Raw genomic sequence first — 477,521 nt, 5'->3', positions numbered from 1 at the left:
ACTACAAGCTCAGAATAATCGATGGTTCCCGTTGTTGTTTGAAATATGGAATTTTACTCCTGATCGTCTCGAAGGAACGTCTTTTACTAATAATCGAATGTGACCAACAAGAGGAGAAGAAGTTCGAAATCGATAAAGATTGTTTGTAAAAATTACAATTCACAAGTAACGAGAAAAATATCTAAACGATCGCAAAAGAAATATACTCGATTTTTCCATCGAAAAAATAGTTTTCTTCAAAATAAATGAATTGATTGTCAGTGCAATACAATATTATTCTCTCGAAAATCACGCATAGGATTATGTCCAATTAATTCAGGATTATCCGCAAGCATAAAAGGACTTGGCAATTTTTCACAACGACGAAGTGCAAAAGACGAATAGACATGCTTGAGGATATTCTTAAGGAGCTGCACAAGACTTACTATCAAAGTAATTGTAGACAAATATAGATGGAACTCGGTGAGACATATTCAGAAATTTTCGACATTAAATTAGATTGTTTATAGGCGAGTGACGAACGACTTACACCAAATATTCTGAAAATAATTAATAATCTCACTACCCAGGTGCGAAAAGTTGGTCGGGCCATGGTCGCGCCGACCAAGTGGATAGTCGTGCCGACCTTGGCAACCAAAGGTCGGCCGAACTAGCGAATTGTAACACCCGCCGTCCAGTGGCTGACATGGTCGGGCCGACTATGGCTGCCAAAGTCGGACCGACCAGGGGTGCCAAAGTTTTGCCAACCATGTGAAAGAATGTCGGCTTGACTTTGGCAACCATGGTCGTGCCGACCTTGGCAGCCAAAGGTCGGCCGAACTAGCGAATTGTAACACCCGCCGTCCAGTGGCTGACATGGTCGTGCCGACTATGGTTGCCAAAGTCGGGCCGACCAGGGGTGCCAAAGCTTTGCCGACCATGAGAAAGAAGGTCGGATTCACTTTGGCAACCTTGGTCGTGCCGACCTTGGCAGCCTAAAGTCGGCCGACCGATTGCAAAAAATTATTAATTATTTATTATTATTATTAATTATTATTATTCATTATTTATTTGTTTATTGTATACATCTTAACACTAAACGCAATCTTACACATAAATACAAATTAAAATTTCTAACGCTCGCAGGAATCGAACTCGCAACCTAACGCACCGAAGTCTAACACGCTAACCATTACGCTACGCTTACATGAAAGCCTAAGAACAAAAATGATTTTATAAGCTGCAACTTCAAACTGACCATCGGCCCGACTCTGGCCAAAGTCGGCCCGACCAAGTGAAATTAGGTTTTTTAAACTCTGGCTGCCATAGTTTAACCCACCATCGGCCCGACTCAGGCCAGAGTCGGCCCGACCAACAGAAATTAACCTTTTTAAACTCTGGCTGCCATAGTTTTACCGACCATCGGCCCGACTCAGGCCAGAGTCGGCCCGACCAACTAAAATTAGGTTCTCTAAACTCTGGCTGCCATAGTTTTACCGACCATCGGCCCGACTCAGGCCAAAGTCGGCCCGACCAACAGAAATTAACCTTTTTAAACTCTGGCTGCCATACTTTAGCCGACCATCGGCCCGACTCAGGCCAGAGTCGGCCCGACCAAGTGAAATTAGGATTTTTGCACTCTGGCTGCCATAGTTTTACCGACCGTCGGCCCGACTCAGGCCAGAGTCGGCCCGACCAATTGAAATTAGGTTTTTTAAACTCTGGCTGCCATAGTTTAACCCACCATCGGCCCGACTCAGGCCAGAGTCGGCCCGACCAACTAAAATTAGGTTCTCTAAACTCTGGCTGCCATAGTTTTACCGACCGTCGGCCCGACTCAGGCCAGAGTCGGCCCGACCAACTAAAATTAGGTTCTCTAAACTCTGGTTGCCATAGTTTTACCGACCATCGGCCCGACTCAGGCCAAAGTCGGCCCGACCAACAGAAATTAACCTTTTTAAACTCTGGCTGCCATACTTTAGCCGACCATCGGCCCGACTCAGGCCAGAGTCGGCCCGACCAACAGAAATTAACCTTTTTAAACTCTGGCTGCCATAGTTTTACCGACCATCGGCCCGACTCAGGCCAGAGTCGGCCCGACCAACTAAAATTAGGTTCTCTAAACTCTGGCTGCCATAGTTTAACCCACCATCGGCCCGACTCAGGCCAAAGTCGGCCCGACCAACAGAAATTAACCTTTTTAAACTCTGGCTGCCATACTTTAGCCGACCATCGGCCCGACTCAGGCCAGAGTCGGCCCGACCAACTAAAATTAGGTTCTCTAAACTCTGGTTGCCATAGTTTTACCGACCATCGGCCCGACTCAGGCCAAAGTCGGCCCGACCAACAGAAATTAACCTTTTTAAACTCTGGCTGCCATACTTTAGCCGACCATCGGCCCGACTCAGGCCAGAGTCGGCCCGACCAACTAAAATTAGGTTCTCTAAACTCTGGCTGCCATAGTTTTACCGACCGTCGGCCCGACTCAGGCCAGAGTCGGCCCGACCAACTAAAATTAGGTTCTCTAAACTCTGGCTGCCATAGTTTTACCGACCATCGGCCCGACTGAGGCCAGAGTCGGCCCGACCAACTAAAATTAGGTTCTCTAAACTTTGGCACCCATAGTCGGCCCAAACTTGGGTGGAAACAGTAACCAAAGTCGGCCCGACTTTGGCTGCCGACCTATTGGCAGCCATAGATGGGCCGACCTGCGCCCGACCTTCCAACTCTGGCGGCCGACCAAAATTCGCACCTGGGTAGATCATTGATAGAAAAATCTCAAAAAATTCATCGCATCGTTAAAAAGTTCAAAATTATTAATTGACAGCAATTAATTTTCCGATTACATTGTACGACCTGTATTGAGAGCATATTTTCACGTTGGTAAAACTGTATAATAAATTTACAACACCTGATAAACAGCAACAACTCGAGAATGTGGAAAAAAGTTACAATGTCTATTTTTTCTTGGTGAATTACTGCGAACGAAATTCAAACGCCAAGGAAATGATGCACGTCGAACTGAGTGTCTGTAATAATTTTGTCAAATTACTTTCATTAAAAATCAGCAAATTAGAAATAAATAATTAATAATAATTTGTAAATAAATCTTTAATTTAAACACATTTATTTTAAATTACAAAGAATAATACAATTTTATTTCATAAAGTTCTATTGTAATAATTCTAATTATAATTCTCGGAATTGGAATATTTTTTCAAATAAAAACATTTTATCTAAAAATTACTTTCTAATCTAATAAATCATAATTATTACTGTGTAAGGAAAATTTAATAAAATATAATTTTTAATTTTACATTTACATTTAATCATTATAATATGAAATACGTACTTTTTTTTTATATATTTGTCTTTTAAATCCTCTAACATAAATTTTAATTAAAATTTTTCGAAATTTGAAAAACAATAATTGATAGAGTAACGAAAATATATTAAATGACAAAATCACATGAAGTGAATTAATTTAATTCTTAATTGAATTTTATTAAAAAAAGTCTATCATATTCATTGAAGAGAAATACATCGCAATCTTGTAGAATATTTTTGTCGTCATTGGAGTGTCCTGCCAATTTTCGAATACAATCGGCTTGTGGTTCCATGAATTCTTCTTCCAAATAATGTGCAACTGCTACGTTTTGTTTGGGATGATTTTTCGTTTGTGCGTAAAGTCTCAATGCTTCTTCGGCCATTTCTTGAAATGTGGCAATTGATTTAAATTCATTGTTCCACTTCACTTGGTGATAAATTGAATCATAACGATAATAGCCAAAAACCAATTCGATTTGCCTCGTTATTTTCAAAATTCAATGACATTAATAATAAATACTCGAAATTTGATTCAATATGTGCGTTCACATATGCCTGAAGATCAGAGTCTGCGTATTTTCAAATGATCCATATTTTGCATTACAATTTTCCAGTAATACTCAATAGTACAAAGGCAAACATTTTTCTGTTAAAAAAAGAAGGAATATTATATTTTTGCAAATTAGTCACATAAACACTAATATTTATTATTAAATTATTATTTAGAAACACTAAATTTTTAACAACTCTATAATTATTAAAAAAAAAAAAACATAATTATAAATAAAGAAAACAATTTGCCATTTTTGCCAATTGACAATTTTACATAATTTGCATAAACTATTTTGTTGATTCTAACCTCAAAAATAATTAAATAAATTATAGAAATAAATATTTCATTGCAGTTTAATATAGTAATATAGTTGGTTTCTGATCGTCAATTATAAATAGCAACTGAAATGAAAAAAGTTAAGCTCTGGCTACAAGAGAATTATTTCTGCTCGATCCGTAAAGTAGAACCAATCAAGTTTAATCTTTACGATTATCAACCACATGCTTCATTCATTCATTCACTTTGATTGCCTTGTGCTCCATCCACAAGGTTTACATTGAAGGGGCTTCACAAAACGTACCCTAGATTCAAGATGTGAACTCATTTTTTCGTCTTTTGCATTTTTCCGCAAAACTCTTTTCAATTTATTAACAAAAATTATTATTTACAGTGGACAAAATTGAAATTTTCATAAATCACTGAAAAATTTGTAATTCTATAAATTTTTAGTTTGGATTTTTTTATTTAATATTTTTCAAAATAATAATTTAAGATAATTTTGTACTATTAAAATTAGAGAGAAAATTATTAAGGTTTAATTAGAGAGAAGAAAAAACTAATTTTAGAAAAGAGATAAATGTAAAAAATATAATAAAATAAAAATATCTAAAATTATTAAACAAAATAAATAAATAAATAAAAAATTATTATAATTATTAATTACTAATAATAACAAATTTTGTACCTGAAATTGTCTTTTAAAAAATATATTAATTAATTTAAATATTTGTTTTGGAGATTAAATTTTTTCCAATCATTTCTATATCATTAGGAAATTATTCTGAATTCTAAAAATCATACTCTAACGATATTGGGTAAATCCCCTGATTTAGCAGATTAATAATACACTCTCATCTATTAAGCTCAATTAAACATTGAAAAGTAGTTACAATTCGAGTGTAATATTGCGCAAACAATTTCAATACAATGTAATTCAGATATTGACACATTTTTCCTCTATAAAATTTCTCTCTTTAACCAAGAATCTTTATAGTTAAATTTGCAAATAAGTTAATGTTAATTTGATTTTGAATCCAAATTTTTTATTAGATTCTAATTAATAATAAAATAAATTCCACCATTTTTAAATGGAGTTGATTAAAATTACACATTTTTTGAGTAATTTCAAATTTTCTGAAAATATAGAACAGATTTTAAAGTTTTGTCAGCAAAAGAAAAAATAGCAGGACTTTTGGAAAAATTCCCAAGAATGATTAAAATTTTTTAGATTTTCGAAAAATAAAAAATGACTTGCTCTAAATGAGAAAAAGGAGTGAAAAACGTGTAAATTTGAATGGAAAATTTCTATTCAACTTGCCTGGAAAAATCTATATTTTACATATTTTCAAAAATAAATTAATGAAGTTTCTAAACTAACTACAATTTACAAACCGAAGAAATACTTTTATATGCGGTGGGTTCACGTCCGATGAAGTTAGCTTTTGAATAGCGTGTTATGATTGCACTACGTTGTCCTCAATCAACAAATCACGCCAGGTAATCGTACGTATCGTTTTTATGACCTCTGCGTACCAGATACTCTTTTTCTATCAAAATAGTAATGCATTCCTAAAACAAAAAGAAAATAATAATAATTTCCCATTGAAGGATATTCGAATTAAATTAATACTAATAAATAAGAAATAAAATACCAAAGTGAGTAAATAATAGTTAAATTAAATTAATTAAATAACAGTTTTTCAATTTTTTCTTTTAGAAAATTAAATTTTTTTATTATTTTTCTCTAATTTTTAACAATTTGGAAAAATTTTATTTATTTTCCAATAAATATTACATTTCTCAAAAGAGAACGAAATACAAAAATTCTCCAATTGTTGGGATAATGTCATGTGACTGTATAGATTACACTGATTTCAGATAATTCTCCAGTGTCCCATAAATTTGTGCCAAATAATACAAGTTCAGCGTGTGTTAATTTTTCCAAAATTGTCTTTGCCTTTTGTTCGTTGATAATTTCTACACTAGATAATTTTGACATATGTTAATTGTGTATTTTTTCAGCAAAATAAATTCTTTGTAAACATCTTTGACGCTTTATAAAAATATCATTGAGACTGAAACTTCATTTGTCTATGACAAAAGAATTCCCAGTTTATTTAATGCACACATATCATTGGTATTATTCTTTGCGGTAGGATTAATTAATTTGCCGAGTTTTAATTCCTGTTGCGACGTAAACAATACAGAGATTTAGGGATATTATTACAAGAAGTGTATTCACGTCGTTCTCAACTTTAATTAAATTGCTGGAGGTTTTTAAAACAGAACTTTTTAAAATTTCAATTGCTGGATATTTGTTTTTATATTGTGTTGTCTCATCTATTATTTTATCGTCGGAATAAAGTAGTTTTCTCACTTGGGCATATTTCAGCTCTAATAAGAAAACATGGAAATCCATTTTTTTCTCTTTAATCAAAAATTGTATAAGAAATTTACAAACAATAAATTGAATTATTATTGCAAAATATATTTTATATTTATATTGAAATAAATATTGGTTTACTTCGAAATCGGAATTATCGGAAAAAATATTGCGTTCAAGTCGCAATTTTATTACCTAACTTACCGAGGAATAAATTCGATATAATGTAAACAGATGTTAAACTCTCTTGCTCTAATAGTTATAATTATTATTTTCTATTACTTCTATTAATTATTTATTATTTCATTAAAACTGTCACATTTAAATAGCTGGTTTGTTTTGATAAACGTTATCACGGCTGAGAAACTAGTCTCTTAAGTTCAGGGTTGAGAACATAGTGCGTTGCACTTTTGTAGTTTCCAAAAAAAAGATGTGGAGGGGGTATTAAGGTGCATTCTTCAACGCAGCAATTTTTCACAATTCAGAGTTTTCTCTGTAAAAACCTTAAGCTGACACAACACTCTCATGCTTAGCAACACTTTGACGCGCCAAGAGATAGAGAGAGAGAGAAAGCTATTGCTAAGCATGAAAGTGGGGAGTAATTCCCCCCACGCAGTGGGGTCTTCCTTCAACGTCCGTGCGCTTGTATAAAAGTAGCACACGCACACTGGGAGCTTCACTTACCTCCAGTGTCTTACACGGGAAGGACCATCAGCGCAGCGCACTGACGAAACTACCACGGCGACGGTGCTGTTGTCGAGCTTGAGTTGGCGCTCGTCAAGAAAATTCGGTCGTCTCGCACAAGCCTTTCTTCAACATCCGTGCGCTAGTATAAAAGTAGCAGACGCACACTGGGAGATTCACTTGCCTCCAGTGTCTTACACGGGAAGGATCTTACCATCAGCGCAGCGCACTGACAAGACCTCGACGGCGACGGTGCTGCTGTCGAGCTTGAGTTGGCTCTCACCAAGGAAATTCGGTCGTCTAGCACAAGCCTTTCTTCAACGTCCGTGCGCTTGTATAAAAGAAGCACACGCACACTGGGAGCTTCACTTGCCTCCACTGTCTCACACGGGAAGGATCTCACCAACAGTGCCCGCGCACTCACAAGACCTCGACGGCGACGGTGCTCTTGTCGAGCTTGAGTTGGCTCTACAAGGAAATTCGGTCGTCTCGCACAAGCCGTTCTAAAACGTCCGTGCGCTTGTATAACAGTAGCACACGCACACTGGGAGCTTCACTTGCCTCTAGTGTCTTACACGAGAAGGACCTGACAAAACCTCCACGGCGAAGGTGCTCTTGTCGAGCTTGAGTTGGCTGTCAGCAAGGACATTCGGTCGTCTCGCACAAGCCGTTCTTCAACGTCCGTGCACTAGTATAAAAGTAGCAGACGCACACTGGGAGCTTCATTTGCCTCCAGTGTCTTACACGGGAAGGATCTCTCCAACAGTGCCCAACGCACTGACAATACCTCGAGAGCGAAGGTGCTCTTGTCGAGCTTGAGTTGGCTGTCAGCAAGGAAATTCGGTCGTCTCGCACAAGCCTTTCTTCAACGTCCGTGCTACTTGTATAAAAGTAGCGCACGCACACTGGGAGCTTCACTTGCTTCCAGTGTCTTACACGGGAAGGATCTCACCAACAGTGCCCGCGCACTCACAAGACCTCGACGGCGACGGTGCTCTTGTCGAGCTTGAGTTGGCTCTCAGCAAGGAAATTCGGTCGTCTCGCACAAGCCTTTCGTCAACGTCCGTGCTACTTGTATAAAACGAGCACACGCACACTGGGAGCTTCACTTGCCTCTAGTGTCTTACACGAGAAGGACCTGACAAAACCTCCACGGCGAAGATTCTCTTGTCGAGCTTGACTTGGCTCTCAGCAAGGAAATTCGGTCGTCTAGCACAAGCCGTTCTTCAACGTCCGTGCGCTAGTATAAAAGTAGCAGACGCACACTGGGAGCTTCACTTGCCTCCAGTGTCTTACACGGGAAGGATCTACTCATCAGCTCAGCGCACTGACGAAACCTCCACGGCGAAGGTGCTCTTGTCGAGCTTGAGTTAGCTGTCAGCAAGGAAATTCGGTCGTCTCGCACAAGCCTTTCTACAACGTCCGTGCACTAGTATAAAAGTAGCGCACGCACACTGGGAGCTTCACTTGCCTCCAGTGTCTTACACGGGAAGGATCTCACCAACAGTGCCCGCGCACTCACAAGACCTCGACGGCGACGGTGCTCTTGTCGAGCTTGAGTTGGCTCTCAGCAAGGAAATTCGGTCGTCTCGCACAAGCCTTTCGTCAACGTCCGTGCTACTTGTATAAAACGAGCACACGCACACTGGGAGCTTCACTTGCCTCTAGTGTCTTACACGGGAAGGATATCACCAACAGTGCAGCGCACTGACGAAACCTCCACGGCATACGGTGCTCTTGTCGAGCTTGATTTATAGCTCTACAAGGAAATTTAATCGTCTCGCACAAGCCTTTCGTCAACGTCCGTGCTACTTGTATAAAAAGAGCACACGCACACTGAGAGCTATCACTTTCCTCCAGTGTTTTACACAGGAAGGATCAATCTACGAAACCTCCACTGCAACGGTGCTCTAGTCGAGCTTGATTTTAAGCTCTACAAAGAAATTCATTCTTTTGCCTTCTTTGCAAAAGGTGAACATATTTTATATTACTATAAAGGCATTATAAATTTTTCTTGACATCTTGCTACATTTACAAATACAAAATTTGTTATCTAAGAATATCTTTTCTAATAAAATTTTTTTTAAAAATTTGTTACAGAGCCTTTCTAGTCGAAAATTGTCGAGTTGCTAATTCTACAATCGCTTTCCTCCAGTGTCTTACACGGGAAGGATCTGTCTACAAAACCTCCACTGCAACGGTGCTCTCGTCGAGCTTGATTAAATAGCTCTACAAGGAAATTCATTCGTGTCTTTCTTCAACGTCCGAGCCTTCTTTGCAAAAGGTGAACATATTTTTTATTACTATAAATGCATTTTAAATGTTTCTTGACATCTTGCTATATTTACAAATACAAAATTTGATATCTAAGAATATCTTTTCTAATAAAATTTTTTTTAAACATTTGTTACAGAGCCTTTCTAGTCGAAAATTGTCGAGTTGCTAATTCTACAATCGCTTTCATCCAGTGTCTTACACGGAAAGGATCTATCTACGAAACCTCCACTGCAACGGTGCTCTAGTCGAGCTTGATTAATAGCTCTACAAAGAAATTCATTCGTGTCTTTCTTCAACGTCCGAGCCTTCTTTGCAAAAGGTGAACATATTTTTCATTACTATAAATGCATTTTAAATGTTTCTTGACATCTTGCTATATTTACAAATACACAATTTGTTATCTAAGAATATCTTTTCTAATAAATTTTTTTTTAAAAATTTGTTACAGAGCCTTTCTAGTCGAAAATTGTCGAGTTGCCAATTCTACAATCACTTTCCTCCAGTGTCTTACACGGGAAGGATCGAACCATCACTGCAGCGCACTGTCGAAACCTCCACTGCAAACGATTCACCGAGGAAGAAGAGTATTTTAAGAAAATCATCTGGACACTACGTTCTACGGATTGCGAATATTTACGGATTTAAATTTAATATTCATTTTTAAAATGGAAAAGAAAAATGATAATGTAAGTAGTGATAGATCTCCCCCATCTCGACATGAAAATGAAATTCGTCGCGTAGGAGAATTGAATAATTTTCATCGACGTGCGGTATCACGTCCTTTTATACAAGTATTACCGTCTAGTAACCCGTTACCGCAGTTCAATTTATCGTCTAACCGACCAGTAGAATTGGAAAATCGTCCCCCTCAACAGACAAGTCCAAGAATTCAAAGAACAGTGTCTAGTCCTTTTATCCCTGTATTACCTTTTAAAAGTAATGAAGGTAGAGTGCATCGTCCATTATTTGACCCAACATCCATGGAAGAAGCTTCTTCGTCTACATGCGGAATTACTGAAGAAGAAGTGTCGCTCGATGAAATTCCATCCAACGTTCAAATAGAAAAGTTCCAATTTTTCGATGAGAACACACGAATGTCTGTAGGAAGTGGAGTAGATTATTGCAAGTCGAAGGAACATGATTTTGATGATGATACAACGTTATCATGGCAACGTAATTTGGGACTGATGAACATCGTGTCATCATCATCATTCAAGGACAGCAGTACACCGATGGATATTGATAATGAAGAGGAAGAAACAACATCTAGTCCTACGCCGAAAAAAAGATACAAGCTGAATTTAAAAGAAGAGAAACTAGTTGAAGATGTTTTCAGCCAACAGTCAACATCAAAGGAACAGAAATTAGGAAGAAAAACTCCTCTTAAGAAGAAAAAATCATTATCTCCGATACCCAGCACGAGTCGTCAAGCTGATGAAAACGACTATTTGCAAAGTCTCAATTTACAGGAAGAGAAAGATTCGACATTCAAAATCCCCGAGCCATTAGCGACACCATCAAATATGAAGAAAACAACAAAATCTACATCCAGGAAAGAAAAACAACAACAACAACAACAACAAACTAAATTTACCATAAAGACTGGATTCGAATCTTTCTGCCCAAATGAACAAATTCGTACAATTGTGAATGATCAAGTACAAATGTTATCACGTATGTTCATCTTGATATCTCTATTTGTCAATTTTGCCCTTAGACATCCTACAAATACTTTTCTTCTTGACGAATGGTCTAAGAATGGGCCCGATTACTTAACAATTACATATTTATTTAAAGAGAAGGAACGTATTAATACAACAAATAATGCATTTCTCAAAAAGTTGCGTGAGGAATTTGTTCCTGAATTTTCAGAATATATGGGGCGACCATTGGAAAAATTCAATTGCACTAACTTATCTTCTCAAATACAACAAATGGCTGCACAAATGAATACCAATTTCACTACAAATCTCACTACTCACTGTAGAAATCGACTCGCCAAATTTTTTAAAAATGAACTGCTTAAAAAATCACCCAACTACAAGGAGAGAAAATCCAGAGTCATTGACGAAAAGTCCATTGAAGAGAGGGACATGAAGCGAAAAGAAGAAAAAAGGAAACGTGCAAGGAAAAACAAGAAGAAACGAATTAAATGGGACAGGAAGAAGAGGATGAAAAGAAAATCTGGAAGACAGAAGAGAGTTGAAAAACACAATAAATGTAGAAATTTGTATCCAAATAATAAAAAAATGAGGGACAAATTAATAAACATTCAATCGAAAACGGAACAGAAATCACGTAATGTTGATCTGAGGAAAATTGTCTACGACGCAAGAAAAACTATTGGAAGGAATCGAGGCAAGAAGAAATCTTCCAAGAAGCCGAGCATCAAACCACCAAAGACAACACCCAAAAACAAACCGTGCAGGAAGCTGCCGAAGGAAAAAACACCTGAAAATAAAACAAGCGATACAACATCTGCAACAATTGAAAAAGACAAAGCGGAGGAGGAAGAGGAAGAAGAAAAAGAAGGTTACACAATTAAAACCTTAATTGACAATCTTCTTTTAAATAAATGCGAAAATGAAACATTAAATCAAATGAATGTGGAGAAATTGGATTTTGGAGACATGACAAGTAAGGATGAGTGTCACAAATTTCTCCCTTTTTATATTCGCTTACAAAAATACTTTGTCGATGAAAAAATAAGAGGCTTCATGCTTGTGCCTATTATGAAACCTGGTGTAAAGTACATCTGCTACACAAACACTGCACTGAGTGAATTGGAAAATGTTTTCAAGAAGAAACAAAATAAAACTGAAGAAAAAACACCAACAAAGAAAATGACGAAAGCTGAAATTTCGAAACAAGAGGCAGAACACAAAAAACTCATCTCACCGGTAAAAGAAAATCATAAGAAATTGTCGAGTGATAAGAAAATTTTGACGAGAGATATAAAGTTAATAAAAAGTGAAAAAAATCCCCACAATAAAAAAAGATTGACCGAATTGGAATTAAAATTAAAAGTTTTAAATGAAGATTTATCCATCATCAACAGTGAATTAAAAAGAATTACCGAATTTCACAAAAAAGTCGTGACTGAAAGGAATCAAGATAAATATCTGGAAAATGAACGAAGATGGGAAAAACTTTTCAATTTCTCGAAATTACGCGTTAATAAAACGAAGTATAAATTTTCAGGGACAATTATGACGGACGGAATTGCCGTTTCCGTAATTTATAATGTTATCAAGCCAAAGAAAATAATTGATTTCTTGCCTACCGAACAAGGAGATGTGCGCGATAAGACTAAATATAAAATTTTAAAAGGACTAGACCCAGGATTAAAGCTTGCTTTCGGTGGGGTTGAAAGGGAAATGCAACAAGACTTTGATATTAATTCTAAAGACAAACCGATTAAAATCCCCACGGCAACATTTCGTTTCGAAACTCAGGAATGTAAACGGCGATCGATTCTATATAAAGTAGGAAATGATCCGATAACGTATTACGAAAATTTATTAGATACTCCCGAATTTAAAGACAAAGTAAATCATCGCGATCCATCACTTATTATTCCGAGTACTAAATTTTTATTAAGAACCTTTTACGATCAACAACCGAACATGGAGAATAAGAAAATAGCTCGCCTCAAGTGGGATAAGTACATGCTTGTTCAACGAGAAACGGATTATCTTGCCGATTATCTGGTAGGAAATAGAGAAAAAAAACAACTCATAGCAATAGGCAGTCCAAAAATTTCACCGTGGATGCGTGGTCATGTACGCATGCCATTAAGAAAAGTGGTACGAAGATTAGCCGAAAAGCAAGATAAATATAAAAATTTACGTCTTGTTTTTATCGACGAATTTAATACCACTAAAATGTGCAGTACATGTAATCAGAAGATGAAAATAATGAAAAATAGAACTGCCTATTGCTCTAGTTGCAGAATAGCATGGAATAGAGACGTGAACGCTGGAAGAAACATTTTAAATTTAGCTCTAGTTCGACTCGGTATAATTAAAAAAGAACAGCTTCCCGACTCGACCAAATTCCGCGCGATCGCGGAAATAGAGTAATAATCTTCCGCGTTAACTTGAAAAATGGGGTAGATCTATCTACTATACAATAATTGGTTTTCTCCACTTGATGGAAGACCATGCCTTTGCACAAAGGCGTACACCACCAGTATGCCAAATCTGTATATTTTTTTGAGAAACAAAAACAGTATAAACTATTGTATAAACTATTTTTTAAATATTAACACAACTAAAAATAAAATTACATAATAAAGTTACGGAACAGCATTTTTAGTAAAAATAGATTTTTTAAATTTAAGTTCGTGGAGTTAAAAAAAATGTGCCCTAAACAATTTTCTACGACGACTAAACCTTTTATGAGATCACAGATGAACAAAATTGTTCACGTAACTTATTTCCTGCGATGCGCAAATGGAAATTGAAAATTATTAAATAATACTTTTTGCCGAAGAAGAATTACGAATGACGAAAAGTTCAATTTTTTCTGCATTCTATATTATTAACAAAATCTTTTTCTTTCAATTTCGCTATTTTTTTCGTAAAATGAATTAAAATAAAATAAAAATAAAAAATAAAATGAAAAATAAAATAAAACATAATGAAAAATAAAATAAAAATTAGATAAAAATGAAAAATGTAGTAATAGGTTATTATCGTCAATAAAAGACAATCTACAATTAAGATTTTCTGCAATGATCCAAAACATTCTTTGTAATTCCCTTTATATAATAAAGTTTTCTTTTAAACTTAATAAAAATAGAAAAAAATAAAAGTTCTATTAAATGAAAAAAAATATTAATATAATATTGAAAAGAAAAGGTTGACATTTAAAAGAAAAGAAGTGGATAGATTTTGTTTCTCGAAATAAGACAGGTAGGATTGCCTTTATTGAAAATTCTTTTAAGAAACAGCTTTAAGATGAAGTCTAAATTAATACGAGTTGGACACTCTACATGCACGATTAATTTGAAGAAGGTCTTTATTCAATTGACCCAATTGAACAGAATTGACATAATTTAAATAAAATACTAACTAGAAATTTTTGTCTTTAATTTTTTCAGCAATACCGAATTTTAACAAAAAAGTAGCGATATAAATTTAATATTAACTCAATTAAACTGAATTGTTCTATAAAAATTTCTTTACTAATTATTATTACTAATTTTACGTTACTAATCATCATTATTATCCTAACTTATTTTCCCCTTTCAAAGACATAAAAAAATTAAATTATTCACAGCGTTTTAATTAAATATTTTTAGCGCTAAAAAATAATTTTGTAAATTTTTTTTGTTGCAAAATATTCGTTTTAATATAATTAAAAAAAATCGATACCATTAACGTTTGTTTCATTCCGTTTCAAATATTGATTAGTCCACATGTGGCCCTCAGGTGAAAGTTCACCTGCTTTCTGAGTGAAGCACCTTTTCCTGCAAAAGGAAAAGAAATAAATTAAAAATTTTGTATTTATGGGAAAATAAAACCATCTGAAAAATTATGATGAGAAGAAAAGAGAAATTGTAAAAGTGAAAAAGAATAAAAGAATTTTTAAAAAAATGGATAAATATTCCATCAGTGGTCGAATAGGAGAAGGAGCACATGGAGTTGTTTTGAAGGCGATCGATAACACAAATGGACGTGAAGTTGCTTTAAAAAAAGTACTATTAAAACGAATTGAAGATGGAATACCGACGTCGATAATTCGTGAAGTTAAAAGTTTACAGACTCTGAAACATCCTTATGTAATTAATAATTTTTTAAAATGAAAAATTTACACGTTTTACGTTCATATTAATTTTATTCGATTTTCTTCTTTTTATTTTTTTTATTATATTTGCTGTCAGAAAATAATTTTTTTACAATATTTATTATTTTGTTATTAATTTAAATTATTTCCTATCATCATATAATTTATTTAAATATAAATATTCTTTTCGAAATAATAAATATTTCAAAAAGCAGTTTTTTTATTTTTTGCAAAAAATCGAAATTAACAATTACCAACGAGACAATTTATTTTTCCATTAAAAATTATTGTCCCGTCGGTAGTAAAAATGAAAATAAATTACTAAATACAAGTTTCTTAGAAAAAAGACTAATTATTCTTATTTTAAAAAATGACTGCAAAATAGATAATCGAATTGATTGATGCATTTCCAATTGGACTCGACTTTGTGATGGTGTTTGAGTACATGCCCTCAGGATTATGGGAACTAATAAAAGATAACGAAAATCCATTATCAGCGTCGCAAACGAAAACTTATATGAAAATGTTACTGGAAGGCGTCGCTTATATGCACTCGAAAAATATAATGCATAGAGTAGGTGAAAATTAAAAATTGTTTATTATTTTTAAAATTACGTTTGTTATTTATTTATTTATAAATCAAGATTTCGCAGTCAGTTATGAAATAGACAAAATAAAAAAATTATAGAAAGCTCGATAATAAAACAATGTGTGGGAAAAATCTTGATTTCTTGATTGAGAATTGCAAATATAAAGCAAGGAAAAATAAATAAAACTTGATAATTAAAAAGGAAAAATGTAATATTTTTATTATTAAAGTTTCGTTCAAATTTTTAGGATTTAAAACCAGCTAATTTACTGATAAAGAAAAATGGTCATTTAACGATTGCCGATTTTGGATTATCGCGATTAATGTGGGAAAATGTCAGTCGACCTTATTCACATCAAGTCGCAACTCGATGGTACAGAGCACCGGAATTATTATATGGAGCGCGATTTTATTCAGCGTCCATTGATATGTGGTCCGTGGGTTGTATTTTTGGCGAAATGCTCAATAACGCTCCACTTTTTCCCGTGAGTATAAAATTTAAAAATCAAAATCTACTCTTTATTTATTTCATCAAAATTTTATTTAAACATTGTTTTTAACCGAATAAGTCTTAAATAAAATTCTCCGTATTTTTTAGTTAAATAAATAATTATTTAAAGAAAATTAAATTAATTAAAAATAAAAAAATTAAATTATTAAATACAAATTAAATTTTGCACTTTTATTCTTATTTTATGTTTAAAAAAAGGATTTTTCCAGGGCGATACGGATATTGAGCAATTGGCAATTGTTTTAAGACATTTGGGTTCTCCAACAGCGGAAACGTGGCCAGAATTAACGACACTACCGGATTATAATAAAATAACGTTTCCTTACCAAAAGGGAACGTTGTGGGAGCAAGTGATTCCTGACGCTCAATCGGAAGCTGTTGATCTCGTGAGGAATATTCTTTTGTACAATTCCTCGAAACGTTTGACAGCCAATGAGGTGAGAAAATTAAAAATTAAAAGAAATTTTTCCTAATAATTCTCAATCGGAACAGGTATTTCACTCTTTTTCTTCTCTTCCTCCAGGCTCTTCATCACGAATACTTTTATTGCGAACCTTTCCCTTGCCCGGACACGGAATTGATTAAACTACCACAAGGACATCGAAGTCGATTGAAACCTAAAGAAATTGATGTTAATGTTAAATTGACAATGCTTTTTAAAAATATTTTAAGCATCACGTGATGTTTAAATATTTCAATTATTACAATGAATTTATTATTACAATAATCAAATATGTTTAATCAAATATGCATTATTGCATTGATTTGAATACGAAATTAGTTTTTTTTTAAAACTTTTAATCCTAATTTACAAATAAAAGATTATTTTTAAAAACATAATATTGTATCTTTTAAATTATTAATTATCTAATTTGAAAATATATTTTAATTCAATTATTTTGTTTATTATTTTTATTATTATATTTCTAATTATATTATTTTTAAGAAGTCAAAAAAACAATTTTAGATTGTTGAAAATTAAATTTGTAAATATTTCACGAAATCGTAAAAAAATTTTGAAGAAGCGCTTTTAAAGACTTCTTATCCAATTTTTTTTATGATCTTTCACCTAATCTGTAAATTCAGGTTAATGATTATCAAAAAAAAAAATATATATATATATATATAAAAGTTTAGCTATTCAAAAATGTTTTTAAAAAAAGAAAAAAAATTTCTGGTTCCGAAAAAAGGTTATTTTAATTATTTTTCAAAAAAAATTACAATCGAAAAAATTTATTCGTTAAAAAAATTCCCCGAAGAATATTTAGAAAAATTTTCAAAGTACTTATTACATTCAAATATGTAAGAAAAAAAGACCACTGATTAATAGACACCAATTTATTCAATTGAATAAATTGATTCGTGATATTTTTTTCAACACTCAAGATACAAACAGAAACAGAGATCTCTTCATAAAACGTAGACATTGATTTCAAACAAAAAAATTAATTAATTAAATTCTATAATTTTTAAATTTAAAATAAATAAAAATGTTGTAGTTCTTCCTGTTTTCGACGATTTTGAAAATATTTATAATTAAATGACCTTCGGTTTGTCCAAAGTATTGTAATTATAATGGTGAGTGTAAAAGTTTCTTTATCACTAAAGACAAAAATGAATTTCCTTTGTTTTTCAACTCGACATTATTTTAAGTTCGTTTAAACGTTGAATTTTAAAAATAGTTTTTCTTTAAACTCTCGTTCAAAAACCCATTTATGTAATGATTTATTATAAAGTGATTATAGGGCATTATAACTTTTTACAATATCATACTTTTGGTGAGTTGTTATTGACAGAAACGATCTGTAGATAAAACTTGATTTCCAAAGAGAGCGCCAACTATGATCATATTGTCATACTCAGATAATAATGACACGGTCATAAAGGTGTTACTGACTGCTTTAAAAAGAATCATTAGTCTGTCAAACTTGATATTGTAAACTTCGTTTTTCAGTTTATTCCAAGGAATTCTGGACATGATAGATTTCATTTCGATTTATCAAAGGTAATCTTTTTTTCTTTTACTCTAAAAGTAACTTTCGAATTTTTTTACATTTTTTCGCAAATTTTCTCTATTTTTTCCATCAGTATTTATATATTTTTATTTTTATAATTTATATTTAATATTAGATTTCTATTTAAAATAAACAATTAATTATAATATTTATAATTTACTTTTTTCTATATTTTATTGCCTTTTAAAGAATCTCAGTTTAAACCTTGATTTATTTGATTCCGAACTAGTTTGTAAACAATAATACAATTAATATACGTTAACTAATTGCCCTTTGTTTAATTCTTTCCTCCCGTCAATTTGTATATTATTCTTAATTTTGAGTTCAAAAACGATTTTTTAAATTATTTCATTTTTTATACGATTAACATTTTTACTCACTAAATATATTCTATTTATTCGACTCGGGGGTTAATTGAAAACATTTCAATTTTGGATCAAACTATTCAAAATTGAAAAAATTCCAATTTTTGATAGAATTTTATTCAAAATTAAATTCAAATTTTCGTAGTCCCGTTAATTTTCAAATAAATAAATAAATTATGTAAAAGCGAATTTGAAATTGAAAATTAAAAGAAATACGAAAATTTCAATTTAATTTCGAATAAAATTGAAATTTTCGTATTCCCGTTAATTTTCAAATAAATAAATTATGTAAAAGTGAATTTGAAAGTTAAAAGAAATGTTTGTTTTTCTTAAAGTTTGACAAAATGAGGATATTAGGCTTGCAAGATATTTACCGAATATTCACGAGGAAAAAAGTGATTAACACGCCATCGGAAACGGAATTATCGAGATGCCTCTCAACATTGGACCTCACAGCTCTAGGAATAGGATCAACACTTGGAGTTGGTGTCTACGTTTTAGCTGGCTCTGTTTCTCGTGATATTGCTGGACCGGCTGTTATCATATCTTTTGCAATCGCAGCCTTAGCATCAATGATAGCAGGTACTGAAAAAAATGGAAAATATTTTTATTTTTTAAAAAATTATCATTACTCATGCAAAAAAAATTTGAATAAGATTTAGAAAAAATAAATTATTCTTTAAATATTTTGGACAATTAATTAGTTAATTGATTTTCTTTCTTACAGAAATTGACTTGTTAAATGAAAATTGAAACTTTAGTGAAATGAAAAAAATTAATTCTCTTTCTCTTGATAAAAGAAAAATTAATAATTTGTAAATTTTTAGGTTTCTGCTATGCAGAATTTGGCGCAAGAGTACCAAGAGCAGGTTCAGCTTATGTTTACAGTTACGTGACAATGGGCGAATTCGTCGCCTTCATAATTGGATGGACCTTAATTCTAGAATATGTAATCGGTTCGGCGAGCGTTGTTCGTGGATTAAGTACTTACGTCGATGCACTTTTTGATAATTCGATGAGAAAAGCATTTGAATCGGCCGCTCACATAAATGTCAATCACCTCTCTTCATATCCGGACTTTTTTGCCTTCGGCGTTACTCTCGCCTTTTCCGGTAAGTCGCCGATTTTATAATCCAAGTCAATTTCTAAAAAAGAACAAATTTTCATTAAATAATATACAATTTTCAATTCTCCTCAAATTTTTAGAATTCGCCTAAAGTATTTAAACTATTTTTCTCACTCTTGGTTTTTCAATTTTATTTTTACACTTTCTATTTAAGCAAAAGTCTGCTGGAATTACAAATTTATTATTTAAAGAAAAACATTCTTTCATAGTTCAGAAAAATAAATTTTACTAAAAAGTAAAAAATTTTGCATAGACGTGCAAAAATCTGATGGAATTAGAAATAGAAAAAAAATGTATTCTCCAAATTTTTATCTTCAAGAAAAATTAATGAATTTCTCTTGAAAAAAATAATGTGGATAAATTTGCAAACACTTGAAGATACTGATCCAGATTTTATGTCGTAATGTACTATTACGTTTTATCAGCGATAAAATTCGAGTTAAAAAACATATGTTCGAAATTTCCCACCTTCGAAAGATAATGAAATAAAAATCTTTTGATTAAAATTCCTTTTTAAATCCTATTTACATTAGGTAAAAATATTTTTCAACTTCTCCTTAATTAATATGAAAATAATTCTCGAGAGAAAAAAATAGAAACTAATTAAATAAAATGCAAAGGAAAATATTTGTTTTCTTACTAGAAAAAAATAGTTCTTCTTACTAGTTCTTTACAAGAATTTTTTTTTCAGCTGCTCTTGCTTTCGGGGCAAAGGAATCGTCAATGGCAAATAATATATTTACGATAACAAATTTGTCGGTGGTTCTTTTTGTTATTATTGCCGGAGCTTTTAAAGGTAAACTTATAGAAGAAAACAATTAAAATATAATCTTTTATGCCGAAATGTTTTTTGAAAACAAGTTTTTTTCCAGCGAATGTGGAAAATTGGAAAACTCAACCTCTATGTACGGAGGAAAGTTGTCAATTTGGAAAGGGAGGATTTGCACCGTACGGTATAGTTGGAATTATATCGGGTGCAGCGACATGTTTTTATGGATTTATTGGATTCGATTGTGTCGCGACAACCGGCGAAGAAGCGAAAAATCCACAAAAATCCATTCCAATAGCAATTGTCACATCGCTTTTTGTTGTATTTTTCGCTTACTTTGGAGTTTCCGTTGTTCTCACAATGGTTTTGCCATATTTTGAACAAAATCCAGACGCGCCATTTCCTTATCTTTTCGATAAAATTGGATGGTCTTGGGCCAAATGGCTGGTATCGATTGGCGCTATTAGTGGATTATGTGCCAGGTAAATTTAGATTTTATTTAAAAAAAGAAAAAAAAGTTATTTAAAAAATTAAATAAAATTTTTCATGGAAATTTTAAAACAGTCTTCTTGGTGCAATGTATCCCTTGCCACGTGTTATTTATGCGATGGCATCGGACGGACTGATATTCAAGTGGATGGGAAAAGTGAATTCTCGTTTTCATACTCCAATGATGGGTACATTTTCGGCAGGTTTACTCACAGGCAAGCATCATATAAAATCTCTTCTTTCTAATCCATTTTCAAATTTCTGGGGGTGAAGTAAATGTATGTTAAATATGACAAATATTTATCGCAGGAACCCTCGCCGCTATTTTTGAACTTCATCAATTAGTCAACATGATGAGTATTGGAACTCTCCTGGCTTATTCCATCGTAGCTGCCTGCGTTCTTATCCTTCGGTAAGTCGCCACCTTAATTTCAAAATAAAATAATTTAATTATTAGTTTTTATTACTATTATTATCATTCTTTATCCAATATTCTTTTATTATCTATTATTTTTCTTTCATTTTTAATTAAAATGTAATATTTTCCTAATTTATAACTAATCTAAATGAAAATTTTGTTTACTTTATAAATAGATATGAAGAGACTGAGACAATTGAAAAGAAAAATGATAACATTCAACTAAATTTTGTTTCCATTGTAAAACTGATAATGAACTCCAATAAAACGTCTCAAGCAACAAAAATGACATCTCGACTTGTATCAACACTCGTTTTTCTTTATAGTGAGTAATTATCATTATTTTCTAAAGAAAATTTTCTTTAAATACAAAGTGTGAGAAATTTACATTATTTACATTTTTTTTAAAATATTTTACTGAATTTTTATATTTAAAAAATAATCCACTAATTTCCATTTGTGTAAATTATTTTTAAGGATTTTTGAAATTCAAATAAAAATTTAGTAATTATAGAATATTTCAGAAAAAATTTAAAAAGTACCGACTAATTCTAGTTTTTATCTAATATTAATATAAATTAATATTTACCTATAATTTCTATTTTACTTTCTTCTTTAACAGTAATTCTTTGCGTCTGCTTGACATCCTTAATTTCGATGTTCTCGAGAAATATCTATCATTTTGAAATGACAATCCTTGTGCCGATAATTCTCATAGTCTTGGCAATGTTTGCAATATTAATGATAATACACATGCAACCAGTATCTGGAAGAAGCCTCAGTTTTTCTGTAAGTAATAATAATTAAAGTACATTTTTCCTCATCACGTAAACTATAATTTTTCCGTTTCTTTAAAGGTTCCTTTGGTACCATTTTTACCAGGCTTCAGCATATTAATTAATATTTATTTAATGATGATGTTAGATGGAATGACGTGGTTACGATTTGCAGTCTGGATGACAGTTGGTGAGTAAAATATTTTGAAATTAATTCATTTTAGCCATTTTAGTCAACTATGTATTAAATTAATTTCAAGTTGAAAAATGTTTAAATTTTAATTAAAACAAAAGTTTAATTTAAAAAAATATAATTTTAATTCAAAATTAAGAACCTTAATTTTATTTAATTTTGTATATTAATATTTGCAAATATTTACACAGGTCTTATTATATACTTTACCTATGGAATTCATCACAGTAAAGCTTCCGCGATTAAACGAAATTCAATCAGAACTGTTCATCTTGACGGAAGGAAAACCATAGACTCTCTAAAATTCACGTGATATAGAAAGAAAATAAAAATAAATAATCGTATACTGCAGTACCGTCCGAAATTGTCAGTCCACCCATTTTCAAAGGAATGACAAAAATTTTTTAACATAAAATTCATGAAAAGTAAAATTTTTTTTGGTTTATATTTTGAAAGACGATAAAATTTTGAAAAGAATAAGACCTTACAGAAGTCATTTGGCCAAAATTTGTAGAAGATATTCTTAAAAATCGTCATTTTCAATGTTTTACAAAAATATGAATAACTTCTAAAATAATGAACGCTTTTTAATAATCTTAGGCTTATTTTAAAGACCATTTTCTACAGAATAAGAATTACTTATAGGCATTAACCTGTAATTTTTAACTTGGAATAAGCATGACGTTAAAGTTGGACAAAAAAATTCAAAAAATTTGAAATAATATTATTAAAAGAAAAATAATTTTTGAAATTCAAACATATATTTTTATTAAATTTTCTTGAAAAATCTACACCATATCATGTTTTATATATGTTCTAGAATAGTTTTTAGTACAAAAAATTGATTTCAAATTTTTACAATTTTTTTGTCTAATTTTGACGTCATGCTTATTCCAAGTTAAAAATGACAGGTTAATGCCTATAAGTAATTCTTATTCCGTAGAAAAAGACCTTTAAAATAAGCCTAAGATTATTAAAAAGCGTTCATTATTTTAGAAGTTATTTAAATTTTTGTAAAACATTGAAAATGACGATTTTTAGGAATAACTTCTACAAATTTTGGCCAAATGACTTCTGTAAGGTCTTATTCTTTTCAAAATTTTATCGTCTTTCAAAATATAAACCAAAAAAAATTTTAGTTTTCATGAATTTTATGTTAAAAAATTTTTGTCATTCCTTTAAAAATGGGTGGACTGACAATTGCGGACGGTACTGTATTTTCTTTTAAACCAAAATACAAAGAACAGCAAGCTCAAATTTTTTACGCATTTAAGATATTACTTAATTTATAATTAATTGTCTTTTTATCCAATTTTAATTAGTGTTCTTCTTACTTAAGGACAATTTCTTTTTAACGAAAGTGTTCGAAAATTTCTCTATTTAATAGAAATAAAAAAAACTTTTTTTCTTATTACCTACTTAAGGAAAAAAGTTGTTTAAATGTGATTAAGTTAAACTGTCAGTTTGTAGATAATTTAAATGTACAAGTATATTATATTACAATAAAGAAATTTTTACAAAAATGAAAACTTATAAATGTATATAGAATCTATATTTAAAATATACTTTGTAGCTTCTAAATATTAAAAGGCATTAAAAAAAGTCGTTGTTATAAAAAATAAAAAAATACAAATTAAATAGAATTAGATTACTTTGTTTTTAAGTGGCCGGCCACGATTTCGAACTAAACATTTTTGCGTTTACATTTCAAAAATGTTTTTAAGATCGTCGAGACTCAATTTGTTTGATGTTCTTCTGTGGCCTGTAAAAATATCCTCAGCAAGATTTAATTTTTTATCCTGAAGCTCTTTAACTCTCTGTTCAATAGTATCCTTACACAGAAACCTAAAATCGTTTATAAATTTTAATAAAATTGAAAAAAGTTTCTAAAGAAATTTATTAAATTACTCATGGAAATTAAAAACAAAAAATCTTTTCTCTTTTATGATTTTCTGACTTAATTTTAATTAACTAGATTTATTTTTTGAATTTTGTATACTTTTTTCATTACTTAATTTTTTTTTCTTCTTTACGTTTATTAATTATAAGGTATTTTCTTATCCGAAAATTTTTAATTTCTTCCCTTTAATTTTATTTTATGTAAACAAATTGTTATATGGAAAAAAATTATTTTTAATAAATAATTATAATTAGAATGGAGTTTTTTTTACTCACTTGTAAATGTGAACATTTTTCTTCTGACCAAAACGATAAACTCGATCCTGAGCTTGCGATTCCAATTGCGGATTCCAGTGAATATCGATAAGTAGAATATGATTTGCACCAACGAGATTTAATCCAACTCCACCGGCAGTTAAGGAGAGAAGTAAAATTTGCAAACTATTATCCATATCATTGAATCTATCGATTATCCCTTGCCTTTTCTTAACTGGAACACTTCCAGAGAACATTTCCCATTGGGCGGAACCAATCGCTGTTAAATGTTGACCTATTATTTCCAGCATTCCCGTCCATTGCGAGACAATTATCATTTTTTCGCCCTTTTCTGTAATTTCTTCAACTTTCTCAATAATAGCTGCAATCTAAAATCAAGACAAATTTTTTAAAGAATTATTTAAATTTATTTATTTATTTTTTTAAATTTAGTTTCCCTTTTTGAAATGTTTCCTTTATGTTTTCCTAAAATACTAATTTTATTCTTTTGGAAAAAATTACCTTAGAGCTTTTTCGTTCAAAATCGAAAACTGGATTTGAAGAAGAAAATATTTGAGAATCGGAATTTTCATTTCCTTCATTTTCTTCATCCCCGAGAAGTGTCATGTTATTAACTTGCGCCGTTAAATTATCAAGATCAGCTTCACCATCATTTGACATTCCATTAGCTTCGGCTTCATCTTTAGTTAGCATTTCTTTTATTAAACCCGGATGACAACAAATTTGTCGCAATCGAAGAATAAGAACTAAAATATGATAAGCCTTTACATCGTCTCCTTTATGTCCAAGTAATTGTTTTTGAGCAGCGACAAACTGCGATTCAGGAACTGTAAACAATTATTTTCATTAATCACTTAAATAATTAATAATTTAAAATTTGTTATTGGAGGGCTCGAACCAGTGAAAGTATTAAAAAATCAGTATTTTTTTACGGACAAAAAATAAAAAATTACGAACCATTTACGGACCAATTACTGACAAAAAAATAACCAGTCAGAATTAAAGAACTTTTCGTTTTTTCTCAATCAAATTACGGACTTAACGGATCTTTTTTCAAAAAAACTTACTTTTACGGACCCTTACGGGATTTATGGACCTAGTTCGAGCCCTGTTATTGTTATAAGCAAGAATGACTTACTGTTGTTCAAAAATGCAAGTTTATCGAATTTTCCCGCATTCAATTCCATCATATGATTTTTCTCCGCCCGTTGCGTTAAGAATTGTGCAAAAAGAGTTTTCGAAAAAGCCAAAACCAATTGATAAATTTTCGTCTCCTCTTCGTCCAAATCAATTGAGATAGTTGTGATAAATTTCTCCGGTAATTCATCCAAAGTACCTTTAGCAATTAACTCCTGTTTTGTACGTCTTAGCATTAAACTTTTCGTGACGGTTGACAAACGTTTAAGTCCCTGGGCATTTTTATTATCCACCCAACGTTTCCAAACAGCAAGATCATTAAATGGTGTGACTCGTAAAAACTTCAATAAAGCATACAAATCCTGTTCCTTATTTTGAATCGGTGTACCCGTCAATGTCCAACGACAACATGCCGATAAATTGCAAACGGCTTCGGAAATTTTACCAGCATGATTACGAATAACGTGCGCTTCGTCGAGAATAATGCGCTTCCAACGAATTTTAAAGAGAATTGAATTCTTCTTAAATTCTGACGATACTAATTGATATGTCGTTATAACCATGTCATTGCGTGCTAAACGTTTGGCAACAATTTCACGTCTCTGACCGTGAAAGAGTTCAACTGTGAGAACACCGCGTTTGCAACGATTGGTGACTTCATTTTGCCATTGATCTAAAAGTGATGCTGGACAAATGACGAGTGTTCCGCCTTTGGGACGACCGTACTTTCTGTTACTGGACCATCTCTCGTCTTCTTCCTCTTCATTATTATCGCTGTAATCGGAATAAGTCTCATCTTTAGTGGCAACGACGAGGGAGATCATTGTCAGAGTCTTTCCCAAACCCATATCGTCAGCCAATAGACCGCCAGGTGGTCTTTCCTTTTCGCGCCAAAGCATCCAGGCCAATGCGTGCTTTTGATGGGGCATTAGTTGTGTCTTTAAACCTCGTGGATTTTCAGCCTCCTCATTTTCCTCGGGGCATCTATTCAATGATTGTTGCAAATGTTCAATTCTCTCGACAGTCAGTGCCTGTTGACGCTCAAATGTTGCCATTGCCATTTCACCCATTTTCTTCCCACCTAATGGTATTATTTCCGGCTCCTGTGACGAGGCTCGTATATCTTTAATTGACGTTGACGATTCATCTTTAATCGAAATTGCACTTAAAACAGAATCATCCAATTTTGGATAACTCTCTAATTCGAGTGAAACATTTTGTATTTTCTCCTGTAGAGTTTCAATACTAAGACGTAATTTCTCCCCACGATCCGGAAGTTGTGATCGATTCACGGTATGATAAATATTCTAAAAGAAGATAAAAATAGGAACTTTAGTCTTTATTAAATAAAATAAATAAATAATAAAAATATAAAAAGTTGGGCAAAATTTAACAAAGATGGCAAAAAAAATCACTAACCTTGGCTTTTGCTAAATCATTCTGTAATTGTTGCAATTTGGACGTTTTCAAAATTTTTTCTTGAATCATTAAAGGATCGATACTAGTGTTTGATGTTTCTCCTTTTGCGAGCGAAATGGCAATATCAGGAGCACTAGAGTTGCTGATAGAAACTAAAAATCATAAATTTATTGTCAAAAATAAAAATCGAAATCCAATTAGGTTTAAATAATATTAATTTTAAGAAAACACTCACGCGGTAAGTGTTCCTCATCACTAGAATCGTGAATTTCGACAATTGAGGAATGATTGGAATCCTTTACACTCACGTCAGTTGAATCATCCAGAATTTGAAATTTTTTCGCTGCACTTGACTTTTTTTTTAGTGGCGTATCAAAATCATCCGAATTGTCATCCAGAATTTGAAATTTTTTCGCTGCACTTGTCTTCTTTTTTATTGGCGTATCAAATTCATCCGAATTCTCCGAATCATCTTCTGTTAAATAAAGTATTGAATTAAAGAGAATAAATTAAAAAAATAATTTAAGAAGAAAATGCAAAATTAATATTACGAAATTTCTATTTCGATAGTTCGAATTCGAACAGTATTTAAAATTTTAAATACAGTCATTAATTAAATTAAAGATAATTCAAGTTACCTCTAGTGTTTACATATTGTCAGCATTAGTAAATAATATTTTTAAAAAAGGGAAAAAATTTAATTACCTATATCATAATTCGATTCACTTTTCTGCCATTCCTTATCAGTTCTGGAAGAATTATTTTCGATGTGACTTTCCTCCTCTTCTTCATCTTCTTCCTCCTCATCGTCTTCATCTTCTTCACTTTCATCTACAATATCTAATACACAATTATATAAAAATTTAATCAACGATTAATATGTTTACACTACAAAATTTTAACGCTGTGTCTATTTCGCCCGCAAACGGGCGAAATAAGAGTGATGAATTATTTCGCCCGTCACTAAAAATACGTAGGTGGGGGACAACGGGCGAAATAAGAGCAATGAATTATTTCGCCCGTTATATAGTTATTCCTATAATACCATTGAAAAATTTTTAATTTTTAAGGTGAATGACAGAAATGAAAAGAAGTGTGTTCAAGTCAGGTTAGTAACCTTCACACCAAATTCAAATAATTATGTGTAGCTCATTTTTAAAAAAAGTACAGTTTCTTTATTTAAGTTTTAAAATGAATTTCACACTTTCACACTTTCTTTAAAAAAAAATGTTTTTGTCAATCAAAATAAAAAAAAATAAAATTATTTCTAAATTTTTCTTTCAAAAATAGTATCATAAAACTTATTTTCCAAATCTGAGTTAATATACTTTTGAACTGATTTGAACAAAAATAATAAGAATTTTCTAAAAATTAATGTTTTTAGTCTACATAGATAGGTAGAAAAAATATTAAAATACATAATCTAGTTTATTTTATAAAATATTATGTAGAAAATTACTAATGAGCACCAAAAATATTGATAAATAAAGAAAGTTTGTGAATTATTATAAAAATTCACAACTTTTTAAGTTTTTAATTCAATCTTCACAAAAATATACAAGTGACAAGCTAACCTTTTTCCCATTAAAATTAATTAAAAAACCAAAAACGGGCGAAGCAATGTGTAATTGCTACTTCGCCCGTTTGACATATTTTTTTTACTTATTTTTCATGATGGGCGAAATAATTTACTATTTTTATTTCGCCCGTTTCCCCCTACTCACTAATTTTTCATGACGGGCGAAATAATTCATCTCTCTTATTTCGCCAGTTGTCCCCCACCTACGTATTTTTAGTGACGGGCGAAATAATTCATCACTCTTATTTCGCCCACAAACGGGCGAAATAGACACAGCGAAATTTTAAACTTCCTTCTGATTTCAATAAAAGAGAAAATTTGTCAAAAATTTATTACTTACCTGATTTACGGTGGGTTTTGTGTATTTTATCCTTGTTTGAGGATTTATAAATGTTTTCAAGGTCATTTTTATTGTCGTTCTCTTCTTCGCTATCGGGAGCATATATAAAATTTGGAGTTGCAACAGATAATTTGCTGACTTCTAGGGAACCTGGAACTTCTTCTTCTTCTTCTTCATATTCTGATGCACTTAATGAAACAGAATTACGTGAAAAATTACGCCACTTATCCATGTTTTCAATAAACTATAAATATTTTATGATCAACACAATAAAAGTATACAAATCAAAAGTTCATTGTTCGCTGACAAAAATGATTCACTGATTTAAAAAACGTTAATATCACATTTTCTAAATTAATCACAAATCAATGAAAGTTTTCTTCTTTAAATCTAAGTCTTCAAATGTATATTATTTATCCAAAATAAATTGGTTTCTTTTTAGAATTCACAAAAAGAACAATGCAGAATAAACAACACGTCGAGACTTGCAACACACAAAACACAAAACGTGCATATAAATATAACGGAAAATAATTTGCCGTCTGCTGTTTCTATGACAGCGCATGCGCGCGATTGTTTTAAAATTTGAAATTCTGTAAATAAATTAATAAAGGTAATAATCTTTTGTTTTAATTGTGAAAAGAGATTTTTTAATTTCTAATATTTTAAATTGTATTAAAGATCATAATATTAATCTTTATTTTATTATATTATATTTTCAGAGAATAGCATCAACAATAACTTTTGAATTTATATGATTTGATTGGTGGATTTCAAATTTTTAAGGCGCGCGCTATTAACGCTCGGCATTTAAATTTAAATAAATAATATTTAACAAATTAATTTCAATAGAGATAAATATTTAGTAAGTACACTTCTTAAATTATTTATTTAAGAATTCTTATATTATTTATCGAAAAGAAAAATACTTCCTCTGACAGTAAATATTTTTATTATTTTTTTTGTAATTTACATATTTCTCTTTAAAAAAAAATACCAAAAACAAACAATATATATTTATATCACTAAAATTTATTCTTTTCTTGAAAATTTGTACAACTTTTCATACAAAAAGAATTTTTTCATTTTAAAAATGCAATCGATGTTTATAAAAAAAATTTACTCAAATTATAAAAAAACGTTAAAATTAAAAAATTAAAAAAACCTCATAATCTCTTGCATAACATTGTGACCTCTTTTTCTATATTACATGTATTATAAATATTTATAATTCTATTATATTTGTATTATAATACAATATTTATATTATAATACAAATTGCTGTGTTATCGCAATTCAAGTTTGATTGTTATCACAGATAACAAAATGATTCTCCAACAATTACTAACAAAGTGGAATATTCCTACTATAAAAGCATACAATTTTTTTGTAACAATTATTTAACATTTGATACACAATTTTTAAACGTAAATGTTTCAGACTGATACCTAATATTTTTGATTTACCCAACAATAAATAATTTATCAATTTAAATATTATAATATGATACCTATTTTTCCATTACAACTAGAAAAATTAAACAAACATAATTGTTTACATAGATAAGTATGTAAACAATTGATTAAACAATAAATTAACTTGTAAAATATAATTTATAAATTATTAACAAAATAAGTCCATGAAAATAAATTTTAGAAATTTTTTTTTGTAAAAAATTGATTATAAATTGATGGAAGATTTTTAAATACCTTATTTTTTAATTTATAGTTATTCTGTATTTTTTCTTCGAAATAACTATTTTTGTTTTCTTATAAGAAACGTAGACTTCTAGCTTTTCTTTCGATAACAGTATCACAAAAAATTGAGCTTGCACGCACTTATGAAAGTGTTTTAATTGCAGGAACAGAATTTTGTAACTTTTCCATTGATGCTGCCAATTTTTCTTTTCTACGATCCAATATTAATTTTATTATGTACAATAAAATCAAAGGAAGCGGCGTCATTATTGCACATGAGACGGGGGCAACTGAAAATCAATAATAGATTTTATTAACTCTTGATTTAAAAATTTTTGTAAATGAATTAAATTATTAATTAATATTTATACAAACCTGTCGTAAGATCGGCTTCTGGCTGTTCAAGACCGAATCTTAACAAAAATATAGAAATTCCAGTATTTTGAATTCCTGTTTCAATTGAAATGGCACGAACATCTGGTCCTGGTTGTTTAAATATTAGTGCCATAGTAAGTCCAAGAATATATCCAAGCCATGGAAGCCCCAAGCCGGAAAGAATTATCTTCGAAGATAATATAATTTTATTAGACAAATTTTAATGTTTAATTATTAAAGTAGTACTTTAAGTATCTTATTTTAAGTAATAACTTTTTTACGATAAAAAAATATTTCACTTGAAAAACTCGTGTTTTTAGAATGAAATATTTTCCAAAAACTGTGAAAGGTAACAAATGTCTTTTAAAATTACCTTCCAGGAGAATAATTTAAAAAGATAGAGATTTGTGACGATGGCAAAAATGATGATAAAAATTATTAGAATAATAGAAAACGGTTTCATTATCCGAACCATCATTTTGCTAAATCTTGGCATTTTTCTCTGTAAAAGAAATCCAATTCCAAGCGGAACGACAAGAGCAATTGCATAAGTCGCAATATTCGAATAAGGAACCTTAAGTGTACCTCGATCGAAGATATGTTTACCCAATGTAAACAGCCAGAAGGGAATAAATGCTAAAAAAGTATTTATCAATTTAGAACATTTTGACAGAATATTCCACTTTCTACGTAAACTACAATTATTTAATCAGTATTTTTCTATTCCAAAAAAGAAATATTATTTAATTTAATCTTTAATAAAATAAATTAAACAAAATCTAAATTTTAGAAACAATTACCAAAAGCTCCTATGGTACACAAAGTGGTCATAGTAATCGAAAGATTTAAATTTCCGCCAAGCATTAGTGTCCAAATATTTGATGCTCCACCACTTGGACTAATGCCGGTGAAAAATATTCCCAATTGCATTTCAGGATAATCAGGAAACAGAACATAACCAATAACGTAACTGATCTAAAAGGCAAAGCAAACATTTCTTCATATTGTTAATTGTATTTAAAGTGCAAAAAAACAGTTTATTTAATTTTTTCATTATTTACCAAAGGCATAAAAAGAAATTGGCAAACGAAACCAATTACTGGTCCTACTGGTCTTCTCAAAGTCTTTTTACACAAGTCCCAATCCATGGCACAACCAAAATTAATGTATAAAATCGAAACAAGAATTGCGACACTTGCTGTGAATATTATATCAATAACTCTCTCTCTTCGTGTCACAATAACGTTCGATTCATTCGATCTCACTATTTCCTGAAAAAAATATAAACAAAAATCAAAACAAATTTTAAACACATTTTCAACATTAAAGAAATTCTATTTCGAAATTAAATAACAAATACAAATTAATATTATTTACTAAAATTAAAATATAGAGAATATTTTAATATTTTTACCCCATTGTGATTGATGGTCACTGATATTTTCGCCTTTCCCAAAAATACACCTGTTACGTTGATGAAATCTTTCCAAACTCCGTTTTCTATTTTATCATAACGAAAAACAGGAAGACTAATAGTTGCAATATTTGTGTCTGAACTTTCAGCTGTTATTTCTACTTTTGAAGAACTTGTTGCAGGTAAATCGGTAACATTAAATTGAACCGATACTGTACTATCCATATGTATTTTAATAGTACTTTCATTTAGATTTATTTTCCACGCTGAAATTCCTGTCGTTCCCAATAGAACAACCCCGACGAGAAGACAAAATTTAACAGACATTTTCTGCAAATTAAAAAGAAAACGAATGAAATATTAATAAAAATTATTCAAATTACAATACTACAATTAATTACAATTGAAATACAATTACCTTCTTTTATACAACTTAATAAAGAATCTAAAAACCATTGTCCATTTTTACAATTTTATAGATTTTATAAAGCAAAGAATAAAGAAATTAAATGAATCAATTAACATTGATAACAATGAAACAATGAATATTCAACAAATGTAAAAATAAATTCCATTTTCCTCGTGTAAAATGAGAGAAAATTAACTTCTGAACTTGTGACAATTGACAATCTTTTTTTTCAAGTGTTTGTTAACATAAAAATAAAAACGAGATAATAAAAATCTTATCTTTAAAAAACAAAAGACAAATCAGTTTTTTTAATTTAAATATATATACCTAAATTTTAATTTTTAAATAAATATATATTTTCTCAAAAAAATTGACCTGATTTAGAAAATCATGCTCTAAATCTGGTACGTAAAACTTGAAAAATTAACAGAGAGACAATTATGCAGGATCATCATTCATACTTACCGGAGATTGTTTTTCTGTGAATAATGATGAGGAAAAAAGATAATTCTTTTTGATTACATCACAAACTAGTTGCCTTACGTAAACATGAGTAAATTCTTGAAATAATCAAGCATGGTGAAAATTTAGTGGACACATTGTAAACGTAAAAAAAAGTAAATTTTCACAATATTCTGAATGCATCACAATCTTACAATGAATTGGAATTCTTCAAATGGATATTTATCATTTAATTAAACTTCTTTAAATATGCGATACAACGATAACGTGACTGAAATTGTTGATTATTACTTACACAGGTTTAATTAACCTCTTACAACAAATATATATACATATACCATATACTATTGTTATGATTTGTCATGCAAGTGTATTGACAAATATAAAAATTACCTAAAGGTTTTGTCATTTTTATCAATTGCAGTATTTGCAGTGTGAGTGACAAAGACAGAAAATTTGAAAATGAAAACTGGACAAATGAATATGAAATCATATTGTGATTGCACCTTAATGTATTTAATTTGCTTCCTTTTTTGAAAAAACATGTTCTGTTGACGTAAGTTTTTTATTTTCGTTTATTTAAATATTTTATGTTAATTGTCGTGAAATTGAAACTTGATTTATGCGAATTTGTTACTAGTTTATGATGCATTTATTTCATTTATTTTTAGAGTTCAATTAAGATGTGTTTTGACATGTCACTTTTTTTGGTTATGTTTAATTACATACTATTTTTGCTATATTTATATTTTTAATACTTTTTAATCAGTTTTTTATAGTAATAATTCGATAATTAATTATCGTTTTTGTTATTTATGTTCCTACTGAGAGATTTAAAACTTTCCAACATTTATTGCTTAATTGAAAATATTGAAAACAACTTTTAACAATTTTTAAAATTACAATTTCGTCTTATTACGAAACTGAATTCTATTTCATTCTATTTTATTCAATTCTCCCTTTATTATTTTTTCTTTTTTGTACTTTCTCTTTTCTTCAATTTGTTTACTTTTTTTTTAACAATAAAAATGCTTTCTTTTTTTTCTACTTTATGAATTGTTACATTTTTTTTTTACAGGAAAATCGAACAATCATGTTAAGTTTAGCGACCAGGCAATGCTTTCGAACAATTGAACGAAATAAAACAGCATTTTTAAATGTTGGTCGTTATAATTATCCGACAGTTTCTAATAAATGCACATTTTTGCAAAGTTTCCTTTACAGAAACACTTCTAGTCCCCAAAAGGTATTTCTTATCCGTTTTATTTCAAATTAAATCCAATATTTTTATTACGAAAATTTCAATTAAAAATTTTCTATTATTAAGAAATTTCTGAACGATTCTTTATTGTTAGAATTAATTCTTTATTCTTAGAATTAATTAAAATTTTTTTTGCAGATAACGAATTTATTTCGAAGAAATGGCACGATTGCTTTACAATTCGCCACAAAACCAAATATTAAATCGCAAAAACTCGTTGGCACGTGGTTATTTACATGTAGTGGAATGGTTTTTGTAGCCGTTGTATTAGGTACGCTTTATTATTTCCTGCTTTATGGTTACATTCGAAAAGTCATACAAATGATTGTTGACATAACTTACGGAAAATAGGTATAACATTATAAAGATTTACTAATCTTCAACATTAAAATGCGATTTTAATATTTCTTATATCAAGTAATTATTTATAATTAATAATACGATAAATTTATATTTTATTATCACGATATTTATTTCAAACAGAAAAGTTGTAAATAAAATGGCATGAAATAAATCGATTTTTTAAATTTATTATCGCCTTTTCCATTTCAGGAGGTGTCACAAGACTCACCGAATCGGGATTATCAATGGTCACATGGAAATTGCTTGGAGAAAAAATGCCAACAACAGAAACCGGTTGGGTCGAAGAATTCGAGAAATATAAAACATTTCCCGAGTATAAAATGTAATTAAAATCATATTTTCAACAAAAAAAAAAAAAAATAAATAAGGAGAAAAATGTAATTAATATTCTTTTTAGAAACAACGCCAACATGACTTTAGAGGAATTCAAAAGAATCTGGTGGATGGAATACGCACACAGAATGTGGGGTCGTCTAATTGGTTTTACATTTCTGATTCCTGCGGCTTATTTTTGGAGTAAAGGAATGTTAAAACCAGGAATGAAGAGTCGTGTCCTGGCACTTGGGTCACTTATCGGTGCTCAAGGACTATTGGGATGGTATATGGTGAAATCGGGACTTGAAGATCGTTTTCACGGACCATCGGATGTACCAAGAGTTTCACAATATCGTTTAGCGTCGCATTTAGGCTTGGCATTTATTTTATTTACCGGTTTACTTTACAATGCACTGGATCATATTTTACCGGCGAAGAGAATTGAACTCGATTATTTTGGTTCATCGAATATCAAGCAGAATATCATTAAAACACTAAAACGATTTCGAATCATGGTTCATGGAACGAAGGGCTTGGTTTTCGTCACTGCTCTCTCAGGTGCATTTGTCGCTGGAATGGATGCGGGTCTAATTTACAATACATTTCCAAAAATGGCTGATAAATGGATACCGGACGATATTTTTGCCCTTTATCCACCGCTGAGGAATTTTACCGAAAATCCCACGACTGTTCAGTTTGATCACAGAATACTGGTACGTTTTTAATTCATTTTTTTCAATTAATAATTATAGATTTTAATTAAGATTTTAATTTTCTTGGTATTGAAATTAGTGAAAAATTATTAACTTTTTCCAGTGAGAAAGGATAAAAATTTCTTATGTGAAATCTATTTTTCAGGGAATAACAACTTTAGGTTTAGTCACCGGCATTGCAATAATGTCGAGAAAATACAAATTACCGGGTAGAGCATCTTTGGCAATAAAAGTGGCTCTATGTGCGGGATATATGCAAGTAATTTTAGGTATTTCGACTTTAGTGCATCACGTACCGATAACACTCGCTGCATTACATCAGTCTGGCAGTCTTTTACTTTTAAGTTCCATGATTTGGCTCTGTCACGAACTCAAATATTTGAAAAAACTAATAAAGTAAGAAAGGGAGAATTCAAACTAAAACTTTTTACATACTTGAGAAAATTCCATTTTCACCTTTTTTAAATGCAAAAATTAAAAAGAAACAATGACAATAAAAAATTTAAAAATAAAAATAATTAGAATAAATATAAATAAAATACTAAAACAAAATTTTAAAAAATAGAAAAATAAGCAGAGTTGCCACTGCCACACTTTTGCTCTTTTCAAATTCCCTGACATTTCCAGGTTTCAAGGTTGCGTGTCAACCCTGATAAGTTTAAATTAAAAAAAAACAAAGTTAAATCTCTGATAGTTTGCAAAGGAAAAAGAAAATGGATTAAATTACTATTTATACATATAGTTTTTATTTGACAGTAAGTAGTTTTATAATTGTCACTTATAAAAATTATTCTTTTTTATTCAACTTTATAAATGATTAGTGTATTGTGACACTCTCGTGAATGTTTAATGCTTTTGTAATACAAATTGCAAACCTTTTTTTTTGTAATTATTATCAAAACGTAATTAGTGTGTGTTTTAATGTCTCCAAATTTTCCAAATTCTTTTGCTTGTTTATTTCCCTTGAAATCTTAAATTTTTTGTTTTGTCAAATTCAAAAACATTTTTTTCTTACTATTTACGAATAACGAATATTTGTCTACATTTTTGACACCAAATAAAATATATTATTTACACTAAAATAATATATTTACTATATTTGAAACAATATTTAAAAATTATTTCAATTTTTTATCGCTATCAAATTTTCTTTTGTTCTTCAATTCCATCTACATTTGCAAAATGTTTTCGGTTTCATTTAAGTGGCAGTTATATAAACGCTTTGTCAATCAGTCAAATTTTGATTTTTTTTTTCTTTCATAATAATGTAACGAGTAATAGTTTCTTTTCACTCATTTTTTTAAATTGCACTTTTATTATTTATTTATTTACAAGCATTCCTGGAGACATTGAGAACATGTCGCACTTTACAAAAGTGATAACCAGTATATTAAGAGTATTAAAAAAAAAATAAAATAAATAAATAAAGAAAAATGTAAATCACACGATACAGTCAAACGTGGATAAAAATAATATTTGTAACTTTATGGGTGTCTTATAAAAAATTCCAACACACGATTCAAGTCATATCATTATAATATGAAATAGCTTTTTTAAAATATTATCAAAGGCAAAAATATGTAATATTATGCATTATATTTTTTATTCAATTAAAATCTTGATTACTTGCATTTTTTAAAAATATTTTTTATAAATACTGTACAGAAAAGTTTTTTTTTATAAAATAATTTTTTTTTCTTGTCGCAAAAGCGTAATGTATAGAAATTGTTTAACGTGCAGTGTTGAGAAAAAGTACCTGCAAGTCTCTGCTAAAAATTAAATCCTTTTTCTATCTTTATTTAGAAGAAACATTTAACATGACGAATTTTTCTAATTTTGTTATCTCTAGAAAAAATAAATTTCAAAATGTTTTTCCCATTTTCAGCAAAGAAGTAGGTATTTTTTTATTTTGTCAAAAGAAAATTGCAATTAAATTAATTAGTTTTGTAGTGTTTATTATTATTAGTGACTGTAGGACGATTTAGAGAAATATCTCCAAGTAAACGTCAATAATAAAAATTATAATTACACTTAAGCACTTTTCTAATAAGACTTTTGTCAGTCAAGAAAAAAACAACTAATGGCTGCTTTTTAAAACACAACCATTTCATTATTATTATTAATATTTTGTGTTTCTTTTTCTCTCTGCTTTGAAATATATTTGAAATAATTAAGTAGATATGGTAAAAATTAATTAATATTTCTTGTAATTTCAATTGATAGATCAGTCTAAAAAAAATAACAGCTACAATTTGAGTTATCAATATTTTTCGAGCACAGCATCGAAAAAAAAATGAGAATAACACAAAATTGAATAGATTATAAATTACATAAATGCAACTCTATAATATGTCTAATGTCTCCGTTATTTCGTGAATTTTCTTTTTATTTTAATTTATTATAGAAAGTAAGAATTGATTGAGCTTTTATTTTATTTGTTTTTTTTTGCGAAGTTGATCCCAAATTCATCAAAATTCTTTGCGTGGCCGTGTTTTCTTTATCAAATTGCCACCAACTACTTATTGAATTCATATTTTATAAGTCGAAATATATTGCTATAACACACATCACGACTTTTCATGTTTTCGCGACGCTTCTCTCAAAACTTTTTCGTTTTTTTTGCATTTAAAAAAATTTCGATGAGACAATACAAAAATTATTTTTAAGAATAATGTTTATATACATACACGTAGAAGTGTTTTCCTCGTATTTTTTTCAAGATGGTCCAAAGAAATCGTTTCGAATTTTTTTCCAATAGTAATTTAATAATTAATTTTTTTTCTGTCAATTATTTAATTTTTTAATAGAATGATAAATTTTCCATTCGAATCGAAAATTACTGTAACGAATACAACAAAAATGCTTCTCTTGATTATTTGAAAATAAATAATTGGTAAATTATTTAGAATTTATATCATAGAAATAATTAATTTAATTTTCGAATATTTTAGAAATTCTAATTAAATTCTACATATAAATTTTAATTCGTAATTTAATTAACACAATTCTATTTTAATTTACTTACTACAGTAATTAATATTAATTGAATATTAAAATTGTTATTAATATACTATTAATATATTAATAATATTTTACTAATATTAAAAAAGTCTTTAATACTAATTCAATTTTAACAAAAATTGAAAAATAATTTTCGTTTACAGTAATTTTCTCCGACTGATTACAGACACTTTTTTCATTAATCCTAGAAATAATTTGAATAACTGAAAATATTAATTTAAACAATTTATTGTCATTAATGTTAAAGACGTTAATTTATAAAAGTTTATTTTACTACCCTTAATAACTAAAGGGTACAAAACAAAATATTTTCTTTTCAAATTTTAATAATAACAAAAATGAATAATAAACATTTTTGTTTTTAATTTACAATTGAATTTTCTGTAAATGAATAATCATTGAGAATAAGAATTTCATTGAGACAAAAAAATTACAGTTTTTGGACCACCCCTTAAATTCTGTGACATTTAAAGTCACTTATTTTAAATAACATCACATGTAGAATATAATACATTTGTAGTTCATGATATAGTGTTTCATAAATAAACTTAAGCTTTTAATTTTCAGTTGATAATAATAATAATAATAATAATAATAAAAATAATAAAAATAATTTTAATAATAATAATAATAAAAATAATAATTTTAATAATAATAATAATAATAATAATAAAAATAATAATAATAATTTTAATAATAATATTGACGCGCGTATTTGAATAAACGAGCCACTGCACTTTTGCTTTTTATGATTTTGGTGTAATTTTCATTTCGGAATTACAGAGAAAAATTCTTTTTTTGATCTTGCAATTCCGTGGACGACTTAGGAGACTGTTATTTTCTCTAGTCTATTTGACTCGTTAGAAGCAATTATAGCGTTTTAGGCTGTTTTATTTAGGCTCAGTCGTTTAATGCAATTACGATGTAAATGTTAGCACTAAATTTCCTTTTTACAGGACGAGTTTCATTAAAATCAAAACGAGTTAACAAAATAAAATGGTAGCAAGTATTATATATATATACATACAGTGTATATACCCCTGAACGCGTTGAGTGTTATAGCGTTTCTTGTGGTTTTCTTCTCCTTTTTATTTACTTTAGTTCAATAACCAGCACATTCCTCTTTTACTCACAACCCAATGAATTTCAATTTAATATTGTTTTTTTACATCCTATTTTTTTACCTTAATACAAAATTTCTATTTTCGTACAATATAACAAATTTTTATATTATATTTTGTTTATAATATAAAATTCTTCATATTATACTTTTAAGGATAATTAAAAAATATTTTTTTTTATAAATAGGTATCCTGAATAATAAAAGAAATTATTGATAGAAAAATATAAATTAGAAATAAAAAGGATTATTAGTACACTTTGTGACGATATGTTGAAATATTATGTGCATGACAAAATATTTTCTTTTCAAAATGTAGAAATAATAAATCAAATAGAGAAATGCTGTTTATTGTTTTTTTATCAGCAAAATGATAAATAAATAATAGACAAGAGTTTCTTTTTATTGATACTAAAATTTAAGGGAATGTGCTTGTCATAATGGATAAAAGTATAAAAAATCAGTTGAAATTGTATTCAACTGGTCTTTGTTGGACTGTCATCGATTTTTTCTGGATTTACGATCACCTGTATTACGTAACCAGGTTGAATTTTCGCCTCCTCGATGTGCATTTTATCGCCCATCAATTTACCACCAAAGAACCACCTTTGTCGTGATGGTTCTAAACCTTCTTGACTCTATTAAAAAAAAGATAATTTTGTTTTGATTTATTTTCTTTTAAGTAAAAATAAAAAAAAAGGAAAGACCCGATCTGGCGACATTTGGAAATATAAATAATATTAAGGGGTTACACCACCCTGAACGCCTGAAAACTTCAAAAATAAATTTTGACAAAACTACTAAAAATACAACTTTTCACTAATTACAGTATAAAAATACATATATTTAACTGTAAAAAAAATTTTGAAAAAATGAAAAAATATTCAAAAATGGCGAAGATATGGCGTTTTTTCGAAACAACATTTTTCGGAATGGTGTACATGATTTCTCAAAAACTACTCAACCGATTTTTTTTAAATTTTGTACACAACTGCTCAATAACATTCTGTATGGCATGACGTAGCCGTTTTTAAAGAAAAAATTTTTTGAGCAAATAGGAGTACTTAAAAAAAAAGTATAAAATTTTGGGTACAAAAATTTTTTTTTAAAAATGTATAACTTTTTTTTAAAAAATCATATCAAAAAAATCCTACGTCATGCCATAGAGAATGTTATTGAGCAGTTGTGTACAAAATTTAAAGAGAATCGGTTGAGTAGTTTTTGAGAAATCATGTACACCGTTCCGAAAAATGTAGTTTCGAAAAAACGCCATATCTTCGCCATTTTTGAATATTTTTTCATTTTTCAAAATTTTTTTTACAGTTAAATATATGTATTTTTATACTGTAATTAGTAAAAAGTTGTATTGTTTGTAGTTTTGTCATAATTTATTTTTGAAATTTTCAGGCGTTCAGGGTGGTGTAACCCCTTAATTAACTACTGATAAAACTGGGTATTTTGCTTCTAAAATCTTCTTTCAATATTCATATTCTGAATATTCTTTCAAAAATAAAAAATAAAAAAGATAAATTAATAATAAATTCAGAAAGTTGATGAATGATATCCGAAATTTGTAACTCACCTGTAATTTTTTCTTCGCGACACCAATCGTGTCTTTACTGTAAACAGGTAGTTTAACATCACCCATTGTAGTAGATAACCTAAGTTTCAGAGTCATTTCAGTTCCTCCATCGACAGGTTCTACAAATTAGAATAAAAATATTACATAAATCGATTTGTACGTAAAAATAATATAAGTAACAGTTATAGCAAAAATATAAGAAATCATATTCTTATAGGTATGAAATATAAATACAGGCCTGGGATCGACTTTAATGGGCAAAGAAAGTTGATTTAGTCGATTAAAAATAGAAAAAAAGTAGTTTATTTAATTTAGTGTTGTCACAAAAATTTTATTTTGTATTTCCCTGATTCTTCACTGATTTTTAAATTCAATTCATCAAAACTTGTATAATTTTGCTAAATAAATATTTAAATACTTCTTATTTCTTTTTTCACAGGAAATAAAATTTAAAAAATGTCAACTTCTGAAACTTAATAATTTCTAAAAACTAAAACTATAACCCTTCCAAAAATTAAATTATTTTCTACAATTTTTAACTAAACTTCATCTCTAAATCAATTATCTATATTAATTTTAAATAATTTTTCGAAAGTTCTTCGAGAATTCAATTATTTAAATACAAAAATTCAATTTTTTATAATAATTGAAACCGTTCATTTTTCTATTTAAAGATATTAAGGTAGAATATTTTCAAAAATTTTAATAAAGAAATTCGTAAAATTAACTTTCCAAAAAATTGGAATTTAGTAAAATCTTTTAAAAAATAATTCAAATTTAGTAAAATCTTTGGAAAATAATTGAAATATGTTAAATCTTTTTAAAATAATTGAGTTTTTAGAAAATATCAAATTTTTCGAAGAATTTTAATTATAAATAATTTCTCAAAAATTCTAAAATAGTCAATTTTTAAAAATTTTAATTTACTTTGTTCGAAGCTATTTGAATCTTTAAAAAAATATGAAGAAAATAAATTATTTTCAATTAAATTTTACAAAATTTCAATTATTCAAAATCTTTTTAATTGTAAATTTCCAAAATTTAATTAGAAAAATTATTCAAAAATAATTTTTGGAAGATTTATCTACAGCTATTTTTTATACTGTGTAAAAATTGAAAAAAGTTGCAGCATTTTATACTAAAAATATGGTAATTTGTCGCAAAATTTTGAATATAAGTCAATAAAAGTCGCATTATTTGAAAATAGTTGGAAAAAAGTCGAAAAAGTCATAATATCCAAGGCCTGTAAATAAATAAAAATAAAATATAAACACAAAGAAAGAAAAAAAGATAAAAAGCGAGTCCATCACTCTAAAAACTTGTGTAAACTTTTTTTCTAAAAATTAAAATTTCACCTGAGCAATCAGCAGGAGAATCTCTGCCGCAATCTTCTTTGACAATATTGATTGGATAAGATAAACAATAGATTGGAACCTGATACCGTGTTCCTAACTCATCGTAACATTCAGTCAAAAATCCATTAGGAACAGAAATATTAGCTCCATCGAGAATAGCTTGTGCTAATTGATAATCCTGTGCTTCGGCCGCTGTTGCCCCAGCTCTAAGTGCATCCCATATTTCTTTTCGTCCATCGAAAGCTGGTGCAGTGTCCCAAAATTCATCTCGTTTACTTCTCAATTGTCCCTCTGTTAAAGGAACATCCGATTTCCATCTTATAACTTCGTGACACAGGGGATGATTTTTTCGAGAGTTTCCTACAATTTTTTTTAATTACTTTTTACATTACATACATTTAATTATCATTAGTTTCTCCACTTAATAAAACATTAAACAGCAATTTTATTTATTCTTCGTTAAAATGTAAAAATAACCTTTTTTTAACATTATTGTATCATAAACAAAAACAATAAAAGAAAATTTAGAAATTAGCCATTGTGTGAAAAAAGCAATACGTTTTCAAACTTTTTCTACATATATTATTGTTTTTATAATTATATACGTGAACATTGCAGAAAACAGCTGTTTGTGAAACTTTATTCTCATTGTCATTCGATAATCAAAAACTTTGAAATGCAAGTTTTGCGTTCAAAGATCGAGTACAATAAAGATTTTGAAGGAAAATCCTACAAGTTTGTCGCATTAACTAAAAATAAATCATTGAAAAGTTGTATTCAAGGAGTTAAATAATACAACCAGGTTGTAAAATATAAGTGTAAAATTAAATTTTTAAAACTTGTTTCATAAAAGATTTTTAAAAGCAAATGTTTACTATTCAATTCTACTAAATATTAAAGTCAATGACTAAATTAACATAATACTGTGTTAATTTTAAATTTTAAACAGTGTAAATAAAACAAGAGTGAACTGGGAATGAGAGAGAGGGGGGATAGGATGGATATTTAAATAAATCTGAAATAAATAGGTGAGTTAAATATCCAAGGTTAACAACGCTGATTAAGTATCTTATGAATTTTTTACCTGAATTCGTCCTTGTGGAATTGGCAGAGTCAACAGAGGCATTTCTGCCTCTCGTTATACCTATGCAACCACCCATTCTAGTGATCTTAATGAAACAAACATTTCTTTAATGAAATGACTGAAATACACTATCTCACATGCCATTTTCTTCCATTTTAAGACACAATTTCAACGCGATTTTTGACGATAAACAGCGCCACAAAAACGTCAGTTGGCAAAAGCATTGCCTTATTTATCATTAATCAAGGCTGGGAAGTACGAAGTACGAAAGTAATTACCAGGGTTGGGTTGTTGTTACACTTCACTCGATGTAAATACTGGTATTTTACGTATTCCGCCCTCTTTTAATAAATAATAATTTACTAACCTTTCTCTGCTCATTAATTGATAACAACCTGAAATGTGACTTATTTCGTTGAGCTTACATAATTATTTGTTTTGTCTTATCTTAATTTTTATTTTACAAAATAGATTGGTTTGATGCATATGAAATAAAAATAAAATAAATATCTACATGCAATAAAATAATAATGTCAAAAAGTCACTAGCAAATTACGAGGCATGTGAGACTATAAATTATATTAATACTAACATCTTACCTGGAGGTTCCATTCTGGAAGAAATAGATATTCCAAAATACCAGAATAATAAAAACAATATAGTAATAAACTAATAGATTAATAAAAAGTAACTAAATAAGTGAAAAAGTTGGAACTGTTTATGCAGTTTTAACTCCTTTAGCACTATTGTACATAATATCGGGCTCAATTTCAATTATAAACTGAAATAATATTTTCGAAAGTCTGATAAATTAATAAATTAGATTTGTTAATTTTATTAAACAAAACTTTATGTGAGTTATAAATATGACTGACTCACAACCTGGACAAAAAAACAAAGAAGGGAACAATAAGGGTAAAGCGGGAAATAGAAAATTCAAACCCTGGGGTAGGGGAAGAAGCCGTCCAACCCCCTGGGAACAGGAAAGAAATCACCTAGACATGGGACCAAATTCACCCCGACCTGGTAGCCCCAATGATAATCAAATGGGGAAGAACCCTAATGATAGTCCTAATGAGGAAACAAATGCAGAAAGCTCGTTAGAAAGGGTAACCAGAATAACGAAGCAACTGTCCAATAGACTAGAAAAATCGACCCCATTTATTTTATTTAATAATAATTCGTCACCCTCAACATCTCGCGGCAAAAGAACGTTTAGGGAGAGAGCAGACCAGATATCAGAAAAAATCTCTGACAGACCCGATTCTGCCTCTCCACCATCAAGGCAAATACAAAAGAAATTTAGGGCAATTGTTACGGGTATAACAGAAACAGACCCTACCCAATTCCAACTCGAAACAGGTATAATAAGAACTAGTTCCCCGATGGTACCTGAACAAGGTACAAGTTCTGACTTAGATCAAAATCGCAAATCACAGGAGAGGGATACTGATGTTACAAGTAGAACAAATGCCCCTATTCCTTACACTCACATTCAGAATAGCCCAGAATTTCGATGGTTCTCAACGCCAGCAACTGCTGATGACTATAAACATTATTACGACGACTCATTTGATCCCCCATATCTGGTCATGATGGAGTCAACCAACCCCCAACGAAATTTGGGTAGGTATGACCCCATAGCGATAGGGAAAATGATAGCTAGACTAATACAGGGGGAAAGAAGGGTTTTTGTTAGCGGCAGAAACCAAATTAAAATATTTTGCGAAACGCTGGAAGATGCCAATTCTTTATTGTACTCTCCCAAACTACAAGAATTGGAACTTAAATCATATATCCCTGAATCTATGCTATTTAGAAAGGGCAATATTAATGTGCAATCCGAGCACTCGGTGACCGATATAGTGAACAATTTTGATGAAATAGCTTTATCAACCCTGTCCTCAGCAGTTAGGAGAACCCAGAGAGGTAGTAACCTCCCTCTGGATTCTATAGAATTAAGATTCAAAACTAAAAACATCCCTAAGACTGTATTCATCCACAGCGTGGCCCACCACGTTTACCCAGTGATACCGCAACCAAAGAGGTGCCATAGATGCCAGCTCTTTGGACATATCTCTACGCAATGTAGAGCATCTGGACCTGCATGCGAACACTGTGGGGGGAATCACGAATCGGATGGATGTGAGGACCAATCGCCTAACGATTTCTGCATTAACTGCTCAGGGGAACACAAATCGTCATCCAACACTTGTCCGGTTTACAAGTATGAGTACCTTGTCATGAAAGAGCGATACTTATACAGTCTCACAAAAGACGACGCTATCCTCAGACTGCAACAAAGAGGCATCTATAAACTCGGACCTGATGATGTCATAATGGAATCACCTACCTCCTCACCAAGAGTGAGCAGTCCTAACCACCTAATGTCTCCAAGAGGCAACCCACAGGCTACCTTCAAAAAGGACAGCAAATATGATGACGAAAATCAGCAAGCCCTTAATATAGACATGATAGGAAACACTATGAGAAATTCCTCAACAAATTCAGACCATCACATCTCACAGGAATCTGCACCTAGCAATTTACAAACCACAACGGAATCAGCCACAAACAATCAAAAAACTAATCAGGAACAAAAGGGACCCGATAGATCAGAACCTCCCAAAACAAATGTCACCCAGGAAATAATCAACCGTACGGTTAATCAATAATAAAAACTTTAACCTCAATAGTCACACATGCCTTGTTAATACTTACCTAACCCCAAATTTAGTGAAGAATTTAGTTAGTTGGTGGGTTAATCAGTTAGATATTTAGTTAAATAGTTAGTTAATTAGATGCATGATTAGACAATAGTTTAGATAATAAGTATGAATCCCCCATCGGAGGAAGCAAAGTTTAAATGTGCTACATGGAACGCACGAAGTTTGTTAAAGAAGAAAATTAATTGTGAAACGTTATTATTGCAACACAACCTTGATCTGCTCTCAGTGACTGAGACTTGGTTTTCAGGTAAAACAAATTATTTTAACATTAAGGGATACACGTGTTTTAGATGCGATCGAAACCTCCCTACACCGGGGGGAGGCACTGCAATCTTTATTAAAAACATTTATACGTTTGAAGGAATTGACTTGATAGGCCCATGGACGGAGATACTCCAGATTGTTGGTGTTAGGATTAATACAATACTGGGACGTGTATATATTTTTTCCGTTTACATCCCTCCCAATGCCAAGGTCACGGCTAATCTCCTTTCTGAGATGGCTGAGGCAATCCCAAAGGATGGGAAAATTGTCCTGATGGGTGACTTTAACGCTCATCTACCTGAATATCTACCCTTCCGCAGTAATAAAACAGGCAAACTGATACCCCTATTACAGGAGATGTTAAACATTAACATTATAAATGATGGTAAACCAACATTTGGATACTCGCGAGAATCTCAGGGTAGTGTGCTGGATCTGCAGATGGTTTCATCTGACCTATCGTTCCTGTGCTCATCGATAACAGCTATAGAGAGATTTGGCAGTGATCATTGCCCAGTCATCATGACTATCCCTATTAGACTGGAGATGAGCTGTCAGAGCTCCGCCAGACTAGTCCTCAGAAAGGTTGACTGGATGGAATTTAACAGCCAAATTACATCCAACCTGCCTGAACTTGAAAGAATGAATGAAGGACCAATGGAGAAATATGACCGACTTGTAGAGGTTATAGTGGAATCACTTGTAGCGTCGGGTGCCTATGTTCCGAGGAGCCTTGGCCCCTCCTCACCAATCAAGCCCTCTTGGTGGACGGAGGAGTGCGAGACGGCCCTTCGAGAAAAAAAGAGGGCAAGAAAAGCGTATCTCAGACACCCAAACAACGAGAATCTCGAATTGTACCTTCGGATTGAGGGAGAAACGGAGCGAATACTGTTTGAACAGAAGAAAAAATCTTTCAGATCACTATGCAGCTCCATCTCCCCCAGTATGGGATCAAAAAGAATCTGGGGCTTGATAAGAGCATTTTCCGGAAAATTCTCTAGAGCAAACACCAAAACTAACGACTTGGACTCGGAAACCATGAAGAACCTACAGAATGAAATGGTTAGAGAGGACATCCCCCCAATTCCAAATATCAAAATTACTCAGATTGACGAAAATAATGAATATAATAAACCTTTCTCAAAAGCGGAATTCTACTCGGCCTTAGCCAAATGTAAGAAAGACTCCGCACCAGGTCTAGACAAGGTCTCGTATTCAACCATCAAAAGGCTCCCATCTCCTTGCCTGGAGATGATCAGAAGTTTTTTTAATGAATGTTTTATTCAGTCCACTTTCCCGACGTCATGGAGGTCGACTTTGGTTCGATTTATTCCAAAACCAGAAGGTAAAGGATTTCGACCCATATCACTGACCTCGGCATTGGGAAAGTTGATGGAACGAATGGTTAACACGCGATTAGAGCATTATGTGGAACGTCAGGCCCTTATCCCTGACCATCAATATGGCTTCCGCAAAGAGAGATCTGCTCTTGATTGCGTGACCTTCCTAACTGCAGACATACTCCACAATTTCACACAAAAAAAGAACACGGTGACGGTGGCTCTAGACATCAAGGGGGCATTTAATGCCCTCCTGCCGTCAGCGGTCATGAGTCAGCTGAGAGATTCGGGGGTACCTGCCAGAATACGTAACTTTGTATCATTCATGATTACTGAGAGGGTACTCTATTTCGGGAGAGAATCCTCTGCCCCTCGAGTCTGTGGGGTTGGAGTGCCACAGGGAGGAGTTTTATCCCCTTTATTATTCAACCTGGCTTTGAGAGAGATAAAACAAATTATTGGAGAGGATGTGCAAATTCTGCAATTTGCAGATGACATCTTATTGTACGCCGCAAACGAAAATCACAATGAAGCACAATCTCAAATCGAGGATGCTATTGATAGGCTAATCCCTTGGCTATCAGATCTTGGCTTCAGCGTCGCCACAGGGAAAAGCCAAATGTGTATATTTTCGAGAGGTGCGAATGACCTCTCTTCAGAGAAAATAAGGGTTGGAAATAACCAAATAACGAACTCCAATAGTATAAAATATTTGGGAGTCATCATGGACCATAAACTGGACTGGCATGAGCACATCGATAATTTGGTGCTGAGAGCCAACAAGTCACTAAGTATTATGCGAACACTGGCAAAGGTGACCTACGGAGCCCACCCAGAGTCAATGCTGGTGGTATACAGGGGCCTTACAAGATCTCTGCTTGAATGGGCCTCCATACTCTTTGCTAGCGCCGGTCGATGCAGACTAATTAGATTAGATCGTATCCAGTTTAGTGCCCTCAGGATTGCTCTAGGATGTATGAGGACAACCCCAATCCCGATACTTTTGTCGGAAGCGGGGGAACCTACACTTGAGTGTAGAAGGTCTCTGCTCCTGAATAGAAACTCTATTAGAATCTCTAGTTGGATGAGCAACCCTCTGCTACGCAGACTAGAGGACTTGTCACTCGAAATCGCAGAAACAAAACAGACGCCCAAATATTTATATAATTTTCCTCCATTAAAATACCTGAAACCGGTGGAAGATCTGTCATCCACTACCATCAGACCTCTAAAACCGGCATACTATGATAGAGACTGGGCGGAGCTAATAATGGATGTCGACAACATCATGGATAAAGAAACGGGCTATGATGTAAGATCAGCTGAAAACCCCCGAGAAGCTTTCCATAATGTTGTTAAAAACAAATACGGACACAATACTCTAATCTACACAGATGGATCATATGCGGAAATTGGCGGAAGGGCGTCTTCGAGTCTCTATATTCCTCAGACACAATTCAGACAGGGTAACAGACTGAATGGGTGTTTGTCGCCTATAATGGCGGAGCTGAGTGGTATACACTCGGCTCTAAAACACTCCATTGAGGAGGACATTATACACCCTTTAATCATCACAGACTCTATGAAGTCGATGCATGTAATCAGAGATAGATTGAGAGACTCTGAGTCCAGAGTACTAGTCCACGAGATCGCTTCAATGATCTTACAGTTGATACATCTCCAAAAAGATATTAAAATGCTCTGGATCCCATCACACTCAAACATACCGGGAAATGAGGAAGCCGACAGGTTAGCAAAACTGGCCCTAAGCTTTCCGGCAGGAAGAAAAGCCTTCTTCTCAAAAGAAGACCTAAAAAACCTTATAAACAACGATCATATATCGACAATCAAACACGCGTGGCCATTTTATCCGGAAGCAAAAACCAGACAAAAATATTTTAACTATATCACTGCTAAATCTGAAAGACCCTGGTTCTCAAGCTATGATATACCAAGACGAAACATTAATCTGATCACGAGACTCAGAACGGGACATGTCTGTGTGGGGGAGTTTTTTTCCAGACTAGGCTGGAACATTGCACCTACATGCAGATGTGGATATGAGACGAGCTCGGTTCTGCATTATGTTAACGATTGTCCCTTGTTTTCTGAAGGAAGAGTCAAATTCATTGAATTTTTCTACAACAAATTCAAAACTAGAACGGTGAATCCCCCAGAATGGAACTTCCTAATATACAACCCAACTATGGAATCTGTCACGGAAATTGGTGACCTCCTGTTGAGGGATGATATAGTTATTTAAATTAAATCCGGAAACCGATCTGAAGGTAGTCTGCTATAAGCAAGACTAATTTAGAAGTCGCACAAATTTTTTCTAATTATCTTTATTTTTTGTTGTTTTTATTTTGTTTTTTGTTTTTTTATTTTTTTCTTTTCTTTTTACTAATTCTGATAAACGAATTAGTTGTATAATGTCAACAACCTCAGAGTTTCTTTAATATTTCAAACGGAACTTGAGTAGAAAACAGAGACATATATGCCTCTCAAAAAAAATTTAATTTTGATATTTTAATTTGGAGGAGAAGAGAAGGAATTTCACTTCTCAATTCTCTTTTTATGAATAGGATTAAGAGGAACAATGGAAGTATAATAATTATCAATTACAAAATCGAGTTTATCCAAAATGTACAAATTAAAAAAAAAAAAAAAAAAAAAAAAAATTATATTGGCCGAAAGCACAGATATATCCATGAAATGCAAAAGGATTAGCACATGTAAATATTTAGGCAATAGGAAAAGGAAAAGAGAAATATATAATAAATAAATAATAAATACGAATGATAGGAGGAAAAAAAAAAAAAAAAAAAAAAAAAAAAAAAAAAAAAAAAATTTCAAATCATGGTGACTGATTGTATAGGGAATGCTAGTAAAAGTCCCCCAAACCTATCCTACCACCACAATCCTAATAAAAGCACTCTCAAAAAGCATTACACAAATTGATGTATAACACACATACAGTTAAATCAATTGGAACAATATATACAAATCAAAATAATTAAAAAGTCAAGCTAAGAAAGATATTCTAAAAATATATAAAATAACAAGATATTAATTACCATTGTATGCCAACAGACATTTTTTAAATAATTTTTTTTCCCTACACAACGGAGAGGAAGGCAACGCCACCTAGTGTCAAACTCCTAAACCTCTCCACCACTGCAAACAGCTGTCATCTAATAAGACTCACAAGTGGAACCTCAAATAAGAATAATACATTACATGATATAATATACTACTGGAATTGGCCTGAGTAATCGAAGCCAGAAATTAAGAAGAAGAAGAAGAAGACTTATTTCGTTTATTTATTATTGTGCAATTGTAAAACTGGTGAAATTGAGAGTAGTTTTAAAAAAACGAGACTAAATGTCAAATTTTCAAGCACTTGTCTGTTCGGTTTCTTTGTTGATCTGTCTTTGTTTCAGGTAATTATTAATAAACAATCCAAACATATTTTGTTTTATTTAACAATTCCTTTTTTTCACATTCATTTGGTCTTTGTTGTTCGTAATTATAAGTATTTCGCAGGTATTTCGATTGTTTCCATTATCACTGTATATCTGTTGATTTATTCCAAAGTTATTTACTCTTTATCCCCTTTATTTACTCTTTTTTATCATTCTCTTTTTTCTCCTTCTTGCACTTGACCTTTAGTGTTTTAGATTCTATTTTCGTATGTACATATAATACAAAATATCACAAGTTTTTAATTCTATAAATTTCAGCTTTTCCGGATTGTAAAAATTTTATAAATCAAGAAGAAAATTAATAATCGGTGGAAAAAAATAAAGAATGGGCTGAAAATGAAACTTTTCAAATTAATCGTTCATCAGAAAAACTTCAGTGGAGAAGATTTAATTATAAATCCAAAGGATTATCCGGGTATTAAAACTGGAGATGTTGTGGAAATCTATCATCCGGAAGATGAGTTTAGTCGATTATTGTTGCAAGTCACTTCTTTTAAAGAGGACTTGCAAAGTCGAGAAACAATTAGCGTTGAAAATAATGTAGCAACTATGTTTCAATTGAGAACATTTGCCGATGTTTATATGAATATTGTTAATCCCGACGATGTTGCTCTCGATTCGGTTGAACTTACATTCAAGGATCAATATATGGGTCGCAGTGAAATGTGGAGGTTGAAAAATAGTTTGGTAAATATTCCATCGCTTAAAAAATACTTTTTAGTTGTTTCTACTAAAACCTACTATTTACTACTTTTTTACGATTTGATAAAGTAGGTAATTGGAAAAAATTCAAAAAATTTTAATAAAATTCTTTAAAACGATTCAATTATTTTCACAAATTTGTTGCAATTCAATGATTTTTAATATCTACTATTTTAATAAAAAAATTTCTAAAAGAAATTAATAATTAAAACAAAATTTCACAGGAATTCTATTATTTAAAACAGAATTTTCCTAATATTTTTCGAAAAAATAAATTATTTAAATAGATTTTTATAAAATTATTCGCAAGAATTCAGTTATTTTTATAAATAATAAAATTCTTCTTAGGAATTCAATTATTTTTTATATACTTTTTGTTACTTTCTTAAAATTAATTATCGACTACGAATCCTGCGTTTGAATAAAAAGAATTTTTGTTTGAATAAAAAGAAAATTTAATTGCAGGTAAATACGTGTGTATATACGAATAAAAAAATCGAATTTTGTGGAGGAACTATAAGATGTCAAGTTCATGAAATGTGGTCGCAAGGAGATCGAGTGGCATGTGGTGTCATCACCGACGATACAAAGGTAATTAATCAATTATTATTTATACCTGTGGAATTGATTATTTACTGCAACAAAAAAATAATTCCAGGTTGTTTTTCGCTCGTCGACAAGTATGGTCTATCTTTTTATACAAATGAGTTCGGAAATGTGGGATTTTGACATACACGGCGATCTTTATTTTGAGAAAGCCGTTAATGGTTTTCTCGCCGATTTATTTCAAAAATGGAAGAAAAATGGCAGCAATCATGAAGTGACCATTGTTTTATTTTCACGAACCTTTTACAATGCAAGTAATTTAGAGGAATTTCCAAATCATATGCGAGAATGTTTACAACACGATTATCGTGGTCGATTTTACGAGGATTTTTATCGTGTTGCCGTACAAAATGAGAGATACGAAGACTGGAGTAATGTTTTGGTACAATTACGTAAATTATTCACTGATTATCAGAAAATTGTTTTGGAATATCATCAAAAGTCAGGTGTGCCTGTACCGAAGGCGACAAATTCCACAGCTGCACAGGGGAACTTTTTAGAAGTTCTCAACATGTCTCTCAATGGTAAACAATTTTTTCTAGAATCAAGTATTTAATTTTGACTAAAAATGGTAATTTTACGAATCTTTTATTTTAGTGTTTGAGAAACATTATCTGGATCGCAGTTTCGATAGAACTGGACAATTGTCTGTGGTGATAACACCAGGAGTTGGAGTTTTCGAAGTTGATCGTGAATTAACGAATGTCACAAAGCAGAGAATCATTGACAATGGAGTTGGTAGTGATTTGGTCTGCGTTGGGGAGCAACCTCTACATGCCGTACCTCTTCTAAAAGTTGGTACTTTCCTAAACTCAATAATCAGATTGAAAATTTTCTTTTTATGAAAATTTATTTTATTTTATTATTAATTTATTTTTAGTTTCACAATAAGGATACTTCGATAAAAGTTCCTGACGACTACAGTATGCCACATTGGATAAATCTTAGTTTCTATTCAACGAACAAAAAAATTCCCCATTCGACTTTTATACCTCGGATCAAGCTTCCGCCAAAAGTTTCGAAACAACCGAACGAAAATGAAAAATTGATGACCAAAAAATTGTTACATCAAGATTCCAAAGAATGCCTCCATAATACTCTCTTTGATTACGATGCCTATGACGCTCAAGTTTTTCAATTGCCTCCAATTCATACATCTAGGTATTTTTATTTCCAAATTTTCTTTCTTTCTTTACATTTTTTCTGGTAATAATTTCTTTCATTTCATTTTATAATTTAGAAATGAAAATATTTTCTATTTCAACAGTCTGCAAAGGGTGTCGAATAGAACAAAGAAAACGAGTGTTGCTTGCCTGGAGACACCGAACAATTTACAAGCATTGAAATTAAAGCGAAAAATGTCGGATCCTGATATTCATCATCCACCACCGGAATTATCGTCTCCGACATTACTTTCGAGTAAAAGTGCTGCTATTTCAATTCCTCATCGTAATGAAGAAGTGAACAGTGTTGATTCAAATGAAGGACTACAAAAAGGTATTTTTTTTCCTCGTTTATAATTTAATTTCGAATTGTAAAAAAATAACAAAATTTACGCCTTCTTAATTTCGAATTGTAAATTTTATATAAATATTCAGCTCCTTCGAGAATATCGTTGAAAAGCGATGCTACAGACAGCGAAATATCACCGCCTTTTAGGCCAATTGTCGGCAGTGCTGGCAGTCCAACTAATTCAATTGCTCAACCGATAAATATTCTCCGACCCAGCAGAGCTCTCATAAATCCTTTCGATCCCTCTCACGTGACTATTAAACTCACGAGTAATCGAAGACGATGGACTCATATTTTTCCTAAAGGTTCGTTGACACTTTTTTTTATAAACAAATTTTCCTTTTCTTTTATCAAACTAGGGCTCGAACTAAGTCCGTAAATTTGCTTCAAGTCCGTAAAAGTCAATTTAAAAAAAAAAAAGTCGGTAAAATCCGTCATTTGATTGAAATTTAATTATTTTCAAAAATTTCATAAAATTCTTCACAGAAATTCAATTATTTCCAAAACTTTCAAATAAATTTCTTGGAAAGAATTAATTATCTTTTCACTGGTTCGAGCCCTGTCAAAGAAAAGAAATTAAAGTTATTTAAAAAATAAACATTTTAATTTTCACTCTGATTTTTTTAGGTCCAACTGGCGTTCTAATTCAACAGCATCATTATCAAGCAGTTCCGGCTCAAACACGTTCGGAAAAACCGGGTGACACAATTTCAGTGTTAAGTATTTCACCCGAACAGAATGGCACCAAAAATTATTCAATGTCCAGATCATCGTCTCAAACTGGATTTCAAGATCGTAAGTTAATTTGTAAAAGGAAAGATTTCATTCAAATTATAATTCAATTATTTTTCTTTTAGATTCGCAATCGAAATTGCAGAAGAATCTTGCTTCACAGAATAATATCGATAAGGCTGGACAAACAGGAGGACATTCTTCAAGCAAAAGTTTGACTCTTCTGTGGGGCGCTACGGGGGAACAAGAATGGACACCAGCTCTTACAACAGGTACTTTATTTTATCCACAAAATTAAATAAATTTTCTCTCCCCTCATCAGTTTTTAATTAAAAAATTACTCAATTATTTTAATTATTTTTCAAATCTCTATTTTGAGTTTCAATTTTTTCCAGTACCAAATATTTTTCAATTCCAAATATATAATTAAAAAAATTAAAAATTAATTAAAAATTAATTAAAAATCATTCAAAATATTTTCAAATTTTACATCGGTGAAGTTCAAAACGTTTATTAACGATTAGAAAAATCTATGCAATTACAATTTTTTGTCTAAGTTTTACATTTAACTCGTGGATGAAGAAAAGTGAAAAATAGTAAAAATTTGCTTCGAAAAATACTTCTTCTTCTAAATCGTTAATCATAAAAGTTATGAAATTCACTGAAGTTTAATTTACTTATTAATTTCAATAGAACAATTGGAATTTGATAATGACTGCCAAAAAATTAATATATATATATAGAATAAACAGTTGCTGATTAGAATTTCTTTCGTGGTAGTTTCTTTTATCAGTAAAATAAATTTTTCAGGTATAATAATTATTTAAATAGTGAAATATAAAATATTTCAAAATAGTTAGTATTTCAAATAGTTATTTTTTAATATAAAATTTACAGTACAGTAGCAGATAATAGTTAATAATTAAGAGAAAAAGCCATAATCATCTCATTTCATCACGTTACACAGATTTCAAATTTAACTAAAGTTGTTGATAAGAATAATCTTTTTCAATCCATAATTAAACGAGAATACGAAAATTGATATTATTTTAATTTTTGTTTTTAAAAAATTTAACTAAATAATGCTCTTAAATTTATTTCCATGCTGTGGTACGTCTAATTGGGATGCAACGCTGGACATTGTGATGCATACGATGTACAACATTAAACAGCAATCATAGGTTAGCGTCATACATTACTCCGGGCTGTTTCGGTTCTCTTATTCACTTCGTTCTTCAATATCTCCTAAGACACAATAATTCTCTTTCAATTTATTACTTTAGCACAAGCTAAATTGCATGCTATTCACGTGATGTTTTTTCTAATTCAAATCCTCTTTTTCATTTTTTTTATCTTTTTTTTTATACCTAAATTTATATTTTCCCATTTCACCATTTTTACATATTTTTAAATTGTTTTTTGAATTCCATTTTACTTATTTATAAATCGTTTTATATTTTTTTGGTCATAAATTCCATTTTACTAATTTATGAATTGTTTAAAAAAATTGTTTTTAAAGAATCGTATTAAAATATGGCACCTGTTTTTAACAATTATTTCATTTAAATTTTTATTCGTTTGTTCTTTCGCCGGAAAATATTTTTATTAAAACTTTTCATTCCTCTCACTTGTAGATAGTAAATTATTAACAGTTCTCAATTTTTTCTGCATGACACTTTTTCTGATTACCTTTAGTAATTATTCTTTCATATCCTTTAAATTCACTCTTGTATTTTGATTATACTTTTTTCACTACTTTATTAATTTATAAAATATTTTCTGAATTCAATTAATTAGTTTTAAAAAAATTGTGACCATAAATTTTAATTTGATTATCAATTATCAATTCGCATGTAAATTATATCATCCATTCACTTCTCATTTCGTAAATTCATGTATAGCACATTTTTTTCACATTTTCTGTGCAGCTTTAAATCTGAAATACTCATTTTAGAATTAAATGTATATATAAATGTTATTTATTAATAATATTGCAATAAAAGGAAAAATAATTGCACAATTTACTAAAAAATTTTAATGTCTGGTAAAAGATGTAGGAAATACGTTTTGTTTCTTCTTTGAAAGAAAAGGACAAAAAATGTTTTTTGACATCAGCAAAATATGACAGGGTGAATGTAATGGTAGCACAAAAGAAATGTATTAATATTTTGTAAATACTGTTCTTCTACTTTTTTCTATTTTTTTCATTATTATTAAATAATGGAAATTAATTAGTAGAAATTAAATTTAGGTGTTGATTGGAAGTCGCTGACAATTCCGGCTTGTTTACCAATTACAACTGACTATTTTCCGGATAAAAGAAGTCTACAAAATGACTATCTTGTTTCTGATTATAATTTATTGCCCGACGATGTTAATGCTGATTTTGCACAGCAGCGGGCGATTTATAAAAAACCCCTCACGACCGCCGAAGTCTTCAAGGAATTGGTTTCTCAACGATTAGCACAAGTATGAATTCGATTAATTTTATTAAACTTAAATAAACTTCAACTTTTTTGATAATTTTATTTATTGTAATTTTTAGTTTTATGTATTAATAAATATTGCTTCCTCATGGGAAGAATTGTATATTTTTTTCTTTTAATTTATTAATTTAAGAAGAAATTGTTATTTTTGTTAAAAAAAATTTTCTTTAAGGGATTTCAACACATTATCTTGCCACCGAATAATAAGAATCAAATTACAACACCTGGAAGTAATAATGCACCACCAATCAGTTCAGTTATGCGAGGTCGACCTTCTGAATCCGAGCCGAAGGAGGAATATCTTTTAAGTATCGGAAGAATATTTCACAAAATTTCCCTCTGTGGCAATTGTATAACCGTAACGAGATACAGACCAAGGCAATTTAATTTTTCAATAATTGTAACCATTTTTTTGCAATGGTATACGCCAAAATTTATGTTTAATTCTTCTTCTTATTAATTTTCTACTATTTTTTCTAATTTTAGACATCCATATCCACCGTTTAATATTCATTATCGTTACCGCTTTCACGCGCCTCATCATGATACTTATGAAGTGTCCTGGGTTTCTTTTACAACCGAGAAATTAGAAAATTACAATTGGAATTATTTGGATCATTATATTTGTACTCGTGGCGATACGGATTTTTCTCTAGCTGAGGTAATGTTTCAAAAAATTAAAATAAAAATTTTTTTTTCTCTCTTTCATAACAAGTAATTTACATTTTTCCAATTGAATACAATTGCAGGGTTGCCACAGGTTAGGGAAAAGTCAGGGATTTTTATTAAAGTAGTGGAAAAAATTTAATTTTGGAGAAGTTACAAATGATTGCAGAAATTCAATTGTTTTCAAAAGTAATAAAAATCTTCGCAAAAATTCAATTGTTGATAAAGTTCTTTATGAAAATTCAATTCTGAATTCAATTATCTATTCAATAAATTATTTATTTTTATATTTAAATTCTCAAGGAACTATTGCAATAATTATTAAAAATAATTGATAATTGATTTATTTAGAAGAAATTTAATAAAATTTTTTTAAATAATTACATTTCTCGAAGAATTTACTTAAAATTGTATTAAAAATAATTGAAATCCTGTGAAGAATTTTATTATATATGAATATAATTGAATTCTTTCAACAAATTTTATTTTATTTTATTTATTTATTATAATATTATATTATATATAATATATTATATATTATATTATATGGGTAGTTCTACAAACGAAGGACGAAAATGAAGAAAATTTTGGCACAATATTTTTTTTACGTTCAGGTTTTAAAAAGTAGGTTAAATTCAAGTTAAAAATATTATCAAAGTTACCTAAAAGTGGCCAGTCAAAAAAATAAAAATTGTAAATTTTACATCTTAAGCACATGTGAATTCTGTCAGAAAGTGCCAGGAAACTGAGAACCAGGAAACTGAGAATTTGGTCATTTTTCGTCTAAAAAATTTTAAATTAATGCTTAATAAAAAAATAAAGCATACTGGTCAACAGGGAATAAGGTTCTACGACACCTAGAACAACAAAAGTATAAAAACATAAAATATTTTTTTTAAAAATACGTGCCAGGAAACTGAGAATTTGTCTGACCAAATGGCCATTTCGGTCACAAAGTACACAATTTTAGTTAATTGAACTGCAAGTTAAGTAAAATGCAAGCGATATCATATTTAGTTAACCTTTACTAAGCACTGTGAAAAATGGTGAATTAATCGGAATGAAAATTCTTAATATTTTTAACGTTTTTTATGATGCCAGGAAACTGAGAATTAATTCGATGGACAAAATTCAAGATAATATCATGAAAATAAAATATCCAGTAATGTAACAATTATTTTAATCTTTGTAAAGTACAACTGTGGGGATTGGCCAATAGATCTCGCATCTACGCCAATTTCCCATATAGATCTCTCACAAGTGCAATACGGGCTAGTCTTGTAGCATATATACAAGTTCCGAATTTGCTTCCCCCGTCTAGGGCAGGTCTCCCACTACGTAGCCTTACTGATGAGTCCAAGTAGTGGGGACCGGGACGAAACGATATAAAGTGGTCTTCATACCACTCTATGGATGATATACTTTTAAATCTCCATATTGGTGACCGCCGACGGGCCGCTTCGTGTTGCAATTTTCTGCGACGGTGTTAACGAAGAGCTCGAGTTTTCGGGGTCGCTCACAACGCTCCTTTCGTACCTTTCCTCGCACTTGCCACGAAGCGGTGAGCACTAGAAAACAGATGCCTTCGCTGTCTCTCGCTCGCAACGCGCTCCGTCTATCTCTTTCCAAAAACCTTCTGATCTGCACATTGTGCACGCAAAGTCTTCTTTCCACTCGTACATAGTACTTGAGTTTCCTGAAGCTTTCCCTTCGTTCCTATTCCTTTAACCAATCGTATCATCTACTTCGATGATACTAGGGGGGGAGTATGTGGGGATTGGCCAATAGATCTCGCATCTACGCCAATTTCCCATATAGATCTCTCACAAGTGCAATACGGGCTAGTCTTGTAGCATATATACAAGTTCCGAATTTGCTTCCCCCGTCTAGGGCAGGTCTCCCACTACGTAGCCTTACTGATGAGTCCAAGTAGTGGGGACCGGGACGAAACGATATAAAGTGGTCTTCATACCACTCTATGGATGATATACTTTTAAATCTCCATACAACTATTTGAAATTATTATCCAAGTGTAAATTTTCATTTAATCGCTTAAAAATAATATTTATATAATTTATTAACTTTCATTTTCACATTGGAACATGCCAGGAAACTGAGAATTTAGCACTTGAATGCTTATTTTTTGCAAAGAATATTTTTTGAAACCGGGTAACGTTTTGTGGCATAATAGTAATCATTAAGCACTACAGTTTCCATTGAAAATAATTTTATTTTTTTCAAAATTAATGTAAAAAACAACCTTGGACATAATGTATTCCCTCGTTTGTAGAACTACCCATATATATTATTATATTATTATATTATTTATTTATTTTATTTTATTTATTTTTTTTTTTATTTTATTTCTTTTAAATAATTGAAATACTGTGAAGAAATTTATTATTTATGAATATAATTGAATTCTTTTCGAATAATTTCACAATTAAAAAAATTCGTCAATAGAACATTTTTTTATCTAATAATTTTTAGAGTGAATCAGAATATTCTTTGTAGAGTCAGGAAAAAAGGGAAAATTTTATCTGGAAATCAGGGAAAAACAATTTTTTGCGGCAACCCCATTGAAAATTTTTCAATAAAAGTAAATTAAAATTTGACAAAAGTAAATAATTATATTTAAAACTGGAAATAATTTCACAGGCTCTGAAATATTGGAGATTTCGAATATTTCTTCTACCGTTAAATAATCCAGCGACACGTAAACTTCTCGATGGCTCGTCACGTTGTGATATTTACACTCCTCTCTCTCCAAACGAACAAACCGCTTACATGGATGGTTTCCTTCGATTCATCGAGGGATGGTTAAATAAAATTCGACGACCAAATTCGAATAAAAACTGGGTAAGAAATTATCAGAATTATTCCTTTAAAAATAAATTCTAAACAATTTTTTTAGTATTAGATACATTTTATTAATAATAATCAAAGGAAAGTAAGATTTGAATATTCCGTGAAATATTTTTTTGGAAAATATTTCACTATGTATAAATTGTACATGGTAGAATTTGAACCTGCATGTTGAAAGCTAGCACCAAACTAATATTTTATGTAAAAGTAGTTTTTTTTATTTGCAGCTTTTATTTTTTTTACCTAATTTTACTAGATTCACAAATTATTAATCAATAATTTTTTATCCTTTATTATTTCAGCTCTGCTGTACTCAAATTTATTTTAACAAATAGAGTATTTTTTTAATTATTAATATTTGGATTCCAGACGTTCCAAGGTACCCAAGGTGCTCGCTCTCGTCTCAAAACAATTTATAGTTTAAAACAAAAAAGTAAAAAATTAAATTAAAATCGCAATTTTCGAAAAGAATCAAATGAAAAAATGATAATTTTACCAAAGGTATTTTCGAATTCAAAAAAGGAAACAAATTTATTTTACAAAAATTTGTAGTTTTGGACTTTTTTTAAAAGTGAAATGAAAAAACGTTTGGTGATAATTTGATAAATAATGAAAAAGAAAATTGACTTTTTATTTAAGAAGGATCGCATACAGCGAAATGTGTTTCAGAGTACAACGAGTTTAGGTGGTGCTTTTCCAAGAGATCCTGCCTCTCATTTGACAAGGCGAAGGCACAGCACGAGCCTGATTTTTCTCACTAACCATCAGGTATTTCCCCTCCTCTACCTGAATCCTCGAATAATTCTATTTAAAAAGAAACAAATTACTCTCCTTGTTAATTTTACGAAAAGAAATATTTAAAAAGATTTCCTCTCATTCCGCCTATTCGAAAAAATCAATATTGAGCATTTTGGGACGTAAAGTGACGCACGGTACTTTAGAATACTTTCGTTCTTTCAATTTTTATTTCCCCCTCTCCCTTTAACAAGCATGTTACTTATATTTGCGTAGAATTAACACTTTTATTAACATTAACTTCTATTTATAATTTTACACACAATTTCACTTTTTTTAGAGATATTCCCTTTTAGCGAAAAATATTTAATTAATTCAATAAACATTTTTTTTTTATTATTAATATTATTATTATTATTTTTATTATTTTATTTATTATTTTTTTTTCTTATTACAGGGCTGGAACCAGTGAAAGTATTTAAAAATACGGACTTTTACTAATTCGAGCCATGTTATTATTTTCTTATTATTATTTTTATAATCTGTTTATCAATTATTATTTTTTACTATTAGTTTCTTATTATTGTATTTATTATATTTTTATCAATTATGACCATTTTTATTATTTAATTATAATTATTTATATTAATGTCGCTACTATTATACATTAAACAGCTGTAAAAATTTAATTTGCTTCTATAATTTTGGACTTTTTTAAAAAAAAAGAACTAATTTTTCCTGCTTATGAATAATAATTAATAATTTCTATTAGAAAAATGTAAAAAAGATAATTTTTCAAAATCATAGCTTTTTTCATTTGTTTGCAAAATTAAAAAAAATTTGGGAAAATTAATGAAATTATTTTAATCTCGATACTTTACAGACAAGCCTTGTTGGCAATTCTCCATTCAGAGAGAGACTTGGGAGCAATCGACTTCCTGAAAAACCAAGACCAAGGTTCGATTTTTCACAATTTTAACTAATTTCGAAAAAAAAGGCTTTCTCGCTTGTTTTCAGTTTAGACAAGGTGTTCTTCTTTTCGAACCATATTTCAACATTCCATAATTATAATGGTTGATGGTTTTTTTATTAATTTCAAACATTTATTTAAATCTTTATCCTTTCAGTAAAACTTCCAAGCTTCAAGGAAATTTGAAATTTCTTTTCAAATTTAGCTTTAAGTAGTTACAGATTTTTAATATTATGCAGAGTGTGGAGAATTATTTGCAAAAAAAAATTGTCGCTTTGCGTGTGTTTTGGTAATTTTTAGTAAAGAAAAAAATGTAGTGATAAAGTTTTTGAGTAATTGTTGTTTTAATTTTTCAGATTTTCGAAAACTTTTGACACTACATGGTTTTAATTCTAATTTAGTCTTAATTCTGTATATTAATTATTCTGGGGACTTGGAATTTGCTTTTCAATTAATTATTGCATTTTTAGAAAGCTACAAATTAACTCAGGTGCTAGTTCCATTTTCCTCAATAATTTGAAATTTACTTTCCTTTTCATTTCAATTTCAATTTTTTTTGTTTTATTTACATATTTAATACATTTTTCCTAATAGATTTACTACAATTATTTAATACATTTTTTGATACATTTAATTATGTTTAATTATATTTAATTATATTTAATTGTAATTCCAATTAATGTTTCCTTACATTTTATAGTTAGTCTTACTCATCTTTATTTAGTGCTTTGATCGTAGTTGATATAATTTTTTTTTGTCCATTTTTTTCTGTAAAAAAAATTTGGTTTCTTTTGGTTGTGAGTGAGTGAGTGAGTGAGGGTTCTCTCTGTACAGGAGAAGCACTTAACGAGTTCAACTTTGATTGCCCGAACGACCCTCGACACTCCTCGCCACATACCAAACAGGTTGGTTTTGTTTTTCATTATTTTATGCATTTTGAGAAATTTTTAATATTAAAAAAATTATTCTCGAAATTTACATTCTTCTTTTCATGAATCAATTTTTCTTTTAATTTTTTTTTGAGATAAAATTTACAAATATATTCTCTGTTGTCACTATGTACTTATTTTGTCAGTAACGTTAGTCTTCATTAGTTCTCTAATAAAATTGTTCACATTAAATTAGTTTTCATTAAATTTCATAATTTCCATTAAATTAAATAAACTTTTAATTATAAATTATTTTATTATTGAAAATTATTTAATAAAGAAAATTAAAAAATTCTAATATATAAAATACATAAATATAATTAAATACTTGTTTTTTTCTTAATATTTCTTCTCTTTCACATAATTATGTATTCTCATTATCATGAGAAAGTATTTTGAATATTTTTCTTATTTTCTATACTCTTTCTTATGCTCTGCAAATTTTACTTTTTTCTACTTTATTTCAATTTGTTATGCATTGTAATTATTTTCTACAATTCATTTATTTTCTTTTTCACAAGAAAAAGAAGTATTTACGAAAATTAATAAAGAAAGGACTGAATTTTTAAATTTTATTTAAAAATCAATTTAAAAAAATTTTCTAAATACCTACGAATTTAAATTTTTTTAATTTTAGCTAAAATAGTTGAAAATTTCGTTTAAAATACAAAAAATATTTATTTTTTATTTTTTTCTATTAAAATGAAAGATTAGTAATTTATTTTAGGTATAATTTGTATTAAATTTTTGATTAATATGGAAATATTTTTTTTTATTTAACAGATCAGGATCAAAAGTGTTGGATCGAGGTAGAATTTCTCCAGCAAGTGAAGCAGTTTTGCCGCTTTCTTTGGAGCAACAACAGGATCACTTGGACACTAATGATGAAAGGTTTCACTAAACAATTAATTTTATTTGCTTTTTTTATTGTAATATTATTTTTGTTATCAACAAATATTTTATTTAATAGTTATTTATTTTATTTATTATTTTTTTAAAATTGTATTATTAATTTTCTATATTTCTTTTATTATTTTTGTTACAGACAATTTTTTATTTAAGTAATAATTATCACTGTGCAACAATTTTCGGTTTATTGTTTCTTTCCCAAATAAGTGTAGGGTTAAATTGAAGTAGATGTATGCAAAAAAAAACCCCCAAAAGGATTTTGCAAACTTAGTTCATTTCATATTTTTATGAAATTTGAAAGTTCATGTTACAATTTATGATATTTTTAAAAAATCTTGCACCTTTTGTGATATATAATTTTAAAAATAGATTGTTTAAAAAAATTGTTTTGAATATTTTTTCCTTGGAAAAATTGTTAAACAATTTAAATATGATTATTTGTTTACATTATGGTTATAACAAAATTGTTAAAAAAAATACAGAAAAATTCGATAAATTAGCTTTTATAATCACTTTTTCAATTAAGTAGGGGAGAGGTACGCACGTTGAGACGGTCCGCACGTTGAGACACTAAGATATTATAACCTGTGTAACTGATAATACCAAAAATTTTATTGGCATTTTGTCGTATCATTAATACCAAACTTTTTATTCAATGAAAGCGCAATAACTTCTGTTTTTTTCGGTAGAACTAGAGCGAACCAATTTTTTAGTTAAAAAAAGTGTTTTTCAGAATTTCTGTTTAGTGTATTTATACTGTATTTTTTAGTGGCAGAAAAAATTGCGGATAACATTTACATATCAATTTTGGTTCTACTTTAAAGTTCCGACAAAAATTTTGACATACGTTAACATCTACAAATAATTTCAAAGCTTTAAAAAAATAACGGCAAGGTCTGCACGTTGAGACACACTGTGGTACGCAGGTTAAAACTCTCACGGTGTGAAAATAGTACTGTCATTAAAATTGATTTTGAATCCACAATTTTTAAGCGTTTTACTTGTTCTTCACCTATAAAAATTGCGAATATAAAAATTTCGATTAATTATTTTTGTGCAAAATAAAATTTTATTTTTTGATTATTTTTTTTAAGTTAATTTTTAATGTTTTAATTTTTTTTCTTTGAGCTAAGACCATCAAAATAAGTAAATAAACAACAAACAATTAGAATCTGACGTAATTATTCATTTTGTTTCAATTTAAAATAAATTACTATGGGTGTCTCAACGTGCGCACCACTTTTTTTTTGGTAAAAAATAACATGTTTAAAAAATCAGCTATAACTTTTTCAATTTTGTCCAAAAAAAAATAACTTTCTTTGGCAATGTTGTAGCCCTGGACAATACTTTTAAGAAAGCATTTCGAATTTTTCGCTAAATTTTGTTTTTTAAAAATTATAACTGAAAAACAGAACCCGTCTCAACGTGCGTACCTCTCCCCTACTATAATTACACCTTTTTAATTAGAATTTATTTAATACTTATATTTTACTCATTACTTAATTCATATTTCTATTTAAATATAGCAAAAGATTAAAAATTTTTGAAAATTTCACAAAAATGAGCAGAAGTTTAAGGGGCACAACTAGTGTGAGTGACTGAAAAAAACGGTGATTTTTAGGAATTTTTTTCATGGAAATTATTGCTTCTAATTTTTTTTAAAGTTTTGTACATGTATATTTGTATAAATAGTGAACATTTTGTAGTTTTTTTAAAGAAAAATATCTTTTTTTAAAAAAGTTATTCGCTATCTCCTGAGTATCCGAAAAAAAAGTTCTCCCATGCAGTGATTGCGGCCTTCTCAGTGACCTAAATCAAAAAAACCAAAAAGATTATTAAACTAGATGATATTTGCCGTACAATGACCCTCGGATGTCAAAAAATATTGAATTGCAACAAAATGGCGGAGTTTTGAAAAAGCTTTTAAATTTCGCCAAAAAAATCCGATGGTTTTTGGCATCCCAAAATTTTATTTTTCATCCAATCAAAAAACTGGAGCCTCATTGTACGGCAAATATCTTCTAGTTTAATAATCTTTTTGGTTATTTTTATTTCAGTCACTCAGAAGGCCGTAATAACTGCAGCAGTGGGAAAACTGTTTTTTTTTTTTGGATATAGCGAATAACTCTTTAAAAAATAGATATTTTTCTTTGAAAAAATTACAAAATGTTCACTATTTATACAAATATACATGTACAAAACTTTAAAAAAAATTAGATGCAATAATTTCCCTGAAAAAAATTCCTAAAAATCGACGTTTTTTTCAATCACTCACACTAGTTGTGCCCCTTAAAGGTTTATAAAAAATAAATTTGAGCTACATTTCAAAAACCCTAGGAGGGTTAAATTACTGTTTATTTGTACTATCATTTAGCACTAGAGCCAACCGGGAAAGAAAAATGTGTCGCACAGTGTATTATTTTTATTGCTTCTTCACAAAAGAAGGATTCTATTTTATTTACTATTTTTTTAATTTGTAAAATAATTATTTTTTTAAATTTCTTTATTTTTTTTATTTAATAATTTTGTATTTTATTTACTGGTTACTATTTTTTTTATCGTAATATTATTTTTGTTATAAAAAATGTTGTATTTAATAATTATTGCTTCCTCATAGAGGAAGGATTGTATTTATTTTATTTAATATTTTTGTTATTCCCGTGTAGAAATCACCATGCTATGCCTAAAATGATTATTGGCCCTAGCTTGGACCTAACTTGGCAACCCCTTTTTATATATCCTAGGCTGGTCCTAACTTGGTACTAGCTAGGAGATCCAGTTATGACTTAGAAAAATTTTTAGGAAAATAAAGTGTCAAAATTGATACATGAAAAACATGTAAAAATTGATAAATATTCTCAATTAATATTTATAAAATTAATTGATAATCATATTTGTTTAAACAATTTATTGTTTGACATAAATCAGAAAATTATACAAATACTATGAAATAAAGTTAATTTATTAATTTATTAATTCAGCAATTGTTTAAACAAATAATTGTTATTTACTAACTTTTTACACAATCAACCTAGAAACTAGCAGTTTTTTCTAATTTTGCAACAAGTAAATACTCAGATTAGTTAATTGCAAAATTTTAAAAGACTACAAGTGTCTAGATGCTTTATTGTCTTAAGAATTAATAAATAACAACAATTTTTTGTTTAAACAAATGCTGAATTGTTAAAATTATAAATTATCTTCATATTTCACTACTCAAGTGTAATAATCGCGAAGTTAGATAAAAACTGCAAATTTTTAAGTAATTTGTTACAAAAGTTAATATAATAGCAAAATTTATTTATTTATTTAAACAGATACAGACTGCAATATAATTATCATTAGTAAAATATATTTCTAATTTCGTTCGCTGATTTTAAGTTTCGTTTAAGTTGGTGCTAAACACTAAGAGATATTGCAATTCGAATGTGGGCTGACCCACCCAGGTCCAACCCAGGACCTACCTGAGCTTCCTAGTTTCATTAGCAAAAATTTCTAAGTCCAAGTCTAAAAAAATTTTTGCAACAAAAAATTAATGCTTAAAATGATTTAGAATAATGAAAAACGTGTTTTTAACATAAATTTTTTTGACATTTTTTTAAAAATTGGATCACCCGCTTAATTAATTAGGAAAAATTTCCAAGTCCAAAAGACGAATATTTTTTTTAGACCAAGAAATTAATGTTAAAAATGATTGAGAACAATGAAAAACCTGTTTTTAACGAAAATGTATAGATATTTTTTTTCTTGATATAATATAAAAATATTAATTTTTGAATTTTTATATTTGGATATTATTTTATTATTATTGTTGTTGTTAAACTATTTTTTTTATTTATTATTGTGTATTAGTGTCAATAATTACTATATTGAATCATCAAAAGCAAGTCCACAAGTCACTGACAATAAAAATTTTCATCTCAACTAGTTTCATTAGCATAGTGGTTAGGGCGTTAGTCTCGTAGTCCGTAGGTCGTAGGTTCGATTCCCGCGTGCGTTAGATTTTATTTACTTCTTAGGTTTGCGTTTATTCCGATTTTTCTGCATTGTATTCGTATAAGTATGCAATTTAATGATTATATATACTGTAAAATAATTTAATTAACAAATTTCTAATTTTTTTATAATTTTTAATGTATATATTAGAGGAATATATATTAATCTCTACATATACTAACATTATTTATGAATTCGCTTTTGGTCATCACTTAATTGAAAAAAATTATAATTAATTAAAACTAATACTTATTATTAATAATTTAGGTTATTTCTTTAACAAATATTATTAACTAATTAAAATTATAATGAAATAGAAAATACTGTCTGAGATGGTCCTTTCTAGGTCCTAAAATGGACCCATAAACTGGTCCTAACTAGGCTCCCAAGTTAGGACCAGACTAGAATCGCATCACCACCCATTGTTGGTCCAACCTACACTGCCAACCTAGGACCAAGCTATTAACAGGGCAAAATAGGTAGGACCTGGCTAGGACCAATTTTCATTTTCCACACGGGTTGTAATATTTTTGTTTTTTCGTAGCAATAATGCTGAGGTGGCGAAATTGAAAAGCAATGCTTCGAATTCGGAGATTTTAGAAGCACTGAAACATCCCGTAACTGGTGTTGGCTTCCTCACTCAACACAAGGATCCCCTGCCGAGTCAAACTTTTGTGAGTGCAGACGCAGTACAATGGTTAAATAATCATATCGATGGAGGAGTAACAGTTGAATGTGCAATAAACATTATGCAGGTGTGTTAATTTACAAAAAAGAAAAGAAAATAACTTCTAAAAAGGAAAAAAACAATTTTAAATCCAATTTATTCAGTTGAAAAATTAATTGAATGTAAATTAATGTAAATTAATTAAATAAATTATTTTGCAGAATATGATAAATGAGAAGCTCATATGTCACGCCTCCGGAGATTTTACAAAGTCATTTATTTTGGGCTTTTATTTATATCGCGTTGTACAGGAGAAGGAGAATCAAAAAGGTAGGAAGAATTTATTTCCTTTAAAAATTAAGAAAAAAAATAATTAATAATCGAAGAGAAAAGAAAAAATTTCTTTTCGAAATTAATAATTTTAATAATCAAAGAGAAGAAAAATGTTCTAATTGTTTTTTGTTAAGTTACAGGAACAGACAATTCTTTGCCACTTGGGGATTTACAAAGTTTCGAAAACGAATGGGTGGAGATTGAAACTAGACCGCCGAAAGGATGGTGCGAACGTACAGTACCTATAATGCACTCAAATGTCTCATCACCGATAGCTATTCCAAGCTGTGATACTGTAGACGAATCTAATGTTCCAATTTTTCTGCGAGACGATATAGAAATTTCCGACACGACAAACGAACGAGACGGAAGAGGTATTTGGATTTTTTACTATTTTTTAAGTTTCCAAATTAAGTTGGGATGAAAAAAAAATAATTTTCTATTTTCTGTTGCAGTTCCTATGTATAAACATACTCATTTAGACACTGATATTCTAAATAATATCACTAAAAGTGATAGAATTGAATGGGGCCATTTAAGATATCAATCTGTTTTTAAAGCCGATCATTCCTATGAATTGGTTGTTCAGTGGGTCGCGTCTTCTGGAAGTATTGTCGCGGATTTGGTACACCGTTAAAAATAAGACTATAACTTTACACTAAAAAGATTGAATTTCGCACCAAAAGTTTGAATGATTGATTGTAAACTTTAAATCAATAGATAGCGATTCATTTTCGGAAACATTAAACAAAATGAATATTTAAAAATTAAAATAAAAAGAATGTCATTTGTAAAGTTATAGCTCATCTGGTGGTGTACGCCTTTGTGCAAAGGCATGGTTTTCCATCAAGTGGAGAAAACCAATTATTGTATAGTAGATAGATCTACCCCATTTTTTAAGCAAACGCGGAAGATTAATTACTCTATTTTCGCGATCGCGCGGAATTTGGTCGAGTCGGGAAGCTGTTCTTTTTTAATTATACCGAGTCGAACTAGAGCTAAATTTAAAATGATTCTTCCAGCGTTCACATCTCTATTCCATGCTGTCCTGCAACTGGAGCAATAGGCAGTTCTATTTCTTAGAATTTTCATCTTCTGATTACATGTACTGCACATTTTAGTGGTGTTGAATTCGTCGATAAAAACAAGACGTAAATTTTTATATTTATCTTGCTTTTCGGCTAATCTTCGTACCACTTTTCTTAATGGCATGCGTACATGACCACGCATCCACGGTGAAATTTTTGGACTGCCTATCGCTATGAGTTGTTTTTCTTTTCTATTCCCTACCAGATAATCGGCAAGATAATCAGTTTCTCGTTGGACAAGCATGTATTTGTCCCACTTGAGGCGAGCTATTTTCTTCTTCTCCATATTCGGTTGTTGATCGTAGAAGGTTCTTAATAAAAATTTAGTACACGGAATAATAAGTGATGGATCGCGATGATTTACTTTATCTTTAAATTCGGGAGTCTCTAATAAATTTTCGTAATACGTTTTCGGATCATTTCCTACTTTATATAAAATCGATCGCCGTTTATATTCCTGAGTTTGGAAACGAAATGTTGCCGTGGGAATTTTAATCGGTTTGTCTTTGGAATTAATATCAAAGTCTTGCTGCATTTCCCTTTCAACGCCACCGAAAGCAAGCTTTAATCCTGGGTCTAGTCCTTTTAAAATTTTATATTTAGTTTTATCGCGCACATCTCCTTGTTCGGTAGGCAAGAAATCAATTATTTTCTTTGGTTTTATAACATTATAAATTACTGAAACGGCAATCCCGTCGGTCATAATTGTCCCTGAAAATTTATACTTCTTTTTATTAACGCGTAATTTCGAGATATTGAAAAGTCTTTCCCACCTTCGTTCAATTTCAAGATATTTATCTTGATTCCTCTCAGTCACGACTTTTTTGTGAATTTCTGTAATGTTTTTTAATTCTTTGTTGATGATGGACAAATCTTCATTTAAAACTTTTAATTTTAATTCCAATTCGGCCAATCTTTTTTTATTCTGGGGATTTTTTTTCCTTTTTTTAACTTTATATCTCTCGTCAAAATTTTCTTATCACTAGACAATTTCTCCTTCTTTTCCTTTACCGGTGAGATGAGTTTCTTGTGATCTGCCTCTTGTTTCGAAATTTCGGATTTCGTCATTTTCTTGGTTGGTGTTGTTTTTACTTCAGTTTTATTTTGCTTCCTCTTGAATACATTTTCCAATTCACTCAGTGCAGTATTTGTGTAGCAGATGTACTTTACACCAGGTTTCATAATAGGCACAAGCATGAAGCCTCTTATTTTTTCATCGACAAAGTATTTTTGTAAGCGAAGATAAAAAGGGAGAAATTTGTGACACTCATCCTTACTTGTCATGTCTCCAAAATCAAATTTCTCCAAATTCATTTGATTTAATGTTTTATTTTCGCATTTATTTAAAAGAAGATTGTCAATTAAGGTTTTAATTGTGTAACCTTCTTTTTCTTCTTCCTCTTCCTCCTCCGCTTTGTCTTTTTCGATTGTTGCAGATGTTTCATCGCTTGTTTCATTTTCAGGTGTTATTTCCTTCTGCAGATTCCTGCACGGTTTGTTTTTGGGTGTTGTCTTTGGTGGTTTGATGCTCGGCTTCTTGGAAAATTTCTTCTTGCCTCGATTCCTTCCAATAGTTTTCCTTGCGTCGTAGACAATTTTTCTCTGTTCAACATTATGTGATTTTTGTTCCGTTTTCGATTTAATGTTTATTAATTTGTCCCTCATTTTTTTATTATTTGGATACAAATTTCTACATTTATTGTGTTTTTCAACTCTCTTCTGTCTTCCAGAATTTTTCTTTCTCCTCTTCTTTCTGTCCCATCTAATTTGTTTCTTCTTGCACGTTTCCTTTTTTCTTCTTTTCGCTTCATGTCCCTCTCTTCAATGGATTTTTCGTCAATGACTATCTGGATTTTCTCTCCTTGTAGCTCGGCGATTTTTTAAACAGTTCATTTTTAAAAAATTTGGCAAGTCGATTTCTACAGTGCGTAGTGAGATTTGTAGTGAAATTGGTATTCATTTGTGCAGCCATTTGTTGTATTTGAGAAGATAAGTTAGTGCAATTGAATTTTTCCAATGGTCGCCCCATATATTCTGAAAATTCAGGAACAAATTCTTCACGCAACTTTTTGAGAAATGCATTCTGTGTTGAAGTAATACGTTCCTTCTCTTTGAATAGATATGTAATTGTTAAGTAATCGGGCCCATTCTTAGACCATTCGTCAAGAAAAAAAGTATTTGTAGGATGTCTAAGGGCAAAATTAACAAATACAGATATCAAGATGAACATACGTGATAACATTTGTACTTGATCATTGATAATTGTACGAAGTTGTTCATTCAGGCAGAAATATTCAAATACAGTCTTTATTGTAAATTTCGATTGTTGTTGTTGTTGTTGTTGTTGTTCTTTCCTGGATGTAGATTTCTTTGTTTTCTTCAATTTTTCAGAATCATTTCTGCTACTTTTAGATGGTGTCGCTAATGGCTCGGGGATTTTGAATGTCGAATTTTTTTCTTCCTGTAAATGGAGACTTTGCAAAAAGTCGTTTTCATCAGCTTGACGACTCGTGCTGGGTATCGGAGATAATGATTTTTTCTTCTTAAGAGGAGCTTTTCTTCCTAATTTCTGCTCCTTTGATGTTGATTGTTGGCTGAAAACATCTTCAACTAGTTTCTCTTCTTTTAAATTCAGCTTGTACATTTTTTTCGGCGTAGGACTAGATTTTGTTTCCTTGACAGATGTTTTGTCTTCTTCCTCTTCTTCTTCATTATCAATATCCATCGGTGTACTGCTGTCATTGGTGCTGATCTTGAATGATGATGATGATGATATGATGTTCATCAGTCCCAAATTACGTTGCCAACGCAGAATAGATCTGTAACCGGAACCGCAATCGTAACCGTAAGCGTAAGAATGAGTTAGAGAAGGATAAACAATATACCTATCCTTCTTTAACTCATTCTTACGGTTACGCTTACGATTGCGGTTCCGGTTACAGATCTATTCTGCGTTGGCCTTTAGCAATAGCTTTCTCTCTCTCTCTCTATCTCTTGGCGCGTCAAAGTGTTGCTAAGCATGAGAGTGTTGTGTCAGCTTAAGGTTTTTACAGAGAAAACTCTGAATTGTGAAATATTGCTGCGTTGGAGAATGCACCTTAATACCCCCATCACATCTTTTTTTTGGAAACTACAAAAGTTCTACGCATTATGTTCTCAACCCTGAACTTAAGAGACTAGTTTCTCAGCCGTGATAACGTTAATCAAAACAAACCAGATATTTAAATGTGACATTTTTAATGAAATAATAAATAAATAATAGAAGTAATAGAAAATAATAATTATAACTATTAGAGCAAGAGAGTATAATATCTGTTTACATTATATCGAATTTATTTCTCGGTAAGTTAGGTAATAAAATTGCGACTTGAACGCAATATTTTTTACGATAATTCCTATTTCGAAGTAAACCAATATTTATTTCAATATAAATATAAAATATATTTTGCAATAATAATTCAATTTGTTTTATAGATTGTAAATTACTTATACAATTTTCGATTAAAGAGAAAAAAATGGATTTCCAAGTTTTATTATTAGAGCTAAAGGATAAATATGCCCAAGTGAGAAAACTACTATATTCTGACGATAAAATAATAAATGAGACAACACAATATAAAAACAAATATGCAGCAATTGAAATTTTAAAAGAAATGCAAAGTTCTCTTTTAAAAACCTCCATCAATTTATTTAAAGTCTGTAAAAGTCAGTTTTTTTGAAAAAACCGTAAATTGTACGATACCTATGATTTAGAGAATTTTTCAGAAGTTACTAATGATTGCAGAATTTTAATTATTTTTAAAAGTAATTAATTCTTTGGATAAATTAAATTATGTTTCAAAATTTTGGAAGATTCTCGTGAAACTTAAATTTTGTTTCAAATTAAAGATCTTGAGAATGTTTTGGGTTTTGGGGAAGAAAGCATGCACCCGCTTCATTTGTTCTTAAAAAATATATTATTTAGAATTTGATTATAAAAAATGTCAATAATTATTCAAAATCTTTTTCAATCCTATATTTCTAACATTCAACTCTGACAACTATAATATTAATTTTTTTCAATCATTTTCTCATTTAAATACAATTTTGAAAGGTAAAATTCAATTTAATGCAATTTCTATTCAATTCGGCAACTTTATTAAAAATTTTATTTTTTCAAAACTACAAATAAATTACAAAAATTAAATTCATTTTTGAATAAAAACTTTGAAACCATCAATGTAATGCCTAGCATTCACACTGTGCGAGATTGAAAAAACATCGTTTTAATCTCTTTGGTGTAAAGTTGTAATTTAATTTTTAAGTGTACAAAATTTCTGTTCTATTCCTCATTTATTGAATATAATTATTAATTATTTTTAATTAATTGATTATATTCATATAATGGTTATAATTTCTTTTTATGAATTTCAGATATTTCTGTGGCAACGCAAGGCACTAATGTGTGGTCTACACATGGTACCGATTCCTAGCGATTTACTGGCTTTACCTTTTACTCTAAAAAGCGATCCTTTAAGAGGGCCTATTTTCATACCTCTAAGTACAGAATGTTTAATGAATAAACGACGCTATCTTTTTGAAGGCAAGTTATTATTTTAATTACTTTATTTTACTTTTTAAAATCGTTATCATTTATTTGTAGTCAATATTTTTTCAATTTCTGATGAATATTCAATTCTCTTTGAATTCGATTGAAAAAGAAGTTATGAATTGAATTAAAAAAGAATTGAATATGCATCAAAAAATGAGAAAAAAATTGACTACAATTCTTTTTGAATTGAATATTGAAAAAAATATTGACTACATAAGAAAAAAATTATTTTATAATGAAATTGAACGTAATTGCAGAATTTCGAGAGGACACATACACGCAGAGATTGTTTCTATTTCAAGAGGCTATTTTACAAAGATTTGGATTCATTCCGTGCATTACAGAATGCAATGAAAATGATCGGCAATATGTTCATGTAACTGGCAATGCTTTTATTTTGATTCCATCGACAACTGGCGTGAGACCGCGAACACGAACTGGCACCAATGTTGTGAGACGAAACGTGGCTCAGAAACGTTATCCAGTGCATTCGGATCAGCCAAGTCCACACGAGGCTTATATCACGAGGCACGTCAGTGGAAAAAGTAATGACGATTACAGTCCTGATAGACGAGTAAGTTCTTTCTCTTTACTAAAACTTATCACATACGAAATACAAAATATTCCCTATTGTTTAATATTGAAAACAATACATTTTTTAAAAAAATAATTGAATCCTATCAAGAAATTTTATAAAAATTGTACTGAAAATAATTGGGGGCCGTTCAAAAAATACGTAACGCTTTAGGGGGAGGGGGGGTCAAGCTATTTGTTACGGTCAGCAGAAAAAATGGCGCTAATGTATACAACATTGCGTTACATGGGGGAGGGGGGGGTGGGTCCAAATTTCCGAAAAATAGCGTTACGTATTTTTTGAACGGCCCCTTGGATTCTTGCGAAGAAGTTGATTATTTATGAAATTTTATTATAATAATAATTAACGATAATTAATCAACAGTTAGGCTTTCTCTGGTCGTGGAATCACATGGTAAGTCGAAAATGGAAATCATTATCAACATCGTCTGGGGATGAATTATTCCAAAAGAGAATTATTCAGGATTTCAGGCAATTTTGCTCAAATAGTGATAATAGATTAGAAATATTTTGGGAAGCCTGTTGGGAATTAAAGGAAAAATCCTGCATCAAGATAAAAGAATAAATTTTTGTTCCTTTTTCTTCTCTTTAAGTTAAGTTCGAATTCATGAATTTTTGTAAATTTTATTTTTATATGTTTTGTGATTTTAGATTAAATTATTATATATTATTTCTTCAAACTAAAATAGCACTCTAGTCTTTCTAATACAAGTGATTTTCGAAATACCAAATAAAATTATAGATTTCAATTTTAAAGATTTGTTTTGCTAATTAATAATAATTCACGTTTAAAAATTATTCGATATCATTAAAATATAATTGAATAATTATATTTTCATAATAAATTATCATTATTGTTATGTAATTATAATCATTGCAGGAAAATTAGCAGGTTTCTTTCTTCTTTTATTAAAAATTACTTTAAAAAGTATTTTAAAAGAATATTAAATTTAAAATTGATTGTATATTGTTAGCAGGAATATAATTTCGAAATTATACTATGAATTTGTTTGTAAGAAATTGAAAAAAAAAAAATCTATTGTACATTTATACTTTTAGTGTAAAATGGATAAATATATACTTTTTAAACCAATTTTCTATTTAAAATTTTCCATAATTATTTCAAAATTTTTTTTATCAAAATTTTATTATAAAAACCCATAATTATTAGTACAATTACTGTCCTATAAATTATATTTTCATCATAATACATTTATGATGTTTAATAATTAAATTAATCCTAACTGTAAAAATTTACGTTATTTTAAAATTAATTTCCTATTTAATTTCAATTTATGTATTTTGTGCACTTGACACAATTATAATTAATTGCTAATTAAATTTCAATTCTATTTTGATTAAGTGTCGAAATTAAATAATTAATCGATTAAATTGTATTCTAAATTTTTAATCTTATTGATATTTTTACACACAAAAAATACTTTAGAAAAAAAAATACTTTTAGCAGTTAAAATTGTAAAAATAAAATTTAAAAAGTAGTGAATTTGTAGTAGTTTCCTATTTTGAAATTAAAAAAAAAATTAGGACATTATTTAAGTACGAGTGAAAAAATAAAGCTTTGCGTATTAAATGCGCTCGTGAGTATTACCTTATTAATATTTAGAGCTCGTTTTTGACGGCGGTGTGGCGAAGTATTTCTTATTTTTCCTTAAAAATGTTCGACTGAAAAAGAGAAAAATAAATACATTCAAATGAAATGAAATAAAATATTATTTTTTCTCGATTAAATAAACAAACCTGCTTCCTAATGGCGTGTGAAAAAATCCACGAGATGCTGTGCGTTTTAAAAGTGACTCCGTGGATGGTGTATGTCTCAATGTTGCCACTTTCGGTGTTCCGACTTTACTCAAACAGTCCGAATTGACGAAATTAGCCCAATAATCCGATGGTATTTTCAAAAGGCCTTCGACGATCTATAAAGAAATTTTTATTATTAAAGCTTCGAAATATTAACAAATATTATTTGACGACTGAGTGATAGAATCATCATTATTAAAAATAATTTTAATTATTATACACTTAATCTTTAAATATGAAATTCCTAATTATCATTTTCTATAATTTTATCAACTCACAGTAGCTTGTGTTTTTGTTTCATTAAGCATTGCAGTTGCAGTTTGTTCCTTGCAACTGTAGCCAATTAAAGTCGGTCCAAATATCTTTGCGAGATTGCTTATCGGCATTTTGCATTCGGTGCTACTTGATACCCTTTGCAAATGTAAAATTAAAAATGCAAGAGAATCACGATTTGGTTGCGGAAGTTCTGAAATCGCTTGATAAAGTGCCGCGTCAGCATCCTGTTTATCGGGAATTGTTGTCGCTCGTATAAAATCGTCCCTTAAACCCACCGTTATTAGAGGTTCTCGTAATGTTCTGCAAAAGAATAAATTAGAATTAGGGTTTTCAATTTTGTTTCTCCCTGATTTTCAGGGATAGTTTTTATAGTTTTTTTTTTCAAAAGTGGATTAAAATCAACCTGAGAAAATCTTTGAGAGTTGAACAAATAGTGGCTACGTCAACTTCAGAAAGATTCGGGGCTCCTTTTCCTTTGAGGAATTTTTCTTTTAATATTTTCACATCATTCGCTCCGCCATTAACTCTATATAAACCTTGTTCGTTCATTCCTCTCAATTCCACTTCATTGATGCAATGCACGAGGATAGAGGGTACCATTGGCGGAGTCATGGGAGTATAATCTGCGATTGTACCCTGAAATTTGGTGTAAATCATTTTTAGACAAAATTAGAATTAAATTTAATTTATTTTAAGAGAATTAAACATGAAAATTAATTGTTTTATTGTCTTACCGATGCACCACGTAATGTGGGTGTATTTCCGGCTGGAACACACGGGAGAGGTAGTAAATCCTTGCATTCGACGTGAGTCGTCGCACGACAATCTCTACACTTTAGTGCCACTTTTCCGAAGCGTATTCTAATCACAGATTTTATATGTTAATAAAATAGTAAAAATTAGACAAACTTTTGAATTCATAAAGAAGAAATTACCTTTTACCACATGACAAACAAGCTTCCGGTTTTATGACGGTTTTCGCGCTGAAATTGTGACCTCGCGCTGTCTTTGTATTCAGAGTATATCCACCAATATTAGGACTCGGTTTGAAAACAGTTTCTGATTCTGACTCTGAAGTTAAAGCATCCGCTCGTGGTGCCGTAGGCTATTCAAAAAAATGATTTAAATGTAAAACCATGGCATTGTTTTTTATAGTACAAAATTATTCATAATCAGGCCTCGGATCGACTTTAACAAACCAAAAAAGTCGCATTAGTCGATTAAAAATAGAAAAAAAAAGTCGTTTATTTGATTCAGTGTTGTCACGAAAAATTTTATTTTGTATTTCCCAGATTCTTCACAGATTTCTAAATTCAATTAATCAAAACTCGAATAATTTAATGCTAAATAAATATTTAAATACTTCCTATTTCTTTTTTTACGGGAAATAAAATTTAAAAAATTTCGACTTCTGAAATTTATTAATTTGTAAAAATTACAACTATATTTTTTTCCTGTCAGTTCCCTGACTTTACTGACTTTTACTGACATGTGGCCACCCTGATAATGGATAATTAATAATTATCTATAATTAATTTTTCTTAGAGTAAAATTTAACATTAAAATTAAAATTCTACACTAATTTTCAGAAAATTGAAATTAGATTAAAAAAATTTTTAATTTTTTAAGCAATCCAAAATAGATATATTCGCTTTTAAAATACAAAATTTTTTCAATGAGGGAGCAAAAAATCTAATTTTCATACCACAATTGGAGTATCAGTGGCGTCTGTTCGAGCATTCTTTGATCTTCTTGACTCTTCACTCTTGCGTCGTTTACGCGACGATTGTACAGGAGTTTGTGGATCGTTATTTTCATCGGCGGGAACTGTTTCAATAATCGATGATGCCGTGATATTACCATCTTTCGGCACTGTAACAGTAGTTGTAGCAATAATTCGATCCGAACTATTTAAATCCGTGGATTTAATGACACTTCTCCTTTTCTTTCCAGAATATTCACCACTCGGACGATGTTCCTTCCACTCGCGTTTCTTTTTACTTTGCTGTAGAATAATACTCGTATCCAAATCGTCTTCCGATTTTGAAAAACAACTCAAATCGCTCAACAATGTGCCAGTAGAGTCCAGCTCTGTTATCGTTTTTAATCTGTGGGAAAAAAGGGTTTTCTTTTCTTAACATCTTTCGAGAAGTAAATAATTCCAAAATATAGGAGAATTTAATTTCAAAATAAATTATTCAGCTTTAATGAAAATTACGAACTTACTTATCAGTTTGATAATGATCCTTTAGATTGACAGTACTGTGACGACCATTCAATGTGGTGTTATTTAAAAACTGGAGTTTTTCTCTAGTCTCATCATTCAAATTTCGTCCACCGTCGTTGAATAAAAAGTCACGTGCCATTGCCATTTGACGTTCCTGTAAAGAAATGAAGATTTTCGGTTCAATTATTAATGGAATAAAAATTAAAATATTATCCGCCAATAGAAAAAGAATATAAATTATTACCAGAGAATTTCGTTGCTCCTCTGCAGTTCTTCGTTTTCGCTTCTCTTCATCAAGTAATCTCCTCGCATGACTCAACTTCCTGTCGAGATCTGCAGTTTCATGATGAGCCTTATCCAGAACTGAATGAAGCCTCTGACATTCTTGAACTGACTGCAGCCATTTTTGCCTCAATTCTTCTTGATTTATCGCGAATTGTAAAAACTCTGCAAACGTAAATTTTAAACAATTTAATACACTTAAATTACACAATTACTGCAAATTTTATCTTTTCAACAAGTTTTATTTACTTTCAAAAGTATAATTTATAAAATTTATAAGATTCATACTTCTGGTGCCCCTGGTTTAATTTATTTATAAAAAAAAGTCAATTTGAAATTAAATTCAAAAAAATATATAGAAACTTTTCCGAAACTAACCTCCTTCACAGGATCCATTGACAAGAACGTTCGTACATCGAACAAGTTCATCGTAAGTAGCTAATACTGACAGATTAGATGTCATGTTTAAATATTAAATTAAATGTATAAATGCAATTAATAGAATTTTGTAATAAACAAAAGAATTTCTATAGGAGGAAATAAAGCTTATGTTTGTTTACACTCTTTACACTGGTTTACACTTTGCTACAACACTGTCAAAGAAGCACTCTTGTTTACACTTGTTCATAAACGTCCACAAAGCACACATTACTTTATTCACTTTTCTTCTTTTTTCAAAATACACTCATTATTTTCTTTCGAAAAATTTGATAATACACATAACTTGGAGAGAAAAATGAAATTTCTACATAACTGTCACAGCGTTCGCAGCCATTACTCGCAACAAAATCTCTAACCGCTTTTTTCGGCGGTTTTGAATTGAAACTTTAAATTGAGGTTCGCAAAATTACCGTTAGATGACCGGGATAAAGTAGAACTCTACTTTAACGATAATGTACGCAACTTTTGTGGTGTAAAATACGTCGTGTAAAAGAGTCTAACAGAGCTTCACAGCCCTGTTTGATAGTGACTTAATACCTCGTGAAGAGTTTTTAAAATTATTAAAATAAATTTGGCCTAAAATATCTTAAGAAAATTAAATTAAGCTTTATGTTTAATTAAAAAAAACATGGCTAGCGTACGAAAGATAATTGTAAATATATACGAAGATCCCTTTAAATGGTAAGCTATCAAAATAATGCTATTGCTTTTCAATCCTAACCTAAATGCAGAAAGTATTTTTCGTATTTTTTTTTAATTAAAAAAAATTAAATTTGTCAATTAAAATTCAAAATAAAGTATTCCGAATCTTTGTTAATGATTATTCAAGAATCAGTTTCCTTCTCAAAAAGAAGGAAAGTTCAATTTTTCATTCATAAAAGAATTTTTACAGTTATAGACTTATTTACCACAATAGTTTCGTTATTTAATATTTATTTACTATATATTGCTTCCTCAAAGCTTTATTTTCATTTTACTCTTCTTATATCATTAGTTTTATTTTGTTTTTCAGGTGTTTAGTAAAGAGTATTGGTCTATTTGCACTAGGGATTAAAATTGCCCTCGAGTGCAAAGGAATGGAACTTATGCCGCCTATGACTGCATAAATATGCTAATAATCTGTTGTAAATATTCTCATCCTATATACAAAAATCGTCTGATAAATTCACAAGTAATTCCTGTAATTATGATACAATCCATATAGTTAAGAAAATAGATTATGCTTAAATGCCTTTAACAATAAAGTAAATAAATGTCATAAGCATTTGATTTTTACAAATTTAGTTTAAATTTAATCATTTTTTCAAGTTGAATTTACATTTTCTCCTAGTATTAATTTTTTTCGTTATTAATTATCGATAGTAATGTTAATATCCAATTTTCTTTTAATACTCATTGGTATAGAAAATATAAACTTTAATTTAATAAATGACTATAATTAAATTATCTAAATTAGAATTGTAGAAATGTAGAATCAATTTATGCAAGAAATAATTGCAGTCGTTTTATTGAAAAGAGAATACAATTCGTGTGATCTTATCTTCTTTACAAATGCGAAAAGTATTATTAAAACAAAATTTAAAATATGTCAAATGTTTTAAACTAAATTAAACTTTCTTAAGTTTGTGTGTCAAAACTGTTAAAAAAATATACTGTCAATTCTAAACAAAACATTTTAAAAGTAACTAAAAAAGTGTATTTTTATACTATATTTTACAATGCTTTTCAGATCTATTCGAGTTTTATTCTGAAACTTAATTTTTTCGGTATTTACCGTGTTGGATATTTTTTTTACTCTTTATTTGAGTCGTCAATTCTTTCGAATGTTATTGAACTTTTTTTATATTGTACCATATGTGACAGTGTTCTTTCAACAATACTGGGAATTTTCCCCCTGAGAAAACTTGAAAAATCCTTATAAGCTTTACCACCGGTTTTACTGCTCAATATTAATTTAACGTTCAGTGGATTTTGACATTTTTCAAAGACGCACAATAAATTAACGTGTGCATTTTCATTGCTATTCTGTTTATTTTCTATCATTTTATTCGTAATTATCACTTCTTTTTCAAGTACACTGTAACTTGGATCGAGTACGAGAGACTTAATTTTCCTCAATTTCCAAAAGCATTGATCGCCTGTGCATTCGAGGACAATTCTCTCACTATCCTTTGTATGGACATCGGAATCAATTTCAATTTTTTGTTGTTTTTGCTCACGATCAATAGCTAAAAGTTCGACTTTCATTTTATAAACTTTAACAAAGATATTTCTTACAATATCCAAGACAATGTCGAATAAATTTTCTTTTGGGAATTTTCCATCTTTTATCGTTTTCGTTGAATTATCATTATCATTATCATTGTCATTGCCATTGTCATTATCTGATGTTTCGATATGGAGAAAATTCTGAATACTTATTGGAATGACAATTTTCTTTGTATTTGGTTTCGTGATTTCGGGTTTTGTTAGGAAGAGATTCAATAGCAATTGAGAAGAATCATTATTTTTTAATGACTTGTCACAGACTTCGGCGGATGTTGAGGCGTGCCTTTGAAAAACTTCGAGGAGGAAAGGTGTGACATTGCCGGTACAATTGTGATTAAGTTCATTTGGATCCTGAATGCACAATGGTTTTTGAATATTAAAGGTGTATGCATTCTCGGTATTTTTTACGTACTCCTTGTAACTGTAAATTTTAAATAGTTGTTTAAAAATTAAATTAAACAATTAGTTTAAATTAGTGTTTAAATTTAAAAATTTTTAATTACCTGTCCATGCATTTTGGTAGACTATCGATATTATCAAAAGACTCCTTCGCATGTGCGCAACCATCAATCGGACAAATGACAAATTCCTTAAAATCAAAATTGGCGTAAAATTCGAAAAATCCGTGAAGTAATTCAGGAATTGATTTTTTGTTATCCGCCTGATGCTGGATTTTTTTACTGAAATTCACTTGCCATCCGTCAATAATTTCTGCTTTGCACGAATCCTTTAATTTCATTATAGGAGGAACCAAATTAACATTCGGTTGTTCGAGATAAAAAATAAATAACAAAACTAGAGCATAATTAGTAATTCTTCCACTCAAAGTCTCCGTTGAAATTTCACAGTCTCTCGCCCAATATTTAATGAGCATCATCAACGGTTTGAGGCGGGGATCAAATTTTAAATAGTGTTTTATTAAAAGACTGTTGTGAACGCCCAAACTATTTCTAAATGATAAATCACACGATGTTTTTGTTGGTATGTTAAAAAATTTGATAATTGGCGTTTTCGCTCGGGGAATTGGTATTACTTTACTATAAAAGTGACTCTTTCGAAACAAAAGTTTCTTTGCGTCGGAAAATACTCTTCGGAAAGTCAAAATTCCGGGAGTCTTTTCGTTTTCGTCGTTGCTAATTTGTTCACCTAGTAATAAAATAAATATAATAAATAAAATTTAATTAACTATTAATAATCTAGTTTCAGGGTTGCCACGCAACGTGGATTAATTGAATTTCAAATTTTTGAATATTTTAATTTGTATAAAAAAAATGATTAAATATTTAAATTTAAAAATGAAGTTATTGATGTTTTCGAATAATTTTCGTTTTAAAAACCTGGAAAACATGGAAAAGTCAGGAAATTTGAAAAGGGCAAAAGCTTGGCAACCCTGCAGTTTAATTTTGTTTGTAAATAATTTTTTTGATACCTATGTTCATGTAAATGTCGAGATCGCAATTTTTAAAGCACAATCCGGTCACCGTTGAACCAAATCGATAAGTCCTGCACTTGGGAAATGCTTGTCGAAATAGTCGATTTAAATGAAAGCACACTTGATCGTACATTCCCTCAATTTCGGAGTCACTTAGGGCGACTTGCTTTAAAAACGAAGCCAATTGATCGTCAAAACTTGTCTTTCTCTCAAAAATAGGCTTCAAATTTGTAAAATCAATTTCGCTCTTTGTTTCTTCGTCGTTTTCATTTTTCTCCTCATTCCTCGTGATAGCTGGAAGAAATAAACACTCAAATCACCTCTAAACTTAAATATCAACATCATCTTTGTAGTTTACTTACTATTTTTTGTAATTGTCCTCGGTCTCACTTCTAACTTGGTTCCATTGTACAATAATCTTGTGTTTAATAATTTCTCCACCGTTTTGCTGTATATAAATAAATTATGATTTTTTATAGTATGTAGTTATTTTTTTAAAAGATATATTTTAATTCTTTCAAAACTTACGTTTCTTTAAATTGAAAGATACCATAGTCGAGATGAGGTCCAAATTTGTGATCCACAACTTTATCGAAACTCGAAAGGTAAGTTAAAAAATCCTCAACAACAAATTGATTATGTCCCCAATAAATATAAACTGATCGCGATGTGACATCAATTTGTTGAACATTTTTTAAATGTCTTTTTCCAGACAAGTGTCCTTTGTATGCGTATTCATCAAGTAAATCGATATTACAAATATCACAATGTTTCGTCATTTTTTGTTTATTGTATAAACATTTCAACTTTTTATTATTATTTTGTATTCTTTGGAATCTTTTTTCTTTTTACAATCTTAAATCAAAAATAAAATACTTTCTGTTTTGTCAATTTGTCACCCTAAAACTAAAAATAAAATTAATCACAATCAATAATAACAACAAATTCGTTGATTTTTATTGTTTTGTTTCACAATTTCAACAATATCACAACAAACGAAATATTGTTTATAACTAAAAAATCGAAAAACAGTTCTTAAAATTAGTAGTAATTACCGTAATTACTGATCAATCGGGTACAATAATTAATTTTTAAAAATTGAATTGTTAAAACGTTTGAATGAATTTAAAAATTACTTACTTTTATTGACATTTAAAATATACCCTTCAACTGCGACTCCGATTTCAAACTTAAATGTTAGTGTTGAAAATCACATCTGGATGAAAATTGTAAAATTATAAATAAATTTAAATAAAAATATCGTACAAAGGTAACCTTACAAATAATTTTTTTCCGTCAATCGAGCTTTGTAGAGTCGTAGAATTCGTCATTGGCAATGAAAAATCATAAAGGCAGGCTTCCGCCTAAACGGTCGCGCAGCGAATCAAATTCGAGCTTTCTAGTTTCAGTGTCTGCCGATTACACTTGGCGCACGTTTTTAAAATAAAATATAAAATATACTATAAAACATTGTTAAATAAACATGGGAAATGTAAAAATTAATTCACATAATTTAGCGAATAGAATAATTATTAAAATTCAATACCTAAATAACGTGTTAAAGTATAATTAAACTGATTGTCATAACAATTACAAGTAATACTTCTGTAAATATTCTCCTTTATTATTCTCTTTATTTAATATTCAACTATTCTGGACTTTTAAAATTGAAAAAGTATTTAAAAAGTAAAAAATTTAAATATTTTAAAAGTAATATTAACTTGTCAATATCAGATTCTATAGAAACATCACTTTTCATTAAAATACTAATTTAACATCAATATCAATTCTCACTAATATTTGCATTATATCTAACATTCTCTTGATATTATTGTTCTGAATAAATCTAATAAAAATCCAGATGAATCACTTTTTAGAGCTTCGGCACATAATTCAGCCGCTGTAATTGCTTGATATTGAAAGAAGTAAACCATTTCACTGGAAACATTTTTAGCACAATTTGCATTCAACTCAATAGGATCTTGAATGCACAATTTTTCCACCTTCAGTCCTCGATCTTCATTATTCATCATATAAATCTGGTATCTGTAAAATTTTTCTCTTTAATTTCACACCAAAAGAAAAAATTTTATCAACTATATAGTTTCATATTATATATCGTCAACAGATATGAGAAATATTTCAAAGAAAAAAAAATTACCTATGCATGCTTTCGGGCAACTTATTATCATCTATAAAAATATTCTTTGGATGTGCACAACCATCAACTGGACAAACAACAAATTCTTCGAAATTAAAAAAAGCATAAAAATCAAAAAATCCATAAAGCAATTCAGGAATTGAGCATTTGTTATCATTCTTCAAATGACACTGATAGTTGGGATTAAAATTAACTTGCCAGTCGTCAAAAATTTTCTGCTCACAATTCCTCGTCAATTCCATCACAGAAGGCACTATATTCACATTTGGTTGTTGCAAATAAAATATTACTAACATTACTAATGCGTAATTTGTCAAATTTCTATTATTCCTCACGGTATTCACTGTGATGCGACAACATTTTGCCCAATATTTCACCAGTATCATTAGGGGCCTGATTCTTGGGTCAAACGATAGATAATGTTTTATTAGAAGACTGTTGTAATATCCCAAACCGTTGAATGATAAATCGCAGCAAATTTGCGTTGGTTCGTGAACAAATTTAATTATTGGTACTCGAGCTTTCGAAACGGGAACAATATTGTAAAATAATTCATTTTTCAACAAGATGTTCGTCACTTCCAAGAATATTTCATCGAACATTTCCTTATTATCCTTGATGCTAATTGATTCACCTGAAATATTTTGTTAAGAGTTAAAATATTTCAAATCTTAAAAGAGAAAATAGTTATTTTTTCATACCTATGTTCAAATATATGTCCAAATCGCAGTTTTGAAAACTAATTTCAGTTACCGTTGAACCAAATCTATGCGCCGTGGACAACGGATAAGATTGACGAAACAATTGATTCAACTTCTGACAAATTGGTTCATACAAAGCTGCAATTTCAACTTCATTTAACGCAGTTACACTCAAGAATGATTTCAATTGCTCATCGAAAGTATTGTTTCCTTCGAAAATTGGTTTCAAAATTTTCAGATAATATTCATCTCTTATCTCCTCATTTTCATCGTCTGATGATGTATCATTCTCTTCACTGAAAAAAAAACCAATTATTGCAGTGACGAACAGTTTTGTTTTATCAAAATTAATAGGGATGCCACAAATATTTAATTATTATTTTTCCGTAGGAATTAAAATTTTTGAAAATATTCAAATTCAAATCTTTTTGAAATTCAATAATTTATAAGAATATTTTTATATTGTTTTAAATTTTTTGATAACATTTTTTATTAGAAAATTCTACGATAATTGAAATTAAAATTGTATATATAAAATAATTGAATCCATGTAAAAGAATTTGTTTATAAAAATAATTGAATTATTGAGAAGAAATTATTTATTTATAAATTTTTGAAAATAATTGAATTTCGGAGAAGAATATTGTAGTATTTATAAAAGTAAAAAATGAAATTTTGTCGAGAACTTTTTTAAAATTTTTGAACATATAATAGAATTTTTGCGAAGAACTTTATTACTTTTGAAAATAATTGAATTTCTGCAACCTTTTAAAGTTGATGTATTTATGAAAATTGTAAACGCAATTCTTGTAAAATTGGATTAATTCGGAAATTATTATTCATTAAATAATTTATACCTTAATAAATGTTCAATTTCGTATTCAGGCACATCTGGAACTAAATTTAACAGCAGACGAGAGGAATTATTATTCAGAGCTTCAGCGCAAATTTCAACAGCCTTCGAAATTTGTTTCTTCAACGATTTCAAAAGAAAGATGGAAACATGTTGCGAACAATTATAATTAAGTTCGATGGGATCTTGAATGCACAAAGGCCGTACCGAAACAAATGTGCGGGCCATTCGGGTCTTCTCCATATACTCCTTATACCTTTTTTGGGAAAATAAAAACTTTAAAATATTTTTTTTTGGTAAAAACAGACAAAAAGTACTTAAAAAATCGTATATATACCTGTTCATACTTTCTGGTAGTTTACTAATATCAAAAAATTTCTCATTTGGATAGACACATCCGTCAATCGGACAAATGATACAATTTTCAAAATTAAAATCATCGTAAAATTTGAAAAAACCATAAAGTAATTCTTGAAGGCTCCATTTATTATCCGTCAAATGACACCTATGGTTGGGATCAAAATTCACTTGCCAGCCGTCAATAATTTTTGGTTCACAATGTTTCGTCAGCTCCATCACAGAAGGCACAAGATCAACATAGAATTGTTGCAAATAAAATATAAGCAACATCGTTAAGGCATAATTTGTCAATTTTCCCTCTTGAGTTTCAATCGTAAATCTCCAATGTCGAGCCCAATATTTGACAATCATCAACAATGGTCTTATTCGTGGGTCAAGTGATAAATAATGTTTTATTAAAAAACTCTTGTGTAATTCAATACTGTTTCTAAAATATAATTTACAACTTGTCCTCGTTGTTTTCTCGATAAATTTAATAACTGGCATCGTTGGCACTCTTATATGTACAATATTGTCAAATAAATGACGATTTTTACTAAATACTTTTGTCATTTCATTATAAACCCTTTGAATATTCTCATTTTCATTCTCAGTGTCGGAAGATGTATCAGTTTTATCCTTGGAAATTGTTTCATTATCTGAAATGACAAAATATATTTTAATAATGAATAATTTTTATAGAAAAAAAATACGCGCTTACCTAAGTACATGTAGAGTTTTAAATCACTTGTCTTAAAACATATTCTAGTCAATGTGGAACCACATTTTTGTATTCTACACTTTTCTAAAGTTTGTGGAAATATTTCATAAAGATATGAACAAATTCTCTCGTACACAGTTTCCATATTATTAAATTCAATTGCATTTAAAAACAATGACAATTGATTGTCAAAATTTAAATATTGCTCGAGAATTGGTTTCAATGTTATTGCACTTATTTCCTTGTTCACTGCTTCAAATTGCACTTTATGTTTTTTCTTCGCCACGTGACGTTTTAATGATGAATAATGAGGAAAATATACATTACAAATATCACAATAAATCTTCACCATTTTTTCTTTCCTTTGCAATTCTTTAAATTATAGTTCTGAAATTATAGTTATATTTTGTCATTAACATATTTAAAATTAAATTCAACTTAGGAAATTTATAATTCAAAAAAGTTAAAATAAACTCAAAACAGTCGAATTTTGGTATGTATTTTAAAATACAAAATTTCCAAAGTCAAATAATTTTCAAGCAAATCTACTATTTTTTAAGTTTATCAATCTGCGTTTTTGTGAGTAATTTTTGTTCATATCTAATAGATAATAATAATAATAATAATAATTTTAAAAAGCGACAATTAAGTTTGTTTTACACGTTTTACACAATAAATACGTTGGAGATTTTTACTATTAGGGAAAAAATTTAAATAAACCTTTTTGTCTTGTATTAAAATTGTTAGAAAAATATTCTAATCGATGATAAATAAGATGAAAATTTAAATTGTAAATAAATACCGGAAAGTTGATTGTTTAAAGCAATGAAAAATAATACAATAAAATAACCTAAACTCAGTCCAGTGCGCCAAGTGCCAGTGATAGTCATTGAATATAAAAATTAATCTAGAAAGAATATACTAAAAAAAAGAAGTGGATAAGTAGAAATTGGCGCAATTTTTTTAAAAAATGATAAAAACGATAAGAATTAAAGATAGTATCGCAAAAACTAAATTAACAATCGTGTAAAATAATACAGTTAAATTTGTACGAAAAGATAAAGAAACATGATTCACAAGTTTTGAACGTTCAAATGAACTAAATTTTTTTTATTACAAACATTTTTATAAATTAATAATTGCAATAAAAGTTGAAACTTAAATTATACATTTAGAAACTTTACAATTAATTTTTCTTTATTGTTAAATAAAATTGTAATAAAAATTTATTTTGAAGAAGAAATAAATTAATTTCGTTCATTTGAACGTTCAGAACTTTAGGATCATAAAGAAACAAATCACTTTCTCAGAAAAATGTTTTATTTGAAAAATAAAGTTTTACATATTGATCTCTACAGATTTATAAACATGTACATGAATAGAATAATTTTTTTTTCAAATTTTCCAACTAAACGTATTTTTATATTCTTATTGATCATAAAGTAGAGTTAAAGAAGTATCAAAAATAAAATCTTATAAAAGTATTTCAAAGAAAATTAAGAATAATAATCAACTTTGGCATCAATTGCAAGAGAAAAATTTAAATAATAAAGTTGAATTGAAGTTATCGATTTAAGCTTTACATGAACTTATTTCATATCACTTGCGTTTGAAAAATTGGCCGCACATCGACTATTGGAAGACATTCTTGAATCATTATCGTTCGTTGAACATAAATTATTAACCATTTCTTTTAATATGGCTTTTTCAGAGTCTAAATGCTCCTGCAATTTAGTCACAACATCGAGACGCTTTTGAATTTCCATTATATCGCTTTTTGATGAGTTCAAATTCGAATGATTGCTTGTTACCGAATTATTATTATCCAAGGGACAAATATTACTGTCGATATTGTTTAATGTACTGGTGCTCGAGTATGCTGTAGAAATGTGTAAATTTCCGAAATTTATATCATTCACTTCATCGGCAGCGACTTCATTTGGAGCAGGATTAAACAGTTTTATCGAATTTATTGATGACTGAGAAATTGATGCGTAGGTTCTTTCCTCAGTATCTGCAACCATTGGCTTAAAGAATGCTTGTGAAGCATTCTGATGAATGGGAATTGCTGGCTCATTACATTCCGAATGGAATGTAGAATTCAATTGTCTGGTGTTGTTTAAAGACTCGGCCATATAATCAGTGTTTGAACAAATTGAGGCGGAATGAACTTTCGAACGCGGTGGACGCAATGGTGCTTCTGTAGTCTCTGTGACATCTTCTTCTTCTTCTTCTTCTTCATTCTGAAAATAACAAAATAATTTCTCTTTAAAATTTCTAATTCTTCCAGTCTTTACTTATTTAATTTAATAATTATTATTTCATCATTTATATTTATTTATTTATTTTATTCGTTCTATTAGTTATTTTTCATAGTATAAAAATAGAAACTGCATTTTTCAATAAAAATGTGGTATTTTATTACAGTTTTTTTTAAATAAATGGTAAAAAGTCGCACTTTTTGAAAAAAGACGAAAAAAGTCATATTTGTTTAAAATAAAATAAATTTTTTTTTTGAAAATTATCATTTTAATAAATAACTAGAGAATTTAAAACACTTTAAAACACTTTACCTGTCTCCTATTCCTGGGAGGAGGATTGAATTGATCAGCATCACTTGTTTCTAGATTTCGAATTCGCAATCTTTCTGCTTGAATATGAAGCTTCCTTTTCGCTTTTGATAAATAACCAACTTGAGGGATTGATACGCACTTGTTCTTTACTTCTTTCAAGGCATCGTATGTTTGCTCTGGTGGCTCCTATTACAAAAGAAAGATTTTATTATATACATAAAAATAGTGAATAATTATTAAATTGAACACATTAAATTTGACAAAACTTACATTGTCCCAGTTTTCATTCTGTGGAGGGACATAAACATTTATTATGGTGTCCATAGACACAGCCCCGACACTTCGGTTTGGTTCCTTTGAAGTAATGAAGTTGACTACTGTTCCCCTTTTGAAACAGTTTTCCAAGTGGTACTGAAAAGGGATTTAGTTCATTAAATATAAATGAAAAGAAAATTATGTACACAATTGCTTATTTGTGTTATTTGTTCTTCTTAACTTACTGGAAATTCTGCCTTTGAAATTATATGAGTAGCATCGTACGGACATGTTTCCATTTCCGATTTATCGCAAGGATGGTTCTTACGACATCGCACCAAGTGATATTGCATCCTGCTTTTAAGAATACGATGACTTTTATCGTATGGACATGTTAATAAAGGATCGTGTAGGTCCGTGGCGTCCATCTTCATAACGAAAAATCAAAATTAATTCCTTTTTTTCGTTAATTGAAACAATTTCAATATAATTTTATTAAATTCAAACAGTTAAAGAAATTAGTAGTGTTAGGATTTTCTTTTGCATAATTTCGAACTTCAATTCGTGAGTGAAATAAATTCTCTAAAATTTAACGAACAAAGGATTACAAAGCATTGCAGATTTGCAGGTTTGTACCTGCATTCTACACACATTCTATTGGTTTAATATACAAAAAAAAATGGTAAAAAATAAAAATATCTTGTTGTTAATATATAAGAATCAAAATTGTTTATAAATACCTGAATAAAATGGTTTTCTTTTCAGTCTTTGAAATTGTAGTTATTACACTTGTGATTACACAGGCACGTCTCCGCGTGGTAACGTCGCGTTGAATAATGAGACTGGAAAAACACGAATGAAAGCAGAGTACCAGAAATACATCCACCGGATCCGGATGTCGCTGCAAATTTGAATTGTCCAATGAAAACACAAATAGAAGCGCGCCATAACTTAAATTCGAAATTCTTTTCAATTTAATTTTTTTTTTATTTTTTAATTCGTGACGAAAATTTGTCAGGTATCTGAAATTGGGAGAAAGATAGAAATTTCATAAAAATAGGAGACAAGAAATTAAAATAAAAAAACTTATATATTTTAAAAACAGAATTTATTTAACATAATATATAAGGCTTCCTCCACTATGAAGTAAAATTAAATAAATTGTTTACAATTACAATTTATCTTACAATGTAAGATGAAATAGATAAAAAGTGTGGAAAATAATATTCTCTAGTGTAAATTGTAAAATCAAATAGTAAAAATGAATTTCCATAAAAATTAGAAATAGAATTATGCAGTTAATTATCAGGGTGTCTAGCGAATCGTCAATTTAAAATTCCCGGGTTTTTCCCGGTTTTTTCCCGGGTTCTTGAATAATTTTCCCGGATATTCACAAAGGATTTAAAAACATATTTAAATGTTTATCAATAACATTATTTACGTAATTAAATATTGTTTTTATTAAATTACAATGATTAAAGTTATACAATAATTTCTAAAAACTTGACATAGAATATCAAAATTTCACTTATAAAAATTTCTCAACTTTATAATATAATTGTCAATTCAGGGGAATTTAAGAAAAACTTTTTTTGAAAAAAAAAATTCCGCTCGGTACATACATTATACCCTTTGAAATACTTGTAAAATTTAATTAATTTCTCAAACCATGAATTGCACATTATAATGTTTACATAGAATTAAACTAGAATATTTAAGCTTTATTTTTACATAAGTTTCAAGAAAATCGGATGCGACGTGTTTTGAGATATTCAAAAAGGTTATCTTTCAAACTTAATTTTTTTCATAAATTCTATTATTTAAAAAAAAAAATTTCTACCATTATAAAGTTGAGAAATTTTTGTTTTAAAACCACTAATAGTAAATAAAGTTTGGCTTCAATAAATATGAGAAATAATGATTTAAAAATTGCCTTACAATGTCAATTGTTTATAAAGAGGATCATTTTGAAATGGAATGCCCCATATTTAGTTTTAAAAAGTAAAATCTTTGCCTTTCCTATATCACAGAAGATTCTTAATTTCTTCTTATAAAATTTGTTACGTATTGTATACCTATAAATTGTTATATAAAAATAATAATAGTACAAATCCTTTAACTTTTATAATATAACGTATACTAAAGTTAGTTTTAAATAAAATTTAAGTTATTATTTTTACTACTGCTTCATACTATCAATTTACCCTTCACGATTTTGAAAAAAATTATAATTTTTTATATACATAATTCAAAAAATACCCTATAAATAGAAAATTCCCGGGTTTTTCCCGGTTTTTTGAGGTCGAACCAAATTCCCGGGTTTTTCCCGGTTTTTCCCGATTTCCCGGTTCGCTAGACACAAAATATTGATACTTTATGAACTGCATAATTTATGCAGTTCATAAAGTATCAATATTTTGCACATCATTATTATAAATCTAAAGAATGATTAATTGAAATAATAATAATTAAAACTAAACAGAAATAATTAACCTTATTTCACACGTCATGTGTCTTTTATACATATTAAGCTCATTATGTATAATATTCAAATTTCAATGTTAGAAATTTTTCATCACTTCCCTTATTTTTGCTTTTTCGTTTTCTAAATTCTCTTCCAATTTTTTGACCACATTCAATCGCTTTTAAATTTCCTCAATGGAGGAAATATGCAAACTTCCCAGATCACGAATATTTACTTCCTTGGCATTGATTTCTTTCGGAGTAAAATTAATCGAATAATTCGATGCTTGAGAAATTGTTCTATCAGTTTTTTTCGCAGCTTCGGAAAGTATTGCTTCAAATAATGCTTGTGCATTATTTTCTTGAGTGAAATTTCCAGTTGAAGGTGAAATTGACGCTTTATTCTCAGATTTAGAATTTAATTGTTGGCGAGAATTCAAAGACTTTTCTGTATAATCTGAATTTGAAGAAATTGTCGCTGAAACCACTTTTGTACGTGGTAGTCGTAATGGAATTTGTTCCTCTTCATTAGTCTCTGATATTTCATTCTTATTAATCTGAAGAAATAAATTTTTTTTTAATATTATTGGGTCGATTAAAATTTTTATAGATTGAAATATTTATCAGAATTTCTATTTGTCAGACAAAATTTGAAAAATTACTAGGACTTTGAAAAATCTTACCCGTCTACTATTTTTCGGAGCAGGATTGAAAGTGACACCACTTTGCTCCAGATTTTGATGGCGCGTTCTTTCAGAATTTTTAAATTGCTTTTTCTTTGCTTTTGATAAGCAATTTTCTGGGATTAGAACACCTTTTTCCTTGGCATTTGACATGGCGTCATAGGTTTGCGCAGGTGGCTCCTGTTAAATAAAAAATGTATTTTATTCTAAATGATGAAATTAAATCGTTTTAAATAATTATAGTGGAAAATTCAGATTAAAATTGCTATCTTACATCATCCCAATTTTCTTCCGTTGATGGAACATAAACATTTGCTACTACATCTATGGGTACTGCACCAATACTTCGAGAAGGCTCCATTGACTGAATAAAATTCACCACTTTTCCACTTTCTCTGCAATTATTAATGTGATACTGGAAAGAATTTAGTTTATTATGATAAGTATAGGTAAATTTATCATTTATCAAATTATTTATGTTTTAATTTAGTTAGTTATAATTTCTCACCTGATATTCTGCCTGATGAAAGACGTGTGTTGCATCGTACGGACAAGTTAGCATTTCACTTTTATCGCATGGATGATTTCTTCGACATTTTACTAAGTGAGTTTGTATTTTACTTCTCTGAAGCCTATGAGATTTATCATAGGGACACGTCACATTGTCATCGTTCAAACCAGTTGCGTTCATTTCCGTTAGAGTTTTATCTAATTAGTCAACACAATTGAACCTTTAATAAAAGAATCTGTTTGATATACAAATTCGTATAATTCCACTTATCCCATTCCTATTCCTACTGAATAATAAAATTATTTTATAAATACCTTCAGAGTGTATTTTGCTCAATATTTCGATTAGTTTCCTGAATTTACTTGCTTTTATTTTTACTTTTCAGCCTTTTCAGTATGCTTTGCACTGACCTGGCACTGACACAACGTCTGCGTTGTTCAAGCTTGGAGAGAAAAATGACAAATGACAAATGATCACAAATGATGTAGAAGCGTCAATTCTGCTCTCTCGCCATCGTTTAAAAAACAGGAAGTAGCAGTAGCTGACCTGTGATCGGACCTTAAGGTTGTAACATTTCAAAGGTCATTCCTAGTTTGTGACTCAGCATTCCCATCCCTGCGTATGAAAAACACGGTGTGACGGTGTCAGAGTCAATTTCTTGTTTGCAAGCACGTATTTCATTAAAAGTTATTTAATAATTATTTAATAATATAGATAACACGTGTTATTTTTTTGTATATATATTATTCAGTGCCGTTTTCTTCTTAATCGGTACTTTATTTTGAACCTCATGATAATAAGAGGCGGAACCACGCATAATGGAACATGAATGTAAGCATAACCTTATTTATTCTAAAGAAAACACTATTCTTTTTTGTTTTTATGTTATTTTATATCATTTTATATAATTTTATATCATTTTCAATAATTCTTCGAATATACAGAACATTTCGTGAACATATTTTCCGATTATTTTACATAAATTAAGCATATTTCAAATTATATCTAAACTAAAAGAAATAAATATTTTGGAGCGCCCGCATTCGTCATTACAAACTCTGTGATTTGTCATTTTATTTGAGCATTATTGAAAATTATTATAGTTAATAAATTCCTAAAATTTAAATTTACTACTTACTAAATAAAAATTTATTAAAAAAACAGCACTTTTGAAAGTATATTTATTATTTAAACCAAATGAGAAATTGTTCTTCGCATTTCAAGGAATTTTTTATCTTTTATATCTATACACATTATACTGTATATTATATACAATTTACCCTTCGAACATTTTTAATATTTAAAAATAGTTTCTGAATAGATAGAATTTTGTTTATAGTGAAAAATAGTTCCGGTGGCGGTGACAAACAAGAGACGATGGATAGAGAATCAACGCCAGACCGAAGGTAACATTTTACGCATTTTACATTAATTTACTTATTTCTAAAAGAAAAAAAAATCGCAAGATTACAAGGAATAAAAAAAATTAATTTCAGGTCTGTTTCGCCTTCGAACGAAAAGAATTTATCGAAAACAACTGACGATGAGCTTTGCAATAAATCAGGGCCCGATTCACCGACAAATTCACGAGATAATTCAAAAGAACGATCACCTTCAGTTGAACGGAATAATTTAAATGGAGATAAACACTCAGACAGTGAATCTGAATCTAAACGAAAGTCTCGCTCGAGAAGTAGAGGAAGATCCAAATCAGGATCACCGGTGTCAGAGAGAAGTGATCATTCTAGAGCATCATCTAATGCTCGCAGTCCATCTAATGCAAGTTCCGCTTCAAAGCACTCACCAGCTCGATCTCCATCACATTCACCCAAACATTCACCATCCAAATCTCGATCACGATCCAGATCTAAATCCAAATCTCGATCACGGTCCAGGTCTAAATCTAAATCTCGATCACGATCCAGATCTAAATCTAAATCTCGTTCAAAATCCAGGTCACGATCCAAATCTAGATCAAAGTCCAGATCGAAATCACGATCTAAATCTAGATCTAAGTCAAGATCAAAATCTAGATCGAAATCACGATCTAAATCAAGATCTAAGTCTAGATCTCAGTCGAGATCAGTGTCAAGATCTAAATCAAGATCGAGATCTAAATCAAGATCCAAGTCAAGATCAAGATCGAAATCACGATCGGTGAGAGTATCAAGATCAAGATCAAAATCAGTGTCATCGCGAAAGAATTCTCGTTCACCCTCGTTAAAACGATCTCGCTCACGATCAGCCTCTAGAAAAAGATCAAATTCCCGATCTGTCTCGCGCAACAGATCACAGTCAAAATCACCTTTACGAAACAAACCACACTCCAGATCACCGTCACGAAATAAATCCAAATCACCATCAGGAAAACGTTCAGTATCAAAATCACCGACAAAACGATCCCGATCAAGATCAAATTCCCCTAAATCCAGATCAGTCTCCAGATCCCGTTCCCGTTCTGTATCACGATCACGATCAAGATCTGGTTCCAGGCGTTCTAGATCCGGCTCGAGAAAATCAAGATCAGAATCCAGAAAATCAAGATCTGAATCTAGAAAATCGAGATCTGGCTCCAGAAAATCAAGATCCGGTTCAAGAAAATCAAGATCCGGTTCAAGAAGATCGAGGTCCGGTTCAAGAAAATCAAGATCTGGATCTAGAAAATCAAGATCTGGCTCCAGAAAATCAAGATCCGGTTCAAGAAGATCGAGGTCCGGTTCAAGAAGATCAAGATCGGGTTCAAGAAGATCGAGATCAGGTTCGAGAAGATCGAGATCAGGTTCGAGAAGATCGAGGTCCGGTTCCAGACGGTCAAGATCCGGCTCTAGAAAATCGAGATCCGGATCAAGAAAGTCGGGCTCGAGATCAAGGTCCAGATCTGGATCGAGATCGAGGTCGAGATCAGGTTCCAGAAAATCAAGATCCAGATCACGATCAAGATCCGGATCGAGAAATTCCAGATCAAGATCCAGATCCGGTTCGAGGTCAAGATCACGATCTCGTTCAAGAAGTGGATCGAGAAAATCGAGGTCCAGGTCCAGATCGAAATCAAGATCAAGATCACCATCGCCATCGACGTCGAAAGTTAACCGGAAATCAAGATCACGTTCGACGTCTTCGACGAGAATATCAAGAAAACGAAATCGTGACTCAAGTGATAATAGAGAAGGTCGATTATTGTCTGATTCGGAGGATGAAAATACCTACAGCAAAGCAAAAAGAGTTCATCAATTATCGGACTCGGACTCTGAGCAACCGGAGAAAAAGAATGAAGCGACAAATGTCATTGACGAGGATAATGAGGGTGAGAAAAATGAATCACTGGAAACACCGGTTGAAAAGCTTGACGATTCTGACGATGATGAGCCACCAAGAACGGGTGAATCGTAAGTCATTTTTTTTGCATTTTTTTTGCATTTTTTTGCATTTTTATTTTACATGGTTGGTTGTTATTTTTTTCTTGCAGAGATGATTTCATATCAGACTTCGATCGTATGATGGCAAAGAAAAAGGAAGAGCAATCACGTCGCAAGAAGCGAAAGGATATTGATATTATTAACGACAATGATGACATAATTGCACAATTATTACAAGACATGAAGAATGCATCAGAGGAGGATAGAAAATTAAATCAACTTATTAAGCCGGCGACGAATAAAATAGCAATGCTACCAAAAGTTATGTCGCAATTAAAGAAACACGATCTACAATTAGCTTTTCTCGAACATAATGTTCTCACTGTTCTTACGGATTGGCTGGCTCCAATGCCGGATCGATCACTGCCATCACTTAGAATTAGGGAAAGTCTTCTTCGTCTACTTTGCGAGGTGAGAAAAATAATATTTTCGTTTTCTTTTCTATTCTTCTTTCACATGACATTTTTAAATAATTCAAATTGAAAATAACTCTTTTTCCAGTTTCCAAAAATCGATCAGTCTTCTTTAAAGCAATCTGGAATTGGAAAGGCAGTCATGTATTTATATAAGCATCCTAAGGAAACGAAGGAAAACAAGGAGCGCGCTGGTAAATTAATTAACGAATGGGCTAGACCGATATTTAATCTTTCCGCCGATTTCAAAGCACTGTCGAAAGAGGAGAGAATGCAACGCGATTTAGAGCAAACGCCGCAGAAAAAGAGAAAAGTCGACGCTGACGGTGCATCGCAAAAATCTCAGGACATTAATAAGGCATTCAAAGGAGATGCAAAGTGAGAAAAATTCTTTTCATAACAAACTTTTCATTAGGCAAAATTTTATCAAAATTTTTTTATTAATTAATTTTCAATTCTAATTCTACTGAATTCTATAAAATTCTAATAAAATTTAAAAACCATAATTGTAATTCCAATTATTATTTTCAGACCTCTTCGACCTGGAGATCCTGGATGGGTGAGCAGAGCTAGAGTTCCAACTCCTTCGAATAAGGATTATGTTGTTCGACCTGATTGGAAATCAGACGTCGATATTAGTAGAGTGAGTTATATTTTTTTTTTCTTCAAATTTTCGTATACACTTCAATCTAAGAAAAAGTAAACAAATAATTAACTCATTATCCGTAAACTTTCATATTCTTCTGTAAAAAGAATTTTGTCAGGGAAAATAATTTTAATGTCAGTAAATTGTCAGGGAAATTGATAAACTGAAAATTGTGACCACCCTGTCGTTATTATTATTAATAATTTATTATTTATGAATTATTATGAATTATGTATCTTATTACCAATTACAGAGTACGAAAAAACAAATGAATCGATTTGAGAAGCATATGAAGAATTATGTCGATAACAAGAGATTGAAGGCAAACAGACGAGCAGTGACCATCTCAATAGAAGGACGTAAAATGGCGCTTTAATTAAAAAAAATTTATTATTATTATTATTATTAGAAATATTTCGTTCCTTTCAAGTGCTCCTATAGAAAAAAGTGCAAAACAATTTAGTTGTGAATGTTGTATGGATTTTCTTCAATAAATATTCGTGAATTCTTTTTTAATCTATACCGTGTTTCTTTTTTATTTATGGAATGGAATATTTAGAATTTTATATTTATATGTAATTTTCGATAATCTGGAGAAATTTCACCACTTTGAAAAATTAAATTAATATTAATTTTAAACCTTTTTAAACTTCCCTCTTTCAAGGTGCGTTCACAAGTAAAATCCAAGACGACTCATCCCTGTTGCACCTGTGTACAGCAGTTAATAATCTTCAGGATCTGTAGATGTCGCTATTTTGACAGGTAGAACCGCCATTTTTTTTTCTAAATGTACTTTGCCAAGATGGGAGTGTGCGCAATTTATGGCGTTTTTTGACTCCGTGGTTAATGGTTTTTCAAAGTAAACGAAGAAAAAGAAGAAGAAAAAAAGAAAATTTTCATTTTCACGGCGTACAATGGACGCCTGTGGAAGTGATAACTTGACCCCTGGACCCACAGTGTCAGTGAAGGAGGAAATTAGTGAACAATTAACAACAGTGAATGAACAAAATGTATCAATAACTGAACAACAAACAAGTTGCAGCAGTGAGCTAATAGACAATGATCAACAAATTGAATGCACAACAGAAGGTCATGAAAGTGATATTCGTGCATTATTGGCAAAATGTGTTGTTTGCAATAAAACCTTCACCTCGACCGATAACCTTAAACTTTTAGAATGCCTTCATACAATTTGTTCCGCATGTGTCACTGAAAAATCTAATAATGAACATAACACATCAGTGGATACTGAAGTTCTCTGTAAGTTAATCACTTTGGAAAAACATTATTACCCATTACGATTTAGTTTTCAAATTATTTTTATAAAAATTTTCAATTTGCAAACCTTTTTTCTTACTAAAATATGTCTTGACAATTTTCATGAATTTCATGCATTTTATGAAAAAGGTGAAAAGTTAATTAAATTGATGCAAACAGCTGATTAGATCATTGATATTAAGTTAATCGTGTAAATTCTTTTTACGTAATTTGTGGTTTAAATAACGGAGTTCTAAAAGAATTTATCGAATATATTGATAATACTCGTTTTTTTCCGGAGAAAACTGTTAAATAGGCCATACATTTTATTCAGGGTCGAAAATGTGTAAAGGTCAATGTTAGGCACATCTATAAAGTTTAATTCTTTTTTCTATTAAAATTAATTTAAGAGATAAACGTCAAATATGACGAGTGGAATTTAAGGATAATATTCATGCGCCCCGATTTATACTTGCTGGTAAGATCGAATGAAAAAGGAAGGTTTGTGCCAACTTTCTCCAGGGAAAGCGCGGCAAGACCTTTTACGGAAGGTCACACCTTTATGTGCAAGAGAATATTCCAATTCTAAATGCCAAATTATTTTTAAAATCTTGACACATTTTTATTATGTATATTTTTTAAACTGTCAAACTTGAATCTCTTATTCAGAGTTGCCATGCAACCTGGAAACCTGCCCAGTAAACGAAAACTAATTGAAATGAATTAAAAAGAATTCACAAAGAGCTTTCGTGAATCCCGCTTTGTGACAAATACGAATTGGAGCCATGATGCAATTTTCCTAAATTCGTGAAACTGTATTGAACTTCCGAACCTTCTATCCGTACCAATTCACTGGACAAGTTTTGAGCCTTTAATTTTTTTCAATTCGTTAGCACGAAATCAATGCATTCCTTGGCCATTTCTTTCGAATGCGAATTCGTTTGGACAAATTGGTACATATTGAATTAAATTCAATTAAATATATAAAGAGCTTGAGTGAATCCCGCTTTGTGACAAATACGAATTGGAGCCTACCAAAAATGTTAATTCGTTTCAATTCATTTGAATTAGTTTTTTTTTTACTGGGTGGAAAAGTCAGGGAATTTTTATCGAAATCCTGGAAAATTTTTGTTTTCTAAAGTTTATTCTTGAAATCTAATTTCACTTAAATATTTCAATTTTAAATTAATAACGTTTACAATTTCAATAAGTAGATGAACTTCAAAAGATTTTGATTTAATACTTATTTTGTAAAATCTTAATTTTAAATGAATTTAATTTAATTAGAAATATAAAAGAAGATTTAAACACAATTTTAAAAACTAAAATTCTTCTGAAATTAGTTACATTTTTTAATATATATTTGACTAGTTTTATTAAAAAATAATGGATTTATAGAAGAATTTTAGTTAAAAACACTAAAAACAAATTGAATTTTGAAGCAATTACAATAAATGATTGCAGAAATTCAATTATTTTCCAAAATTTTAATAAAATTCTTGGCAAAATTTTAATTATTTTCAAAAACTTTCCTCAATTCAATGTTTTTTAATATCTACTACTTTAATAAAAATTCCTAAAAGAATTCAAGTAGTTAAAAAAATTTTAATAAAATTCTACGCAAACATTTCATTATTTTCATAAATAATAAAAATTTCACAGGAATTCAATTATATAGAAATTATTTTCATAAATTATTATTCAATTATTTTCATAAATAATAAATCCTAATGCTGAATTTCAATTATTTTTAATACCTACAATTTTAATGGAATTCCTCGAAAAATATGATTATTCTTAAACATTTTATTAAAATTTATCAAAGAAATTCAATTATTTTAAAAACCTTTGCAACAATTTATTTATTAGAATTTAAGTATTAATTTCAATAAATTTTTTATTAAATTTCTTTAAATATTAAATTATTTTCGAAAGTTTTAATGAAAATCTTTGCGTAACAATTCAATTTTTTTCAAAATAATTTTAATAAAATTCTTCGCAGAAATCCAATTATGTTTAAAAATTTACAAAAATTCTCGTCAAAATTTCAATTATCTTTATAAATAATAACATTTTTCTCCGAAGTTCAATTATTTTCAAAACTTTTAATAAAATTCTTGTCTGAATTAAAATTATTTTTAATACAATTTTCATCAAATTTTTCGAAAAATGAAATTATTCTTAAAAATTTTATTAAAATTTGTCAAGAGAATTCAATTATTTAATAAAATATTTATTTTTATAGTTAAATAATTGAATTCTCGTAGAATTTTTTAATAAATATTGATTTAAAAATGAATTTCAAATTAAAATCTTTGAAAATTTTATTGAAAAATTTTAATTGAGAATTCTACAGAATTAATTTTTCTCAATAAGTTTAATGGAATTTTTTTCAATTATTTGAAGTTTTTAATTTCTAATATATTTAATTCAAGATTATGAGAATAATCGAAATTTCGTAAAATTAAATTGTAAACAAAAGAATTTGAAAATTAACAAAGAATTTGTTCAAAAATTATTTTCAAAAAATTGACTTAAAGAATAATTTAAGTTGAAAATTCTACAAGTGAATAATCATACCTAATGATGAAAATAATTTTTGATCTTCATGTTTTATAATAATTAATATTCTTACATGTTATTGAATTTAAAATTTTTAAAAATCTTAATTTCTATTAAAAAAAATAATGATTGAATATTTATTTAAAAATAAAGTTATTGATATTTCGAATAATTTACGTTTTAAAAACCTGAAAAAATTCCGTTTTTTAACCTGGAAAACCTGGCAAAAAAAACCCTGCTTATTATTTTCAAAGATTAACAGAGAACTGAAGGGAAAGTATTCGATTCTTAAATATACTCTAATCCCTCTTTGTTTTTTTTTTCTCAAATAGTAATGTAAATATAGTTCTTAGAAATTTTGTCAAATCTTGAAAATCTTTTAGGCTCACTATCTTTATAATCCCAAAATTAAAGCTGTAAAATAAATAATTATATATATAGGAAAATAAAAAAATGGAAATATGTAGTAATTATTGGCGTATTTCAAATACGTGGAAAATTGAACAAAATTTGTGAATTGTAAATTGTAAATTGAAATATTTAGTAATAAAATATATTTATAAAAATAAAAATTTGTCTTTTTTTCAGTGGAGACGAATGTTATTGCCTGCACGTCTTGCAATGTGTCGAGCCAATTGGATAATTTGATTGAAAATCAATTCATCTCGAAGGTTATTCAAGAGGAATGTAATGCGGGTCCTGAAGAAGAAAATAAGGATGGCGAGGAGGAGAAACAGTGCACAAGTTGTAGCGAGGATGCACGAGCCACGAGCTATTGCATCGATTGCGAGGAGTTTATTTGTGAAAATTGTGTTATGGTAATTGTTTAACGCAAGACAAATATTATTTTCTCATCACAGTTGTTCCTAATTTAATCTAATTTTCACAGGCACATCAAAGGTTAAAAATTACTAAAGATCATACAATTCAACCAAGAGGATCAGTCGCCAATGATGACAGTGCAAAAAAGGTGGAGAAAAAAAATCAGGGTTATTTATATTGTGTTATTCATCCTCACGAACAATTGTCCTTGTTTTGTCAAACATGTGATCGACTTACGTGTCGTGATTGTCAACTCACTGATCATCGTGATCACAAATACAATTTTATCCACGAAATTGCTGCCACAACGCGTACTTCAGTTTCCACATTATTAAAAGAAGTTAGGTAAGTCATTTTTTCTATTAACAAATCAAAATTAAAAAAAGTTTTAATCTTGAACAATTGAACATTTAAAATTTACATTTTTATTTTTCTGTTTCAGTTATAAAAGAGTTTTGTTAAAAAGTGCGATGAAAGTAATAGAAGATAGACAAGTTTTAATATTGGAGAAGAAGAAAAATTTAGTTCAAGATATTACAAATATGGTTGTACAGTAAGTAGTGATTAAATTAAATTTCTTTTCGAAGTAAATTGAAAATTATTCTAAATACCTACTAAATTATTCATTTTAATTTTAGATTAACTAATGCAATCAATGTTAGAAGTAAGCAATTAGTAATGCGTCTAAACGAGGTTTGCGACCAAAAACAAAATACTTTAAATGAAAAGAAAACCGCCTTGGACCAATTATCAAAATTAACGGACCATTGTATTCAGTTTGTCAGCTATGCTTTAGATAAAGGATCCGATGTTGAGCTCCTCTACAGTAAAAAGTAAATTATAATAATTATATTAAACTAACAATTTGACGAATTTGTTTATTAATTTGTCATCTTATTTTCAAGATCAATCACGAGTCACTTGCAGCGGATAAAAAGTAAAAGGGCGGATATTCCAAATCCTGAAATTCCCGTGAGAATAAATCTCTCGTTAGAAAGGTTGCCTGATATCAAAAAAGGTAACGAATAATTTAATTATTTAATCAGGGTTGACATAGGTCAGGGAAATCAGGGAAAAGTCAGGGATTTTTATTAAAAGTACTGGAAAAAATTAAATTTTTAGAATTCATAAGAAAATTCTGAATTTTCAGTGTCTTTCTTGTTTGCCTCATAAACTATAAAATTATCACGAATTCTAATACAAAACCTTCAAAAATTTTTTCTATTTATGACAAGAATGAATTTTTTTTTAATATTATTTAATTATTTCAAAAGTTTTAAAGTAATTATCTTATTGAAACTTGGATTCGATAATTTTATTCATATATTATTTTTTTTCACTTATTCATCAATTTATTCATTATTAATTTTGTTTATTTATCGATTTATTCACATGCAATTAAAATTAAGAAAATTGAAATTAATGTGATTTAGAGGATAGAATAATTGAGAGATTGTTTTTTTTCGTAGTTCTATCGTCGATAGGAGGCATTGTGGTTGATGGGAGAGTTTATCCATCAACAACGACAACAACACCAAATTCAGCGCCAGAGAAAGTTTCGACGCCCGTTCCTGTGCCCGAGCAGCCAGCTAAGCAACCAACTCCTCATCCACCTGCTCACGTTGACGCTCAACCACCATTACCACCACCTCCTCCCCCGATGGCTGCTGGTCCCCATCAAATGAATTCGATGCCACCTCACGCGAACAATATGCAACAAAATTATCAGCGAATAATGTCCCATCATTTGCCACCCCAACAACAACAACAAATGGGTCCATCTCCTCATCAAGTACCACCTCAACATCAAGTTCCGCCCCAACATCAACAACAACCGCCTCAGCATCCACAACAACAACAACAACCACCCCAACATCCACAACAACTCCAACCCCACGTACAAAATCACATGCAACATTACCCCTCACACAACATGCCCCCACGCTCATCACCCCAAAATCGCATGCCCTACAATACAAATTTCACCAACAGTATGCAGAGCATGCTAATGCCCCAAAACACCGGCCTCACGGCTCATCAGCAGCAGGTCACATCATCCACCCACCCCCATCAACAAGTGCATTTCGATCAAATGAATTCAAACGCAAATCTCCGCAACCTTCTCGCCTATCGTCCCCAATCGCAACCCCAACCGAATCCCATGCACTACCGAATGCCCCCCACCGGTCGCTATCCAATGCCCGGACCCCAACAAAGGCCAATGATGGGCCACGGTTACTCACCCAACACTCCACCAATGGTTCGCCTACCACCCTACAACAATGCCAATGTCAATCAACATCTAAATTATCCCCATCAACAACAACAACAACAGCAACAACAACAGCAGCAACAACAACAGCAACAACAACAGCAACAAGCAGCACGATGGCATATTCCACAAAATATGAATCCCTGTCTTCCACATCCCGCGCGACAACAATCAATGCCTTCAATGCAAGTTCCTCACAATGATAGTTACAAAATTACACTAAAAAACCCACCGGCTTATAATAATAATGAGAGATTTCCAAATATAAATCAAGCTCTACATACTTCCAATCAATCGGCAAATTCACCATCGTCGGGGCAGACAATTAGTTCGTCGATGCCAAAAACGCCGAGTCCAACATTACTGGAAAAATGTGACGAGATGGAAAAGAATTTGGATAAATTTTGTCAAAAAAACATGAATGATTTAATGATGACAATCGCTAAATTGGACAGTAATGGAATTGTCGTCATTCCAGAGGAGCAGAAGAATCAAATGGACTCGAGTCAAGTTGATAGTTCCACTGATGAAGGTATTCATTCTATTGGTTCAGGAAGTGTTCAAAGTTCCTTGAGTGAGTTCAATATTTTATTACTATTACATTTTTCAAATTCTATTTCGATAATTTTCGAATAAATAAAATAATTAATTTTCAAAAGATTTTTCAATTAAAGTCTTTGAAAAGTTTAATTGTTTGTAAAACGAATAATATTTTAATATTTATTTTTAAAAAATTATTTTATTATTAATTTAAATATTTATCTATCGACTAAAATGAATTTTTTGGCGTCAAATTTAATTTTTCGACAGCAACTTTTTCCTACTTTTTTCAGTCTTAAAACTACTTTTCGATACTTTTTTACATTCTCATTTAAATTAATTATCGAGTGCAAAGCCTGTACTCGATTAAAGTAAATATTAGTTGACAAAAAATTTTACTAACGAAATTAGTAAATGCCTTGTGACTTTAATAATAATAAAAAATATTTTTTAGGTACTGCTAAAAGTACGCCAACATCGATATCAAAAGACGATCCAAATGAAGATTGGTGCGCTGTTTGTATGGATGGAGGTGAAGCAGTTCTTTGTTGTGATAAATGTCCAAAAGTCTTCCACTTATTTTGCCACATACCTGGATTAAAAACATTTCCCGAGTAAGTTGTTAGTCAATTAATTTCTCCAAGTACAACAATTAAACAAATTATGAAAGTAAATTATTAAATAAATTTAAATTAAATTAAAAAAGAAAAAGAAACTTTATTTTAAATGGTAATTTTTCAGCGAAAGTGAAACATGGCAGTGTATGTTGTGTACAAATGTGTTGGACTCCTCGGACGATCCTGTTGGTGAGAAGCGTCCAAATTGTATGACTGCACGTGAATTGAGAATAGCGCAAAGAATAGTACTCGAACTTTACTGTCAATACGAACAAAGTCTACCATTTAGAGAAGTTGTTTCACCTGAGGTAATTTCAAATTTCTTATTGAAAATTACAAATTTTCAAAAACATAGTTACATAAATGCCAAATTTTATTATACAATGTTTTTTTCTACAATAATTCTTTGGTAAAAGAAAAAATGTGTCCCTTGTTTTAGCAGATTCTCGAGTACCACAAAATTATCAAGAAGCCAATGGCTCTGGATATTATTAGAAATAAATTGAAAACTGACAATCCCGAGCATTACACAGATTTAAGACACGTTATGGCTGATATACGATTGATGTTCAAAAACGCTTTCACATACAATCCTGTAAGTTGGGAATTTTTATAGTAAAAAAAGTTTATTTATTTTAATTAAGAAAAGAAATTAGAAAATAATTTTCTATTTTATCCTTAGGTTGAATCGCAAATTTATCAGGAAGCCCGTAATTTAGAAGAATTTTTTGAGAAATTATTACTAAAATGGGCGCCAAGTTACGCTTATGACGATCCTTTCCTTGCGGCTGAAGGTGATGAGGACGAGGAACTTGCCCCACCAAACAGGAAATACCGTCGCATTATCAGTGATTAAAGTAAAAAAAAAAAGAAAAAGAAAACTTCTGCCTTATTTGTTTAATTAAATTATATATTATGCGTAATGATAGAAATTTTTAGATTAAAAAATAGAGAATTATTATCTGGATTGAAATTGTTTGAATCGTAATTCAATTACATTTTGCGAATTAAATCAAAATTAATCCATTTAATACATTGGTTAATAATTAATATTTTTCGACTTTTTACAAAAAAAAAACACACTTTTTCATAAATACTATTTGACACTGTATTTTTCATTAAATAATTTAATGGAATTACAAATTTTCGATTTGACTGTTGCAATTTGAAAGTCGAAAAATATGAAACAAAAAAAAAAAGAAATATCAAAATAATGACAAACAATCAATTGTTTCTTTTTAGATTATTTTGAAATTTTAAAATATTCACTTTAAAGTATTTTTCTTTTCTATGTTAGATTCTGCAGAATAGATAGTTTAAATATTTTGCAACTAATGCGAATTTATTAATTAGAGAACAAATTTTTGAAAGGGAATGCTTTTGGTAGTTTTTTTGGGTTTTATGTAGAAATAATTCTTGTAAAAATAACAATTACGATTGTTTCAAGTTGACAAAAAAAAAATCATTTTCTTGTTAAAGAACAAGAATATTAATTTGTATAATAGTTTATATATCGCATTATTTTTAAATGCTTTTGAAATGGGCGGTTCTTTTTTATTTCTAATGAAGCCAGCAACTGGTTTTTTCAAATGTTTAATTCTTTATATAGATTTTCAGAAAAAAAAGTTTTTGATTATAAATTGGAAATCGATTTTAATGTACTAGCATCATATTTAAAAAAAATACACACACATTACAATTTTACAATCAAGGAGAAATGGTAGATTAATTATATCTTAATAATAAGTAGATATACGTGTAATCGTATCTATCTCCGTGTAGGTTTGTAAAAGCAAATTTTATCAAAAAGCAAAAAGAAAAAAGAACATATTCAAAATCAATGTCACATTATTTATAATTATAAATTCTATTCTACTTTACTGATATAGTTAAAAATTTATCGTCAGTAAATATTTACTGTTCATTTTTCTGTAATTGTATGTTCACAAAAATGACGTTATTTAATTTCAACACTCAAAATAAAATCGATCTTTTAATATCAAATGCTTTTCTTGTTACTTTTAATCACTTTTATAAACGAAAAATGGAAGAATATATTATTTAAAATTGACTCAAAGAAACAAAAATGCGTGGGGATAAATAGTGAAATCTTTTTTAATTTTAATTTGTTTTTTATTTTTAAATAATATTACAATTATGGGAGTTAGTGTCCAATTAATTGAAGATAGTAATTAGGAACATTTTCAACATTTAAGCACACTTTCAACACAAACTTTCGTAATACAAAATTTTATATAAAAAGAAAAATTAATATTTTTTACTTAAAAAAATCGAAAAGATAAACTTTATTTTTCTAAGGCATTTAATGATTTTCTGTTATTAAAAATTCATATATAGGAAATTATTAATCTAATTTATTTTCATTTTTATAAAAATTTATATAAGAAACAAAAAAAATGAATTTTTTACAAAAACTATATCTTTTTTTATCTATAAATAATTTTTATTTTCACTTTTATAAAATTTTAATATATAAAATAAAAAATGAACAATTTCCGATATTTTTTCTATCTGTAATGAAATAAAGGACAAAATTGAAATGCGTAATATTTTCAATATCAAAATTTCTATTAAATACCCTCTAAAAATAATCATTACAAATTGAATTAATTTTATGTATCAATGAGTCCTTATAAAACTATGTAATATTAATTTGAATTTGTAATTCAGAACCTAAATTCTCTGTTTCAACATTTTATTTTATCTATTTTTATCACATACGCAAAAATCTTTTCTTTATAAGAAAAAGAATTTCTAGAGCCTAAGTACAATAAAATTTATTCAGTCTTTCAAAAAATTTGAATCAGTCTCGCTCGCATGCGCACTTATGTTCCTTTTCATGAAATCGAAAATTTTCGCTATTTTTTTGCACTAATAAAAAGCAGCGCGATAATATTTTCTCTTTTTTTTTTGTTTTTTCTTTTTGAATTTTTAAAATGGACGAAAGTATTAATTTTTTTTTCCTTTCGTCAATAGTCACTACAACCATAAAAATTACTTCAATTCTTTTAGATTACAATTTTTACACTATTTACAATATTTTGTTTTTGGATTTTTTTGTTCTCTGTAATTAAATTATCCTCTCCTGAGAAGAATTCGGTTTTTTTCTTTAATTATAGAGAATAAAATATTTACAAATGACGGAATAAACTAAAATCACAGGCTCATTCGTCTCGCATTTGTGTTAATTTATAATTTACATTTAATTATTCAATAGGAAAACTAAAATTAAGATTAATGCGATAGATTTTATCCACAACTGTGTGATGTATCTATTTCATAGATAAATAAATTTAATAAAAGTAATTTTTTATTATGCACTTCCTTAGGAATGGAGGCAATTCTCTATATTGTGTAATTTATAATTAATTTCTAATGTAAAATTGAAAAAAATCAGAAATTAGACATAATGACAAATTTTCCAAAAAAAATTGAAAATTTCCTTTCATTGAAAAATATTTTGTAGATAATATTTGTTTATAATTAACGCTAAAAATTGATGCAAGAAAAAAGTGTATTTCACATTTGCGAAACGATCCTCTAAAATGTAAAATAAGGAGTTTATAAGCATAATACTCTCTTAATTTGAATTTTTCACCAACTATTTACATCTCCTTATTTAGAAAAAAAAGGGCGACGAATCTACGTGTAGATTCTGGACTTTTTAATTATTTTCTTTTCTTGTTATTAATATTATTATTACTATTATTATTAATATTATATACACAATATCGACTTGGCGCTTTATAAACTAGAAAGATAACATAAACTAATGACTGTGAAATAATCTTTCGTAATTTTTAAATCAACTGATTTATGCGGAATAATTGAGTCAAATAATTTAAAATTGCGAGTAAAAAAATCCCTTAATATTTAGTTTTCAATTCGAAAAATTGAGTTACTATTTTTTAATGCTTTTCGTCTTCGACAAAGAAAACCGCATGAATTTTGAAAATAGTTCACAATTAACTGAAGTCAAGTTTAATGAATTTAATTAAAATTTAGTAAATATGGAAAAATTAGGAATTTCGCTTTTAAATTTTATCGGAAAAGCAATTTTGCTTATATTGAAAATAACCAACGTTCAATTAAAGAAACGGAAAAAAATATGGGGAATATGAAGAAATACAAGATGAGACTGAAAATTTTGCATTTAGAAAATTAAAAATTAAAATTAAAAAAAAATGTAGAAAAATATTTTTTGAAATATTCGATTCACTTTTTTGATGGTATAGAATATTTGAAAGCTTTAATCAGTTAATTTTTTTATTCACGGCTCTAATTACTCTCGAGCCGTGAGCAATTCCTAAGCAAGCTCCTGTTTGTTTTTGGTTTCGGTGTAGAATTGTGTTGTGCCTGGTACATTGGTAGTCGGTTGAAAATGTCGCGAAAGAACATAGACAACGGCCTCATACGTCGACATCATTATGGCTGTATTTGGTATTTGTCTTATCAATTGCGTCGATAATCCTCGATACAATCCCCGAACGCCCTCCTCTGCGCAAACTGTATTCAAAGTTTGCCAAAAGCCACGATATTTCGTTCCTTCCTCTCTTAATCTTGTCCTCGCCACTTCTGCAACATTATTTATTATTATTTTCAAACAATAAATATTAAATAAATTCCTTTCCCTTAATTAATAGAAATAAATTAATTTTCCAAAAAGGGAAAAATCTATAATATCTGTCTATTATTTTTCGATTTTATTGTTTATTGGGAAATTTGGATTTTTTCTCCCTAGGCTTCGCAGTCGATAATTAATTTCAAAAAGAAGAAAAAATAGCTTTTAGTGTCAAAAATGTAAAAAAAAAATATTCAAATACAGGGTTGCCACGCTTTTGCTCATTTCAAATTCCCTGACTTTTCCAGGTTTTCTCAAGGTTTATAAAATTCCCTGATATTTTCAGTTTTTCCAGGTTTCCTAGAGTATATATATTCCTATAGTAGCAAATCGTAAAAACAGGTGATAAATAAGTTTTAGTAGATGAGAACGAATCATTACTAAAATTGATTTACAAGAAATAAAATCAATTTTGCAAAACTAGATAACTTGTTGAAAATTCTGGCAAGAGGAGATGAATTTCTCGTGCTATATTTAGATTCAACTGATGAAGGACAAACGAGATAGAAGAAAATTTTACAAAAGAAAAAATCCATGTTGTGCAAAAAGTAAAAAAAAATAGAAAAAGAAGAAAAAATCGTTTGAGAATGGAAAAAAATAACAAGATCGTAAACCACGTGACCAGGATGATATTCCAGAACATCAGATAAAATTTAATTCAAACGCAATTTGCTTTTCGTACATAGTCACGAAGGCCTTTCAAGCGCAAATCTTACGTAATCTACAAATTATTTTGTTTTAACAAACAACAAAAAAGATGCTTAATATTCCAATCATCTTGTTTCGAATTATTTACTCTAAAGTTTATTTTTAAAACAAACGATTTATTATGCAGAAGAAAATTTATTTGAAATTAAAGACAAATTAAAAAATTGTATTTATTTATTATTAAAAATGTTTTTATTTATTTATTTTATTTATTCAAAATGGGAATTATTTTGTCAATTACTGAATTTATAAACGTTTCGAATAAAAAATAAAAAAGGAAATTAATTGAAATAAATTTCGTTCGTAAAAGAGGAAACAAATTTTTTTGGAATATTTACCATGAGGGTAAGCGATACAAGAAGCGACTGTTTTCGAAAAAGCTCCAGCTCCCATAAACTCCAAAAAGTCGCGCGACGATTTCGAGTCATCGTTTTCAGTCACTGTTGACCTGTGAGTCAGAAGCCAAGCTTTGACAGCCTCGTAGATGACGAAATGAACGACTGTCTCGCTGATTCCAAAGTAGGACGCGACGATGCCCTTGTAGAAGCCGAGGAAACCCTAGAAAATCAAAAGTCAACGACTTCATTTACTTGTCTCATTGAATAATCAATTTGAGAAAATATTTTATTGTCAACAAATTATTTTATTTTAGACTCTTTTTTTAAATTTAATAATTCAAAACTTTTTCTATCGATCACTAATAAAACCAAGTTTTATTTCTTTTTCATTTCATACAATTAAAAAAGAACATGCCAACATCCACCTATTTTCCTAAAGAACTTCTTTTTCTCTACTCTCAATCGAGAAACATCTGCGAGCAGAAAAAAAACTTGCAAATAATTCACAAACGTTTCACATTTGTTCTTTTCTCTGTTCCTCAAGGGACAAAAATCTTTCATATCAAGAAATCTGACAAAAAACAATTGTTGCAATATAAATAAATCAACAATTAATTAATCGACGAATTCTTTATTTTTCTCCCTTTATGAAAGAATTCGTCGATTGAATTTTGTATTTATAAACATCTTCTTGCATTTGGCAATGAAAGTGCTAAAGAAACATTTCACAGGAGCTATAAAATCACATGTTTACACTACAAATTATTTCCTCCTATTTTTAGAAGTAAATTCCTATTCATAGGTCATGAGGCCAATTTTAGAAAGAGAATTAGAAAAAAAGTTGCGAATAAGATAACGAAGAATTTTTTTCGTCTGGTGGAAAAACTTAAACTCTGTGATAAATTTCATGAAAATTTGCTGAATTTATAAAGAAGCTCTGCATCAAAACACAAAAGTTAATTAACACACAAATGGACATTTTAAAATAATAAATTAACATTTCATGCAATTAACACGTGTAACTATTTGATACAATGAATTAAAGTGATTTTAATTAAGACGGAGTTTGTTTCATTAATTCAAACTAATTCTAAAGAAAAATGCACTCATTGTTATCGATAAATTTAAATATTAAAGCCAATCAATTCAAAAAGAAAAATGAATCAAATAAATAAAAATATACAGTCGAACTTCGATAATTCGAATTTTACATTCTTATTCTTCTTTTCATGAATTTCTAATTTCTAATTTCTAATTCCAAAATTCATTTATTCCTTTCTTTGTAGAAAAAGAAATTTCCTTTCGCTATTTAATTTTTAGAACCTTTTTTTGTTCTTAAATCTCTTATTTTTTTGATAATTATCGAGATTTGACTGTATACGATTTTCTCTAGTGAAGCTTTGCTGGAATCTGAAACTAAAAGACGAATTTTTGAATTCCCTTCTGAAAAATCGAATTTTGCCAGTGCATCGAAAGTCTAATTAATTCCTTACCGATTTTCTATATATCCTCTGGATACATTCTAGGGCACTGGTTCGATTTGAATGATGATCTAGCTGCAGTCTCGTTTTAACGAACCAAATTGGGTTCGTCGTTGTACACGCCACAAAACCTGTAAACATCAATAAGAAAATAAAAAATCCACTCACTGTAGGACAATATTTCACTTCGGTCTTGTGCAGAGCTTGAGTTCAAAAAAAAGTTAATTACTCAAAAATATTTTAAATACATTTCTTTTAATTAAAATATTATAAATTTAATATCAAAAAAATTTTATTATTGCAAAACTAAATAATGATATGATTTTGTATCAAATTTTGGAAATTCGCTATCGATAGATAAGTACAGTACTTGAGATTATTATCTCTTTACGAGATTTATCATTAAATTTCTAAGTATTTGTAAGTCTGACAACATTTTTTTTACTAGTTCGATTCTATAATAATTTAATTATATAATTAATTATTAATTATTAAATTTAGTTATTACAGAATTAGTGTATAATAAGTAACTCTTCAATTAATTAGTGCATTAATTAATTTCTCAACCAAATTAAACTGAATATTTTTAAAGAAGAAGAATTCTGACTTCAATAGGATTATTTTCAAAATATTTTCTTCAAATGTACCAAAATAATTATAAGGAATTTTAATTAATGACCCCCCATCGATGATTTATCAAAGACAAATCGATTTACCGCCGAGAACGATTATTTTTTTTTATCTAAAATTTAATACACTTGATGAGATTGATGATTTATTTGAAATGATTGTAAAATGTCACTAAATTCGTTTATTATCTGTGAAAATTAATAATCTTTCTTGTGAATCAAAAAGATTTCTTATTCCTAATTTTATTTACTTATTTTATTTAATTCGATAAGTTATTTAAAATTAGCTATTTTTGATAAAAAAAGATAAGAACGCATTAACATTAAAATGAATAATAAATTAAGTGAAAAAAAATTTTTTCAAATCAGAATTTTCGTTCGCTTTTTGTTTCTTAATTTTTTTGGTAATTTTTCTTGTTACTGTTTTCAATATTTAAAACTAATGAAATTCTAATTTAATGCTTTGAAGATGAAAAAATAACAAAAATTAATTAAACAAAATTTTTTTGAATTAAAAATATTTCTTTTATAATTTGGAATCTGAAATGATTGAATCCTTTTCAAGAAATTTATCCAAATTTTTCAAAATAATTAAAAATTTAATTAAAATCTTTAAAAATAAGTTAATTCTGACGAGAAATTTAATAAGATAATATTAAAAATATTTACATTCTTATAAAGACTTTTATCAACATTTTTGTACAGTAGTTGAATGTCTCTGAAAAATGTTATAATTCACATTTTTTTAAGTAATTAAATTCTTTCCAGATATTTTATTACAAGTTTTTTAAATAATTGAATTCCTTCGAGAAATTTTATTAAAATTGTTTTATATAATAGAATTTTTTCTAGAAATGTTAATAATTATAAAAATAATTGAAATCTTAGTAATAATTTTCTTAAAATTATAAGTATTAAAAGTGAGTGGTAAAGAATTTTACAAAAATTTTTCAAAATAATTCAATTTTTGCTAACAATTTTATTATTTAATAAGAAAATTTAATTTGTTTTCAAAGTATTTAATTAAATTTTTTTCTTATAAAGAATTTTCTTGAAATTTTACTAAATAATGTAATTTTTGCGAAGAATTTTATCAAATTGTAAAAGAAATAATTCAATTATTTTCAATACAATTTTAATAAAATTTCTCAATAGAATTCCTGCAAAGAATTTGATTACAGTTTTTGAATACAATAAATAGGTACCTAATTATAATTAATTAGTAAATTAGTTATTAACCAAAATTATTAAAATTTTGAATCTGAAATTATTCCAAAATTGCAATTTTTTTTTAATTTGCATAAATAATAATAAATGAAAAACCGTATTCCGCGCGTATCATTTTCTAGTTAATTTATAATTTTTCAATGCAACAATAATGATTAATTTTTGTCTTATTGTCTTGAATTTTTATTTCAAAATTAAATTCAAAACTAAATTTAGTAATAAATGTAATTATAATAATGGATTTTAATAATAATAATAATATATTGCGATAATAAATGTAAATATTATTTAAAAAGTCTTAAGGTTTCAAAATTTGTTGGTTTCTGTTTATAGAGTAAAAAAAGAAAAAATTTTATCTTCTTGAGCAATAAAAAGCTCGTGAAGTGACATTTGTTGGACCCGCTGACCCACTTTTATAGAAGAACTTGCGGGGCAATGCCCCATCTGTTTCTACCTGCGGCAAATGTGTATATACGTACACTGTTAAAAATCGAATTACAACATTACACCAAAGAGATTGAAACGATGTTTTTTCAATCTCGCACAGTGTGATTGAAAAAGATTTTGAATAATTATTGACATTTTTTATAGTCAAATTCTAAATAATATATTTTTTAAGAACAAATGAAGCGGGTGTATGCTTTTTTTCCCCAAAACCCAAAACATTCTCAAGATCTTTAATTTGAAACAAAATTTAATTTTGACCAGAATCTTCCAAAATTTTGAAACATAATTTAATTTCTGCGAAGAATTAATTACTTTTAAAAATAATTAAAATTCTGCAATCATTTGTAACTTCTGAAAAATTCTCTAAATCATATCGTACAATTTACGGTTTTTTTTTTTAAAACTGACTTTTATAGACTTTAAATAAATTGATGGAGGTTTTCAAAAGAGAACTTTGCATTTCTTTTAAAATTTCAATTGCTGCATATTTGATTTTATATTGTGTTGTCTCATTTATTATTTTATCGTCAGAATATAGTAGTTTTCTCACTTGGGCATATTTATCCTTTAGCTCTAATAATAAAACTTGGAAATTCATTTTTTCATCTTTAATCAAAATTTTTTTGAGTAATTTACAATCTTTAAAATAAAATAAATTGAATTATTATTTCAAAATATATTTTATATTGAAATAAATATTGGTTCGGAAAATCGGAAAAAATATTGCGTTCAAGTCGCAATTTTATTACCTAACTTACCGAGGAATAAATTCGATATAATGTAAACAGATATTATACTCTCTTGCTCTAATTGTTACAATTATTATGTTCAATTTCTTCTATTAATTATTTATTATTTTATTAAAAATGTCACATTTAAATACCCGGTTTGTTTTGATTAACGTTATCACGGCTGAGAAACTAGTCTCTTAAGTTCAGGGTTGAGAACATAGTGCGTTGCCCTTTTGTAGTTTCCAAAAAAAAGATGTGGTGTGGGGTATTAAGGTGCATTCTTCGACGCAGCAATTTTTCACAATTCAGAGTTTTCTCTGTAAAAACCTTAAGCTGACACAACACTCTCATGTTTAGCCACACTTTGACGCGCCAAGAGATAGAGAGAGAGAGAAAGCTATTGCTAAGCATGAAAGTGTGGAGTAATTCCTACGGAAGCTTCTATGCGCCACCCTGCGGCACTCACTCGCTTTACGAGGCACAAGGCAAATGTCGTTTGAAGCACCCTGCTAGTGAATGCCTTGTACGATGCCTCGGTGTGTGCCTCGTAGGGTGCCTCGATGCGTGCTTTGTGCGACCAGTAGTAGACCAGTGTTTTGAAATTTTAAACGGCTTTAAATGTAAATCAGAATTCTCAAAAAAAAAATTTGACTAGTTCAGGTTAAATTAATAGCTAATTGCTGTTAATATTTTTAAATTAAAAAGTGTAAATTTTAGAATAATTGAAGGGTGGCATGACAAAAGGGAGTCAGCAACAATTTTTCGAAATTGAGATATTTTTAGAAAAAAATCAGGTAAATTCTTTTACACAGTTCTGTAAAAGGATTTTCTTGTAAATTGTTTTTTAAACTCGTTTTTAATAAAAATAAGAATAAGACAATAGCCTACATATTTTTACTTACAATGCAATTCAGTTAAAAAACAAAAGAAATGAATATTATTATGAATAGATTAATATCGTTAAAAATATTTATTTCTTTTTTATATCATTAAATATATATTAAATTTCTCTGAAAAACTGTATGTCTATTTAGAAATAATTTTTATTCTTTATCTAATTTTCAATAATTTAAATATTATTCTTCTGTTAATTTTTAAATATTCCTGTTTGTAGTTTACATTTGATAATTTCTATACTTTTTACTTTCAAAAGTTAACATTAAATTAACAATTTTCTTGAAAACAAACAACTTTTTCAAAGCAAACTTTTTTGCATTCAATTCGTCATTTCAATATTAAAAAACTAATTTTTCAGTTTTTCTTTAAACTGTATATTTTTTAACAATTATAATTTTATAACAAAATATGCGCATTTGACGTAACCACAAAATAGTACACTTTTACTTATTTTTCTCACTAATATGTAGGTTGTAGGTTTATCTTCATAAATTTTATTTCTACTGATTGAGCGAAATAGTATTTCCAAACGGTTTTTTTTAGATTTTTTTTTAATGATCAGAAAAAATTTTTAATGTGTTATTTTCGTTTCCTGTAAAATCGTTAAATTGTTGCTTGACCATTTTTGTCATGCCACCCTTCAATTACAAATTTTGTTGAATCTTGTTTTAGATTGTAGTGAGGGTGTTGAAATGTTTCTTTTACTTGAGTATAAAATGTCAAGGTTATGTTTTCACCATTTTCACCTACCAAAAAAGTTATTTATGACAAGCTGCAAGTACGATTCAATATATTTTTATATATGAGGATTGAATTCAATAATTATTCAAGATGTACATATTTGCTTAAAATTTTTAAGACAACTAGAGGTTATATAACCTATCTCTCAAGTAAAAATACATTTCAACACCCTCACTACAATCCAAAAAAAGATTCAACAAAATTTGTAATTATTCTAAAATTTACACTTTTTAATTTAAAAATATTAACAGCAATTAGTTATTAATTTAACCTGAACTAGTCAAATTTTTTTTTTGAGAATTCTGATTTACATTTAAAGCCGTTTAAAATTTCAAAACACTGGTCTACTACTGGTCGCACAAAGCACGCATCGAGGCACCCTACGAGGCACACACCGAGGCATCGTACAAGGCATTCACTAGCAGGGTGCTTCAAACGACATTTGCCTTGTGCCTCGTAAAGCGAGTGAGTGCCGCAGGGTGGCGCGTAGAAGCTTCCGTAAATTCCCCCCACGCAGTGGGGTCTTCCTTCAACGTCCGTGCGCTTGTATAAAAGTAGCACACGCACACTGGGAGCTTCACTTTCCTCCAGTGTCTTACACGGGAAGGACCATCAGCGCAGCGCACTGATGAAATTACCACGGCAACAGTGCTCTTGTCGAGCTTGAGTTGGCTCTGCAAGGAAATTCGGTCGTCCAGCACAAGCCTTTCTTCAACGTCCGTGCGCTAGTATAAAAGTAGCGCACGCACACTGGGAGCTTCACTTGCCTCCAGTGTCTTACACGGGAAGGATCTAACCAACAGTGCCCGCGCACTGACAAGACCTCCACGTCGAAGGTGCTCTTGTCGAGCCTGAGTTGGCTGTCTGCAAGGAAACTCAGTCGTCTCCACAAGCCTTTCTTCAACGTCCGTGCTACTTGCATAAAAGTAGCAGACGCACACTGGAAGCTTCACTTTCCTCCAGTGTCTTGCACGGGAAGGATCTACTCATCAGTTCAGCGCACTGACAAGACCTCGACGGCGACGGTGCTGTTGTCGAGCTTGAGTTGGCTCTCAGCAAGGAAATTCGGTCGTCTCGCACAAGCCGTTCTTCAACGTCCGTGCTGCTTGTATAAAAGTAGCGCTCGCACACTGGGAGCTTCACTTGCCTCCAGTGTCTTACACGGGAAGGATCTCACCAACAGTGCCCGCGCACTGACAAGACCTCGACGGTGACGGTGCTCTTGTCAAGCTTGAGTTGGCTCTCAGCAAGGAAATACAGTCGTCTCGCACAAGCCATTCTTTAACGTCCGTGCGCTTGTATAAAAGTAGCACACGCACACTGGGAGCTTCACTTGCCTCCAGTGTCTTACACGGGAAGGATCTACTCATCAGTTCAGCGCACTGACGAAACCTCCACGGCGAAGGTGCTCTTGTCGAGCTTGAGTTGGCTGTCAGCAAGGACATTCGGTCGTCTCGCACAAGCCGTTCTTCAACGTCCGTGCACTAGTATAAAAGTAGCAGACGCACACTGGGAGCTTCACTTGCCTCCAGTGTCTTACACAGGAAGGATCTCTCCAACAGTGCCCAACGCACTGACAATACCTCGAGAGCGAAGGTGCTCTTGTCGAGCTTGAGTTGGCTGTCAGCAAGGAAATTCGGTCGTCTCGCACAAGCCTTCCTTCAACGTCCTCGCGCTTGTATAAAAGCAACACACGCACACTGGGAGCTTCACTTGCCTCCAGTGTCTTACACGGGAAGGATCTCACCAACAGTGCCCGCGCACTGACGAAACCTCCACAGCGAAGGTGCTCTTGTCGAGCTAGAGTTGGCTCTCAGGAAGGAAATTCGGTCGTCTAGCACAAGCCTTTCTTCAACGTCCGTGCGCTTCTATAAAAGTAGCACACGCACACTCGGAGCTTCACTTGCCTCTAGTGTCTTACACTAGAAGGACGTTTACAACAGTGCCCGCGCACTGACAAAACTTCCACGGCGAAGGTGCTCTTGTCGAGCTTGATTTATAGCTCTACAAGGAAATTTAGTTGTCTCGCACAAGCCTTTCGTCAACGTCAGTGCTACTTGTATAAAACGAGCACACGCACACTGAGAGCTATCACTTTCCTCCAGTGTCTTACACGGGAAGGATCTGTCTACAAAACCTCCACTGCAACGGTGCTCTCGTCGAGCTTGATTAAATAGCTCTACAAGGAAATTCATTCGTGTCTTTCTTCAACGTCCGAGCCTTCTTTGCAAAAGGTGAACATATTTTATATTACTATAAATGCATTTTAAATGTTTCTTGACATCTTGCTACATTTACAAATACAAAATTTGTTATCTAAGAATATCTTTTCTAATAAAATTTTTTTTAAAAATATGTTACAGAGCCTTTCTAGTCGAAAATTGTCGAGTTGCTAATTCTACAATCGCTTTTCTCCATTTTCTTACACAGGAAGGATCTATCTACAAAACCTCCACTGCAACGGTGCTCTAGTCGAGCTTGATTTGAAGCTCTACAAGGAAATTCATTCGTGTCTTTCTTCAACGTCCGAGCCTTCTTTGCAAAAGGTGAACATATTTTATATTACTATAAATGCATTTTAAATGTTTCTTGACATCTTGCTACATTTACAAATACAAAATTTGTTATCTAAGAATATCTTTTCTAATAAAATTTTTTTTTTAAATTTGTTGCAGATCCTTTCTAGTCGAAAATTGTCGACTTGCTGATTCTACAATCACTTTCCTCCAGTGTCTTACACGGGAAGGATCGAACCATCAGTGCAGCGCACTGTCGAAACCTTCACTGCAAACAATTCACCGAGGAAGAAGAGTATTTTAAGAAAATCACCTTAAGACTACGTTCTACGGATTGTGAATATTTACGGATTTAAATTTAATATTCATTTTTAAAATGGAAAAGAAAAATGATAATGTAAATAGTGATAGATCTCCCCCATCTCGACAGGAAAATGAAATTCGTCGCGTAGAAGAATTAAATAATTTTCATCGACGTGCGGTATCACGTCCTTTTATACAAGTATTACCGTCTAGTAACCCGTTACCGCAGTTCAATTTAACGTCTAACCGCTCATTAGAATTAGAAAATCGTCCCCCTCAACAGACAAGTGCTAGAATTCAAAGAACAGTGTCTAGTCCTTTTATCCCTGTATTACCTTTTGAAAGTAATGAAGGTAGAGTGCGTCGGCCATTATTTGACCCAACATCCATGGAAGAAGCTTCTTCGTCTACTAGCGGAATTACTGAAGAAGAAGTGTCGCTCGATGAAATTCCATCCAACGTTCAAATAGAAAAGTTCCAATTTTTCGATGAGAACACACGAATGTCAGAAGGAAGTGGAGTAGATTATTGCAAGTCGAAGGAACATGATTTTGATGATGATACAACGTTATCATGGCAACGTAATTTGGGACTGATGAACATCGTGTCATCATCATCATTCAAGGACAGCAGTACACCGATGGATATTGATAATGAAGAGAAAGAGGAAGAAACAACATCTAGTCCTACGCCGAAAAAAAGATACAAGCTGAATTTAAAAGAAGAGAAACTAGTTGAAGATGTTTTCAGCCAACAGTCAACATCAAAGGAACAGAAATTAGGAAGAAAAACTCCTCTTAAGAAGAAAAAATCATTATCTCCGATACCCAGCACGAGTCGTCAAGCTGATGAAAACGACTATTTGCAAAGTCTCAATTTACAGGAAGAGAAAGATTCGACATTCAAAATCCCCGAGCCATTAGCGACACCATCAAATATGAAGAAAACAACAAAATCTACAGCCAGGAAAGAAAAACAACAACAACAGCAACAAACTAAATTTACCATAAAGACTGGATTCGAATCTTTCTGCCCAAATGAACAAATTCGTACAATTGTGAATGATCAAGTACAAATGTTATCACGTATGTTCATCTTGATATCTCTACTTGTCAATTTTGCCCTTAGACATCCTACAAATACTTTTCTTCTTGACGAATGGTCTAAGAATGGGCCTGATTACTTAACAATTACATATTTATTTAAGGAGAAGGAACCTGTTAAATCAACAAAGAATGCATTTCTTAAGAAGTTGCGAGAAGAATTTGTTCCTGAATTTTCAGAATATATGGGGCGACCATTCGAAAAATTTGATTGCACTAACTTAACTTCCCAAGTGCAACAAATGGCTGCACAAATGAATACTAATTTCACTACAAATCTCACTACTCACTGTAGAAATCGACTCGCCAAATTTTTTAAAAATGAACTGCTTAAAAAATCACCCAGCTACAAGGAGAGAAAATCCAGAGTCATTGACGAAAAATCCATTGAAGAGAGGGACATGAAGCGAAAAGAAGAAAAAAGGAAACGTGCAAGAAAAAATAAGAAGAAACGAATTAAATGGGACAAGAAGAAGAGGATGAAAAGAAAATCTGGAAGACAGAAGAGAATTGAAAAACACAATAAATGTAGAAATTTGTATCCAAATAATAAAAAAATGAGGGACAAATTAATAAACATTCAATCGAAAACGGAACAGAAATCACGTAATGTTGATCTGAGGAAAATTGTCTACGACGCAAGGAAAACTATTGGAAGGAATCGAGGCAAGAAGAAATCTTCCAAGAAGCCGAGAATTCAACCACCAAAGACAACACCCAAAAACAAAACGTGCAGAAATCTGCAGAAGGAAATAACACCTGAAAATGAAACAAGCGATGAAACATCTGCAACAATCGAAAAAGACAAAGCGGAGGAGGAAGAAGAAGAAGAAAAAGAAGGTTACACAATTAAAACCTTAATTGACAATCTTCTTTTAAATAAATGCGAAAGTGAAAAATTAAATCAAATGAATTTGGAGAAATTGAACTTTGGAGATATCGAGGATAAAAATACGTGTCACAAATTTCTCCCTTTTTATATTCGCTTACAAAAATACTTTGTCGATGAAAAAATTAAAGGCTTCATGCTTGTGCCTATTATGAAACCTGGTTTAAAGTACATCTGCTACACAAATACTGCACTGAGTGATTTAGAAATTGTTTTCAAGAAGAAGCAAAATAAAACTGAAGAAAAAACACCAACAAAGAAAATGACGAGAGCCGAAATTTCGAAACAAGAGGCAGAACACAAGAAACTCATCTCACCGGTAAAAGAAAAGCATAAGAAATTGTCGAGTGATAAGAAAATTTTGACGAGAGATATAAAGTTAATAAAAAGTGAAAAAAATCCCTACAATAAAAAAAGATTGGCCGAATTGCAATTAAAATTAAAAGTTTTAAATGAAGATTTATCCATCATCAACAGTGAATTAAAAAACATTTCCGAAAATCACAAAAAAGTCGTGACTGAGAGGAATCAAGATAAATATCTGGAAAATGAACGAAGATGGGAAAGACTTTTCAATTTCTCGAAATTACGCGTTAATAAAAAGAAGTATAAATTTTCAGGGACAATTATGACCGACGGGATTGCCGTTTCAGTAATTTATAATGTTATAAAACCAAAGAAAATAATTGATTTCTCACCAACCGAACAGGAAAATGTGCGCGATAAGACTAAATATAAAATTTTAAAAGGACTAGACCCAGGATTAAAGCTTGCTTTCGGTGGGGTTGAAAGGGAAATGCAGCAAGACTTTGATATTAATTCTAAAGACAAACCGATTAAAATCCCCACGGCAACATTTCGTTTCGAAACTCAGGAATGTAAACGGCGATCGATTCTATATAAAGTAGGAAATGATCCGAAAACGTACTACGAAAATTTATTAGAGACTCCCGAATTTAAAGACAACGTAAATCATCGCGATCCATCCCTTATTATTCCGTGTACTAAATTTTTATTAAGAACCTTTTACGATCAACAACCGAACATGGAGAATAAGAAAATTGCTCGTCTCAGGTGGGATAAGTACATGCTTGTTCAACGAGAAACGGATTATCTTGCCGATTATCTGGTAGGGAATAGAGAAAAAAAACAACTCATAGCAATAGGCAGTCCAAAAATCTCCCCGTGGATGCGTGGTCATGTGCGCATGCCATTAAAAAAAGTGGTACGAAGATTAGCCGAAGAGCAAGATAAATATAAAAATTTACGTCTTGTTTTTGTCGACGAATTTAATACCACTAAAATGTGCAGTACATGTGATCAGAAGATGAAAATTCTAAGAAATAGAACTGCCTATTGCTCCAGTTGCAGAATAGCATGGAATAGAGACGTGAACGCTGGAAGAAACATTTTGAATTTAGCTCTAGTTCGACTCGGTATAATTCAAAAAGAACAGCTTCCCGACTCGACCAAATTCCGCGCGATCGCGGAAATAGAGTAATAATCTTCCGCGTTTACTTAAAAAATGGGGTAGATCTATCTACTATACAATAATTGGTTTTCTTCACTTGATGGGAGACCATGCCTTTGCACAAAGGCGTACACCACCAAATGAGCTATAACTTTGCTGCATGTATTGTAAAAGTACCTTTAAAGTTTCCAGCCCTGCTTATAAACCTTAGGTTAAGTCCACAATAGGCACTTTTCTTAAAGCGATGCATACCCTCTACATCGTTTTAAGAAAAGTGCCTATTGTGGACTCAACCTAAAGTTTCGAATCAATCATTTAAACTTTAAGGGTGCGAAATTCAATCTTTATACATAGTGTAAAGTTATAGTCTTATTTTTAACGGTGTATTTGCAAATAAAGACATTTGTGTCAGTGCAACGATTATCTTATTTTCTACTCTTAATGAATGCATCACTTCATCCAGCTTTAAAGCTTTTCTCAAGATTAAATGTCAATATTTTTTGTCAACAATCACATTAATGACAAAGTCAATAATGACAACGTCAAGAAAAAATGCAAAACATTTTTTTTTCTTTTTTGACTATTGATTATCACAAGATTTCGCTCGCGACCTATTCCAATATTTCCTTGAAATTGAAATGCATATTATTATAGAGTCACGTGTGTCAATGTTATTCGCTATTTCATAATTCGTTGATTCCACATTAATAATCGTTTCCATAAATTTTCGTTCCCCTCTTTCTCTGACTATTGATATTTCTAAAAAATAAAAAAGATTCATTTTTATTAATGAAACATTTTTTGCAAATTTTTCGTTTCATTATTAACTGTTATTTCAAATTAAAGGAAATTCAATATTTATCGCTCTATATGGTTGTTATTTATAATTAAAGGGAAGAAAGTGAAGAAAATTAAAAAAAAGAAAAATATAGCGAAAGATGCAGCGTAAAAAAATAGATTATATTATTGTCACGTGCTCGATGTATAATTTTATTGTAGGAAAAAAAGGCGCTTACTTAAGCAGTGCGTTCTCTTTTTTTTGTATTTCCTTTATCAAAATTGCGATTAGTTTCTCAAATTATAAATACAAACTCAATTTTTAATTCATTTCTAGAAATTAATTTTCTTATTCATTCGAATTACAAAAGTTTTAATTTTCCTGTTTATTCGAATTTCAAAAAATATAATTTCTCTTCATTCGAATTATTTTTTTTCCTGCTTAAGAAAAACAATTTAAAATCCACCAATCCAATCAAATACATCGATCTCCTTATTGTTTTCCTTAAGAAATTTTCTATATGTCTTCTATAAACTGGGTCAAACCCTTGTGCAGTCAATAAATGCTGCTTGATATAATATTCATGAAAAGCGTTTTTTTTACTATTTTGAAACTTAATTTAACGCTCAATTTGCTTTTCCAATAATAATTAAAATTTCCAATTTACGATGTTTTATTACTTAAAACAGAATCAAAACAAATTTTACTTTTCTAAACAAAAATTACGATATCAAATTAAAATGTAATGATTAAAAAAAATTTTCCTTATTTAATTTTAAAGATGAAACAATTTTTACATTGAAATTAAAATCTAAATCGTGTACTTGAAAAAAAATTTGTTATATTTAAAAAAGTTCACGACGTGTATATTTTCATGCGACGATTCGAAAATTAACAAATATCTTGTCACGAGTCTTGACTCTCAATAAAATAATAAGCGAAGTCCAGAAATATAATGTTTTCAAATTTATAACTTTCGAACTGTTTTGTAATTAATTTTTCTCCCTGAACTGAGATTAACAAATCAATCTAAAAGATTGATGCGACCGAGAGATTTTTTTAGAATTTGAAATAAAAAAACAAAACGAAAGAAAGATGAAATATTTTCAAACTAAAATTAAAATAACAGAAAATCTAATTACTTTTCCTTGAATTCTAAAAGTAAATTCATAATTTTTTTCGCTAGGCATTGATGAATGAAATGAATTTAATTTTTGTAAAATATTTTTAGTATCGAAACAAAGGAAATTTAATTTAGGTAAATAAGTTGCCAAATTGAATAGAAATTGCATTAAATTGAATTTTACCTTTCAAAATTGTATTTAAATGAGAAAATGATTGAAAAAAAATTAATATTATAGTTGTCAGAGTTAAATGTTAGAAATATAGAATTGAAAAAGATTTTGAATAATTATTGACATTTTTTATAGTCAAATTCTAAATAATATATTTTTTAAGAACAAATCAAGCGGGTGCATGCTTTCTTCCCCAAAACCCAAAACATTCTCAAGATCTTTAATTTGAAACAAAATTTAATTTTGACGAGAATCTTCCAAAATTTTGAAACATAATTTAATTTATCCAAAGAATTAATTACTTTTAAAAATAATTAAAATTCTGCAACCATTTGTAACTTCTGAAAAATTCTCTAAATCATATCGTACAATTTACGGTTTTTTTTCAAAAAAACTGCCTTTTACAGACTTTAAATAAATTGATGGAGGTTTTTAAAAGAGAACTTTGCATTTCTATTAAAATTTCAATTGCTGCATATTTGTTTTTATATTGTGTTGTCTCATTTATTATTTTATCGTCAGAATATAGTAGTTTTCTCACTTGGGCATATTTTATCCTTTAGCTCTAATAATAAAACTTGGAAATTCATTTTTTCATCTTTAATCAAAATTTTTTTGAGTAATTTACAATCTTTAAAATAAAATAAATTGAATTATTATTTCAAAATATATTTTATATTGAAATAAATATTGGTTCCGAAAATCGGGAAATCGGAAAAAATATTGCGTTCAAGTCGCAATTTTATTACCTAACTTACCGAGGAATAAATTCGATATAATGTAAACAGATATTATACTCTCTTGCTCTAATACAGTCAGGTTCCCATACTGTTAGATTCCAAACTGTTATGTCCTCAGTAGTGTTATGTTTTTGCATAACCTCCAAATTCAGAAGTGTTAGGTGACGTCACGTTACGTCACCAATTTTCAGGGCCGTATTCTTAAGCCCAAAGAAAAGGGGGCATATACTTCTAGGCCAAACTTGAGGTGTATATATTTACGTTCCTGAAAGGTGCGCAGTAGACATACTTTGAGCACATAACAGAGCTGAGTCTGGAGGAGTGGGAAATTTCTGGAAATGTAACAGTATGGGGACCCGACTGTAGTTATAATTATTATTTTCTATTACTTCTATTCACGGCTGAGAAACTAGTCTCTTAAATTCAGGGTTGAGAACATAATGCGTAGAACTTTTGTAGTTTCCAAAAAAAATATGTGATGGGGGTATTATAAGGTGCATTCTCCAACGCAGCAATATTTCACAATTCATGGAGCGTTTACACCTTCTGTAAAAATTGTCCAGAAATGAAAATTTGCATTGGAGTAAGAGAGTCAGATACACAGTCTGTCTCTCTTACTCCAATGAAAAATTTTCCGTTCTGGAAATTTTTACTGAAGGTGTAAATGCTCCCTCAGAGTTTTCTCTGTAAAAACCTTAAGCTGACACAACACTCTCATGCTTAGCAACACTTTGACGTGCCAAGAGATAGAGAGAGAGAGAGAGAAAGCTATTACTAAGCATGAAAGTAGGGAGTAATTCCCCCCACGCAGTGGGGTCTTCCTTCAACGTCCGTGCGCTTGTATAAAGCAGGTTCTACATGGGATGCCCGACACGACGTGCCCCCTCTACTCTATCTACCAAATGCTTTTCCCTACTCACGGAGGAGAAGTTGGTATTGGAGAGGGGGCCCGTTTCACGTGTCGGGTATCCCATGTAGAACCTGCTTAAAAGTAGCAGACGCACACTGAAAGCTTCACTTTCCTCCAGTGTCTTACACAGGAAGGACCATACCATCAGCGCAGCGCACTGACGAAACCTCCACGGCGAAGGTGCTCTTGTCGAGCTTGATTTATAGCTCTACAAGGAAATTTAGTCGTCTCGCACAAGCCTTTCGTCAACGTCCGTGCTGCTTGTATAAAAGAAGCTCACGCACACTGAGAGCTTCACTTTCCTCCAGTGTATTACAATGGCCGCTAGGTGGCCAATTAGTGCACATGCTTGTGCGTTTGTCTGAGTTTAAAAGTTGATATTTTGTTTGTTTGAGACATTTATATTCACAATAGACGGTCGGTTTCAATTGTGTCTTTTCGGTTTGCTTAGCTGGTGACTTCTATTGCAAAATTAACGATCTTTGGACTGTAGATTCTTGGGATTATTCTGTCCTAACCTCACTTTGAACACTAAAGTTTTGGTGCGGTTATTAACGGATATTTTTGAATGTTCAGTTTGGGTTCTGTGTTCTTTGTATTAATTTTCTGGTGTGGCTGAAATGGCATCAAGTGGTGGTGTGGAAAGATGTGCAAAGTGTAGTAAAGATATTACACGTGCATTACCTATTTTTTGCACCGGATGCGATCTGCCTTATCATCGAAGTTGTGTGTCACAGATGTCTACATTACCCGATGGCTCATTCAAGATATGCTGTAAACCCAGGTCTTCATCTCCTTCAGTTATTTCCCAAGATTCCCTAGCAGCGGGCAACTTTGATACGGTCATGGCAGCTTTGGATAAACTGACACGTACAGTTTCCACTAATTTCATCAACATGAATGAAAATTTTGCAGACATAAATATCAAGCTTGACGACACATTGTCTAGACTTGATAAGATTGAAGGTAGGGTCTCCTCTCTGTCTGACCGTATAGTAACCGTGGAAGGGAGACTTGATAAATGCGAGACCACCCTTTCCGAAAAAGTTGATCCTAAACTAAATGCAAGTGTGTGTGTTAATGAAATACTTGACAGGAATGATAGGAAACAAAATCTCGTATTATTTGGTCTTCCCGAAAACGACACATTGAATACAGCAGACTTAAAAACACTGGTTATTAATAGACTTAGAAATTCAATAAATGTTGTTGACCTAGAAAGTGTTAAAATGTTAAGAATCGGTTCAAATGCGCAGGTCCTATGAAAACCCAGACCGGTGAAAATTGTGTGCGTGACGGAGGAAGGGGCACAGAAAGTACTAAGGGCCTTTATTGCTGCGAAGCGAGACCCAGTCCGTTCCACAGAGTTGAAAAATCTGTCCCTAACGCGAGACAAAACGTCTATGCAGAGAGAGGAGATTCGAGGAGTCCAAGATCAGCTGGCTGCGCGTCGGCGGGAGTGAGAGATGAACATCGCATTAGTGTATCGTCGAGGAGTCCCTATGATTGTCAAAGTTCCCCCACCGAAACGCACGACCACTGTTACGTTACAGGTGGGAGAGCCATCCCACTCTCAGTGACTTCCCCACCTAGGCAACTGTATTATCAAAATGTTAGGGGCTTACGTACGAAGGTGCACGATCTCCGTCAAAACATTCCCATTTATAATTATAGTGTTTATCTACTATCTGAAACTTGGCTAAACGATAATATAATATTCCACGAACTTGGTTTTCACAACTTTGATATTTTTCGGTTTGACAGGAGCAGTGCAACTAGTGATAAGACTAAAGGTGGAGGTGTTCTGATTGCGGTAAAAAAAAATTTGCATAGCTCAATTATTGATACTAGAATATCTTCCATTGAGCACGTATTTGTTAAATTTAGATACAAAAATAATTTATACATTCTTGGCTGTTTTTACATACCTCCCAATTCATCAATTAGTGTTTTTGTCGAGGTGTGTAATATTTTTGAAGAAGTGCATGACCAGTATTTTAATGCTCTTATACTTATTCTTGGAGATTTTAATTTGCCATATTTAACCAAATTTTTTCTTGGAAATATTTCACAATTGGATTTACTTAATGAACTCTCATTTCAACAGCAGCAAATAACATCTCTTTTTCTTGATACCATCGACTTCTTAGGCTTGTCACAAATAAACAAAAATACGAATATTTTCGGTTCGATTCTTGATTTGATCATCTGTAATGGGGATTTTTTAACCGTAAACACTATTTGTGACTCTATTCTACCTGTTGATAATTATCACCCCCCTCTATTAATTGATGTTATTTTTTTTAATTTAAATATTTTTGATAATGATCTTTCGCAAGGTTACAATGTTAGTTATGATTTCAAAAAAGCAAATGTGGCAGACATTATTACATACTTAAATTTCACAAACTGGAATTTACTTTTGAATGATGACAATGTTGACAAAGTGTTACTAGTATTTTATGATTATTTATATAATATTTTCGATATGTTTATTCCTTTGAAATATCACAGGTTTTCAACTTTTCCTCCATGGTTTACTGGGGAATTAAAATCATTAGTATTTGCTAAAAGAAAAGCTCATTTAAATTACATCAAAGACAAAAGTGATAAAAATTACTTATATTTTTCTAAGCTACGGGCTGAATGTAAGATTTGTTCTAGGACTTGTTACAATGACTTTATTTCTAATACCGAAAATGCTATATTGGAAAATCCAAATTTTTTTTGGAAGTATGTAAGTTCCACTCGTCGAGATCATAATATTCCTGCACAAAAACATATGTTTTTCAAGGATGAATCTGGAGATACACCGTATGAAATTTCTAATCTTTTTGCAAAACATTTTAAGTCAGTTTACACTTTACCAACAACACAGTATCCAGATTCATCTTTTAACTCGAACTTTGATGTCAGTCTTAATAAAATTAGTGTCAACAGAAATGATATTTTTAAGATAATTAAAGATTTGAATATTAACAAGGGGGCGGGTCCGGATGGAATACCTCCTTCCTTCATTAAGTCATGTGGCTATTCGATCATTGAGCCGTTATTTATAATTTTTAATAAATCTTTACAATCCTCAGTGTTTCCACTGGACTGGAGAAGGGGAGTAATAACACCCGTGTACAAGTCTGATAATAAGAACGACACACAGAATTATAGACCAATAACGTTATTAAGTTCTTTTGCGAAAATATTCGAGAGTATTATTTTTGATAATATATACGCGGCAGTCTCAGGGATCATTATAGAGGAACAACATGGATTTGTTAAGGGTAAATCCACATTGACAAATCTTGGTATTTTTTCAACTTACTTATCTGAGAATATTGAGAAGGGTTACCAGATTGAGACTATCTATGCAGATATCTCAAAGGCATTTGATAGGGTTGAACACAATATACTATTGCATAAACTTAGATCTATAGGAATTTCTGATAACATAGTCAATTTTTTCAAAAGTTATCTTTCTGATAGGTGTCAGGTAGTCAGGGTCAATAGTATTTATAGCGATCCTTTTTTAGCAACCTCGGGTGTTTCGCAGGGATCACGTCTTGGTCCCTTAAATGTTTGTGATATATATGAATGATATTAAACCCATCTTTAAGCATTCCTTGTTTCTGCTCTATGCGGATGATTTAAAATGTTTCATAAAAACTAAGCTTCCAACCTTTCAAGAGGACTCCTCGGATTTGCAGTCAGATCTGAGGAGTCTACAAGTTTGGTGTAACGATAATCACCTCAGTATAAATACTAACAAGAGTTATGTTATGTCTTTCACTAAGGGTAGGGTTAATTTATTTGACTATATTCTTGATGGGATTGTTTTGGTCAGAGTGACAAGGGTGCGAGATTTGGGTGTTTCATTTACTAACGATTTTTCTTTTAATGAGCGCATAACTGAAACTGTATCTAAGGCTACAAAATCTCTTGGGTTCATAATGAGGAATGCTTCAGTGTTTAATAAAATTATCACTGTTAAAACCTTGTTTCTGACGCTTGTTAGATCTATGATCGAGTATGCATGTGTGATTTGGTCTCCATTCTATGTTTTTAATATAATCAGACTTGAACGTGTTCAGAATAGATTCCTGAGATTTGCTGCTAGACTGCTTAATATTCCTTTTGATTTTTATACACATGACTATAAACACTTGAGGGTTAAAATGAATATTCCTACTTTAACTTCGAGATTCTATTTTTCTGATATGTCTTTTCTGTACAGGCTGTTGAATGGAGCTATTTACTGCCCTTCACTTCTTTCAATGGTTAACTTACGAGTTCCTAGAACAATAACGAGATTCAACACTCTATTCTCAGTTCCTTTTCACAGAACTAATTATGGAAATAATTCTTTAATACATCGACTATGTAGAGAAGCTAACTCAATTGAGAGTGATGTTGATTTTTTTGATACTAATGCTTTAAGATTTTCATTACGATTGCGAAGCCTACTTTTTAATTCAAACAGATATGTGACATAGGCTACCTAGCATTTAAGCTTATATTTGTTTCATATTGTATTTACTAGTTTTATGAGTACTTTGTACAAAAGGGCTTGTCCCGTGATTTTCCAAATAAATAAATAAATAAATTACACGGGAAGGATCTAACCAACAGTGACCGCGCACTGACAAAACCTCCACATCGAAGGTGCTCTTGTCGAGCTTGAGTTGGCTCTCAGCAAGGAAATTCGGTCGTCTCGCACAAGCCTTCCTTCAACGTCTGTGCGCTTGTATAAAAGTAGCACACGCACACTGGGAGTTTCACTCTCCTCCAGTGTCTTACACAGGAAGGATCTAACCAACAGTGCAGCGCACTGACGAAACCTCCACGGCATACGGTGCTCTTGTCGAGCTTGATTTATAGCTCTACAAGGAAATTTAGTCGTCTCGCACAAGCCTTTCGTCAACGTCCGTGCTGTTTGTATAAAAAGAGCACACGCACACTGAGAGCTATCACTTTCCTCCAGTGTCTTACACAGGAAGTATCTATCTACGAAACCTCCACTGCAACGGTGCTCTAGTCGAGCTTGATAAGGAAATTCATTCGTGTCTTTCTTTAACGTCCGAGCCTTCTTTGCAAAAGGTGAACATATTTTATATTACTATAAATGCATTTTAAATGTTTCTTGACATCTTGCTATATTTACAAATACAAAATTTGTTATCTAAGAACATCTTTTCTAATAAAATTTTTTTTTTTAATTTGTTACAGAGCCTTTCTAGTCGAAAATTGTCGAATTGCCAATTCTACAATCACTTTCCTCCAGTGTCTTACACGGGAAGGATCGAACCATCAGTGCAGCGCACTGTCAAAACCTCCACTGCAAACGATTCACCGAGGAAGAAGAGTATTTTAAGAAAACTAGCGCCTCAGACGGCCTTCGGCCGTCTTCGTTGCTTCTATTCCTTCTTCATTTTTGTTCAATTTTTAAAAGTTACAATGTTCAGTTTTTTAATTTAATAATTTTTTATATAAAACCAGAGCCCTCGTCGACCGCTTGGCGGTCGACTTTGTTGCTGCTTTATTCTTAATTCTATTTTAATTTTTAATTAAATTCTATTTTATATTTTTAATTATTATATTTTTATTATTTGATATCCTTCTTTTTTTATTTATGATTTTATTTTATTTATAAATAAAATCATTTTATTTATAAATTTTTCTTGAGATAAACCAGACAAACCCAAGACAGCTCCATCTATTTCGTTTACATTTAGAGTGTGAGGTGCGCTTTCTATGTTCTTTTTTATTCTCTATGCTTATTTCTTGCTTCGATACTTTTCGAGTTCGACTTTTTTCAATTCGAGCTTTTTCTGCTTTGCATTTTTTTAGAAAGGATCACCTGGACACTACGTTCTACGGATTGCGAATATTTACGGATTTAAATTTAATATACATTTTTAAAATGGAAAAGGAAAACGATAATGTAAGTAGTGTTAGATCTTCCCCATCTCGACATGAAAATGAAATTCGTCGCGTAGAAAAATTGAATAATTTTCATCGACGTGCGGTATCACGTCCTTTTATACAAGTATTACCGTCTAGTAACCCGTTACCGCAGTTCAATTTATCGTCTAACCGCCCATTAGAATTGGAAAATTGTCCCCCTCAACAGACAAGTACAAGAATTCAAAGAACAGTGTCTAGTCCTTTTATCCCCGTATTATCTTTTGAAAGTAATGAAAGTCGAGTGCGTTGTCCATTATTTGACCCAACATTCATGGAAGAAGCTTGTTCGTCTACATGCGGAATTACTGAAGAAGAAGTGTCGCTCGATGAAATTCCATCCAACGTTCAAATAGAAAAGGAACTATTTCAATTTTTCGACGAGAACACCCGAATGTCTGTAGGAAGTGGAGTAGATTATTGCAAGTCGAAGGAACATGATTTTGATGATGATACAACGTTATCATGGCAACGTAATTTGGGACTGATGAACATCGTGTCATCATCATCATTCAAGGACAGCAGTACACCGATGGATATTGATAATGAAGAGGAAGAGGAAGAAACAACATCTAGTCCTACGCCGAAAAAAAGATACAAGCTGAATTTAAAAGAAGAGAAACTAGTTGAAGATGTTTTCAGCCAACAATCAACATCAAAGGAGCAGAAATTAGGAAGAAAAGCTCCTCTTAAGAAGAAAAAATCATTATCTCCGATACCCAGCACGAGTCGTCAAGCTGATGAAAACGACTTTTTGCAAAGTCTCCATTTACAGGAAGAAAAAGATTCGACATTCAAAATCCCCGAGCCATTAGCGACACCATCTAAAAGTAGCAGAAATGATTCTGAAAAATTGAAGAAAACAAAGAAATCTACATCCAGGAAAGAACAACAACAACAATCGAAATTTACAATAAAGACTGTATTTGAATCTTTCTGCCCGAATGAACAACTTCGTACAATTATCAATGATCAAGTACAAATGTTATCACGTATGTTCATCTTGATATCTGTATTTGTTAATTTTGCCCTTAGACATCCTACAAATACTTTTTTTCTTGACGAATGGTCTAAGAATGGGCCCGATTACTTAACAATTACATATTTATTCAAAGAGAAGGAACGTATTACTTCAACACAGAATGCATTTCTCAAAAAGTTGCGTGAAGAATTTGTTCCTGAATTTTCAGAATATATGGGGCGACCATTGGAAAAATTCAATTGCACTAACTTATCTTCTCAAATACAACAAATGGCTGCACAAATGGATACAAATTTCACTACAAATCTCACTACGCACTGTAGAAATCGACTTGCCAAATTTTTTAAAAATGAACTGTTTAAAAAATCACCGAGCTACAAGGAGAGAAAATCCAGAGTCATTGACGAAAAATCCATTGAAGAGAGGGAGATGAAGCGAAAAGAAGAAAAAAGGAAACGTGCAAGAAAAAACGAATTAAATGGGACAGGAAGAAGAGGATGAAAAGAAAATCTGGAAGACAGAAGAGAGTTGGAAAACACAATAAATGTAGAAATTTGTATCCAAAAAATAAAAAAATGAGGGACAAATTAATAAACATTAAATCGAAAACGGAACAAAAATCACATAATGTTGAACAGAGAAAAATTGTCTACGACGCAAGGAAAACTATTGGAAGGAATCGAGGCAAGAAGAAATTTTCCAAGAAGCCGAGCATCAAACCACCAAAGACAACACCCAAAAACAAACCGTGCAGGAATCTGCAGAAGGAAATAACACCTGAAAATGAAACAAGCGTTGAAACATCTGCAACAATTGAAAAAGACAAAACGGAAGAGGAAGAGGAAGAAGAAAAAGAAGGTTACACAATTAAAACCTTAATTGACAATCTTCTTTTAAATAAATGCGAAAGTGAAACATTAAATCAAATGAATTTGGAGGAATTGGATTTTGGAGACATCGAGGATAAAAATACGTGTCACAAATTTCTCCCTTTTTATATTCGCTTACAAAAATACTTTGTCGATGAAAAAATAAGAGGCTTCATGCTTGTGCCTATAATGAAACCTGGTGTAAAGTACATCTGCTACACAAATACTGCACTGAGTGAATTGGAAAATGTATTCAAGAAGAAGCAAAATAAAACTGGAGAAAAAACACCAACCAAGAAAATGACGAAAGCCGAAATTTCGAAACAAGAGGCAGATCACAAGAAACTCATCTCACCGGTAAAGGAAAAGAAGGAAAAATTGTCTAGTGATAAGAAAATTTTGACGAGAGATATAAAGTTAATAAAAAGTGAAAAAAATCCCCAGAATAAAAAAAGATTGGCCGAATTGGAATTAAAATTAAAAGTTTTAAATGAAGATTTGTCCATCATCAACAAAGAATTAAAAAACATTACAGAAATTCACAAAAAAGTCGTGACTGAGAGGAATCAAGATAAATATCTTGAAAATGAACGAAGGTGGTAAAGACTTTTCAATATCTCGAAATTACGCGTTAATAAAAAGAAGTATAAATTTTCAGGGACAATTATGACCGACGGGATTGCCGTTTCAGTAATTTTTAATGTTATAAAACCAAAGAAAATAATTGATTTCTTGCCTACCGAACAAGGAGATGTGCGCGATAAAACTAAATATAAAATTTTAAAAGGACTAGACCCAGGATTAAAGCTTGCTTTCGGTGGCGTTGAAAGGGAAATGAAGCAAGACTTTGATATTAATTCTAAAAACAAACCGATTAAAATCCCCACGGCAACATTTCGTTTCCAAACTCAGGAATATAAACGGCGATCGATTTTATATAAAGTAGGAAATGATCAGAAAAAGTATTACGAAACTTTATTAGACACTCCCGAATTCAAAGACAAAGTAAATCATCGCGATCCATCACTTATTATTCCGTGTACTAAATTTTTATTAAGAACCTTTTACGATCAACAACCGAATATGGAGAAGAAGAAAATAGCTCGCCTCAAGTGGGACAAATACATGCTTGTCCAACGAGAAACTGATTATCTTGCTGATTATCTGGTAGGGAATAGAAAAGAAAAACAACTCATAGCAATAGGCAGTCCAAAAATCTCACCGTGGATGCGTGGTCATGTACGCATGCCATTAAGAAAAGTGGTACGAAGATTAGCCGAAAAGCAAGATAAATATAAAAATTTACGTCTTGTTTTTATCGACGAATTTAATACCACTAAAATGTGCAGTACATGTAATCAGAAGATGAAAATTCTAAGAAATAGAACTGCCTATTGCTCCAGTTGCAGGACAGCATGGAATAGAGATGTGAACGCTGGAAGAAACATTTTAAATTTAGCTGTAGTTCGACTCGGTATAATTCAAAAAGAACAGCTTCCCGACTCGACCAAATTCCGCGCGATCGCGGAAATAGAGTAATAATCTTCCGCGTTTACTTAAAAAATGGGGTAGATCTATCTACTATACAATAATTGGTTTCCTTCACTTGATGGGGAACCATGCCTTTGCACAAAGGCGTACACCACCAGATGGTGCACTGTAAATTCACGATGACACAAATTGTCAAGGACAATATCGGTGTATTTTCGCTTACATAAGTGAAACTATTATATGTACTATATAGAAAATGACCGAACACGCAGACTCTCATATTCTACTTGAAAAATGAAAAATGAAGGCCGGAAGTTAATGAGATGAAAACATTTTCAAATTACACGATAATGGTCAATAAGTGCCCATATGATTATAGAAAATAAGAGAAAAATATTCATTACAAAAAGTTGTTAAATTAAGATTTATTGTGCAAAAAAAAAAAAATAATAATCAGCACGTGCGATTCCTGACTCAAGGCACGTATCACCTGTTTTTCTGTTTCTCCTTTATGTGCATCTATAAAAGATTGTTTACGAAATGTTATAACTCAAAGTAGAACTCTGTTAAATGGCCAAATGTCCCGAATTAATTGCGCTTTAGACAATGATGATGATGCTGATGATTATTTCTATAATTGTACCACGATCCCAATGAGCTAATGATCTTATCATCTCAAATTAATCATCGAATTAATTCTGTTCGTCGTTGAGCAAAAACCTTCAATCTCTCTCTCTCTCTCTCTCTCTCTCTCTCTCTCTGCCTTTAATTTTTGTTAAATTACGAGTCAATCTGAAATCATCATCTCAAGATTAATATTTTGTTTTCAATTCTAAATTTGTATTTGAAAAAAATACTCAAACGAAAAATAAAAAAAACTCTGCCTCAGCAAAGTTAGTCTTCATTTTTCCATAGTTTTACATTATTTTCAAAAAAAAAGAATTAAATATGAAAAAGAATTGAAAAATTAAATATAAAAAAGAATTAAAAAATTAAATATGAAAAATAATTGAAAAATAAATAATTTTGAAAAAGCATTTTGAAATAGACTTAATTTGCAAATAATCGGAAAGTAGAATTATTATGTATTTTTAAATAAATTAAATTAAGAGAAAAAGAAACTGAGAAATAGCAAAAGTTCTTTTTTTTATTTCCGCTAATTCATCTTGATTGCTTCAATGAATAGCAACGAGTAGGTTACTATTAATAGTAAATGCCGCGTATATTTTCCGATATGATCGTTCACTCAAATAGGTGCAATGTACGTATTTACTATTTCCCGCAATTTAATTTCAAGGACAATGAAAATGAAACGTGTGTCAACAATGTTTATATAGACATTTATTTTTCAAATCAAAGTTGCATGCAAAATTTTTCAAAAACAACTTCATTTGCAATTCTCTCTCTCTCTCTCTCAAAAAAAAAGAATTACTCGTTTGTAATCATAAAATATTGTTTTTAAACATTCCTTCATTATTATTCCAATTTTCATCGTTTTTTTGAAAATTTATTCAATTCCGCAGAAAAAGAGTATTACTTTGCAGAAAATTTTTCGTACCATTTCGTATACTAAATTATAGCTATTTTGTTAAAACTTCAATTTTTTATGGAGTATCTTTTTAATTTTCCTTCAAGTTTAGATTTTAGAAACAAATTTTGGTAGTTAATTGAAAAAAATATTGTTCCTTTTCTATACAATGAAAATGAAAAATTCATTGAAAACAAAAATTAAAAACGTATTTCGTTGTTTTCGTTCAATTTCGTACTAAAATCTTTATTGTAAATAAAGAAAAGAGTAGAAATAAATAAATAAAGATTGTAACTCTTTTGGTTAAAATTGCAATTCTTTTGGGGAATTTTGATTAAATTTCCCTTCTTCAGAATTAGGTTTTAGAAACAAATTTTGGTAGTTAATCCTAAAAAAAATATTCCTTTTCTATATAATAAATATAACGTAAATGAAAAATTGATTTCCCGGTGCAATCCTCCCATCCACCCCCTTTTAGCTCGCTGCCTACGTGACTTTGAACACGTGGTTCTTCTCAGGTTTGCAATTTATTTGCGAGAGCAAGGACCTGAAATTGTGTTCAATGTTCCGGTACTTACTAAAGAATAAAACTTTCCCAAATCGGAATTGGAAACGTAAATAATTCTGACTCGTTAAAAAAAACAAAGTAATTATTTCCAAAAAGTATAGACCGCCTTCACTATAGATTTATATTTTCCTATTTGTGTTTTTGTTTTCAAACTAAAACGATTTAATCTTGAAAGCAAAATAGTTATGCAAAAAGGTCATAGTTGTCATGAATGCAATGTTGTTTTTGCGCTTGCCGCGTAATTGCATCAAAAATAAATTAAGTATCAGCAACATACGATCATTGAATAAAAAAAGAGGTTGTAAATTAATTTTAATTAATTGCGCTATTAATAGAAATTCATTTTCAGTTATGAATTGAATTTCCTATTAATTGCAAATAATTTCTCTCAGTAATTTAAATTAATTTCCCTCAAAATATTATAAATTAATTTTTCTCAATAATTGAAAATGATTTTTCTCAATACATAGTTTAAAATAATTTTTATCAATAATTGAAAATAAGTTTTGTCAATAATTGAAAATAATTTCTCTCAATAATTTAAATTAATTTCTCTCAATAATTTAAATTAATTTACACACTAAAAAAAAGTTTTACTTTCAGCCTCTTTTTGAGGCTGAATTTATGATGTAAACGGAGTCAGCCCCGTTAAACAAGGACAGACTTATGTGAAATACATGGGCTGAATTTAAGGTGTAAACGGAGTCAGACTTTTTTTTTCCTGTGTAATATACAATATGTAGAATATTAATTTTAATTAATCGCACGATTATTCTTCAATTAATGGTATTAATTAATTCTTTTATTAATAATCAAGATGAATTTAAAATTAATCTACAAACAAAATTATATATTGAATACTATTTTCAGTAATAATAATAATTTCTATATTGTTCCAGAAATAATAGTATACTAAATGGAAAAATTTTAATTTGAAGCAAAGTAAAATATAAATTATTTTTGTATGCATTTGATAAAATATTGTGACGTAAATTAATAATAAACAATAAAACAATAAAATTAAAATAATAAATAATAATATAATTCTTCTAAAATTTTATTAGTTGTAAAATAATATTAATTCATTCAATTTAGTTGAAATTAGAAAATTAATTAATTCTTGAAATGACTTTTGGAAATTTAATAAATGGAAAATTATATTAATTCATTAAATTTTAATTGAAATTAGAAATTCAATTAATTAAATTAATTTAAAATAAAAAAATAATTAAATGGAATCATTTAAAGTAAAAATTCTGAAATAATAACTAAAAAGAATAAAACGTAAATTCCGATGTAGGTATGCAAATTTTTTTCACGACACTTGATACTTTTGAATATGTTTTAAATGTTAAAAAAATATTGTCTCTCGTTGACTGTGCGTTTGACAAGTTAAACGATTAAAATTGTGTGAGTGCAATTTTCTTAATAAGTGAAACGCATACATTGATAAATTATGTAGGTAATATGTACATTAAACGAGTGATTGAGCTCGTGTTGCACAAGTTGTAAACAGATGAGCAGACAAATGTCTCCCCAGCAGAGAAATCTTTGTCGAGCCATTGTGTCTCTGAGTTCAAGTTTCAAGTTATGGACTTGTCAGACCATTGAATATCTTGCCTTTAATTGAATGATACACATACAATAATGAAAATATATCCATGTCTTTTATACGTGTACAAAAAAATGTCTCAACATATATATTCATTCATTATTTCTAATTCATTTCAATTCAACACTCTCGATAATATTCCATTATTTATTTAATATTTAAAGTTCAAAAAGGGTTTTTTTTGTCTCAGAAGTAAGCATAGTTTAATTCAAAAATCACATAATTTGTCCAAATAAATGCTAATAAACTCTAAAAGAATTAAGAAGTTGCGCAATAAACACTATTTTTTTCAATGATCATTGCGTAATTGGAGATGAATTTCTATATATCAACGAGAGATGGAAATTTACGAGAAAAAAAATTGTACTCTATGTTAACTCAAAATAGAATTAAAAGTATTTATATAATCGAATTATTCAAATTAGCGTTCAATTTCTTCAAAACTTCTTTTTTTCCTCTTTTTCTCAATTTCAATTATTGATAATGACGTATCAATAGATTTATAATTAAATTCTCAAGTGTGCCTAGTGAAAGAGTAGTGTTATCAATTTTTGTACATATGTATATATATAATAAAAGATCAGAGTGCATGAGAAATCGTAAGTGTATAGTATGAAGACGCCCTTTGATAAAAATAAATTCATGACGCGCATTCACAATCATTATCTCACCATGATTCGCGTAATTTTCGATTATAAAAAGAAAACTAATAATTACAATTAGTCTAGAAATTAGATAAGTCACAATAAAAAAATACTTTTCCATAGAAAATTTTCAATTTTTCCAAGAGAAAAATTTATTTTTAATGTCCTGACAGATTTTCTGCGGATTTTTGCGACACAACACTTTTGATTCGTTTTTTTTCTCAATTTGATATCCGCAGAAAAAATGTGCCTAAAAATTCGAATTCAAGATGTTGACAATGTTAATAAATACTAAAATCAATATTCTTTTTACTAACCGGCACAAGAAGCGGAGCAAACGTGAACAACTGGACTGTCAGGAGGTAAACATGAATTGAAGAAGCCCTTGCTTTGTGAATATGTGCAGAAATAAATCGCCCTTGAGGGCGCAACACCAATCAGGTTTGGTCCTAATCCTTTAAATAAGGCTCGATATCCTTCGTTGTCTATGATATATTTTATACAGTGAATAAAATTCGGAGCATGTGAATGTGGAGCACCGCCCGAGGTTCCATAATGCGACAATATCATCGAGTATCTAATGAAGAGAACAAATTTTTTAATTCCAAACATCAGATTTTATTTCTCTATTACTAATTTACAAAAAAAAAATAAACTAATAACTCAATTTAATAATTAAAATTTTAAATAATTTTAATTAAAAAAAATTAAACAAGAGAGAATTAAGATAATAATTAAGAGAGAAAATAAATGAAATGAAAGAAATACCTCGGATTGTCACCAGTACATAATCGCCTTTGAGGCGGATTTGGAAAGGTTTTGCAAGTGACATGACCGGAAAAAAATTCCTTGTTTCCAGGAGGATAGAAACCAGAGGTTGAAGATTGCAATCGTGTTTTGACAACTTCAAGAGGACAGGTTGCAATAGCACCCACTGTTCCAGCAACTCTGCGCAAATTAAAATACAAATTACACAAATATTTTGACGTTTAATTACAAATTTTAATTCGAAAAAGTTTCCTTTTCTTTCCTTCCCTATTCTTCAAATTAATTTCACTACTTTCTTAAAGTTTCGAACGTTCAGACGAACATTATTTTCTGGATTAAAAACCAAATTCTCAGCACAGCAATAAGTAATTAATTTTAATTATCTCTCTTTTTTCACAGTAATTAAAATATTCTTTACAGAAATAAAATAGAAGAAAAAACTCGAACGTTAGAAACATTAGGAAAATTTTTCTTACTTTTTTAGAATTAGAATTAAAATGACTTTAAAGTCTTAAAACAATTAATAAACATATAAATTAGAATTAAAATGAATGAAAGTGTTAAATTGTGAAAAGCAACAAAAAGTGAGTTAAAAAGATTGGCAAATGTTTTTTACTTCAATTAGAAGCTGATAATTTGTAAAATCGATCCACGTGAGATATTGAGGCGAGAAATTTGAAAGAGAAGGTAAGACCGGTTACATATACACAGGTGTATAAAATTCCGTCTATATACAATCATTGAACCAATACACACTTTTATACATTTGAACCGGCTAGAATTCATCGTTTACTTCTAAATATAGCTCAGGAAGTCTCTGACTGTATAGTATAATCTGTCGAGTCGGCATACTGCCACTTCAAAACACAAACAACATATAGTATGTTGCTGTTTACCGGCTCTTTAAAAAAATGCATCTAGCACTTGAAATTCTACAGCAAAACAATTTACCCAAACTGTCTTTAAATCTACTAGTCATTTATTTAACAATATTCGAAATTTAAAACTAAACTTCTAAAAAAAACAATCTAAGGAAGAAATCTTTTCTAAAAATATATTTTAGCAAATATTTCACCAATATTTTACTATTCTTTATTTTACAAGATTCACAAGATTCACAAGTAAAAGAAATCTGAACCTCTTTCAATATTTCAAAATAAAGTACATAAAAATAATAATCAGTGAATAAAAATAAACGTATATTTTTAGATAAAAGAAAACTTAGAAATGTCGCGTATTTTTCGTATCGATTAGAATTACTCATCAACAATATCGAATAATTATACACATTTAAAATTTTTATTTTCAAGTTCACTCTTTTTTAAATTTTCTTCAATTTGACAAATTAACAATATTGTCTCCCTTTAAAATAAAATACTTTACTTGTTTAAAATTTTTGATCAAAATAATTTTCTTTCTTTTTGCAAATAAAATAATTGTTTGTTTTTTTTTAAATCAAAATTAGGTCACTGCACTTTTATCATAATGTGATGTAACAAAATAATGATCAGATGATTACTTTTAAAGAAGCGACTAAGCGAGAGTGAAAATAATCTACAAAAAATTTATTTTTGGGTAAATTATATAAAGCTGGAAAATAAATATGAAAAATTTAATCTTTATTGAAAATCGATATTTAGAAATGACCACGTTATAAAACAACAAATTGTAATATTTTTCGACACTGCGCAATAGAATCTGTGTGGCACATTACGTTATTATATTGTCCTAGGTCTTGGTTTTTTTGCAATGTCTATTTGTTTCGTCTTTTTTTCCATGTAAATTTTCATACACAAATACGAGAAAAGAACAAATTAATAAGAAATCATTTCGATAATGGGTAGAGAAAAAAAATCACAGTTGTAAAACAGTATTAACAATGAGACGATCTGACTATATTTCTCACTTATCATTGTTTACCTCTTTTTTTTTTAATTCTCTTATCAATTTTCAGTAGATTGCTAAATATTAAATGTCGACAAAACGGAGAGAAAGTCCATGGAAAGATGGAGGTTTGAAAATAAACGGAATTTCATTATTGAAAAGGAAACCGGTTACTTTGAGGGGACTATTTTTCATGACGAAATTTCTATAGTTGAAAAACAGTGGTAACGTTATTAAACTATGAGATTATTTATAAAGTTTATAAATTTAAAGAGACCAACCCTCCGGCAACAAGGTGTATTACAGTGTCGCGCTGCGACATTATATGATGACAAAATATTTAATTCCGCTATCACTCCGGTCTTCTTTTTGCATTCACTGTTAAAGTTTAACTCCTCGAACTAAACACTATTTTTCACTGGGTAAACAAATTCACAAGAAAGCTCGTCAATCTCGTGATAAATCGTGTTGATTTTCAAAGATTTTTTTTCTCGTCTTGCGGTATTTTTTTATCGGCACACACCACACATAAATTCCTCACCGGGAAAACACAACCATCACGTATTGGCGCCTTTAAATAACTGAAAACATTAACGTTTTGCAGGCTTAACCACTAATGCGACGTGCCACGGAAAAATCAAGTTTAGTCATTGAACAAGAAATAAACAGAGAGGGAAATTGCGCCAAAAACGCAGTTCGATATTTCACCGCCAAGTAAACAAGAGCGCTGTTTGCTAATCTGAATTAAAATAACTAAAAAAAACTTTAAAAAAAACTAAAATAATGAAAATCGAAAGATTTTCTAATGAAAGGAATTTTCTTTATTAAAAATAAATACCATTTTTATACGCAAATTTTGCGAAATTTCTGACTTTCCGCCAGTGCTACCAAAACTGCGCACGCAAAAAATATACTTCCGTTCGAAATATAAAATATCCGTATCGCGCGACTTTTTTAAATATAGGTACAGAAAGTATTTTCAAAAAACTAATTTATGATTATGAATAATAATAAAACCAATAAATTTCAGTTTTAATTTTAATATATATTCTTAAATTGTGCAGTTTACACTCTCTCTTTTCTTCTTTTGAAAAATAAATAAAAACTTTATAAATACATTACGATAGTTACAACCACTAATTAAAGTTAATAAAAATTTCAGTATAAAAACGACTCGAAGCACTTATTCAAGGCACTACAGTTAAGTGTCAATTTTCTTAAAATGTTAATTTTTAAAATTTGTGCTTTTTACAGGAAAATACTGTAGTTTAGAAAAATACTGAATATTTCTTTGTTTTTAGCATTAAGGCAACTTCTTATTTAAATAATAAGTAAAATAAGAACGCAATTTTGAGAAGTGACTCAAATAAAAAAATTTTACGACGTGTTATATCAAAAGCATAAAAATTTAAAGCTTTAAATAAAGAACAAAAAAAATAAATAAGGGATTATTTAAATCTCTCTTTAAGCAATTTCCTCTTCTTTTTGCTTTTCGACAGCGAGATGCATTGCTCTAAAGAAACGAGGAACTGGACATTTTGCTGAATGTGTATAGAGTGCGTGCGCTAGGAAAGGAATTTTTCTTAAAACTCGTCCACTCATTCCCACGCTTTCTTTACTTAATTCCAGTAATTTTAAACTGTGTTTCGTCTCACTGTTTTCTTCGTAACCCAATTTTTTCAAATGTGCAATGTCGCATAAAGCTTCTGTCTCTAGAAAACCAGTCTAGAAATTTGAAGAATATTTAAATATTAATAACAATGATAATAATATTATCAATTAATATAATTAATTTCAAGTTATGTAATTAGATTCTTACCCTCATTAATTCCTTAATGCAAGAGTGATAAATTTTATAAATCGCCTGCTCGCTTGGAAGTCCAATCAATTGTTTAAGATCCGCACGATCAATAAATGCCAAATCAATTGCCTCGGTCACATTGCTTGTCGTGAGGATTATAACATTTGAGTATTTTTTTATTTGATCCAGCTGTGTCAATAATGCATTTACAACTCGAATAGCGTCACTGGGTTCGGTACCATTTGTACAAGATTTTCTCATGTGAGCAAGAGATTCAACTTCGTCGATTAAAACGCAAACAAGGGCTTTTGGATCTTCCAAAAGATTTTTCACCTCGTCGAATAGTTTCATTACAAGCTTTCCACTCTGTTAACAAACAAAAATAACATTCATTGCAAAAAATAATATTCCTTTTTGTACTACGATTATTATTTCTTTAGGAATAAATTAGGCAAACAATAAAAACCTCTGAAAACCATTTGGAGAACAAACTGTGACTGTTTATTTCAATGAGTTCGCCATGAGTGTAATGATTTCCCAAACGAATCGCTGCCTTTTGTGCAAGGGCTTTACACAAACTTGTCTTTCCTGTGCCAGGAGGTCCATGAAGGAGAATCACTTTATTCCAACTTATTATATTTGGATCAACTTTTCGATCTGAAAACAACATTGTCGTCTCCACAAAGTGTAAAAGCTGAAAAAAGGACAATGAATGAAAAACTCTAATTTATTGAAAAATAAGGCAAATAAAAATAATTAATCTAGATTAATTAATAGCAAGTAGGTAGAAATAAAGACTTACGTGCTCTTTAATATCGGATTCATAAATAAGATTTTCCCAAAGACCGTGAAATTCTGTGGATGGAAGAATCCAGTGGGAAGCAGCAGCCATCTCGTCAGATTCGCTGCGAATTGTCTCGGTCGCTGCACTTTCTTCAGTTAATCGATAAACATAAACTTTTAGATGGCTGCTATGAATTTTCATGTGTGTCCTCTGCAAAACAAATTTATTTACTCACGAATATTCACTTTGCAGAAATGAATTTTATTATAATTGACAAAAACAATACCTCAGGATTGCTACAAGAGCAAATAACAGATTGAACATGATTTTTGACAATGTCCTTGGAAAACTGTTCCCCGGGCATTGGTACATTTAAAGTTATTTCATCCAAGGAACTTAATTCCGCTCTTACTATTTCTTCTATATCACTTCGAGATAACATACTGCAATGAAAAAATTTCATTTTATTCATTAAACAACAATTATAACCTCAAACAATTTCAGGAATTTTCGTATTTTTAAAAGTTTTTGAGGTTTTTAGATATAATAAAAACAATTGGAAAGAGAACAAAAAAAATATCTATTAATCATGTTTAGTAAATGAAACAAAAACAAAAATAAGAATTAACAATCTTTTGCAAAGCACGCGGCGTGATAAGTGATAACAAAGACAAAGCCGACAAAGTGTTTATCAAAAATAAGTGAAATTACCTGTCATCCTTCTGACATATTTCCACGTGAATTATATCGTGCGAATCCATTATATTCTTTTCAAATTCAAGTAGAATTAAATATTATTAAAGATTATAAATAAATATTAAGCGGCAAAAAATAATCACACTTCGCAACAATGTGGTAAATAGACTTTTTAAATGGCTGATCTTACTGGTCAAATTTAAGGCACATTCACAATTGGATACATCAACCTAAAGAAGCGTTTTCAAAGCAGAAATAACAATTTCTAGTCAAATTATAAAAATGTTAACAATGTAAAGATAAATTAATCGTTTTAATTGTTTTAATTTAGTGCAATTAACAAAATCATACAATTTTATCTTAATAATTATCTTTTTTCTCTTTAGAAATATTTAAAAATTAAACAGTAACGGATGAATTCAAATCATTCAAATTTAAGATGGCAGTAGTGTAGCTTGATTTTTTTAACCTCTCTTTTTCTTCTCTTGTCAATTTTTATAGTTTTTGACATTTATGAGCTTTATGAGACGCTTGGCATTTTGTAAATTTTATTAACGGACAAAAAGAAGTGACTACAATAATAATAATAAAAATACGTTTGTTGTCAATTGAATTATATATGTTTAGAAAAAATAATTATTCAAAATGTAGTGAGTAGTAATAATGACAATGAACTACAATTTTTAATAATCTGGTCAAGTAGAATTTTTTTAGTTTAAATCGTTTAAATATTCCGTGATAATTTCGTAATATTTTTTATTAAAAAAAAACATACACATATAAAACGTTATGGATGAAGAAGAACGTAGAAGACGCGCCGTGGAGGCAGGAAAAGAAATGGTTAGCACATCAGTTATATATTTATGTAATTTTGATAATGCCACACATATTAATTAGATGTAAACTATTTATAAACACAATTTGGCCCTTTCATTTGCTCCGTATAATGCTGAAAATAGAAAATTCTCTAATCGAGTTCGTCGTACCTTGTATACACAGAAATAACTATTTCTTACTCTAATATTCAAATTTCTTGGAGAAAATTTTTTTTCTTTTAAACTTTTATCAATTTGTTTACTGTAGAACTTAGTTTTTGAACAGTATACTTATTGTTTGGAACTCAATGTCATTAGAGACAAATTGATTAATTCTGTGTCTATTGTTATGTGACACATGAATTCGCTTTGAAAAATTACCAGAAAAAAACAATTACATCGAATTTATTGATTAACTAAATATTCATTACAATTTTGTTTATTAATTTGCAAGTGAGAAGCAAAAAAAAACCTAAAATAATCTTTATTATTTATGGAAAACTTTGAAAGTCCCCAATAAAAAATTGAAATTGAATAAAAACTATTTTGAAGAACGATCAAAATTACGTAATAAATGCAAAATTTTCACGAATATTTGATTGTTTCTGAAATAATTTGATTTAGTAAATAAATAACGGAATTAGAATGAAAATGTAAAGTAAATGAATTGAAATCTAATAAATTGTTTTAGCTTGAAAGATTTAAAGCCGAACGATTGGCTCGAACATCTCAAGCTTCTGACGATGATTCCTTTCGAAATAGTTTACCGAGACAATATTTAGGACCCGATGGTGCCAGTGTAAGTACTTTTGTTATATTTTTTTTATAAACATACAATTTGAAAATTCATTTTTAGTTCCGTAGGGATTTTATTTAATTATTTCGTATACAATTTAAATAAAAATTAAATATAGAAAATAACTTTAAAAAACTGCTGCGATGGAGAAGCAATAAATTAAGAAAATGGATTTTTCTTTAAAAATAGGCAAACGAGAGTGTTTTTTCCCGCGATGTCACGTACAGCAGTGTAAGCATGAGTGAAGGCGAGGGTGAAGGAGAATTGGAAGTAATGGCCGGTAGAGTAGCAGAATTAGATGAATTGAGACAGGGAAAAGTGGCTGTACTTGAAGGACTAACAGCAGAAATAGAACATCTTCGAGGTGATAATTCTTCACCAAATTCCTCACACAACAGTAGCCATACTAGCAGTATTCAAAATAATTCAAATATCATAGCCATTTACCATTCTAAAGTAAGTATTTTCCTTTTTCTATAAACAAATTTAGATATTTAATATATATTTTTTTTAATTAATTTTAAAAATTAAAAATTAACAAAGTATTTTTTAGTTTCAAATAATATTATAGACTTTGCAGGATCCAATTTAAATCATTTAAAACGAATGTGGTTACAAATGAAAGATACAATCTTTTGTTTTTTTCAGCTTCAAGAATTTGAATCAGCTGTTCAGCAACGTGATAAAGTTATTGAAGATTTAACCACATCCTTAGTGCAAGCACTGGGTGTTCGTGATAGTTTAGTTGCACAGTTAAATTCTCTTAATTCTGTAAAGCTAGACAATGCCAATGTGGAAAAACTCACACAAGAAAAGGTACAAAATTTACACTTTCATAATAATTGAATTGTCAGTTTAAAAAAATAACCAATTAATTAAAAGATTTGAAACTAATTTAATGTCTCAATTATTTTAGATAAGTGCCTTAGAGTCGAATGTCGGCGAGCAAAAAAATGTGATTACTGATCTTAAGGAACGAATCAAAGAGTCTTATGAAAGGATACAAAAATTAGAAATGGAGAAAGAATTGCAAACTTCGGAAATTGGTGATTATAAAATGCAAGTTAATAATTTGAACAAAGAAATTCGCGCTGGTATTGAAACAATAGAGCAACAAAAATTGGCCGAAGCACGCGTTGATAAGATCAAAAAGGAAATGCAAGTCCTCATGGAAAAATTCACAGCCGAAATTAATGCGAATACTCTCGAACATCAAAAAGAACTGACGGTAATTAAATTTTTGTTCTATTTAATTTTAATTTAATTTAATTTTCTATTTCTTTTTATTTATCGATTTATTATAATTCAAAGGAACTGGAAAAGAAATACGAACATGAATTGGAGACAATCAAGGAAACCTATGAGAATAATATGCAAAAGATAAGAGATGAAAAAATACAACAGGAAAATGTTCATTCTAAAGAATTGGCAGTGTTTCAAGCACAGGTGGTGAATTATAAAAAGACCGTCGAGGCACTAAGACTTGAATTGATGAATCACAGTGAAATGCAATCGTCTCGAACAAATTCAAGTTTACAACGTTCGAAAATCGACGACCTCGGCGATGATTTACTGAACGAACAGATTCGTTTGCATAAACTTCAATTGGACGATATGACAGCAAAATATATGGCAGCTGCCAGTGTTCTAGAGTCAAAAGAAAGTATCGAACGTTCCTTAGAGCAAGCCCTGTCCGATGTTGCCTCACTGAAACAAGATAATGAAATGCTTAAATTTAAATTAGACGATCTCACAGCACGTTACGCGGCCTCTCAATCACTCCTTGAAAATAATCAAATGCACGAGCGTTCGCTCAATACGAAAATTTTCGATTTAGAAAAAACTCTATCAAGACTCAGTGGAATTAGTTCCAGTTCATCGCCATTCGATGCGACCGTCTATCAGAATCTTGACGATTTTGCAACTCACTATCAACATCATATTCACAAACTCGAGGAGAAAACACAATTGGAGAAGAAACTGCAGAGTCGTATCGACGATCTCGAGAAGAGTATTCGAATAGCCAATGACGAATTAGAACAAGCGAACAATATGAAACGCTCCTATGAAAAGCAACTCAAGGAAATGAAAAATACTTGCGACAAATTGCAACAAGATGCGTCGAGAAATAAAAACGAAGAAATTGAAAATCTAAAAACGTTGCTTCACGAAAAAGAAGTCGAGAATAACGAATACAAAACCAAATTACAAGAGATTAATGATCGTACAAAACGAGTCGAAACTGAGCGGGAGAAATTAAAAAACGGTCTTGTAGCCGCTTGGGCAGAATGTGCGGAGTATAAACGTCTCAATCAAACCCTAATGGGCGAGAGTAAAATCGACGATTCTGTTCTATCGGAAAAAAGTCATATTATCGAGGATAATAATAATTTTGATTTGTCAAATCTTTCCCTAGAACAATCGACAAACAAAAGTTCAACAAACGATAGTACAAAAACAATAGCCAATATTTCGACCAATGATCTAATTAAATTACAAACGGACATGGAATCACTCACCAAGGAGAATGAACGTCTAATGAACGAATTAAAAGATTCAACCGTCAAATTATTAAACTATCAAGAAATGGAGAAAATAATCGATAAATATCAGGAGCAATTTGAAAAGTTAAAAAATGAAAATGAAAAATTATTGCAACAAATCGTTGATTTTAAAGACGAGGCCGAATGCATTGATTCATTAAAGCAATGTGTCGATCGACTAAATAAGGAAAATGAAAAATTCATCCAACGCATTGATGAAATTTGCACAAAACACAAAGGCGAAATTAGTGAATTGGAAAAGAAACATCAGAATGAAATGGAAGAATTGAGAACGTACTTTGAGGAAAAGTGTCTACAAATGGAGAAACAATATTCGGAGGAGATTTTCAGTCAACAATCGAAGAAAATGTCGGATGATAGTGAAATTGAGGAGCTAACGGAGGATTTATACTTTGGAGGTGGTGCTGGTGATTGTGCGAATGTGACAAATTTCGATAGTCATTCAAAAATCGAGGCATCATTAACAAATGGAGAATCTATTATTGCTGAGTATAAGGCGAAAATTAATTCGCTACAAGAAGCACTCAGAAATATTAAGGAGAAAGGATCTCGTACTTCTCTTCTCAAGGCTGTTAATCAGGTGAATTTTAATTTAAAAAAAGCTAACAATTTTTTTTCCTGTTGTTAACATTTCGAACATCAAGCATCATATTAACATTTTATACTTTGAAAAATTTAATTTATAGTTTTAACTGAAATGTTGTCTTATTTGACTCGGACTGGTTATATTTCTATCAGTAATTGAAATGTCCGTAAATTCCGTATTTTTAAATACTTTTACTTATTCGAGCCCTGTTGAAAGGAATATTTTTGTTTATTTTTGTTTATTTTCGTTTTTGTCTTTTTATTTTTAGATTTATTTGTCAATATTGATAAAAATATTCTTTTTTTGTTCGTTTGTTTATTTGTTTGTCTGTTTATTCTTTAAATTTTATTCTTTTTGAAGAGAAAAGTAAATTCTAACACGATTAACAATTTTCAAGCATTTTTTTTGGTTTAATATTAACATGTGAGGGGTTTTTTTTCGATTGAAAGTTGTAATCCTCATTTTTGTGTAATTTACTAATTTTTTGACGTGCTCCTTAAACGCATGCAGTTTTGTCAAACTGATTTGGACGAGACGGCGTTGGAAAATAGTGAGTTGACGAAATTACGAGTCGCTTATAATCATCAACTTGAAGAACAAGTGGCACTTGCTCGGCTCGATATTGTCAACGCACTTCAGGACCAAATTCAGGTAGCTTTTTAGGCTACATTTGCGGCAAATTCCTCAACTATTATTTTTTTGTTTGTGCTTTGTCTTTATTAAAATTCATTAACTTGGATTTTGGGATTCATTTTTTCAATATTTCATTCATATTATCATTTAGTCATTTTTAATAATATTCTAAGTAATTATTTATATTTTTTCTATTTTCTATTACTCTTGAATCAAATTAAATTGAATTCGTAAACTTTTTAATTTTCAATTGTAATGAACAAATATTTATTTAATTCATTTTCTATTTATGTATTTATTTTAACTATTGATCACTGTTGATAATTACAATTTTTCTGTTAGGTATTATTTTGTAGATTTTCATTTACAAATTTACAATTGGTTATTAACATTTTTTTTCTGATTTCTTAAGACTTTACTCACAATTGATGCGGACGTCGAAGAAAATTGGCCGCTGGAATTACTGGAACTGAGAAATAAATTCACAAGTAACGCTAAACGGGAAATTCAAGAATTAAAGGACAAACATGATCTTGAATTAAAACGCCTGAAGGAGGAGCACAATTCTAATCTAAATATTGCTAATCGCACGATTAAACGATATGAAGAGGAAATGAAGAAAACTAAAGAGCAATATAATCAGGCGATTCAATCCTCAAATTCCGAAGGAGAAAAATCTTCCTTAAGAAACGATTTACTCAAAGAACGGTAATATAATAAATAAAATATAATTTATTAAAATAAAAAATATGTAAAAAGTTAATTATTTACATCTAATTATCATTTTCTACAATTTTTTCAGAGACAACTTAATCAGAACTTGCAAAACATTGAAGAACGTAATTACTGATTTGATAAATTACTTTGCAATTTGCGAGGACGAAGTGAATAATTCATTTATCAGTGAAGTCCTCGAGAGAAGAACACCTCAGAAATTAAATTCACAATGTGACGATAATTCACCATCAAGTAATGAGAAACAAAAAATAAAGGAGATAAAACGCGTTCATTTTGCGCCAAATACTGGTGAAATTGCCTCAATTGTCAATAGTGACAATGAGAGTATTTCGGAAACAATTGAAAAGGATATTGATATTGCAAAAAATTTCCGACGCGAACTAAATGAATGTTTAACACGTTTAAAAACTGAGATTGCACAAATTCTCGGCATTTCATTTAGTCACGATGAATTGAATGTTGATCAGATTTCGAAAAAATTGTTGAGGATGACTCGGAATAATGAGGAATTAAATAGTAAAGTTTTGGAAGCTGAGAATATGATTGTCGGATATCAAGAGGAGGTGGAACAATTGAAAATGAAAATTCATAATATGCAAAAATCATTGATTGAAAATAAGCAGGAAATTATTTCTGAAGGTTATGGGGAACAGGATCAAACTTGTGAGGATGAATTGCAGGATATTTCGCAGCTTCAAGATCGAGGTTTCTTTTATTTTTATTATGTGGAATTTTTTATCATTAAAGTATTAAATATTAAATCAAATATTCAATATTAAAATAAAAAAAAATGAAATAATTTAAAGTAGATGAATAATAAAAATTATTATTTACAGCGAGAAGTGTGATCATGAATGGCAACGCGGATAGCAGTTATCTTTTGCAATTGGTCGAAGAATTGTGCAGGCACAACGACAAAATCGCCGATGACTCAAAGAAGGATAAAGACGATTTGCAAAATCAGGTAAGTTTTTCTTCTATTCTTCTTTTTTTAATCAAAGCACACAGAATGCATGGGTCAAATTATTTAGATGTGGTTTTTGCTAATAGATTTCTGGTGTTTTGTACTGTAAGAATATTTTTTGGTTTTTGGTGTGTTTTTTTTATCAAAATGCTTAAAAATAGTTCAAACGAAAAATCTAGATTTTTTTGTATTTTCTTTTTTATTCATAGAATTTTCTGTTCTCTTTTTTTAGTTCATCATTAGCTCTTATAATTGTTGTTTAATTGTTTTATTTTTTGTTAAATTGTTTAATTTATTTTTTTCTAATTTTTGTAATCAGTTAATTATAAAATTACTGATTTTTCATATTGCTTTCTAATATTTTTAATTAAAAAAGTAATAAATCGAAATTAGATTCTCTTTTGTATTTTAATTTTTTTTCCTTTTTTTTTTTGCATAAATTAAAATTTTGTTTCCAAATATAGTAATTAATGTAAATTATAATAAATGTATGGTATGGAAAAAAATTATAATTAACTCGTTACTGTTAATTCTTTATTAATTGTAGATTGATTTTTTTATTTTTAGGCTTTATTTATTTTCCTTAATAGTCATTTTTTAATCGCAGACTCATTTTGGAATTTGCATGGTTTCTTTTGTTTGATAATGAGAATTAGTCTTTTTTTTAATTATTAAATAATATTATTTTTGCTTAAGTTTTTTTTTCTTCTATCGTTTGATAATGTTTTCTATTTCATCTTTTAAGTAATTTTTACGTTCACATTCAGCATCTCTATTTTTTACAATATTTCTTATAATAGTTTGTATCATTTAATATCAGACATTCCATTTCATTGAAAATAACGCTCACAATTTATCAAATTATGTAGAACGAATTTAATTAGAGTTCGTTAAATTATAGAATTAGATACTGTAATTTATAATTCCAACTTTTTCCTTTTTGTAACACTTTAAATTAGAATTTTTTTTCTCGATCTTTTTTAAAGAGAAGTTGTAAGAAGCTTTTGCTCTCGTTCTTTTATTCTTCTTCTTTTTTTGGGATTTTTGCACAATATTGAATTTTTACAAATATTATTTATTTGAGTGAAAGAAAAAAAGAAAGAATCTCATAATCAAAAGAAATTCATTGGCTACGAAGAAGATTATTTAAAAAAAAATTGATTGGCCTTATGTTGTCTTGCCAGCAGGTGTCATTAGAACCCAATCCTCCCTCATACATTCACAGGGTTTGCTGTCGAAAGGTAAATTATAGAATTACTAATATTCAAATATAAATCCTTTCTCTATTATATTAGAGCTTTAATAATATGTCTTCGATTTTTTTTCTATTTTTTTTCTCTTTGCAGCTATTTAACAAATCAGACATTTTTAATACTACAATGTCTGAATACAGCTATTATCGCTTTAGCTAAAATAAAACAAATCCTCTTTACCTGATATTCAGTTCTGGAATTCCTTGCCGAGCAAAAATAATAATTAAAAAAAAGGGAAAGGTGTTCGTTCATTAATTTTAATTTTTACGGTGATTGCGTTTCATTTCATTCATTTTAAATTCAAGGAAAATTCATTTTCTTGCTTATTTAATCTTTATGAAATTAATTAATTAATGTTAAATTAATATTATCATCAATTATAATTATAATAGTAATTGTTATATAAAATTAATAATAATAATAATGGCAATGGTTATATAATTATTAACTTGCAGCTATTATCACTTCTAATATCATTATTAATTAATTAATTTTTGATTAGCATAAATTCTTCTTGTAATTTTCAAAAAGCAATTCATTCTTTTGCATGAATTTTTTGTATTTAAAATGACAAAATAAAAAATAATCTTGACAATTGCTGCTTGACTCGTGAAAATAGTAAATACATATAATTTTTGATTTTTGTGTTTTTAATAAAAATTAAACAAAAAAAAAAGCTTTTTGCATGGTTTTTATATTTTTTTTAAATTATAAAATGCACGTAAATTCATTCAAATTTATGAACATGATTATTTTTATTTCAAATTTTTTTATCTATAAATTTTAATTTTAACAAATAAAAAAATTATTATTTATTTACAAGAATCGACAATCTAAATTTATAATTTAATTGAATTTTATTGTTTAATTTCCTTTAGAATTACTTATTTAATTTAAAATTAAATCTTTTACAATATAATTAAAATTTTGGTTAGTCTTTCAATTTATGAAATTTTTTACAGTGTTTCCATGTTTTGATTTTTTGATTTTCACCCAACAATCGAATAATTTTGATTTTAAAATAATAAATGAGAAAAAGAGATTTTAATGATTTTCCTGAATTTCTAGATAAGCGCTGCCGATAAACAATTAAAAGCAATGAAAAAATTCCTTGAGGAACAAACCAGCGAGAGGGAGAATGAAATTGACGAGGCAACGAAGAAAATTGAACATTTGGAAAGTCAGCTTCGTGATTTGGAAAGGACCAAAGAAAGAGATCAGCGAATGACTTCTGAGGTTCGTTTTTTCATTCAATTTTATTTTTAGTTTACCTAGTTTATTTTATTAAATTTTTATTTGAACTTTAGTTTTTTTGGGATTTAAAAAAAGATATCAAATTTCTAAGGAAACGATTAACTCTAATTTATTAACTCTTTTTATAGAATCACTTTTTATTAACTAGTTTAGAAATTTTTCTTTTATAGATATAAAATAATTATTTTAATTCTTAATTTTAAAAATATTCTTTTAATTTAGAATTGACTGTTTAAGAAATTTATTATTATTTATTATCTTTACTAAATTTTGAAAATATTGTTTTTATTAACTGATATATTAAAAAAATATTTTTTAATTAGTTTGTAAGGTTAAACTATTAATAGTTGTACAATTTTGGTGTTTAGTTATAAAAAAAAATAGAAGAAAATTAAAAGTAGATTTTTAAATTCACTAATGGTGTCGTGTAATTTTAGCTTTGTAAATAAAGTGCAATTAGAGAGTAAATTTTTGGAATTTCGTAACGATATTTTTTGGCAGTTAAATTTGAACTTAATAACGGTTAATAATTACGCTTATAACACCGCATCACTGCTAATTGTATATTAACACAAGTTTTTCTGCACTGTGGTTTTGGTTTTCTGTTTGTTGCACAAATGCAGTCTTCACTATCGCCTGTACCGTCGACAGAATCCCTTGTACTACAAACAACTGACACCCGAACAGATGTGAGTCAAGTTATTCCTATTTGTAAATACGTTAATTGAATTTATTTTTTCTCACAGCTCTATCAATATTTTCTTAAAATTATTACTTTATTTTATGTACAAATTAACTTAATTAAATTGAAATAGTAGTTTACTTTTGATCATAGTTTGTATGTAACATTTGCTTTTCTAGGTGGAGGCATTGGAATTGCAAATGCGGGAAATGTCGTCAATGATGTCGGACACTGAGGCAAAGAAATCGGAAGCCGAGAGTGAATTAAAAGCGGCGGTGGACAAAATTTGGGTCTTACGGGACATTATAGCTGATCTCGAACAACAGGTGCAGTCGAAAGTTGAACAGGAGGACGTTCTTTTGAATCGTATTGATCAATTGGAAAAATTGATATCAGTTCAAAATCGCAATCAACAGGAACTTGCGCTCGAATTGGAGTCTATTAAATCAGGCAGTGAGAATCTTCAATTGAACGAGCATATTAGTCATCTTCAAGAGGAATTGAGAAAGCACAAAGTCAGCTCAGAGCATTTTAATTCAAATTCCTCGACACTGAAGCAAATTCGAATGGAGATTCGTGAAATGCACAATCATTTGGATAAACGAATTAAGGAATTGGAAGCGCTGCATGTCTGTGGGTCGAGTCTCAGTATTAGTCAGCCGAGTGAGGATGTTTCGATTCGAGATCAAATTGAAGCTGCGCGCTGTCCAACGCCCGACGATCCGAATGCGCCGCCAACACTTCCTCTGGATCAGGTGTTGAAATTAAAGGACAAATTAATGAAACACGCGAGAGCGGAAGAAGTGGCTTTAAAGAGAATCAAAGATTTGACTATTCAAATCACGACACTGAAAAATCAGAACGAAGAACTTATCGCCGAACAAGAGATTTTACAGCAAACAGCTTCGGAGCAACTCTTCCAAATGGAGGCAATGCGAGGCAGACTCGAGCAGCACAAGCAGGACGCTCCTTTCGCTCAGAGACAAGCCACCTCGCGATTGGAACTTCAACTTCACGAGGTCAACACCAAAATACATTCACTTGAGCGAATGATCGCCGACAAGGATCTCGAGCTAAAGGAACAACGCGATCATCTCGACAGAGCTAATCAATTGCTAATGGACAAGGAAATGGAGATTGCCAACATTGTCCAGTCGGAGAGCAACGTTATTCAAAAATTGAAAGATCGTCTCGAAATCGTGGAGGAGGAGAAGAAAATGATCGAATCGAAACTCGGCAAACAGGAGCGCGTTCAAATGGAACTTCCCCAACTCCTCGACACAATGCTCGCTGACAAGAACGAGGAAATCGATCATCTCAAGGAGCAACTGCAGAAAAAGGAGAAACAACTCGAATTATACCTCGCCCTAAACTTGGACGAGACTCAAATAAAAGACAAGCAACAAGAAACGAAAAACAGCGCACGAACACTCAGCGATATTCTATCAATCAATTCCGAATGCGAAGAATTACAAAATTCCGCCTATCACGAGACAGACGCTATCCGCGAAATTCAACATTCAACACAAAATCATAACGTCTCCTCGTTCCGTGTACCTGGATTCTCAAAAAATACCCTCGAATTCACACCAATCGATGTCAATAAAACAATATTCGTCCCCGAATTAGACTTGGGCTCACAAAGTTTCACGCAACTCGAAGTCAATTCAATGTCCTCGGAGAAAAACCAAACCAACGAGTCACCTCTGCAAAAATCAAAGAAAAACTCGCCCAAAACCAACTCTGATGAATTATTAAGACAACAAATTCAAGTCCTGGACACACAATTAAATGCAATCAAGAATGAACTCAGTCAAAAGTCGTCGACTCTAAGACAACGAGAAGCTGAATTATTAACCCTACAAATGAACCTCGAGAAATTACGCCACGAACTAAGAGAGACGATCGAATCACTAACCCGTGATAAACTCTTCTTCAAGAGTCAATTCGAACTCTCTCAAGTAAACGAGAGTAAATTGATCAAAGATCTCGAGCAGGTGGAGAATACAATGAAATTGAAACAAGAAGAATTAGACGACTATCGAAGTAAAATTCAAGTAAACGAGAAAATTCTGATGGAATTAAAAAATGAGAACTCAAAATTAAAGAAGAATGTCGAATCAATCGAAAATCAGAAAATAAATCAAAGTGCATTGAACGAAAAATTGCAGGAAGTGAAATACCTCTCGGAACTTGTATTCCAGAAAGATGTCACTATCGAGACGCTCGAGACCCGTAACATTGAGATTGAAAATGAAAACAAACAGCTCTTTGAATACAGAACGAAATATGAATTATCGAAAGAGGAAATTTCTGGCTGTCAACTGGAAATACAACGTTTGACCCAAGGTCTCAATAATCGCGATGACATCATTCGAAGACTGGAAGAAATGGCCCGAAGAAATAGTTTCTCCGGAAATTCCTCCCCCAGTGACAGCAACAAAAATCAGGACAACAACAACAAAAGTCAAGAGATTCATCACTTGCAAGAATATCTCAAGGAGAAGGACAAAGTCATCAGGCAAATGAATGACGACAGTAAGAGTTTGCACCGTGCCTTAGAAACAATTCAGAATAAAATGAAAGAATCCGGAAATGTTGTCGAATTGAGGAAAAAATTGAAGGAAGAAAAGAAAATGAACGTTCAATTGAAGGAATCTCTAGATAAGGCTCTCAATGAACTGGATCGACTCAAACAGGAAGGAGTCCAATTGGAAGAGGAAGGAATCGAGGACATGGTTCACAGGGAATTAAATCTCTCAGCTCAGTTGGATAAGCAAATAATGGATGCAATTGAAAGTGAACCGGAAGAATCAGCCCTTCGACGAATGGAAAAACATTCCTGTAATTCATTGACAATAAAACCGGCCGATTATCGACAGCATGATAAATTAATGGAGAAACTAAACGATATGAAATCGAAATTACTACAGAGCAATAAGGAAAAAGAAGAGATTTCTCGTTTGAAGGACGACTTGGAAATTGAGAAAGAAATGCTTCAGTCACAAGTGAATGAATACGAAAATCGAATTTTGCAAATTAAGTCCGAATTCATGGAGGAGGGAAATAAAGTTAAGAGCCTCGACGAAGAAATTTTACGACAGCGAAATGTGATTAAGGCCCTGAACGCACGTATTGAAAAGGAACGAAAAAATATCGATATTCTTCAAGAACAGGACGCTGAACTTCTCTCAGCTTTGAGAAAAAAGCTCACCGCTTCAGTGAAAAATGAATCAAAATTACGCGAGGACCTAAGTAAAATTCAACAACAATCAAAGAATTACGAAATACAACTCAATTCAATTGATCGACAAGAGAAAACACAAAATGAAAATTCCACCGTTTCGTCAGAATTTCTCAGACAAGAACAACAGAAATACATGGAACTGGTGGAGAAATTTGAAAATTTACAAACCTACAGTGAAGAAGTCAAGGATAATATGAAATTAATGGAACGTGAAAAGAAAAGATGTGAGGAGCAATTGGAATTTGCAATTGAGAAGCAGGAGAACTTAACCAGTAAACTTGATTTAATTGAATGTGAGAGGGAAAATTTAAATAGTGATCTGAAGCGAATGAAAAGTGAATTGAAAATGAAGGAAGAGGAATGTGAATTTTTGCAGAAAAAATTGAAGACAATGACGGACGCTGAAGAAAAACGACAACAACAAAAGAGCAATGAACACGCCGAATTGAAGAAATTGAGACGCGATTTGGAGAGCAGTAAATCTGTTTTAAAGGATTTGGAAACAGATTTGGAGCATTCAAAGACTGAATTACGTTTCGCTAGAGATCAAGAATCGAGACTGAAGGAAATGATTTCTGATTTACAGGATGAAATTCAAACAAGTCAAAGGCGAGAGGTTGAACTCTCTGAGAGTCTCAAGAGAGAGAGAATTACCAGTGAGAAAAATGTGCCATCCAAATTTTTGGAAATCATAAAAGTGAGTTTATTTTTTCCCATTTGTTTTTATTATTTCCATTTTTTGGTATTTTTTATTCTCATTTATGCAAATTTAAAAAAAGATTTATTTTCAAATATTAATTTCAATTCTGCAATAATTTCAGATTCACAATTTAAAAAAATTCGGTTATTAACTAATTTGCTAGTTAATTTTTTACTGTTTTCAAAAATTTTAATACAATTATTTTTTTAATACAATTTCAATAAAATTCTTAATAAGATTTCAATTATTTTCATAGTAAATAAAATTTCTAGAATGAATTCAATTATTTAATAAAATCTCTCGAAAGAATTCAATTATTCACAACGATTATTAATATAGAAGATAGAAAGAAGATTTTGATAATTTTCTTTTTGCAGGAATTAAACGATAATTTGGAGAGAGTTAATCGTGAGAAGGCTGTGCTCTCAGAAAAATTGAGTAGGGTCAGAGAAGAAAGGGAGAATTTTGCTCTTCGTTCAAGAACTCTGGAATCACAATTAGCACAAAAGAAATCTTCGCTTCATTCTGGAACTTTAAATCCAGTCACTGAAGACAAAGTACGTTTTTCAATTGAAAAAACATTTCATTTATTTTTCTACTCAATTAAATATTATAAATACAAAGAAAAGGAGGAAGAAAAAAAGTAAAATTGTTTTTAAAATGAAACTTTGATTTTTTCAGTTGCAACTCTTTTACGGAAAATATCTGCGAACGGACAGCCGGCGCAAGGCTCTAATTTATCAAAAGCGATATTTGCTCGATGTGTTGACGTGTTATCAAAGATCTGAGGAAAATACTTTAGCATTTCTTGCGCAATTGACACAAACGGAAAGAACTTGCGTGAGGAAAGGTTCAAATCGAAAAAATTACAAAAGTTACTTTAAAAGTGTTGTTCTTGTTGTTATTACCATTCATCGGATAAAATGGCTGATTACGAGATGGCGAAGTGGCAGAAGAATTGGTGCGAAAGCAATTTTATCGAACACTGATCAATCATTTGTTCCATTACGAACCTCCTCGTCAAATCATTCGCCACCGGTTCGAGATTTTCAAAATGCAAAGTGAGTATTCTCTAAAATTAAATTAGAAAGTTTTTTATTTAAAAAAAGAAAATTCTTTTCTTTATTATACAAATTATAAAAACTTATATTTAACTCAGGTGACGGAATAATTGAAACACTTTTAGTTTTAGTTTTATTATAAAAATCGATTTGATTTGAAACAATTTTTTTTAGTGTTGCAATCGAAGAGTGTGATTAAACAAAAATGATGTTGATACCTCCAGTAAGTTTCACATTTTTATTTTTTTTATTTTCGTATTTTTTTTATATTCAATTTTACATTCACATTTTTAGAAATTTAACATTTTCTTTTCTTTTAACTCTTAGTTGAATTAATAAATATTAGTTCATATTTAATTTAATTTTATTAATTAATTAATTAAATTTTAATATTCTGAGAGTAAAACTATCAAAATAGTTTAAATCATTTAAATCAAAATTATAGTCAGGTAAAAATATTTGAAACAGAAAAGAATTCTATTTTCGTTTTAGACAAAATAAATAAAATATTTCTTTTTTTCCAGCGGTGACCAGAATTCCAATTTCGATGAATATCTGCAGCGTTTTCTAAAAACCTACAATATGAATTTAAAAAAAGACATTGATGCAGATCATTCTGATTAGTCAGGAAAAATTTACTCATCAGAATTCTCTTTTTTTTACCATTTATTTAATAATTTAGTATTTTAATATTTAATAACCATTTTTATTTTAACTATATTATACAGAATTTTATTTTATTCTAAATGTTACAACAATTTTTAGTCACATTTTTTTTTTAATTTGCAGGAATTATATTTTTTAATTATTGATGAACAAAAAAGTTAATGAAATTAACACTTTTTGCAAAGAAAAAAAAAAGAATTTTTAGTCACTATGATAAATGCTCTTTAGTTTTTTAAAAATAATAATATGCAAGTCAATGTTATTCCACTTTGCACGTTGTAAGATATTGTGATTTACCATTAATTGTAAGATTTTTTTATACTCTTTAATTATTATTATTATTATTATAATATTATTAATACATATATAGGAAGATGAAAAATAGGTGCTCAGATATTTTTAGAGAAATGTTAATGTGCCGATTGTTCAACACTAGCTGATGGCTCTTCCTTTTACCGAAATTTACCAAAGCATGTTGATCAGAATTGTATGTTTTTTTATATTGTAAATAAAGTGTTAATGAATGATCTAAAATCGTTTCTTTTAATTTGAATAATAAATTAATTAAAAAACTACTAATTTAATTAATTATAAACATGTTTATTAATAGAGCGGGAATGTTTTCAAATTTGAATCATAATTGCGCATGCGCCATTCACTTCGAGTTCGGGCGTTTTTCGTTTTACTGCGTGGCTTTCGTGGCTTTTGACATCTGTCATGAAATTCATGTTATTGTTTGTGTTTTAAGTGATTTTCCATTGATATTTAATGTGATTTATTAATAAATAATAGTGGCGAAATACAAATAATTGTGATCGTGTGAAAAATGTCTTTGGAAAGTGATATTTTCGATGAGAACGAAGGACAATTACCGCAAGATCTTGAAGACGATGTTGTTCAAGAAGTATTGAAAACTGGGACAGATCTTCGACAGTATTCCCGACAAATTGAAAAAGAACTCAAGGAAGTTGAAAATAAATCAATTCAAGATTATATAAAGGAAAGTCAAAACATTGCGAGTCTTCACAATCAAATTTCGGCATGTGATAATATTTTAGAGGTTAGTTCTTCACTATTATTCCGCAATGTTTAGCAATGTTACTAAATTTTACCAAGAACTTTAATATATTTGACAATTATCTCTATTGTAAAATCTAATCTAAATCATTGATAGTTATTGTTGAAACCACTTGCAATCCTTTCAATTGTTTGACATAATTGTTATTTGTGGTTATTTGACCTATATGCGAACATAACCTCAAATTTGTTGAATCAACAAAATCAACAGTTTTTTGTTTAAATTGATATTTCTAGACAATGGAATCAATGCTATTGGGCTTTCAAGCAGATTTAGGAAGTATAAGTTCGGAAATTTTGTATTTACAAAGAAAGTCGATTGCCATGAGTCAACAATTATCGAATCGTCAAATAATTCGTGGACCACTTAGTCAATTTATTGAGGATATGACAATCTCCGAGGCTCTCATTGCGTAAGATATAGTTTTTTTCAGCATTTATATTTTTTATGTTTGTCGAAAATAGTGAATAACAAAATTAATTTCTAAACAGAGGTATTATGGATTCTCCCGTAACAGAAGTTGAATTCTCTGAGCAACTTAAGAATCTCAATCATAAAATAAACTTTGTTAAGGAACAGAGTTTTAAGGAAGCAAAATCTTGTTTAGATGTTAAGGATATTTTAGAAAAATTGAAAGTTAAAGCAATGAGCAAAATTCGAACATATCTTTTGGAACAGGTTTATAAATTTCGAAAACCAATGACAAATTATCAAATACCACAGAATAATATGTTGAAATATAAATTCTTTTTTGAATTCATTCTGTCGAATGAAAGGAATGTCGCTGAAGAAATTTGCGGCGAATACGTGGATACAATGAGTAAAATTTATTATTCCTATTTTAAGTCCTACTCATCGAGACTAATGAAATTACAGGTTTGTTTTTACTTTTTTCTCTTTTTCTTTTTTTCATAATTTGTTCATTAAATTGGTTTTCAAAAAAAAAAAAAAAAAAAAATAGTTCGAAGAGGGTGCTTCAAAGGACGATTTAATGGGTGTCGAGGACACGGCAGGAAGGGGAATTTTTCACAAAACTTCGTTAAAACACAGAGGCACTGTTTTTTCCATAGGAACTAGAGGCGAGGTTTTAACTTCTCAGTTGGAAGCTCCAATAATTGTTCCTCACACTGCATCAAAAACGAGGGTAAACTTTGCAGTTTTGTTTTTAAATCTCCTGTAGAATTATCTTTGTTGTATACTGTTAAATAATTAGCAATTTGTTTGGTTTCTACCTGATTTATTGAATTCTTTATTTGAGTAATTAACTTGCAATATTAAAATATATTTCTAGTATCACTACGAAGCTTTATTCAGAAGTGAGCAGTACGCCTTAGTGGATAATGCGTGTCGTGAATATCTGTTTTTAACAGAATTTTTCAAAGTACGCAGCTCTCAAGCAATGGAAGTTTTCAATAAGGTCAGTTTACTTTATTTATTAGATTTTGTTTTGAAAATAATTCTAAAAATTTTAAAAATAAACAAATAAAATTAACTAGTGTAAAAAAATTTATTAACTTTCTTTTTTAAAAAATTTTAATTGAAATTCGTTTGAATTGTTTAATATATGTACATTTAATTATTTAAAATAATTGATTGGTTAAATTTTTGTATGAATCTTGCTGATATATAAACTATTTTCTTCCAATAAGGCTGAGTACAGAATAGGTTACAAAATTAAGTGGCGAGTGGCTAGGGTGGCGAGTGTCGTGGAATGTACAATAGTGGGGGCAACTTTTGACTTTAAGTTTAACCTTTTTCACCTCAACTTTAAGTTGAGGTTACGATTTTCTTTTTTTTTTCTTTCTTTTGTTTAAGAGGTTACGATTTTCGAAATTTGAAAGCACAAATCTAGGCGACACTGCCCCCACTATCGTACACTCCACCACACTCTACGACACTCGCCACTAAATTTTTTAATCTATTCTGTATTCAGCCTAATCCGAAATATTTTTTTTCAGGTAATGGGAAAAACATTGACTATGATGTTGAAGAATCTTCAATCATTCGTCGATGATTGTTACGATACAATTGCACTCTTCCTTTGCCTTCATTTGGCAATGAGATATCAATTGACATGTCATAAGAGAGCAGTGCCTGCTTTAGACAAATATTGGGATAATGTTTCATCAATTATTTGGCCCAGGTATTTCAATAATTTTCTTCTTTTCCTCGAAAAATATTATATATTATTTAACTAAATTTAAAACTTTATTTTTATTTGATTCTTTTTAACTTAATTTAAATAATTATTATTTTCTTTAATGAGTGTATTTAATTATTAATTTAAATATTATTAATATTAATGAGAAAATATTAAATTAAATTTTCAATTTTCAATTACAGATTCGAACAAGTGTTTCAACTTAATATTCAAAGCATAAGAGACTGTGATCCATTTAAATTTAATAAAGAAACGGTTCCACATTATGTAAGTAAATTTTTTTATTTCTGAAAATTAAATTTTATTCTAAAGTAATTTATAAATTTCCAAATAGATTACGAGAAGATATGCAGAGTTTAGTGCAGCTATGGTTGGTGTTAGCGAAGGATTTCCATGTGAAGGGGCCACGCAACTTTTAGCCGAATTAAGAGAAGCTGTTCAGTGTTTTCTTTTAAGAATGGCCGCTATTTTTCCCCAACGCACACAACAACTTGTCTTTCTTATTAATAATTACGATCTTATTCTTGGCGTTTTAATGGTAGTAATTAAATTCTAAAATTAAATAAAGTTTTTTATTTGATTTTCCAATTTAATTATTTTTTTTATTATTAAATTATCAAATTATTAAATTTATAAATTTAACAGTTTATTTTTGTTTTAGTTTTGAATTTGCTGAGAAATATATTTATGATGTACGAGAATGATTTTTTCGCCTATAATTTGTTTATGATTGTTGCTATTATTTTTAGGAGAGAACCAGAGATCTTTCTAAAGAGGCCGAGAGTTTTCGGGAACTGCTGAATGTCCGTTCTTCCGAGTATGTGGAGGAAGTATTGAGTCCTCACTTCGGGGGAATAATGCAATTGGTCAAAGAGTCTGAGGCTTCAATTGAAAAAGGCCAAACGGATGATTTACGGCGTCAAGAGGGAAAAGCTCTTGCATTGGTGCAATCTTTCACGAACAATTGGAAACGTGCACTCGAGGAAATACATCGTGAAGTTATGCCATCGTTTCCCAGTTTAGTGCTCGGTACAACTCTAGTGCAACGAGCAATGACACAATTGGTTCAGTATTATCACAGATTTCATAAAATTCTCCCAAACAGTGCGCGCCCTCAACTTACCAATATTCACCATATTATGGTTGAAATTAAAAAGTATAAAACCAATTACTAGCTTTCATTTCGAACTCTTCATATTAATATTACTTTTTATCTGTACATAGAAAAATAGAATTTAAAGAAATAGTTCTTAACGATAAAGAAAAACCTTGAAAAGACAAGAATAAATAAATGAAGAGGTTGAAAGTTTCCTGTAAAATTCTGTACATTTTATTTATAAAGTATACAAGCTACCTTAAATCTCTTATGTCGTGAATGCGTTTTTTAAATGTTTCTTTTGTCTTTGCGATATGATAATATATGTATAAATTAATAGAACGCATATACTAATACTATTCGTATAAATTATTAAAGAGAGAGGCTCATAAAATTTCTTTCAACTCATATACATATATATATGGCATTTTGTTTACGATAGCTCCGAAATTTTCAATGATCGTCTCGTATATGTATTATTCAATCAGTCAAAAAGAAATTTCTTTTTCACTAATTGCTTTTCACATTGGTTAATTCATTCATTTTAAAATTAATTCCTTTTTTAAAATTATCTAATTTACTTGATGACGATATTTATCTAATCAAGTAACAACTTTTTTTATTTAAAAAAATAATTTTTAATTACAAAAGACATTAAAAAATAGTTGAAAATTTCACCAAAATTAAAAAATATTTTTCCAAAAATCAATAAATAAATAAAAGCAATCAATCAATTTGATTGTTGTCACAAAATTTCAACTTGTTTCGTTTTTTTAAATAGATAAATACGAGATTATAAACATTCTTGACTGACAGCATTAAAATCAAATTATCTGAGAAACAATTATATTAGAAATAGAAATTATTTAAGTATTTAATTTCATATATTTTCAATCAATTGAAATTATAAATAATATAATTTTTTAATTCCAGAAAGTAAATTATTCTTGAAAGCAGTCTCTTTGTAGAAATAGTTTGTAAAAATGAAAACATATCTAATTGGTGAAAAATAAATTTCACACTGTCAACTAAAGAATAATGATGTTAATAAACTACACGACTTATATTAAGTATAAATAATTAGAGATGCAATTTACTGAATGTAAAATGTAATTAAAATTAATTTACAGCAGGGAAATTAATAATTAAAATTATCACTTTCAGTTTTCTTTAAATTGAATTTTTTTTAGTTTAAATAATACTTTCAGTCAAGATTGCATCTAAATTGTAATAGATCATCGCTAGAGCTAGTGTGTTTGGCTTTTTTTTTACAATTACCGGTAACTGGCATTTAATAAAATTATTATTATTTTTTGCCTTCGTTTTACAAAACTGTGTCAATTGCGTGTAAAACTCCATTTGTAGCTGGCACATTGTACGTTATCATATGAGCCTCATTTACTCGAATTCGCCCTGAAACAAAAAATAGGGACAAGTTGTAAATATACAATTAATATTATATTATTATTAATTATTCTTATTATAAGAAGAAGAAAATTGTTTCTATTATAAGTAGAAAAAAATTATTTCTATTTCTAATAGAAATAAAAATATTACCTAAATTTTAATATCAGATTTACAATATTCAAATTTTTAAGAATTTATTCACTTAAAAAAAATGTTGTTTGTTTGTTTTAGAATTTCCGTTCCAAACAAAAAAACACCTACACTCATTAGCCATGAAATTAAATTACATGTGAAGGAAGACGTTAACGACGATACAGAGAATTAAACACACGTTTCACACAAGTAGGCTAATTAGCAGTATTAGAATTTTTAAATAATTCATTGCGGAATTTGAAGTATGGGTTTAAAAATTTTAGAAAAGCCCACTTCCCCTTTCTTAGGAAAAACTTTAAGAATTTTAATTAAAATAATGGTAAAAGTTTTGTTTTTTGTTTTTTTTTTTTTTTTTGAAAGAAAATTACGAAATTCTACACGTTCATAATAATGAACTGATTTTAAGAGAAAAAAAAGTTAATGAAAGTATTCGTACATGTTTCTCTCATGCATAAATAAAACGTAAAACGAGAAATAGAGGAAACATGATACGACAAACTACTTCCTAGTTTGTTGCTGAAATCTTTTTTTTTCTTTTTTGATCTGTTTTAATGAATCGGTTTCTGTCCAAATCTCATTGCTTGAATGCTGCTATCAAGATGATTAAATAAAAATTGAGTTATAAAAATTTTTTATAGTAGAGAATTAACAATTAACTTTTTTTAATTTGTTAACTAATTTTAATAATTAATTTTTTTAATTAAATTAGTTAAACGTTAAACCTTAATAACTAATAATACACATTAAAAAAATTTTGCAAAATTTACGTAATTATAATATAATTATATAATTATATAATTTTTATTTTTCCGTGATAATTCCATAGAAAATCGTTTATTTGAATATTTATTTAAATAAATCATTGTCTGAAGAATTATTCGATTATAAGAATAATTTTACATGTATTATTATTTATTATATAAATATTAAATATTTGCATTTACCTATTAATTGTATTAAAGTGATTCATAGCAAAAGTCTGTCTTATGATGGATATAATATAGAAAAAATATATTTAATATTCTGCCATCAGGGCAAAATGATAGAAAATAATTATTATAGTCCTCATAATTGTTATGGAGGACGATTATTATAATTTATGAATTGTTGGTTTGCACTCATTATTACATAGAGTATGAATTGTCTTTATGAACTTTCACCATTATGAAGAAAAGTGAACGAAAAAAATTTTAAGACAGTGACAAAGATTGACCACAATTTTTTTAAACTATCCTGCTTCTAGTTATTATTTACTTGGAACGATAAATCTAAAATAATTCGGTTATTAATCAAATTATGATTAATAAATTAATAATTCATTATTATTATTATTTATAATATTTTACTATTTATTAAATAATTTTAAAAAATAATTGTTAATAATATAATTTGTTATTATTTAAATAATTATCGTATGAAATTAATTTTAGATTTTTTCTTGTGTTTTGTAAGTAATCTTAGAAGAAAAAAACAATAATTTTTCAAAATTGCATTAAATAATCGATTGAGATTGTTGTTTTCACAGGAAGAGCAAAGAAAACAAAGTAATTTTGTTTACGTCTTCATTACAATTCAATTACAATTCACAAAATAATGGAATATATATTTTGAAATCAGTATCAATTTGAGAATCGTCCCATCAACACGAATATAAATCCTCTCATCAAGATCAAATTTTCGTTGGCGCCACGTGTTAAATATTTTTTATGTTGGCAAAATTTTTCTCATTTTTATTAGCTTCGGGAGTGTTCGTATTATTTTTAAAACCGCGAACGATTTTAGGGTGTTTTTCAATGTTTTCAAATTCGCGAGAATTTATAATTTTAATTAATAAAAGCACGTGTTCCCGGGAATGTTCGAATTTTCTTAAAACCGCGTTAATGTTTTTTCGAATGAGTGAAAAAGAAGAATCGAGTAAAGAGTAATATGGATGGAGATCGTGCAGCGGCAAATTCTCTGAGTGGTAAGATTTTTTGTATTCTGATTTATTATTCAATAATTAATTAATAATAATTAATTGTAGCATTTGTTTTTACAATTTTCGAATTTGTGTTTAAGATTTATTTTTCTGCTTTTCAGACTGATGGACAATGAAGAAAAGTGATGCGCACATTTCACCGTCGAGGTGAAAAAAAAAACTACAATCGGCAAGTCGAGTATTTTTTTTAATAAAAGGACCCAAAAATGGGTTTCAAAATGCTATCGCTTTACACCTAAAGAACAATTTGTATCTGGATGGTATGTGAGAGAAAAACGATTTTTAAAAATCGTACCTTAATTTTTTCTGTAGAAAAAATTAAAATTAATGCATAATTAAATTCAAAAATTAAATTTATAATTATTTAAAATTAAAACAAAATTAAGTTACGGTCAGTTTATGCGATTATTCCCTTTTTCTAAAAACCTCTTTTTAATAGCCGATGTCGTATAATAATCTATAAAAAAAAGTTAATAATTAAATACCATTTAGAATCATTGAATTATTAATTATAATTACAAAGCATATATAATTAAATTTTAATTTCTTCCATTTTCAGTTATAATTGAGAATTTTCTGCATTTAAAGTTTATAAATAAAATTGCTTCTTTAACTGATTTATTTCAATGTGGAATTTAAAATAACATGAATTACTGTCATTTTATATTGAAATTTATTTGCATATACACAATTATGGTTTTTATTTCTTCAATTATTGTTCATTATTGTTTAAAGTAACATTGTTTTCGGAATTTATACATCATTTTGAGAAAGTTTAAGAGCAACTATTTATCATTTTAGTACATTTTTATTTTGAATGTCGACATATATGTATGTTCTCATATAATTAGATGTAAATTAGCTTCAAGAAGGTAGAGCGAGTTTAGGTGAACAAAAGAATGCGTAAGCTTTCCATAAGATTTAAATTCAGAAATTGGCTAAAATGAAAATTCTTCATTAAAGTCTAAAAAAAAGTAATTGAATAATTTTCTCTTTTTCTCTATTTATTAATTTATACATATATAGTAAATTAATTAATTATTAATTGTCAAAAAATAAAATTTTGAGTTTCATTTAATTCTTTCTTTCGAGAATCGAATAAAAATTATTATTGATAATTATTTATATTAAATATTAATTTACACAACAAGAAAATAGTTTACATTGTTTTTTTACTTATGGAAAAAAATTGAAATAATCGCGAAATTTAACGATTTGTCGAAAAAAAAGAGATTGTTGAAAAACGTTTTGTTCTTTCGATTGAATTTCATTTCTCACGTGTTTATGTATACGAAAGAAAGTGTTTTGATTTCGATACAAATAGCAAAATAGAAATAAAATAGAATTGATCTGATATATGAGTAATCCTTTGTCCAATAAACTTTCTAGCACTATTAAAAAGAAATAATAGAAATATTTTACTCCGGAATTTGTTTTAGTCTCTTAATTTATCAAAATATTATATAATACGTGTCAGAAATAGTGTCGCTTATAGTTGGAGGAAAAAGGAAATTTGATATCGCGAAGCAATTGCAAAATGGGGACAATAATTTTTCCTATATAATATATAACAAGCATATAAAAGTTGAGAATATCTCTCAACTCACGACATTGTTAAAATGACTTTCTGGCTGCTTGAATTATTATTGTGAAACGCAGAAACGCATATCGACAAAAGTGCGCGCACTCTGATGATTTGTTCGCGACTGCAATTGCGGAAATCTAATAAGGGAAACTTCTTTCATATACCTAGTGAAAGTGTACATCAATATAATATTCACTGCGTAGAGATTCCACATTTTTCAATGATAGGCCTACTTGTGATATTTTATAGCTCATCGAAAAATTCCTCCGATGCTTATTCTTCACGTGATGGTCAATTCTTGAAAACTAAAACTTTACTCTTGTTGCTTTTATACTTTCATTCTAATACATCAAAAAGATTCTAATTTTCTGAAAAAGGAAAAGTCATTTTCTCCTTTTGCAATTTTTAGAAATGTGAAAATATACAAAAATATATAACTTAAAAGATAAATATCTATAAAAGTATTTAACTTGAAAAATAAATATATACCTATATAAATATAAAAAATAAAAGTATATAACTTTAAAAATAAATACCTATAAAAGTACATAACTTTAAAAATAAACATCTATAAAAATATATGTAATTTTAAAAATATACATATCTAGAAAAATTCATAACTATTTTGAAATCATGATCCAAAAATTTCGAGCGTTCAAATGAACAACGAAATATTTGTAATTAAAAATATTTTCATAAATTACTGGTTGGAATAAAAATTAAAAACTTAAATTTTACAATTAGAAGCTTTATATAATTAATTTTGTTTGACATTGACTAAAAAATGAAAACTAAAAATTAAAAATAAATACTTAAAGAAAAAAATAAAAAGTAATAATTTTCTACATTGTTAATAATTATAAATAAAATTAATATTGTTAATCAGATTAAGTATTTTTGTAATTCGTCTTATGCAATCAGTATAAAGAACTTTTGCTTAATAACCAAAGTTACAGATAGAAATATAATGAATATTTATTAATGTGCATAATATATGCTAAAGAAGCCGTAAAAGTTTAATCGATCAGATATGAATCATTACATTATATAGAATTATCATTTTCTAATTACCATACAACATTCTTTCATAGAGGGAAATTTTTCTTTCTAATTATAGAAAATTGTTATACTATATTCCTTTTTGTAATAAAAATTGTAATTCAAAAAAATATTAATTTTTATCCTGATGATTCAAATAATTCAGCACTCAAATTTTTATTTTACAATATGCGAAAATCTATTCTCTTGAAAACAAATTTTTAAGGGATAACCGATAGAAAAAAATTTTTAATATTTTTCATTTAAAAATTATTGCAGAAATACAATTATTTTCAAAAATTTTCATAAAATTCTTGGCAAAATTTTAGTAATTTTCAAAAACTTTCCTCAATTTAATGATTTTTAATATCTATACTACTTTAATAAAAATTCCCAAAAGAATTCAATTAGTTAAAAAACATTTTAATAAAATTCTACGTAAACATTTCATTATTTTCATAAGTAATAAAACTAAATGCTGAATTTCAATTAATTTTAATGCAATTTTAATGGAATTCATTCAAAAATGTAATTATTCTTAAAAATTTTATTAAAATTTATTAAAGAAATTCAATTATTTTAAAAGCTTTTGCTACAATTTATTTATTAGATTTATTTATAATAAAATTCTTGGCAAAATTTCAATTATTTTCAATACAATTTTCATCAAATTTTTCGAAAAATGAAATTATTCTTAAAAATTTTATTAAACTTTGTCAAGAGAATTGAATTATTTAAAAATTTGTTGGTAAAATTCTGTAAATGAGAGTTCAATTTTAAGAAACATTCAATTGTTTAATAAAATATTTATTTTTGTAGTTAAATAATGGAATTTTTGTAGATTTTTCTAATAAATATATTGATTTAAAAATGAATTTCAAATTAAAATCTTTGAAAATTTGAACTTTTCATATTATTTTTAATTAAGGATTATGTAGAATTAATTTTTCTCAAAAAGTTTAATGGAGTTTTTTTTTAATTATTTGAAGTTTTTAATTTCTAATATATTTAATTGAAGAATGTCAGAATAATCGAAATTTCGTAAAATTAAATTGTAAACAAAAGAATTTAAAAATTCACAAAGAACTTTTTCAAAAATTATTTAAAAAAATTGACTTAAAGAAGAATTTTAGTTGAAAATTATCTTAATTTCTATAAAAAAATAATGATTAAATATTTATTAAAAAATTAAGTTATATTGATGTTTTTGAATAATTTTCGCTTTAAAAACCTGGAAAACCTGGAAAAGTGAGGGAATTTGAAAAGAGGAAAAGCGTTGCAATTCATAAATAATAAAATTTCTGTAAATTAATTGTGTTCATTCGAACATTTAGAATTTTAAAAACATGGATGGATAACCCTTTTTTTCTTTTGCGAAAATAATAAAAATTTTAATCATATTTTTTTTAACATAAAAATGAATAATAAAATGAAATTAATTAATTGTTAATAAAATTTGGATAAAACTGAAAGTATTGTTTTTGTATATGAAAAGTATTATAGTAAGGGGAAAATGGGGAAAATGGGAAAAATGTAAAAAATAATGTAAAAAATGTAAATGAGAGTGATGGTAAATTACGGTAAATTAATTAATTGAGACGGCACTGTCCATAATAATATAATGATAGGAAATTGAATGGTATTAAAAGTGGTTGATACATAATAAATAGCTTGAGTTGGAAGTACTATGCAATGTCCTGTATTGGAAGTCGTGCAATCTTGGACATTCACCGACCCATTTGCAACATGATTAGGTGATTGCAAATATTTGATTCAGAGATGGGCAAAGATGCCTTTCAACGATCAACGAATGCTCCTCTTAATTTAATTGAATATATCGCACAGAATTATTCACTGAAAAAAATGTATTTCATCCAAACAAACGATTATTGGAGTATTATCAAATATTTATTTAATAATTAGGTATTTATCATTTTTATTCAATTTATTTGATAATAATAGACAAGTATAATCGTTCATTTGCATCAAATATAAATTTTATTTTTATTAAATTGTTAAATATTTCAAGCACTAATTTTTCTAAATAAAATTTCCAAAGACGAATTATACAACATTGTATAAGAATTTTCCACACTAATTATTTCGAGTCTAATTTTTAATTTGTCGCTCATAAAACAATATGTATGTATACCTAATATAATAAATTCACAAGCGCACAAGGCGTAAATTTGTATTTTATAACGCATTTTAGAGCATAGAATAAAATAAAATAAAATAAAATAAAATAAAATAAAATAAAAGTGATTTACAACATTTCGTGTTTAATTTCACGATATAAGAAGCGATTTTAATGAAGAAAAAGGAGAATTGTTTTATTTTACAAAATGGAAGTTACAAGAAAATAAGAAACTCTTATTTCAAGCGAAAGAGAGAATCTCTCGAATTGAAATCATCTATTTCGCGAGGGGGTCACGAATCATTCCGTGAGAGAGAAAATCGTGCAAACTCTAATTATTTACACTCATTTTATTTTTTTTCTTCAACTTTTTTCATAAAAAGGGGGAAAAAAATTATATACTTTAAAATAAGCAAATAAACGATTATATTTCATTAGAAAAACTGAGCGGAAATTATATATCATACGGGAAACAATTGTTCAACTGTTCAAGTTTATTTTTATTTAGTCGACTAAATTTCAACTGAAATTTTTAGATCTATATTTATAATAATTAACTGCCGAAACGAATCTGAAAGTTCGAGCGCTAAATTGCTGTGTACATTTTTATACACATAATTTCTTGAAATGAATCTTTAGGGTAATTAAAAATTTTTATTCATTAACAAACATCTATATTGTTCGTTTTAATTGACTCATAAATAAGAAATATATACCGCACATTTGTCATAATTAAGTGGTAATCATTTTTTAGCGAGTGTTAGGAATTTATTATTAATAATTAATAATAATTAATTAATTCTCGTGTTTTGTATTTGTAATGCCGCATTTAATTAATTATTAATTTATTAATTAATTTTTTAGCCAGTGTTAATAATTAATTCTCTAATTTTGTATATTTTAAAATAATTTCGGTTTTAATTAATAATTATCAACTAGGAAATTGTGTCCCTTTCAATAATTAATTTCGAATAATTTCAGATTCAAAATTTCAAAAAATTCAATTATTAACTAATTTGCTAATTAAATATAATTACTTATTGCTTTCAAAGACTTTAATAAAATTCTTTGCAGGAATTCAATTATTTTCAGTACAATTTCAATAAAATTTTCCAAACAAATGTGTATTTTTTGAATAAATTATTTTGAAAAATTTGATAAAATTCTTCTCAAATATTCAATTATTTTAAAAAATTATATAATTGAATTCTTCATGAATTTCAATTTCTTTTCTAACTTATAAACTTTTTCGCAAGAATTTAATTATTTAAAAAAATTTTAATAAAATTTTTCACAGAAATTATTCAATTACTTAGAAAAATTTTGATTAACTTCTTTATAATATGAGAATTGAAATATTTTCAATACAATAATTTTAATTAAATTTCTGGAATCAAATTCTTCGCAGGAAAAAAATTATTTAAAATTAAAAAAAAAAATATAATAAAATTTCTCTAAAGAATTCAATTATTTAAAAAAGATGTTGATTAACATTATTTGAATTGAATTTTTATTAAATTTGTCAGAATTAACTTATTTTTAAAGATTTTATTTAAATTTTTCGCAAGAAATTTAATTATTTTGAAAACTTTGAATAAACTTCTTTATAAGAATTCAATTAAGTATACCTATTTAAATTCAAAATTATATAAAAGAAATATTTATAATTGAAAACCATTTGGTTTAATTAATTTTTGGTATTTTAAAATCATTATAAATGATTATTATTAATAATGGAAGTATGTAATTGTATTGCAACTAAAATACTGAGCGTACCAAAAGGAATTTTTTGAAAATGATATAGTAAAATTTTTGAAAAATATAAATTCACTTACCACCGGTTTTTTGAATGTGAATTGGCGGTGTTTTTTCGCGAAGCGTTTCTTTTTGATGATAAAACCTCATTCCTGCCGTGTACAGAGTCGTAGGAATTATATGCCTCGTAACTATTTCTTTTGCAGCATCTGGTCCATCAGATTCTCTCCATAAAGCGCTGCCAGTTTTCGTCACTGCTTCCGCAAAAGCCGCGTCCGTCGGTGCAAAAACTGTATAGGTTTTAGGTCCTAAAACAAACAAAAAATAATTTTACTCCAATTGAGAATGATTTGTGGCCTTCAAAGCTTTTATATTCAGAAATTAAGGTTTTGCTTATTTTTATTTAGTTCCAACCTTTATTATCAATAGTTTTTATTTTTTTTAAGTTTTAGCCTGAAAATTATTTTTTACTTTATTTATTCTAAAAACCATATATTTTAATTGCTAGTACAAAAAGTTTCGAAGATAATAACTGCGCGTTAGAAAATAATTAGAAAAATTTTATATTCATCTAGAAATTGACGCAGGAATTCCCGCAAGTAAATAACATTTTTCATGTTACACTGTATACATATAATAATTGCGGAAAAAAAATGTACATGTGTGTTTCATTTATTGTCTTAAAAGAACAATCTCCCACTTTTCTTGAATTGGCAGTCGTTTGAAAACTTTCTCGTGTTTTGTATATTTATATATAATGCCGCATTTGTCTTAATTTCCCATATTCGACCAACATTTTAAATAATTTCCTTTGTTCCACTTTCACTTTTGTCTATAAAAAAAAACCGAGATATGTACAAAACTAACATTGATGTATACATCAAATATTTCAAATTGGATAATTAATGAATAAACAATTATTTTCATCCTTTCGCGAGTGTTGCGAATAAAAAATAAGTAAATTTACAAAATGAATAAAAAATAAAAATTCATTTTGATTTGAATTACCTATATTTTCACATAAAAAATAAATTTAAGAAATTAATAAATTAGGAAAATTTAATCAACAATAGTTTTGGTGTAAAACAAAATTATTATTTTATAATTGAATTATTTTCATAAATAATAAAATTCTTCTTGTAAATTCAATTATTTTTAATACAATTTCACAGGAATTGCTCGAAAATTTAATTATTCTTAAAAATTTAATTTCAATTCCTCGAAAAAATCAATTACTTAAGAAAATGTTTTTTTTAAATTCTTTGGAAAAATTTAATTTATTAGCAGTAGGATAAGAAAAAAGTAAATATTTAATAGAAAATATGGAACGGAATTTTTGTCGGTTTTGTGAAGTGTCTAAAACGAGTTTTTTGGTCGCCGAATTTAATTTTTCGATAGCTACTTTTTTACTACTTTTTTGAAATTAATTATCGAGTGCGAATTCTGTAAGTAGGAAAATGCAATTAAATTTAAACGAACTTACCAGAAAGCATTTCATCTAAACCAGAAGAGTGTAAAAGCTTGATGAAAGTAGTAAACCTTCGTTCACGATCAGCCTGTAATGTCTGCATTAAATCTCCCACCGGAAGTGGGAACATAACTCTGTCGATGGCGTGAGCAATACCTTGAGGAATTTCGATGTCTCGCTTATTGGGTGCAACTCTCGCCCCATTGATCGTGGTTACCTTTATCAACATTAAAAAGAAAAGAAAAAAGCAAATTATTTATTTCCCACACGACGAATAAATAAATATTGTATAATTTTACAAGTTACAACAACTGTTCGCAAATAATATAAATTATGTAGGATGTTTATTGCCGCTGTCTTACGTAATACAATTTGTAACAACAGTCATCTCAATTTATCTAATTTCCAAGTTGCTTGCTTTATAAAATCTATTTTATAATAAAAGGTTTTATTAATATTATATTATTGTGTTGGGAGACGACTTTCTTCCTGCGCGGCGGAGCCCTTCCTGTATAATTATTATATCAAAGAAAGATAAAAAATACACTCTCTGCAGAATTAAATTTCGAAATAATAATCTTCGTTTCTTACTTATTTCATCTTAATCTTTGTTTTTAGGAAAGAAAATTTTACCTCATTTTTTTAATCCGCTTCCAAAAAGAAATAAAAGTACTGTTCTGCACTGATTTCTAAATTCAATTATTTAAAAGTTGAATAATTCTGTTATAAATAAATATTTAAATACTTTTAGGGTTCGACGGAAATATATTTCGTGGAAGATATTATTAGATTCATATGAAAAAATTTATTTTTATTTTTACTTTGAAATAAAAATTTTTGTGGGTCTAGATTTATATGTAAATAAAAGTGATTTCCCATTATGTAAATTGAAAAGTTGGCATATATGTAGAAACTTACTTTGACGTCGTTCCACTCATGATCATGCATTGAATAAACATTTACGCGAAGTTGTGTTCCCGCTAAACTAACACCGGTCATTTCGTCCAACAATGTATTGATTTTAAAAGCACCTGGTATCACGTGATGCAACAGTAACTGTAAATTTCAATTTCAAAAAAATATTATATTTTAATTCATATATCAGGTGTAGAAAAAAAAATCAAATCTGAAAAACAACTTTTATATTTTTTGTCCTACCTGCACGGAAAGTATGTCATTTCGGGCACTTAAGGCGGGCGCAAAGTAACACATTACGCCCGGGAGTGGGGGAAGCGGGCGGAAAAGTATTTTGCGCCCGCTTGTATGACGTCAGCGGGCGGTAAAGTATTTTCCGCCCGCTTCGCCTACCTCCGAGCGGGCGGAAAATACTTTACCGCCCGCTTGTTAATTATTCGATTTTCTTCATTAAAATGCGACATTTTCGACTTTCTTTTTGTGTTGACTATAAAACTGCAAACATTTTCAACTTGTTTTATTTTGTCTATAAAAATTTGCAATTTTTTTTTATTTTCTCTAAAAAAATAATGAGACATTTGGTTTTGTTCCCATTTCGTTTATCAAAATTGTCAATTTTAAAAGTTCTTGTTTCAGTTTTGTTTAATTATTAATTACTACGTTCTAAATAAATACTATGTTTCCAGAATACATTGTTTTTTATTTCTATTTTAAAACTTCTATCATTATAGACTTCATTCGATATATTGTTTATATAGAGCTTAATTTTTAACTAATATGAGCGTTTAATCGTGCGTGCCCTCTATGCCATACTTTCCATGCAGTTAGGATAAAAAATTATGTTCGCATCATGGGCGCAAAGGTGATTACGACTTTGGCGAAATTTCGGGACCTCGGGGACACTTTCGCTCCCTCGGCTTCGCCTCGGGCGCGAAATTGTGTCCCCTCGCTCCCTTCATTTCGCCATCGTCGCAATCACCTATTTTGCGCCCTTGTTACGAAAATAACTATTTGATTCCTGTACATCGCAGTTAGTACAACACTGGTTAGTAGTCAGCACTGTTTTTTTCAGATTCGATTTATTATATTTTCTTTAATTATTCTTATATTATAAAAAATGGATAAACTCACACCACTAAGAAGTCGAGGGTTGTCTTTGAATTTTTGATCGGCCTTTTCAGGACCTCCTAATTGTACCAAGAGTGTCCTGAAGGCTTTGTCAGTTGGAACAAATATCGTGTATGGTCCTGCAAATACAGAAGAAATTACATTTTTAACAAATAGTAAATAATTTTAATATTTTTTTTAAATAAATCCAAATAGTGTCAAAATTGGATCAAGTTGAAAATTTGTTTCATAAAACTGAATAATTCTTTTCTAATAATAATAATAATAATAATAATAATAATAATAATAATAATAATAATAATCAATTTTTTTCAATTTCATTTAGATTCATATTACAAATAAAACAATAAACAGAATAAAATAAGGTTTAGAATTATTTTCGAAAAGTCACACGTGTGACGTGAGATTCTAGAAACTAAAGAGATCACACAATTTGATAAAGTATTTTTCTTCTTTTCTTTTTAAATTAACTTTGAAAGGAAGTTATCCTTAACCTTAATAATTCAAGAAGTGTATCAATTAATAAGTGTCTTTTATTGCGCGAAATGTCAATAAATTCGAAAACAATTCGAGGGCACAACTATTCTATATGTCAAGAGAAATTATCATTTAAAGCCTTTAACGAACTTGTAGAGTAAATGATCAATTATAACTGCAATAAAAAATAGATTACTACTATAGTGAATAAAACAATAGGACTGGAGTACAAATAAGGATATCATTATACGATCGAAGTACAAAATTAGACAATTAATACATTAATATAAATAATTTGGTAGCAATGAATAAGATAATTTTTGACCCCAACCAATGGGAATCAAAATTTGCATTTGAAGAGATTGCTTTTTAATGTAAAGTTGCAAAAGAATTTTATATTTATTTTTTCTTCCTTTTTTTGTTGGAAAAAAATAGAGCTCTCGTTGTTTTGTGAAAAATTCGTCATGTGAACACACACTTTCTTCGATCATGTTCTCACGCGTTGGATATTTCAACATTATAGTTGAGTTTCAACACTTTTGTCTTTTAATGTAGAGTGGCTATTCTATTTATATGTACGTACACATGTATATACGTGTAATCCATATACTTAAAAAGCAGCATTCAGTTCACCGCAACAGGTCTATAATGAGATCCTTGATGTTCGGTGTGTTTCAAAACAAAATCCATCCTATCTGCTAATTATCACAATTTCCCATCTCTTTGCTTTTGCTTCTGCCTTTGCCTTTGCCTTTGCCTTTTGTTTTCTAACTGCGGAACTAAATCTTCTCCATTTCATTTTATAAGTTGAAACACTTTTTAAATACAATTTCAAATTATCTTTTATTCAAAAGAATATTTCCTTTAAATTACTACCTACTTATCTGCAATTACAAAAGTCATTTTTAATTTCCAAACAACTATGTACATATTTCCAAATTAACACATGGAAACCTGGATAACCTGAAAATGTCAGGGAATTTTGATTGAAATCCTGGAAAATTTTTGTTTTCTAAAGTTATTGTGTTTATTCTTTAAATCTAATTTCAAAATTAATCCAATTTTAAAAGAATTGCATTTACAATTTTCATAAGTAGTTGAACTTCAAAAGATTTTGATTTGAAATTTTGTAAAATTTCAATTTTAAATTAATTTCATTAGAAACATACACTGAAAAAAATTAGGCTGACAAATTCAACTACCTTTGGGTAGTTAAGTGAAAAGTAGTAAAAACAACTACTTTTTTAGTTAGTCTAACCCGGTTTGCGTAGTTAATTTAACTATTTTTATGTAGTTGATAAATAGTAGTTGATTCTACTAATATATGTAGTTAAATTTTAACAACAGGTAAGTTGTAGAATTGACTACAGTGCTGAAGTAAGAACAACTAAGATAATAGTTTACTCAACATTTCATAAGTAGTAAATTTAACAATTTTATAGTAATAAATAGAAAGTAGTAAAAGGGACTACTTTTGTAAGTAACGTAACACTTTCTTAACTAGTAAATTTTACTACTTTAATATAGTTAACACCAAATTGTTGAATTAAAGAATTTATACGGTTGAATTTGAAACAACACGTGACTTGCACAACTGACTATCGTGAAGTAGTAGAGGGAACTAATTTTTTTATTAGTCAAACCTTTTTCGTGTAATAGACTTTACAACTTTTATGTAGTTATAGTAGTTGATTTGACTTCAACATTAGAGTAATAAAAATAAATGAATAATATTGTTGAAGCCTATCGAACCACTCTAAGTAGCAAAATCTACTACACAATGCAGTAGTTTTGGTGAGAAAATAATAGATAATTTTAACTTTTTGAACTTAAGTTTTACTACATTGAGTAGTAGATTGTACTACTTAAAGTAATTAGAAAGGATTGAACAGCATTTTTAAATAAAGCAAAGTTCAGAAATAAGAATTTAAAGAAGATAAAAAGAACTAGTAAAAGTAGTAAATACTACTACATTACATTGTAAAATGAACTACAGTTGTCGGTTGATCTATGTCAAGAATGTCATCAGGTTTCATGCAGACCATCGTAGCGTGCGAGCGTGGTTAGGTGGTTAGGTTATCGGTTTGCGAATGTTAGGGTCGTGCGTTCAATCCCCGGCGTTTGAGGATTTTTCTCCATTATGTACATAAGTGTTGAAAATTATAAAGTATATGTGACCAATAGGAATGCTAGAGGAGATGAAAAATGAATTTCAGTAATAATAATAATTAATAAATAATAATAAATAATTCTACTACTTTTAAGTAGTTGCTGACAAAAACAAAAAGATGTTAATTTTTACTTTATAAAACAGATCATTAACTACTTTTAATAGTTAATTCTACAACAGAAATGTCGTTAAAGCCTATCGAATTACTTTAGGTAGTAAAACCTACTACTTAAAGTAGTAGATTTAAAAACAAAATAATAGTTAATTCTACAACAAAAATGTCGTTAAAGCCTATCGAATTACTTTAGGTAGTAAAACCTACTACTTAAAGTAGTAGATTTAAAAACAAAATAATAGTTAATTCTACAACAAAAATGTCGTTAAAGCCTATCGAATTACTTTAAGTAGTAAAATCTACTACCAAAATCTTAGTTGTTATAATTACTTTAAAGTTAGTCAAATAAACTACTAAATCACATTCAACCAACTACATTCTTAGTTGTCTTAACTGCTTTTATGACAGTTAGTACAACTATTTGAATTCAGTTGAGGACCTATTGAATTACGTAGAGTAGTTAAAAAGTAGTCAAATCTACTAGTTTTTTTTTTCAGTGTAAAAAAACTTAGAATTTAAAAAAAAATTTTTAAACTAAAATTCTTCTGAAATTAGTTACATTTTTTTAAATATATATATATATATATATATATATATATATATATATATATATATATATATATATATATATATATAATATATATATATAATATATATATAATATATAATTTTAATATATATATATTAAATTGATTATTAAAAATAATGGATTTATAGAAGAATTTTAGTTAAAAACACTAAAACAAATTGAATTTTGAAGCAATTACAAATGCTTGCAGAAATTCAATTATTTTCAAAAATTTCAATAAAATTCTTGTCAAAATTTTAGTAATTTTCAAAAACTTTCCTCAATTCAATGATTTTTAATATCTACTACTTTAATAAAAATTCCTAAAAGAATTGAATTAGTAAAAAAAAATTTTAATAATATTCTACGCAAACATTTAATTATATTCATAAATAATAAAAATTTTTCACAGAAATTCAATTATTTACAAATTATTTTCATAAATTATTATTCAATTATTTACATAAATAATAACATTTTTTACAGGGATTTATTAGAATTTAAGTATTATTTCCAATACATTTTTAATTAAATTTCTTTAAAGAATTAAATTATTTTCAAAAATTTTAATGAAATTCTTTGCGTAACAATTCAACTTTTCTCAAAATAATTTTAGTTACAGTTTTTGCAGAAATCCAATTATGTTTAAAAATTTACAAAAATTCCCTTAAAAATTTCAATTATCTTTATAAATAATAACATTTTTCTCCGAAATTCAATTATTTTCAAAACTTTTTATAAAATCCTTGGCAAAATTTCAATTATTTTTAATACAATTTTCATCAAATTTTTCGAAAAATGAAATTATTCTAAAAATTTTATTAAAATTTGTCAAAAGAATTGAATTATTCAAAAATTTGTTGATAAAATTCTGTAAATGAGAGTTCAATTTTAAGAAACATTCAATTGTTTAATAAAATATTTATTTTTGTAGTTAAATAATGGAATTCTCGTAGAATTTTCTAATAAATATTGTTTTAAAAATGAATTTCAAATTAAAATCTTTGAAAATTTGAACTTTTCATATTATTTTTAATTAAGGATTATGTAGAATTAATTTTTCTCAAAAAGTTTAATGGAGTTTTTTTTTAATTATTTGAAGTTTTTAATTTCTAATATATTTAATTGAAGAATGTCAGAATAATCGAAATTTCGTAAAATTAAATTGTAAACAAAAGAATTTGAAAATTCACAAAGAACTTTTTTAAAAATTATTAAAAAAAAATTGACTTAAAGAAGAATTTTAGTTGAAAAATCTGGAAATTAATAATCGTAATGATGATGAAGATAATTTTTAAAGAAGTTACAGAAAGAAAGTAGCAAGTTTTAATTATTATAAAACATGAACCGCTAGCAAATTTGAATGAAGTAAATGAAAACTTGTTAAATATTAATTATTAACTAATCATTTCATTATAGAGTATAACTTTTTTCTACACTGAAAAAAATTAGGCTGACAAATTCAACTACCTTTGGGTAGTTAAGTGAAAAGTAGTAAAAACAACTACTTTTTTAGTTAGTCTAACCCGGTTTGCGTAGTTAATTTAACTATTTTTATGTAGTTGATAAATAGTAGTTGATTCTACTAATATATGTAGTTAAATTTTAACAACAGGTAAGTTGTAGAATTGACTACAGTGCTGAAGTAAGAACAACTAAGATAATAGTTTACTCAACATTTCATAAGTAGTAAATTTAACAATTTTATAGTAATAAATAGAAAGTAGTAAAAGGGACTACTTTTGTAAGTAACGTAACACTTTCTTAACTAGTAAATTTTACTACTTTAATATAGTTAACACCAAATTGTTGAATTAAAGAATTTATACGGTTGAATTTGAAACAACACGTGACTTGCACAACTGACTATCGTGAAGTAGTAGAGGGAACTAATTTTTTTATTAGTCAAACCTTTTTCGTGTAATAGACTTTACAACTTTTATGTAGTTATAGTAGTTGATTTGACTTCAACATTAGAGTAATAAAAATAAATGAATAATATTGTTGAAGCCTATCGAACCACTCTAAGTAGCAAAATCTACTACACAATGCAGTAGTTTTGGTGAGAAAATAATAGATAATTTTAACTTTTTGAACTTAAGTTTTACTACATTGAGTAGTAGATTGTACTACTTAAAGTAATTAGAAAGGATTGAACAGCATTTTTAAATAAAGCAAAGTTCAGAAATAAGAATTTAAAGAAGATAAAAAGAACTAGTAAAAGTAGTAAATACTACTACATTACATTGTAAAATGAACTACAGTTGTCGGTTGATCTATGTCAAGAATGTCATCAGGTTTCATGCAGACCATCGTAGCGTGCGAGCGTGGTTAGGTGGTTAGGTTATCGGTTTGCGAATGTTAGGGTCGTGCGTTCAATCCCCGGCGTTTGAGGATTTTTCTCCATTATGTACATAAGTGTTGAAAATTATAAAGTATATGTGACCAATAGGAATGCTAGAGGAGATGAAAAATGAATTTCAGTAATAATAATAATTAATAAATAATAATAAATAATTCTACTACTTTTAAGTAGTTGCTGACAAAAACAAAAAGATGTTAATTTTTACTTTATAAAACAGATCATTAACTACTTTTAATAGTTAATTCTACAACAGAAATGTCGTTAAAGCCTATCGAATTACTTTAGGTAGTAAAACCTACTACTTAAAGTAGTAGATTTAAAAACAAAATAATAGTTAATTCTACAACAAAAATGTCGTTAAAGCCTATCGAATTACTTTAGGTAGTAAAACCTACTACTTAAAGTAGTAGATTTAAAAACAAAATAATAGTTAATTCTACAACAAAAATGTCGTTAAAGCCTATCGAATTACTTTAAGTAGTAAAATCTACTACCAAAATCTTAGTTGTTATAATTACTTTAAAGTTAGTCAAATAAACTACTAAATCACATTCAACCAACTACATTCTTAGTTGTCTTAACTGCTTTTATGACAGTTAGTACAACTATTTGAATTCAGTTGAGGACCTATTGAATTACGTAGAGTAGTTAAAAAGTAGTCAAATCTACTAGTTTTTTTTTTCAGTGTATGAAATTAGTTATTTTGAACTCTGACTTAAACTACAGAGTAAACAATGTAATGTTTCAGTGAAAATTAGTAAACATTCTTATACTAATGTGAAATAGTGACTCAATTTTCGCTAATTTAGATTTAGAGAGCAATTAAACGAAAAAGGGTGTAAAGAAAATATAACTTAATTGAAGAAATAGTTAAATAATAATGGGTCATAGAGACAAGTTACACAATTGTAAATTAACGAGAGGCCAATTTTAGCATCAAGTGGAAAATAAAACATTACATCATTTAGACTCTATTATGTGCTTTGATTTATACTATTAATTTGAAACGTATAAACTGCGTTTGTTCAAGAATTTTATTACTCTGGAATTTTCGAGTATACATAAAAGTCATAAAAATAGGTGTGCAAATTTTACTAATTTTACTAATAAATTATTAGAAATTACTATTTATTAGTAAAACTGTTTCCTATTTGCTAATTCAAAGGCAAAAAATCAGTCAGTAAATTTTTCGCTCAGTACGTAGATTTTTTTGCGGGAAAATAGAATTACAAAAACAAAATTTAATTAATTAACTATATTAATTAAAATAATTCGTTCGTAAAATTTTTTTGGAGGAAATATTTTAATGAAAAAAAATGGCGAATATTAGAAATATTTCTCTAAAACAGTGTAATAATATGTAGAAATTTTATAATTGCGATTTCACGTCTATTACAAATAATTGCTGCAATTACAATACTTAATGAGTTTGAAAGAAATGAATTTGCAATGGAATTTATATTTTGTATTTAACGATAATACACAGTAGTCGAGGAAAAATTGTAAATATAATTCATTTTTATTTGACAATTTTAAATTAACATAAATTTTCAGCGCTCAGACACTTTTAGAACTTTTCTTTTTGACGCGCGCAAAGTTTAGATGCGTCTGACTGCACAGGGAATTTTCTACTTATACTTTGGCGACATTTCAATAATTTCTATACCTACTTAAATCGTGTCTGACCATTAATCAATTGTTCTACTGATCGAAAGCTTTATACAATTTCTCTTTATTAATGATCATATCATCTCGCTTTTAAGTCTGTATATTATAACAAATTTTAATCAAAAAATTAATATTTATTTTTGTTAAAATTACATAACTTTTTTTTAAATTATTTTTTTTCACTACTTAGTTCTTTTTAGTTTTTATTTTTTTTAATTTTTAGTTTTTAGAAACTTTTTGTCCTTATTTCTACCTTTGATTTTCATAATTTTTCTTTTGTTAAAAATTAACTCACTCAAGTCAGAATATTTAATTTACTGTATAAATAATATTTTTTGTTTCTATTTAAAAAAAATCACTTAGGTATGTATTAAATACGGAATTAATTATATTATTGTTTATATTTTCAAAAATTTTAATATAATTCTTCGCAAGAATTCAATTATTTTCATTTTTCATATAAATAATAACATTCTTCGGAGGAATTCAATTATTTTCTTTTTAGTAAATTCTTTAAAACAGTTCAATTATTTTTATAAGTAGTAAAACTCAACGCAAGAATTAAATTATTTATTATAAATAATAAAATTTTCTCGGGAATTTTTTTTCTGGAGTAAGAAATTTAAATTCGTGAAAAGTTTTACTAACTTTTAGTAAAGTTTTACTTTAATTTAAAATTAATTAAAAGAAGAGTATTTGGTTCACAATTAGTAAATTTGAACAGAAATTAATAGAAATTTCTAATAATTTCTAATTCAAAAGCAAAAAACCAGTCACTAATTGAAATTAGTAAACATTTTTAATTTTTTACTAATTCAAATTTAGACAGTTGTTTATTCCATATTGACCTTGGTGCTCCAAGTTTTTCCAAGGATATAAAATTGAGACAAAAAATGTAGCAATTTTATATCCTTAGAAAGACTTTGAGCTACTCTCCAAATATGAATTAGTAAAAATGTTTACTAATTCAAAAGTTTTTTACTATTTCAAATATAGAGAGTAGTATTAAAAATAGGTAATTAAATAAACACTACTCACCAGTCTCATTTAATACATTATCCAATCCAGATTGCCTCAAATATTTAGCCATGGCAAAGAGTCCCTCTCTTCTGAGCAGAACATTGAGACTCTCTGGAGATGAGGGCGGTGACGATGGTGCAATAACTGTGGCCGGTAATGATGTACTCCTCTCGTAACTATCTTGATGAATAATATTTCCCGATAGTGTACTGGGAGAAATTGATTTGGCCGTACTCGATATCGACCTCGGGGTTGGTGACGACGCCACTGTCGCTGTCGATTGAGAAGCATGTTGCTTGTTGTAGGTTGTCGAGAATGATCTCTCCGTCGTTGATCCACCACTAACACCATTTATCGTTGGCGTTGGCAATATCGTGGGAACGAATGGTGTTCTCCCTGTGTTCGAGTAACTATTTGGCCTTGAATCATCAGAGTCATCATCAATATTATTGTAAACGTGACCAGTAAATGATGACGCTGATGTCACATACTTATCTGTCGATGAGACCGAGTTTGGCGATACCGTCACGTGGGGAATGTTTTCCGTCGATGATTTACTGTTGCAAAGAGGGAAAAGAGAAGAAGATTTTTATTTTCTTTTTTTTCATTTTTTTCTTTTTGGTTAGGGTGCTTACCTGGATGATCGTCTGTAGGACGTTGTGGAGTATCTGGGCCTCTCGGTAGATGCGTAACTTGTTTCGAATTTATTAGTCGAGGTTGTTGTTGGATTGTTGGGCTGATTGGTTGCATGGCGAGTAGAATGACTAACAGGAAGTGACGTTGAGGGATTCAGTGAACTCGGGGGTAATTTGAGTTCGCCTTTTTTGATTCTGTCGACGATTGATTGAACGTCGACGGTACTTTCCTTTTCGGCGTTACCTTTCACCCCTTGGATTTTGTAACTTCCGTCGGATTGCTCCTCTAAAACCACAAATGTCACTTTCTTTGCCGGAAGACTAGAGAGTGGAATTTTTCCAACCTCTTCGAGTTTTCCATCTTCTTTATGTCTAATTACTTCGAAATCGGCTCCTGGCGGCAGAACGCCTTTAGTCAATTCTTCCAGAATTGCTTTTGGTGGTTTTATGGTTGTCACTGATGATGGAGAACCGCCGGCGTTAATTACTCGAACTTTCTTTCCATTCGACAAGACTATTTCCCTGAGGAATAATGAGAACGTTGCACACATGGTTTTGCAAAGTATTATACGATTGTTGTAACAGCATCTAAACTTGCATTAACATTGTCTTAATATTTATTTATTTATTCAATCTTATACGGGTTCAGACGAGCCCTTTGGTATGTATGGCAAATATGATCATATAATGTGAATAGTGATAAATACATATGTCGCTAGGTTCATCTAGTTACATATTGGATACATTTAGTAAAAGTTTTTAACAAAGTAGACGTAAATCGATGAAATGATATTTTCTATGAAAAGTTACAGTGAACAATGTGAAATGTCTTGAAAATCTTGTAGGCACATTAAAGTTCAAAAGTTGACAGCAGACAGTAAATTACGTCAATCAATTATGACATTCAATAATTTGAACCAAATCAACATATCGGAAAATAAAAATCTTGTATTAGATTTAGGGATATTGAGTCATAGTTCATAGTCTTCCGCTCGTTACGAAAAACAGAAGCAATGTTTTTGCAAATTTAGATGCCATGTGGGTTTGTTGGAAAATATTTGCTTTTACTATTGTTAATTTTAAGAAAAGTTTGTAGAAAGAATAATTTTGTTTGTTAAATTTACCTTGTAGTAACGTTCCTCTCATCCTCGAGTTCATTAGACTTGGAAAGAACCTGTTTCAATTGCCTCAGCAAAGCGTCTCTATCAGAGTTAGGCTGCTGTTGGTCCTGATAGATAAACTTGACTTGCGATTTTCCCTTCTCGGATTGACCCTGCAGAAGGGACAAGAGTGCATCCTGATTGAGATTCTCCGAATCGATCAATCGAACCCGTTCCTGTCTCGTCTTTCCACTCGAGGGCTTCTGTGTCGTCGACGGAGAACTGGAGGTGAATTTCTTCTGATGTGTCGCAATTGCTTTTAAGAACAATTCACTTTCGGCAGGTGTTATCCTTCTGGCTGTTGGTGACGACAAGAGTAGTGGCGAATTCGTCGACGTGATTGGAGGATTTGTAGTAGGTGGCAGAGTTGTGGTAGTAGTTGTTGTTGTTGATGTTGCAGCAGCGAGTCTCTGAAGTTGTTCCAATTTCAGTAGCTCCTGTTGCCTTCTCAAGTCCTGCTGTTGAAGTAGTAGTTGTTCCCGTTGTCTTTGGAGAATTTCCAATTGTCTCTGTTGTTCGAAATAGTTTTGCAGTTGGAGGGTTTGTTGATCGCTGAAGAATGGTTGATTGAGATCGTCACGAACGTAATTGGGGGAGAGGGACTGATATTGACTATTGAAGCGTGGTTGTTGATATTGGTTGGATTTGATTATCGGAGTGTATTGACTTTGAGCGGTGTCTAGATAACTTTTACTTAGTTGCTGATTGAGATGTTGTTGTTGTTGGTAGATTCTTTGCTGTAGTCGATGAAGTTGCTGCTGCAGTTGGTACTGTTGTTTCGCTCTGTCGACTTTGTACTTCGATAGGGAAGCGTAGGATGTTGTTGGCGGTGTTGGTAAATCAGATAGCGAAGATGTTGAATAGGGATTCACCGATGGACTGTCAGTTTCTGTGTCAGTGTACTGCTGCTGATGTTGTTGAACGTCACTTAAAATGTGGGCTTGTTGTTGAACCGACAACCGCGGCCTTTGATCCGCTGGGTCTGCATTCTGAAACTAAAATCCAAAGATTTCTATTACTTTTTTATTTTTACTTGTGATAATTACATAGTGATTACTGGATTTCTTTACAAAAGATAAAGTGTGTTGTAAACGAAGGCAGTTTGGTAAAAGAAAATAGCGGAAATCGTTAAATAATAATTAATTAGATCTCCTTTATCTGATTTGTCTCACAAATGGCAGATGGAAAATGAAACTCTCAGGGCGTTAGGCAATGTATTTTTTTCCATGACGACAGATAAACGGATAAGTTGTTGCTTGAGGCACGTGAAAGTTTTCTGTCAATCTAATTGTCAATAAACTTCAACCTCTGAGTTAATAAATTATTTGTAGAGGGGAATATTTCACTATTTGATGATTGATTAACAATTGTATTGTATAATATGTACAATTGTAAATGTTTATATTTATTATAAATGTAGAATTATAAATATCTGTTGTGTTTTAAATGTTTGTAGTATTAAAAATATTGACAATTTATTATATAACGAAATTTATTATATAAATTGCTAAAACTTTTTGATTAAATGTGCAATGTATGTTGTTACGTACATGCTAAAAAAATAAAATTCAGGAATGTGGTAAAAGAGAGATGAAAAATTTTGCATATTATTGCGACTTGACCTTCCTAACTGCATGTAACTTACGCAGAGAAACTTAAGGTCGACTAATCAAAGGCGAAATTTGATTTATGTTAATAAGTATTTTACTTTGACTCGCATTTGATAGGTCTATGATTTTATTAATTCATCGCAGTTATCACTAATAAGCATCTTCTTCTTCTTCTTCTTCCTCGTAAGAATTTAATATTAAATTTCACCTCAACTTTCTTTATATATTTTTCTGCAAAAATTGTTCATCTTTCTCTATAAATATTGGACTTTGGTTTGGAAAAAGAAAATGTAAATTCAAAATGTACTATATCAGGGTGCCTACAGGTCTAGGAAATTTCTTCCTTTTTTTGATATTTGAAAAAAGGAATATTCAAAAAAAGTTATTATTTTCTTAATTGAAAATTTCTTTTTTTCTCTTATATGTAATAATTTTAATGCATAGTTGATTCATCACTTGTATATATATAAGCGACCGTCAGGAGAAACTCGTTGTAAAGATGCCACTTTCCGTTTCATATAAATACCATTATATACACTTGTGGCTAGAAGATTTCTCATTATGGAAAGAAAAAAAGAAAAAAAATTTTAAAATCCCTATAAAGGATTCCGCGAAATGAACCGGAAGCAGTTGATGAAACACGTTCGCATCTTCTCCTTCTTTTTTCCCCTTTTGCAAATAAGAAGTTGATGTCAAGAAAATTTACTGTTTATGTCAACAATTTATGGTAACTTTAAATCAGAAAAATAAATGAACGACAATTACTTCACTAAAGTGTCAATTTACGCACATAAATGTTAGAAATGTTTTCTAATGAGTTTCTTAAACGCGAAAAAAAACATAGGAAGTAGAGAATTTTGATTTTAAATGTCGCACTATTGTAATGACGACAACTTTGAAAAATCGAAAAAGTTTTTGTTTATTATAATTATTTGAAGATACTTGTATTTTTAAATTGTAGTTTAAAGTTAGTTTAAATTTGAATCATTCTTTCTATGAATAAAAACATAAAAATCAGCAAAGTTTATCAAGAGTATAAAAAAGAGACGAATTACGATTGCGGTGTACCCGTAGGTATGTTCTAAAATTTTCAAGTTTATATTACTTCTTCAGGAATATAAAATAAGTTTTTAAGTTCCGGTTTAAAATATATTCAGTAGCTGCGGCCAATAAAATTCAGCAGTTTAGCGATATTAAGTATCTATTAAATTTTTAATGCCCAAACTCGCAACAGGTCATAAATCAGGAATCATATTTTATTACTAATTTATTCGCAGATTGATCTCCCCCCCCCCCTCTCTATATTGTTTTTCCGTATATTTTAGTTCTTATAATCCATGTACGGTCATTGTTGAATGCATTATGCAGTAAACATATATATAGTTATGTAAAGAATATAGCGGAAGCTAATGCAGTCGATGAGCTTCTGCATTTGAATCTTATAAAAGTGAATGTGCGCCTGCCAACACTTTTTTTTCTCTTTTCTTTCTAAATGGTCATAAGCGAAAGAAATTCATCATCTCATCCGTTTTCGCAAATAAAATGGTAAATTTTTTTTATTAAAAAATAAAAACCTTTTCTTTAAAAAATTAAGGAAATTTTTGCATCACTGCATCCAAATATTTGGCATCAGTTTGATTTACTTTAGTATCAATTGGATACTTTGAAGAAAACGCTCTGATTTAAAACTATTGAACGAAAGTAAAAGTTTTTGAAAAATTAATTAGAATTTACAGATTTTGTATTTTGTATTTTATTGTATGCAATAAATTAGTAATGGTTTATATAAATGTAAGACTAGTTGGGAAGGGTTATTTCTATGAAAATGAGTTGAAAAAAAATTGAAACGAAGTTGAGAAGGAAGTGAGTTTCCATTTCTATAAGCGAGATTCGTAATCTGCGAAATAGTTTAGCTAAATTATGATGCCATCCAAACCTGGTAGAAGATAAAACTTACGCGTTTAAAACTTTCCCACTGTTATTCTATGTTCACAGGTAATCTCATGTCTATGCTATGTGATTGTAAAACTGTGACCATTTTAATACGATTTCTACATACCTATAACATGTATGAAGTTAATGAAAAATTTAAAAATTAAAATTATTATTATTATTATTGGTTATTAAAAATTGTGGGTATGCACAACTGTTTTAAAATAGTATTTTTGTTATCCCATAGGAAATGTAAATTTTATAAAAAGAAAAAAAATTGTCTCCTTTATAAATTTTTTTTTCTTGAAGTATGCCATATATTGTAAATGTGAGAAATTTTTCTAAATCTGGTTTCACTCATATATGCACTATAAACTATGAAACAATTCGCACGCGAAAGGTTAATTTCTATGCAAACTTTGTATCACTTTCTTCACTCATCACACTCCTCAGACTTTCATCCTACTCTGATTATTCAGATTTTAAATGCTAGAGTAATAAATAAGAAGTTAATTTTTTTCAAAAGAATACCAACGTGTAAATAATGGCAAAAATATTCAAATTGTAATGCGATTCTTTATTTTTTATACTAATGTGTTTATTTTTTTTTTTTTTTTCAAGTGATAGTAAACAAAAAATTATCTTTTTTAGTACATAGATATTTTCAAAAAATTTTTTTAAAAATATTTAAATATTTAAATATTCTTAAAAGAATGCTTAAAAAATATTCAATAAATATTGAAAGAAATTCTTTAAGAAAAGTCAAAACAAATATCAAAGAAATAAAATTGTAAATTATTCTTCTTTGTGTCTGAAAATGCAAATATACTTTTACTTTCGTTAGCTGAATATTTTTTTTAAATCAAATTGGCAAACGTGGCATACAAGGAAATTATGAATTGAATTTCTTCTCTTCTAAATTAGTAATATTTGTGTGGGTTAAGAAAGAAAAAATCACCAAAAATTATAAATTACTGGCGATAAAACTTTCACTCCACGCGGATAAATTACGTCATAAATTTGATAATGTACTCCTTTCTGCGTTCGGCTGAAAATATTTTGCCATTCGTGGATGATTTGTTTTCGTGAAAACCAGTTTTAAATTTTAATTTAAATAAAATTTTTTTAAAGTAAGATTTTTCATTTAAACGTTGAAAACTTGTTGATCGTATTAAAAATAAAGTAGTTATCTAGTTATCACAGTTTTTCTTCGGATATCAATTTGATTTTTGTCTCAATTTGATATCCGCAGAAAATGAGAAAAACTGTGAGAGAAAATAATTAAACAAATCACTATTGAACTTTAACTTTTCAACGATTTTATGTTCAATTATTTAGACATATAAATTAGTTATCTCAAGTTGAAGAGATGAAATTTCTAATTTAAAATCTCAATTTAATTGTCCCGCGGGAGATATAATAAATTTTGAATTCGTCGATGTAATCTAGATCTCTCTCCGCGCCGTGCATCTATTTAGACGAATACGGAAAGTTAATTAAAGATCAATTAAAAATTTAATTTACTGAAACCTTTCTCTCTCACAATGTCAGTGTGGTTTCAATGAACGAATATCACAGAGTGCATTCACTATAACAACTTGTATACATATATATATATATATCGATTATATTGGCCAGTATCAAGGCTTTCTCACGGCATTAAACACATTATTGCGTTCTCCATGCACACTTTTTTCTCATATAGACAATTTCCATTCGTCTTATTTTCCTCGCACATATTGTAATGCAAAATTTAAATAATATTAAGGACCTTTGACATGTATATTATATATCAAAATCACTTGTTGCGTTGCATCAGCTTTCAAACGTTTTTTGTCTCAATTTCCGATATCTTTAGAAAACTGTGAGCTATCATCTCAAATCTATAAAATATTCCCAAGAATTTAATTATTATATATATAAATAATTCTTCGAAAGAATTCAATTATTAAAGATAAATAACAAAATTATTCCCGAAAATTCAATTATTTTTAGGCATTTTAATAAAATTATTTGCAAAATTAAATTGTCTTCATAAATAATAATATATTCATCACAAGAAATCAATTATTTTTAAAAGTAAGAAATTTCTTCTTGGAATTCCCAAGAATTCAATTACATATTTTCATAATTAATAAAATGCTTTTTAGGAATTCAATTGTTTTCAAAAAAATTTAATAAAATTCCACACAGTCATTCAATTATTCAAAAATTTTAATATAGAATTCTTTGTAAAATTTAATTCTTTTTAAAATAATCTTTTCGCCTTTCAGTGCTTTTCAATATCTACCTACTATTTTCATAAAATTTCCAAGCAGAATTCAAATATATTTAAAAAAAATTTTGTAAAAATCTTCGTAAGAATTCAATTCTTTTCATGACTAATAAAAGTTTTTTTCAGGAATTAAATTATTTAAATTAGAATTTGCATAAAATTGTCGAAAGAAATGAATTATTTAAAATTTTTTATAAAATTCTTCGCAAGAATTAAATAATTTTTATAAATAATTAAATTCTTTCTTGAATTATGAAATTCGTTGCAAAAAATTTTATTTATTATCAGGATTAAGAAAGAAGTTAATATTTTTGGTGAAAATTAGGAAAAAGTCAGGAAAATAAAAATATATGGAATGGAATTTAATTTTTTGATAGCTACATTTTACTACTTCTTTTTAGTTTGAAAGCTACTTTTCGCTACTTTTTTAAAATTAATTATCGAGTGCGAAGTTTGAAAACATCTAAAAACATCTTATATTAAGATAAAACACCTTTATGAAGATCTTTATTAAGATGTTTTAAATAACTTTGTAGTCAATCTTAAGATACTTAATTCTTGCACTATTCGAAAAATCTTTTGGATTCAGGTTCGAAAAGTGAGACTGAATTAACTAAGTACCGAATTGTTGCGATGCAGTTGATGGTCACAATTTAAGAACCTTAGATTAATTGTTCAATTGTTTAATAATAAGTAACCTGGCATAGTAATAAGAATATATTTGAAGGAAAAGTAATTCTTCTATACAAACTTTGAACAACCATCCAAGCATATTATAACTCGGTATTATACATTTCCCTTTCGAAGAACAGTTATTTAAAATACTTGCTCTTGCCGTAATCATTGGAACTATGTATGTATCCATGTAAATGTATTGCGAAATCAATTTCAAAGCTTGATCGGATGTTCCTTGAACCTTGTTTTATGGTCGAGGTGAGATCAATGCGAAAGAAAGCCCCGAACTACAACAATAACAGCAAGTCAGCAACGGGTGAAGGTGAAGGATGTTCCGTGCTCTCATACTTTCTCCATAAACATTCGAATTCGAAAAGAGTATATAGATGACTATATGTATACCGCAAGTGCCTCGAGGCCAAATAACAACACAGTCCAACTTTACGTCCACTTCTGAGATCAAATCTTATGGTTCACCCATGACTGACCTTTGCATGAGTATTATATGTATGTATGTATAGGAATACGAGAAATTTTTTTCTTTTTCTTATGGTAAAAGTTTAAGTAGATGAGGTATAGAGTTAATTGAGTCAAATTACTTACTTCTTGAGAAGAAAGTTTCATTATCGTAATGCCATCTGTTAAAATCTTATTCCGGATAAAAAACAATTCTATTGGAAGCTGTTTACTAGGAAATGATCATTTCGACAATTGATTATTGCAACAGAATTTAGAATTTATTCTGCATTTTAAAATTGTTGCATTCATTAGAATTTTATTTACATTTTAATAATTATGTAATAATCCACACTCTGTTCTGTATTGCAATTGCAACGAAAGGATCCTTTTAATCGAATTCCTATGAATAACATTTAGTCGAATCATTCAACCATCATTATTTGTTAATTAGCTAATTAGTTAATTAGCTTTTTAGTTATGCTAACAATGTTTGTGTAGCTGATTTTACTATTAGTAGTTGGAAAATAATAGTTTAGTTGATTAAAACAACTACATCCTTTTTTTAAACTACTTTTTTGGTATATAATCAATACAACTTTTTTAATTCAGTTCCTAGAAATTTTTTTCAGTGTAATTAAAGTATAAAATTTAAGAGGAATTTTCAAAACGAGAATTTTGTTCGGTATGAATTTAAAATTTTGTCTCTTTTTATGAAATCGAGAAAGAAAAATTTTTCATGAAATATAAAAATTATATCATTGCCGGCGAATTTATTTTATTGTGAATTTATATTTTTACATGCTATATTCATTTCTTTTAAAATTACATATTTTGATAACTTTCTCTTAAAATCACAATACATCAAAGAATTCTTTGAAATTATGATTGACACAAGAAAGTTCGTATGTGATGTTTGTATTTCTATTACTCGCACCTATTTTCAAGAAGAAATTTATGTTCCTAAAGTTTTCAACAGTTTTGAACGTTCAAGACATTTTTATTACTTCTTCTAATTTAGTTAAAATCAGTTTATTTAATTTATTTAAAAAAAGTTTTTTCATTTTTTATAATTAAAAAATTGATCACACAGTCTTTGTAAGAGGATATCAAATTGAGATCTTTTGCCTCAATTTGATATCCTCTTAGAAAGACTGTACAATTAATAATAAATAAATAACGTCTGGATTTCTGAAAATTGTTATGAAATTACTGAAAAATGCGACAAGAATTTAAAAAAATTCCAAAAACAAAACACGAGTCAATGTAAATAATTTAATATGCAACATAGTACAGTTAATAATTACATATAATTGGCGATATATTTTAAAATGGAATAAAACAATTCTGTTTGGCCCGAAGGAAGTTGAAGCAGTCCACCGGAAAAGTGCAATAGCGAAAGTAGATTTTCGATAAAAGTAACATCAATTTCAATGTAATGAGTACATAATTTTTTCTTTTTTGTTGACTTCAGTTAGATGTATATATATATAACTTTGATTTTCTCCCTCACTTGCGGGAATAAAGGAATGAAGCTACTTATTTTTCTTTTTTACAATTTCACCGCGAGAATGAAACCCTATCTTTAATTATATGTATTGTCTGTGAAATATTCACACAGGCGACTTGCATCAAAGACACGTTCTATTGGATATAATATACTTATAACTGAAAATAGCTAACGAAAATTTATCTTTTTCTATTTTTATAACTATTTTTTATATTTCAAATTTAAATTTTAAATTCTTTCTTTTTTTATACATTATATATATGATATGAAAAGCTCTTTACGTGACATTATTGTATTTAGAAAGTTTTGGATAATTTTATTTCTTTCTACATATACTGAAGTTCATTTGAACAGCAGGCGGTTCATATATATGCGTCTTGTATACAAAGAAATTTATACGCAAATTATATGTATATTCATATGAACTTTCACATTATAACGAAGAGGATATATCACACGAAAATTATACGCGATACATTTTTTTGAGATAAAAATTTTATTTTTTCCAATAAGAAATCTACAACGAATCATTGTTATTTTCCTTCAATATGTTTGACATTATATTATTTTAATTTACTGGGAAGATTTAAAAACAAAAATTGAAGACGAAATTAATTATAGCAAAATTATTATACGCAAATTGTCAAATATTTAAAATTTTTAACTTATTTTACTTTGGGTTATATACGAACTAAAATATAATAATAATAATAATAATAATAATAATAATAATAATAATAATGTGATTATTTATTTGAAAACAGCATAGCTATAATATAGAATAACAGGAATTCGAGTTATTTCTTTCGAAAAATTTTTTTTCTCGAAGAAAAGTTATCCATTCTGAAATGTATTATAAGAAAGTAGCCGGAGGGAGTTTTACACATGTAAATAAAAATTATTTGATGTCAAATATGTGTGACCAAAACGAGTTTAATTGGTCGTTTGAAAAAGTAATTACCCCTGCGGGAATTTTTATTTTTATGACGATATACATGAAATTCGAATAAGTATTTTATGCTCTTTCAAATTTATACTACGTATCGAAATAAAGAGGTCAGTTTATAAAATTCTTTTTTCTTTTTTTAATAATAATAATAATAATAATAATATTTAAAAAGTAATAATAATAATAATATTCCCTTCTGTAATTTGTTTATCTGAAGTAAGTGAAAAATTCGATCCTAATAGATGTAATTTTTTTCACCTACTTCAGAATAAAAATAAAAATCATGAAAAATAGTGAAGGGATAAAATAAAAATAAATAGAAAAAATAGTAAGAGATAGTTAATAAATAAAAGTAATAATAATATTAGGAATAGCAATAATAATATAAATAAATAATAATAATGATAGTAGTAACAAGAGTAATATGAATAAAAAATAAAATTATTATTAATATTAATGTAAGAATAAAAATAGTAATAATAGTAATAGCATAATAATGGACAGTGAGTTAATAGACGTATACAATTATTTTTGCGCCTTATTTATCACCGTTAATATTTATACACTTGACTGAAACTAACACTATCCATTTATTATATCTTGTTGCGCAAAGTCGGAAATCTGTACAGAAAAAAAGAGTTCACAGTTGTATGAACTTTTAAATACGGATGTATAATAATAATAATAAGTGACGAGATTTTTCTCTTTTTTTTAAATTCTCATAATATATGTATATATATATATATGAATGATTAAACTAATTAGCATTGACGGACGATGCAATTATTGGACGTTGACACAATGATTAAAACATGCTCTGTTTACAACGATTAAATCCTTTCACTCTCATTTATGTTAGAAGAATTAATACAATATAATTATATATGGGATCAAAGATTTATTCCCTATAGCTAATACACGAATAGGGCACAAAAGGATTAAAAAAAATTGGTATGAATAATAAATTAGTTATTTTTATTAACAGAGTTGCCACCGTGGTTGCTACAGGTCAGGGAAATCAGGGAATTTTATCCAAAGTATACTGGAAAAATATTTTCAAAATTCATTGAAATACAACAAATTCCAAAATTATAAATAAATAAATAAAATATACAAGTAAATATTTATTTGATAATATTAGGAAAAATAATTGAAAAATGTTTCTATTTCCAAATAGTGTTCTCGTAATTTCCCTGAATGCATCATCAAGGAAATTGTATTTTTCTTAATTTCACCGTTTAATAGCTTCTTAATCAAGACTTGATGTTATGCACGAAAAGAGAGAAATCTCAATAATTAGTAATTATAAACAGGTAGAGTCGAATGGAAAAAAAATAAAAAATATTGTAAACCGATAAGAGAGGCAGATCGTGCAATTCTGTTACGCGCTCTTACACTGTAATAAATATCAAGAAGAGGAATAAACTCGGAATATAAAAATCAAATCTCCTTTTTTTCATATATCTATAAAGAGAGAAAAGGAAAAATTAAACTGTGAGAAAACAGCTAATACGTAATAGCAATGAAAGAGAGAGAGAGAGAGAGAGAAGAAATATCCAACACTGAAAGAAAATCCATTTCATTTAAATAACCGATTAATTAATTTAATATTTACTTGAATCAAACAATATTTATTGGCTAGTCAATTAAATAATATTTAAATCAATAATTTCAGTATTTGAAGCAAATATGAACTGAACCATTTAAATGACTCCAATAAATATTAGGTATTTGATTCAATTAAACATGAAATATTTTTTTTTCATTGAAGAAATAAAATTTAGTAAATTTTAGTAAATTTAGAGTAGGGATAAAGAGAAAAGTAGGAAAAAGTAGAAAAGCAGAAGAGAGACAAGGTGGAAAAGAGACAAAGTAAGAAAGGGAAAAAGTAGTGAATAGGGAGAAAAGTAGTGAAAAGGGATAAAAGTAGGAAAAAGAGAGATGAAGAAAATGAAGAGATCGTAGAAAATGAAGTTCATAGGTCACTCTGTCAGTGGGTGAAATAATACTTCCCGGTTCTCCATTCCAGATTGTTCTCCAATATATTGCGCTTGAGTAACCAATGCATATACACACACACACACACACACCTTAGAATAATAAATTCTTAATGGTACTGCACTTTCAAGGTTTCAAGGTTTACGCAATTTTTATGGTGTGCAATTGAGTAACGTGTGTGCGTGTGTATACATTTTCTGCATGTGAAGAAATTGCAAAGGATCACCTATGAATTTTAAAGCAGTTTAGCTATTCGCGACTGCGAATTCAAATAGAAGCATTTTTTTCTACTTCTTTTCTACTTCTTTTCTCTCGAAAGAAGGAGAATTCAATTTAAACACACGTGATTTATGTAAATGTGGGAATTGAAAGGAAATGTTTGAAAAGAGAGTGAGAGGGGGCAATTCTTATCACAAAGATATTCTTTCGCGAATATAATTTTCTTATATGGAATCCATTTTCTCTCTTTCTTTTTAATTTCTGGTATTTTTTTCGTTTCTTATTTTTTTTAGGAATGTACCTACACTGAGTAAACAATATATTTGAATCAAACATAATATTTGTAAATTTTGCCACTTTCGAAGTAAATTTTACTACGTTCAAAAAACATTTTTGTAAAAAGTTAGTAAATTTTACCAACAATGTTTTACTATATAAAAGCAGTAGAACTCACTTTATTCCTTTTTTCCATGTATTTCATTAAAATAAAATATTTTCCTGAGTGCGAATTCGTATAAAATTTTATATTTAGGGGAAATTTTCTCAATGAAAAAAATTTGAACTGTGAAGTTTGCTGATAGACGCAGTCGTTAAAGCCGCGTTTGTGATTTAGTGCGGAATTTAAATTATTGAGGTTCGATTCTCCTTAAGGATTTTTGAAATTAAATTCTGGATGGATATTTGAAAAGAGGAATAGTTCGTTAAAAAGACAGTTAGGGGAGAGTGGGGCAAAGACGTTTTTTAAAATATCTCCTTTATTTTCTGTCTATTCCAATTGGTATTATAAATTAAGTTGCAATGCAATCAGACCAATTGATTAAAAAAAGAAAAACCTAAAAATATCAAATATTTTAAGAAATATAACAAAAAAATTGTTTTGCAAAAATAAAATGATAATTTTACTGAACAAACTTTTATTTTTTAAAACATAAGTTTAAGTATTTAATTTTTAAAAACGTAACATGTAAATAAATTAAATATTTCTCTACACAACTGGCGTGGTGTTTTAGTTTAATTTTGTATCTAAATATTTTAAATTTAAAGTAAAAAAAAAGTTTGTTATGTGGGGCAAAGGCAATATTGGGCGTTTACGAGATGCTCGCCCTAGGGCGCCCCGAGGCGACCAAAGGTTCTCAAAGTCACTTTTATTATCGTTTGTTTTCATATAAGTAAAGAATAATAAAAGTGACTTTGAGAACCTTTGGTCGCCTTGGGGCGCCCTAGGGCGAGAATCTCGTAAACACCCATCGAGGGCAATATTGAACATAATTTGGTTAAAAACAATTGAATACTCGTATTAATTCACAATATAAGGTTAAAATCACTAAAAGTTTTTATTTTTTATTTAAATAGTTTAATTCTTTTAATAATATGTTGTTCACCTTATGTTTCGTAAATATTATACTAATAAATATCACTTGTTAATTTTTTTAAGGCTTTTAAATGCTTTCTTTTAGAAATATAAGCGAAAACGTCGCTGCCCCAGCGTGTGGGGCAAAGGCATTATTTTGTATTGTTTTTAAATTTCATTAAATAATGTATTTATAATTATAATATACTAAATAACAACTATTAAAATTTCTTGTTGATTAGTTTTAGAAGAATGAAAAACAAAGACCGCATAAATTAATTGCTTAATTTAAAAAATATACATCGATAAATGTAAACCTATAGCGCCTTTGCCCCACTCTCCCGCCTATTTGAAAAACCCTCCGAATATGAATGGCTGTATAATATAAATATAATACACTTTCACATTAAGCTATGTTCAAGTAAAGAGATCTAATTATTGCGTTAGTTGAAAATGATAGCACTAGTCCTGATGCAGAAGAACATATAGATATATGTATATATTCTTACATCATTCATGTAAGTGCAAGTGGTGCAACCAGATTTTATCTTCCTGCGTAATTGTCGATTTCGAAGAGATCACATACTTTTCTTTTTTAACGTTTATAGAATCGACATTTATTTAATATTTAAACATTTTATCCACATTTTACAATGTTATCCATATTTTTAAATTTTATTCACATTTATATTTATCCACATTTCTACTTTTGAACCATTTTTTTACATTTATCTAGTTTTTTATCCCGCACATTTCTTATTACAAATATTTTCAAAAATTACAGATTTCAAAAAAATATACAAATTAAAATTTTACATTTAGAAGAGTTTTTATTAATTTTTTTATACGTGACATACAATTTATTATTATTAATATTTTAATTTGTAAATGAAATAAATTTTTGTTCATCAATTTAAAAGTTCGCAGAACTTTCGGATTTTCTTTTTCGTACCTATCTTTGTGAATTTTTAAAATTTTTTATTTCTACTCTTCTGTTTATATATAATGTTTTGTTTACAAATTTTTATTTTTCAAATTATTGATCAAAAATCTATAGAAAATATATAAAAAATTTGAATAGAAAAATATTTTTTTTTCTAAATCGTTGATTATAAACGTTGTAAACTCAACCAAAGTGATTTTCTAAGGATTTCAAATTGAGAAAAAAAAAGTATGAAAATAGTTGCGAAGCATTTTTGTCTCAATTTGAAATCCTTGTAATGAATAGAAAATAATAAATCAATTAATTAATATAATAAATAAAAAACAAGTTTGATTGAAATAAAGTTTTCTCATTGAACTTTTTACTATGTATTATATAAATGAATAATTCTCCATTAATATCATCGCGATCATCAATTTTATATTGACTGTTATTCGACCACTATTTTATTTAGGTATACTATATTACGTTCATTAATTATTATTTATTATTATATTAACAAGCGCATTATAGAAATCAGTATTATAACACGTACCCGATTATATTATATAGTAGATTAAAATTCAAGTCACGCGGAAATAAGTTTAAATTTAAAATAATGGAAATGATTTTAAAATGTGACATAAGAAAATTGTGCAATTTATTTTATACAACAATTGTCTGTCTATTGTATTCGCCTTTTCTTCTCCATACATGAAAAAATAAGGTATTAATCTCGATTCCCATGACTATATAATAATAGTGATAAAATCAATTATATTTGCAACATATTTCAACTATACACAATATAATAATAGTAGCCTCGAACTCGATCAATGTCAGTATTCAGTAAATTGATCTTTTATCGTTTTTTCAATAGCAGTGCGGTGCGGTTTGTTAGGGGATTTCATTTTAGGGTATATATACACTTCCTTAATCGTGACTTTATAACTTTCATTACTTTTCTAAATTGATCAAAGAAAATATCAGATAAAAAAACCAATTTTTTCCTTTTACACTTTTTTCTGATATTATAATTTAATAGCAAATGGAAATAGAAATTTTTCTCAAAATTTTCAACGTTGGACAAAGTTTTTTTCTGCTTAAATATTTTCGAGAATATTCTGTGAAAATTACAATCCAAAAGAGAAAAAAATAATTAAAATTAAATATTTCTTTATAGTTCAGAATTTATTTTTTTGCAAAAAAATACCAACTAAAAAAATATCGTCGTACACATTTTGAACATTTATAGAACTTTAGAAACATCAATAGGATAACTAAGAAGAGGAGCAATATCAAGAGAAAAATAAAATACATATCTAGAAAATATTCTTATAAATATCGATACCTATCAATAAATAAATATCGAAACTTTCGTTACTTTAACTTTTATTACATTTATAAATTAATAAATTAATAAAAGAAAAGAAAAATGGAATTAGATAATTTTTAGGCACTAGAAATTTTTTAATAAATAAATAAATAATTAAAAAAAGCAGTAAGAAGAAAAAATAAAATGTTACGAAAGTAAGAGTGATAATGACTTAATAATAATTACGCTATAGGTATCATGACAACAATAGTTAATATAATAACAATAATATCAGCAAAAGCAACTATCATCATAACAATCCATAATTAATAATCGTTGTATTCCGGTAATCTATTCGCAGTTTGAAGTTAGTTGTTGTTTGCTTTTTGATTCTCAACTTTTTAAATAATTTTAATTTTAAAATTAATGTATTAAAAATCATCGAATTTTTGCAAAGAATTTTATCAAAAAATTTGATAATAATAGAATTCCTTCCAAGAATTTTATTATTTAAGAAAATAATAATTAAATTATTGCGAAAAATTTTGTTAAAATTTTTGAAAATTCTAATTAAATTCATTTTGAAGAATTTCTTCGAATTTTTTTTTATGAACAATTTTTTTCAAGTTTTTGAAATAATCGTGTTTGTTAATAATTGAAATTAAACATTTAATTACTGAATTTTATTACAATTTTAGAAAATAATTCAATTCTATTGAAATTTTTTAGTTAAGAAAAAAATTGGATTCTTTCCTGAAACTTTTTTGAAAATAATTGAATTTTTACAAAGAATTTTTCTATTCATAAATATAATATTATAAATCATAAATATAATATTCGTTCCTGAAATATTAAAATTTTTGTCTAAAAATAATTTGAATTTTTACGAAAAATTTTATTGTTTATAAAAAGAATTGAATTTTTGCGAAGAATTTTCTTAAAATTTTTAAAATTAATAAACAAGAATAATTAATTAGTAAATTAGTTAAATTATTCAAAAATTCATATAGGAAAATAAAAAATTTTTTTAATTTGCATATTAATAATAAGAAATTAAACATCACGTTCCGCGCGCGTAACATTTGCTAGTGTATAATAATAAATAAAATAAAAATAGAGAATAAAATAGCAATAATAATTACAACAAAAGAATTAGAATATTATAATAACAAGAATAATAAATATAATATATAATATATGGATATATAATAATAAAGTAAGAAAATAATGATAATAATTATATTAATAATAATAATATAAAAATACTAATGCAAAATATCTAATACCAGTAGCAATTGTTTATTATTTCCTAGAATTTGGAGAAAAAATAAAAAAAACAGTAAAAGTGGATTATAAAAGAAGACATGTCTCGATTGAGTGAATTTTGAATATGAGCCAATTTCTAAAATTGGTCATAAAGAAATAAAATTGAGAATATGTATTTTCTTTTTTTGTCAGTGATTTTTATATATACATATTACAGCATTTAGATCACTTATTTTAAATAAATAAATATATATATATATATATATATATATATATATATATGTATTCATTAAGTAGTTACCAGTATAGTTACGGTAAACGAACAAGTATAATATATAAAATTCTTAAGCGATCAAAGTACGTAACAGTGGATAATTATATTTTTCAAATATAATCTTGGTGAGACGAAAAAAAAGGAATACAAAATTACTGTATAGCTGGTAAAAAAATGTTAAATCCAGATTTCAGACTAATTCTTATTGTATACAATTATTTATAATTTTATATACAAGCAATTATTAGCACACATTTATCTACATTTTGCATTTATACACATGTGTTATGTGATACAAGATCACTTTTATTAACAGAGGAAAATAAAAAAAAATCGTAAAAGTTACATGCGTTCAGTCATTTTTCATTTCTTCCTTTTCTTTTCTTTTCTTTTTTCCCTTTTTTTTCTTTTTTACGTCACTTTTGTGACTAATAGAATCTAATTATTTTTGCCGCGAAATTTTTACGCTTACAAAAACACGAGTGTGCGCGTCGTTTGACAATAATTATGAAAACAAGATTGGAACAACGTGAAAGTTTGCAGACATATTTTTCCTTCTCTGTTGTAAATGCTTTTTTTTAATAAAAGTAATTTTAAAATTTACGTTAATCAAACACACAGTGACTATTATTTTCTATACATTGACCAGCAGTATTTATATTTTACTGGGTTTATTGTCAAATTTCGATTATTGCAATTTTTTTTAATTATTATCTTGTTGGGAAAGAAATAATCAAACAATTTATTTTTTCTTCTCGAGAGAATTGCATTTTTTTGTTATTATTCAGATTAGTGCGATAATTTGAGTTTATCGAAAAAAAAGATATTATTTTGAAATTGTGTCTTTCGCTCTTTTTATCTTTTTTTTTTTTAATGAAAATTTATGATTCTTTGATGATTCTTTTTATTTTATATTCTCGATGGAATAATATAGGCATAACATTTTGTGGAATTTTAAAATGTTTCCGCATTATTTTATTAATTTTATTAATTAATATTTTTTCTTTTAAATTATATTTTGATATAAAATGTCTATAAAAGTTATTTTAATTAATTAATTAATAATGTTGTAATTATGTAAATATTCCTTCCGCCTTTGTGCAAGAATGCTATTTTGTCTTATGGACAAACAAATAAATTTCTAAATATATATAGAAGATGTTTTTTAAATAATATAATGTGTTAAATTATTTTTGATTAACAATAATTAAATTACTTTTTATCAAAATAATAATTGAAACACGGAAAAAAAATTTACCCAAAACAGCTACAAATTTCACTATATTATATATTAGTGAAATTCTTAGTTACACAGGAAAAAAAAAGTCTGACTCCGTTTACACCTTAAATTCAGCCCATGTATTTCACATAAGTCTGTCCTTGTTTAACGGGGCTGACTCCGTTTACATCTTAAATTCAGCCTCAAAAATAGGCTGAAAGTAAAACTTTTTTTTTAGTGTGTATCTAGAAAAACTTATCGCTGTTCCAGGTAAAATTTTTTTTTCCGTGAATAATAATTAATAATATACACCTAGAGAAAAAAAATTATAATAAAAATATATTTGTCTCAGAACCAACTAGGTTATTTATTTGTTTTAAATAAAACTTGTATTCGACTCAAATATAACTATAACTTTTTTAACAAATGTCTAGTTGGCTATGAGTCAAATTTATCTTTTTTCTAGGTGTATAATTAAATTAAATTAATAATCCATAATAACAGATAATAATTTAATTAATAATTAAATTAACAATTGATAATTGTTATATTATAATTTAAAAAAATATATTTTTGATAAAAAAAATGAAAAAAAATGAAAAAAAATGAGGTACTTACATTGTGCAGTTGCGATAAATCCGAAGCGGGTAAATTCGCAGGATTCGCTTCTCCGAATGTATAATCGGTGTGCAAAACTAACAACGTCCACAAGAAGCACAACACGTATTTTCGCTTCATTATTGTAACACGAATTATTTTTCACAATTTCAAAACAAAAAAAATGAATAATAATCCTCTTTTTACTGAACAACAATTTTCTTTCACACTTTCTTCTATTTTTTTCAAGTCACCACTATTTATTGTGTTTTTCTTCCAACATTCCAATAATCCAAATATTTACCCTTTTCGACTGTTTTTCTGTGGCTGAAAAAATTAATTTCTTTTCAAATTCTTTCTCAATTTTGTCGTTTTTTTTAAATATTAAAATTTTCGTAAAATTTTGTTAATTAAAAAAATATTTTCTTTTTTTTGGTACTATAAAGAAAAACTCTTGTAAATTTAAGTGTAAATTAATAGTTGTATTGTTTATTTATTTAGTCACTTGTTTATTTACTTATTTTTTATTTCAATTACTATATTTAAACCTTTATAAACAATATTATTGAGGAAAAGAATTTGCTGAAAAGAAATGTTGTTTTCTCCAAAAATAACGACGGATATAAATAAGGAAATAAACAGCGAAGATATAAGTGATTTTAAAAAGTGAAAAAAGGGGGGAACTTGAGGATTTCGCGGTTCTGTGAACTTTCGACAGTGTGAGGACGGGTTTGAAACTGCAGGAGATCGGAAAACGTCCGAGAGTTTTACTTCTTGTGAGGGAAGACTTTAAAACACCAGGTGGGAGATGGATGTAGGAGAAAGAACTCGCCCACTCGTTTTATATATTCCTTACAATTCCTTCCAAAGTCCTGCGAGATATATACTTTTATAGCTATTTCTCCTCCGATTTATCTCGTTTTTTGCGCATTTCGAGAAAAAATAAAAAAAATCCCATCTTTTAAAAAATGTTTCTCTTATTATGTATTCAATTTAAATATTCAAAAAGATGCAACAAATTTTCTTGCAAATTCAATACGGAATAATTTATGAATAATGTTAATTAAATTAAATAAATAAATCATTTTTGGTTCTACTGTCAATTTGGTAACTACCATTAAATTTGCAAACTATTTTCAATTATAATTTTCGATATACATACTATTTATTTCAATCACTATCTGAACCTTTTTGTATAAATAAAATTTGGAGAAAAACATTTAAAATATAAATATAATTGCGGATTTTTATTATTTTTCTTTTTTTTAAACTACCTACAATTTAAAATTATGATCAGCGATAAATATTATTGAGATGAAAAAAGACAATAAAGTAAAACAATTTTAAAATATCTATGCAAAAATATCGGTGAAGGTCGTCGAAAAAAATTATTTAAAAAACAAATACTAGATGAATATTATTTTATAACAAATAAAAAAGTCATAAAGTTATAAAAAAAAGTAAAAAAAAAATTGTAAGAGAAATAAAAAACCAATACGAAAAAAATAATGAAAAAATATTTTAAAAAAATAGAATTGTTAAAAAATACAGACAGAAATGTTGAAGACATTTAAACAAGAAATTGAAACGAGAAAAACGCATTTTGAAAAAATAGAGAAAAAATTATAATTTCACGTTTATTAAAAGAAAAATTCACGATTTAGAAAAGGGAAATCAATTATTACGGCATTTATTTTAATATTATCCTATAATAGTATTTTTTAAAGACTTTTAATAATAATTAGAAAACTGTTTTTTTCACCGGATAAGAATTTTTTTAAAGCAACTATTTTTTTAATTAACTTATTAAAATATGTATATGAAAAATTATTCTCACGGTTTTTAATAACTTCTTTCACACTTTTATATTTTTGAATGATATTATAATAATACATATGCTTTTAATAGTTTATAGTTTCAAGAATATTGATCAGAATAAATTATAAAAAAATATTCTTACGAAACTTCATTAAGAGGGTAAAAATGAAAATTCTAGTCGCATAAATATTGTTTTTAGTACCTTTATAGTATATTTACATTTCTCTCATCAATATCTCTCTAAAGCACTCACCTGCTCTTGACTATACTTTCACTGACAAATTTTAGGATAATTTTTATACATAATTAGAAGAGATGATGAATTTTTCATAAGAGACTCAATTCGTTTTGGATGGAGAAAAATTATAATTTTTTATATTCTACTTTCAATATTATAATAACTAAACATTAGGTTTAATTATTATTAATTGAATATAAATATTTAGAAATATTAACAATTTTTGAATATTTAAAACATTAAATTTAATTGTTATTATTTTTATTACTAACTAATAATAATTATAAATATTGAAATTTATTATATTATCGATTAAATAAATTAAATAAGTAAATGAACAAATTAATTGATAATATTAAATACTTACTCTCTAGATTTAGTGACTAACTTTTTGCTCTTGAATTAGTTATTAATTAATTAATACTAATTTATTAATAAAATTTATTAATTCAAAAGCAAAAAGTCCGTTACTAATTCAAATATATATTATTTTAAAAGTTTACAAATAAAATGTTTTTCTTTTATTCGTGGCAAAAATTTTTTTCGCATAAATTAATAATTAAACTGAGAGAAGTGTATGTATAATGTGACAATATTTCACTTTTTTTTGCTAATTAGAAGAAGAAAAAAATTCAAATTGGTAGGTAATTATTTTTTATAATCTGTGAAAAATGTGCTTTTCACTTTTTTTCCTTTACTTATTAATTAATTAATATATTTAAACTATACTGTATATGGAAGTTAATGTTCTCTAACAGAACATAATTTTACTTCACCCCTTTTATTAAAAAATATACATAATGTTTTAATTTTGCATTTTATTTTGCAATTTAATTTTTTTCTTTTTCTCTATTTTACACATTTTGTTATCTATATAATACCTAGTGATAAATATTATTGAGGCGATATTTCTAGCGTAAGAGAAAAAGAAAATTATAAAAAATAATAATACGTGGGAAATTGATACCGTGGAATTATTATAGCGATTTGAATCTATACATCAAGCAAACAAGAAAAGTCCTTCTGATGTGAATTATATATAGAAAAGTATTTGTATTAGAGTTCAAAGATATTAATCTCGAATCGAAACTAACTTGGGTATAATGCAATGACTCGTAAAAAATTTATAAAGAAAGATGTAGTGACTAGACATTTTTTATTAAATTTAATACATTTTTAGAATTTTTTTCGTATTTACTATTTAATTGCGATATATTTTTTCCTTCGGACTAATTTTTTTTACATTTTTTGTATTAATTATTATAAATTAATTTATAGTCTTTACAATACGGAAACAAATCTTTAGTTTTTCTAAGGATAAAAAATTGAGACAAAAGGCGAATCAAAATATATTTTGCTTTGCTTTTTTTGTCTCAATTTGAAGAAAATTGGTCAGAAACTGAAAAAAATTAATTTGACTCAAATAAACGACTATTTTTCTATTATCAAATAAATATTTACTTGCATGATTCAAATATAATTTTTATTTAAATCAATTAAATGATTCACTTCACATTTGCTTCAAATAATACTCAAGTTATTGGTTCCAATACGATTTATTTCTAATGGAATTTAATTTTAATAATTGTAATAATAACTATTGTAATAAAATTGCAATAGTAATCGGTTATTTGAAAAAAATAAATTCTTTTCCACTTATACTTATATTTTTGTTAATAATACATTCAACTTGGCTTTTGTCAATATTTGTGCAATCAATAGAAACAATAGGTAATTCACTATTTTGCATTTAACATACATATATATGTATTTATGAAGAAATAATAAAATACTTTCCAATCACTTTCTTTAAATATTATTCACTTTTGAAAATTCGACCTCAATTTGAGGCAAAAATTGATCACAATCTTACGACTAATAGGTTGATATAATTAATTGAGCGCACATTAATCTAGAATTAATTTCGAATCAACAAGTTTTAGAAAGCAAATAATATAAAAATATGTATGAAGAAGTTTAATAAATTATTAAAACAATTTAATTTCCAATTATAGCATTATGTAAATTATGCATTATCTATTATACCTGCATTTAATTATTAGGTACAATATTGATTATTTTTATTTTCATGGTATAATTATTCTATTTATTTATCATTATTACATTATCATCACCTCAATCGACATATTTTTTATTCTTCTTTTCCGTCGTTATTGATAAACAATTAAATATTTTAATAAGAATAGGAAAAACAAGTAAAAAAAATGTTTTAAAATGTTTTTTTAGAAATAAATTGAAGCTAAAGAACAAAAAAAAAGTTGTGATTGAAGAATATGTATTATAAATAGAAAGATTTATTTATTGATTTATTATATTTATGAGGTTTTTATTGAAGAACAGTAGCAGAAAAGATTATTCCCAAGTGTAAAAACTGTTTCTCAATATTTATTTTATATCCTTAACTTAACGCGAAAAATTCTTTTATTAAATTCGAAATTAGGTAGTTGACAGTTAGTCAGTTACCTACTATTATTTCATACTAATTTTTCACTGTTCAGTTTTAAATGCAATAAAAAGAGAATTTTTTCGCATTTCTTGTTTATTGTACATTAAAGAGATTCAGTCGTAAAATATGGTAGATTTATCGTTTATTGCAATAGCAATAGGTTTTTCAGAAAATTATATTTGTTTAGAAATTTTGTCACATTATAATAATAATCGATAAATATAATACATTTTTATTTTTATGCGATGGGAATAAATTTTTGTAAAAGTATTATTCAATATAATTTGTCAAGTGAGGTTCTTTCTTTTAAGAGTTTAATATTTTATCAATATTTCAAAGTATAAATAAATATTTTAAAAAATAATTATTTTTGTCGGACATAAAAAAATTAAAATCAGAATTTATTCTTGAATATTACCTATATTGAAATTAAAAATTTGCTTCCTACTTAAAAATTGTACGAAAATATTTCTGTCCTATTAATTTTAATAATTATTATTTGACTTTCTAATTTAACTTTATTAACTACATACTCAGAAAAAAAATTGCAAAATAATTTTTTTTGATTTTTTTTACTGTTATTCAACACTGAGAGAAATGATTAATTTGAGTAACGATTTCTTAATAAATAGAACACTAATGATACACTGGTAAATCACCGAAAGTGATTTTTTCCTCCTTCGGTTTTTTTCTATATAATTTAACTCGCCTATAAAAAAAACTAAATGAAACTTATATAAGATTTAAATAATTTTAAAAGACTCATTTGTATACCCGATTCTAAATTTCTCAAAAAAAAAAAACGAGAAATTTATTTAAACAATTTTTGTATTAGGTAAATTTAATTTTTTTTTTTTGACAGAAAAAGAGCACTGTGATGTAATGTACGGTATGTACATTTGATGATCCTGTATTATATGCCACTCTTCCATACGGAATATAGAAAGTTTGTCTATATCTTTTCAATATTGATGAATATTTCTGGTTTACGTTTGAAAAGTCAGCCATCAAATTATCTGAAGGTGAAGAAATTATTTATATTTTATAGGAGCTGTCAAGAAGAAGTTCTTCATCTCTCTTCAGGATAAATTAAATTTTATTCGCCATAGAACAAAATAATAAAGTTGTTACCGCGAAGAATGTAAAAATAATGCTAACAATATTTTTAACACTTATTTATTATTTATTACTTAAAAAGAAAAAAAATTTCGTGAGAAAAAAATTATCATAAGTTATATAAGTTTATTACAATTGTTAAATATACATAGGTAGAAAAATAATAATAACACTCTTGATTTCCTGCCAAAAATTAATATTTTTTAATAAAAGTTTCGAGGAGCAAAATTAGCAAAAAATTTGAGTAGTAAAAGTATGTCCTGCTCAGACGTGTAAGAACTGCAGCAGCCAGTAGTTGCAGTAGTAGAAAAGAACATTTGCAGTCAGACGAGTTTTAAAACTCGCGTAATTTTACTATCAGTGATAAGAGTCGGATTTAGTCAGACGAAATGTTTTTAAGGTTGGAAAAAATTTATCAGTAACAATAGACATTCACAGAAAGACAAAAATATTTTTTATGTAAATTTACACTCCTTATAGTTCTGACAGTACTGACAATTATTATTATTATTATTATTATAACAGTACTGACAATTATTTTGGAAAATTTTTTAATAAATTTTAAATTAGTAGTACAAGTCATTTTCGATCGGACAACACCGATTTTTTTCAATTTTTTTTTATTATTAATGGCGTCGAAGTAAAAGAGGATACCTATTTTTAGTCAGACAGTAACATACGATTTTTATTTCAATTTTTTCTACTTTTTAAATTAGTACAGTAACAGACAGTTTTAGTTTAAAAATGGAAAAAATAATCGAATATGAAAAAACATTTAACAAAAATTAACTTACCATAAAATTGTTATGAATAAAAAATCATAATTCAATTTTTAAATTTCATTTAATATTCTAAAGGATAAAAATAAATAAAATAAAAATAATTTTATTATTTATGAAAATGTATGAATTGCTTCGATGTGGGTATTAAAAGTTTTGGAATTAATTACATATTTTTTTGAGAAATTAAATTAAAATTGCTTTAAAAACAATTGAATTCTTAGAGAGCTTTTTATTCAAATTTTTAAAACGATGAATTGAATTCTCTCTCAAAAAAATTTATTAAAAATTGTATGTGGACAATAATTGGATTTCTCCAAAGAATTTTATTATTCGATCGTCATGAAAATAATTAAATTCTTAGGAAAGATTTTATAAAAAATTATAATACTTTTAAGAAAATGAACTAAAATTTGATTATTTATGAAAATAATTGAATTCTTGACAAGAATTTGACTCATTACAATTTTTAAAAAATAATACATAAGTAAATAGCAAATTATATTGAATATTTTTTTTCTGTTTGTGATAAATAGTTTGAAAGTTGTGACCCCCACATAAATGCAAGTAACAGGAAATAAATGATGATAAATATGACGAAAATATTGGAAAATAAATTTGTAAAATTCCTCTAATTACGCTATAAAAATGCCTTGACTAAAAAATAAAAGCGCGGAAGTATATAACAGAATCGGAGGGTGATCCATCCGCAAGCAGGCGCGTAATTCCAGCTCATTAAATTCTTGAAAATCTCATACTTCATCTCCGCTCCCTTTCATTTCTTTTAAACAATTTAACAAGTCCCATATATACAGAGCGAGTCGCAGTCACTTTTTTTCCCATAAAATAATGCCCAAACTCTATTCTTTTCACGCAACTATGATTTCCTACGTGAGACTTGTATATTAATCTTCAAAAAGAAAGAAAAAGTAAATATCTTTTTATATTCCAAACATTATAAGAAGAATACCAGCCTTATCTTCACACTTGCATAACTATATAGATTTTTTTTTCTTTTTTCTTAATTAGTGATCGGGAGAATCTAATGAATAAAAAGTGCTATTCATCTTGAAAATTATTTTTTTTCTTTTTTTTCTTTTTTTCTTTTTCTCTTTTCTTTTATCAAAATTTTCTTTTTATTTATACAACTTCCTGTTGAAATAAATGGTTTTAAGAAAATAATTATAAAGAAATAAGATATACGCGTATGTTTCGACAAAATAATTGTACAAGAGAGGAGAAAATTTTCAGAGAGAACATTTTTTATTTTCTTGTGAAATACTTTTTATTGATATATAATTAATTCAGGAGAGAAAAAATTTATTTGATTCAAATAGACGATTAGTTGTCTATTATAAAGAAAATATTTTATTGAATTAAATATTTTTTTTACTTGACTCAAATATATTTTATTTCAATCAAACAAATCTTTACTTGAACCGAATAATTTTTATTCAAGTCAATTAAATATTTACTTGAATCAAATATATTTTTCTTGAATCAAATCATTTTTATTTCAATCCAACAAATATTTAGTCGAATCAAAACATTTCTTATTTAAATCAAACAAACATTTATTGAATTCAAATAATTTTCAAGTCAAATAAAATGTACTTGAACCAATAATTTCAGTATCTTTGAAGCAAATACTAGATTTAATTGATTTAAATAAAAATTATTAATTTGATTCAAGTAAATATTTATATTTGATAATAGACAAGTGAACATCGAAAAATTTTAAAAAAATTTAATTAACTAATATTATCCTGTCAAATTATTAATTAGTACAATTATTACTATTCTACTTGAATCGAAATTATTTTTTAGTATTTAATTAATAATTATTACAATATTGAAATCTTATTTAAAAAAATCAAAAATTAATTTTCAAAGTATTTATAATTTTTGTTATTCTTTATAAAAGACACTAGAAATAGTAAATTAAGTAATAAATAGAAAAATAGAGAAAAAGTTAATTTAAAAAAATAATTAACCGGCGTAGTTTATATTATACTTCCATTATTATTTTTAATTATCAGACATTAAACTTAAGCTACTGGTTAATTATTCATTGAGATACTAATTGCTCATTCTCTTCAGAAATAAAAACAGGTAAAAAATTCTCTTTTTTATACACGATAATTTATTCATAATTTATCAAAATTGTTACACACCTTTTTCAAAAAAAAATTTTTATTTAATTATTTAATAATTTAATTTAAATTTATTTTTTTTATAGAGACACAAAATTATAAATAATTTAAAAATTGCCCTAATGTTTTATTTTTTCATCAAAATTGTTGCACACCTTTTTCAAAAATATTTAATAATTTGTTCATTTCTATTTTTTTCAGACACAAAATTATGAATATTTTAAAAATTGCTTGAATTTTTTTTATTTTTTTCCAATATCTTAACATAATTAAACACTATGAAAGAAATAAATCTATTTGATTCAAATTGACGATTATACTTGTCTATTATAAAATAAATATTTCTATTTAATTAATTAAAAATATTTAAATAGTACCTATAATAATTTGTGTTACAATTAATTTCAATGATTTCCCTTTTCTTCAGAGAGTTGAAAATTGAATTGAATTTTCTAAAAAACGAAATATATTGTTTCGTTTTGAAGAAACGAGAAATTATTGTGATTTAAGATAAACACAAAGTACAAAACTCCTTTTCTATTTTTCTCTGACATTAATTATAATTCCCACAAAAGGAGTATTATAACAATAGACGACCTTCTTAAAAATTTTCTAATTGTTAAATTCACTATTTTTTTCTTTTATTTTTTTCGTGTCTTTTTATACAAGGTATAAAGAAAAACGAGAAAAACGAGAAAAACGAGAAAAACGTATATTTTGCGTATATTACATGCGCGCGCGCGCGCGCGCGAAATGTGTAAGAAAATAATTTTTCCACCTCAAAAATTGAGTAATTTTGCAAAATTAAACTCTTATGCAATATTCGTCTATATGGACCATCAAGTGTTAATGGGAGCTAGTTATAAAATATTATGCCCTCCTTTTATCTTTTCACATTACAATGCATAAATTAAAGAATAAGAGGAAAAAAAATACTCCACTCTCCTGACAGGCTAAACAAATTACAATTTTAAAATAATAGTAATCATAGTTTTGTATAATAATATTGTTCTTGAGATTTTTAAATAATAGTAATCATAGTTTGTATAATAATATTGTTCTCGAGACGGGAATTAAAATAATGGAAAAAAAGTGAAAACTACAAAAGTTGCGTTAGTTCATTATTTAAATTTAGGAAAAATTTATTTATTTATTCATATTCTGCTTTAGAACCGAAAATTTATTGACAAATATTTCATTTACAATGCAATTTATTATTTTAATTTTTAATTTTATTTATGATTTTAGTTCATAATTTATTTTACAATTAAATTCGAGAAGAAAGAATTTTTACATTCATCAATTTTTATAAATTAAACATCGAGAATACTGAAAAGTTTAATATTAATTAATATTTTAATATTGAATTAGAAACGAAAAGAAAGGGACAGTAAAATGTTTTGTAAAAGAAAAATATGTCTTACTTGTGAAGGAAGAAATGGAGAGTGCCGGATAACTTTCACTGGGGGACGATTAAGACTTAAAACAAAAACGGAAGTTAGTACATCTTTTACGCAATAATTTCATGTTTTTTTGGACACTGGAAACTTCTTCAATTTTACAATTAAAAAAAACATTCACCACAATAGCGGTGAGGAAAAAAAATTTATATTTTTGATTTATTACATTTTCTTTATGAATAATAAAAGTTCATAATTAGACAAAAAAATTAAAAGTGAAAAGATTGGATCATATTGTTCACTAATAGCGGTAGTTAAACTTTTTTTCTAATAATTAATTTACATTTAAACGTCAAATTTTCAATTTTCTCTCTTTTTTACATTTACCACAAGATTATCAGTTTTTTCAATTTTTCTTTCAATCGACATTGGCAATTTTTAACAATCAAATTGTTTTCTTTAATTTTTTTTTTAAATAATCTTTTTTTTATATTTTCTTAACTATTCTTTTTCTAATATTTTTTCAACGATTTTTCTAAATATGTAGTTATTCATATAATTAATTAACATAATTATAATATTCAATTTTTTATTATTCTCAATTTTTAACATGTATAAAAATTTATTAATGTAAAAATTCTTCTTTTTCAAATTCAATAAATAATTTAATTTTTAATATAGGTACTTTCAATTTTTTTTTCTAAATCTTTCTTTTCGAGTCATTTTTTTGTCCTATTATTTATTCGAGCGATATTGATATTACATTGTCTATAAGAGATCACTCACGGAAAATTATTAAAATTAAAATATTGTTAACACTGTAATTTTTATTTATTTCGCTTGTAAATCTATTATTTACAATACTTTAAATCTTAAAACAAAGAACGAAATAATTACGATGTCTTAACTGAATCATAATACAAAAATTCGACTAAAATACCAGTAGTATTAATAATTATATTTTTTTGTGTGAATAAAATTTAAATTTTGATACGTGATGTTTGTAAGAAATTAAAATTAATAATCAAATCTTTCAATATTCATACGTTTATACAACAATCATACAAAATTAAAAAAAAACTAACAAACAGAAAGAATCTATATAATATTTAATTTTTATTCCTTTTTCAATATCGGTGACAATAAACAAAGATTTTATAATACAATAATAAACATAACGATATTATACGTGTACATATAAAATATTCGTTAAAAATTTGTTTCACTTTTTTATATTATGAGTATCTACATTGACAAGATTTATTTTTCATAAAATTGTCCAATTTCCGAACATATATTAATTATACTTTTTAAAAATTTTTTGAGCATGGAAAGAAATCTCTTTCGTTTTATTTATTTTTTTTTCTTTTCTATATATGAAAATTAATAAATTCTATACAATAAATAAAAGCTAAAAATATCAAAATCGCTATTCTTTCTATAAAGAAAAATTTTTTTTAAATCATAATAGTACGCAATATTAAGATTCTGAAAAAGAATTTTTCTGCATTTAAAAAAAATTTCCCTAAACAATTTTTTAATACCTAATTTTATTTTTCTTTTTTAGTATTATATTTATATTAAATGTTAACAAAAAAGAAAAGTCTTCTATTTTATCATCTAGTTTCGAATTTTAACAATTTGTTTCCTTTTTCATTTTCAATTGAAAGGAAAGAATCTTTGACTTCTCTTCGCAAATTATCTAAATTTATTACTGCGCATTAATTAGTCTTGCGAACAATATGTTCCGATATCATTTTTTTGATAAAGACATTGTGAGATTTCTTAATTTTTTTTTTCAATTATTCTCTCGCATTATCTATTTGTCAATAATAATCTACTCGAATTCGATATAATTTTAGAAATTTTGAATTCAACATTTTTATCAGTACTTTCATCTAAACAATAAACTTTAATTTAAATTTCAGTCATACAATTGTGAATTTGAATTTTGCCGCAATTTTTTGGGCAGCTATTTTATAATTAATTTTTATGAAAATTAAATTAAATGAACAGTGTAAAAAATGACTATTTTCCCCTATTCTTTTCCTATGTAATTTGAATAAAAAAAATTATTTCGTATAATAGAGAAATTAAAAAACAGCTCTTCTCACATTGGTTTTGAGCATCTAAACGAGATCATCATGAGATTGAATATTTGAATAAATGATATGCGGATAAAATATTATTATATATCACTTCCAAAAGAGCTTGAGAGTAAAATATACTTTTTTTTCTTTTTTTTTTCTTGATATAAATGAACGAGATGAAACGCACTGGTTGAAAATTAATTTAAAGTCTTTAAATGATTTGAGATGTTTTGAATGTAGATTTCGAAAAAAAGGATATATCACATTATCACATTGCAAAGAATGCATTTGTTACGTCTTCTATTGGCCGTGGGCGTGTGTGAAGGTCAATTGGTGGGTCCTCCGATTCAACGTGTTTGTCACGAAGTTCCCTCCATTCGGCTAAAGCGTTTGTATATTCATAAAACTTATCTTGTTCATCCAATTTCATATATAAGTGCATTAATCCGCGGTAATCGTACTCGAGGCCACTATAACTTTGACCAAAGAGTTTTAAACCTGTTGAACAAGAATAGTTTTTCATTTTTTTACTTTTTTACTTTTATGAATATTTAAGAAACGAATAAATAATTTTTCATTTTAAGGAATGAATATTTTTTTACTATTTGAGACAAATACAACTAATGGAGTGCAATTTGTTGAATCGATAATAATAAATTGATTTTCTTTTAAGTTTCATTGCTAAATTTTTCATACTCACTAATGGCAATGCTTCGAAAGTACAATTTTTCAGCGTCTCTATATCGATTCATATGAAAATTGTATAAAGATGCTAAATGTCCTATACTTAATCCAACTTCATAGTCTTCGAGTCCTAGAAGTTCTTCTTTTATACTAATCGCCTTCAAGTGCATATTCTCTGCTTCCTGAAACCGCAAAAAGAAATTCAATTTATTTTAAAAAATTTGCCTTTTATAAAAGAATTTAACACTTTTTCATAGTTTTAATCTATTTTTCGAAAAAATTTATTTCAAAAATGTAGTAGATATAAAAAAATAAAAAATTCATTACTAATTTACTAATTAATTAGTTTAAACACTTAATACCTATCTACTATTAATTACGATTTAAGTAAATTTATCAAAAATAATACAACAAATTAAAATTCTTAATTAATATTTTAAAAAATTTTTTTGTAATTTTTTATCTCTTTAATTCTTTTATTCAAATATTCAAATGTTTCTAAAATTAAAATATTATCATTAAATCACAACTGTGTTTTAATTATCCAGTTCATTTTAAAATCAAAACTGTTTTTTAATTACAAGTGACAATTATATTATTGACTATATAATTAATTTGTAAAAATACAAGAAAATCTAAATTCACAATTTTAACATTTAGTGTGAATACAATTTGTAATTATAATAAAAATTACGAGCGAAACATGATGTTCAATTTTTTGTTATTATTATTATTATTATTATTATTATTATTATTATTACCATGCAAATTACAAATTTTTTTATTCTCAAATATAAACTTCGACTTTTGAAATATTTTTGGATTTAAAATTTTTAAAATTCACTTATTATTGTTTATTATTTTCAAAAGTTTTAATAAAATTTTTAACAAGAATTCAATTATTCTTATAAATAATATTAAACATTCTTCACAGGAATTCAATTATTTTTAATACATTTTTAATAAAATACTTTCTAAAAATTCAATTATTTTTAATACAATATTTTAATCGAATTTCTCAAAAAAAATTGTAATTATTTCCAAACAATTTACAAATTTCTTCGAATCAATTCAATTATTTTCATAAATAATAAAATTTTTTTGAGAAATTCAATTACAATTTTTAATTCAATTCCACCAAAGAATTATAATTATTTTCAAAAATTTAAATAAAATTCTTTGTAAGAATTCAATTATTTTCATAAATAATAAAATTCTTTGTAGGAATTCAATTATTTTCAAGTAAACTTTTATAAAATGTCACGAAAAAATTCAATTATTTTCGATACAATTTTAATAAATAAATTTTAATAAAATTCAAGAATCAAATTTTTAATTATAATTATTCAGACACGATTATTTTAAAAAGTTAAAAAGAATTCTTTGTTATATTCAATTATTTTGAATTTTCAATTAAAATTATTTAAAACAATACAATATTTAAAAAAAAAACTTGAAGAAATTCTTCCAAAGAATTTAGTTATTTACAAAAACTCTAATAAAATTGTTTAAATGAATTTAATTTTCCAATCAATAATTCTAATAAAATTATTTCAAATTTATTATCAAAATCAATTATATTAAAAAAATTAATGAAATTTTTTTAAAAAATTAAATTATTTTCTATATTTTAAAAAGATTTTATGTACTTTCAAAATTTCCAATTAAAATTATTAAAGATATTTCATTATTTAAAAATATATATTTATGGTATTTCTTCAATAGAATTTAATTAAGATTTTCAAAAATTTTAATAAAATTCTATTAGGTATTTATATGAAAATTTAAATTAAAAAAATTTGAAAGAAATTCTGCATAAAATTCAATGATATTTAAATTCTCGCAGCTAAAATTAATTTTCAATAGTGCGAAAAGGGAAAATTATTTGAGAACGTACCGAAAATTTTCTCATACTTTGATACAGTCGTCCTAAATTTCCATAATGTTTTGCAGTCTGTACATTTTTTTCGCCAAACGCAGATTTCGCCAATTGAAGAGCAGACAAATGAAGACCCTCCGATTTTAAAAGAAGATCCTGTTCAGATAATGGCGTTCTTTCATTATCCAAGGCTATTTCCTCCAATATTAGGGCTTTTACTCGTTTTGTACTAGCTAGCATGAGATGCTCTACGGGCAATAATTTCCCCATTATTTCGATAGCTTTACCAGCATGATAACTACAAAAGAAAACGAGATTATTGCATTAAATTCAATTAATTCGATCTTTTAATTTCTTAATCGCAATTCAATTAATTCATTCGATTTCTTAATCGATTTAATTAATTGAATACGAAAAAAGATAATTGCACCGAATTTTTATATTTAAATAAATATTTAAATAAATTCGTAATTAAATCAAATAATTTGAAAAATTTGAATAATTGGATTATTTTCAATTACATACCTATAATATTCTGAAATAATTCATGATGATTCGGTGAAATTTATATTTAAGTTTAATTAATAATTTCAGTTTTGAAGAATATTTATAGACAGCTTAGTTTAATAGATTATATAAAATGCCTTTTAAATACAATTGTCTAAACACTTACGCAAATCAAATAATAGAAAAAGAATTTATGACACGTTTTATAGATTAACAAATATTATTCAATTACAATTCAGACCTTTTAAATGCAAATTTTCTAACAAAACTTTTTTTTTGTAATTTGAAATAAAAAAAAAATGTAATCCAAGATTCACTTTCAGGTATATAATTCGCCCACATAAAATTTATTACAATTTCACAAGCTTGACTAAAGTTTTAAAAATGTTTTTTTTTCTTTCTTTCTTTCTTTTTTTTTTTTATTTGCAATCGATACATGAGCCCACGGTCATATTCCATTTTATGTTAGAAGCATAAAATGATTGAAAGACAATATTTTTTTTTGTTCCATTTTAATGATACTTTATTTTGTGTGCAAGTACTCTGAAATTATTTTGTTTATACGGAAAGGAAACATCATTAAAGTATGCTTAATCATTGAGAGAGAGAAAAAAAATTATAAACTTAATTATATAAGCATTGGAAGAAAAAATATTTTAATTTGCTTGTATGAAATTTTATGAGTGCCTACAAAAAAAGCAGATGAACAAAAATAAAATTTTATTTACCTCGCTTGTTCGAATTTCCCGGAACTGTATTCATGCACGTATAAAGCGTACGCCAATTCTTCGTGTGCTATCGCTACCAGTAAATTCATTTTTCCAAATATCGATTCCCTTATTTCTAGTGCAAACTGAAAATTAAATATTGATTATGTTTTTTAATTTTCCATCTGTAAAAGTAGTGAATGTTTTGTCAAATCGATTTTACTTTAGTAAAGGAAAAGGAAAAAAATTGTTCAATCATTTAATATTGAGAAATTATTTTTTCAATCAATATATATTCTTCTTTTTGTTTTTATACTCTCTTGTATTACTTGAAATTCTAGCTATTAACATTTCTTAATTTATAATAGCTATAAAAAATGATTTCTTGAAAACTTTGTAATTATTCAAACCAAACAATTATAATATAATTAAAAAATGTCGTATACTTGATTGAATATTAATTTTTCCCAAAAATTAAATCAGTGATTTACTAATAAATACAAAAGCAGATAAAAATTGAAAGCTATGATAATTACTTTATAAACTTGTACACTATTGTTGATACTATCGTAATTCAACAAATAAAAGCCGTAATCAATCAGAACATCACTGTAAATTGGATGATCCGTTTCGAAAACTTCTCTTGCGAGATACACAGCCTGCTTGATCAGAAGACCAGCTTTTTGAAATTCTCGTTTTACGACACATGACTTTGCAGCCTGACGCAAGACATCGATTTTGATTCTCGCCGAAAGTGATGGCTTCAGCTGCTTAAGTGCCTCTATACTCCACCTGGAGAGAATTTAGAAATCATATTTGTTACTTTCTTTTCTAACTAGCGATATCAAGGGAAATTTAGACTAGAAACCTTGAAAATAGACTCTTTTTTTCAATTTATAAAATATGCTGAGTACCTATAAAAAAAAATCAAAATTCTCATTTACAGTAATTTAATTTTTTACTTTTTAATTTAATAAATAACGAAAAAAAGTGTAATAATTTTATTATGTTCTTAAGTGCAGTTAATTTAATTAATCTAATGAACGAAATATTTCTGAAAAAAATAGTTTCATAAACCTCGATTGCAATAAAAATTAAAAACTTTATAATTATAATTTTTTTTTTTTTGTAGTTTTTGGTAGTTGTGCAAAATTATTGTAATAAAAATTCAATTAGAAGAAAAAATAAATAAATTTCCTTTATTTCAACGTTCAGAACTTTAGGATCATTTAATTTTTAATTTATTGGACATTTTCTAACGAACTAGAATAAAATATGTAAATTTAAAAAAAAGGAATATAAATTATCAAAATTCTATTTTTTAATTTAAAAAATTATTGTTCTTAATTAGAAAATATTGCGCGCAAAAAGCGATATTTAATAATTTATTACTTTTATGCAAGTAACAAAATTTTTTATTTTGAAATATTAACTTCAATTCACGAATAATTTCAGATATAAAATATTTAAAAATTTAATCATTAACTAATTAATTATTATTTATTATTTTCGAAAATTTTAATAAAATTCTTCGCAAAAATTCAATTATTTCAGATTCAAAATTTAAAAAGTTCCAAAATTATATTTTTTGACAAAAATATTATCTTTTAAAATAAAACTAAAATTCTCTTATTAACGTAAAATTACAAAAAAAAATTTTTTTGCAAAAATCGAGTCACAAAACTTATTGTTATTTAGGTACTTTGTTCGAAGATAATTTAGTCATAAAAAATTATGGTCAAACAATTCTTGGAATTGGTTTTTGAAAAATATTGTAATTTTCCGAAAATAATTGAATTTCTTAATAGAATTTTTGTAAAATTTGAAAAAACTAATTAATTTTTTAAAGAATTTTAATTAAAAATTTTTAACATGATTGTTTTCTTGACAAAATGTTAAAAGTAATTTTGAGAAATGTTAATGTTTGTATTATTTTTTTTTTTGTCTTTGAATTTTCGAAAATATGTAATTGAAAATAATTATTGCAAATAATTGAATTTTAAAAAATTGGAATGAAAAAAATTCTAAGAATTACTTTTTGGCAAAAATATTTTAATATAATTTTTTAGAAGACATTTTTCATTAATTTTCATTTTTATAAATTTATACACTTGAAGGTTTCTCATTAAAATTTTTGAGAATTCAATTATTTTTCCAAAATTTGTTTCTTCAAAAAAGTTGCAAGTTTTTTAAAATAATCGAAAAAATCATTATATCCGAGGCCTAAGTTTTGAAGTTTTGAACGTTCAAATGAAGGACGATATTTTTGTTTCTACATTTAATATTCTAAAAATACATATTCTTAATTGAAAGAAAAATAATTTTTTCCAAGTTTTTAAGTTAAAAAAAAATATATTCTGGAATTGTTTTGAACTCCCTAGGAAAATTAGTGATATTTTCATCTCTAAAAATGTTAAATAATTATTTTCGACGCTTATTGTCGACGCTAACTTCAGAGTCGGGAATTAAATGGAAAATAATGTTCATTTTATTTAATTGAAATAAATTTTGGAAAATAGTTAGAAGAAGAAAAATGTTTCGTTCCTTTGGAAATTGGAACGTTCACAACTTTCGGGAATTGATAATTTTTTTGGAAAGTGATTGAAAAAAAGTGATTCTTACATATACGCTCGATCATATTCACTCCTAATATAGAAAAGTACACTAAATTCGGCATAGAGAGCGGCATGATTTGCATTTGAATGTCCAGCATTTTTTAGTTTTTCAATAGTCCGTACTGCCAATTGGTAAGTTTCTGCAGCAGCTCGAAATGCACAATACGCAGCTTGAGCGTGAAGTAATCTAAAAATAAAAATAATATTCTTATAGGTATATTTAATGATTTTGCAAATAGTTAAATATATTTAATCCATTCTAATAATATGATGAGGCAATTTCTTCTTTCTTTTCTCAAGGCAACAAAATTGTTTCTTTGATAAAATTAAACTTAAAATTCATTAACGACTAAAATACTCACTTGTGACAACAATCTAATGTAAGACACCAATTCTGAAGATTTTCTTGATCAGTAATACAGAGTTCCTTGCAAGCCAATAGCACCCTTTCACTTTCTACGTACCAGCCAGCTTCGCTTAGAAACCCTCCTAATTTAAGACCCAGGTTTATAATCTTCTCCCGTGCATTTTTATTTTCTCTAACACCAAGGCAACAGACGTCATAACAAATTGCCAATTCACTGCAGACTCTCATTCCATGGTCCATAAGAGCCTTTTTTTAAAAAGATAACGTATTAAATGTAAAAATAGCGCTGGAAATAATTAGCATAATTTAAATAGAGGATATAAATTCTAAATTATAATTTCAAAATTCAACTAAACATTTTTTTTCTTCCTTCGATTCAAAATTTAGATTTTAGATTTTAGATTCTAAATTTTCAATTTGTAAATAAAAAAAAAATTCTTTTCTAAATTTAGCCACAAAGTTAAACTTTTTTTTTTATCTAGAACAGATTAGATTAAATAATTTTAAACTGACAAGACAAAATCGTATATTATTTGACATAATTACATTCTCATTATTATTATTATTATTATTATTATTATTATTATTATTATTATTATTATTATTATTATTTTCGTGAGAAAAAAAAGCTAAATACAATGCTTAAATAATAAATAATACTCCATGCAGGAAAATTTCATATAAACGTTTCAAAGTTTCTAATTAGAGGTTCTTACTTCCTTCGCGCAGAAATTGTGTAACTTGAGTAGTAAAATAAAATTAAGTACATATTGTTTTGAATACCTGAAATATTTGTAATAAGTGTATTCGTCGATTTGTAACTTTGAGCATTAGTGAAAAAGTTTTGAGATCGCTAAACTCCATCCCTATCAGGCATAATCTCTTCTCTTTGCATAGCTAAAAATAGTCGAGATAAAATGCATTAATAATTTTATTAAATAGTTTACAAGTTTTTTTTATTATTTTTTTCACCTTAAGGACATTTGAACCATTATGACGTCACAGTTTTAAAACACATGCTTGGCATAAATTGTGACGTCATAATGATTCAAATGTCCGTAATTTTTTTTTTATTTTTTGAAAATAAATATTGTCGCAAATTTACCATTTTTTTGTGCAATTTCGAAAATTTACAAAGCAACAAAATTGTATGTATAAAACATTGGGTTAATAATGCACAATTATTTTATCATTAAGTGGAATTAATATTGAAATAGATATTTTTTTTAATCGAAAAAATTGAACGTAGGTACGTGAAGAATAATTACACACTCAACGACAAATATGAATTATTATTCGTCGTTAAGGAGAATTTTTTGCAAAAAAATACTTTATTATAATGAAGAATTTTTTTTTGCAAAATATTAATATTTTCAATTAAGTGCAAATTTTCTTCAGTCTAATTATTTATCTTCGTATAATTTCTAATTTATTTGGAAAAATAATTAATGCGAAAAAAATAATATACGGAAAATTTACAAATTTCATGACTGAATATTTCCAATTGAAATATTCTGAATTTTAAGCGAAACAGATAAAAAGTGTTCATTTAATTTATTACTAAGTTTCCTGTTTTTCAATTTTTCCGTTTCGGTATTTAATATTAAATCTTAAATATTTTTAATGAAATAAATATATTTCAATTGACAAAATTAAGACATAAAATAAAAAAAATAATATTAAAAAAGTTCATTTGACTATTTTTATTTTAAATTATGTATCTTGATTTTCAATTTTTCCTTCTTGAAATTTAATATTCTCGATAAAATATTATTATTAAAATAATATCATTACTTTTAATAATTAAATTTCAATTAATATAATTTAATAAATAAAAAAAAATGAAATATGTTCATTTGACTATTTTTTATTCTCATAAAGTTTCTTGCTGTTCATTTTTTTCTTCTTGATATTTAATATTCTCGATATTCTTACGAGAAATTTTATTAAAATTGCTTTAAAAATAATCGAATTTCTCCGAAGAATTTTATTATTTATCAAAATAATTGAATTAATTTTTTTAAAGAATATCATTAAAAATTTTAGAAATAATTGACATTATTCAAATAATTTTATTAAAATGTTTAAAAATAATTAATTTTTTTCACGAATTTTATCAAAATTGTTGAAAATAAATCGAATTCAATTACAATTTTTAAAAATAATTGTATTCTTTCGAGAAATTTTATTAAAATTAAATTATTGAAAATAATTGAATTCCTCTGGGGTATTTTACTATTTACAAAAATAATTGAATTGTTTCGAAGAATTTTATCAGAATATAATTGAAAATAATTGAATTTAATTAATATTTTTAAAAATAATTTAATTCCTTCGAAGAATTTGATTATTAATGAAAATAATTTATTGAATTCCTTCGAAAAATTTTATCAATAAAATAAATATTTTACAAGATTAAAATTAATGAATGAATTAAAAAAATCTTTTATTAGAAATAGAATATTTTATCAGGTAATTAAAAAATGAAAATAAAAATATTTTAAAAATATTTGCAATAAAATTATTATTTTATAGGATAAAATTAATGAATAGAATAAGAAAAAAATTCTTTTAATACAAATAAAAGGAACAAAGAGTTTAGAAAATAGAAATAACTGACGAAAATTTATTTGAAATTCAACTTCATGCGTTTCGAAATTTTATTATCTTTGCGTATTTACTACGGCAATACTGTGTATAATTTTTTCTTTCTTTTTTTTTGCAAATTTATCTCTCTAGATTATCTCCAAAACGACTGTGTCCTACTTTACTTACGACTTTAGTAAAGTTAAGCATTCTAATTCAACAAAATAAGAATGATAAGAATGAGTATAATACATTAATTCATATATGTATAGATAACACTTCAGTAAACTGATTTTTTATGAGAAAAGTACATAAAATCAAATGTTATTCAATCATTTTTTTTATAAAGGCCTTTTATTTAATTTGATTCAATTTTTTTAACTTAATTTCTATGAAATGTATTTCAACATTTTCTTACTATTGAGAAAAAAATATAAAATAATAAACTTTGTAAACCCGTTTATAATTAAAAATAAAATAAAATAAGATAAAAAATAATAAAATTTGAAAGAGTTAAAATAATAAAAATGAAAAGTATTAAATGTAATAAAATAAAATTCAATAAACACGAGACAGATTCTAAACTGGATAATATTATGAAAATAAAATGAATTTTTAAATAAAAAGAAGAATTTTTTTTGTTCTAACTCTCTACTCTTAAAACGAGTTATTTCTATTTTTATTACTTTGACTTTTTCTAACTTGCAATTTCACTAATATTATAATGATAAAATCACATATAATTATAAATAAGTTTGTAAATGCATAAGCCGTGATATGTAGTACATATGTTGAAAACGATATAGAAAATTCAATCGTGTCCATGGAATTTTTTATATCTGAAATTAATTTAATTCCACATGAAATTGAGAAAATTCATTCAATTTTTATTTTCAAAAAGTTGTCGCCATTTTTAATGAAAAAAAAAATATTAAACATTTTTTTTTGAGAGAGAGAGGAATATTTTATTTAGAAAACAAGAAACTATAGAAACTACTTCAGAAACAGCTACTATAAAGTGACAGTTATTTTCAGCTCATAATACTGGTTTCAACATTTTTGTATATCAATTTTCAACCAGGAATAACAAATTTTAAAGTCGACGATTTATTTATACAACATTCATAATATAAAGTCAAATTAAATATTTATTTATTTATTTATTTATTTATAATTTTTCATTTACATTTATTAAACTATACTTCCTTTTTCTTTAAATATAATTATGTATCACAATGAAATAAATATTATAATTTCATTAATAAGTCTCTGTGAGAGATAAGTACACAAAAAAAGAAATCTTAAAATAAATGTCCCAAAAATTTCTATTTATAAAGTTTCAAATGTTTTATCAGTCAAAAATAGAATGTTAATGAAATTTTTATTTACACATAAATATCTCCTCGTATAGCAATATATTGTCATAAATTTAAATTTTAAACATAGTCAAACACTAGACTTCAAAGTTACCTATTATGTCAAAAAAAAAAAATTTGACAAAAACTTGTACAATGAAGTGTCAATTGTAAAATCATAGGATTTTTTTCAAAACATTCTCGATATGAATAAAAAAAAGAGTTTTATAAAATGTATTAAATGTATAAAATTTACGATTAATAATTAAAGCCATAAATATTCAAGTTGAATAAAGTAATTTTATTGAACCTGACATTGCAAACAATGATTCTTTATGACAATATAATGCGCGTAATCCTTGAAAAGAAAATAAATGTCAAGCAACTTTATTATGAATGTGTATAGAAATAAATGATATGTATAAAATTATAAAAAAGTGTTAAATGAAAATAAACTTTAAGTTCACTTTCTTAAATGAAAATGAAATGAACACATGTGGTGTGTGTATAATAAAGACAGGCTCAACTTTTGCAGATGTTTTTGCAAGAATGTTTTGACACTTACCTGATAATACAAATCAAAGAGTACTTTTTCTGGTAGATAAGAGAGATGCTTTTTGAAGGTAATAAATTTATCTGCTACTGCGATTACACTTAATTCGTACAAACTCTTGGTGGAAAACACACGGGATGGAGCAACTCTTTCTGCCATTTTCCTCGGAGACTTTATTATAATACACACACGGGTCTTCACTTCTAACCTCACTTCGCTCACTTCCCCAAATGTATATTAATCATTCGCGAAACAAACTTTAAAAACGTCATTCATACAAAGAAAAAGAAGCCGTATCTTCATTTACAACATTTTTTTCACTAGCCCATTGACAAGACAATGACTGACAATGACGAGTGACGAGTTTGACGAAGACGACTGAAGTTTATATTATAAGCAGCGCGGACACAAAAACAACTACAATGCCCAACTTTATCCACATATGACAAAAGAATACTGTTTTACTGTCGATTGGTAATAACAGTCTTTGCCTTTTTCAAGGTTATGTTTTCAACTGTCATCTGTCAATTTCCCTTTAAATAATACATTTAAATGGTTTAAGGTAAACAAACATCACAAACATATATACACTTTAAAACTTGTTTACTCGTTTAAAGGGTCAAACGAATCGAAAATATCTCATCGATTTAAGTTTACATCAATATTTCTTTATTAAAAACCGATCGAAATTTATTCAAAGTAATAATAATTTAAAAACGTCACAAATGAAAATTTTTACAATTCTTTTGAAAAATCGGACATTAACAATAGAAATTGATTGCATAATCCAAAACAAGAAACATAACCTCAAAATTATTAATTTTTATCTTTTACGACTAGGTTGTAATTTCTAATATTTTTGTTAGAAATAACAAATAACGGTGCTAATTCTTATTTACTTGCTTCAAAAATATCAGCCTTTTATTTATTATTCATATAATTATAAAAATTTATGTATAATATATATTACCTATAAAAATAATTTCATAATCAATAAATGTACATTTGTACACACAGCCGCATGAAGACGAACTTGAAAGTATAAAAAATAATTCATCATCTATCGCTTCAAGAGCAAAAACAAGCAAAAACAAGCAAAAAGAAATAAAAATAGTTGACTTAGAAAAAATAAAGATAATTATAATTATATTGCCCTAATAGTTATCTCATAATTGATGTTAATTGAAAGCGAGATTAAAAGAAACTCATATATTTACAAATAATTTCTCTTTTAAATTTCCCAATCATCGATAATTTTCCTTAATGTGGGAACCAATGCAAATTCTCTTTCTACTTGTGAACGACGATAAGTAACAGGGCAATCTAATGATTCACAATCTGCAATGCCCAATTGACCTGTACATGATCTGCATATCTAAATAAACATAAAAATTTCAATGATGAAGAAAAAGAATAATAATAATAATAATAATAATAATAATAATAATAATAATAATAATAAATTAAACAAATTAATATAATTATCAAAAATCTTACCACATCGACATTAAATAAATTCTTTTCCAAGCAACCAAGTTTCTCATGGAGAATAATAATTGTTCTGCATGATTGTTCAACACATTGTTTGCAAACGTTGCTCTCGGATGAATTTCCACAAGATAAACAGACATGTGCGCTAAAAAATTGCGAGATTGTTGCCTTCTGTCTATCATTCGGCAAGAAAGATACTTTACTCAGAACTTCACGATGGGGCATATCTCTGAACCTAAAACAATGTTTTATCGGCATTTTTATCCACTTTTGTAGTTATTATTACTAGCAACGCGGTATTCCATTTATTATTATTTTGTAAATTAAAAAATTTTATATTTTCAAATATAGGTAATCAATTTTGGACAAAATACAGATTCAAAGTTTAAAGAATTCACTTATAAAGTAGACAATTAAATATTCTTGTTTATTAATTTTCAAATATTTGGATAACATTTTTTGCAATAATTCAATTATTCTCATAAATAATAAAATTCTCGAAAGACCAATGAATAATTTTCAAAATTATTCATTAAATTCCATTATTTGCAACAATTTTGAAACAATTTTCGATGAATTCAATTAGTTTAAAAAATTCTATCAAAAAATTCAATTATCTATTAATTCGTCTAACATTTTTTGGATTACTATACATTTTAAATAATAAAATTAATTTACCAAATATGGACGTCTGCGCCTAGGAGATTCAAGCAACGATTGAGCGGTGGAATAATTACTCTTGTTATGTAATAAATGGCATTAGGACGTAAACTTGGATCGTTTAATAATTCTTTTGGCGATCGAACTGAATGAATAAGAGCCTCGTTAGGCGCTCCAGCGACAATAATATAGGGAACTCTTTCACTAGTCCTGGGAACATTTCGAGGATCTTTTTTCATCAAACGACGAGTTAATTCCAGAGCCGGTACACAGGCATTTTTACTGTATCCTCTCAAACCTCGAAATTCTCTGGCAAACGTTAAATCCTGAATTGACACTGTTCCTCGAAACACTTTGTCCAATTGACGCGTTACGTATTGTTTTACTTGAGATAAATCCTTCGTGTCGAAGAGAATTTTAAGTGTTTTTTCTAAAATCTGAATTCAGAGGCAAATTGTAATTATATTAAAATCTGTTAAATTTACAAAACATTTAAAAATTGGATTTAAATTTAAATTAATTTGAACCTTTGCAGACGCTGGACAACCGTCACGACGAACAGTCTCGATGCCTTTAGCCAGATATTCCGGTTTTTCATTATCAATCGTTTCATACGAATAACCGCAATATCGTTTCTTTGTCTAGGATAAAAGAATTTATTCAAGAATTAGATTTCATTCCAAGAAATTATAGTAATTCTAATTCTAATTGTGATTGTAATTGGAATTGAATTACTAATTAATAATTCAATAGAAGCAATTTTCAAAATTGGGGAAAAAAACCTGTAAAATGCAGGGATGGAGAACTTTTTCAAATTTCAACTTGACTGGCGTTGGATTTGCAGCTGTGACAGCGTCGGCAATTTCAGCTCCAATTTTAAATGCCTCATTTCTTGATTTTCCGTGTAGTAGTATAAATAATGAATCAGTATCGCCGTAAACAACACGAGCTCCCCACTTTGGTGTGTCTTCCACCATTTTTATTGCACGCTGAAGTGTCTCCTTTCCTTTACTGACAACGCTGTCTGCAACCTGAAAATAATGCAAAAACATCGATAACTTCTCTTTACTGTTGAATAATTGAAAAAAGTTTTTTTTTTTATTTAATAATAAACTAATTAGGCTCGTAATTAAATTATTTTAATTTAAAAATAGACATACCTCAATGCATGACATTCTTCCGCTGAAATTCGCCGACGTATAACCATAAGTGACATTAGCGATTAATTTCAAACCCAATTGTCTGTTATGAAGAACCTGCTGCAAAGGACGATCGTTTTTCGGATGATCCTTCATGGCCTTCTTCACCATTAAACGTGTATTTAAAATTTCATTCAACATTCGCGGTAGAACACCCTTGCGAATTTCCGATTTCACGAAACCAATGCCAACTGGAGAGAAGTTAATTTTTCCCTCAAGTTTCAAAGCCGTTTTCTTTGTCACTTTCAGTGTCGTGCAACCAAATTCGAATGGATCTTGTCTGAAAGTAATTTTTATTCATATAATAATAGGTAATAATTATTAATTAATTCTTTTCCGAAGAAAATTAATTACTTACTGTCCCAAATGTTCCACGCGCCCCAAACACGTTGAGAAGCAATAATTGTACGCAATTATAATACTGGGATAGAGACTCTGAAAATCGAGAACCACAACTGGATCACTGTAGAATGTCGAAATTGGTTCCATAATTAATGGCAGAGCTTCTGGAGCTCGCATTGCTGCCCTTTGTCTCACTGACGGCGAGACGAGAATGTAATTCAGTGGCTTTGCCAATCTCAACATCATTGACTCGACCCGAAATTGCGAGCCACGGGAGAAGACTTCGAAAAATTGGATTCCAAAAAGACGAGCGTGTTCGCAGGTTCTACCTAACAAGTATTATTATATTTATTCGATAAAAAAATAATATTCGAATGTTCTTTGGAATATTTAGGAAAAATTAGCGTATCGTACCAATAATGTCAAGTTGCTCGAGAAGTTCCAGTGTTCCTAAATTTTTCTTCACGTAAAAATCCATGACCCGCCAACGTAAACAGGGAATTTTTGAGAACCACCACTTTGCTAGCGTTTTGAAAGAAGGGCAAGCTAATCTTTTCCGCATCACGTGGAACATGACATTTTCAAAAGTGTAACTCAAAAGAGCTGAAATTAATCCAATTGCAATTATTAAATTTATTCACGTCCCTAAAATTCTTTGGCAATTAATGAATAAAATACTATAAAATTTTGCACTGACCAATTTCGTGTCTCATTATACGCCAAATGTCAAGAACAATTCGTCCGGGTAATTTAATTTCAGCAGCTAGAGCTTCCAAATCCAATGCATGTGACTCCCAAGAGCATTTACTTCCAGGTATTCGTGATATCGTTGATGGCAAATTTGTTCCTAAATATCCAGCTCTTTGGAAAATGTATCCCCACGAGAGTGTCTCCAATTCCCAGCCAATTAAAATATCCGGATTGCATTCGCTTATCAGGGAAATAATATTACAAAACAAATCCGCTTCACACGTTACGTAGGTAATTTTACATTCCGGATATAGTCCCCGTAAATTTCCGGATTCATTCACATCAACTATTATGGCACCTGAAAAACAAGTTACAATTATAATTCAAAAAAAAGTTGTTTGTTTTAATAGAAAAAAAAACGATTTTAATTTTCAAAACAGTTTTTCAACAGGAAAACTTTTTTTGTTTTTTGAAAAAAAAAAATATAAGACGCGATCTGAAGAAAGGTTATGTTTGCAATTTTTGAAATAAAAATACAAAAAAAAGCATCAACTGTCAATATAAATTATCAATGTTTAAGTCTTCATTACAACTAAAATATTTAATAAACGCGCTGATTTTAATTTGCAATAAGCAAAAAAAACTTTCAATAAAGAAAAAAGTAACACTAACATAACCTTAAAGTGATTTGCTTATCTAAGGTCCCTTTTCTTCAGATCGCGTCACATTATAAAAAGAATATCTTCTCGAATATATTTTTGACCTTGTTCCAAACGTTTGACTTTTGAATCAGGTGGAACATCATTGTGGATGACATAAAATATTGCTTCGATTTGATCGTGTCGAGGATCGGGAAGAAGATCATTGCGCGTGGTAATGTGAGTTTCGACGCACAATATTGTCAGGTACTGATACTGAAAAAGTAAAAAGAAATAGAATAGAATAAGAGATTAGAATATTAAAAAAGACAATTATAAAACTCACTGTTGTTATAGCTTTAGCATTTTGCAAATTTTGATTAGCAACATCAGTTTCGAATTTGGTTTCGTCCATGGAAAAATCAATCTGTCCAATAGAGACACCTCTGTGATTCTTGTCACCTTTTTTCCGATTAGTAAAAATTTCCGAAGGTCTCAAAGTACTGCATAACGAAGAATCATTGCTAATACTATCACGTGATTTTCCCTCAGAAATATTTAGTTCTTTTGCCAACGAAGAGAAATCCAAGTGTTGATTTACTTTCAAACCGTCTTTTTCCTTATTTTCACTATTTTCACTATTTTCGTTCCCACTCTTGATCCCTTCTACATTGTCTGCCCCAATTTTTTCTTCTCCCTCATCGACTTTCCCATTATCCTGATTCTTATCACTTTCACAATTATTTTTATTACTCTTTTCCAAAATTTTATCATCTTTGCGTTTCGACCGTTTTCGACTCTTAATCCAATTGGTGACCATTTTTCTGTCTGGCGGTAAATAAAGAGGAGTGACGGTTATCAAACGCCTCTCGGCCAGACTTTTCTTAATATTCGCAGAGTTTAGTTTTCCATGGAAAGAGTGAAATTCATTGACTTTCATTCGTCGCCATAATTTGATACCGACGACGCCACCGATCTGTGACTTGAAAGAGGGAAATTCGGAAATGTCCTTTTTGTTTATAATCTGATGTGCCGTGTCCTTGTGCTGGCGAATATCGTTTCGATTACTGTAAAATGGTTCTTGATTTCTGCAAGAGGGAATACTGTAAATATTCATAGTGTCGAGAATATCCTCTCGAGTTGGTGGAGAAAATCTCGGTGTTATTGATATCAGACGATTGGGATCCAGACTCAATATCGACTTTCTGGATCTACAAGTAGAATTAAGTTCTTGATTCGTGAATTCGGTGAAAGTTACGGTGAGTAATTTTTTTACGTCACATACTTGGTTATTTATTTCTTCCTCGATGTTCAAATTGAAATCTTCTGCTACTATCGTATCGTCACTTGATGTATTCTGATCTTCAATTATTTCTTCTAATTGTTTCCTCTTCTCTTCGGTTGTTGACAAATTATTCCAATTTTCCGAATTTTGTGAATATGAAACATTTTTTAATAAAATTTCCAAGTCTTCTTCAAAATCGGAAGAATCAGTTTCAACTTGATAGATTTTTTCATCTTCAATGAGGGGGGAAATATTTGATTTTTTGTCCAATTCGAGTGATGAATTTGTTTCAGTTTGCGAACTTAATTTTGGTTTTTGGGCTAAAGGAAACGATCCTTTACTTGATTCGTCATCGGCGGAATTTTGTGAGAAGGACCAATTGTCATCACTTTGTATATTTTTGTTCAAATCTTCGTCTTTAAATTTTTTGTACTTTCCACTAAAAGATGAATTCATCTCATTTGGTGTTTCTTTTGATTCCAATTCTCTCCTTTGGAAACTTGTCTCTCTCTTCTCTTTGGGAATTTCTTCGGAACTTTCTGTCACGAATAGTTCAACATCACTTTTGTTATCTTCGGAATTAATTTCAATTATTTCGACTTTTTTCGATTTCGACTTTTTATTGAGAATATTTTGGGAAAAAAAGGATTTATCCATTAAAGATTCCTTCGTTTCTTTAGATTTTTCAACTTTGTCGGGTTTCTTTTCCCTTGAATTTAATTCTTGGGAAGAAATTTGTTCAAACTGTGATTTTTGTACTGGAGATTCATGAGTTTCAGTAGAAAAGAAAGTCTCACTGTCTTTCTTTTCTGTTTCTCGTGTATTCAAATTATTTTCAGAGACACTTGATGAATTTGTTTTGTTGATCCAACTTTTTTCTATATTCAACTTTCGTAAAGAACTTCTGCGAAATAGAGATATTTTAGATACGAATTTATCGTTTTTTTCTGTTTGAGAATTTAAGTTGTTTTTTTTAAAATTTGTTTCTCGAGTTTCTTTCTCTTCTGCTGGTGAAGTTGGTTTTTTTAAATTTGTTTCTTGACTTTTTTTCTTTTCTTCTGGAGGAGTTGGTGAAAAAAGTAGATCTTCATCAGAATCGGGGGATTTTTTACTCGGTCCAGGAATATTGTAATTTTCGGACAAATTCTTACTTCCTTTTGAATTACTCGCCTCAATTTTTCGAGTATTTTCTCTAGAATTTTTTTGAGAGAAATAGTGAGTTTCATCTTCTGCATCGGCACTGGAATCATCATTTAAAGGGATTTCCTGAGAGAGTTTATTGAGTTCTTTTCTTCGTTTCGATGGTGTGACGATTATATTTAACGATGAATAATTTCGTCGAGGACTATTCAGAGATTTTCTCGGACTCCTCCGACTCGGGCTTTTTAACAATTTTCTTGGACTTTTTGACGTCCGTTTTGGACTTTGCAAATTTTCCTTACGACTAACAATGACGTTCTTTTTGTTACCTTTGTAATTGCATATTAATTTTTCCTCAACAACTAGAGTTAAATCGTTGTTTTTATTTTCAGCACTGTCGCTAGTTTCCGATATTATGAAATTATCGTTATTGGGAACAATAGTGCGATCTAGTTCGGAAACACTTTCACTCGAACTTGATCTTTTTAATTCACTGTCGGGAAAATTTAATCTCCTGTTCAAACAATGAGAACTTTCTTTTCCTTTGTGTATTTTTCTCTTCTTTTTTGAGTCCGTATTTCTTTCGGTACTGGAATTTCTTTTTTTTGGCAAATCATTTGCACCATCAAATTGAGGAATATTGAGGGAATTTTGACTTTTTGTTTCATTCCTTTTATTGATTTCGGTATTAAAATTTCCTGGTGATAAAGAAAGTCTGGATTTACCCGAAGAGGGCGTCGAATTTGGATTTAAACTCAAATTATCAATTTCCAGAGCTGTGAGATTCAAATCAGGAACTTCGGGTTCAACATCTTCGTCACTTTTATAATCATTGGTAACTGCCGAACAATACGATCCTAAAATACTGTCATTATCGACTTGTTCATCTACATTGTGTTTTTCGGCCAACTGCTCCAGAATATCCACAAGTGGCACATCGTCAATGTCAAAAATACTCTGATCAAGAGTCGCATTTTGAAATTCTTCCGCCGACGATTTTTCAACACTGACTCGTAATTCCTCCGATTGATCAAAATGCAATGACAAATCAGTGTCTGACGACGTAGATAAATCGTTCACTATTTTCTTGTTATTTTTCGGACCCACGTGTCTTTCGAGATGAGAGGCATCGAGTAAATTGAATTTATCATCAATTTCAACTGGATACAGTGAAGAACCAGAAGAATGAAAGGTTTCTGAATTCTCCTCACTTTGAGTGATGAACATAAGTTTCCGATGAAATCGTTGCATTTGGAGTAAATCATTAACGGTTGGTGGCAAATTTCTTCTTATCGGACTCTTCGGTGGTCCTAATTGTGAATCACCACCCTCGAATCCGGCTAACATTCTCCGGGCCTTCTCCTCACTCCAAATTGCCGCCAAACCGGGATTTACGTCCAAGCCCTTTTGAATGGCCTCCTTATTCAAAATGTCAGATGCCCAGGCGTCGACTTCAATTTCACAAATACTCTGTCTCTTCACAGTGGGTGGTAAATAGTCTCTGGTCTTATAATCTGCAGTGAGAGATTCGGTCCTTAATTTGCCATCCGGTCCACGGCGATTCGCCTGACGGTATTTAACGTCTTTCAAATTTATAAGACTCATTCCGTATATATTGTAATCAATCATAAATTGCAGAATGAAAGGAATGTGCGCCTCGTGCGGTTGAAGTGTTTGATCAAGTACTGAGCCATTCTGAAAAAAATAGAAAATAAACTAAATAAGGGAAAGATTTCTCTTAATTTTCTATTATTTATTTTACTTTTTATAATTTTTCTCTTATTATTTATTTTTTTATACCTGTAATAATTCCGCTGCTCTTTTAGTCATTGATGGATTATAAAAATAAATTTTAAAATAGTGATGAAGCCTTTCGTGATAGCCATAGAAGGGTCTGTAAAAAATCACATTCTTCAAAATATTAAACAGAAATTAAAGAAATTTTATTTTCTTCAAAACTTACACGCCTTTAACTTGATGAATTTTATAAACATGTTGAGTGTCTGATCCAGCAGAACCAAGTGAAACATTAATGGTGTAATCCAAAGCTTTCGCTAAACGATGTGCAAAATCTTCTGGATCGTCTCCGCCAACGTAAGGCACATAAATGTAGGGAAATACACCGTGAATGTGTAAACAAACTTTTTCACCTATTAAATTTGATAATACGAATATTAAAACGAATATAAATTAAATCTCTAAATTAGGAAACCTGAAAAACGACATTCACCTGTAAGAGTGGAGCCAAAGACTCTAATTGTTGGAACATTTTTAATCCTCGAATTTCGAAATTCTGAGACTGATAAATCAAATGGAATAAGTGGTGAAGCTTGATAACTATCTGCAATTACCAAACGTACAGAAAACATTGTATTTTACCTGAAATATCTGTAATATAACAAATCTGAACATGAAAATGATGAAAATTAATATATAATGAAAAAAAGGCAATTAAAATACTTGATTGATTGACATTTTCATTTTTATTAATTATTAATAAAAAAAAAAGTTCAAAATGTAAAAAAGTACATTTTGTATTACTTGAATGTTTTCTTTATATTTTTTATATAAAAATTTGACCGATTTTTGATATATATATATATATATAAAAGATATAAAAGATACAAAACAAGTATTTATAGGTTATGTACCATTGTTTTTGTTTGGTTATATATATATATATATATATATATATTATTTTTTCAAAAAAGAAAAAATTTGCGTTATGCAAATATTATTTTATAAATGAAACGTAAACTTACAAATATATTTTTTGAATTTCCGGATAAATTAATTCCATTAATTATAAATAACGAATAATGAAAATCATAAATCATCACCTATAATAATCATTAAAATCAAAAATATTAAACTTTCAAGGTTATGTTTACTTCTCTTCCTCCTTGCTGATAAGGCTGATAAGTAAACTATTTTCATTACCGACACAAATATATGTATCTAAATCTTATTCAAGAAGACTTGATTTAATTCTATTAATCAAATTAATATAATTAACTTGTTTAATAACACTTATTATTTATTACTAAAGAGTTTTCAACTTACTTTTATTCGAAGAGAATTTTTAATTTTGAATAATTTAATAATCAATTTAAGATCAACTCCAGCCATTTTATTTAATTCACTGAACACATGAAATCGTTTATACTTACAATTTTGTTTTTCATACATAATAAAACCAATTGTCTATTTAAACAGTACAATTATTTTTCCTCGAATTAATTTCACTATAAGAAGCTATAAAATAAAAATTTGTAAAAAGAATAGATACTAAAAAATATTGTCATGGTCAAGCACACTAATTCCTGTGAAAGATGATAAATAATCTTTTTTATATAATTTGAAATACTTAATTTCATTAGTGAAGGTAATTTTAATATTATACATATATCCTTCTAAATATATAATATACATATATATTTTGTTTATCAATCATGATTTGTAAATTCAGATATTCTGTCTACTTGATATTCTTGCTTCTTCGAACATGGAACATATATATAAATACCAAGTTCAAAAACTAACGAATAGTCTCATCATTTCATATACATTCATTCAAATAATTCTTTTATAGTTTTTAATAATCGATGGCTGTAAAAGCTCACAAATAATTAAAGTATGCTTGTCTTGAACTTATTAGAAGACAGAAAAATTGTCTCGAACCCATTATTTTCACCATTAATATGTGCAATTTAATAATTATTTATAGAGTAGTTTCTGGGTTTTTTTTTGTTTTTTTTGTTTTTTTTTCATATTCAATCTGGAGTATTATTAGCAGCGAGTTTCGTAAAGACCACTTCGTCCAATGTATCGTACCCATTTAATGACATCGTGATCGGAATAATTGAGTTTCGACTCGAATACCTTCAGGTAACGTACTTTGAATCCAGAAGGTGCGAATGGAACTTCGAAATTCATGGAAATTGGCGGACGTGTCCACTTTCGCTTCGTATCCGTCTCGAGTAAATCAATTTCAGCCGACAGTTGTGTTTCCTTCATGCCGGCAATTCTCTTAATTTTCCAGACAATGGCATTCTCTGAGGCCTTATATTTCGCTTTTCCCTTCATGCAAATTAATTGCACACCTGCTGTATTCAATGGAGTTGGAATTCGAACCTCAATTTTTTGTCCGAGCAATGATGGCTTGAAATTCGATTTCAAAACTGCCTTCACTTCCATTTTGGTGCGACCCACCTCACGTACCAAGGGAATCACGCGGAATGGCAGTGAAATATCTTTCGTTGTGCGATATCTAAAATTAAATTATTATATTAATTTATTTGTGGAAAAGGGAAAACTTTAATGGGGAAATTTCCTTTTTTCTTACCTCATCAATTCAAATTCTCCATCGGGAGGAATAAAGCTAATGGAATGTTCGGTCTCGAATTTTGACAATTTGACGCATTGGTGGAACTGACAATCGTCTATTACGACAACTGGTTTACCAGAGCGAGAACTGGAGGCTTCTTCATTGCCACAGCAAATTCCACCCACTCCCTTCATTCCCTTGGTGTCCATCACTATTTTATCGTTGATCCCAAATTTACACTCAGGCATGCCGGAAAGATACGATTTCATTACAACCTGTTGAAGGTAAAAAATATTTCTCTTCCTTTTCAATATCGTTGAGAAATGAAATGAATACAATCCTTCCTGTTCCTCTATGAGGAAGCAATTGTTAATATGTAATTGAAAGTAAGTAAAAACGAAGAATTTTTTACCTTTCCAGCGACATGAGCACTCAAAACTTGGCCTTGAGGACTCATCAAGAGATTCACGTACTCCAATACATCTAAGAAAAGCTCATTTCTACGATATTTAATTCCCTCTCGTCTCCATCCAATTTGTCCAGTGACTTGCGACGTTATTTGAGCTTGTTCTTCCTTTGTCGCTGATTTAACTCCCTGCTGGGTTATGAAAGTCTTCAATACACCAGTATCGCAATTTTGCGGATAGCCAAAGTCCAAAATTTCTGTCAAAACAAAATATCTCTATTAAATTCAAACAATTCTGCAATAAGTTTTGTTACCTTAGATTAAAATATATATTATTATTATTATTATTAATCTATTACTTTACCATCAAGTAATTCATAGATGAGAACAAAATTATTCTTAATGTTCTCCTCTGATATTTTGCCAAAATATGATTGCATTACTTCAATAATTTTGAGTAGAAATTCAAAAACCATTGCAGCGTTGACATTTTGTTTCGTTACAGCGGCCAACCAAATATTCGCACGTTTTATATGGAAAAATGATGTTCTGGCAATATTTGTCACCGGTGAACGAACTTGTTGACGTGCATGAATGACATTTACACGAAAAGCATCAACTGCATTACGTCCAATGTCATCACGATACACTCGGGAGATGAGAACTTCTCCCTTGTGATTATAGACAAATAAACCCCCTATCATTTTTGATAGAAGATTTTTATTTTAAATAAAAAAACAATTTCTTCTATTCCAGTTCTGAAAAAAAATATTATTCGATTACAAATAATACTAAACAAAATTTCTAACATATTTTAGTAACATTAACAATAACATCTACCTAATTTTACAAATTATAAACGAAAAATATTTTTTTTATAAAATTGGATTCTATTTTTATTTCTGACAAGCGGTCGAAAATCAATAAAACGAGAAAATTTATTAGGGCAGAGAATCAAGGAATGAATATATGAATAAAATTCTAAACATCGATTGGCACTTAATTGTTAATTTGTTTCGTAATTAAGTAATCGTAGCGTCAATCTGAAACGCCCCTTTTTAATGACATTTCTGAGAGGAATACGTTTCTCCAACTGGTCAAAATAATCGATCTGAAGAATCTGTCTGTGCCTTCAGTGAGAAAAATTGGGACATGAAGATTATCACTATCACTATTCAAATAATACTTTCGAGAGGAAAATGCAATGAAACTTATTTTTCTAATAATAATACATACCCATGGCTTTTATTATCAACTAAAGTTTAAATAAAGTCTCATAAAGAAAAGACTAAAATCACTTTGAGTAAAATAACCAAAGAACTCGCATCTCGCAAAGAACACTATCGACCGGTGCCGATTGTTGCCGAAGAGGCGCGAAGCGACGACACCCATTTCTCCTACAACGTCAATCAAATATTCACATCCGGATCAATTCAAATTCAAGTTGAATAATTTTGCTGAAGAGAAAAAAACTTATTTATTACTTAAAAAGTATTTTAAAAAACACCTGGATGATTTATTTTTAATTTTAACCTAGTGAATATTGAATTAGTAAATATTGTCAACTTAACAGTTTTGAACTTGAATTACGTTCATACGGGACAAACAACACGCGGGCTTTTTGAATTCAAAAAAAATTAACAATGTTTATTAATTTATAACAAATTAAATTAATAAAATATTTTCTTAAAAAAGTAAATTACTTATTTTAGAAAGAAAGAAAGAAAGAAAGAGAGAGACAATTTTTATTTCACTTAATATTACTTGATTTGTCAGCAATCAGTAATAATTTATTTAATATTCATATTACAATATTTATTACATAATAAATATTATATAATATACAAACAATATTTATTATATATAAAGTCAGTGTTGACTTAGTGTACAGCCGTCGCTACCAGGATTCCTAAAACTTTTTTATTTTCGACCAAAACCAAAAAAAAAAAAAAAAACAAAAAAAAAATCATCATAGCAGAAACAAAGTATTTTTTTTATTTTTAATGACTTATTAATTAATATTTCTAATTAAAGGAAGATTTTATTTATCAAGCGAGCTTTCAAGTTAAACTGTATTTATACATATGGAAACACTCAGACTTAAAAAATTAATCACGTGATTTCTCTTTTGTGTGCACAGACATTGTCGATGATAATTTATTTATAATATTAATAATAAATTATCAGATTGTAAAAACTATTCACAAAATTTTTTTCTTTTTTTTCATTATACATTTTTTCATCAATCAATTACAAAACTAATATTTCAAAATTTCCCTTCAAATTATTTTCCATCTCTCAAAATTCTCTTAAAAAAAATTGTTGACATTTCAATTTTTAACGACATTTTTTTAACAAAAAGTAATTAATTAAAATTTTAAAATAAAATTTGCTAAATTAAATGAATAATTAAATTGAATTTAAATTTAATTAAATTAATTTGCTACTAAATTAATTAAATTCATTTAATAGTAAATTAATTAAATATTAATTTAAAGATTAACAATTGATTGAATTTGGAAAAAAAAAATATTCGTACACAAGTTTTTCGTAAATTAAAAATAATCAACAATTTTTTTGTAATGGATTTAAATTGATATAATTGATTTACAATAAAATAAAACGACTGTTATACATTGTTAAAAAAATTCCTATCGTAAGCGATACATATGTAAAAAAATGCACCAATTGGTCATGTAAATATCGTGTTCCCAATTTGCTATTTTTTCTTTTCATTTTTTTTCATTAAATAACATTTAACAATATTCTTTTTCTATAAACTTTCATTACTATTTCGCATTTTGAGTATAGATAATAATAATATTATTTATAACAAGTAACGTGTAGAATGAGGAGGGATTCGCGAGAGAAAAATTAGATAATCTGGTTTTATATATATATATATATATATATATATATATATATATATATATAAATATGCGAAAGAGATGTGTGAACAATATTTCTTCCAATTAATTTAATTACTTATAATAATCGTGGTATAACATTATTTAGCGCAAAGATTGTCAAAAAATTCTGCGTTTTTTTTATTTTCGAAGAATTTTAATAATAAATTTCTTTTTTTGCCTTTTCAACTAGATATAATATACGCTATTCTCCTTTCTTTTTAATGAATAATATTGCTTTTGATTAATTAGAGGAGTTACCACACTAAAGCAGGAATTAATCGTATTTTTTTTTTGCTTTTCTATTCAAAGATATTAAAAAGTAGGAATTTATTTTTGTCCTGGCTCCTCTTGTCGTGTAAATAAAATTTAATTTTGATTAAATTTTAATTATTACATTTTTTTTCTGTTCTTATTAATTTTCTTTAAAATTGAATTTACATTTCAAGACAGGACAGAAACTTGTTGATAAATATTGAAAGTTTTTGGCAGAAACTATTTTTTTTCTTCTTTTAAAAGCAAAGAGTTTATTTGAATTTGAAATATCGAAAAATAATTGAACACTTTTTAAGTAGAAAAAAATTATTCTAAATAAAAAACTTTCCCACTTGAAATTTTTGGAAAAAATTCTTCATTTGAGCCGACGAATAATTTACAAGAGACGAATGATAAATTGAAAGGATACATAATTTTTTTGAACACAAACAATTGAAAATTATTCAATTAACTATAAACTACTTAATAGTAATATTATACGGTATTAAACTTTAAAAAAAGTGCGTCTGTAAAATTGTGTCAGTAAAAACTTCCCTCGTTTCCAAATGTTTACACTAATTGATTTCAATCAATGAGAAATAATATAATAATTAACAGTAATTTCAGTTTAGTATAAAACTTTCTCATTTCTCTTTTTAAAACTGACTTATTGTAGCTATTGAAATATTTACAAATATTTTGTAAGTTAATATCATGTGTATATCTTTATTCAGAGAAGGATAATAATTAATATAATGACTAGCAGCACTGAATATTTTCTCTTTCTTTCATAGCAAGAAGAACACAGTAGGGGGAAGTTTTCTTTTTCACTATAATAATATATAATAGGTATATTATCGACGTTCAAAATGTAAAGAATTGGAAACGATTTTTCATGTTTTCTTTGATCATTTAGCGATGATTGCATTCTTTGGTACGTCGGCTCGACAAATAGTGAAAATCAGCCAAACATGAAGAAACGGGAGACTTTAATTACATTTATGAACACTAAATAACATGTTATGACAAATTTGATCACTGTATTACCGTGTGTCTTTATGCGAGGCTCAATCCGTCTTTTCTTCCCACAAATTATCCTAGCACGTAATAAACTCGCTGACTAGAATTAAAATTGATTATTTTCCGTTTTAAAAAGGCATTAAAATATTGGCCGCGAGCCTCTTCATTTACTTGGCAGTGAAGTCTGGCCAATAATTTATGTAGTAGCGGTGTGTCGAACCCTCGAATAATCTGTCAAGCCAATTTGGCAGTCCGTCCAATAGCTTCTCTTGATACAGAAAACTATTTTCCGACTACAAAATTTAATATCAATTTTTAATTATTCTTAATAGTAGGTACATTTTTCAAAATCAAATTGATCAAATTGATTAGTAATTAAATTAAAGAAATTTTAATAGATTTTCTATTTCCTTACATCGTCTTGCGATAAATCGGAATCATTGGAACTGTCGAATCCAATAAATGCTCCGGCCTCTGCATCGTCGGTTCTCTGCGTCAATCGTTTCGCCATTCTCTCCATTCGCTATACATTAAAAATTGTTTCATTTCACAAATATTTCACAAATATTTCACAAATTCAAAAGAATGTAGAATGTATTCTAAGAATTCTGTTTAATTCAAGTACCGAAAAAAGAAAATAATCAATATACCTTGGATCCTTTGCCTTTACTGCTCTCAGGATGCTTTGCGTGGTACATACAAAAGTATCGTCGGTGTCCATTCAGTGACAATACGGTCCCTATACAATTTTTCGGATTAATTTTCAGGTCTCTCGGCTCCGGAAGACTCAACAATAATAAATCTTTATACCACTCGAGTCCACGCTCAAGATTCAAATGACCAAACATCAATGTTTTATTTTTCCTGAAAAGAAAAATGAAAAAATTAACGTAAATATTAAATGCAAATTTATTTTAAAAATTAAAACTCACCTATAAGGCCATACCGCTTTATGAAAAGCAGGTAGTAATTTTAATCTACTTTGTGTGTCGACCAGTAAAATGACAGTTCGACATCCCGGTTTCAAGAGTCTCACGAGACCATTATACTTTTCAGCTCTCAATTCGTGTAATCTCAATTGTGGCTGTGACGACAGTACTTTTGTATTTCCCTTATAATGATTCCGATTCGCCTCAACACTCGCCTCCTCCAATTTACTAAAGAAAACAAATCGAAAATTAGACTATTTCAGAAAACAAAATTTATCTTTTAATCGTGAAAATAATAGAAAATTAGATAAATACGTACATTAGATAGGACATTCCATAACCGACTGCGCCAATTAATACAATTGTAAAAAGAACCGAGATAACAGGCAAAATTTCCTCCTTCTTAAAACTTTCGGATATAAAATCTACTGCCAACAGTGCTCGGCCTATTAATCTATCCACGGTGCCCTGAAAAAAAATTTGCATTGTCAATTACAATTCAATAATAAATTAGTCATTATTATGAATAATTTTCAAAAATTTTTACAAATTCAATTATTTAAAATTATTTAAAATTTTTTTTATCAAATTCTTTGCAATCAATTATTTTCGGAAATAATAAAATTTTCACTGAAATTCAATTATTTAAAACACAATTGTCATCAAAATTTTTAGAAAGAAATCAATTATTTAAAAAAATGTTTATAAAATTCTTAGCAAGAATTCAATTATTTTCATCAATAATGTAACTCATTGCACGATTTCAATTATTTTTAATAACATTTTTAATGAATTTTTCGAAAAATGCAATTATTCTTAAAAATTTTATAAAATTCTTCGTAAAAATTTTCAATTTCTTTCAAAAATTTTTCGAAATTCAGTTATTTTCAATTTTTAATATTTAAATAAAATTTCCCAAAAGAATTCAATTATTTAAAAAAAAAAATTTATTTCAAATTCGTCGAAAGAATTCAATTATTTTAAAAAATTTGGATAAACTTCTTATAAAGTTCTTTATAAGAATTGATTTACAATTGAGTTTCAGTTCAAATTTTAGATAATAATTGAATATTGAAAGCGTCAGAGTGTGAATCTTTAAAAGTAATTAAATTTCAAAAGATTTTTAAATTGAAATCATTGAAAATTTGAATTGTTACAAAACTGTAATAATATTTAAATTTTTCTTTTTAGAATTATATATAGTTAAATTTTAAAAATGCTTTACATTGAAATCAATTAAAATATTTTAATTCTTGTGGAAAAATAAATATGTATTCGAATTAAATAAACAAATATTAGGAAAATAAATAATTTAAAAGATATTATTACCAATGCATGTTCGTCGGCTAATTCGCCAACTTCCGCAGCATATGGTAGAGCCTCCGTTGTTCGCAATAATCTCTGAATTGCTTTTTCCAAATTTTGTCGCGATTCATTCCAACGATCCTCATTTTGGTTTCCATCGATCCATCCATTCGGTAGCCACTCGTATTTCAAATTATTCGCGTCTCGCCTCCAAATAATTACAATATGTAACAGAGGATCCATGGGACTTCCTTCGCCATTTAAAAGCGCCGAGACAAATTCCGATTGCGCTTCTTTAAAAACATAGGTGTACCTAACTCGTTCCGTGCTATGAAAAAGAGAAAAGAAAAAAGAAAAAAGAAAAAAAATTGAATTATAGAAATTAGAAATTAGACATTAGAATTCAATTAGCAAAAATAGATTTAAAAATAAAAATTAATAGAAAAAAGGTATTTATTTACCTATAGGGCGACTCATGAGCAGCCTGTCGGAATTTAAGTCTCGCAAAATCATGAACGGGACTATTTTGTGAAATTAAAACGGCGCAAAGACGTTTTTGTGGTCGTAGCCATTCGGGTGGACAGACGGAATCCAACATTGCTTGATTCGAGAGTCTCGGTAGTGTGAGAAATTTATTACTCGCAATAACATTGTGCATTGTATCGCTCGGTATGTCCTTCATGCTAATCGATGCCATTGGCTTTTCAATATTCTCATTGAACAACAATAGTGTATCCAAATCGCCAGTTATTTTATATTTCCCAGTGATATTTTGCGTCTCCTGCTTTCCCACTTGAACAAAACCAAAGGCAACTCGATCCCTGTGATGGTAGGCCACCAAGAGGTAACGCAAACGAGCCACATCACGTCTCTCAAATATCAAACCACGAATTCGATTGTCCATCCATCCCGAAAGAAATTCATCTAAATTCTCTTTATTTACAGCGGCTATTAATTTATACGGGAATATTTTCCTCAAGAATTCTGCAAAAAATTATTTTTCGTTTAGAAATTTTCTAAGAGAGAGAAAGGGAGAAAGAAAAAAAGGAAACGAAAAAAATACTTGCCGACAATTTTCTGTACACTGTATAAAGATTCTTTGTAAATGCTGGTCCTTCCTTCGACAGTGACGGCAAGACATGGCAAGGAATGAACGCCAATTTTTCTGGCGAGAGCTGTTTCTCTTTCGGCGTGAACGGTAAATAAACCAACACCAAGTGGTTCTAATTCATCAATTAGTCGTCGCCAAGTTGGTTCCACTTGTAAGCACGCGAAACACCAATCCGAATAGAAGAGTAGTAAATGCGGAGTTCGATAACTTTTTGGTATTACATTTTTTTCAAATGCTCTACAAATGGGAAAATTTCTCAATTCGATTCAATATTTCAATCTCACACAATTAGAACTCAACAAAATGTTCTATTACATTTATTTACGAATTTTTTTAATTGCAAAATTATTCGGAAACATCAAAAAATTCTTTTTTAAATAAATATAATTTAATCATTATTATTATTCCATAGGAATTAAAATTTTCAAAAAATTTCGAATTCAAACTTTTAAGAAATTCAACAACTTTTAAGAATATTAGGTATTATAAAACATGAAGATATCAATGACTCCGAGTCTTTCGACTTTTATTATAATTTAAATTGCCTTCGTTAAACTTTTCAAAAAAAATTAAATTTACAGAAATTTTAATAAAATCCTAAGCAAAAATTCAATTATTTTTACAAGGTAATGAAATTTTTCACATGAATTCAATTATTCAAAAAAATGTGTAATAAAATTCGTTGTAAGAATTCAATTATTTTCATAAATAATAAAATTCTTTACAGGATTTCGATTATTTAAAAAAAATGTAACTAATAAAAATTCGTTGCAATAATTCAATTATTCTCCTAAATAATGAAATTCTTCACAGGATTTCAATTATTTCAAAAAATGTAATAAAAATTTGTTAATTTTCAAGAAATCAATTATTATTTTCATAAATAATAAAATTCTTCACAGGATTTCATTTCAATTATTTAAAAAAAAGTGTAATAAAAATTCGTTGCAAGAATTAAATTTATTATTCTCCTAAGAGGCCATCCATAAATTACGTTACCAATTCAGGGGGGGAGGGGGTCTAAAAAGTCTGAAAAATTGGTAACGTAGTTTATGGATGGCCCCTAAGTAATAAAATTCTTCACAGGATTTCAATTATTTTTAATACAATTTTAAGTAAATTCTTCGAAAAATGTAATAATTTTCTAAAATTTTATTAAAATTCTTCGAAAGAATTCAATTATTTCTCAAAATTAAAACTTTAATGCTTTTAATATTTAATTATTATCTATTTGAACTGAAATTCATTTTTAAATAAATTTTTCTTACAAAGTTCTTCGAGAATTCAATTATTTGAATACAAAAATAAATAATTTATTTTTGAAAATGAACGTTTCTTAAAATTTTAATTTTTTCGACTAATATTAATAAAATTTTCAAAATTACTTTTTTTGAGGAATTCATTTAAAATTTTATTAAAAATAATTGAAATTCTATGATGAGTTTTATTATTCATGAAAATAATTGAATCTCTGTCAAAAAAAATTTATTATTTATGAAAATAATTGAATTCTCGAATTTTCTAAGTGATTTTATTTTATTTAAATATGTACCTATAATTTAAATTTTCGAAAATAATTGAATTATTTCGAAGAATTGTATTAAAAATTTTTGAAAACAATTGAATTCTTTCTAGAAACTTTATTAAAATTACCTTAAAAATAGTTGAATACTTTCGAAAAGTTTTTTTATTTAAAAAAATTATTTCAATTTTTAAAAATAGTTTTTGTTTTAAACTTTTAAATTTTTTTAAAATTTCGTTTTGAAGAATTTTATAAAAATTTTTAAAACAGTTAAATCATTTCGAGAAATTTGATTAAAATTAGATTGAAGATAATTAAATTGTTTAAAAGAATTTCATTAAAATTTCTAAAATTATTATGTATTTTCGAATATGTAACTTTATTAAAATTTTTGAAAATAATTGAATTTTGGAGAAGAATTTTATTATTTTTAAAGATAATTGAAATTTTGATGAGAATGTTTTGAAAATTTTTGCACATAATTGAATTTCTGCAAAGAATTTTATTACTTTTAAAAATAATTGAATTTCTGCAATTATTTGTAACTTGTACAAAATTCAATTTTTTTTTCATTACTTAAAAAACATCTCTGTCTTTTCCCTGAATTTCGTAACCTGTAGCAACCCTGAATATTTATAAATTTTTTTGTTACCGATATGTGATGCTCATTTTGTGAAATAACGTGATGTCCCTGCTTTGATAGTGAAATTTGAAATTTCCCGAAAATAAATCCTCCAAAGGATCTGGCATATTTTGATGACTATCTCTTCTATATCTGGGCACACTTTCCTCCGTTATTCCGTGAATATCGAACTTTCTTCTTCTTTCAGGATCAGAGAGAAGCTGCAAAAAAGAAAATGTTTTTTAGAAAAACAGAAAACTTTATTTTGCCAAAAATGTTCTTTTGTTCTTTTTAATCATTTACCTCGTAAGCTTTCGTAATTTCGACGAATTTCGTTTCAGCTTCCGGATGATCAGTCTTATCAGGATGCCTGAATGAAAAGCAGGGAAAAGGAAAATTGAGAGGAGAAGATAAAAAAATTAAAAAGCTTTCGTGTAAAGAGAGAAAAAAATCGTTACCATTCTTTAACAAGATTTTTATAAGCCTTTCTTATATCCTGTAAAGCGGCATGCCTCTTGACACCTAAAATCTCATAAGGATTTCCAAGTGGTTTGTCAGCAGAAGTCAATGGTAAAATGTGAAAGATAAACATCACAGTGAAAAGCATTGATAGTCTCCCTAATGTTGAGGTATTTTCAATGTTTCTTTTGAGCTTCTCTGATTTTTTATTATTTATCGTTATAACCGCTAAAAAATTGGCTATTAAATTAACAGCGCAATATACGCTGGATAAAAAACTTTTTGGAATATTACGAGAACTCTTCCATTTATCACTAATAATAACAGTTGCACAAGTTTCACACAAATTTTTCTCATTGTTTTTTAATGATTTATTTAAATTAGTATTATTAAATTCCCCATGAATATTGTCCGTTTTTTGTCGAAAACAAATATCGCAATAATTATCATTTATAATTGGCGCACCTGTGCCTACATTAATTATATGTAAATCCATATCTGAAACACGTGAACTGCCTTCAATTTTTATCATTTTTATAGACGATGGAATTGAGTGATTTAATGTCGTGATACTTTCCATTTCATTCATTTTATTCAGTTTATTAAATTTCTTGTTCAAATTTTGTAAAAGAAGAAGGAGATTCTTGATTTTTTTCAAAAATCTCTCACAATCTTCAGGTTGTTGTCGATGAGAAATTGATGATTCTTGAGAATGTTGATGATAATGATGTTTCAAGGAGTCTTGTGATCCCTCGACGGAGATGGTTTTTAAAGTCAAGGAAGAAGCATCCTGAGGCACTGGAAAACTTGCCCTGGAGAAGGCATGTTGATCTTGCGTTTGACGTTTGATGATGATACATGACATGTCAAAATTGTGTGATTCTTGACTTAGAATGTTGACGATTCAATAGAAATCTTTTTCATTCTGACCTGAATTATCAGTCATTTTTTTTCACTGGGGAGTTATCGTAAAATTTTGAGCGAAGCAGCGTACAAAAATAGAATCGACACCAAAAAGTCCCGAGGATGAGATGGGACGTTTAAAACGTCGCAATGCACAATGACAACAACAGTTGAAAACAATTTTTTTTCCTTTTTTTTAAATAATTAACAAATCACAATAATTTACATCACTGTTTTGCTTACTGCAATTCGAATCAAGAAATCAATTATTTCTACACTTTGGTCATGTTTTCACTCAATTCGCTCCGACAGAGGGAGTCAAACGTCAATTAACAAAGGTCACTTCAAATGCATCTGTAGAAAAGTATTTCTAAAATAAAATAACTTCAATAGGAGTATTAAGAGGCATATTTATCGTTTTATAAGACAAAATCAATATTGTAAAGTGAATAATAAAATTCTTCAATATTTCTTATCTGCAGACACGTCTGCAGGGAAAAATAAAATGTCAAGACTAAAGAAACATGTGAAGTGACCTTTAAATTCCATTTCTCGTTATTTTTTCATTATGTTAAATAATTAATAGTCTGTTTTTCAGTCACTTGCACTATATTTATTTCTTATTTTAATTTTATCAGATTTGATGCAATTTAATTTGCTAACTAATAGTAAACAAAGAAAATTTCTAACTGTAGCATTTTTAAATTTCGCGGTACAAGTTTTTTGACCAATAATATATATTTATATATCTTTTGACAAAGAGCTAACTTCAGGTTAGTCCAGAAGAGTTTGTTCTTTGTTTGACAGTTCTGTTGTGAAAACCCGCGAATGTAGACGTAAACGTGTCGGTGTCGATGTTTTTATTGTAATTATCACAATTATATATTTATTAACGATAAAAGAAAGAAATACAGTTTCAAAAAAGCAGTTAAGATCAACAATCATGAGTAGTAATGCAAAAAGGACGATATACGTTGGTAAGTTGACTATAGATCAACTCTTTCGGAAAGTTAACCTATAAATGTAAACAATGAACTTTTAAAGATTATTAATATTGTTACTAAACTATTGTTCAGATTGCGGGAATTAAGCTGTAAAGTTGAAAATTAATATTTTGTTTACAGGTGGCTTAGCTGAAGAAGTAGACGAAAAAATGCTTTCTGCAGCATTTATTCCTTTTGGAGATATTGTTGATATACAAATTCCTTTAGATTATGAATCGGAGAAACACAGAGGATTTGCTTTTATAGAATTCGAAGCTGCTGAGGATGCTCTTGCAGCAATTGACAATATGGTAAAGAAAAAAGAAATACAGTTTAGAGAAACGTATATTTAGGACAAAAAGTTTATTTTATTAACAAAATAGAAAGTAAATAAATTATTTTGAATTGTTTAATTAATCAATTGATTTGATTTTAAAAATTTAGCACGATTCGGAATTACATGGGCGGACAATTCGTGTGAATATCGCTAAACCGCAAAAGATTAAAGAAGGTTCCTCGAAACCGGTCTGGGCAGACGATGCCTGGCTACAGGAACACGCAGGAGAAACCTTAAAAGGATCGGAAACGACACCTGCCGAAGACACTGTGTCAGCTTCAAAGAAGAAACAAAATCCACAAGTTTACTTCGACGTCAGTATCGGAAGACAAGAACTCGGCAGAATAATAATGATGCTCCGAGCTGACATTGTTCCAAAAACGGCAGAAAATTTTCGTTGTCTCTGCACTCACGAGAAGGGTTTTGGATATCAGGGAAGTTCGTTTCATCGCATCATTCCGGATTTTGTATCCTTTTTATCCTTTTTCAAAATTTATAATTAATTAATACTTCTTTTTACTTTACCAAAAATCTGTATTTATCTTTTCTGTGAAAATTGTAATTTCCTTAAATTGATAATTTAGATGTGTCAAGGAGGAGATTTCACCAATCACAATGGGACCGGTGGTAAGTCGATTTATGGTAAAAAATTTGACGACGAGAATTTCGATTTAAAACACACTGGACCCGGGACATTGTCGATGGCAAATTCTGGTCCAAATTCAAATGGTTCACAATTCTTTTTGTGTACCGCAAAAACCGAGTGGTTGGATAATAAGCACGTTGTTTTTGGTCACGTTCTCAGTGGACTGGAGGTTATGAAGAAAATTGAAAAGTGCGGCACTAAAGGTGGAACTCCTTCGCAAAAAGTTGTTATCACAAATTGTGGTGAATTGACGTGAAGAAAATAAGACTGAAATAGATCCAAGTTTGTTTTACCGATAAAATAGTAACAAAATATTTATTTTCCCTTGGAAAACGAATACAAAGAGAAATAACAGTCACCGTAAAAAAAATATAAACAATTTTAATAGTAGTGGGATTTTTTTAATTTACAATCTCGATGCCATTCCACCGCTAGCAATTACTGACTCGCCAGTGATGTAGGAAGCATCGTCACTGGCTAAAAATGCAGCGATTCCTCCCATTTCGTCCGGTAAACCTAATCGTCCCATAGCGATTCTTGAATTTGTGGCATTTTCAATTTCTTCCGACTGGTACATCTACAGAGGAGAAAGATTTTAATTTTTATTTCCTAGAAGGGAAAAATTATTATTATTATTATTATTATTATTATTATTATTATTATTATTATCATCTCACCGCCTGTGAGAATTTTGTTTTTATAACACCAGGAGCGATGCAATTGACACGAATTCCGTCTCGAGCCAAATCTTCATAGGTCGCCTTGCATAATGCAACTAGAGCCGTTTTACTCAATGAATAGACGCCTAATAACTGGAAAAAAATTAACTTTTTGCTCCAAGTGCTTGTGTTAAAAAAATGAATTTTAAAAATACGAACGTACGAAACTTACATCGAACGGTTGATAAGCAGCTATTGAAGAAACAATAATAATCGAAGGCGATTTTCCCTGTTTGAGAAGAGGTCGAGCCTCTTTCATAAGCAAGTAAGTACTTTTTACATTTATATCAAATATTTTATCCCATACATCTTCACTTGTGTCTAAAACTGGACCAACACTTGGATTTACTGCCGCATTCGAAACAAGAATATCCAGTCCTCCAAATTTTGCTTTTGTCTTAAAAGTTAATTTTTAACTTAAATAATTAAAATAATTACAATTTTTGTCATTTTTTTTTTAATCTAGGTCGAACTCAATTTTCAATCTCTAATACCTGGTCTAATAGTTTCTGTCTATCTTGTTGCTTTCCCACGTGACACACAACTCCAGAAACTTGTAAACCTTCTTTACTTAACAGTTGAACTGCATTATTGACATTTTCTTCTTTTCTGCTGCTAATCATCACTTTTGCACCTTCTTGTGCCAATCTTTTTGCAATTGAGAATCCAATTCTTGAAAGAAAAATTAATTTAAAAAATTCGACAAGTTTTTTAATCATTTTCTCCATTTCTATTTCCAAAAAAAAAATTGACATACTTACAATTTGATAAAAAAAAATAATGCTTACATTATTTTCTACATGCATTTAAAGCAAAAGAAATTAATTACAAACCCTTGAGTAGATGCAGTTACGATTGCAACTCTTCCCTGCAATCGTTTGCATACTCCGGTTGTATTTGAAAATTTTTTTATCACTTGATCTGCTGTAGTTCGCATCATTTTTTCTTTTTAATACCAAAAATTAATAGGTATCTATAAATTTACAAAAAATATTTAATAGAAAAACTATTTTTCATTAAAGTACTTTGTTTTTGTTTTGTACTTTGAACTTGCTTTGAACGCAGAAACATCTGATTATTCTACAGAGTAGTTTCTAGTTTTGCATTAAAAGCAAGATTGTGAATGTAATTTCTGCATTTTTCAGTTCACTATGAATTCGACTTTACATTTAATCCCCGATTTATTCAAATTTACAACTGTTTACGTAATTTACCTCTGGAAAAATTAGAACCGTCATTCTCCACCCTCCTCAAAAGTGCTCAAAAGAAAACAAATTTTTTTCAAAATGATTCGCTTTACAGACGTTTTTGTCTTAATTCAAGCCTTCTTACCGGGTAAACAAACATTTATTTTGTAAATACAAAATTTAAAAAAGAGGTATTTATCAATCTCTGTTTTTCTGTTCTCTTATATTTTTATATAAAGAAAAAATGAATTGGAAAAAAATGTTCAATTTTTAGGTTATATTCCAAGAATATGGACCCTTTGGAAGTGGATATTTTTCAAAAAATATTGAGCAGTTGTAATGGAGTTTGGAGCGAAATTAACACGAAAGATGAGTGGAAAAATTTCAGAACAGAAAATCGTTTTCCAACGATTGATAATAATTTATTAAATGCATTAATAACATCTCTAGTTAATCTGTTGAATTACAAAGTTTCTCATGCTCTTGAGCAACGATATGAAGTTCGATTGTGTCTGATTGTAGGTTCAATTTTCAAAATTTTAATTTTCAAATTTACTAAAATTATATGGAAAATAAAGCAACTTTTTTTATCTTTCAGGATATAATAAGGGCATGGAGTAGATTAGGAGGTTCTTTGAGTAAAACATTCTTAAACGGAGAGAACGGAATAACATTTATGGTTATTATTTTGGAGAAATACTTAACAGACGAATTCTTGACGTCCGTAAATTCCGTTGAACATTTAATAAATTTCCATCGTGCCTTAATTTATCTACTGCCAAAAAATCCATCGCTAATGAAATTATCACATAAAATAATCCTTCGTCTCGCTGAATTGGAATTGACTGAAGAAAGTGAAAAATTACTGGTTTCAATTTTGGAAGCAAAGGAAAATATCCAAGTTGACGATACTATTTTAGAACAAATATATTCTTCGCAAAGGATTAAATTTATTGAAATACCGTTGAAAAATACGTTTGTAGGAAATTATTCCAAACTATCGAATTCTGATGATCACGATTGTCAATTAAATCTAGATAATGATTTGGATGAACTCTACGATAGAATAGTGAGTTCATCGTTGATTTTTCATCTGACTGTCAGTTTATTGTACGATTTATTTCTAGTAAATAATTATTCTCAAGAGATTCTTATTTTTATAAAAATAATTCTTGAGTCTGTAAGTAATCGTTGTAAGGCACGTGGAAAAGATATTCTCGATCTTTATCCAATTAATTTACAATCGTGTGTTATACTTTTGAGAATTGAGCCAAGTCAACATAGCAACGACTCGAAGAATTACACTCTAAATGAGCTTAAAAATATTTTTTTGACAAATAATCAAGATGCTGTAATACTAGTGTCTCATTTTCCCCTTTGGTTAGAAGTATTTGCATCTTTTTTAATTTCCAATCAATGTGATTTAAATTCGTAAGCATAGTCTAAAGAATGTTTTATTAATATTGACTCTCAGGGATTGTAATTTAATTGCATATTTATGTATATAGTAGTAGGAAAAAAGAGAATTTCTCATCTTTACTAAAAGAAAATAGGTATATTTATCTCAAACTTTGTTTTTTAAAAAATATTTTGAATTTAGTACCGTCAACAGGGGTAATTATGGAACATCAGAGGTAAATATGGAACGCGTAATTCTTTTTTATGTAAAATTTTTGTGATAAATTATTTTAATTTGGTTCTTGTTGTAAATAATAGTTTAATATATTGCCTAAAAAGTTACTCAGATGTTTTTATTTTTATTGTCATTGGCAACGAGAAAATAATTATTAAACATCGAAAAAGTGGAAAGATTATTTCACAAAAGTGTAAAAATCTACTAATTTCTTCGAATTAAATTCGCGTTTAGTTTACTATTATTATCTATTATTATTTTACTCTGCAGTACTAAATAAAGTTTTCTTTATATACAGACAAAGAAAATTTATTATACTTGCTTTTATAATTAATTATAATAATTTGTTCTATAATTGCCCCAAATGCGAGGCAATTATGGAGCAATATTTATGTTTAAATAACTCCGTCAAAAAATTTTTTTTTGTCAATGGAACTTGAAGGAAATCTTTAGAAGAATGTTCACAATATATTTGAATAGCTAATAAAATTTTTTTGTACACTTTAGATTTTTAGTGAAGAAGAAATTCAAAAAATCGCGTTTTTTTGTTCCATAATTACCCCTGTTGACGGTACTAAAACAAAATCATGTTTATATTATAACAAATTGTAATAAACTATAACTTTATTGACAAATCGGAATTATACATTTCCTTCAAGTAATTCATTTCTAATCAAAATCGATTTGTTTTTTATTTATTTAATATCTTGACCTGTCTTTTTTTATTTTCGTAATCCAGCTTCATTAAAAAAAGAAAAAAACTGAAAAATGGTACTTTTCTCTTATAGTGCAACTTTTCTCTTTTAATCATTAGACTAAGTTTGTTCTTAAAAAACAAATTTAACAAAATCGTGATTCCATTTTTATTCCATTTTTTGTCCCGTTGGAATTTCTTGTATTTGTATCGGATCGAGAAAATTTGTGCCATTAGTTTTTGATGGTAAGAGTGGAACTGATTTTGGAATGACAGGAATTGAAGTGGATTTGGTTTCATTTTCCGGAGCAGGATTTAAAGTTGAAATGGAATTCGTTTGTCTTGCGAGTGGTTTACGTTTCTTTGAATTATCAAATTTTTGCCGATCTCCTTTTTTTTCCGTTTTCAATTTCAAATTAGAATTCTTCGACTGGCCCACCTGTCAAATCCAAAGCAATTTAGTAATTCACACTTTTAAAAATTGGAATTTTGAAAATAAAAGATTTTCTTAATTTTTACTTAAAACTTGAGAACTTTAATCTCACGATTCAAAAATTAATTCAAAATTAATCTCAATTAAAATTGCGAAAAAATAAAAAATATTTGAGATTAAAATTCTGATAATTCTGAATTTCATTTTTCATGAATTTTTCATTTAATTCTATTTAGATTCTAATCACTAGCAAATGTTACGCCCGCGGAACGAGATATTCAACTGAGCCGCAGCCGCAGCCGCAGCCGCAGCGTGCAATAATAAAATTTTTTATTCTTAAATATAAATTTTTGAATAATAGATACATAATTAATTATTTTTATAAATAGTAAAATTTTTTGCAAAAATTCAATTTTTTTAAAACTTTTAATAAAATTTCACGAAAGAATTCAATTATTTTTTAACATTTTAATAAATCTTTCACAATTAAATTATTTTTTTAAATAATAAAATCTTTGCAAAAATTCAATAATTTTTTTTTTTTTTTTTGATCAAATTCTTAGTAAAAATTCAATGATTTTCAATATTGTATTAATTTTAAAAGTTTGATTTGATGTTTTGTCCCATATAATAAATTTAATAATAGTTTAAAATTGGCATTTGTATAGGACATGAAATGTGTACATACAACATTTACGTTTCGAAACCTCATCAGAATTTATTTAAAAATCATAAAATAATATGCCATAATTTAAATTTGGGTATGGATGTGAAAGTGAATAAATCCAAATGCAAAAAAGTGACCTTATTGTTGTTTTATATATCGGTCATAACTATAACCAGATGTTTTTTGGTTAATTTAAAAAAATTGCTAATATTTTTGCAAATATTTTTGCAGTAATGACCAGCATGGCAACATTTTTGCATCGGATCACAATACATACAGATTATGATTTTTATATATTTATAGGTATATATTATTAATATGATATTTATGATTGCATATTTTATGATTTTTAAATAAATTTAAACGTAAATGTTGTATATACACATTTCATGTCCTATATACAAATGCCAATTTTAAACTATTATTATATTAATTTTAAAATTGAACATACCTATTTTAAAGTAATATTATTGAAAAAGTTAGGAAACAAAGAAGCAAACCTAAACTAACTTCAAACTGCGAACAGATATAATTAAAAGTTATAATTAATATTAATAGAATAATCTATAAATAAATTACTATTTTTTATAGATTATTTAGCTGAAAGGAATGAAATGAAGTTAAAGAGAAAATAAAAATTGAAAGTACAAATTTGAATAAAGGGGACGAAAAATATACTCCTCCTAAAAACCACTAAACAATCATATAGGAAATATTTAATTCATTCTTTATTTCACGGAACTGTACATCTCTAGATAAAATAACGGCACAGTGAAAGAAAAATGTGTAAGTCAACAGTTGAAATGCGACAAAAGAATTTTTTAGCAAACAACAAAATGACAATGATTTTTTTTTCTTCAAATTATCATAAAGTCATCAGGCACGATATAAATGCTTTCCTTATTATTTTTTTTCGAGAAGAAAATTCAAAAAAGAAAAAAATTTCATATATATATATATATATGTATATATGTAATAGAAAGAAAAAAGATTTCAAAAAAAGCTTTAATTTCTTTTTATACAAACAACCCTTAGAGAGATTAACACAATTAAGTATATATGGACAATTTCTCAAAAAAATCTTCATCGAAACGAAATAGTAAAATGTTTTCAACACAATAACATTTTCTATATAATTTATTTAAAAAAAAAGTGATCGTGAGTTGTCGATCTCTAAACATTCACTGAATTCACATCTATCGTATAAGCGAGAGAAAGAAGGAAATAAAAATTAAATTTCAATTTTAAGAGCCACCACCTTTTCTCATAATATCTTTTTTTGAGTCAAGAAGCCGGGTAAAAGCATAAACAGTAGAAATTTTATAAAATGAAATGCTCTGTTATCTTATAAAATGTGTTTACATTTAACATCGAGGCGATGAGTTGTATTTTTCTGATTTTCCAAAAAAACGTGAGCTCTATTTTTTTGCACACACAATAATTTTAGTTTTTTTTTAAAAGAACAGCGATGTTTACAATAATTCGATTTTGGTTCTATTTTTTTCCCAACCCGAATTTTTTTTCTTTCTAATTTTATCGACCTTATACAATTTTTGGATGAATTAATTATAATATTCACACGTACATACGCACGCCCATACACGCTCACACGTACACGCATGCGTGTGCAAGTTTTATGTAAATATATAATATATATTTTATATTCATATATATATATAGTAATATATATAAATTGTTTTATTCTGTAACTATATATTTTCACTTGAGAAAGGGCGAAAGATCGCAATTTGAAAATTGAACATCTTTTTTCTTTTAAGCTTGAAGCGATTTTTCGCCCTGTTGAAAAATTTTTTTTATTATTATTATTATTACAAACTATGGCGGAAAACGTCTAGTCGATGAAATAATTCGACTAAATTTTCAAAAAACCCTTTTGGTTCTACTGCAAAGTCGTATTATTTATTTATTTTTTTTTTTTGAACGGTAAGTTGATAATTGTTTAACAATTAATTATTATGCTGATATCATTATGTCCATGTAATAAACGTTGAGAAAATCGCACACCACTAAAACACTCGTTTTGCCACCGTTTAGGAAAAGAAAAATAGTAGCGGCAATTGGAAAAATCAAATAATTAAATATAATCAGCTCCTCTCTCTCCCTCTTTTTTCCCCACAATTTTATTGTGAGAATTCCTTAAAAATTTCTTTTACTATAATTTAAATTTGATAAAATTCAAAAAGATCAAAACAATGAAAATAGATTAAAATTAAAATTAACTTAAAATATACATTTTATGTAAGACATTTTTTTTCCTTTTGAAGAAAGCCGCCAATTATATTGGACAGTTTTTTTTTTAATAAAAAAAGAGAAACCCAAGAGTCCGCTACTTAAAAAAAATATTTTTTCTACACACACACGATTATACCAAAGCACGCATGCAATAAACGCAAGCACATTAGGGCAACGAACATACGCACTCCAGTTTTCTAATACAATTTTTTCTTTTTTTTTCGTTTTTCTTTCTTAACTTTCGACTCGATCGAAAAATTTTCCTTTCTCTAAATATATATTTATTTATTTATATATATATATAACGTCGATTGAAAACGAAGTGGCTCTAATAGGTCGCATCGAAGACGTGCTGTACACTTTTTTTCTTTGAACTTTCTTTTTTTTTATTCACTTATTCGTTTTTTTTAAAGACGCAGCTCGGTAGTTTTATTTTTTAAAACTGTAATAAAGAAAACTAATAGTAATAATATTAATATTAATAAACATTATCGCCGTATTGAATAATAATAATAATTATAATAATCGCAGCAGTAAAGAATTTAAGCTACCTCACAATCAGAGTTTGTGTAGATTACTTTTTTTTTTACATCGAAATGCGCTCAACAACTAATTACATAATTAATAACCACCGAATGATAAAATCGTTAATTCGATTAAATCTTCATTCATTAATTTACAATTTTCAATTAAATTAATTTTACAATGTTATGTATATTCAAATTAACGGATTTTTTTTCATTCTGTATTGAAAAATTTCAATAAAATTCTTTATAAGAAAAAAAATTTAATTAAATACTTGGAAAAAATTTAATTCTTTTCCTAAAATAATGAAATTCTTCACAGAAATTCAATTATTTTGGAAAATTTTGGTAACATTTTTTGTCAGAATTCAATTAGTTTTAAAATTCAAAGATATTAAAATGAAAAATTATCAAAAAAATTAGGAAACAAAAAGCAAATGAAATCTTTGATCCACAAGTTCTGAATTTTCAATGTAAACAAATTTTTTTTCTTTTTTTTTCATTTTGAATTATGGCACAAAATATTAATTAAAACTTAATTCATTAATTATTAATTTATTTATTATGCTATTTAAAAATATTAATGGATAATTAATAAAAAATATTATTTACCCATTGAAAAATAAATTATTTACTTAATAAATGTTAAATAGAATTTTATTTAGGAATTCAATTATTTTGAAAAATAATCAAATTCTTGACAAGAATTCAATTATTTCCAAGAATAATATAATTTTTCACAGTAATTCAATTATTCTAAAAAATTTTAATAAAAATCTTTATAAGAATTTAATTATTTTGAAACAATATTATTGGAATAAAATTTGTATTTGGAAAAGAAATAATTAAATTTGAAACTTCAGCACTTTAGGAAAATAATATTTTCAAAAATGTATCTCGATGGCTATAGTGTATAGTCTCTATGGTTAAATTCTTAATTAACTTTTTCTATTTACAATCTAGAGTAAAAAAAAATTTTTAAGTAAAAAAAGAACTTTAAAGTACAAAGAATATTGACAAATCAACAAAGACTGATTGTGAGGTAATGCAATAACCGTAATAATATTAATAATAATAATTAATAGCAGTGATTGTAATAACAGTAAAGATTTATCCCCTCACTTACAACCGTGTAATTTTCCTGCGCCTATTGCTTACACTTTCGATAATAATATTAATTCTTTAGCTAATCTCGACGATTAATAACCGTTTGTATTTTTTATTGCAAAAAAACAGCAAACCAAACTATCCTCTAACAACCACCATTTTTTTCTCTATTAAAAAAATTGATAAATCTCCGATGAAGATAGATTCAGAGCTAAGAAGAAGAAGAAGAAGAAGAAGAAGAAGAAGAAGAAGAAGAAGAGAAGAAGAAATTTGATTTTTTTAGAAATGGATAGAGAAGAGGGAAAGAGAGAGAAATGTCTAAAAAAAGAAATAAAGGGAGAGAAAAGAAATAATTATAGTCATAAAAATTGTGTTAATCCATGTGTGTGGCAATAGTAATTCTTAATAGTTATTCTCTCACTAGACACGATTCAACATATAGAAAGTTTATCGTTATTATTTAATAGTTATTATTTATCATTTTTTTTTATAATTATTATCTTAAAGCTGTCTAAGAACTCACTGCGTGGCAGGAGTGTCGTGTTTTTTCTTTTTTATTTTATATTACTTTTCTTACTTTAAAAACGTGTTTGAAACGTTTTTTTTCTGTAAATCTGTTTCTCTGTTATGTCTGTTTTTCTTTTTAAATTATAAATTGGAAAATAATTGCAATTTTTAGTGTAAATTGTGTATATTTATGTGTTTCTGTTTCTTTCGTGAATGTAGTTTTTTTTGTATAATCTTAAATATTTACTACTTGTTGATGCTTTGTAATTTGTATTTTGTATAGATCACAATGTCATAACCACCTGCGCCAATGAACGATTTTTTGTATGCCTTTTCGTTTCCTTTCATATTGAACATTTTTCTTTTACTCAAGAGTCACAGTCGCCAACGAACATTAAAAAAAGACTCTTATATTTGTAAAATTCCTTTTTATAATTTCATAATTTCGCATACATTTCAAAAAATTATTTTATTAAATATTAAATTTGAATTTACAATAGTCGAATAATTTTAATTATTCCTAAATAACCACACAATAAAATACTTCCTTTAGAAGAAAGTAAAAAAAAAACAAACAAAATGGTACTTTCATTCTCAAAAAAAAAAGCACGTTAGTTCTTTGCGAATAATCAACACGGTGCTTAACAAATTTAAGAGTGACGTATATTTTTCCTGGCGACCCTGGCTTCACTTTATTCCTCTTTTTTTAAGTCTCCTTGGATTTCTATAATTGTGATTTATATTTCGTTAATCTATCCTTTGAATTATATGTAATATCCTAGTTAAATTCAGACCAGCCGAAATTGTTGATTTAGAATAGAAGAGACAAAAAAAAGAAGATAATAATAATAATAATAATAATAAATCGAAGATGCAACGGAGAACAATATTAAGAACAATCAATAATCAATAATCATGAAACATTAAATTCAATAATATGAATATGAACAATCAATCACAATTAAAAAGACGCATTTGATGCGTCTTAAATCGAAATATATAATAAAGATCATCGCTAAAAAATAAATAAAATTTTTTTTTCATCTCTCAATTGAAATTGCGAAATGTCTTCTGATTTTATTGCAAATCATCATTCATCGCCCTTTTTTTATATTCAATTAAATAGCACGTAAATCTGTGTATGCATAATCTATGCCGCTTATTTATTTATAATAATAATAGATTTCGCACCAGCGCGAAATGCTTACGAGTTTTTGTCGTTCCATTTTCGGACAGTATTTCATTTTTTTAACACGTATATTTTATCATTATAATATTTTATAAGAACGTAAAAGGGAACGGATAGTCGTTCAAAAAATTGTCGACATCATCGTTAGCACAGCGTTGCAGAATGAAAGCGTATAAGATTTTCTGGTTTTTTTCTTTTTTTTTCTTTTTTTTTTTGCTTTTTTTAAATATTTTTTCCATTTCATTTTCTTTTCTCTTCCATCAGGGAATTAACTCGAACGTGTATCCATCTCCGACTCGATCTTCAATATTACATTTCGAATAAAATCGATTTTTTTGTTTTCCTTGCGCCCGAAAGAAAAACGGACCCAAGTGACTGCCAGCCAATAATGAATGACAGTGATTTGAAAATCAATATGACTTTTTAGTTTCTTGGGTTTCGCAGACACCTGGGTCCGTTGACATTGGCATTTCGTTATAATTATACAGTTTACATAGATTCTATATAAATACCTAATATGTTTATTCGTATAATACATATCTAAAATGCAATTGTATTAGAAGTCGGCCGTCGAGCTCAAACATCGTGAACGTATCTTTTTTTCTTTTTTTCTTTGTTTCTTTAAAATTCTTTAAACAGACACACTGGATGTGTATGCTAATAAAAAGAAGACTTTCGATTACGTTCAAGTGTGTGCCCGATTAAACTGTAATTTAATATATTTTATAATAATATACACATTATATGGATCGTAATCGGCTATTATCTCTTTTTGCCGCCTATTATTTTTCTTCTCTATATATTACCTCATTATTATTATTTATTTCAATAAAAGACGTCGATCGATTTGTAAAAACGAAGGATGTAAATGTGAATGCGTATTATAGGTTGTCGCAGTGTATACCGTTTGACGATTTCAAAATTTTCCTCATGCGCATTTTTTTCTTAATTTTCTTAATTTTATCACTGATATTTCTTTCTCAATAATTTTTCAATAAAACAAAATTTTAATATTTCTCTAAAATAAATTTAAAGCGACACCAAAATGGAACGGTCGACGTTCGTCTCTTTTTTTCCTCCGCGACGTAAATCGTTAATATAACAACTATTTTATCCATAAATTCTGAACGATCAAATTCAATTGTAAACGTAACCTCGACTACAGTCCATTTCCCGCGAGGAATTATTTTTTTTCTCGTTGGACATGAGGCGTGCTGACGAGAGATAAGTTTTGAAAGAGAAATAGGGAAGAAAGTAAAGAGTTAGAGGGAGTGTGGGGAACTTAGTTTCAATGAATAAACTGATAGCTAAAGAAAGTGCAATTATTATCGTGGGGAGAGGGAAATGGGGGGGGAGTGGGTGGGGCGAAAAACCGAGGAAATGAACGGTAGTATATACAACGTTAATCGACGGCAATTCCCGTCCAAATAAGGACATTGCGCTCCATAACCTTCGAAATACCTACAAATTTTTTTTTTTTAATAATCGTAAAACTCGCTTTTTTACGCGTTTGATAATAATTCGTCAATAGATAAAACTGGTCCAGCCTTTTTTCTTTTTCTTAATGAAATATGTACTTTGAAACGAGAAATTGATTGGGACAAGAGACTAGATGCTCTGTTTAATTTAATCAGAATTCTAGAAACGCCACAGGATACGAGAGTAACGATGATTGATGATGATAATGGTAATGATGATGATGATGATGATGATGATGATGATGATGATGATGATGATGATGATGATGATGATGATGATGATGATGACGGCATATGGACTCAGAGACAAATTATTATTATAATTTTTTTTATATAGTAACGCCTAACGATTCGAAAACGAGTTACGGTTAGAATTCCAATGTTCGAGTTAAGTTAAAGCCTTTTTCACTTGATTAAAGGGGAATCTAGATTTGGATTGGGATTGGGTTGTTGTGAAGTAGAAGATGGTGATGGTACCTGTGCCATCACTGATCCTTTTCCTTCGGACAGTGAACTGCTTCCGCCGCCAGCGCCAACGCCACTCTCCTTCATTTTGTCACAATAGTCCGCGAAGATGTCTCGGAATCGTGCCCAGGATTTCTCTGGTACTGTTATGGCCGTTCTGAAGTTTGTCTTCACCTGTCGATTAGAAATTCATTTCACTAAGAATATTCTCAAACAAATTATTCAAAATTGGTCCAAACTATTCAGAATTACTCTAAATTATTCAAAATTACTCCTAATTATTCTAAACAGCAAATGTTACGCGCGAAACTCGGTACTGAATTTATTATTATTTAAATTACAACATTTCTTTTCTATTTAAATATCAACTTTAATTTTTTTTAATAATTTCGAATTCAAAATTGAAAAAATTCACATATTAACTAATTTTAATTCTAATTTACTATTTTCAAAAATTTTAATTAAATTGTTCGCGAAAATTCAATTACTTTTGAAAATAGTAAAATACTTCACAGAAAGTTAATTATTTTCAATACAATTCTTAAATTTTATTAAAAATCTCCCAAATAATTCGAATGATTTCAAAAATTCTAATAAAAATTTATCCAAAGAAGTCAATTATTATTTTCGAAAAAATAAAATTCTTCTCAGGAATTCAATTATTGTAAAAAATTTGTAGTTAAAATCTTCGAAACAATTCAATTATTTTCATAAATAACAAAATCCTTTGCGGAAATTTAATTATTTTTTATAGATAATAATATTCTTCGCTAGAATTCAATTACTTTTATAAATAATAAAATTTCGCAGAAGAATTCAGATTTTTCAATATGGAATTTCTACAATTTAAATTTAAATTCAAAATTAAAAAGATTCACTAATTATATAATTATTGTAATCAAAAATTTTAATAAAATTCTTTGGAAAAATTTAATTATTTTCAAAAATTTTATAAAAATTCTATACAAGAATTAAATTATTTTTAATACCTACAATAAGTTTAATTAAATTCCTCGAAAGAATTTAATTATTTAAAAAAATAATAATAATTCTTCGAAACAATTCAAACATTGTGAAAATTTTTAGTAAAAATCTTCAAATAAAATCAATTTCATAAATAATAAAACTCTTCGAAAGAATTAAATAAAAAATTAAAATTTCAATTTTAATTAAATTCCTTGAAAGAATTGGTTGATAAAAGTTTAATAAAATTCTGTGTAATTGTTTTGAAAATTATGAATTTTCCTAAAATAAATTGTGTTTAATTAATTGTTATTATGTAATCTTGAAAACAAAAAATCAGAGTTTTTTAATTTAAAAATTCAAAAGAAAGAGAGAAATTATATGAAAATGCAGACAAAAACAACTAGATTCAAATTGCGAACAGTTTACCGGAATACAACGATAATTCCAATCATTTTGATTGGAAATTTGATGAAAAATCATTTTTCGAAACAAACCTCAGAGATTCTCATGTAAATGCCTCGATTATTTTGTCCAATATCGAAGTAGAAATTTTTATTGTCGACGCGCATGTAACGTCCTTCGGGTAAGTCTCCCTTAAAGCCACCATCATCCGTGCCAAATTCCTCGAGAAGATCTGTTAAGGCATCGCGAAACTCGATCATACCTTGCGCTGGTATCGCGATCTGTGTTCTCGGTCCCCCTCGTGTTATCGTTTGCGACACCTAGTCAATGTATACAATCATTTAATTTCATTTGCCTTTCATTTGCTTTGACTTTTGCAAAAAATCCGCTTCTAATTTATCACTTTTTCTTTTTTAATTTTTAAATATAAAAGAAATAATTATTGCATTTTGATACAATTGCCAGTTTTTTACGGCGTCTTTTCATTTTTAAATTACATAATGAAAATAATTACTGCCTTTCGATACAGTTGCCAGTATTTTCATCGTATTTTCTCATTTTTTTTATAAATATAAAAAAGAGAAAAAAAAATTGCAGTTTGTTACAGTTGCCAGGATTTTCATCGTATCTTCTAATTTTGAAATTTAAAAAAGAAAAGAAAAAAAATTGCATTTTTGATTATAATGTGAAAAAAGAATAAAAGCTAAAAAAATTATATATTTGCTGGTCGGTACATACAGCGGAACTCACCCGCAGGAAACGGCCACGAGAATTTTCCTTAAGGTCTAGATAATACCGCCTATTATCCTTAACCATCATTTCCGACTTAAGTTTCCCATCATCCGGAACATTATCAGGATTTGGTGGACCTGAACAGTCACAAAAATTTAATAAAATTCGAATAAATCAAATTTTTCGTATTTAATTTATGTAAAAAAAAAGAATTTCCAAAAAGATAAAAAATTACCTAAAGATGCGTAATAATCACTAAAGGTTGAAAGATGATCTCGAAATTCCGATGCTGTACTAAGTGCTAGGAAGATTTGGCTTCTTCTCCCATCAGCTCCAATCTATTGGAACAAAAAAATAATGTTTAATTATATTTTTTTTCTTCCGAATTTTTAATTCTTTTTCTTCTAAATTTCAATATTTTTTCCTCACAATTTTCAATATAATTATTTTCTTCTAAATTTGAATAATAGTTTCTCTAAATTTTAACTATAATTTTTTTCTTCTGAATTTGAATAATAATTTCTCTAAATTTTATCTTTCAAAAAGATAATTAAATTAATTAAAATTAAACTTCAAATTTATCTTTCAAATTTTAATTATATTTTTTCTCTAAATTTGCATTATGAAAAGAAATTTCTTTTTCATTCTAAATTTGATACAAAGAGTTCTATTTCAGAAAAAAAAGAAAATACAAATTACAAGCTTTATTTATCTAAATGAATGAATGCGACAAACTGTATATAAAGTGAAATATTTAATTACCTCCGCAACTTTGATAAATCTGCCACGCTTGTTCTGTTTTACATCAAGGTAGAACCTTTTACTTTGTATTTGCAACATTTTCGTCGCCAACTCCTGCTCGGCTTGCTGACCTTGCTGACCTAAAAATATTCAATTTCAAATCAATTTCTAGTTTTCCAAGACCAACAAAATATTTATATTTTTTCTAATTACTAAAAAATAGAACATAGATATTTAATTATACTCTTTTTACCGTTTAATCGAAATACATAATTATTTCCTCTCTTCATTATTTATATTATAATTCAAAACCTTAACTTTCGTATATTTTTTTGTATTTAATTGTTCCATTTTCAAAATTAGAATTAATTTTAAATTGTACAAATCTACAAAATTGACAAAATTTGTTCAAATTTTGTTTTAAAATTCTAAATTGTGTATTTTGAACATAGGCGCAATTTTAGTCGTTTATTTAATTATACCTATAAATGATGTAAAGTTTCAATATAAATAAAATAAAAATACCTAAATAGATAAAATAGATAAAATAAAAAAATAAAATAAAATAGAAATAAAACAAATAAAAATGAAATCAAAAGATCAAATAAATGTATAATATAGAGGAAAAGTAAAGATAAATATAAAGAAATGGAGAAAACAATGTTTAGCTATTAGAAACTATCAAGAATTTATAAGAGAGAGAGAGAGAGATTTCTTCCACTTGAGAACAATTCTCATCTCCAGCATCACGGTGGTAAGAGAGGCGCGTGAATTGATCCTACTAACTTCCGAGAGAGGCAGAGAGACAGAGAGAGAGAGAGAGAGAGAGAGAGAGATCTTTAGAAAACTGGGCTAAATGGGAGGAAGGGGTTGGTTACTTTCAAACTAAGCTCACTGGGTCATTCCAGAAACAATCGGAAGTAAAATGGTCACTTCTTTTCCTTCAAATAAAATTTTATATTCTTCACATTTTTTTTCTATTTTGACAAACTACTTAAAATCGAAGTTTGAACTTGTTTCTATTTTTTTTAATGAAGAAAAGAGTTAAAATAGAAAATTATTTATAGAGAAACGTTTCCTGTCCTCTAGGAGATCAATAACAGCTGCGCCTTCGGGTCATCAATCCCTTCCTTTCGCAATTTCCTTAATTTTTCTCACTTTTTCTTTTTTGTCTTCTCAATTTTTCCTTTAAAATATCAATTTTCAAATTCTCTTTTCCTTTTGATCTTCATCTTCCAGTCCAAAAGGATTCGCTCGATTTTCACGAAAAATACAGAGAGGTTGACACTGTGTCAAGGACGTTTGTAAAATGAGGTGAAGGAGAGAGAGAGAGAGAGGCGAGAGTGGAAAAGCAAAAGAAAACTGATTGAAACTTCCGCGTTTGTTTATTGTTCTTTTTATTTACAATTTTCGAGTTTTTATATTCTCATCAGTTTGTTAATTTTCTACTTTTTTATTTACACTCTTTTTCACCTTTTGAGAGACAATAAATTTTCTTTTCCTTTTTCCTAAAATTCAGAGTGAGATTTTCTTACGGTTTAAATATTTTTCGAAAATTTACAAATTAATTTTTTATTTACACTTTTTCACCTTTTGAGAGTCAATAAATTTTCTTTTATTTTTCCTAAAACTCTGAGTGACATTTTCTTTCGGTTTTAATATTTTTCAAAAACTCACTAAATAAAATAGAAAATAGTGAAAATTGAAAATTTCTGCTTAGGAAATAATTAATTTTTTTAATTACCGAATAATATTTTTAATATAAAATATAAATTGAATGAAATAACAAAAATGTTGTACAAAATTCTAAGAACATCTTTTTTCATGTCTAATTCAAATTTCCCTAAAAGAAAAAATTGTAAGTGACAAAATTCTCCGAAATGAAAATCCCTCCAAATTGTCAATTTTCTTTGAAAATAAAATCGATTAAATTTATTTGTAATTCGCTTACTATTTACTATTTACTATCCTATGAATAGAAAAATTCGATTCAGTTAAACGAAAATAGAAAAATATGTAAAATCGAAAAAATATTCGTCCTTATAAAATTACTTTTCGGGCGAAAAATATTCGTCTTTATAAAATTTACTTTTCGTTCGAGAAAATGAATATTTTTTCGTCTATACAAAATTTACTTTTGTGGACGAAAAAATATCCGAACATCGCCAAAAATAGATGAAAATCATTCGACAAATGCCTTTTAAAATTTATGAATAAAAGAGCAAATGAGATAATTGAAAATTTGCATAAATTAAAAAAAGGAAAAAAAGGAAAAAAATGAGGCGTTTCAATCGCGGTGGGTACATACTGGATTGTTGCAGGCTGCCTGAAATGGGGACAGGGCTGAGGTCACCCTGGAAGATTCTGCTCTTAAACATCTTGTCGATGCTGCGATAATCGGTATATCTGAACATACTCCCTTTCAAAATCTCGTTGAAACAACACCTCGATTCAATTATCTTCTCACCCAATTAGCAATTATATTTATCCAAGCGATTCGTCAAAAATATCCTCTCCTTCCTCAGAAACATTTCTCTTCATAATTCAAACAATTATTTTTTCACTCGGAACATATTGATGACAAATCTTTTCCAAAAATCAAATTTCGATTTTCAAGTTGCTATCAATTCAATTTTACTCAATTATTCATATTCAATTAATAATCAATTCAATTTAAAGTAAATTAATAGAAATTAAAATTTAATTCTATATAAGTTTTGTTTTATTTTAATTTTATTACTTTCTTTTTAATTTCAAAGAAATTGTTATCCAAATTTATTTCTGCTTCCAAAAATGTTCATCTATTTTATATTTTCGAAAAATGGAAAATTTCCTCCACTTGGGAAAAAATATGTATTTTTTTCATTTTTAAAACCCGTCTTGTAATAAATATTGGTTCAAATTTCGAGAAATTCCATCGAAATATTGTCGTCGTCGTCGTCGTCGTCGTGTATTATTTTCTCTGAGGTAGACTTTGTAATTCCCCATTCTCCAGAGAGGAGAGAGAGAGAGAAAAACTACCTCGAAGGGTTTACTAGGTCACCATTTATCAGGAAGAACGCTGAAAATCTTACGACTCCTTATTATCTCGCCCCGTTCATTCGAATAAAAATTCTCTACAAAAAATCTCCATCAAAATAAAATTTCTCGAACCACACTTTCGAAAATTGGAAATTTGTCAAATTCAATCATTTTTCTATTTCCTTCGCACTAGGACAGAAATTTTCTTTTTTCAATCTCTGTTTTCGAAAGCTCCTTATGGAAACTTGATATTTTTCTCCTTCACTTCTTACGTAACACGTTAGTTGTAGTCGATCACAATTATTCACATATTGCAGAGTGTTTGCTTCTTTTATTCCTGTCATTCGTAATTTTTTTTCTCAAAAGCAGAATTGTGCGAAATTGCTTTTCAGTTTTCTTCGAGTGGATGTAATTATTGGACACACTTCCGGTGTCTGATGATAGAAACCGAAAACTAAATTGTTTTCGTTGGAAAAATGGAAAGATGATTTGAGTGAATATTGGCACTTATTTGATGGTGTGTCGATTTCGAGTGGACCATTGTGGATGATCGCATTTCTTTTTCTCTCCCTTTTTTCGACTACGTTTACAAGCCTGTGGCACGAACTTGGACGTGGACGTAACGTAGACGGAATACATGTATGCACGTACTCCAAGGAGCAAGTGCATTGATCTCTGCGCGCCCGCGACCTGCCTCAATGCGAACTGCATTCCCCTTTCCTGTCGACTAAAGCCTTGTTTCCATGACCGTCAACGATGCGTCGTCGTCTTCGTCGTCCCTCGTCCTCAAACAAATTCACCACTTAAGCAAAATTTAAAACAAAAAACCAATTAGTAAATTGAATTTCTATCTTTTCTATTTAATCCAATTTTTTTACCTATTTTCTAAATTTTCGCTAATTTTTAAATTAAAAAAACACATTCGTGGAACAATTTCGCCAAAAATATTCAATCATACCGATATCTTTGTTCGAGGAACTATAAATAAATTTGATTCATCAAAATCTGGAAATAAAACTCGAGGGAATTTCGAATTTACAAATTCTTTGTAAATTTCTTTCATCTTTCGCTTCTTTTTCTTTTTCTTTTTCTTCTTCTTCTTCTTCTTAGGCGTCATAATTACAATATTCTCAATTTGCTGACGAAACGAAAGAAATACAATTGTCAAAAGGAAAAGAAAATATTTCTCCTCCCATACGTTACACTCTTGATTTTAAAATAATTGTCAATTAGAGAAAAAAATAACAAACAAAAAAAAAACAAAAAACAAAAATAAGACGAATCACTTCAGTGCAAAGTCCTAAAAAGAGTTTCTATAAATAATTGTCGTTACTGTGCGCGGACAAAAGTATCAACTGAATGTGACATCTCAGGGGACTTCCCAAGTGCCAAGAGAAGAGGAAAAAAACAACACGGGAATTCGAGAATTTATCGATGAAAAATTTTCATTTTCTCATTTTTTTCGACAATTTTGTCTAGAATGAAAGTTTTGAATTAAGAAAAAGAGACTACCTTCTGGCTTCCAGTATTGTATTTTATCCATAGTGTCACCCCAACCGTTAGTCAAAATTCTCTCAACATTTGTCGGACATTCGTTTTGAATTAGTTGAACGAGTTCTCCCATATCAGCCGAGAATCACTATTCAATCGACACGATTTCTTTCTTCTCTCAGAAAGTAATAACCGGACGCGAAATCTCGTTCTTTTCACTTTAAACTGTCACTATTTGTTCACGATTCTTACATATTTTTTTTGCAATTAAATATCAGAGAACAATACTCGTGAAATGTGAATACAGTCCCTTTAAACACTTTCGTTCATCTTTTGTTTTCGTCACACGAAACATTTGAAAATCGGTCCTAAAAGCACAAGAAGAAAGAATTAAATTTAAAAAATAATTTTAAAACGAAACAAGAAGGTTCTTTATTAGTTACTGGATTTTTAGTAAAAAGAATGACAATGAACTCTTAAAGTAATTTTAGGTTATGTTAGGAATCTAATCTGGATTTCGTCAATTTGAAATATAAATAAAAATAAATGAAAATTAATCAATTATTAGGTACTATATAATTATATTATAATTCTTTTTTAATCCTTATAATGAATCTTCCGGTGAAACAAGAAATTCATTCTCGAGACGAATAAGAGACGAGAGATAAGCGACAGCAAGTCTACTTTGCACGATCTGACAATGAAGAAAATAAAATTCTATTTCTAAAGAAGTCTATAAAAAGAAATATTATTTCCGTTAAAATTCTCCCTTTTATTTACAGTTGAAAATTGGAAATTACATTTGCAAATAATCGAAAATAGAAAGTTCAATAGATTTTCATACTAAAAAAACAATGGACCACCAGCAGAGAAGATCCGGAATTTCGACATGACTCACACGCGACCGGGAATCACGTGTACATTGTCAGATCGTGCGATTACCTTTTAAGTCAATAAACTGTCACAATCTCACAAAGATAAATTCACAATAAAATTCAAGAAATACGCTAAATACCATTTTGTGACACACGATTCTCTTTTTAAAAATGATACTTTCTTGAAATAGTTTTTCGGTATCGTTTAAAGTTTACTACGAAAAGTAAACTTTTCGGAATTTCTGATTAGATGAAGGAAACGAAAGTTTCAAAGGACTAGAGGAAAAGAAAGAGATTTCGCGTAGAGAGGTTAACTGAAAATGATGATGATGATTCGAGACACGAGTTGTTTGTAAGAGTCAGTGCAACGATGACACATCGCGTTTCGCGGTGACGGCTATGACGAATAGAGGAAAGTACATTTCTATCCCGAGACGAACAACGAGTATATAGAAAACAACCACGTATGTGTCGTCAAGTAAATGAAATCGGTGCTCTGATGACGTACCGGTCATTCTTTTTTGACACAACTATAGGTAATTTCACTTTCTGCATTATCGACTCGTGGTACGAGTTACCGACAATATGCTTGAAATAGTTTGTACATCACCACGGCGCTAGTAGTACAAGCGCGCACTGGTGGGGACGCTCGAAGTGGTGGGGACACGGGTATATAAGCAGGCGCCCGAGACGAGACTGGCACTTCATGCTCAGCTGTGTTACAGGTAAGCAATAGTACCAAAGCCTTGTTAGGGTGCAATCCCATTACAGCAGAATGCGTCGACCGAAAACAGAAAATCATGAGTGCGAAAGAGATAGATAGATATTGTTGTTCTTTTCACTCTCATGATTTTCTGCTTTCGGTCGACGTATTCTGCATTCATGGGATCGCACCCTTAAGGCAGACGGACGTAAGCTGTATTATAGCAAAGCCTTATTCAGGCAAACGGACGTAAAGCTGTATTACAGCAAAGCCTTATTAAGGCAAACGGACGTAAAGCTGTATTACAGCAAAGCCTTATTAAGGCAGACGGACGTAAAGCTGTATTACAGCAAAGCCTTATTAAGGCAGACGGACGTAAAGCTGTATTACGGCAAAGCCTTATTAAGGCAAACGGACGTAAAGCTGTATTACAGCAAAGCTTTTTTAAGGCAGAAGGACGTAAAGCTGTATTACGGCAAAGCCTTTTAAAGGCATACTGAAAAGACTAAAGCTGTTTTACGGCAACGAATACAATTTTTAATGATAGACCCATCGTTAGGGCATACGGATAACGTTAAATTTTTTGAAATTTTATGTACATACGTGTTTTCTTTTCTCTATTCATTAATAACAATATCACGCGGGTTAATTTCGTTTTTAAAGTAATGAATAATACCTCTTGTTCTGACGAGGCATTAAAAAATTGTTACACTCAAAAAGCGACTAATAAGTAATTTTTTCTCTTCAATTAATCCCGATTGTTACATAGATCGTTTAATAATCGTGTGTACATTTAATTTTTAACGTTATTCGACAGTTTATTAAATAATCGTTGATAAAATAAGTCCCCGAGTGCAGTCCCATGGCATCGTTATTTGCTTTGCTTTTTGTAACTTGACTATTAAAAGAATTCATTTTAGAAACTTTATAAATTATTTATTACATTATATTATACAGACTTTTTTCAAATTTCTATCAAAACTATAATTATTTTAATGAAAATTTTGTTAAATAATTCATCTTTTTGAAAATGATTTTCTCAAATAATTGATTATTTTCTAATTTCAAGACAATATAATTGAATTTCAAAGATTTTTTTTAAACTACTAATTGAATTTCGTTTTAAAGAATTTTATTATCATTTTTGTAAATAGTTGCTTGATCTCTAATAATTTGTGAATTTAATGTAATGGAAATTTTAAAAAAAATATATATATATATTAACACAAGTAGTAGCTTGTAGTTGCTAAAATTTTAAAAAAATACCCAAATAGCCTAATTACAAAACCCAACGCAAAACGATGCCATTAGATTGCACCCTTATTATTTTGTTTTTTTTACAAAAAATTTTTCTTTTTTACAGAAATTCATGTACCAGTATCTACTGTATTGACATAATGAAGAGAAAACGACAATTGAGTTTAAAATGTTAGTGTTTAACAGATGTATTTTAAAAATATTTTTATTTACATGTAAAGTTAACGATTGTAATTTATTTGTTTATTCTCTATTTTTTCAGCAACAAATGAATCTCGTGAAGGACATTCTACCCGATTCTTCTACGGTAACTCACAGACACAAAAATCTGACGGAAATTTGACATTTTCTCAATCACCAACAACTTCAATGACTGAGCAGGCTGAACCTCGAAAAGCAGAGAAGAAAACTTTTCGCCCGAGTGGAATATTCAGATTAAAATGTAAGTTTTTTAAAATTATTTTCTTCAAGTATTTGATTTAAATTAAGGAATTTTTAAATTTTAATTCTTTTGTTTCTTTTTAATTTTCAGCACCAACTAGATCTCGCGAAGAAATGTCTACCAGTTCAATTGGAAAGACTGAAAATGTGAAATCTGGAATTCCGGAGAAACAATCTTTTACTTCCAGAGAAAGATTGAGTTTAAAATGTTAGTGTTTAACAGATGTATTTTAAAAATATTTTTATTTACATGTAAAGTTAACGATTGTAATTTATTTGTTTATTCTCTATTTTTTCAGCAACAAATGAATCTCGTGAAGGACATTCTACCAGATTTTTTTACGGTAACTCACAGATACAAAAATCTGACGAAAATTTGACATTTTCTCAATCACCAACAACTTCAATGACTGAGCAGGCTGAACCTCCAAAAGAACAGAAGAAAACTTTTGGCCTAAGTGGAAGGTTTAGATTAAAATGTAAGTTTTTTAAAATTATTTTCTTCAAGTATTTGATTTAAATTAAAAAATTATTAATTTTTATTTATTTATTCCTTCTTTTCATTTTTCAGCACCAACCAGATCTCGCGAAGAAGTGTGTGTCAGTTCGATTGGAAAGACTGAAGATCTAAAATCTGGAATTCCGGAGAAACAATTTTTCTCTTCTAGTGAAAGATTGAGTTTAAAATGTAAGTTTTTTAAAATTATTTTCTTCTAGTATTTGATTTAAATTAAGGAACTTTTTAATTTTAATTCTTTTGTTTCTTTTTAATTTTCAGCACCAACTAGATCTCGCGAAGAAATGTCTATCAGTTCAATTGGAAAGACTGAAAAGCAAATTTTATCTTCGAGTAAAGGTCCGGAAAAAACAATTTCATTTCATAGTCAAAGATTAAGTTTGAAATGTAAGTTTTTAATAATTAACCAAGGAAAAAATGATTCGTACGATGAATCATTTTCACCTGGGTACATTTTAAAAATATTTTATTAAAATAACAATTTAAAAATTTTAATTTATTTAATTCCTTTTTTTCTTTTTCAGCACCAAGTGATCCTCCTGAAAAGCTGTCACCGTGTTCAGTTTACCGTGTACCAACAGAAACATCATTATTATCATCGTCATCAACTGGACTCGATTTAAAAATCACTTCTTCAACAGTAAAGAAATCGAAAAATCAAGAAGCTAAATTTTCCCATTCAACATCAACTTCAAAAAGAGAAGGTAAAATTTTTATTCCATTTTCTTTTATTATATTTTCCTAATCGCTCTCAATATAAAATTAATAAAATTTCCATTTCTTCCAATTATAGGTGTTGACTCATCAATTGAAAGTGGTGCTGGCCCTTCTTCAAAACGAAAGAAATACAGTGTCGAGAAATCTGCAATTGGTGTTTCTTCAAACAGAAAAAGAACGTCAATTACTTTGGATAATGAAAATATTGATAAACCGTTGCATCATAAAGTGAGAAGAAGATTGGAATTAATGGGAACAGAAAAGCATACGGTAAAAGTTTGTTTGGGAAAATTATGTAAATCAGCAAACATAAAAAATCGAATTGAAGAAGATGCAAAGGTTGTTTCATCAATGATGTATGAGGCAACAACAATGGCATTATTCGGCCTGTATGAAGAAACGAATGTTGAAAATGTTGAAAATTGTCCATCATTGTTGGAGAAATGGACCAACAATGGTCCCGACTTTCTGTCATTTTTAATATCATTAAAGCAGAAAGTAAATGCTCAACGTAAAGTAACTGAACAGGATGCGAAAATAAATACAATGGTCAACGAATATAAAGAATTAAGGAATGACATTCCACTTTATGACGGAGAATATAGAACTGCAATAATTCAGGAGGCAGCTTTAGTGTTAAATCAAAACTTTAAAACAAATTTCACGACGCATGCAGCATCACGATTAAGAAGATATTTGCAGCTGTTAATGGAAATTGAATACGAAGAAAAAAATCATATGGAAGAAGATGAAATTCAAGAAATTTGTTCAGTTTACCGTATCGAAAATGATAATGATGAAAAAATAAAAATTAGAAGTTTAAAAAATAGCATTAAAAATGAAGAAAGAAAAGAATTTCAAAAATCTCAAAAACAATTTCCAGATGAAATGCGAGAAAAAAAATCATCAGACTATTGCGATGAAAGATATGTTCGACAGGAAAAATATCGCAAACATTGCGATAAAGTCTATTATAAAAAAAGGCCAAGAAGGCGAAGAAAAAAATCTAAAAAGGAAAAAAAAGAAGAAAAAGAGAAGAATAAGGAAAAAGAAGAAGAAAAAGAGAAGAATAAGGAAAACAAGAATTTTCGAAAAAGAAGGCCTTCATTTTATAAACAATCTGTTGCTGCTTTAAATCTCCTGCTGCAAGAAAATAAATGTAAAGTGAAAGGATTCCCTATTGATTTACTGAAAAAGGATGATGTTGATGCTACCAATGAAAAAAAATTGGACTTTAGAAAATTGACAAAAGATGAAGAATGGCATAAATTTTTGCCATTTTTCATTATGATTCAACAAGAATTTCATGATAAAAAGAAGAAGAATTTCACATTAATTCCACAAATTTCATTAGGCATGAAGCATGTCGTTTATACAAATACTGCTTTAAAAGATTTGCAAGTGGCAACTGTTATTCAAGAAATTAAAGAAAAAAAGGCAATTTTACAAAAAAAGAAAAAAAAATCAGGAACAAATAAGGATCATCTTCAAAGAGCAGTTGATAAAATGGACGATGAAATGAAGCGCTTAAGAGAAATGAACAATGAAGAAAGGTGGAATTCAATGTTCAACTTTAAATCAATCCAAAGAGGTCGAAAAAAATTAAAGAATGGTGGTAAATTCTCTGGTACAATAACGACAAATGGTGTGGACGTGTCAGTAATTTTTGATTTACCCACAAAACATGATGTTGTGCAATCAAAGAAGGAAGTTGGAAGTTACAAAAAATTTTGTGGTTTTGATCCTGGTGCGAGGGCGACTCTGGCTGGCGTCAGTAGAGAAAACGATCCTAATCCAACCACTAATGTAAAAAAGGATTCAGCTATTAACATTGGTAGTTGGATGATGAGATGGCAAATGGGCGACTACAGAAGAAGAGAATTAATAAAAAAAAGGTATAGATATGCAAAAATATTACAGTATTCAACAAACTCTTTTCCAAAGATCAGAAGAATTAGGAAAAGATAAATTGCTAGTCGTGAAAGTAAATGAGTTTAATACAACAAAAATGTGTAGTCGCTGTGTGAGACCACTTAAAATATCAAAAAGTCCCCATCGGTACACTTATTGTGCGAAATGCAAAACAACGTGGGAAAGAGACGTAAATGCAGGGCGTAATATTCTTAATTTTGCACTTGTTCAAGAGAAGATCATACCAAAGGATTCCATAAAAAATCACCATCTATTTCGGATCAAGAATGATGACATTGAACCTGAGGCTGCAGAATTGCAGAAATAATTTTTCCCATCACTTTCAACATTTATTTTTAAATGTAAGTTTTTAAAAATTATATTTAAAAAATAGTTAAAAAATAGTTTTTTTATGGAAAACATTAAAAAATTAATTAATTTGTAATTACTTTCTCTTTTTCAGCACTAAGTAAATCTCTTCAAGGACATTGAAAAGGAGGAACCTCAACAACCGGAAATACAAATTTCTACGATGGACAATATACTGCTTAATTGCGGATATAATTTAACAAAACATTATTCGGTCCTGGTGGTGATGGCTTTTTGCCATTGTACATACCGGGAGATCTCTTATGAGATCCGAACCAGCCTGTAAAAAGGCATACCAGGTTTTTTAAGAAATTAAAAAACATGCTACTTCTTTTACTGATTATTGTTTGAATTTTTCAAATTTTTTATAAAAACAAAAGCACATTTGTGTTTTTTTTTATAAATTAAAATAATCAATAATAGGAGTGGAGGTAATTTTGTAAAAGACATTTATTTCTTTAAATTTAAATCATTTTTCTCTTTTTTACTTATAATTTAGTTTCAGTTTAACGGTGTAATTTTTAAATTTTAATTTTTTCAAAACATTTTAACTTGATTCAACATTTCACTTTAATTTTAAACTTTTTTTTTAACAATTTCAATTTCTTCTTTTACAAAATTACCTTCTAATCAGAAGTACCCTTACCAAATGCAACTTAGCTTGCACTACAAAAATGATCTTATTGGCGAAATGAACCGCGCATTTTTAAAACGTTTTATATTTAAACATATAAAGTACTTTAGATGGACAAGTTTTATTCTACAAATAGAAGCATTTTTGTAGCGCAAGCGCAGTTGCGTTTGGTGAGGGTACCTGGCAGCTCTGGTACCGGTCATTCATGGGCTGTCATGCTGCAGGAATGTGCGCATCATGGTGGCGCAGGATAACCAATCAGAATTCAATTCTTACTTCCAAATAACCACGCGCGCCACATGTCACGAACAAACCACGTGACATAACTCCACCTCTCTCTCTCTCTCTCTCTATCTCACTCACTCACTCTCTTTCTCCTGTACCACGTGACGTCACTGACAGCTGATTCAACACCGATGGTAATTTCTCCTTCTTCTTTTGTAAGTCTTCTGCTTTTAACGCTTTTAACATTTCACCGAATAAAAATATCCTTTTTTGGTCTTCTTCTCAAAGAGAAAAAAAACTTCATTTTTCCTTTTTTTACACTCATTTCTTTTTAACTCTTTTCTTCATATTTCCCATAATTCTTCATAATCATTTTTTTATACTGAAACTAAGTTTCTTTTCTGTATTTATTATTTATTTCGATGATTTCGATTTAATTCAATAATTGAATTTCTGCAAAATCTATTAGTTGAGACTAGATGGCGCCACAAGTTATTGGCGCGAGAATTTGAAATTACGAAAAAATATTCCATAGATTGTAATAGAAATATTACAATGAAATAAATTAAAAATTTGTCTGTGTCCATATTTTATAAAGGTCGAAAATTAGTTATTAATTTTGAATTTTAGATCTAGTTTATAAAAAAAATTTAAAGTTTTTGTATCTATATTCTAAAATGTAAATTGTATTTATTTTACGAGGAAACAATTTCCGGAACGTCAATATATTATATCGAATTGGAACATCAGAAAAGAAAGTGATTCCATGAAGAACCCTTTTTTTTACTTGGAAAATTAAATTATAAGATTTAAATTTAATCAAATTATAATTTTTTTTCTGGTATGTTTCAAAAAAAAGTTCTATTTACCAGAGTCAAAATCAGCTCCTCCTGCATCCATTCCTCCTGGATTTCCATATTCTGCAATAAAAAAATAACTAAATTCAGAATGTGAATAAAATAATTTTAGTGTCTAATTATCCGCGATTGATGGTTTGATTTACTTTTCAACGTTCTATTATTATAATTTAAATGCATTGCTTAATTATTAAAAGGATAAGATTGTTACAAAAAATACAAACTTTTCTACAAATTAAATTCAGTTTTAAACTGTGTCATTCAATAATAATGATTGTTGTAGTCCGTAAGTAGGTGTCAAGAATTTTCTCACATGTTTTTAAAACATTATTTATTCCACTTATTATTTTATTAATAAGAGTCTCTGTAAAGACCTTATCGTCCGAGAAAATCAATAAAAATAGTTTAAAGAATAGTAGAACAAAATTTTTATTATCGATAAACATTCTGTTAAACTTTTTTCAACCTTGACTTGAAGTTATTTTTCTTTATCAGGTAAAAAATTCTATCAGAAAGATAATAACAAGCTTCTTCTAATGATGGATAATTGTAAAAAAAAAAATATTTCTGATTTTTACAATATAAAAAGTTGTTTTTGTTGCATAGCAACCCTATAAATCGTGCCCTTCATTTAAATTTCAACCGCTTAGCAACACTAATTTTTTTCTTTTCTTATTTCTTGAGAAAAATATTGACTGAAATTTTAGTTTGATAACAACTGATCGGTAAAAATTACGAATATTGAGTCATGTGTCAATGAAAATTAAGGTCAAATAATTAAACTCGAACGGCACTAATTTATCAAGGAAATTTGTCAAAACTTTGATCCACCTAGCGACAGCGCTTCAAAAACGGAATTGTTCCACTGTGAATTAAGGGGTGGAAGCTAGAATGGAAGAGAATAAATTACTAACATATAATAACAAAAATATTGATAATTCAAATAGATGTCACGTATGAATTTTTAGATTTAAACTCGAATAGTAGTAAAATTCTTCTCTGATATGTAAAGAAATTGTTTATAAACGAATTGAAAAATTATAAAAAAAGGAAAAATGTAAAAAATTCAATAATTCCGCTGAGCTTATGGCACGTGCAATTTAAAATTTACTCCAATCAAACGGAACCTCCTGTGTGCACGCGCGAATAATTCCTCCTTCTGATCATGCATGTGTTAAGATAGAATCAAGCGGAAGATCAAGCATCTGCCATCATTCATCCAAAGGACTGTTCCAAAATCTCCTTTTGACCTTCGACTTTTTTAACTTTTTCTTGAAAAAGGCTAAATTTATATATGAGAAAAAAAAGGGTCACTGATCACTGCAGGAAACCGGCAGTGCGACGAATCAACGTCGGAAACGACCACTCGGGGGAGTCGCTGGCAGAAAAGCAATCGTGGTTTTCTTCTCTCTCACACTAACCGATACGCGGCCAGCCATCTTGAATCCTGGGAGATTGCGAAAAATAGCAATTTTTTTTCAACAATCCTCTGACAGAACGCCAACATAATTAAATTATCAATTCATCAAACATTTCTCAACGAGAATAGATTCAAAAAAACTTGCAAGACAAAATTTATTTGAAAACCCCGCATACAAGATGCATGCCCCGAAATTAAAATGTCCGATTTTTGACCTCCCTTTTTCAGTCAATTATTATCATTAGGTAAACGCTATCTTATCATTAGGTAAATGTTATATATAAATTAGAAAATCGACACAGGAGATTCCATTCTATTTTATGTATCTTTCGAGAAATATCTTACTTTGCTGTTGATCATCCAAACTCTCTTCGGACATGGCTCCAGAACACGTTTCTTTATTCACGTTCTGATATATTCACTTTCACACGTCGTTCTTCCAGTAAAGCGAAAACAGTGGGGCCCGTGTTTTTTGAAGAGAAAAAAAAACTCGACACCGTCCCGACGACACGACCAGCGCGACGACCAACCAACCAACACACACCACTCGCAACACAACTTCACTCCACGACCCGACCGCTGTCGACCACCGAACAATCTTCTTCACCCAACTAAGTCTAAACCAAACTCTTTGCTCGCGCTCTTGCCCGCTCTTGTTACACTTCGTTCCACACACTGTTTTCCCCAGTAGCAGTGGTGGGTGTGTGTAGGGCACTAAGTATATATGATTAACATATATATGTATTAAATAGTTGCACCTGCACACACAAAACTTATGGTTAGGTGGTGTGGTGTGCAGTGGCAGTGGTGTTTGCAACAAACTGAAGTTAACCGCACAACACCAGGGCTGTGCAGTCAACTAGACTATTAAGGTACATTCACATGAAACTATTTCAAACCTAAAGGCCACACCCCTGCTTTCTTGTGATTGTAAACACTGGCTTTATAGCGGTGTGGCCTGACCTTTAAGGCGCTGGCACAGCTCCTACTGCCTGCCTGCCTGCCTGCAGGTTGACATGGTAACACATAGGAGTAAGAGAGTAAGAAAATTCAAATTAAATGTTTTTTCTCTCTCACTCTTATGGCGCCTGCCTGCGCAGGCAGGCAGGCAGTGAGGTGAGAGTGTACCTTTATACTTTTCAAAACAAAGTTTACAAACCGGGGAAAAAATACACTTCACATTTGGATAAAAATTTTCTAAATTGAAAAATAGATTATAATTTAAAAATAAAAAATACTTCTCTGAGAAGGTAATAAACAAATAATTGCATTTAATTCCCAATTTGGAAAATTAAGAAAGTTTCATTGGTTTCATCACAAAGTATAATAGTGCAAAAATAGAAATTATTTCGAAAAATACTATTCGGTATGTTTCTAATAATTATTCCATATAATCAATTAGAATTAGAAGACAATTATTTACATACCAAATCAATTAAAATTGTGAATAGAATATTAATTACTACCACCTAGCAAATATTATTCAATTTATTATTCTTATGCAAATTATAAAATTTTTTACTTTCAAATATAAATTTTTCAATTTCATAATCAAAATTTTAAAAAATCACTTATTAAGTACATAATTAATTATTACTGTTTATATTTTCAAAAATTTTAATATAATTCTTCGCAAGAAATCAATTATTTTCTATATTTTAATAAAATCCCTTAAATGAATTTAATTATTTTAGAAAATTGTAATAAAATTTTGAGAAGAATTTATTATTTAAAAAACTTGAAAGAAATTGTTCCTAAAACAATTTCAAATTGTTTTAAAATTTTCAATTAAAATTATTAAAGAAACTTCATTATTTAAAATAAATTGAAAGAAATTCTTCAAAAGAATTTAATTAGGATTTTCAAAAATTTTAATACAATTCTTGTCAAGAATTCAATTTGTATTTCCATAAGTATAATAAAATTCTTCGAAGAAATTCAATTATTCCAAAATTTTTTATATAGGTAATTCTTTGTAAGAATTCAAATATGTATTTTCATAAATAATAACATTCTTCGAAGAAATTAAATTATTCTCAAATTTTTTGACAAAATTCTTTTTGCAAGATTTCAATAACTTTCAATATTATGTACTTACAAAAATTAAAAAATTTAAAATATTTGAAAAGAGGAATTATTAAAAAAGTTAGGAAACAAAAAAGCAAACAAAAACTAACTTCAAACTGCGAGCAGATTACCGGAATACAACGATTATTAAAATAGATTTTTCAGTAAAGACATATTCTTTATTTCTATAACGTTGTAAAATTAGACATTTTCATGCATGACAAATAAAATTCACATAGCATTTTTCATTTTTTCTTTCTTTAAATTAACAAAATACTGTTAATGTACAGGCATCAACAAATAACTTAATGACGAGAGACATAAGCAATTTTTACAATAATTGATAATTTGTTTGTTAATAGCAGTTAAATAGAAATAGTTTAAAAAAAATTTTCTTTAATTTATCAGAAAAAAGGTTTGATATCTCTAAAAAAAATAACTTCACTACAGAAATAATAGAATATTTTCACTTATATTTAAAATTAAGAGACCTAACAATATATTTAGGCCACTTAATTAACACATTTGATAAATAATTGTTTATCGATTGAATTTATACAATCGTATATGGAATAAAATTGTCGTGACATTTATCAGGAAAAAAACAATGTTTTTTTTATCAACTATACTGAAACGTAAATTATGTTTATGAAAAACAAGTGTAAAGCTCTCTATAGAGATTTTTTTTTTTAATATTTGTATTATTTTTATACACAAGACTATATTACTAATTATTTTTTTATCATATCACTTTCTATAAACAATTTTCATCTTTTAAAACCTTCTTTTGTTTAAAGAGAATTTGTGTATTTTTTTACTAACTTTCTAAAGAAAAGAAGGTCGTGAAACAATCTAAAAAAAGTGAAACTATTTTACTTTATTGTGTTTCTAGTGTTAGGCAAGCATATTAAGATCTAGCAAAATAAATATTCAGCATTATCAATAATTTACAGTAATTTTTCTTTTAATAGCGAAACAAATTATCTTTGTGCATTATTGTTATTAAAAAATTAATTAATTGTTTTTAAACCGAAAAATACTGAAGTGCACAAATAAGACAATGAAAAAGGAATTATCATTTTTATCAAAAATGAAATATTAATCTTGCAATAAAAAATTAATAATAATGAAATGTATATAATTTTTTAAAAGTAAAAAATAGTTTTCTCACTACGTGACTATCGAAGAGAGATAATGGAAAAAAGAAGAGAATGTTACTTGATAATGTCTTTTACGAAAATTCTTAATTCCGTAAAGTGTTATTTATGTAAATTTAACATTAAAGTGCCTCTGCTACTCTCTCTCCTTCTCTCTCTAATACTTTTGTATAAAAATAATTAATTTTGAATTTTTATTTAATAATCATTTATACGTGTACTGCCATTGTGGCTAAATGGAAAAAAATTACCTCGTCTTTTTTTTTTTTTTAAATAAAACGAAATCTAAGAAATACTTTTCTATTTTTTGCTTTCTGTGATATTTTTTTGAAAGCACAGTATATTTTTTTTGAAAATGATCTGTGCGTTGTACGCATTACTATAATATACCTATTTTTATATATTTATATATATTAAACATTAGCGATAGAGCTTTACAAATATTTTCAACTAATATAAATTTAAACGCTCATCACTCACTTTTCTATAGTCTATATAAGAGTGAATATTAAATATAACTGACATTTCTGAGAATGTTGAGTAATCTCAGGTATTCAATTGTTACGTGTATATAGAATAATTTCATTCATGTTGCTTTCAATCGATATTTGTGAACTAACTTAATGGAGAACTTTTGTGAACTTTTGTTTTCTTTCGAAACGAGATCAAGAAAAAAATTTAAGAAAATAATTGTCTTGACTCGTTCTAATCAAACATCATTTCTAGAAGGCTCTATTACTATAACATTACTATTTCAAATATACATATCATAGAAATTCTTTTTTTTTTTCTTTTAAAACTATCTTTAAATTGTGAACGTTATTTAGAATGAATTAGAATTGTACCCAGCTTGCGTTGGTTGTTGGTGGTGCAGAAGCCACTGATTGTTGTTGTTGTTGTTGTTGTTGTTGTGATGCACTCGCAAATTCACCCCATTCTGGATTATTCGGTGTTTTTTCACCTTGCGCTGGTTTATGAGCTGGCGAGGAAGTTGGCGTTTTTGCTGGCGGTGGAGCAATTTTGATACTTCCCGGAGGTGGTGGAAGACCGATTCCAGTGCTGGTTCGTTGTTTCGATTTCGATGACACTTCACTTCCATCTTTTTTCTATATTTAAACATTTTTTTAATTTCCTCACTTAACAATATAATTTGTAATAATAATTATACAGGGTTGCCACAGGTTAGGGAAATCAGGGAAAAGTCAGGGATTTTTGTTGAAAGTAGTGAAAAAATTTTAATTTTTAGAATTCATAAGAAAACTCTGAATTTTTGTTGTCTTTTTTATTTGCCTCATAAACTATGAAACTACTACGAATTCTAATACAAAACCTTCAAAAAATTTTTCTAATACTGACCGGAATAAATTTTTTAATATTATTTAATTATTTTAACGCAATTATCTTGATAAATAACAAAATTCTTCACAGAAATTCAATTATTTTTAGGAATTTTAAAAAAATTCTTTGCAAAATTCAATTATTTTCATAAATAACAATATTCATCACAAGAATTCAATTCATTCTCAGGAAATGAATTGTCATAAATTTTAATAATATTCTTGGCAAAATTTCAATTATATAAACGAAATTTAATAAAATTCTTCACATAAATTCAATTAATTTCATAAATTATTATTTAAATTCTTCTCAGGAATTCAATTATTTTTAAAAATTTTAATAAAATTCTTTAATATAATAAATTTCAGTAAAATTATAATTAAATTAATTAAAAGAAATTAATTATTTTCAAAAGTTGTTAATAAAACTTCTTCGTAAAAATAAAATTTTAAGAAAAATTCACGATTATTGAATAAATTATTTATTTTTGTATTTAAATAATTGAATTCTCGTAGAATTTTCTAATAAAAAATTCATTTAAAAATGAATTTTAGATAATAATTGAATATTAAAAGCGTTATAGGGGTGAATATTTAAAAATAATTGAATTTTGAAAAGATTTCGAATTCAAATCTTTGAAAATCAGAATTTTTCGTACTTTTAACTAATAATTTTGCATAGAATTAATTTTTTTGAAAAAGTTTAATTGAATTTTTTAAAAAAATTATTTAAAATTTTTAATTTTCTAATATATATGTATTTAACTGAAGAATTTTCAAATAAACGAAATTTCACATAAAATTGAATTGTAAACAAATGGATTTGAATATTCTTAAGAAGAACTTTTTCAAAAATTATTAAAAATTAATATAGATAATTGATTTCAAGAAGAATTTTAGTTAAAAATTCTAGAAAATTATAATTGAATTTAAATAATGAAAATAATTTCGAAGAAGTTAGAGAACAATATTCTTTTATAAAATAATAATTTTATCACTAGGTTATCTTTAATTATTATAAGTCGAAGATTCGGAGTGATCGACTTCTTCATGTTTTAATATATAAGTTTATATTGAATTTTAAAAGATTAGAATTTGAATCTTTTAAAAAACTTTAATTCCTACGGAGAAATAATATTAATTAAATATTTATTTAAAAATGACGTTATTGATGTTTTCGGATAATTTTACTTTTAGAACATTAGAACCTTTTTTTTTAGTATCTAATAATTTTTAGAGTGAATTGCAAAATATTCTCTAGGGTCAGTCGAAAAAGTGAAAATTCTGTCTGGAAATTAAAGGAAAAACAAAGTTAAATTTTTGTAGTAACCCTGTTATAATAATAATAATAATAATAATAATTAATAAAAATTGGAAATATTTCGCTCACTGTGATTTTCATATCGATTTTGATAGTTTCCCCTTCTTTGAATCGAAGGTCTAGTTCCTGTTTTGGTTTTTCCTTCTCTTTCTCAATTTGATCTCGATTTTTGAGCCACTTGAAATGATCCTGCAAGGCAACATTGAGATCAAAACTATCGGATCGATCCAGAAAGCCAACGCCAATGAACGCTGATCGGCCATTATCGTCCTGAATTCTTAAAACAAAATATCGCGACGAATCAGTCACTGCTTCGACGGCAATTCCTGGATACTGTTCAATGGGACATTTGGCAAACAATTCGCCACTCATTTTGTCTTCTAGTTTTAATGTGACTGCGTCTCCTTGCGATACTAATCGCATACGTCCTGTCCATGTTGGTTCCTGTAAATTCCAGTCTGCTGCTCTGTAAACAAATCACAACCAGAAGGAAATAAAAATACTAATCTTTAAATACAACATATTTTTATCAACAAGATTTCAGAAATAATTGTAAAATTAAGATTTCAGAGTTATATCGAACGAAAATTCAAGTGATGACATACTTTCATTTCATGAATACAATCTAAGAGGCAGAGAAGTTTTTTTTATCAAACATCCAGGATGTGACATGGAATATACACTTACCGATAACCCCTATTAGTTGCTCTCGGTGGTATTTTAAAAACAAAAACTTCAGACTTTACCAGCAGTACACTTTCGTATGTTTCCATTTTCCACTTCTACAATGTTAAATGCAACGTTAATTTTAAGAAAAGCTGTCAAGTTTGTTGTAATGAGAACAATTTGACAACTCGTTGACACAGCTGCTTGAATCAAGTACTTTTTACCATCTCCTCCTACTCAAATCTTCTGTCAGGTGTCAGGAACATATAAGTATGTTAAGTACGCGCATGACTCATGTGAACAAAAATTAAGCCAAGTCAACATTTTTTTCCATCCCATTCCCATTTTCCCATACTAATTTTATCAAAAATAAATGTCTTGAAAAAGAATTATTATCATATGTTCCTTTTATTTGGATAAATTTAAACACTCTTTACCAGATTTATTTACTTTATGAATTATAACATATTTAATAGAATTGCAAAAATCAATTCTGTTTGTGAACGACCCTTTAAATTGAAAAATAGAAAGCAGGGATGGGTAAAAGTGTTTTTTTCGGAGTTTTCTACGTATAATACATAAATGACGTATAATACGTAGAAAATTGTAGAAAACCTGGTATTATACATGTCCAGTTCTGCGCATGCGTACAAACCTCACAATAATAATAAAAATCATATGTTTGATTATTTTTTATTTGTTTCCTGGTTTTCATTACTAAATTGTTGCTAAAAATACCAAGAAAAAACCAAAAAAGGTTACATATAAGGTAAGTTTACAAAAAAATGCGTATAATATATATTTATTGATTTTTCATATGGTTTTTTACACACATTTTTTCATAACTTGTATTATATATTTATATAGAACAATTTTAAAAAGACACGTTAATTTATTATTTATTTGAAAATAAACGGGTTTCAAATAAACTTTTTCATACAAAAGTACTAAATTATTATTATAGCTGTATTTTGCAATGTTTTGTTGCAAATAGGACACAGGCAGGGCAACATTTTTCCCTTTATTATTTTTGGGAATAAAACACAATTCCTCCCAGGAATTGTGTTTCGGCCTTCCACCTCTTTTGTTAATTTTTTTTTATTTTAAAAAAAGCAATATTGTACAACAATCACTGACACATGGCCTGGCACATGGAGATGTATAACCTATAAATGGGTCTGGCGGCAGCAGACAACCTGACCTGACCACGAACAGTTAGAACTTTGTTTGTGTGCTATTTCTTTAAAACATAAATTTTAAAAAAACTTTTCAATGTTAATTAATAAATTTTTAAATTGAAATTATGTTTAAAATTTATTTAATATACTATTAAAATCACATGTTTCTTGTCTAAAATTTAAAAATCCCGCGCGTCACGCAATGTATGTAAAATACATGACATACGTAGAAAACTAAAGATGTATAATACCACGTATTATACGTGTAGAAAACCAGGTATAATACATCATGTATAATACGTACCCATCCCTGATAGAAAGTACTCAAAATCGATAAGTCGAGTTCCCATCTATGTCATTATCAACTGTCAATGCCATTGTTCATTTGTTGTTGTCACATGGTTCACATGTCACAGCAGATGTGTTTATAAAATATAAATTGTATTTTATTCTTTAAAAAGACATTTTCACTGCATTTTTACAATCATTTAAAATAACAGAAATTCTACGGACTGTCAATAATATTATTATTCAGTGACATGTAAATCAAATGTAAATAATACAAAATGGTAAATGAAGAAATGTCAATCGTAGACTTGGAAATGACGAACAATTCCCTGTTAGGTGAAACTGAGAGTAACAATGCCAATAATTTGGAAATTAAATCTATTAAACAAAATTTAAGTAAACGACAATTGAAAAAATTAAAGAAAAAAGAAAAATGGATTCAGAGCAAACCGGAAAAGAGGTAAATGCAACTGTAACTGTAAATCAACTGTAATTCAAACATATTTAGGTATATAAAATTAAAATAAGAGGATTTCAAAAGTAAAATAGTTTTCTAAAAGAGTTAATATATTTCATACATTTGAATAAACGTTTAAAAACTAAAAACAATTCAATTTTTAGGTTATGTAATCTATATTCTTGTAATTTTATAATTATACTTACAGACCTCGGATATTATGATTTTTTTTATTAAAATTTTTCTATTTTTCCTTAATAATCTTTAAAAAGAAAAATGGACAGTTTCAATTATTATAAAAAATTGAATTTTTGTATTGAAATAATTGAATTTTCGAAGAACTTTCAGAAAATTATTAAAAATTAATATAGATAATTGATTTAGAGATGAAGTTTAGTTTAAAATAGTAGAAAATAATTGAATTTTTTTTTCTATTTTTAATCAACTAAAGCGAATTTTTGGCTCGTTAAAGTCGATCCGAGGCCTGTATTTATTAGATATAAATTTTGAAATGCGACAATTTAATTTTTTAATTTAATGTTTTACAGATTAAAAGAAAGAAAGAAACTGAAAGAAAAAAGGGCATTTGCTCGTGCAAATAATATCGATCTAGGACCATCGAGAAAAGGTTTAAAGCAACGTACAATGGCAAATAGCACTTGTAAAATAAACGTTTCTCTAGATTTGTCATTTGATGATTTAATGATTGATAAAGATGTTGCAAAAATGATTAAACAAATTTTAAGATGTTACACCTTAAATAGAAGAGCTGACGCTCCGTTACAATTTTCAGTGACAAATTTCACCGGTAAATCTCTACAAGAAATGAAGAAACACAATGGTTACGAACACTGGGATGTAAGATACGAATCTTTGCACAATTTAATTTAATTTAATTTTTTGTTTGATGAACAAATTTTATAAACTTCTTTATAGGTTAAATTTCATGCAGAGCACTATTTGAATTTATTCGACAAGGAGAAAATTGTTTATCTTACAAGTGAATCAGATAATATTATAGAAAATTTAGAAAATGATACTGCTTACATAATAGGCGGTCTCGTTGACCATAATGCTCAAAAGGTAAGAAAATAATGTTTCTTAAATAATTAATAAATTTTAATATATAAAAAAAAACTTAATTGTTCGTAGGGTCTTTGTCATAAACTAGCAAACAGTGCAGGCGTAAGACACGGACGGCTACCTTTGGATAAATATTTGAATATGAAAACAAGAAAAGTTTTATCTATCGTGCACGGTAAATTAATTAATTAATTAATTAATATCAATTTAGAATTTTAAGTTTATAAAATAAAATAATTAAATTGATTAAATTAATTTCAGTTTTCGAAATACTATTAAAAATCAGCGAAGGAAAGAGTTGGGAAGAAACACTACTTCAAGTTTTGCCAGAGAGGAAAAATGCTCAACCGATTTGTTCAAGTCCCAGTAAAGAAGAAACAAAACAATAGTATTTTTCTTTTTTTCTTTTTTTCTTTTTTGAAGGTACAGTAAAAATTAAAATAAAATCATAAGGAAATTTCTCTATATTTTTAAAACTATATATTTATTTTCAATAAAATTCATGATTTGTTCGCACTTTTCACAAGAATACAATTACTTTTTTTATACATACGTGTATATATATATATATATATATATATATATAAAGCTGCCATTTAAAGGATTACATTAGTCGAAATTGTAAAAAGAAAAATATTTTACTGCAAGAAAAAACAAGTGAAACATGTTTTAACCAATTTTTAAAAACTAAACATCGAAAGACTGAGAAAATAATAAAATAAAAATAGAAATTAAAAAGAAAAAAAAACTAATGCATCTTTAATTGGCGCTGTAAAAGGATAATGTGGATGTAAATATATATGTAAGTTATACAGACAAATAGTAGCATTATTTCTTACACGAATAAATCAGACAGTTCTTTAGCTATTGATTTATCTAGTGTAATTTTATTGTAGAAATATACACACTCCTTTAACTATTTCTTTTTTTAACAATATTTACGGTACTTATTTTTTAAAGGAGTGTATTTTGTATATATTTATACAAATAAATACTTTTCATCTCTTCTATCAATTTAACAATTCACTTATTTCACGGGTTATACTTAAATTCCTCACAAATATAATTTAATTAAAATATTTACTTAGTGATAACTTTCTCTTTTTTATTTATATAATTCAAACGTAAAATATTACATAAAAAAATAGGTCTCAATAATTTATTTGTTCTTGGTATAAAATCAATTTTTAACATAGAAAAATAAAAAAAAAATTTCCATTCCAATTTGTAAGGGGAAAAAAGTGTTTTTCTTTTTGTAAAATAATAAAAATTACCGAGTTTTTCACACCACCTCTTTATAAAGATATTAAATATCGTTGCAATTTATAAATTATCAACAATTTCATATAATATAGTTTTTCTCTTAAAATATTTTTAAAAAATTTCACTTTAAAAATTATAAACATGATAATTACATAATGAAAACTTATCGTTTTCAAGTGTAGTGCCTCTCTTTTTTTGTTTTGCTTTTATTTACAGGAAAATAAATATTGATAGATTATAACGGAGTGGATCGTCTTAATTATTGCAAAGGCAAATATATTGGTGTATAAAATTCTATTTCTCATTCTAAGGTAATGCAGTTTTATATATGCTTATAAAAGAATTCATTTTTTTCAAAGCTTTAATTGACAATTACTTTAAATACTAGAAAGTTTAAGTAACGTCTTATGCCGTTTCTATTTCGTATAATTTGGAACTCCATAAATATATTTTTTTTTTGAAAAAATATATTCTGTAAAAGAAATGATTTTCTTTTTCGAAAAATAAATTGCGTTTCATCATTAAAAACCGTGATTATAATATTTATAATATATTACTTAAATTTTATCAATATTATTTAAAGCTAAATTATTTGTCCTTTGAAATATATCGTATGAGCAAACATTAAAAATCAATCAGCTAATTGAATATACATATATTTTGCATTTTTAGAAATTGAATTCCTCTCTTTACCTTTTCTTCTCCGCAAAAATTTTTATGGCATTCGAATATAATTGAAAACTTGCGACAAAATATAATCATACATCTTTAAAATTTCCTATGTCACGAGTGTCAATTATTTCAAATTCACTGTCGCTATCATCACTACTATCGTTTAATAAAATTTTCGATTTTTCATCTAGTTTAACATCGTCCTCGGATGAAGAGCCTTTTTCAAAATGACCACTTTGAAATTTCATTCCATCGACATCGGTTTCACCTGAACTAAAACCGTCTGTACTTCCTTCTTCATGTGAAGGCATTTTAAATCCCACTAGATCATCATCATCATCATCATCATCATCATTATCATCATCATCGTCGTCGTCGTCGTCATCATCTTCATCATCATTATTGAAGGGATCTTTTTATTGATATTATTATTAGAGAGACGAAAGTAATTGACTTTAAATAAACGAGTGAAAAAAACTTACCATTTTGAATGTCTGACGCAACGCTAACTGGAGTTGGTAAATGATCTCCAGAATCACCAGCAAGTTGTAAAACTTGTAAATTATCTTCTGTCACTGCAGGTAAAAATTCTTCTATTTCACTATCCCATTCTGTTCATAATAAATAAGTTTATTCATTAATCTATTAAATATACTAAATATATTTCCAAAGTATTTAAACATTTTCTTCAAACAAAAATTCAAATTTTTTACCTTTATTCGTTAATACTTTTGAAGGTATTTGCAATAAAAGAGCAGGACCAATTAGAATACTCATACATATCGTGTATGCAAGAAGTACACCATTAACAGTTCTTCCAATTAGCCATAGACCCAACGATATAGTACATATAGTAGTACAAAACTAATTAAATAAACAAAAAATTAACGATCAAAAATAACTACATAAACAGAGTTGCCACAAACATTTAACTTTCTTTTTCTCTGATTTCCAGCCAAAATTTTTACTTTTTCCCTGATCCTAAAAAACATTCTACGACTTGCTCTAAAAATTATTAGATACTCAAAAAAAATGTTCTATTACATTTAATTACTAATTTCTTAAATTGCAAAATTATTCCAAAACATCCCTAACTTCTTTTTTTAAATAAATATTTAATGATTATTTTCCGTAGAAAAATTTTGTTTGAAAATTCTTCAAAAATTCAAATTCAAACCTTTTTGAAATTCAACAATTCATAATAAAGAATATTTAATTAAAAAACTCCGAGTCTTCGACTGGAAGTGATCGCTTTCTTCATGTTTTATAATAATTAAAGTTGTCCGAGTGATAAAATCATTATTTGTGGACGTCCACATGAGAAGGGCCCATTTTGGCACTATTGGAGTTATCTATATGGGCGTATTCCTGGCAAAATTTTCAAAATTTTGAGTAGTCTTAGAACTTTTTTGGTTAAAAATTCGCTGAGTTACGGAATTTCAAAGTTTAGAACGCCAAAAACGTCATTTCGAGAAAAACGGAATTAAAGATTGCGATACCAACTAATTGTTGAATCTCTGGTTCTTCTTGGAAGTTATTCAGATAAGAATTGTTTCCAGTTCAGGGCACCTTGAAGATAAAAAACCACCACCCCCCCCCCCCCCCCCTCTTAATTTTGAAAATACGAAAAATCGACAATAGGAGCACTTTTCTAAAAAGGACAGTTTTTCTATTAAAAAACCATTTTTTTACAAGATTAATGATTAGGTACAATTTTATTGTGTCATTTGAAGAAAAAGAATAGATATTAAACTTGTTAAAAATTTTTCAACAGTCTCTATTTTGCGTAAAAATTGACGCAATATCCAAATTTTCATTTTGACAATTACGAAAAAAAATACTCTAACATCAATATCTCTGGTTCTTCTGGGAAGTTATTCAGATAAAAATTATTTACAGTACAGGACACCTTAGAGATGAAACATCAAGAGGTTTTAAATTTTTCCACACCTCCATTTTTAAAATACGGATTACTTTTGCAAATGACCGACAAAATGGGCCCTTCTCATTTTACTAAAGAACCAATGAAATCAAACAGTTAAATTATCGATAAATTAATGAAAACCGCATGATTCGACTTGTCAAAACATGTGGATTGATAATAAAAAATAAAAAAAAAAATTAAGATTTTGCTCCAAAATTACTAAATTGCGATTATCTCGAAAACTAGAACCGACAATATGGGCCTTTTTCATGTGGACGTCCACATTTTATATTAAAGATAAGAATATTGTTACTGTAACTTCTTCAAAATTATTTCCATCATTTCAATTCAATTATTATTTTCTAGAATTTTTAACTAAAATTCTTCTTTGAATCAATTATTTTTAATAATTTGTCACAAAGTTCTTTTCGAACTTTCAAATCCATTTGTTAATTAAAAGTATGAAAAATTTGTATTTTCAGAGATTTTAATGTGAAACTTGTTCAGAATTCAACTATTTTTTTTAGAGTTTTTAATTAAAATTCTTCTCTAAATCAATTACTTTTAAAAATTAAATACATTATATTAAAAAAATCAGCTAATTTCAACAGAATTGAAATTAAAATTTTTCAAAAAAACTAGTTCTACAGAATTGTTAAATAAAAGTATGAAAAATTCAAATTTTTAAAGATTTTAAATTAAAACCTTTTCAAAATTCCACTATTTCTCAACATTTAAGCTTCAATGCTTTTAGTATTCAATTATTATCTAAAATTTTAACTGAAATTCATTTTTAAATCAATTTTTATTAGAAAATTTTACGAGAATTAAATTCTTGGAATACAAAAATAAATAATTTGTCGAATAATTGAATGCGATAAGTTTTATTATATATTTAATATGAAACTAATTCAATTTTTGTAGAAAAATGTAATATTTATGAAAATAATTTAACTATTGCGAACAACTTCATAACAATTTTTTAAATAATTGAATATCTGTCAAATTTTTATTATTTATGAAAATAATTGAATGTTTGAGTAAAATTTTTTCAATTTTTTTTAACAATTGAATTTTTTGGGAAGTTTTATTAAAATGGTAGATAATATTTAAAATCATTGAACTGATAATTATAGATAAATTTTGAACATATTTGAATTTCCTCGAAGAATTTTATTACTTTTAGAAATAATTGAATTCTTATGATAAATACTATTATTTATTAAAATAATTGAATACCTGCGAAGAATTTTATTAAAATTCCTGAAAATAATTGAATTCTTGTGATGAATATTGTTCTTTATGAAAATAATTGAATTTTATTAAATATTCTGAAAATAATTGAATTTCTGTCAAAACTTTTATTAGGGGAGATTGGGGAATTGTAGGCCACCTCAATTATTTAATAATATTTTTAAGTTTGATCATTCAATTTTTTTTTATTTTCTTTTGTTCATCCAAAGTAAATTTTTCATTAGCATTTCATTACTTTACAACGCTTTATAATTACCTATAAACCGTAAACAAAAATCACCTGGAAAATTTAATTCAAATATTTATTTTGGACCTTCATGTTTTTATTGTTTTTACATAAGGATTTTCAAGAATAAATTATCAAAAATATTTTTTTAATTATTGTGTGGGATTGGTACTTTGACTCCAAAAAAAACTTTGCATCAAATTAAAATGAATAAATAATAGGGGAGAGTGGGGCAAGTCGGGATAGCGGGTAAGACGGGGTATCGGCCTTATTTAACAAACGAATAAGGCTATTCAAGTTGGGTGGGGGAAAATTCAAGATGGATGCTAACTGGTGCACAAACATTGTATAGAAAGTGTATGGGATAGAGTCTAATTTTTTAAATATCTCGCTTAAACGAAATTTTTAACCATAAGTTTATTAGGATTTTATGTTTCATTTTTAAAGAACTATTTTTTGCAATAATAAAAATCGATTTTATTTTTTTATTGATTTTATTATTGCAAAAAATAGTTCTTTAAAAATGAAACATAAAATCCTAATAAACTTATGGTTAAAAATTTCGTTTAAGCGAGATATTTAAAAAATTAGACTCTATCCCATACACTTTCTATACAATGTTGGTGCACCAGTTAGCATCCATCTTGAATTTTCCCCCACCCAACTTGAATAGCCTTATTAACCAATCGCGATTATATTTTACATAATACTGCATCGAGACGATAGTTTCTTGTTTACAAAACCTAAAAGCCACGAGAACAAATCTTTTATCTGTTTTACTAAAAAAACTGTTTTCGACGATTTTCTTGTCATTTTTTCACTTTTTTTAGGAGGTGTTTATTACTTAATAATAACAGTTAATGAACTGTATAAATTTTTTTCTAACTGTCAAGGGTTACAGAAGAAGTGAAGCATATGTTTTTTTTTCTTTGTTGAATCGTAAATTGTAGTAATTAATCGTTTTATTCAATTTCGTAGGAGCGGGCAAGATGGGGTAGGGGAGAGTGGGGCAAGACGGGGTTCACAAATTAAGCAAAAAAAAAGAGAAATAAGAGAAGTTAAGAAAACTACTAAAATCAAGACTGAATAAAATAAGAGTGACCAAAAAGAAAAAAGCTTGTCAGGTTAAATCATCAATTAGCGATGGTAAAGTGGAAAATACACCTTGTCTCTATTGCAATGGTTATTATTTAGACTGAAATGAAGGCTGGGCTGCTTTTGTTGTCTACGGCCAATGGGCTCACTGCAGTTATGCATGAAGATGAAGATGCAACCTTTACTTGTGAAATTTGTCGACAGAAATAGGTTGTTTCTTTTAGTACCCCATCTTGCCCCCTGATGGGGCAAGATGGGGTGATTTGCAATTTTTTCTATATTATTAATTATAAGCTTTTTTAAGAAACAGATGGCCTTTGTACGCCTTTTTACGAAAGACTGATTCCCAAAGATGATAATTAAAAATAATAATAAAGTATACATATATTCGATAATTTTCGTTTTTTTGCACTTTAAACCTTAAGTACCCCGTCTTGCCCCACTCTCCCCTACAAAGATTTTTGTAAAATGAAGCATTTGGGAAATTGTGGGCCACTTTTTTTAGGGGTAGTATTTATTGCTTGTTTTTGGCGATATAATTGCAAATATTATTAAAATCACTCATAGTAATAGTAATTTAACAAAAACAATTCGTTTCATTGCGATTCATGCGATAAAGCTGTTTACTTAAAAATTTGTAATTAATTAATTGTGATTCCGATTAATTTCATTTTTTTACTTTTTCTTTTCGAATTTTAAACTATGTAATAATTAAACATTTTTAACATTTTTAATATTTCTAACCATGTAATAAATATATTTCATCGTTATTTTTGATTTTGAACTTAATTTTGTCAGCGGCCCACAATTCCCCAACATTTTTAAAAATCATAAAATTGCACTCTTTGGTAAAACTGAAATTTCTTTAAGGCAAGTGATAATTTTGGGAAACTGACTATGATATATGTTAGTTTATACCTCCTACTAACACGAAAAAATTTTTAAATTTGAAAAAAAAATTTTTGTGTGTCAGATATTGAGCTAAAAAAAAGTGTGTCCCACAATTCCCCAATCTCCCCTACATTTGAAAATAATTGAATTCTTGTGATGTATATTGTTATTTATGCAAATAATTGAATTTTGCAAAAAATTTAATTAAAATTTCTGAAAGTAATTGAATTTTTGAGAAGTATTTTGTTTATTTATTAAGATAATTGCGTTAAAACATAAAATAATTGAATAATATTTTAAAAAATTCGTTTTGAAATTAATTTTTATTAGAAGATTTTACGAGAATTCAATTCTTTAAATACGATAATAAATAATTTATTGAATAATTGAATTATTTTGATTAATTTTAAAAAAATTTTAAGAATAATTGATTTTTTCGAGAAATTAATTAACAATTATTTAAAAAATATTTAAAATTCTACGATGAAAATAATTAATCAATTATTTTTAAATAATTGAATTCGAGTGATAAGTTTTATTATTTGTGAAAATAATTAAATTCTTTCGAAGAATTGTAAAACAATTTTTTAAATAGTCCATTATATGCGAAAAATTGTACATATTCCCTAAATTCTATTTCAAATAATTGAATTTCTGTTGTCTTTTTATTATTTATGAAAAGAATTGAATTCTTTCCCTGAATTGCCTGATTTGCGGCAACTCTGATAAATATGTCTAAATTTGTACGTGTAAAAAGTACAGTAATTTACCAGTCCAGGTTGATCTTTACGTAACTGCTTAAAACTTTTCCAAGCTGATTTCACTTTTGCTAATATTTTATCAATTTGCTCAGCTTTTGCTTGAGATCTGCAAAATTGAACGTTTTTTAAACACATTTTTAAAAATCAGTGACGAAGTTTTTTTTTTTTTAAAGTTTCTTTCAACTTACAAATTTGAAATTTCCTTCTTCTCCTTTTGCAATTGATTTTCAACTGTACTGTAACACAATACAATTAAAACAGCACTGCTGGCTGCTGCAAATCCACGAATTTCTAGCACCACAATACCCCTGAAAAGATAATTAAACATTAATTAATAATTAATATTAAAAAATAAAAGGAAAACATGGAAGAATTCATGAACATAGGATAATACTTTTGTCTTAATAAATATAGAAGAATCGTTTTAATTTGATAAAAAGAATCAATAAGAAATGTTTTGTAAACAAATTACTATAAATTTATAGATTGTATTACATAATTTTTATTTAATTTTAAAAGGTGTCAATGTCATCGTTAGTCATTGAAAAACATTCGCAATAAATAGTTTGTTTGAATTGAAATCACGTGACAAAAAAAATCTATACGATAAGAATTATCATCAGAAAATGGGTATTAAAGCCCCCCCCTAAGAGAATATGTATGTATGTATGAGTAAATATACTATGTGTTGAATGTAAATTTATATTTACGAAACATATTTATATTTTTGCTAGCTATGACTCAAACTATAAAAAACATTTTTTTCACTGTATATATTGTGAATGAATGGAGAGGCATTGAATGTCGCAATAAATGCAGTTGTAATAATTATAACAAATTAGCATTGACAGTTAATAAACAATCTACTTACCAGAATAAAATATTAAATACAATAACTACTGAAATGCTATTGACCGAATTTTGCCACAATAGAATACTTTCAACAATGTTGAAAAATCTCCTTGTTGCTTCTGCATTGTCCTTGTTTGTTTGACAATGCCCTGTCGAAATTCTCCTTTGTGTCGGATTATCAGAATCATTACTATTATTATTTTTAAATAATCGACGACTATTTCGTATCCAATTAAAGAAATGCTCCATGGTATTTATCCAGGGTCTCTTTTTCTTAAAGTCGACCTAAACCTCGTTTTCTCTTGGCATGATGTATATATAGAAACTTATTCCAAAAATGCACGCCACTGAATTATTTTTAGCACATGACAACGCGAGATTTTTCAATCTTCATTAGAAAATTTAACGCAGTAACTGTAATGGGTATTTTGATTTTTCCTTTTTTCGTTTAAACTAACACGTAATATTTAGGTGGCCTTCCCTTTCAAACTGCTCGACACTTTCTATTTATCACCCCCGCCAAACCATACTGTCACTAGTATTATTATTTTTCTCTTTTTCAGTTTAGTCAAGTTTAGTTCAAATCATTGCACCGCAAAACAATGCACTTGTTATTAATTTGTGAGGAGAATATTGAATTGTTATTTTTCACAATTTTGACAGTTATTAAACTATTGGTTTTTATTATACGATAGGTTCTATTATCTCTCTCTCTCTCTCTCTCTCTTTCTCTCTGTCTATCCCTCTATGTATGTACATATGTATATACTATGTAGTTAGAATGTATAATAATAATGTTCCTTTTTGTAAGTACTCCTATTCAACAGTATGTACCAGCACCACTGACGTAAAATCGTGCGATCGCACGACTACTCCTCGCTCATCGCGGCATGACACGTGACGCACAAACTGCGTATATGTGGTATATGTAGTTTACTACGACTTTGAAAAATATGTTATTCTTCTTGAGATGAAGAACATACGGTGTGACCCCACCAGCACGTTACATTTTCTTTCCTGTAGTCTTGCCTGTAGTACATTTTTTTATTTGTCATCCTGCAAATTGCAGAGTCAACGCGAAATTCTAAAGTTGAGTCCACAATAGTTGGTCTAGTTTTGCATTATTTTCTTGAAGGTACGGCAGGGATGGGTAAAAGTGTTTTTTTCGGAGTTTTCTACGTATAATACATAAATGACGTATAATACGTAGAAAATTGTAGAAAACCTGGTATTATACATGTCCAGTTCTGCGCATGCGTACAAACCTCACAATAATAATAAAAATCATATGTTTGATTATTTTTTATTTGTTTCCTGGTTTTCATTACTAAATTGTTGCTAAAAATACCAAGAAAAAACCAAAAAAGGTTACATATAAGGTAAGTTTACAAAAAAATGCGTATAATATATATTTATTGATTTTTCATATGGTTTTTTACACACATTTTTTCATAACTTGTATTATATATTTATATAGAACAATTTTAAAAAGACACGTTAATTTATTATTTATTTGAAAATAAACGGGTTTCAAATAAACTTTTTCATACAAAAGTACTAAATTATTATTATAGCTGTATTTTGCAATGTTTTGTTGCAAATAGGACACAGGGCAACATTTTTCCCTTTATTATTTTTGGGAATAAAACACAATTCCTCCCAGGAATTGTGTTTCGGCCTTCCACCTCTTTTGTTAATTTTTTTTTATTTTAAAAAAAGCAATATTGTACAACAATCACTGACACATGGCCTGGCACATGGAGATGTATAACCTATAAATGGGTCTGGCGGCAGCAGACAACCTGACCTGACCACGAACAGTTAGAACTTTGTTTGTGTGCTATTTCTTTAAAACATAAATTTTAAAAAAACTTTTCAATGTTAATTAATAAATTTTTAAATTGAAATTATGTTTAAAATTTATTTAATATACTATTAAAATCACATGTTTCTTGTCTAAAATTTAAAAATCCCGCGCGTCACGCAATGTATGTAAAATACATGACATACGTAGAAAACTAAAGATGTATAATACCACGTATTATACGTGTAGAAAACCAGGTATAATACATCATGTATAATACGTACCCATCCCTGAGGTACGGTCACACGACTTTTGGAAAAACCCGAAAAACCATTCTTGTCTTTCTCTCTCCTATGACCACCTATGACAGAGGCACAAGTTTGTCTCACTCTACGTTTTCCGTTTTTGGAAAAAGTAAGAAAATGTAGAGTGAGACAAATTTATGCTTCTGTCCATAGAAAGAGAAAGACAAGAATGGTTTTTCCAAAAGTCGTGTGACCGTTTTCCCTAAATGCAGGGTTGGGTACGTAAACTACCTAAAGTAATCATCTACGTAGTGTAAGTAATAGATTTGACCAATCAAAATAAGTACTCAAAAAATCCAGTCATCTGATTGGTCAAAATCAACCATTTGGCAAATTCATGAATTCTCTTAGAATTCTACTACAGACCATTTCATGTTTTCTCATTTCTCTTCGATTCGATCGCAGTTGATCGCAGTCATTGAATCAATTTCAATGGAGTTGGAGTAATTTATCCGGTCTGGATTGCATCATTTTGCAGTTATATTTTTACCACTAATTAAATAATAATTGGGTAAAAATAATGTTGACCGCAACGCGAGTATTGTCGAGAGGATGTTCCGGAGTCAGTCGGGATATTTCTAGACGGCATCGGTTTAGTACTCTTTTGAAGAATGTAAGTTACCCACGCCGTCTTCATTTGAACTTTGTTATCAATAATAATTTTTTTTCCATTAAAAGAAAATCGTGCTCATTATATTTATCGCTATTATTTTTGCTCTAAAGTGAATTTATTTAAGTACGTGAATTTTAATATTGAAATTCGTAAATTAAATGATTAATGGAAAAATTGTATTGCAACCGGCACGTGGTTGTGTAAACTGGTGTAAATTAGCCATTTTACGTTAAAAAACGAAATTATCTTTATTTTCTTTTGTTTGCAGAGAACTAGTTCCGTGCTTTCTGTTTCTCCTGAAAAAGTTTGCGATTTACAATGTCGTCACAAGTGAGTAATTTTTTCTTTAGTTTTTTGAGGTTATGGCTCAAGGAGTTTACAACGCATTTACCTATAATTTAAGTTTACTTTTATAATTTTGGTAATTTTCCTTTCGTAATATTTAGTAAAAAAAAAAAGTAATATTTTAATATACAATAAGTAACGATTTGCAATTATTGAATAAAGGTCAGAGGGCGTGAAGGGAGTAGTCATCGGTATAGATTTAGGAACAACTTTTTCTTGTACGGCTGTGATGGAGGGTAAACAAGCGAAAGTTATTGAAAATGCAGAAGGTTCAAGAACAACTCCTTCTTATGTTGCCTTTACAAAAGGTTCGTAACCATCTAAAAATATTCAGGGTTGCTACAGGTCAAGCAAGAGAAAGTATAATTTATTGGTCAGGGATATCAGGGATTTTTATTAAAAGTACTTGAAAAAATTAAATCATAAACTATAAAACTACCACGAATTCTAATACAAAACCTTCAACATTTCTTTCTATTTCTGAAATTGTGATAAAATTCTTTAATTCAATAAATTTCCGTAAAATTGTAATTAAATTCCTTAAATGAAATTAATTATTTTCAAAAGTTGTTAATAAAATTCTTCGTAAAAATTCAATTTTAAGAAACATTCAACTATTCAATAAATTATTTACTTAATTGTATTTAAAGGATTGAATTCTCGTACAATTTTCTAATAAAAATTGATTTAAAAATGTATTTCGGTTCAAATCAGAATATTTCTTAAGATGAGGGAAAAGGTGAAAACTCTGTCTAGAAATCAGGGAAAAGTCAGGAGAAAACAAGTTAAATTTTTGTGGCAACTCTGATATTGGAATTATCCTTAATTTACTAAATTTTCAATTTTAATTAAATTCTATTTAATTTTCAGATGGAGAGCGTTTAGTTGGTATGCCAGCGAAACGTCAAGCTGTGACAAATTCATCAAACACATTTTACGCAACTAAACGACTTATAGGCAGAAAATTCGACGATGCCGAAGTAAAAAAAGAAATGTAAGTAAACTAATTCTTCGTTCTCTTAAAAGAACAATAAGATCTCAACAACATTTATTGCAATAATTGATAAATGTTGTTGCAAATATAGAAAAAAAAATGTTTTCATTAACAGGAAGACGGTGTCTTATAAAATCGTGAAAGCATCGAATGGCGATGCTTGGGTTCAAGGATCCGATGAAAAAATGTATTCCCCGAGTCAGATTGGAGCGTTTGTGCTAATAAAAATGAAAGAAACTGCTGAAGCCTATTTAAATACACCGGCGAAAAATGCTGTTGTAACTGTTCCTGCTTATTTCAACGATTCTCAGAGACAGGCAACTAAGGATGCTGGGCAAATTGCTGGTCTCAATGTTCTCCGAGTAATTAACGAACCAACAGCCGCAGCTCTCGCCTATGGCTTGGATAAGACCGAAGATAAAATGTAAGGTGAATTTATTTTTAGTTTTCGTTCTAATTCTTAGCACTCATCTACTAAAACCTACTTTGTGTCACCAGAATACTAATTAATAATTCCATTAATTAACGAATTCGAAGCCTGAATTCATTAGAATAGCACAAATTAATGACAATTGTTCTTTACAGAATTGCCGTGTATGACTTGGGCGGCGGTACTTTCGATATTTCGATTTTGGAAATACAAAAAGGAGTTTTCGAAGTCAAGTCCACTAATGGCGATACGTTTTTAGGCGGCGAGGATTTCGATAATGCCTTGGTCAACTTTTTGGTCACTGAATTTAAACGTGATGTAAGTTTTCAGTTTATATTCGTACCGAACATTGGACGATTCCTTATTTTACTCATCTGAATTTTTGATTTGACTTTTACAGCAAGGTCTCGATATATCAAAAGACGCGATGGCAATGCAACGTTTAAAGGAAGCAGCCGAGAAGGCAAAAATTGAACTCTCAAGTTCATTGCAAACCGACATCAATCTCCCCTATTTAACAATGGATTCCAGTGGTCCGAAGCATTTGAATCTCAAGATGTCGAGAAGTAAATTTGAAAATCTTGTCGGCGACCTGATTAAACGAACAATTCAGCCTTGTCAGAAGGCTCTTAGCGACGCCGAAGTGTCTAAATCCGACATTGGAGAAGTGCTTTTAGTGGGAGGAATGACCAGGGTTCCTAAGGTGCAACAAACTGTTCAGGAATTATTCGGAAGGCAACCGTCACGAGCAGTGAATCCTGATGAGGCGGTTGCAATTGGAGCTGCTATTCAGGGCGGAGTTCTCGCCGGGGACGTCACTGACGTTTTACTTCTTGACGTCACGCCTCTTTCACTCGGTAACTATTTTTTCAGTCTCACACTCTCACATATTCATGTGATGTTAAATATTAATGATGTTTAGAACTAATCTTCTCTCTGATTCAAGTGAGGAAAAAAGTGTTTTCTGAATAAATAGGAAAATTATATTGCTGTAGGTATCGAATTTATGTAAAATGATGAATGATGAATGAATTTTTCTCGTTTTTCTATACAGGTATCGAGACGCTTGGAGGAGTTTTCACGAGGTTAATTTCGAGAAATACAACCATTCCAACGAAGAAGAGTCAAGTATTTTCGACAGCGGCTGACGGTCAAACTCAGGTAGAAATTAAAGTTCATCAAGGTGAACGAGAAATGGCTTCTGACAATAAACTTTTGGGACAATTTTCTCTTGTTGGAATTCCACCAGCACCGCGAGGTGTTCCACAAGTCGAAGTTACATTTGACATTGACGCCAATGGAATCGTTCACGTCTCGGCCAGAGATAAGGGAACTGGAAAAGAACAACAGAGTGAGTTCATTTTTAATTTACTAATAGAGTTTATAATAATCGTTGTATGAAGTTAGTTACTCATGGTTGCCACACAGCCTGAAAAACCTGGAAATAGCATGGAATTTGAACAAATTTCTGGAATTGTTTTTGGTTAATGAAAGATATTAAGAAAAATTCCATTCAACGTGTTATATTTCTTTAAAAATGTTAACATACAATTTTCCTTTTCCATGTTATCTTCTCTTTAAATTAATTTAATTTTTCTTTTTAATTATTGACTAAAACTGTGAAAAATGTTGTTAAGATTGTTCTAAAAAAAAGGAATTTATATCTTTATTAGTATTACGATTGTCAAAATTTTTTGTTACTAGTTGCTTTTTGTTCAAGATTTTGAACAAAATTTAAAGATTAAAATTATTTAATTTAGACATGACTTGAATATTATATTCATATGACTGATTCTTCTGAAAGTGACATTTTTGATGTCTCGATTAATTTTGCGCAACCTAAATTCTTACTCTTGAGTATGAAATAAAGTAGTTTCAATAGAAAAAACCATATAATTTAAAAAAAAAATAAATTGAAAATCGAATTTCAAAAGTAGCACTTTCAGAAAAATCACCCTTATATAGGTAAGTGTGTATTATTGTCTCACTTTGACAAAAAAATTGCCTGTGATTTTAACTGTTTAAGGGAACATTCATTTATAACTACATAATAATGAATATTGTTAACACTGTTTTGTAAAATACTTGTTTTTTCATCACAAATAATTCCTAAATTTTAACCTGGAATTTTTAATATTTTTGACCTGGAAAACCTGGAAAAAGCCTGGAATTTTGAAATCTAGATTTTGTGTCAACCATGTTACTGTTTGCTTTTTGGTTTCCTAACTTTTCAAATAATTTTATTGTTTTAAAGAATTTATTTCAATTTTCTTGTAAATAATGGAGCTTTTTAAAATAATTTTGATTCGCGCGTATCATTTACTAGTTTAAATAATAATAATTATGCGAGTACGTTATACAAAATTATTTTGAAAAGTACTAATTTTTGATGACTTTTTTTCTCTTACCATGATGTTAATATTTTTCGTCTCTCAAAGTTACTATTTATTAAGTAACATATGTGGACATTCATTACTGAGTATTTTTATTTTAGTTTTATGAAATTTAATTTTATTCACTGTCTGAAGCAATGAATTTAACAAAGAATTAAAAATATTTCAGTTGTCATTCAGTCGAGTGGTGGTCTGAGTAAGGACGAAATTGAGAATATGATTAAAAAAGCAGAACAGTACTCGAGGGAGGATAAAGTAAAGAAGGAAAGGGTTGAGGTTGTTAATCAGGCCGAAGGAATTATTCACGATACCGAGGCTAAAATTGAAGAATTCAAGGCACAGTTGCCACAAGAAGATGTAAGAAAAATTAACATTCAAATATCATCCACAAGTTTTGAACGTTCAATTGAACGAAATCCACTCTTTATTTTTTAATTTTAGTGATGCAAAATTATTGTAAGAAAATTTTAATTTGCAAAAGAAATAAATTTCTTTCATTTTATATTTTATATATAATTTCATTTTGAGTCTTAATGTTTTTATATTTTTTATAATTTCATCTTTTTCTGAGTTAAAATCTAATTTCCTTTTTTTCTCAGTGCAATAATTTGAAGGAGAAAATTGAGAAAATGAGAGAAAGTCTATTGAAGAAAGATGAAATTGATCCCGAGGAACTTAGAAAACAGACAAACGAACTTCAACAGGCCAGTCTCAAATTATTTGAAATGGCATATAAAAAGGTATTTTGAATTTTAAATAAAATTTTTATAATTTAAATTTTCATTTAATCAATCAACTAATTATTTTTTTTATAAATTTTCCACCATGATGTTTATATTTTTCGTCTCTCAACGTTCTTCTTTATGAAGTAACTAACATGTGGACAATCTTTTCTGAGTTTTTAAATATTTGCAATATATAGTATAATACCAAGTTTTAAGCAATTTACTATAAATATAAAATAATTCCTCAGATGGCTTCTGAACGAGAAACTTCCAATCAGAGTACTCAGCAAGAACCGGAAAATCAAGATGAGAAGAAGAAGGAAGATAAAAACTAAATTTATTTTATTTTTTCAACTGAGAAAAGAAAACTGTTAAAATGACTCTTATTTTATTGAATTTTTCTTTTCTATTCTTTACGAAAAATATTATTTCGTATACTATTTTTCTTTCTAAATTTCTAAACAATAAATTATTGTAAATTTTGTAATGTATATATTTAATTAAATTGACGCGGCGTTCAAATCATTTTTACCATGAAATATGGGTATAAATTATGAGTTTGTTTCTTCAAGCCTAAAAAAGGAAAAAAATATGAAAATTCCAGTGATTAAAAGCTTTTGTAAATTTTTATTCTTTTATATATGTATAGAGTATATATAATAATAAATATAAAATAGTTAATGAATTTAATTTCGAACTGAAAGAATGAATAAAAGTTGAATGTATGAAGTGAAATGCAAATTATACACCAACCGTTGTGTATAAATTAATATTAAGATTTAACAGAATTTCGAATTCTGTTTTCAAATGTCATTTCAAATAATACGCACTTTAAATGTTTTCGTTGTTATATTTAATAAACAAAGATTCATTATTTACTTTTCAGTTTTATTTATTAGTCTGAATTTAGTGACAAATCTTTACAACCTTTCCAAGTTTTTATATAATTCAAAGTAATAGAATTCAAATTCTTCTGGAATTAGTTAAGTTTCTAATATAGGTAGGATATTTCATTAATTATTAAAAATAATGAATTCATAGAAGAATTTTAAAAAATTGAATTTTTGAGAAGTTACAAATGATTGCAGAAATTAAATTATTATTAATACAATAAAATTTTAATCGAATTTATCGATAAATGGAATTATTCTTCAAAATTGTATTAAAATTTGTCAAAAGAATTCAATTAATTAAATAATTGAAATTCTACGATGACTTTTAGAATTTATGAAAATAATTGAATTGAGGAAAATTTTTGAAAATAATTGAAATTCTGTCAAGAATTTTATTGAAATTTTTGAAAATAGTTGAATTCTTTAATTTTTTAAAATAATTTTCATAGATAATTTAACATTTAATAATTTCAATGAATTCTTGGAAAGTAATTTCTTATTTATAAAAATAATTGAATTCTTGCGACGAATTTTATTAGAAATTTGAAAAATAATTGAATTGGTTCCATACATTATATCTACTAGAATCTTTACAACTTTTCCAAGTTTTTATAATATTATTAATTAATTTTTAATGTTGATTTTTGAAATGAAATTTGAATTCCGTATTTCTTCGTAACTGCGTGTAACAACTGCGAAACAAATGTATATTGAATTCTGTACTTTAACGTTCAAACGGTTCTGAACGGTTCAAACGACAAGATTGTGCGTGTCAAAAATCGTGAAAATTTAATTAAAATCTTTATAATATCGTCACAATGTCTGTAAGTATAAAGAAATTATTCTAATATTTTCAAATACGAGCTAAGGACAATTCTAATTGAATTTTTGTTTAATTTTTCCAGACACCGAAACAGGTAAATTCAATCGTCAGATTTTCTAACCTAAAAATGTTCTGAGCATTGTTTTTCAATTTTTTTTTCAAATTTTCTTTATTTATAGCAATTGAATGCTCATGGAGATCACAAAGAAAAGAAGAGGAAAGAAAGTATTTTAGATCTCTCGAAATATCTTGAGAAAAATATCAGAGTGAAATTTGCCGGTGGAAGGGAAGCGGCAGGAATTCTTAAAGGTTACGATCCACTCTTGAACTTGGTACTCGACAACACAATAGAATATCTTAGAGGTAAATGTTTACACAATTATTAGGTAATTACAATTTATTTATAAGATTTATAATAATTCTTAAAACTTTCATTATTTGGAAATTAAATATTTACTAATATCTAATTACTGAAGGTAAATAAATTTATCACGATAGTCAAGTCTGAATGCTTTAAATTTGAATTGAAAAAATAAATTTTCAAGACAAAAAATCGGTACATTTATAATAAATTGTCTGAAAAGAATAATTAAGATAATGATTTACTTATTTTGAATTCATTGGCTAAGAATTGGAAATTATAGTTTTAATACCTAGAAGTAAAAAATGTTCTGTTAGAATTAAATTTTGTTTTGAGGAATAAAAAGTGACATAATAAGAATAATATTCTCGCAGATCACGATGACCCGTACAAGTTAAATCAAGACACACGACCACTTGGTTTAGTCGTATGTAGAGGCACATCAGTTGTCCTGATTTGTCCCGTCGATGGAATGGAATCTATACAAAATCCTTTCATCCAACAAGAAGGATAATTAAACTAGTCATCTAGAATTAATTATAACTTTTTTTTTGACAATCTTTTTTACATTATAAGAATTTTTCAAATATTCGAATCCGAAACGATATGGAAAATTTAATTTCACCTTAAACATTTGATATTTTCTATAAACAAATTACAAGTAAAATAAATTTCAACGTAAATCATTCGTAATTTTATCTGTACATTTATTTTCAATAAATATGACTTGTAGTTTTAAAAACTTTTCTTAGTACTTTTTACAGTTGTTTGTCTTTCTAGGAAAACTATTAACTAATTTTTAGTATTTTCTTTTTGATATTTTCGTAGTTTTTCACAGAGTACAGTTTATCTTATTTCTATGAGAAATTAATAGACAATGTATTTAAATTTTTTATAAACAGAATGTTTGAATTTTTTGGAATTAAGTTTTTTAATCAAGTTTTTTGTGTATTTTCTATTTTGTATATTTGATTTTGTTAATCCGAGCCAAATTCGTTTCGTAGCCATGGATACTGTTTGGGACATTCGAAGCAAGTGTGAAGATAACGATACGACTTTAGAACTCTGCTTGGTAATTTACAGGCAGTCGGCAAATCACAGGCAATTTCGTATGGTTCGAATTGTTTGTTACATCGCCAGGACTCAAACATTTGTAAATTATTCACTGGTGTTGGATAACGTAACCATTCTAGGGCCTGATGACTGGTCACAAAATAGACGTCCGACAATCGAAGAACTTCATCCATAAATTTCTGTTGGAAAAAATAATTATGTTAATTCATTTCTGTTAGAAACAATAATTTTGGTAATTAATTTACGCTAGAAAAAATAATCATGTTAATTAATCAGGGTTGCCACAGATCAGGACAAAGTAATGGAGACAATTTAATTTTAAAAATTCATAAAACAACTTTGAATTTTAGTGCCTTTTCTCTTTAACTCATAAACTATAAAATTACAACGAATTAGAATAATACAAAACCTTCAATTTTTTCATTTATTCTAACAATAATTTCTTTTTGAATAACTTAATTTTTCAAGAACTATGATAAAATTATTATTTAAAAATTCTTTTATTATTTATTCTGAACATGATTGCAGAAATTCAATTATTTTTCAAAATTCTCAATAAAATTGCAATTATATTTATAAATATAATAAAACTATAAAATAAAATCTATACGCAAACATTTAATTATTTCCATAAATAATAAAAATTTTACTCAATAATTCAATAAATTTCTAAAATTCTAATAAAACTCTTCGCAAAGATTAAATTACCTACTTATAGAAATAATAAAATTCTTCTCAAGAATTCAATTCATTTCTAAAATTCTAATAAGAATCATGGAAGCAATTTAATTATTTTCAAAAATTTCAATAAAATTCTTGACAAAATTCAAAAGAATTCAATTATTTGCAAATTTTCTTTAAAATTCCTTAATAATAATAATTCAATTATTTTAATAAATAACATAAATAATAAAACTCATCTCAAAATTGCAATTATTTTTAATACAATCTTAATCGAATTTCTCGATAAATAGAATTATTCTTATAAATCGTATTAATATTCGTTGAAAGAATTCAATTAATTAAATAATAATTGAATAGTCTTTTAGAATAGAATTCTCATACAGAATATTTTATCAACAAATTTTCAAATAATTGAATTCTTTTGACGAATTTCAATGCAATTTTCAAGAATAATTATATTTTTTGAGAAATTCGATTTAAATTGAATTAAAAATAATTGTAATTCTGCGATTAGTTTTATTATTTCTGAAAATAATTGAATTCCTAAAAAATTCTCGTAGAATTTTCTAATAAAAATTGATATAAAAATTTAGATAATAATTGAATATTAAAAGCATTATTTATAACATGAATTTTTATAAATAATTCAATTTTTTATAAGTTTTCAAAATAAAATCTTTGAAAATTTTAAATTTTTTCTTACATTTTAACTAAAAATTCTGCAGACTTTTTCTTTTTTTGAAAACGTTGAATTGATTTTTGTTTTAGAAATTATTTCATGTTTTTATTTCCTAATATGTAATTAATTGAAGAATTTCTGAATAAATGAAATTTCGTGTAAAATTGAATTGTAAACAAATGGATTTGAAAATTCTCAATAAATTATGTCAAAAAGTATTAAAAATAATTGATTTAGAGAAGAATTTTAGTTAAAATTTGTAGAAAATAATAATTCAATTGAAATGTTGAAAATAATTTTGAACACGTTCCAGTAACAATATCCTTATAATATAAAATTTTTATCACTTTCTTCTTTAATTATTATAAGTTGAATTTAAAAAAGGTTTGAATTTGAATCTTTTGAAGAATTTTAATTCCTATGTAAAAATAATAATGATTAAATATTTATTTAAAAATGAAGTTATTGATGTTTTGGAATAATTTTACAATTAATAATGAAATTCGTAAATAAATGTATGTAATAGAACATTTTTTTGTGTATCTACCTAATAATTTTTAGAGTGAATCAGAATACTTATTCTTTTTAGAGTCAATTGTGTTAATTAATTTCTATTAGAAAAAATAATTTTGTTGATAATTAATTTCCGTTAGAAAAAATAATCATGTTAATTAGGTAATTCCCGTTATAAAAAGAACCTAGGTAATTATGATAATTTTAACTTTCTGAAATTGTCTATAGGTAAAAACCGTTTCATTAATAATTTACGTTGCTCTTCTTTTTTTGTGTATGTATTTTTTAGCTTTATTCTAATTATATTAGGATCTCACCGTGAAGGCATAATTGTAAGCGGAATTTTGAAGCCAAGCTGAATGTAAATGAAGACCGAGTGGCGCTCGATTACTCAAGTAATGTCGTTTAAAGTTCAACATCAACATTTTGTACACATCTTCGCCAGAGAGATTCACTGGACAGGTCTCGAAGGTTGGACACGTGTAATCCTGAAACACAATTTATAACTTGACATTATCTTTTTTTTCATTTCAGTTTTATTATTTCAAAAAAAAAAAATAAATAAATAAATAAAATAAAAAGAAGAATACTTGCACCGAGGATCAATTGATTGAGAGGAATTTCCCAAATTCCTGGATAGGAACGAGTGGGACAAACTTGACTGGGACCGACGCAACGATGTGGTATCTTGTAATCCAAAGTATAAGGCCAAATTGGCGGATCGGAGAATGGTGCAATTATCGAAGAATCGTATTCGAAGCCAAATTCGGACATCATGAGAAATTGACGATTCCATCCTAATCGTAAAAATGGTGTTCTTGTCCCTGAGAGGTAAATATTTTATTTTCTTTAAATTCAGTTTGGAATTTGAAAGAATTGGTAAATTACAACATTTATGATAGATATATAAATTAATTGATCGATTGAAATTTAATAGAAATCGAATACCCTTGATATCTCCGATTCGAACTGCTGCATATTTATTTATAATATTCGCAACTCCGACCATTTCATCAAACCAGTCTTCTAGAGTCGCATTTCGCGACCACCAATCCTCGGGTCCTCGATGACTGTATTGAAATTCATTTTATTTTCAAATATCAATTTTAATTTTTGAATAACTTCAGATATCAAATTTTTAAATTTCACTTATTATTATTTTCAAAAATTCTAATAGAATTCTTTACAAGAATTCAATCATTTTTTAACTAATAATATTACCTATTTTTTCAATATTTCAATTATTTTCAGTACAATTTTAATAAAATTTCACGAAAGAATTCAATTATTTTCTAAAATTTAAATAACATTCTTAGAAATAATTTAATTATTTTCGACAATTTTAATTAAATTCTTTGCAAGAATTCAATTATGTATTTCCATAATTTTATTACTCCACAGAATTCAAATAGGTATTTTTTAAAGTTTTAAATAAAATTTTTTTATAAGAACTTATACATTTTAATTAATTTCCTCAAAAGAATTTAAATTATTTTAAAAAATTTTTCAAACAATTTAATTATTTCACAAAGTTTAATAAAATTCTAGAAAAGAATTCAATCATTTTCATAAATAATAAAATTCTTTGAAAGGATTCACTTACTTTTAATTTAATACAATATTAATAAATTTTGATAAGATTTGTTTAGATGAATTCAATTATTTTCCGTATATTTTCTGTGAAAAAAATTCAATTAATTGCAAAAAGTAGTAATAAAATTCAATCATCAAATTTTGAATTCCAATTATTAACAAATACTATTATTTTAAAAACTTGAAAGAAATTCTTTGTATATAATTCAATTGCTTACGATATTTTCAATTAAAATTATTAACGAAATTACATTATTTTCAAAGAACTTGAAGAAATTCTTCAAAAGAATTTAATTATTTACGAAAACTTTAATAAATTTGTCAAAAAAGATTAAATTTTAATAATGATGAAATTATTAATTACAATTATTATCAAAATCGGTTATAGGTATTAATTAATATACATGTTCTCGAAAGAATTGAATTATTTTAATAAAATTCTTTGAATGAATTTAATTATTCTCAAAAATAGTAATATAATTCTGAAAAGAATTCAATTATTTTTAAAAAATTGTAATCAAATTGAATAAAATCAAATTTTTAATTACAATTATTAATTTCAATTTAATTCTTTTTAGTATTTTCCTGATATTTTCACTAATTTTGATGTTCCGAAAGTGATTAACGTTCAAATGAACGACAATATTTTTATTAATGCTTTTAGTTTACATTTCATTAAAAAACTATTTTTTTTATGTAGAAAAATTAAGTCTTAAGTAAGTAAATTTTGAATTTCTATTAATTTGCAATTGAAAAAGTAGTCATTTTTAAAAATATTGAAGTAGGAAAAAAATTTCATTTATTTGAGCTTTTGGAATTTTAGTAGATATAATTTAATTTGTTTTCATTTATTTTCAGAAATTGATTCACTTAACTAGGATCATAATTGCAGAAAAGAAAAGAAAATCGAAAAATTTCCTTTATTAGAATGGTATTGTTAAACTGACAATTTTTATTTTTAGAATTGTTGGAAAATACTTACGTGACAGAATGGGTGGCAATTTCATGACCGGCATTCCAGAGATATTGGACGTCTCTATAATTCGTATATTGATGACTGATATAAAAAGTAGCTCGAACAGGACAACCGTTTGGATTTTTTCTCTCATCCGTAAAAATTTCTTAGTGTTCAAAGAAAGAATTAAAATTATGACAGGTAAGTTAATTATTAATTAGTAATTATTAATTTATAGACTTTTGTCCTTTGCCTTATTTAAAAAAAAGAAAAATTCTCACTTGTATAAAGATGGAAATTTTCCGAATTGACAGCATCATCGAAAGTGACTATTATCATTTGTGGAACTGATGAGGCCGAGAAATTTCCCGGTATTTGCGTTCCATCTTTGGAACACCAACAGTCAGGTAATAAACATTTACGCGGATTACAATTTGTAGCAGAATTTAGATCGTTTTTTGTGTCTGAAAAAAAATGTTCGTCTTACGAAACTAGAAAATAATAAATAAAATGATGAAATATCGCGAGTATGAGTGAACTAGATAATAGAAAAATAAATAAAGAGTATTCGATTGGAGAATTTATGAAAATCAAACTAAAGTGTTGAATCGATTATTTTTTCAGGCATAAAATATTCTTACCACACCAGCCTTCATCTGAACCATCTGGACAATCGACACTGCCATCACAAAAATAGTGAGATGGAAGACAAGTGCCATCGCCGCAAGCTAATTCTTTTTCTTCGCAATCTCCATCTCGGAGTAGGGGCTTAGGAGGCTGCTCTTCTGCAAGAAACTTTTCAAACTTCAAATTTTGACGTCATCAAAATAAAGAATCTTTCAAAAACTCATTCAAGGTACGCAAATGCATTTTATCATTTTTTTTTTACCATTTTTCTTACCTTCTTTTAAAGTAGTAAAGAACTAATTTTTTTTATTTTATTTAATTTGGTATTCAATTTTGGTTACATTGTTAATAAATAATGCCTTCTCACATGATGAGAATGTCAAATTTAGTAAAAGAAATTTTTTTTAATAACATAAATTTAAGGAAAGAAAATAAAGTTTCGCTTACCTATTGGGACATCGCAATTGTCAACATTCGATTTGTAATCACACATCTGCCTTGAAATGTCAAAGAGTAAACCCTCCGAGCATTTAAATTCAAAAACTTCATTATCTATATAATAGCAAAAATTAGTTTTATTATCCTTGAATAATAAATAAAGTAATAATTATATTAAATAATCATTTAATAATTATTGAATATTTATTAAAAAAAACTTATAGAAAGTAATTGAACATGTTATAATTTCTTAGTTAGAAATAATTAAAATTATAAAGATTTCAATCAAATATAAACATGAATTTTGGAATAATTTCAGATTCAAAATTTAAAAAATTTACTTATCAAGTACATACATAATTAATTATTTTTGTTTACTATTTTCAAAAATTTTAATAACATTCTTTGCAAGAATTTAATTTTTCTCATAAATAATAACATTCTTTGGAAGAATCCAATTATTTTATTATAAATATATAGTAACATTCGTGGGAATTCAATTATTTTCAAAATAATTTTAATAGAATTTCATGAAAAATTTTAATTATTTTCAAAATAATTTTAATAACATTTCACGAAAGATTTCAAATATTTTTCAAAAATAGGTATTTAATGCAATTTTTCTAAAGAATTCATTAATTTCCTAAAATTTTGATAAAATTCTTAGAAACATTCAATTAATTCCAATACAATTTTTTATAAAATTCCTTGAACGGGTTGATATATTTTTCTAAAAAATTCCATTATTCTCTAAAGTTTTGATACAATTCTTTGTAAATTTCAATTATTTTTAAATCAATTTTAATAAAATTTCTCAAAAGGATTCAATAATTACTGTTGTTTAATTATAAATTATTTATTTAAAAAATTAATTTATTCTCAAAAGTTTAAAAAAAATATTGTATAAGAATTTAATTATTTTCAGAACTATTAATTTTTTAATCAAATTTCTGGAAAGGATTCAATAATTTTTTTTAAAGAATTCATTTACATATTCTCAAAAGATTTTATACAATGTATAAGAATTCAATTAATTTTTTATAAATAATGGATTTCTTCGCTAGAATTTAATTATTTTCAGTACTATTTTTATGAAATTTCTCGAAAGAGTTCAGTTATTTTCAAAAATTTTAATACAATTCTGGGAAGAATTCAATTATTGAATTCAAAAGAATTTAATTTACTATCAATAATTTTAATAAAATTATTAATTACAATTATTTTGAAAACTTAAAAGAAATTCTTCATAAAATTAAATTACTTTCAAAATTTTCAATGAAAATTATTAAAGAAAATTGTTATTTTCAAAAAATTTAAATAAATTCTTCAAAACAATTTTTAAATTACTTTAAAAAATTTTAATAAAATTCTTGGAAACAATTCGATCATTTTCAATTCAATTTTTTTTTGTTCTGATATTCTTTAAGGAATTCAACTATTCTCTATAGAATTTTATTTAAATTCCTAAAAAGTATTTAATTATTTTTAAAAAATTAAAGAAAAATCTTTACAAGAATTCAATAATTTCCATAAATAATAAAATACTTTGCAGGAATTAAATTATTTTTCAAATTAAGGGGCTGGATGCTATAAGGAGATACGCGCCATTTAGTTAACATGGCCCCTCAATTGTTTTTAACATTCTTCGAAACAATTTAAATATTTTTAAAAATTGTTACTAAATTCCTTGCATGAATTCAATTATTTTCATAAATAACAACATTTTTCGCAGGAATTCAATTATTTTTAATAATTTCAATTAAATTCTTGAAAAGAATTCAATTATTGACAAAATTTTTAATAACATTCTATAAGAATTCAATTACCTATTTTCAATCGAATTATTTTTAATTATTTTGATAAGTATTTCGCAAAAATTCAATGATTTTCAATAGGTACATTAATTTTAAAATGCAAAGTAGGTATATAAATAGAAAAATTATTTAAAAAGTTAGTAAACAAAGAAGCATATTGAATTAAAAACAATTGAATTTTAAGTGTACTTTCTTTGTTTTCTCAATAATTGAATTCTCAAAGGAATTTCTCAAAATTATTAAAAATAATTGATTTAGAGAAGAATTTTAGTTACAAATTCTAGAAAACAATTAAATTTTAGAGAAGATAGAATAGAAATTTTTAGAAATATGTACCTATGATTTCAATTTTCAAATTAAAAATATTTTTGAAAATTTCAATTTTTAATATTGAATTACAATATTTAAATACATATTTTAAAAAGTTATTAAATTTTTGAATAAATTTAGTTAAAAATTACATATAGCATATTATTGAATGTAGTAAGAATAACAGTTTTAATTTTTAGAAATAATTAAATTTTTTTATTGAATCAAATTTTATGTTTAAAACATTTTATTACAATTTTTAAAAGGTTACTTTTAACATACTTGTTGAAAAAAATTGTAAGTACCAAAAACTTACTTAAAAATAATAGAATTTTTAAAAAATTTAAAACTTAAATTAAAATTGAAATAAGGGAGTTTTTAAATTTTTTTCAGAAATCAAGGAATTAAAAAATCATGACAACCCTGAAACGAGTTAAAATTATTATTGAATTAAGTTGAAATAATAGGACAAATTTTTGAAAATAAGTTTATTTAATATTTCCAGGATAATTAATTGTACTGAAAATTGAAAGAAAAATTGGTTAAAATCGTGTATATAAAATTCACATGTGTAGAAAATACTTTACAATGTTTTCACTTAATGGTACAACTTTCTTTTTCTCGGAACAAATTTATGAATCATTCATCCGGCAGATTATATGAATGCTGCGTTATTTAGAGTTATAATACATATATTGAAGTTTGCAAAAGATCAAAAGATCAGCTTAACAGTTGCGCACAATATTTCATACGGGAATTTTTTTATTGGAAATGTATTTGTAATTGACAGAATTTTTTTTGTTTTTCTTTTGTTTAATAAGTATGAGTTCGCTTGTATAATCGTACCAAATTAGGCACTCAGATCGTAAAATGAAATTCCTTTTTCATATATATTTATGACTTAAAAAAAATAACACAATAATCATTTTTTTATTATTGTTGTTATCGAAAAATTTATTTATTTACTTGTATGAAATTTGTGTGCAAAAAATGTTATTGTGATGAAAATCAAGTGTCGTTGGATCGGAAAAATTTCCATTTCGCCGGGAAATAATTTAGAAAATTGATATTTAGTATTTACCTAAGCATAGATAATATTTTGCACATTCGGATGGTGTCCACACATTGCGAGATAGTGTGTTTGGATTTCTGTAGAATTTACTATCATCAACGCAGGGTGCATTGTGCTCTTGTTCTTGTGATAAAACGCTGGGTACTAAAATAAAAAGTTTATTATTATTTTATTATTTTTCCGTTCGATTTTAAATTTTTCTTTTTCATAATTTCTATTGTATTTTAATAATTTCCATTGGATTACTCAATGTAGATGGAATAGAATTGAAAAAAAACTCTGCTTTAATTGAAGAATTCTTCAATTATTTTCTTTTGGTTCGTGAGTAAGCGGAAGATCATTATGGAATCGTTACTGATATGAATAACATTCTTTTCTCACAATGAATTATTAACAATGGATTTTATAACTGAAATTATGTAACAATTTTTTTTGCACATACAAGAAAGTATTAAATAGGTATACCTAAAGGCTCGCCATAAGGAATAAAAATTAAATTCAGTTTATAAATCTATATATTTATATAAATAAATTATGAGTATGAAAAATTAAATTTCCCAACATATTAATTAAAATTTAATGAGATTATAATATAATTGGACTTTTTTTTTCTTTCCAGTTACCAAATTCGAAGAAGAAGTGTAAAAAAAATAATTAACAATGGATTGACTTTCTCGGATATGTGAATATCGGATTAGTTAATGATGGTGCTGATAATTTACGAACAGGAAAAAAGAAATGCAAGTGCAAGAGTGTTGCATACAATCAATTGACTTGGCCGTTTCTCTTCGCGTGAACGAAAAGGAAGTGAAATTTCCGGTCATTTCAAAGGTATAGAATTCTCTTTTTTTTAATTTCTTATACTGAAACTTAAAAGTAGATCTATTAAGAATATTGAGACGATATAGAATTTTAATTCCAATGGGGAAAACATACATATATATTATGCATGATACGTTCAAATTCGTCATAAAAACTTTCTACGTCCGAGGCATTGACCTCTAACTTACCGAGAGTAGGCCAAGATAATAGAGTATTTTTGAATTTTCGATTCAAGAAAATAATTAATTTGGTTTTTTTTATAATTTCTGTTATTAAAAATTAATTCTTTCCAATTTTTCTAAAATTATTAATTTATAATCATTCTTTCCATTAACAATTGTCAATCAGATAAATAATTAATTTTCCCGTCTAAATAAATTTATAAATGAATAATAATAAATTATTTTTAATTTCTATTGATAAATTAGTAAATTATTTCTAAAACTTAATATTTAAAAATAAAATTCACTTCCACTTTCAAACTACAGTTTGGATGAATTTTAAATGTTTCAAAATAAGCGATAAATTTAAGACCAAATTGGTCGCTTCTCATTTAAGAATCATTAATTGACAATTAATCACTCTTCGAGTAGATAGTATTTAAAAATTAAATGCCATTAAAAGGTTATAAGAAAAGCTTGAATAATTGTTTGATGGGATTAAATTGCGTCACTTGAATTCTCCGTTAAATTTTTAAAGAAATCTTGCTTTTTTTTCTTCACGAATTTTAGTAAACAAATTTCTTTCCAAATTTCAAACTTAATAAAATATTATTAAAATATAATTTAATAAAAAAATGTTCAGTGATAAATTTTTATTGTTTTATTCTGATTGAAAGAAATTATTTAATAGTAATAAAAATAAATTGTTTAAATAGAAATTAAAATGAATTGTTTTAATAGTAATTAAAATGAATTGTTTTAATAGTAATTAAAATGAATTATTTTCACTAGTGATTAAAATGAATTATTTTCACTAGTAATTAAAATAAAAAAATTAAATAAATACACGATTGTAATGAATTAATGAAATTAAATTTTTCGATTATTCAACTCACCGGTAAAGAGAAATAAAGTTATTGGAAATGACACAAAATTTAACATTGTTATTGTTTTGCTTGTAGATTAAAAAAAAAGAGGAGTCAAGGACTGGTGGATAAAAAAAGCCGAAGAATTTCGAGAATAAATTGATAGTTTGTCCACTAAAATCACAACGTAAGAGAAGCTATGGGATTTTTAAGAGAGTTTGTGTAATTTTACTGGTTTCATTGTGGAGACAGTACTAAATCGAGGATGGTATTGAGTACGATGAGAAATTGTAAATTTACCGCACCGAGTAATGTAAGAAGACTGAACAACGCTACGGGGAAAGCGAAAGCAAAAGCGTACCACTTTTTGATCTCGTATGATTCAAGAAAGGATCCATGGTCTCTCAACAATTCGCTTGGGGAAATAAATATACTTTCTTGCTTAACAGCGCTGCTGACAGTTGAATCTGGAAATAATAATTTGAAAATTTCCTCTAAAGGATCAGAAGAAAAATTCGAGTAAGTTTATAAATTTTTTTTTTCATTTTTCTTATTCTCTTCTTATTTGTTCTTTGTAGCATTTTTTTGTTGTATTCTCTTTTGCCCCTTTTATTTTTTTACTACTTTTCTATTTCTATTTTTCTTTTTTCTTTTTTCTTTTTTCTTAGTTTACTTTACAGTAAACTTTTTCTTTTTATTATTATTATTATTATTATTATATCTGAAAATGTCAAAAATTGAGGTAAATTGTTTAAAACAGTTTTTCTGGGATCGCTCATTTATTTAATTTAAAAACGATTTCGTGATTAAATTGCTAGAGCGTTTAGAAGCGCATGTGCTCGGAAAGCGCGTGGCGCGGAATTTTACTTATCCATAAACGTCTCCAACAACCCCGAGGCCTCAGACGATTCTGTTACGCGACACCCACCGAACAGTTCAAATCGAAATCGCGACGCGAATTAATTTATAGTTTCGTGTTTCACATGATCAATAGAAATTATATCAATGACCTACTTCGTCATTATATAGGTGATTAAACTATTTTTTTTCACAAAAAATAAAAAAAAAATAAATTCCTAAAATGCTTGCCTAGAAAAGTTTTACAAACTTTTTCAAAACACTTTTAAAGTCAAAAAAGATTTCTTTTTTTAAAAATTATTATTTTAAGTCTTATTTATCATTTTTTATTATTTTTTTATTATAAAAAGTAATATTTTTACCATTAGTATTATTATTTTTTTGTTTGTAGTCTGTAAAAACTCAGATACCTCAAATAAATCCAAGGTTCAATGTTATTTTTACTATTTTTGTTACTCTTTTTATTATTTATATTACTTTTCTTACTAAAGCAAATTTCATTTTCCCTTTAAAATTTTTATCTATTTACTTTAAAATTTTTTATTTGCAAATTCTTTTGAGAATTTTTTCATTTTAGAGTTTCGTAAAGTATTCTATTTCGAAGTTATGTAAACTTTATTCGATTGTTTTGTTATAAATTGATTTTTTATTCTCTTTAAAAGTTTTCCACTTTCCATAGAAGTATAAATATAAAGATATTCATCTTTATCGGTTTCATTTTAAAGTAGAGAAACGAGAGTAAAAAAGGTTTCAAGTATTTTTTGTTTCTTTTTTTTTTTTTTATTACTCTCGAACACTTGAAAAAAAAAGTTGAAAGACTTTAAGAGTTTTCATCGTCTATAAGAACAAAGCGATTTTTTAAACCCCTCTTTATAAGTTTATTCTTTGAAGATCAGTCGATCAATGACGACTTGAACAAATTTTTACTTTGATATACCGCAAATTATGTTTTCTTTAAAGTTCTGTTAATAATTTAATATTGGAAAGAAAAATTAAATTCGAGTATGAAATTTAAATTTAATTTAATAACAATAATAATAAATTAGAAAAATCGGTAGATTAATAATAAATAAAGTAATTCACAAATGAGTTTGCGAAAATTTCCGGGAAAATTGTAAATATTAAAATAATAATAACATTAATATGTTGTTACAATTATTGAACCGTCATAATTATATACCATGCACCATGTCGACATCTTATCTTTTTTTAAATTTAAATTTACGGTTTATAAATGTTTAAAAATTTTTATAAATTAATTTTGTGAACGACATGCGTTCGTTTAGTTTGTCGAAATGTGGTCTCTTTTTTTGTAAATAATTTTCTCAATTTTTGCCTGATGAGGGCTTTTTTAAGCCGAAACATGTAGCGAAAAATTATAATAATTATGACAAATAAACATCTTTAACCGTACAAGGCCTCTAAAATATTTAAACAATAACATTAATTGTTACTACATTTTTAATGTTATTTTTATTATTATTATTATTATGTTTTCAAATAAAAAAATTATCCTCCTTATAACAAAATTCGAATTTTTTCTTTTTCGTTCTTGAAATATTTTGAAATAACAATTTAAAGATTTACTGAATTTTTACTATTATTGTTATTATTTGTTTTTATTATTTTAATTCGAATTTTAACAGTTTGAAACATATTGCAAATTTTAACGCAATTATTTTGAAATAATATTCAGGAATAGAGTAAAAAATGAAATTTATTGGAGTGTGGAATATTTTTTGATTTTAAGATACTTCAGTTTATTAATATAAATGTTGAAGAATATTATAAATTAGATGAGGAAGTGTAGGATTTACTTCACTTGATATTAGTAAAGTGTTGGCGATGCTAGTGAAAACTATTTTCAATAATAGATGCGTTTGAGGAATATTTTCCTTGATGATCATTTTTCACGTCAATCAAACATTTTCAAATAATGTTTTTAGAAATTTCGAAACAAGTGATGGCACGTGTATTTCAGTGACAATTTAATTCTTCAAACAATTTTCTTTTGCTTTATTTTTGTTAAATATATAAAATTGTACGCTTTTAATAACCAAAAAGCTGCAACTGTGCGAAGAAAATGTCAAATAAAATTATTCTTGATAGGTTTATAAATTGCAGGTATGATTCTTTTGAGATGATAAAATACTCTTATTTTTTTACTAAATATTTAGGTAGCTATTTTTTGTTTTTTGAATTTTTTATATATTTGTATTTTTTAATATTTTTATTTGCTAATTTTTTTCAACTTCGTTCTATCATTTTTTAAAGTTTAAATTTTATTGCTTTTGCATTTTTTTTATTATTCTTTTCAATGTTTCTTTTCGTTTATTATTTTTCTTTACTTTCGTTATTTTTTATTTTACTTTAATTTGTTATTCACTTCTATCGAAAAATTCAGTCTAATTATAGAATTTGATTAACATTGAGAAAGAAGTGAAATACAAAGATAATTTCGCTTATCTTCTGTATGAGTTCGTTGAAAAAGGTTTTTAATTTTTTTTATCTGCAAAGAATTGTTACTTATTTGTCATTCGAAATAAGTAAAACTAATGAGAGTTTTAAAAAACTAAATCTTTGAATATATATATATATATATAATTTCAGAAATTGTTTCTTTTTTTTCCTTCATTTTACTGCAATAAACTAATGCACTGTCCACTTTCATTCGTTTCTGTAAGTCTGGACAATAAATTAAAAAGCTTACCTAGAGTTATGTCCGTAACATTTATGTAAACGCGTACATTTTTCTGATTCAAAAATAATTCTGTTCCATATTTTTCATAAAGAAGAGATTTCTCGCGAAATAAATTCGTGTTATGTAAACAAATAAATTTCAAAGAAAAAATTTTGGAAAATTAGTATTATTGATTGATTGATTAATTTATTATTTATTTATTCAATTTTCAAAGTGAAAAATTAAAAGAAATATGGAAATTTGAAATTTCAGGGGAAAATAGATATCAAGTAGCTATATTAATTTGTGACGGTCTTTTTTGATTATTTGGTAAATATATTGTTTCGAATTAAGTGAGAGAGTAATTAATTAATTAAAGTAACAAAAGTAAATATTAATTTGTAATGTGAGAAATTTTTTTCAAAGGCATTTCTCTCAGATGTTTAAACTTCCTTTTATGTCAAGCGTACGTACGACAATCGATCCATCAACGATCTAGGTTGTGACCTAAGAAAATATCTTGCCTAAACTTAAGGGAAAAATGCAAAAAAAAAAGAAAGAAAGAAAGAAAGAAAAAGAAAAACACCGAGTAAACTTCAATGAACGTCAGACTAAATTTTTTATTTTTTCGTATATTATAGATACAGACGAGACATTTGAACAAACTTGTTTCCATTTGCCTCTTCAGTTACCTACTGAATATAATATATTCACAAAAATTCTGTATTCAAATATTTACTCAATATTTTATTGAAAATTAAAATCTAAATAAATAATAGTTTCTTAATATTTTCTTTCTTTCATTTTATTTTCTTCCAGACGAATGAAAATTGATAATACATTTGAAATATTGATAAATACTTTTTTTAAATTGCAAATTTTCATTTTCTCCAATTGACAATAAAATTTAAAGAGTCGAGAAGATATGTTCGGGTGGGAAATAATTCCAATTCTATGAATTTCTTGAGACGGTATATTCTAGCGCGTAGTGCGCACTTATATTATTAGAAAATGGTCCGAAACTGTGTTAATGAATAATAACTGAGATTTCTCTATTAAAAATGAAAATATGCCTCGAATTTAAAAATTAAATTTCGTTCTTGCCAAGAGCGTTTCAAAGCTTATTTGTTATTCATATTCTGAAGTATCTTGAATCACTTTTAACACACATGCTTGCACCTCTTTGTAAATATTGTCAGCAGCTTTTGATACTTGGGTTTTGAAAGTTCAAATTGCGCTTTCACATGAATCATCAAGATAGGGAACAAATTAAATTGCATGATATACATGTCAGTTACATTCGATAGAACATCTATTTAATGAAATTAAAAAGACATTCTTATAAACTTTCGGCAAATTTAGTACATAATAATATTAATAATAAACTATCTATCTTCAATAGTCGATTAACTTTGCTTTTTTGTTTCACAATTTTTTTCAAAATTTTTCCTTTCTAATGTTTTGAACACCTATTAAAATTAATGTATTAAACACAATAGAATTCTCAAAACAAATTTTATTCCTACAATATTTAAAAATAAATTAATTCATTCGAAGAATGAAATTAAATTAATTATATAAATTTTTCAAAATAATTGAATTCTTTTGGGGAATTTTATTAAAATTATTGTATTCAAATTAATTCAACTCCAACGAAGAATTTTATTATTTATGAGCATAATAGAATTAACGCGAAGAATTTGATTACAATTTTGGAAAACAATTGAATTCATTCGAAAAATTTTCTTAAAATAAATTGTTAATAATAATTGAATCTTTTCGAGAAATTCTATTCAAATTGTATTAAAAATAACTGAATTTCTATAAAGAATTGTATTAGAAAATTTTTAAATAATTTAATTCTTTTCAAAAATTTTATTAAATTAATTGTAATAAAAGTAATTTAAATCTTGCAAAGAACAGACTATATTATTTGTTAAAATTCAAATAATTAAATTCTTGTCTTGAATTTTATTCAAATTTTTGAAAATAATTCAATTATTGAGAAGAATTTGATTATTTATGTTAATAACTGAATTCCTGCAAAGAATTTTATTATTATTTATAAAATTAATTGAATTCTTACAACGAATTATATTAAAAATATTTAAAGTCATTGAAATCTTGCAAAAAATCTTGCCTTGAATTTTATTCAAATTTTTGAAAATAATTAAATTTTATTGTTTTATAAATTCTATTAAAATTGGTGAAAATAATTATTGAATTCTTGAGAAGAATTTGATTATTTATGTAAATAATTGAATTCCTGTGACGAATTTTATTATTTTTAAAAATAATTGAATACCTGCGAAGAATTTTATTATTTATCATAATAAATTAATGTATGATCAAAAAATTTTATTAAAATTTTGTTTAAATAATTTAATTTTTTCGAAAATTGTGTTAAAATTTTATCTTAAATAGGTAATTGAATTCGGGCGAAAAATTTTATTTTTTATCATAATAATTAAATTTATTAAAAGAATTTTATTGTAATTTTTAAAAAATTCGATTGTTTCTAAGAATTTTATTAATACCTATGTTAGAAAATAATAAATAATAATTAATTAATAGGCAAGAATTGTAGTCGATATTTTTGAAAAAACATAATTGATAAAAATTTCTTTATTTAATTTTTTGATTAATGTTAATTATTATATCAATTAATTTTTTTCTTTTTTAATAATTGCGAAATATATAAATTTCTTTGTATTCTAATGTTTTTTTAATTACATATACATACATATAAATACTAGATGATGATTAAATTTATTCATAAATGGGAGTGGTTCATTATAATTTTAGGGGGTCACTTATATATTCTTTTTCTCCTAATTAATTAGTATACTTTAGTGAAATTAATATAATGAAGTGTAACTTAATTACGTCATTAATTTAAAAATATTATCTTTATTAATATAAATTGTAAATTTGTTTTATTTTCGAAAAGCACAATTTTATCAGGTTATAAAATACTATTCTTTTTTTCTCATTTTTTTTGTTGAAAAAATTAGTTTACATTTAGATAAGAAAATTATAAATTCGAGGCATTCGAAAATTGACAAATTCTTAATTCATTTTTAATATTAAAAAAAACCTTTTATGTTTTATTTTTTTCGTTTAAGGATATTGAAAATTAACTAAATGAAGTATTTTTTTTAATTACCGTGTTTTATTCATATTTTTAATCGAGAAAAAAAGTTTTATTACTAAGAAAAGAATTTTTTTTTTAATTGCACCTAAAAAATTATTTGAAATAATTTTTTACGTATATTCTGATAAGAATTTTTTTTTAAAAATCCGTGAATTAATTGCTTTTAATTATTTTTTACAATTCCGGGAATTTTTAATTAAGTTTGAAATATTTAACCATATGAATATAAAAAGTAGGGGTAAAAAAGAAATCACGCCTTTTTGGTGTCTTCTATAATAGGTATATGTAATTATTGTAGTTAGGACTAGTAGAAATCCCAACTTTTTAAGCTTTGTGGTTTAAAGCGCACAAGTTTCGTTGATTCTGGCAAGTTTTCCCCAGAGAGTATTTCACAGTAGAAACCCAAAAAGTTGACAAATGGCGTTCAACTCGTTTGTGCACTTTACAAATGTTTTATGGTCTTTTCTATTGTAACAATATATAAATAGAAATAGTTTATTGTATTTCAAAAATAAGTCGAAAAATATTTTTTATTTTTTAAATATTTATTTAAATAAATCCTACATTAAAAATATAATTATTTAATTTTGAAATTTAATTAAAAATATCTTTGGAAATCTTCTCGAGAAAATATTTATACTTTTGTAAAGTTGAAATATTTTCTTTTTCCCTGACTTCCCTGATTTCCAGACAAAATTTTCACTTTTACCCGTAACCTAAAGAATATTCTGATTCACTCTAAAAATTATTAGATCATTCTTGTTTAGTTACAAGTGTGAAAAATTCAAATTTTAAAAGATTTTAATATGAAACCATTTCAAAATTCAATTATTTCTGAAAATTCACGCTGTAATGCTTTTAATATTCAATTATGTATTATCTAAAACTTGAACTAAAATTCAATTTTTATGAGAAAATTCTGCAATAATTCAATTATTTTTATTATTTATAAGAATAATTTACTTAACTGTATAAAGAATTTTATCAAAATTTTTGAAAAAAATTGATTTCTTTCAAACAATTTTAATAAAAAATTTTAAAGCAATTAATTTTCTTCTTTAAATAAACTCCTGACATGAATTTATTATTATTAAAAATAATTGAATATTATTATTCAAAATTTTATCAAAATTTTTTAAATTAATTGAATTCCTGCAAAGAATTTTATTATTTATGAAAATAATTAAATTCTTATTACGAAGGATGTTATTATTTATTAAAATAATTGAATTCCTGCAAAGAATTTAATTTAATTATTTATGAAAATAATTAAATTCTTACGAAGGATTTTATTATTTATGAAATGATTGAATTCTTATTAAGACGAATTTTATTAAGAATATTTAAAATCTTTCGTGGAATTTAATTGAATTTTATTATTTATGAGAATAATTTATTTAAAAGAATTTTGTCCAAATTTTTGAGAAAAATTGAATATTCTTTCAAAGAATTTTATTGAAAATGTTTAAAACAATTAAATTCCAGAAAGGAATTTTCTTATTTATGAAAATAATTGAATTATTATAAAGAATTTAATAAAAATGTTTGAAATTAATTTAATTCCTGCAAAGAATTTTATTACCTATATATTTTATAAAGATAATTAAAAATTTGCCGAGAATTTTATTGCTTTTGAAAGTAATTGAATTTCTGCAATAATTCTGCAAAATTCAATTCTTTTTTAGTGTTTTTAACTAAAATTTTTCTATAAATTCATTATTTTTAATAATTAATGAAATTGTATTTTATAAAATTGAACTAATTTCTTATGATTTCTAATAACTTAATTTGTTTCCGATACTTTTAATAAAAATCCCTGACCAATTATATTTTTTCTGCTTGTTTCCCGAATTTCCTGAGGCAATCCTGACATAATTATTAATTTATTCAGAAATTGGTTAATTTCAGGGTATTGTCGACTACTTTTAGTTATTTATTTTTCTTATGGCAATTATTCATTATTGATATGATTCATTCTATATTCATTACTTGAGGTTGAGTGTTACTTCACTGACAAGTAGTACAAGGCAGATCGAGTCAGACAAGAGACGCTTGCCGGCTTGTTGAATATTCAGACCATTTCAGACCATTTTACTTTTCAGTTCTGATTGATTAGATACAATACTTTTCAGAAGAAAAAGTTTCTTTTATTTCTATTAGATAAATTCTTTTCTAATAATATTTTTGTTAGAGAAGAAGAATGATTTTGAAAATAATAATAGTAATAATAATGAATTGTTCGTTGCACTATATTTTATTACGTTAAAATATTGACATATTCAATCTCCTCATCGGCTATATAAGAGATAAGGGACTTGGAAGGTTGAAGGTCCAAAGTATGTAATCCGTAAAGGAAGTAAGATTACAAGTACACCTTTGTATCCCATCATGAAGTGGTGCACCATAATCCGGCCTCTAAAACCAGATGTTTCAATCTGCCTGACAAGTAATTAACTTGGACTGACTTGGACGGTTGACGCGAACGACGCGAACGACGCGACGATAAAGCTATGCGCTATTCGTGAATGAGAAAACACTATCGTCTTTTCCTCTTCCGCTCAATATAAATAGAGATTCAATGAATGCTTTTCGCAAACCAATTGTCAACACCAATTCTCTCTGACTTTTAACTAGATTCCTCTTTTGTCTATTCGCAAAAGATTCGCAACTCTTTACATACATTATTTGCATATTATTGCTATTTTCTTTTTTTTGCTTCCTCATATGAAGAAGCAAATTCTTCTTCTTCTTCTTCTTCTTCTTCTTCTTCTTCTTTTTCTGAAGAAACACAAATTTTATTCGTCTTACTCTTGGCAATAAACAATAAATATTACTTTATTCCATTAATTATTATATATTATATCATTAAGCAAATTACAACATTTTTTATTTTCGAATCAACTTTCAGTTATTTAAACTAATTAATTATTATTATTATCGTTTATTTCAAAAAATTTTAATAAAACTCTTCGAAACAATTCAATTATTTTCCAAAGATTTTTAATAAAATTCTTTATATCAATTCAATTATTTTCAAATATTCTTAATAAAATTCGTCTTAAGAATTCAATCATTTCATATAAATAATAAAATTCTTTTCAGTAATTCAATTATTATTTTTGTAAATAATAAAATCCTTCGTAAGAATTTAATTATATTCATAAATAATTAAAGTCTTCGCAAGAATTTAATTATTTTTATAAATAATAAAATTCTACTAAGGAATTTAATTAGTTTTATAAAAAAACCAAATTTTCCAGGAGAATTTAGTTATTCTTAGAATACTCTATAAAATTCTTCGAAAAAGTTTTATATAATTACTTTAACAAATTTGTAATAAGATTCTTTGTAGGAATTCAATTACTTTCAATATGCTATTTTAATAAAATTTCTCGAAAGGATTCAATTATTTTTCAAAAACTTTTGGAAAGGCTTCAATTATTCTCAATGCAGTTTTAATAAAATTTTTCAAAATAATTCAATTATTTTGAAAAATAGTTATAAACTTTTGAGTATTCGTTTATTTATTTCAATACAATTTTAATAAACTTTCTATAGAAGAATCCAATTATTTTTATAAATTTTACAAAAATTCTTTAAACAAAGACAATTATTTACAAAAATATTAATAAAATTCTTCAGAATAATTCAATTATTTTATAAATAATAAAATTTCTCACAGCAATTTAATTACTTTCAATAGAATTTTAATAATTTTTTTCGAAAGATTCAATTATTTTTATAAAAAATTTAATAAAATTCTTTAAATGATATTATTTCAATACCTAGGGGAGACTGGGGCGAAAAGTTAAATTTTGCATAAATGATTTTTTTTGTCAATATAATCCGCTTAGATGCAAATATTTGTAAATCAATATTGTAGGGCAACTTGTCCTCTACAACTTTCAATAAAAAAGTTTTTGATATTTTCGCATAAAATACATGTTTTGACCTTTTTTGAAAATTTTGTTTTTTTTTAACTTTTCGCCCCATGCTGGGGCGAAAAGTTAAATTCTATTTTTAGCCTACTAAAACTATTTTCTGACAGGTGATAAGTAGTAGATAAGTTAAAGTATACGTAAACAAGTAATTTAGTAAATAAAAGATCTTTGTTTATTTAACAAAAGCTTTAGAATAGTTGTAAAGTTAAAAAATTGAAATTTCAAAAAAAAAAATTTTTTTTGGTTTATTTCACGTGAACGGTTTTGTTTTTTGACAAAGTACTTGCCCAATGTCAAGTAAATAATTTTTAAACAAATAAACTCAAAAAAACGAAAAATAAAAAAAAAATTTTTAACAACATGTAAAAATACATTTAACTTTTCGCCCCAGGGTGCGTTTTCGGCTTTAACAACAAATATAAAAAATCTGACTAAAGTTATTTAGCAAATACCTTCAGGTATCTCTTCAGGGGACCCAAATAAGGATCTAAAAAAATCGCAATGAGAATAAATTCAAAAAATATACTTAAAAGTTGATATTTTCTTTTTCGAAAAAATTTTCAATTAAGTAAGTTAAAAAAAAACTTTTAATATAGACACCACAAAAATGAACAGAATTGCACACAACTCCGGACATTTATTTAGGGTGATAACACCCTTCTATAATTAAAATTGCAATGCTCTAACTATTTTCGTTCGAAAGATAATGAATTTTAACGGTTTTGGCAGTTTAACTTTTCGCCCCAGTCTCCCCTATATATTTTAAAATAAATTCCTTGAAGATTCTATTATTTTCAATACTATTTTAATAAAATTTCTGGATAGGATTCAATTAATTTTCAAAAACTTTTCGAAAGACTTGAATTATTTTCAATACAGTTTTAATAAAATTTTTTGAAATAATTTAATTATTTTAATCAAGTTTTTTGAATGATTTCAGATAATTTCAATGAATTTTTAATTAATTTCCTTTAAAGAATTTATATGTACATATTTTTATAAATTTTATAAAAATTCTTTGAAACATTTTCAAAATTTTTAATAAATTTCTAGGCAAGAATTTAATTATTTACATAAATTATAAAATTTTTTATAGGATTTCAATATTATATAGTTTCAATTCATAAATACATAACAAAATTCTACTAAGAAATTTAATTATTTTCAGAAATTTTAATAAAAATCTTTGAAACAATTTAATTATTTTTCGAAAATTAAATAAAATTCTATTCAAGAATTCAATTTTCATTCAGATTCAAAATTATAAAAGTTACAAGAATTATTACATTTTTTAACAAAATGTCTTTCTTTGAAATTAAAAAAATTAACTTATTAACCCAAAATTATGTAAAGTGATTAAAGTTCATTTACAAATTCAATTATGATTTTAAATTCATAACAGTTTTGTTTATAATTAGTTATTTTTATTATTTAATCCTTCAAACATTGAATTAGAATTTCATAAAATTTAAAATTCGAAACATTTAATATGAATTATCATAAAATTTGAAGCAGAGAAGAAAAAAAAACTATTTTTATATTGCGAACAAACATCCGAAATACATAGCGATTATTAAAATAGATTTTTTTAAATTATCAATATAAATTTCGAATTGAAGGTAAATTTGCAATTATATCTGCAATTGTCTGCCTATTGAGGTGTATAAATATTTTTTAAAAAGTACAAAATTTCCATTCTTAAACCAAAATCAAAAAAATTTACAGAACGTAAGTTTTTTTCACACTATTTAAAATATGAAGAAAAAAAATTTGTTTATTTCATTAAAAATTGTAATTTTTTCAGTCTCAATAAGTATTCACTATAAAACAAAGAGTTATTTTCTAAACCGCACAAAACATTTTCGACACTTGCAATAAACGAAACAAAAGAATGGAAATGCAACAGGAAATAGAGAACGTGGTCAGTGAAAATTTTCAGTTTCAATTTGAAGCGTGGTTTATTTCGACTTTATACGTATGTGTGAATCTAAAGAATGTAACATGTAAATTTTTAAATGTACATATATACTTGAAACCCCCTTAGAGTAGAGAATATTTCTTTTGCGAAGTAGTTTTATTTTACTTTTATTTCCTTTTTTCTCTTATTTATAAAATATCTTCTTTGTTGCTTCAAAAAACAGGAAATTGTTTTTGTTTATATAAAAGGAAAATTGTTTCTTCTTTATATAAATATTTCAGTCTCAGTTTCTCTCACACAACTAGTCGCTATTTATTTCATTTTTTTTTTTGCTTGGATATTTTTCTTTACTTTTAAAAATTGAAAATAGAGGCAAAAATTATTTTCTTTCTTTTGAATTTAGTTTATCTGATTTGGTGATTATTTGTATCAATTTAAAATGATTTCTTTCTGAGAGAAAGTAATAACGACTAGTGGATTTTTTCCATCAATTCGTATAACTACCTGTGTGGCGAATGGCATGGAAATGAATGAGGTCTTCTGGTTAATTAAGCTTAAGACCTCAATTTCCAGGATATTTTTGTGAAAAGGTCATGCGATTGGTTAATCGGTATTCGATAGTGAAAGACTTTTTTCTATTATTTTCTCTGATTTTTCTACATACGTAGAAAATGAATTTTTCCTCTGGTACTACATATTTTTCCCCGCTGTACATACATTATAAAAAGGTAATCCGAAAATTTATATAAGTCCAACGCAACGCTTGTACTTTATTCGTCTATCGCTTTCACTTCAGTGGTCTATGGAAGCATTTTCTATGCAAAAGTCTATAAACCATTAGCATTCAATCGAACATTTCACCACAAATCCCTACGGTTTTCACTCGCTCCATTTCATTTTTTCCCCTTGATTCCGCGGAAATTCACGCCTGATAACTTTACTCTATGCGTATCACGTATGCTTTTCCGATAGACAAAAAAAAAAAAAAGGAAAAAAAAAGGAAAAAAGAGCTTTTTATCGCACGAGCGACACGGAAATCCTCTCTTTTTTTATACTATTAATTTCTTAAAATTACATTTGTTAAATTGTTCTCTTGTTCTTTTTGAATGTTTAAACTTTGAATGTTTGGAGCGTTGATTGTAGTTGAAACGATCATTAAAATTAATGAGAACTCTTCCGAGAGTAGGAAAACGGTCCAGGACTGTTACCTCAGTAATATAATTTCTGACAACGAACACTTCCCTCATACCTGCTCGAATTTGCCGCACATATGGGTTCAGTTCGGGTAGGGTCACTTTGGACCACTTTGACCGCATCTGTGTGCAAACACGTTTTTCTTTAATTGCCAAAGAAATAAACATTTTTTCGATACAATAAAAGGCACATATTTCCACTCCCAATTCATTCAATTGCGAATACAATAAAAGTTGACATAGTTTCAAGTTAGTTTTCTTTGTCTGTTTTTTTTTTAATAATTTTTCATTTTTATTGCTTTATTAAATTTTTTAATAAATGTCTTAAAAATAACTAAATTCTTATCAAGAATTTTATCAAAATTTTAGAAAATAATTCAATTCCTTCAAAGAATTCTATTAAAATTTTTGAAATTTATTCAATTCTTTTAATATAATTTAAATTGAATATTTTAAAAGGAATTTAATTTAACAAAGAATTTCCTTAAAGTTCTCAAAATAATCGTGTTTCTTCATAATTCTAATTAAAAATTTGATTATTGAATTTTATTAAAATGTTTTGCGTTTTTTGAAAATTTTACAATTTCAAATCTCAAATAATAAATTTAATTCTTGGATATAATTATTTTTTTAAAATTATACTGAAAATAATTAGATTTCAATCAAAAATTGTAGTATTATTTATAAAAATAATTGAATTCTAGTGAAGAATTTTATTAATATACCTATTTTTGAGAATAATTTATTGTCGTCTTTGTTCAAAGAATTATCGCAAAATTTAAAAAAAAATGATTGCATTATTCTTTTAGAGAAAATTTATTGAAATTGTGTTGAATATAATTGAATTGTTCTCAGAATTATATTACTATCTTTAAAATAATTGAATTGTTTCGAAGAATTTTTATTAAATTTTTTGATAACGTTTGAATTGTTTTGAAGACAAATATTATTAAAATATATTGATAGTAATTAAATTCCTTTGAAGAATTTTATTATTTATAAAATAATTGAATCCTTGGGAAATAATTGAATTATTTCTTGAAATTTACTTAAAATTGCATTGAAAATAATTGATAACATTTGCTGGTTTATCAATAATTTTAAGTAGACACTAAAAAAGAAAAATTCACATTATCTGATTAAAGAGTATTTAAATCTAAAAATAATTCTCTAATAATTCTCTTTTTCTATCTTTAAATCCACTAGAAATGTTAAGTTGCTCATAATATATTATGTGAACCCTTCCTCAAAAAATTGTATCAAGTTTTTTTTTTATTTCACTTTATTTCTTTTTTTCTGTGCAGGAATATGAATGAGAATTGGACCAAAGAAAAAAGGAGATGATACAGTGCACGTGTAGTTCTATTCATTTGTAAGGTTTTCATCAGAACTCTTGAAAAATGTTAATTACCGCGCCTCTCATTAATTAACCTTCCACCTGTTATTTTTTGATGCTTTGTGAGGTAGGTAACACTTTCACAAAACTCTTAATAAGACTCTTTTCATTTTATAGGCCACCTCATTATTATATTTATCTCTACAAAACATTCAACAGAAAATGATTAAAATTTTATTATCTTCACTTTGATAAATAATACAATGTGATCATTTCAGTTATTTTCATTTGTGAATTTTAATTATGTTTATTATTTATTTTAGTGATAATAATATAATTTTTTTTTTTTCAAGAAAATTCGTATTTTTAAACTTATGAAACGTATAACAATAAAAGACAGTTACCGTGAATAAGAGATACTTGAAAATTTAACAATTTTCTGAAATGTTGGAAAACTTTTTACGGACTCGTTTATTATGAACCAGGCAAGTTTTCAAACTGCAGTTACCTTTGTAAGGATAGGGTCGATAAAATTTAATTACTCATGGGTTTTCGTTTATCTAGTCCCAGACAGAAGCGTCAAACGTTCACTTCCCTTCAAGTATTGCAAAACTACGAGAGAATTTATTCATTTCTCTCAAATGGAATTAAGGCATCAGTCGCACGTGAAAAATTAATTTTTCACGAGCTCTTTTCCCCCCTTTTTTTGTTTTTTTGTTTTTTTTTTTTTTTTTTTTTTTTTATTTTAGTTTAGAGTTACAATTATCGATCACGTACACTCTCAGGGTTGTCACAGGTCAGGAATTCAGGGAAAAGTCAGGAATTTTTATTAAAAGTACTGGAAAAAATTAATTTTTAGAATTCCAAAGATAATACTGAATTTTTATGTCTTTTTTGTTTCCCTATAAACTATGAAATTTCCACGAATTCTTATATAATATATATAATTATTTTCAAAAATAATGAAATTCTCGTCAAAATTTCAATTATTTTTGTAAATAACAAAATTCTTCTCCTACATTCAATTATATTTAGAAATTTTAATGAAATTCTTATTTGCAAATGTCACTTACTTTCATAAATAACAATATTCATCACAAAAATTCAATTATTTTCAATATCCACTATTTAAATAAACTTTTCCAAAAGAATTCAATAATTTAAAAAAAACTTTAATAAAATTCTACGCAAATAATACAAATTTCACTGGAATTCAATTATTTACAAATTTTTTATAAATTCCTTCGCAATAATTCAATTATTTTTACAAAAAATAAATTTTATTTAGGAATTTAATTATTTTCATAAATAATAAAACTCATTGCAAATTTTCAATTATTTTTAATGCAATTTTAATGGAATTCCTTAAAAAAGGCAATTATTGTTAAAAATTTCATTAAAAGTCGTCAAAAGACGAATAATTTGTTTAATAATTTGTTAATAAAATTCTTTATGAGAATTCAATTTTAAGAAAGATTCAATTTTTCAAAAGGTTCTTTATTATATTGTATTATAATAATTAAATTCTCGTAAAATTTTCTAATAAAAATTGATTTCGAAATGAATTTTAGTTAAAATTTCAGATAATAATTAAAAAAATTGTATTGTGAATTTCTAGAAACAATTGAATTTTGAAAAGGTTTCAAATTAAAATCTTTGAAAATTTGAATTTTTCATACTTTTAACTAACAATTCTGTAGAATTAATTTTTTTGGAAAAGTTTAATTGAATGTTTTTTTTTTAATTATTTCAAGTTTTAATCTATATTTAATAAGAATTTCCGAATAAACAAAATTTCATAAAATTGAATAATTGTAAATAAATGGACTTGAAAATTCTCAAAGAACTTTTTCAAAAATTTTTAAAAATTATTGATTTGAAGACAAATTTTAGTTAAAAATTGTAGAAAATAATAATAATTGAATTGAAATGATGAAAATAATTTTGAAGAGGTTAGAGTATTATAATATAAAATAATTATTTTATTACTCGGTCATCTTTAATAAAAATTATAAAACATGAAGATTTATTTGAGTAGGATCTCCAAAATCGATTGCACAATTTTTAAAAAGAATACTTTTGAAAAATGATTTAATTTATATTTTGAAATAAAAATATTTTCGCCCCCAGAGAGAACAATTTCTTTGTGACAAAGAAAATTCCTTTAAATAACAGAAATTCTAATATTGATATTATTACGCGGTCAAAGAAGAAGTGTACTTGAAGAATGGAAAAAGGAAGATTAAAAAGAAGCATCGTTGAATGAAAAGGAAGAAATATTTTTGTGAAAAATAAATTCCTTGCTTTAAAATAAGAAGAAAATTAGAGTTAGAATCTCATTTTTTTCGTAAATTTAAAAATGCTATTTTTCCCAAAATATTATCTTAATTGAAAAATTGATTTTAACTTATTTTACATTTTCTTCTTGTGAATTTATGAAATTGTTCTCTAATATCGTATCTTTTAAACTACTTGGCAAATCTTATCGAGAAATCGGAAACTTTAAGTTACAGGCGCACGCTCCCTTTGGAAACTGTTGAATAGAATTTTCATTCTTTCTCAGACACTCTCCCGAGAGAATTTTCAAATCGTTCTCAAAAACTGATTTGAACAAAGTTGAGAGAAAATCTACTATATACCATTATATTAGAAATGAAAGGAAAATCAAAAAATTTCAAATCACAAAGATGTTGGGAATGTCGAGGAATATTTTACAAGACTTGCATTTTTTTCGGCTAGAAGTTTTTTCGAAAAAATAAAGTAATGAACAGATGACAATAAGGAAATTTGGTTTTTTTGAAAACAAAATGCTTTTACTTACTGTGATTATTTGCCTGATGTGCAACAACATGATAAATGGTGAATTCTCCGCAAGAGTCAAAGGCGATTTTATACTCGGTGCTTTATTCAGTGTTCATGAGACACCAAGGGGCAGTAAAGGAACATTAGTCTGCGGGCCAATTAGAGAAACTTATGGTATACAACGAGTTGAAACTGCTTTGATAACCCTCGACAAAATCAACAATGATGATTCAATTTTAAATGGTATTGTGTTTCATTCGCAAGTATAATTATTCATTATTTTCAGTGACATTTTCTTTATTTAAATTTAATTGTTATTAAAGAAATCACTTTTGCTTCAGGTGTTCAATTAGGTTTAGAAGTTAGAGATTCCTGTTGGTCTTCCCCTGTTGCATTGCAACAAAGCATTGAACTTGTTCGTGATGCAATTTCGCCAATATCTTCGAAAAATCAAATTTTCACTAATGACGAATCAACGATTTGTAAAACAGACGCCAATCAGGTGAGTAACTTTTCTTTTTACTATTTTAAATAATTATTGTTATTCATTTTTTTACACTTCAAACTTTCTAAAAAATTACAACTGTAATTCTTACATTTTAAATCTTTTCTAAAATAATTATTATTTTTAGTAATTTTCTGAATTTTCCTCTTAAAAATACTTCTTATAAAGCGTAGTTTTTGAAATATAATTCAACTTTTTAAAACAATTTTTCAACAATTTTAAAAAATAATTAATATTTAAATTGATTGCTTTTCAACAGAATTTTAATAATAATAATAATAATAATAATAATAATAATTCAATAAAGTTAGATTTTTTTAAATAGCAAAGTTTGTAAATAATATTGTAGAATTTAAGGGGAAATTTCAATAATTATTTTCAATAATATTTCAATTTACACATTTCCGAAAATATTGAAAATAATTGAAGAATTTCATTACTTTTTTAAAAAGTATTTGAATAATTTTTTGAAGCTAAATAAGTATAGAAATTTTCATTTGATATGAATTTTTTGAAATTTAAAAATAACAAATTTTTGAAAATTCAATTGTTTTGACTATTCGAGATTTTTTTTCATTAAATATGTATTTGAAAATTGAACTAATTTCTAAACAAAATTGACTCTTTAAATTTTAAATAATTTTTTCCAATTTTTTAATATTTTTTGTCTTTCAAAAACACACGACGAAATAGAACAAGAGAAATATCAAGGTGAATCTAAGCAAATAAAGATTTACACGTGTTTCTTTTCATTGAGATTTCATATTTTTTATTAAAAAAATCAACTGATCTATAAAAAAAATTTGAATTATAACTTTTCAAAAAACTAAAATTATTAAAAACTTTGGAAATCTAATTGTTTCTAAAACTTTCTACTAATAACTCTTCCAAAATTCTATTATTTTCTAAAATTTTTAACTAAAATTCCTTTCTAAATATATTATCTATATTAAATTAATAATTTTAATAGTTTAAAGAACATAGTTTAAAAGAAGAAAAGTATTTTCAAAATATATATTTAAAATTTGAATTAGTTTTTGAAAAATTTGAAATATGAATACAAATTTCTGAAAAAAGTAATTCATCTGAATTTATAATTTAAATTATTCTAAATTTAAAATTTGAAAAATTTCAATTTAAAGTCTATTTAAATTTCAATGGTATTTTATATCAAGAGACTAGAATTTTTTTGTAATATTTGAATAAAGTCGAAAAAATTACTTAGGTATATTAATTTTTCTAAATACTTAAAGTAAAAATTTGCGCGGTTCCTAACGATCTTTATTAATATGAATAATTAATCAAATTTATCAATATGATCAATTGAACAAAAATTGAATGTGTTATTAAGAAAAGTTTTAATAAATAAGAAACCACCCGTGTGCTTTAGCCTTTTTTTTACATAGTAATTAGTAATTTATTAATTAGGAATACAAGTTACCTAGTAATTAATAAAGTATTTAATTCTAAGCTAAATTAGTTGTTAACTAAATTAATTATTAAGAATTAATGAATTAATGAATTAATAATATGCATATACTATTTTATATTACAGACGGAGACGAGCTTTAAAGCTCCAATGATTGGAGTTGTTGGTCCCGGTTCCAGTTCCGTTACTCTTCAAGTACAAAATCTCCTTCAATTATTTTCCATTCCGCAAGTAAATAAGTTTTTTATGATTTTATTTTAAATATGAGCCGTTTTATTAAATACTACTTTTCTATTTCTCTGTCTGTATAAATATAAATATAAATATAAATTTAAATGGAGAAACTTTTTAATTTCCATTGTTGGTTTTCAAAAGTTTTAAATTCAATTCATGGGGTTTTTTCCTCTCTTTCTCTCTCTCTTATTTCTCAGATAGGCTACTCGGCTACATCTCGAGATCTCAGCATCAAGAGTAGATACTCGACTTTTTTTCGTGTTGTTCCATCCGATCAGTACCAGGCACAACTTCTCATGGATATCTTGCGCCACTTCAATTGGACCTATGTATCGATTGTCCATACGGAAGGTAATTTTTTTTCTCACAATAGACTTCCCTTCCATTTTCCTTTTTGCGACAAATTCTTTCCTGATATTATTATTATTAACTTGGTTGTATTGTGCATTTTTTTCGTTTGGGGCTTTAATATTCATTGAATAATTGATAATTATTTCTCGTTGATAGTATTAATTATGGCATTTAATTTAAAAGAAATAATTAGCTAAATGAAATGTTAGTCAATCGATATCACTGGCTCTCTAAATGCTTGTTGAGGGAAAGTGGATAAATTTAGCTGGAGTAATCCCATTAACTCTTGTGACCGAAACAAAACCCTGCAATCTCGACGACAATTGATCTGGTAATTGTACGGGAGTAACAAATCTAATTCCTCCAACAATGAATTAGACGCAAGACTGCGCGAACATTTAATGAACATTAATTTATTTCACTAATATTAGAGAATACACCTACATTTTTTATTTTCAACAATTATCTATTTAAAGAAATTATTATCGGGCCTTGACTATTTTCAAAAGGAAAAACGATTTTGTCCATTTTAGAAAAAAAAATCTACTTTTTTCGAATTGTTTTTTTTTTTTTTTTTTTTTTTTTTTTTTTTTGAGATTTGGATTTTTGAAAATCAAATTTTCAAGAATTTGGAAAAAAATAATCAATTTCAAAATTCATTTAAATTGTCTAAAATAAAAGTTGTTGAAAGAATTTATTTTTTGCTTTACATTCAAAAAACTACTTTTTAATATTTTTAAGAAACAAATTTTAAAAATTTTTATCATCATTTTTTTCATATTTGTAATTAAAAAATTCTTCAAAAACTTAATTTTTGTATTTAAATAATTGAATTCTCGAACAACTTTTGCAATATTATTAAAGATAATTGATTTAGAGAAGAAGTTGAGTAAAAAGTTCTAGAAAAGAATTAGAGTTACAGTTACAAAAGAAAAAATAATTGAATTTTTCGATTTAAATATTTAAATACTCAAAATTATTATTACAAATAGATAATTGATTTAGAGAAGAAATTTAGTTTAAAATTCTAGAAAACAATTTGAATTTTGAAAGGTTTGCGGTTATTATTTTTAGCAATAATTAAATTTTAGAAATTTCAACATTTTTAATTCCTGAGGAATATTGAATAAAAAAATTGAGAATTAAATTATTTTCGAAAAATTACTTAAAATATTTTTAACAAATCAATTCTTATTAGAATTTTTTAATCATAATTTATTAAAATTTAATTCTCTTAAAAAAAACTAAATTAAAATATTTTTAAATTCTACTTTGTAGGTAAAACTTGTCATTAAAATTTTGGAGAAATCATGTATTTTTATATTTGTAATACCTATTGAAATTCTTCAAAAAATTGATTATTTTTTTAATATTTTCCACAATTTCTTTTAAAAAATCCAATTATTTTCGAGAATAAATTGTGCTAAAGTTCAATTATTTGAAAAAATATTTTAAAAATATTATTAAAACAGTGATTTAAACAAGTTTTTGTTTATAATTTTATTCAAGTTTTTGAATAATACAAATTTAGAAATCATCGTAATTAAAATTTGTGAAAAAAACTTTTAATAATTTATAAGAAAAAAATATATTTTCTTAAATTTAATAAAAATTTGAAATTTGAATTTACTTTAAATTTAAGAAAATGGAAAATTAATGAAAGTCGTCAGTGTTAATGGTAAATTAGAGAAAGCGCAGAAGTTTGTAAAATACGTTGACACTTATAAATTCGATCCCCATCTTGAATAACGGACATTGCTTATTAATTGAAATACCAATGGGAAATAATAAATTTTCCACCTCCTTTTCCTCCACCGTCAAATAGAGTTCCCGAACTGTGAAAATCTAAAGCTCTACGAAGTTGGCGGGTAAATAAGAACTGATAAAATCATCGCGCGGTTCGCTTAATCGTATTTTCTTCAGGAAACGGATGTTGCGGTAGAGCGAAGCTTTTACAGGATATAAGTTGGATAATTTTGCATCTAGTCGATAAAATGTAAAAGCGAACGTCTATTGTTCTAGGAGACTTATTCTCAGCAGAAAAAAATATACAATATAAAAAAGAAGTTACAAATTATTACTCTTCAATAGAGACAATCTTTATGTTCTAACCAAGAATAAAGTGCTAGACGAAATTTAATAAATGTGGAAATAAAATATTCGTATGAGAATATTAAAAATTGAAAGCTAAAATATTGAAAATTCAGATCAAGTATTTTTCTAGGATTGGATTTAAGTTGAAATATTTTTCTATATGTACCTATTTAAGCTGGAATTTTTTTTTACAAATTTTATTATTTATTATTATTTACTAGCATAACTATTAAAGTGAAAAAATTTTTGTAAAATTTAATTATTTTCCAAAATTTTGTTGCACTTCTTCAAAAAATACAATCCTAATATTAAAGTATAATTTTTTAAAGTGATCAAATAAAATTCTTATTTGAAATATAAAATTTATTTTAATGAAATTTGAGAAAATTTACTATTTTTTCAATTTTTTAAAATTATTTTTGGGATTTCAACTATTTCTCAAAAGTTTTAATAACGATTTTTTATAAACCTCATTCTTTCAAAATTTCTCAATAAAATTTTTTAAATTTCATTCATTTTTGTTTGATGAATATTTGTGAATAGGCTTATTGTTATTTATTTGTCCTTAAGGAATTAAAATTTTAAAAAAATACTTTCAATGTAAAACCTTTTGAAATTTAATTCTTTCAATTATTCAAATAATTTCTAAACTTTTAACTGAAATTCTTTTTCAATTTAATTTTTATCAGAAAGTTCGAGAATTGAATCATTTAAATTTTAAATATAAAACTTTTTGTAAAATTTAATTATTTTACGAATTTTTAGTTGCAATTCTTCAAAAAATACAATAATAGGTATTTAGAAATAATTTTTTAATGTGAGAAAATAAAATTCTTTAAAATATAAAATTTATTTCAATGAAATTCGAGAAAATGTCCTTTTTTAATTTCTTAAAATTATTTTAGATATTTTTATTAGAATTCAATGATAAATGAATTATTTAAACACCAAAATTTTTGTAAAATTTGATTATTTTTCAAATTTTTGGTTGCATTTCTTCAAATAATATAATAATATTTTCGAAAATAATTTTTTAAAGTGAGCAAATAAAATTGTTTGGAATATAAACTTTATTTTAATAAAATTTGAGAAAATTTCTTGTTTTTCCAATTTTTTTAAAAATTATTTTCGAAAATTCAACTACATGTTTTCAAAAAATTTTAATAACAATTTTTTAAATTTCGTTATTTTTCGTTCAATAAATGTGAAATTTAATTATTTCTAAAAATTTGAACAGCAATTCTTCCAATTCTTGAAATATTTTCTAAAATTTTAACTGAAATTCTTTTCCAAATCAATTTTTATAATTCTTAACAATTGATTGTTTCTAGTTATAGGAGAATTCAGTTATTTAAATACAATTTACGCAAAAATAAATAATTGATTATTTCTAAAAATTGCAACTGTAACTCTACTTGTGGATTTTTTTAATTTTTGAAAGAAAATTCATAGACTATTTAAGATTTTGAATAATTTGATATTTTTCGAATACTTTGGATAAAATTTCCTTACTTTACTTTTTTCCCTATCCTGTAAATGTCCTGTTTTTGTAAAAATTCTAGGCGAATTAATTGCACTCTATTTACAAATTAATTGTTAAATTTTTGATATGACAAGTTGGAATCAAAAAAGGCTTACTTCATGTGAGGAGAGAATATCTCGATCATTATTACTATTATTATATACCTCCTCCTTTATTTATTACATATCAATAAATTTATATCGAAAAAAAGAAAGTTCATCTCCAGTTTTGAGAATAATTTATTTTTTGGCTTTTTTAGAAAATTATGGTCAAAGTGGAATCCAGGCATTTCGTGAATTAGCAGAGAAGAGCGGAGTGTGTGTAGCACGTGAGGATTCAGCATTGTCAACCGCTGAGGACTCAGTTTTTGATGGAGTCCTTCGAAATCTTAATCAAGACAGCAATGCGAAAATCGTGGTTTGCTTTTGTGAGGGCATGACTATGAATGGACTCTTGAAAGCTTCGAAACGTTTAAATATGACAGGTCGCTTCATGTACATTGGAAGGTATTATCGAATTATCTTCTTTTTAAGTACATTTTCTTCAAATCAACCAGTCAAAACCACTAAATTTCCTCAAATTTTTTAAATTTTAATTCAACAGTTTATAGGTAATAACAATTTATTTTCATTTTTTATTAAAAGAAAAAAAATTAAATTACATTTCATGAGACACAAGGAGAGAAATGAGAAATGAGAAATTGATTTGAGAGGAAAGAATGAAACTGATATTGGAGGCAAGTTTTCTGTGTTCTCTCACATAGGAAATTGGGAACTATGGATGAATTGAGCCTCAAGTCGCGGAAAGGGAGTCAACGAGAGTCACCTTTCTACTCGGTGTGCTACTTACCAAGCTTCCGTTCTGTAACTAATTTCCGTTCGTTCTTAAACTTTAGTATCATCTCTCGACGTCTCTCGACCTTCTTAGAAAAAAAGAGGGTCATTCCAGAAATAATTTCGGACCCGTTTTTTGCGCTGCTACTTAAAAAAAAGACTATAATAATTTAATATACCTATCAAATATTTTCGAATATATTTTCCAGGCTAAAAACTTTTTTTCCAAAATTAGGTATCCAATTAAATTAAAAAGGAAATGCAAGTTTGCATTCATTCAGCATTTCATTTCAGCATTCTGTAGCCACTAAAAGCTACTATTTCGGTTTTTTTTCTTTTAGAATTTCCACTGCTTTAAATTCGCTAAGACTAGAAATCAAAAACCTATTCTCAGAAATTACAATCAAATTCATTAAAACGATTCAATTCTTTTCAATATCTAGTATTTTCAGAAAATTTCGCAAAAGAATTCAATTATTTTCATAAATAAAAAATTTTTTTTTGAAGAATTTCAATTATTTTTAATACTATTTTAAATTAATTAATCGAAAAATTCAATTATTTTCACAAATAAAATTTTCCACAAGAATTTAATTTATTTAAAATAAAATTTTCATAATATTTATTATATTTCGAAAAAATTAATTATTATTTAAAATAATGTTTATAAAATTCTTATAAAGAATTTAATTATTTTCAAAAATAATAAAAATGTCCAAAGAAATTCAATTCTTTTCAAAAATTTTAATAACATTTTTCGAAATAATTCAATTATTTTCATAAATAATAAAATTCTCCTCGCAGGAATTCAATTTTTAATTATTATTAAATAATAAAATTCTTAGCAACTATTCAATTATGTATTTTCATAAATAATAAAATTCATCGCAGGATTTTGAATTATTTTTAATTTTAATACAATTTTACAGGAAGAGCTCGAAAAATGTACATAATTATTCTTAAAAATTTAATTTCAGTTCCTCGAAGAAATCAATTATTTAAAAAATGTTTTTTTATACAATTCTTTGGAAAAATTCAAGTATTCACAAAAATATTAGAATTTTTCACAGAAATTCAATTATTTTCAAATATTTTAATAAAATTGTTCAAAATAAATCAATTATTTTAAATACAGTTTTAATTAAATTATTCTTTTAGATTTTAATTAAATTTTTCCCAAGAATTCAATTATTTTCATGATTAATAAACATTTCTCAGGAATTTAATTATTTAAATTAGAATTTGCATAAAATTAGTCAAAATAGGAAATTAATTATTTAAAAATTTGTGAAAAATTCTTCGCAAGAATTAAATTATTTTTATAAATATTTAAATTCTTTGATGAATAATAAAATTAGTTGCATGAATTCAATTTATATTAGCATCATAATAATTTAAGAAAGAAGTAAATATTTTTGATGAAAATGAGGAAAAAGTGAGAAACATAAAAAATATGGAATGGAATTTTCGTCAGTTTTGTGAAGTGTCTAAAACGAGTTTTTTTGATACACTTTTTAAAAATTAATTATCGAGTGCGAAGTCTGGGAATGTTTTTTTTACTTTTTTTTTCACTGAAAAAGTATTTCAAAAAAGAATATAAAAAATTTTAAAAAACTGGTGGAAAAGAATATTAAAAAATGAAAAATATTCTTTTGAAGATGAAGATAAAAACAGAATAGAAAATAATTAAAAATCGTCTTCTTTTTTGATAATTTTTCAAGTGACGGATGGGCGGATCGTGACGAGGTGGTAAAGGACGTGGAGGAAGAAGCACAGGGCAGTATTTCAATTCGAATTCATTCGCCATACAATCGCGAGTTCGATGACCATTATTTCTCTCTGAGTCCATTTAACAACACTCGTAATCCTTGGTTCGCCGAGTTCTGGCAGCACAAATTCAATTGTGAACTTCTGAATATCACCACTGACGATAAGAGTTGGACCGCCGTCACCACACAATCTCCTTTGAATAAGAAGAAGAAACCTTGCACGGGTAAGTTGATAACAAACCGGAAACAGAAGGAAACGAAGAAGCAAAGTTTCTTTAAAGAATTTTTTTTCATTAGTCAAGTAAATAATAATGACTGCGAATTCAATTTAATCAGTTGCAAAATAATTAATAGTTGAATATTTGTATTTATTAAAATGGTAAAAGAATTTTTAATTGATTAGAAATATAATTACATATAATAATTTCAATAAATATATAATTATACTGGCCTCGGTTAGAATAATTTTTTTGACTTTTTCTCACTATTTTCAAACAATTTGAATTTTTCGACTTTTTCGACTTTTTTCGAATATTACATCAAAATACCAATTTTTAGGATAAAATGCAACCTATTTCGATTGAAAACAGTAATAACTAGTTAAATCATTCAAAAACTATATAATTTTTTAATAACTGTTTTGAGAAAATTGTTTTTATAAATATTTATATAATTAAAAAGTTTATAATAATTGAAATTTTATTGAAAATAATTCATTTTTCTAATTTTATGAACATTTATAAAAATCAAATTTTCATGAATTTTAATAAAGAATCTTCAAATAAAAATCAAGGAAATTAAATAGCAAAAGCTTTTAGAAAAAATTCAATTTAAAATTTTATTTTAAGTGGACTTTCTTTTTTGAATAATTTAATTTTTTGAGGAAAATTTTAGGTCAAAATTCTAAAAAAATAATTGAATATGGGAGAAATTACAAATAGAACATTTTTTTAGAAGAAATAAAAATAAAAATTAAATTTTCTTTCAGTATTGAAAGATTTGAATTTGGAATAATTTTAATTGAAAATTCTAAAAAAACTTAGTATTTAAAAAACTTTATTTGAAATTTATTTTGAAATTAGTGAACTTTGTTTCTTTGTTGAAATCTCAAAAAAAATTTCTCTAAATTATTAAAAATAATTTATTTAGAAAAAAATTTTAGTTAAAAAAATTCTAGAAAATAATTGAATTTTAGAGAAATTACAGGACACATTTTGATAAAAAATTGAATTTTTGTATTTAAATAGATAATTGAATTTATGAAGAACTTTCCAAAAATTATTCTTGAAAATTAAGGAAAATTTGAATTAAAAAATTATACCATGAAATATTTTTTAAAAAAGGAATTCTTAGAATTTTTAATCATAATAATTATTTGTTCCTTTTTTTAAATTCTTTAAAGAAATCTAATTATTTTCCAAAAATTACATTGGAAATTTTTGAAAAACGAATTCTTAGCATTTTTATTAAAATTCTTTAAAGTTTAAATATTTTCAAAAAAGTGAATCAAAATTTATAAAAAAATCTACTTTTTTAAATTATTATTAAAATTCAATTTTGAAATTGTTTAAAAATTCTTTAAAGATAATTAATTATTTTCGAAAAATGAAATATCACTACATATTTTTAAGATTTTCTTTTAATATTTTCCATAAATTCTTTTTTAAATTTATTTATTTTCAAAAATTATACTAAATTTGAATTATTTGGAAATTTTTTAATTACTTATAATTAAAAAATCTAAAGTCGTTCAAAAATTATTTAAAAATATTAAGAAAAACAGATTTGAATAATATTTTGTTATAATTTTTTAAAAATCAAGTACTTTCAATATTTTTAATTACATACACATTTTTCTTAATTAAGAACTTTTGTAAAATTATTAAAAATAATTGATTTAGAGAGGAAATGTACTTAAGAAATTATAGAATTAAATTGAGTGTTGAAAGGATTACAGTTGTAATGTTTAGAAATAATTAAAATAAATAAATAAGTAGGTAATTACCTACCTATATATTTATTTTAAGAAATTAACCGAGTTTTGCATAATTAAAATTTTTAACTCAGTGAAAGCTCAGGAAAATGCAAACTGAAATTTTTGTAACAACACTAAATAAAATAAACGACGTTTTCGACTTTTTTCTACCTTTAATCGACTAAAGACACTTTTTTTCACCTAAAAACCGATCAGAGGATTGATATTTCTTTATTTGTTTATGGAACTAAATCCAGCAGACAGTCAGAAGACCAATAAATATAAAATATAATTATAATTTTCAAAACAGGAAAAAAGAAAAATTCTATGCTCGAGTAAATTTTACCTTCACCGTAAATAAAGGCCGTGAAATCAAGGGTTACCGAGTAAAATTTATGGCTACTGAGTTCTTATTAAACAGTAAAGACGCAAATAAAATTTAAGATACTTAATGTCATTATTATCAAATAATGAAGTTTTACAGCGAACATAAATTTTAGATTCGTACCTATTTCATAGAGAATGTAGAATAGAAATTTTACAGTGGATATAAATTTTGAAAATCGTATTTTAGAAAATGTCAAAATAGAAAATAAAATTCTCTCTTCAAATGAAATAAAATGAGAAAAAAATGTACAATTAAAGAAAATAAGTTTAATTAAAAAATGAAAGAAAATATTTAATTCGTTTGTAATTTAATCATGCATATTACTGATCATCACTCGTGGTTTTTCATTATTGGACTATTATACTGGCAAATGTTTAATCATGCATAATTGAAAGCATATTGTACGTGAGCTCAAAATCTCTAATTAACAATGACCAAATAGGGAGGGGGTTTCAATCGAAGATGTCTATCCCGCATTTATACTCATCAAGTAGGTCTGATACAAAGGTTGTACAGGGATTGATTGATCGCTTTTGAGCTTTGTCCTTAATAATTATTTTTTCTCTCAAAGTCCTTATTAAGTCCTTCTTTCATTCTTCAAATCATTTCAAATTCGCTAGGAAAATAATTTCTTTGAAAAACATTTTTAAAAAATAATTTTAATTTTACCTTTTTGTTTTGTTTTTCTTTGACTTTTTCTACTGTTTTCGACTGTTTTCGACTGTTTTAAAAAATTGCGACTTTAAATAAATAAAGCAATTGATTTTTTTCTTTGTTTATGTTCAACTTTTTTCGAATCAACTATGAATCAACTACAGAATGATTTTTTTACCTTTAAAGTCAATCCGATGAGTGCTTCTATTATTCTATCTCTAAATAAAAAAATAAAAAATATGTAAATAAATTTTTTAATTAAATTAATTTTTTTTTGTTTAAAAATAAAAATATGTTCTTTGTATTCTGTAGATTTATCAGATCACACGTTCATGGATTATAATAATACATTGACAAGTTGGATATTGTGTACATCGGAAAAGGCAAATCCAGATTTCCTGATTAAAATACACACGTTTGTCACTTGTCTCATCTAATTTCCATTTTCTCCATTTACACGATCTCAAGTAACTGGAAAGACATACGTATATATCCTTCCAATATCTATTGCTAATAGAAACTAAATTAAACCATGTTTCACTGAAAATAAAGTGAGAGTAATTGCGAACTCTGGAATTGTCGTAAAAAAAAGAAATTTACTTGGGCGGTTTTCATAAAAATGATTGTCAGTTTTCTTCCTTGAACATGTACATACATTGACTTGGTATTTTTTCCATAAATTCTTACAAACTCTCTTGATGTTGTGTAAAATACTTTTTTTTTCAAAAATTAATGATTTATACATTTATTTTTAATTAAAAAAAAAGAAAAATTTTAATATTTGTCTCTATTTTCTTTAGTAAAAAAATGTATTTTATTCTATTTTAGTATTTCTTCTCTTGAAATATTGTGACTCATCAAATGTTTCATAATATATATATATAACGCGGAGACTAAATTCCAAAGGCAAAGAATTTATGAGATAAAATAAAAAAAACAAAGGAGAAAAAAATATATTTAAAGTTGAGACGATTTTTTTTGTGGTTTGTGGGAAATCTTTAGAAAATATTTAGAGCCTCGGGCTGTCGTCTACTTTTGCTCAATTTCAACCAAGTTTCGTGAATAACTTGTATCACGAAAAATGGTCTCGCTCACTTTTTATTTTATCAGATACTTTCTTTTTTCTTTACTATAAAGGGGATTTTAATGAAAAATTACAATTCCTTTTATTATTTTCTTAAATTAGTTTTTTAAATAAGGTAATAATTAAGATAGATTTTTAATTATTGTTTCAGGAAATGAAAAACTTTATGAACGATATCGTCAGGATCCGAAAATGAGTTTTGTGATTAAATCATTTTGGACAATGGCTTATGGTCTTGATAATATGTTGAAAGACGTTTGTGGCTTTAAGTACAAGGGAACTTGTCGTGAAATGTTCCCCTTTAATGGCACACTCTTTATGGTATGTATAATTTTCTTATTATTTTGTTATTATTTTTTAAAATTGTATATGAGAGAGAGAGAGAGAGAGGCTTTAAAAAAAATTGATTATTTTTCAAATTATATAGAAGCACTTATTGAATGTTTCCTTCACTTGGGATGATGATGATGTCGTCGAGTTCGATAGTAAAGGGGATCCTCCGGGCAGGTCGGTGCGTATGTGTATACAAAAAAAGTTTTAATGCTTCACATTTTACTTACTTAAGTTTGTATTTAAATTTCAACTTTATTAAAATAATTATTCAAATAAAATTATTAATAAAATGAAATGTATATAATAATGTAATACAGGATAATTTAATTTTTTTAGATATGATATTTTAAATTACCAACTATTGTCTAATGGATCGTATGCCTATGTGCAAATTGGAAATTGGAACGATGGAAGTCTCAGTTGGGTTGGTGAACTGCAAAAAATTGTAACAAGCGTCTGTTCACGAGAATGTGGTCCAGGATCTCGTAAGGTATAATAGAATCACATCTTTACACTTGACCTTTAAAATAATAAGTTTTCTCTAAAGTTTCAATTAATTTTCCATTTGTTTGGATATCTATAATTATATTGCTCTGTCTATCCTCTTGAAGCACTAGAATATGTATAGTATAGATACCACTCGGTTCCTCTATTCATACGATTTGCTGTCAATTCCATCTTCAATTTCGACCCAGTTGTCCTAATTTTAATGAATATTTCATTATTTCGTATAATTAGAGAATAAATAGATACGATTTAGGTACCAATTTTTCGCGTCTCTTTTTTTATAATTATGAAAATTAATCAAATTTCAGCAATTTAGAAGTAATTTAATTATCTTTATCATCTATAGCTCAAGTTTTTTATTAATTTTTATTATTAATCTAATTGTAATTTACCGACTTGATTATAAATATTGTTAAATAGTAATTAATAAATTATTTTATATGAATATTATAAGAAATTTTTCATTCTACAGGAATATAAAACAGGTGGTCAGGAGAAAAAATGTTGTTGGGCCTGTGTTCCTTGTAAAGAAAATGCCTATACAATTGAAGATCTATCGGAGTGTCGCCCTTGTCCGCAAGGTTATCTACCGAATGAAAATAAAACAGGTAAAGTCGTCAAAAAACAATTTTCTAAACATATTACACTATATTTTAATAATTTTCAAAAATTTTAATTCCTCTAATACAAGTTTTAGATTATTTTCAATGCATTTTTAATCAAATTTCATGAGAGAATTAAATTATTTTCAAAAATTTTAATAAAATTCGTCGTGAGTATATCTATTGAATTATTTTCATAAGTTATTAAATTCTTTGGGAAAAATGTAATTATTTTCAATACAATTTTAATAAAATTCCTTGAAAAATCCAATTACTTTAAAAAATACAATTGTAATCAAACTTTTTGGAAAGAATTTAAAACTTTTAAGAATTATAATGCTTTTTAAGTTCATAAAAGACTTTATCCTTCAAAATTAAAAAAAAATACTTATTAACGCAAAAGTATGTAAAATAAAATAATTTATTTTCTCAATTTTTCTTGCAAATATAGTATCACAAAACAAATTCTCTAAATCTGAATTAATAAAAATTTCAACTGTAATTACAAGAATAGTGAAATGGCATTTCTAGAGATTAATTATATAATTCTAGACAGAACGAGACATTAAAATAAATAAAAGCCAGTTAGTTAGTTTCTCTCATAATAAATAAATAACATTAACCTTATTTTGCGTTAATAAAAATTAGTTTTTCCACAATGATTTATAAGTGTATTTTTAGTTTTAGAATGTTAAGTTAAATTTACAAATTAAATTATGATTTTTAATTCAAAGCAATTTTGTTCGATTAATTTTTTTTATTATTTAATCTTCAAAACATTAAATTAGAATTATATCATTTTAACAATTTTTAAACGTTTGAAAAGAGAAAGTGTAAAAAAAAATGTTTGGAAACCAAAAAGCAAAATTGATTCAAGATCGCTTGAAAATTCCTCAATATTTACTATTCTTTTCAGTTTGGTGATTATTTTTTTATAATAAAAAAATGTGATATATTGTTATTTATTGCAGGTTGCTTGAAAATTCCTGAGGAATATATTTCGTGGGGTGATGTAGAAGCAGTGGTGGCAATGACATCGAGTGCCGTTGGTTTGATGGCAACTTTTGTTACTTGTCACATATTTATTCGTCATAATAATACTCCAATCGTGAAAGCCAGTACTCGTGAATTATCATATCTCATCTTGGCTGGAATGAGTCTCGCTCATATTGCTGTAAGTTTCAATTTAATATAGCACTTTTAATTATACAATATTAATATCCTTGATATCCTTTTACATATACATATGTCTATAATTATATACTTGAAAAGAAATTAATATTAAAATCGTCTCTCATTTATTTTAAGTAAAAGTGATAATGAAAGAATGAAACTTTAATTGAGATACACTTTTTTGGGGAAATTAAAAAAAGCAAAAAGGAAATTTAAAATAAATCACAAAAATGATGGTGTAACTTTTTGAATATATACATAATCTGTTTGAATCTGTTTTACAGGTTTTTCCAATTTTAGCAAAACCTGCACTTATATCGTGTACTCTAAGTAGACTGATGCCTGGAATTAGTTTCGCGATGATATACGCGAGTTTATTTACTAAAACTAATAGAATCGCGAGAATATTAGCAGGATCAAAGAAACGTTTTCCTAAACGAAAGATGCTCTTCATGTCAGCTACAGCTCAAGTATGATGTCCCTTTTATTAAATTAATATTTCGTTTTTACTCGACTTTTTTTCTGAATCTAATATGATTTATGGATTTTTTTTCTCTTTCAATTTTTTACTGTACTCTGTTTTAATACTTTATTCGTGTATAATGGGTCAACGTCCGTTTACTTTTAATTATCTAATTTTTCATATTTGTCTGCTATTCTCACCTATTTTCATAATTTATTAAAAATATCTATTTTAAATTAAATGAAAATGAAATAAAAAATTTTCTATATTTGAAAGAAAGAAATGTTGTTTTAGAAGAAAAATAGGTATATATGTATAATTAGGGAATGAAAAATTTTGTTACAGATAGTGATAACTTGTATTTTAATAATGATCGAAGTCGGTGTGGTATCAACGATGCTCTTCATAGATCCTCCAATAGCACTTTTAGAATTTCCATCAACTCATCGAGCGGTTCTCACCTGTGCGACGACCTATAGAGCTGTTTTATCTCCCTTTGCATTCGATGCACTACTACTTGGACTTTGTACTCTTTATGCTGTAAAAACTCGTAATGTTCCAGAAAATTTTAATGAGGCAAAATTCATTGGATTTGCAATGTATACAACGTGCGTTATTTGGGTGGCTTTTGTTCCTATTTATTTTGGCAGTCAATCCAAGGTAATTTATTCTTTATTCGTTATTCGAGAATTATGTTTTTCCTCCAAACACTAAAATAATAACACAAGTATTTTCATTTTTATTTCTTTTTTTTAATAAAACTAAAATTTAATCTATATTTGCAAGAAAAATTTAAAAGTAATATTTTTTTCATAATTTTGTCGTTAATAAGTGGCTTTCTTAATTTTCAAAAATGAATTTTTTATTATAAAGAGTGTAATCTAATTTTTTTTAACTTTTATTATTATAAAACTGAAAAAATTTAATTCTTGCACCTAATTTTATTATATTAAATTTTTTGAAAATAATTGAATTGTTTCCAAAAATTTTATTAAAAAATTTACAAAATAATTAAATTCTTTAAAAAAAATTGGATTAAAATTTTACATGAATTAATGGATTTCTTCTAAAGAATTTTGTCAAAATTTTTGAAAATAACTAAATTTTTTCAAGGAATAGGAATTTGATTAAATTTTTTAAAAATAATTGAATTTACAAAAATATTTTTTATAAAAATGTTGAAAATAATTGGATTTTTTTTTTTATAGAAGTTTGTCTATAGAATAATAATTGTCTAAAAGCTAAAATAAAAAATTTTTCGAGGAATTTAGTTAAAATTTTATTGAAAATAATTGAATTGTTTCAAAGAATTTTATTAATATTTTAGACATTAGGTAATATATATATATAGGTATTAATTTAATTAATTAGTTAATAAGTTAATTTTTAAAAATTACGAATCTAAATTCAAATTACAATATATACAATATATTAAATATAAATAAAAATGAACGAATTCAGTTTTTATTAATTTTCTTTGTCATTATTATGAAATTGTTGGTATAATATGTATCTTATTTGAAGACTCATAGAGTACAACGTTTATTTGCTCGTAAAATGAAACTAATTAGAGGCATTGTTCCAGGTGATAACCATGTGTATGTGTGTGACCTTAAGTGCATCAGTGACCTTGATATTCCTATTCCTGCCGAAATTATACATTATCGTGCTAAGACCGGAACGCAATAATCGTGCGTTATTCACGACCAGTAAATCCATCAGATGTCACATTGGAGCTCGAGTTGCTGCCGCTATAGCTGAGCCACCAGCAAAGCAAGCAATTTATCGACTTTCTGGCTCTGATGATTTAAGATTTCAAGGTAAGAAATCACTCCCTATATCAAGTTGATTCAATAAATTTTCATTTTCTAATGATGAAAGAATATTAATTCACCATTGACAAAAAAAAAAAAAAAAAAATGAAAAAAAAAATGTAAAGAAAAATGAAAATTCAACTAATTAGTTTCAATTAAATAAATTAAACAGAATTGAAAACATCTTTTTATTTCTAATAAAGCAAAAAGGAATAAATGAAAAATTATTGGAATGAAAATTCTTAAACTACAATGTTTCATTATTTTAACGAAGCATCTTGTAAATAACTATGAAGAAAACCATCAAAATTACGAGGACATTTTAACAGTCCAATTAAAGGAATTTTACGACTAAGTTTATAAGTGTTTCCATCATACGCTTTATTTTACGAAGAAAATAAGACTCAAAACGTTTTTATTCCCCTCGAGTTGACAAATTTAATTTGTTACACACTCACAGTTTAAATGAAAAATAATTTTCTCTATCGAAATATTTTATTTTCTCTTTATTTCTATTTTTTATTATCTAGGTACCTTTTTTATTTTTCTTTATTGTCGACTTTATTTTGTTAATTTATACTTTATCTATTTTTAATATTTACAGGGTGGCCACTTTTTTTGTAAAAAAAAATTCACGGTCATTTCCCGGTCCATTCCCGGTCATAAATTATTTTCCCCGGTCATAAATAATAACTCTGAAAATAAATTATTCCATGAAAGATTGAAAGAATTTCCTGATTTTTAGACAAAACTTTGACTTTTTCCCAAACCCTAAAAATATTTTAGTTTACTCTAAAAATAATTTTGAACTTAAATAGATTTTTTGAAATAAATATTTAATTATTATCCATTATTTTTCCATACAGTAGGTATTCAAATTTCAAAAAAAAAATTCAAATTTCAAATCCTTTAAATTTGAATAATTTTTAAGAATTGCTACTGCAACTTATTAAAAATTATTTTCAAAATTTCAATTCAATAAATTATATTCTAGAAATAACTAAAATATTTCTAAAATCCACTTGTTTACAAGACAATTTCATGAAATTTTGAATAATTTGAAAATTTTTCAATTAAATATTACATATTTAAAAACATAACTAATTTGAGAAAATGTTAATAAAAATATTTTTAAAGACTAAATTATTCAGAATTTTTAATTAAAATCTTTTAAAATTCAACTTTTCTAAAACTTCAATTTGAAATTTTTTAAAATTCAATCTATAATAATATTAGTAATATTAATTTAACATTCTAAAAAATCGAAAAATTTGCTTATGAATAATTGTAAAAAAACTAATTGATATTAATGAAAAATACGGTTTTTTAAAATTTATTTTCTAAGAAAAGAAATTTTATTTATTTTTATTTACTTTATTTATTATTCAAAAATTCATTTTTATAAATTTCGTATCACTTTTATTCTAATTAGTTCAAATTTTTAATAATTCTTATTTGTTTTGTTATAATATTAATTGCAAAAAAATTTTTAAATTGATTTATTTTTCATTATTTTATAGGATGTGAAATTTTTTCTCTTTGAAATTTTTTTGACAAATTTAATTAAAATTATATTTTGTTTAATTATTGTTAGAAATAGAAAGAATTTAAAATTAAATTTAATATTTTCTTTTTCTAAGTCTGTTACGTTGGACAACAAAATTCATAATTTTCTTATAAATTCTAGAAATTGAATATTTTTATAGTACTTTTTATAAAATTCTCTGACAAAATATAAATAGATTTTATAGAAGATCATTCAATCTTTTTTAATGAAATATAGTTAATACCTAAGTCTTGAAATAAATATTTCTATTTTTTCTCACAAAGTAATGCGTGTTTTTAAAAAAAAATTCCAAAATCCCGGTCAAGATCAAAATTCACTGTCATTTCCCGGTTTTTCCCTGTCCAAAAAAATTCACTGTCATTTCCCGGTTTTCCCGGTTTCCCGATCCAGCGGCCACCCTGTTATTTATAAGAAATTTATTAACGTTTTTTAAATCTGAAATTGTATTGTAGGTATTACCTATTTTTTATATTTTAAATTAATTGAATTAAATATTAAAACTTTTTACATCTGAAATTCTAATAAAATAAATAATTTTATAAACAATTTTAAAAATCAATTTATAAAGAATTTTAATAAAAAATCTTCAAATAAAAATTTAAAAACGACATTTATTAAAAAATCTACTTTTTAAAACTTATTATTAAAATTTTGCAGAGAAATCATCTTTTTTCATATTTGTAATTGAAATTCTTTGAAAAACTTGATTATTTTTTAATATTTCCAAAAATTCGTTTAAAAAATTCAAAAATTTTACTAAATTTCAATTATTTAAAAATTTTTTAAATACTTGTAATTATAAAAAATATAGTCTTTCAGAAATTAAAAAAATTTTAATAAACTAATTTTAACAATTTTTTGTTATAATTTTTTAAAAATCAGGTGTTTTTTCAATATTTTTGGATAGATTTTTTCAATAATTCAATTAAAAATAATTGAATTTTAGTTTTTAAAAAATTAAATTCTGTAAAATCTTTCGGAAAATTATTAAAAAAAAAATTAATGCAGAGAAGAAATTTAGTTGAATATTCTAGAAATTAATTATAGTTTTTGAAGGGTTACTGTTGTAATTTTTAAAATTAATTAAATTTTAGAACATTTAAAATTGAAATTTAAAAAATTTTAATTCTTATGGAAAAATAAATAGGAAGTATTTAAATATTTATTTGACAATATTATTTAAGTTTTGAATAATTGAATTTAGAAATAAATGAAAGGTTTGCTAAATAATGAATTGTTTCAGGTTCAAGTCACAGAAACAGTGTGCAAAAACGTACGCTATCTATTCAAACGAGTAAAGAACTTCTTTTGGGAATATGCAATTCTTTTCAAGACTGTCCAGTAATAACGCGAAATGAAATGTGCAAGTGTAATGAAAGGATAAGCAAATCCAGTGAGAATTTGTATGAAACAAAAGCTGAATTAATCGATAAGGTTCATTATCGTACGAATAGAAATTTGAGTCTAGTTGATAACGCGGCGATAAATCGAAATTTTGAGCGTAACGAGCAACTCAGTCGATCTCACTTGAATCTATCAGAATGGGCTGAACTGAATGCCCAATCACTTTTCGATCGTCTACACAAGGGGTGAAGTATATTAATTCTTCATTATTTATATATACAAAAGAATAGCTAAGACAATTATTTTCTTTTTTATTTTTCCAGATCCACATCTCCACTCAGCAATTGCGATTTTAATAATTCTCAATCAAACTGCCATCAAGAATTACCATTAATATATAATTCGTTAATAAAAAGAATAGAAAATGAAAATAAAATGGAATTGAAAGCGAGAATTCGTGAGGAGAGTGATCATCTATCAAGCAATGGGGATCCGGTAATCAATATCACAATTACTCTTGGCACTGGACTTCCCAGTCCTCCAAATTTCCCCCAAGATGGTCAAGTGTGATCCTAAATTAATTTTGACATTCAATTCAATTGAATCGTCAATTATTAATTTACTCTACACTTATATATATACGATTGTGATAGTTTCTACTCTTTTCTCTAAAATCCAAAAAAGAATGAAAGAAAAAAAAGTAAGAAATTATTTATTTACATTTTTCTGGTACATATGTACTTTAGTTCTTATTTTTTAAGAAAAGGGTGAAACAAATTTTAAAAATGTTTAAAAAAGAATTTCAATTTTTATATTTTGTTATTAATTTAATAGAAACATATATTAGGAATTTTTCTTGTTTCTCAAATCGGAAAAGTAAAAAAAGACACAAAGGTGAACTGATTCAAAATAATTAAAAAAAAAAAAAACACTGCGACCAATGTAAAAATTAAAAATCTTTTTCATGACGCACGAGATTTTTTTTCAAAAACTTTTAATAACTTTTTTTACAATTTTTCTACCAATTCTCGTATAAATTAAGTTTTCTTCTCAATCATAAAATAGAAATAAATGAAAATTGACTGTAAAATGTAAAATAATATGCCAAATGTAGAATAATTTCGCTATTATAATTTAAAATAGCAAAAGTTAATTATATTTATTGAAGAAATCAGTTTTATTTAATATATAAATTAATGCCAAAAAAGAGGCTGAAACGATTCTAAAATTATTTCAATTTATATTGCTTTATGTATTACAAACTTAATAACAAAAGGGTTTTATAAATTTTAATTTAAAGATAAAATTTTTAAAAGAAAGTTTACAAGTTTATAAAAATATTTATAGTTTTGAAAATAATATTATCAACAAATTAATCAAATTGGAAAATTGCGTTTTTTAAAGAATTTTAATCAGGGTTGACACAAAAATTAATTTTGTTTTTCCCTGATTCCCAGACAAAATTTTGACTTCTTCCCTGAACCCTAAAGAATATTTTAATTCTCTCTAAAAATAATTATTAGATACTCAAAAAAATGTTTTATTACATTTATTTACAAATTTCTTCAAAAATAAAATTATTCTAAAACATCAATAACTTCTTTTCTAAATAAATATTTAATCATTATTATTTTTCTCTAGCAATTAAGATTTTTAAAAAAATTCAAATATAAACCTTTTAAAATTCAATAACTTTTAAAAATATTATTTTTTATAAAACATGAAGATATCGAGCACTTCAAGTCTTCGACTCGAAGTAATAATATGGCTATCTTCATGTTTTATAATAATTTAAACTTTTATAAAATTTTTCAAAAAAATAAACAATAATTAAATTATTTACAAAAATTTTAATAAAACCCTTCGCAAGAATTCAATTATTTTTATAAGTAATACAATTTTTCACATTAATTCAATTATAATTTTAAAAAATGTAATAAAATTCATTGTAAGAATTTAATTATTATCATAAATAATAAAATTTTTCCTTGGATTCAAATTATTTTTAATACAATTTTAAATGAATTTCTCGAAAAATGTAATTATTTTCAAACATTTTTTGAAAAAATTTAATTACATTTCACAAATAATGAAATTCTTCGCTGAAATTCAAATATTTTCAAAATCTACTATTTTAATAAAATTTCACAAAAGAATTATTTTTAATACAATTTTAAGTAAATTCTTCAAAAAATGTAATTAATTTCAAAAATCTTATTAAAATTCTTAGAAAGAAAAAAAAAATGAACAATTATCAATTATTTTTAATAATTTTTGCAAAAGTTCCTAGAGAATTTTTAAATCCATTTGTTTACAATTCAATTTTACAAAATTTTGATTATTCGGAAATTATAAAAAATAAAAAAATTTAATTACACTTTTTCAAAATACAATTATTTATAAAAATTCATGCTATAATGCTTTTAATATTCAATTATTATCTAAAATTTTTAATGAAATTAATTTTTAAAACAATTTTTATTAGAAAATTCTACGAGAATTCAATTATTTAAATACAAAATTAAAAAAATGATTGAATAAAAAAATGTTTCTCAAAATTGAATTCTCATAAAGTAGGTATTTTATCAACAAATTAAATAATTAAATTTTATCGACGAATTTTAATAAAATTTTCAAGAATAATTACATTTTTCGAGGAATTTGGTTAAAATTTTATTATTCATGAAGATAATTGAATCTCTGTAAAAAAATGTATTTATATATGAAAATAATTGAATTTTGTTAAATTTTTGAACATAATTGAATTTCTGCAAACATTTGTAATTTCTCTAAAATTCAATTTTTTTAGTGTTTTTAACTAAAATTCTTCTATAAATACATTATTTTTAATAATCAATGAAATATATAGGGGAGACTGGGGCGAAAAGTTAAATTCTATTTTTAGCCTACTAAAACTATTTTCTGACAGGTGATAAGTAGTACATAAATTAAAGTATACGTAAACAAGTAATTTAGTAAATAAAAGATCTTTGTTTATTTGACAAAAGCTTTAGAATAGTTGTAAAGTTAAAAAATTGAAATTTCTATAAAAAAAAAATTTTTTTGGTTTATTTCACGTGAACGGTTTTGTTTTTTGACAAAGTACTTGCCCAATGTCAAATAAATAATTTTTAAACAAATAAACTCAAAAAAACGAAAAATAAAAAAAAAATTTTTAACAACATGTAAAAATACATTTAACTTTTCGCCCCAGGGTGCGTTTTCGGCTTTAACAACAAATATAAAAAATCTGACTAAAGTTATTTAGCAAATACCTTCAGGTATCTCTTCAGGGGACCCAAATAAGGATCTAAAAAAATCGCGATGTGAATAAATTCAAAAAATATACTTAAAAGTTGATATTTTCTTTTTCGAAAAAATTTTCAATTAAGTAAGTTAAAAAAAAACTTTTAATATAGACACCACAAAAATGAACAGAATTGCACACAACTCCGGACATTTATTTAGGGTGATAACACCCTTTTATAATTAAAATTGCAATTGCAGTTTAACTTTTCGCCCCAGTCTCCCCTACTAAAAAATTAAATAATTCCAGTACTTTAATAAAAATCCATGATTTTTCCCTAAATTTCCTGATTTCCCTGACCTGTGGCAAACCTGTTAACCAATGATTATTTCTCAATAGTAAACTTGACAGTTTAAAAATAATGACAAAATGAATTGTTATACATTTTTTTTTTATTATAAAAAAGACTATAAACTAGTTGATATTAAGATATACAGAATTGGTTTTTCGAATGACTTAAAAATATAATGAACATGTATTTCTGTACTGTAAACGATGGAACTACTTTTAGACTAATTGTTATCTACTTAAATAGCAAAAATACATTCGATAAAACTAAATTTTCTCTGGGATCTAATTATTTTTTCGATATTATCCTTGAAAAATCTTGCATTTTTGTTAATTTTACTTTTCTTCATTTCAAGAATGGTAATACTGTTTGTTTTGCTATTAAATAGCTTAGATTTTAAACACAATTGTATTAAATTCAAATTATTTCGTATGAAAATTAGTTCATTTTTTTGAAAGCATGCATTACAATCACTTGACGGGTTTTTAAAAATATTTATTATTTATAATTGAATATTACTTGTTTAAAAATCTTTGACAATAATGATTAAAATTGTTTTGTGATTATTTTTTTCTTTTAGGCCTTTTTATTACATAATTAAAAAACAAAATAAATTCTCACTCAATTACGAAATTTAGATAACAAATTTTTAATTTTTTTAAATTAAAATAATTGAATTAATATTTAAGAATATTAATTTACTTACTATTAAGTTTTTAAATTTAATATTAAATATAGTGAAGATTATTATTTTAAACTAATGCGAGACATTTTGGAAGGCATATAATGCTTCGGTAAATTCACAGTATTTTATTTCGATAAATCAATAAAATACTGATAAATAGATTTAGATTTTAAATTACAATTGGTAAATGCATCAAAAAAGTCTATAAAATAGTTCTAACCTGAATCTATATTGGAGCATTAAAATAGATTTCTTATAAAATAATATTTTTCCCATTAGCTTATTAGAATTTAAAAAAAAAATTGTGAAACGAAAAATAAAAATTCAATCTAAACAAAAATTATTCATTGACAAGACACAAATATTTAATGTTTGAACATTTGAATTTTTACGGACGGACAATTGAGCAATGCAAAAAAAAAAAAAAATTACAATTTCTTTCCGACCTTCATAAAATACTTAAGATTCTTTTTTTCGTTAAAAGCCGAAAGGCATGAACTATGTATAATAAATAAACTTTAGATTCTTTTTAAAAGAAAAAGTTGATGAACAAATTGAATTCGTAAGAAAGTAATTCTTAATACCTAATAAAATGGAATAAAAAATGATGGATAATTTATTTTCTTTCGTAATTATTAATTAGTTGATTGAGATGAATTTCCATTGCCGAATGACCGGCTTTCAATGCATTTTTCTCGACACTATTCCATATGGAACTCATAAATAAGGAGTAGCATAGAACCGCGGTACCGAGAAGTCGGCCTATATTGATACCAATGCTCAGTCCAATTGACGTTGATGAATATTCAAGTCCCATTGAATACATCAAAGGAATAGCTAATAGCAAACTGAATATTAAGTACCATATCCTCTGTCGTCGTACGCTCTTCAGGGCCAAACCACAAATGTTGATCGCTTCCTTCAGTGAATCTCTCACGTCGAAGTTGGATGTTGAATTCTTTCCTACAAACAATTATTATTATTATTAATTAATAGTATTAATATTCGGTTATTATTATTAGACGAATTCTTCAAATGATTTGAATTATTTCAAATCAATTAAATGCCTTGAAAGAATTTCAAGGCAAAATTTTAATAAAATTATAGGAAAAAATTCAATTATTTTTATAAATAATAAAATTCTTTAAAAGAATTCAATGATTTTAAAAAATAATTAAATTTTATTGTTCGGAGGAATTCAATTATTTGAAAATTTTTATAAATAAAATAATTCTTTCTAAGAATTCAATTATTTTCAATATAAATGTTATCTAAATTACTCGAAAGAATTATTATTGTTTTAAAATTAATTTTTAATAAAAAACCTACTATTTTCTATAATTTTAATGAAATTCTTTAAAAAAATTTAATTATTTTAAAAAATTTTGATAAAATTCGTCGTGAGAATAGAATTATTTTCAAAAGTTTTTCATAAAATTCTTCGAATAAATTCAATTACTTTAAGAAATTTTTATAAAATTCTACGTAAGAATTAAATTATTTAAGACTGAAAATTATAAAACTTTCAAGAATTATAATGCTGTTTATAAAATAGGTACTTTATATCTTTTAAAATTAAAAAAAAAATTAAAATAATTTCTAAATTTTTCTCACAAAAAAAATTCTCTAAATCTGAATTAATAAAAATTTCAACTATAATTACAACAAAAGTGATATGAAATTTCTAGAATTTTCCAGATTTACACAGAAACTTTAACTGATTATTAGCATAGATTATTATTATTTTATAAGTAAGTAGATATTTCGATCCGTGCAAGGTAAAAGTATAGACATATTGGTTTTATGTCATATTTTTCGATATTTCAATCGAAATATTTACTTACTTCTTTTTTTAAAAAAAATTTCGGAAGGGAATATCATTATTATTATTATTATTATTATTATTATTTCAATAAATCAAAAATTGATATCTATATCCTGAATACTAATCATATGTGACTGTCCACGAGAAAACAGGGCTTAGCTCCCAAACGTGAATTTCACAGGGCGAGCGATTGAAGTACTACGATTGAAGTTAACTACGCTTGACATACCCAACTTTAAAACGATATATTGTCGAAAGTAGTTGATATTTTTAACTTTTGACTTTTGCATCTGAAAAAGCAATATAAAATCTGTCGATTACCATAAAAAACTCAAATTGATTTTTTGGACCTAAGCCGTGTTTTGTCGTGGACAGTCGACGATTGAAGTTAACTACGCTTGACATACCCATCTTTAAAACGATATATTGTCGAAAATAATTGATATTTTTAACTTTTGACTTTTGCATTTGAAAAAGCAACATAGATTACCATAAAAAACTCAAAATTTATTTTTTGGACCTAAGCCCTGTTTTCTCGTGGACAGTCACATATAATGTTGATATTAATAATTATAACATTACTATCTTTATTACTATAATTAGTATTATATGACTATTACCTTTAGTTATTTTTAAATGAGCCATAATTGCCTCGTGATCGGAGTAGCTAAAGTTCTTCTGTGGAACACGTTCTGGGAAAGGTAGATAAAAATCTATAACTTGTACCTAAAAATTAAATTAAATTAAATTAAATTAAATTAAATCTAAATGAATTAATATGTAAAATGTTAATGTTAAAAAAATGATGTTTCTTACCGCAAATTTATTTGAACCTAGATACAAAATATAATCGATACGTTTGCCATTTGGCAATTTGTTGACCAAACTTGAACTTGTGTAACTATTCTTGGCACATTCATTGGTCCCTATAAAGGTAGAATTATTTGAGCAGGAATCATGCAAGCCGGCGACACCGCAAATTAAGCGATAAGCCAAATCTTCTGGTTCCGTATTGAGATCACCACCAAGTATCACCGCATCCGCACCGCCTTTTGTCATTCTGATAAACTGAGCAGTGTCAAACGCTTGCAAAACTCTGTGCGCCGTGTACTCATCATTTTCTCTATCATATTCAGCATGCAACTGTAATTAATTTCAGAAAAGAAAAAGAAATATCAATTGATTAATTACTTTTCTTCGCAATAATTATGATTATTACATTCATTCATTCATTTTTTGAAAGAAAGTAACAATTTTCTTTAAATAACAATTTGTTTCTAAAGAAATTAAATAAAATAAATTCTTTATTTATTTAAATTTACACATTGTAACATTGGTACACTTTATAACGTTTATGATCAACGAATTGAGAAAAAAGTACTTCTCTAAGCAAATTTTTTTTTAACTTACAAATTTTTATCAAATATTTGAAAAAGAATTTTTTTTTTGCATGTGAAAAATATTGTTCTAAAGTTTTCAACTTGATGAAAGAAATTTTTTTCTATTTCAATATTTTTAAAAATTATTCTACGAAAAAAAAATAATTTTTTAATTCAAGAGTACAAATTAAAAGAAGAAAAAAAAAGATCGTCGTTCATTTGAAAGTGCAAAACAATTATTGTTGATTATAAACAATTCGTTGTTGTGAAATTTGTGTGTAATTTAATTTCTTTAGAAGAAAACAAGATATATAGAAGTGTATATATAGAATAAATGTTGGGAAAATTGTAATTACATGAGCAATGTAGACATTAACATCCATATTCTGTACTCTAACTTTACAAAGGCCAACTCCTTTTCCACCGAACCAGTCGCCGTGATGAATTTTATGTACGTAACCATTTACGGACCATCTGTGAAACATAACATCTAGAATTGGATAGCGAGAGAAGACGCAAACTCCTGATCCCACAACGCCACTGAAAATCCACGTATATTAATAATTTTATTATCTGGCTTCAATTTTTCAATAATTTTATATTCAAAATTTACAAAATTCACTTATTAAGTCAAGAATTCAATTATTTTCAACAAAATGTTAACTAAAATTTATCGAAAAAATTTAAATATTTTTTAAAAATTCTAATACAATTAATAAAACTCTTGGCAAGAATTCAATTATTTTAAAAAATCATAATAAAATTCTGAGAAGAATTTTATTATTTTCTAGAATTTTTATTAAAATTTTTACTTTCGATTATTAACAAAACGATTATTTTAAAAACTTGAAACAAGTTCTTTCTATACAATTCAATTACATTCAAAATTTGCAATTAAAATTATTAAAGAAACTCCATTGTTTAAAAAAAATTTAAAGAAATTCTTCAAGAGAATTTTATTAGTTGAGTAAAAATATAAAAAGAAGAAAAATTGGAAAATTGGAAAATTTTCTCCTTCTAATTTACCTATAAAAATAATGTGAATATGGAAGTTGCTCTTGAGTTCTTGCTTTAAACATTTTAAAGTCAAGAATAGACCAAATTTCTTGCAGGCACACAATATCAAATTCATCAGCGACAAGTTTATCCGCAATTGCATCCATTCTAGCGATTCGATTTTTCGAGACATAGGGAATACCCCTGGAAATAATTATAAATTAATAATTAAATATGAAATAAATGGCTTTTATTGTACAAGAAAATTAAAAATCAAGTTTTTAAAAAGTTGAAATTTCTCGAAAATTCTTCAAGAAAACAAAAATTTATCAGCATACTTCGTACTAGATAATAAATTATAAAAAGTTGCTTTGAGGCTGTAAAAAGTAGTAAAAAACATAGCTATCCAGAAATTAAATTTGACGACTAAAAAAATTGTTTCAGTCGATTCATAAAAATCAAAAAAATTTGATTCCGTATTTCCCTGACTTTTTCCTGATTTTCATCAAAAATATTTACTTGATTTTCTTTTCCTGGTGATAATATATTCAATTCAACGCATTGTTGTAAAATTGAAATATTTTCCAAATTTTTCTTTAAAACATAAAATTTATTTCAATTGATTTGTAAACTTTTAAAATACACATTTAAATATTATTACCAAAATATTTTACAAAAATTGAAATTTTCAAAGAATTTTATCAAAATTTTGGAAAACAATAGAAAACTTTCAAAGAATTTTAATAAAATTTTTTAGAATATTTGCATTTTTCGAGGAATAAATTTAAAAATTGTATTAAAAACAATTGAAATTCTGCGAAAAATTTTATTATTTTATGAAAATTATAGAATTCTTCCAAATAAATTTTATAAAAATTGTTTTTGAATAATTGTTGTGAAAGAAATTTTATAATTTTTGAAAATAATTCATTTTTTTAAAGAAAATTTTTTGTTAACAATTTTGAAAATGACTGGATTCTTTCGAGAAATTTAAATAAAATTCTAATTGAAAATAATGGAATTCTTATAAACAAATTTTATCAAAATTATTAAAAAATAATTTATTTCTTTCCAAGAATTCAATAAATTATTTTTTAAATATTTGAATTATTTCGAGAATTTCTATTAAAAAAGAATTTATTGAAAATAATTTAATTCCTCAGAAAGAATTCTATTATTTTTGTAAAAGTAATTGAAATTTTTTTCTTAAAATTTTCTTAATATTTTTGAGTGAATGGATGAATAAATTCAATTTTATTTCAATTCAAATTTTATTAAATTTTTGTTAATTATTACTAAGAATTTTGTTACAATTTTTGAGAATAATTTTTTTATTTCAACTATATATTAACCGATTTAAACTATATTTAAAGCATTTAAAAGTAATGCGAAGCCTTTATAAGTAATAAAAAATTGAATTTGAAAAATAGGTATTTAATAGTTAGAGGAAAATAAATAATAAGAACAAAATTACATTATTTGTGTAGAAAGTAACAAAATATCCATTTGGAGAAAAATCGCCAAAATTAAAGTATTAAAAATATATTTGAAAATATGGTAAAGATAACCTCTAAATATAATTGAGACTTACCAACAATTGAGAGATAATACTTTTAATGTTATTTCTTCCTCAGTCATTTTGTGAAACTATTGTTTATTGAACTACTTAAATGAGAAATAATTTATTATGAAAACATGAGATTTTTTTTAAAAAGCAAACAACATCATCACTTGTTCGCTGGTAAATACTTTCTGCCAGTCAGTATTGTATCCCATCTATAGGCCACTGACAGCTGTTGTAAAAGTGTGTATATAGTTATATACGTTGCATACATTCTCTGAACAATGGACTTTTCTCGCATAGATCATAGATGTTTATCTGCTGCTGTGGCCAACAGTGATAAAATGAATACAACAAAAGGAATCCTTTTGTTTTCAATCAAAATAATTAAAATATCTACTTTGTCCTTGAACAAAAACTTTTATCTAATGCTTGAAATTAACATTCGTTAATAATATAATATAGTAAATGTTGTAGACCTTATTGTTAAAATTAAGATAATATTTTAAAATTTTAGTTTAATTTTTTTTTAATACTTTAATCTTACATTTACAAGACTATTGTTCTATTTTTTAATATCATTTCTAATTAATATTAATTTATACAAAAATATTCTTAAATTTCAATTTTCTTAAATACTTTAGTTTTACTTACAGGACTATTTTTCTATTTTCGAATATTAATATTAATCAGAACTCTTATCTTGCTCTTGTAGCATATTCGAAATAGTTTCCATATTAATTATTTTTCTATGCTTTTTCAATAACTCTAACATATCTGTTTCATCGTTGTTTAATAAATTAGTGGAGCCTGATATGAGTTTCATTATAAGTTTCTTCATTAAATTAATCTTTTGAATTGACAGTTCTATCTTCTGCTTGAATCTAAAAGAAATTTTGCAAATATTAAATTCTATTTATTTCTTCTTCAAATCAAATTTTTATCACAATAACAGGGTGGTCACAAGTTTCAGTTTTTCAATTTCCCTGACAATTTATTGATATTTCAATTGTTTTCCCTGACAACATTTTTTTTTACAGGAAAATATGAAAGTTTACGGAAAACTTTAAATTCAATTATTTTCTGATTTTCAACTAAACTTCATCTCTAAATCAATTACCTATTTAAAATAATTTTCAGAAAGTACTTCTGGAATTTAATTATTTAAATATTCTATTTTTTTATTATAATTGTAACTGTCCGTGTTTTTTTTCATAAGTTCTCAAGGTATAATATTTATAATAAAGAAATTCATACAATTAATTTTTTAAAATATTTTAAAATAATTTTTGAAAGATAATAGTTTTTTAATTATATTGAAAAATTTTCAAACAATTGAAATTTTGTAAAATCTTTTAAAAATAATTGAATTTTAAAAAAAAAATAAATATAATCAAATTTTTGAAGAATTTTAATTATAATTATAATTAAATAATTAATATATAAATTTCTCCGAAATTTTAATAAGTCTAAAAAAAATATATTTTTATTTATTTTGTTCGAAGGTAATTGAATTTTAAAAAAATTAAGATAAAATACTTCTAATAATTAGTTTTTAAAAATATTTTAATCTAATTTTTCGAAATTAATTTAATTTTTTAAAAGAATTTTTGTATAATTTAAAGAAAACTCTAATTAATTTATCGATGAATATTATTTCAAAATTTTGACAATGGTTTTTTCTCTAAACTGTTAAAAATAATTCTAAAATGTTATTATTTTTTCTATGTTTTTGAACTTTCGGAAATATGTATTTGAAAATACTGAAAATATTGAATTTTAAAAAATTAAAAGCTAATTTTTATTAATAAAAATTAACATTTTTGATAATTCAATTTTTTCAAAATTTGCAATGAAAATTCTTCAAAAGTTGAATTTTAAAAATTATAACAAAATACTTGTAAAAAATATTATATTAGATTATTTATTTATTAGACTATTTGTTGCAATGTTTGGAAGAAAAGTCGAAAAAAAGTCGCAATTTTTTAAAATAAGTCGAAACAAGTCTTAATTTTTAGAATTTCCCTGAATTTACTGACAAAATTTTTTTCCTGACTTTTCTGACATGTAGCCACCATGAATAATAATTTTGCGTCACTTTGAAAAAAAATTAATTATAAAGTTTCTAAATATAAAATTTTGAAGTTTTAATTTTTATTGCAATCAGTAATTTATGAGAAAATTTTTAATAGAAAATTTTGTTCATTTTTTATATTTACCTTGCTTCTGTAGGATTTGATTGTTCGAGTTTATTAACTCTCAATTCTTCTTGTTCCTTTAAAAATATTCGATATTTTTGCACTTCTTGTAGATCTTTAATTTTGAGATGAAGTAATTTTTTCTGCAATTCATTTATTTCGCTTTGAATAGTTAATGCACTATCGTTGCAATTAAAAAGTGTATTGCATAATTGTACAACTTTTCTATTGGAAAAAAGAAAGTATTAATATAATCTTTAAAATAATTTTAAAAAATCCATTTAATAAATTATTATTCAATAAATATTACTCTTTCGATTCATGAGTATCCTTGTTATTCAATATTTCCTCCAAAGCATAAGTTTCAAGACCTAAATTTACTCCATTAGTATTAATAATATACTGTGCAGTAATTTCTTCTGTTAATTCATCAAAAGTTGTGCTTAAATCATTCTCAGGCAATTCAGTAATTTTATCTAAAATTTTCAAATGATTCAACAATTTCGAATTTTAGACTTTGTTATTGTTTTTGAGGTTATGAGTAGGAAATTAATATATAATTTAAATACAAACCTAGTTTTAATCAAGTTTAAATTTAAATAATTAATTATTAATTTAAATAATATTCGAATTTTCTAACTTACTTTCTCCATTAACTGATTTGAGATATAAAATTCTCGCATTCATTTCTTTCAGTACAGTTTTTAAGTGTTTAATTTTATTTTCCACTGGTATTAAGCCGTCTATTGTTATTTCTCCATTTGATGATTCAATTGTTGCTTCGTCTAACAGTTTTAAAACTTGATTTAACTTTTGCCGTTCCATAATTTTAATTATTCGTCTTTTTTAAACGGCTTTTAAACTTTTCTGTCAAATCAAACAAAACAAATAAAACTAAGGCTGCGGTTACACCTCTGCAGGCTGCCTGCCTGCGCAGGCAGGAGCAACGAGAGTAAGGGAGAAGTTTGAAGTCACTGACTCTCTTACTCTTGTACGTTACCATGACAACCTGCAGGCAGGCAGGCTGCCTGCAGAGGTGTAACCGCAGCCTTATGCTGTATTCACAGGCTTGAGATTTCTCATTCTGCTTAAGGCTGCGGTTACACCTTCTGCAGGCAGTCTGCCTGCCTGCAGGTTGTCATGGTAACGTACAAGAGTAAGAGAGTCAGTGACTTCAAACTTCTCCCTTACTCTCGTTGCTCCTGCCTGCACAGGCAGGCAGCCTGCAGAGGTGTAACCGCAGCTTTAGGGTGCGATCTCATGTGTAAGCTAAGCGTAAAAGTGCAAGAGAGATAGTCAGATACATAGCACTATCTCTCTTGCAACTAATCAATCTAATTTAGTGATACGACCATGAAAATTCTCATGAAATCGAATGGTGGCTTCATGACAAAAGTATCACCGGAAGTATATAATCACCTTTATTTGATGTATTCAAGAATTAAAGGCGCTAGCACAGCTCCTACTGCCTGTCTGCTTGCAGATTGGCATGGTAACACATAAGAGTAAGAGAGTCAGAAAATTCAAATTAAATGTTTTTTCTCTCTCACTCTCATTGCGCCTGCTGCCTGCGCAGGCAGGCAGGCAGTAGAGGTGAGAGTGTACCTTTAAGGACATAAAAAGAGAGCCTATTGTGGATATAGCCTTACGAAGTATACATCCCCACCCAATGAACGTTTCACAAAGAGCATTTATATACCTTGTATGTACTCTCTAATTTAAATCTTTTAAATATTTTTATTTTTTACATAAAAGTAAATCTTATTTTCTACTAAAACTAATGTATTTTACTCAAGTTTTACCAATATTAGCCTTAAACAAACTGATATTTTCACTATTAAAAGTAATAAAAACAGTTTAATCAAAACATGCATAGTGCAATCAATGGTGTGTTGAAATTGTATTTTGTATGTGTACAAATGATTTGTCTGCACTTTCTATGCATTTTATGCTCATCCTGTACTTAACATCAAAATATATATCTCTATATATAAATAAAAGATAAATTATACGAAATCTTTAAATGAAAGGTACTTGAATCGATAGCAGAGCATTATTGTACCAGGAGGACACTTGACAGCTCCATATTTGTGAAATTTCTAAGATTGATTATATTGAATAAATATAATGTGAAGCAGAATATAATACCCATCAAATCTAAAATAGAAAAAATGGTAAATATTCATTTTTATCGTATACTTGATGCAAAAATTAAACATTTAATTATATCAATAGATGTTGAATAAAAAAATATTAAGGTTTTATACATTAACTTAATGTAATTTGAGTCTGATTCACAAAATATGTAAGACGTTATTTTATCAACTATTACTTTAATAACTTAATTATTTTTTTAGTACTTTAAAATACCACTTAATAGTTCTTAACAAGATTGAAAATTTCTCTTCCTCATTTAAATGAGGACTAAACAAAAATGGAGATTTTTTTATTAATAATTTATATATATAAACTTATTACAACTTGGTAGTGATAAAGAATATTTTTTTCTTTTAAATGTTATAAAAAATTAACCTAAAAAAACGCGGCGATTGCGATTGTTTTTAAATTTTTAAAATGCCTAAAAATGTACAGCGCTCATAAAAAATACCCTCTTATTCTGAATCAGTAAAAGTTTCTACTAGTTTTTATAATATTTTTTAATTTTCAACTTGAGTAAAAAAAAATTGAAATCTACTAAATAAAATAATGATTAAAATTTAACTAAGAAATTAGTAAACATTTCTTCTACATTGAATTAGTGTACGCGACTTTTCACTAATTTAAATTTAGAGAATAAGTCTAAAAATTTTAATAACATTCTTCTTCATTAAAAAATGAGGCAATATTGTATTTCAATATTTTGACGAATAATTAATGTCAGTTTCTAAATAATATATTCAGAAATGTTGATATTTTAGAAGAAAACATTTCCGATAATTTGTCAATAACAGATTTGTCAGAATTTAAAGACTTAAATCTTCTTCAATTCTCTCTTAATATGTATTGCTTTTGCTTCAACACTGTATGCCAATATTACCTGACCATTGCACTGTAATATTTGCTCAAGTTTTATTTTAAATATTTATCACATTTTCTAAGCTTTGCAGGATGATGATTCAAAATTTGCATTGCGAGCTGATAGAAATCTTGAAAAATGTTTGGTGCAAAATGGGCAATTTACAGACATTTTAAAAATCTGTAAAAAAATAATTCTTAAGAGTTTTGGTTTTTAGACTCTATAGTTTTAAGAAAGTAATGTTAAAAATATCGGAAGCATACTTTTAATAGTAAGAAAGGAGCATTTAAAACATGGCAGAATCTACATTTTGTGAAGACTTTCCCTTACACAAGTGCATTTATAATGGAGACATTAAAACTATGAGTACTCTAATTAGAACTCATGATCTTACTCAAAAAGATAAACAAGGTAAATTTACTTTCGACATCAATTTTTCTTATAATCTTGTTTTATTTTATCTTCTCTCTGCTACACAATCTCATTTTTTCAGGAAATACTCCTCTACATTTGGCTGTGATGTTGGGTCGAAAAGGTAATTGACAATAATTTTATTATTCTACATATATTATTCAGCTCAGGCTCTAAAAGTCTAAACATAAGGCACAACTTGATAAATGTATTCAATCTTTAATGTTTTCAGAATGTGTTCAACTATTGCTTGCTCATGGAGTGCCCGTGAAAGTAAAAAATGTGGCTGGTTGGAGCCCATTAGCAGAGGCTATCAGTTATGGCGACAGGCAGACTAGTAAGTTACATTCATTTCTGTATTCTACTCTAGTTTAAAATCTAATTTTATGCATTTAAGATTGAAATCACGCAAAAAAAGTTTAGTTAAATTTTACAATACTAAGTCATTCAATTTTGGATGTGAGAAAAGTATTGACAGATATTAAACAACAATTAGTTTTAAAAAAATTAATAATAATAAAATTCAATTCTTTAATCCGATATGATTTTCAAATTTTGGAATTAATTAATTAAATAATACAAATTTCACAGGAATTCTATTATTTACAAATTCTTTATAAATTTCTTCGCAATAATTCAATTATTTTCATAACTAATAAAACTCATCGCAGAATTTCAATTATTCTTAAAAAATTTATTAAAATTCATTAAAGAAATTCAATTATTTTAAAAGGCCTTCCTATAATTCAGGCCTCGAATATTATAACATTTTCGACTTTTTTCGACTTATTTTCAAAAATTACGACAAGTTTTCGACTTTTCTTCCGAATATTGCAATAATTTTTAGTATAAAATGCAACTTATTTTCGAAATTTACAATTGAAAAGAGTTTCAATAAATATTGAAAAGAGTTTCAATAAATATTGAAATTTTGTAAAATTTAATTGCAAATTTTGAAAATAATATCGAAATTAAATTTCTCGGAAGAATTGAATTTTTAAAACAATTTTTAACATATTTCGAATAAATTCAATTATTTTCTAAAGTCTTACTAAATCCTTCGAAACAATTCAATTATTTTTATAAATGGTAAAATTCTTCGCAAGAATTCAATTATTTTTATAAATAGTAAAATTCTTTGCAGGAATTCAATTATTTTCAAAACATATTTAATTGAATTTCTCGGAGGAATTCAAATATTTCCTAAAATTTTTAATAATTTCTTTGAAACAATTCAACTATTTTTATAAATTACTAAATAAATTTTCCAAATTTACAATGAAAAAAAAGAGTTTCAATAATTGAAATTTTGTAAAATTTAATTGCAAAAATAATTGATTTTTTTCAAAGTGTTTGATAAAAATTTTTGAAAATAAACTTTAAAAGAATTTTAATTGCAAATTTTAAAAATAATTGATTTCTCAAAAATTTTAATGAAAAATCTTTAAGTGTAAATTTAAAAATGGTAATTAATGAAAATTAGCTACAAAAATATTATATTAAAATAGTTTTGATAAAAATAATTCTTAGAATTTATGCATTCTAATTTTTTAAAATTCAATTATTTTCAATATTTTTAAATACTTTCCAAAAATTCAAATACATTGGTAGCTGTACAAAAAATAATAACATTAAAATTTTTACAATTATTTTTAATATTTTAACAACATATGACTTTTTTAGATTTATTAAAATTTTGGAGAAATCGCGTTTATATTAATAATTAAAATTAAATTTAAAAAAATTAAATTAAAATTTCTTTAAAATTTCTTTTATGTGAAATTGTTCCTAATGTTCCTACAAAACTAGTATACCAATCATGTTTACAAGAAAAAATTTCTTATTCGTTAAAAAAATTTACAAAAAAAAAGTAAGAATCCGACAGTAGTCGGATTTCCACCTGAAGCAATCTTTTTAATGAACACTGTTTTAAAAGTGCAATTCATATTTTTTTTCGAATTTATTATCTTTATAAATAATAAAATTTTTCTCCAAAATTAAATTATTTTCAAAAAATTTTTTTAAATTCTTGGCGAAAGTTGAATTATTTTCAAAATCTTTTCTTGAATAATTAAATTGTTCTTAAAAATGTTATTAAAATTCGTCAAAAAAATTTTAATTACCTATTTAAAAGTCTGTTGATAAAATTCTCTATGGGAATTGAATTTTAAGAAACATTCAATTCTTCAATAAATTATATTTTTTTATTTACATTAATTAAATTCTCGTAGAATTTTCTAATAAAAATTGATTTAAATATGAATTTCAGTTAAAATTTTAGATAATAACTCTCTAAATTTGAATTAGTAAAAATGGTTTTTAATTTGAATTAATGACTGACGTTTTGCTTTTGATTTAGCTGATTTTACTAATAAATAGTCGTTCCTACTACAGTAGAACCTCGATTATCCGAGGTAATGTGGGGAAGATGTACCTCGGATAATCGAAAACTCGGATAACACGGAACCAATGAAAATTTCAAAATTTTAAATTATTTTTCATGTGTTTAAAGTGTTAGAATAATATTAAATGACAAAAATGGACGAAATTTTAAATGCAATGATCACAAATAGTGGTTTTGTAAAATTTATTTTCCAAATTTAGTCGCTCGATCCGTTTTATCCGAGTTATTCCGCATTATCCGAGCATGTTTAGTGCCTCGGATAATCCGGAATCTCGGATAATCGAGGCTCGGATAACCGAGGTTCTACTGTAATTTAATAGTAAAATTTACTACACTGAAACCTTGGTTATACGGACAACTCGGGTGTGTGTCCGTATAATCCAAATAGGTCACCTTGACGAAAAAGTATAAATATGCAGGACAGTACGTAGATTCTTTTTGCCCTCGGTGGAAATAGAATCGCCTGCTAATTTTTTTTATATCTTTAGAATTTATTAATATAGTGTAAAATTCATAATTTGAATTTATTAAATTACATTTGTAGACAAATAAATAAATTAATTAATATTGTCCGATAGCTCACTAACAATTTTGAGGCTTTGGTTATATCAAGGGGAAAGAGGATCCAGTAATAGGTACGCTACTGACATCATCGAGTCAAGCACGACCCTTCCCTTCACCCCTCATCCCGTTTCAGCGCCATCACATTCCGTATAACCAAGGTTTCAAGTGTAATTCAAAAGCAAAAAGTCAGTCACTAATTCCAATTACATAGTAAACATTTTTACTTATTCAAATTTATAGAGAAAGTATTATAGCGTGCATTTTTAGAAATAATTGAATTTTGAAAAGGTTTCAAATTATAATTTTTGAATGTTTGAATTTTTCATACTTTTAACTGAAAATTGTGTAGATTTAATTTTTTTTTAAAGTTTAATTGCCTTTTTTTAAAAATTATTTCAAGTTTTTATTTTCTAATATATTATATATTATTACTAATTGAAGAATTTCCAAATGATCGAAATTTCATAAAATTTAATTGTAAACAAATAGATATGAAAATTTTCAAAGAATTTTTTCAAAAATGATTAAAATTAATTAATTTAAAGAAGAATTTAAGTTTTAAATTGTGGAAATCAATAATATTGAATTGAAGTGATGAAAGTAATTTTGAATAAGTTACAGTAACAATATTCTTATAATATAAAATAATTATTTTATCTTTCGGACATCTTTAATTATTATAAAACATGAAAATATTGATTGTTCCGAGTCGAAGGCTCGGAGCGATTGATTCCTTCATGTTTTATTGCAATTTTTTATAAGTTGTTTAATTTCAAAAAGGTTTGAATTTGAATTTTTTGAAGAATTTTAATTCTTATGGAAAAATTATAATGATTAATTATTTAATTTTGTAAAATATGAATGTATAGTTTTAAAAACCTGGAAAAATTCTGTTTGATTTGCAGTTCTATCATTAGTAAGGAAATTGAAACAGCAAGCAAGAGAACAAATGGAAGAGAGAAGACCAAACTTGGTAGCAGCATTACGACAAATGGGTGATTTTTACATGGAACTGAAATGGGACTTTCAAAGTTGGGGTGAGTAATGTACAAAATATGTCTTATCTTATAAAACTTTTTCTAAATAATTAATTTCATTCTCTTTACAATCTTTAATTTTAACAAGTCGCAGTATTTAATGAGAAGGGCCAATGAATTTGTCTTAGTGTTGAACTTTTTGTTTCGTTAAGGCAAATCAAACAAGTAAAATGTTTGAAAATTACTATTATAATAATTGTAATATTTCAGTTCCATTGGTTTCAAGAACCTTACCATCTGATGTATGTAAAATTCATAAAAGTGGAGCTTCAATAAGAATTGACACAACACTTGCAGATTTCAATGATATGAGATGGACAAAAGGAGATATAACATTTATATTTAATGGCGATCAGAAACCTAGTAAATCTCTTACAGTCCTCGATAATAAAGCTAAACTCTTTCAAAGAGTGAGATACGAGGTTTCTAATATTCATTCTTTTTTAATATTTATAATAATGCTTTTGATTTAGACAAGAAACATTTTGCTTTGATTCATTTTCAATTGGATATCAATTTTGAAAATAAACATTATTATCTGGTTCATTTTACAAAATGACAAAGAAAATTTCATGATGATCATGAATAAATAAAAGAAAATTATCATTTTTAACATTACTCCAAATTTTTTCTTCCTAAGGATTATCCAGAATTGAGTACGTAAACATAAACGCGATTACGTTCTCAATAAAAGAAAATCCATTCTGGACAGTCCTTTATGCAAATTCAAAATGAATCAATCATTCAACAATGTCAAGTTTACTATTAAATAAATTCCACTTGATACTAAAATAATATAATAATAATAATAATAATAATAATAATAATAAGCTCAATTTATTATTTATAGGATACTGAAATGGAAATAGAAGATGAAGTTGACATTCTAATGTCTAGTGATATTATGGCAGCACAGATGTCAACAAAAGGAATAACATTTTCAAGAGCTCAAACCGGTTGGATTTTTAGAGAAGATAAAAGGGTATGTTCTTTATTTGTAAATACAAATTGTTTTTTATTCATTATAAGTTTATTCTTACATAAATAAGAGAAGACATTAATTTTACGCGTTATGACAATGGATAAGTTTTAATTATTGTAATAATAATAATAATAATAAAGGAAATGGTGGGACCATTTAACGCAGACTTCTATCAAATCAATGGTATGATTTTGGCTAGTAGGAAAAGACGAGAGCATTTAAGTGAAGAAGATTTGCAAAAAAATAAAGCAATAATGGAATTATTAACTAAAGGAAGCTCACAAAGATTGAAAGGAGTAATTATTAAAATATTTATTCAATTATTACTAATTTTTTATTATATGTATATTGTGGTTCAATTCAATTGAATTGTCATACATATTCAACTTGTTTTTAAAAACATTATTAGAAATAATCTTGTAATAATAAATCATAGATTTAACGAGCAATTTGACTGGATAAAATATTCAACATAAATGAATTTAGATCCTTGTGTCATTGTCAGAAACGTTTGCAAAGAAATAAATTGTTAGTTTCTATATTAACAATTAGCACTTTATTGGTCACATTTTTAATGTATTAAATTTAAGAGATAAAAGTTGGTAAAAATTTGAGAATTGAGAATTATTTAAATAAGCACAATATGACAATTCACTTGAAATGAGCAATACAGTAGAACCTCGGTTATCCGAGCCTCGATTATCCGAGATTCCGGATTATCCGAGGCACTAAACATGCTCGGATAATGCGGAATAACTCGGATAAAACGGATCGAGCGACTAAATTTGGAAAATAAATTTTACAAAACCACTATTTGTGATCATTGCATTTAAAATTTCGTCCATTTTTGTCATTTAATATTATTCTAACACTTTAAACACATGAAAAATAATTTAAAATTTTGAAATTTTCATTGGTTCCGTGTTATCCGAGTTTTCGATTATCCGAGGTACATCTTCCCCACATTACCTCGGATAATCGAGGTTCTACTGTATATGCATAAATACATTGACAAGGAAATTTTTCTTGTTTTATTACAACTTTATTTAAGTGACAAGTTAATGTATCGTATGATCAATGATCAACAGGAACAGGATTTACACAAAGTAGATTTAAGAACATGATTCCTTTTATTAACTATAAAAAAGTTGAAACAGTATATAACATTTTTATTGTTTCAAAAACTTGCGCACTTAAATATTGTTGTTGTGGTCAATTATTTCTTCAAGTTCAAAATTTATGTTTAACCTTTTGAGGACCAAATTTTTTCTTAAAAAATCATGACTTTTCATTTTTAAACAAGCTTTTCAGGGAAAGTTATTAAGGTTTTTTTATTTGAAGATCATCAATATTTGGAATAGGCAATTTATTAGATTAGATAAAAACTACTGTTTCACTATTCAGTTTTACAAATAAAAAAAGTTATGCACCAGTTAACAAAAAAATCTTCATGTTGCCTAAAAGCAACGCACTGATTCTCAAAGAGTTAAAATTAAATAAAACTATATCGTTTTCGACGTCGCATACTTATTTTGCGGATCAAAAAGTGCGTAAACAAGTCCCATATATTAAACTTTTAGTAAATTCTTTATATTTACCAGGTACTACCCAAGCAAGGTAGTCTAAACTTTTTAAAACTTCAAAAGGTTGTAATTTGAAATTTTGTAAAATTTCAATTTTTAATGAATTTAATTAGAAAAAATTAAGAATTCAAATTCTTCTGAAATTAGTTTAAAGCAATTACAAATTATTGCAGAAATTCAATTATTTTCAAAAATTTTAATAAAATTCTTGTCAAAATTTCAATTATTTTCAAAAACTTTCTTCAATTCAATAATTTGTAATTCGATTATTGAAAATACAATTCTACGCAAACATTTAATTATTTTCATAAATAATAAAATTCTTTTTTTTAATTCAATTATTTTTATTAAAAATAATAAAACTCATCGCAGACTTTCAATTAATTTTCATTTTATTCCTCGAAAACTATAATTATTATTAACATTTTTTTTTAAATATTCATTAAAGAAATTAAAATATTCTAAAAACCTTTGCTACAATTTATTTATTAGAATTTAAGTATTTTTTCAATACGTTTTTAATTAAATTTCTTCAAAGAATTAAATTATTCTCAAAAATTTTAATGAAATTCTTTTTAACAAATCAATTTTCTTCAAAAATTTACAAATATTCTCGTCATAATTTCAATTATCTTTATAAATAATAAAATTCTTCTCCTAAATTCAATTATATTCAAAAATTTTATTAAAATTCTACGCCAACATTGAATTATTTTCGTAAATAATTAAAATTTCACAGGCATTGAATTATTTTCAAAAATTCTTATAAAATTTTTTGGCTAAGTTAAATTATTTTTAATACAATTTTAATGAAATTTCTCGAAAAATGAAATTATTCTTAAAAATTTTATTGAAACTTGTCAAGATAATTCAATATTTAAAAATTTTTTTATAAAATTCTTTATGATAATTCAATTTTAAGAAACATTCAATTATTTAATAAAATATATTTATTTTTGTTTTTAAATAATTGAATTCTTGTAGATTTTTCTAATAAATATTGATTTAAAAATGAATTTTAGTTAAAATTTTAGATTATAATTGAATATTGAAAGCATTATATCGTGAATTTTTAAAAATAATTGAATTTTCAAAAAGGTTTCAAATTGAAGAATTTCAGAATTAACGAAATTTCGTAAAATTGAATTGTAAACAAAAAGATTGGAAAATTCTCAAACAAATTTTTCAAAAATTATTATTTTTTAAAAATTGAGTTGAAGACAAATTATTGTAGTTAAAAATTCTAGAAATGAATAATTGAATCGATATGATGAAAATAATTTTTGAAGAAGTTACAGTAACAATATTCTTATAATATAAAATAATGATCTTGTCAAGTTTTAATTATTATAAAACATGAAGAAAGCGAAGCGATTACTATAGATATCGATCTAAAGTGATCGATATCTTTATGTTTTATAATATGTAGTATTTTTATATGTTATTGAATTGGAAATTTTTGAAAATCTTAATTTCTATGAAAAAGAATAATGATTAAATTTTCATGTATCTAATCATTTTGCGAGTGAATAAGAATATTCTTTAGAGACAGGTAAAAAGTCTAAGTTTTGTCTAATTTGGTAAAATATAAATGTAGTTTTAAAAATGTGGAAAACCTGGAAAAGTGAGGGAATTTGAAATGAGCAAAAGTGTGGTAACCCTGTAATAACACTTGACAAAATTTACATCAAAATTTACTGCTATGGAAAACATTACGTACTTTTTTTCACTTGATGAACGACTTTTAAAACAATATATTTATGAACTTGAATGGGGAGTTGACATTTAAAATTACTTAATCATAAATTCAATTCGAGAATTTCAAGTATGAGATGGAAAAGAAAAGAGAAATAGTTTAATCTCTATTCTTTTATATCTCACTGTTTGGATTCGAGACTGTTTTTACATGAAATTTTACATAGTCGGAAACTATGTACTCTTAAATGTACAATAATGTTGTTATAGCCTCCGGTTAGAAAAGCTTCTTTAAACCCTCCTCCAGAGACGAATATTCCTTGGGAAGAGTATCTTGCTGCACCAACGGGTCAATGTCCTTTACTTGGCAGGAGTTTGGTGTACAAAGAAAGTAGTAAATCCTTTAAAGCAACTGTTGCCATGAGCTCTGAATTTCCATTAACAGTAGATATGTTGCTTAATCTACTTGAAGTTATCGCACCTTTCAAGCATTTTAGTAAATTAAGACAGTTTGTGTTGATGAAATTGCCTCCTGGTTTTCCTGTTAAACTTGACATACCTATTCTGCCAACAGTCACTGCAAAAGTAACATTTCAAGACTTTGCATTCAGAAGTGATATTAATCCAGAATTATTTCAAATTCCATCGGACTATTTTGATGATCCCTTCAGGTAAGCAAAAATTAACATCATTTTCATCAAAAAAAAAAATTACAAAATTATTAAATGTATATTTGCGAATAAGTAAATATTATACTGAAATATTCTTTAAATGTTAGATAACACATATGCATTACAGCACAAAATTCCTCAAAACATTTCCAAATATTTTAAAAGGGTTTTTTCTTTCAATTTAAGAATAAAAATAAATTAATATTCTTTAATTATTATAAGACCATAACACTTTCAGCGGTCTTAGAACCTTGCAGGTGAAAAATTTATTTAGTTATAATATAGAGATTCAAAGTTAGAAGTGTCAAAAATATAATTTAGAGAAAAATGAGTTTAAAGTGCAAATTTACCATTAATAATTGACATGTTAATTAAAGCTTAAAAATAAGATCAAAGGCAATAATGAATTATCAAAATGTAACAATAAAACTGGTCTTAAAAAAGCTTAATTATAGAAGGCAGCAATAACCCACCCAGAAAAAAACAATCAACTAGTTATTAAATAGGGGTTTAAATAAAAGTCAGAGTTGTCAAACTTTCAGAAATTCCAATGAGTTATTTTTAAATATAAAATACTTGATTTTTATCGAGGCAATAAAATCTAACTTATCCTGCAATCGCAAGAAAATTGATCATAAAACCTTTTGACATATAATACACAAAAGCAGTTATTTGTCGAGACAATATTATATTATTTGTACGTTTGCAAATAAGAACATTAGAGTAGTCAACTCCTCGGGAAACTTTTTTCCGTGTACGGTGTTCGCATCAGATTAGTACTCTTCGACATAAGTTTTCCTAGAAAATCAGTAGAATTTATCAGATTATGTATTATATACTTTTTTTATTATAAATATATGTATGTATATTGCAATGCATTTCAGAGACTACGGGCTTTATATTTCTATGATGATGATACTAGAAACTACATCGTCCGTTTGAGGATAAGAGTATCTATTAATTTCTATTTTATAATAATTAACAAAAGTTGAAAGATATAAAAAAAACAACACTGTAAAAATAAAGTCTGACTATTAATACATATTCATGCATTTAGTGATTCGCAATGACATTTCCAATTGGAAGTTGTTGTTGACTTGCTGCGAATCGCTGGAATCGCATGCTCCGTATGCGATTGGCATTTTTCAATTTAAAGACAAAAAGCAAAATTTTCAGTTTGTTGTTTCTTTTGCTTGTCTTTTAATTTTAAAATACTTTTATAAATTTTGATAACTATTAACTTTTAGTGTGTGAGTTCCGCTGCTAATGGCGAATTCGTTTATCTGCTCTAGAGTGCTCTCGCTCTGTGCGGGAGTACTCCTTGTATGCTTTATAGCAAATCTGTTAAATCGAACATGTTAATCCTTCGCAAAAGTTCCCGGTTGTCAACAACATTAATACCATCTGTTTGGGTATAAAATCCTTTTCGCAGAAAGGATCTATGCCACGCAAGGAAAACTTAAAGCATTGCGTCAAGCTTTTTTTTTATAAAAATCATCTAATACATAACAAAGACTTTGTTTATACAGTGTATTAAATTTAATATCTTTGGAAGAAACTAATTTTTCATATAATAATTTCATTACTTTCTTCGCGGTGGTATATTGACAAAATAACTCGAACAATAACTGCGTCTGTTTTAAAAATTTGCTTCTACTTATTAAAACTACTGACCCTCTGACAAAAGAGTAAACTTTTTTTTTAGTTTTATCAACAATATCATAAACATTTTTCGTTTTTTTTAAATATATAGTTAATAATAATAATCTATTAGTTGATTGGTCTAACATCTCAACTATAAAAAATAAAAGATTTTAAAAAGTAGGAAAAATGTAATATTTCCAGATTATTACTGATAGTTTAACAAATAACACTCTTAATATTGAAAATTGCTTTGTAATAAATGCTGAAAACGGTATATACTTTTGCCAAGCTGACACTGAAAAAAATTTAATATTACATTTAAATATATATACTCTTTTAATTTAAATCAAGGAAATTCTCATTTCACTGTTTACAACTTGGATAAAATTGTACTTTATTTAAAATAATTCTCGAATAGTAGGAAACTAAAATGAATACGCCATATGTACCATAGGTAATGAAAGGACTTGCGCGCTGAATATATAGTGAATTCATGAATGTGCTCCTTTTTTGTTAATAACTTTAGTACATTTTCAGCATTTAAGACAAAGCTTAGTTTGATTGTTTTAACAAAAAATTCATGTCCGCAATCAATCACTTTTTCATACCTACATAGCCTTTTTAACAAATGAACTCAAATTATGGCATATTATTAACATGTTTCTTTGAAATGAATTAACTTGAAATTTTACTTTGCAGATTTCCAGATTTATGACGCTTCCACATTTTAATATTAATTACCAGTTATGGACTGCCTATTTTAATTAAGGACCGCAAGTTTCTTCTCAGAGTCAATTGCAACTTTAAAGTCACTTTATTGTTATCGGAATAGTGCTTTTTATTTACTTATTGTTCTATAAAAAGTGCTGAATTACAGTGTACTCACACTAGTAACATAACGTCATTCATAAGAAATAATCTCTAATAAACTATAATTAAATTATTAAATTTTTTGTTTTTAATTGTTACTATAGCGTTCTTGAAAAGATCATTTTTCCTTTTTTATTACATTTTTTCTATTGATGATATATATTATGAATAAAATTAAGAGCATGTGAGATGAGATAATGTGAAAAAGTCTAAAATATATTATTGTAAGACGAGCATTTGTAGATGTTACATAACATGGTATTAAGAGTAAACTTTTTTTGAAACTATGATTTTTGTCATTTCCAAAAAGGACATAGGAAAAGTAATCTTTATAATATATATGTTATAAATAAATTTAGTCAGTTTAGTTTAGAGAAATAAAAAATAATATTATATATTGTTACATTCTAATCAGACTACTGTCTAAAGATGTGCTTTATTTTTTTGATAATTTATATCTATAATACGATAATATGTTTACATCTCTAATGTATATGTTCTATACGCATATTATATATGTGACTAAAGTGTCCATTTCACAATTTTTAGCTATCACTTGAAAACCAAAAATAACCTATAAATCGTTTGAATGTTCAATAAGTAGCTAGTGCGCACTAATTTTAAACAATGTAATAACTATTATTATATATGTAAATTTTGTATATTATTTATATGATACATCAGAAACGTGTAATTCTTAGCAACTTGAAAATTATTTATTTTTTTTTTACCTATGCATCATCAATTTACGTTTCATGCTTTTATAAAAAAAATTATTTTTCTCTACGTTAACATATTTTATCCGCATTATCAAGATCTATAATAATTTTCAAAGAGTATCTTAATAAACAATCTCAATCAAATCCCTTAAATTTTGTAAATTCAAGAGTAAAAATCATTGTATATCTATAATTTATAGACGACAATAATATATCTATATAATATTTCGTCAATGCCAAATCGATCATTTAGCAATACCCTGCCTTATATTGATATAATAAAATTAAAAATTATTCAACTGTTTACAATAAAAATCAAACGAACAAATGAATTTAATTAATCTCGGGAATTCTTCCCTGAAAATTTAAGTGTATATAAGAAAATATATAATATGGATAATTGGAAAACAAATTTTTAAAAAAAAACCTATACCATTTGATTAAGAGATTTTTTTTTAAAGTTGAAAAAAGTCATTGTGAAATCTGAATTTTTTAGAAGCATTTTTAAAAGACAAAAAGATTGTGAAAAAATTATTTCTTGATAACTCAAATAAAACAAATTATATTAATAATTTCCTTCTTTTATTAATAATTATTGTACTAAAAATATTAAAATTCAAATATTTTCATTTGTTCTTTTATATTTCTTTTGGATTTTAGAAATCCAAATATCACATTTTTTAGAAAAATGTCCTTTTCAAGTCCCATAAGAGTTGTAGGGATGAATCTAATCTAATCTAATCTACTTAAAGATTAACTGCGTCTTATTCTCATGTTTTAAACTTTTTCAAAAAAAGTTTTTTGGCAATATTTTAAAAGAATATTTTCTAACATCTACATCATTCTGTTTGTGATGTATAAAGGGGAAAAAATGTTTTCATTTCAAGTTATACTCGCTTTTAATATGAGTCAGAAAAGTTTTCACTAAATATCAGTCGTAATTATCGCAATTTCTGATTGCTTCAATCAATGAAATTTTGCTAATTCTGATTAAGCGAGAGTACGAATTGAAATTAAAAATTTTTTTCTATCATATTACAATGAAATATTATATTCTTTGAAAGAACAAATATTTATAGAAATGTTGTTATTTGTTTATTTATTTGAATATTTGCTTTTCAACTGTCACCGCGCGATAGGTCCTACAAAGCCTGATAAGAGTTGACCGTTGACCTAGTGACAATCAAACGGACTTGAGAACTTGTATATACTAAAACCTTTTTCTCACGTGAAATTGTTCCTACTAAAAAAGAGAAATAAAAACATTAATTACGATATAAATTGAAAACTGAGATCAATGACAAATAATGAATTATTGAGAAAAGTATATAAAAATCTGACTGTTTAAAAGTTGTTTTAAATAACAAATTTTGTACCCCTTATTTCCGTAGTATTTTATAAGTAAAAAAAAGTAAGTAGTAGAATTTATAGTACACGCATAGTACATAGTATTACTCAATATACATATTGTATTTATTTATTCAAGATGTATACAAACATGGACATTGTATATAAATGTAAAGATTCTTCGTGCACGAAAGAAATGTGAGCGGCGCGTTATGATTTTCATTGAAATATGGATATTATTATATAAATTAATTTTTTTCAAGTAAATAATGTAATCAAGTGACTAATTAAATTAAGTGATCTTTGTTTGCTTATTTTTTCAGATATGTGGAAAACAGTGGAATGAACTGCGATGCGGAGAAAAAATAATCTATAGTTGAAAATTTTTTCACTCGCAAAATTTTACATATTGTTCATAATTATCATTTTGAGATAATTATGATTTTGTTTAGTTAACAATTTACATTTTGATTTAATAATACTGCTTAGAATTGTCAACACTTTTGTAAATTGCTTATGATAAAAGTGATTGAATCAGAGGGGTAGGAAACTGAAAATTTAAGAGGGAGGGGAAACACGAAAGCATAAAAGGGCATCACACTCTTCACTTACTCGTGTTATCGCCATGGAGCATCCACTGTTCTTGGCTGTTTTCACTGGTTTCATCTTTTTTACATCTTCGATTTTAGCAAGTAAGTAAAATAATTAAGTGATCAGTGATGATAAAAATTAATAACCCACCTACATGTCATTCCATACTTGAAAACTCTGTACATTTCATTCAACAAGTAATTAAAATAAAAAATTAAAAATGTTTACGATCATTTCAAAATTGTTAACTTGGTGAAACGACTAATATTCTTCTGGGGTATTTGTAAATTATTTACATCCTTTTTAATAACAGAGTAATACTTTGTGTCAAGTGTGCGATGAAGGTGAATATTTCTTTAAGGTAATTACTCTAATATTTATCTCTTTCTTGAGGGGCGATAGTTTAGCTTTTTGGTTTAATAACATCTACTTCAATTATTACTCTTTCTTTTGTTAATGATTTTTTAACTCGACAACTCTGTAGTTACAAAATAGAATAACAAAAATTCTGCAATTTTTAGGGCGATTCAAAAATCTGCTTGTTATTTAATTAAATAAATGTTTATTTTTTTACTTTCTTCAATAAAAAAAAAAAAAAAAACATTCAAAACGTTTAGTGCAAATGCACATAAATTTATAGTTTTTTCCTTAACAATAAAAAGAGCAGTGTGAATCATTGAAATCATTATAATACATCTTCCAAACCGGAAATTTGGTAAATTAATCTGACATCCCCATATTTATATACTGCTACCAAGTGAAATTATTGTATGTATCTGTATTCTAACACGCAATAAATTCAATAGTTGTATACAATATTTTCAAAAATTTATGTAGATATTTATTACATTATTTGACTATTAAAGTTTTCATTTTTCATGAAATAAACTAAAATTATTCTACAGTTTTAAATGTGAAATTTCTTATTGTATATACATATACATATAGAAAACTGCCTTTCTACTCTCTAAATTTGAATCAGTTGACTTTACTAAAAAATAGGGGACTCTATTCTCACGGAAGAGATTTAAAAATTACTTTATCCACATAATTATAATATTAATTCAAGTACCAAACGCATATATTCCTTAAGAAATTCTGAAAAATGTTTATGGTTTCAATTTAATATAATTCGTTTTCAATATTTATTTTATAAATTTACTATTGAAACTTCAATATTTATATAATAATGTTTGAATTTTTTAATCATAATTATTATACTCTTTGATCCACTACGCCTGCATCCAAAAAAATAATGCAGGGAAGAAAATATGCGGGTGATGATCGAGTTGGTTTCAAAAATATCATGTGTAACAGTATGTAGTTTATTGTTTAAAACGGTATGACAAACTTGCTTCTATCCACTGAGCATATCATATCATATTATAAATTAAGAAAAGTTGTTAATCTTTATATAATCTTTACATTAAAAAATCCCGATATCAGAAACTATTAACTAGATGTAGATGTACGTAGGAATAAATATTGTAAGGGAGTGCTACAAAACTAAAGGCTGAAATTTGAGTTTTAAAGTAAACAAATCTGACTCTACTTGTATAATTTAATTATACAGTTTATTATTGCTTTATAAAAATTAATTTAATTAAAAGTACTTTATTGTTTGAAAAATAATAATAACACTGCTTTCTGGCTGAAACATGTTTCATAATTTGACCCTGTATCTTGTTCAGCAAAATACTTTATTTATATAGTCATTATTGAATATTCTTATTTTAACCCTAGAAGGAGTACGTTAATTTACTCATCCTCTAAGGAGTAACTGGGGTGTCCCGACACCCCACGCTTTAAACTTGTTTTATAAGGTTTATATTTGATGTAAAAAAAAATTATTATAATGAATTGATTGGTTTTTTTAGTAAGGAATACAATAATATTATAACAATATATAATTTCTAATTTAAATTTGACTGTCATATACTACATTTTTCTGTATTGGAATTTAATTTCTGACTGTAAAGAGAGCACAGAAATTTGTAATAAATATAATTTTTGTATAAAAATGTTTCTTTTTTATAAAATACAACTTTTTCATGCATAGCCTATATCAATTTACACTTTATCAGATGATTTCAACTGATTAAAAACGATTTTTTTTAAAAAATTTGAATTTACTTATCTTGACAATTTTACTAACGTTAGGGAGTAACTGGGGTGTCCCGACACTCCAGACGTATTTTAACAGGAGATAGAGCTCTTCCTAGAGCAAAACTTTTTGCGGCACACACAGGTGTTAAAAGATAGAGGTTCAAACTAAATTATCAACGGGTTTTGAGCGTAAGAAAATTATTGGTTAAGCCATGGGAATACTTTGAATTTTGCTTGGGGTGTCCAGACACCCCAGTTACTCCTTCTAGGGTTAATATAGGTGCACACACAAAAAGGGTCAGCTCTGCTGTACAAAATAAAAAAGTCTATAACTAACATTTGCTTAAAGGTTGTTATTCCCGTAGGCGAACAAGCTAATATCAACTTGAAAATAAATGGTAGTTATAGACTTTTTTTATTTTGTACGGCAGAGCAGCTGTCATAGCAAACTTGAACTTTTATTGATGTTGATTGTCACAGCGAACTGGTTCACAGCTGCATTTGAAAACATTTTAGCTGTGGTAGTCAATTTTGAGAGATTTGACAGCAAACATCAGTTAAAAGTTTACTTCATTTTATTTTAGAAATTAATAATATACTTTTTGTATGTTATAGCTTAATATGCTGTAAAAGAATAGTCATGATATAAAGATAATTTTAGCTCAGAGTTGGCTATTTGAAAGCAGCAGCAGCAGCAGCCATTTGAAATAAGATAATACATATCAATTAAACGTGCATTTTTATAAAAACTAATTCTCTGAGCAGCAATTAATACCGCATTACACCTATTAAATAATGTATATGTCTATTTCAATACAATTTTTTCATCAAGAGCATGCTTTAAATTAAGATGATAGTGCGCTAGCTCACCCCAAACAAAAACGGTTGGGTATAGAATATAGCTTAAAACATGTGTAAAGGGTTCTATTTAAGGTCAATAAAAGATTTACTCAAACAAAAAATTAAAGACAATATGGTTATAAGCGATGATGAGCCGTAATTTAAATCGCATTGCCTAAATTGTTAATATCTATCACTTTTTAAGCCTAAGACTCTTTCTATATTTGAAGGGTAGCATGACAAAAGAGGTCAAGCAACAATTTTTCGAAATTAAAATTTTTTTATAAAAAAAATCAGGTAAATTCATTTACCTATTTTCTAATTTTTCTATTTCACTTTGAAAAAAAAAGAGATTATTTAAAAACAAAAAAAAACGTGCAAAATTTTTTTTTCTACACTCAAGTTATTGGCACACATTTTTTGAACTGTTTGAAAAAATTATTGTTGACTTTTAAAATTATAAACGTATAAATTAATAAATGTGAACATTGAAGAAGAAAATGATCTAATATTGTGTTACCTATTTACCTTCTATAAAAGGATTTTTCTGTAAATTGTTTTTTAAACTCGTTTTTAATAAAAATAAGAATACAAAATAGCCTAAATTTTTACTTACAATGCAATTCAGTTAAAAAACAAAAGAAATGAATATTATTATGAATAGGTTAATAGGGTAAGTGCGTCAATTGCTGCGGGTGCTTCAGTTTCTGCGGCATTTTAATAATTTAAGTGAATACATTTGTTCAGGGCACAAATAATTTTGAATTTTTTTTTAAAAATTACTTAACGATGTAAGTTTTAAAATAGATATAGGAAGTATATACCAAAACTTAATATTTATGTATTTTATTTTAATTAAAAGTTGACGTGTTCAAGGTTTTATTTATTTTCATTGCTAACTTTGCTGGCGGTGCAAAAATACCTACATAAAAAAGGCTTTATTATTGTTTTTAGACTTAAAGTGGTTATTATTATGATGATTTTAGATAAAGAAAACCTTGTTTTAAAAGAAAAATTAAACTTTACTTTATTTTTGTCTGTTATTATATTTTATTTTTAAGAGTAGTAATTAACACAGAATTTGGGCTTGATTTAATTTCTGCGCCCTCAGAAAATCAACTAAGACTGGTTACAATAGACTATCTATTTTGAAAAAGAGCAAGAAAAAATTATGAAAATGAAAGAAAAAATGAAGATTATGGAGGAAAAACTAAAGAAAATTTAATAAATACATAAATTAATTAAGGAAGAATTCTGTTATTAAGTTTTAACTAAATGTTTCAAAAATGTAATAATTCAGAAATTATTTGTTACTTTTGTTAATATATGATATATATTTATTTTTAATAAATTTATATTCTATTCAATTAAACATTGATTAAAATCATTGTCCCATTTTGATTTCATAGTAGTTTGCAGTATTATACACATAAACACGAAATTAAGGAATTAAATTCGCGCAGCAACTGACTCAAACGCGCAGAATTAAACGCATTGAATATTATTTTTAATTCATTAAATTTATTAAAATAAATTATATTTTAGAGATGTTATTTATTGTAAACATATCTTAATAACACAAACTACAAATTTAATAAGACATAAGTTCAATTTGATCAATATAAAAATTATATTTTATAGTTAAAAGACGCCTTGACCAAAATACCGCAGGAATTAGTACACTTACCCTATGGTTGAAAATATTGCTTTCTTTTTATGATCCTAAAGTTCTGAACGTTCAAATGAACGAAATTTATTTATTTTCTTCTTTAATTTCAATATTTATTACAATAATTTTTTGTCGATATAAAATAAATTAATTATAAAGTTTCTAAGTGTAAAATTTAAGTTTTTAATTTTTATTGCAAAACAATAAATTATAAAAACATTTCTAATAAAAAGTGTTTCGTTCATTTGAACGTTCAAAACTTGTGGATCATTTCTTTTTAATGCCATTAAATATATATTAAATTTCGCTGAAAAATTTTATGTCTATTTAGAAATAGTTTTATTCTTTATCTATTTTTCAATAATTTAAATATTATTTTTCTGTTACTTTTTAAATATTCTTGTTTGTAGTTTGCATTTGAAAATTTTTGTACTGTTTACTTTCAAAAGTTAACATTTAATTAACAATTTTCTTGAAAACAAACAACTTTCTTAAAGCAAACTTTTCATCTGCATTTAATTCGTCAATTCAATATTAAAAAAACTAATTTTTCAGTTTTTCTTTAAATTGTATATTTATTTGACAATTAATTTTATAACAAAATATGCGCATTTGACGTAACCCCAAAATGGTCCACTTTTAATTATTTTTCTCACTAATATGTAGGTTTATCTTCATAATAATTATATTTCTACTGGTAAAGCGAAATAATATCTCCAAACGGTTTTTTTTTTAGATTTTTCATTAATGATCAGGAAAATTTTTAAATGTGTTATTTTCGTTTCCTGTAAAATCATGAAATTGTTGCTTGACCCCTTTTGTCATGCCACCCTTCATTTATCAACAGATTATTTCTAATATTTCTCTTCTTAAAATTATTAAATTCAGTTGAAACTATTTAAGAATTCATAATCTCAATTTTCAATATTTACGTCAATAATTTTAAATATTAAAATGTTAATAAAATAAAAAGATGTATTGTTTCTTTTTTTATGAATTTTATCAAAAAATGATCATTCACCGCACTTGTTGATCCTTGATTTATTTTTTTCTGGTGGCTTTTTGAGTAATCAATTGTAGTTAAACTGAGTTTTCATTGACATTGACCTGCGAGAGACGGTGGACTTTTATTATTTTTCCCTTATTTTCCAAGAAAAAAAAATGTCGATCGCGATAAATGCGTATCATTTAATATAGACAAAAAATAAAAGAATAACTCTTTTTAAATGTCTTCATAAATCATTCAAAACATTTATACAATTTTTCTCGATCGTTTTTATCTTATAAAAAGAATTATCTCCTCTCAAGAAACGCTTATCAAATTATTATTAATTACTACTTTTTGTAGTTCCGAAGAGTCTTCACATGTATGTTTTTTCTTAAATTCGGGGTTTTTTTTTATGTTGCTGCTTTGAGGTAAATTTTAACTTGCCCGGTGCTTATTAAAATCCATCAATGGAAATTAGACCGGTGTCATTTTACATTCAACTAAAAACATTAGCAACAAATGAACAATTATAAAAGAATATGTCGTAGTACTTAAAATATGTAGCAAGAGTAATGCCTGTGAAAGGAAAGTATGGCGAAAACATCACTCTCTCCATGTTCAATGGTTAAGGTCAATACTGCTATCTAAAGATATATTTAAAAATGTCAGAGGTTAAAAGAAGACGTGTTCTCAGAACATTGCCGATAAAGGCTGTTCACGTTTTGCTGACGTTTACTGCATAAAAGTGTATATTAAAATTTAGAAAAAAGTGTCAAAAGCAATCTGAAATTGTTTATAAATTCCATAATTTATAAAGAGAACAGAATACATAAAATAATTAAATAATAAAAAATGTTTTCAATAAATATTCATTACCTAATTCAGTAAAGTTAGTTTTGTTAAATTTTTCCATTATCCCTATTTTTAATTGAATATTTCCTGAAAAATAATAACTTTCTATTTTCAGCTTAAACATATATTATAGTCTACACAATATGTATCCTATAAATATTTATACATATTACACATATATATTGAGTTTTAATATAATTTCTCCATCTTTTTCTAGATCAGTGTAATACTGGCTGTCATGGAAGTGAGTATAAACGGGTGTTTATATATTATAAAAATTAAATTGAAAAACCGCTGCCAAGTTGTACATTTTTATAATTTTGGTGTTCATTTCATGAACACTTTGCTTCCTCATAGAAATAATAATAATTGAAATATAAGAATTACTTTTTATAAAAGAGTTAAAAATCATTAAATCGTACATAAAGTATTAGAAGATTAGGTATAATGAAAATAAGTTTATAAATATATATGTCAAAAAATCACAATCGAAAATTTTGCTAATACAATCCTTCCTCTATGAGAAAGCAATTATAAATAGATTATGTAAATTCCTAAGGTTAATATTGTGTGATGAGTATAATAATACTTGGAATATTTAATGTCTTTTTTACTGAAAACCAAAAGTGTTACTTGAGTCTTTCATCTAAAATTAAGTTATAAAATTAATAAAAAATGTAAACTTTCCTTTATTAATGTCTTACATATAGCATACATGTAACACATGCAAAAGCACTTTACTATATGGATTATTAATGTAGAATAATTAGTGCTTGAAAACTTTGTGCTGTTTGGGTTTGTATTTAATATATCCAAAATTTCAAAAGTATTTTTATTTTAATAGCACAATCGGAAAAGAATTATGTTGAGGGACAAGTTTATTCATACGAATTGGAAGGAAAATCGGTAACAACCGTAACCGATGCTCAGAATGAAGCGACTTTTAAATTAAAAGCCACTGTTGAATTAAGCGCAAAACCTGACTGTATTCGACAAATAAGATTAAAAAATGTTTTAATTAATGGAGCTGTAAGTATTTTGAAAACAGTAATAATTTTTTAAGGGTTTATACCATTTTGTTAACTTTTCAAACATACATTTTTTCGTCGAATTTCAAAAGTAAAAAATTTCAATAAAGTTGTATAAAAATTTTAGAAAGATTTGAGTAAATATATTTTCTTTCGTGTTGCTTGAGCTTATATATGGGCGCTGTAAATGAACAACCAAAGATTTTAAAACCGTTTTTATGTTGTGTAAAGTTGCTGTTCTTGGAAACAACTAAACAGATTCTTAAGAAAATTTCTGCAACTTTATCACATGAATCATCTGATGTCACCGGAACCTGTATTATTTTTTTTAACCGAAAACCTATCCAAAAAATCTTGTTTTCAAAACAACTTTATTTCAACTGTTCCCATTTTGTTATTTTTGCATAAAATTAATACTTTTAGTTTGGATGATGATTTAATAAAACAAAAGTTTTTCATATTGTTTACAAGTAGTATCTCTATTAAACAAGAAAAGATCTACATAAATAAAATCTATGGGAATTGTAAAAAAATTGTAGAAAATTTCTAAATCTTTAGGCGTGTAAAGTGGTATAAACCTTCGAAAGAAATTATAAAACATGACACCAATTGATAAATATACATTAATTGATATTAACATCTCGGGATATTCTAGATCAATTTATTAAAATATAATCCAAACTAGCACGTAATATTATAGCTACAAGTGAATTGTATAAACGCATAATAAGTACAGTTTTTGTCTTTTTAAAGATATTTTTAGGATACTGATTTATTTTAATAAATAATTCAATTTTATTTAGATAACTCTGAGATTTGTTCATCAACATAATAATAATAATAATAATAATAATAATAATAATAATAATAATAATAATAATAATAATAATAATAATACGATTATTTTCAGCCTATTGCGTTAAAAGATGTAGAGCAACATGCTTTACAATTTAATTATCATAATGGACACATTGATACTGAAATTTGTGCACAACCTGAAGATTCACAAGCATCTTTGAATATTAAAAGAGCTGTTATTTCTTTATTGCAATCATCTGTAATGCAAGACAGTGGTTCTACTACTCGCTATGAGGTAAACTATACAATATAATGATAATTATATATTTTATGTTTATTCATGAATATAAAATTTTTAAAAATTAATAAATGGGTTTCAGGGAGATGTTTTTGGCGGTTGTCCAACTGACTTTAGCTTTCAAAGTGACCAAGATGTTGTAACAGTTAATAAATACAGAAACTTAAATGAGTGTACAAATCGAGAAAATATTAGGGAAGGTATAATTAGTTCGACTTTTGATGCGAGATCCACTATTCAGTCAGCACCATTACTGTCAGCGCAGCAAAAAGTTGAACAACGCTTTAAAAAAGGAGTTTTAAATAGAGCAGTTTCTACAGAAACTTATAAATTTAAACCATTTAGCAATGGAGATGCAGGTGCTAAAACAATTATTGAAATAGTTCTTACTTTAAAAAATGAAAAAAAAGATGACAATGCATCAACTTCAAATGTTGTATCTGTGCCGAAAACTATTTTCTTCGAGTCTCCTCACCCAGTCGTTAAAGAGTCTTCAGTAAATTCTATTACGAATGCATTAAATGCTGTTAGAGAGCAATGTCCAGATGCTGTTAAATTAGATGCCGCACAACGTTTTGTTGAATTTGTCAAAATACTAGGTGTGTCCAGTAAAAAGGATATTCTTTCAGTATTTGAAAGTGTTAAAGGTAAAGAGAAGGAAAGAAAAATATTTTTGGATGGTTTATTCCGCGCCGGAAGTGGTGAGGCAGCTGAGGTTGCGGTAGAATTAATAGTGTCACGTCAAATAAACGAATTACAAGCTCTTATGTATTACACAAGTTTGCCTTTTATTCGCCATGTTAATCTGCCTGCAGTTACCACAGTAACATCTCTGTTAGATCAGGATAATTTACCAAGAATCGCATATTTAGGTATTGGACAATTAATTGGAAAATATTGCCAAGAGCATAAATGTGAGAATGTGCCTCAAGTTCAAGCAGCTCTTGCTAAAATATCAAGTAAAATAGGCAATGGAAAAGCAAATACTAGAAAAGAAGAAGATTTATTGTTATCTGCTATGAAAGCACTTGGTAATACAAGATATTTGGATGACGCATCTGTTAAAAAAATGGTAGATATTTCAGTTGACAAGAGTGTAAGGAATAGAGTTCGAGTAGCAGCCATTGAAATTTTACCTAATCATTGTTCCATGAGTTGGAAAAATATCCTTTTCAAAGTACTTGATGATCACGAAGAAGACAGTGAAATAAGGATTAAAGTTTATCTATCTCTTGTAAAATGTCCATGTCCGCACGTAGCTAATCATATTAAACAAGTTCTGGATAAGGAAAACATTAATCAAGTTGGATCATTCATTACATCTCATCTCCGCAATCTACGAGCTTCTGCGGATCCTCATAAACAAGAAGCGCAAAAACAACTTGGATTAATCAAGGCGCGACAAAGATTTCCTCAAGATTTTCGAAAATTTTCATTTAATAATGAGTTGTCCTACAATGTTGATGCATTAGGAGTTGGATCAACAGTAGAGAGTAACGTAATTTATAGTCAAAGTAGTTTTGTTCCACGGTCAACCACCTTAAATTTAACCACTGAAATTTTTGGTCGATCTTTTAATTTCTTGGAACTTAATAGTCGGATTGAAAATTTGGACAAAGTTATCGAACGATATTTTGGTCCAAAAGGATACTTGAAGAAAGGGGAACCTGATGATTTGATAGATGAAGGTGTTGATCACTTGACTCTGCTTGGTAAGAAAATAAAGGAGCGTTTTGAAAAAATTACTCGTGGCAAACGTGATGTGAAACCAGCAGAACTTGAGAAATTTGCTCAAAACGTACATTTACGTGAAACAGAGAATGTAGATGACGAATTGGACTTGGATTTGTCAGTAAAAATGTTTGGTGTTGAATTAGCTTACCTAAGTTTCGAGGGAACAACAAATCAAAAGTATACTCCTGAATATATTGTTAAAAAAATATTTGACGCACTTGACCAAGGAATAGATAAAGTTAAAGATTTTAATTATAATTTAGAAAATTATTTAGTCTTTTTAGACGCCGACCTAGTGTATCCTACTGGCTTAGGTGTACCAATGACTTTGGGAGTAATTGGTTCGAGTGTTGTCAATCTCAAAACAAGTGGGAAAATTGATATTCCAGGAATAATAAAAGATCCACAAAATGCATTAGTAAAATTAGCCATGGAACCCAGTGCTTCCATTAGAGTAGAGGGCCGATTAATTATTCAAGGTTTTGATGTAGAATCCGGTTTAAAACTTGTTTCCACTTTACACACTGCCACTGGTTCTGAAATTACTGTCAAGATACTTGATGGGAAGGGTGTTGACGTCAATTTAAATATGCTTAAACGAAAACAGGAGTTAATAAGTTTATCCAGTCAAATTTTGATGAGCTCTAATGATGGAAAAGGTGAAAATTATGTTGCACCAAAGTTTCATGGTAAAAGTCGTGAATATATTGATTGTTTTGATCAGTCTGCTAGTGTATTTGGTTTTAGTTTGTGTGGAAAAGTAATATTACCATATGATACTATTGAATCAATGCGAAAAAAACCACTATTTCCTCTCAGCGGTCCAGCAAAATTAGCCTTTTATATTGATAACATTGATGTCACAAATTATCATTTTAAAATCTTTTACAATACTAAGAATCCCAGTTCACGATCTCTGCAAGTATTGCTGGAAACACCCAATAGCCGAAGTAGTAGATATCTCAAACTTGATATAGAAGGTGCTCTTGAGCCTGATAAACTTGCCAGAGTAACATTTGATATTCCATATTATAAAGCTTCAGCTGAAGCCATTTTAAAAGATAATCCTCAGGAGCATTCATTGACATTAGCTGTTCATCATGATCAAATTGAATATTTTGGTAAAATTGGTGTTGAAGCAAAAGGTTCCGGAAAATATAAACCTATATTGGAATATAAAGTTCCTGAGCATATTGAAAAATTGACTGGTACAAAAATTAGTGGTGGTGGTGAAGATAATGGTCAACAGTACACTTTAGAAGGAATTGTCTCAGTAGCTGATCACGAAGGCGGAAAAATGTATAAATTTGAAAAAGTTGTATTAACTTCAAACCATAAAGATATTATGAGTTTAGATGGAACAATGACGGCTACTCCAAACGTTCGTGCACTCGATGCAAAATTTTCTTACGGAGATGAGGTTATTGATGTACAATTAACGGGCAAACGATTAAAGGAAAACCATTTTAAATTGATGGTTGCTGCAGTACCTCATAAAGATCCTAATATTGCTTTTCGCATTGACTGGGAATATCAGAGGGAAAAGAATAAGTTTGAACAAAACTTTAAATTTGCACATGGACCAGAATCTCAACAATCAAAAAATCAATTAATTTTAAATCAACGAGCTGCATACAATTTTGATTCAAAGAATTTTGCTCTTGGTTTTTCAAATAAGCTTCAATATTCGGCTTTAAATTTTCTTTTTAAAGTAGAAGGTGCTTTCACTAAAAAGTCGTTACAAAGCGAAATTATTTTTGAATATGATAAATTCAAGTTGGGAACAAAATTATCTGGAAAAACTGGCATTACCCATCAAGGTGACTATCAATTGGAATTGGAAGGACATGTTTTAAAAAATGAAATAAAACTAAAGTCTAAACGAGAAATCGTGAGTGACACTAAGAGCAAATTTGAAAATTCATTGGAATTGACACCTGGAGGAAAATATGAGGCTGATGCAGTAGTAATTTACGACATTAAACCTAATGATATTAATGTTAATTTGGACGGAAATGTACTTTTAAATGGAAAAAAAATTAAAATAGATACAGGACTAGAGTTTGATTTACAGAAAATCAATTCCCATGCTCAAATTGGTGTTGATGGTGTACAATACGTTGATTTTGATATAAAAATACATCGTGCTGGAAATAATCCTAAAGGAAATGTTGTTTTAAATTTAAAGAAATACATTTTAGCGAGTGGTCAATATTCCTATCAAAATGGTAAAGGTAGTGCCGATATAAATATTGAAATTCCAAAAGTACGTCGAAAAATCAAGGGTACTGCTGATATTACAGTTAGTGGTACACAGCACTCAGCTAATCTTGAAATTCTTTATGACGCTGAAAAAGATCCCAGTAAACGGATAAAATTAACAACAGTTTCAGATATCACAAAAACATCAATTGATTTAAAAAACGTCATTGAAATAATGTCCTATAAAACAGAAGTTAATGTCAAAGGAAATCTTCAAGGAAAATTTATTGATGGTTCCTTAAATGGTAATATTGAAATTACTTTGCCGAATGGACATTATATTACATTCACAGGAAAGCGAACAATGAAGAGAAATCCTGCTGATTCACAATTATTAGATTTGTCACAAATGCAATTTGAATTGACACATTCTACCAATAAAGGAGGACCTTCTCGAAAAGTTATTTACAATCATGAAGGGAAAGATATTGATTTGAGAAAACTCACTTTTCAGGTAACACATCAATTAAAGCTTGTCAATTATGACAATAAAGATATTCAAGTTAGTGTTACTCTTCGAAACAAATATGCAGAAAAATCAGGTGATAAAGTAGCAGAAATTAGCATCAACTTGATAGGATCTGTTATACCAAAACCAGTTCAACTTGATTTACATGTTGAATATAATCCAAATAGTGGGCTATGGACAGGAAAATCATCGATAGGAAGTGATACATCATTTCAGGTAATTGGTTTAAAAAATTTATTTAAACATTCATTAATTTTTATATACACACATTATTATATTGTTTTAATCCTTTAATATTTAGGGAAGTGGAAAGTATTCCAAAGGAAATTATATTGATAAACCAACAGTTTACAGTGGTACCATTGAAGTTAAACTACCCAATGATAAGTTGAGAAATTTAAAATTGGATTGCTCACATAGTGTTTTAGTTTCAAAAGATACAAACACTGCCATGGAATATATTCTTTCTACTAATTTGATTTACAATGATGATAAGAATATTAAATTAAATGCTCATGTGAAACAATTGGGCGTGCCCTTTAGTGACACTAGTAAAACGGAAGGTTCTGGAAAAATTGTTTTAAACATTTTAAATAATCCACCTCTTACTATTGATGGAAAATATCAAGCGGATCCTACTGCAGATTCTAAAAAAGGTTCAGCAACGTTAAATGTGAAGTATGGAGATAAAGAATCAAGTGTCAATTTGAACACTGAATTTTTGTCAGACATGACATTTTTCAAAAATAATATTAAAGTAAAAACTCCAATAGAAAATATTAAAGATTTGGACATACTTTTTAGTCACAAGGTAAGAGTTCTTTAAATAGTCCTTTTTATTTTGCATGATTATAAGTTGTGATAATTAAATTATAAAAATGTACAGGTATATTTTTAGCATGCGTTTCCGTATTCTTTATTATAGTTATACACCGCATGTTGGCGCTAATAATAATTGCGCATTTTGATGTGAAATAAAATGATGTTAATTAAAAATTGTTTATTTGCAGAAAGAAATTGATGATCAAAAACATAATACTGACATTTCCGTCACCCTAAATAATAATAAATATACAATGAAAAGTGAAATAAAAATTGACCCTGTAACGCCAAATATGCATGTAACTTTTACATGCCCTGCTGGAAAAACTGAGTTACTTTTTAAATTTAACAAGCTGGGAGAAAATGAATTTAAAGGTATAACAATTAAATTTATAATTGCTAATTAATTTAAAAAATTATTTACTTTATTAATTTATATTTTAAAAAAGTTGACTGATTTATATACTTTTAAAAAGTTATTCAATGAAATAATTTTTTTTTCTCAACTTTTTAAAACTTTTTGAATTTTAGGAGAAGTTAAATTTGATTCACCTAAAGCACTTGTAACGTCTGATTACCATATTAAGCTTGAAAGTGTAGATGATTTTATCATTACGGTAAATTTGGACTGTGATAAAATGAAACAACGTAAAATTCATGCAGAAATAGCAAATAAACCTGCCAAGACTGGTCGGAAAATTATTGTTACTGTAACAAGCGATGGAAAGAATATAATTAGTGGAAGGTAAAAATAGATTGTTGTATTAAACGCAATATAGATTTTTGTATCCTGATTAAAATTAGCATATGAAATTGGAAAATTATTTAATGAAATTTAATAAAAGCCAAACTCTTTTGTTTATAATTTTCTAAATTTTTAAACAAATATGTACATGTTGAAAAATTTGTAGAGTATTTTGTGTGTACAGTAATAATTATCGCAATATAAATGTTCTGATATATATGTATAGTACAAATGTAATTAACATTTTCAGTACGGATTATAAAAAGCACGTAGAGGCTGGAAAAGTAATTGTTGAAGGTAAAGGTAGCCTTAAAGTCGGGGAAAATACAAAAAGTTCATTATTCAAATATATACATCAAGAGCTTACAAAAGAAATGGACAATGAAACAGGAGATGCAATTTTATTAAATGCAAGTTTCGGTCCTTCAGCTATAGTTGGTGAACTTAAAGTCACTAATAAAGAAATTTATGTTTTTAATAGCTATTGTGAACAAAGTAAAGATTGTGCTCACTTTAAATTGCAATCACTACTGGATACTGAATGTAAGTATATATTTATAATAATAAAATTATACACTATTAGTATTTTTTTCTCTTTTAAATATCACATTTTTTTACATTAAAAAGATTATATATACAAGTTATTTACTACTTCAATTAGTATATGGTTTAATTGCAATATTTTTTTTCAGCAAAATCACAATTTAATCATCAACTAACTGTAGAAGTTGATTTAAAGAAATTCAATGTTCCTGCCGAATTTGGATTAAAAACAAGCACAAAGTATTTAATAAATAATCTTTCATATGATCATACATCAAGCCTTTATTTACATTCTTCAAAAGATAAGACTGAATATACTACTCACCTTTATGCCAATTCAAAAGAATCTGGTAATTATATTTGCATCTCAAGTTTAATTTTGCACATAATAATTTTCTTAAATGTAATAAAAATCAACGCATCAATTGCGTCGAAATTGAAAAACTATTCATTGTATTATCTACAGGTGCAATCTTAACTCTACCAAATCGTGAACTAGCAATAATGTCTTCATATGAAATACCAAAAACTAAATATACTGGAGCTTATAAGATGGATGTTGCACTTTATTTAGACAGAAAAAATAAACCATCAGACAAAACTGGAATGTCAGTTGGTGGACATTTCAATGCTGAGAGAAATTCTGCATCTCTTAGCGGTGATGTCAAATTTACATATCCATCTCAACCAAAAGTATGTGTGTAGTGAAAAATATTTTTGTCTTTTGTATTTTTCATGAGACAATATAAAATATTGTTTTATTACAACACAAACTTGATACAATTATATTTCTTTATATTTTTTAAGGATATGACAGTTAAAGGAAGAATTCATTATGGAGGTGACAATTTAATTGACACTAATTTAGATATTGATCTTTTTGCCAAGAAATCTCAAAAAATAAATGTCATTGCAAAACTGGCTCGTGTTTCAATTCCTCATGGATTTAATTATACTAATTACATGGAAATTAATAGTCCAGGCCAAAAATTGAAAATACAAGTAAAAGAGCATTTGTCAATTTCAACTCTAGCCATTGGAATTGGATCCATGTACTTTTATACAGATGAACATCAAAAACCAAAAAGCTTTGGTTTTGATTTTTGTGCCAATGAAAAAGAAGTTAATCTTTTAGTATTATCTCCAAATAAAGAATTAATCAATTATAACTCAAAAATGACATTGTCTGTTAATGTACAGAAAATTGACTCAGAATTGAGTGTATTAACAAATAAACCAATAATTTTTAACTTTGAAGCAAAAGATTGGAATAGCTTCACGTTCTCCAACTATGTTAAAGGTATAAAACAAAAAATATAGTCTGATTTTTGAATTTGTATAATTACAATTTTTATTTTTAGATAAACCTAATACAAAAATGACTGGCAATGGACAATTTGTTCTTGGTCAGTTGGCTGAAATTCGTTTAGATGTTTACAAAGAAGGAGAAAAAAAGAATTTATTCTTTGCATTAGTTCATTTAGATGAAAGCAAATTCCTCAAACCAGATTTTGACTACAATAAAGAAAACATTATATCTACAGTTGTAAGTTTCATTTTAATACGCTGTTTTTTATATAACCTAATTTTATAGTGCAATTTTATTTTCATTATTATAAATTGTAGGAATATATTCGCAAACAATCTATTGAATCCATAAAGCAAATTAAAGACATTCTAGAAGATATAGGTGAAGAAATTGTTGCAGAATTAAAAGATTTTGTTCAACATTTAAAAAAAGCCCAACCAAATCTTAAACCTCTTATAGATCATTTCCAAACTGAATTAACCAAACTTATTGAAGAACTCCATGCAGATGAGACTGTTAAAGAAATTCAAGTAACATTGTAAGAATATAATTTATTTCAGTATATATTTCAATATCAATTAATAATTTAATTATTTTATTAAAACTAATTATCATGTATTTATATTAACACATATAGGTAGAGGACTCGTTTAAAAATTTCAGCGTCAAAATTTTTAATAGCGAGTGCCTCATTATAATGAAGAATCTAAATCATTATATATATATATTTATATACATACATTTTTAATTCAAATTTTTACATATAAATGCGTAAAAACTATTTGACGCAGTTGATAATTTATAATATATTTATTTTTCCTCATCTTTTTTTTTTTTTGTAGAAACAAATTATTTGGTGGAGTTTTTGAGGCTTTGTCTAAAACAATCAAGCTTTTAACAGAAAATTTAATGGATTTACAAAAAAAAGTAAATGAAATAATTGATAAGTTTACAGAATCAATACAAGTTATATGGCCACAATTGAAAGAATCCTGTCAAAAAATTGTACAAGTTACTGTTGATATTCTTGAAGCGGCTTCCAATTTAGTTTTAATTTATTTTAAAGCTTTACTTAATGTTATTAATGAACATCAAAAAGAAATGAAAGAAATGCTAACAGTTGTATCAGAATTGACTCATGATATAGCTAAGATTATTTTTAAAGCTATGAGTCAAATTGAGAAAGATGTTAAAGAATTTGTTGATCTTCTTGTACAACAGCTTAAATCTCTTCCAATTTATGATATTATTAAGGAAAAGTATCAAAATATTGCAGAATACCAAATTCCACAAACTATTTTAGCTCCTATTGAAGAATTGTGTTTTAATATAAAGAGTATTTTACCAACTCAAGAGCTTAAAGATTTATTCAATATTACTTACAATTATATAATTAAACACATAAAGCATGAAAAGGTAAATGAGCGAGAATAAGTTTCTAAACATAATATAAATGAGAAAAAAATATTTGAATGTGTAATTAATTATGTATCTTGTTTATAAAAACAGGTTGATGATGTTACTGAAATTAAGAATATTTATACTCATACAATTGTAGCGGTTCAATCCATCATAAAACTATTACATCCACAAGTGACACTCGAAAATTTATTCAACTACTTTGAAGCAAGAGTCCCTGCCGATTTTAGCTTTTTACGAAAATTACCAGGCATTTCTACTCTTCGGATTTCCATTTTAAATTTATTGCGCAATAATGAATTACCAACTCCTATGGATTTATATTACACCTACAGGTAAATTTATATTGTATTCATTCTAATATTTATGTTGATAAAATTGTTCGTATTTCATTATTAAATAGTTGTACATATATGTATATATTCATAAATAAATACAACAATAGAAATATATATTTATAATATATAAATAATAGTTTCTTATAAATATATACATATATATATATATATTAATTTCAGACCAACTTTACTAGTGGAAGATATTGTACCACCGTTCAGTATGTTTGGAATATTACTTGATGGAGGTCATGTATTTACATTTGATGGACGTCATCTTATTGTATCAGGCACTTGCAATTATATTTTATCTCAGGACGTATTAAATAGAAATTTCTCTGTTGTTGCCAATTTCAATAATGGAAATTTAGCAAGTGTAACTGTCACAGAGCCCTCAGAAAGTATTACTATTAAATCAAATGGAAATGTGAGTAAAAAAAAAACAGGTTTTCTTGCAAAATCATCATTAGATTTTATAAAAATTAATATAAACTATATTCTAAATGTTTTCTTTTTTATTTAGATATTAGTCAATGACAAATCAGCTGAATTTCCAAGCGAAACAGCAAACTTAAAAGCCTTCTTAACACCTCCGATTTTCAATATCAAATCAAAGTATGGACTTCATCTTAAATGCAATGCCAATAGTAGTCCAATGATGTGTTCATTACAAGTATCTGGCTTTTATATTGGAAGATTACGTGGACTATTTGGAGATGGCAATAATGAACCTTTCGATGACTTTACTCTCCCGTCTGGCAAAGTGAGAGAAATTAGTCGTAAACATTAATACAACTTTCAAACATATATTTGTAATTAAAGTCATATTCCTCATTACAGCTTACAGAAAGTGAAACAGATTTTGTAAATGCTTATAAAATTGGTTCAAACTGTCCAGCGTCATCAGCAGCAGTCGAACATAAAGATTTAGCTCCACGAGCAGCAATTTGTACAGAATATTTTTCTGGTAATTCCCCAATGAGGTATGTGTTATTTACAATCAAATATATTCCCATATTAAGAGAAAAATGTCATTCTGACGTATACCAATATCCCATTAGAGAATTATATATATATAAACCTTTTAATTTAATTAAAAGTAATATAGGTATAATACCAAAGTAATTTTTATTTTCAGTGCTTGTTTCAATTATGTGAATCCAAAACATTACCGAGAAGCCTGCGACTATTCTGTAAAAGTTGGTTCAAAGAAAGGAGCGTGTTTGCTAGCTAATGCATATTTTACATCTTGTCATTATGCACGCATCTTTGTCAGCGTTCCGGCTGTGTGTAGTAAGTTTATTTTAATATTATAACACAGGTTTACAAATTAAAAACTTTTTTTTGCCAATCGAACAAAACAATTTTTTTTCGAATAGTAGGTGTTTTTTGAGTAAGAAAATCATAGTTTTAATTTTTTTCCCTCGTGCAGTTTTTCTGTAGCTTCAAATTTTCCATTTTCGAGGTGCGAAGCCACTTAAACTTACCTGTAGGAAAATTAGCTTGTCAAAATATAATAAATGAGGTATCATTGGAAAGGTTATTAAATTACCTTTCGATCCATAGGTCACAGAATAAAATTCAACAAAAATTGAGAGAGTTACAGTCGATTAAAGATGAAATTTCATGACAATTTTGATGATTTTTAGACATTTGAGTAACTTCTACTATTTTTTTCTACATCAAACAGGAAAGAATGTTTAGGTTTTAATTTTTTTATTGATAGACTATATCATTACAAAAATTTTGAGCCCTTGTGGACCTCGATTGGATAAAAAATGACAATTCTACACTAAATTTACTGAACGAAACTACATTCTTCATTTTTAGTATCCCTTAAACATTTGCAGCAAAAATTCAAGTAATAAAATTTAGTTAAGCTCTAAAGTTACTAAAATCACTAATAAAGGATTTCTGAAATCGTAGATTTCGAATCCAATGTTAGTTTTCTAAATTTCAAAATGGCGGATCCAATATGGCGGACAAGTTTTTAAAAATCGATTACATTCGTCTTAAATTCGTTACTCGGGGGTTTTCGGGGTCGCTGATTACGAATCTGATGTCAGATTTCGAAAATTGAAAAGGATGGATTCATAATGGTGAACGAGTTTTTTAAAATCCATCAAATTCGCACCTATTGGATCCGCCATTTTTAATTTTTGAAATCTGACATCAGATTCGTAATCAGCGACCCCGAAAACCCCCGAGTAACGAATTTAAGACGAATTTAATCGATTTTTAAAAACTTGTCCGCCATATTGGATCCGCCATTTTGAAATTTAGAAAACTAACATTGGATTCGAAATCTACGATTTCAGAAATCCTTTATTAGTGATTTTAGTAACTTTAGAGCTTAACTAAATTTTATTACTTCAATTTTTGCTGCACGGAAAAAATAAGTTCAGCAGATTTTACGAAACTAATTTCGCACTAGCGGATATTTAAGATTCCTAGACGAAGTTTTTCAAAAACCCAGAAACTTTCACTACTTTAAGCAGAACAATTGTCGAGAAACTGCAACCAGTGTTGTAATTTATAAAACAAGCTTGAATGTAGAAATGTTTCGTATTTTCTGGTGAACATTTTATCAGAAAATGGTAAAAATGTTTCGTGCAATCTAAAAACGCGTGGTTTGAGTTTCCACTTCGCTGTCTATCGTGAATTCTCGAACACAAAGTTTCGTAAAATTCTATACGGGGTGTACCAAAAGTCGCGTTATAAATAGATATGTTGAAGCTTGTCTCGTCGCGTCGGTATTAACTTGTCTGCTGTATATAGAGATAATATGTGGAAGGAAAAAGAGAACGCTGCTTTACCTGCCGGTAACATTTGGATAATTGTTTTCTTTTACGTATTTCACATTTCATTGTTCCAAATTCGTAACATTTTTTATGTGCTTTTGTAATCCAAACTTTTAATTATTATTAATTTCTTTTATAATTTACAGTCCAATAAATTTTATAGTTTATCATAATATTTACCGATGACAATATATATATATTAATTTCTCAAGTTTTAACTGTTATTACTTCAAATTTTAGACAATTTAATATAAACATTTTTTGAGTTTGAATTTAATTTTGAAAATTTTTTGTCAATTTATTTATAATTTAAAATTAAGAATAAAATTATTTTCTAAAAATTGAAAAATTTTATAGAGATTTTATAACTAATTATAATCAAAAAATGTTATTTTAAAAACCATAAAATATTTTGTATAACTTTTAAAAAATGATTTTTTTTAAAATTAATATTCAGTATATTGACATCTCTCACAAGCGCAGTTTTAATCTCCTCAGTTAGTATATAAAGAAACTCAATTCTTTCATCTACAAGTGCGAGTTATATTGTATGTGCGTTGCGTCAGAATTCGTTTATATGTATGCGTATTTCCGTTAAGTTAGTGTCAGAATAAAATAAGCCAATCCAAGCGAACCATTGCGTTGTAGAGTGCAGTCACATGTGTCGAACCAATCATCTATCTCCTATAGAAGACGAGAAAAAATGGTCTTGAGAGCTCATTGGTACATTAAGAAATTCTTTTTTCTGCTTTATTCGTTTTTTTCTCCCGTGAATATTTTTTTCCGTGGCGCATGCGCTTCAGGCTAAACATTTTACAAAACTCTTGAATTAGAACGTCCAACCGATCATTTGTGAATTCCATAGAATTTTTTTTGAGTTTTCGAGAAACGCAGTCATCATATATTACTATTGATTCTGTTTTATCTTATACTAAACTCCTCTCCGTATCCGCTATTCCAAAATTAGTTTCGTAAAATGTACTAAATTAATTTTTTCCGTGTGCAAATGTTTAAGGGATACTAAAAATGAAGAATGTAGTTTTGTTCACTAAATTTAGTGTAGAATTGTCATTTTTAATCCAATCGAGGTCCACAAGGGCTCAAAATTTGTGTAATGATATAGTCTATCAATAAAAAAATTAAAACCTAAACATTCTTTCCTGTTTGATGTAGAAAAAAATAGTAGAAGGTACTCAAATGTCTAAAAATCATCAAAATTGTCATGAAATTTCATCTTTAATCGACTGTAACTCTCTCAATTTTTGTTGAATTTCATTCTGTGACCTGTGGATCGAAAGGTAATTTAATAACCTTTCCAATGATACCTCATTTATTATGTTTTGACAAGCTAATTTTCCTACAGGTAAGTTTAAGTGGCGTTGCACCTCGAAAATGTAAAATTTGAAGCTACAGAAAAACTGCACGAGGGAAAAAAATTAAAACTATGATTTTCTTACTAAAAAAATACTTACTATTCGAAAAAAAATTGTTTTGTTCGATTGACAATTTCACTGTAAACCAGTGTAATATAATCATAGGAAAGTTTTCAAAGAAATGTGTAATTATATTGAGCAAATATAATGTTTTGTCTGTACACAAACAAAGGACCGCTCGTAGGAAATACATTAGTTTTTTGGGACTCTGTTGTTTGATTACAAACATCAAATTTAAAATTTAGAAGAAGAATGATTTTTTAAATCAAAGCTCCCATTTCCTAAATGATCAGGCCATATTATATATGAATAATAAATGTAAATCATAAATGGTTTTAGGTAGTTGTAAAGAGGGGCAAAATAGTATTACTGTTGGTGATGCATTTAGTGTTAAAATTCCAAAGAAAGAAGCAGATATTATCTTTGTGGTTGAACAAGCAGCTGATAATGAAAAAGTTTATAAGGAATTAGTTACATCAATGATACCAGAATTAAGAAATGAACTTAAACAACAAGGAATGACGTAAGTGTTTATATTTATATAAATTTATGCAACACAGCACTGTAATACGCACTTTACGACACCTGTTTTTCGTGTTGTAAGTTACCCATTATAGCCTGGAGTAAATAATTTTAGAAGGGAATACTACTATTTTGAGTTAGTTACATTATAGACCCAATAACCGGGCTATAATGTTACTATTTCCGTGCAAAAGTAGAATATAATATAACTAGATGCTGTCACATCCATACTCATCGCCAGGGTCTCTCACCAAATGCATGCGCATTTGCGTTTAGTGAGGATCCCTGGCAATACTCTGCTGTGTCACCTGACTTAACCTACCTAATCTAAAAATTGCTACAATAAAATTTAATCCTTTAAAGTTGGTTTTTTGTAGTCGCGGGGCTCCGCCCCCCGCGCGACCAAACAGGGGCGTCCGTTTTTAATGTATATCGGTACACTAGCTGTTGTCTATGCCAGACAGTCTCCTTTTTGTCTTCAGGTGTTTATAAAAAATAGTGTTTTTGATATTAGTATTTTTTTATTACAGTATGTGTTGCATAAACAGTCATATGCACCTCGGATCGTATTCATCTTTATGGCAATCGCGTTTTTGCAGAATGAGTCGCGGCTCGCGCTTCGCTCGAGCCGCAACTCATTCTGCAAACATCACGCTCGTCCCCCACACAACACATGATATTTCCTGAATATTTCAGTGCAAGGTCCTTGAAATATTTCTGCAAACAGGAAAATGTCCGCCTATGTGAAAACATTAACGCGAAAGTTTAGAAAATATTTCATTGAAATATTCCTGCAATATTATACATGACGATTCTGCAATATTGTGAAAATATTTCACAAAATTAAAAAATTTGTTAAACACATGAAACTAATAGGAATTTTGTAAAATATTTTAAAACCCATAGGATTCTAGAAAGTCAAAAACTACTGCGCAGCTCTACAGGCCATATAAACTGAGTTTGACCAGTGCGCATCATTTAAGTTGAAAATTTCAAAAATATTTCAATCAAATATATTCTCAACTTTCGCGTCAATGTTCTCACATGGGCGGACATTTTCCTGTTTGCAGAAATATTTCAAGGACCTTGCACTGAAATATTCAGGAAATATTTAGGAAATATCATGTGCTGTGTGGGCCATAAAGATGAACTTACGCGACCTTGGTGCATAATGTACTATTATTTCAAGTTGTTTTAACCTTGATTATTTCCTGCTTACTGTTCCATAAAGTGATGTGTATGTAGGCCTTATTGGATTTAATAATAAAATGAAATGGCCACAACATTATACAACTGGTGGAAATATGAATATTGATGGAGAAGTAAAAAACATAAAGTTTGAAAATCTTGATCCAATTGTTACATTTCAGGTAAACATTTGTATACTCTACTAAAAGTATTAAAATCTCTAATATGTACTGGTTTGTTTAGTCGAAGAAAAATTCTCTTGGAAGAGGCCATCCACATATTACGTCACACTATTTTTGGTCATTTTTGCCCCCCCCCCCGTACCCCATGTCACACTCTATTATATACATTAGCGCCATTTTCTCTGCAGAGTGTCACAAATTGCTTGACCCCCCCCCCCCCTCTCCTTTAACGTGTGACGTAATATGTGGATGGCCCCGAATCACAAAAATCATTAGCATAACTTTTTGCACAACTTTTTTACTTTATGGAGATTTCGATTAAAAATTTTGCTGCAAAATATGAGAGTAAAAAATAAATTATTAACGAATGGAAACTATTTATTAAAGTTAATAATTAATCTCTGCGCAGTTACTGTAAAATTATATGTCAAAATTTTATGTAAATTTTTAAAAAATTTAAAGCGTATCATGGAAATACATAGTACTTTTACTGTGTTTTAATAATAAATATTGTCACATTAGGAAGCCAAAGAAGGTAACATTGAAAAGAAATTGAATTATGTGGAACAAAGGTTGGATGTAGAATTAGGAACATTTAGATTAACAGATGCTTATGAAGAAGCTGTTAATTATCCATTTAGACCTGGTGCAGCTAAAGCAATAATTGGAGTATTCGCATCATCTTGTGAAAAAAGTCCTTTACCATTATCGGCAAGTATAATTAATAGATTGCCTATAATTTTTAAAATATGTTGGTTATTTATATCAAAATTATTATCAAAATCGTATAAGCCAAATACAAAATAATGACAATTTTTTAAATTTTCAACACAAACAATTGTTATAGATTTTGAAATCCAAGCTACTCTATACATTAATAATTTCAATTTTATGTTTATCTGAATTATAGAAAAATTCCATGTGGGCACGGAGACATGGGATATCTGTCATAGGACATTTACGCCTTTGAACGGATCCATGGACATTTTAAGGCAATATCCAAAGGACATTCTAAAGGGATCCCATGTTCCAGTGCCCACAGGGTTTTATCTATATTATTAAAGTATAGAGCACGAAGAGGCCTATTTAACAAGTCATATTGTTCATTTTCAGCTTCAACAACTTCGACTTTTGTTGGGCCACAAAACGTATAAAAAAATGGGTCTTACTTATCATCACATATTTTTAGCAGGAAGCATTGAAATATCAGGAAAAGTGCAGAAAAATGTTGTAGGGTTTGATTACGATAACGCTTACATCTTAACTGATAGTAAGAAAAAACCACTTGAAGGAAGTAGTGAGCTAAAAAATAATTTAATACTTTCCGAAAATGATGTCTGTGCTAACTTTGCCGTAAATGTATGTAGAGCTGTATTATTTATTTTTCTAAACTTTTAAATATTTATAAACTAATTTGTTGATTTTCTTTGCAGTCTGGAGGCGCTACATTTAGTGCTCAAAACTACTTGGAATCAAAACCAAGTCAAAAGAAACAATTTGTTCAAGTTGCTGCCCGTAGAGTAGCACAAGGACTTGCCGACCTTGAACTAGAAGAAGATTGCACTTGCAAAACATATTTTGGTGTACATAGTCGACCCGTTTGTAAAATTATAAATCGTACAGAAGGTGGATTGGTTAGTATTTCTCTACTTTAATTTGTGAATACTTTTTAACAAACTTGTATACATAAACTGGTGACTGGGACAGTTAAAAGGGACCTACGGTCAGAAAAAAAAAAGATTTCGAGAAAAACCACTTTGAAGTTTACCAAGTTGATGTTTTTGCACTGTTTTTTGTTAAAGTACCTAACTTTAAAGTGAAATTGTGAGAAAACTAATGCAGCTAGAAAGCTGCGGTTTAATGCATTGGAAAGACCCAGTGGTGGGCACACTTGTTCAAAAGACGTCCTAAGTCTAAGTCTTTTTGCGGAGGTCTTTTGGACTTGTACAAAAAGACGTCTTAAAGACGTCCTATTCATGTTCTATGTCTTGGCCATTAGATGTCTTTTTTTAGGTGTCTAAAAGACGTCTTTTTCATTCAACATTTGAAAATAGAAAAATTTTCATAAATAGAAAATATTATTTTCTAAGTTCAACTTGGACTTGGAAATTTATTAATGTGAAATTTATTGGAATTTTTCCAAGTTAAATAATTCATTTCATTGACAAGTAGTGAGATCGTTAACTTTGTAGAGGTTGATATCTGTCTTGAACGGCTGAGGTGCTTAAGGCGCAGTGTTTTCAAGCCCAAGGTATCCGAGTTCGATCCCAGCTTCGTAGGAATTTTTTCATTATTTCTCCACATTTTAGAAAAAATAAAATTAAACTTAAAATAAATTTAATACAATATTACTGAATTTTAACTTGGAAAATGTTATAAAAGATATGTTTATTTAAGATCTGAAGGAATGTAAAAAAGGACGTCCAAAAGACGTACTTTAGACGTCTTTTCTTATGTCTTTTAGACGTCTTTTGGACCAGACATAGAACGTCTTTCAATTGACTTTTCATAACGCAATCATAAAAATGGCGTTATTTGTCTCTCCGTAGGCCAATGTAAAGTCGTTATTCTTTTTAGTACGTAGTTACGAAAATACTGCGAATGACAGTTCAGTTCAAAAAAAAGAGCTTTGTTTGTGCTTGTTTGAGTATTTTTGTAACGCTCGAGTAGTTGCAATTCCGTCCAAGAAGAGGCGTGATTATGTTTTCGTTCAGTTAACTACATTTACCGTGTCTTACAGCAGCAGCAACAACAACACAGTATCTGTCAAATACTGAGAGTTTCTAACCTCCTTTTCGCGATCACTCGTGTGAAAAATTCTGTTTTTATTCTTTAATGATATTATTTTTATTAATACGTCAAAGTACACGACTAGGTACTAGGTCCGGTGGCTTGGGGTATTATAAAATGCGATTCTTTAAAATGTCGAATATTATTATTATTCTTTTGAGTTGGTTTTTTTGTAGTCGGGGGGCTTCGCCCCCCGAACCCCCTGACCGGGGCTCCGCCCCTGGACCCCGTCGGGGGGAGCCCCCCCGAGCCCCCCCGCGCGATCAGCTAGTAAGTACGCTTGACAGTGGTTCTGTGTTCCGAATCTTATGTATGCGTTTCTCAACATTCTTTTCAGTTATATATGTTTTTCAGTGTCAACGCCTTTTTATGATTTTGTTATGAAAAGTATCGTGCGCAACACGTGTGGCGCAATGTACTATTTTGATGACTCAAAGACATTGCCATCATTGTCCCCGAATCGTCCGCGGACAAAAAGGGACGTCTTTAAGACGTCCCTGTGCCCACTGGGGAGAGGCCCGTTTACTACAGTCGGGCCTCCGAACTGAACGCTTTCAAACTGTACGCTGTCGCCAAACTGTACGCTGGCTTTAGTTTTTAAGTGCTCCACAGTGTACGGTGGCGCTACTAAATTCAGTGCCGTATATTTGAAAATGTTGCCTTTTAAGGAAGAATCTGAGGGACAGTCAAATAAAAAGTTATTCCAATGTCATAATTTCGTAATTTAAAAAAACTAATTAAATTTTAAATTCGTCTTGTTGGAAAGGCGAAGAATTTAATTTTGAATATTTAAAACGATTAAAAGTTTCATTTGAATAAAAATTACAATTTTCTGTCAATAAGAATAAACATTTGTTAAATTGTAGGTTATGTTACTTAAATCATTCATTATTGACGACAAAATTATCATTTTTATTCAAATATATATTTAAAATTTTCAAAATTTAGAAAATTAAATTCCTTACGCTTTTACCAAAAGGAATTGAAAATTTAATTTGACTTTTTTTTAAAATACTAAATTATGACATTGTGGACTAACTTTTGTTCCGATTGTTTATCAAATTCTTCCTTAAAATTAAAAATTTTACTGATTTAATCAAATTATTTTCTTTTTCATAATTTGGATAAATCAGTGGACTTCTTTTAATTTTATGAGGCAATACATTTTGGTTAAAAATTGTTAATTTTTCTAACATTTATAATTTTAAGAATAGTATATATTTTTATGATTTCAATTAATTTTAAATCTAAAATTATGTATATTATAGTCCCAGACGATAAATGAGGAGCAAATTTTCAAAATTTGATAAATTCCTATTTTCTTATTATTTTGAGAAATCGAAATAAATGACTTTCCTGACATAACCACTCAGTTAATTTCAAACTAAAAAATTTGTAATATTTAATATTTGTAACAAAGTTTTTATATTTAATACGTTCTGTTTTTAATAAAACTTTCACATAATAAAGTAACTTTAAGGTTTTGGTAATTTGTTCTAATAACAAACATAAAAATTAAAAGTCAATTTGGTTATGTCAAAAAGTTTTTAAATTGAAAATTCGCTGTTAATAAATTTTTTTATGTTTATCTCGATTTAAAAAAAAATATATTTATCAACTTTTGAAAACTTGCTCCTTAAATATATAAGTGTACAGTCCTGAAAATTAAATAGTGGGGATGAGTTCGTCAGCGTACAGTTTGAAATCAAGTGGAGGGGTTATTTCTGGGGTACCGTATACAGTTCTGCGGCCAGACTGTATAACAATCAATAAAAAAAAAAAGTAAAAATCGATTTTTTCGACCCGTAGGTCCCTTTTAACTGTCCCTGTCACATAAATATGTGACCTGGTCTATGAAAAGAGACATTACATAAGAAAACAGCAGTTAGGGTGGAGTCCCATGACAGCGTTTTGCGTTGCGTCGTAATGGGAGAGAAAAAGACGCAAATATACGTTTGCTGCATTCTCTCTCATTACAACGCAACGCAAAACGCTGCCATGGGATTGCCATGGCAGACTGCCATTTGACAGCTGTCAACTTCTCTAAAAAGTGATCGTTTTTTATCAAAAAAAAAAAGACAGTAATAAGGTGTTTGAGGTCGCTGATTACGAATATGATATCAAATTTGAATTTTAACTGTTGACAGTTGTCAAAGAAACTGTCAACTTTTCTAAATAATAAAAAATTATCGTCTTTGTTATTTTAATTTGTATAATAGCAAAAAATCAGTTTTTTCGTATTTTTACTCTTGTTTCTTTTGACTTTAAAAAATTTTTTAAGAAACTTGTAATCAATTTATGACTTTTTAGTTTTTCACCATCTTAAAGAGCGTTTCAAACTCTATCTGAATCACCAAAAAAGTAAAAAATGATTTTTTGACACGTAAGGTACCTTTTCATAGACCAGGTCACATATCACATAAATTTATATATATTGAAAAGTGGATTTCAAGTATATAACTGCGTTTAACAGCGTAGTAAAAACGTATATGTATTTTGTAGAAGTCTAAAGGAGCAGTAGCAAAGGCTGGATAGGAGAGAATTGTCCATAACAACAGTAATATTAAGTCACATCTAAATTTTTAAATGTATTTGATAACATTAAAATATTTTAAAAGCATAAATAAATTGATACTTTTTCATTCTTTCTAATTATGAATAAAAGTTTCTATTATTGTAATATATTATATTGATTGCGCCTATATTATTTCAATACTAACACTAAATAAATTATATGACATGTAATATAATGTATAACTAATTACACAAAAGTGGAAATAATTCTGCTTCAATGTTTTGAGGCAATCTCCATTAATAGTGTAATATAAACACTGCTGTTTTAATCGCGCAGTAATATTGGTACTATTTTTACTTGAACAGAACGGTGAAATAAATAAATTTCAAATTGTTTTCTTTAGAATAAAAAAAACAAGATTGTCAAGCTATTATGTCCATATACAAAGATATACCTTATTTATTTGTCATATTAAGGTGGTATATTTCTTTTGAGTTCTTAGAGATTGTACGACAAAAGCAAAAAAAAAAAAAAAAAAAAAATAAAAATATTATTAAAGCATTTATTACCATAAACTATCATATCGAGTAACATCAGTATAAGAAAATTATTTCAAGGACTAATATTATTCAAAAATGATAAGAAAGAGGAAACAGATAATAACCAATGAAGTTGGGCGGAAGCAGTCTCTCCGCCTCTTTAATGCCGTCATCAACAAATTCAAAAAGTTAAAATATCTATCTGCAGTTAAACAAGAAGTCATTTTTATTTTCAAAATATATTTGTGCCTTTTAATATTTTTGTTGTATAATATTTCTAAAAACCTTTTAATACAGTGGAAAAGTGGAGCAATTATATTTTTCAAAATAATATGAAATATATAAATATTACTTTATTAATCGCATTATTGCAGTACTCTGTAAACGCAGTAGATGTATCAATTTCAAGTAAGTATAAAAAATGTTTCATTTAAAATTAATGAGATATTTTATACTACTTATAAAACATGGTTGTAAAAGCAGTCAGCTTACAATATGTAATGTAATTACATACCAAAGCAGCACTTGTAATATCTTGACATCACCTTAAAATGGATATTCTTATTCATAGTGATCTTAATATATTACTCTGTAATATTACAGAGTAATATCGATAACTCCTATAAATGAATAAACACATTATTCGCAAAGAGCATTTAGAAAATATAAAAATCAAGAAAACGCTAAAACAGAAAACATATACTTGATTAAAAAGACAACTTTTTTAAGGCTATATATATTACAATTTTAAAAATTGTTTCTTTATTTAAAGAGTAAACAAATTAAAAAAATATAAATTAATCAAATTGTTTGTTTATAGATAAATTAACTTTAAATCATAAAAATTCTTCATTTTACTTTTAATATTAACATTAAAAGGTTATTCGTCAATGTCATTCAGCAGACATTTTAATATCCCAGTAAGATTACTATAATATTAAGGAGGTTACAATTATCTATTTATTTATAATAAAAAGCAAATATTTAGTATGTCAAAATAATGACAAACAAAAATTTTTAATTTTCATAAACTTTACATTTTTTTATTTGAATAAACTGCCATACTTTGACATTACAATAGTGGATATACATTTTTTGACCCAACATTTAAAAAAAGTATAAAATAATATAAACGAAAAAAAAGACAACACCTATAATAGTTTAATATTATGAAAATCTGAAAATAGATATTTTCTACTATTTTAGATAAATGTTCACCAGTTCGTTTAAAAAATGGAAGAGTACGTACCAGAGGACGAGGAAAGATCATCAGATTTAGTTGTTATGAAGGATTTATACTTATTGGCAATAAGTACGCAACTTGTATTCGCGGAGAATGGGACATGCCCACACCTATATGTGTTAGTGAGTAGAAAAATTATGAAATAATGTATTTTATTAATTTGGGATATAGTTGTGTATGTGTTTTTAATTATTTATTATTACATATTTGTTGTAAGAGATTTTTTAATTTCTACTACCATGTTCCATAAATAGGTATATTATATAAATAATATTATGAATACGCATATTACATATCCTACAACACTCTAATTCATTTTTGAAATTTTATACTTTTTTATTTTAGAAATATGCTATTATCATGCAAAATAGTTGGATTAATGTTTTCGTCTAGATATAGAAAAATTATTGAACGATATTAAAAAAAATTCAGAAAATTATTATTTATATATGTATTATATTTTTGTATATCAATTTCAGATTCACAGTGCTCTGATCTTGCTAAACCAGAACATTCTCTCGTTGTTCCAAGATATGATGGTGCTATTCTTTTATATTTTTGCGAACCTGGATACAGATTAATCGGAACAACTGAAATATATTGCGATGGACGGCAATGGAATGGGTCAATACCTTATTGCCGAGGTATATAACAAAATTTTCTGCAAACTATTTTTCTCTAGTAATATAATAAAATATGAAATGAGCATATTATTTTTCTCAGTGAAGCGCCATATTAAATTTATGTCGTTTAGTCTTGCTTCAAATTAAGGGAATTTCAACAATTATGGCAAATATTATAATATAGTATAGTATATAATTTGTAAACGTCTATTAGTGATTAGTAAATTTTTTTTGATAGTGTATATGAAATATTCCAACTTTTTTAATATAAATAAAATATTATCAGATACCTCTGCAATTGCACCAACATCTTGTGACTTTGAGAAATCTGATCTCTGTTGGTGGGAACAAGATCCGAAACATGATTTCGATTGGAGAAGACATAATTTTGAAACACCAAGTGCCCATATAGGTACTGGTCCTACTTATGACCATACTTTAGGCCCAGGAAACGATGGTAATAATTGCAATTTTTATGCCAAGTTTAAAGAGTAACTTGTGTTGAATTATTTTATAAATTGAGCTTCCACAAATTACAATTAAATTGCAATCAACCTAATATAAAAAATTGGACAAGTGCGAGTTGTACTCGCACTGCAATGGCGGGTTCCGTACACAAATATTAAAACAATACTTGCAACATTTATCGGTAATTAGTAGAATTAAAATAAACAATTTTAAAAATATATTAAAATCATTTGATAAGAAGAAATAACTAAAAAAAATTAAAGTATTGTATATCTAATATTGTAAACAATAATAAGCAGAGAAACTATAATTTTGAAAATTTTGTTCCTCTGCTTATTATTGTTTACAATATTAGATATATATATATATATATATATATATATTTCAATATATTTTTTTAATTGTTTATTTTAATTCTACTAATTACCGATAAATGTTGCAAGTATTGTTTTAATATTTGTGTACGGAACCCGCCATTGCAGTGCGAGTACAACTCGCACTTGTCCAATTTTTTTTTATTTTTAGTTAAGAAATTAAAGTCAGAAAACAATCTCTCATTTATTCTCTTAAAATTTCACTCTTCTTTAAAATATTTAATGCCACGTGTTTAAACTAAAAAAAATTAAAAAAATTTTTTTTTTTTGAAAAAAAAATTAAAAAAAAAATTCTTTTTTAAAAAGTTTCTTAAATAAATTTTTTGTCGTCAGACTGTAATAATACACCAGGATACCAATTTCCAGCTCATTAGGTCAAATAATGTAAAAGTTAGGGAAAAAATTTTTTTTTTTAAATTTTTTAGTTTTTCCTTGACAACGCTATGGCCATCATTACATATCAAGTTCTCTATATTTTTCCTGTAATATTCGAGTAAAAATACACCAGCATGCAAAATTTCAGCTCTCCATGTCGAATATTTTAGAAGTTAAGGGGGGGGGGGAATGGTCACTTTTTATGCATTTTTGGCCAAAAATCTTGTTATTTCCTTGACAACGACATGCCCATCACGTCTAATCACATTCGCTATATTTTTCATGTAATCTACGAGTCAAAATACATATCTGGACCAAATTTGAGCTCTTTAGGTCAAATAGTTTAGCCGCTAGGGGGGGGGGGGACACGATTTGGCTACGGACAACAGAGTCTCACCAATAGGGTTCTGCCGATACACCGCGTAGGTGTACGGAACCCTAAAAATTGACGTGTTTTTTGACGAGTGCGAAAACACGTAAATATATTTATTGGAAGGGGGGGGGGGGGGGCTTAATTTCTACAAAGTCTAATATCTTTTGAATTCAGTTTACGATTATTCTATTTAAAATAAAATAAAATTTATTTGCTTAACATAATTATGGTTTCTTATGTAAAATATTTTCAATATATTTTATTTTAGGTCACTATTTATACATAGAAGCATCTGGCCGTCTTGTAAATGATACAGCTAGAATTATGTCACCTATATACAATTCATCACTAACTCGTTACGGATGCTTTTCCTTCTGGTAAGTATAGTAAATATATAATGATTACAAAATTCTACTTGTAAATACACTTGTTATAAATAAATAACACTTGTTAATATTCTCTAAAATTATGTTGGATGGTCAGCGCGAAAAGAGTATTTTCTATAAAAACATATATAAATGTAAAGATATTATGAGAGAGTGAGTTTTGTTTCTGATAAATTTAGGGGCGAAAAGCTCACTTTTGTTTTGCACAAAAATATATATATATATAATATGAGAGCTTTCTGAAGATTATAAGCGAATTTTCGAAATTTTATTTATAAATTTTAAATTATACGTGACCAATAAAGTGTGATAAGGTTTTATATAAAAAGTTAAATAAAAGAGAAATAAGTAATGGTCAAAACGTCTATTTAAAAAATGTTTTTCTTACATTTAACCATAATAGAAAGATCACTACATATATATATAGCATACATAAAAAAATAACTTTTGTTTACAGGTACCACATGTATGGAGATACAATAGGAGCTCTACGAGTTTACTTTAAACAAGAAACCGAATCTAAAGCAAAACTTATGTTTAACAAAGAAGGCAATCAAGGCAATCAATGGATCAATGAAGTTTTTCGTTTACCAGAAACAGATAACAATTTCCAGGTACAATTGCACATGGATGAATATTCTACATTTAAACTATATTATTATAAAAAAGACTTTCTTTTTATACTCATAGATTATAATAGAAGGAATAAGGGGCAGTAATTATGTGAGCGACATAGCGGTGGATGATGTTGCAATTTTACAAGAAAACGAATGTCAGCATAGGAATAATTCAATTAATATGACTTCTGATGATGGTTAGTAATATTGGAGACATTTTTAGTGAAAGTAATAATAATAAATTTATTCGCATTATTTTATTGAAATTCATTATTTCTAAAAATCTAAAGATTAAATTAAAAAAAATTTCTCCAAAAAACGTACAGACATAATATTATGTATTAGTTAATTTATCATAACAAAAACAAAATTTACTAACATTATTGTTAATTTTAGATCAAATTGAAATTCAAAATGCAGCACAAAGTTGTCGTGGAAGATGTGTATATGACAACAACCTACTTAACAATAATTCATTCCCTGGAGTTTACTCTTGTCGCTGTACATTAGATTGTGCAGAGAATTCAACTTGCTGTCCAGATTATGCAGAATATTGCATTTTAGGTGGTTTTATCAATTTTTATATTGAATTAACATATTTAATGTTATGGTCAATGATGACGTTTTAATTTACCAGAATTTAATTAAAATTAATTGTTAAAAATTGTTCACAATAACATATTTTTGATAACCATCATTTCGCAGATACTTTTAGTGAAACAGTTAATGTTGCTGATAGTACTACTATACTGTCTTTCGAGTCGACTAATGCACAAGGAAAAGATGATGATGATGATGATATTCATAATAGAACAATCAACTTTTTTTCAACTAAAACATTTAAAACACCATCAACTGTAACTATTTCAACAACAACATTATTCAAATTTACAACAGAAAAAATAGGTACAATGGAAAATTCTTTTGTGACAAAAAAATACAATACAATTGAGTTTTTACCTATAACAATAAGTGCTGACAACGTTAATACTTTAAAAATTGAAACAGGCTATCAAAAAAGTATGTATATTTATTATTTCAAAAGATATGGATAATAAATTATTTTTTAATTATTTTTATTTTCCAGATGCTTCTGCAACAAAATTTTTCCAAAATATAGATTCTACAACAAACCAGTTACCTGGAATAATCGGTGCAATAATTGGAATTGTTGCTGGTGTCAGCATGTCTGTCATATTTATATTATTTATTTATAAAAAACGGCAGTCATATAAAAGGGGAAAAAATGGTTCTACTTTATCTGAAGATAGCGAAGTTAGATTTTTAACATCAGATGAGATTTTAGATTTTAATATTGCAAAGCCAAACGATTACAATGAAATGTAATAGTCTTTAATACAGAAAATATTTATATACAAATTCAACACTCTCTTATTTCAAACATACGATTTCAAATACACTGAGAAAAAAGCAGAATAGTTGTGTGGTAGCCATTTTTTACAAAATTATTGTTGGTTAATAAACTATGATGCTGCTAACTTATTGGTTGATGTTACCATTTTTTTTATTAATGTAAACTTGACAATTTTATTAATTTATTCAGCTACTTTTTTGTTGGTCCATACCTATTTTAATTAGTAACATTATACCAACTATAAATATTAATAGTAAGTAATAAAAATTGGCAGCTCCGTTGTTACTAACTAAATAGTAGTCACAACTATTATTCATTTCTCTCAGAGTGTAGTAAAAACTTTTTCATCAAAGATTTTTAGTAATGACGCAACTAATAAAGATTAGCTTATTGCTGCAAAATTGACTAATAAGAAATGTATACAAGTTTTTCTCAGCTATATTGCGTAATGGAAGTAAGCCAGTTTTATATCAATAAATTTATAAATGTTTATTTTTGAATCAGAATTAACAACAAAAGAATGTCAATGAAAATTTATAATGATTGGACTTTTTTGTTAATTCGCAGTGTCAACACCCAAACGTCAGAGAAAATGTTGAAAATAACCATTAACAAAAGAATTTTTTTTAGGTTTAGGTTATATTTTACTTGAATCGTTTTTTAATGATGGAAAATAATTCGGCTTATATATTTACAATGTTCTAATAAATGAAGAAATATAAGCTTAGATTTAAGCAAAAAATATAACCTAAAAATACACTTACCTTTACTTTGTTCTCATATTGCTTGAAGGATTAATCCTTATAATTCGTTATTCGCGTCTAATTTCCGTGTTCAATGAAACGTACGCATGTAATGTAAAGTGCGAATGGGACCAATTGTCAGTGATTCTCAATAAATTTACCCCAACAATAAGTTGCCGTTGTCCCATATTAGAGTGACAGAGAAAACGTTCTGATGATTTGATTAATGCGAAAATAGAAATATATATATGGCCGCGCCGGCCGGCTTCTTTAAATATTCAGTGAAAAGAATAATCGAGTATGAACAACTGCAGAGAGATCGTTCTTTACACACGTCGTAGAATAATAACAGACAATGTAAGAAGAACGCGCTGAAATTAATGCATCGACATTAAAAATTTTACATTTCACCATCGCAGCGTGCGGGCAAGTTCACCACTGTTTTATTTCTTGACTTGCGATCTCTCTTTGTAACGAGCGCCGATTCAACTTGGAAAGTTATGATTCTAATTAGTAATAAAAAACCTTGATATAATTTCTAAAAAAATTTAATATTGATTTTAAAATAATTTTAATTTTAAATTACATTAATTTTCTTATCTTAAACTTAATCAACTTTGAGTAAAGAGAATAACAAAAGTAATTTTTTAAAAACAATTCAAATTAATAGTTTGGTGTTGGTGAATTAACTGTTCCCCAAAACCATATTAGTTTACTAAAATCATGCCTTATGAAGAATAGAAAAGGTCGATTGGCAATGAAATAGTTTTGACTGCCAGTTCTTTCTAATGCTACAGCAGTAGCAGCTGCAGCTTCAGTTCCTTTTTCATTTATATTAATTTCCACTCTGTGTAAAATGTCCTCTGCATATAATTTAGGGTTTTTAATTGTTTTACTATTTCTTAGCGAATCTATCCCAAAACTTGGTAAATTTTGTGTGTTTAGAAAATTGAGGAAATCTTGGTCAATTGGCCTATTTTGTCTTTTTGCTCTCTTTTTTTTCTTTTCCTTCTGCTGCTGCTGCTGCTGCTGCTGCTGCTGTTGGTAAATAATGTTTCCTTTATCCACTCCAGATTCCAGATTTGCAGCTCTACGATTCCTTTTTATATTATATCCATTCTCCCATTGTTCTACAGTGTAACCTCTAAGTTTATCTTCATACCTGAAGTAGTGTTTTCTTCTGTTGTTGCCATTATTACTTGGTGTTTTATTGTCTTCAGTATTAATCCTAGGAGGAAAGTAGAATCCATCTTGAGGTTTTGGCAATTGTAAATTTATTTCATCACCGTTGTTGTTGTTGTTGTTGTTGTTGTTGTTCTTTGTTGTTGAATATGAAGAAGAATCGTTTAACCCCGGAGAAAGTAGACTTAAATCGGCCTTTGTCGGATCAAATAAAGTAATTAAACCTAAAGACTGAAAGGCATGTTTTAAACTCAATCTACTTGATAGTTTCATTTTAGGAAATCCAACAATGCAAGTTTGATTTTTTACATTATTAATTAAATTCTCAAGTATGTTTGGGTTTAAATTTCTTTTAAATTCTTTTAAAGCGTTGGCTCCAACTTTATTCGGAAGTAGAACATACATAGACACCTGTATAAAAATAATTAAAATGTACTACACGTTTATACTACTTACATTGAAAATTTCACTAATTTCATAAAAAAAAAAAAAAAACTTTAAAGACGAATTTAGACCGCGCGGTCTAAAAAAGATAAGTAAAAAAAAAAAAAAAATATAGGTCTGACCCTTTACGGCGATCCTAATCTTTTATAGGATCTATACATTATAACATAACAACATTATAGGATCATTGTTTCACAAATAGTTACTATTAATCTTCATACCTTCAATCCTTTATATGGCAAACCCAGTATTTTTACTCCCAATGCTTTATCTTCATAAAATGGGAAATCAGCCCCGTTATACATCATGTCCACTGTTACAGTTTCACCAGGCTCGATGGTAAATGGCTTTCTAATACAAATATCACAAAATAAATATAAATTAACTGTCCTACACAGCAGAAACTTGAAAAGCAAAAGAAAATGTTTTTTCTTTTAATTTAATCATTATAATCATTATTCAAAATAAAAATTATAGTTTTTATTAGTGTCGTATGAATGAAAGCATATGATTATCTCATAATAATTGAGAAATTTCAAGTTATGCAACAACATTTTCATATAAAAATAATGTTAAAAAATGGATAACAATATATAATGAAGCGCAGTTATTATTGTTGGAACAAAACAGCCAAATTCATTATAGCATTTTAAATAATATAATATATAATATCACTTTATAATTTATATACTTGAAAAATTTGGTGTAGATTAATATTTAAATTTTAATACCAAAGATGAAAAGGAATTTTTTTCTCTTGGTATTTTCTCAAAACTATATTGTAAAGATTTTCGAAAACTTGTAATGCTACTAAATCAACGTGAAATTTTTTAAAATTATAATTTTTATTTGTGTGTGTGCACCTAATATAATTATAAAATTTAAATGAATTTCTTTTACAAATTTTTAAAATAGTACCAACCTCATTGTTGCCGAGTCTATAAAGTATTGATCCCATTCTCCATTAAAATATAAAGCTGATGCAAGAATGACATCAGTTTCTGGATTTGGTACAGATGATAAAATTGTTGAAATTTTTCCATTGGTTCTATTATGTACCCAGTTATTTACTGTTTCTCTAGATTCCTCACCATGGTTATGAAAATCCACATTTATAATTTCACTCTTGTATACTTTTTTATTAATTGCGCTAAATTCAGACCTAATTGGATATCCTTCCTAACGAAATAAATTAATTTTTTTTTTTGTAAATAAACTAAAATGTTACTATAGCCAACATTTGTTTTATAAGAAATTTCTCTACTTTGCCTCACTTGAAATTTGGGGGGGGGGGGGATTGTGCTAAAAATGGGCCCATGCTTAAAAGTCTTAATAGGGCAAAGTAGGGCAATTTCTACACGAGAACTAATTAAATAAATGTATTAATAAAGATTCTATAGTTGAATCGCAACTAATAAAACAAGTTTTCTTATAAAAAATGTAAACCCAACAAATCTTTTTTTTAGTGAATGCGTATACATTTCCATAAATATATAGGGGAGAGTCTCCGCAGTTGTGAGACGGGTTTTATTTTTGACCCGTAAATAATTGTAAACGGATAAACGAAATTGTAAATAAAAAATACACCGTTCGAAAGGTATAACAGAAATACGCAACTTTTATTAAAAGAAAGTATAGTGTTTCGATGAACTCGAAAAATTTTACGATACATTTTCCGAGCACATCGCTTTTTTCAAAAAAAAAAAAAAAATGTCTCCAGTTGTGAGACACTCATTAAAAATTGCTAAAATTTAACAAGTTTGACATAAAACGTTATATGTTTAGTAGAAATAATTAAATATATTAATAATATATATTATTATATACTAAATAATAATATTTATTCGCCAAAATATTACTATCAAATAAACACAATTAAATAGCTTCAACAATAAGAGCATTAAAATTGATTTCTTCTGAATCAATTGACTTTTTTCCACTTGACATGCTTGCAAAAATACTAGAAAAAAAAAAATGAAAACAACATTTAAATAGTATGCCTGCAAAGTCGTATTTTTTATGCTGCCCAGATGGGTGCGTTGACGCACTGTCTCACAACTGCGGTGATATGCTGTGTCTCACACCCAGAAATTGGCGCTATTTTGAAAAAGGAAAATTAAATTATTTTCAACCGTAGATTATTGGAACAATGCAATATTGCATCACAAAATATAAGGAAAACACTAAAAGAAAATGCATTACATTTACCTTTTCCAATTAATTAACTATTGGAAAAAAAGTACTTTGCATTTATTGAAAAAGACGCTTTTTAGTCGATTATCACACACACACACACACACAGTGTTGGTATTTAACAAAAACGCAGTTTATATATCCGCATCGGCGTACACGAAAAAGTTGGCTCATATAAAAAAAAATGTTTTTATATAAACCAATCGGCTTTTTAATATTGCATGTTCAAAAAAATTGACTGTCTCACAACTGGAGACTCTCCCCTATTAAATAAAAAAGAAATCTCAAAATTTTATTGTTCTCTCCCTTATACATTATACTATTAAAATACAAAAGTACAAATCTTTTAATTCATAATCATAATAATTTTTGAAATTACATAATGAAATGATGTTTTACCTGAATAAAAATACCATTTGCATAAGTGGCTTGAGGTCCAAAGCCGTTCTTATTCGTATCAACCATACCAATTAAAAGACCAAACATCTCATGAACTACTTCCGAGTGTCTAGAAACATCTACACCTGATTCTAGACCAAGAATTTTAGCAACCTCATCGAAAGTATTTCCTCCTGATGCTAAAAGGACAATTGCCATTGTTCCTGCTAAACTAAGTGGAGAAAAAACTATATTCTCTTTTTTTTTATTTAAGTCATTTTTATAAATTGCATCGTCCATATCCAAGGCAAACTTGGTTATGCCTTTTGAAATAATATTTGTAACCTGAAATAAAAAAAAAGTTTATTGAAATTTTGTTTACCATTTTTAAAACGAGTTTATAGAATATTATAACATTATTCCAGTACTCAAACAGTGAAAAATACTGAGGCAATATATTCTTGAGTAATATAAAATTATTAATAGATATTAAGCGAAAATTACGTTAAATTGAAATATTTTTATCTAAATCACAAAACATGAATAACATAATTATTTAGAGCTAGTGAAGCTCAAAGTATGAAAATAAAAAAATGTATAGTGTAGAGGAGAACGGGGCAAGGCAGCCAAGATTTTACATTTTGGTTAGCGAAGCAGTTATTTAAATAAGTTTTTTCAATTTTAATATCGAGTTAGAAAGCTTGTCTTATATTGGCTACAAAATCGCCATAGAACATTTTGACGTAGGTTGCACTTGAAAATTTCTACAATCCTTTTCCCAAAGGACCACATTTTGGCATATATTTGAAAAAACGTGGGGTGAGGCGGACGACTGTTTTAATAGTTAAAAAAGACATAACTTAAAGTTAAAATTAGTAAAGCATATAACAAGGTAGTTGTCCTTAATTTACTTTTATTTTGTTAGTAAACTTTAAAAATTTACATTTAAATAATATTATAATAATAAAATTAATTAAATTCAATTTAACATTTTAAGGAAATATAAATTTGTTATTCTTAAAAAATGGTTTATAAAATTCAATTTTAAGTTTAAAATGTATTGGAGCAGGAAAAAAAGAGAAAACATTTAGAAGAACCATAATAAAATAATCATAACACAAAAAGACGAAAAATTTAGTGTTGGCTGCGCCTAACCCCACGAGTACTTTTTTAAGAAAACATCCACAAAACCCGTAATATTAAAAATATCGCAATTCCATTAACACTGAATTTTATTCGTGTAACTCTATTAACTAAAATCACCAAAATAACTCTTTGAAAAGTTACGCATCCAAAAAGTCTGTTTTCATAAAATGTATGTAATTGCTAAACTGCTGCAGCAATAATGCCCATCTGATGTTAGCAACTAATAAAGTAAACTACCATAATGCAGTCTACATATTATTATTAATAGCGCACGATTTAAAAAAAATTATACAGAAATAAGAAGCAATTGGCTGCCTCACCCCGTTCTCCTCTACTTTATATAAATAAGTAATGTTTTACTATATAATATAAATCTATTAAATAAAGTTAAAACTTGTTTCTTTGTGGTTATTATAGTAACTTGTGTCGCTTAAAACGAATTTATAGTGTTGCAGTCAATTTCTATAAATTTTTTATTTTTTAGGATAAAAAAATCATTTTGCAAAGTTATCGAAATAAAACTGTGCAACATATTTGATAATAAATATATGTTTTTCAAAACTTACATGGTCACTCCAGTGTTGAGGAAAAATATCATGTAATGTTGGTGCTTTTTTTTCAGGCAAAGTATCAAATTGACCTCCTACGAAAAATAAAATTATAATATAATTAAAATTTTAACGATGTAGAGTTTTTAAAGAGTAAATAATTATGTATATAGACAAAATTATGAATATCGCTCTATAATAATTTATGTCTAAATATATGGGGAAGTGGGGCGAATAGGCGCAGCGGTTTACATTTATCGATGTATATTTTTTAAATTACGCAATTAATTTATGATGCGGTCTTTGTTTTTCATTATTCTAAAACTATAATCAACAAGAAATTTTAATAGTTGCTATTTAGTATATTATAATTATAAATACATTATTTAATGAAATTTAAAAACAATGCAAAAAATGCCTTTGCCCCACACGCTGGGGCAGCGACGTTTTCGCTTATATATTTCTAAAAGAAAGCATTTATAAGCCTTAAAAAAATTAACAAGTGATATTTATTAGTATAATATTTACGGAACATGAGGTTAACAATGTATTATTAAAAGAATTAAACTATTTAAAGAAAAAATAAAAATTTTTAGTGATTTTAACCTTTCATATTGTGAATTAATAAATAGAAAATTTGAATATTCAATTGTTTTTAACCAAATTATTTTCAATATTGCCTTTGTCCCACATAAAAAACTTTTTTTTTTTATTTTAAATTTCAAATATTTAAATACAAAATTAAACTAAAACACCACCCCACAGTTGCGTGTAGAGAAATATTTAATTTATTTACATGCTATGTTTTTAAAAAAATTAAATACTTAAATTTATGTTTTAAAAAATAAGCGTTTGTACAGTAAAATTATCATTTTATTTTTGCAAAACAATTTTTTTGTTATATTTCTTAAAATATTTGATATTTTAGGTTTTTCTTTTTTTAATGAATTGGTCTGATTGCATTGAAACTAAATTTTTAATACCAATTGGAATAGACAGAAAATAAAGGAGATATTTTAAAAAACGTTTTTGCCGCACTCTCCCCTACATAATTATTTATAATTTTCTACGCAGCATGAGATTTTTCTATATAAGCCCGACTTGAGTTTGCAGTCAAATTAATATAGGGGAGACCGGGGCGTAATGGCTCAGGGGCGTAATGAATAGTTTCAATTTATTCAAAAGTAATATGTCATAGTAATTTCGGTCTCCTCTCAGAATAATGTACTTGGTGTACTGTAAGTTCTTACCAAGTTTCATTGTTATTCATTTATATTATTGTTGAAAATATGTTAGAAAAAGTGGTGGTTTTGACGCTTGAAAGTAAATTTTTAAAGTCTTTAATTTTTTGTTATATCAATTTTCAAAAATAGTTGTAAAAAATGTTTGAAAATCAAGTTTTCAGCTTGGAACATTTTTGTTTTTAAGGAACAATTGACAATTTTTGTCTAATGCTTATGGTATTGATATAAAAATTAACAAAATATTCAACAAACACCTCCGGGGCGTAATGGATCACTTTGCCCGGGGCTTATTGGCTACTCATCGTTTATTCTACTAAGAAAAACCAATCATTTTTAAAATTTTATAATAAAATAATCCCGTCAAGTTTAATTTCTTGTAGGTAATTTATGTATTAATAAAAGTACAAATGATAGCATTTTATTATAAAAAAAATTGGAGAATAGAAATTTTAAATAAATTTAGTCGAGATAAATACACCTTAATAAAATTTGATTATTTCACGAAAATGTTCAAGTTTAAGATAAATATGTTTCATTTTCAATATTGTTTATTATAAATATATACAGTAGAAACCAAAATTGTGAATAGTATTTCATGTTTTAAATTATATATAATTTTATTCCTGATACGCCCCGGCACAGAGCGTATAATGACTCACCTTGCGCATTTTTCCAAAAAAAAATTGTTCTAGAAAAAAAGTATCTACTTGGTTATATTAGGACATATTTTTTTTAATTGAAAGCTGCGAGATACTGAGGTAAGTTTTCCATGTTGAAAAATTTTAATTAATGCAAGAATGACAAAGTTAAATGACATTAATGACAAAAATTGAAAAGTGAGCCATTACGCCCCGGTCTCTCCTATTTAATTTTGAAATGATTAAATACAATTATTTCCCTACCTGATTTGGAAATTTTATCATACTGATCTGGATATATTAAAATTTCAGCCTTGCTGAAAATCACGGCAGAGCAAACTATAAGAAATTGTTTCATACCTAAAAAAAATATAAAACTATAATTAAATTTGTTAAATTTAACAATTATAAAAAAGAATATTGGAACAACGCGCTCTAATCGCGACAAAAGAGACTATATATGCTGTATCAATATAAGAATAGATGTAACAACTACACTTTGGACAGTCACCTACTGCCGCTTAACGCACTGAGAAAGACGGACGCCTCTACCAACAAAAAATAGCGCAGGATCTACAATTATTTGTGAATCCATATTATTAAAATTAATTTCAATAAGGGGTGAGAAAAATTTTCATATGATGGTATATCTAAGGAATAGTCCAGTTTCTTTATAAAGTCCTTTACATAGACATATAATAAAGTCCTATAGGCAAATTGTATAATAAAAACTTGTGTCAAACAAAAATATATAAATTAATAATTTTATTATTGTTGCAATTTTTATTCAATAAATATAGAGAATTGTAATATGATGTTTGTCATGAATTAATTTTACAAAAGTTTGTTTACTATTGCGATTATTGTAAACTAAATCTGAAAACTTTTTGCCTTTTTGTTGAAATAAAAAATATACACCAATTTTTCTCATCACCTTTTTTTTAAAAATACAATTTGTTACACAATTTTTACCATTTTTAAAGAAATTTATCAAAAATATTTTTAATTTAAATTAAACATTGTACTAAATTGAATAAGAATGCAGAATCCATGTTTCTAAAGTATCAAGGTTAAAAATCTACTTTTGACGGTCGAGGAAATGGTAAACGATGTAGTATAAATATTCAATTCATTCTCAAAAGAAGTTTCAAAAACACCAAGTTATACCAAGATGAAAAATTTATTTAAATTATAACAATGTACTTACTCTGTAGTTTTTTAGCCAAAGATCTTCTATGTAATGAACTCACTATATTAACAAATAACTACAAAAAAAGAAAAAAAAAAAAAAGATTTGCCCCTCCAGTACTAACATTACTATCTTTCCTACTCGTTGATTTTCTCCATCTCTTTCTCTCTTGGTGAGTATTATTACATTGAGAACCTGCATACATACATACATACATACATACATACATATAAGATGATATAGTATAGTATGAATGCGTTCTTCACCAAGGTTTTAACATAATGAATCAGCGTATTCAATTTAACTGTAAAAAATATTTTAACAAATTATTACTCACCAATAGAAATTACATCTTTTATGTAAAAATAAAAACTAATTCTTGAAAGCATAATATTTGTCACAAAGTTTGAAATACTACATTTGGTAAATTCGCAAATGCAAAAGAATTTTTATTTATTAAAGTATATATACTCTTTGTTTTATATGAACATGATTTCACACGTCAATTGGGATTCCCCAGCATATACTTACAACAATATTACAAACATATAACTTTGATGACATCCAATGATATTAAATGGATATAGTTTATTTCATCTATAATGTCAATGCTGTTTTTTAGATGATAAGTATTTATTTCAGAACGACGTACCTCAAAAAATGTATAAATGGCCAAATCCATCTTACTGATATTTAAGATGCTTTATACGTTTTATCAGTGATGAAGATATTAATTCTTCCATCTTGGAAAAGTAAGATATTTTTGTAAGTTCTTTAAAGTATCTTAAATTAAGATGTTTTTGTGTTGCAATAAGATAATGTTTAGCGATATTAAGTTACTTTTGAGAATCGTAAGATGCGCCATAAGTGTAAGTTACTAAAAACTAAAAGTGCGATGTTTTCCATAAAAGAGCCCATTAGAGTTAACCTGAAAACTTTTTGCCCCAAAAATACCATAGAAAATGTGTACAAAGATACTTTTTAACATCTCAAAATTAAGATGTTTCAAGTAGTAACTAAAAAGTGTCGCTATACCAAAACATCTTAAATTAAGATACTTCTTTTTTCAGTGTATACAACTTTTAAACTTTTCAAATTTTTCGTATCTAATTTTATTACTCTTTAAGCTTCTTAAAAAAAAAAAAAAAATTGAAAACTAAATTTTTCATTTTTCACCATATAATTATTTATAATGGTAATATACCGCTTTTTTGACTTTATAAAAGTTTCATCAAGTATAAAAAAAAAAAAAAAAATCAATTAATTAAGAATAAAAACTTTTATAATTCTTTTGGTTATATAAATTGTTTGATTAAAAATCCAAAATAATATTTATTTATAACGTGACTATGTACTATTTATTATATGTTTATAAACTTTTTGTTAAATTTAAAAATATTAATTGTATTATTGAACAATAATACAGCGTTTTAAGTCGGTTATTATTGTTCAATAATAAAAATATTTATAAAGATTTATGATTAATCTAGAAAAAAAATTATAATTTTTTTATTGGAATTAAATGACTCATAATTTATTATTGTACAAAATTATGGCCTTGATTATGGCTATGTGCGATTCTTAAATTTAAAAAATTTATATGACTAAAAACAATACGCATTTTTTCCATTTTGATAGTTGTTATTAGTATAAATTACTAAAAAATGTTTACGTTTCATTCTTAAAAATTAGATGGCTGATAAAAAAGTTATTGATAGTTTTTTAAAAAAAAATAATGAGAAAGAAGGTGTCAATTTTACTTTTCAAAATTATGAGCCTGCGTTATTAAAAAAAAACAAATTTTTATGAAAGATCTCCTTTAAGTATTATATTAACAATTACATTTCATTATGTGCAAAATGTTATGAACAAGTGTGCGTTTTACATTCTAATGTAAAATATCGACAAAAAAGTTATATTATATTTTCATGTTTTATGTTTATATCAAAATTTAATAAAAATTTTGTGAATTCGTATTTCTAATATTTTTTTCTTTCAATTTTTTCGACAACAACATATATATTCACTTAATTTTCTTACTTAAAAAACTAATTTTACTTTATTTTTATTATGTTACTTTTCTTCAATTTAGAGGACACTTTTTTCTTACAAAATGTTACTTTTTCATACTTTTTTTGACCTGCTACTAGAGACTGCTTCGAAGCCTGCATTTTGGCATATATTTTTTTTAATTCTACAATTTGAATAATTTTAATTTTTACGCAAGTTTAAAAAAATAACAAATGAAAATGGTTGATCAATTTTTCTCACATTGACTAATTTGGTTCATATAATGAACTATAAATGAATTACTACTAAAAAAATTGTTTGTAATTTATAATTTTTTGACATTATAAAGTATAGAGATAGAATGTGACGTTTCAATATAAGAATTATAATAACGCTTTTTAATAATAATATTTTCTTTAATTCTAAAGGCACATTATTATAGTTTATTACCTATACCAAGATTTATTCGTCTGTTCAAGACGAATATATATATAAGTGCGGTTGTAAAAAAATATAAAGTTTCCTTAAATTTTATTATTAAAAAATAATGAGTAACGCTCTTAATAATTAAGAGCACATATATGTATATTTTTTAACCTTGAATATATTCTACAAAAAGTAAAGTTTAATTCACCATCGTTTAGAATTGTTTCTTTGTATGCACCAAAAATGTTATGCCCATATAAGAACAGAAACTTGTACCTAGAGGGTAACGCACTGCCAAGGACGCGACGCACAAAAAGTATGTACATAAATTGGTTCCCGGTAAAATTTGTTAATATTTATTGGTTATATGTGTTCCAAATTACTTTAACTTGAACATAAATCTAAAATCCAAAACAAATTTGACCGGGAACCAAATTTTGTACTTTTTTGTGCGAGATTTCTATCAATCTTGTCTTGTCTCGTTATTTTAAGGCGATTTATCGTCTCGTCTTGAACGTTAAAAATGCATAGAAATCACGATTTCTCGTCCTTGTAACGCGTCCTTTTTCGTCTCGTATCGACTTGACGATATTTAAAAAAAAAAAACTCTTTCGTCTTGTCTCGTGTATAATGGTTTTCTCGTCTCGTCTCTCGCTATAGCGATAATATATATATATTATCGCGGCAATACTAATTTTTAGAGCTTTTCTAAAGTAGTAAAAATATGAAAATAATTAATAGAATACTTTTTAAAATAAAAGGATTGGTCATAGTATAATAACATGAAATCGACCGGTTCTATGGATTTACCCAAATAAGAATAGTTAAAATTGAAAAAATTAATTTTTGGGCAGTTTATAAAATTCGTCTCATAGGTATTATGAGCGCATGTAAAAAGTCGATATTAAAAAAAATTATTTATTGGTTCATTGAAAAAACATGTGTATAATTGTACAGAAAAATTGTAACTGTAAGATATATATATATATATATATATATAAGTGCTTATAACATTAAGTAAAAGAAAATCATCTGGTTATTAATAATTCTAGAAAGATTTTCTTAAAGAGGTTTGTGCAAACTGACTGACTGTGAATAGTTTCCAATAATTTTTAAATATAAATACACTGTCTTTTTAAAGCTTGTCTCTTTATTAAAAATTTAGAATTATTTTATTTGAAAATGTAAACTTGTGTGTCAATAAAATTAAATATTAAGTACGGCATTGCAGAATGCTAAAACAACATTAAAAACAATAAGAAATCTTAAAAAAAACGGATAATTTTTTTATACATTAAAACAAATTTATATTCAGATTAATCGCAATGCCGTTTACAATTTATCACTTGAATGAAAACTGTCAACTATAATATTAATATTTGTTAAAGTCTCTTTTGTATGCCATTTTGTTAATATGTGATTGAATTAACTATATTGACTAAAGATATTCCACAATGTCGCATTTGATTGATATATTCGGACAACTAGCGACATTGGCCCCATAATTATTTCGAGCTGTTTTATATCGCTGAGTTAAGAGTTTTTGAAAAATGGGCAAAATTGTCAGATCTAAAAGTTCACCATCAGATAACGCACTATGTAAAACTTGAGATTCGTTAATATTATTATTATATCTTGCACGTCCTCCTGCAATGCAAGAACTAACTGATGTATTTCCTACCCTGCTGCTTCCTCTTTGGTTATTAAATTTACTGTATACATTGGGAGTGCTTTGTACGTGTCTACTCAGTTTTGATTCATTATGTCTACATCTGCGTGCAGTATTTGCAATCATGGTAGACATTGCTCCACCATGATGTTTGCATTTAATAAATTTTTCACGTGATCTCTCCGATACAGATCGCTGAATAAACGAAGAATCATCATATTTTTCTAAAAAAAAATAAATTTTATATTATTAACAAGTTGTGAGTTTGATTTTAAATAAAATAATTTCATACTAATACATACAATTAAATCTTGTTTTAATTTTATAATATATGAAAATAAAAGGCAGAAATCTCAACATTCATATTAAATATCTTTTCATCTTAATAATATATAAAATCTTTTGTATTTTGAAATAATTTTGTCAAGTATAGTATATACCTGTATCTGAATAACTGGCATTCACACTTGTTGAACTAATACTATTATAAGAATCATTAGGTTTCCTAAATATCGCTACAGATGATTCTTTAGAAGTATTATATCCACGTCCTCCATGTTTTTCGCATCGATAACCTACAATAGCTGTTTTCTTATGTGCACAAGGTTTATTATTAAGAAATGTTTCCTCCTCATCCTCAATTTTTGTAGATATATTTTCGCTCGATATATAGCTAATTGTATTTGTTGTTGGAACACTAGTTCTTCTTTTTTTATTATCAAACAGCTCATGATGAGATTGTGCCAATTCATTGTCTTTTGCTGAACATCTTCTTCTATTCAAAATAGTTTGTTGCGTAGATACAGAAGGAATAGTCAATGAGCCATCTAATAAAAATAAAAAGTATTAAAAACTATTAATTACTTTTTAAAAATAAAATCAATTATTATACGTAAAGTAATAATCCTATTAAAAAATTTTTAATTTAATTATTATTGTTAATGTTATATGTAATCAATTTACCAGTAGTTGTATATTTATGTTTCGAAACAATTCCTGATGATGGAAATAAAGTTTTTTGTTTTGAATAAATTTTGTCACATAACTCTTTGTCTGCATTGAACGAAACATTTTTTGATAGTACAGGTATTGGAATTTTAGCTCTTTTTACTCCATCATTCGATTTATTCTTGTACTCTAGAGATCTACTCTCAACTATACCATTATTACAGCTGTCAATTTTGTTGTTTATTAACATTGATGTAATTGAATTGTCATTAACAGATTCAAATGATGGTACACTTGGTTCTACATGTAATTGTTGATGTTTTAGATGCTGCTGCTTCTTCTTCTTTCGTTTTTGATCCTCTATTACTATCCCACAGCATTTGTTGTTGTTGATAAATTTTAATTCATTTTTATCCGTAATTTGTTGTTGCTCTTTCAGATCACCATTAATCTCTACTTTCTCTTTGGCAGTATATTTTGAATTCTCTTCTCCAGAAAATACTTGGTTTAAAGGTTCAATTGACAATTGATCTTTTTCCAATGAATTGGTTCCATTTTTCATGTTGTTTGAAACCCCGTTGTTCATGTTGTTGAGCATTGACTTTTTCCTGCGGAAAACCCACCACTGGACTATCTCAGGATTGATGAATGATATTGTCTCAAATTATATAATTTGTCACAAATTTCTTTTTTGCTAAAATGCGAAATGCACACAGCAACGCAAGTATAAGAGAGAGAGAGAGAGAGAGAGAGAGAGAGAGAGAGAGAGAGAGAGAGAGAGAGAGAGAGAGAGAGAGAGAGAGAGAGAGATCTCAAGTTTATTGCACAAGGTTTCTGCGAGAGGCGCGGTTACTTTCCAATCTTGCACGAAGCTTGGCAGAATATAAGATTTCATAATCTTTGCATTATAAAAATTGAAAAAGGAATTATTGCATCGATGCTTATTAATAATAGTTGTAAATTTTTTTAAGGAATTAATTGACAACATTTTTGTATTTTATCTTGTGATTTTACTCAAGTTTAATTTTAAAAAAGTTGATAAATAAAAAAAAAACAAATCAAGGTTCAAGTGACCAAGTGACATTATAATTTGATCAAAAGAGAAGAAGAACTATATAATGTTTAGAAACGATTAGGATTCTTTACGATATACTGCTATACAAAGTGTGCAATATTGGGGCAACATTTGTAAAAAAAAAAAAATATTTTATAGAAAACTGAGTTTCTTTTATAGTAATATATCGGGAACTGTATAAGTGTAAACTGTATAATATGGAATTTTTATAAAATATTGTTTCTATTGTGTTATTCACACATAGCAAAAAGAATAAGGAAGGAATAGAACATTTTGTATGAAAAATGCTAAAAAATATTCAGTTTAATTGAAAATTAACTTTTTAACAGAAAGACTTGCGCGATTACATTTATATAAAATAAAATACATTTTTTAAATAAAAAGTAATATTTATATGACAGAATTTTATGCAAAATCGTAAAGAAAAATCTAGTCAACTACAATAATTATTTTCAATCAATATTATAGCAAAGCAATAAATAAATTTTTAAAGTGATTCATATTAAAAATATTTGCGTGATAAGCTTTAATGTTTTTTTAAAAATTTTTTAAGCAAAAAAACTATATACGCAAAATCTTTCAAATGCTTATAAATTTAAAAAAAAAAAAAAGTCGACAAAATTTGTTTTGAAAATGACCACAAACACACACACACACACTCAATTTTACCGCACATGCTTCTTACTGCAAGAAGCAGGTTATATTTATCCATTTGCAATAAGCTCATAAATATACTGTGTGTGTGAAAGAAGGGGTTCTCTCTGTAACATGTACTAATTTAAATGTCAATCACTAATTCAAATTAGTAAATACTTTTTTTACTATTTAGAGAGTTACCTTAAAATTTCAAAACATGATTAATTTCATGCACTTTTTCTAATAAAAATCATTAATGAAATAGAAAGTAATAAATCAAGTATTGACGCACTTGTGCTGTTCGATGGAGCTCACGTTAACGTAATCTCCTTCAGTTTGTGATAAAACAGTGGTAGAATTCAAACTGCACATGGAAACTGATATATCAGTGGTTTCAGTGTTGACAGATGGACCTAAAAGAATTATAAAGTAATATTTTTTTCAAGTATAATAATATATATTTATAATAAATAGAGATGGCCTTGATAATTTATATGAAAAAAAGGAATATTACAATAATTATTAACCTTTTAACGACGAGATTTGCCATGTTTTTCAACATAATAATATGAATTTCAATCTCTTAAAATTGAGTATAGAAATAGAAGCCATAAAAGTTTTCCAAAGTTTATACCCTACTATTTTTGGGGTCGCAAAAAATGATATTAAACACTTTTTTTTTTAAAAATTTCAAAAAAAAAGTCAAATTTTCTTAACCTTTGAATGGGAGTGACGAGGTATTCGCGGGGGGGGGGGGGGTACCTTTTGCATTTTTAAATTAATTTTTTTCATAATTTTTAAAATCTTGACGAGGTTTTTTTTTGACATTTCAAATAATTTATCCATACAAAGTGTTTTTATATTATTTATAATGTGTACAATTTTTATAGTCGGGGAGACTGGGTAGTAATTTATTTATTTATTATTGTTAAAAATATGGTAGAAAAAGTGGTGATTTTGACGCTTGAAAGTAAATTTTTAAAGTTTTAAATTTTTTGTTTTATCAATCAAATTTTTAAAAAAGTCATCTGTCATATTGAATCCGACATTTTGAATTTGAAAAATCTGATATCAGATTCGCGTAATCAGGTCGTACTTTGCCCCGAAAACACCCGAGTAACAAAATTCAAGCAAAACAGAGAGAAAAAAAATTCTTTTAAAAAAAATTACATTATTGAAAAAAGAAGTGTTTAATATCATTTTTTTTTTTTTTTTGAATATTTTGACCATACGCCATTCGAAAAAGCGACTCCAAAAATACTATTAGGGTGTATGATAACTTTTTGAAAACTTTTATTGCTTCTTTCTATACTAATTTTAAGAGATTGAAATTCATATGTTGAAAACCAGCAGTATCTACATCTCGTCGTTAAAAAGGTTAAATTTAAATAATTAATCAACAATTAAGTTTTTTTGAGTAACGCAATTTGTGGACTGCAATTTATAGTTTTGTTTTATATTGATTGTAAAGTAATATTTATCTTTATAATAAAGTTGATGATATATAAAATGGTGTGCCGTTTGCGTAAATTTCTTATAAATAATACAAATATTGCTTTAACCTTCTTTCTTTATTACAATATCTTGTTTTGGAATGTGAAGCCTACTAATTATAGTTTCTTGAGTATTTGTTAATTCTTCATCTCCAAGCCTTCTTAAATACATCTGAAAAGTAAAGCATTAATATTTTTAACATTCTACTTTTTTTCTTCCATGGTTCACAGATTTTATGACGTTCATCACCAGAACGACGCACTTTTATAACAAATTTGTTATACTCTCTAAATATATGAAATGAATCAGTAGTGAAATTTGACTGAGAATCATAGTAGTGACTATATATCTATTCTCGCGATTTGAACCAGAGGAATTTCACTGCGAAAATCAGTAATTCTTTAAGGACCATAAATATTTTCTTAAAAAATTGAAATTTTTTATTTTTAAGCAAACTTTTCATGGGAAAGTTACAAGTTTTTTATTTGAAGACCATCAGTATCTGTTGTACACAAATTTTTTCAGACTATATGGAAATTATTGTTTCAAATATTCAGTTTTGAAAATTAAGAAATTTATGCACGAGTTGATAAAAAAAAATGTTCATGTTGCCTAAAAGCAATTCCTATGATACATCAAAGCGGTTAAAAATTACATGAAAATTTCAGTTATATTTTAATTGACCAATCAGTGGTGAAAAAAAAATGACTGAAATTTCAATCATTTTTAACTGATATTCAGTAAAATTTCACTGATTCAAAACGCGAGAATAATAGAGTCACTATACTGATTCTCAGTCAAATTTCACTGATTCTGAAAATAATAAAGCGCAGAAAATCATAAGAGTGTGTGTCGCCGCAGGCAGTAATATCAATTTGATACTTGTTATGTTTTGCATTTAGGATTTTTTTCTTATGGATTTACGCTTTTTTGCTCACTTGGGACTGCGCACACACTTTTTTTCAAGAAGAACGGTTAAAAAAAATAATATTAAAAATGTGGATGCAAGGTTTTTCTTTTTACGGTCCAAGTATTTTATAATCATATTATTCAACATTATAACTCAGTAACTATACTTACACACAGTAGATTGTAGTGTATTTTTTAAGCGATTTTAGATCAAACGACATTTAATAAAACATCTATTAGTGTGTCTTGAAAAAAGAATTATATTTTCACCAATACGAAATTTTTTTTAAAAATGTTACAAACACTTACTTGCAATTCCGATTCTCGATCAAGAAGTTGTTTTCTAAACTTTTGATTTGTTGAAGTTACTTCTTTTAAACGATCTTCCAATTCACTAATAGTGGAATCTTTTCTTGTTTTAGACATTGGTTTCAAAGTAGTTCTTGATCTTCTATCTATGGCACCTTGTGGATTTCTTCGTAATTCTATTATCTAAACACGCAGGAAGATTATGTGTGCATTAAATTAAGTAGTGTGTTATTTATGAAGAATTTTTTGTAGAGAGAAAAAATGTTAAAAACATTGATTATTATTATCGCAATGGTAACATTTTGCATTATGGCACAGTAACTTTATAGAATCACATATATTATTATATGCACATTTTCTTTAATAATATTCTCATCAAAAAAATAATAAATATATATATATATATATGCTTTTGTTCAAGTTGTAATAATTTAATAAATTATGTTTCAACTAAAAAATTAATTATATAAAAAATTATTTTCATCCCACATGCACAAAAATGGCGCTTTTAGATGGCAGCCTTCCTGGACGTAAAGTCGTATTCATTTATTCGACCGTATGAAGATGGCGTTTAATTTTTTCCTATAGGACAAAAAAAAAACAGCTGTTCCCATGCGTAATTTTTGTCCTAGGAAAAAATTTTACGTCATTTTCATATACACAAGTCGAACAATATTGAATGACTTTTTACTCTCTCTCTGTCGTCTGCCATCTGAAATTGCTGCTTTTATGCATTTGGAATAAACACGTGTAGGGTAAACGTACCAATTGTCGAGGATCGTTCCATGTTGTCGAGTAAACAAACTTTGAATTTTATTTAAACATTGTAGCACATTGTAAATGGAAAAAAGTGGTAAATTAGTATATTTCGTAACGAGTGCGAGCAGTTGTCAATTTTTGAATGAGCACTTTTTTTGGAACAAACTGTAGGCGAAGCGAAGCTTCGCCTACAGTTTGTTCCAAAAAAAGTACTCGTTCAAAAATTGGCAACTGCTAGCACTAGTTACGAACGATATTTTTCATAACAAGGTGCAAAAAAGTGCCCTTTTTTGCACCGCGTTATGAAAATTAATTTTCTTATGCGTTATAAATGTGAAAAAAATATATTAATATTATATCCATAAACAAATGAGACATTTTAGACAATATTTTTTGGTTATTACCATGGTAACATCGACAAATGGGACACCCTCGGCAATTGGTATACACTTACCCTATCGTATAAGTAACACGGAAACAAATCACCGTAAAGAAACACAACTGCCTTTGTCTCCTTGTTGCTTAATATACTATACGTTATACTTTTTTAATATTGTAGTTACAACAACACAATACCTTTGGAACAAATACGAGGCACAAAGTGGCCGTGCTGCAAAATATGATAAATACTGCCAACATGATAAACATAGCATCCTGTTTATCAGCCAACACAATGCTGATTGCTGCGCCAGTAATGCACATAATAACAACATTATAAACACTCATACCTACATATTTACTATCATTTAATGCTGGTATACTGACATGGCGTGTTTCCCATGCTAAAAATGCACCAAAGATCTGTAAAATAAAAGAAAAATGAAAATGTAGACATTTTCAATTAAAATAAATCAAAGATGATGTATCTACATACAATAAATTGTGCTAAATCAATTCTTAAAGAAATTGTTGTTGTTGATTATTTATATTACCATTAAAAGACCCTTGTAAGCGTAAATAATTCCCAAATAGACGGACATTCTGTTGCTTTGGCAATATTCATTTTCTGGTATTATCATAATATCTTCATTAGCTGGATGTGGCTGAACAATTGGAATAAACAACAATAATAATAATTGCTCTTTAAATTTGTTAAAAATTATAATTATTAATATTAATTTACTACAAAATAAATGCGTGTGAAAACAATATATTAAAATTTGACAAATTGTGCCTTACGTATGCATCCATTTCCTTAGTTTCTCTATAAAAAGGATCAGCAACCTGCCACGTTGTCATAATTATCAAGTCCATAAATAGTAATACTCCTACAACCATGAAAAGTTGATAATCTGTTATTACTTTTTTATTGAGTTTCACGTCAGTGAATATAGAATGAACTCTCCAAGTTTTTGAAAACATGGAACCAAAGGCTAAGGAAAACCCTGCCATCAGTAACCATGCGCGGGCAGTACATATATAAGGAAAAGCTGTGACACTTGATAACTGAGAATCTAGTCCCAAAAAAATCACACTACTGTAAGTCAAAATGCATCCCACAATAATAAGATTATTCAAATGAGGTGATGACATTTTTATGTATCTAAAAAATGTATTTAATAAATTAATATAATGACAATTGCCATATATATATATGTCGAATACATGGTGAATATATTTGCTCACCTCTGATTTCGGTACTTGATATTAATGGCAAGAAATACAACTGCCATTACAATTCCTACACTTGCTGCAGAAGCAAGAGCAGCATATATCTTAATATTGACTGTTGAATGTTCAATAATATGTAGAGTACGATCTTTTGGTGGAGATTTACCGCGCCAAAGCAAAGGATGTCCCTTACTTAAATCCAAATTATCCGTAATACCATCATATTCTCCAACTTTTACTTCGCTTCCACCTTGAAAAAAATAAGGAATTTTTTTGATAAAAATTGAAAAACCAAGTATATTTATTTAAACAATTGAGAAATTTATAATTTTTTATGTTTCATATTTATGATAAAGGATGATACTATAGTCTTAAAATCACGTAGCCAGTATAATAATAATAATATAACAGATGGAGAATATTCCTAATAATAATAATAATAACAACGTGTTGATTATTTAAATAATAAACTTTTTTTGTTGCAGTATTATATGCGGCGATGGTATGCGCAAACAAATAACTTGAAATGCACAAAAAAAAATGTATAATTATTGAGAGTTTTTTTTTGGAAAAAGTTTGAAAACGATTCATTAAAATAAGTGATATCAGGGTATATAATACACCTCACAAAACACTCGTAAATAAGATTTCATAAAATTAGCAAAAGTCAAAATTTTTGACCAAAACTAATAATACCTTTTTCATATATATTTGATGAGAATATAAACATCAAAATTGATTAAGAAACGAACAGACACAATTTTTTTTTATTGTGCAAATCTTTCTTTGCAAATTTGACAACAAGTATATATTTTGTAATACTCACTTTGAAATTGTTTTAGTAAAATACAAGCCTTCCTTTCATTATCATAGAAACGTACAGGACCCTTGATATAAAAAAATAATATTTTATTATTATAAAATTTTTATTTAGTTTAGAAAGACTATATTTTTTGTTATTATTAACAGTATAATAACTCACAGTAACTCCTTCAAAACTTGTATTTCTTAAAGCTTCTAAAAAGAGTTTTTCCAATAGAGTATCTCTATATTGAAAGTCTGCTACAGTTTGATTTTTACGAAAATGTCGTATTCTTTTTGTAACGTGTTGAATTGCTAAAGCTACTGCCCAAATTCCATCATAAGTATAACCATGAAATCTTGAATATTCAGTTCCTCTTCTAGAGTCATATTCCAGTCTGTATTCATCTGGTGTCTTTTTTGAAAATTGAAAAGCATAATTACTGCGAATTTCTTATTATAAAAGTAAATAATAATATAAAACAAATTTAATAATTATGCATGTAACTAAATAGTTTTAATTACAATTCCAGAAACAGTGATTTGTTGTTCTGTTGCTAAGGGAAGGAGATCAGTCAAAATTGTTCCATGTAAAGCTTCAGATAATTCTGATGGAGCACAACCGCCTCCTGGACGAAGCCACCACTCTTCAGCATAAGTACCCATAATAACCCATTGATATTTTCTACCAAACATTCCAAGTCTGCAATGACATTATTTTTTCAAAATCTTGATATTTAAAAAAGAAAAAAAAATAATTTAAAAAATTATACATTTGTTTGAACAACATGAACAACAAAAAAAATACATTAAATAATTTTTAAAAAGAAACCTGGGACCGTTAAAAAAGTTTAGTTACCTGTACACTTTACAAAAAATTCTACGAGCCCATTCTTCATTAAAATTTCCCAATATAATTCTGACATCTTTAGCTTTCAACTTTTCTAAAGCAGATGTAACTTCCAATGAAAAACTTTGTGTTTCAATAACCTCCAACTTTGTGTCATCCAAGTCAGCAACAAGTCTATTATGGGCCTAAAATATCAAATCAAGTAAATGAATTTAAAAATATTAATTTCATCATTATATAATATAGAATGAAGCAGGAATAAAAAGAAAACTATACGCAATAGAAAAATATTTATTTACCAATGCATATCTTGGTTCATTCTGATAAATGGTGCCAACTTTTGTCCAGTTAAATTGCATCAACAGAGCAACTCTTGGAGCATTAAAAGCATTTTCTGATGGTACCACTCTAAAGAAATTTGGAAAACTATCACTAGTAAACATTGGATGCGTATCAGCATAACTAAGCTGAAATTAAACAAAATATAAAGTTTTTAAACATATATTTACACAAGTACTTTTTGTAACTTTGCTTATTAATTGGATAATTTTTTAAGACTATATATTTGCAAAATAAAATTGGATGTCTATTATTATGTAAATGCAATAAATAAGAAGGAAATAAAAAAGTGAATAATGGCTATACACTAAAATTTAAACTTGTGTTTTATAACTGTAAATTTTTGACATTGCCCACCTGTGTTAATCGCCAATGTTTAGATGCTTTAGCAATTGGATCAGTTACTTGGGTACATGCTGCACCAAACAACATTACTTTATGCGGTCCACTGTGCATCATATCAAAAAATGCTTTAACTCCAACAGCTGCATTGCACTGCGAATTGGAAAAAAAGGTGTGTCTTGACAAATAATATAGTTTAATTGTCCATCGTTGGATTGAATAATTTTAAACTAATAAAAGCACTAAAATATTTTTTATTGCCCATTCAAAAAAAAAAAAAATTAATAATAATTCAAGTATCACAAGTATAAATATATTCTGTCAGATACCCGGAGAAAATACTGGATTTTGCATGCTTTTCAAAATTTTTGAATTTCTCAAAAACTAATCAACTTTTTTTAGCGTACTCTTGGTCTTGTATTAATCTCTATTTAATGTCAAATCTAAATTTTTAACTGGTATTGTGAAATGAATTTTTCCAAAAAAAAATTTGAAACCGTCAAAGTAGGATTAAAAAAATTATCAATTTTTTTATTCGTCTTTCACAGTTTAAAATTTTTTTGGAAAAATTTATATCACAATACCATTAATTAATTTAGATTCTACATTGAATAGAGGATTGAAACAAGACCAAGAGTACGCTAAAAAAAAGTTGATTAGTTTTCGAGAAATTCAAAAATTTTGAAAAGCATGCAAAATCCAGTATTTTTTCTGTATCTGACAAAAAATACGCAGTCAATGAAAATTCTTTGATCATAGGTGTTTGAGTCTTTTCATAATTTCATTAGCTTTCAGGAAAAAAAATACGAAAAATTTTTGTCTTTATTATTTTCTACGTTTTAAGCATTTTTCCACTCATTAAAAAAAGGGGCGTCCTGATACTCACGGATTGTAGTGTACAGGATAATAAAAGTTTACAAAAATATAAAAATACACAATAACTTACTTCTGTATCATTCCACCACATGTGTAAACGATAATTCCTGAGTATAGCAGGATTTTCATTGATATGATCAACAGCAAGTTTTACAGATGGCATAACTCCACGACCTACATGACTTTCAGGAACATGTCTTCCATAAGGAAAGAATCCTGCAATATAAACATCCTTTCTCTTAATACCTCCCAGATTAATAGGTTTTTGACCGTAGCATATTATTGTATTTAGGCACAAAGTGACAATACAAAAGTGGATGCATAAATTTGGCAACCGATGTTCTTTTCGATGTTCCAGCGAAAAAACTTTGCTGCTGGCCATTTCCAATAATTAATATCAGATATTTTTTTTAGGTTTTCTCATCATCAATACAAAACTTGAATATATTATTATATGATATTCATCATGACAATCCATGAAAAATTGTTTGCAATATCCAAGTAAATAAAATCATTATCTAAACAATTTTAATTTAATTATTATATGAATGGAATACAGTAGAATTCCAATTATCCGGAAGTCCGATTAACCGGATTGTCGATTTAAACAAAAACAGTTTTGCAGTTTTAAAATTTGCTTCTGATTTAGAATGTACCGCAAAGAGAAATTATTGCCCGCCCAGAAAATTTATGAAAACCTGCTCTTAAAATAAAGAACTTGAGGCGTCAATGTTTAAATGGTTTTTGCAGCAGCGTTTTAAATAGCAGATTGAAATCTTATTACTCAAAATATATAAATCTTATGTTCATTTCGATTATCCGGATAGGGTCAATTGATCCGGATAATGGGAATTCTACAGTAATCGACACTTTTATTAATTATAATTGTAATTAATGTAGAAAATTTAATTATACTTACGAATAACTGTGTGTGTAGATGGACAGTAAAAAAGAAAGAGCGGGGTGCTTTTGATCTGGTGGAATAATATTATCAGGAACTTTTATTTTCGTAAAATATATACTCGGCAATAAGCAATTTAAAATTTTCAATAATTGTCACGGCCATTTCTAATTCATCATCATCATCATTTAATATCATGGCAGAATTGTTTTTTTTAAAAATTGATAACAAACAAGTATATATACTTGAAAAAAATGACTCTTGAACATTCAAAAAAGAAATTTCATTATGTGTGTTTGCTTTTTAAGTATATGTTTTACATAATGCATCAAATTAATATTGTGTCTAAAATATCAAGACACACAAAAGTACACTTTTTTTTTGCAATTGCGAGATGAAGAAATTCATCATTCTGGATCTGAAATAAAAAAATTGAAAGGCAGTATAATAAAATTTTCTTTATTACTTTTTAAATTTAACTAAAATTAAAGTACACATTCTTACAAGTAGAGAAAATGTTGAAATTTTTTATAATAATAAATCCTAGTTTACACAGTTTTAAAATAGAAATGCTAAATTTAATTTTTAAATTTATTAATTAAAAATTTCAACTCTTCATACCAGAGACACATGACATTAATTAAAGTATCAAGAATTTATCAAGTAATAAACAGATTTTGCAAGTAATGATTGCAGTTTAAAAAAAATATAGCAACTACTATGAAAACAGAATGAGTAAAAATGTCATATAACAAAGGCTGTTTATGTATTCACAATAAACTGATACAACAACACTTGGTATAAAACATTCGACATTAAATGCCATGAAATATTAAAAAAAAAAAAAAAAGTAAGAAGCAAAACTGAAAATTATGTAAAAAATAAATTTAATTATTATCGTACCAAACAAATTATTGCAAATTTTTAAAAGCACCAAAAGAAATGAGTGATATTTCTACAATTGCATGACAATATGGAAATATTAATAATATTATGTAAAAACTGAGAAATTACACTTTCTCATGGCGGTCGATAACTGAGTAACACTAGTAGCAGCAGCAGCACCACCAGCACCAACCACCAGTAATCGATCTTTTCGAATCAGTTGCAATTATTATATTATAGATAGATCACACAACGTTTAAATGCTTTTCTTTCATGTTTTTACATTCGATTCACACAACTAGAGTAAATTTTACCCTGATTGAATAAAATTGTTTGCTTTTAATACTCTTGTTATTGATTAAAGGTTGTAACACTGAACACAGTAGGGAGACTTTCCTCGCGAGGTTGAGAGGTCACACATTTAACGAAAGAAACATTGCTCTTGCTGAGCAACTGAGTAGGGTTGGACATGCGCAGACATTTTCACTGTGGTGGTACAATGAACTTTTTTTTAATTTATAAATGAAAAACAAAATTGGGCAAAAAAAATGGAAAAATTAATAAAATAATGCATAATGGGCGTTTTCACAAAATCGTCCAAGAAAAATTTCCCAAAATTTAATTAATCAGAAAATTAATTTAAAAAAATTAATTTCAATTAAATTCAATTAAATTCAAATTAAATTAAATAAATTTTAAAAATATCATAAAATCGTAAAATATATTTTTTTCAGCTTCAATCATTCAGAAAATTAATCAAAAAACCTATTAAAAGAATGTTTAAATGTTTCTGATGTATAACAAAAGTATACCAATTTATTAAATTGTTTAAACAATTAATTGTTATTTCTTTCCTAAACTGTACTTAAGGTTAGAAATTTCTAGTTTTTTCTCAATTGTTCAATTTTTCAGGAGTAAAACATCTACATTTGAAAAAAAAACCAAAGTATTTATTTATTACATTGTTTGAACAATTAATTGTTGTTACTTTTTCATAAAATATACTTAGGGTTTGAAAATTCTAGTTTTTTCTCAATTGTTACAATTTTTCATGAGTAAAACATCTACTATGATGATAAGAAATAAAAAATTATTTATTATAAAACTGTTTAGCCAATGAATTGTTGCCATTTTTTCATAAATTGCACTTAGGGCTAAAGTTTCTAGTTTTTTCAAAGTACAATTCATTAAAAAATAAAAAACTATAAATTAAATAATAAGTTTCTAGTTTTAAGTTCAGTAAATTGAAAACTTTACAAAAAATAAATTGTTTAAACAATGTTTAAATAATTAATTTTTAGTTTTTCTTTTATTCTTGAATGTTTTAGTTACAAAAAATGCACAATCAAAAAAAACTAGAAGTTTCTAACTCTAAGTACAGTTTAGGAAAAAAATAACAATTAATTGTTTAAAAAATTTAATAAATTGGTATACTTTTGTTATACATCAGAAAAACTCAAACATTCTTTTAATAGGTTTTTTGATTAATTTTCTGAATGATTGAAGCTGAAAAAAATATATTTTACGATTTTATGATTTTTTTAAAACTTATTGTTATTAAAAAAATGTTTAAAAACAAAATTTTAAAACCGGGCTCGAGAGATCGATAAAAAACTTAATTACGAAGATTTAGAAAAAAAGAAAAATCGTTTTGGCAAAAAATTGTGACTTGTAGAGTGATTTGGAACGAAACTTGCGCCGCCATAAGCGAATACATGCACGAGTCCCGGCATGCCGCGCTGGACATTTTATTTTTTTTCTCGTAAAGTTATTGTTGTCCCATAATTAAATTTATAGGAAGTATTCTTGACTTTATAGACAATAACTACAAAAAAAAAATTTTCAAATCGAAGAGGTATTTTTTTCAAAATTTTGATTTAAAAAATTTTTTTAAAATTTTTTCGGGCAAAAAAAATTTTTTTTTTTCTTTTTATTTTTTTCTTTAAAGTGCTTCTTATTATGAGTATTTTCCAAAAAAAATTATCTTAATCGGTTAACAAAGAAAAAAGTTATGTGCCTTTTTTGAAAAACCGACCAAAATTTTGAGTAAGCGGTAACTCAAAAAATTTTGAAAATTTTGAAAAAACTTTTATACATTTTTATTCCATGTATATGAGGGAACAAATTCAGTAAGTATTATTAATATTGCTAAAATCATCGAAAATTCTTCAGATCACTTCCCGTGGAATTGCTCTTTGAAAATTTCAAAGTTTGGTATCTTTGTCAATTTTTAATAGAATCTATTTCTCTGCTATTCTCCTTAAATTTTAAACAAATACAAACAACTTTTCCCTTAGACACATTTTTGTACAACAAAAATCAAAAAAGTTATTAAAGTTTTTCGAGAAAAGTACAAATATTCGAAATATTTTTACTTTGAAAAATTGAAAGTTTAGTATTTTTGTCAATTTTTAATAAAATCTATTTTTCTGCTTTTCTCCTTAAATTTTGAACAAAAACAAACAACTTTTCCTTTAGACACATTTTTGTAAAACAAAAATCAAAAAAGTTATCACAGTTTTTCGAAAAAAGTACAAAAATTCCAGATATTTTACTTTGAAAATTTGAAAGATTGGTATCTTTGTCAATTTTCAATAAAATCTATTTTTCTGCTTTTCTCTTTAAATTTTGAACAAAAACAAACAACTTTTCCTTTAAACACATTTTTGTACAACAAAAATCAGAAAAGTTATCACAGTTTTTCGAAAAAAGTACAAAAATTCGATACATATTTACTTTGAAAATTTGAAAGTTTAGTATTTTTGTCAATTTTAAATATATTTTATTTTTTTGCTTTTCTTCTTAAATTTTCAACAAAAACAAACAACTTTTCCTTTAAACACATTTTTGTACAACAAAAATCAAAAAAGTTATCACAGTTTTTCGAAAAAAGTACAAAAATTCGATACATATTTACTTTGAAAATTTGAAAGTTTAGTATTTTTGTCAATTTTCAATATATTTTATTTTTTTGCTTTTCTCCTTAAATTTTAAACAAAAACAAACAACTTTTCCTTTAAACACATTTTTGTACAACAAAAATCAAAAAAGTTATCAAAGTTTTTCGAAAAAAGTACAAAAATTCCAGATATTTTACTTTGAAAATTTCAAAGTTTGGTATCTTGGTCAATTTTCAATAAAATCTATTTTTCTGCTTTTCTCCTTAAATTTTGAACAAAAACAAACAACTTTTCTCTTAGACACATTTTTGTACAACAAAAATCAAAAAAGTTATCACAGTTTTTCGAAAAAAGTACAAAAATTCGAGATATTTTACTTTGAAAATTTCAAAGATTGGTATCTTTGTCAATTTTCAATAGAATCTATTTTTCTGCTATTCTCCTTAAATTTGAAACAAATACAAACAACTTTTCCCTTAGACACATTTTTGTACAACAAAAATCAAAAAAGTTATCAAAGTTTTTCAAGAAAAGTACAAAAATTCGAAATATTTTTACTTTGAAAAATTGAAAGTTTGGTAATTTTGTCAATTTTTAATAAAATCTTTTTTTATGCTTTTCTCTTTGAACTTTGAACTTTGAACAAAAACAAACAACTTTTCCTTTAGACACATTTTTGTACAACAGAAATCAAAAAAGTTATTACAGTTTTTCGAAAAAAGTACAAAAATTTCAGATATTTTACTTTGAAAATTTCAAGGTTTGGTATCTTTGTCATTTTTCCAATAAAATCTATTTTTCTGCTTTTCTCCTTAAATTTTGAACAAAAACAAACAACTTTTCTTTTAGACACATTTTTGTACAACAAAAATCAAAAAAGTTATCACAGTTTTTCGAAAAAAGTACAAAAATTCCAGATATTTTACTTTGAAAATTTCAAAGTTTGGTATCTTTGTCAATTTTTAATAGAATCTATTTCTCTGCTATTCTCCTTAAATTTTAAACAAATACAAACAACTTTTCCCTTAGACACATTTTTGTACAACAAAAATCAAAAAAGTTATTAAAGTTTTTCGAGAAAAGTACAAATATTCGAAATATTTTTACTTTGAAAAATTGAAAGTTTAGTATTTTTGTCAATTTTTAATAAAATCTTTTTTTATGATTTCTCTTTGAACTTTGAACAAAAACAAACAACTTTTCCCTTAGACACATTTTTGTACAATAAAAATCAAAAAAGTTATCACAGTTTTTCGAAAAAAGTACAAAAAATTCAGATATTTTACTTTGAAAATTTCAAGGTTTGGTATCTTTGTCAATTTTCAATAAAATCTATTTTTCTGCATTTCTCCTTAAATTTTAAACAAAAACAAACAACTTTTCCCTTAGACACATTTTTGTACAACAAAAATCAAAAAAGTTATCACAGTTTTTCGAAAAAAGTACAAAAATTCCAGATATTTTACTTTGTAAATTTGAAAGATTGGTATCTTTGTCAATTTTTAATAAAATCTATTTTTCTGCTTTTCTCCTTAAATTTTGAACAAAAACAAACAACTTTTCCTTTAGACACATTTTTGTAAAACAAAAATCAAAAAAGTTATCACAGTTTTTCGAAAAAAGTACAAAAATTCCAGATATTTTACTTTGAAAATTTGAAAGATTGGTATCTTTGTCAATTTTCAATAAAATGTATTTTTCTGCTTTTCTCTTTAAATTTTGAACAAAAACAAACAACTTTTCCTTTAAACACATTTTTGTACAACAAAAATCAAAAAAGTTATCACAGTTTTTCGAAAAAAGTACAAAAATTCGATACATATTTACTTTGAAAATTTGAAAGTTTAGTATTTTTGTCAATTTTCAATATATTTTATTTTTTTGCTTTTCTCCTTAAATTTTGAACAAAAACAAACAACTTTTCTTTTAAACACATTTTTGTACAACAAAAATCTTAACTATAGGACAACCATCTAGATAGTTAAATTTACTATCTAGGGATAATCAAACTTACATACGAAGTGCCATTATCCAAGATGTTTACTTTGACTATCCTAGATAATAAACGCAAGTTGCTGTGTTTATACACATCTAAATTGATCAATAAGAAATATTTAATGATAAAAGTTAATTTTTTTTAGAAATTAGTGAACATTTGTCCTGAATAAATAATTTTTTATGGAAAATCTGAAAATTTTAAAGAACAAAATACATTAATTTAACGGTACCCTTAAAATGTTTAAATCCTTTTGACAGGTTTAAAGGTTATGTTGCTAATCGTAAGTTTTATATATTTTTTAAGCAATATTATATCTGAAATTCAGTATAAAAAAACTTGGCAGTGTTTTTAAACTTTGAATATTATAAAACTGCATAACGGTGTTCGATGGTCTCTTAAATTTCTCGATAATGTGCGACTAGCAGTTATCACCCAACAAACACGGCACTGACCGATTCAAATGACGTGAAATTGGTAAACATTCATTTTCTAACAAATTTTTCTCTGTACACAGACACTTTTTACAAAATCTGACAACGTACATTTATCACAAATGTTTTTAATTGTCTGAATTCAAAAGATTTTGACAATTCCTGTAGAAACGCGGTTGCAGGATTGGAATTACCATAGCAATGTAATGCGAATCATCTTGACAGCTGATCCTTTACGCACGCTGCATGCTTCTGCCCTCTAATGGCAAAGTGGCTGCAACATACGTCTTGCCGCCTGTCATTACATTCCTTTTGTATTTCCAATCCTGTAACCGCGTTTCTGCATGGATTAACAAAATCTTTTGAATGCAGACAATTAAAAACATTTGTGACAAATGTACGTTGTCAGATTTTGTAAAAAGTGCCTGTGTGCAGAGAAAAACTCGTTCGAAAACGGTTGTAATCGGTAATCGGCAATCAAACTTTTGCGCAAGCGCTCGGCAAGTTGACTATCCAGGATAATAAAAGCATAAAGCCAGTATAGTGCCAATCAAATTTAACTTAACTTAACTTATAGGATAATAAATTTGATTATCTAGATATACTAAACGGGAATATATAATATTTCAGGAAGATAATATTTCTAACTATACAGATAATAAATTTGATTATATTTTTTTCAACTATCTACTTTTAACTATCCATTTTTCTCCGTGTAGAAAATATAAGAAAATCCTAAAATTATTCTAGTACTAGTATGGGCAACAGTGTTTTTTAAATTTTAACGAAAAGTCATTTGTTCAGTTTTATAAAGTACGTGAAAGATTAGTTGACTGCGCTTGAAAATTCTGTAGAGCATGCGCAGTGTGCGTTGCGCGTTTCTACCCAAGGTAAATGCCAGCTGATTGTCTGTTTCCGTTTTTGTTAATTTCAGATGTGAATATACTATTATCTTATGAAAAACAAATAGTGTTAATATATATTTGTCTTCAAGAATTGACTTTCAAAAAAATATGTTTTGTTTTGGGTTTCTCACAAAACAGAATGTTATATGTGGGGCTCAAAGAAAAAGTGGTATAAAATAACAGTGCGAGCAAAAGTGAGTTAACTTTTCTGACGGGTAAGAATGGGCCAGATGAATGCTGCGAGGAAAAACAGAATTTCTTTCGAGCGCGAGCAAAAGCGGGCTAAATGGCTATCCCATTTTTGCTCTTAGTCAAAAGTTGATCCGCTTTTGCTCGCACCGTGAAGTCTATAGTAATGTCGAGATACGAGCCGTCGCTACATTTTGACAATTTGACGTTTGATTCCATTTCGTTTATTTTACTTTTATTTAATTGTTTCAATGTGTGAATAATAAAATAAGAATAAATAATAAAAATAATAATAATAATGTGTGAATATTGATAGAATATTCCTTTAAAGTGAACAGAATATTTCTTCCAAAACTTATTTTTAATATTTTGTTGTTGTTGAAAAATTTGTTAGTTACATTAAAAATATGATCATGTTATTTATTTATTTATATGTAGATAAATAATTTCCTAATATTTTTCAAGTTTTTAACATGCTAATTTTTACTGGAAAACTTTTTCATTTTTCTCGAAAATTTTTCTCGAAAAATTATTTTCAAAAGGTTGTTAAATAACAAATTTTAATAATTGAAATTAACAAAAAATTTCAAGTCAAAATTCCTAAACATTATAACTCTATTTCTTCCAAAGTTCAATTATTAAAATTTTTTAATAAAAGTTTAGTTTCATAAGTCAATTTCAATTATTGTAATAAAATTTTTTAGAAATTCAATTATGTTTAAAAAATCTCGCATTAAAAATTCCTTAAAATGTAATTACTGACCTAAATTTGTGAAAAAAAGTAAGTATTTCAAATATACAAAAATTTGTATTTCAAATTTCCTACATTTATATTATTTACAAACTTTTTAACAAAAATTATATTTCAAATTAATTATTTTCAAAAAATTATAGTATGAAATTTAAGGCAAATTTTTAGCAATTAAAATTTACAAATATTCGTAGTTTAATTTTTCTAAAATTCAATTTTTATTAAATATACATTAGAATTTAGATTGAAATTTTAAATAATTAAATTTTAATGTGCCTGAAGTTGCCATCGATGCTCAGCATCGAAATTTTTTTTTCATCAGACCATCAATTTTTTCGCATTTTCGTACTCAAGTAGGTACCCAATAAATACCTAATAAGTTTCGTCCTATTATCGATAGGGGAAAGTTGTCAAATCAACCCCTAAATTTAAAAAAATAAAAAAAAATAGGAAAAAATTGTTATTTAAAAACTAATAACGAGACCATAAATTTTATTGCATAAAATGCATTCACTCGATGCCCAATGAATACAAAAAAATTTTGACTTGCAAGTCGATAGGGAAAAGTTGTCATTTTCAACCCTTAATATTTAAAAAATCGAAATCCTTTGACCAGCGATTTTTTTTTGTTTATTGTTTCTACATACTCCACTAATAATGAAAAATAATTTCAGAAAAATCGCCGCCCGGAAAACTTGATTTTTCTGCCCGTAAAAATTAAAAAATTGAAAAAAAAATAGAAAAAAATTTGTGAAAATTACAATTATCTGTTGACCAGGGATTTTCTTTTTGTTTATTGCTTCTACATACTCCACTAATAAGTAAAAATAATTTCAGAAAAATTGCCGCCCGGAAAACTTGATTTTTCTGCCCGTAAAAATTAAAAAATTGAAAAAAAATTAGAAAAAAATTTGTGAAAATTACAATTATCTGTTGACCAGGGATTTTCTTTTTGTTTATTGCTTCTACATACTCTACTAATAAGTAAAAATAATTTCAGAAAAATTGCCGCCCGGAAAACTTGATTTTTCTGCCCGTAAAAATTAAAAAATTGAAAAAAAATTAGAAAAAAATTTGTGAAAATTACAATTATCTTTTGACCAGGGATTTTCTTTTTGTTTATTGCTTCTACATACTCCACTAATAAGTAAAAATAATTTCAGAAAAATCTATTTTTCAATTATTATTGTTTACAACAATTTAAAAAAATTATTATATGTTTTATTAATTGCCTAGTGGTCTTCTTGGATTATCTTGAACTGATTTAAATCATGTGCAGTAACGAAATTAGAAATAAAAGTCCATTTTAAAAAATTGTATTAATTTGTTAACTTTCATTAAACTAAAAAATTATAAACAATTAAAATCTCAAAAATCAGTCTCAAGGGATGTCATAAGAATTTATTCCCCTTTAATTTAAATACAAGAACACTCAAATCGTTTAAAAATTGTAGGCTGAAGACATTTTTGAAAAGTAAATTGTAAAAAAATCCCACTGTGTGTAGGACCAAAATGTCATTTGGTAGTCCCTATTCGATTTTCGTTCGTTGTGCTAAACGTGGAAAGCAACGTAGCGAGTCTTTAAATCTCAAGGTAAGCCGAAAATTGCCGAACGCACCAGAGCTAGGACCCAACAGGCAAACACTCAAGTTCGCGGAGAGAACAGGCGACGTTGAGAGTTTGTGTTGGAGAATTACTTCGGGTGTATTCGGGTAATCTCGTCTTCCCGTAGGATTTAAAGTATCGCTGCATTGGCCGAGCACTGAACGAATGCCAAAAGAAGACACGATAAATAAAAATCTCCCCTTGAATTGCACAATCCGGACAAATGGCAACTGTGATTTTAACAATTTTTTTTCTTATTTTTTTGAGTTTTACTAATATTTACGGGCAAAAAGTAAAACTTTCCGGAAGGCAATTTTTTTAAAATTATGTACACATATTAGAGGAATATGTAGAAGTAATAACAAAAAAGAAAAAATCCCTGGTCAAAAAACAACTGTAATTTTTACATTTTTTTTTTAATTTTTTAATTTTTTCATTTTTACGGGCAAAAAAATCAAAGTTTCCGGTCGACGAATTTTTTGAAATTTTGTTGATACATTAGGGAAATATGTAGAAGTAAGAAACAAGAAGAAAATCTCTCGTCAAAAGAAATTTGTAATTTTCACCATTTTTTTACCTATTTTTTCTTAATTTTTTTGTTTTTACGGGCAAAAAAGTCAAAGTTTCCGGGCGACAATTTTTTTGAAATTGTGTAGATACATTAGGGGAATGTGTAGAAGTAAGAAGAAGAAGAAAATCTCTGGTCAAAAGACATCTGTAATTTTTACAATTTTTTTCTTATTTTTTTTTGTTTTTATGGTCAAAAAAATCAAGTATTCCGGTCGGCGATTTTTCTGAAATAATTTTTATTTATCATTGGAGTATGTAGAAGCAAAAAACAAAAAGAAAATCCCTGGTCAAAAGATAATTGTAATTTTCACAAATTTTTTTCTAATTTTTTTCAATTTTTTAATTTTTACGGACAGAAAAATCAAGTTTTCCGGGCGGCAATTTCTCTGAAATTGTTTTTACTTATTAGTGGAGTATGTAGAAGCAATAAACAAAAAAAATCCCTGGTCGAAAGATAACTGTAATTTTAACAAATTTTTTTCTAATTTTTTTCAATTTTTTAATTTTTACGGACAGAAAAATCAAGTTTTCCGGGCGGCAATTTCTCTGAAATTGTTTTTACTTATTAGTGGAGTATGTAGAAGCAATAAACAAAAAGAAAATCCCTGGTCAAAAGATAATTGTAATTTTAACAAATTTTTTTCTAATTTTTTTCAATTTTTTAATTTTTACGGACAGAAAAATCAAGTTTTCCGGGCGGCAATTTCTCTAAAATTGTTTTTACTTATTAGTGGAGTATGTAGAAGCAATAAACAAAAAAAAATCCCTGGTCGAAAGATAACTGTAATTTTAACAAATTTTTTTCTAATTTTTTCTTCAATTTTTCGGGCAGAAAAATCAAGTTTTCCGGGCGGCGATTTTTCTGAAATTATTTTTGCTTATTAGTGGAGTATGTAGAAGCAATAAACAAAAAGAAAATCCCTGGTCAAAAGATAATTGTAATTTTAACAAATTTTTTTCTAATTTTTTTCAATTTTTTAATTTTTACGGACAGAAAAATCAAGTTTTCCGGGCGGCAATTTCTCTAAAATTGTTTTTACTTATTAGTGGAGTATGTAGAAGCAATAAACAAAAAAAAATCCCTGGTCGAAAGATAACTGTAATTTTAACAAATTTTTTTCTAATTTTTTCTTCAATTTTTCGGGCAGAAAAATCAAGTTTTCCGGGCGGCGATTTTTCTGAAATTATTTTTGCTTATTAGTGGAGTATGTAGAAGCAATAAACAAAAAGAAAATCCCTGGTCAAAAGATAATTGTAATTTCCACAAATTTTTTTGTAATTTTTTTTCAATTTTTTAATTTTTACGCGCAGAAAAATCAAGTTTTCCGGGCGGCGATTTTTCTGAAATTATTTTTACTTATTAGTGGAGTATGTAGAAGCAATAAACAAAAAGAAAATCCCTGGTCAAAAGATAATTGTAATTTCCACAAATTTTTTTGTAATTTTTTTTCAATTTTTTAATTTTTACGCGCAGAAAAATCAAGTTTTCCGGGCGGCGATTTTTCTGAAATTATTTTTACTTATTAGTGGAGTATGTAGAAGCAATAAACAAAAAAAAAATCCCTGGTCAAAGGATAATTGTAATTTTCACAAATTTTTTTCTAACTTTTTTTTCAATTTTTTAATTTTTACGGGCAAAAAAGTCAAGTTTTCCGGGCGGCGATTTTTCTGAAATTATTTTTACTTATTAGTGGAGTATGTAGAAACAATAAACAAAAAGAAAATCGCTGGTCAAAGGATAACTGCAATTTTAATAAAGTTTTTTGTAATTTTTTTTCGATTTTTTAAATATTAAGGGTTGAAAATGACAACTTTCCCCTATCAACTTGCGGGTCAAAATTTTTTTGTATTGATTGGGCATCGAGTGAATGAATTTTATGCAATAAAATTTATGGTCTCGTTATTAGTTTTTAAATAACAATTTTTTCCTATTTTTTTTTATTTTTTTAAATTTAGGGGTTGATTTAACAACTTTCCCCTATCGATAATAGGACGAAACTTATTAGGTATTTATTGGGTACCTACTTGAGTAGGAAAATGCAAAAAAATTGATGGTCTGCTGAAAAAAAATTTTCGATTCTTGTCTGATTGTAAAGTAATTGAATTTAAATTTAAATACCTAAAACTTGAAATAATTATATTATTTTAAAATTAAAATTTTAAAAAATTGAATTTGTTAATTAATTTTGAAATAATATCATTATAAGTATTAAAGTGGTAATAATATAAAATATATGGGAAGAGTGAAACAGGCAAAAATGAATCTTAAAATGAGTGCGGGCAAAAACGGAATATATCTGTATCCCTTTCTTGCGCGCAGTGAAATCTTATCCCGCTTTTGCTCGCAGCCAAAAGTAATTCGTTTTTCCTCGTAGCGTAACATTTGTTTCTTTCTTCCGCGCTTACGAAAACTTGACTCACTTTTGCTTGCACTGTTATTTTATACCACTTTTACTTTGAGCCCCTCATATAAGTCTCAGTTTTCAGTGAAATAGCATGTCTCAGAAGTCGTGAAAAATTTCACCATGTGGTATATAAGAACAATTCGATACGTACTTTTAAGTGTTGAGTGTGTGTTTGTATTTAAGTAATATGAGAATATATGTGTGTGTTATAGGTTAGTTCATAAGTGTTGATGAACGTTGAAAAGTGATACAATAATTGTTCTTTGTTTGTGTGATTAACTATCCAAATATGTGAATGAATGAGTGAATTTCAGAAAAACTCTGTGAACAAGTGGAAATTATTTTATTTATATTACAGTTTTTTTGAAAAAAAACACGTACTTTTTTTCCGTGTAGATACATGAATGTGATTGGTTGTTTGAAATTTTTATGATAATGGACAACCTAAATAACCAATCACATTCATGTATCTAGGACTCATTTTTTACTAGCGCCCCTATTGGTCCCAGTCACCTCTCACCACACTTTTTGTATTGGAATTACATTACCGTGTCAGAGTGGTGTTTTTAATAAATTTCTAATAAAATTTTTTTTAACGTCATATTTGATGCAATTTTTCATGTTAAAAATGTCATTTTAGCATGTTGATGATGGGCAATTCACAAGTCAGTTCTTGCGTCCTCTTTCGATTAAGAGTTGAATAAAAAAAGTCTATTAATAATTCTCCGATATAATTAATTTTAAAAAATTTTTTTCTCTACTATCATTTTTGATGGTATTTTTTAAGTAGAAAATTTCATTTTAGCATGTTGATGATGGGCAATTCACAAGTCAGTTCTTGCGTCTTCTTTCGATAGCTTCCAAAGCAGCTAATTACTAATTCAATAGCAAAACCCCTCCAACAGCTTCTAAGTCAGCTAATTCAATAGCATACCCCCCTGCAATAGCTTCCAAAGCAGCTAATTACTAATTCAATAGCAAAACCCCTCCAACAGCTTCTAAGTCAGCTAATTCAATAGCATACCCCCCTGCAATAGCTTCCAAAGCAGCTAATTACTAATTCAATAGCAAAACCCCTCCAACAGCTTCTAAGTCAGCTAATTCAATAGCATACCCCCCTGCAATAGCTTCCAAAGCAGCTAATTACTAATTCAATAGCAAAACCCTCCAACAGCTTCTAAGTCAGCTAATTCAATAGCATACCCCCTGCAATAGCTTCCAAAGCAGCTAATACTAATTCAATAGCAAAACCCCTCCAACAGCTTCTAAGTCAGCTAATTCAATAGCATACCCCCCTGCAATAGCTTCCAAGCAGCTAATTACTAATTCAATAGCAAAACCCTCCAACAGCTTCTAAGTCAGCTAATTCAATAGCATACCCCCCTGCAATAGCTTCCAAAGCAGCTAATACTAATTCAATAGCAAAAACCCCTCCAACAGCTCTAAGTCAGCTAATTCAATAGCATACCCCCCTGCAATAGCTTCCAAAGCAGCTAATTACTAATTCAATAGCCAAAACCCCTCCAACAGCTTCTAAGTCAGCTAATTCAATAGCATACCCCCTGCAATAGCTCCAAAGCAGCTAATTACTATTCAATAGCAAAACCCCCTCACCAACAGCTTCTAAGTCAGCTAATTCAATAGCATACCCCCCTGCAATAGCTTCCAAAGCAGCTAATTACTAATTCAATAGCAAAACCCCTCCAACAGCTTCTAAGTCAGCTAATTCAATAGCATACCCCCCTGCAATAGCTTCCAAAGCAGCTAATTACTAATTCAATAGCAAAACCCCTCCAACAGCTTCTAATCAGCTAATTCAATAGCATACCCCCCCTGCAATAGCTTCCAAAGCAGCTAATTACTAATTCAATAGCAAAACCCCTCCAACAGCTTCTAAGTCAGCTAATTCAATAGCATACCCCCCCTGCAATAGCGCCAAGCAGCTAATTACTAATTCAATAGCAAAACCCCTCCAACAGCTTCTAAGTCAGCTAATTCAATAGCATACCCCCTGCAATAGCTTGCCAAAGCAGCTAATTACTAATTCAATAGCAAAACCCCTCCAACAGCTTCTAAGTCAGCGAATTCAATAGCATACCCCCCTGCAATAGCTTCCAAAGCAGCTAATTACTAATTCAATAGCAAAACCCCTCCAACAGCTTCTAAGTCAGCTAATTCAATAGCATACCCCCCTGCAATAGCTTCCAAAGCAGCTAATTACTAATTCAATAGCAAAACCCCTCCAACAGCTTCTAAGTCAGCTAATTCAATAGCATACCCCCCTGCAATAGCTTCCAAAGCAGCTAATTACTAATTCAATAGCAAAACCCCTCCAACAGCTTCTAAGTCAGCTAATTCAATAGCATACCCCCCTGCAATAGCTTCCAAAGCAGCTAATTACTAATTCAATAGCAAAACCCCCTCCAACAGCTTCTAAGTCAGCTAATTCAATAGCATACCCCCCTACAATAGCTTCCAAAGCAGCTAATTACTAATTCAATAGCAAAACCCCTCCAACAGCTTCTAAGTCAGCTAAGTCATAGCATACCCCCCTGCAATAGCTTCCAAAGCAGCTAATTACTAATTCAATAGCAAAACCCCTCCAACAGCTTCTAAGTCAGCTAATTCAATAGCATACCCCCCTGCAATAGCTTCCAAAGCAGCTAATTACTAATTCAATAGCAAACCCCTCCAACAGCTTCTAAGTCAGCTTAATTCTAGCCCCTGCAATTACTAATTCAATGCAAAACCCCTCCAACAGCTTCTAAGTCAGCTATTCAATAGCATACCCCCCTGCAATAGCTTCCAAAGCAGCTAATTACTAATTCAATAGCAAAACCCCTCCAACAGCTTCTAAGTCAGCTAATTCAATAGTCATTACCACCCTGCAATAGCTTCCAAAGCAGCTAATTACTAATTCAATAGCAAAACCCCTCCAACAGCTTCTAAGTCAGCTAATTCAATAGCATACCCCTCCCTGCAATAGCTTCCAAAGCAGCTAATTAATAATTCAATAGCACAAACCCCTCCAAACAGCTTCTAAGTCCAGCTAATTCAATAGCATACCCCCCTGCAATAGCTTCCAAAGCAGCTAATTACTAATTCAATAGCAAAACCCCTCCAACAGCTTCTAAGTCAGCTAATTCAATAGCATACCCCCCTGCAATAGCTTCCAAAGCAGCTAATTACTATTCAATAGCAAACACACCCCTCCAACAGCTTCTAAGTCAGCTAATTCAATAGCATACCCCCCTTGCAATAGCTTCCAAAGCAGCTTAATTACTAATTCAATAGCAAAACCCCTCCAACAGCTTCTAAGTCAGCTAATTCATAGCATACCCCCCTGCAATAGCTTCCAAAGCAGCTAAT

At 27.6% G+C, this 477,521-nt stretch overlaps 47 protein-coding genes and 1 long non-coding RNA gene across 95 annotated transcripts in view; 23 read left to right on the top strand and 25 right to left on the bottom strand.

Annotated features, from left to right (window-relative positions):
• Window positions 1-3,159, top strand: part of LOC122508283 (KIF-binding protein-like) — a 3,790-nt gene extending 631 nt beyond the window's left edge. Inside the window, 6 exon segments of the mRNA XM_043621560.1 lie at window positions 1-141; window positions 183-369; window positions 371-555; window positions 2,815-2,864; window positions 2,866-3,043; window positions 3,149-3,159. The exon segment at window positions 1-141 is cut by the window's left edge and continues 79 nt beyond it. Coding sequence (XP_043477495.1) covers window positions 1-141; window positions 183-369; window positions 371-555; window positions 2,815-2,864; window positions 2,866-3,043; window positions 3,149-3,159 — 752 coding nt within the window.
• A 241-nt stretch (window positions 3,160-3,400) lies between these two features.
• On the bottom strand, window positions 3,401-6,137 carry LOC122508282. Its single transcript, XM_043621559.1, is given in 5 exon segments — window positions 3,401-3,691; window positions 3,694-3,765; window positions 3,768-3,873; window positions 3,876-3,925; window positions 6,008-6,137. Coding segments are annotated over 5 exon segments (579 nt in total). The 3' UTR covers window positions 3,401-3,470.
• A 3,156-nt stretch (window positions 6,138-9,293) lies between these two features.
• On the top strand, window positions 9,294-13,564 carry LOC122508281. Its single transcript, XM_043621558.1, has 3 exons — window positions 9,294-9,489; window positions 9,619-12,410; window positions 12,684-13,564. Exons 2-3 carry the CDS (start codon window positions 10,148-10,150, stop codon window positions 13,562-13,564), a joined length of 3,144 nt encoding a protein of 1,047 aa, XP_043477493.1. The 5' UTR covers window positions 9,294-9,489; window positions 9,619-10,147.
• Window positions 13,565-14,966: 1,402 nt separating this feature from the next.
• Window positions 14,967-17,161, top strand: LOC122508167 (cyclin-dependent kinase 20-like). The gene is made up of 5 exons (XM_043621319.1): window positions 14,967-15,267; window positions 15,658-15,846; window positions 16,110-16,346; window positions 16,582-16,809; window positions 16,896-17,161. The coding sequence occupies exons 1-5, from the start codon at window positions 15,082-15,084 to the stop codon at window positions 17,052-17,054; spliced, it is 999 nt and encodes a 332-aa protein (XP_043477254.1). The 5' UTR covers window positions 14,967-15,081; the 3' UTR covers window positions 17,055-17,161.
• A 620-nt stretch (window positions 17,162-17,781) lies between these two features.
• On the top strand, window positions 17,782-23,887 carry LOC122508166 (cationic amino acid transporter 2-like). 4 transcript variants are annotated; one of them, XM_043621315.1, is made up of 13 exons: window positions 17,782-17,950; window positions 18,327-18,377; window positions 19,088-19,334; window positions 19,580-19,864; window positions 20,570-20,674; window positions 20,751-21,129; window positions 21,212-21,351; window positions 21,446-21,548; window positions 21,731-21,879; window positions 22,177-22,343; window positions 22,412-22,520; window positions 22,715-22,874; window positions 23,739-23,887. In XM_043621315.1, exons 1-12 carry the CDS (start codon window positions 17,948-17,950, stop codon window positions 22,834-22,836), a joined length of 1,860 nt encoding a protein of 619 aa, XP_043477250.1. In that variant the 5' UTR covers window positions 17,782-17,947; the 3' UTR covers window positions 22,837-22,874; window positions 23,739-23,887. The 4 variants fall into 4 exon arrangements, with proteins under 4 accessions (XP_043477250.1, XP_043477251.1, XP_043477253.1 ...); XM_043621318.1 differs by lacking the exon at window positions 17,782-17,950 and adding an exon at window positions 18,001-18,150 and having other exon boundaries at window positions 23,739-23,886; XM_043621316.1 differs by lacking the exon at window positions 23,739-23,887 and having other exon boundaries at window positions 22,715-22,888.
• A 99-nt stretch (window positions 23,888-23,986) lies between these two features.
• On the bottom strand, window positions 23,987-29,688 carry LOC122508165 (transcription termination factor 2). The gene is made up of 8 exons (XM_043621314.1): window positions 29,174-29,688; window positions 27,960-28,094; window positions 27,490-27,729; window positions 27,255-27,406; window positions 25,837-27,142; window positions 25,200-25,525; window positions 24,699-25,066; window positions 23,987-24,368 (listed from the first exon to the last, which is right to left on the bottom strand). Exons 1-8 carry the CDS (start codon window positions 29,403-29,405, stop codon window positions 24,224-24,226), a joined length of 2,904 nt encoding a protein of 967 aa, XP_043477249.1. The 5' UTR covers window positions 29,406-29,688; the 3' UTR covers window positions 23,987-24,223.
• Window positions 29,689-30,277: 589 nt separating this feature from the next.
• Window positions 30,278-33,856, bottom strand: LOC122508182 (ileal sodium/bile acid cotransporter). Of its 2 annotated transcripts, none has more exons than XM_043621343.1 (7): window positions 33,078-33,216; window positions 32,660-32,989; window positions 32,307-32,516; window positions 32,046-32,220; window positions 31,619-31,881; window positions 31,246-31,432; window positions 30,278-31,160 (listed from the first exon to the last, which is right to left on the bottom strand). In XM_043621343.1, the coding sequence occupies exons 2-7, from the start codon at window positions 32,984-32,986 to the stop codon at window positions 31,012-31,014; spliced, it is 1,311 nt and encodes a 436-aa protein (XP_043477278.1). In that variant the 5' UTR covers window positions 32,987-32,989; window positions 33,078-33,216; the 3' UTR covers window positions 30,278-31,011. The 2 variants fall into 2 exon arrangements, with proteins under 2 accessions (XP_043477278.1, XP_043477277.1); XM_043621342.1 differs by lacking the exon at window positions 33,078-33,216 and adding an exon at window positions 33,534-33,856 and having other exon boundaries at window positions 30,279-31,160.
• Window positions 33,857-33,966: 110 nt separating this feature from the next.
• LOC122508181 (cytochrome c oxidase assembly protein COX15 homolog) lies at window positions 33,967-38,497 on the top strand. 2 transcript variants are annotated; one of them, XM_043621341.1, is made up of 6 exons: window positions 33,967-34,086; window positions 34,609-34,776; window positions 34,930-35,062; window positions 35,344-35,476; window positions 35,552-36,182; window positions 36,328-38,497. In XM_043621341.1, the coding sequence occupies exons 2-6, from the start codon at window positions 34,624-34,626 to the stop codon at window positions 36,580-36,582; spliced, it is 1,305 nt and encodes a 434-aa protein (XP_043477276.1). In that variant the 5' UTR covers window positions 33,967-34,086; window positions 34,609-34,623; the 3' UTR covers window positions 36,583-38,497. The 2 variants fall into 2 exon arrangements, with proteins under 2 accessions (XP_043477276.1, XP_043477275.1); XM_043621340.1 differs by lacking the exon at window positions 33,967-34,086 and adding an exon at window positions 34,211-34,240.
• Window positions 38,498-40,657: 2,160 nt separating this feature from the next.
• LOC122508180 (ubiquitin domain-containing protein 1) lies at window positions 40,658-44,562 on the bottom strand. The gene is made up of 4 exons (XM_043621339.1): window positions 44,345-44,562; window positions 43,261-43,620; window positions 41,906-42,024; window positions 40,658-40,961 (listed from the first exon to the last, which is right to left on the bottom strand). The coding sequence occupies exons 1-4, from the start codon at window positions 44,418-44,420 to the stop codon at window positions 40,800-40,802; spliced, it is 717 nt and encodes a 238-aa protein (XP_043477274.1). The 5' UTR covers window positions 44,421-44,562; the 3' UTR covers window positions 40,658-40,799.
• A 7,187-nt stretch (window positions 44,563-51,749) lies between these two features.
• LOC122508160 (GATOR complex protein Iml1) lies at window positions 51,750-77,632 on the top strand. 10 transcript variants are annotated; one of them, XM_043621302.1, is made up of 25 exons: window positions 51,754-52,120; window positions 52,421-52,849; window positions 53,330-53,455; window positions 53,523-53,994; window positions 54,068-54,264; window positions 54,351-54,631; window positions 54,738-54,967; window positions 55,069-55,287; window positions 55,610-55,777; window positions 55,840-55,986; window positions 56,887-56,895; window positions 57,966-58,183; window positions 58,373-58,578; window positions 58,687-58,861; window positions 61,525-61,725; window positions 62,386-62,499; window positions 63,350-63,423; window positions 65,149-65,256; window positions 69,815-70,025; window positions 70,159-70,267; window positions 70,405-70,644; window positions 70,726-70,895; window positions 75,772-75,940; window positions 76,207-76,523; window positions 76,908-77,632. In XM_043621302.1, the coding sequence occupies exons 2-25, from the start codon at window positions 52,499-52,501 to the stop codon at window positions 77,106-77,108; spliced, it is 4,713 nt and encodes a 1,570-aa protein (XP_043477237.1). In that variant the 5' UTR covers window positions 51,754-52,120; window positions 52,421-52,498; the 3' UTR covers window positions 77,109-77,632. The 10 variants fall into 10 exon arrangements, 9 of the variants coding, with proteins under 9 accessions (XP_043477235.1, XP_043477237.1, XP_043477241.1 ...); XM_043621306.1 differs by having other exon boundaries at window positions 54,711-54,967; window positions 62,401-62,499; window positions 70,411-70,644; XM_043621301.1 differs by having other exon boundaries at window positions 54,711-54,967; window positions 62,401-62,499.
• Window positions 77,633-77,978: 346 nt separating this feature from the next.
• LOC122508170 (rac GTPase-activating protein 1-like) lies at window positions 77,979-81,921 on the bottom strand. The gene is made up of 10 exons (XM_043621324.1): window positions 81,525-81,921; window positions 81,109-81,311; window positions 80,864-81,018; window positions 80,343-80,745; window positions 79,573-79,742; window positions 79,372-79,498; window positions 79,041-79,273; window positions 78,640-78,937; window positions 78,302-78,477; window positions 77,979-78,226 (listed from the first exon to the last, which is right to left on the bottom strand). The coding sequence occupies exons 1-10, from the start codon at window positions 81,607-81,609 to the stop codon at window positions 78,157-78,159; spliced, it is 1,920 nt and encodes a 639-aa protein (XP_043477259.1). The 5' UTR covers window positions 81,610-81,921; the 3' UTR covers window positions 77,979-78,156.
• A 138-nt stretch (window positions 81,922-82,059) lies between these two features.
• On the top strand, window positions 82,060-82,866 carry LOC122508171. The gene is made up of 2 exons (XR_006302202.1): window positions 82,060-82,268; window positions 82,600-82,866. It is a non-coding gene; the product is annotated as an uncharacterized LOC122508171 (long non-coding RNA).
• A 199-nt stretch (window positions 82,867-83,065) lies between these two features.
• Window positions 83,066-86,636, bottom strand: LOC122508169 (speckle targeted PIP5K1A-regulated poly(A) polymerase-like). Its single transcript, XM_043621323.1, has 6 exons — window positions 86,428-86,636; window positions 85,816-86,193; window positions 85,650-85,735; window positions 85,285-85,581; window positions 84,359-85,001; window positions 83,066-84,276 (listed from the first exon to the last, which is right to left on the bottom strand). Exons 2-6 carry the CDS (start codon window positions 86,064-86,066, stop codon window positions 83,379-83,381), a joined length of 2,175 nt encoding a protein of 724 aa, XP_043477258.1. The 5' UTR covers window positions 86,067-86,193; window positions 86,428-86,636; the 3' UTR covers window positions 83,066-83,378.
• Window positions 86,637-86,838: 202 nt separating this feature from the next.
• Window positions 86,839-90,957, bottom strand: LOC122508168. Of its 3 annotated transcripts, none has more exons than XM_043621321.1 (7): window positions 90,913-90,957; window positions 90,063-90,449; window positions 89,340-90,000; window positions 89,007-89,258; window positions 88,150-88,445; window positions 87,449-88,082; window positions 86,839-87,333 (listed from the first exon to the last, which is right to left on the bottom strand). In XM_043621321.1, the coding sequence occupies exons 2-7, from the start codon at window positions 90,412-90,414 to the stop codon at window positions 87,099-87,101; spliced, it is 2,430 nt and encodes an 809-aa protein (XP_043477256.1). In that variant the 5' UTR covers window positions 90,415-90,449; window positions 90,913-90,957; the 3' UTR covers window positions 86,839-87,098. The 3 variants fall into 3 exon arrangements, with proteins under 3 accessions (XP_043477256.1, XP_043477257.1, XP_043477255.1); XM_043621322.1 differs by having other exon boundaries at window positions 90,865-90,944; XM_043621320.1 differs by having other exon boundaries at window positions 90,783-90,922.
• Window positions 90,958-91,364: 407 nt separating this feature from the next.
• LOC122508279 lies at window positions 91,365-93,785 on the bottom strand. The gene is made up of 5 exons (XM_043621554.1): window positions 93,631-93,785; window positions 93,136-93,318; window positions 92,906-93,046; window positions 92,636-92,821; window positions 91,365-92,305 (listed from the first exon to the last, which is right to left on the bottom strand). The coding sequence occupies exons 2-5, from the start codon at window positions 93,316-93,318 to the stop codon at window positions 91,652-91,654; spliced, it is 1,164 nt and encodes a 387-aa protein (XP_043477489.1). The 5' UTR covers window positions 93,631-93,785; the 3' UTR covers window positions 91,365-91,651.
• A 1,602-nt stretch (window positions 93,786-95,387) lies between these two features.
• On the bottom strand, window positions 95,388-97,022 carry LOC122508280. 3 transcript variants are annotated; one of them, XM_043621556.1, is made up of 5 exons: window positions 96,862-97,022; window positions 96,545-96,767; window positions 96,311-96,451; window positions 96,037-96,216; window positions 95,388-95,910 (listed from the first exon to the last, which is right to left on the bottom strand). In XM_043621556.1, exons 2-5 carry the CDS (start codon window positions 96,725-96,727, stop codon window positions 95,536-95,538), a joined length of 879 nt encoding a protein of 292 aa, XP_043477491.1. In that variant the 5' UTR covers window positions 96,728-96,767; window positions 96,862-97,022; the 3' UTR covers window positions 95,388-95,535. The 3 variants fall into 3 exon arrangements, with proteins under 3 accessions (XP_043477491.1, XP_043477490.1, XP_043477492.1); XM_043621555.1 differs by having other exon boundaries at window positions 96,545-96,744; XM_043621557.1 differs by having other exon boundaries at window positions 96,545-96,782; window positions 96,862-97,013.
• A 138-nt stretch (window positions 97,023-97,160) lies between these two features.
• On the top strand, window positions 97,161-101,542 carry LOC122508278 (protein IWS1 homolog). Its single transcript, XM_043621553.1, has 7 exons — window positions 97,161-97,378; window positions 97,887-97,953; window positions 98,044-99,933; window positions 100,014-100,374; window positions 100,465-100,754; window positions 100,908-101,019; window positions 101,276-101,542. The coding sequence occupies exons 1-7, from the start codon at window positions 97,366-97,368 to the stop codon at window positions 101,396-101,398; spliced, it is 2,856 nt and encodes a 951-aa protein (XP_043477488.1). The 5' UTR covers window positions 97,161-97,365; the 3' UTR covers window positions 101,399-101,542.
• A 249-nt stretch (window positions 101,543-101,791) lies between these two features.
• LOC122508277 (transcription intermediary factor 1-alpha-like) lies at window positions 101,792-110,533 on the top strand. 2 transcript variants are annotated; one of them, XM_043621550.1, is made up of 11 exons: window positions 101,792-102,282; window positions 105,430-105,659; window positions 105,731-106,008; window positions 106,106-106,216; window positions 106,302-106,496; window positions 106,569-106,681; window positions 107,133-108,509; window positions 108,930-109,089; window positions 109,217-109,400; window positions 109,532-109,687; window positions 109,775-110,533. In XM_043621550.1, the coding sequence occupies exons 1-11, from the start codon at window positions 101,937-101,939 to the stop codon at window positions 109,946-109,948; spliced, it is 3,324 nt and encodes a 1,107-aa protein (XP_043477485.1). In that variant the 5' UTR covers window positions 101,792-101,936; the 3' UTR covers window positions 109,949-110,533. The 2 variants fall into 2 exon arrangements, with proteins under 2 accessions (XP_043477485.1, XP_043477486.1); XM_043621551.1 differs by having other exon boundaries at window positions 109,535-109,687; window positions 109,775-110,532.
• A 1,619-nt stretch (window positions 110,534-112,152) lies between these two features.
• Window positions 112,153-147,863, bottom strand: LOC122508275 (mitochondrial carrier protein Rim2). The gene is made up of 6 exons (XM_043621548.1): window positions 147,521-147,863; window positions 145,356-145,535; window positions 144,905-145,164; window positions 116,274-116,392; window positions 114,781-115,000; window positions 112,153-113,688 (listed from the first exon to the last, which is right to left on the bottom strand). The coding sequence occupies exons 1-6, from the start codon at window positions 147,559-147,561 to the stop codon at window positions 113,420-113,422; spliced, it is 1,089 nt and encodes a 362-aa protein (XP_043477483.1). The 5' UTR covers window positions 147,562-147,863; the 3' UTR covers window positions 112,153-113,419.
• Window positions 120,330-128,709, top strand: LOC122508274. 2 transcript variants are annotated; one of them, XM_043621546.1, is made up of 2 exons: window positions 120,330-123,167; window positions 123,297-128,709. In XM_043621546.1, exon 2 carries the CDS (start codon window positions 123,826-123,828, stop codon window positions 127,243-127,245), a length of 3,420 nt encoding a protein of 1,139 aa, XP_043477481.1. In that variant the 5' UTR covers window positions 120,330-123,167; window positions 123,297-123,825; the 3' UTR covers window positions 127,246-128,709. The 2 variants fall into 2 exon arrangements, with proteins under 2 accessions (XP_043477481.1, XP_043477482.1); XM_043621547.1 differs by having other exon boundaries at window positions 120,330-123,479; window positions 123,609-128,709.
• On the top strand, window positions 133,994-136,549 carry LOC122508276. The gene is made up of 2 exons (XM_043621549.1): window positions 133,994-136,029; window positions 136,159-136,549. Exon 1 carries the CDS (start codon window positions 134,508-134,510, stop codon window positions 135,423-135,425), a length of 918 nt encoding a protein of 305 aa, XP_043477484.1. The 5' UTR covers window positions 133,994-134,507; the 3' UTR covers window positions 135,426-136,029; window positions 136,159-136,549.
• Window positions 147,864-148,263: 400 nt separating the features above from the next.
• Window positions 148,264-150,711, bottom strand: LOC122508243 (pachytene checkpoint protein 2 homolog). The gene is made up of 6 exons (XM_043621484.1): window positions 150,536-150,711; window positions 150,111-150,267; window positions 149,843-150,034; window positions 149,507-149,734; window positions 149,059-149,406; window positions 148,264-148,964 (listed from the first exon to the last, which is right to left on the bottom strand). Exons 1-6 carry the CDS (start codon window positions 150,583-150,585, stop codon window positions 148,704-148,706), a joined length of 1,236 nt encoding a protein of 411 aa, XP_043477419.1. The 5' UTR covers window positions 150,586-150,711; the 3' UTR covers window positions 148,264-148,703.
• A 328-nt stretch (window positions 150,712-151,039) lies between these two features.
• On the top strand, window positions 151,040-166,586 carry LOC122508273 (pericentrin-like). 6 transcript variants are annotated; one of them, XM_043621544.1, is made up of 18 exons: window positions 151,040-151,360; window positions 152,027-152,134; window positions 152,321-152,587; window positions 152,780-152,947; window positions 153,048-153,359; window positions 153,443-155,275; window positions 155,792-155,932; window positions 156,327-156,622; window positions 156,717-157,357; window positions 157,489-157,616; window positions 158,801-158,857; window positions 159,938-160,105; window positions 160,747-160,812; window positions 160,985-164,749; window positions 165,130-165,309; window positions 165,434-165,813; window positions 165,988-166,036; window positions 166,338-166,477. In XM_043621544.1, exons 1-17 carry the CDS (start codon window positions 151,310-151,312, stop codon window positions 166,010-166,012), a joined length of 8,586 nt encoding a protein of 2,861 aa, XP_043477479.1. In that variant the 5' UTR covers window positions 151,040-151,309; the 3' UTR covers window positions 166,013-166,036; window positions 166,338-166,477. The 6 variants fall into 6 exon arrangements, with proteins under 6 accessions (XP_043477479.1, XP_043477474.1, XP_043477473.1 ...); XM_043621539.1 differs by lacking the exon at window positions 165,988-166,036 and having other exon boundaries at window positions 158,804-158,857; window positions 166,338-166,586; XM_043621538.1 differs by lacking the exon at window positions 165,988-166,036 and having other exon boundaries at window positions 166,338-166,586.
• Window positions 166,587-167,151: 565 nt separating this feature from the next.
• LOC122508271 (vacuolar protein sorting-associated protein 52 homolog) lies at window positions 167,152-171,037 on the top strand. Its single transcript, XM_043621537.1, has 9 exons — window positions 167,152-167,539; window positions 167,794-167,969; window positions 168,049-168,433; window positions 168,519-168,701; window positions 168,849-168,974; window positions 169,516-169,700; window positions 169,901-169,985; window positions 170,053-170,256; window positions 170,468-171,037. Exons 1-9 carry the CDS (start codon window positions 167,306-167,308, stop codon window positions 170,891-170,893), a joined length of 2,004 nt encoding a protein of 667 aa, XP_043477472.1. The 5' UTR covers window positions 167,152-167,305; the 3' UTR covers window positions 170,894-171,037.
• A 1,093-nt stretch (window positions 171,038-172,130) lies between these two features.
• Window positions 172,131-213,904, bottom strand: LOC122508270 (ras guanine nucleotide exchange factor R). 3 transcript variants are annotated; one of them, XM_043621536.1, is made up of 11 exons: window positions 213,673-213,903; window positions 213,146-213,451; window positions 194,521-195,551; window positions 193,397-193,918; window positions 193,253-193,318; window positions 192,780-193,180; window positions 184,382-184,497; window positions 183,254-183,391; window positions 182,351-182,552; window positions 180,948-181,175; window positions 172,131-172,227 (listed from the first exon to the last, which is right to left on the bottom strand). In XM_043621536.1, exons 2-11 carry the CDS (start codon window positions 213,263-213,265, stop codon window positions 172,139-172,141), a joined length of 2,913 nt encoding a protein of 970 aa, XP_043477471.1. In that variant the 5' UTR covers window positions 213,266-213,451; window positions 213,673-213,903; the 3' UTR covers window positions 172,131-172,138. The 3 variants fall into 3 exon arrangements, with proteins under 3 accessions (XP_043477471.1, XP_043477470.1, XP_043477469.1); XM_043621535.1 differs by having other exon boundaries at window positions 192,780-193,318; window positions 213,642-213,904; XM_043621534.1 differs by having other exon boundaries at window positions 192,780-193,318; window positions 213,673-213,904.
• Window positions 213,905-224,192: 10,288 nt separating this feature from the next.
• On the bottom strand, window positions 224,193-236,867 carry LOC122508269 (amyloid protein-binding protein 2). Of its 2 annotated transcripts, XM_043621532.1 has the most exons (9): window positions 236,451-236,867; window positions 232,728-232,841; window positions 231,940-232,190; window positions 231,585-231,764; window positions 229,499-229,754; window positions 228,984-229,108; window positions 227,767-228,046; window positions 225,886-226,051; window positions 224,193-225,683 (listed from the first exon to the last, which is right to left on the bottom strand). In XM_043621532.1, the coding sequence occupies exons 1-9, from the start codon at window positions 236,595-236,597 to the stop codon at window positions 225,454-225,456; spliced, it is 1,749 nt and encodes a 582-aa protein (XP_043477467.1). In that variant the 5' UTR covers window positions 236,598-236,867; the 3' UTR covers window positions 224,193-225,453. The 2 variants fall into 2 exon arrangements, with proteins under 2 accessions (XP_043477467.1, XP_043477468.1); XM_043621533.1 differs by lacking the exon at window positions 236,451-236,867 and having other exon boundaries at window positions 231,940-232,230.
• A 200-nt stretch (window positions 236,868-237,067) lies between these two features.
• Window positions 237,068-246,784, bottom strand: LOC122508267 (DNA polymerase zeta catalytic subunit). 3 transcript variants are annotated; one of them, XM_043621529.1, is made up of 15 exons: window positions 246,646-246,784; window positions 246,114-246,271; window positions 245,847-246,033; window positions 245,684-245,777; window positions 241,805-245,578; window positions 241,584-241,734; window positions 240,828-241,178; window positions 240,545-240,733; window positions 240,147-240,459; window positions 239,750-240,068; window positions 239,372-239,620; window positions 239,117-239,230; window positions 238,608-239,026; window positions 237,936-238,164; window positions 237,068-237,813 (listed from the first exon to the last, which is right to left on the bottom strand). In XM_043621529.1, exons 2-15 carry the CDS (start codon window positions 246,250-246,252, stop codon window positions 237,670-237,672), a joined length of 6,672 nt encoding a protein of 2,223 aa, XP_043477464.1. In that variant the 5' UTR covers window positions 246,253-246,271; window positions 246,646-246,784; the 3' UTR covers window positions 237,068-237,669. The 3 variants fall into 3 exon arrangements, with proteins under 3 accessions (XP_043477464.1, XP_043477465.1, XP_043477466.1); XM_043621530.1 differs by having other exon boundaries at window positions 246,114-246,262; window positions 246,724-246,763; XM_043621531.1 differs by having other exon boundaries at window positions 246,114-246,224; window positions 246,724-246,751.
• A 207-nt stretch (window positions 246,785-246,991) lies between these two features.
• On the bottom strand, window positions 246,992-249,994 carry LOC122508266 (AP-2 complex subunit mu). Its single transcript, XM_043621528.1, has 5 exons — window positions 249,853-249,994; window positions 248,981-249,374; window positions 248,623-248,873; window positions 248,229-248,485; window positions 246,992-248,153 (listed from the first exon to the last, which is right to left on the bottom strand). Exons 2-5 carry the CDS (start codon window positions 249,318-249,320, stop codon window positions 247,673-247,675), a joined length of 1,329 nt encoding a protein of 442 aa, XP_043477463.1. The 5' UTR covers window positions 249,321-249,374; window positions 249,853-249,994; the 3' UTR covers window positions 246,992-247,672.
• A 2,142-nt stretch (window positions 249,995-252,136) lies between these two features.
• On the bottom strand, window positions 252,137-259,964 carry LOC122508260 (dnaJ homolog subfamily C member 16). The gene is made up of 11 exons (XM_043621519.1): window positions 258,745-259,964; window positions 258,590-258,656; window positions 258,317-258,507; window positions 256,099-256,379; window positions 255,493-256,015; window positions 255,056-255,359; window positions 254,046-254,194; window positions 253,730-253,954; window positions 253,448-253,661; window positions 253,213-253,320; window positions 252,137-253,090 (listed from the first exon to the last, which is right to left on the bottom strand). Exons 1-11 carry the CDS (start codon window positions 259,608-259,610, stop codon window positions 252,965-252,967), a joined length of 3,054 nt encoding a protein of 1,017 aa, XP_043477454.1. The 5' UTR covers window positions 259,611-259,964; the 3' UTR covers window positions 252,137-252,964.
• Window positions 259,965-260,438: 474 nt separating this feature from the next.
• LOC122508263 (peptidyl-prolyl cis-trans isomerase E) lies at window positions 260,439-262,004 on the top strand. The gene is made up of 4 exons (XM_043621524.1): window positions 260,439-260,625; window positions 260,773-260,942; window positions 261,076-261,435; window positions 261,553-262,004. Exons 1-4 carry the CDS (start codon window positions 260,592-260,594, stop codon window positions 261,868-261,870), a joined length of 882 nt encoding a protein of 293 aa, XP_043477459.1. The 5' UTR covers window positions 260,439-260,591; the 3' UTR covers window positions 261,871-262,004.
• Window positions 261,898-263,411, bottom strand: LOC122508264 (dehydrogenase/reductase SDR family member 4). 2 transcript variants are annotated; one of them, XM_043621526.1, is made up of 5 exons: window positions 263,167-263,411; window positions 262,828-263,005; window positions 262,506-262,730; window positions 262,292-262,426; window positions 261,898-262,223 (listed from the first exon to the last, which is right to left on the bottom strand). In XM_043621526.1, exons 1-5 carry the CDS (start codon window positions 263,271-263,273, stop codon window positions 262,131-262,133), a joined length of 738 nt encoding a protein of 245 aa, XP_043477461.1. In that variant the 5' UTR covers window positions 263,274-263,411; the 3' UTR covers window positions 261,898-262,130. The 2 variants fall into 2 exon arrangements, with proteins under 2 accessions (XP_043477461.1, XP_043477460.1); XM_043621525.1 differs by having other exon boundaries at window positions 261,898-262,191.
• Window positions 263,412-263,554: 143 nt separating this feature from the next.
• Window positions 263,555-265,260, top strand: LOC122508261. The gene is made up of 3 exons (XM_043621520.1): window positions 263,555-263,711; window positions 263,795-264,038; window positions 264,119-265,260. Exons 2-3 carry the CDS (start codon window positions 263,811-263,813, stop codon window positions 264,953-264,955), a joined length of 1,065 nt encoding a protein of 354 aa, XP_043477455.1. The 5' UTR covers window positions 263,555-263,711; window positions 263,795-263,810; the 3' UTR covers window positions 264,956-265,260.
• Window positions 265,261-271,788: 6,528 nt separating this feature from the next.
• Window positions 271,789-292,572, bottom strand: LOC122508262 (transcriptional activator protein Pur-beta). Of its 2 annotated transcripts, none has more exons than XM_043621522.1 (7): window positions 292,095-292,572; window positions 290,342-290,392; window positions 277,333-277,451; window positions 276,806-276,908; window positions 276,577-276,707; window positions 275,931-276,158; window positions 271,789-274,644 (listed from the first exon to the last, which is right to left on the bottom strand). In XM_043621522.1, the coding sequence occupies exons 1-7, from the start codon at window positions 292,126-292,128 to the stop codon at window positions 274,411-274,413; spliced, it is 900 nt and encodes a 299-aa protein (XP_043477457.1). In that variant the 5' UTR covers window positions 292,129-292,572; the 3' UTR covers window positions 271,789-274,410. The 2 variants fall into 2 exon arrangements, with proteins under 2 accessions (XP_043477457.1, XP_043477458.1); XM_043621523.1 differs by having other exon boundaries at window positions 276,589-276,707; window positions 292,095-292,571.
• On the top strand, window positions 284,565-285,339 carry LOC122508265. The gene is made up of 3 exons (XM_043621527.1): window positions 284,565-284,829; window positions 284,921-285,100; window positions 285,191-285,339. The coding sequence occupies exons 1-3, from the start codon at window positions 284,703-284,705 to the stop codon at window positions 285,310-285,312; spliced, it is 429 nt and encodes a 142-aa protein (XP_043477462.1). The 5' UTR covers window positions 284,565-284,702; the 3' UTR covers window positions 285,313-285,339.
• Window positions 292,573-293,973: 1,401 nt separating the features above from the next.
• LOC122508259 (NECAP-like protein CG9132) lies at window positions 293,974-298,702 on the bottom strand. Its single transcript, XM_043621518.1, has 3 exons — window positions 298,319-298,702; window positions 297,701-298,097; window positions 293,974-296,079 (listed from the first exon to the last, which is right to left on the bottom strand). Exons 1-3 carry the CDS (start codon window positions 298,402-298,404, stop codon window positions 295,807-295,809), a joined length of 756 nt encoding a protein of 251 aa, XP_043477453.1. The 5' UTR covers window positions 298,405-298,702; the 3' UTR covers window positions 293,974-295,806.
• Window positions 298,703-298,856: 154 nt separating this feature from the next.
• LOC122508258 (tRNA methyltransferase 10 homolog A) lies at window positions 298,857-302,123 on the top strand. Of its 2 annotated transcripts, XM_043621517.1 has the most exons (6): window positions 298,857-299,066; window positions 299,976-300,223; window positions 300,769-301,078; window positions 301,157-301,303; window positions 301,373-301,478; window positions 301,565-302,123. In XM_043621517.1, exons 2-6 carry the CDS (start codon window positions 300,042-300,044, stop codon window positions 301,690-301,692), a joined length of 873 nt encoding a protein of 290 aa, XP_043477452.1. In that variant the 5' UTR covers window positions 298,857-299,066; window positions 299,976-300,041; the 3' UTR covers window positions 301,693-302,123. The 2 variants fall into 2 exon arrangements, with proteins under 2 accessions (XP_043477452.1, XP_043477451.1); XM_043621516.1 differs by lacking the exon at window positions 298,857-299,066 and having other exon boundaries at window positions 299,835-300,223.
• Window positions 302,124-303,206: 1,083 nt separating this feature from the next.
• On the bottom strand, window positions 303,207-311,343 carry LOC122508257. Its single transcript, XM_043621515.1, has 6 exons — window positions 310,261-311,343; window positions 309,578-309,697; window positions 309,399-309,495; window positions 303,952-304,102; window positions 303,721-303,849; window positions 303,207-303,650 (listed from the first exon to the last, which is right to left on the bottom strand). The coding sequence occupies exons 1-6, from the start codon at window positions 310,488-310,490 to the stop codon at window positions 303,325-303,327; spliced, it is 1,053 nt and encodes a 350-aa protein (XP_043477450.1). The 5' UTR covers window positions 310,491-311,343; the 3' UTR covers window positions 303,207-303,324.
• Window positions 311,344-312,755: 1,412 nt separating this feature from the next.
• LOC122508256 (heat shock 70 kDa protein cognate 5-like) lies at window positions 312,756-318,728 on the top strand. Its single transcript, XM_043621514.1, has 11 exons — window positions 312,756-312,963; window positions 313,232-313,293; window positions 313,471-313,616; window positions 314,179-314,302; window positions 314,418-314,726; window positions 314,888-315,050; window positions 315,133-315,589; window positions 315,787-316,083; window positions 317,295-317,482; window positions 317,725-317,865; window positions 318,099-318,728. The coding sequence occupies exons 1-11, from the start codon at window positions 312,871-312,873 to the stop codon at window positions 318,183-318,185; spliced, it is 2,067 nt and encodes a 688-aa protein (XP_043477449.1). The 5' UTR covers window positions 312,756-312,870; the 3' UTR covers window positions 318,186-318,728.
• Window positions 318,729-319,428: 700 nt separating this feature from the next.
• Window positions 319,429-320,669, top strand: LOC122508255 (U6 snRNA-associated Sm-like protein LSm7). Its single transcript, XM_043621512.1, has 4 exons — window positions 319,429-319,567; window positions 319,649-319,660; window positions 319,746-319,929; window positions 320,302-320,669. The coding sequence occupies exons 1-4, from the start codon at window positions 319,562-319,564 to the stop codon at window positions 320,439-320,441; spliced, it is 342 nt and encodes a 113-aa protein (XP_043477447.1). The 5' UTR covers window positions 319,429-319,561; the 3' UTR covers window positions 320,442-320,669.
• A 30-nt stretch (window positions 320,670-320,699) lies between these two features.
• Window positions 320,700-331,703, bottom strand: LOC122508254 (chitin deacetylase 1). The gene is made up of 10 exons (XM_043621511.1): window positions 331,565-331,703; window positions 329,695-329,829; window positions 326,500-326,604; window positions 326,067-326,210; window positions 325,707-325,889; window positions 325,453-325,591; window positions 323,826-323,947; window positions 323,472-323,701; window positions 323,195-323,365; window positions 320,700-321,180 (listed from the first exon to the last, which is right to left on the bottom strand). The coding sequence occupies exons 1-10, from the start codon at window positions 331,608-331,610 to the stop codon at window positions 320,905-320,907; spliced, it is 1,551 nt and encodes a 516-aa protein (XP_043477446.1). The 5' UTR covers window positions 331,611-331,703; the 3' UTR covers window positions 320,700-320,904.
• A 214-nt stretch (window positions 331,704-331,917) lies between these two features.
• LOC122508253 (metabotropic glutamate receptor 1-like) lies at window positions 331,918-371,563 on the top strand. 4 transcript variants are annotated; one of them, XM_043621508.1, is made up of 18 exons: window positions 331,918-332,053; window positions 346,583-346,741; window positions 349,178-349,659; window positions 349,758-349,918; window positions 351,477-351,581; window positions 351,782-351,935; window positions 355,811-356,057; window positions 358,106-358,377; window positions 362,406-362,575; window positions 362,682-362,761; window positions 362,924-363,077; window positions 363,567-363,702; window positions 364,668-364,870; window positions 365,154-365,339; window positions 365,678-365,992; window positions 366,918-367,152; window positions 369,957-370,302; window positions 370,381-371,563. In XM_043621508.1, the coding sequence occupies exons 3-18, from the start codon at window positions 349,386-349,388 to the stop codon at window positions 370,625-370,627; spliced, it is 3,285 nt and encodes a 1,094-aa protein (XP_043477443.1). In that variant the 5' UTR covers window positions 331,918-332,053; window positions 346,583-346,741; window positions 349,178-349,385; the 3' UTR covers window positions 370,628-371,563. The 4 variants fall into 4 exon arrangements, with proteins under 4 accessions (XP_043477443.1, XP_043477442.1, XP_043477444.1 ...); XM_043621507.1 differs by having other exon boundaries at window positions 349,122-349,659; XM_043621509.1 differs by lacking the exon at window positions 331,918-332,053 and adding an exon at window positions 332,344-332,563 and having other exon boundaries at window positions 349,122-349,659.
• Window positions 371,564-374,931: 3,368 nt separating this feature from the next.
• On the bottom strand, window positions 374,932-380,269 carry LOC122508210 (putative neutral sphingomyelinase). The gene is made up of 6 exons (XM_043621417.1): window positions 380,130-380,269; window positions 378,569-378,742; window positions 377,899-378,082; window positions 376,980-377,306; window positions 376,784-376,889; window positions 374,932-375,301 (listed from the first exon to the last, which is right to left on the bottom strand). Exons 1-6 carry the CDS (start codon window positions 380,174-380,176, stop codon window positions 374,955-374,957), a joined length of 1,185 nt encoding a protein of 394 aa, XP_043477352.1. The 5' UTR covers window positions 380,177-380,269; the 3' UTR covers window positions 374,932-374,954.
• Window positions 380,270-380,283: 14 nt separating this feature from the next.
• Window positions 380,284-383,214, bottom strand: LOC122508211. Of its 2 annotated transcripts, XM_043621419.1 has the most exons (5): window positions 382,942-383,214; window positions 382,608-382,773; window positions 382,319-382,522; window positions 380,754-380,983; window positions 380,284-380,423 (listed from the first exon to the last, which is right to left on the bottom strand). In XM_043621419.1, the coding sequence occupies exons 1-4, from the start codon at window positions 383,120-383,122 to the stop codon at window positions 380,785-380,787; spliced, it is 750 nt and encodes a 249-aa protein (XP_043477354.1). In that variant the 5' UTR covers window positions 383,123-383,214; the 3' UTR covers window positions 380,284-380,423; window positions 380,754-380,784. The 2 variants fall into 2 exon arrangements, with proteins under 2 accessions (XP_043477354.1, XP_043477353.1); XM_043621418.1 differs by lacking the exon at window positions 380,284-380,423 and having other exon boundaries at window positions 380,629-380,983.
• A 725-nt stretch (window positions 383,215-383,939) lies between these two features.
• On the top strand, window positions 383,940-397,252 carry LOC122508234 (ankyrin repeat domain-containing protein 13C). Of its 7 annotated transcripts, none has more exons than XM_043621460.1 (12): window positions 383,940-383,999; window positions 384,328-384,471; window positions 385,397-385,724; window positions 385,807-385,848; window positions 385,957-386,061; window positions 389,598-389,729; window positions 389,940-390,151; window positions 390,580-390,711; window positions 390,852-391,007; window positions 394,260-394,660; window positions 395,545-395,610; window positions 397,004-397,252. In XM_043621460.1, exons 3-11 carry the CDS (start codon window positions 385,607-385,609, stop codon window positions 395,600-395,602), a joined length of 1,356 nt encoding a protein of 451 aa, XP_043477395.1. In that variant the 5' UTR covers window positions 383,940-383,999; window positions 384,328-384,471; window positions 385,397-385,606; the 3' UTR covers window positions 395,603-395,610; window positions 397,004-397,252. The 7 variants fall into 7 exon arrangements, with proteins under 7 accessions (XP_043477395.1, XP_043477401.1, XP_043477396.1 ...); XM_043621461.1 differs by lacking the exon at window positions 383,940-383,999 and adding an exon at window positions 384,007-384,184; XM_043621466.1 differs by lacking the exon at window positions 384,328-384,471 and having other exon boundaries at window positions 383,981-383,999; window positions 385,531-385,724.
• Window positions 397,253-399,803: 2,551 nt separating this feature from the next.
• LOC122508230 (apolipophorins) lies at window positions 399,804-429,616 on the top strand. Its single transcript, XM_043621452.1, has 26 exons — window positions 399,804-399,932; window positions 406,504-406,530; window positions 407,131-407,315; window positions 408,225-408,407; window positions 408,493-413,091; window positions 413,177-413,686; window positions 413,886-414,072; window positions 414,229-414,442; window positions 414,693-414,985; window positions 415,135-415,335; window positions 415,452-415,678; window positions 415,793-416,285; window positions 416,347-416,531; window positions 416,612-416,832; window positions 417,137-417,710; window positions 417,804-418,048; window positions 418,232-418,475; window positions 418,572-418,811; window positions 418,889-419,031; window positions 419,187-419,341; window positions 422,622-422,805; window positions 424,036-424,174; window positions 424,697-424,885; window positions 425,288-425,533; window positions 425,608-425,808; window positions 429,467-429,616. The coding sequence occupies exons 1-26, from the start codon at window positions 399,866-399,868 to the stop codon at window positions 429,497-429,499; spliced, it is 10,185 nt and encodes a 3,394-aa protein (XP_043477387.1). The 5' UTR covers window positions 399,804-399,865; the 3' UTR covers window positions 429,500-429,616.
• A 137-nt stretch (window positions 429,617-429,753) lies between these two features.
• Window positions 429,754-436,626, top strand: LOC122508233 (MAM and LDL-receptor class A domain-containing protein 2-like). Of its 4 annotated transcripts, none has more exons than XM_043621457.1 (10): window positions 429,754-430,426; window positions 431,225-431,383; window positions 431,741-431,905; window positions 432,171-432,341; window positions 433,743-433,851; window positions 434,318-434,474; window positions 434,551-434,674; window positions 434,874-435,041; window positions 435,183-435,383; window positions 435,565-436,626. In XM_043621457.1, the coding sequence occupies exons 1-10, from the start codon at window positions 430,351-430,353 to the stop codon at window positions 435,822-435,824; spliced, it is 1,590 nt and encodes a 529-aa protein (XP_043477392.1). In that variant the 5' UTR covers window positions 429,754-430,350; the 3' UTR covers window positions 435,825-436,626. The 4 variants fall into 4 exon arrangements, with proteins under 4 accessions (XP_043477392.1, XP_043477391.1, XP_043477393.1 ...); XM_043621456.1 differs by having other exon boundaries at window positions 435,183-435,497; XM_043621458.1 differs by lacking the exon at window positions 432,171-432,341 and having other exon boundaries at window positions 435,183-435,497.
• A 501-nt stretch (window positions 436,627-437,127) lies between these two features.
• LOC122508232 (leukocyte elastase inhibitor B-like) lies at window positions 437,128-446,106 on the bottom strand. Of its 2 annotated transcripts, XM_043621455.1 has the most exons (8): window positions 446,089-446,106; window positions 445,576-445,861; window positions 444,633-444,728; window positions 442,505-442,581; window positions 440,814-441,137; window positions 439,144-439,400; window positions 438,443-438,572; window positions 437,128-438,188 (listed from the first exon to the last, which is right to left on the bottom strand). In XM_043621455.1, exons 3-8 carry the CDS (start codon window positions 444,724-444,726, stop codon window positions 437,259-437,261), a joined length of 1,812 nt encoding a protein of 603 aa, XP_043477390.1. In that variant the 5' UTR covers window positions 444,727-444,728; window positions 445,576-445,861; window positions 446,089-446,106; the 3' UTR covers window positions 437,128-437,258. The 2 variants fall into 2 exon arrangements, with proteins under 2 accessions (XP_043477390.1, XP_043477389.1); XM_043621454.1 differs by lacking the exons at window positions 445,576-445,861; window positions 446,089-446,106 and adding an exon at window positions 445,895-445,961.
• Window positions 446,107-448,895: 2,789 nt separating this feature from the next.
• On the bottom strand, window positions 448,896-462,836 carry LOC122508231 (gamma-aminobutyric acid type B receptor subunit 2). Its single transcript, XM_043621453.1, has 19 exons — window positions 462,527-462,836; window positions 461,531-461,930; window positions 460,682-461,129; window positions 459,751-459,888; window positions 459,354-459,521; window positions 459,064-459,239; window positions 458,730-458,907; window positions 458,386-458,619; window positions 458,230-458,290; window positions 457,419-457,653; window positions 456,972-457,335; window positions 456,725-456,835; window positions 456,369-456,593; window positions 455,034-455,216; window positions 453,884-453,986; window positions 452,614-452,734; window positions 450,626-451,218; window positions 450,103-450,489; window positions 448,896-449,886 (listed from the first exon to the last, which is right to left on the bottom strand). The coding sequence occupies exons 3-19, from the start codon at window positions 460,991-460,993 to the stop codon at window positions 449,432-449,434; spliced, it is 4,044 nt and encodes a 1,347-aa protein (XP_043477388.1). The 5' UTR covers window positions 460,994-461,129; window positions 461,531-461,930; window positions 462,527-462,836; the 3' UTR covers window positions 448,896-449,431.
• Between the last annotated feature and the right edge of the window lie 14,685 nt (window positions 462,837-477,521).

This window comes from Leptopilina heterotoma, unplaced genomic scaffold (genome assembly GCF_015476425.1).
Source record: "Leptopilina heterotoma isolate Lh14 unplaced genomic scaffold, ASM1547642v1 Lhet_53, whole genome shotgun sequence".
NCBI lineage: Eukaryota > Metazoa > Arthropoda > Insecta > Hymenoptera > Figitidae > Leptopilina > Leptopilina heterotoma.
This window is presented reverse-complemented; position numbering and strand designations above follow the sequence as displayed.

Bases quoted from the DNA above. Each gene is read 5' to 3' on its own strand.
- LOC122508281 (XM_043621558.1), top strand. From the start codon at position 10,148: ATGGAAAAGAAAAATGATAATGTAAGTAGTGATAGATCTCCCCCATCT. The intron at 12,411-12,683 runs GTGATAAGAAAA...ATAAATTTTCAG, and splicing joins AAATCATAAGAAATTGTCGA to GGACAATTATGACGGACGGA.
- LOC122508167 (XM_043621319.1), top strand. From the start codon at position 15,082: ATGGATAAATATTCCATCAGTGGTCGAATAGGAGAAGGAGCACATGGA. The intron at 15,268-15,657 runs GTAATTAATAAT...ACTGCAAAATAG, and splicing joins AGACTCTGAAACATCCTTAT to ATAATCGAATTGATTGATGC. The intron at 15,847-16,109 runs GTAGGTGAAAAT...TCAAATTTTTAG, and splicing joins CGAAAAATATAATGCATAGA to GATTTAAAACCAGCTAATTT.
- LOC122508166 (XM_043621315.1), top strand. The intron at 19,865-20,569 runs GTAAGTCGCCGA...TTTTTTTTTCAG, and splicing joins CGTTACTCTCGCCTTTTCCG to CTGCTCTTGCTTTCGGGGCA. The intron at 22,344-22,411 runs GTAAGTAATAAT...GTTTCTTTAAAG, and splicing joins GAAGAAGCCTCAGTTTTTCT to GTTCCTTTGGTACCATTTTT.
- LOC122508165 (XM_043621314.1), bottom strand. From the start codon at position 29,405: ATGGATAAGTGGCGTAATTTTTCACGTAATTCTGTTTCATTAAGTGCA. The intron at 27,730-27,959 runs GTAATTAAATTT...TTTATTTAACAG, and splicing joins TGAATCGAATTATGATATAG to AAGATGATTCGGAGAATTCG. The intron at 25,526-25,836 runs GTAAGTCATTCT...AATTGTTTACAG, and splicing joins ACTTGCATTTTTGAACAACA to TTCCTGAATCGCAGTTTGTC.
- LOC122508182 (XM_043621342.1), bottom strand. From the start codon at position 32,986: ATGTCTGTTAAATTTTGTCTTCTCGTCGGGGTTGTTCTATTGGGAACG. The intron at 31,882-32,045 runs GTAATTGTTTCT...ATACTTTTTTAG, and splicing joins GTGTACCATAGGAGCTTTTG to CATTTATTCCCTTCTGGCTG. The intron at 31,161-31,245 runs GTTTGTATAAAT...ATTGATTTTCAG, and splicing joins AGAAGCCGATCTTACGACAG to TTGCCCCCGTCTCATGTGCA.
- LOC122508181 (XM_043621340.1), top strand. From the start codon at position 34,214: ATGTGTTTTGACATGTCACTTTTTTTG. The intron at 35,063-35,343 runs GTACGCTTTATT...TTTCCATTTCAG, and splicing joins TTTTGTAGCCGTTGTATTAG to GAGGTGTCACAAGACTCACC. The intron at 35,477-35,551 runs GTAATTAAAATC...TATTCTTTTTAG, and splicing joins ACATTTCCCGAGTATAAAAT to AAACAACGCCAACATGACTT.
- LOC122508180 (XM_043621339.1), bottom strand. From the start codon at position 44,420: ATGGGTGGTTGCATAGGTATAACGAGAGGCAGAAATGCCTCTGTTGAC. The intron at 43,621-44,344 runs GTAAAAAATTCA...AAAAAATTGTAG, and splicing joins TTCCACAAGGACGAATTCAG to GAAACTCTCGAAAAAATCAT. The intron at 40,962-41,905 runs GTGAGTTACAAA...TTTTTTTAATAG, and splicing joins TCGCGAAGAAAAAATTACAG to AGTCAAGAAGGTTTAGAACC.
- LOC122508160 (XM_043621298.1), top strand. From the start codon at position 52,499: ATGAAACTTTTCAAATTAATCGTTCATCAGAAAAACTTCAGTGGAGAA. The intron at 53,456-53,522 runs GTAATTAATCAA...AAATAATTCCAG, and splicing joins TCATCACCGACGATACAAAG to GTTGTTTTTCGCTCGTCGAC. The intron at 63,424-65,148 runs GTTCGATTTTTC...TTTATTTAACAG, and splicing joins CCTGAAAAACCAAGACCAAG to ATCAGGATCAAAAGTGTTGG.
- LOC122508170 (XM_043621324.1), bottom strand. From the start codon at position 81,609: ATGACATCTAATCTGTCAGTATTAGCTACTTACGATGAACTTGTTCGA. The intron at 81,312-81,524 runs GTTAGTTTCGGA...TTACGTTTGCAG, and splicing joins CAATGGATCCTGTGAAGGAG to AGTTTTTACAATTCGCGATA. The intron at 78,227-78,301 runs GTTTGTTTATTT...TCTCTTTTTCAG, and splicing joins CACACGCCATTAGGAAGCAG to TCGAACATTTTTAAGGAAAA.
- LOC122508169 (XM_043621323.1), bottom strand. From the start codon at position 86,066: ATGACGAAACATTGTGATATTTGTAATATCGATTTACTTGATGAATAC. The intron at 85,582-85,649 runs GTAAGTAAACTA...TATTTCTTCCAG, and splicing joins GAGGACAATTACAAAAAATA to CTATCACGAGGAATGAGGAG. The intron at 84,277-84,358 runs GTAATTAAAAAT...TAAAATTTACAG, and splicing joins CTACCAAAATGCATGGACAG to TTACAAGGAGTACGTAAAAA.
- LOC122508168 (XM_043621321.1), bottom strand. From the start codon at position 90,414: ATGGTGAAGATTTATTGTGATATTTGTAATGTATATTTTCCTCATTAT. The intron at 88,083-88,149 runs GTATGAAAAAAT...AAAATATTTCAG, and splicing joins GGACATATATTTGAACATAG to GTGAATCAATTAGCATCAAG. The intron at 87,334-87,448 runs GTAATTTTTTTT...AAAATTTTACAG, and splicing joins TTGCCCGAAAGCATGCATAG to ATACCAGATTTATATGATGA.
- LOC122508279 (XM_043621554.1), bottom strand. From the start codon at position 93,318: ATGGACGCCACGGACCTACACGATCCTTTATTAACATGTCCATACGAT. The intron at 93,047-93,135 runs GTAAGTTAAGAA...ATCCCTTTTCAG, and splicing joins TTTCAAAGGCAGAATTTCCA to TACCACTTGGAAAACTGTTT. The intron at 92,822-92,905 runs GTAAGTTTTGTC...CTTTTGTAATAG, and splicing joins AGAATGAAAACTGGGACAAT to GAGCCACCAGAGCAAACATA.
- LOC122508280 (XM_043621556.1), bottom strand. From the start codon at position 96,727: ATGAACGCAACTGGTTTGAACGATGACAATGTGACGTGTCCCTATGAT. The intron at 96,452-96,544 runs GTGAGAAATTAT...AATTCTTTCCAG, and splicing joins TTCATCAGGCAGAATATCAG to TATCACATTAATAATTGCAG. The intron at 96,217-96,310 runs GTAAGATAGCAA...TTTATTTAACAG, and splicing joins CGGAAGAAAATTGGGATGAT to GAGCCACCTGCGCAAACCTA.
- LOC122508278 (XM_043621553.1), top strand. The intron at 97,954-98,043 runs GTAACATTTTAC...AATTAATTTCAG, and splicing joins GAATCAACGCCAGACCGAAG to GTCTGTTTCGCCTTCGAACG. The intron at 99,934-100,013 runs GTAAGTCATTTT...TTTTTCTTGCAG, and splicing joins CCACCAAGAACGGGTGAATC to AGATGATTTCATATCAGACT.
- LOC122508277 (XM_043621550.1), top strand. From the start codon at position 101,937: ATGGACGCCTGTGGAAGTGATAACTTGACCCCTGGACCCACAGTGTCA. The intron at 105,660-105,730 runs GTAATTGTTTAA...TAATTTTCACAG, and splicing joins TTTGTGAAAATTGTGTTATG to GCACATCAAAGGTTAAAAAT. The intron at 108,510-108,929 runs GTGAGTTCAATA...AATATTTTTTAG, and splicing joins AAGTGTTCAAAGTTCCTTGA to GTACTGCTAAAAGTACGCCA.
- LOC122508274 (XM_043621546.1), top strand. From the start codon at position 123,826: ATGGAAAAGAAAAATGATAATGTAAATAGTGATAGATCTCCCCCATCT.
- LOC122508276 (XM_043621549.1), top strand. From the start codon at position 134,508: ATGTTTGTGATATATATGAATGATATTAAACCCATCTTTAAGCATTCC.
- LOC122508275 (XM_043621548.1), bottom strand. From the start codon at position 147,561: ATGTCGCAGCGCGACACTGTAATACACCTTGTTGCCGGAGG. The intron at 145,536-147,520 runs GTTGGTCTCTTT...TAATTTGCGCAG, and splicing joins ATACACCTTGTTGCCGGAGG to AGTTGCTGGAACAGTGGGTG. The intron at 116,393-144,904 runs GTTAGTAAAAAG...TGATGTTTACAG, and splicing joins TTGCTCCGCTTCTTGTGCCG to GTTTTGTGGCGTGTACAACG.
- LOC122508243 (XM_043621484.1), bottom strand. From the start codon at position 150,585: ATGGATTCGCACGATATAATTCACGTGGAAATATGTCAGAAGGATGAC. The intron at 150,035-150,110 runs GTATTGTTTTTG...TTTGTTTTGCAG, and splicing joins GCTCTTGTAGCAATCCTGAG to AGGACACACATGAAAATTCA. The intron at 148,965-149,058 runs GTAAGAATCTAA...TCAAATTTCTAG, and splicing joins GCATTAAGGAATTAATGAGG to ACTGGTTTTCTAGAGACAGA.
- LOC122508273 (XM_043621538.1), top strand. From the start codon at position 151,310: ATGGATGAAGAAGAACGTAGAAGACGCGCCGTGGAGGCAGGAAAAGAA. The intron at 152,135-152,320 runs GTAAGTACTTTT...CTTTAAAAATAG, and splicing joins TAGGACCCGATGGTGCCAGT to GCAAACGAGAGTGTTTTTTC. The intron at 155,933-156,326 runs GTAGCTTTTTAG...TGATTTCTTAAG, and splicing joins CACTTCAGGACCAAATTCAG to ACTTTACTCACAATTGATGC.
- LOC122508271 (XM_043621537.1), top strand. From the start codon at position 167,306: ATGTCTTTGGAAAGTGATATTTTCGATGAGAACGAAGGACAATTACCG. The intron at 167,970-168,048 runs GTAAGATATAGT...ATTTCTAAACAG, and splicing joins ATCTCCGAGGCTCTCATTGC to AGGTATTATGGATTCTCCCG. The intron at 169,986-170,052 runs GTAAGTAAATTT...ATTTCCAAATAG, and splicing joins AAGAAACGGTTCCACATTAT to ATTACGAGAAGATATGCAGA.
- LOC122508270 (XM_043621535.1), bottom strand. From the start codon at position 213,265: ATGAAGCGAAAATACGTGTTGTGCTTCTTGTGGACGTTGTTAGTTTTG. The intron at 193,319-193,396 runs GTAAGCACCCTA...TCTTTGCAACAG, and splicing joins TCCTACAGACGATCATCCAG to TAAATCATCGACGGAAAACA. The intron at 172,228-180,947 runs GTAAGTGAATTT...TTTTTGTTTCAG, and splicing joins TCACATTCAAAAAACCGGTG to GGCGAATTCGAGTAAATGAG.
- LOC122508269 (XM_043621532.1), bottom strand. From the start codon at position 236,597: ATGGCAGAAAGAGTTGCTCCATCCCGTGTGTTTTCCACCAAGAGTTTG. The intron at 229,109-229,498 runs GTAATTATCATA...TTTAATTTTCAG, and splicing joins ATAGTGTACAAGTTTATAAA to TTTGCACTAGAAATAAGGGA. The intron at 225,684-225,885 runs GTGAGTATGAAA...CTTGTTCAACAG, and splicing joins CTTTCGAAGCATTGCCATTA to GTTTAAAACTCTTTGGTCAA.
- LOC122508267 (XM_043621529.1), bottom strand. From the start codon at position 246,252: ATGTTTTCTGTACGTTTGGTAATTGCAGATAGTTATCAAGCTTCACCA. The intron at 241,179-241,583 runs GTCAAAAATATA...CTTGTTTTTCAG, and splicing joins AGTCAAACGTTTGGAACAAG to GTGCCATAATAGTTGATGTG. The intron at 237,814-237,935 runs GTAAGATTTTTG...ATGTTTATTTAG, and splicing joins ATTTATTTAATGTCGATGTG to ATATGCAGATCATGTACAGG.
- LOC122508266 (XM_043621528.1), bottom strand. From the start codon at position 249,320: ATGATAGGGGGTTTATTTGTCTATAATCACAAGGGAGAAGTTCTCATC. The intron at 248,486-248,622 runs GTAAAAAATTCT...TACCTTCAACAG, and splicing joins GTGCTCATGTCGCTGGAAAG to GTTGTAATGAAATCGTATCT. The intron at 248,154-248,228 runs GTAAGAAAAAAG...ATTTAATTTTAG, and splicing joins GGAGAATTTGAATTGATGAG to ATATCGCACAACGAAAGATA.
- LOC122508260 (XM_043621519.1), bottom strand. From the start codon at position 259,610: ATGTCATGTATCATCATCAAACGTCAAACGCAAGATCAACATGCCTTC. The intron at 253,321-253,447 runs GTATATTGATTA...TTTAATGTATAG, and splicing joins GTAAAGGCAAAGGATCCAAG to CGAATGGAGAGAATGGCGAA. The intron at 253,091-253,212 runs GTAAGGAAATAG...TAAATTTTGTAG, and splicing joins CCGATTTATCGCAAGACGAT to TCGGAAAATAGTTTTCTGTA.
- LOC122508263 (XM_043621524.1), top strand. From the start codon at position 260,592: ATGAGTAGTAATGCAAAAAGGACGATATACGTTG. The intron at 260,626-260,772 runs GTAAGTTGACTA...TTTTGTTTACAG, and splicing joins AAAAAGGACGATATACGTTG to GTGGCTTAGCTGAAGAAGTA. The intron at 260,943-261,075 runs GTAAAGAAAAAA...TTAAAAATTTAG, and splicing joins TTGCAGCAATTGACAATATG to CACGATTCGGAATTACATGG.
- LOC122508264 (XM_043621525.1), bottom strand. From the start codon at position 263,273: ATGATGCGAACTACAGCAGATCAAGTGATAAAAAAATTTTCAAATACA. The intron at 262,731-262,827 runs GTATTAGAGATT...TTAACTTTTAAG, and splicing joins GACAGAAACTATTAGACCAG to ACAAAAGCAAAATTTGGAGG. The intron at 262,192-262,291 runs GTGAGATGATAA...TCTCCTCTGTAG, and splicing joins AAACAAAATTCTCACAGGCG to ATGTACCAGTCGGAAGAAAT.
- LOC122508261 (XM_043621520.1), top strand. From the start codon at position 263,811: ATGGACCCTTTGGAAGTGGATATTTTTCAAAAAATATTGAGCAGTTGT. The intron at 264,039-264,118 runs GTAGGTTCAATT...TTTATCTTTCAG, and splicing joins AAGTTCGATTGTGTCTGATT to GATATAATAAGGGCATGGAG.
- LOC122508265 (XM_043621527.1), top strand. From the start codon at position 284,703: ATGCCATTAGATTGCACCCTTATTATTTTGTTTTTTTTACAAAAAATT. The intron at 284,830-284,920 runs GTTAGTGTTTAA...CTATTTTTTCAG, and splicing joins ACGACAATTGAGTTTAAAAT to CAACAAATGAATCTCGTGAA. The intron at 285,101-285,190 runs GTAAGTTTTTTA...TTTAATTTTCAG, and splicing joins TGGAATATTCAGATTAAAAT to CACCAACTAGATCTCGCGAA.
- LOC122508262 (XM_043621522.1), bottom strand. From the start codon at position 292,128: ATGTCCGAAGAGAGTTTGGATGATCAACAGCAAA. The intron at 277,452-290,341 runs GTAAATAGAACT...GAATATTTTTAG, and splicing joins AGGAGCTGATTTTGACTCTG to GTCAGCAAGGTCAGCAAGCC. The intron at 274,645-275,930 runs GTTTGTTTCGAA...TCTAATCGACAG, and splicing joins TTTACATGAGAATCTCTGAG to GTGAAGACAAACTTCAGAAC.
- LOC122508259 (XM_043621518.1), bottom strand. From the start codon at position 298,404: ATGGAAACATACGAAAGTGTACTGCTGGTAAAGTCTGAAGTTTTTGTT. The intron at 298,098-298,318 runs GTAAGTGTATAT...ATTTGTTTACAG, and splicing joins GCAACTAATAGGGGTTATCG to AGCAGCAGACTGGAATTTAC. The intron at 296,080-297,700 runs GTGAGCGAAATA...GTTTAAATATAG, and splicing joins AAATCGATATGAAAATCACA to AAAAAAGATGGAAGTGAAGT.
- LOC122508258 (XM_043621517.1), top strand. From the start codon at position 300,042: ATGGTAAATGAAGAAATGTCAATCGTAGACTTGGAAATGACGAACAAT. The intron at 301,304-301,372 runs GTAAGAAAATAA...AATTGTTCGTAG, and splicing joins TTGACCATAATGCTCAAAAG to GGTCTTTGTCATAAACTAGC. The intron at 301,479-301,564 runs GTAAATTAATTA...AATTAATTTCAG, and splicing joins AGTTTTATCTATCGTGCACG to TTTTCGAAATACTATTAAAA.
- LOC122508257 (XM_043621515.1), bottom strand. From the start codon at position 310,490: ATGGAGCATTTCTTTAATTGGATACGAAATAGTCGTCGATTATTTAAA. The intron at 309,496-309,577 runs GTAAGTTGAAAG...TCAATTTTGCAG, and splicing joins AAGAAGGAAATTTCAAATTT to ATCTCAAGCAAAAGCTGAGC. The intron at 304,103-309,398 runs GTAAATTACTGT...TTATTTAATTAG, and splicing joins GTAAAGATCAACCTGGACTG to TTTTGTACTACTATATGTAC.
- LOC122508256 (XM_043621514.1), top strand. From the start codon at position 312,871: ATGTTGACCGCAACGCGAGTATTGTCGAGAGGATGTTCCGGAGTCAGT. The intron at 312,964-313,231 runs GTAAGTTACCCA...TTTTGTTTGCAG, and splicing joins TTAGTACTCTTTTGAAGAAT to AGAACTAGTTCCGTGCTTTC. The intron at 316,084-317,294 runs GTGAGTTCATTT...AAAATATTTCAG, and splicing joins AACTGGAAAAGAACAACAGA to TTGTCATTCAGTCGAGTGGT.
- LOC122508255 (XM_043621512.1), top strand. The intron at 319,930-320,301 runs GTAAATGTTTAC...ATATTCTCGCAG, and splicing joins CACAATAGAATATCTTAGAG to ATCACGATGACCCGTACAAG.
- LOC122508254 (XM_043621511.1), bottom strand. From the start codon at position 331,610: ATGTTAAATTTTGTGTCATTTCCAATAACTTTATTTCTCTTTACCG. The intron at 329,830-331,564 runs GTGAGTTGAATA...TTTTTATTTTAG, and splicing joins AACTTTATTTCTCTTTACCG to TACCCAGCGTTTTATCACAA. The intron at 326,605-329,694 runs GTAAATACTAAA...GCTATTATATAG, and splicing joins AAAATATTATCTATGCTTAG to ATAATGAAGTTTTTGAATTT.
- LOC122508253 (XM_043621508.1), top strand. From the start codon at position 349,386: ATGACAATAAGGAAATTTGGTTTTTTTGAAAACAAAATGCTTTTACTT. The intron at 356,058-358,105 runs GTATTATCGAAT...TAATTTTTCAAG, and splicing joins CGCTTCATGTACATTGGAAG to TGACGGATGGGCGGATCGTG. The intron at 362,576-362,681 runs GTATGTATAATT...CAAATTATATAG, and splicing joins TTAATGGCACACTCTTTATG to AAGCACTTATTGAATGTTTC.
- LOC122508210 (XM_043621417.1), bottom strand. From the start codon at position 380,176: ATGACTGAGGAAGAAATAACATTAAAAGTATTATCTCTCAATTGTTG. The intron at 377,307-377,898 runs GTAATTACAATT...AATTAATTACAG, and splicing joins TTAATGTCTACATTGCTCAT to TTGCATGCTGAATATGATAG. The intron at 375,302-376,783 runs GTAATAGTCATA...AATTGTTTGTAG, and splicing joins TCATTTAAAAATAACTAAAG to GAAAGAATTCAACATCCAAC.
- LOC122508211 (XM_043621419.1), bottom strand. From the start codon at position 383,122: ATGGAACGGCAAAAGTTAAATCAAGTTTTAAAACTGTTAGACGAAGCA. The intron at 382,774-382,941 runs GTAAGTTAGAAA...TGAAAATTTTAG, and splicing joins CAAATCAGTTAATGGAGAAA to ATAAAATTACTGAATTGCCT. The intron at 380,984-382,318 runs GTAAATATAAAA...AATTTCTTTTAG, and splicing joins TCAAATCCTACAGAAGCAAG to ATTCAAGCAGAAGATAGAAC.
- LOC122508234 (XM_043621460.1), top strand. From the start codon at position 385,607: ATGGCAGAATCTACATTTTGTGAAGACTTTCCCTTACACAAGTGCATT. The intron at 385,849-385,956 runs GTAATTGACAAT...TAATGTTTTCAG, and splicing joins TGTGATGTTGGGTCGAAAAG to AATGTGTTCAACTATTGCTT. The intron at 390,712-390,851 runs GTATGTTCTTTA...ATAATAATAAAG, and splicing joins TTTTTAGAGAAGATAAAAGG to GAAATGGTGGGACCATTTAA.
- LOC122508230 (XM_043621452.1), top strand. From the start codon at position 399,866: ATGGAGCATCCACTGTTCTTGGCTGTTTTCACTGGTTTCATCTTTTTT. The intron at 413,092-413,176 runs GTAATTGGTTTA...TTTAATATTTAG, and splicing joins GAAGTGATACATCATTTCAG to GGAAGTGGAAAGTATTCCAA. The intron at 413,687-413,885 runs GTAAGAGTTCTT...GTTTATTTGCAG, and splicing joins ACATACTTTTTAGTCACAAG to AAAGAAATTGATGATCAAAA.
- LOC122508233 (XM_043621456.1), top strand. From the start codon at position 430,351: ATGAAATATATAAATATTACTTTATTAATCGCATTATTGCAGTACTCT. The intron at 433,852-434,317 runs GTAAGTATAGTA...TTTTGTTTACAG, and splicing joins TACGGATGCTTTTCCTTCTG to GTACCACATGTATGGAGATA. The intron at 434,475-434,550 runs GTACAATTGCAC...TTATACTCATAG, and splicing joins AAACAGATAACAATTTCCAG to ATTATAATAGAAGGAATAAG.
- LOC122508232 (XM_043621454.1), bottom strand. From the start codon at position 445,946: ATGCTTTCAAGAATTAGTTTTTATTTTTACATAAAAGATGTAATTTCT. The intron at 442,582-444,632 runs GTAGGGAAATAA...TATTTTTCGTAG, and splicing joins TGATAAAATTTCCAAATCAG to GAGGTCAATTTGATACTTTG. The intron at 438,573-439,143 runs GTTGGTACTATT...TATTTGTATTAG, and splicing joins ATAGACTCGGCAACAATGAG to AAAGCCATTTACCATCGAGC.
- LOC122508231 (XM_043621453.1), bottom strand. From the start codon at position 460,993: ATGGCCAGCAGCAAAGTTTTTTCGCTGGAACATCGAAAAGAACATCGG. The intron at 458,620-458,729 runs GTAATTAAAACT...TTTTCAAAAAAG, and splicing joins AAATCACTGTTTCTGGAATT to ACACCAGATGAATACAGACT. The intron at 453,987-455,033 runs GTAAGTGTTTGT...TTTACTTTTCAG, and splicing joins ATCGAGAATCGGAATTGCAA to ATGTATTTAAGAAGGCTTGG.